The sequence below is a fragment of the Accipiter gentilis genome, chromosome 18, assembly GCF_929443795.1.
Source record: "Accipiter gentilis chromosome 18, bAccGen1.1, whole genome shotgun sequence".
Taxonomy (NCBI): domain Eukaryota; kingdom Metazoa; phylum Chordata; class Aves; order Accipitriformes; family Accipitridae; genus Astur; species Astur gentilis.
This window is the reverse complement of record NC_064897.1, coordinates 21,787,176-22,268,073: the sequence shown is the minus strand read 5'-3', so window position 1 is coordinate 22,268,073 and position 480,898 is coordinate 21,787,176. Positions and strand designations below refer to the sequence as shown.

At 44.2% G+C, this 480,898-nt stretch overlaps 4 protein-coding genes and 3 long non-coding RNA genes across 19 annotated transcripts; 4 read left to right on the top strand and 3 right to left on the bottom strand.

The window, feature by feature from the left end:
* Positions 1-24,573: 24,573 nt before the first annotated feature.
* Positions 24,574-35,974, bottom strand: SPIC (Spi-C transcription factor). 3 transcript variants are annotated; one of them, XM_049821821.1, is made up of 7 exons: positions 35,950-35,974; positions 34,655-34,748; positions 33,180-33,206; positions 32,460-32,553; positions 30,694-30,806; positions 29,639-29,747; positions 24,574-26,158 (listed from the first exon to the last, which is right to left on the bottom strand). In XM_049821821.1, the coding sequence occupies exons 3-7, from the start codon at positions 33,180-33,182 to the stop codon at positions 25,731-25,733; spliced, it is 747 nt and encodes a 248-aa protein (XP_049677778.1). In that variant the 5' UTR covers positions 33,183-33,206; positions 34,655-34,748; positions 35,950-35,974; the 3' UTR covers positions 24,574-25,730. The 3 variants fall into 3 exon arrangements, with proteins under 3 accessions (XP_049677778.1, XP_049677779.1, XP_049677777.1); XM_049821822.1 differs by lacking the exon at positions 35,950-35,974 and having other exon boundaries at positions 34,655-34,835; XM_049821820.1 differs by lacking the exons at positions 33,180-33,206; positions 34,655-34,748; positions 35,950-35,974 and having other exon boundaries at positions 32,460-32,610.
* Positions 35,975-58,271: 22,297 nt separating this feature from the next.
* Positions 58,272-76,524, top strand: LOC126048018 (protein mono-ADP-ribosyltransferase PARP12-like). Its single transcript, XM_049822396.1, has 12 exons — positions 58,272-58,961; positions 60,107-60,242; positions 61,338-61,632; positions 62,623-62,721; positions 63,963-64,086; positions 65,840-66,035; positions 66,665-66,785; positions 68,326-68,422; positions 69,408-69,486; positions 70,792-70,922; positions 71,661-71,812; positions 72,656-76,524. Exons 1-12 carry the CDS (start codon positions 58,561-58,563, stop codon positions 72,928-72,930), a joined length of 2,106 nt encoding a protein of 701 aa, XP_049678353.1. The 5' UTR covers positions 58,272-58,560; the 3' UTR covers positions 72,931-76,524.
* Positions 76,525-76,767: 243 nt separating this feature from the next.
* Positions 76,768-314,084, bottom strand: TBXAS1 (thromboxane A synthase 1). 7 transcript variants are annotated; one of them, XM_049822397.1, is made up of 14 exons: positions 314,006-314,059; positions 309,921-310,111; positions 256,992-257,085; positions 230,656-230,708; positions 208,050-208,146; positions 180,630-180,746; positions 173,206-173,294; positions 170,597-170,745; positions 168,178-168,308; positions 146,991-147,305; positions 87,287-87,375; positions 84,723-84,860; positions 81,150-81,312; positions 76,768-80,523 (listed from the first exon to the last, which is right to left on the bottom strand). In XM_049822397.1, the coding sequence occupies exons 2-14, from the start codon at positions 310,016-310,018 to the stop codon at positions 80,449-80,451; spliced, it is 1,608 nt and encodes a 535-aa protein (XP_049678354.1). In that variant the 5' UTR covers positions 310,019-310,111; positions 314,006-314,059; the 3' UTR covers positions 76,768-80,448. The 7 variants fall into 7 exon arrangements, 6 of the variants coding, with proteins under 6 accessions (XP_049678354.1, XP_049678355.1, XP_049678359.1 ...); XR_007508752.1 differs by lacking the exon at positions 76,768-80,523 and adding an exon at positions 83,849-84,042 and having other exon boundaries at positions 81,224-81,312; positions 314,006-314,079; XM_049822398.1 differs by lacking the exon at positions 314,006-314,059 and having other exon boundaries at positions 309,921-310,265.
* Positions 89,190-104,954, top strand: LOC126048023 (uncharacterized). Its single transcript, XR_007508755.1, has 2 exons — positions 89,190-89,324; positions 102,968-104,954. It is a non-coding gene; the product is annotated as an uncharacterized LOC126048023 (long non-coding RNA).
* LOC126048022 (uncharacterized) lies at positions 105,337-113,508 on the top strand. Its single transcript, XR_007508754.1, has 2 exons — positions 105,337-105,965; positions 106,072-113,508. It is a non-coding gene; the product is annotated as an uncharacterized LOC126048022 (long non-coding RNA).
* On the bottom strand, positions 116,707-119,939 carry LOC126048021 (uncharacterized). The gene is made up of 2 exons (XR_007508753.1): positions 117,822-119,939; positions 116,707-117,705 (listed from the first exon to the last, which is right to left on the bottom strand). It is a non-coding gene; the product is annotated as an uncharacterized LOC126048021 (long non-coding RNA).
* Positions 314,085-345,883: 31,799 nt separating the features above from the next.
* Positions 345,884-478,705, top strand: HIPK2 (homeodomain interacting protein kinase 2). Of its 5 annotated transcripts, none has more exons than XM_049822713.1 (15): positions 345,884-346,133; positions 389,702-390,800; positions 443,699-443,822; positions 445,949-446,068; positions 446,806-446,892; positions 447,965-448,149; positions 451,969-452,131; positions 454,836-454,962; positions 456,546-456,667; positions 461,251-461,393; positions 461,762-461,944; positions 464,568-464,849; positions 474,829-475,076; positions 476,089-476,249; positions 478,018-478,705. In XM_049822713.1, exons 1-15 carry the CDS (start codon positions 346,115-346,117, stop codon positions 478,483-478,485), a joined length of 3,531 nt encoding a protein of 1,176 aa, XP_049678670.1. In that variant the 5' UTR covers positions 345,884-346,114; the 3' UTR covers positions 478,486-478,705. The 5 variants fall into 5 exon arrangements, with proteins under 5 accessions (XP_049678670.1, XP_049678666.1, XP_049678667.1 ...); XM_049822709.1 differs by having other exon boundaries at positions 454,743-454,962; XM_049822710.1 differs by lacking the exon at positions 345,884-346,133 and adding an exon at positions 348,369-348,646 and having other exon boundaries at positions 454,743-454,962.
* The last annotated feature ends 2,193 nt before the right edge of the window (positions 478,706-480,898 follow it).

Genomic DNA, 480,898 nt, shown 5'->3' with positions numbered 1-480,898 from the left:
CATTTATGAACACATATTGGCTTTAACAGGAATACAGTGCTGGTTTCTACTACTATTTCCAAAGTCTTCATAACTCTATTTACTCAGCACTGACCTGGAAATTAGTGATGTCTTTTAAACGAGTGATGAGAAGATTTTCTTGGGGAAACCCCGTATGTAGAAGATTCTGATTGGAAGTTTTTGGAGAATATCAAGCATGAATTTTAAAAATAGGCTGTAACTCAAAAAATTACATGAAGAGGTCAGATTAAAGACAAAAAGACTGTTAGAATCAGTTAACAAGGACGTACTGTATTAATTAAGCTTCACAAACAGCCTGGTGAAAGTAGGCTAGAAAGAATATTTTATATATAAAGGAATGAAGAGACAAGTCATGGGATTTGAAGATCCATGTGAGGTATTGGGTCAAAGAACAGGACCCCAGAGATATGGCTTTCAGTCTTAGTCCTTGGCTCCTAGTCTAAGGTGTATGCGGCTTTCTGGGTCTGTGAATCCTGGAAGAGAAATCCCAAGGGGATATATTTCCCTTTTGCCCTGGACTGCACATATGAAGATCAAAAAAGACACTTGTTTTGACTTTTTGGGTGAGTTCCCTTGTGCTTAAGTTTTGGTGAGTGCAGTGCCAGCTTCTGCATCTGAACTTGTCTTTCCCAGCCGTGCAGTCAGCGGAGATCTAGTCATTGGGGTCAGTTCAGTTACTTAAGCATGATTACACACAACCATCTGAGAGTGCCCTCTGGTATCTGTCACAGGCTCCCGTTGCCCCTGAAGAGCATGTGGGTCATCAGTAAGCCTCGCGTCAAATCCATCTCTTCCATATCACTAAGTAACTGCAGACACCTCTGATGGCACTAGAAACATATGTTTAGGGAGCTGAACTAAGCCCTTATCAAACGGGTTTTAGAGGACAATGCAGAAGTGAATTTTAGGATAAGGTGTCTCATATATTGGATTTCAATGGTGATACCCCTTACAACGACAAGCCCACATGTCAGTGCTCCAGTGTAGCTATCCTGAGGGCCCTGCTCAATGCATCTTTCACAGAGATTAATGATTATGAGAGATTTTTAGGCTCAGAACTACAACATATTGGATGCCCAAACCTGAGCTCTCTCATGTGCTCCTCCCCTCTTCCACGGTCTCCTCCCAGCAGCTGCCTCATGTACCAAATCCCAGGAACTGTGCAGCTTCTCCCTGAACGGCCACAGCAGATCAGCCCAGTGTGGCTTTTCACCCTTGCAGTGGCTGGGCACCCACAGAATTGCATGTCAGCCAAAGTCTTTCACTTGTGTATACATGAGCCACCCAGCTCCATCTCTTCTCCACCACCACCTCCTAGGCATGCTGTTGGCAGTGCAGTGCACCTCAGTATACAGACTTTACAGTCTGGGTTCTGACTATTCCTTTCTCAGTGGCACGATGATGTTTTGGGCCAAATCTTTTCAGTTTAGCCTAAGTTTTACTGGATGGTTTATTAAAAAAAAAAAAAAAAAAAAGTTGGTATTGCAGGCACTCATCTATGGGAAAAATTCTTCTTCCAAAAATAAACCCTTCCTGCTCAAGTTAGAGCCTGAGGCTTAGGGTATTAGCAGTCTGGAACCATAACAATACAAACACATGAGAAGTCTAACTGGGTCTGAACAGCATTTGTACACTCTGCTGTCACTGCTTTCTTATTACCAGTTCAATAACGCTCGTGGGATTGCTTCCGCAGGACTTTTTCCCTGTATATTAACTGCATAAGCAGGAAGACTGTGTGCCATCTACTGGCACCTAAACAAGCAGGACCAATTTTTTTCATTCAAGTGCTAAATTTAAAAAGAAGTTCTGCGGCTTGACATATATCTGCAATAAATTACCATTTCTAGGGTTGAAAATGCTTTTTTTGTATAAACCTATCAGGCAGGCAGTGGCAGTCCACCCCTTGCCCTGCCCAGCAAGAACCAGCCACAGTCCCATACTGTCAGTGGCAACGCTTCTTCCTTCTGAGTCACACAGCGAATCGTTCCTACACACATTTTGGCCAAGTCAGCTGGATGGTACTCAACACTCCCTCTACTAGTGCCTTCTCACACGTATGGGTTAGCGGTTTAAATAGTTACTGTCATCTCAACTAGCTTCTTCTCACCCTCCTTTGGCAGTTACGGATGGCTTCAGCGCTGATCTCAGCCAGCGATGCTAACTGCACGCTGAAGTGGACCAGGAGCGCACTCAGGTTCTGTTGCATATTCCCAGGCTGTCTGGTATTTGAGACTACCTGAAAATGGCCTCTTCTCAAACCCTCCTGCTAGTTTCACCAGCAGCCACCTGGATAACACGTCCAGAGACTTCCAGTGTATTCCAGGAGAGACTATTAAGTCCCTCCTTCATATTCCTGCTCACTCCTATCTCCTGTCTCAAATCTCTCACCCTCTCTTGTTTCTTTTGTTAGTGTTCTGCAATTATTGTCTGTCATGTGCTTTTGCCAAGGATCAAGCTGCAGAGAACTATAAAAATAGAGGGAAAAAAACAAACTATCAGATTTCTGCAATGTCAAAAGGATCAGCCAGTAGGTTGTGTGTAGCACTATCACTTTTCCTTGGCATTAAATGTTATGAATAGGGATAAATGTCACATTAGTGAATGTCACATAATTTCCTGAATATGCTTGTGCCTGGTTTAAAAAAATACAGAATTTAAAGGTGGCTACCAAACCAAATATTCAAATTTTAGTCTAGTTTTCAGAAGGCCTAAGTTGTCAGAAGGAGCTGCAGTCTATGCAGTGCTATCAAATTTAGTCACAGTAATCTGAATATGGACTTAAGAACCCAAGTTCAGACTCCTAGTTTTTAAAATCCTGGTCTTATTTTACTAAAAATGTGCAGCTATGCCAATTGAGTTTATACTGCTTAATAATGAATACACAGACCAGAATTTCTAATCCCATCCTCTAGCACTGTCACCCTGAGCAAGCCAGTCTCTGCTGTACTTCTCATACCTAAAGAACTGAGGAAAATGGGTGAAAATCTCCATTTCCCTTTGCCAGTGATAATGAAAATAATTTAACTGGGAGAAGTCCACCTCTGGCTTCCTGGTCACTTAAAGCTGCTAAGCCCAGCAACTGGAGTAGACGTGGCATCCTCAGGAACTGAGCAAGTTATACAATGGATTAGAAAGTTAAAATCCTATGTTATCTTCTCCCTGTTGCCATGCAGGACTGTGACACACTACACAGGTCAACTTTTATCCTGATTTGGGAGTTGTATAAATCTCAGGATAAGACAGTCTTTGTCCTCATAGTCAAACATCTGTAAGAAGGCTAATGACACACACATAGTCTTAATTCAGAGGGAGTTAGTGTTTTCAGGACAATAAGAATTTAAGGAAGATTTTAAGCAAGAAGACGAAAGAATTTTAAACTAGAACCGAGAGGTAATTTCATTTCTACAAGAGACCTCAGAAAAAAAGGGAATTGTGAAAGAAAATGTTTGGATGTTGTGATAGGTAGGATGAAAGAGATGCAAGCAAAGAAAAATAAGGCTGGATTATGGCATTTTCAGGGCTTAGGAGAGTGAGAACATGAAATGCAATTAGGCATGATGAAGACAGAGGAAGCAGTGAAAAGATTCAAAGCGATGTAAAGTACAAAAGAGTGGAGTGATTTTATTGATAACTTCAGCCTCTCTTGGGTTATGAAGTGAGGTTAAAGCACAAAGGGATATTTAGTCTGAAGATGATATGAGTAACTGAATAACTGAAATAGCTCTAGTGTAAGCCACAATGATGCCAACCGACATGTTAGATTAGCCATGCTCATTCATAGTTTTGGTGTATGAACAAGCATATTTGCACAGAGCTATGCTTCCCCCCAAGTACTTATCCCACTGAACCTAGCCGTGTTCCTTGATGCAGGTGCTCGTGGGAATGTATGGAGAGGCCTCTGGGAATTCAAGGAAAATGCAAAAATCCATCATTCCCTGAAGAAACCCTGCTACCCTCCAGGTAAGGGTGTCATTTCCTAGCACTTCCAGAAAGAACACCAAGGGTGGCCAGCTCTTGCACAGGAAGGAAAGGTTTTGTCGGAACAAATTCAGCTGTCCCTGAAGTGCCCATTTCTCAGAAGTCTAAATAGTTTCATCCAGTTACATAAGCCAAAAAACATAAGAGTATATCAGCCATCATGTTTCCAGATGTAAAGGAACATCCAGCTGCCGGCAGTTTGACTTAAACAAGATTTTAACCCTCTTTCTGTAGGTTCTCGTGTTAGCAAACACTTCAGACTAAGCGGCCTCTGACAGGATGCAGAGAGTTCTTGTAATTCTTATAAAGCTGGTTTCTAACCCTGTTCGAGGCACCAAATTATCCTTGCTGCCCTTAGCATTTTGCATGGAAAAACTGAGTAACTTATTGAGGAAAGGTCCACTGTAAATAATACTAGCCCTTAATTTTGTTGCTATTTAGTAAATGGTGCTGCCAGGAGCCAGCAAGCTCACACCAAGTACTGTTCTACTTACTCAGCAAGTGAGAGCATACCAAAGAGCAAAGTGTATTTACTGGAGGTGACTGGGGGATCAAAATGTGCTCTCCCTCCTCCTTAATATCAATTTAATATCTAAATTTATAGGAAACCCTGTCTGAGATGCCCTTTGGACAGTTGCATTTATGTCCTGGATTACATTTATTGAGTTGCTTAGCAGGTCACACATCCCATTTGATAAAAGCTCATAATGCTACAAACTGAGCAATAATTTTCCAAAACCTCATAGTTTTCTAATATTTTCTATATAGCAAAGATTATGGGGTTGTGGCTTTAGATTTTCCTGGGTTTAATTCCCTATATGTTGTTCTGTTATTGACAGAATCTGTCACGGTTGCTTTTTACGCTTTCCTTCCTCTTTTTTTTGTTAAAGTAAAAAATCTCCATCTTGGAATCTGCTACCTGGTATGTGCAGCCCACCACTTTAATGCTGTTCATTTGTCTCATTTTGCCAGTCTACCCACACTTCTCTTTTACAACATTATATGCAGTGAAGCTTCTGGAAGAGGGCACTGGGGGACACATCTTTGAGTCAGTGGGGCCCTTCAGACTCGTTGTTCCTGCTACCAGCAGACGTCCACGTCTTCAAGTACGTCCTCCAGTGAGCACCGTGTAGCAGACATGGTCTGCCCATTCAAGTGATTGAAGCTGACAGTGTCAACCTCAGACGAACAGGTTTAAATCTATTAACTTCCCTTCTAGGGGATGTAGCTCCTTTCTTGAGATCTGTCACTGAGGCATATTTTGGCTCAACCTTCCTAGACACCTCCTCTTCACTGACATTGCTTTCCTCACTGGAGGTATCACGGAGGTTGTATTGCACTGGCAGTATCCCTTGGCACAGTGTCAGTCTGACTCATCTTCCATTTCATTACAGGGTCTGAAAACAGCTGCAGCTGTCAGAGGTTTGCAGTTACTTTGAAGCATTATGATAAAACTATACTCTACTAACTTATTCTGGTAAATACAGCCTCCATGGTATCAGACGAAAAGTACAAAAAATGAAGGCTCTTGCAATGCATTACGGTCGTGATTCCCCAGACCTGCTCAACTTTGAGCAATTGCACAGGAATCAGTAACTGCAAAACAAAAGCTAACACCCTGTTGCAGGGTGAAGAGAAAAACAACTAAGAAAATGTAAGAGTAGAACTGCAAACTATAGCATAGCATAACATAATATAATGCGTAGTGTAAGGTAGACATCTTTACAACTTAATCTTTTGCTATTACTTGAATTTATTTGTACTGTGCAATGGGAGTGTTTCATGAGTGTAGTATTTTTTCCTTTAATTTATCATTTCTTCTTAAGAGGACAATAACAGGCAAGACTTCTTACCTTCTGCATAATTCCTGGAAGCCTTAATATCTTTATTTTATGTAAGGTGAGTACAGTTCTTCATATGCATCTAATTTACTGATATGTATGTGCAAACTGCGCTCCAAGTGCTGACTCTCTACATTTATTAAAAAGAGCCCCATGCATAATATCAGCACCTAGCAAACGTATAAGCATATGAATAACTTGGCTTGCAAGAATAGGTCCACTAGCTTAAATACACTTTGCACGGAGGTGCACTGTAGGTCCTGCCACATAAGCCTACCCGTTTAGAAGATACCTACCCAGTATTTAAACTGGGTAGTGGTAGAAGATTTAGCTGCGGCAGCCAGGAATACAGCACAGGCTGCAAAACCCATGCAGGAGGTTGGGTAGATATTTGGAGGGCTTTTGCAGGCTGTACAGAGCTCCATGATACTGTGACTATACCGCAATCAGTCCTTGAAATAGTTTTCTTAAAACTGCAGCCATGACAGGGCAGACTTAATCTCTGAATATCCGGTGGTTCAGCTCTAACCTACTGTTTCTGAACTGTCCTGAGAACAGTCGTGAATCTATTTCCACCATCCCAGCCAGGAAGTGAAAAAATAGGGATAGGTGTACTGTCAAAGCTAGAAGACAGATTACACCTATTAAAGCTTGTGTTTTCCTAAGCGCACTCTTTAAAATTAACCGGATTTATTATATGCAATTATTTATGTGATTTCAAACTAAGATAATGATGCTGGATCAAACACATCATTATGTAAAAAGAACTCATCTTTTACAAAATTGTCAAAGGCATTACAGCTCCTTTGCTGGAGCATACAAAGAGTCCTATTTCATTTCAGTGATATTATACATTTTCCTGCCAAGGAGAATCCAATCATTCGAGCCATGCCCCGGGTAACCTTTCTGAAGTTTGATGATAACACAGAGACTGGCTTTCACTTTTTTTATCAACCATTTTCCTCAAAACCAAACAGGGTGTCAAGACACCCATTGCGGTGAGGGAGGTAACAACATTTAGTATTTTTTGTTTAGGATCATTTTGTCACTAAACAGAGAGAGGTCTGAGACAAATGAATACAGCCTTATGCTGATGGCCAGGACCAGCACAAGTGAGGAGAAACTGGCTGCGACCAAGAGGTAAGAATCTATTTAAAATCATCCTAGCAGTGTGAAAGGGGAGGTGGCACAAGACAGAAGAAGCAAGTTTGATTTTAACTATTCCTTGGATTGCAGTATTCTTCTTCTGTTTAATTCTTTAAAGATATAAGCATTTCAGTTTGTCTGCAAACGAAGTTAGAGGTTCAGAGCAATGCTGTTTTCTCCCAGTGTAATACGTGCAGGCAGCCAGTTGACATTTATGTTGTTTCAGAGTAATATATCACAAGGAAAACAAGCAGTTGCCGTTCCTGATGATGTCAAGGTGATGGCACGATGGGAGTCTTCGTACTATCCCTGGAATTGCAAGACAGGAGACACCTGCTGTCTGGGCAGCCATAGGCAAGGGCTACTTTGCATAGTAATACTGTGCATAGCATTTCCATACGCTCTTGGAACTGGAGAAATCAGAGGGGATATATCCGAAGTCAGATAAAATAGGAATGGGTTCAAAGTTTTGCAACACCCCTTGGCTTTCCTGCATTCTGTTTAAAAGGTTTTTAAAATTTTTATTTATCCCTGGATTCCCCGCTGCTGGCTACGGCCAGAGCTCTGGAGGAAGGGTGGCTGTTTCTATCCTCCCTGCTAGAAGCACGTACAACGTCAAAAACACAAGATCGACTATTTCATGAGAGGTTTCATGGTAACTCCACTCAAGAGGCTCTGACAAGATTTGAATAATCACTGCAGCTTTGGCACTTCTCTAAACTAAACACTTCTCTTACTGTCTAATTCAGATTACGTATCTGCACAGAGAAATGAGAAACCTTTTCCACGCAGCAGGGGTGGTTGGGTCCATGGATTCAGATAGCAGACTTCAATAGGGCCGACTCGGAGCTGGTGAGTAAGAGACAGGCAATGGTTGGCTCTGTCCCCTCACCGCTATCTGCCATGCAGAGTGGCTAAGCTAGCGTGAGAAAGAAGATTAGTAACAAATTACTCCCCTCTTCCCTGTAACTCCTGGAAGCAAGGATGATGCAAGAAGGATCGTCCTGCTCAGAGGTTTACCTCCAACTCAGACCACCAGCTCACTCCTGCCCTAGGCCAGCTTATCCGCCACCCGTTCCTCAGAGCTGTGCCCAAAAGTTACATCGAAAAAAGAGAAAGGGAGAAAAAGAGATGGAAACTCGTACATTACACAGGAGCTGGGAAATAGGAAGTGTTTTTGCTGATCTGTAGATGACAGCACAGCACAGCACTGTGCCAGAGGATAACATCAACAAGAGATCTAGAATTCATCAACTCTAATTCTCACAAGGGTACAATATTGAAAAAAAGAAGCCAAAGCTCTTATTAAAGAGGTGCTAGCAAACAATTATTGTAGCAACCCTGACACTTCTACACATGTTCAGAAGAATGCTTAAGTTTCTGTAAATGTCAAAAGTTGGAAAAAAAGACAAAGTGAAAGAATAGAAATGTTGTGATCCTTAAAACGACTAGAGAGAGAACCGGGTAACTCTAGCTCTGGCAGCCTGACTTCAGTTCCAGGTAAAGTATTAGCAAAACCTGAGAGGAGCATCTATTTTTAGATGGATAGAGCAGACAAACCTATTGGATTAAAGCCAAGAGGGATTTGTGAATCAGACAATGCCAAAGAAATCTGATAGCCTTTTTTAATATGGTATCTGAGTGGGTGGGTTTTTATAAAAAAGACCTGTGCCATATGGAAACAGTTTAAATAATGCCTGGATAAAAATTCAATAAAGTGACGAGCAAGCACTTTACATGCATACTGTGTCCTTACAGAAAGTCCTTGTACTTCTTTAAAGGGTATCCTTTTACCCAGGTGCTTCTTTACAATAAGGCAAAATAGGTTTTGCTCAACATAATTCAGAAAACAAACACAGGATAGACATAGTAAAAGCAGACCCTCCCACTTGACATTTCTTTTTCTTTCTTTCTTTCTTTCTTTCTTTCTTTCTTTCTTTCTTTCTTTCTCTCTTTCTTTCTCTCCCTGTTTCTCTCTCTTCCTTTCTTGCTCTCCATTTCTCTCTTTCACACCTTCTGTCTCTCTCCTTCCTCTTTCCTCTCTTTTTCTCTCCTTTTCTCTTTCTTTTTCTCCCTTCCCTTCTATGTACCCTATTTTTCCTCTCAAACATGCTCTTGTGTATAAACACACACCATCATGCTTACTGGTTTGTTTGAGATGCTGACTGCAGGCTGTTAAGATGAAGGAGCACCCTTAGAAGAACTCAAAAGAAAGAGAAACTCAATATTCAGTGTCTCAAGAGATGAAGTCAGTGTGTAATTTACTAACGAATTACACCTATGGGGTACAACGTTCACACCAAACTTTCTATTGCTATAAACCCATAGCATTACTGAAGTGACTCAAAACTACATCAGAACAGACTGCCTCCACTCCACTCTGTATGGGATGGGCTCGGTGGGGAGCATTTCTTGGTAAAATCGGGCATTATGTCTGTGCCCCTACATGCGCTTGGACAGAGCTATGGCAACTTTAGTTTTCTTTTCCTCGTGCATGGGTTTTGAATTCAAAATGAGAAACAGACATGGTTCTTCTTGTGTGGGATCAAAAGAAATTCTTCTTTCTTTCTTTCCATAAGCCAATAAAGCAATGGAATGGCATGGTAATGCCTCCTCTTTTTTCATGTTGGAAGATATTAAAACCACTTTGATTTTTCTTACAGTTCTAGGGGAGCACACATTAGAAGCTGCATGCCAGGAAAATTCAATTGAAAAGGAATGTTCTGGCCTCAGCTGCCACCATAGCTCACCCATGGGCTGGCTAATTTTCCCCTCCCCACTCTCCTCAAACAAAGCTTTATCTGTTTGCCTGTGGTGTAGCTTCATGCCTCATACAAAGCAACGCAGACGGCAGGCCACCGGGAGGTTGCTGTTCTCTTTGCCATGCTCTGCTTTGCTCTCTCCCTACTAGCAATGCAAGGTAACTGCACGTGCATGATCAAGACCCACTACATTTTAGTAAGACTTCCTCAACAACTGAGATTCTCGTTCATCTATGGTTTCTCTGACACAACCTGTTTACTCTAATAATTTTGCCCAGATAGTTTTGAGAGCTTTAAATATTTCTCTAGGATTTCTGGTTACCTCTAATGGCTAGACAGATGGGACCATGGGCAAAATTTCAGGAGAACGGCCATGCTGGTGTTATAGTGCATGTACTCATGTCTCTGTTAGCATACACAGCAGATCCAGAGAGAAAGGTTACGGAAATTTTAGAAAACTCCTTGAAGTGTCATCATTGCTTATGAATTTGTATACAGAAATCTAATACATAGAGACTGCCTGATTAGGCATAGTTCTGTCCCTAACCGCTGCCTATCAATTTCTTTGCTCTTTATTATTAAAAAAAAAAAAAAAAAAAAAAAAGGAAAGAAAAGAGATCAAAGGATAAGCTTCTAAAAATGGCTGTGTCTGGCACAGAGAATTTAATCCTTGCTAGCACTACAAACTTTATGCAGTTACTTCTGTAGGCAGTGTGCAGAGCTGCAGAAAACTACGAGAACGAGTCCTCTTGGAAGCATTTCCACCTGAATTGCTTCGAGCACCAGTTTTACTTCCCTGTGAACAATCCTGTGCAAAATCAGTTTTAATGACTTTCCATGGGAATGAGTATGTTGGCTAGAGTAACTGTTTGCAGGATAGTGCCCTCTGTCTTATATTTAATGCAGAACCACAGCGTGAGTAGCTGTCACAGCTGTAACATATGTAACGATACGTGAAGGAAAGTTCACACTCTCTGCTCTGGTGTGAACATACAATCGCCGCCTTTGCTTAGCAGATTTAGAGCAGGACTTGCGACGTAATCAAAATTGAGAGCGACAGTTCAGGCTAGAGGCTGTGGTGAACACTGAACAATTGTCCCTGGATGGAGATTTTATTGCAGAAACTGGGAGTGAAACCAAAACAATAGTAAGCTGGCAAAAAAATGTGCAGTTTTTGCCCCTTCTAGGAAATCTTGCAAGCACTCAGGTAAGAAAGAATTGTGAACCACACAGGTATGTTGTTGCATTTCCCCTCTCTACCAAGGCTTATTTAATAATTTCTGAGCAGCAGAATCCTTCATTCTCAGCACATTGTCACTTCCAGAGACCAATGATGGAAATTAAATTGTCAAATTCAAGTAGGATCAGGTTGCTTTCTTAGCTTCAGCCTAGCAGTGCCTTCCCAAATGACTGAGACTTTGTCCCCAGCTGATTCCCAACTGAGCCTAAACAGTCAGAGCCCTGCCAGACTTAACAAAGCCTTCTCTTACATGTATTGCACACCTAAGTAGAGCAGGGCCTTAGTGTATTTTGACGACAGAGGCAACATTACCAAAATATTCATTTCTCCAGCCTATTATCTGGCAATCAAGTTAGTCTCAAAGGTGACTCACAGGACCTGTGTTCATATAATTATGCCCTTACATCTAGCCCAAATAAAGATCCCTATCTATATGTGTATATGTTTATGTATATATACACATATATATATATCAATGAGTGTTTAGACATGAACAAGAGCATCACTTAGTTTCTAATGGTCTCCTCAGAATTTTGTTTCAGCTTCCTTTGGCTGGATTTCATTTCATTTCAATTAAGTCAGCTACACCAGTAATTTATTTCAGTCTTTTCACACGTTTTGACACTATTTCTCTTGTACCTAGAGGTTTCAGTGGTTATTGACAGCTCCTACCCTGCAATTATTACTTATTAATACTTCTGTGAAATATTTACAATAGGAAATGCTATAACGTAAAATTGTAAGAAATAGGGCTACAAGAAATCCCAAAAGATTGTTTCATGCAGCCTCTATGCTAAGGCAAGATCAGCTATCCTTGTATGATTCCTGTTTTTTTCTAACCTGACCACAAACACCTCCAGGGCTGAAGAATGTGTACTCTCCCTAGAGATGTATTGCATTGCTTCATTGCCTTCACACTCCCCAGTTTTTTCCTAACAACTAAACTGAATCTTCCGTGCTAACATATCTGGTACCACAGTGGTAGATGCTGACTTTTAAGTGGCAGGTGTAATGGTTTCAGGGAAAACTTACAGAGGAACTATGAAAGAAAGTAATGCAATTTTTACTTTATCTCAGCATTTGAGAAATGACTTTTATATACTTTTTATAACTGGAAACAAGACCTGAAAACCTTCATGAAGATTAGTTTTTGAAGTTTATGTTATCACTGATGACATTTAATGATGAGGTTGGAATAATCTCAATAAGTCGTGTCGCACAAGGGAATTAATTAAAAAGAAACTTACAAGTTTTTTATATAAGAACTATCATCTCTTTTATTCCTGCAGGATTTTCAGTAGTTATTGTTATTACAGATGAGACCTTGATACGCCTAATAACACCAAATGTTATTTTGGGCATTCATTCACATAATACTTTTGTAAGAAAGAGCTATGCCAGATTACCAGTGGGATGTGATTTGATATGAGTTACTTATCAAGAACTGACATCAGTGTTTCTATTTTTATTGCTGAAAAATTTCTATACAAAGCTATAAAACATTCATGTCTAGCAAGAGGAAACAGATGAGGTATACCTTACACGCAGATATGTGATGCAGCTACTGGAAAAGTGAAAAGCTGATATGTTAGCATTGCTAGTACACCGAACACTGAGTTGTCCTGGATAAAAGGTATGCTAAAACTTCGTCTAGGTCCATCCAATGTCAAACATGAAGCGATACCATTGAAGGCTGGTAGACAGTGAGACTAGGAGCTTTTGGGAGTACTGCAGAGAGAGAACTTTAGCCAGTGTTGGGAGATGGGACATGGGACTGGAAGAGTTCAAAGCATGGGAGATGACCAGAAAGGAGGGAAAAGGATGGAGAGAAAGCCATTAGGAATAATGTTAACAGTACAGCAAGCTGAGCCCACGTTAGCCTAAGGTTCCTTATAGAAATGCCATAGATATGAGCTCATGGACACAATTACAACACTGCAAAAATTGCTTTATACCAAAAGAGAAATCTTTCCTTCCCATAGATATTCTTGTCCCCAAACCTCTGAAATAAAACTTTAGCAAAATTAGGGAGCACTGTTTGCATCTTATCTGTCCTACACACTGGAAATACATTAAAACCAAGGTCACTGGACAACAGCTTGTAATGGAGCTCTCAACTCACTACAGGCAGGAGTTGTCAATTAGCTGGCATCTCAGCTCTTTTCCTAAAGAGGAAAGCAGAGCAAGTCTTCTATCCATGTGAGTAAAACAATCTTTTAAAGCTAAAGCTTAAATTGCATACGAAGAGCATGAAAGAAAAATTATTAGCTCTACTTTGATCTAATTTATGCTCCTTATTTATAACTTATTCTGATGATCAAATGATCATTAACCTTTAAAAAAATGAAGCTTTAACCAAAAGGATTTAAAGGGGTTTAGTGTTGAATTTTACAGACCTTGCCAAAGTGTAATCTGAAGTCTTACATTTTTGTTCCCATCTTCAGCGTGCCAGAGCTTGAATCATAAAGCTAGCACTCAGCGTCTTGGCTGTGGGTCAAGATCAGCCGAAGTCACATGCAGGGTAAAGTGGTGAAGGTGACATTGCTTCTACCTGGCTCAGGAAAAGAAAAGAATTCTGCAGCAACCTGTGAAGGACTTATGAGCTTAAGTTTGTGGGAAAGGCTCTCTGGTTCCAGTTTTCCACACCTAAATACTCCCTTTAATATCCAGAGTAAGAAAGTGCTCCACAAGACTGGATGTAAATTCATCACTGACCTGGGACATACAGTGCTATGCTCTTTGATCATATGATTGACAACTGGCAAGAGCCTGCATTGTTTCTCTGTTACCTAGTGAGTATATTTGCAAGGTATTAGGAGCATGACATGTGTCATTACAGGGCAAGAGAGAAAAAAGGGTGAAAACCAAACAGGAGTAAATACCCCCATCCAAAAGAGTGCCCCACAGTGATATCGAGCTAATGAGTGGATCAAATGCAAACACCAATTTTTAATACCCCTCACTCTCATGGAGTACGAGGGAGGTGGGTCCAAATACAGACTTCATAGTGCGCTCGTCCTTAAATGGAGCAGACCAAGCAACACCACCTTTTGGCATTTGAAATGCCAATTTTGTGACTCCTAGGCCAGACTAGTCATAACAAGAGAATTCATTAACTGGGAGTATTCAGATCATGATCAAAGCAGTATATGAAGACTTTGCGTGCCTCTTTATGAAATACTCTGATGAAATACTTGTAACTCCTCCAGGATTGGGAAAGAATTTCAACCCTTCTGCAATGCCGCAGCTACCAAATAGCACCAAAGAAGAGATGTCCATGAGACTCAGGCTATCCTCACCGTCAACGACTGCCAGCCTTTCTTGCACCTTTCCCAAGCTCCGGGCACGGGCCATTGCTGGAAACAAGAAACTGCAGTTTCTGCGATACCTGTCATGAGACTTGGTTGCAACACGAAAAGGCAGTCACAGCTGCTGATATAGCAAAAAACCCACTGGAAAACGCGTGTACGTGTGCACCCTAACCTGCAGAGACTGACCCCACCAGGCTGCCCTGAGAGCCCTGACGGTGCTGCTGGGGACCTCGGTGTCCTTTCTCACTCCCATTTCTGGCAGCTCAGCGTGGCAGGGACTTTACCTTCACAGGCGAATGTATGAAGCACAACAGGGTATTTAGCTCCCCAGGTATTTTTTCCCAAAACAAGCCCTGGAGTAATATTTTGGTGCCTGCAAAACAATTAACTGGAGCAGACGCTCACTTCTATTTTAACTTTTAGTGTCTGAACAAAAGTCATTAGGATTCATTTGGGGATTCAGGTCACCTTGTCCCCAGCACAGTGTGTGTCTCAGACCTTTAAACTTCACAGACACCTTCCCACCTCTGGCAAACCTGGGATGGGGTGAGACCTGTCCCTGCGGAGGTGGGCCGCTGGAGTCACTTTGGGTGACGCAGGGTCTAGGGGAACAAGACTTAAACTGGATTTCCCAATGAGACATTAAGTCACTGCAAAGAATTTGACTATTTACCTGTGTTTGAATCAGGAAATAAATGTGAAAACACGAATTGTATTCAGATATTTTCTCTACAAAATGACATGAGTGTGTATGTAAACTTTATGTATGTAGGTGGCTCCTTTATATGTATTCACTAAGAAGACCCCTTCTATCCTGCATTTGAGTAAAATTAATTCCAATCAATACAAAGTAGTGCTCTCTTCCACTTCTAGGCAAATATCTAATTACATACTGCTTTATTTCAAACTTCTCTACAAAGCATTTATTCAACTATTGTCAAGTATTAGCAACAGTACAGTTACAAAAATAAAGTCCAGTTGCTTAACTCTTTCTGGTTTATAATGCAAAGCCCTCAAAACAATTAAAAGACAATAACAGCCCTGAATACTACTAGAAGTTGTAAGGAATAACTGTAAGCAAATTGCTCTGTCTCTACAGCCACTCATACCTCTCACTACCTCGAAATTAAAAATTGATCCTGTCAAACAGGCATAAATCATACAAAAGTTTAAAAGTTGACTCATTTTCAAAGGGCAACATGTCAAGTATTTTCATGAGACAGAGTTCACCTATTCGCTGAACCACTTGCATCAACAATTGAACAGCAAATATCATATATCATAATAAAGGAGTAGAAGGAGTTCAAATAGCCCATGCCTTTTTCCCTTTCTGTTTCAATCTATACAGAAAATCTAAATATTTACTGTATCAGTGCCCATTTGTGTATATAAACTTTTAAGTGCATGTATATGTTCTGCATTATGCAACATAAATGATGCAAATATATGAAAACTTTAAATGCTAGACATTGAGTGATTGAGTAATGCACAGATATATGCCCCTAACTGTTTGGAAAGCTACATGCAATAAATTACATGTTTGGTTGTGTAATTGTATAACTTGCTTATTTCTTGAGCTTCTGACTAGCTGGTCTACATTTAGCCCACTCCATGGGTGTCCTCTGTACAACCCTGTGCCTAGAAGGACTCACATTAATTCTACAGAATACAAAATTAAGACTTACAGACCAAAATCCCTGTAGGATTGGAGCTTAATCTACCTTCTCAGGAAGTACCCTCTCAGCATTCCATGCCTCTGAGTGTCTTTGAAGAGCTGTTGTTAAACAATTAACTATGACACAGTAGTACAAAGGCTTATGTTCACGTCCGGTCCCAGTGCAGGTAGTTCACAGTCTTGGCAGACTGAGACTCTGAAATGAGGGCTCCTCTGCTTCCAGATGACTCTGGCCCAAGTCTCAGGCTGAGAAAATGGTCATTTCTCTGACCCAAACCCCTTATCTGTACCTGGTCCAGGCCTAAGAAACCTAAGAAAAGGAGATTTTTGCCACTCGAAAGTAAGAAATTCACCTTCCTCATGGTATATAGTGCTTCTCCCTTCCAATCTCAGAAGATCACTAAATATAAGAGCTTAAGGTAATTGTGAGCATTTTCAAAGGTGTTCATTTTTCAAGCAGGCTAGTTGTTAATTTTTCTTGCAATTAAAATGAATGGAGAGCTTTTCGTGGCAACACCTTTCACACCTAATGCTGGAGAGTCAGATTGCATGGGTATTTGACTTCCAGCCCAGCACAGGGTGGCAAAAATCTTAATCTCAACAAAAAGGAAGATTGATGTGGGTTCCCTGGAACACCTGCTGCTGAAGCCATTAATGTTGGGGCACCCTCCTGACTCCACTGAAGTCGGTGTGAACTGTCCTCTTGCCCTCTGCAGAAAGAGGATCAGGCCCTTACTGAACAAGATTAATAGGAGCAAGCCTGCCATTGATTATGTGTTGCTGTCCTCACCGTGTCAGAGGGCAAGCCAAGGGGTGAATTACAGCTACCCGGGGACTCTAAAACATGAGAAGAAATAAAACCGACAGACGCACACTGGAAATTAAAGCATGCTGCATCTGAGAGAAATCAATGCAGAAAGCAGAAAGACTTATGTTTCCAGTTACCTGCAGCCTGCAACAGTCCAAATCCTGCAGAGCTGTTTCATTAAAATGTTTCTTTGCTTAGTCCAGATAAGGAAGTGCTACCGCTTATACCACTGACAACCATACTTGTGTAATGATTATTCCAGAGTACGTGTGGATTTGGCAGAGGTCCACAAGGAAAAAGAACTCACATGAGGAGAGGGGAATATTGGTGTAACAACATTGTTTTAAATTTGCAGTTTAGCACATAATAAGAGAACTTCCCCCTGTAGACAAGAGCTACGTAAGAGGAGGCTTTGATTGTGCCGAGGTCAGAGAGAGAATTAAATGCTTCCCATAAGCCAAACAAAACTTCGAAGGACCAGTTAGATACCATTTTCAAGTAATTCCATTTGAGATTGTGGTTCATTACACTTCCCAGGATGTAGTAGTGTCGTTCATCCTTTAGGACTGAAAATTTTAACAACTTGCATCTTGGCTGCCTTTGAGTCTATGAGCAGCAAGGGCAAGCTGCTGGGCAAGGGAAAGGGAGAAGGATGCTGAGCGGAGCAAGGTGGACCAGGCAGAGACCTCGCTGACAAGGGCACAGTCCCACAGGACTCAACCAAGGTGAGCAGAACAGGTTTGGTGGCAGTAACCTGGTCAGACACAGTCCAGTGATTGCCAGACAAGTCCATAGTGATGAGTAAGGCCTGAGGTACTGTCACAAAGTCAATCCATGGGTCAGGGTGATGGTCTTGATCAACGAGATGCGTGGCCAGGCAAGACATGGATGCAACACAGCTCAGGCAGGGTCCAAGTCAGCTTAAATGCAGTTCTCAAGGAATGGGGGAGAGCCACTCCTGAGGCTTCTTTCAGCTTCTTCTCAAACAACTCTTTCTTCACAACATTTTCAAGGCCAGACAGCTGTTTATCAAACCTGGCCCTGAGCCCAGGCAACCAAACCCGCGGGAGAGGAGGGCATGCACTCAGGGCCCTGATGTTCTGTAGCCAACACAGCACTTGCTGTTTCTAGTGCGCTTTTCACAGGTCTCATGGTTTAACCCCAGCCAGCAACTAAGCCCCATGCAGCCGCTCACTCACTCCCCTCCACCCAGTGGGATGGGGGAGAGAATCAGAAGGAAAAAGGTAAAACTCGTGGGTTGAGATAAGAACAGTTTAACAGAACAGAAAGGAAGAAACTTATAATGATAATAATAACAATAACAAAATAACAATACTAAGGATTGGAATATGCAAACCAAGTGATGCACAACGCAATTGCTCACCACTCGCTGACTGATGCCCAGTTAGTTCCCAAGTAGCAATCTGCCCCACTGGCTAACTGCCCCCAGTTTGTATACTGGGCATGATGTCCCATGGTCTGGAATACCCCCTTGCCCAGTTTGGGTCAGCTGTCCTGGCTGTGTCCCCTCCCAACTCCTTGTGCCCCTCCAGCCTTCTTGCTGGCTGGGCAGGAGAAGCTGAAAACTCCTTGACTTAGTCTAAACACCACTTAGCAACAACTGAAAACATCAGTGTGTTATCAACATTCTTCTGGTACTGAACCCAAAACATAACACTATACCAGCTACTATTAAAAAAATTAACTCTATCCCAGCCAAAACCAGGACAACAGGACACAGCATAATCTCACAGTGACACCAACTGAAAACTGCAGTTTTCCTCAGGACTGCTTAGGGAGATGGTCAGACCTTCCCGAGGCCTTTTGAGATGTTTAAGCCTGATTCTCATCTGGTTTAAATACTGTGGACTGATAAACCAATGGAATGGACAATTAGACTCCCTGCATTCTGTCCCAGCATGCCGAAATGCCGTCTAAATCCTTTGCCTTAGTCTATGAAGACTGAGAGGCTCCGCAGACCTCAGAGGTCCAAAGTAATCCAGTTGCCTAAAACCAGCCAAGAGGAAACTGAGAGCAGTAGGAGCTGGGTGAAAACGTGGCTGCCCGTGTGATTGCACAGTCTTCCAGTGGCCGGAGACCATCTAGCTGCTGCACCTTTTTTCCTTCGTCTCTGCAAGTTGCTAACCACTTGTAGTGCATGGGTTTGCCTCCATTATGAAGCATGTTGCTGCTTGTACAGAAGATGGAGTTTTCCTCACTGTTCTGCATCTCTCCAAACGCGCTGCTTTTCCAACAACCTCAGCTCCCCCAGTCTTTGGTTCTTTTTTTGAGAAGACTGTTAGCCTCACCATTGCTGGGTGCAGACTGGCAACCTGAAATCAAGGTTAAAAACTAGAAGGCAAATCAAAGCATTCAAATATTATTATTTTCAAGCCAATCTCATTATTTTTAAGCCATCTCCTGTGCTTTCTGGATCTCAACAGGACTAAGGGACTTAGCCAAATCTGTAAAGAATTGTGTCTTCTAATTGTTATTGAATTCTGCTCTGATGAGGCAGAAAAGTCAACCTAGACACTCGGACTACTACACACTGCTAGTACTCCAAATAGATCTGCTGAGTTTTCATTTCCTCTGAAAGAAAGTATTATATGGCTTCACAAGTGCTCTGCTTGGAGATAGTACTGTAATGATTAGCTACATTCCACTTTAAACTGTCATTAATATTCCCCATATGTAATTAATGCCTCTAATTCTACACAGAGATATCATGACAAACAACCAGCTGTCTGTCTTTTTATTTCATTGTGGTTCTTGAACTCTTGGCTCAGGTTATGTGTTTCTGGAATGTCAAATAAGGAATTTACTTTTCCATCCATCAGTTTACACTCTGCATGCAGTTTGTTGGCATCTTGCTAATACAGCCTGGTTGCACTGTAATTCACCTTATAATCCATTGTATCAACACTGACTGTTCAATGTGCAACTTCCTAACAAGGTGGCTGGTGCCTCTTAGGCACTATATTGCCTTGGGAGAGTGGTATTTTAAAATCTATGCGCAGCACTGAGGCTCTCTGGCTTGAAGCTCCCGACTATCTGTAATTAGATATAATTTCCTTCACTAGAAAAAAAGCAAAAGAAATCCTTTGCTCAGGCATCCTTTGCCCATCTGCTTCAGGATGCCCTTCCACACCAGCGCATCCCACATTTCATATCTGAGGTGTGCTGTTGAATGATACGAAAAGCTCGTGTTGCCTCCAGCTGTGCCGTATGTGTCGGTGGAGCACTGCTTTCTTCTCTTTTGGGCACTTTCAATGTGTGGATTGGATTCCGCTAATTATTTTACTTATTTCTTCTGATGCCTCGGTAACAGCAGGGAACTGGACTGGACAAGGTGGGCCAGGCTGTTGGCTGCAGGCCATGCTCGGGGTGCTCCATTCTCCTCACCTGCCTTTGTGTCCACGGAGATCTGACCCTACCTCATGTGTCTTCTCCTCTACCTGCAGATACAATGGGGATAACGGTACTTTTACAGAGCCCTTTGAAATCTCCTGGTGAAGGTGATATGATAAAAGACATGATAAGACAGCCGTATCATAAGACAGGCGCTGTGTTGCTGGTGATACACTCTGGTGTTAGAGGTCTAGGCCTCTTTTGAATAAACCAACGGTGAATTCATTGGTACTGCTGCCAGTTTTTGGTCCAAAATACACCACATGAAATTCACAGCATGTCAGCAGGTAAGACAACTAGAAGTTGGATGAAATAAGGCACTAAAACAGTGGCAGATTTCAGCAGAGGTCCTTACACAGATAGGTGGTAACTGCCACTTGCAGGAGGCCAGTTAGTAACTCAGGCGGAGATCTGCTGGACCTAAAAACACAGAGAAAACGATGCTTTTTGGCAAACAACCTCTGCTGTCACTATCAACAAGGGATCTCTCTCCATAGTGCACTGACTGTGAGTTTTCCAGGTCTTCTGTAATACATGTGAGGCTTTAATTGTATTGTCTAATGGAATATTACAGGAAATGTTTCAGCCTGAAACGCAGCATCTTTGTAAACCAGACTGAAAGCAGAACTGAAAACCATTGTCCAAAAAAGATTTAAAATACAGACTTTGTTTTATGCTCTCAGACTCTCTCCAGTTCCTTAAGTGAATCTGTTCATGCAGACAGCGCCAGGCACATGCAATGTCGTTGCCCTCAGCTTGTGCACAGATGTAGGAATCTGCTCCTGCAGTTTAGAGACAATCTGGGAGTTTGCCTTGACCTTCTTCGTAAAAGATTTTTGGAAACGAGGAAACTAGGAAAATTGTCAGGGTCAATGAAACATAACTAGAAAATAGCCTGAACACCCAAGTTGAGCGCCAGCGTTACCCTGATACATCAGTGAGTGTTTGCAGTCATTCATCTATTAGGCAATTAGCTATGGTTGTTTAGATGTTGCCAAGAATGCAGGGGCAGCTCTCATTAACCAAAAAAGAAGATTACATAGTTTTGTTTACATCTGGCACTCAGGATACTTTTTAGGAAACAATCCATATGGGGCAGCTTCTTGCAAAAAAGCCCACCATGGTTTGTAGAATTTTCCATCCTTTTTATACTCACTAAGCAATGTACTAATGGTAAACCCACACATGCAGCTCTGTCATATGATAGGAGAAGGTCTCAGCTTGTAAAAAGTAGGAATTGGTAACCCAACGCTCTCCATGAGACAGCATCCATCTGCACTTGGAACAGTGGGGCAGCATGACCCATCTGCCACCAGAATGCCCGTCTGGTAAGTGTCTGACAAAGTGGAGGCAGGTACTTGATGTGTGATCTAAGTGCCTCCAAAGGGAAAAGTTTCCCTGGAGTCAAATTCAAAGCGAATTAAATCAAATCAAATAATTTCTCAGCTGGAAGCTAAGAATCTCTCCTGATTTTGGTCTGCTGAACAGGATATATACATATAAGTATGGCATAGGCCAGGCAAGACGGGATACATAAAACATGTTACCAAGATGCTCTGGTTCTGCCTCCATCACAGAGTCTGTAAGGCTGTCGATGTAATTCCTGCTTATAGGAATTCAGAAGTCTAAATCTGAAAGATCAGCTTTTTTTCTTCTTCATGCACCACCCTTGGCAATGTTGGAAGCCACTGCAGCCACACTTATTTTGGAGGAGACACTGAGCTGCAGCTGTAAAGCTGACTTGTCCAGGGTAATCGACACAGACTTCTGGATCTGCTGACATAATGTTATCTGCTTTAAATTGTGGGTTTCCTATCATCTCAGTCATGACATTTTCTTTATCTGCCACAGATGGAACTGGCCTGGCAATAACTTCAAAAGGAAAGGTGCTGCTTCTGCCACATCTGCAGCAGCACTGTGCACAAAGATGAAAATATTAAACAGGGGGACACACACACACACACACACACACAAGGAACGTGCAGAGAACAAATGGCCTGCAAGTGTCACAAATTCAGTGTGACAAGCTATCTGTTAGTGCCATCTTGTGGGCCCAGAGCCACCCCCATACCAAAGAGGCAAAGCTCTTTCCACCAAGGCGCAACCCCAGTTCGTGCCATCCTGGCTTGTAGCACAGGGACCTTCCATCAGAGGACAACTCTGAAGTCACAGCAGATAGACAAGGCATGATACCATGCTTGTCATTGCTCGAGCAAACAAGAATTGTGTACTGGGGAGAGGCACCAGCCCAGCATTCGCCTGGGACTCTCTGATCTTGTCTGCCACGTCTGAACAGAAACCAGGTGGCACAGTCGGCACAAGGGATGAGCAAGGAGACTCTCCACATGTCTAGCTATACCTGTGCAAGAGGATTTCTGCCATCCCTTTAGAGGCATACTTCACTCTGAAAGGCTCACGTCCTTACTAAGTGCCTGAAGCATCACGAGGGACGGTATTAGTTAAATGCAGGACTTCAGTATGGGGCACCTTGCTCAAACTGGGATATCCTTTAAAGTGGGGTACTGAGTGTGGGAGCTGGGAGGAGCCCGGCTTCTTTCCCCACTCCTAAGCCCTATCCCAGGGTCTTCCAAGGCAAGATGCAGCCTCTAAGTCAGATAGGCAGATGGGTGGGCAGGCAGATTGCTTTCTGCTGGGGGTGAGCAGAAAGGAGACAGGAGAGAGACAAAGTCGAAGCCAGCAATGGCAGCAATGGCCAGCTATCAGGAGTTACGTGTACGGGATAAAGCTTCTGTCTTGGAAGCTGCCTCTCATGTTTCCCCTGGATGCTTGGCACCATCACATCTTGTGTCCAAACCTGTGCACGTGGGAGGGAGGAGATGCCACACGGAGGCTGAGGGTGGGAGGACAGTGATGGGGGGTGAGGTGCACAGGGGACTGCACTGGGAATAAAAATGCCCTACTAGCACCCACCTCAGTTCCGTTTACATCTCCGCAGGTAGCCTCGAATTTCCTACATGGAGTTACATGACAGGATCCTGCGAATACTGAGACTAGCAGGAGTCGGATTTCTTACATTCAGCCTTGTGTCTTGTGGTATGGCTGTGACTGTACTATGACTTTATTGCGGTACTGTACATCTTAGAAATGGGTATCGTCTTGGGTTAAAGCTGCTGAGAAACAATGAATCCAGCACATCCCTTGGTGTGTTGTTTCAGTGGTTAAATATTTCACAGTTAAAACCAGCTACACCTGATTTCAGACCTCAGTAAGTCTAAGTCGGCGCTTCACTTATTTGGTAACCATGTGGTTTTGTTTATGATTTAACCTGTCTTTGCTAGGTTAAAGTGTTGCTAGCAGTCAAGAATCTTTTCTGTATGTAAGCCCAGTATCAGTGCATTGCACAGTTAAATATCCTTCTGTATAGCCACAGAACTACAGTAGGAGCTTCTAAAATCTCTCCAGGTACATTTGATTGAGGGGGTGGAAGCAGGGGGAGGGGGGCTACATTTTTTTCAAAGAAATCTCTTTCTAACACTGTCAGTCCCCGTGGTTACTCCTGTGGCTGGAATCTGTCTCTTCCTGTTATGATTCCCTCATTTCTTCCCTGACTGAGTTTCCTTTAGTTCTTACCCCGTATGCTCTTCTCTTTCAGCTCTGTACTGCTCTCCCAGCTGCAGCTGTAACATCTCACCTGGTTACCAGCTTTATAGGAAGCAAATGCTAATGTTTATACCTAAGTTAAAAAGGTAACACAGAATCTGAGTGAGTATTTATTTTCTTAACAAGTAGATGAGGCTGAGGAAAGTGAATCTAAACATATTGATTAAGGAAGCACTTTGCAGAAAGCAGACCCTTAATCCAGTGTATGTTACCAGCCTTGTAAATAGCATAAAGTCAGTGTGCAATGGGTGACAGATGCGGAGTAACTGAACTGTGCAGTTTCTTGGCAGTTTATGTACATTATGACATTTGAAGTGTTGTATTTACATATGTGCTCACATAGTGAAGACATCCCAACTGAAAGACGTTAGTCCTTTGTAAGAGTTAAAATCCCACTGTGTTCAGTGCTACAGCAGGATCCAGATTCAGTTCTAGAAGACCAGAGGCATTCTTGTGTCTATTTTGTAGTAATGTTTACATTTTACAGGACACTACACTCAAAATGAAATATTAACAACACAGTTATGACCTTCTTATTTTACTGACTTAAAATCTGGGTCTGTTTTTAGTGCTATTTAACATGCTTCAGATTTCTAAGAGTACATATCTTTCATCTTACCAAAGTGCTAACTCAAAACCTTGAATTTTGCTTGAGTGGAGTGTACTGCATTGTGTCTATTACATAAAATTATATCCCTGTACAAGTAAGCAGGAGTTAGACGAAGGGGCAACTATCAAAGTCAGTGAATTTCATCAAACATATCAGGCCACCATTTATACCTCTCCACAGAAATTAATTTTGTCTTTATTAATATCCAGGCCTGCACTCACTTGAAGCAAAATGCAGAACTTGGAATTGAATGCAGTTGAATGGAAGTATTTTGGCACAATAGACAACTCATATGATGATACAAGTTGATCAAGCATGAGAAAAAGTATATTTATAGGTATCATCCTGGAATAAGGAGCTAGTACTCTCTTTTTACCTAAATTTAGTCCTTCTTCCCCATGAAGAGAGTGTAAAATCACTGAGCCTTTCAGCTGCATTCCCTTGTAGGAAAAGAGCTGGAGAAGTGAAATTGTACTTATATGTATAAAGTTATAATTCCAAAAATAAATAACAAAGCTATGTTTGTTAGGTGAGTACAGAACTGCTGGACAAAAGTGCAGCTTCTCCTATTAGTGGCAGAAGGACTGTAAATAACTTTGTGAAAAGCATAATCCTTTACTAACCCTCTCATGGTATGGTCACTTTCCCAATGAATCCACTGCCAACAGTGAAATGTGCACCTGGCAATCCTAATACCATATGTCAGGATCTGTGCTAAGATATGTTAATTTAAGTGATTAAGGATTAACAGCTTGTCCAACAGGTGCACCTTCATGTAGACTCTATCATTCAGCCAGGCATTCACTCAGAAAATGTCTCTTATTAATAAAGAACATTGAGGAAAAAAGCAGACAGTAGCTTCATGCAGTTGGCAAATCTCTTCCCTTTCTAATTCACATGCACCCAAATGATAGGGAGTGCATGTGCTGTGGTACAACAGCATGTAAATTCTGATTGGAAATGCTGGGGATATGAATAAAACTTCCAGCAAGTGTTGTCAGGATGGGATCTTTGTTGTCCACTAACAGACAGAAGCCTTGATACTGATCTTGGATATACCAGCTTGAATCTGAAGTAATTCCTCTGATTAATGTCATGGAGAATAGAATGTGCCCTACAGCTGCCGGTTTTCTTCAATAGTCAATGACCATTTATCATTAACTTCAAAAGGATCAAAACTAGGCCAGTATCACTTTCAAAACCCTCCTCTTCATATGTTTGCATGATATCTTAAAAGAAAAGCTATGTACAGAGAAGAGTTCCTGTGCTGGAATCTAACAAAGACCTGTTTATGTGAAAGATATGTCTAGCTGTTAGCATGCTGTAATGCATAACCATTGTTATACATGTAATTATTGTAACTGATCCAGTCATCTGCACACTGATATTCTTGATTAGACTGAATGTACGGATGATAAACTGTTTCTTTTCCCAAGAAATAAGATGGAGCAAGTCTCTGTAAAACAACAGCACTGAACTGGTATGTCAGCTTCCTTCGAATTTTAATGATTTCACCTGTTCTTCCATAATTCCTCAGTGCTCTGGCCATTTTCTGATATGTCATGATCTTGCGGTTTCCCTTTCTTTCTCCCCACAGCTCTGCAAGTTTCTCCTTGTTTTTGGAGACAAACTGGAAGACACCATTGGGCTTATCCACCCACTGGATGCAGTTTGCCATAGCTGGATCATACAGAGACTCATGGAGGTACTCAAACAGTCGAAGTTTTTTTCTACCTATTGAGAAATACAGTACAAAATGTCAGAACAGAACTTATACTTGTTTTAAAAGATGAGCAGTTGTCTTTTTCTGGAAGGGATCTTACAAGCAAAAGCATAGGTGAACCTAATACCCTGTCACAAATTAAAAGATCAGTATAAACTATTCAGTGGAAGACCAGCAACAGCAAATGAGATGATCGTTCTGAAACATGTACAGATCTGTGGTGACAGAAAAGGATTTGGTCATTAGAGTTTCAAGAGCACGTTATTTGGGGATCATGACATATATCTGGTGACTTCACTGTAGTGGTAGGACTCAGAAGCCACTTTCAGCAGTCTTCAGACACATGCCGCGCAGACGCATGGTCGAGGAACCCACTGCAGGAAATTACATCCTCAGACAGCGAGGGAAAGAGGTTCTGGAGAGCCAGTCTGAATGTTTTTGAATAAATGCTTTCCCTGCTTAATCAAAACTCAAAGCTTTTGAGATGACTCAGTTTTGTCAGGTTTGTTTCAGGACTGTTTAGGGAATGCAAGGTAGTCTGACACAAGAAAGCGTGAGTGGGTGAGTGAGGAGAGCAAGCTAGTTTTGAACAATAAACCTCACCTAGTCAAAAAGGAGCTAGACCTTCAGGTAGTCTGCAGTTTTGTGAAAAAGTGCAGAAGTGTCACCTTGCATTCCCATGGAGGATGAAGCAAGCTCAGTACTGCAATATTTGTCAGTTAACTAAGTGCTTCTCCCCACAGGCTCAGCTCTCAAACTTGAGTTTACTAGTGAAGCTTATTTAGTTTCACTTAGGTCTTGTGGATCCCTCTCTCTGAATTACTTCTAGTTCCCTTCGCAAAGTCAAGGGTGACCAAGAAGCTGCCATAAGGAGGAAGAATTTAAGATTATGAGACAAAGAGGAACATTTTGCAGAAAGCAGAGTCTATGCAGAAGAACGGCTTCCACTTTAACCAAAGTGGAAACAAGCAGCTGCACCTAAAGTTCATAAAGTCTTGTCTTGTGTGGCTATTTAAAACTAGGAACAGGGGAAAAGTAACAGTTGCTAAGGAACACTGAGGTCAAGCCAAGACATCTGTTAGGGATGACAGTAATTCTGCATCTGGTGATAAGGAAAGAGGAGAGAAGTGACAGTCAGACTAGGAAGAAGAAGAGCCTGAAATCAGAGGTACTTTCCAAAAAATTAATAAAATTTCATTATCTAAATAAAAATCGGCCTGTGACTAGAAGTACCTATTCTACTAGAAATACATGTAGTATTACCAAGATGAGAAGCTTAAAAGCAAACTGGTGAAGGACACTGCCTGATCACAGTAAACACTTCTTAGTAGGTGACCTCCTTAAGTCCCCTCCAACCTGAATTATCTTATAAACCTATGAACCTCTGGTAGAAAAAATAAGATCGGGGAAAATCCACACACTATTACGGACTGAGTCTCTGCTGGAAAACAGTAGTGTAGCCATGTCTGCAGCAGCATCTGATTTCATTCTGTCTGTCCTCTTTTTTCAGCTGTCATTTCTGGCCAAATTTTTATTTCTAGACACTTTCTAGACACATCGAGCTGATGTCTTGGTTTGAGAGGGCTTATTTGCTCTTATGTGTTAATGCAGCTATGTTACTAGAGCCCAGCTGTTATCACCAGTGCCACACAATGTGGATGCACCAGTTTGAGCTGGGGTTAGTTCACAGATCTTTATACTGCACCTCATTGCATAAGCTAGTGCGTAAATTCATTTTCAGGCCCTAACCATCAGTCTAAGCTAGCAGGCTAGTGTCTGCAGGTTTCTTATGTGGTCACTGGAGAGTGGCAGTTTCCTCCAGAAGGTCTTTCAGAGTGTCTGTATTAGATTTCTGTGCTGAATTGTCCTGAAGCAGCCTAATTGCCTCTGGGTGTGTCTAATTCAGATGCATTTCTGAAGTACCTCTCTTGATTGTCTCCACTCACCAAGCTTTAGTTCAGATCATGGAATGTCTTGACGTGCATGAATTGGACTCCTTTCAGAAGAGACCTAACTCAAAGGTGCTTTCCAGAAGCATGTCTAAGTCACTGCAGCTTTCAGAACTTGCAGCCAGCCTAGAGATTGCCCTAAATAAACCCTTGAGAAACGCTTTAAACACAGACTTTGGGTCCTCAGTATTGATTGTTTCATCTACAGATCTATTCCTAAAGGGCCACGCTACTTGCTAATGTACAGAAAACCTCTCATGTCTCAATAAGAAGCCAGGAGGACTAAATTTATTTAGGTATAGTGGAAATAGTCCCACAAGTCACAGTTTCTGGCAGGAATATCACCATGGACACAAAGAACCCGTAAGAGGACACAACCCCCCGCCATAAGAATAGTCAGTCATTCTGAAAAATTATGCAGTATCTGAAAATTTATGTCTTCTGGAAAAGAACATTGATAATAATGTAAAAGAAATATGAAACAGGAAATGAAGTTTAAGAGAGCAGTAACAACTGAAGGTGAATCCAGATACTGACATGTAAAATTCCCCAGTGCAACACTGGGTAAGACTTAGAAAAGCAACATTCTGGATTGAAAGGTTTTTCTTTGCAATAGTGAATTTCAAGTATTAGAACTACAGAACTTAAAAGCAGAGGCTACTCTCTTCCCATCGCCCCAAGGAATTTGTAATAGTAGTAGTAGTAGTAGTAGTAGTAGTTGCTATTGAGCAACATAAACCACAGTGTTCAGCATCAATAGGAAGAGATGATACCAAAAACTGACAACATGTGGTTAAAGTTGAGAGCAGGGGATTTCAAAAAGCAGCAAAACCAGGAAGCTACTCAAAAAGACCCCACGGTCAAAAGTAGGTACAACAGCTCAGAGTGGAAGCTGTGGAAATCTTATCTAGCAGAGTCATAGAAAGGATCCTGAGTCCCAAACAAAAACCAAAGAATGAATGCAGTAACAAAAGAAGTACTGTAATGAACAAAGTCACCCGACCTATTCTTTGCAAAATAGATATCTACTCAAGCAAAGACAACCAAAAGGACCACAAAAATAGCTATAAAAATGCACACTGGAAGTGACAAAAGCTAAGAGGTAATCTGAAAAGTAAACAAAGGCATAAAATCAGGTGCAATAATATTGATGTATGTGAAAAACCTTCAAGAAAACCACTCCTTGTTGGACCACATGAAATAAAGTAAGCTATTAAAGTGGATAAAGACATTATTGACAGCTAGATTTACTTCTTTGTGTCAGACTTCATCCCAGATGATTTGGAGTGAAACACATCTCTGGTTTGTTTTTCCATGTACTAAACAAGAGGACAGAATAAGATGATAACACATGTATCTTACCTTATGAGATTTAGCAGATAGGAATTGAACACTAGCAGTTGTATTCTAGTTACCGTTAAATGTTAACTTATTTTTTCCCGTTAAAAGTAACAAAAATTAGGAAAAAGAGAAAGCATAATTTGCCAGGAGATTTTTTGAAGTAACATAATGTACATATCAAGATATGCTCTTTCTACACACCTTTCCCTGCTTTTGGCTGGCCAGCAGCAGCATGCATCACTTGGCTTTCTGGAGTATTCTGCAGCGTATGGTAGACAGTCTCATCCGCATAAAAATCCACTGCACTGTTCTTCAAGAATTAAGACAAAGAAGAGTTACTAATAGAGTACATTCTCTGAGGGAAAAGAAACTTGTAGTACTTAATTGCCTGAAGCCTTCAAAATGCAGCCTTTCATCACCTCAGCCATGGAAGACTTTTCTCAGCCACGGAGACATGCAGTGTGCTGTACCAGTAATAATAAGCAGCACTGATTTGTGTCCAGGGGGAAGGGCTGCCCACGAGGGGAGGTATGAGAGGGAAAACAGAGTAATTGCCTCACTCTGGACCTTCAGCCCTTCTGCTTGAGGCAGAGGAGCAACAGTAGACTCTGTTTCCAGAGTTAGTAAAAAAGCCAACAGCCACCTGGACAGTGGCCCCTACAGACTCTGTAGCTCCTGTGTCATGTTGTCGCTGATCTGCTCGTTGAAAACGGGCTTTTACGGAATCTGTTTACCTGAAATTATCTCCCACGCAATATTAATTTTCCATCACTCCTGGAAGCCACACTCCCAGTGTTTTTAAGAATGAATATGGACTCTGCAGGCTGAAGCTGAGCTCAGAGTTCAGACAATGCTAGTCTTCCCAGCACTCTTAGAGGAAAATGCTGTTGAAGAAATCAAAGGCGCGGTACTTTCTCACAGCAGCAGAAGCTGTGCGGAGGTTGGAAGTTGTTCTTCTCTGCTTGTTGCCAGGTAATAGCGAGAAGCCCTTTTCCCTATCGTACTAGTAGATTGGTTTGTTAGTTGTCATGTTACATGATGAACCACAGAAGAGCACCAGAGGCAAACAGCTGACTCCTAAAAAGAGACTATTAAACATGTTTTGCAAATATTTCCCAAGGCAGTTGAATCTGAATCATGCCTGGGCAGACCAAATTTCTGTTAGAGTCAGTATAATGATTTGTACTGGAAATCACAAATGGGCAGCCAATTTTCCATTTATGTCTGACTCTGTTATTAGTAATCAGTTCACTTACAATCACGTTTCGCCAGGTATACCCTTGGTCCTCTGTAGATGGTGCTGCAGAGTAGCTAGGACTTGCTCGGAGGTGGTGGTGATGGTTGAGCGCGGTCAGGCAATTTTTATAACCTGAGAATTAGGAGGATGGAGTGAAACCTGAGTGAGTAAAAGGGAGAGAAGAAGGGGAAAAAAACCAGCAGCAAACAGTCTAACATGCTGCTGGGTCTGTCAAAAAGCATTTATCTTATGGCTGCCTTCTCGATAATAAAGTCTCCAGAGCCAAGATGTTTCATATCAGCAGGTTATCCAACATAATCTGTACTGTTGCTGTTAATTGCACCCTTGGGCTGGTTTTGTTTGCCTTCATGATGACAAGCAATATTTGTTAAGACAAAATGTCAGATATTTCGTAGTGTCGTGAAGTAGTTTGGTTACTAGAAAAAGGAGGGCCAAACAGATCACCAAACATAATGAATAGAATAATTATAGACTACTATACTGCATGTATTAGAAAAAGGAATGTCACACAGTTCTGCAGGCCATTAGTACAATGCAAGTCAGAGTCTCCAACTGTGAATGAAGTGAAGGAGCATCAGAGCATCTGCAGTGCCTAAAAGAACGACACCGAAGGAACCCAAGACCTTAGGATGTTTAAAAGAAGCAAAGGCGAAGACCGGACTGAGGCACTTGGAATAAATTACGCACTGCACGTGGTCAGAAAAATATTTTGGAGGGTACATCTATTGCAAGTGGAAATGTGGCTGCAGCTGTGGGACATACTAACCACTGTGTTGCAAGTGTTTTATACCTTTCTCCATCGGCCCTAACAACAGATACAGGCAAGAACATTGCAAGTAATTAGTATAGTGGATCCTTCAGCATGTGTAAATTAACAATGCAGTGGAGCCAAAAATTTATTAACAAAAGCTGAAGATATGGCCCAAGAGGTCTTATTTACATTTCAGTATATAATAGATAATATGTAAATAAACTTCCTCGTATGAAATTCATTCCACACAAAAGACAATAGATATTTTGTTCTGAACTTAGGGGGTTTGTGATGTAGCCTCCTATTTTCCTTTCATTTCTGTTTATAATGTAAAAACAGCAAACACAGATCTTAAATTTTATATTCATTTAATTGCCAAAACCTTGCCTGAACTGGAACAATTTACAGCTTTCCTGTATTTTAAGTTTTGTAAAGTATAAAATGCTTGAAGCCAAGAAAAACACTTTTCTATTAATTATCCAGACTCAAACTATCATTTCTACATAAAAATATTTAAAATGTATATTTTAATGTAAAAAAAAGCAATTGTGGAAATTAATTTCACCTGTTGGATTTGTGGTCTTTTTTTCTTTTTTTTTTCCCCCCACTGGAATTCATTGTTATTATGAGCTTATTCGGAGCATAACAGAAGGGCATTTTTCAATTAAAACATTAAAACTGGAAAATGGCTGTTGCACTGTGGTCATATATCCTCTGATTATAGGAAATCTGGGCTCAGTGCACCTCAGCTAGTACTGAGGAGAAGGTAGAAGAGGGCACTGTCCAAGAGTTTCCCCATGCTGTGACACAGCAGATGCACACCACACTGGGCAGTACTAATGGAGGGGCAGAAAAACTCCAAATATTCTTCCCCCTTTTCATCCTCCCAACATACCCCTCTGCTGTCCATTAATCCACCTCTGGGAAATTAATCTCCCACCTATGTGCATCAAGATGTACTTTCCTGTAAAAATACAAAGTGGTAGATGAAATGGAATAATGGTCTTTTTTACCTGGTGAATACTGCATTTCTCTGTCAGAGTGCTGCTGCAGTACTTCTAGCGCATCTTCGAAAGCCTGGCCCAGTACGTCTTGGTCAGGAAAACTCTGCAAGAACATTTTTCTGTTGGGAGCCAGGAAAGACCAGGCTGGTTCTTTCAACATTGTCAGTCAGAAAATCCCAAATAAATACAGTGATTATAGAGAATATACATCCTCCTGGAATATGTATTTTGCAGGCACTGAGGCATTACCGTAATTGTTTACTATTATAAGAAAGTTCTCACTCCTCTGAGAAGTCTCTTTGAGGTCAGTGGGACAACTCACACGGGTAACATTACTCACTGGTGCAAATGTTTCAAGGTTCATTTCCTTAATTTGCAGCAGAAGTTTACATAAAGGGTGTTACTGTTATTGGAGTGTTTTATAGTATGTAATACAGAGGTACGCGTCACTTGTGTAACATGATTTATGAAGCTAAAGTTATCACTCAATAACACTGACATGACAAAAATTGTTACACACAAGTTACGGAGCGGTTATGCAGAGAAAATGCTATACTATCCCATTATAGAAAGCCCAATGTGGATTTTCAGAAAACTGTTTATTATCATTTTACTACACCTTGTTCTAAAAAGCAAAAAAATCCCCCAAATCTGAATGTGCCTAAGAGTTTTCTGTAGCATATCTGAAGCACTAGATAATGAAAGAGAATAAAGGCATTGTAAACTTACCATTATTTGGATATCAAAACTTGAATCCTGTTTAAAATAAACAATATTTTTAAAATGTATGTTTCAAAATAGGTAATAATTCTCTCAGTATAAATAAAACTAACTAAATGAAATAACTCTGTATTTCCAGTGATGAGATGAAACGTATGTAATAACACAGATAAAAGTAATTTAGGATTAGAAAGTGATATTTTAATGCAATTATATACTTGCAACATTTTATTTTGTTTTTTAAATTCATATTATTTTTCCTTACTAGTTTCCAGTTTCATTAATACTGTAACTTTTAGATTATTATCCACATCATTGTAAACACATTTTTTACAGACACTATGAAGTGAAAATGTGTTATTGCTGACATTCAGTCTCAGTTAGTACAACTACTAATTTCCAAAAGAAAATACTGACCTGAATTAAACGCAAGTGTTTAAGTCCCTTTGGTTTGCAGACACAGTTGAAACAAGCTTAGGGTTTTTTCATAATGCAGATAAATATACATAAACCCTCAGACTAATTGTGAGTTCCAGAAGCAAATTTGATTGTTTAGTAAACAGTATGAATAGACATATTTGCAGCCAGTTTAAGATGGATTATACTTTATATGCAACATTACTTAGAAACAATTCCTCAATACCTCTTTTTTATTTATATTTGTTACAGACTACAATAATCAGCTTTTATCGCCTTGCAGGTTTTTTCCTGTTCTCATTTACATTGTTATTTCAGAATTGTAAATTTAATAATAAATCTATCAGTATTTTTACATAGTAAGTGTTTGATTATAACCTCTTGAAAATACTGGGCATTTTGGCAGTGATTTCAGCAGTTGCAAGATTGGTGTCTGTGTGATGCTTTAAAATGCAAAGGAGAGACGAGATACATAAATGTAAATAAGTAAGAATTTTATCCAAGACTAACCATGAATGTTCTGACCTGGTAATTATGCCTCAGATAAGTATGTTAAAAAGTACTGTCAAAATCTGTAAAAGTTTTTTTTAAATTTTGGTGACCACGCATACATGGTGAAATTCTGGTGATTCGGTAAATTGACCTCACTGAAGTCAATGGGATTTTTCTCTTTAACTTCAGTGCAGCAAGCATTTCAATAAACGGATCTTATTCTAAAGCCCGAATTGACCACATTAATCCTTTAGCTGCAATGGTGGCCACAGATTCTTGGGGTACAGAGCTGTAGAAATGAAAGACATGAATCTCCTTTTTAAAGATCCTCATACTGTGTTCCCCTAATATTTAGTAATTCACTTTCCTTAAATTGCTTTTGTCTAACTCAAACTCCAAACTGATACTTGGTAACCTTGACGGAACATCTACTGTTGATGCCTTTCAAAGCCTAAAATGTGCAAGTATCAACAAGGTACTGTTGAATGGTCATACCATTTACACAAGCTGAATTCATGCCAAAAAAGAAAAAAATCACACCTTAAGTAAGTTTAAAAAAAAGTCTGGACACTTACCTAGAATTTCAGTTCCACACGCAAGACACGAATCTGTCTGGTTTCATAAATAAATGAAAGACTGAGTTCCCACAGCAATGGGCTGGCAAAGGGGCTGCATTAAATAGCTGATTTTAGGGAAGTGTTTTGGCTAGGGATTTTTTCGAGAGTAAAGGTATAGTAAACGGCTAGCATGGCCCTTCATTCTGCACAAAAGAAGGGTGATTTATACTGATACAAAATACAATGAAATGTTTTAACTATTGCTCAAAACATGCAGATTCTAAGCACTGGGAGAGATTCCTTTTGGCTATGGCACATCCTAACAAAACTGTCACCATTATGGTATGTCTAGGGCAAAACCCTACATCCCTCATCCATCCCATATAGACTGCAGTGGACTTTGAGGTTTTATCTGAACCTCCTGCTTAGCTCGGTGTAAGAAGCAGATCAAACTAGACCTCAGAATAAGAGTCTGAGGGTATTTCAGAACTCTGCTTCAAAGCTCATGTTTGCAGCCCAGGCCCAGCCCTGAAGCATTTACTGAAGTATTCAGTAAAGATTCAGACAAGTTGTAATTGCTAATTTGCCACACACTTTCTGAGCAGCTACAAGCCATGATGTTGCATCCTACGGAATGAGAACTCTATGTTTTTCAGTACAAAAACTCTTATTGCTGACATAATCTACCTCGTGCTGTAGCTCTTTGCAGCCAAGTCTTTCAGAGGCACATTTTACAACATTTCCTCAGCATTTGTCATGAAACTGCTGTAAAATAGTAATCGCCTCTTACAGTATTTATCTATACTCCCTCAACCAAGAACCATAGTCAAGAACTAGCCTGGTTATGAATGCTGGCTGAGTGGAAGAAATTTGAAGCCAAATTTAGCATCAACCATTTCTGCTGGTTTCAGTTGCAAGCTGCCTTTTCAAAATTTGCACCAAGAAGTTTCAGAATATCTTCTTTTAGTGTTTTTTTGAACTACAAGTTCCATTTTGTAGCACTTCTCTGGCGTGACTTGGGCTTATAAAGGAAAATTAACCTGCAACTGTGCTCTTGAAACATCACATTGTGACTCAGCACTGATTGCAGGCCAAAATACGGTTACACAGTTAACTTCCTTTCTACATGCAGTTACTTTGCAACACGAAAAAAGCATAGAAATCATGGTTCAGTTCTTTCCTGAAGTAGAAGTATGGAACGGATTTAAAATTACGAATGAGCTTCAAGATCCCTCCTGAGTGCCTTCCCAGTAAGTGATGACCTAATAGGCCCCTGATGATGCAATCTGACCTGCCTACTCTTCCATCTCTACCTGAAGCTGGGCAGTCCTGTTCTCCCCACTTATCCTGGTCATGAAACTGGAGGGGCGGCCACTGTGGAGCAGGTCAGGGCTGTCCTGAGCTGGTCACAGCCGATTCCAGCTGGCTCCGCAACGGACCCACCACGTGCCAAAGCGGAGCCCGTCAGACGCGTGTGCGGTGCCTCTGTGAAAACATACTGAGGAAAGGGCAGAAAATGCCAAAGGGGGGGAGACAAACCTTGGGAGGGGACACCAGAGGGGACAAGGAGGGAAGGAGGTGACAAGGAGAGAAACAGGGGCATGAGGGGAGGGTAAGGTCAGAGGAGTCCCCAAAGGGACTGTGGCCCGTAGAGGGACCACGCTGGAGCAGAGTAATGAAATGAGTAAGAAGGAAGCAGAAGCGGAAGAAAAGGGTGAGAAACAAGGAGAGGCAGAGAGAAACCACCACGTCCTGACCCCAAACCCCTGTGCCACTCATGGCCTCACTGAAGATACCGAGTGTAATCTGTGGAGATAACAAGAGGGGAGGAGATGTGTCTGGAGCGCAGCTGAGCCTGGGAAAGGGGAAGGAAAGATGTTTTAATGTTTGTCTTCTTTGCTTCCCAATACCCGAATCAGCAACTAAATGTATTAAGGCAATAAATTAAGTTATATTCCCAAAGTGTGTGAGCAGCTGCGTGGGTGTGTGACTGCTGGCCGGGACCAACACACCCCAGTAGTAAAAGAGGGTGAAGGTCAAGAGATTAAAGCTAATGGTTTTAACACCATTAAAATGATCAATCTTCCTAAATCAAATTGGTCGATCAGAATGTTCTCATTTCAAACAAGAGGCTACACCATAAGGCAGGTCAGCAAAAGGTTTGTTTTCCAAGGAAATGTGAAGGTGCCGTACGTAGCACAAATGCACAGCATGAAAACAAGAGTAAATGCTGTCTTACAAGATAGATTTAAGCTCTGTAACCCATCTGTACATCGCATCTTTGGTCTGTCACACGCTCAGGGCAAGGGCTCCGGCTACCTCCCTGGGAAGCCTGGAAGGGTTTGGAAGAGGCAGAGTAAGGTCCAGCGCAGGGCTGTCAGCTAACACTGACCGCTCACATCTCAACAAATCACAGTACAGGCAAGGCAGGCAGCACGTTGGCCTCTGCCGAGAAATGTTATTACAGAAGAAAGCCTGCTTTGATTTTTGCATTGGATGGGAAGATGGATTCCAGATAAAAAGTCTGAGAAAGACAACTTACTATTCATGTTTTAATGTCTCAAAAATTGATGTGCCTGATATCAAAATTTGAATATCAGTTAGAAACCACAACATCAAGTTCTTCTCCTGCTTCCATGTTTTAAAAATAAACTTTCAACAACAGAACGATTGTTTAAGTTTCAGAACTTTCTTTCATCCTTGCTTGGCACTGAAAGCTACTTCACAGTAATGGTACAGTACAAGCATTTTCACCCCTCTGAATAAAAAAACAGAACTAAATAATGTAATACAGCACTTGCTGGAAGGCATGAGAAAGCATAAAGACTCTTGCATGAGGCGTTGCTCACATGTAGAATAAAAAACAGTCTCTCCCTTCCTAAAAGAATGTAAAACTTGAAGTGGCAAGTTTTCTCACCAGGCATTTGTAGATTTCTCAGATTTTTTTTGAATGTCAGGCAATTTGTCACTCTCCAAATAGCACAGATAGACCACTCATGACAGAAGGCACTTCATATAAAAAACCCCAATTGGTTCTAGAAAGGATTCTGTCACAGGGAGTCATTTGCCCATGCATAACAGACTGCCTACCAGCTCAACGATCTCCAGAAATTAGAAATTGGTGAATGTTACAGCCACAGAGAGCTTCTGTGCTTACATACTTGTTCTGGCCCTTGGCAGATTCCTTTGCCACCCTTCTTCTGGCCACGCAGCTCTGTAATAATTTTTGTCATGAATCCTCATGGGCACATGAGGATTCACAATAATTACACGACCACAGATGCTGTCTTCCTGAAAGTGGAAGGGTTGAGAGATTACATGCCTGTGCTCACCTCCTGAGTCTAACCATGCTGACCAGTGAATTTTCAAATCTCTGCCTTCATGCCGCTTCTGGTCCGCTCCATTCAAGGTTCAAAGGAAACTGGGAAGTTTCTTGCAGCAGGGATGCAGCCTTTTCTCTACACAGCAAAAACAGGGATCAACACAAAGAGAGCTGTCTTCTTTTACATGTAGAGTGCAGTGACAATCCAGGCGTGAGCGTTTCTCAGTGAATCAGTCTGCAATCTGAACTTCAAATTAGTGGGCTCAGAAAATGCCTGAATTCACATTCCCAGCCCTAGAATACATTGAAAACTCTCTTTAAAAAACCCCAAAACACCAAACACACACAAAAAGGAAATATATGTTGCTTAGTACCAGCCTAAGTACTATTGTTTACCATGATTTTGGTCAGATAATTTAGTGTAGAATACATACAGAAAAAAAACCTGAAAGGGAACATAAAAACCAAAAACACAATTATGGCATCATAGCATATAAGCAAATCAGATGACGAAACTGTGTCAAACAATTCCATTTGTGTTGGGAGACTTTAGTCTCTGCATTTCAACAAACATGATCATTTATTCAAATATCGGAAGATGAGGATATACCATAAGTTCAAACTCTTCACTTGCCTCACAAATCATTCTACAAATGGCAAACTCTCTGCAATACAAAATATAGACTTTTATTGTAATTGGTGGAGTTACAGTATTGGTTCCTTAGCTGGTGGAAATTGGTACAGAGCCACCAAAGCGAAGGACCACTGATGATTTGTACAGACAGAGGTTCTGGCTCATAGTTGACACTAGTATTATTTTCAGTACAGTAAGGGGAAACTTGCTGTGCCAGCACTAATGTTGCACATTCTTCCCTGACTTCCTGATTTGTTTTAATTCTTTGGCTACCTTATAAAGCATTACAGTTGGTTAAACAGAAAGAGTGGCATTTTTGCATTTTAATCCTTGTAAGAGCTCTTTATAGTTACTTACAGGGCAACAGGTCTTCTTTTTTAAAGAGCTTTGTCCAACCATTATCTCCAAGTACATCTTATGTGTGAAGCTTTTTCTCTTCTTAAGGAAGAAAAAAGATACTGAAAATGTTTTACAAATTGAATTTTAAGCCTAAAATGAGAGATTATCTCAGACTCATTTCCTTACTTTTGAATATGAAACCTTTGCATATCACATTGGGATTCCCATCTCAGAATCATGTTTTTAATTTTAATATTGCTTTAAAATATTTTGCTCTTACAATGCTTTAATCACTTTAGAGTTAATAATTTTCTGGACTTTAAAGGTCCAAAGAAAAAAATGTCTTGCTATTTCTTAACAAGATACTCTCTACTTTTAGACTATTTCAGAATTACGTATGATTATCTTGATGTAAAGGATATAAATGGAACCACTGATATGTTTGAAACTTAATGTTTTTCTGCTTTAAGAACTTATGATCCAACCTTAAAAGAGATATTTACTTGGCTAATTTTACATCTGTAATACATTTCACTTAGAACCATCGAGTAATTACAGTCATAAAATTAGGTATTTGGATAAATCGTTGCAGAGGGTAGGTCTGAACATGGAATTACCTCTTCTGGGGCCTAAAAAGCGAACTGCAGCATGAAGGATGAAGTTACATGAGTGGGCAGAGCGGCTTTTCAATGGAAAACCCACATTTAAAGCCCCCATTTTACAACTAAACCCAATATATTGGTCCAGTTGTCCGTGTCAGCAGGGCTTCTCAGGAAGCTTCTTCTTTGGCTCCATATAACCAAAGGAAGTGACTTTCTGCTGGGAAGCCCCGTGAAGATAGAAAACCAGAAACCACAACAGAAGCACAAGGAACTAATAATAAAAAGTGCATTGGAAAAAAAAAAAAAAAAAAACAAAACCAAAAACCAACCAACCCTAACTAAAAGAAGATTTTAAAGTGAAATATGAAGTAATTACTTTGATTAATGTACAGGTATAATGAGTACTCCTTTAAGTACTAGGATAGCTAAACCACCCACAAGTCAATAATACTTCAGTGGAAATCTATCAGAGCAAGACAGGAATAATAACATGAGTGTATTTCATGAAAATAGCAATGGATAAAGGAAAGACCGTCATTAGGAGGTGAGCCTGATAAAGGGGAAAAATGGAAGTCTTTTACTTAAAGAGAAAGCATATAGAAAGAAGAAGACAGTATTATAATAACCCTTAACAGTGAAACTGAGGAAGCCAAATAAGAACTAATCATTTTCCAAGCAACCGAGCTATTTTGTGGAGGAAACACGCCTTCAGATTCGAGGGACATTTAGATCATTTGGGATTAATTCAATAACCCATTTCAATCCCATTCCCCCTAAATTATAAAGCTGAGATTTCACAAATGTTAAGACTAGGTGACAGAGCCTTTAGAACTCCAAATAATGGAAGGAAACAATTGTGTCTATTTTGGAAAAGCTGAAAAGACAGGTATATAATAAATGCTGTAGCATCTGCAACCATATTACAACTTAGAAACCCTGCCTTTCCACTGCATAGACTTATGGCCAGGTCGATAAAAAGCAGACTTTACAATTTAGGTACTGAAATACATATGTTTTAGGTGAATCCAGAATGCAATACATTACTCTCCTCTGAAGCACTTGGAGGCAGTTTTGTATCTCAAAATCACATCAGTAGCCGCAGCACCACACAGGAAGAAAAGCACTTTATTTAGCTAGTAAGAAGCAAGGCGTCTGAAATCCCAGCCCCTTCTTTTCTTTCGAAGGCCCGCTGGGGAATAGGGCAGTGGTGTGCGTGCCAGCTGAATGATGGCAGCACCGCCCGGGACAGTAGAGGTGCGGGTTCAGTTGCCTCCTTGGTTTCAGGAGTTTAACCTCACGTTCCCCACCATTCAGGAGAAGGCCTTGAACAGTAGCCCTGTTCGTTAAATCCAGGCTATGGCACTTCTTCATCTTGAAGCTGTGCCTCAGTGGGATATCGAAATTGTAATCTCCATTAACCATTGAAAAGGCCGTTTCCAAACCTCTTATTTCCATAGCAAGCATTCACGCCACTGAACGGCAACACTCAAAAGAGACAGTTCTTCCTCATATTTTAAAACAAAGGGTCTGAAATGACATTAGGTGAAAGGCCTGTTCATTAGCATTAGGAATGATCTAGAAACGGCTGGCAGCTTGGACAATGCAGGTGACCTCAGTCAGAAAAATGTGCAGTATCTGGATCCTGGGCAGCGTTAGGAAGAAGGAAGGCACTGATCTAGTCAGACTGGGTCATTTCCAGATTTGCGTAAAAGCAGCATTGCTTCTTCAACCTGGAAAAAATGTAGAGGGGGGGTGGCAGAAATCTCTTAAATCAGTATTAACTCAGAGAATATGAATGAAGATATATTATAGTTCTAATACAGTCCTTATGTTAGAAGGGACTGAAGGACACCATAGGAGGTAAGTACACAACCAGCAAAGGATACCTTACTTCACACAACAAATTGTTAATTTACAGAAGATATCGGTTATCTACAGGATGTTGCAGAAACTAAGAAATAACACTTTTTCAAAAAGAAATTGGGGGCAATCTACTCAAGGCTATTAAATATGGAGATATTATCGAATTCCTTAAGCTACAAATCTCTGGGGAATGCCAGGATGTCTGCACATGGTGACCCTTAAGGTGTTTTTGTTACATTCAGATCTCCAATCATCTAGAAAATTTGAATGGCAACTGGAGAGGTGTTGATGAAATTAAATGCTGCAGAACAGTGCTTTCTAGCTCAGTTTGTGTAAGAGTGCAAAACCATTTCCTGATGATAATACTTCTAGGTAGAGCCTAAATCTGAGGGGGGTGTTTATTTGAGAAAAGGAAATATTCTCAGAATACATACATGCCTTCTAAGAAAACCAATAAAAGCATGTAATAGCATGGTTGCTGGCTGCAGTGCAAGAATTTGGAATTGCTGGTGGGACTCGTTTTGTCGTTCAAAAACCAGAGTATGTAGGGAATGAAAAATGTGTTCCACTTTAGCTGTGAGATGGGGGGAGGCAGCATCTAAGAACAAGGCTTAAGAAGACAAGAATGGCTGAAATGACTCTGACCAAAAGTCCATCCAGCTCAGTATCTTGTCTCTGATTGTTGCTCATGCTGGATGCCTAAGGAAGCACATAAGAGCAGGAGAAGCATGGAGACCTAGTTTCCAGTGATCAAATGCACACAGACCTCCATTTTTGCTTCCATGAATTTCTTATTCTAACAGTCACATGAAAAAAGCAGAATAATCGCTGATAGCTATTATGGAGTCTCAGAATAGGTTGACTTTAAAGGACCCTCACCATTTGGATACAATGATGATAGTTATCACAAAACAGATGTAATTAGGAAAAAAAGGACAGAGATTTAAAGAAAAAAAAAGAAAAAAAGGTCTTAGAAACTCTGTAGCAGATGAAAAAAAAAACAACCAACAATTAAAAGACCTGTAGCAGACTCAGATAGAAGCAAACAGTATAAATGTAATGTAATCCTAACATTTTTAAGACAAGATACATACAAGGTTCAGGCAGAGAGAGACCATATAAGCATCTGTTGTAAACATCTGTAGTTGTTGAACAAGAAGAAAAATCAACATCTATTATTAAGCAGGTCCTAAATTATCTTTAAATCCTCTGTAAATTACCAGCAATGGAAAAATATGACTATAACAAAAAGCTGTGGAAGAAAATCATGGGGCCAGCCTAGGATTCCTAATTCTGTTGAGCTACAGAACAGAAATGAGTGCACTATTAATGAGAATACCAATATACATTATAAGAATACAACATGCTTTTTTCATTATGAGAATACAAGCTGACCTTTACCTTAAATGAAATTCAACACTCTACAGGATACTAGTATAAGGCCTATGAAGTGTATGTATTTCATTTATAATTTAAAAATAGGCAGAAATAGTATGAGAAACTATAAAAGAAATAAATTTCCACTTAAAATGGGAGGAAAATGTTTTAAAGACAAATATGAATGTTCTGCACCACCTTTCATGTAAGATGTGCAAGTTCATCAGAAGACCAAGAACTAGAAAAGCAAACTGTATGTTGGCATTAACGTCCTGAAAACTGACAAGAGAAATCAGTTTGGGCTTTCAACCAAAAGATTAAATGTTCCATAGGAATTTTCCTACAGCTATTTCTTCTGCAGGTACTTCTGTCTTAAATAATTACAAATAGGGTACCCTGACAGGCTGGCCCAAATTCTGCAATGTGCAACAGGAAGGCCAGCTGCCCTTCCCAGGCAGACACACTGCAAAATGAATATGCTCCTATTTTTCCTATTAAGGTAAAAAATGGGATCACATTTTGACATCATTCCCATGCAAGTTATTAGCATGCTATGTGACTGGTACCACAGAGTTAAGTAAATGTGTAAGCTTGGAACTACCAAAAGCATAGCAGTTTAAGCCTCTGACAAAATGTCCATTTTCAGGGACAGACATCTACATTAAGTTCCACCAGAGAGTTGGGCAGATATTTCCTACACAGGGCTAAGATGGAAAAAGTAGAGTAGTGAAGACTTGAAAACAGGTCAGCTGAAAGGAAGGAAGCTGTATGGTTGGGAGGAAGATAGTAATAGTTGTGAGAGGTAACCAGTTGATCTAGTTCATTTGGAGACACAAAAACATGTCTGACCTTACAGTCAAATGCTCTAAATGAAAGTAGTTAAAATACAAAAACTAAAGCCATTCTTGGTGTTAAAATTGTTATATTGCAAAAAAAAACCCCAGTACATTCTGTCTTTATTGAAGGAGTAGAATGAGGTCAAATTTCTGCCAGAATTCTAGATAAAAGAAATACATTTTAAGGAACTGCAGAGTGGTAAAGAAAATTATTTAAAAATAGAATTCCTCTCGCTACTACACTCTGAAGGTGACTAAAAAACAGCTGTCCCAAATAATGGGGTTTTATGCTTTGATGAGGCAAACAGTTATGTGGCCATAAAGTGCTATGACTAGCAAATAAATGCTTCCTATATTATCAGGGAAGTGCTGAAGAAGCACTTAAGCTTTGGGGATTTTTACACACTGGTGTTAAGGAAATCCTGTATCTTGATGGTAGGGTGCGAGGCATGTCGGTAAAATTGTTTGCTGGCTTGGAATCTTTTTTGAAAGAGAATTTTCTAAAGCTGAGTGGGTTTTTGTTTTAAATTTCAAATGACACTGTCTTTTTGCAATGGATTCTATTTGGCCACATTCTTTTCAATTTCTTTTTGAGGTAGAATAAATGGTAAAATCTAACAACTAACTTGTCTCTGAGGTTTTTTTTTCCTACATTCCATTGGGTAAATGGCTAGAAAAGTGAAATATAAGGGGAAAAGTTATCAGTTAAGATAAAAAATTAGGAATTTTTTTCACCACGTTGCCATTCCTACTTCCACTCATCAGCCACAGAAGCCCACAGCAGCAAATAAACACATTAAAATCTAATTCCTTTAAGAGAGACCTACAGCAGAAGATAGCTAGATGCCTGCATTTTGAATTATCATTGAATTCAGTTACACCACACCTTAGCCTTACATATGTCCTCTAAATGTGTTCCATGGAATTCTCCCAACCCACACCTACAACATGATCTCAGCAAGTCTAGCTCACTCAGGTTTTCTAGGATGTATCTGATAAAGGTAGATACAAAAGAAACATGAAAAAATCCATGAAATTAATTCAGAAGTGGGATCATGGGTTTATAAGCTAAGGCTTCTGGTTGCCTGTTTTATGAAATTGTTATTAAGCTGTTGGCCAACTAACTGCTTGATTCAGCATACACAAGAATCTAGAATAAAGATATGAGAGGTTTAATTTAAAGAGACTTCTTTAAAGATCACTTCAAAGATATTCCGAGCTAGGGACCCAGTTCTAGAAAACATTCACCTGTGGTCTCAAAATCATGCCTAATCAGAAGCACAGTTTAACTTTATGTGTTTAACATGCCCAGACAAGTTGAGCTCCTGATTACTGCGTGGTAAGAGGTAATGCCTTGTATTAGAGCTCCCCAAAAAGATGTCAAACACCTTACAGAGACAAATATGAATAGGATTCCGGAGAAGGCAGCTTGCAAGTTAATATCATTAACATGATGCCTCAAGGGAAAATGAGAAACATTCCACATCAGTCTTCAAATTGAATAGTGTTTTCACCTGTGTCTGGCATACTTTCCTCATTTTAAGCCAAGCTCTTAACATTACCTGTGCAAAATATATGTTGAAGGCTTGAACAACTTTTAGATTCAGGGAATATAGAGCCTACTCAGTTAAATTAAGCACAACAGAAACATTACATATTTCATATACACAGCCTAAGAGATCAAACTTTACTCCATCCCATCTCAGGGAGTTATAACAACATGGGGGATGACCTGTAATTCTTGCCTGCTTTCAAGGTTGATTCTAAATATATATTGAGAAAGGTCTGTAAATGCAAATCATGACAGAAATAACAAAGTAGCTGTTATGTTTTTATGCCACTGTGTGCCTCATGTTGAACATTTGTTCAACAGTGTTAGCTGAAATGCATGGCAAGCAGAACTGCTTTGTCCTTAAAAAATATCTTCTTTAGGACTGTTTAATTACGCTATTGATCAGACACAGTAAATCTCACAGGTGCGGTACGGTTTGTGCTAGGGACATGTTTTTTTCTGTTCCATAAAAACTCATCTGAATTTAGATAACATTGCAAGCTACTCCAATTCTTCACCCACGCTCAATAAATTTTTATACTTCAGCATTTGGAGCTGGAAGACACTGGGCAAGGGGATGTGCTGTGTTCCTTCCCAGCTTCTTCCCAGGCACAGGGCTGTGCATGTACTCTTCCACCAGCACATGCTGTGATCAAGCACTGCAGGGGCAAATCAGGACTTGCCCTGTAACTGAAGTGTTGTACCAGGATACAGTTGAGCAGTAGCAGTGAGAGAACTCTTTTCCCTGCTCTTTCAGATCAACTTTTTCTTCTACCACCACCTGGACAGCACTGAAGCTTCATGGGACAAGTAGCTGCTTGACTGGAATATAGGCACAAGAAGGGCTGAATTTGGGAAGAAGCAGTTCCAGAGACTGCTATGCAGGACTGTAGGTGAGGTATAAGAAGGAAACTGCAATTGGTAATTAGAAGAGCAGAAAGACGCTGGGAAGTAAGATTGAGAGCTGGAGGTCATTGGAGATGGAAGGTAGTTGCCCAGCCACTGGCTCTGAACTCCAGTGTGCTCAGTGGAGTGATGGGGAGAGGTGCCAGAAAGAGATTTGACCAGGATTTGAGAAGAGAGGATTGGAACCTATTTGGCAGGAAGATAAAAGGAAGGCTAAGATTCATAAGAGAATCTGGACTAATTTTGTGGGACCTGGATGAAGACAGTAGGATTGGGGATGAGAAGCTTGGGCCAACGCTTCTTGGACTGAGAGGGGCAAGAAGAATAGAAGTCAAAAGATAGTGGAGAGGGAAGACTGGCTTTTGAAAGATAAGGGAAGGAGGGGGCAAGCTTGAGGAATGGAGTGGGAAGGACCAACCTCCTTTTCCCACTCCCAAACTCCCAAGACTACAGTGGAGCCCAAGATTTCGCCTGGACTCTTAATGCTTCCCTGCTGCAGCAAGTATCTGTGAAATTCTTTGGTGAAGGAGGAAGATAGCAACCTGCTATTGCCATCTGCTGAGCAGTTAACTCAAATGGTGGAGATGCAGGTGGCAGACTGAAGGGATTTTTTTATGCCAGGCTTTTTCCAAATGTTTTTTTTTTTGTTAACCGAGGAATCTGAAAGTGGGGTATGAGGATCATCTTCCAGGAGAATGTGGAAGCACTCCAAAGACAGAAAATACCAAATCAAAACAGAATCATCTCCATTCCCTCCTCCTTGGGTGTATATTTTAGTATTTTCCTCCCAAGGACCCTACCTTTTTTAGTGCATGGAATAAATCTTGCTCCAATGGTGAACTGGGACTGTTTAGTAAACAAGACTGTCATTTGCAGAAACACTGCTGCATCTGTTGCAGAAGTTATAAATTGTCTAGTGAATAAGGAAGAGAGAGGATGCTCTCAAAATTAAAGCAGCTGAACGCTACCCTGGAGAAGTGGGTTCTGACCCTGTCTCTACCACAGAGTTCCCAAATGATGCTAGGCAAGTCCCTTTGAACAAACTTTTACAGGTGGTCACTTACTGTATGTTCCTCATTTTTGAGATGTCTGACTTGAGACCCCACTATCAGATTTGCAGAAATGCTGAGTGGTACCAGCTGCAAGTGTAGTCACTGAGCACTGGTCTGAGCCCACAAAGTGTCCACAAATGCTGAACTCCCTAAAACATGAGTTCTTGGGTATCTTACATAGAATACACAAAATTAGTGAGTATTCTCTAATTTAATTCTTGTGCCTTCATCTGTAAAGCAGGGATAATAAAATTGTCTTCAAATCACAATGCTCTTATGAATATAAATGTCTAATGCTTATATAGCATTCATATGCTGTAATGGGGGAAGCATAAAAAAGTTTATAAAGAGGTTAGCAATTCTCTCTTGAAAGCAACATCTGACTGCGTAGTACATAAGGCTTGGGGATGCAATCAGTATTGAAATCCCACTGGCTAATTAGTCATTAAAAGAGCACTATCCCATACATGCACTGAATGAAGGAAAGATCTTGTAGCAAAAACAGCTGGTGATCATGTCAAAATAGTACCATAACACACCTACACAGTGAGGGCAAATTATAGTTGTACCAGTCAACTTAATTTTGCCATGTTGTAACTAAGTTTTCATTACTTTATTTGTAATCTTAATATCCTTTTAAAGGAGTTTTCACTGCCTGCACAGACAGGAGTGCTGTGTTTTTACTAGTTTCTTACTTTAGAATATAGTCCCATATTCCTTTTTTTAAAAAAAATTATGAACTACCTAAGGGACTTCTTGATCCTTACCAAAACGTGCTTTAGCAGCAATAACAATTTTTTTTCCAAAATGTTTCGAAGACTTTTGACTTAGATAGAGGTATTCCTACAAAACAACATTAACAAAAATGTAGCTGGCTAGAAATTCTTTCCCGTCAATTCTCAGATTCTTAGTGTTCATCTCTATTTTAAAAATGACCAAAGTAACAAAATCTCAGCTCAATTACAGGCACAAAGCACGTACAACATACTTCAGAAAGTTGTGGGAAGGGGAATCTCTGAGAGTGTTTACAGGGCACAGGTGACAAAAATATTGCTAGTGCTCCATTTGGGAAAGTGTCTGGCCTGAGCTTGTAAATAAATTTCCAAGCAACATCAGCCTCAGCAGCACCATGTGAGGAATTAGGATTCCTAAATGGCCTCTGTCTTTATACAGACTCCAGCTAGTTATGAGATGCAGTTAGAGCTTGAGATGTGCCTGTGTCTAAGAAGCCAGAGCTTTGGCACCTCTGCTCTCCTCATTTCATGATTTGACTCATTTTCTAGCTGTCAGCGGTCTTCTGACACAAACATGACATGAAGATCTCGATATGTGTAATGCAAAAATAATCCATTTACATACTGATGAGGAAAGAGAGACATCAGGTCTTTTACTAATAGGCAAAATTAAAAGCAGAAAAAGAACATGACTATATTTTCCTCTGTGCATCATTTAAAAGTAAACAGATTGTCTCTTATTCAGTCCTATTTGCCTACAGTTAAATATTAAGCATCAGTGATCATAAATCGCACAAGTGGCCTTTTGGAGTTCTTTCTTTGCTACTTCAGAGTACAAAGACTGATGAAAAAACATTTGCTTGTGAAAATTACATAGTCCAGTAATAACTTGGGAACTGAAAGGTACCAAATGAAAGGAAAATAAGCTGAAAAAAATGTCATCAGCTTTGATTAAAATAGTCTCTGTTGCAAGTATGGAATTCCCATAAGAATGCTAGGAAACAATTGTAAATCCACTTTCAGAAGATTTTTATGACTCAGCATAATGTTTATTACAAAAAAGTTCCTCTTTTTTTAATAGAACTTGAAACTTGCTAACATATAGTAGCACCATTCTCGCAGAAAAAAAGCACTATTTCCACATCCTACATTTCAGCAGACATACTAGCTTTATTTTAAGACTCTTTTGAAGAAGTAAATGCAATCATTACACAAAATATACATGGAAAGTATTTTTATACAGAAATTATAAGGTACTACATAGGTAGATAGCCCTTGTGTGGCAAGACAGAGTAAAAGGCTAACAGCAGTTCAGTTGATAAACGCACTTGTTCTATGTCAATGTAGAACATTTGCCTTGCACAGCTCAACTACAGATAATTCAGACTAGCCAGCCTATCTTGCTAGTTGGAATGGACACCTGGGTGAAAAACCTTTCTTGTGGGTCATGTGACAAAAGAACCAAAGATGCAGCAGACTTCTCTGAAATGATGCTTTTTTCGGCATCAGCAGTATACTGTGTTACAAAGCATGTCGTCTTTGGTCATACTGGAAGTACTTTTCTGCAGAATGACCTTTATCTGATTAATATCTCTGAATACACTCCCATTTTGCTGCTCCATTTCCAAGTTAAACTATACACGCTTAAGTATTATGTGTAATTTAGCTCTCCCTTTACCAAGCATCTATTTCAGTTGGGATTCTAGACAGCTGTTTAAGATACTATGAATGTGTTAGTTATACACCTTAGTATACCACTGCAAGAAGCTTTTGAAAGCACAGATTGTTGCTTGCTTTTGATGAGATCCTTTGCTCCTTCTGTTTATCCCGTCACCATAAGTAGCTGCTACTGATCTCCGAATCATTTGTGATTGTGTGGTGTGTGACGTGTGACACACCACATGCACAATTGTGAATTTAGCTGATGAACACACAGAGAAGTAAATGAATGCACAGAAGAGAAAGTCATAAGAAAATTTTTCTAATTTTCACTGAAGCTAGGAAGCTTCAATAGAAAGTAGGGTCTAGCAACAGGAAAATAAAGTTAAAAGTTTCTGATTTCTTGCAAAGGTAGTTTTATGGATTTCTTATACTTGCTTGGGATGTTTTGCATATGCAGCTGACTGCTGTCTTCACAGGCTTTGGGCAGAATGCCTGAGAAACATACCAACCCATTTTGAAATCTACTGCCCTCTCCGATGGTGATGATGATCCTGTTTTTTCCTTGGTGTGTTCAGAGGCTACAGGTTTTAAAATTGTTGCAAAGTGCTGAAGAGTTTTCTGGGACTTAGGGTGTCTGTTGATCATGCTGTGGACTTTTCTGAATTGGATATTCAAAAAATTAGTTGCTCGTGATTGTGAGTGACTAGAGTTGATGATCTATTTGATCCCTTCTGTCTTGTGTTCCAAACTGGTTTGATGTTATAAAAATACCAATAATCCAGCCATAAGATAGCAAGGGTTTTTTGAACTACTATGTGCAGACATAGAATTTTCATTCATAAGTATTGCATGTTGCTATAAACATATCTCTTCATACAGCTGGTGGAGACTGAGCAGACGTAGGTCCTTATCAATGAAATACATATCTTGTCTAACACAGAATGAAAAACCATATGATGAGGCCAAATTCTGTATTGTTGCTGATTGCAAAGCAAAATGAAATGTGACATAGGTTTCAATAACTGTTCTGGTTCCTGGCAAATTACATTTTTTAATCATAAGAAACTCTGAAAAAGTACTCAGCTTTTAAAAGAACTTTTTGAACTGCTGGAAGTGCTAATTTAAATGCATGCATGTTAAGAAAATCTTTGTGATACAAAGATAAGTGGTTCGGTGGCAAGTCATACCTTAAAGAAAATTTAATTGCTATTCACTAGCTGTCAACAGGTCACTCCCATCAGAAAGTGGAAGGCTTGAAGGAGGAATTAACAGGCATATTCAGATTCAGTATATTAGGAGAGCAGATAATGTAGACAGTGGACAATGTGGTGACAAACCCAGGCAAAACTGTTTCGAGACAACAAAAGGCTTCTAGACTTTGGTCTTCTCTATTTGCACGTTTCAATAAACCTTTTCTATTTTGGTTGGTTCCTGTGCTTTTCCTCTCCACCTTGCACAAGTTTCACCTTGAATTCCTATTCTAAATGAAGAGAAACAGGAACATAGAAACTTAGCTGAAATCAATGGATTTGTTGGGTTTTTTCCCCTGTCATAAGCTTGACACCTTCGCTGTCCTTTAAAGGAGTGACACTGTGGGCTAAGGTATTTTCACAGGTATAAAGATGGTCAAGGCACTGTTGTATTAAAGGAGTCATTAACCTTGTCAAGAAGTCCTGGAAGAAAGATGTGCTTCTGAGGCTTAGTTCCAGCAAACAGACAAGTTTTAGGGGCATGCCTACATGTGAACTGACTGGGCTGTGCATTGCTCTTCTAGCAAGAGGTTAGCCTCTTGAAATACTGAATTAGGGAAACAGCCACCAGGAATGAGACCTGCAGCCTCAAAAATAATGGAAAGATTCCCTCCCACATTACTGCTTGTGAGTTTAGGATCAGACCTCAGGGAAGAGTGCATGACCCAGTCCTCACAAGAATAAAGTAGGGGAGACACAAGATCTGTAGAGGAAAGGAGAGTCTAGAATAGAGGTTCTCTGGAGGTTTCTGAAAGATGGAGGAAGCCAGTGTAGAAGGTGATGGGTCTGTGTGTGTTCAACACCTTTTTGAGTGTATGAAACCAAGAAGAACAAAAGCCTATGGCTCGCACAATAAACAGACATTTACACCTGCAACAAGTAACTAAACCAGAATAAAACTAGAGGTGTGCCAATGACAAACAACAGCATCACTAACTATAATTTTCAGCCCAAAATTATTTTTGTTTTCAGAAGCAAGACCACTTGAAATATATTTATGCAACAAAGCAAACTGTACACAATACAAATTCTTGCATGGACCATTAGGCTGGACTGTTCTTATAAAATAGGCAGATTGTCCTATACCCCGTCCAGACTATGCTATTAGTGTCTGAAAAGAAACCCAGTCCTGAGGCAACAGTAGAAAATGAGGCTTTATCCTGCTCTTTGCAGGCTGCAAGATCTCTGGGACAGCCAACAGCCCCACAGTCTGGTGCTACTCATGTACTGCACCAGAACTGAGTTTCCAGTTTCTTTCTTTCGAGTTGGGTGTGCATGTGTTCTTTTCTGTTGGCTGGTTGATTTTTAGGTTAGTGTGCCACTGGGAAACTCTTGGAATTGTAGCTGCAAGTTTGATATGTTGTCGGCTAGTCCAGATTTCAGAAATATAACTCATAAGTGAAGAAATTAGAAGTACATAGAAATAATATATAGAAAATACAAGCCATTATAAACACACCAGCTACAGACAAAATTACTAAAGGTTTAGCCAAGTGTTTAAAAATAACCATGCTACCAGACCATCACTGGGAAAATTATTAGCCCTCTGAACATGTGTTTAAATGTAGGCTGAGAGGTAATCAAAAACATTCGCAAGCAAACCTATCATGCTTCTAAACTTCCGAAACCTTTAGAGTCAGCAATGCAGCTGTGTCAACCAGAAGGTGTTGTTTCACCAGAGAACATTCTAGCTCACAACTGTGTCTAAAATCTCTCTTGTCCTGCCCATTTTCCTTACATCATCTTCCAGAATAGACAACACAAAGCTAGGAACTACACCATGCTAGCTAGGAGAAGGACTAAAACAGGTGGATGGCGTGGGAAGTGGGGGCACCAAGCACTATTACAATAACGGATGTTTTAAAGATGCGTACGAAAGTTCATGCGAAAAGTCATTAAATTACAACATTTTGAAAATTGATGCATACAAGATTATGAAATGATGTCACAACTCAAATTAATAAAATTATTCATCAACTATTCCTAAAAATAAAGATATTAATCTAATGACTGACACTCGAAAATTTCTAGAGTAAAGTTTTCATAGCACCAGATGTTAGCAAAGGTGGCTCGCTGAAACTGCAGTACCTGAAGTCCCAAAATTATTAAAAATCCATGTGCTCTGAGTACAGCAGCTGTTCAGAAACCATAGGAATGGCTTAAAGGGAGTTTATTACAGGGCCAATGTACAGAGCAGTCATAAACTGTAGGTAGAATAGCTCACACGCAATTATACTACAATGGCATTTAAGAAAACAGTTCCAGCCTTACCTTTAATTAGAGTATTTGAGAGGTGAAGAGGAGCCACTTGCCTTATATGCCCTTGAGGTCTAATGTAGCCCTTTCTTACATTGGAGGTACTTAATTTTACAAATGAAAACTGACTTTTCCATTAGCAGAAAATTCTTCTGAAGGAGAAAGTACAATTTTGCTTATATATAATTGATAGGTGGGGAAGTTCTATCAAATCAAAGAGGTACTTTTTTTCTTCCTGAGGAACATGCCACAAAACAAACTACAAAAAACTCGAGTGAGAAGGAATAAGCTATGATTTACTTCGGGTATGTGTCTGGGGACAGGAAGGTACTCTAAATTCAAAGGCAGCTCTGCAAATCTGCTGTCTGCATCAATCATTGCCTGTTTTCCTAGTTTTACTTTTGTTCTCATTGTCCTGGTTTCAGCTGGGGTAGAGTTAATTTTTTTTATAGTAGCTGGTATAGTGTTATGTTTTGGGTTCAGTACCAGAAGAATGTTGATAACACACTGATGTTTTCAGTTGTTGCTAAGTAGTGTTTAGACTAAGTCGAGGATGTTTCAGCTTCTCCTGCCCAGCCAGCAAGAAGGCTGGAGGGGCACAAGGAGTTGGGAGGGGACACAGCCAGGACAGCTGACCCAGACTGGCCAAAGGGGTATTCCAGACCATGGGACATCATGCCCAGTATATAAACTGGGGGCAGTTGGCCATGGGGACAGATCGCTGCTCGGGAACTAACTGGGCATTGGTCAGCGAGTGGTGAGCAATTGCGTTGTGCATCACTTGGTTTGTATATTCCAATCCTTTTATTAGTATTGTCATTTTATTATTGTTATTATTATCATTATAAGTTTCTTCCCTGCTGTTCTGTTAAACTGTTCTTATCTCAACCCACGAGTTTTACTTTTTTTTTTTCCCAATTCTCTTCCCCATCCCACTGGGGCGGGGGGAGGGAGCGGGTAGCGAGTGAGCGACTGCGTGGTGCTTAGTTACCGGCTGGGGTTAAACCATGACACTCATGAAAAAAGATAGAATTATAGCTCCGCTCCAGAGCCTCAAAAAACTCATTCTAGCTGCAAAGCAAGAACAGCAATATGAACTTCCTTGTGATACACACACCAACACTTTGGAATGAATTGCAATGGTGTAAAGCTACCTGCAAACACGCCTCCAGCCCTGACCTTACACTGCTCTCCTTTGTACTTCTCTCTCTGTAATGTTGACATCTGCATTTGCATAGTCGTTCATACAAATTTTATGATGAACAACATGTCATATTTCTGCCAAATAAGTGGGTTTTTTCAAACGCGTGAGGAAAGGAAGCGTGGAGCGTAGATGCAGTTGAGACAGCTACCTAGACAGCACAGTGATGCTGGGACAGGTCTTTAAGATGTAAAAAGTTGGGAACCCCTTAGATAGGATGAATTTAGGGCACTAGACAGAAAAAGTAAATGGAGGCCTACTGGGGAGAATGGGAGTTGTCTAGTACCATGCTGGCTTCAATGCTTTTTATCCTAAAGGGTTCCCTGAGTTTTCGTTCAGTCAAGATGTGTCCTAATGACATGGCAGTAAGTTATCCAACAATTTGAAAACACTGGACAAACCACCAAAATTCCACCCATGTTCTGAACAACTCAGGGATGAAATAGCTGAATTTGGGTTTGGACCAGATGACCTCCTGTGGCCCCTTCCAACCTCAACTGTTCTGTGATTCTGTCAATTACTATCTGTGGTGTGTGATCTCTCACTTAGAAGTGCCTAGCTACCAGAGGACTTTCAGTAGCAAATGTGGCACCTGGATCACAGTGGGGATCCAGAGAATTGCAGAGCAGAAAGCCAAATCTCTGAAACCTACAATTTGGAACAGAAGGTGTTGGAAATAGAAAATACTAAGGAAAAGCCAGCAAGGCCTTTTTAAATTTATACCTCAGAAACACATGGGAACTATTTGAGGGCATCAACAAATATGTAGGCAACAGTCAGAAGAGTTTGTACAGTTGACTTCTTAGATTTCCAAAAGCTTTTCCCAGCGGAGGGCGGTCCCCCAGTGCAGCCCTGCTCAGCCATGCACTAGCCAACATACTCATAAATCATCAGGAAAAGAGGGTAAGGCAGTAAGTTTTGCCAAAAACACTATATTATTCAGGAAACCAAACTATGAAGAATTGCTGAAAGACCCTGTAGTACACTGGATGATGAAACAGCAGCTGAAATTCAGTATAGATTTAGACAAGAAGGCAGAAACTATCCTATCTTCATATGGATAGTGATAGCTTCTGAAGTATTACTGGTCAGGAATGAGATCTAGGGAAAACAGGATAATGATATGAAAACACCAGCTCCAACGTATCCGTTCACTCATATGCTGGGAGCAGTGCCATTAGGTCAAAGCAAGAGCAACACATAGGCAGGACAGGAGGGACAGGAAAGGATAAAGGTCATTATGCAGCCGTTACCACCTGCAGATTGTTGTCTCCTGCACCTATTGTATTCCACATTCTTGCATATTAATCCTCTGGAAGTTTCTTCAGAATCCACTAACTCATGGAAAAGTTATAGACCAAACTGGAAGGCATAAATGCCATCAGCTTACCCAAAAAGTTTTTGAAGGTGATCCAACAGCAGTCAGACTGCTGAGGCTTTTGCGCTGTGTGACACAGAGGACGCCTGCACCATGACGGAGGAGGAAGAATCAGACCTCTCACACTCTGCTAGGTAACTATTTTGCTCATAGGTGCATGAGTTATGAGTTAGAAAACCTCTGAGTGAAAAAATTAATGAATTACTGAAGTGATGAGTTAGTGAATTCACATTTTAGACGAGTCTGTACAAAAGGGGATTGAGCCCTTGTTTGACATGCTTGTTTGTCTTCTTTCCTAATGAGTTCATAAAATAAAGTTCAATTTACAGAGTACACTGTCCTGTAAATTTGAGATATCTAAATGAACCGTGCCATTCCAACCTCAAAAGTAATCAACAAAATCAAACTGTAGGGATTATTAGGAAAGCAACAGAAGATAAAAAACACTGAAAAGCCATTGTGCACATTTGATGCACTCACATCTTGCAGACCATCTGCAAGTCTGCCCCTTAAGGAAAGACTGTCTTAAGGAACAAAAGAGGACAAAGACAGCCCAAGCTGTGGAATTCCTTCCATAGAACGAAAGACTAAAATAGATCAAAACTTTTCAGTTTGGAAAAGAGACACCAGAGAGGGATATGATCAGTGGATATAAAATCAGAAATTGAACCAAGAAAGTGAAAAGCACTTTTCCTGTGTTTCAGGAAAGCTAATCAGTGGACACTGGAAGGGAGGGATGAAGGACAGTAATGCTGCAGCCTCTCATGTTGCCTCCTAGCCATCTATTGACAGCCTGTTGGAGGCAGGCTACAGATCTATATGAACGTCTAAGTGACCTAGTATAGCTGTTCTGTTTAATGTACTTGTCTAGCTTCTCATTTTGTCACTCCCTTCCTGATCTCACAGGGCAAGCAGGAAATAAGACCAGACAAGGGGAAAGGCACAACAGAACCGGACTGGCAAAAGAAGGAAGCAGCCAGGATTCTTGTTCAGTGAGAATCACCGTCCACTTTAACAGTCCCCATGCCTATGGCTGCCAGTTTGACTTTTTGCGTCATTGTTTTACCATCATGAAAAGATGCCTTGTAAGAGACAGAATTGTTATCTTGAGCCGTTTGTCTCAAAAATTGTAGGTGTGAGGGACTGGGCTGTCATCTCAAGGAACTGTGAACTGTTTATCTTGAGCCCTTTGTCTCTGAGATGGTCTGTTTAAGCAGGACACTCTTCTTTCCATAAGGACGATTACCAGGCTATTCAGCCATCCAGGGGAGGAAACGGGGCTGGAGCTGATAAGATACTGGTTTGTAGTGTCAATCACACGAAGATCCCGTGAAGGTCCTGTGATACAGGAAACCTGCAGCACATGACATAATCGAAATATGCCCTATAAAAACCCATAGAGACAAGCCTTGGGGCTTTTACTGCCACTGAAGAATTGAAGATCGAGGACCAACCGGACGCTGCTGGATCCATGGTGGTGAGTATCCTAGCAATCCTATCCCAGCAATCCTATCCCAACTGCTTGTGTAATTTCTACCTTTTCTTCCATTCTATCCTATCGCCATTATCTTCTGCTTTTGATAATAAGATCTCTTCTGGGTATAAGGCATTTGACCTCATTTGTGCCTTAATTTCGCTCTTGGGATCATATCGAAACCTTCCCCGACATTGGATCGGGGCATGCCTCTGAGTGAATGTGATCCAGGACCAGGAGTGCTGAAATGACCCAGAGGAAGGCACTTACTTAAAAAACATGGGAAGCTGGTCCCCCTTCTAAGGAATCGATGAGCTCCCAGAGGGTGAGCACATTGCTTGGCCACAGTCTGGTGCCATGGCTCCGGTGCCAGAGGATGCAGCCACGCTGTGTAGCAGGTGGTACTGTGAGCATTGCAGCCAGGGCTGTCGCATGTCCAGAGATGCATGCTCATGACTGAGCTTTTAATTTAGATATTGAAAGGAAAGGAGTGTGAGAGTGGCCTTCATGATGTATCATCAGAAAACCAACACAGGTTTGAAACCTTAACTGAGGAGTTTTTCTGGCGCCTAACAACAGCTGAATTCACACACCAGCCTTCTTCCTGGAACTGAAGATGGTGAAGGAGACTTGGCTGCGGTCTCTTTTCTCCCCTGGACCACTCATTCCTATAGGAGTTGTGCGACCTTGCAGCCTCCACCCTTTTTTGGTCAAATTGGGTTAAAAATGGCCCATACAACCCCAGTATCATCAGGAGGAGGGAGACGGAAGTGCCCTCACACTGTACCACCGCCTGTGTCTCACTCCCTGCGGTCAGCTTAAAGAAAAACAAAACAAACCACACCCCAAAACCACTTGAAGAGATAAAGCAAAGCCTTTTGGGTGACTCTGGGTTTCCTGGGAGTATCTCAGCAGCTGAAGGGAGACTCTAGCCTGGGGGGCAGTGAGGCCACCTCAAGTGCCTGGGGCCGGGCCCAGGGCCTCCCTCAGGGCAGCTCCCCTCAGAGCCCTTCCCTCACGGCAGCTCCCCCCAGGGCAGCTCCCCCCAGGGCAGCTCCCCTCAGCCCTTCCCTCAGGGCAGCTCCCCTCAGCCCTTCCCCCAGGGCAGCTCCCCTCAGCCCTTCCCTCAGGGCAGCTCCCCTCAGCCTTTCCCTCAGAGCAGCTCCCCTCAGAGCCCTTCCCTCACGGCAGCTCCCCCCAGGGCAGCTCCCCCCAGGGCAGCTCCCCTCAGCCCTTCCCTCAGGGCAGCTCCCCTCAGCCCTTCCCTCAGGGCAGCTCCCCTCAGCCTTTCCCTCAGAGCAGCTCCCCTCAGGGCTCTCGCCTCAGGGCTCTCCCCTCAGGGCGGCTCCCGCCCGGGCCAGGAACAAGCGACGGCACCGGGACGGCGCGGGAGGGCAGCGCAGCCCACTCCGCTCCGCCCTTGGTCCCTCCCCGGGGCGGCCATCCCCGCGGCCCGGGTTTCGGTTTCCTTTCCTCGCCCCGGCGGATGGAGCGTCCCGGGGCGGGGCTGCCCGGAACCGACCCGTCGAGCGCGGCTCCGGCCGGGGAAGGCAACCTCACAGCGACCATGGCGTTCGCCACCGAAGTGCTGCGGGTGCTGTGCGCCAGCGGCGGCTGCCTGGAGCAGGGCGAGCTCCAGCGGCGGCTGCCGGGCCGGCCCAGCAAGGAGCAGCTGGCGCTGGCGCTGAGGGACGCGCAGCGGTTCACGCTGGTGCGGCGGCCCGGCGAGGCGGGGGCGGCGGCAGAGGCGGCGGCGGTGGTGGTGGTGGTGGCCACCAGCCCGGTGCGGCTGTGCCAGGAGCACGGCGCGGGCTGCGAGGGGCAGTGCGGGCGGCTGCACCTCTGCAAGTACCACCTGAAGGGGCTCTGCCGCAACCAGCAGGCGAGGTGAGGGGCGTAGGGGGGCGGCCCGCGGCACCTCCATGGCCGCCTCCCCGGCCTGGGCTTAGCCGGCGGGGACCCTCGCGGCGCTGCCCGGGCCGGGGGCGGGCAGGCGGGCCGTTTGCCCGGGGTGAGTATGCTGCTCCTCCTTGCCCCCCCCACCGCGGGCGCGGTTGATGTCCGCGGAGGCCCCTTTCCCCCTCCGGGCCTCGGCGGCTTCTCCTCCCCGCGGGGACGGGGGCCTCGCCCGGCTTTGGGGAGCCGCGAAGCCGCCCGCGCCCTGCAGCGGGGCGGGCCGCTCGCTGCTTGCGGCCTGCGGTGGCTGCTCGGTTGCCGTTGAGTAGCGCGTTTGCGGGAAAGGTAAGTGTTTGGGAGGGAAAAGTCTGTTACTTGAACGAGCCGTGGGGGCAGCGGCTGCGACCGCTTCCCCCTCACTCTCTGCGGGCTGAGAGCTCGGGCCTGGAGCCGGCTCGGCCCTGGGGTCGCTGTGCCCCCTTCAGTGCCAGGAGCCTTCAGTGCAGGCCCTGCTGCCGTTTCCGTGTCGGAATGCCCCCCCCCCCCTTTTTTTTTTCTTTTTTTTTCTTTTTTTTTTCTTTTTTTTTTTTCTTTTTTTTTCTTTTTTTCCCCCAAAGGAGAGAGGCACTGGCGGCTGTTTCACAGACTTTGGGTTGCAACACTTCCTCCCCAGCTCACCCCCCTGCTTCTGGGGCTTCCAGCAGGGCCCGTTCGAGGGGGAAAGATCAGCCCCCCCCCCCGCCCCCGCACACCCCGCCGCACACAGCGAATCTCAGCGCTTTGGGCTGCGTGAGGCTGGGGAACGTGTCTGTTGACTTGAGTGGGAGGGAGCGTCGCTCCGGCGTTTTGGCGTTTTCTTAGTCGTGGTTGCGAGCCGCAGGTCAAAAATGCCAATATTGTCAGACTACACTAATGCTGTAATGACTGTAAATCAGAAATAGCGTGGCAATTATCGTCAGAGTAATTATGTAATCTGCTTAGTAAATCACGTAATTACTTTATAAAGGAGCGCTACAGATTTTTCTGCAACTGGCTAATTTGGTGTGCTTTTTAAACTGTACAGTGTAATACCGATGGGTAGCAAAATAGTGCAAGTCTGTTTCACTCATTTTGCATTTGGGTTTCTTAACCTGTAGGAAGGAATGCAAGTTTGTTCACAACTTCCACTCAGACCACAATCTCTGTGTTCTAAAATGGTATGGACTTGAGAATTTAAACAGCGATGAACTTCGCCAGCTTCTGCTTCAAAATGAACCTTCCCTCTTACCCGAGGTGAGTAGTACTATGACAGTTTCTTAGCCTTGTTTTTCAGTGAGCATCACAAAGTGGAAGAGACTTGATGCTAGGTGGAGATGTTAGGTGTCAGTTTAGTTAGCATAATGCAAACCTAAAATTTTAAATCTGCATCCTCTGTTCTCCTTTGTAGTGGGTTGACTCTAGCTGGCAGCTAAGCACTCGCACAGCCCCTCTCACTCCCCTTTCCCCTGCTCCCAGCAGGACAGGTGAGAGAAAACAAGAACAAGTGTGACAAAACTTGTGGGTGAAGATAAAGACAGTTTAGCAAGTGGAGGAAACTGGGAAGGAAACAAGTGTTGCAAAGGAAGTTAGTCACCACGTCCCACAAGCAGACTGATTCCCAGCAAGTCTCTGAGCGAGGGCCACCTTATAAAAAGGACACCCCTCCCAACCTTGCCTTATTTTTATTATTTTAGAGCATGACATTATATAGTATGGAATATCCCTTTGGCCAGTTTGGGCTAGCTGTCCCAGCTGTGTTCTCTCTCACCTTCTTGCCCACCCCCAGCCTACCGGGGGCGGGGGGGGGTGTACAGTGGAAAAAAAAGAGAAAAAAAGAGAAAGCCTTTCCACTGCAAGCACTGCTCATTAGTAGCTGAAACAGTGGTGTGTTATTGACACTGTTTTGGTCACAAATCCAAACAGGGCATGGTATGGTCTGCTATGAAGAAAGATAACTCCATCCCAGCCAGATCCAGTACCTCGTACCATCAAGTTTAGGTCAAAAAAGTTCACTATTCCAAAACTAGAAAACCAAAGAGTTTGGGTAGTAACCCAATAAAATCCACTATCCTACATTTATGTGACTTAGAACAAAATCTCGCCTGCTTGAGAATGTCTGTAAGATGGTGGTTGTCTCTTGAAAGGTCTTTCTAGAAATTAGTAGGGAAAAGGAAGAACTATCAGGTAATCATTTGGAAAACAAGAAGAAAGAAGAAACTTGTATAAGTCTTCTAAATGCAAATGTAAACACGTAGCTGTAAAAATTTAAAACCCATTAATTCAAACAGTCTATATGAGCACATCATACTTTAATCTTTAAATTCTTTTTTTTTTTTTCCTCTGCCCAAGGTCTGCTTGCATTATAACAAAGGTGATGGACCTTATGGATCTTGTACCTATAAAAAGATCTGCACCAAATTGCATGTTTGCCAGTACTTTTTGCGGGGACAGTGCAGATTTGGCAGCAGCTGCAAGCGATCCCATGACTTCTTAAAGTCAGAATGTTATGAGAAACTGGAGAGACAGGGAATGAGCTCAAACATTATTGAGAAACTACCCTCCATTTATAGGAATATGTATGACATAAAAAATGGCAACAGGAACACGTATGACACAGAAGATGCCAAGTCTTCACCATGCAAAGGTAAATAACACCATCTTTTGAAAACATCAGAAGAAGAGTCACTATAGTGAATGTAACATTTTCACAGATGTCATTAAGAAAAAGAACACTGAATTTACATCTTGATGTGTCTTTTAGGAGGGACCTTGCACCTATCTCATTGACAGAGATTTGTGTCTTGACAAGTGAAGTAGATTTCAAGGCATTATGGGTTCCTGAGAAATAAAGTGCTCGGTGTTTACAAAAATCTTAAACTTGGGGTTAGAAAAGCATAACAGAAACTGGAAATGGGGAGATCTATAATTTTTTTTTTCTTGCTAAAAAAAAACGTAAACAAGGGTAGAGAATAGGGGTGGTGTTTACTTGTGTGATCATAAACTACTTTATTTTATCCATTTTTTTAATGTAGTGATTGTCTAGCACAAAAATTCACAGACAGCACTATGCTAGTTACTTCTCAGAGATGTAATATTTTGCTTGTTCTTTTCTTTTGAAGTTCCTTAGACTTGTAAGTTAAGTATAATTTAGCAGGAAAGAAAAGGATAACAGAATGGGAAATCCAAAAGTGTGTGTTCATCTCTGCTATTCTCCCTGCAGTTCCTTCTTCCCTTCTTTGTTTCCAGGTGTGCTTTAGTTTGCAGAAATAACAAATTTTTAGAATTTGGATTTTGTAGCTGCCAATGTGGACAGCTCTGTGGAATGCATGGTTAACTCAAGTCCATCTAGAAATGTAAAGGCATTGGATTCTATTCTTATTTTGCAGTGAGAGCTAAAAACTGTGTGAGGAATTTAGCAGTTACAGACAGGAAAGTCGAGTTTAGAGAGGATGGATAAAGGGATAGGACTTTTGAGTATACAAGATTATAAAAGACTTCAGTGTCTTTCTGGAGCTGAATGCAGTTATGTAGTTATAAACACAGTTTTTAGGCATCTTCCCTACCCATAGGTGCACTTTTAAGAGGGCTTGTTGAAACAAAGTGTATTAATACGGCTTATAATTCTCCCCTCTAGAGAGAAAACACAGCTCTAGCCGAGAGCCCTCAACTGCAAATGATGATGAATTGGAACAGATCTGTTTATATCATCTGTACAGAAGCTGTGGCTTTAAAGGTGGGTTGTGACTGTAGCCAGTCCAGTCTATTTTCCTTTTCTTATAAAGTGAGAGACATCTTCCACAGAAAGGGGAAACTTCAGAGCTTATGCTTACCTTTAGTTAAATCTCATTGTAATCTTGAGTGCTGGTAGGAAAGCGTTTGACCTACCTGGTATACCAAACAAAGGAGCTATTTTGTTTTACTCTGAAATGTATAATATTTGCCTGTTTTGGAGATTGGCTACTCCGCCTATGTTCACTTAAGGGATTGCTGAATGATAGGAGTCCCATTTCAAATAGCTACAAAAGATACTCTGAATTCTACATTCTTCTTTGTTTCTTTTAGCACTCTTCTGTTCTGTCCAAGCTGTCTCCCTTTCAAAATGTTTCAACTTGTCCAGGAAAAAAGCTGCTGTGCCAGCTTTCTTGTCCTTTTGTCATTCTTTTCTTTCTTGATATTCTCGGACCTGTAGTAGCTCCCTGATGTACTGCACGCTTTCTCATATGAACAGTGTAGTGCAGTCTCCTTGACTTTCCCTGTAGTGAAGTTGCCTGTTGTTCTACTATGAAAGCTAGCCTCAAGTTTATGCATATGCGTACTGGTGATGTGATCTTCACTCCTATTGTGGAGTGACTGCACACTGACTCTTTGAATGATTTCTGAGTGACGCTTGTGATACCTGGGCCACTGCTACCACTACTCTTGTTCCTGATAAGTCCTGAACCCTTAGAGACTTATTGAAGTCTCTAAATGAACTACCTCCTATCGTAAAACTAAGCATTGTTGTGGGTTTGGGGTTTGGGTTTGGTTTTTTTTTTTTTTTTTCCCCTCAGTGATACCATTTGGGGACTAAGTGGTTAAGCATAGATGTTAGAGACTATGGAGTGTTATTCCATATATGAAATAATAGTCTCGTACGAGCTTGTGATGTCGATTCATTGTAAATTTATGTCTCTCAAACCGAGAAGACAGAATGGTCTTTCACTATTGAGCTCCTGCTAGCAATTTTGATGCACAAAGAGAATCTAGTAGGTACAGAAACTGAACTTCTGCCTAAGCTCAAAAATTGTTTTGCTTGCTCACGCTGAAAAATTCTAAACTACTGCTTGTAATGATTCCATAGGTGAACGCTTTCCCTAGCTATGCATTTGGTACTTTCATCAGCTAGGTGTACAGCCCTGAAATGTTGGAGTTTTTCTCGTAGCCTGTAAAAAACAATGTATCTCTTACTACTTTTTTTTTTTTTAACTTTTATAGACAAGTGTATCAGAACTCATTTTCACTTGCCATATAGATGGCAGATCTCTGATGGTAATACCTGGAAGGACTTGAAGAATATGGAAGAAATAGAAAAAGCATATTGTGACCCCAGTAATGCCAGGTATAAACTCTTACAGAACTTAATAATGTTTGGAGTTTGCTATATTGGACCAGGCCCTTAGTGGCTATAAACTGCTACAATTCTATTGCAGTCATGGCATAAGTAGCTTCATTTGGTATTCTTCTACTGACCTCTATTTGCTGATCTACTGGTGCTGGAGATTGGATCCATTGTGACTTACTTATGCCTGGAGTCCGTATGGGACTCTGGGTTACCATACGGGGTTTGGCTGGGATAGTTAACTTTCTTCATAGCAGCCTGTATAGTGCTGTGTTCTGGATTTTTGACGAAAACAGTGCTGATAATGCACCAATGTTTTAGGTGTTGCTGAGCAGTGCTTGCCCGGAGTCGAGGATTTCTCTTTTTCTGACTCGGCCGTTCTCCTCTGCAGTGGGTAGGCTGTGGGGTGGGCAAGGGCTTGGGAGAGGATCAGCTGGGACAGCTGACCTGAACTGACCAAAGGGATCTCTCATACCATGTAACATCATGTTCAGGAATAAAACCCGGGGTAGAAGAAGAGGGTTGGGTTTTTGGTTACCAAGGTGGCTACTGTTTGGAGGCTGGCTGGGCGTTAGACTGCCTGGGGAGATGGCAAGTGATTAGCTTTGCTTTATTTGTTTGTTTGTTTGTTTACACCCACCCCCTTCCTCGTTTATTGAACTGCCTTTGTATTGACCCAGAACTTTTCCTGCGTTTGCCCTTCCTATTTTCTACCCTCTGTTGTGCGGGAGAGGGGGAGTGAGCAAGCAGCTGTGTGAGTGCTCAGTTGCTGGCCAGGGTCAATCCACCACAGTTATTTTATGTGACTGACCTATAGACTCTAGTATTCTTTGCTGTGAAAAAATGTATAAATACTTCCTACTGCTGCTACTATAGGAGGTCTTAATCCTTACTAAGAATGGCTGGAAAACTGCAAAGAATGGTGATTTTATCACAAGTACTTAGAATCATAGTATCATTTAGGTTGGAAAAGACCTTCCAGATCATCCAATCCAACCATCAACCATGCCCACTAAACCATGTCCTGAAGTACCCCGTCTACTTGCTTTTTGAATACCTAATAAAAATACTTGTGGGAATCTGTCTTTGGTTAGAGCTTGTCAATACACAGCTTGACCCCACAATTAGAAGTAACCTTATCTTTCACCTTTTGAGCTGGAGGATGGAAAGGTAGCATGAGATTTGCCCCTCCTGCCCCCTTATCCCCCAGTCCATATTGTGGAACTGGTAGAATACCTTGGTTACCTGGAGATATAGATATTCTCGGGTGCAGAGAACGTTAAGAAAATGGAAGTACCTTTAAGAGTTTGGAACTGGTTATGTAGCATGAAGAGGGTATTGGAAGGGGCTCATAGCAGTGTGCTGTGTCCCATGCTGGAGAATTTACCTAGCCCTCTTATGTTAGAGGCTCTTTGAAGCGGTGCCTAAGTTATGACAGTGTTCTGTTTAGAATATAGTTGGTTAGCAAGAAGAAGGCAGTGTACATTTTCCATTGTTTCTGTTCACCTTATGTAACTCACTAATTTACGAGTTGATAATGGTTACCCCCCATGGGACCAATGTGAGACGTAATACTGCAATGCAAAATATGTACAGCCACAAGACAGAGCTAGGATTGTTGTGGAAACTGCAGGTTTGTGTTCTGCTTTTGAGTGATGTCCACTTAATTTGCGAATTTGTGGTGGAATTCTGAACCCATATGTAAAGCTTCACAAACAGTTCTGATTTTTTTTTTTCTCCTTTTTTTTAATAGATTTAATAATGGTGTTACTGAAAGTGGCTCTGTCTTGTCATGTATCTGTTTTCTGAATATGCGCTGTGGGTTTGCAAAGGTTAGACGTCTTTCTACAGCCTCCTCTGTGACCAAACCCCCTCACTTCGTTCTTACAACAGAATGGATCTGGTACTGGAAAGACGAATATGGCCTGTGGCAGGAGTATGGAAAAAAAGTAAGTATGGAGAAATGGGGAGACTCTCAACTCTGTGTTAAAAGTGTCAGAACTACTGAAAAGTGCACAGTGTTTATAACCTCCCTCTCTTTTGTCACCCCCTCCCTCCCTCACTTACACTGTACGGAGGGACTTTAGAGGCCTAATGGGATCTTTTGCCTGTGAATTTGATTGGTACAGGTACAGGAGTGCTCTCTGGTGAGTCACAAATATTATTGACAGAGAATTCTTCAGTGAGTCTTGTCAGATAGGATCACATGAATACATTCTTTTCATTGCTCCTGACTAAACTTCCTTTTCTGAGGTTCCAGCAGTATGCTGTGCATCTTTGCTAAGGTCTGGTTGGTGAATGTGCAATCTCAGTAGTAGCGATTACAGCATGCACTTTGCAGTGTAAGTTTAGGCTTCATAACACCACTTGGTTTGTCTTGGGGGCAGTTTCAACTGCTTAATACATGGCTTTTGCCATGATAGCTGCTATCATGCCCAAAAGCTGATACATACTGCAACCACCATACCATACCATATGACAGTTGCTGGGTTTTAAACTTGCTTGTATATAACAGACCAGGAGAATCTTTTTTTTTTTTTTTTTTTTTTTTTTCCCCCCTCTGGTTTTGGCCTGACAGGATGGTGATCATCAAGCTGCCACTGTCTCCAGTGATGACCTGGAGAAAGCTTATATAGCCAAAAGTTCCCCAAAGCTGAACTTCAAAGCTGGAAGACATGAATATGAACTCAATTTTGGAGGTAGGTTCCATTTGCTTTGTTTTTTTGTTTTCTCCCTCCCTCCCTCCCTCCCAGGTCTTTTGTGATTTTAAACTACATTACTAGAGGAGATAGGAGAGAGAAATTTGAACTTTGAACTGCAGTGCTTACAGAGACAGAGCCTCTGTCAAAGTTCTCAGGAGAAGAGTTGTTCACATAAGCAAAGTGGCATTCCTGTTCCTCCAACCCTTTTATTTCTGAGAAGTTCTTGTGCTAGGTTTCAAAATGTCTGCCAGCAAGTCCAAATGTGACATTGCCATTGATGTTAGCACCAACACAGATGGTGAGAAACTTTTGGAAGACTTGGTAAGCCTGCTTCTGGTCAGATTTAATCACTGGCTTGCAGAAAAACAAATACTTGGGCAAGGTGTAGGGTCCAGACAATCCTCCTTAGCATTGGAAGATTTATGTAGCTATTTTCTTTTTATAGCTCTGCCTGTCTGGAAAGGCTGAAGAAATACCTTGACTTTGTCAAAGTATGCAGATGTATTTCCCAAGAGTTCAGGAAATTTAAGCCACTTGTCATGGCACTGTCCTCTCTGAGCTCTCTGAGCTGTTGCCTTTCCAGGTATCCTTTTCAAAAACCATGGGATACAGTGGTGGTGGGAATCAGCCTGCCTAGACTTTCATTTTGGTGTAGTAGCCTTTGATCTAACTCTCCACTACTATCTCATTCTGCATGGAAAAAAACCCAAACAGGCAGAAATGGCATGCAATATGTTGTTTGTGATTCAGTTGAAAGCAATGCTGTAATCTCTATAGGCTGGGGAAACTTGTCTGGCTTAGAAGGGAAAATTGCATAGTAAATCAATCTCTTTTCTAAGGTTTGGGCTTTTTTACTAACTTAGGCAAACATACACAATGTAGATGTCTTCTAAAACTTAGTTTCTAGGCTTGGTGGTGCCAAGGGGTTGGTTGGTTGGTTTGTTTTCTTCCTGTGTCTCTCTGAAGATGAGGCCTCATTCTCCTCACTGTTACTGACTCTTAGTTGCTAGTATGATGTGGCAGTAACTACAGAGGTTCCAAGATCCAGAAATAATGACTCTAAAATTCAGGTTGCTGTGACTTGTTTCTGTTGGTGGTCAATAAAAATTAATGGCCTGTGATAGCTGTTAGGTTGCATTTATGGGGTTTGAAATCTACAACTACATGTAGGAAAACAGTATCTTGCTTGCAAATTGAGAAGGAGGGGATGCAATCCATGGAGCAAAAGTAGATACTTTACAATGATGCTTTTCAGTTCAGTGTGGCTAATGGAACAATGATGGGAAAATAGCTACCGTTGTCTATCACTCCTTCTAAAGTTAAGAGCAAAACTGAAACTGAAATCCTTCTTGGTGGTTTGTACAGAGAGACAGTGGCTTTCACATCCTGCTCTGACCTCCCTTTGTGTCACAAGAAAAAAAGCTCAGTGCCCTTTTGTAAACATTTTTGACAAAACAACTTAGTGGCAAGTTTTGCTGCAGTGTGAAGGCTTTCTGAAAACATCTGATTGTTCAGGGTATTATTTTTATTTTCCCAGCCATGATTCAGAAAAACCTTCGCTACACAACAGAGAGAGAGATTTGCAGAAGACCTAAATTTATCTCTCAGACAGAGGTAGAAAAGACAAGAGCAAGGTAAACTGCAACTGCTCATTCTGTGGTGATGGATTTAGTGTATTTTGAATGCAGTGTCTTCCAAGGGTGTAAATAAGGTGAAGGAGTAGCTGTTAAGGCAATTGTAAAAGAAATTGAGAGGGGAAGGGACATACCTTTCCTACAACAATGTCTAGCCAGGGCAGTATTGCAGGCTGCCAACAGTTTTCAAGCAACTCGGGAGCCCTGGGGGTGAAGGAAGTTTGGGCTTGGCTACAGAAAGTTTGGAAGCATAGAAAATAATTCATTATGTAGCAACATTGTAGGGAGCTATCTTACTAGAGCAGCTGATGCAGACGGAAGCAGTAACATTTATGCATATTAGCCCTTTCTGACATCTAAGATCAGTAATTTTCAAAGCTAAGTACAAGTTTACAAACAATTCTTTTGAGAACAACCAGACAACCTGAAAGGAGAATAGTAGTTGTTACAAGTGGAGCAAAAGGTGGGAGTCTGCAAGGGGAGAAGTTTTATATAATTGCACGTAACAGCCAACTTTTTTTATGCATTCCCTTGTAGCACACAGTGCTTGCTTAACACAGAAAAGAGCAGCTAAACACACCAACTGAAACTGGGGTGGAAGTAGAGGGCTGTATCTATCCTGTTTCTGTCACATTGATATAATACTGGATACGTTTTTATTTATCTGCCCCAGTGAGGGAGAGCTTTTATGTATACATTCAACACTTTGCAACTAAGAGAACTGGCTTCATGTTTAGTTCAGTGTGTATCATCTAACTTGTTTTCTCATTTGGCATCTTGCTTCCTGCCATAAGTCTTGACATGATGATTTGGAACAAATATTGTCATGTACTGAACTGAAAAGACGATTTTGAAATACTTCTGAATATGTTCAATTGCCTATATTATCCCTAAACTTGGCAAAAATGTTTAGTATCATGTGTATATAAAATGTAGGGATTTGTTTTGTTTTGATTACCTATTTGTAATGTCTTGTAATGTACAGGGGCTTTAAACATACACAAGAGTTTAAGGGCATTCCAGCTCACTGGGACAAATCTGCCCTGCCTGAACTGGGATTCAAGGTTTGGAGCTTTTTTTTTTTTCTCTCCGTCAGTTTTGTCACATACAGGTTTGTTACAAGTTCAGTGTTTCTTGTGCGCTTGTAGATGACTGTTTCTTATGTAATGTAATGCAGAGGTGTTGGTAAATTTGAGCCTGATACCACACTGGGCAGACCTAGAGTTGAAACTAGTCCCAGATTTAAACTTTACAAATGGTGGCATTATAACCTTGGCAACATTGAATTTCACTGCTACTGCTTATCCCTTTGCTTGGCAAATTTGCCTGAAGCAACACTGTTACTGGTGCCCAAGATGCATAGCTCTGAAGTCCAACATGTGCTGAAGCATCAGAGAGAAATCATGCCTGTGAACTTCAGGGTAGCCATTCCCTGAGCTGTGTTTAAATACACTGTTGCATGTCTATAGAGAATTGCTGAAATGAGCAGAGTTCAGGCTGGGATCATTTATTAAAATGTACCATAACTCCAGTAGAGTGAAGTTGTTTACTTTTGTAACACACCCACTTGATATCTGCATGGTTTACCTTGCTGACTTCCTGCCTGCCTCTACCACCACCTCTGTCAACTCTAGTAATGATACCTATGGAAAAGATCTTCTTATATGATGCTTGAAAATTACTAACTTGCAAAATGCAAATCCTCAAGAAATTATCAATAAAAGATAGGGAAGACTAATGTTGACATTCTTGATGTTCTGAGGGAAAACATGCAAGTACAAAACTTTGCTTGCTTTCAGGACTGACTTTTGGTGGTGTGTCCTTACTCTTCCCTAAAATGGTTGATTGAATAAAGCCTTTTCAATTTATGTAAAAACAGGCAGGTTTTAATATGTAAATAACAGGCAGTGCAATTTGTGTTCACTGGCTGTAGGGATTATAAACTATAAAGATTTAAAAAGCATGAGTGTAGAGGTACTCTTTGATTTGCTGCAACATAAATTCTCTGTCCTTTTATTTATGTGCTCTTTTTTTCTATGTATTTTGGTACTGTTTGATATATACATGCAAATATATTTTGGTCCAAATATTAAAAGGGCAGGGTGGCTACACAAAAACATGAAGCTCCTTTAATGTCCTGTGAGAGAGCAGCCTGGGTGTCTTAAACCCCAGGAGTTAATGTTCCCTAGGTAAGAGCTCACTTTTAATGAGCAGGGTTCTCTAATCTGCATTTTTTTCAAGAGTATTTTTGCTGCCTGTACCTCTGTTTCACAGAAAAGACTCTAAAGGTCTTAGTAGTGCACTAGGTAGGGTGGCTTTGTTATGATTTAGTAAAAGATGACAGTAGCTTTTTAATCTTTTCCTTACAGCTGATTGAGCTTGACGGTTCTTCTGAAGAATACAAGAAAGTCAAAGTGGACTTTCAACGCACAATGCCCAAAACAGTTATTAAAAGGATTCGTAGAGTTCAGAACCCATCTCTCTGGGAACTGTATCAATGGTATGTGTGAAATACTGCGCTGGTATGTGTACATTAAGTTTGTTTTTTCTGCAGTTAGCTGTGTGCTAAAGACAGACATGAACATTCCTGAAATGCAGCTGCATTTAAGGATCTGCTTCCATCCCCCACTGAAATACCTAGCCAGGATCAACATGTAGATAAAGAGGTACCGACAAAACCAAAACTCAGTCAAGACATAGAGCTTAGAATAGTCAGATGAGTTCTGTGGGAAGAATCCTGGCTCCCAAGTAAGCGGTTCTGACTTCTGCCAGGCCTGTGTCCAGGACAGCTGCCTTCCACTGAAGCCTTGAAGCTGGTAATTAGTCACATTTGGTGCAAACACTGGTTTGTAGCTGGTCAAAACTGAAACAGCCTTCAAAATTAAATGCACAACTCGCTGAGGGAAAGCCTTAACATGAACTCCTGTTTAGAAAAAAACAATAAAATGCTGAGTCCTCCCCCTCTCCCAACAGGCATGAATGATACAAAGCATTTTCATTATTAAATATCTGGAGGCATTTGTGTGTAATGAAAGTATGCTTGTACACAGCTAGACAGCAGGATACCCTGTATGCCCCAAGTTTAGACCTTAATGTAAGGATTTTCAGAATGTATTCTTTAATACTTTAAATTTATTATTTAATAATTTATTGTTTTAATAATTTGAGTGCTAGTATGGCTGGAACCTGTCTGGGTACAGCCACCGTGGAACTGCAAAGATACTGCTTCTTACTGCAGGCAGAAGGAACAAATGCAGAAGAGCAACGGTGGAAAGGCTGTGGATGAGCGATTTTTATTTCATGGGACCAGTAAAAAGTACATTGATGCCATCTGTCAGCAAAACTTTGACTGGAGGATCTGTGGCATTCATGGGACAGTCTATGGCAAAGGTTGTTTTTCAGCTCTTTCATTAACACTAGACTTGCTAAAAAACTCTCAGTAGTTACTGCAGAGGCATAAAGTTAGAAAGAGGGCACTCGGCCAGTCTAGGACTTATTTTGGGGATTATGTGGACAACATACCTGACTTTGGCAATGATCATTTGGAGGTAATGCATACTGAAAGCCTTGTTCTTTATGTCCCACTCTGTCCTTGCAAGAAAAGACAAGCTTAGGAGAGGCTAGTTCTAGGGATGGTTTCTCCTAGGGTCCATGCTTACTTCTGTTCCACTTTCTCCAAGCTCCTACAGGAAAGCAACGTGACATTACTTGTTTTTTTTCCAGGAATGTAAATGCCATCCTGGTTACAGGCTTTTTGCCTTGTTAGCAAATTATATTCCTTTACATTGTCCTGCATACAGGAAAGGATCAATATACCAAGTGGAATAGCCAAGATACAGGCTGACTGATTACCCACCCATCCAATTGAATACATTGTAATTCTCAGAAATGTTGTAATGAGATGAAATGTTGTAATGTTGTCAGGAGAGCAAGTCGGGTGAGAATGGGGAAGGTGGTCTTCTAGGGTCAGGAGGGAATCTCTTTGTGGAGTATGATAACATTTAAAACATTACTTGTGGGGCTTTTTAATATGTGTGCTGTGAAAAATAAAAGTGTAGGTAATACATAGTGGTCATTTTCACTAAGAAGGACATACAGGACAAGTGAAAGCTTTGGAAAGGCTGTTCATGAACCACTTAATGGATTTGCTTATGAATTTGCTTTCACACTGTATCACTTCCTTCCCTGCAATTTTGGTGTCTTATCAATTCTATCTTGGTGTCTCTTCTGCAGGAAGCTATTTTGCACGGGATGCATCTTATTCTGACTGCTACTGCAGGGAAGACCCATACATCAAGACCATGTTTCTGGCACGGGTGCTGGTGGGGGAGTTCACTCTTGGTAATTCTTCTTATGTTCGGCCTCCCTTGAAGGACAACCAAAACTTCTATGACAGTTGTGTGAATAACTCTTCAAACCCTTCTATCTTTGTCATCTTTGAGAAGCAGCAGATTTATCCAGAGTATCTCATAGAATACACTGACCAGGCGTTAGCAAAAATGCTATAGCAGCAAAACCTGTCATAATTATGTTTAGCTGGTATGCACATTTTTTTAGTATTGGCTTAAGAGAGAAAAAGTGATTTTTAGAAGTTATGTAATTGGGTAGGTGAGTGCTCAGATGATACATTTATTTTCTACCCTTTCTGTGCCACAGAAAATGAGGGGTAAGAAGACACAAAGGATGTCTTAGAATTCTTAAAATCCTGTGTCTGTCTCCTGTTCCTTATCAGGTATCATGTTTCCCTGCATTACTGGAGACTTTTATAAATTTATGAGGGGAATTCACTGACGCATGTAACATGAGAATTGGCTATGACTGCCAAGTTTAAACAATATTTAGTTACAATTGTTTCAGGATAGATCTTTACACGTGCTTGTTGGTCAGAGGCTGTCTTCTTCTACCTGTTTGTCTTTTAACTCAAAATTTGATAAAACCTGCTTTTTTAATAATGTCTCCTGTAACAGTAGACATTCAAGTGTCTGCAAATGAGACTGTACAATCTCTGCAGTGTTGTTTTTTTGTCCCTACTTAATCTTCACCAACAAAGCCTCAAAAATTAAACTTGCTTGTTGAAAAGGAACATAGACTTATTTTCACTTGTTGTTTTCAATGAGAAAATTAAGTACCAAAGACATGAAGCATAGCAAGGGTTGCTTGGTGCTGTGCTACTTAGTTGACTTGCTCTATCAAATAAATGATGTATTTTAGGTCTGTGAGAACACAAGTTTTTCATGACTTTCACTGTGCCTACAAATAGGAGAGTGCTGGCAGGTGCTGGGAGGGAGGAAGAGGAGGCACTCACCCTGTCACTTAAGAATATCATACTTAGGAATGAAATACACTCCTTGCACTGCTTGATTAGCAATACCCTGTTTCTGTGGAGCAACTTTATGGTTCTCTTACAGCTGTTGGGAAGGACAGTGAGTGACTGTCTCTCATTAGGTGTACTGCCCCTTTGGTTGCAGGAGATACGGTGGTTACCTGTGTAATCAAGGTGTCTTTGGATTTTCTTGCAGGAAAAACATGCTTACCTGGGAGTGGTCTTCAGCCACAGAGCTGAAACCTTTAAAAATCTGACCATTAAGTTAAGTTGAATATTTAATTTTTCCCAGCAAAAGATGTTATTAGTGTTGAGCAGCCAGCATAGGTGTATGCAGATAATAAGAACAGGTGAACTGTCAAGTATTTCTTAAGATTAAAGTTGCTGATGCACAGACAGACACTTTATCACAGCTGTAATGCTCCTAAATGAGTACTTGTTAGCTATAGTGTACCACAAAAGTCTTAAGATATACTTTGCATAGGACCAAAAAAATCTCATCTCTACCTGTATTCTAGAAGCACTTTTTTAAAATTCATCTGCATAATGATTGACAGATGTACACTGGGTAATTCTTTATTACTTCAGCACTGTGAACCAGGAGCTTAGCCATGATTAGCTGGAGTAAGGCTGTGCAGAACTCCTTTTTATATGCACTGTAAAACTGGAACAAAATACCTAAAGGAAAATACTCCTATTCTTGTTTAAACCAGTAAAACAAAATGTGGAGAAGCAAGTTGACTCTATTCTTTCTTTTGAAAGATTTATAATAGAACATAAATGATAAATCGCTTGTCAGCAAATACTACATTCACTGAGGAGGATAACATTATGTATGAAAGCCATGCATACCTGTGCAGAATAAGATTTTTCTGCCAAAACAAAAACATGTTCGTCTACACATTCATGGTAAATGAGAATACTAGCAGTATGCCTTTCTTCCTCTGAACATAACCAGCATTTCAGCTAAGAACTGGAATAGCTAATGTCATGTTAATATTTCGCCAGAAAATTCAAACATCTCAGCTTTTTTAATGAAAAAAGCTGAGATATTTTTTAATAATATTTTTGATGGCTAGTAGTATTTTGAAAGCCTTTAACTTAATTCTTGGAGGTGATGTGTAAGTGTGTGTGCATGTAAGTAAAATAATTAGAATAAAATGGCTGGTTATGTTACTTTGTCATCTGTTATTTCTCCATTAACACACAAAGTCACCATGTTTCCCACTTTTGAAACTGCAGTGGTAACTTTTGTGTGTGTAGTAAACAAACAGGTATTCAAACCACTAAATGCTTTGTAATGGTGTTCTCTGGATCAATACTAAAAGCAAGCACCATGTTTCATGACATTTCTGAGTTCTTGGAAACTTTCTTAAAGATGCTTCTGTTAAGCAGTGGAGTCCCTCTACAGCTGTTTGGATTGCATTTGGAAATTAACAGATTAAAGAGTCATTTACATTAAACCTAAACCTCAGACAAAAATTGATATTGAACCTCTTGTCTGAGTGAGGAGGATATCTCTTGGCTACTTAAGACAAGAAACTGAGCAGGAACAGGGTCATAAGCTCTCGCTCACTCCTACACCATGTGAGGAGAAAGATAAGCTATGAAGGTTGTTTCTGGGTTTGATACCAGGTCCAGCCTGGCAAGACAGACAGCAAACCAGCAGAATCCAAACAACCTTCCTGTGTAGTAGTACAGTACAGAGCAGGGTAGTATATGAACCTCTGGCCCCCCACTTGCTGGGCTGGGTAGGGGTCTAGCAACCAGCCAAGGTCAACCCACCACACCATTTAATGAGTTTTGCCTGTAATCAGGTTTGTCGTGATAGTCTGCCTAGATTTTGTAAAAGATGTGGGTGTCAAAATCCTGTCTGTAAGTGGCAGCAGTACGTTACCCGGTGTGGATACCTGCAGCCTGGTGCAGCAGGGGCGGTGGGTGAGGGGAACTGAGGTGGATGGTGTATACCGGCTACGGGAGTGTGCTCGGTGCTGCTTGGCTTGGAGAAGGCTTGCACTTTGCTGCTTAGAAACTATTGCCCAGAGCTGCCTTGGGGCCAAAGGGCAAGTGGGAGTTGTAGAAATGCTGCTTTACTTACAGTACTTCCAGCACAAAAATCCAGGAGGGATGGCTGTTATAAATGGCCAGGGTTACTTGTGCTTACCTGTTTTAGCAGGAGATGGGCTTCACAAGCCTGAATAGCTCCCTTGCACTTCTTGTTTCAGGCCCGGTCACAAATTCATCTCTACTTGCAAAAAGCCTGGCAATTGAGGGAATCCTGCTCCTTCCTTGAAAGTAGCCTGTCTTGGTTTCAGCTGGGGTAGAGTTAATTTTCTTTCTAGCAGCTGGTATAGTGTTATGTTTGGGGTTCACTACCAGAAGAATGTTGATAACACACTGATGTTTTCAGTTGTTGCTAAGTAGTGTTTAGACTAAGTCAAGGAGTTTTCAGCTTCTCCTGCCCAGCCAGCAAGAAGGCTGGAGGGGCACAAGAAGTTGGGAGGGAACACAGCCAGGACAGCTGACCCAAACTGGGCAAGGGGGTATTCCATACCATGGGACATCATGCCCAGTATATAAACTGGGGGCAGTTGGTCGGGGGGGGCGGATCGCTGCTTGGGAACTATCTGGGCATCAGCCGGCAAGTGGTGAGCAATTGCATTATGCATCACTTGTTTTGTATATTCTAATCCTTTTATTAGTATTGTCATTTTATTGTTGTTATTATTATCATTATTAGTTTCTTCCTTTCTGTTCTATTAAACTGTTCTTATCTCAACCCATGAGTTTTACTTTTTTCCTTCCAATTCTCTCCCCCATGCCCCTGGGTTTGGGGGGGAAGTGGGAGCGCGGCTGCGTGGGGCTCAGTTGCTGGCTGGGGTTAAACCACGACATAGCCATAGCACCCAGCAGTGCAGGGAGCAAACATCTTAAAGACCGATCAGACTTTTCACAGTCGGAAGAAAGAGCGCGGGGCCAGTGTGAACCAAGCAATGAAATAAACAGTTCATAAGTCAGTTGTAAATTCTTTTAGCATGTTTACTACTGTAAATGCACAGAAGAGTCTGATATTTGGTGAAGCGGTGTCCAAGATGGAAACATCATTTAAAAAAGGGAAATGAGAAGGTGGTCATTTCAGAAAGTATCACACAGAGAGAGGAAATTAATGCCAGGTGAGAACAGATAGTTCAAATTTGCAATCAATGAAGCATAATAATTTCTAACACCCAGCTTTGTTTTTCTAGTAATACTATTTATAAAGTACAAAACTGTAAAGGTTTTCTATGTCAGCAGTCTCATTAAAAATACCATTTTATACTGACAGCTTTCTGTAATCATTGCAAAGTCCCAGAAGATGTTTTTAATAGAAGCTTTCCTTTACCAAGCAGCCTTTGCTTTGTATCAGCTGTCAGAGAATGACTAAGACCCTTTTGTAAAACAGACATGCCCGATTTTAAACAAACCCACAGCTCAGCAATGCAAGACAACACACTTACTGTTTCTGAGGAGAGAAATTATTTCAAATCACTTCCTTGTTCCTCTCTAGACTCAACTGCTGTTGACTGAAGCATGCTGTACCAGAAATGCTAATAGTCACCATAACTTAAGGATATGAAGTTATGTTTTGATGTTGCAACTATAAACATAATGATCTTTTTTTGGTAGTTTGTTGGGTTTTTTTATGAATCCTAAAGCCAGTTCTGCTCAGGATCAGTTTGGGACCATGTTATATGGGTGCACAAGCACACTGTGATTAACACGGCACTACCAGTTTCTGGTTTGGAGAGCTGCTGTCCGTCTTGTGTCTTGTTTTTTTTACAAATGTGTGCTTCCAGGGTGCTAGAGCAGCGCTGGTCCCTCAACACAGCTCGCTCGTTAAGTATGTTGCTAAGCCCACACAGCCAGGATGAGGGCCAGCATCATTAAGTAAGTATCCAGGTAAAATGTCTGTGCAGTGTCTGGTGACTGTATCAGCAGCTGTTGTTTAAAAGGAAGAAATGGCTTGCAGCTCTTCCTATATTACTGGAAAGTTGGCAGGCTTTTCCCCATCTTCTCTAGCTGTCTTGCTAGGCCTGCATGTAGAACAAGGGATGATGCACTTCCAGACACCTGACTTGGCCCACAGCTGCAAAAATAATTCCTCTATTCCACACCACTACAAACTGACAGGTGAAAACAGGTAATACTTCCTAATGAGAAAACTTTGCAGGACAGTTGAAAAACCCTTAGCACAGACTCAAGTGAGTTTACACGCACACATACTGTCTGTGTTCAACTTGGGAGCGGCTGGGAAAGACTCTTGGTGCAGTTTCCAAGCCTGTAAAATGCGATGCACAGTTGCAGCCACTGCAGTACTGTTTTTTTCCAGTGAAGTCAACACAGTATTCAAGATGATGATGCTCTGTTCAGGCACAGAAATATGAGTTCAACTACTCTACACATTAGTGGCACTTTCTTGGGTAAATATTGAGGATATAACCAGCATTCAGACAAGTTGTAGAACAGTCCATACAAAAGCATATGGAAGAAAGGCACAAGCTTGATTTAGGCGCAGAATATTTGGTCAAAAATGAAGCGCACAACAACCTGCTAATTCACGTAAGGAAGAAAAACAGTAAAAAAATTTTGAAGGGACAAACAAGCCTTTGACAGCTGACCTCAGACTGCAATGATCTTCCTGCTCATTCAGGTAGGTGAGCAAGTTTTTAGGCAAGGCCCATCCAACCTTTTGCCAGTTGTATGTATAAGCTGTACAGGAAATCAACTGCCAGGACACTTTTCAAGAGGGAAAACCGATAGATAATATGTAGGAACTAGGGTATATACAGTGTGTTGCTTTTCAAATAAATAGCAATCACTCCATCAGTAATTCATATAATCAGTGTGTCTGTAACAGGGCACTTCTGTTGAGCATGCCAGAGATGCTCCATGCAAAAAGGAACAATTCCAAGACTGCCAAGTCAGTACTTTACCAACACTACCCGTACAGTTCTGCTTTCAAAAAATTTAAAAAAATAATAAAAAAAAAATCGCATGAAAGAGAAAGAAAATCTTCCAGGAGCAAGATACAGTAATTTGATCAGTGTTGAGGCAGCATGTGGGAAAAAGGCAGCACGAGGTGCTTGCTGGAGAGAAACTATGGAACTAGCTAGGGACCAGTGAGCAGATGGCTCCTTCCAGCAATTCTTGCAGCGAAGCTGAGCAGTCAGTCTCTTCCTCCTGCTGCCATGACACGTCTCTGTGCATACCACCAAGGGAGATGTTGTACCTAAGGAAACCTCGAGCAGAGTATGTCAGCAGGCAGAAGGTCAACGCTTGCCAAGAACCAAAAGGTGCTTCCATATTTTTATGGTGCCATAAGAATTTTTGCTATTTATAAAAACAACTTAAAAAAAAAGGACTCCGAGACTGAGACCATCGCCTCTCATGGTTTTGTTGTACAGCCAACCAGTTTGTGGTGCCCACTGAAGGCAATGTTTGGGGTTTTTTTCTGGTCAATCAATCACTGTTGTGTGATGCTCCACTAGCTGCGTGGTGATCGAAGGGCTTTGTAGAGGAGTAGGAAAGCGTGGAGGGAATGGGAAGAGTGGCAGCGTACTGTTGCTTTGGCTGTGAAGATGCATGTGCGCAGTCATACAGCTTGAATGGCTCCATGGTGCTGCTGCAGCTGGCAATCGGACAAGTTCCTTCCTGAGCTGAGTGAGGCACGTGAGATGTGACCTGCTCTGGGGTCACATAAGGAATCAAGAGCTGCTGGGACTGATGATCTCCCTTGCCATTGACTTTAGTGCATGCAGCACTCTTCATTTTCTTGAGCCAATGAGCTAGACAAGGATGGCGCCAACTGCAATGCTTGGAAAGGAAAGGCCTCAAAGTGAAGCAGATGTTGTACCAACACCTTCTGATTACCCTTAAATTTCTTCCAGTCCTCCTGCTTTCTTTAAATTTGTATCTTCTTTTCCTCCACCTTCCCAACAGCAGTTCAGTAACCAGAAAAATGGGTGTCACCACATTTCTTTGGCCTTAGCTACTGGAACTTAACTGGTAAGCAGGGGAACGCTTCATTCCTCTTCAGTCATGTTGATGCAATGTGCGAAGTGCAAATTGTTAATCTAAGTGTATTTCAAATAACTGCAAAAGCATGAAGAAGGCGCAACTCCTTCCCTTTACAGACACAGGGAGAGATTAAGCATTGTGCAAGAGACTCAGCTTTGATTTTTAGCAGAGTTCATGATAAAATCCAATGCACTAGATGCCAGGTCTTCTGCTGCAACTGTGGTGCCTCTTGGGCTTTTTCTACAGTAGGGACTTATAAGTGCATGAGAAGGATGTGTGAGATAATGAATTGTAATTAAAATCTACTGTAAATCACACGTATGCTTAACACCTGCTCCATTTATTGAACTTGAACACGAAGAAAGCATTCTCAAAGATGAGTGAAAGGAAGTGTAATGTAGAAAAGCAAGTGAAAGTGGGATGCTTCTTTACCGATACTATTCACAGCAATTTGAAAACCACCAAAAAGACTGTGGAGCCCATGTTTCATTTAAAAAAGTGACTGGAGGCTCTCCCATAGGAGGGTACTGGCCATCGGTGGGACTTAGGCTCCTACCTGGCTTTGGGGTTTTGAAAAATAATTATACCCAGTGAGTAACTGAACAAGGGGTCCCATCCTAGGAGGCTTCAGGACGTACGTTTTCTTTTAGCGAGATTCTAGCATAATGTAGATTCCGTTTTTTGGTCCAAGTGTGGCTTTTGATTTCAGCTGCAAAGGAATCTGAAAGAAAAAAGAGCATCTTATGTACAGTTGTATCTATTTGTTTACGTGTGTATAACACCTCCACATACAGACAGACATATTTGCTGGGGGACCAATTCATACCAGGATTACTGTGGAAGCTGTAAAGTACTTGTTTTATAGTCAGCTGTGGTAGTATAATATTAAATAGAATTTACAGCCAGAGGCTGAGGCAGCGGTTGTCCAGGTATACTGTAGATCTGAACCAAAAGAAATTAACTGTCTAAACTCTAGAGGTGCTGAGTAAGCACCAGGTGCAACGTATATAACAATAAGCATATACTAAAGTGCTAAGATCCCCTAAGATGTACACCCATTCTCCCCCTGTGTAAATCAAGATATTTGGACTGCGGTGCTGCTACACTGCTCTCCACTAAGGCAGGGCTGTGTAACTCTGTTTTGTTGGGAAAATCATAAAGGCTAAATCACATTTTGATTAAAACATGCAGTCCAGGCCTCTTGTCCCTCCTTATCATGGAAGTGGCTCTAGCAGTTTTCTCAAACGAAGAGAAAGTCACAAAGGCAAATCAGTCGTCCTGTCTAGGACACACTGTCAACTCCCTGAAGTTGACCAGTGTGGCCTTTGAGCCTCTGCATGTACAAACCTCAGTCTCTGGGCAGGTCTTAAATTGAAACTTCTGCAAAATCCTCAACAGAGTCATTTTTATCTCCAGCAAACCCATTTTCATGCCAATGCAGCCACGAGGTCCTGCCCCAAAGGGCAGGTATGCAAAGGGATGTCGTTCCTTCTTGGCCTCCTCTGTAAACCTAGAAGGTGCAGAGATGGAAACCAGTTCAAGAAATTTTTTTTGCTCCTGATTCCATGTTTTTCATTTACATCTCAAAAGGTGGTTATTTCAGTTGGTCTTAATGGACAGGTCAAGGGGACTACTGACAGATTATGCCCTCATGGGACTGACAGCCTTAAGTAAACAGATAATTGACTTATGGCTATCAGCCTTTGTCAGCTGGTGATTCCAGGAGAGGACAGACAGACATTAGTATAACTTCCAATCTATCTTCAATGAATTGCCTTCATTTGATGACCATGCTCAGAATAACTTCAGGTGCAAACGTGCTAGCTGTGTAGACCGTTGCATCTACGAGGGAGCGATTACAGCTAAGAGGAAACCCAACAGGCTGCAATGGGAACTAACTAGAATTAGCAACAGCACTTCTGTCATGGTTTAACCCGGGAGGCAACTAAGTACCACATAGCCGTTTGCTCACTCCCCACCCTGCAGTGGGATGGGGGAGAGAATTGTGGAAAAAAAAGGTAAAATTTGTGGGTTGAGATAAAGACAGTTTAATAGGACAGAAAAGGAAGGGGGAAAAAGAAAAACAAACCAAACCCACCAAAACCCAAGTGATGCACAATGCAATTGCTCACCACCCGCTGACCGATGCCCAGCCAGTTCCTGAGCAGCGGTCCCCGGCCAATTTTCCCCTAGTTTATATACTGAGCATGACACCACACGGTATGGAATACCCCTTTGGCCAGTTTGGGTCAGCTGTCCTGGCTGCGTCTCCTCCCAGCTCCTTGTGCCCCCCTCTCCCCCTCCAGCCTCCTTGCTGGCAGGGCAGTTTGAGAAGCTGAAAAGTCCTTGATTTAGTGTGAACAATGCTTAGCAACAACTAAACCATCAGTGTGTTATCAACATTATTCTCATCCTAAATCCAAAACACAGCACTATACCAGCTACTAGGAAGAAAATTAGCTCTATCCCAGTCGAAACCAGGACAGCCTCCCTGCTGTGCACCACAGATGCAGATCAACGGGAATTTCTCTTTGAAGCTTGCAAGGGGAGATGAAATCTCATGGGATTGAACAGGCCATGGAAGACTGTTATTACAATTCAGTACAGCCCTTCTTTCTGCTGTTGGCCCAAAGAGACCAGGTTCCCAGTTGGGAAACATTGAAACTGCAGACAGTTCTGTTCTTAGAGCTGAAGTACCTCAGCCCAATTGGAAAGACTGATAATGTGGCACTCTGTATGCAGATCTGCATCAACTAGCTAGCTTTAAAATACTTGATCAACCCACTAGAAATGAGCTTTTTTTTCTTCTTCTTGTTTTTTTGGTTTTGGGTGGGGTTTTTTCCACAAGTAAGGAAACAAAATTCCTATTTGAACAGCGGTCCAAAGGAAAAAAAGTAAAATCTATTTGCCAACATCTGCAAAGATGGATGTATACCGGACAGAATATGTACAGCCAAGAGTACAGTGTCTGAGTCAGTACAAGTTGTTAAGGCCAATGCATAATCAACAAGGTGAGGCTCATCCTGGCCTGTGCTGAGTCACTGATCAGAGCGGTTCCTTAAAACAAGCAAACCTTTGCAGTGATGACATTGCCCTGGAAATCTCTACAGTTCTCCCAGTCAAAAGGTATTTGGAGCCGTTCTGGTAGTACAGGACTACTTCTCCAGTTCTGTGTGTGGATAAAGGTTCTGTCCTTCATGTATAGGGTCATCCCTGAAAATCTCTCATCTGTTTGGATACTGTTTGCAAGAACTTTAGACTGCTAAGGCCCAGAGAACTCATGCAGGGTAGAAAGAGATGAAAGGTAACACAAGCTATTTTGAGGTTTGGAAAAAAATTATATTGTGTATTTCCACATAATATAACCCCATCCCCATGCTTAGATATCCTAAATAAGATTGGGATACTACTGCAGAAAGTACTATAGAAGCCCATAATTTGAGACTGAAGGACCGTTAACTCAGGTACTGAGCACTGTTGCATATCCCATGCAAACAGGTTAATGCAATTCTTGCCTTGCTCAACCCCATATATCATTCTGGTAAATTTAAAGTCTCCCTCGTATTATTCCTGAGGCAGATTTCAAAATGAAATATTAGGGGAAAAAAGGCTGTAGCTGAATTAATTTATTTTTTGTTAAGCTCTTATTTTATAATTCTTACTAGCATTGCCAACTGATGCAAGCTGGGGAGAGTGTTAGTAATTATGCTTCATTCCTCAGGGAAATTTCAAAAGGGAATTCATCTCAGATTCATAACAAACAGCACCGTATGAATCGAGGGGACTGCAGCCCCCACTACCCGTTTTACCCTGTCTTGCGCTTTGATACTACTGTTAAAGTGGTGAATAAACAATTAAGACAGCATTTCCAGATAAGCATTGCTAAAAAAACCTCCAGACTTCCAGTTATTGCTAAGATTCCTCCCCAACAAAAGCTCTGGGCTTCTCTAACCCTGGCATTGCTCTTCATGGTCTAAGGTGCCTGATAGGGTGTATGCCAAGATTTGCTCCAGAAGGAGCATTGGGCAAACCCACCTACACCATACCTGTGTTGTCTTACTGGCAAAGACAGTTCTGGGCCACCTGCCTCGAACCCAGTTGTCTGTGGAGCATGCACTTTTTTTCTTAGTAAACTTTTCAGCATCGTGGTAGCTTAAAACGCAGCTGCCCACAAAACTAAATTGTGCTTCCACACAGCACCACATCAGCTGAAACTCTCCCTGTAAGCTCAACTCAGCATCTGTAAGATAGGGCAGGGTACAAAACCACAATTTGACAGTGCCTCCCCTGCCACCCCACCACCCCAGCTGAAGAGAATAAAAGCTCCATATGAAAGTATGTCTTGCCAAGCAGACCTAAGAACCCGGGATCCTAACTTAAGGACAGTGAGCAAATTCCCAGGGGGAGATGGGATAGGTTCCCCACTCACAGTGTAGCCGTACCATTACAAGAGCTCAGGTGAGAAGGCTGCTCTAAACCAGCCAGGAGCGGGACGAGTTTCCTGGGTACCTCCATGCCAGTGAATATACTAAGTCACTTCAGAATTTGTGCATCCAGAGGCGACACTATTCGCAGCATCTCATTTGGAAACAGATCTGAAAACTTACACCGCATTACAACCTTGACCAAACCTTGCACCCTCTGTGGTATGTGCCACTTATCACCACTTGTCTAATTGTGTAGAAATAACATATTTTTATGATCTAAATTAAGCTGCGCTCTTCTTGATGGAAATATTGCTTTGGGCGAATAGTGGGTGACTGTGGCTGTGAAGGAGCAGCAGGATCTGGTGTCTCCACTGGACAGGCTGGAGTCCTCTGCTCACCCTAATGCGTGAAACAGCATTTAAGGCAGGCCTTTCATCTAAACGGGCTCAAATAAGGACTTCAAGGTAAGAATGGAAAACGTTACTCTACATACCTCTCAGGAATGAACTTCTCGGGCTCTGGCCAGAACTCAGGGTTGTGGTGGAGATGTCCAACTGCAGTTTCAATGACAGCCCCAGCTGGAATATGCTGTCCCAGCACCACGCAGTCTTTAGCTGTTTCCCTAGTGAACCTGTAACAGTAAGTGTCATGTATCCCAGATGATTAACAAAGGTAAAACCACAGCAGGAGGGAACCATAAAAGTCAATCTCTTCAGCTGGACTGACCCTGCAATTTTGGGAGTAACACTTTCCCAGTAGATAAATACAGTAACCGTTGCTGATGCTAGTCTCTTCTCAGGTTACAATCATCTTCACCTAGAAGCACACATCTCCAACCCAGCTGGCTAACTTTGGCCCTTTTCACAGTAAAGCGTTTCTGGTTGTTTACAGTTTTCCAAAATGTTAACTGTTGAACTGCAATTTTGCTGCTAATGTTGGTTTTAGAATAATTTTTTATGAAAACTCAAGATAAAATGTGTCAGTCATCTCTAATAACAGGCAGAAAGAGTATGCTGGTTTGCTTTCAGGACACAATTATATCAAATACAGTTTTGAGTTTGTTTATCTGAGAAGCTCCCCCACGTTGGGACAGCACCTGAAACTTAGCAAGGCATAGTTTTAATATTAGGGCCAAATGTTCTGCTGCTGCTACAAAAATACAACCAATTCACAAGCCTTGGAAAACTGCATTTCGCATACAATCATCAAAGATAGGCATGACGTTAGCAAACAAAACTTTCCAGTTTCCTTCCACCCTGTGGTGACAGGTGACACAGTAGGACTGTCCTTAGGAAGCTCAATGTGACAAGAAGACTGAGAAAAGCTGCCTGCCAAAGCCAAGCTTGGGCCTGTAAACGTTGTAAAAAACGGTGTGTGGGCATGCACGACTGGCGGCAGATCCTGATCTAGATCTTTTGGTGCTTGGGTGGTTGCTACAGACCTCAAATCAGTGCAGACCCAGGCAAGTACCCTGCTCTCTCAGCCTAGGGGCTACTCCCTGGCACCAGCTGGGAGTCGAGGGGTGAGACAACGTGCAGGAGTTCCCTTTGCTGCTCCCCACGCTGCGCTGAAGAAGTTGAACAAAGATTTCAGTTTCAGGGCTGTCAGTCTGGTATCACTACAAGAACACATTCTGTCCTCACTGTCACCCATCTCTCTCTTTCTCATAGACAAATAAATAACAGAGGCTCCAAACCTGGAACAAAACACTGGCATGCTAAAAAACACATTGACAAGCCATCCTTCTCATCCTTACATGAACTTGGTGATAGCAGAAACACGAGATCCCGAGAAGAAAGTTCTCTGGGTAGTAAGTTCATTTTTTTAAAAAAAACAACTCAGTTTATAACAAGCTTGGCTGCTACTGAATTTTCCCTTAACTCAGCAACATCCTTGTCATAGGCAATTAGCATCTTTCCGAGGCACTGGGCTGTCCTATCCATTCCACATCCATCAGAGTAAAAGCCAGATCAATAAACACCACCAACGCCAACCGAAACTTCGGAACAACTTTGCTCCATTCCCATTCTACTTCCCATCTGACAAACATCGATCGTTTCCCTGTGTTTCAGCTGAAACTCAAAGATCTCTGATGCTTTAACTGGCAAAACAATTTCCACTTGTATACCATGTATAACACAGTAAAGCCCAGTCATCTCATCCAGGAGCAAATACCGTTGACATATACTCTCTGAACAATCCTGCAGATGTCCATGGAAAAATCTTGACTCCCAAGCTTTGTGAAAGTATAAAAGAGAATATGATTTGAAGCTTTTTTATTTTAAGGTGCTTGCAATCGTGGGGTAAATTTTTCAAAGGCTCTCGCAGCACGCTCAGCTTTGGCTCCTTTCCAGTCATCTGAATTTTCTCCCTGGCTTCACAAGAAGCAGTGCAACTGGCTGATCGCTTTGAAAAGTTCCATTCTTAACATTTGCATTTATGTTTGCGATTACTTGTAAATTTGACAATCAAACAGCTTTCTAATTTCTTTTCCCCTTGTTTTCAGTTCATCAATGTAACTTAGTAAAATTAGTCTTGTATGAATTGGGGTAAAACTTTCAAAATTTAATGGATATAGCCATTAGCTTAGCTATATTAGTATAACACAGTACTAAGTGCAGAACAGTAGGGGTCCAAGTTAAACACACGTGTAAAATACAGCTTTCTGAATGTGCAACCCTTCCACACATCAGCGCCTTAATGACCAACAGGCTAGGGTAGGTCTTTGCTCCGTATCCGTGAAACCCAAGGCACACAGAAGCAGCAGCATCTGGTTTTCTAAGGCCAGTCCTGCTGCAAAATGGCTCCATCCTCTAACCTTGGGGGATGTGAAGAATGGTGAGGAAGCAATCTCGGCCAATCCATTGCAAAAAACTGCATTAGAAATACCAGTGTTAGCCAGTTTTCCTTCAATAGGCCACATTATATCTTTCAAATGCACAAGCAGTATTGATGTTGGCACAGAAACCAAGGGCTTATTGGTCTTCCAGAGTGGATTTCCATTTTATAGAGCTAGGGATCCACCCTGTGGAATCAGAAGGGGGAAAAAAAAGATACCTGAATGCAGGCGGGTACATGCGCAATGTCTCTGCAATCACCATGTCCAGATAAGGGAGTTCTTGTACATTTTGGTAATCAGGGACCATCTGAAAAGGCAGGAAGAAAGGAACAATTACATTTTCTCACATTTAAGTGCCAAACGCATCTCAGATCAGCTTTTAAATCATCTATTTTTTACTGGGCATTTTTTCCTGTAGAAGAACTCGATGTCTCATCTAAAACAGTAAATGATAAAATTATACAAAAATGTGGGCAGTAATTAAATGTGTGTATAACATTCCTTTCATCATCAAAATGCTTTGGTGCACAGCCCAGCTGAAGATATAATAATAAATCAACTTGCTAGGAAGTATTAAAAACAAGGCATTACAGAGAGCATTAATAGCTACAACAGAGCTATTGTTTTATACATGCACTAAAATCTGCGCAGGACCCTTGTTTCTTCCCAAAGTCAAGAGCGTGGCAGACCAGGAGCACTTTGCTCACAAGGTACAGCAAGTCCTTCAGTTATTCTTGTTGCTGTTGGAGCAAACCCTTTGCCCTTTCCCAGTTACAGAAATAAAGCAAAGTGCTCGTGCTGTGATGCCTGCGGAGGGGTGGGAGATGGCACTGGAAGAAACCGGCATCCCGATGAGGAACGGCACGCAGCAGCAAATCGCTCTGTCGAGGAGAGGGGGCTGAGGTACAGCTCAAATCCCACCCGGCAGGATTGCAATAGTGCCTGGGGAGAGAAGCCTGTTTCCTCTCGTGGCCACCCCTCGTGTAATGCTGCTTAATTTTGCATGGTGGGCAACGTCTGAGCCCACATTTTCAGAAGTCTACAAAACCACCCGGCCCTTGACGATGAGCGGTGGGTGTTAAAACCCAAAAAGGGTTGTAGGTCAGAAGACTTTGCCCTCTGACGGGCAGCAAACAGACAGCGAGAGACACCAAACTGCAGACGACCACCATCAGCAGCGACACAACCCAGTGCACCGACAAACAGAATTTCTCCCAGTTATTTTCCTTGGAAAAAGGACATTCTCCTTGTCTTATTCAGTGCTCTCAGCAGAGGGCAGCCAAAGTACATCTAATAACCTCGTCAGGAAAGCAGAGTTTTGTTTTAAATTAGAGCATCTCCTAAAGACTGACACAGAGTAAATTGGAGAAAAAGCACAGACGTCAGACTAGACTAAACCTTTTATGAAGATTTGGGGCCCCTGCCGTTCACAAAGGGGACTGGATTCCATCCTTCCTTTATTTACTACAGCACTTTTCATGTATAATGCATATTTTATTGAATTTTCATGCAAAAACATATGGTACATACTGAAAATACTAAGCAGAGAACAACTCCAGATGGTATGCAGAAAAGGCGTACAATAGAATGAGGATACCTTGCTGGATTAGGGTATCCCACTTATTCAGCACTAAGCCACCATGCACCATTTCACATTAACTGATCTTTTCTAGGAAGGAAATAGATACATTCTATTATCCCCTTTTTTTGGCTCAGGAAAGGCAAGCAAAACCAGAGAAAGTAATTTGCACAGGCTGAGCAGAACCAGTGTGTCTGCTCCTCTCTTAGGGAAAAAGATGCAACTCAGCTTGAAAATAGATGAAGTATTTTGTCAGTATATGTCAAATATTATCAATACAGGAAGTATAGACTGCACTGACAGCCTTTCAATGTTGCTTTTATATTGCAGTAGTGCCTACTAACTCAAACCTTTGGCTTAGGTCGATGGTTATCAGACAAAGGACTAGGAGACTAAAAGCCACAAATGGCCGCAATGTCATGAGAATCATGGCTGAAGGCTCTGCAAGGAGCTGTGCTCTAATAATTTGAATATCTAGAATCAAAGACAGGAGGATGAGTTTTATCATCCTTGTTTTGCAGAAAGGGATCCGAGGGCTACCTGATTTTGCACAGGAAATCAGTAGCAGAGGCTGGAAACGAACTGCGATCAGACTCAAATTTCAGGCCTTCGTGGCAAAACTGCCCTTCTCCATAACCACATAGGTGCTCCACGCTTCGATGCAAACGCATGCTGTGGTGTGTATTCATTTTTTTTCCTGCTCATTTTACATCTCTCTTTCAGAACTTTCCTCTGTCCTTTTTATACAGCTCTCCCGCATGGCTTTGATTCCTGGGTCAGCATCTGAGTCCTGTCCCTGCAATCCCTCCCCATTCCATGGCCAGGCTGGCCGAGGGAAGAGTTCAGGCTGAGAGTAAATGAGTGGCGGAACCCAGAGCACGCTGTGATGTGTTCGATTCTCTGAGCCATGCTCTTTCCACTGGGCCTTCCTGTCTCTCTCATAATCCCTCTACTTACTTCTGGAGTCAATAATTAAGATAATTATATGGTAACCTGATATAATAAGTAGCCACTAAATCAAACCATACATCAACAAATAATATAACACGAAATTATGGGAGCTTTGATTTGCTCTTTCAAATAGCTTCTATACCTTCAGGGGTTTAGCAGTTCAGAAAACAAAGCAAAGGTGCGAAACCAGCTGATTTTCCTTAGAAGAAAATTCTTTTTGCTTACATAAAGAAAAAGGGGTCGGTCAAATGGCAGCACAGTGAACTCTGCTATCGTAAGCATGGCAGACACATCAGTCATTTCCTACATCTGATGCAACTTAATTATTGGCACTTCTACGGTTTTAGCATCAAAGTAGCTGGACTTAATTTAGTAGTTGTTTGCAAGGTCTGACCTACAGCTGCGTAAAGTACACACCAGCCAAGTATCTCTATTTAGGAAGGACAGTTTGTCGCTTTTTTTTCCCTTTCAAAGAAAATATTTTCCATTTGTTTTTCCACTCCCTCTCTTCAAAATATTCCTTTAGCCAAGCACATTTCAAAGGAACTTAAATATGCTTTTCTCCCTAAATATCTCTATTTATATCTTTCAACTGCTGGCAGGTTTGCTGGGCTGGGGGGTGGTGTTGTGCAAAGATGCCACTTTAACCCCCTGCAAAAAAAAATTATGTCTACATTGCCTCTTGCTCAAGATTGGGTGTTTTTTCATTAAGGAAGAGATTCCTTTCTGTAACAAGCAGAGATGTGGGGGGAGAAAGGAGGCACCACACTGCATGTAATAAAAAATCCTATTTTTTAATTTTGCAGCCACTGCTTTGCACAGCCCTGTAGTGTCTCTTCCTGTTGACATGGAAGTGAAATGGCCATGTAGCATCTTGTGGCATTTCTCTGCATGCATGTTTCCCTGGTTTGATTTCCGGAGGTGTGGTGGTACACCCTCACCCATCCCAGACCTCACCTAATCACTTCTGAGGTCCGGAAAGCATCTAGTTTAGCCACAAACCCTCCTTTATGACTGACAGCAAATCCCAGGCCTCTATTTCTTAGAAAAAGGTGGGAAATTAATTCTTCACCCCACAGACTGCTCTGAGGCAAAATACCAGCAGTGATTATAAAATTGCCTGTGTGCTACAAGGATGATGCTTGTTTTAATCCCCGTATAAATTCCAAGAGAGATAACTGCCTTCAGATCCACCTCTGCTTTTCAGTATTGGCTTTAGCATTTTCTAGGCAGGCAAACCTATTTTTTGCCACCACCCTCAGTTAACTTTTAATTCCTCAATGAACACCAAGGGAATCCAAGTGCTGACAGGAGAGGTCTGGCCAATCTTTCTGCTGCAGTTTGAGATGTTACTGTTCCCAGTTGCTCGCTCCTCTTTGCTGGCTGTGGTTAGCGTCACCACAGCCAAGTCAGCAGAAGGGAACATATGCCTGCACCTCAGTTGCTGCCATACAACGTCCAGCATGAACCCATCTTCAGCGACAGTTTAAGACGAGATACTAACTTTTCCCCAAAGTAGCTGATGAGTGAGGCACAGATCCTCCTCTACCACCTCTGTTTTGGGAATGGAAATCCAAGTACACATCAGTGAATAAGAGATTTCCACTTACCCTATTGGTCATGGTCTGGTGGTGCTCAGCAGCCAGAAATGAAAAAAATCAGAGAAAATTTTGTGTAGCTGACAGAGTGTGACGTGCACCTGAAATCAATTTGGAAGCAGCAAAGGCTGCAGAGACCACATTCCTCGTAACTAGCGCTGCTGAGTCATGGCCTGAGACTGAACCGGCTGCAGTTTCTGAGAAATTGCAATTCAAATCAAATGCTTCATGGGCAGGTGTGACTGTGACAAAGTCCATGTCAGAGAGATGACGTGCAGATCTGCTTCGAGTTATCTGTGTATGCGTAGCTACACAGCCCCCATTGCCTCTCCCCCAAATTGTAGGCTTTGGATAGTGATAGGATAGGAGGCAGCGAGGCAAAACCAAGCCAGCATCATCCCCAGTGACTCTCACCCAACCCCACCTTCAAATTGCCAGAAGAGCTATTCAGACCACAGCCATAGCTAGGATTTACAAACAGGTCAATAATGTTTCTTGATCAAATGGATCAAAAGCTGCTGACAGAACAAAGAATCTGCCTGGGGTTTTGAGCTCTCTTTGGTCACCTCTAGGAGCTGCTCGTCCCCTGAAAGGACTAGAGCCTGTGTGCCACACTCAGCCTGGGAGAGGAGGACAAAATACAAGAATACTATGTTAAGTCAGGGTTGCCCCACGACAACCTTGCTAACAACCACATCAAGAAAGGAAAGGTTAGAGACAGGACAGCACTCAAAATGCAGATCAATGAAAAAAAGGGGTGGGATGGTTCAACAGGCACCTATCTTTAACTTGCTTAAAGAAAGCTTGCTTCATGTTTTACCACTTCCACAACAACATGCTGGAATACCTGTAAAGCACCAAACTGAGACCTCCCTACAATGCCAGGCAGCAAAATAGGGACAAAGTTGATGAAGTAAAATTTCTTGGCTTTATCCTCAGAACTTGGACCAAATACTAAAAAAATGGTTAAGGCGGTCCTCGTGCGATACTTACTGCAAAATCTTTCTGCTGTCTGCGGTCCAGCCTGTGCCTGCCAAGTGAGATGTCTCTCTGAGGCACGGCACCAGGCAGAACCAGCCCTTGCCACTGGGGAAACAGGACCCTGACGCTCCAGAGTCCCACTCATCCCAGGAGGCAGGGCAGGGCAGAAGGTGGTGTTCTAAGATACACTGCTTTAAGATAGAGAAGAGCTTACCTAAAATCACCAAGTGTCTGTTGGCCATTTCCAGTGACAGAGGCCTACAGATGGGCATCGTCTAGCAAAATATTCATTCTTGACTATAGAATTGAGAATGAGGTTCGGGAACAAAAAATAGAACAACAAGCATGATTTCCAAATTAAGATGCAGCAGCAAGAGGCTTCCTGAGCTGCCCAGCACCTCTCCTCTTGAATCCTTACAGCACACCTTAGTAGCACTAAAGCCTCACCAGGAGCATTGTGCCTTCCCACATGCTCTCAGAAATCAAAATTAAAGCAAGTCCTCAGCTCCATCCCCTCACGCTTCTTTCCCCAGAAACAAGCAAAGGCTATCCACAACGTACTCTCAAGCTTTCCCTTTATTTCTTCATTCCACATGGGTTACCTGCCACCTTTCTCATCTGCTTGGGTTGTCATTCAAACAGAAACGCAGCACGCAGGCTCTCACCTTCACCCTTGGTGGATGCTCACTGGGTTTAGGAACATTACTTTGCTCATTGAGGCACTTCCCAAGCTGCAACAGCACTCGGAGCTTCAGACATCTCAAACAAACTCCTCCCGGCTCCTCCCAAAGACTATGCATGTCAAATAAATTCAGTATTACAGCTTTTTATTCAAGTCACCTGCCAGTCACCCTCACACCTCCTCTACCTCCACCCTTCACATTCCCCCGTCGACGGGTCCATCGCCACGCAAGTCCTGTGAGCACAGGCAGAGGCAGGTGCCGATTCGCAGGCAAAATTCAGAGGTGGTGGGAAAGGCCGGCGCACCAGTTACGCACTGATAACCACATTACATGCAGCCCTCGCAGCCAAATTCCCTCCGTTACTTTGGTGCAAATCCACGCAGCTCCCTGGGGTTGTATCAATGTAAGGGAGAGGAAAATGCGGTTCTAAGTATGTACCCAATAGCGCTGGGGGAAAGAGCCAGAAAGTATAAGGTTACGCCAGTGTTGACTCTCTTTAACGTTACTTTGCTTTTCAAATCAAAGACTTCAGGTCCTGACAGAAGACAAACCTGCACTACCTCCAGTAGCTTTTGTGGTGCTAAAACAAGGTCTTCGTAGCATCACTGTTCACAAGGAAACTTCTGTGAGATAAAAATACTTCCTGAAACTGAACAGTGTCCCAAAACCAAACAGATAAACACAAAACTGCAACCAAAACAGTCAGAAATTCTCTTCCACCTACATTACTGCTGACACATGGTGATCAGCAAGAACAGAATGAGTGCCATCAGGTAGAAGATCTGGGGAAAAAAAGGCAGGAAAAGAGAAGAAAATCACTAAGGAAGTCCTTTATAAGGCAAGCTACAAATGAAAAGAAAGGAGAAAAAAAATCTGTTTCACTCTCGGATTTTGTAAATTTGTCAACTCCACTTAGTCCCAGGTTCCCGTGCCAAGAGAATTGGGTGCCCTTAAACGAAAAAGCGAATAAACAACTGGGGGTGAGACTGGGCTCCTGGGGCGCTCCACTGTCACGAAGGAAGAGAAGGGGCAGGTCCCCACTGTGCTGATAGTGCCCGGCCAGACAGCTTTGAATACACAAGTACCCTCACTGTGCTATTTTTTGGGGGGGGGTGGGGGGGGGTGGTGGTGTTGGTGGGGAAGAGTAGCTCCTCTCCAGAAGTGGCTCCCTACCTGTATGCAATGCGTGCCTTGCTCCAGCTATTTGTGGATGTGATATAATCCCTGGCCGTGCATTATAACCGGCTAAGCCCATCAGAGGCACAGAGACTGCCCGTTTCTCACCTCCTTAAAAACCACTCAGCCCCCAGGAAATCTCCGCCAGTTCTCTCCTCAGTCCACCGAGGCTCGAAAGTCTCTCTTTCTACACTTGTCTGACACAATCAAAATTTCTACTTGGGTGGCAGAAATGCTGAATGGTGAAGGATCCCAGTGGGAGGGAGGCAAGGAGGAAATTAAACAGGAGAAAGGACTGCCAGAGGCCCAAAAGGCTGAGAAAGAGAATTATAAAACTGGGGTAGGTCTGTCCGAAGGGCATGTCACCAGTCCAAAGCACATTAAGCACTGAAGTTCGTGCAAGACTTAATCCTTCCTGCTATAGAAGTGTCCCTTGGTGGTTGCTGCAGATCTACAGGAATAAAGAGGAGGGATTTTTTTCCCCTCTCAGCAGACATTCATGGTATCACATAAGAGCCAGATGATTTAATATAATCATTCCCGCTCCAGCTGGTATTTTCTGTATGGAGGTGACAGTGCTTTAAATTAGGGCCTTGCATATAAAAGGCCCGTGTGTTTAGTTTAATCAAATGTTCTTTTCCTCACGTTACGTTTCTATTAAAAGGCATCAGCACGAATTTTCATGCTGCAAATAGAGGCTATCATATGGGCTACATAGTGAGGTCCTCTTCGGTTGTTCTTCATCTCTATGGCCTCGTACACTTGGCAGCCTTACGGACGGAGAGGTGACTCAGCCCCAGGTACGCAGTTTGGGGAAACATGCCCTAGAGACCACGGTCCAACCTATGAGGAGAGCAGAGCTTTACGCAAAATAAATTACTTTGGTAATTCGCCCTTCTGCAGATACTTAAATATGGGCTTGAGCCAGTGGCTGCTTAAGTCATTGGCTTCAGCAGTTGCTGGATGAGACCTTTTCTGAATTAGTAAACAGGCAAACATTCACAGCAAAGAAACGGCAAGATTCTCCCATCACTCAGCGTAATTATTATTTGCTCCGACAAGGGCAGGTCAGTTTTAATACCATACAACATTTACGTAGTACCTGATGCCTTCAAAACATTTTATGTACATTAGGTGCAGTACAACAATAATAAAACTTTGCCTTTCCATAGCTGTTTTTCCCCCGAGGCTCACGAAGCGTTTAGCAAACATTAATTAGTTGGTCATCTTCCAAATGCATGTGTGAGGTGCTCCTGGTAAATACTCCCTCCCTGTACACAAGGGGCCAGCAGAGGTGCCGAAGACCGAGGCCAACAATTTATAACCTTAAGAGTCCGGCACCCACCAACTCCAGCCTTCATAAGTAGCCTGATATTTTTTTCAGCCTCAAGTGTGACTCCTGTGAGTAAATAGGCAAATACTGCTCCAACTGCATAGACTTAAAATGACGAAAAAAGAAAGAAATCTGTTGCATGGCATTTAAATATGTCTTAAACAAAAAGGAGCTTTGTTTGTTTTTAGCTGCCAAGATCGTAACTCAGGGCTCAGCCTGTCCTTCAGAAACCGATGGTACTAAAAGTACAGAATGTAAAGAAGCTTTTCTGGTGTCAAAGCTCCAATTCCTTGCTGTAGACTTCTGCACCTCGTACCTAAGACAGGTAAAAATCTACAGGTAAAAGCCACAATGAGTCCTAGCTCCAAATTTTAGCATATGGCCTTTCTACAAGGCATGAGGGAAAAGTTTGTTCCTGTTGAAACTTCTCACCTTTTCGATGAAAATACGAAAAAAGGAGAAAGAAAGGGGAAAAATTTCTTTTCTGACCAAAGCTATTCAATGCCTTTTCCTCTTCTGCTCCCTCTGGAAAGTGCTGACTGCCTTGGGTACAACGAAGCAATTTACAACTGGTATGTGAAAAAACTTGATAGCACTTGAAACAGCTTTTGTGTTTTTTCCCTCCAATGCAGGAAGAGGATCTTTTAAAAAACCCCTCCATGTCGGTCCAACACCCACTACCCCAAACTCAGTGGGGAGCTGGCTGTGAGCAGGGGTGTCTGCTACCATGACACTATACTATAACAAACCTCTCTAGATATTCAGATAAAGCTGTCTGCGACGAATCCTGGCAGACTCGTATTCAAGGATTTCTTTCCTTTTCTTCCCTTACTCTCTCTCTTCTCCATCTGGGAACACAGAAATTTCCCTAAGCTTGTTCACGCTTAGATTTAGTGAAGCCATCATGGTGTCATGTTCTGGCGCTGTTTTGTGTCTTTGCTTTCCTCTGCCCTTTGTAGATCAGCATGGCACGGCTGTCCATCTGTTTATGATTTACTTCACACAATGACTTGGTCCCGATTACACTGATAGGCACAGTAGGTTATTTGAGGGCCAACTGGACCTCTGTAATGACACTCAAACTGTACTCAAATCGTGGGAATATTTCCAACCAAAAAAAGGCCAGTGGAAAAACTCCACCAGGACCTCCCCCAGGAGAGCCTTCCTGTCCTTAATCCCAGGAAGAAACATAAATTTATTTTTTTATCTGGAATTCTTCTGCAACTATCAGTGTCCAAGTGATCCACAAAAACTGAAGAGAAGAAGAGAAAACGAGACCTGGGCCTTTCTGATGTTTAAAGATGCATATTGGAGAAGAGATTATAAAGAACAGCATTCAATTTGGGAGACCGCGTCTTTCATGGTCTCCTTTAGCAAAGACCTGAATCACAGAGTCAGAGGAACTGTACAGATTTGTACCAGCCCGGGAAGCGCAGCCATTTGGGGGGCACTGCCACAGGTATGAAGCCCCTCCGCGCTTACTGAATCACTGGCCCTCTGGACCACACTGGAGTGAGGGGGAAAAAAAAAGCACAACTCAAAAAGCTGCAGGATGAAGTCACAGGGTCAGCAGTGAGAAAATACGGAATTCATTTGTAATCTGAACAAGGTCATTTCTAGCATGTTTTAGGATGATATAAGACTTTATGGGGAAGGCAAATGGAAAGTATTGCTCACGATTTCTTCTGCTTTATGAGTAAGCTGCTTTGGCCTTTATTTATTTATTACCTCACAGTCCCACAATGATCCTGGTGTGAAGACCAATTTGCCATTCTTTCTCTCTTGCTTCTCAAGAATAGTTTTTGCTTCTTGAACCTGACCCTTTCCTGTCTCAGTGCCTGGCCACCTCACTCATTTACCTCTCCGTATTTCCAAGGACACCCTTATTTTTACAATTCCCCACACCTCATCTCTGTGCTGTCATTTCACTTACAGCCACACTACTTTAATACCCAGTATTTTATCCTTTTGTCTTATTTTTCAAAGCTCTATCCTGCACCAAGTCACAAAAGCTCTGGGGTGCAGGGGAACCCGGCCAACACAGTGGTACCTACCTGGATTTAAGCCAGCTCTGACATGGAGGCCACTTGATCCAGATGCCACTGAGACACAAAGGTGGCACCCACAAAGTGACACATTTGCTGGATCATTCAGCACAAAAGAGCTCTTTTAAGAAATGCATAAACCGTAGCGTTCTGCAGGGGGTTCACTAGCAATTTTGTCCGTATAAAATACCTAATAAAATATGGTATCCTTTGCCCTTTTTAGCATGAGTTGTGGCACAAAGATCTATAGATATCTATAGACGGGTTAATTTGTGGGGAGGGATTTTCTGAGAGTACAAAGATGGAGCACAGCTGTAGGCTTCTCCTGTAAAGGGCCTGTCACACACAAGAGCTGCTGGGCATAGTCAGAATATTACCAACCCCAATCGCTCAAACATTATGAGCGAGGCCCCAGCAAACTTAGAAATTGGCTGGAAAACACATGAGATTTATGACAAATAACAATATTTTGAACTTCATTTGCCTTCTGGCTTCTGAACTAGGATTCATGTTTTCAGTCTTACCCTTTCAACTAGAAACGCTTTTTTTTTTACTGCTTGTTTTTTGTTTTAATAATGAAAGATGAGATTCTGGTTATACACCTGACTTCAGCGTCAAGTGATTTGAGAGAATACAAAACAAATACCAGAGCCTTGCAGTGCGATGGCAGGATGCTGGTAATATTCCATTTACAGAGCACCATGGGCCATCCCTGCCTGCCCTTTGGCCATCTGCTGCTATTGCTGGGCTAGAATCACACAGACCTTTTAAAAAAAGAAAAAAGTCTACAAGACCAGAAACTTCACGTGAATAAACATCACATAAGCATAAGCTGCCCCTCAGAGTGCCCATGGTTTTGTAGCACACATTTTGGGGGGGGGACGACAGGGGGGACGACTGTTACTGCAAGAGGGGCCTCGAGGATTAAGCATCCAATGTCCTCTTGAAAATGCCAAACTTGGTACCTTGGCAAAGCTTGACACAGAACAAAATTGAAACATGCAGACAAAGTAATTGGGGGGGAAACTGTGCTGAGTCTATATATAGCATTTTGTTTCTGCTGGGTGCTAAGGGGGGCGGGGGGAGGGAGGAAGTGAGGGGGAGAGAGGGAAAAGAAAGATAAATTTTGGTTGCTGCTGTCATACGCAGATTCACTTATCTATGGCTGAAGCCCAGACAGCTGTGTGACTCTAAATGAAGAAATTTAATTAAAAAGTGAAAAATGAAAATCAGCAAGAAAAAAACAGAGAAAAAACAGGACTTCATGCTTCCCACACCTACCCTGATGTATAAATAGAGACTATCTGACTGATGAAGTGTGCTTATTATTTCTTTGACTTCCGTGTGTGTCAAGAAACCTACAATTCTTTCTAGTGAACAAGCAGGATAATCACAAAGCCAATGGCATATTGCTCCTATTCCAACTTTGCTGCTGTAGTTTAAATGACATCATGCAACATCTTGGTAGTCCCAGTCATATAATACCTATGATGCACTAAAAAAATGGGGTTTGGATCAATTATGAAGGAAAAAAATTTGGAAAGCAGGTTACTTGGGATCATATTCTGCCTGAGTTACACCTCTTCTAAGAAACATATTGGGAAAAACTGCAAGTGGATGCGATTCCCTTTTGCACTTCGTGCATACTTAAGACCTGCCTTCCACCAGCGTAACTTAGAGCAACCTCACGGTTTTCCCTGCCTTAGCTCCCAAGGCATTTGCAATGCAGCTCAGAAGAGCCGGAGCATCTTGCACTTCTGTCCATACCCACTGCTTTTCCTAACACATTCGCTTCCCGTTTCACATTATGGCACAATAAGAGAGATTGGTATTAGTACTTTTGGCCTTTCTTCATGTGCGCACACATGTATGCAAGTGTATTTTCTGTTACGCATCCATCAGTCTGAAATGGTACAAAAATTACTAAAAAAAAATCACGATCTTTAAATCTCCGAAGATTCAAAGCGTCAGTGCTGCGCAGTCAGAAAATTCATCTTAAGTCCTATTTATCTAGGTCAGGATGTGGGAAGACTTTTTTTTTGCATTCTGCATATGCACGTCACCGCTTTTGCTCCTTGGTACTACACAGGCTGGGAGCTGAAGAGCCAGGGAAGATGACGGCTTGCTCCCTGCTTCCAGTGGACTTTGTAGAAAAATCCCTTTTGTGTTCCTTATAATGGAGTCTTGTCTCATCTCTACCACAAGAGATGCTTCGGCCAGTGTATTACAAATACCGTGCTGGCAGTGCGTGTACATATCTCTGCCTCAGTGCCACATCACCACTGGCTCTTCTTTAAAGCAGAAGAGAATAGCAGCCTGCAAAGCAAGGAACAAGTTAACAAAAGACTTCATTTATCTCCAGCTGATACCAACGTGACAGCAGAAAATGTGGGGTCAGATTCCAGGCACATTATTGCGAGGGCAGGAGGAGCACGGGGAGTAGCTGCTGTGTGGTGAAGCCACGGGGCTCGCAGTCAGGAGGTCAAGTCCTGACACAGCTTTCCAGGCAAATTTGGGAAAGTCTCTTCCTCTCCTCCAGCACTTTTAATAAGACCGGTAAACCTTAATCATGAGATTGTGTGGATACTGCCGGCGTGCTCAGAGGCAGGCAGCATATGATGCTCCTGTTCAAAGCCTGATCATTACATGGCACTAACAGTAACTCCCCTGTTGTTTTTTGTTTGGTTTTTTTTTTTTAATTTTTTAAGTCATGGGTAAGGTAAGTCTTGGCAGTTAATACTGATATTATAAGAAATAAAGGTAAATCTTGAATAGACAACAAAATTGTGGACAGACTACCAGAACAGAAATTTTACACATTCCTTCTGTGTAAATAAAGAAGTGAACTTAACCTGCCATTAAAGCTTTGCTTTACGATGTGCAATCGCTGGGGGAAAAAAGTTGTAATGGGTGTTATACACTCACCCACACGGCAGCAACAAACAGGCAAAGAAACTCACTGTTTGCCTACCTTTGCATGGAAAAAATAGCTGTAATTTGAAGTTTAGGGGATCTGCTTTCAAGGTTTATCGATCTATGACGACCTTGGGTCCCAAACAGAGATTGGGATCCATGGGGATGCTCCCTGCTCCCTGCACCTCTGCCCTCTCAAATTAGGAAGAGGGAACCGTGCAGGGAAACTGCTGCTGCTATGGGACCTCTGGAAGAGAAGCTGCACCAAATGTGCTCCACGAGCAGACACCAGGATGGGTTCCCGCAGCCAGTGTCAGGGTGCAGAAGCTGGGTTCATGCTGCTCTCATGTCCCGTGCTCCCCAAAATGCAGAGGGGAGGCTGCTGGGAGAAGGCAATGCCGCTCCACTGTGTGCAGCACTACCAGCACATCTCTGCTCCTGCCTGGATGGTACTTCCCTATTGGATTATTTTTTCCATCATGCATTTCTTATTTCATTAAGGGGAGTTATTAATCAGGTGACCCAGGAGTGGCAGAGCTTCCCGGGAACCCGGCGTTACCACAGTAAGGGATGGAGCCGGTGCTCTGCTTGGTGTCGGTGCGTTCCCTCTTTGCTCGAGCTGACGGATGGCTCGTGTTCAGAGAGTGCTGCGCCATGAGGCTCCAGACAGGATGCAGCATGCTCGGCTCAGTGGGAAATGAAAAGGATATAGGCTTTTTTGTCAGCTCGACTTGGTCTTAATAATGTTAGTAATCTGCAGGTCACTAAATTACAGAGTGCAGAAATTTGGCACAAAGGCCTTTCTCTAAGATTATCTAGGTTTGCTGAAGTAAGACAACAAAAGAGAATAAACCGAACTGAGCAAAACCAACAACCACTGCTAAGATGTTATCCTTCTCATTAAGCCTATAGAGGAGGCAACATTTCCTGTCCCTCTTGCTGACAGTTCAGTATTAGGGCACAAAGGCAGGTCACTGTCCTTGGCGATATGGTAAACAAAGATAAGAGCTGAAAGCAACGGAGTATTTTTTTAACCCTGATAATTCACTCAGAATAAATTCCATTGTAGAGGGATTTATTGTTTACTTAGCACTCCTCAAAAGAGCTCCTTGGGAATGCAATCTCATTCCCATGCGCCGGACATGAAACACGCGTTTCAGCTGAAAGCACTGGCCAGGCCTGCTCAGGGCATCTGTTGCTCGCCCCTGGATTCACGTGTATGAAACGTGAGTGACCCTGCTGGAAAAACGCAGCCCCAAACGTTTACCCAGAGCCGCTTGTTATCCTGGGTTGGGAACTTAAACAGATGTCTTCAATGGGCAGCCATGCTCATGAAAACGCTTTGCCAAAATGCCGAGAAAAAACCTCATTGCCTGCCTTTTCTGCTCGCAAAATGTCTGCAGCAAAGCAACACAGAGTGAAAAACATCTGTGTGTTTTCTGACATTCTTAGTAGAAGCAAGATCAGTCTTCCCCCTACCTGCCCCAAATAAAATTGCCCCGTTCCCTTCCCCTCACAGCACATCTCCCCAGGCGCAGACATACCACGCCACTGCTGGGGGAAGCATCGCTGCCAGCTTCAGAAACCGATTTCTTCCATGTAATGGCTCAGCAGCTTGAAGTAAGGCAAGAGTTTAAGCATTCGCTGATTCGGAGCTTAGGGCATCAGACGAGAATTTGGGAGCTGTGGGTGCTGCCACAGAAGCGGCCATTTAATCCCACTGGGGCTCCCCTTCCCCCTTGGGAAGCAGCACTAAAACCGGCCCAGCAGATTGCCTGGGACCTCTCTGAAAGGTGCGTTTGGCAGACTCCTTCTAGCAGTAGCAGACATCACTGCAAACCCAACTGGGTTAGATTTAGGCACGCTGCCCTCCAGAAGAGCAGAGAGTCAGGACTGGAGGAACAACAAGGGATTTCTCATGGTTTGTGCTCTACATTTGACCTTCCCTACTTTTTCATAGGGCCTCTGGATTTCAACAGCGACAGGAATCTCTTCTCAGGACACAAGGAGGTTTGTTGCAGTTCTTAAACATGTGCTTGCTGGGGACATCCTAGGATTGGCAGAGATGGATTACCTATGGCCTTGGGCTGCGCTGTAAAGTGGATTTGAGTTTAAAATGTTTCTGTTTCATTTTCTGAAAGAGGTATAAGCTTAGCTGTTGCTAAAGTTTCCAACAGCGTTCTTGGGGATAGTTTTTGTAACCCGATCTCATCTCCAAAGCCTACATTACTTGTCCATTCAGACTAGTCCCTCTATATTTCTCTGAGCAGTTAAGAACTCTCTTTGGCTCTCACAGCACTGCAACACCCATAGGATGTACTCGTCCCTATGTCACTGCTACTCCTGTTCAGTGGGTGCCAGTTGCTCTATTGATTGCAGCAGGCATGTACTTGCTCTTTTTCAGCTGTTCTCATAACCTCTTTTTTAGCAGCTCTCTTGCCAGATAATCTGGCAACTTAAAATACAGAAGCGAGTTCTGCTATCCGTTCCAAGGAGAGTTTTTCCAGGACCACTCAAAGATGCCAAAATCACAGAGGAATTGTTTACAAAGGTCGGAACACACTGTACCAGCATGCCATCCAGTTTCTGATACTCAGGTCAGTCAGGGTTTATCAATATAAGCGGTGGTTTGTGTTGCAGGTATCTTATTGCATTGAGACCAGGCGGCCCACAAACAGAAGCTGAGCGGTTATGGGGTCCTGAAGAAAACAGCAGCAAAATTAAACTATTCCTCTGTACTGTAGAGCACTCATGGAAAAGAAGAGGTATGCCTGCCTGCGGTCGTCACCCCCAAAACACACTGAGGGGCTTATCTGCTGTCTCCTAATCTTCATTTCATGCGCTTAATATCAAACTGAGGCCCTGCACGCACACACCTGTGCTCTGTGCTATTTGCATATTTGTACTGATACGCTATTTTGATATATGTTAGAGTGGTATGTACTGATTGGTAGAATGGTGCTGGGGCTAAACCTTGCTTTCACAGCTGGAGGTAAATTCAAGCATAGTCTACTTAAAAATGTTACATAGCATAATAAATCAGGAAAAACCATGTCAGTACAAATGCATTTTTACTGACTCCTTTCACTGGACCCATTTATCCCAATACAGTGAGGAGAAGAAACAGTATTACCAGAACACTTTTGCCAGGGGACTGTATGCTATAATACATCTCAATGCAGATATACAATAACTAAAGCTCTTAAATGAGCATTGGTGGAAGAACCACACGATACATATGACCTGTGTAAATGTGAGGCTGCTAAAAACAGCAAACGATGTCCCATCCAGATATGTATATGGAACACACTCTACACAAACTAACGTGCTAGGTAGGAGCCTTAGCAACTGCCAAGGGGTATTGCTCCACCAACGTCCACCGGTTCCCATGGATCAACACTGAAACACATGCCCATACCTTGTCTACAATTCCTCAAAAAGAACTTCTGTTTAAAAAGAAACAAAACTACAAACTTCAGTGCAGCATCTGAAAAAAACCACAGTAAATGGATTGATAGAATTTCTTCAACCTGCATAAGTCATTAGTCTATCTATGCATAGGAGAGAAAAAGAATCAGACCCCTTTTAAACAGTGGTCACAGAAAAGAGCCATAGAGCACATCCCCTGATGGTAGACTTGCCTAATTTGGCTAATAGCCTGGTTTAGAATTTGTATAATTATACCAGATGAGAAACCTTTGTAATTAAAACAAAATTAAAGTATAATGTAAAGGCATCATATCAAACTAAAGATGCTTGTACAGAAAAAAAAAAGAAGTTATGCTGATAGAAGCAGTTTTATACTTGTATACTTGCATGTATGCTAGGAAGTTGTATGGCATTAACTACATTGGTTTCTAAATTAATATAGCTATCAGCTATAGCTATACGATGTGTATAGATGTGTATAGCTATATACACATGTGCACACCCACCCACATCCTGTTCTCCCTTCAACACTATACACAGAAATTTACTGTTCTTTTCTGTAAGAGCAGCCATTTCAGTAATCTGTAATACAGAAAGGGCAATTTATACACTGCAATTTATATACATTATTTTTCAACAAAGATCTAATTCAAAAACAAGACCAAAAAAAGGATAGATTAATAAAGCACCCATCCACACGGTATTGACTAAAGTTTTCAATCACAGGCCACTTCAGAAATAAGCAACAGAGTCCTACATTAAGACGCACACTCACACAAACACACATGCATGCACACATGCACACACAAAGGAGAGACTAACAGTTATTTATAATTTTTACTTTGAGAGACAGGAAACCTCCCTTTGCATCTGCTTTTTTCTCACTAAGAAGAATAATTTTAATTACAGTCACTTGGCAGAAAGCCAGTTTTGATTTTTTTTTTTTTAATGACATCTGTCTAAGCATTTTTAAACTTCCTGCTCAATGTAACTTCCTTCATTTTATAGACCAACACCCAGTTACAGCAAAAAAGAAAAGGGAGTAGCAAATGATTTATTCATTTTTCATGTTAACTCTTATCAGGTATATCAAGTGGCTCATTGTTCTGAAAACTGATGGTACAGAAAGCAGATTTACAGGGGGAATTTAGGACTCAAGCAGCCTGGGAAAGAAAAAAAAAAAAAAAGAAAAGAAAAACTATGCATGGAAAAAAACAACACAGTTGTAACTTAACCCTAAACCAACTCAACAGTCCCTGTTCCGCAAACTGATTTTCCTAGGTTTGGCTAGGCTTTTTTTTCCTTTCAGAAAAAAAAGGAGGTTGAGAATAGGGCAAAAGTTGGGGCAACATACTTGAAACTGACGACATGAGATGCCAGAGCCAGTGGATGCCACCTACACTACCTTAACTCCGGGCAAGTTTCTGCGGCATAGGTGAAGTTCCTCTGGGCTTGGTCGGTGAAAGCAGAGGTAGTCTGGACTCAAATCCACATCCCAAGCCGGCACAGCCCCCTGCTCCAGCCAGGTAACAAGGACAGGAACAAGAACCCCAGAGCTCTTCTAACAAAACTGACCACAGAAAAAGCAAAAATTTAATTTTTGGATGCTGAGTGTTAAAGCTGCTCCTCTGCCTTTCATTCTGCCGTTAGTCGTGGCTTATAAGGCCGTATCGCGTGGCTTGCTGTTTTCATCCTGTATGAGGAGCGTGGTGAGCTGAGACACGAGAAAGAGGAGGCAAAAACACCACCAGAGAAGGAAAGCTCAATAATGCAAAAGAAGTGAAAACAGGAGGGCTGGATAAAAAGCGGCTGCCGTGGGATGGAGAGAAGGAAGCAAAGACAGAAGCAACGGTGGATGAAGTGACAGGGGAGCTTCCCCGCCAGAGGTCACAGCCTTTCAGGTACCTTTGAGGTACCTTTCCCTGAGGTTTAGCAGGTTGCCACAGGTCCGGGGCCAGGGGAAGGCTGGGGACCCGGCCACGCTGGGAGCGGCGAGCAGGAGAGCTGGCGAGCGGCGTGGAGGAGCACGTTTTACGCGTCCTTCTGGCCACTTGCTCCCTGCTCTGTTGGAGCTCAAGCCACAGGCGCATACCCACACCTGGCTAAAGAAAGTCCCAAAGGGATGCGATTTATAACACACATCAGACACGCAGCTGGCGTTAGCTATAAGAGTATCCGTCTCTTGGCTGGCCCCTCTGCTGGGACACAGGTAAGCCTAATGAATTGTTAATGCCTTGACACCAAAGCTGCATTTTCATTCTTTGCTCCAGACAACCTAGATTTCATTCTTTTGACTTACGTGTTTTCTTGAGCAGGGTAAATAATCTTTCAGGATACATGAACGACACAACACAAATGACCTGGCAAAACTAAGTCTCCCTCCTGCACTTTCTGCCTCCTTGCAGATCTAACCTACAGCCATCCTGAAAGCGCTGCAAAAGTTTCCATGTGATTTTTAATTTCCTGGTCCTGGCTGGAACCAGAACTGTGAGTGCTGGAAGCCTCCGGAGAAAAAATTGGTATTGTCAGATTCTGCCCTAATTTTCCAAGATTCAGGAGTTTCAAAGAATATCTCAGCTCTTTAAGTGTTTGGAGACTTCACTCTCACAAGTGGCTGACTGCCTTCTGACTTGAGTCAACACAGCTGGAAAATGGAGTAAAAAAACCTCTTGAAATCTCACTGAAAACCAGATGTTGCCATTGAGCAGAGCTACTGTGTTAATAAAACACTAGCACCCCTGCGCTCTGCGAAACAAAATGAATAGCTCTAATAGATTTCCCAAACTGTGCTTTATGCCAGAGAGAAAGTAGGAGAAAAATATTTTAAGACTTGAAGCAGACTGTGGAGAGGTATGGTTCTGGTGCTGGCACTGGGATTACTGCACAGTAAGAAAGATCTCTATTTTTAGGGAGGACAGGCTGTGTTTGTTATTTGGCAGGAAGCGATCAGGACCGGTGATTGCAACATTATTGCTGGACCCGTGGTCGGCTGGATATGAATGATGTGTTATAACACATGGTTTGGTATGGTGGTGCCAAATACACAAATGTTGCTGACACGTGCCCGGCGTTGTGTGCCACACAGTTTAAGCAGGGTCAGGAGTTTATGTGTACCCCCAGGGCACACATTGTTCCCCCAGTGGTACTCACATTGTAGCTGTAAAAGAAAACATCTCAGCGCTGTCAGCTGCAAAGCAAAGTTTTCGGGGCAGTTTTCCTTAAAAAATCGTGGCATTTCTTTGCATATTCCCATCAAAGATATTTTTCTATCAGCTAGATACGCCTCACAGGATGTAGATGCATTATGTGATATGATATATACACAGCTAAGCAGGAATGCAAGCAAGAACTGAAAAACAACAGTGGTTTGTTTAAACGCCCTGTTTCATCTCATCCAGCCAACATCCCATTATGAGCCACAGGGGGCCAGCTTTCTGAGGCCACCAAGATGTCAACAGTTGGAGAAAACGTTCGCTCAAATGCCCCTGGGGTTGCTCTGAAAGCAGTCACTGACATAACATCCACAGCCTTCTGCAACAGAAGCAGCAGCGCAGATTTGTTAGCAGGCTACTTGAAGTTGCCACAACCTAGAGAAATCCCGTGTCTCTGAAGAAAAAACCTGACCTCTCTCTCCTTCCCATCACGCACAACATCCCCGTCTTTTCTTCTCCCTCCGCATAGCTGATAAAGGGTCTTTGGAGCTGAGGAAGAGCGCGGATGAGATCCACGCACCACGTGGATGCAGCCCGTGTGCCTCGGCCACTGCGCAAGTAGGCTAACGTCGGTCTGGTCTGAACCAGATGCCAAGAGCAAAACGGGTTTCACTCCTCACGCTGCTTTGCTGTGATCGAGCCCCAAGACCCCTGGCAGTACCGACTGGTTAAACCACTACGTTCAGGTCGAATCACTCGTACGACTTAGGCTACTATGAACATCGGTGTCCTTCATATCTGTGGGCAGTTTATGTTTAGCAACAAGAGCAAAAGTAAAGCCAAATTAAAGGTACAAATATGACGAGGTGTTTCAAATGCGGAGCTGTACGTTATAAATAATGTGCTGAATGTATCCAGTGCTCTGATGCTTAACAAAACAAAAATATGTCACCTTTCACCTACTAATCTCCAGCCATTTTTTAAAAAACAGATGGGGAAGCTGACTCATGAAAAAGGTAAAATGTTTTGCTTAAGGTCACAGATCACAAATTCAGTGCTAGAAAAATCAGTTCCTTAAGCTAATTCCCTTGCTTTGTCACCACATAATATTGGCTACAGTACACTTCAGCAATAAATTAGACTTTAAAAAACTCAAGGGCATTAGCAAATTATAATTAAGCACACATTCTACAATGAGATGAATTGTTTTTATAATAAGAGGTAGCAAAAACTACTGCCTATAAATTGCACATTGTAGGAGAGTATTACTCCTTCTCAGAGACAACAACAAATACTTTTGCCAGATTTTGATGATACAGATGTGTGTGTATGCCTGTGCATGTTTAGAATACAGTAAAAGCAATAACAGCCTGGCTGCGCTCACTGCTGTGCACCTTGATGGGGAAGATAAGTGATGCTAGATCCAGAAAACACTTCAGGGCCTGGTTTAATTCAAAAATACACAGTATTTTTTACATTAACACTGCTAAACATGCGAATTGTGTTTCCTGGAGTGGATGATTCAAGCAGAAGCCCCAAAGAGGCACCAACTCTCTTTGATAACTACATAAACTGCATTGACACTTAGTTATTGTTTCTTTGCAGTTAGATGCTGATTGCAAAATCAGGATGACAAAATCAGTGATGACATACCATATTCAAACTTTGATGCTTAAAATGAGATGTCAGATTAGGACAACCCTCATATGTTTTGGTGTTAAAGGGCACTGAACACCTAAAGCTGTCATTGATGTTGGTGGAGATTGCCGGTGGTTAGTCCCTCTGAAGAACTTGGGCACCTATTTAGGTGCTTAAATATAGAGTTAGGAACCTAACCTTAGGCACTCGTGACTGAAATACCACTGCTAAATACTATTTGTGAAGGCTGATACTGAAATACTACTATGAACTTTCCATAATGTCATGAAAAAGTAGGAGATATAATAAAATTATAATAATATGTTCTCTTCCCTAATGCCCTTCAGCTGAGAATCTCAGACATCCATTAAGAGAAATATAAGCATGCTCCATTTACCACATAAACAGGCTGTGGTCTTAGAGCAAGTTAGAAGTTAAGAGAAGTCAGAAACAAGAAGTTCAAATAACGTTAGCGAGCATCTACTCCCCAAACAAGAAATCAGCTTTTCCCTCTCTGTTCAGAGCAGGACAAACGGCACGCCTCTCAGCATAGTTCCTATGGTCCTTCTGAGAAGCTCAACACCAAGCACTGGAACAGGCTGCCCAGGGAACTGGTGGAGCCACCGTTCCTGGAGTATTTAAAAGACCTGTAGATGTGGTGCTTAGCGACATGGTTTAGTGGTGGACTTGGCAGTGCTAGGTTTATGGTTGGACTCGATGATCTTAAAGGTCTTTTCCAACCTAAATGATTCTACGATTCTATGACCACGGATGCCATAGGTCAGGTCTGAGTGCACACCAAAGCTGAATCAAAAGGGAACAGTATCTTCATCTTAGAGTTTACTAAAAAGACCCCATACTGATAAAGGAAACAATTCTATTGCTCACTGTGCTCTTTACTGATTTCTTCTCCTTAAATCAGCCCGAGCTACCACCTTCCCCTGGTGGGAGGGCTGTTCAAACATATGCTTCTGCAGATGATCCAAGTGCCAGCTGGCACGGGGCAAGAGGGGCAGTCATGCACAAAAAGGCTGGCCCACATCTTCTTCCGACTCTGAAGATGCCGTTATCTCTGTCACCCACTCCAGCTCTTATGTCCTACAACTAAGCCGTAGCACGGTGGCTCTGATTTTTGACTTGCCACTCTGCTGTGCTGCCATCTCTCTTCCTCAGGATTAACCGTTTAGCTTCTAGCAAGGTGCAGCGATTAGGCCAAGCTTACCACAACTTCAGGAGCAGTACTGTTGATTAAGCAGTTACACTACACGCTGCTCTATCAATCTAATAAACAGAGCCCTTGTTGTTTGTTGATACACCAACAGTACCAAAGCGGCACGCGTCAGATAGAGAAGAGAGCTAAGGGATGTCTCAGCAATCATTAACTTTACAGCTACATGACTTCTTACATATTCCAGAAACCCAAGATGTAGGGCTTTACACCCCTTGAAATCTTACCCGCTTCCCCTTGGAGCCGTACAACGAGAGTTTGATTGCCAGGAGCCAACAGCCAAAGCCGCATGCGGGCTCCCGCTCAAGGTCATTGCTGGTACCTTCCTCCTGCCAGGAGGAAGGGTCAGGTACGATGGGCCTCCTGCCTGAGGTCCCCGGGACTGTCCCTAGGTCAACCGGGGGATAGCTGCAGCCCCGCCAGGCAGCCTTTCTTCATCGCAAACCACCTGGGCTCTCCTTGCAGGAACTTTGGCCTCAGCTAGTTCAGGGAGCGAGAAAGCAGACCTGTGAGTTTAATTCAGCCCGTTCACAGGCAGAGGATCTGAGCAGATACAAACCCGATGCCGGAGGCAGAAGCAACGCACCCTCTGCACCCGGGGCCACAAACACCTGCCGTTACAGTGGCATAGGCTGGAGAAAGCATTAAGCCTTCATTAACAGAGGGATGAATACCATCTCATCTAGGAGTCCGTTGGCACGATAAACACAAGAAGTTACTGCCTCACACCCCTGTTTTTGCCAGTAGTTATGTTACTGCTGAGCAGGTCCACTGCCTGTGATAGAAACGGAGGGATTGGACTCCACAAGCCCTGCAGGTGCCCTCAAGCACGGGGAGCGGGCTGCACACTGACCCCGGACGGCTCTTGGCGAGCGCAGGGCTGCTCTGCGTGGCATCTGGCTGCCCACGTGTAAGGCAGGGCAGTTTGGGGTGATGGGGATTGCGGGTGGAAAATGGTTAGCCCTTCCTTTTCTCCTCCCCTCTTTTCTGCTCCCCCAGCCTTCTCCATGACTGCTTATTAACAACACACACAGCCCCTGCTCAGTGACCGAAACTGCTGTAGCAGAAAGATTGAATGAGACAGGGAAAAACTGCTTTTGCAAATTCAAATACCCATCTTTTAATAATATAAACAGCTTGCCTTGCTGAAGCAGCAAAGCTGGGCGTAGATGGGTATGTCTACTTCCATTTCACAGAGGAATTAAAAGATCACTGGCACCAGCCTTTGAACAGATGACCGCCTCCTTGTCTGCGCTGCTGGGGCTGGTACTGTGGGCACCAAGCAGCCGGCACTGAAATCTGGGTGCTCAGACCCAGGCAACCACCGCTCGACCTGTAGGGCCACCTCACCTGAATCACCCCCTGAGCCCCCAGGTTACTAAATGCTGATAATCCTGCATGAACGCATCCTTTTTCTTACTCTCACCCTGGAGTGGCTCTTACCCTGGGGAAGGTGAGGTCCAGCCCCACCAAGAACTTTACAACCTTCAGGAAAATACTTGTAATCCCCAGTTTCGTCCTTGCGCTGGTAGCACCCAGCCCAGCACCACAACACGCCGGAGCGGGAAGGACGCGGGACCTGCACGGCAGCCCGCAGCAGGGATTTCCCTGGTCATTTCCAAGCTCGTAAAGACAAACATATGGCAACACAGGCCGAGTGTGAACACGGCACATTGCAAAACGTTACAAGGTCCTTTACAAGGCAATGGGCTTTTTTTTTCCCTCCTGTTTACCAGCGTATTAGAACAAAATATTCTCATCGTTTGCACTGTTTGGATATAAGTAACCTGTACCGCTTTTGTTTTGCACAATAATGCTCTCTCAAACCTCCATCGCTTTATTTGTACACGCATACAGACACACCATCTGCTACAAAATTTTCTGGTGAAATCTCCACTAGTTAAAAATATTAGAGCCACCTCTGCTCCCACATGGAACAAGGAAATGTCACATAGGGGTTGGCTCTCCCAGCTGATCTTTATTCCAGTTGTAAATAAAGTTATTAATACTCGCAACAGCATAAATAGCTACATATCTATTTTTAAACATCTGTAATTACCAGTCTTCTAACTATTAGTTTGCTTCTTTAGACCTTTCAAAATGGGCTTAACTATGAGACAGACAGTATTTATTTCTCATTTAATCCCAGCTATTTCACTTGGAAAAAGGTGGCTGCAAAAAGGGTGACTTATCTGCAACACTACGGTATCTGTCAGTATGACATTCTGATTTAATACGGAGGTTATAGGGCATGTATGTTTTATTATGCTCTGGCCATTTCATGACACTTGCAATTACAGAATTAATAGTGTTGATGTTAGGAATTAGAAATAAACAATAGTTCATTTAATGATTGATATTCACCGAAAACAAGATTATCTTTAATGTAATTGAATAATTAGTTATTGATGAAGGGCTCATGATTAATTACAATTTACCTGCCTTAGCAGGATTTTAAAGATCCAGTATTCATTATTTTCAATGACAATGAAGAAATAAATAAGGAGAAATTGCAACTGTTAAATGTCACGATTTCAACCCTATGATTATTAAAAGTAGTTAAAAGATCTGAAAAACCTTCCTAACACATTAATATCAAAACCTGCCTCAGCAGAGATGGTTGCCCTCTGCCTCTGGGCTACACGTCCCTCTCCGTTGTGAACCCTCTGGATTTGAGCCTGAGGCTTTGGGCCAGGGTGTCAACTGGCGCAAATCAGCACAGCTCCTTTGAAGCCAGTGACACAAATAGCAAAAAATTCAATTTAATGGGGTATTTGTATAGGTCACCAAGTTTATTTACACTCGGTAAGGAACCTGGATGCTGAAATTGTGGGATCAATTGAAAAATACCAGATAAATATTTAACAGCCGTCGTGTAATTGATCAACGATGGACGCATAAGGACTGGTTTATATGACATCACATCACAGTATCACAGCTACATTGACAATATCCAGGAAGGGCATAAGGAAGCGACCATGTTTATGCAAGTAAACATCTTATGAAGACAGATGTTGCTAAAACACTGACTATGTTTTAGCCCATTGCTTTCATTTCTGCTTGCAAAAGGGAGTATAAAGGGACTCCGATACTGGCCAAAGAAGCTGTTAAGAAATCTTTTTAGGCTTACAGATGCTACATGGACTTTTTTTCTTAAGGCATTCATTCCTTCATTTTGGCTTGATAATCAGTACCCCCAGTCTTAGTAGTCCTCGACCAGCCCAAAGACCTCAGTGTGTTTTCATGAGAGGGGAGGAGGAGTGACAGCTTCATCACCACACAGATTTCACCACTGACAGCAAAGCAGTTCTGAGGTGGATCAAATCATTTTAGCACAAAGCATCACTGGTTTTCTGGGTGTATTCAGGAATGCAATGGGTGATGGGATCCCTACTAAGAATATAAGAAAGGATCAGCTAGATGGAAAATAAAGGTGCAAACACTACAGGTTTCCAAAAGCACTTAACCCAGCCAACAGAAATAATCTTGATGCAGTTGATCCAAGACCTCTCCTAAAATTCTATTCTTCTGCATGTCTCTGCAGGACACTTTCTCCTTATGGAGCCTGCTCTATTCCCTACATCTGGATGGAAAGGTTTTCACTATGCTTCTTTCTTCCCCCCACCCCCTAAACCCTAATTCAGAGGTGTACCTTGCCCTTTCCCTCCCCTCTCCTCCCCAGAGCATAATTTAAAAAAAAAAAAAAAAAAAAGGAAAAAAAAAAAGGAAGAAAATGTAATTTACAAGGTGGAAGTAATATAACAAATGATGCCTTATGGGGAAACCCCACTGCTCTAATAAAGAACTAGTAGGATCCTGGGATCATTCCTTGTTGGGGAGGGTTAATGGAGGCCCTGCTCCTTTGCATCACAGTATTAAGCTTGACATTTTTAAAGGAGAAAACACTCCCCACTAAAACATAAAAGGCTTTGCCTACAGCACTGCCTATATGTACCACTTCTCTTACGATGCAAAGCTAAAGCATGGAAGCCATAAACCACTCTGCAGTCACCGCCAGCAGACAAAGGACTTTCTTTAGAGAAAGCCAGAGACTGCAGCAAGAGTTAAAACAAACAGTTAAGATTATACAGCTCACTTCATTTTCCCTTAGGAAACTGAAACATCCCTTTCATTCTACTCCTGCTCCCCCTAAATCAAGTTCAATCCACTCATATGAAAGGGCCACAACACAATACCCTTAAGGAAAACATAACCCAACTATGATGCACACTGTTCCTATCTGAAGACTTTGGAGGTCAAGGCTGTACTAAAAGAGCAACCAAACAACACATGAGCCTGGAGAAGTTAAGCAAGAAACCTTTGCAGAGCCTGTCTACGGGAATCCGAGGGAAACCTTGCATAAACCGATGGCTTTGGGGAAGTGACCCTGGGTTGTGCGATGGTAGATTCAACCATTGCCTAATGGGAGAGTCCCGAGAAATTCAATTTTCAGAAAAATTAGCACTTGGAAAAGGCCCCCTTTTAATGACTTCCTCTGACATGGTAAGCTGTGAAAATATAATTTCTTTTTATAGTTTAGAAAGATTTCACTCACTATTAAAAGGTTAATGTGAAAATGAAAACCATTAAAAAGATATCTGTGCTCACCAATGTACTAATAACAGCTTTGATCATTAAAGATGAGTTTTATTTAACAAATGCCCTGTTACCGCCAGGACTTAAGATCTTGATCTCTCTTTCTTTCTTCCTGTGATACATTATAATTGCAGCTAGTGATGTTTTAATAGAGGTTTCAAGTTGGCTATGAAGGCCTGGGACACGTTCCATGATCCACGATGTGATGGTAGCGCGTGGAGAAGGAGTTTTGTGGGCCCTCTCAAATGAGACTCCGAGCATCTGCTTCCACATGAAGGCACGTGGTGTGATGACCCGTGTGGTCCACCTGCGTTCTCAAGAAAGGAGTGCAAAAATCCAAGATTGCATTTTCCCTTTATGCCATTTCTTTAACTTTCTGAATTTTACTCAGAATGGGCAAGGGACTCATTTCAGCAGCTGACGCTCACACAAGCACCACCGAAGCTGCTGGAAGCGGCTCTGTGAGACGGTGCTGCCTGGTGGTAATAAGTTGGGCAGGTCAGCATATGGCTGTGTCATAGGCACACCATGCATTGTGCATGCATCCGAGCTGGACAGAGTTACCGCTTCCATTGCTCATCACCACCCACAACTACAAGCTACCAACTCCTCAGATACTGACAGCAGATCTTCTCAGGTAATTGCTCTCCACTCGTTCAGTCCAAAATCCCCGCTACTTTATGATGAAGTCTTACACTAAATTCAAATTTCTTCATGCTAAATAGGGTCATTTCGACTGAGGCAGGTGTGGGGAGCAACTACTCAGGCTTGCAGATTTGAAGGGAGTATAAGCTATGGTGCAGGCAAAAGGCTGGTTGACCAACTGTTGCTGTCCTGCATCCAGCTCAAGTGTATCTAGAGGACTATATGATTCTAGTCAGAAGCTTTGATGGTGACCTTAGGAAACACCCGAGCTCTAGTACCACAGAGGGGATGCTGGCAACCTGAGTATTTATTCAGGGTCCTAATCAGTTCAGTGGTGCTTCACTGGAGAGCAATGGTCTGCCCATCTGCAGCTCCTGTATTAGAAAAGGAGTCAACATCTCTAACAGCAATATACAACCTTAAATCCACATTGTTTTGTCAGTTTAAGTACGCACTGCAAGCTTTTAAGAATCTATGTCCTATTACATTTTTTGAACATTGTATGCTCCAATAAAACCCAGATCTAGGGTGGAAATTCTCAGCGGTACTTTAGCAATAATCACAGGAATAAGGATTGCAGCAACATTCCCTCAGGAAGTGTGCTTTGCTCTCTGGTTCCCATGCAGCAGGGATGTGTAAATTATTCAAATGTACCGTGCAGGAAAAGAGGGCTTGTATGAAAATAAGTACAATTGTTATTTAAGAAGAGAAGGAAATAATGAAGAAGGAGCTTTTTAAAACACATCCGTAATTTTTCCACAAAGCAACAAGTGGAATTTGTACACAGAACTACTTACTGTGAAAGTCTGGATTGTCTTTTTTTTTTTTAAAAAAAAAGTATTTTCAATCAGAAACACCAGAAACAGGAATACAAAGCAAGTTGGAGGGACTTACAAGCAAAATAGCAGCTTTAGAATATGACAGTAACTGACAACCTGTTCAATTATTTTACTAACAGAAAAACTCTTTAAATTTTAAAAGTTCATTTTACTTACAACCAAGGCTTTGCAACCTTGGGCTCACACACATGATATACATTTCTCTGCTTGTTCTGGCACGCAAGAGAAAAACAGGGAATTACAACTGACCTGGCACAAACCTTCAAACCAAGTTCGCGACAGCATTTACAAAGCTAATGCTGTGTGACATGGTTAGCAGGTCAAATGAAAGCAAACCAGCAAGTGGAAGTAAATGATGTAAGAGAATTATGTTTAATTTGGGGAGGTAGAACAAAACTTCAATTGCTGTGTTGTTGCCTTGAAAATAATGCCGGATGGATTCAGAACTCTAAATGGAAGAAAAAAACCTGCCAGCGGCAGCTGCAATTTACACTTGAGTAGCCACATGGGGAAACCAAGGGCAGGTCCTCAACCAGGGTAAATTGCCTTAGCTCTGAATGGGACCTGAATTCAGTGGGAGTCTATCTGTTCACAGACTTCAATGAGCTGTGAATTACACCCGAGAGTGCCAGGTTTCCACAATTTCAAAAAGCTCTCTTCCTCATTAAAATGTACTTAACTAGTGACAGCAGCCAATGTTAACCTAATGAACAAAGTTCATTACTGACAAAAAGTGCTAATGCGTTTTTATGTACCACTCATGACAAAATCATCTTTGAAGAAAGCAGGGTGAGATCCTCACTCCCAGCTGGCTGGGACAAATTCCTCATCCAAACACTATAGAAGATCTCCAACAACTGCCTTGCAAGCCTAAATGCAAGGACTACCTTGGGCTGGGGAAATTTGGGATGCATCAGTGCTGTGAAGGCTTTAGTAAGCTTTTTCCTGAAGATCCTGCTTTCACTTAGATTTCCCAGGGCTCTCAATATTAAAGGAGGTGTAGCCCTTGCCCCAGGGAAGCTGACACAAGGACAAGGTGCCAAAGGACATTCTCTGGCTTTTTTACCTTATAATTGTTTAAGACTTTTTGATCCCACCTTCTTTGTTCTGAAAACCACACCAAGCTTCTTAGAGTAAGTCTATACCGCAGTTAAGGCCACTAATATGGATACACCTGCTGAGCTAGCTTTGGGCCAGCTAAGAGTAATGGAAACCGCACCAGAAGCAGAAAGGTCAGTAAGAGCTGAAATTCACCTGAGAAAATAGGTTAATGCTCAGATAATTAACTTGTTCTGTGATCTAGGCCAAGGTTACTTAGCTAACCAAAAGCTAAGCAAACCCATTATCTTGGTTATGCAGCAGCCATGCTGTCCAACACAGAGCGTATACATAGCAGGCCCAATCCAGCATCCTTTTTTGTGTCTGGCGTTGGTAAAGGCATGTCCCTTTGAATGTTCCTCACTTGTTTTGTTTCTCCTGTAGGCTGTTGGCTTCTCATGGCAGAGGGAGATTTTCTGCCATGAAACCAAGAGTAACGTAAATTGCTGGCCCTCAACACACCCCATATGCAGCCATAACAGTATTTACAGGAGCAGCAGCAAGACCCTACCGGCTTGTTCAGCAATAAAGGGAGTCATTCAGCCACATTCAGAGAGAGACCAAAGAGGACATTTTGAAAGCCAACACCAGTATGCAGGTGCCCAGTTTCCACCAAGGGACAGTGAGAGTTAGGCTACAACATTGCAGGGGATTTTCCAAGGCACAAGTGGCAGTTAGCTTGCCCAGTTACAACTTCAGCCTTTGAGAAGTAGCTGGCAACACGTCTGGCCTGAATCTTCTCTGTCCAGCACCCTGCCAAATTAGTTGCACTTTTACAAACTGAGCATAAAACACACCTTGAGGCGCTTACCTTGGAGCTGCGTAAGAAGGAGTTACACAAAAGACAGACCACAGGGCATCAGACTCACCAACTCCTGAATGGAAGATGAGTCATAACAGAAGGCAGCAAGTGAACCCTAAAAAGAGATTCAGTCACCTTGGGACAACCCAAATCAAACGGTCCCTGAGAGGCTGCAGAATAAGGAAGGATTGCTACATCCAGCCACATCGTCGGGTCTCCAACACGCTTTCAGTATGGAGCACACCGCAAGCAAAAGTGAGGAACAATGGTATCGCACCGCACACGTCCCACCCAGAAGCGGGAGCCACCTTTGAGACACTGCAGGCTGTATTTTTGGCCCATGTACCAACAACTAAGAATGAGAGATAGGACTCTCTTAAATACAAATCAACAATCCCAAACCCTAGCTCCACCCTCCCAACACCAAACCCTTAAGCAATACTGGAAGTATTAAGAGTGTTAATTGCTCTACAGCTTCAAGAACTCAACCTCCTGAGAGCGCTGCATTAAAAGATAATTCTGGCTGCCATCTCACAGCACTGCGCCGAGCAGGAAAGCTCCATAACCTGCCATAAACGCAGACAGGAATACAGTATTGCTGTAAATACCATCATGTCTCAGAGCAAAATCATAGTGACAGGCACTCTGGTCTGCTGCAGTTTACAATTGCATGAAATAGGGGTGTGGGTACGGTACAGTAACAAATAACAGGTATAGATTTCAAAACAGAGAAACCCATTATTTGTAAGAAAGATGCAGGCGGAAGAACCGAAAGGCGAAGTGTATTGATAGAATCTGAAGTCTCTGGGTGTTGATCTTATTATGCTAAAAAATTACTTTATCCCCTTTTCCATAATGCCATGTTTACTTAGCAGGCTTTAAAAAAGGAGGAGAGGAAAAAGGGTAAAAGAACAAAACCTACAATGACTGAAGCTAAATTTATACGCACAACAGAGACAGATAAAGCATCCCAGGGGACCTTATCAGTTTTACACAATAACCAACAGGCTGTTTCCTGTATATAGCAGCTTAAGGTCGGCGGATGTTTATTAGAGGCAGAGGGGAAAGGAAATGCAGTATCTTTGACTGACACAGCATGGATATATGAGAAGTGCTATTTATGCTTTTGACTTGAATAAGAACCACAGTGACTCATAACTGTCTTATACTTAATATTCCCATTAGTGCTCCAGGAACGCTGAGCACGACTGTCCCAAAAATGTGGGGCTTGTTTACTGTTCCTGACAAGAAATATTAGAGGGTAGGAAGAATTTAGGCTTCTTCAATCCATTACCATCTCTCAGTTAAGAACTGCTGGGATAGATCAACCTCTTTCCACCCCCTTTGATTTTTTAAAAAGAGACATTAATTTTTAAACATTTGTATGGTGTCCAGTGGGAATCCAGTCTAGGTTTGAGGCCACACTAAATACAGCTCTGTGGTGTGCTAGAGAAATCGGCTGTCTGTGTGCTAATTCTTTTCATTCCTGGAAGCCCTGTAGAAACACGAGAAGAGAGGTAGGCATTTGGTCCACAGTTTTTCTATGAATCAAGCTAATATATTATTGAATTGGGAGTTTCAGAAACACAACAGGCATGGGGGGAGGGGTGCAGGGAGACCTTGTTTAACCACAGCTCTCCCTGCTATCTGGCTATGACAAGGAGCTTTAACTGGAGGTGGGACAGCAAGATGGAAAAATTAGGAACACACACAGTATTTAAGAGACCCTTCCCTAGAGAGGCAAACAGGCATTCGCTTGGCATCATTACGCTGCAGTGAGCTCCAAGAGGAGGTCTTCAGGGCTCCATTCTGCTGATTTAACTTCGCACTGAGCCTGGGGTACAGCCACGGGTGTAACATTTCAGTCTCAGAAGGGTAACAGAGCACATGATGCTTCATGTTTCATGAGGAAACAAAGCATACGGAGCATCTCAGGAAAACAAGGCAACTTGCTTCTTGGTTGGAAGAGACAAGAAGTCAGTGTCTGCTGGAAACTTTGGAACTAAAGGAACGATATTTCATGTTAGGGAACATGAACTGCCTTGTATGTAACCAAGTGCTTCCTTTGCTCTCCCCTCCAGTGTGAGACAGTAAAGCACGATCACGCTTCTCTTACTTGCTCTTTAAAACACCCATTGTTTTCCACAGTGCCGTACAGAAAAACAAACAGTGGTCACACCGCTCTCAGGGCTTTACCTGCCTTGGCAGAGGCGACGACTTCTTTTGTGATTCCACGCAGAACAGACTTAGTCCCCGAGGTCAATGGCACACAGGATTTTCTTATTCCTAAAAGCCTCGAGAGGGACACAATGATGAAGGCAGGGACAAGGGTGAAATGGAACAACCACTCTTTTTTCCCACCCCCAGGATTATACAGGCCTGCAAATAAGAAAGGGCATATGCCACTCTACTAGAGGCAGTGTGAAGCTGTACACATTGTACATAATCTGAAAAAAACTGCTAATGATTGTTGTTCTCTCCAGAGAACAAAAAAATCTCACTCCATCACCCTGGACAAAAGGACAAATATTCACCCTTTGCTCCAACTACCTTTTACCGAAGCTTATGTGTAAAACTGCATACGGTTTAACCCTATTCAAATACACATTGGTGCAAACCTATCCACTGGACGTGAAGCATGCTTTCTCACATGCATCTGAAGGTGTGTTGAAGGGAGGAAAGCTATAGCTGGATATTTTAAAAATATTTCAAGTAAAATCTCCAACAAATTGGATGGAAACTTACCTGCCTCACAAGCAGGGCCTCTGCTCTAGTTAGGAACACTGACTTCTTATCATGGTTCTTCATTATCAAGCTGCATGTTGTACAATGAGTCTTGAATGTTCTGAGGGTTTGATTTCTGCAGCAGATTTGCAAGGAGAACTGACCTCCCTTCTAGATGTCATGCAAGGGGCAGCCAAACATCTGAGATTCAAGGAGCTGGGCACACTGGTATCATACTGGTATTACTGTGTGCTAGATGCACACAGCCATCCTAAAAGCCTGAGTCTTATTCAAGTGCCTAAATGGGGAAAACTTTCAGAGGCATCAAGTGCAGTTAGGCACGTACCTTTCTTGCTCTGTCCCACAAGCTGGACTTCATCTGGGTAAAATGGCAGCAGGACAGAACTTCAGGCCAGCCTGGAAGCAGCAAGTGTGGTCCATAATCTCTACTCCAGAGATCCAGTACTCCGAGAGGCCCTGCCACCACTTACGCCCTGACAAGCCCCTCTAGATTCAAGCCTCACCTCTCTACCAGCATCCTGCAAGGATCGTTTCATGGACACCTCTCTTAACATTTAGGCAAGTATTTGTACCGTGGACAGTCACTGAACAAATGTTTCGAAAAAAATCTATCCTCAATTGCAGATACCAAGCACTGAGCTGAAGGCACCTCCACTGACTGTTTTGCAAAAGGTAGTGTAGGGATTGGCGCTCGGAAGATCTCGCGATGTACGGAAAGAGAAGGGTTAAGGGAGGCGGGATGACCGACAGACAGTATATAAGGGCGTGACGCAGTTGAATAAACGCCATTTGCAGCATCCTCATATTGGTGTCAGTGCTCTGTGGCCCAGGGTATGGTGGACCCTGTGCCGAGTCCCACGGGGTGATCAGACAAATGTCTACAGGTAGGCAGGTGGAGACCTTGAATTACGGAGCAGTCAGCTTCAGCTGCACTTCTCCAGCTTTTCAAACAAGGGAGAAGCCATGTGTGTCTCTAGCTACGTCCAAGAGCTCCGTCTTGAGGAATACGAGTCAACCAGTAGTAACAGCACTTCTTGCCCCTCACCAGCCTGCTTTGAATAAAAACAGGGACACACTGAAATGAAACGATTGAGGCTGGAGATCGGAATGAGTTCACTGTGAATCATATGGCTACAAAAAGGGTATGACATGCACAGACTTCTGTACGGCACAAGGGAGGGAAGACAGGTGTCTCATGAATTATGAGTAAAGTGGGACAATTTAGGGAAAGTTTTAACTTTAAAAAAAAAAAAAAAAGGAAGAGACCAAAAGCCATTAGATACATAACCTTGTAGTCTAATATGGCCATAAATTAACAGCTGCACTATATTATGTAAATTTATGTTAAATTATTCACTACCTGTCACCATATCCCCATAAAAAATCTACGTACTGACATTTACGAAAAATGACATCTTCTGATAATAGTTTTGCTACGTATTTCAGTGGCTGCAATTGCCTTTTAACCATCTTGACTGCTGCTGAGGCAAACACTACTGAAACAGAAATGCTTTAGGAGGTTTAATGAATTCATTACTATTCACGGATTCACCCTCTAGGAGGGTACTGTCCATGTAAGCCAGTGTCCTTAGGGCAGTACACTTCCTCTAGTTTCAGAACTTGCTGGAGAGGAGCCAGGAAGGATCACACAGGTCCCTCCATCACTCCAGCTATAAGCTGAAATCAGATACCCCATAAAGGCCCTGCTGCGCCCGTTTAGTGTCAAATGTGCTGGCCACTAAAGACAGCAGGGCCACGTTCAAGGGATGCACAGCCCAGCTTGTCCTCCTTCATCCGTGAGGAATCAAAGCGATCATCCAGTTGTGGAGACCTGAATCAGAGCTCTTCTCGAGATGAGATGCTTCCCGAATCACACGTGGGTTGAGATTTTCCAGCTGTGTGCTTCTGCTGACTGTGACTGATACGCAAGCGGGATACCCCAGCAATGTTGACTGTAGCAAGGCACAGCACGCAGGGACATGTTATCCACACTTATTCTAAATAGGACATACAATGAGTTTGGGAACTTGCGTGCGTCTCATCCTCCACAGCCTCTGAAGCAGCAAGGCACATGCAGCTTCACCACGTCTTATTTTGGCACCCATGTTAGAAACGCAGCTACATTAGTCTCCCTCTTTGGCTAGCCCACAGGGGACCATTCAGACCTTAGGACAGGACATATTTCCCTCTACATGTGTCCTTCCCCACCAGCTACGAAGGAAGCCCATGATGTGGGTTCACGTGAGCCTCAGACGGGTTTACTTGCCCCACGCTGCCACTCTGCAGAGATGGTGGAGCCTGAAAAGCAGGCTCTGGCTCTTGGCCTCCTCCTTAAGGGTCTAGGCAAGAAGCTCTGGCTCAGCCCTCCACTCAAGGAGGGAATCTGACTGGTTTTACTATCTGTTTGCTAGATGACCTCTAACATCCAGCACAAATGGATCTGCACCCACAGAGCAGCCATTTGCTAGAGGTGACTGTGCATGACATCGGGTGGCAACAGCAACTGGAGTTCACCGAAAGACGCGTGCTGATTAACTTTGGACCAAGCCAAGGATAAGAAGGAAAACTCTGAAGTTCACTGCAAAATGGGAAAGAAGGTCAGCTGCTTCTGCTTCTTCCTGATAAATTCTGAGTATAAGCTAAGAAAAGAAGCAGAGGGCAAAAGATAAAAGAAAATTCAGGCGCCCTCCTATTAAGCCAAAAACCATGCAATAAACTACTAATGTATTTCCAGGGCCACTGTCCCTAATTTGACCTTGCAGTTCTGCTCAAAAACATTAAGCCAACATTTCAGAGACAGCAAAAAGGGAGAGGGGATATATGTTAAAGAAAGAATGGAGAGAGGGGGAGGGAAGGCAGAAGAATAAACAAGCTTTTGCGACAGCAGGAAGCTCTCTCTTAATTCTGAGATAATGAAACGCTTCTAACCAGGCCCAACTGCTGAATATTACAAGAGCCATCATCTCGTGTGGATTGCATGCAGCTTTATTTTCTACTCCCCTGCATGGACTGAATATGATTCACAGCACAGTCACAGGAAACAGTCATTACTATTTATTTGGAGCGAGATGAGTGACTGCTCTAAACAGCATCAACTGCACCTGCGATAGTGCAGAGAATCTTTCTTTATTAAGCACACCCATGCCCTCTTTTTTCCCCTTCTTCTCTTTAATATTCTCTTTACAAAGAGCATTTTATTACAGTGCTGGCTGTGTAGTTCAAAAAGGGAAGAGGCAAATTTACAACGATCATTAGAAAAGATGCAGAAGCATGGCAGCAAACACTGGCTTCACTACTTTGTGTGCACAGAAACATCCCCACACCGTGCACATGCCACGCAAACAGTACGTACACAAACATGAAGAGACAATTCATAAAGTATAGCCAGTTATAGCACAATTATAATATAATAATATGTCTGGCTGTGGGCAAGCCTCCTCACCCCTGTTTCATATTTTCACTCTGGCTGGAACATGTCAGAGCACCCTGAACTCACTCTGGTCCAGACAGCCCCCAAAACCAGCTCGTTTCCCTCAACCCTTAGAGCAGCTCCTCCGTTTTCTTTACAAGACACTGCTCACAATTTTGCTGCAGCAATTTATCTCTGGCTACACAGAGAGATGAGCAGCCTGCTCCCCAGCTTGCTGCTGCTCTTTCTCCTGCCATACTTCAGCAGCCGATGCTGAAGCCTCCCTGGCCCCCCAAACACTGCACCTATGAGGTGACAGAGCCTCAACTAATTCCCACCCCACCGTTATTGCCCCCTTCAACAACCTCTGCCGATGAAGGTATGCTTTTAGACTGCTATTTTGAATTTAACATACAGCTATAGAAAATTCAGAGCGCTTAAAGCACAGACCTCTCTCTCGTCTATAGCCTTTATTGCCCAAGTGCATGCACCTGACGTGCTTACAAAAAAAGTCCTTGCTGGCAAAATCCTCCTAAAATGGCACAGCTCTGTTTTCTGTTGGTTTCAGGCCAGCAGTAAGGAGAAGCTAAGGCCATTTCATCCCTCTGCTGTAGGTATCAGTGTCTCAAGTACCTGCATCCCGTGATGCCATTAAAAGCTTCAGGAGATTAAAAGTGTGGGTTTTTTTGTTTGTCTAACAAAGTAAGGTACTTCACAGTATAATGGATTGCTCTTGAAAACTAATACTCCTAATAGCAGCAAACAGATGCACAGACCAGATTGTTTTTTCAATAGTGAACTTGGGCACTTATTTTTTGGAAATTACGTGTGGCCTCTGGAGCAAGTGTGATTTTGGATCACGACACTTAGGGGAACATCCTATTTCTGTATGGTCACTCTGACGCCACATGTGACTGACACAAAGAAAGCTCCCTCCCCAAACAGGGAGCCGTTCAGAGCCAAGCACCCTCATACACGAGGGGCCACGGCGAGACCAACAACGCAAAGGAGAGCAAGAAGGAAGCACAGAGCGCAGAAGAGGGGACAGATAACGGAGGGGAAAAGAGAGGAGCAATGACTTTGTGGTGACCTGTACTCCATTTACACTACAGCAGTGTGGTAATCACCTGTACATCTGACACCCAGATGCTAAAGCAATTGTCATAGATAAAAAGATGGTGGAAAAAAAGCAAATTAGTAGAGTTAATACATAAACCACTAAAACCTGCTTTTGACTGGACTACAAGATATCAACGTTCCTAGCCATTGCATTGCACGGGGTATGCTTTTACCCAACTGGTTTTAAACTATCTCTTAATACTGCTTCTCCTATCAGCACCTAGCAAAGGACCATTACAAGACAACTTACTTTCCAACGGAGCAGGGGCTGCACCCACCTTGGGTCTCAACCACTGCAGTCGCTGCCCTGCGAGGAGAGCAGCACAACACCCTTCTCCTCTACCGGGCTGAGAGCTCTGCTCCACCATCCACAGCAACAGACTTCGCCAACAAAGAAATAAGGACTCTCATTTCATTGTTGCAAGAGTATGTAGAAAAGTGGAAGCAGTGTCATATCAGGCAGGCGAGAAATACATCGTTCCCAGCATTAGGTCTTTGCCTGATTCCAAAGAGAACATCATAAATCCCAAGTCAGGAGGACCATCAAAGGCAGTCCCAGTTACGGTACAGTTTGTTTTGCAACACAGACACTAGCTCACTAGAAGCTGATCCCAAACCATTATCATTTCACTTTTGCCTTTGATAGCCATTAGTCAAGCAGTATCTGAGGACAGATCCTCCTCCCGGTTACAGCACAGTAACCCCCCCAAGCTGCTAAGGTTATTCTGTCTTTATACCCCCAGAACTGAGAGGCAGGTCTCATATTTTATTCTTCTGTGGCCAGAGATAGCTGAGGTACAACAGGAGAATAGCCTCACGGGAGCTGCGAGGGAGCAGCCCCTCGCAGACAGGAGCAGCACGAGGCCGTCCGTGCTCGCAGGGCCACGTGGAGGGAACCGGCTCTGACCTGGCCGGGGAAGGAGCTGCCCCACATCCTCGGTGATGGGGGCTTCCCAAGGGACAGGTCACCGTCACCCCAGCACGCTGAGGGCTCGAGCATCCCTCGCACTTGCCGTTGCTTGTCAGAGCCTTCCCTCCTCAGCACCGTCAGGGCGGTGCCTTCCCCGCTGAATTATTTTAAGCAAAAGCCAGGGCTTGAGACAGAAAGTGCTTCTCGACATGTGAACTCTCAGCCCGTTGAGCAGAGCGAGACCTGGGAAAGATTCATGGGTTCCTCCCTGCCCCCAGTGTTTAACTGATTAATTAACAATTTCTAGAAACCAATTCACAAAAGGAGAAAGGGCAGATTTTCAAAACTATCAGCTTGTAAATGGAGCAGAGCCGATTCTCTGGCAACTCTTCTAACAAGGTTTCTTTTTTCACAGTATTTGTTTTATGCTTCCTAAAGATCTGTCCCTAGTCTAAATCCCAGCAGGGGGGGATGCCAGTGGAGTTTAATTACATTCCACCTATGGGGAACATTCAAGGAACAGGGCTCTGAAAAAAACCCCACAACTTGGTCTAAAAAAAAAAAAGAGGAAAAAAGTAATCTGATTAAAGCAATGATATGAATGTGCCGCATCTCCTAACTATAGGTTTAAAACATTCTCTTCTTACAAGTCTCAAGGCAAAGAGCCAAATTTTCTGCTGAAGCAAACAGGGAATTTATACCATCAATTTACAACAGACATTCAGCATTCACGCCTATGGCTTAAGTAAATAGTTATGAGAACTGGCATTTTAAAGGGTTTTAGTGCTCTGATTTGTTTTTTTTTTCTTTTATATAAACTAGACATGCCACGTGCTGTGGTGAAAATCCTTGTGATTCAGGACAGGTTTTAGCTCGGACATGGATTATTGTTACATGTTCCAAGGGATTAAAATGGGCCCTGTGCTCTGCTGGTTGGGGAGGGGGGTTGTGTGTGTGCACGCATGGTACAAGCAGCCGCCTGTACCCCCGCAGACGCTGGAGGCACATCTCACCCCGGCCAGGAGGGTGGGCAGGAGTCAAAGACGTGCACAGTAAACGCAAAAGGGAGACTCACCGATCTGAGGCCGTGACACAGGAACCCGCTGCCCTCAGCACAAGTGTGAAGGAGATGGAAAGAAAACTGCAGGCAGCCTCCTCCAGGTATAATTCTTTAAATCTGGAAAACCCATCTAGCTGAAATATCTTTCTCTGCAGGAATCAAGCAAATGACTCCTGTGCGTTCAGCTGGGACACCTGAACGGTGGACTAGACAGCAGAGGAAAAATACTGCGTTCAAAGCTGAGAGGGAAAACTAGGCTTTTTTACCATTCCCCCTTCTGGTACTCCTACATCAGCCACCTCGGTGTTGTGCAACCGGCTGCGATGAGACCCAACCTCAGCTCAGGGAGCAGCTCCCACGAGGGGCTGCAAAAGGGACAGTGAATACCACTTCTCCACTGACTCTGCAGTCGGTAATATGTCCTGCTGTACACAACGGAGAGACTTTCCACCAAACAAGCACTGAAATATTTAATCATTTGAAACATTCAAGTGCGACAAAATTATCAATGAAACTAATTAAGAATCTTGAGATAATAAGCACTGATGACAAAATGTTCCACTCTAGTGCCTGCCATCAGGCAGTCAGGATTTATAATATCTGTCATTTTTAAAACTTATACCCTGAAGGATCTCAGTGCACTTTCAAAATGTGTGCTTCCACATCCAGATAGTCTCGCTCCCCAAGGTGACTCGAACTATTCGTGCGCACCCAGCAATGGTCCCCAGATTAGGGGTGAGGACTTCAGATCACGACGGCAGAAATGCAAGTACATAGGGCATCGCAAGCAGAGAAGCTGGAAAGCGCCAGCTTTGACGTCTGCAGGGCCAGGTCGTGAGGTCTCACCCAACCCAGCTTCATCACGGACACCCAGAAGGGCAGGCCACGGGAAGGTGAGCTGAGAGCGCACACAACGGACGCGGGGAGGGAGAAGGTCACAGATTCGACAAAAAGCCACGCTGCCAGCATTTTATGCGCTGGGATTTTTCAGCAATTTAGGACAGGAAGTGAACCAGTGTCAGGCGATCGATGCTGCAGATGGGTCTTTAAGCAGCCAACATGTAAATGGGGTTTGGCAAAGATACCGTGACTAACAGCCTTTTTTTTTTTTTTTTTTTTTTGTGAGAAATGCCATTTTTAGATACAGTCAGAGAACTGTTGCCTTCTGCTTGCTAAGAGCAGGTGTACAGATGTCGACAGCGAGTTCAGGCAAGTGCCAGGTACTCGAGAGTTGTCACTGGGTATGTAAGCTGCCTAACACCATCTCCAAGCTTTTGCTGGAGGCGGAGGGGTTTTTTTGCTGAGGTTTCCAACAAACTGCTTCTCTAGCAGCCCCTGTGTCTGGGTTCAACAGCTCCGCGTGGCCTGATTTTTATTTCGTCTTTGTTTCTAAGTTGAGCCCTCTACGCCAGGCCAGCTTCTACGCGAGGAAAATGGTAGGTCTCTCTGACTCACCAGCGTGGCTCCCGATGAGCTGCCCACGAGACAGGTACAGCTAATCTGAAATGACGCCTGGTAACTGCAACATGTAATTTCAGATCCAAGGCACCAATTTCCCAGTCAGTTTGTAGGTACACTGTGTTACCGTAACGGGTTCTCTGCACAATTATCACAACACTTAGCAAGTTATTCATTTCCAAGGGAGCTAAGAAACGTTGTAAATTATTTTCATTTTAAAGAAAGCAGGCATATCCCCTGCTGGAAGAAACAAATAGCAAAGTTTCTCCCCCATATTTTGTTTATTATTAATGTTTCACAAATAATATTATTCCATCATTAGTATTAAAATATTTTTACTTTTAAAAAAATGTAATAAGCAGGCAAGAATTTAAAACTGAGGTGTGTGTGCCTTTGTGGCAATGGCATGCATCAGGCACAGGCAGTTTGAATATTTTATACTTCATAATTTTTTTCTTCAATAATTAACTAGCTTTAACTAGTGACTGTCCAGTCCTACCAGTGCTGCGGGTTTAACTGCACATTACATCTCTGAGTGTTCACTTGGCTGCTCTGCTTCTCCCTACTCCAAATCCAGACAGAATACATGCATAAGCCCTGCTGGATTTTTAACTTAGAGATCTGTTTCCTACCTCGCTCTGAAGAACAATGTAAATCCGTTTCCTGCAGTTTTCCCTCCTGCAGCAGACCCAAACAGCTCCAGTTAACATCTCTACTGTTCACTGCATGGACCAGCATTCATCTCTTAGCACAGTGGAGAAACCTCCGAACTCCAGCTGTCATGTGGTCTCGTTTGATTCTCTGTTTGCCTCTTGCAGTCCAGAAATGAAGAGGTTAAAATCCCATACCTTGGTTTGATTACTGCATTGCTGACGGAAGTGCAGAGCCGGACCAGGAAACGAGGTGTCCTGCACCACTGAAGGGTTGTACCCTTTGGATAACGCATCGAGATTAAACCCCTTCTCCCCATCGCTGGCTTGGAAAAGAAAGTTCTCCCAAGAGCTTTTTCAAAAAAATCTACTCCCAAGAATGACCTCATCTACAATTACCAGCCCATAGCATAGTCCAGTGCTGAAGGATATATAAGTGTACATATATTTAGGTGCATAAAGATGCACATGAGGGCTTGGTAGCATTTGCCAATGCACTGCTTAGAATTTGCATATCTGCCTATGCACAGGAACTGTCTCGTGGCTACCACACTTCTCTGCAAAGTCTGAGCGTTAGTGGGATTAAGATTATTACTTCCCCAATCTGAAATGCTAAAAATACGAAAGACAGTACTGAGATTTCAATTCAGTTTCAAGCAACCATTCCAGCAATTAGTTTTGACTTGGTGGGAGTTAAGAGATCTGGTAACATGGTTTTCCTACAAAACAAAACCTTAACCCCCAACTTGTGACAACACTTCCCATCTAACTTCTCTTTGTGTATTTATAGCACTATAGAAACAGGAAAATTAATACATAGACAAAAAGATCTAACAACGCTTAGAAACACTTAACTCCAACAACAACACTTCAAACAAGAGCGCACTGAGCAAAACCGGGTCTGTGAGATAAGCTTGGTGAGATTTCACACTGGTGGAGATAGCTTTTAGAATACTCTATCCAATTCTAACATTCACATTTTCCAAAGGATGTTAAAAAAACATAGGTGAACCTCAGAAAACAGGCACACATACTGTCCAACTTCTAAAAAAAAAGAAGAAATAAAAGGAAATAATTTTAGGAACTTACAGTTTTAACACAAGAAAACACTAACAGGTGATATCACTGCAGTTTACAATTATAGTCGCACAATGAGGAGAGAATCCTTTTCCTATGCAAAGGGTCTTTTGCACAGCAGTCTAAGAACAATGGAAGTTCAGGGGAATCCGAGGGCAATAAATTGAAAATGGAAACAAACCTAATCTTTATTTAGGAGAAGGATAATTAACTATGGGAAGAGATGAAACAAAATTGTGGTAAATTCGCTGTTGTCAGAAAGGTTAGGGTAGAAGCAGGAGGACTCTTTGCATGACATTCCCAGCTATATTTATGCAGGATGTTGGGACTGGTAGTGAGATGAACCGTTACGGCAGGAACGGGGATGAAATCAGAGCTCAGTTCCAAATGCTGCCAAACATGGAAAAAGTTCACATCTGAATGCTATGACCTGGATCTAGCTATGTTTTTTCTTGTAAAATCGGAGCTAGGAAAGAAAGCAGGAAGTTCACTTTGCACCAAGTCTCTGTGTCCTTGCATTGTTCTCCGTTTAAGTGCACTGCTAAGGCTCCACTGATAATAAAAGATTGATTTAAAAGACCATTCTACAACCTAAGCAAACACTGAGCCTGGTTAATGTTACATATCATATCCTCTTGTCATTTACTGCTACTCTGTGTGTTTACTGTGTCTCTCACTCCCCCTCAGTACGAGCCCCAATTTACAGCAGAGCAGCTGGTCCTCTGGGGCTGAGTGTACAACGAAAACCCTGAGCCCAGCAACAGCAGCCTCTCGATTATAAAAGCACAGCATTGATCTCATTTAGGATCTGAACCAAATCAGCACCATTCCAGGGTTTTGGGTCAAGTCTTTGCAGATTTCCTAAATGACAGGCATCTCTGTGTCACTACTCTACAAGCTGAACTTAATCTCCGGTAAGATCCAAAATTTCATCAAATTATCTGCATTCCTATTTCAAGGTTCCTACTTCAGTCCAACACAGAATATAAAAGAAGGTAGTGTGGACAAAAAAAGAATTTAAATAATTGTGTCCACTCCATCTTTAACTTTTATAAGAAAATCTCTTATTTTGCATGGGCTACACTTCTTATATCAAAGTCAGTACACAGCATGACAAAACCATCCATGTTCTTCCCACTAATAAAGAAGGAAAACTTAATGGAGTGCGTCATGTTTTGTCTTTTCTTTTTCTTACCATTTTCTGAATTACTGGTTTTGCTTTGCACTCCTTGCCAGCAAGATGAGTATTGCTCCTTTCCTTTAAATAACTGGATTGTAAGAACAAGAGATGTGTCTTTGGAGCCTGATTCTCAGTTGCTCTAAGGTCCTACCGTAAACAGGCCTTACCATACTTGCAAGCACTTGTTTGTATGTTAACAAGATAGTATCACGCAGGAATGAGGTGATGATAATACTGCTGCAGATAAAGTGTGAGGATGATGTACGCACACCTTGATAGTCCATTCCCATTACAGGAGCGGTGAAAGAGGGCATAAATGTAAAGTGAGAATCAGGCTCTTGGTTTGCAGTTACCCTGGATACAGTTTGTAGAATTTATATGTTTAATTAATGCAAAAGGTGGAAGGTTCCACAATCCCATAAAGACAACACGTTAAAGACAGTTCTGCCCAACATTTCTAGAACAGTAAAACTTGCAACGATGGAGCAAGGGTAATTAAAAAGATTACTAAAGCATTTTGTTTTGCTTGTTCTTTTTGGGATCCTTCATTTTCAAAGTCAGGAAAGACATTTTACGCCATCTAATTAAAACAACTGGGAGGGTTCTTTTTAAACAGATATACTAATTTAAACAGAATTAATTCAGTGAAGTCCTATGCCCTTGGTTGTACACAAGATTAGATTGCGCAGTAACAAACTCCTAAACTTAAATTCTATGGTTTAATGAATTTCATAGACAATACCTCTTTTTTTCCCTCTGCAGAATGGAAAGGAGCATGCTTTGCAGGGACTACTCAAAACACTGGCGAAAACACAATTTGCATTTCTGTCCTTGCACAGGGTGATGCATGCGCATCCTTTAATTTGTGCACACCAGTAGACCTATTGACTTCAGTGATTTGGATCTCTGATGAAAATCACTGTATTTTCACTTAAACCCATGGGGGAAACACCAGATGCTTTTACAAAGGATTCCTTGTGGGATGTAAGTTAACCAGAACATGCAAACGTTGCTTGATGAGTTCTTTATTTCCCATGCCCAAGCTTTTAAATTCTCTGTGTCTCACCCTGAAAAAGCAGGACCATTAATATTACAAGCCTTGTAGGTACATTTAGTGGTTAGTACTTATGTATCATTTGAGTGTTATCATATGAAAAGTGCTAAAATAACCTAAAATATTTAGAAAGATATGGTATCTTGCTGCCACCGGCAGAAGTCCTCTGTGCTGAAGTGGCAGAGTACCAAATCTAAAAAAAAGAAAGTCATTTGCCTGACAGTTACTGTTTGGGTTAAAGATTGTTGAAACCTGCAGGTAAAGCAACCACTCGTCTCTCTGGATAAATAAAAGAAACAGATAAGCTCCATTACAGAATCAAGTAAGGAGGATTACAGCCCCTGTGCAAAGTTGCACAGGCGACTGTCGCGATGCAAAACGCCGATCAAGGTTATGCACAAGGCATCTGTGGGCAGAGTGGTTTCTCCTGGTAGTTCTCTGCACAGACCTCTGCGTTCAGGAAAGAAGCAAAGGGATCAGAAAAGGAAAACAAAGGAGGAGATGAGGAAGCACCAGGCACGGTCTCAGAAGTACGACAAACCCAGTTTGGCGATGGGCTGCCACCGTCCGCGCCGCTCCACAGAGCTGTGAGCGCAGGAGCCACGTCCTGCTGCTCAATTCCTGCTGGGCTGGGCAAAAAGAGAGTTTGCACATTCCTGGTAAATAAGCAGGGTCACTTCAAAGATGTTTGGATCCTAGCTCTAAGCCAAACAACCCAAAGGCCCCGAAATTTCAGCTGGCTGCTCTGCTCAACACAGGTAATAAACGTAAACAGCCAACAAATTCTGATACGGCACAAAAACTGACAAAGGTTGGAATCTTTCTCGGTTGACAATGTGGCCACATCCACAGAGGTATGCCTTTCAGTACTGGAGCTCACACACCCCTTTGGCAAGAGATCAAGCACTCCCAGTTTGCATTCAAATTGCGCATTCTGTCTCACATTGAGCTTGCTCAGGCAACAGGCAGTACTTTAGGTAACAACCTACTACTTCTTGCTCCTCGTATCTCCATAGGAAATTGCTGGTAGTCAAGACTTTCTTATTAAAGAAGGTATCAAACACATACAAATGTTTTAAAATAACAAGCTGTTGGGGGAAAAACCCACAACCTCTGACACTATCTGAAGACACGCATGCAACTGGTGTCAAGCTGTGACACTTAAAAGCACTTCTGTGGCACCCACCTATGACAGCCCGGCAGTGCACATTTGTGAATTTCTCACAGGCAGGGAGTAAAATGCTTTTAAACACCACCTTCTTCCCCCCACTTCTCCTCCCAGCGGGGCTCTCTGCTGGCTGGTTTCTACCAGGCAGATAGAGCGAGATCACTTTTAAATCACAATTCTTCCACTACTTGATTTTCACTCTCCAAAGCTCAGGGGCACGTATCCGAGCACTGGGGTGCCCGCACCACGAGAAGCCACAGAGCAAAGCCAGGGTCTGGTAGAAAGTCAGCCGTGGGGTCACCATGTACCAGAGACTTTGGTGGTGAAATCCAAGAAGTTCGAAGGTTTCTGGAGCGTCCATCGAAAGCAAAGCTGTTTGTGAAGACATAAACTTCAAAGGTGGAGGGCAACAGCACAAAGCTGGGAGAGTCTCATAACTTGACAAACCGCAAAGGGGTAGCTGGGCCCTCCTCCCCGGAAAAACGGTGGAAAGACTCACCTTTGGACGAAGGGGCATTCATACTGCTGGCAAATTATGAAGTGAAATTCAAGTAAACCCCTTACGACTGCTCCCCCCCCTCTCCTTACACTGAAACAACATCAGAGCTATCTGCCGGTGGTGCTTAAATGCTTGTGTTTTTCACATCACAGAGGCAGGAGTTTTGGACCCCCTGATTCCTATACTTACATACCTTTGGAAATTAGCATAAACATCTCAGCTGGCTACCGATGTGATTAAGATGTGCCTCCACTTGGCAATTTTTCCTTTGAAACAAAGCAAAGGCTTTCATTTGTTAAGTGAAAATTCCCCGGTGGAACCCCCTCTCTCTTTCCCTCCCATTTCTGACCCCATATTGGGCACTTTAATCTAATTTTGGTTTGAGGTTTTAGAAGCTGAAGGCTGCTTCTGAAGATCACTGGGGGAAAAGAAATCAGTGGGAGGAACACCACACTTTGAACTGAACGTCCCTGGCACAATGCATATTGGAAAAAGCACTACGAGCATTTCCCAATCAATGTAGCCGTATTTTTCACACTCGGTTAGAAGAAATGGAAACCTGTGGTAAATAATGCTGCTTTGCACAAGTCCAATTACCCTAAATGATAAATTGCCTAATTATTTCGGCTCTACAGTCTTTCCCAAGTTCTTTATCCTTTTCTTTGTAGTCACTGTCTGCAGAACAAGAGCGTTTGACTGTTACTAATTAGTGAGAGAGAAAGATGCAGGACATTTAGTAAATTCACTTCCCTTTAAATCCATCTTACAGTTATTTTTCCCCATCATGGAAAAAAAAAAGTAATCATTTATTTAAAAGCTGCTCTGCTGGAAGAGATTTTTTCTCCATGACTACTCTGATATTAAAACAGTCAGCTTTTGTTTTTTACATTCTCCAGAACGCCAAAAGATTCAAGGCACAGCAAGGTTAGATTAACACCTTGAAATTATCTGTAAGGTTCTCTACTTATCAGGCTATTAAATCTTCATTCCTGACTGCACAAAATCTTCTTCATATCGTATCCTGAGTACATATGAACTTGATGCATCTTGAAAACAAATTCCAAAAAGCAAGAGCTCTTAAAAGTGTTTTGTTCCAGCTCACAATATGACTTTCTGACATCTTGTTACTTCCTTGTTCCTTCATTTAGATCAACAACTGCAGCAAGGGGCTCTGGATAACTGCCCAATGTTCAGAACTTTTTCACTTCTCAATTTTCTCCTTTAAATTTGAAGTGTAACTAGGAGTATTGAGAAAGATATTAAAGTTTATTCAAAATTTCTATTCCACCTGAAGGTCAGAATCATTTTAATGCATTGCTTCTTTGGACCTGAGGGTGTGTTAAGCATTAAAAAAAAAAAAAAAAAAAAAAAAAAAGCATTATATCTTTTTTTCTCCCACTTATTAACAGAAACTTTTCTGAAATTCAATTTTTGTTTAAGATGCATGTAGAATTAAAATGTTTTACATATAAAATGACTATTTTGTTGAATTCTGAAAGCACAGCTTTCATACAGGTGGAAAGTACTGAGTCAACAGTGCTAAAGAATGAATTCTTCTGCTTGCGCAATGTGCCCTAATTCATTATGCCTCAGTGGCAGCCAGGAAGGATAATTCCTAGGACTGAGAAAGTAACTGAGTTTTCGGTCTCAGTACGTCTGAGACCTGACTAAGGAAACCACAGAATTTGGTACCAGTTATTAAATGAGTCTTCATTCAAGCACTTATTTATCCACTCAGTGTTGGCTAGAAACCAACAATCCAGTCCATACAAGCTACTGGCATTTCTAGTGTATAAAGGTTCTCGGTCTCCCCTGGTCGAGGCCCTGAATGCCTACCTCAGCAGCTGCTACAGTGGTGAAATTCCACTTCTGAGCAGCCCACTTCCATAGAAAGCATTTTGGGGCACTGACCAACACATTCAAAACATGACTAGTCACGCTGAAGTACAAGGGTTTTGGTTGCTTTAAAGGATTTGATTTTGGAAAAGACCCACAACCATCAAATCAGTTGGCAATACTAGTGAAAAATTGGTATCACCCAGTTCTCTGAGACAGTAAAATCTATTAACTGGTGTGAAATGGAACAGTCCTCAAATAGCAAGCATTTCCTGCTTTTCTTTGTGTTTTCCTGACTACTCCCTCTGCACCAGTCTTGCTATCTGGTTAAGTAAGGAAATGTTCACTGATATCACTGGAAGACCACTACATTTCTAGAGCAAGGGCACACCCAGAATTACCACTTTTTCCTTCTTTCCATATTAAAAGGGAAGCATAAGATGAAGCAGGACAAACAATACAAAAGCCATCTCAGCTGATTAAAAGTAACACACAAACACATTGTTAGAAATGGAAATTATTTAAATACATATGTGCTGTCAGGGTGGTAGAGAAGGAAAAAAAAAAGGGGGGGGGGGGGGAGGTCACAAGAAGTTCATTCTACCAAGAACTGCTTTACATAATCATGAAATGCAAACTAGATTCCATTCCTTCTGGCACAGGCTCATTCAGCCTTCACTTTGAATGCTTATTGACAAATAAATGGACTGGTTACTTCCTATTAATGCTACCTAATTTATGTACATACCTGGAGGAAAAATTCCATTTTGACCTCACATGCATACAAGCTAAGATCATTCTTAAGCTATGAATATGTTGAATACAAGTTTAATTTCTTCTTGGTTGCTGCTGGGGATTTGCTGTTTCTTAACAAATTAGGCATGTGTTCTCCTCAGCTCAGCTTTCGCACCTTATGCATATAGTATGTGCAATTCAGGAATCTGTGCTGAACTTTCAGATGAAAGACCTTCTTTTCTTCCACCATGATTCATTCTCTCCCTCCTCCTCTTTCTCATATGCAGGCATGTGCGCGCATACACAACTTGCTACGTGGTTTTGTTTTATGAGCTGTTCCCTAATACGTCTCCTCTTCCTCTGCCCATGAAAAGACCTTACCAAGAAAGTGATACTTGGTTTCACAAATCTCAAGAGTCACTATTGTCCTGACCGGGGAAAAGTGCTATTAAAGCAAGATTTTATCCCTGAGTCTTGAAGGCATCTCAGAAGTAGACAAGTCAGTGGAGATCCCTGTAGCAGACGAGGATGCCAGAGCTGGACCAACATCTTCATCCCCTAAAAATCTGCCTTTCAATCTGGGGACACAAAAGGATCTCATTCCAAATGGATGCTAACTAACATAGAGCTTGAAAATGCTTCTTTGTTTAGTTTAGTGTTTCATATTCCCGAGGAGACAAGGTCCTACCTGATCGATGTGACTAGCTGCTAACGCAGAGACACAGTGGGGTCCTGACACAGATGTCCAAGGCCACCCTCTCTCATTTGTAAGTTCTTTCAGGGCCAGATGGTTTGTTTTCTCTGATTTCTTGCATCTGAGGTCATGCTCGTGGCTGGCTGTCCTCCCTTTCATTGCTAGGTATTTACAATTTAGCAGCACATACCTTACGGAAAACCTTTTGGTGCCTAACTTCCACGAAAAACACCAATATGTATATTAGTGTAATACCTTTCTGGACTTGACCCCTACTTCACACAGAAAAAAACTCCTGAGTGCTACACAGACTGCCATCCAAAGATCAGGCACTTATACCCGCGAAGGGCATCCCCATTCCCGAGAAGTCCTGCCATGCACCCCTCTCCCTGCCATACGTAACCCCTCTGCCAAGACCGGTGTGAGTATGTCCCTCCCAAAGTCGTGGAGGGGCGTGGTGTTATTTACTGTGGTTTGAACTTACCTTCTTACTCACTTCTGCAAAGCTCAACTGCCCAGTGCAAAATTTGATCTAACAATTCGACCTGGAACTACGCTCCACCCTGCAAATAATGATACCTATCTGTAGCTAAAAAGGTAACACTGATACTGGTAGTTAGCACTGATTAAACATTGATATTGGTAGGAATCTGGTTTTCTCTGTCTCTGGGGGGAAGCACGTTGACTGCCACATAACGTCCAGAGTAGTACACAGGAGTAGGGATACAATTCCTGAAGAAAACTGTAATCAGCTTCTTATTCAGCAGTGATATTTTTCCTCACATTAAAAGCAAATATGCTCTTTCCTCCATAAAAGCCTCAGATGGAGGTAGGCAGAAGGAACAGAAAGATGGGGAGGATGCATTCTTTCCTTTACTTCCTCTTTAAACAAATCTGTCTAATCGCATTTAAAGTGCTGTATTATTAACATCGTCACCATTAAATGTTCCATGTCGCTAGAAAAATTTATTCTTTAACATGAACCTTGTAGCAGTGATAGTGGGTCAATTATTATGAGGATGGCAAAATACCAGGAAAATTCAGGAATGAAAATGAGTTTCTGTGTAGCATACATTACCTGAGACTCAGTTTTACCCAAGAATAGCAATAAGGCAGAGTCACTGAGCAACATGTGACATTGCAAGCAAAAGATAAATTAGTCTTCATGGGCAAGAGACTGATAAGCTTGAACTGGACAAATGGAAAAATAAAAGTCCCTTTTTTTTTTTTTTTTTTTTAAACTTTGGTGAAGAGGGGTAAATGAACCCTGCAATGTCAACAACAACAAGAAGTTCCTTGAAATATGGGCACATTAATTATCTCAACAACACCTCATTCCAGGCCACATAGAATCTCCAGTTCTCATCTGTCGAAAGGATTTTCCCAGGAAAGAAGGTTTTTTTCATATGCAGGTTGTCTTTTTGGTAGGGTTCTTGGAAAAGTCAAGGAAGGGGGACAATGCCAAGATACCACTGAGATTTAAAACATTGACTTTGTTCCCATAAGCTAACAGTAAACTTTTCAAAAAAGCAAAGCCAAAACATTCCTAACAGACACCCTGGACTTAGCAGCTGATAGACTCGACTCCTTCCATATTATAAATAACCTGAGTCTCCAGGAAGCACTTAACTTTTTAAGAGCTACCTGTGGAGAGCAAAGACCTATAGATACAGTGCAAGAACTACAAATACATGGTAAGCAAAAAGAATTGCCCTCACATGGCTCCTGGCTGATCGCACTCTTCCTCCTTGCCCACGCTTCTGCCAAAGGATGACTGCGGCTGCCTACAAACCACAACTTCTGTAAAGTGGGAACAAGCAACTCGGATCTTCCAGAAAGGCCTCCAGGACAACTTCTCTGGCTGGTGCTGTGAGGGTACCTGAGAGAGAAGGCAACCTGTGCAAAGAGATACCTGCGAAGGCTTGCACAGTGAGAAAGTTGAGGCTAAGCTTTCCTCCCTAGGTGCTTCCCCTCAGCACTTGAGTGTAGGAACAGGCTTGTGACAAAGTAGGCGAACACAAGGCGGGCTTAGGCTCAAGAGCTTTCTCAGGCTACCTCTCCTTATACAGCAGAGACACAAGTCAGTAAAGAGGCCAAAGCCCTGAGTCTCAGAGGTCCTTAACTGGTTGAAAGTTAGGAAGAGTTAGGAACCAAAATAACCTCTGCCCAAGAAAAGTGACTTTGGATCTCTTGAGTCCAAAGCCTGCATTCCAATCAGAAGATTCTAGGTACTAAGAGAAGGGGGGAAATGCAGGGAAGGGCTTATTGTCGTCTCCTAACTTAGCAGTCTTCAACCTGTATGTACAGAAGCACCACGAGACAAAGATAATTAACTGATTTCAGACACTGAGCAATTGTATGAAGAACTGCAGAAATATAACCTAACAGCACCCAGTCTCTACGTGTTTAAAAGCATCTTTTTATTTGTTAACAACAAACCTGATTGCTGACAGCTGACACTCATGAATGTTGTGAGGCTCTGCAACATCTTCTTAAACAAATAAAGACATCAAAGAGGGTCATTTCCTTCAACAGAATAAACAGCAACACCATACAATATTGCTCGTGCTTACTGGTTTTATATGTTTTGTGACTGTATGTGTATGCATGTGTAACAGCGACTCTCTTCTGTGGACTCTTTTCTGCAAACTATTTACAATTCAGTCTCCCTTGATAAATGCAAGCCTCCACCGTCAGCAATATTTGCTTAGTGAAGCTTAGTCTCTGTAGTTGCGAGCTTCTGAGAGCGTAGTGCCTTGAGATACTGCATGAAAGGCACCAAACTCATGCAAATTGTTGTGGTAATTCCCTGACAGTGCCATCTCTCTGACTTTCACCTCTCATTTTCACTAATGCTCAGAGAAAGCAGGCTCTGCTACCAAGAAGATTCTCTGCATAAACAGCTTAAAAATCTAAAGTACTCAATCAGGCACAGAGACACCATATAAATGGTCCTACCTCTCATTGCTCTCTGGGAATTTTATGGGAAGGGAAAATTTTGAAATGGCAAAACGTTTTTACGAGAAGACATCTCCATTAGACTGCAGAGATATTACTGAAGGAGCTCTTCAATGCAAAGAACAGAATCATAAGCCAGTGTAAAATAGTATGACTCCACTCAAGCCAACGACAACGTGCCAAGTTACCCCAGATGAGCAACTGCCACACCCAGTGTGTTTGATAGATTACAGCGCCGAAGTCATAAATCATACAGCAGGAGCTTATGTATCAGTCCAGTTCAACCCAGCCCATTCACAACTGATCACACACAGCAGTTAAAATGGAATTAAACTGTACTTTTTCATAAATGAAACTATGGATTGCAATGACTTTGGGCTGGCATCATTCAATATTATTGACACGAAGGAATACAGTCGAAACATGGTCTGGTCAACATTTTCAGTTAGACATATTGAAAATATTCCTGGGCCCTAGAGCAATAGAAAAGCAAATATGGGAACAGGAACATTTCTTTCCGTTAAAGAAAAACCTCCATTTAAATAGTGAGACAGTATGGCAGGACTTTGAAGTTTCTTTAAACTTTATGGGCTCTAGCCAGTGGTGAAAATGTTGTTAAGTGACACCAGCACTGAATAGTTACGCTAGTGCTTTGTGTGGACAGGAAATGGGATGGAGGAGAGTCATGCTGGGGCTTATCCTGCTCTTCATTCCTCTCCACACTGATGTTTCTAAGAATCGTATCAAGCAGTGATAAATAAGAGCTGTACATGGCATTTTAAAAATAGAATGGAAAACCCAGTTGGTCTGGCAGTCTCCGATGAATGTTTTACTGTAATAGCTACCCTTTCATCTATTTACTTTTATTTACTACTCCTGACTCCTGTGCTCTCCTTCACTTTTGTCAGGAGTCCTGAAAGTGTTCCTAGGCATTAGCAGCAAGGAGGGGTGAGCTGCTACTCTGTCCTTCACCAGACCTCTTCTGGCTAGCACAGAGCCCCTGCAGCCTTGCGTATCAGTGCACCAACACGTTTCAGGTTCTGTAACTAGCACTAGACCTTTACTGCAACTTTTTCTTGCGGTGCTTTAAGTAATGAGCGGTTTATGTAGATACAAGCCAAAACCCAAAACTTGTAAGTAGCAAGTCCTCCAATTTATTAATGCAAGACACGGTTGTCTTTTACTGAGAACGTGCAGTAAATTATTCCTGAAGCTGAGATTAGAATTCGGGTGCTCCTTGCTCCAGATTTCTCTACATTGGGCACCTTCAAGTATGCATTTCTTTATTACATGGAGACACAGAGCAGTTCATTCTTGTACCTCTTTTGCCCTCCTTAGCTACCCCAAAGCATACTTGCTTTCCCTCCCTCAAGAAAATGACCTCATTTCAGTGGTTTAACCTGATCTGTTTACTTTGCAACAGATCAGGAGAACCTACATAGCCACTTACCACATTTCACCTAAGGGCAACAAATAACTTCTTATGAGAAGTTAACTTGATCACCTATGTTTTTGCAATCTGTTTTGTGCCACTACTCTTCCTGTCTAAAATCGTGCAGTCCAGTAAAACAACAACAACAAAAACATAATTTATAATTGTGAATGACTCGGGCTTGAGAGGAGGGAGAAGGGAGGGAGAGAGGCATTTAAATGCTAAAATGGCAAGAGAGCTAAGAAAGAGAGACCTCATATTAAGGGAATCCCCAGTGTGGAAGATGCAGTAATTTTTCATGCCCTAAGCACTGTGGCTAAGGACAAAACACACAGAGCAGCTCAGAGTGCAGCGGGGCTCAGAAGCAAGCATCCATCTGCTCAGAATGAATGCATGCTGCAGGCTTGCTATGCTTTTGCTAAGCGCGCGCACACACACGCAAATAAATAAAAATCAACTTGCTTTTACAACAAAATAATCAGTCACAAGTGCAAAACCTGTTCATAAATACATGTCTTCTGAAGGGCTCTTTAACAACTCCACACAAGGGTCGTTTTTGCCTGAAATGAAGAGGGTGAAGAACATGGGTGTATTCCTTCTCACCTGGTTAATGTGGATAAAAACATCTCTTTCACAACTGTATAGCCTCTAATAGTTTAGGGATGGTTAGCCACAAACCCTATAAAAATAATCTGGTCTTGAAATAGCAACCTTTTCTTCCCCCCCCACCCTCCGTCCTCTTTTACTGCCATATACCAGGCTAGCTTCTTGACTGATGCATATCATCATACCTGTACTAATACCAAACATGTTGTGGCAGTTTACAACCTTCTGAAGATCTGACCCCTCTCTGCTGTCCTGGAAATAGATCTGTGGTCTCTGCAGAAAGTAATACTCTTTTATACACACACAGATGTAGGCGTCCTGCCCCCACTAGCTCATATTTAACTCTCTTTTCATCTTGTTTATTTTGTCTTCACGGTATCAAAGCAAGCTGCACACCCAGCAACAAGCTTGCAGCAAATACGTGCATCTTATTTTCGGTGGATGGCCCTTCACAGGGCATATACTACACCCTCAAGGGATTCATGAAGAGGGCCAGGTCAGAGTCTCTACAATTTTAATTTCAGTTCCTCTGTTAGAGGAAACTTGTCCTTCCCAGCGCAGTTGGAGCAGACAAAGGGCACAGGTAGAATGGGAAGATGAAATGTGCGGTGACAGTAGTCACCAGTCAGTACCCTGTCTCTCTGCTTCCCCAGAGATGTTGAAAAGCTGTGTACTCCCTTTCTATACACCCCAAAGATCCAGACAGGTGAGGAGGGCAATAACCTGTGTGTCCTGCCCGCTACAAAAACTGAGGCTAGAGGTTTCTCCTGCTTGCCAGTCTCTGAAATGGGCCAGGTGCCTCTTCCCGCTTTCAGGGAAAGAGACATTGTCAAGCCTCCACACCGAGCTATCAGCCAAGAGAAGACCTAAAAAGTCTTTTAGCGAACAGATGAGGAAGGTCCTGCAGGTAAAAAAAGAGGTGACAACCCATGACTCGCTCCAGGCACTGTTTTCTGAGGACACTTGCCTTGAAGTGCCATCTCTACAGTGTATTCATGCAGCGTGGTGGAGAGAGGCAGAGAGGTCTCCCAAGACAGCTCTGAGACAAACTTGGCCGGGCACAACACAGCAGTACAACGCGGTCAGTCAGACCTGCCTCTCCACTGGGCTCCCGACTCCCAGCACAGCACCGGGGCTAGACCACGTCCAGCACCTAACCTCGTATTTCTGCACCACACCACAGCCTGCACCAAGCTAGCACAGGGATCTCTAACACAGCAGTGCCTTGGCTTTCGTCTTCCCCTTCATGCTGTCCCATTCTGCTGAGGTACCCACTGTGCAAGCAAGTCAGATGAAGATCAGAGCAAATTCAGGGGTATCCTCGAGTACAACGCCCAGAGGCACCAAAATACTGCTGTACGCCCAGATGGACCAACCTTGCTCTCCTTACTGGCTATCACAAGGTCACTGTGCTTTGAGTTTTTGACTGGTGTGCCAAAAACCCTGGAACTGTGCCTGTCATTTATAGCACCTTTTCTCAGATGACTCTGACATGTCTTTATAAACTTTAGTAAATGAGTGTATAAATCACTCTGTCCACCACCAAGTACAGGCATCTCTGGGATGATACGCAGCAGCTGCTCTAAAATCAGACTGCAGCTCTACACCACAGATTAGGGCAATAAAACACGCTGCACGAGGCAACTGAAATGGTTGGAGGAAGGAAGGGGGACATGGTGGAGAGCATTTTGTAGTTATAATTACCTGAGTATAAATTTGGCTGAAGAGGGTACTGTGTTTAACACTTGCCTATCTGCAAATCAAAGCAGTCTTGCACCACCTGTCAAAACAACCTGACTGTACCATTCTCCACGTTTTGGCCCTTCTTTTCTGAAAACTGCAAAGCACCTTGATAAGAGCAAAGCTGATGTGCTGAGCACAAGCAATAACCTCATTAAATTTATTAGCACCTGACTTGATAACTGTGATCCTGTAGCTGCTATGTCCCCTCCCTTCCTCGACAACTGGACATAGTGTCTATATATTCCCAGTTTTAAAATAGCTTCTGCTCCTGTAATTTGCAAATCATTCACATAGATCGTATTTTCTAGGCTAAAAGTAGTTAATTAGAGTCACCAAGGGGACTGCACTGCCGCACCCTTTTCCTTATTCTGGGATGGGCTCCTTGAGTAGTGCATTGCCCCCCCCCCCCAGCCCAAATCATGAACTGTTTGTAATGGTAAATATTTTGAAGGATGGGGCTGCACAGATTAGATCTATGAATTTCCCAGTATCAAGAACAACAGATTGTTACCCTTCTCTCCCTCTCCTCCTTAGCCATACAGCCATATATACATCACCTAAAGCTAAGCCTGAAAACTAGTAAAGTATGGGGAAGTGATTTGAAAGGTACTTCCAATCAATATATGACATGGGACAATATGGTTTGGGATGAGGCCACCAGTTTGGGTCGAGGTATCACACAGACTGCATACAGTGGTGACCTGCAAAACCCATTCATTTAATCTGAGTGCCATTTCTCTACACCAAGTTTTAACTTCTCTGCCACAAGTGTCCCTAGCTCCACAGTCTCTCCCAGATACTGCAAAAGCTGAAATTATTAGGAAAATATTCCTGTTAGAGAACCAAGAGAACCAAGCATTACGCGTTTGAATTGGATTATTACTGAAATACTACTAATAGTGAGTGACAGCTCAGACAGCCCATATACAGCCATAGGGTCCATTTAGGTCTCCAGCCTGGGTCAGGAGCACACTCACATGCAAGTATCTTGCACCGATTAACACTGCAGTCTCCAAGTGCACAGCAAGCGCTCCTTTAACTGGAACTAAACCAGAAGATCAGTCCAACTGCTAAGGGGAATTTGGTACACAGGGCCAGACTGGAACTAACCCAAAATAAACTCCTGAGGCGTGTACAGTGTGCACCCAAGAGTCCTCACTACCGATTGTACTAGATGACGAATCTGTGCCTACGGGAGCATACTACTTGTTAACATAGACCTAGCCATATACACGGTCTCCCTATGTGAAATGTCTGTAAGCCATTGGCCAGTTAATGACTGCTTGCCACCAGCTTTCTATGCAGTTACATGGAAAAGTTTACTAATTCATATCCCCATCTACAGAGAGATATGAATGACATCGCATACCTATCGTATTGGATACCTCTCCCAGCAATTTCACTTTGGTTTCTTAGGCTGTCACTTTTCAGGAACCGGTGAGGAGATGAACCATATTTTCCTTGGGGCTGCATAGCAGGGGTTTCTATGTGCAACTCTGCCACCAGTATTAACCAGTAAACTGCACACACTCCAGGCCAAGTTGCACCTTCACATCTTTGCAGGCCTTAAGGAAGTCAGCTGAACTAACTGGACACAAGGGCATAATTAGGTCTGCCGTATTTGAATGAAACAATTACATACGCTCCAGCTGGAGTGTTGCAGAGCTAATAACCTAAGAATATAACCCAAGCCCTATAGGTTAGAACATAACACATCAAGGGTTTCATTGTATTGAGTTAATTCACACCAGAGGTATGAAGCATGCACTGAGAAAAGGCTTTGTGGATCAGATTGCGCAGTCCTAACCCTCCACTGCTGTCGTCCATCTGCACCCTCAGAGCAAAGGCAATCTTAGACAGAGAACCACCACACTCAGAACCCTTGTCATGCAAGACAAAAGAAGACATTTTCTTTGTACACAAATCCTGGCACAACCAAAAGGAGGGAAAGGGTAGCTTTTGAATGGGCACACTTCTGCATAGTCAAGAATTTTCTATTACCAGCAAAGCAGAAAATTATACAACTCTTTTCTTGTTCTGTAAGTACAACACAGAGCATGGAATGCATAAAAAGTATGAAACTCCCCAAACTGTATAGCTAAGGATTTCAGCATGCAAGTCCAGCAGCTAAAATCCTGCAATAGAACCATGCCTAGTATCATTTTATTCCTGTTAGCCTCGTGATCCATTATAAAAGCATTCATGAAAAGAAAAAGATCCTCAATCTGAATTCTCATAACTAACAACTCATGCGGAGAGCGTAGGGTGGAAGAATGGCTGCTGCATGGTCTGCTAGATACACAAAATATTGTCAACGGTTATCCAGGAAACATAAATGCCCTTGGTAAATACAGATAGTGAAGGAGAAGTAATTTGAGCAAAGAATAAGAGAATTAGATATTGTGATTTTTTTTGAAGCATACACATATATTCTGCTGCTGAAGAAAAAAATGAAGTATGAACATTTAAAGCAAAACTTTGCAGTTTATGGTTTGTAAGAATGCTGTTTATGTCCTTACAAAGGTCAGTAAATAAAATTGACCACAAAACCAATAAAAGTATCTGGACAAGAGGAAAAAAATAGAATGTGTAGTTTTAGAGTCCAGTGAGAGCTGGGTTATTTCAATAATGTAAAATGTTTTGTAAAGGTTAAGCTTTTACTGTGACACAAAGTTTCTGGGCCATCTCTTCAGTTGCTGTAAAGTGACATTATTTAACAGTTTCCAAAAACCCCTAAACAATATAGATTAATTTTGAATTTTTGGCTGAAAATATTAATAAAATGTTAATATATGCGTATGTAAGTGAGAAAAATAGGGTACATGCAGGTGCCGCAGTGGCATGACGACATTTACATTGCTTTGCTCCCTGCATGAAGCTCCACACCAGCACATTGTACTCACATGTTTTGCTGAGAACTCATCAACCTCCTGAAGTACCTTCTCCTGGCACTCTGGGTTGGTGGCGAGCAAGTACGTGGCAAAGGACAGTGTGCTAGTGGTGGTCTCGTACCCAGCGATCAGGAAGAGGAAAGCTTGGCCTGCTATCTCATCCTCTGTTAATGTCTTCTGAACCTTTTCAGATGGGGCCCTGCCAGCAAGAGGCACCTCGTTCTGGCTGGAAGCGGCAGATGGATTCATCACATCCAAATACCCGGCTGCCAGGGAGTCAGCTGAGTCGCGGGAGTCGAGCATCCACTGGAGAAAATCTCTGCGCCTCTGCAGAATACAGGATGAGAAAAAGCATGAAGAATGGGCAATGCCTTTACCCACGGGGGATGGAAGGAGAGAGCCGTTTCCTATTTATACTGCCCACTTGGCTCCCACAGAATGGCCACCAGCCTTTCACCGAACGAGGAGACTTCTACAGGTCAGCTAGAAATGCCATCACTAAGAGCCTGTCACTGCTTTCTTCCCAGTGGGATGAGACTGATCTGTCCCCAATACATAACAGGTACATATTTTCACAGAGGATTGCTAATGGCCAGCTCCATACAGAGCTGCTTTCATTCTCAGGGTGAGTTCCTGGCACTTGCTGGAAATAAGGGGATTGACATAGTCCCTGTGCGGTCCTATGTGCACCTGCCAAGTGGAGGTGGCACAACCCATGCTTGGAGGAGTTGGCCCATCTGCTCGGAGGTACCATCCGCGTTTGTTCACATGGTCCAAGGCATGAAAGTCACCATCTCGGTTTAGGGTTGCATCTACAATATTTTCTGTACCAGCTTAACAAGACAGGACTAGAAACTGATCTCAGTAAATTGGTGCATCTTTTTTTATGAGACAGTACAGTTATGAACACTTGTACCAACATAGCTTTTTTTAAAAAAATTTTTTTAAACATATTTGCAGAAATGCAGTACAACAGAAAGCATTCCTCTACCATAAAACCTGTTTGGGTGGCTTGTCTTTGCAAAATGCCCACTGAATGATTCCACTGTTATGAAAACTGCTTTCTTTCACACTAGTTTTTGACAGAAAAACTCTAATAAACAGACCTATGGACAAGAGTGAGTTGACTCCAAACCAGTCTGGACAGCAAGCTTGATTAGGCTTTGAAATATAACCCAAAAGGTTTGAATTGACTTTTGAGAGTGGGCATAATAGAATTGTGCTGAACCTAAGCCATAAGGCTATGTGATTGATTTTCAATTCCTCAAATACCAACAGAATACATGATAGCTCAAGGACTTAGAAGTGACTGCAGTGCCAGAACGTGAAAACTTGTGCAGTGGGATGGACAAAAGAAGGGACCAAGTCTTTCTTCAAAAGAAAAAAATGCTGTAAAGCTGCATTTATCTGTTAAAAAGAAATCATTTGAATGATTTCTTGGATCTGATGATTGAGAGATAAAGTAGAAAAAGAAACAGCCAGAGAAAAGGACAGGCAAACAAGATAAAGTAAGGAAGGACTAATTAATTATAAATGTCAAAGGACTTAATCAGATTATTTTTTTTTCACAAGACATGGGAGAAGAAGGCAGTGAGACAACAAAAAAGGAGAAATACTTAAGTGTCCTGTGCTTAGCTCTGCTGCCAAAAAACTGTTCTGACTGATCCACAGGCAGAGAGGAATGATTATTTTGAGGTTTGAGTAATAGAAGGGATTGGCACACTGCCTCTTTAACAACTCTTTCCCTCCACCCCACAGAACCTTCTCATTTTGCACGTGTACTTTATGCGCCCTGTACCCATGACCATAGTGCATCTTGCGCCCCGGTACACCCAAGAATCAATGCTCCAGATAGAGCCAGTGCTGGTCACTGCATGCTGATGGCCTCTACAAATTGGCCAGTCAGACCACATCACCTCTAAGGCACAGGATTCATGCTTTTGCCTCAGTAAGTGAAGGCATACAAAGCAACATTATACACATTGTGCTCAGCGGATCAGCTCCAGCTCTGAAAATATTTCCTAGTGCCTAGACTTAGGCACAACTTCCATATTCAAATTGGCCACGCTTCCTTGGTCTCTCATTTCTAATACAGCAAGCCAAAAGTTGCAACTACCCTGCTCCTCCAGCATGATAGAATGCCTCTGCTCTTTTACGTTCCTCTAGTCTGGAGGAAACAAGACTTCATGCATACTTCAGCTGTGCATAGCTAAAAAAATCTCATTTAACTTTTCCAGGAAGGGCTTTATTCACATTGTGGGAGTCCATGTATTGCACAACTCAGACTCCAACTCTTTGGCATAGCCTGTGCTATGGTACATATAGTTGGGTTAGGCCATTTTTTAAATAAAAAACAACCCCCAAACAGTCCAGTTCCAGTGTGCTCATTACTGTGTGGATAAACTAGTCCAGTATAGTAACGAACTGCATCCATAGAGATACTCCCTTTTATCCGTTAAGACCAGTCATCATCATCTAAACTACCTTCATAACATAAAAATATATAATTACATTCATATTCAGTAGGATTGTAACATGGTACAGTTCAAATGGTGTAACATTTGGTATGGTTCTGCCTTCATCCTTCTCTAGCTGTGAATTTTCTTGTAAACAAACCCATTGCTCTCTGAGAGTTTGCAGTTCCCAGTCACGAGCTGTTAGCTTAGTCTGGTCTTATATTTAGACAATACACTCTCTGGAGACCCTGTAAGATGTTTCTCCAGCCTTAGACAAAATCAGGTCCCAGCCTTACACAAAGCATCTGGTTATTGCTATGATAGTAAAGTAATAATCATAATGACTAGTGAATAAAATTTCATTCATGAGAATTTTTGCTGAAAGCAAACTTAATGAATGCTAGCACAAGTGACTATTCCCAAGAATGTGCTCTGAAATGCCTCTGTGGCCATTTTGAGGAGCTCTTTTTATTACTCACATAATATATTTGGTTAGGAATTTAAAAGCTTGTCTTGTTGCAGAATCTGTTTATAAGGTCACCCTATCGAGAAACAACGAGATGCCTTATTTGTGCCATGTAAGTTGTTTACAGGTGAGCAGGGGTTGCTAAGAGCAATGGCTTCATAAACAATCCTTACAAAAACACCATTCATTTGTAAAAACTACTTGAATAATAGTGGTGGTGGGGGAATGTATAAAATTAGAAAGACACAACCTTTTTTTCCAGATAATTCTACACAGTGGAAGGAGCTATATTTTAGCAAAGCTTCTCCTCCTTATGGTTCATTCTACTTCACTTTAGGCATCAGTATAGAATGCAACATAAAAAATCGTCATCAACCCAAGCGAGAGAAAAGATTTCCAGGGTTATAACAGTCATAATGAAACATATTTTTCTTCCGCACCATCAGGATGAAAAAATCACTCTGACTCAAAACCCTAACAATGGCAATAGAGGCAAACAAACACTAGCATAAAAACAAATATAATTGGATTGTTAAGTGCTGGAAATGAGGAAAAGGTATCTCATGAAAATTCACGGGGGTTTTCTCCACTTTGTTTGACAGCAGGAAAAAAAAAAAAAGGGCATTTTTTTCAGTTTGACAACAGACCAGGTAGTGACAGTGTCACTGCACAAAAACATTCGCTGGACATCACATACAGCTGCTGGCTTCCTTTTTCCATTGGGGACATTTGTTTGATTTTCCTCACAAAAAGCAGAAGCCCATAATAGCCTCTATCTTGTCCTCTGACACTTGCATAGTTATATTACAATGGCCTCAGAAACAAGTTCCCGCTTCAAAAGAATGGCGTGCCAATGCAACGGACTCTTGTTTTGCCCCCGTACAACACAGAGCCTATCATTAAGCCAATGAAAATTGAATGGAAAGCTACTATTTGAAAAAATCTAATTTGAATGCAATATGGGACAGGGTGCATGTCTAACTTGGTGGTGACACAGACATCCCCTTTGAAATATATAATAAGACAAGCCCCGCTTTCAGCTTCCCCAAGATAGACACCTTGCAATATATTTCCTGACACCGGTGTTCTGGGCCGTATCATTTCTCTCATTAGTCTCCTTAAACATCACCTGGCCATGCAGAGAAATCATTCTGCACAGAACCGTAACAAGCTATGTGCTACACACTGGAAGAATAGATGTGTGCTATACTGGGGAAGGCCAATCCAGCAGTATGTATCACCCCTCCTCAAATCACTGCTTTTAAGTTTTGCAACTGTCAGAAGAAGAAAGATATATCACTCACATTTGTGATGTATCATGACTTTTCTCACAGGAGGCAAGGGTCCTGGGGGGGTGGGGGATGTCTCCAGCTCTTTCCATCCTAAACAGGGAACTGTGTTTCCTATCTAAGACTGACATCCCAGCTGACCTTTTGGCAAATTCACCGCTGCTTTGGGGATCCAGGGGACCCTTGGGTTATGCTTTTGGCAGAGAGACTGAGCCATTCAACTGTGAAGTAAAAAACTACTTAAGGAAAACTACCAAATGTATATCAGTTGGAATTTCTCTTCTTAACGCTGTGATTTCTGTTGTGTTTTCTGCAAACTATACTCAAACTTTGCACCACTCTGATAGTTCAGCTCCCTATTTTGAGTCCAAAAGAGCCCAGAACTACAAAAAGCAACTGAAAGATGAATCAAGGAATCAAACTAGATGACATAATCGGTTGGTATTCTGTAAAGCACTTGCTGTGGTGCAGAAGTCATACAAATGTGGTGCTGCTAATATAATACCACTCACAATAAACCGCGCAGACCCTCCTTGCTCCGATGGCAGCTCAAAAATGCCGAAGCTAAGCTTCAGAATCCTTACCTAACAGGTAGAAAGCTCACATCTCATAATATTTCTGTTTCCTACAAACTTGTACAAACATTGCTATATTAGTTTATATCCAGGTCACTTTTGTAAGTTTGATTTAGCAACCATCATTTTAGGTGAGACAAACCTGTGTCACCCTGAAGTTACCAGTAAAGCACAATGGTAGCTACCTACATCCTTTTGAAAAAGAGGCATAAGCTGCAGTCCCACTAAAACTATCGCTTTGCCGAACCGCTTTGAAAGGATCCAATTCAACCTCTCCTTAACGCTTGCAGGTTTCATTTGGTTTCTCAGTGAAATCACAAAAAAGCCAGTCTCTCTGCCAACACATCCAGTCTCAAAACATTTCAAAGAGATCTTCCCTTTGCCTTGTGCTTGAACCCAGAAGCTGGAATTAACTGGGAGGCCAGAGCTGACAGCCCTCAAATTTGTGCATCTGAAGGTTGGGGACATGGTGCTCTCACAGGTGACGCTCAGCTCTGGAAGGACCTGAAGTCTGTGAACTGCAGGGTACGGCCGTCGTTCGTCGGCTTTCAGTCTGGCACAAAATACTCTTTTGTTTGCATTTGTTAACATCAGCTGGTGAAACCACTGTAATGTTCTTATTGTAAACGGGCTGAATGTCTGACAGCAGGCATGTCTTACAAAGCAATATAACTTGCATTAAAACCTGAGTAAATTTAAAGCAAACGAAAAATATTCAGAGTGCCCACTTGGAAAGTGGAGTAGCCTTTTGCCAGCCTGGCCTGATCTTAACGGTTGTAGTGAAACTCCAGACTGAGAAGATTTTGTATAACTTTGGACTTGTTCTGGTATTTTCATATAGTATCATCACTAAACTCCCATGCAAGTTTCTGGCAGTAGTTCACAGCAGTGAGGGAGCACTGTGAGTATTCAATGACACCGCATTTGATGGCAGAAGCCACAACAATGACTTTGCTTTCTACTTGAAAGAAAAAAGAAGTATTCCTACAATAATGTTGCAAAAATGCTACGTGAAATGCTGAGCAAGCCCCAAAGGGGCATGTACATCAGCAAATTGATGAAAGCACCTGAGCATGGAAAGTATTAAACATGGTAACAAAACATATCTTCTATATACCAACAATGTTCTTTTAAAAAATAAAAATAAAAATAAAAAAACAAGAGTAAGTGTAAATTCAAGTATGACATAGATTTTATTGGCTGAGTTTGCCGCTAAATCTGCAGAGTGGCCGATATGAATTATGGGTTAAAGCACTGACCTCCACAAAAGCTGGCATGCTTAAAGCTGCACTCCCTTTTTTTGTCTTTAAAACACAGTTAGAACTGGTGCAGCTTCTCCATCTGTAAAATCGGTACAACACGCATCAAATCTTAAAAAAACCCATGAGGAAAAGCTAATGATGATCTCAGAAAACCCTTTAAGACCTAGGATGAAAACAGATTTTCACGGACTCAAAGAGTTTAAGGCAAAAGCACCATCACATGGGGGAAAGAGGCCTGGAAGGAACTCAGCAAGTTATCTACTCCATCCCCTTGCCACGAGGCAGCATCAGCCAAACCAACACTGACAGCTGTTTGTCTAACCTGGTCTTAAAAACCCAGCCAAACTCCAGCTTCCCGCAGCCTCCCCAGGCAGTCCACCCCAGCACTGAACCATTTTCGTCACTGGAGAGGTTTCCTCTCCTCCAGGGAGTCACTGCGGATATTGCAAATCATCAGATTTCACCCAGCTACATCCGTAATGTCGGAGGCTCCACAACCTGTATCTGTATATGTGTCTCTGTCTCTCTCTCTCTCTGTTACTTCAGTAGGTCTTTAACAAAGCATGCTGATAACAGAAAAATCATACTGCTAAAAAATACAGAAGTATTTTCACGTGGTAGTGCCTCCATTCATAAGGTGAGGGAGAAGAGTGCTCAGGTACTGCTGGTTTCTTCCTCAAAAATTTTGCACTTTTCTGACCTTCCAAATGCAAAGTTAAAGTAAGAACATTAGTAATCTACAGAGGCATGGGCTAGCATAATTCAACCTGAAAAATAAAGCTGAGAAGAATTCTTAAAAATCAAGATTTTGGTAGGGACCAATCTCCCATCAGCTTCAACTGCTGCAAGTGGCACTAGAGGGCTCACATCTTAAAAGACAACAGGCTCCTTCTCGAGATGTTCCCACAGAGTCCAGGGATGAAAATAAATTTGAATTTCAGATCTAATTGTTAGCAAATGGAGAGAGACCAAAGAACTGTTTCTAGCTGAGACAAGCTTGACATCGCTCTTTATGGCTCTTGTAGAAGGAGGCTGTTTTCAATCTGAAGTGCGTGGACCTGTTGACTGTGAACCGCAAAGATCCTAGCTGGAGGTTTAACTTGGCTGAAGTGATATGTGGGGTGAAGAGGTACTACAATTACGGGAGAGAGAAAATAAGGCACACACCTATTTGATTGTTTCATTAATTATCTGGGCCCACAGAGAAACCTCCGGCTTGCCTAGAGAGCTGGAAACCCTTCCAGTAGCTCTTCCGTGTAAAACCAAGGGATTGCCCGCAGCCTGGTCCATTTACACCCCTAATGAACTGACCATTGGCTCTGACTCTGGGGAGTTTCCTTCCATACCAGGCTGAGCAGAATGAGCTGGGTGTCTAAGAGAAGCACCGAGTTTCTCCACGAAATTCAGTCTAATGGCAAACAAGTGTCATTCACTTTGTGGCAGCTGGTTGGCATCTCTGCCGCGTTGGGCTGGCAGCCTAAGCCCAGCGCGCAGCACAACAGTCTAATCACCACAGCTCCCTCCATCGCATACACGTGTGGGGAAGGCTCAGAAAACAACCCAAAATGCAACGGCTAGAGAGTCTCATCCAGCTTTCCTAACCCCTGCATCACGGTGAGCGAAAGACACTGGTAGCAACTGACAGTGGACTGCAACTTCCTTATCCTGTATTTGCAAAACATTTAGGATAACAACACTCCGCTAATGACTCCTGGCATTATCAGAATACAAACAATAAATATCGGATTTGTGTGTGCGGTAGCCGAGCTTCTCCTGCCCCACACATTTCATTGCTTGGAGGTGGAGGAGTGAGATTATCAGAACACACAGCGGGCAAGCACAACAAAAGAAGAAATAACGGGGCGCTGGGGAGGAAGAAGAGCTTGGGCCGGGCCCTGCCGCTGCGCGCCAGTGTGCGGAACAGGCACCCACTTCCAAATCAGCAGCGAGCTGACCACCCTCCCGCACGCTGCATGCACTGTTTCTCGAAATGATCAGCACGCATCCTCTCCCAAAGCTTATCTGGCCTCCCAGTAAAGCAGCCAACACTCCTCCCCTCCGCTGTTTGCAGGAGGAAGGGAGGATGCAGGAAGGGAGTATTTTAGGCTAAGTGTCTGACACCCAGAAGCTTGACCCTCTGCTGACTCAAATTGCTGACTAAAGGCGGCTGTTGCAGGCAGCCCTCTGTTCCTTTTCTATTTGCCACAGATTATAATTGTATTTGCTTAACTTTAATTCCTGATTAATAATCAGTTCTGGTTTTAGCAGTTGCCTGACATTCAAGAAAATGCACAAGAATCTCATTATTTCTTTTTTATCTTTTGTTCTTCCTGCCCCGTACACTCTCTTTAACAAGTTTGCAAAGCCCTACCACCCACTTCAAAGAACCATCAAGACATTTCGGGGCCATCCTGGGAATTTGCTGTTCATATCCTGCCCTGTCCTCCCTCATGTCTCCCCGTGGTTTGTTCAAGATCCTCCCTTTCTGCATCATGTTACATACAGACTGCATACGTTTTGAGGGAAGGAACACCTCATTATTTGGTTTTGTGATGGCCTTAAGTAATTCTGGGTAACTAAAAAAATACCTTTTTTTAAAAAACTAAATTAATTATGGCTGTGAGACTGATATAAATGACATGTACTGTTCCAAAAAAGTACAGTTAATGTTATTTATGTTCGTTATTAATGACATGGAAAAAACACTTGCCTTTTCTATTACTTCTCTGAGCAACTGCTCTCCACTGCTGGCAGGCAATTCTACTGCTGGCTTATCCATTCATGATCACACCTGCACCCTACATAAGGATTATCCTGGATCTTTGGCTATATTAAACTGGCTTTTACCTATAGTACATAAATCACTTCTACACCTGACTCTCCACTTGTGTGCATGAAGGGGTACAGGTTTCTAACGCAGTGGGTGAAAGCAGCATTGGGAAGGAAAGGATTATTTTGAGCTACCCAGTGACCAATAACAAATTGTGTTATCCTTTGCAGTTTCATGGATGCTTGGTTCAGTTATGGGTTTTATCCAATAGATGGCTCCTTGGTAGCAGGAAGGATTCTCCCCCTGCTCTCCTTTCTTTTACAGAGCTTCAGTACGACTTTCTAATATTTACACAGCTATTATCTTGCAAATATAGGCATTTTGTGCACACTGATAAACACACAGAAGAAGCATGTGTGCGTGAATTAAAGAACAAAAGAAAAATTAGATGGTATTTTATATATTTTGTGCCACTTTGTCCTCTGCCAGTACAGGGATGCATGAAAAATGACAGTCAGGCAGCCCTGTGGTCTGGAATGCTTCCTAAAGTCAAACTAAAAAAAATACAACTTCAGAAACACATGAATATTAACAGCATGCCAGAATACCAGCTGTCTTTCTCCCCCAAAATATGAGGACATCTCCCACATCTTACATATCCCTGACTGAGCAATACTTAAGCAACTTACAGGCATCATTACTCCTCTGTCAATGAAAGATTTTTCACAAGAAAAAAAAATAATCCTATGTGTAATTATTGATATAATGAACGAGGAGAGCGCTGTGTAATTGGCAGGGTGCAAGTTAACATCACTATGAGTAATGCTGCCATTTCTGAGATGGGGAAAGCGAATATGCTTTTGTTGTTTTCCAGAAAAACATAATCAGAATAATAATAGCAAAAGCTGAGACATTAATTACATTCAGACAAATCATGTTTATCCCATATAGGCGCTTGTGACTTCTCCGAATCAGAAGAGCAGTTTCCAGGCATTTCTGTCCTGAGATCTACCTTGCATCTCACTCAGGTCTTGTCAAGATCTTGTCAAACACCCGGCAGTAACCCCACTTTGGGGATTGTGACCCTTTGGTCAGACCGCGCGATCAAGTGAAAAGTAAAAACAGAACACCCACAATAAATAATAAGTCTCATAGAAGCCAGACCGTGTCTATTTAAATCCCTATGGCTTAACACTTCCATGGGGCATAACTATAAGCGCACTATACCTGCTGTTAGCATCTAATATAATAACATTACTAATAATAACCTTTATCCTTGAAATATTAGGCTGCTTTGAAAAGGCAGGGAAAGGTACCGGTTTACTATAAATATACATATAAATATATAGCATTGTAACATTAGCACAATTACAGCCATAAGTGTCAAGAAGAAAATGTTTTGTCCCTTTTTAAAGATGAGCACGATCACTGTTTATATTTCAGTGCTCCAAAAGGACTTGACTAACTCCATACCTCAAATCAGCTTTTTGCTAGCTAAAACTTGGAAAATATGAACCAAATTGCTTTTTGCTCGCTCCAAAATAAGCTCATCGGCGTGCTTGATCTTGGACTGTTACACTATTGCTTCCCTTTACTCCTGAGCAGACACCCCAAACAGTCCTCCAGCCTACTGGGTATTGTGCGGAGAAACAGCATGTGTAAAGGTAGCTCCGTGCTCCGGTGACCCCTCAACTGGTATACGGGCCCTTTGCATCCCCGGAGAACAGCTGTGACATTGCTTTTAAACAGCGCAAGGAGCAGATTTAACTCCTGGCCAGTCCCAGTACTGGTGAGACACAAAAGCTCCATCTTTCCTCCTCTCAGGACTCTTCTTTCAGGATGCTGCAGGCAGCAGAACTTACCCAGACCCAAAGCCAAGCCTGCAGACTTCCACCCTCCTCCCGTTTTCAAGGGGCCAAGTTACAAATGTGCTAAAAATCAGAGTTCACAACTGAAATACTGACAACAATTTTCACCACGGAGCAGTTTAAAACGGGCAGCAGTGATATTCATTAAGCTGTTAATAATGGATTGTGGCACAAAGCAATTTATCAAGTTTCCATTGTAATTAAAATCACTGAATATTTGGGCACTTGCAATGCACCTAGCTCTCCCTGCTTCTGAAGCTTTACATTTTAATGTGAATTATGGCTCCCTCTCCTCAGAGACCTACTAAAAAGCCCATTTTAATTGGTATGTTTTTAATTGAGATTACATTATTAAAAAGCGTACGTTTCTGTTGAAGACAGAAAGGAGGTGCTCAGCTCCCCTCCAGTCTCTGCCTCTCTTAGATATAGCTTGCTTATCCCAGCAGGAGGGAAAAATGAGAAGAAAGTGGAGAAAGCCGTGCGCAGTCACAGGCTATGAAGCCAGGGCAAAGCTGCCGTTGACTGAGGCAGCTGCAGGATTTCCTAGGTGGATTTTCAGGGAGGGAGAGGAATCGCCACAATAGTTCAGGCCGCTCTTTAGCAAAAGGCAGACGGAGGAACGCCACGCAGGGATTCCTGCCTCGCAGCCAGCTGACATTGAGGGCACATTTTAGAAAGCCTCTCCTCAAGGTTTCCAGTGACACGCAATCTGTCGTTTTCCATAATAAGTAACTCTAATGTTAAATTATCCTCAAAATCCAGATACGGTCATGAACGGATGGGGTCAAGCGAAGGCCTCCGGCTCTGCTGGCTCCAGCAGGCTGGGGGGGGGGGGGGGAGAGGCAGCCCCCAGGGCAGCCTGGGCACGGTGGCAGAAGGGAATTGCCAACAAAGTAAAGTTGGTCACCTTTGTGCATTGAGACAGTCAGATTGACTTGCAACCAGGTTCAAAAGAAAAGCAACTTCATGTACTTGGCATCCAAATGCTGGCCACATAAATGGTTCTGCTGTTGGCAAGATGGGCTGTCGGTGTCTTTTAATAGTAGGAGTATGGATCTGCTAAGGTAAGCAGACACAAGAGAAAAAGGGAGAAATACCAAAGGAGTGCAAAGTAGATACCAACAGTTGAGACAGATCAAGGGAAAAAGCTCCAGAGATCAAAACATGCCAACAGATGGACAAGACGGTTGAACCAGAATGAAATATCATGGAATGGCTTTTTCATAACTGCTTCAGAAAAGGTCATACTGTATTGCAAAAAGAAGGCAGTGCGTGGGGCTGAGAGAGGTCACTGTAGGCAAATAGAGACACAGAGAATAACAGAGACAAATTCAAAGATCACTCACTAATACCACAAGTGCCGCAACTCCCCTCCTAGTTCTGGGAGTGACTCAGGGAGGAAGGATAGTGAACCAGCAACAAATAAAAGGAAAAAAAAAGAAGGATGAAATATGAAAGACAAAACTGAAAAGGTTAAAACTGACAGAGAAAGGGAAAGCTCTGTTATTGCAATTAGGTCAGTAAATATGTGATTTTTTCCTAAATTAAGAATTTAGATGCTACGCTCTAGTTACATATGTCAGAAGAAAGTCTGCTTGTAGAGGGAAATTACCAAAACATGCTACTGCTCTGAACAGCAAGGTAAAATAAATGCATAAAACTCCCAGTCCCATTCAACAGATCCTTGCAGATTTAGATCAAGAGTAAGGAAAAAAAAACCAAACCTATGTAAAAGAAGATTAGATCTTATATCCCACCTTGGCATTAAAGGGCACCACCCTGTTAGGCAGAAAATTAATCTCCAGATGATTTCATCTTATGGCAAGACTCCCTTTATTTGCTGATTTGAAAACCCCACACCCTGGATGAAGACCAGATCACAGATTAAGCAGAAAAAAGGAAAGCCTTTCAGTGACCTAAAGGAGGATCTTCTGAGAAACTTGGGAGGGACAGACCTCAAGGATAACATACAGAAGAGATGATAAACTGTAAGAGAGAGAGAAGTTACAAAAGAAAGGGAACGTGCACAACTTCAGGGTGACGTTTTTTCCTGGTTGCAAAAGAAAGGGAACATGCACAACTTCAGGGTGACATTTTTTCCTTTCAGCCAAAGGGATGAATACCGAGACCATATTATGAAGGAAAGCAAATGACAGGAAGTGGGAAAAGGCACATTGGAGAAGATTTACTTTATGCTGAGGGAATCACAAAGGGAAACTGTACTTCCAAGCCTATAGGAAAATGACCCTGAAAGACAGATGTAACACTGCTTGGGCTGGATATTTTGCACAGATGAGAACATGCAGCAGAAAGGCCAGATTACTTACTGATTTGGCATGTATCAACAGATATATGACTACATCAGATTCTGCCCCAAGTGCTATGATAGAAAGGCAGCTGGAGATGCTTTACTGCCTTCACAGAAAACAGATACCTTCTTCTCAGCCCTGGACACAGCAAAGTCTCATCAGGTATGTGTAACTTCTGCGATCCAACACCCAGGAACACTTCCCCAAAGACACGCAGTGACCTAACAGGTTACAACAGCCTTGATCCAATTATTTGCTCTGATCGTAGTATCAGGAGAGATGCTAACTAACCAGGGGACAAACTTTATGTCTAAGGTCATGAAACAGCAGTATTGAGTACTAGGTATAAAAAGTATTAAAGCCTATGCCACATCCTCCTCAAACAGATGGCCTTTCAGAAAGATTTAATCAGACATTGAAATGCATGCTGCGAATACTCATTACTAGCACAGGATCAGGCTGGGACAAGTGGCCAGCAGTGACGTTATTGCCTACAGGGAATTACCACAGGCATAAACAGGATTTTCAGCGTTTGAACTTCTCCGGATAACAAGCACAGGGTCCCCTTGCCATCATAAGGGAGGGTAAAGCAAAATATTTATGATGGGGTAGGCCAGCTCTAGGTTGCAAAGGAGAAGCAAAAGACCCAGGCCCTTATAAGGAACAACCACCTTTTTTTATTTGGCTTCCTCATCCTCCGTTTTTCGCCTGTGTTGGTCAAGTCACCACGAAGGTCAGTGACACAGAGCAGTGTTTGCTGGATCCCACCTTCAAAGCACAAGGAGCTCTCGCTCTTCATATTTTTATGGACACATAAAACAGAGCTGTGACCGCTCCCTCCCTTTCAGTACGGAGAACAGGAAAAACACAGTATAACCTCAACAACCAGCACCTAGAAGGAGGTTTAAGTAGGGCTGGCCAAAAAAAAAAAAAAAAAAAAAAAAAAAGGAAAAAGAAAAGAAAGAGGACTTTTGATCTCCCCTTCAGCGATGGGGCGGGGCAGTTTCTTTGAAAAAGACAGGTTTGCTTATCAATTCTTTCTTCCTCCAGTTTTTCAGAGAAATTTTACCGCAAACGTTATTTGAAAGAGTCCTTAAGCTATCTTTTGGCCTGGATTTTTGATAAACAGTATTTTAAGTGACAGATTTTACCACATAAAAACAATTTTTAAAAGTCACTAAAACCCTTGACATTACCAACAACTGAGCATGTGGGTTTATTTATTTTTACTCTGGATGAAAAAGCCTTTTTTCAACACTAAAAATCCCACCCTTCTCCATTAAAAGATGTTTCTCATATGCTGTAGATCAGCAAAGCCAAACATCCATCTTCACTTCCCACACCGGCCGGTGAAAACAGGAGGAAAATGCATGCAAACCTTATTGACAGAAGCATTTAAGTCCTTCCTCCCCGTAACTCTGAAGGGATCCTGTTGGCCTAATGACTTCCTTTGGATTAATGCTGCTATAGGGAGCGTCTGAACCTTCCGTGTTCTGCCCAGAGAGGGGCAAAGTTACCATTTTTTTGAAGGCCCTCTGAAGCAGCTCCACCACACATCTCTTAGAAAGTGAGGTTAGCTTTTCCTGCATGGATACCCACGTTTTCCCAGTACTGTCATTCTCGGCAACTCCAGATACACAAAAATTTCACCAGCCTAATCAGTATGAACACGCTGGTGCTTTGATTTCTTTTCTGTCTTTTGGTACAAGTCTATGCTCTTGCAAACTGAAGCATGTGAGTGGTGCTCCAAGAAGTCAATGAGATGGCTGGCGTGCACGACAGCACTTTGAACCCAGATTGTAGCTGAGGTGGGACGTGTGAAATATGAGACAGGGACACGGCTCCTGTCACCCCCTGAAGAAGAAAGGAAGATACACAGGAGTGGCTGAAAAAGACTACACGAGAGTGGGGAGACATGGAGATATTGGAGAAAGAGTCCCAGATGCCAAGATTATACTGTTAGAGTTGCTGCAGGGTTTGCTGGAGTGGGGCAGATAACCTATACATGATACCGTCTGCCTGTTCCTTATCTAGGATCCATAAAGTACACTGACCCATAACCAAGGAGGCAGTAGGAATGGTGCGATAAGAGCAAAGGGTAAGCGACAGCAAGCAGACCTGCTATATGCTTGCTGGCAGCAGGTAACCAAGCAGACATTTGCTATCTGCTTGTGACCGCAGTGCTCGTAAAGCGCCGGGCTCACAGGTGTGCTGGGCTGCAGAACCGGGACAGATGCAGCAGTAATGCAAAACTCTTCCTGCTTCCCCATCAACCCGCCTCAGGGAGGTGAGGAAGTCACCGCTCTCGTTACTTATTCTGTCCTTGATCTCTTTGGAACAGAGAGACTGCAGAACTGCATTTCACGATGAAAGCACCTCAGCCAGACACTTCAGCCCAGGCCTAAAACCAAAAAGATCACATTTCGTAGGCCTGCAGTTCATCGTTGGAAAGATAACAACTGACTGATCAAGAAATTTCAACCGGTGACCAAAAGTAATAGGGATTTCAAGTTCATCTCCATTCCAGGTTTTGAGGCCTTGGTATGTTTAAATGCCTACTTAAGAAATCCTAAGGAAGCTATAAAATTAACTACATCTTTAAGAAAAATAAAAAATTAAAAAAAAAAAAAAAGGGGGGGGGGGGGGGGAAGAAGGATTTTTCTTCCAGTGTGGGAATGAACACAATTTTAAAAGCTAGCAGCAATGGCTTGATTTTTAAAAGAAGGCGAATAAGTAAAATGCCTTTTAACATAATGCCGCTTCTTTTTCCTCTTACAATCACCGTATGCTGCCCAAGCACAGTCACCAGATTTAATGTTCGAAAGGTTTTTAACATATTCTAGAGGAATGATACCCTTCTGCTTGAAACAGCAGGGATACAGGTTTGAGATTTGGGTTCAAACCCCATATTTAGCACAAATTCCCTCTATGTCTTTAAGACACACATTCACCTTTCCGGAAAGCCCACTTCACATTTCCTCCTGACAAAGGCAGTGGATAATGACATGATCAAACCGTGAGAACAGCCCAGTGGAACAGAACTGCAGCATCCCTCCTACAGACTTAGAAAAACAAAAGGGTCACACTGATCCTTTGTTTTACTGACTTTATTAGTCAATATAAATGGATTATTTAATATTGCTATATAGTGCATATCCTTAAATGGACACCACCTTCTTTCAAATATAAACAAGTTTTGCTTGGTTTTCTACAAAGGCAAGAAAACTGCACACTATTAGAAGGTGTCTAATCCTCCCATCTGCTGTTTCCTTAGAAAAATATTTACTTTTTAACATCTGTACTGCATTTCCACAGTTCAAACACACACATCGCTCCTGGAATGTACACAGTATTTAGCAAATTTTTAACTAAGTTTTCTTAGTAATTGTATAGTTTTCCCTTGACAAGGAGAGGATCAGCCTTTTTCAGGAGGATTACCTCTGCTCAACTCATTTCAAGCAGCTCTTGAATAAAATAGTTCATTAGTTCATGAAAAGGAAAAACTCCAGGGAGCTGCTGGGGAAGGAAGAGAAAAGAACAGAGTGCCACAGTAATTAGGTTTTCAGATTGTCCCTTATCCTCCAGAATGCAGGTACACACACACACGTCCCTCTTCCCCTTAGGTAAAGCATTTAGGGGAGCTCATTGCACGGTTTTCCCTGGGAATCAGTGTTCCAGAGATTAAAGTTGTAACCAGGCCATCACTTCCCAGAAAGATATTAAAAGATACCACTTCCTTATAGCACATTTCTATTGCTAGTCCACAGTTCAAGGGCAGTTATCTCCCCTTTACAAGCATTTAAATACCTTAGTTTCAGACTTCCTCAAAATTCAGTTTCCTGACCCTTTTAGGCTCCCATGGCTGATGCTGGAAAACCAAAGGATCTCCACTCACCAGGTATCACTCGTGCCTGCCCAGGTGTACAGGCAGCTCAGGGGCAGCAGAGCCGCTGACTGTACCTGCCTGGGAACAGGGAAAGGATTGGCCAGGAATGAGGATTGGAAGTGAGGAAAACTGGAGGGGGTTGCAGTTGTTCACTGGCAGTTGCTGACCAGAGGACAACCTTTTGATCTAGACCTAGCACAGTAGGTCTTCTGTCTGCTCTGCACTTACACCAAAAGCACTCAGGTAGTCTGAAGGTCTCCAACCAGATTCACTAAACTGCCAACCGGGATGCCAATGAATACGGTTCTGGTGATGCTTCTCTGTGCTTTGTCACCCTCTCATTTGAAATGGGCTTGAGACCACCAAGAAACAGCTGATCATCAGCAGGTCACTACCTGCCTGGCATGGATCAGTGACCTTGAATTATGCGTTCACAGCAGACAATGTGACTGGAAAAATCAGGAGATGCCAGAAGAATGTGCTGGAGCCTCTATGAACTCTCCAATTCTCCTTGTTAAGGGGCACCTATTTTGAAAACTGGATTTTCCCACAGATCTGTTGTGATTTTCCAAAAATAATGTTTTGCAATATCCTTAAATTGTTACCTTCCAATTGTTGTTATTACTATGGATTACAAATGAAATTCTGGCCTTTCATCTGCTGGGAGGGCTTAATTTCAACCCACAGTTTTAGAAAGGAGTCTCAATTTTGAGCACCATGAAAGACTCCTTCAACTAGATATCATAATTTAAAACAGACTGGTAGGTTAAGAACTGAGCTATAACATGGCAGAAAAACAACTCTTACATGAATAATGATTTGCATATCAGATTATTAAATGAAAATCTATCAAACTATCATTTACTGAAGTAAACAAACAGTCTATCTGCCCTGTTTCTGGAAACATTTTGCCTCAGGGAAAAATTTAAACCTGGGCAGATAATCAGGATAAGGTATTTGAACACTTAAATCCTGCTGGAGTCTTCAAAGTAGGTGTTAAGTGGTGCATTAAATTTGTGCTGTTTCTTCTGAGCAGGGTGAATTTGCTCTTCTGTAAATAGCGGGAAAAGCATTTTACAATAATTTGAATCCATGAATAAATGTAATATATTAAAATTTCTGAAGTACAACCATTAAATGTTTTTGTATATAAGCCAAATGAGTGGAATATCCAGGACTGAAATTATTTGACTGACCACAGAAAGATAATATATAATTAAAATGACATCTGCAGCACTAACCGATGGGATGAGAGAAAGTGACATCACAGATCTCATATAAGCTGCAAGCATGTTATTAGATCTAAACCTGGCTGTAAAATTACTATCTGCCCATGGGATTATCTTTGGGCGTTCAGAAGCATTGTTTCATTTACTGATAGAACAGGGATGATAACAGGCTGACTTTGCTTGTCACATTGTTTTTTGGTCTTTCTTTATCCATTGTTCACATTAGCTGCAGATTAGAGGAAGACAAGCTTCAGCTGAACCACTTTCGTGGAGCTTTTATTGTTTTACAGTTTGTTCCAAAGGCGCCTCTTTTTTTTTGCATTTTTTTATTTTGCCCCCCACCCCCCCGAAGAAAGGAATCCAAAAGAATTTTTAATGGTGATAAAATCAATGAGGAGTAAAAGAAAGATGCACACAATGTAACATTTAGGAATGCGGCAACCTAAGGAATACCCATTGGCCTAAGGCAGCAAAGGGAGACCGTTAGACTTTCCTTATAGCTCCCGTTATTAGCCGTACAAAGAACCAGTAGCTACCGGTTATATCCTGGCCTCATTAAAATTCAGCGCCAAAACTCTGACTGACTTCAGTGGGTACATTTCATCATTCAAGACCTAGGACACAAGACATAATTCTCCTTCAAATGCAGGGCTATCTGGGACACCTAATCTCTACAGATTACATTTCTGCATTAAATTGGACATAGCTGCATTTTGATCTGTTTCACATACCATTTTTATGTTCTTGGCAAATTATTAAGTTGCCTATACTTGTAACAAGACTCATGTGCCGCCAACCCAAAATAGTTAAGATTCTAAGAGCGCGTAACAAGACAGGCAGTGAAAAGCGGAAAAAAGGAAGCTCCAAACTTTCCAGTCACTTTTGAAAGCCACGCTAATGATCCTGAACTGCAAAGGGGACTTAACGCGCTCTCAGAAATCTGGTCTAAGTGTCTAACTCCCAGCGTTTGAAATAGTTCCCATATGCCAATATTGCAAACTAGGCGAAAGTCCAGGAGCAGGCAGGACCACAGCCAGTCAGGGACTTGTGCATGCACTGTGAAGGCAAACATGGACCTTGTACTTTCCTCCACACTGCCCCGATACTGGGCAGCTACTGCCATGAGTTATTTCTTACAGCACCTCCCAGCATCCCTTCCAATATAACCTTAAACCTCTGCTCCATCAGCCACTGAAATGTGCAAACAGGCTGCAGATGCAGAGACTGCTGCCTCCTGCTTTTGTGGCTACAATCTTGCTTTTCTTTGTATTTCTCCTAACCATACCCACCTGCTGTCCTTTATCTTAGTCTGCAGTTTGAGGGAGTGACTGTCTCTAGTCTAGTGAAGGATTTAGCCCACGATCAATGCCCTCAGTGCTACTGCCACAAAAGTACATTGCATTTTATTGATAGTGCTTAATACATTAACTACTTTTAATCCACATTAGATTGTTTCATTGTCCCTTTTATCCTTTTGTAATTGATACACAGAATAGACTTCTCATGCAGACCCCTTCAGCATAAATCTTTGATTCAAAACTCTCCATACATGCAGCCATACCAGTATGCCATTAAAAGTTCACACGGGATATGTGCACTAGAAATGAGATGTCTGCAAGCAGTTTAGATATACCATCCTTGTTCAAAAATATTCCTCCAGCACTCAGCCTGAGCCAGGAACCATGTTTATGAATCATGAATTGTTTGTAGCCGGTCAGTGGTGTGTACAATCTTTTGGATGTAAAGAAGGACAGAGACAAAAACCTAAAGCCTAGTGGGTGCAAAGACTCATAAAGGTGGGCTGGAGGAAAGACAAGAAGCATGTGGCGATAAAGCGCAACTAACACAGAAATGAGACTTCACTGCAGAAGAAGTCAAAGAAAAAGAGCAGAACACAGAACACAGCAAAGAGCAGCAATATCTTTGAAAATCAATTTGATTTTTAAATGTGTCCTGGATGTAACGTAGGGTAAGGTAAAATCCATTTTTTTCCTGAAAGCTGACAGCTGTGGGGCTAAGCTGTGAGAAGAAGTTGTGAGGATCTATTCTTACCTGTGCTGTTACCCCATCAGAATTGCTCTTCATCTCAAAGTGGTAAGAAACATCTCTTGTATTTCAATATTAACAGCTTCTTAATGTGTATGTTATAGCATGTTTCATGTCAACTGATATGCAAAAATTGTCTCAGTTACCTTTCTTATTGATATTCTTTGTTTCTCGCTACACATCCATAATTAAGTGGTTAACTTATTTTTAGGGATATTATGTGCAGTCTGCAGTAAAGAGTGGTCCAAAAGGACAAGCAGACCTGACGAATTTTTGTATCACAGAACTGAAGCACATGCCTATGTTCCAAATGCTTTGTATATCAAGAATAGAGAGACTTTCACAAAAATGCATGTGCCTTCAGATAATTCATAAACCAACAGTGATTAACACAGAACAAAAAAAACCCAGAACTGCCTTATCTCCAGATGAAAGAGAAATACACAGGTAACAAACAACTTGCTAATAACGCATACCCATTAGTTTGCATGCTTCAGGTAGAATTTACTACCTTTCTCTTTAGCCATCTCAATATCAAGTGCCTGCTCTTAACTGGACGTTCAGGTTCTTTCCATTTTCAAAAGCAGTAGGAACTGTCACAGGACTATATAAAACCTGCCTCAGCTCCTAGGTAATGACTGGGTTGAAACACTCAGTGGGGGCTCCCTTTTCTCAGGTCATTAAGGAAAAGTAACATGGACAAAACATCCAACTTTAAGATAAGAAAAAAATTCTACAGTGTGAATCCTTCCTTCTGGGTCTAGAAACTGGGTTGAAAAGTCATCCCAGATGTAACATTTTCTGCATCCTTCTTTGAACAGAAATACTAAGAGAAACAATCTTTCTTGTAATGTGTTAACAATTCTGCATCAACACCAAGCCTGGTTGATGGTACATAAAGCTAAAAATGAATAAAATCTTCACTAAATTGCTTTGAATGTTCAAACAGACTGAGTTTGCTTTTTCAACTGAGGCTTATGCCACTTCCAGTTTTTCCTCAAAACATTTGCTTATCCATATATTTATCACAGAAATAGCCTTACCTCAGCTGCATCTTGCTGTTGTCTCAAGACAATTGCATTTTTTATGGTTTGGATAAAAAATCCATTCAGTTCCTTTTGTTTCTTGTTCGGCAAAATCCGAAGCAATGGGATCATAATGAATGGAAAAGAAACTGTAAGAGATTTTAAAGAAGAAAACACTGAATCAGACTCTAAAGGCATATAATAACCCCCTCCTTTCATTAATATTATAAAATTCATCAAGTGGGATGTGTTATTTTTGTGAAACCTGTTTTTTCCTCTTTCTCTTTTCCTCTTTTTCTTCCACCCCCATAGACTGGTAAAGGATTTTCTTTTAGAAATTCCATGTTGGCTAGGACTCCCCTGCCAGACAGATGCCTTCCAAGCTTGCTTCCACAATGCTTCAGGATTTCAGTTCAGCTTCTTGATGCCACAGAGCCACCACAACAAATGGGAGAATTATTTTCCCTGCCTACTTAAACAATTGTCGTGGTTTTGGCTGGGATGGAGTTAATTTTCTTTCTAGTAGCTGGTATAGTGTTACATTTTGGATTCAGTACTAGAATGATGTTGATAACACACTGATGTTTTCAGTTGATGCTAAGTAGTGTTTATACTAAGCGAAGGATTTCTCAGCTTCTCATGCCTGGCCAGCAAGAAGGCTGGAGGGGCACAAGAAGCTGGGAGGGGACACAGCCAGGACAGCTGACCCAAACTGGGCAAGGGGGTATTCCATACCATGGGACATCATGCCCAGTATATAAACTGGGGTAGTTGGCGGGGGAGGGGGGGAAGATCGCTGCTCAGGAACTAACCGGGCATCGGTTGGCGAGTGGTGAGCAATTGCATTGTGCATCACTTGGTTTGTATATTCCAATACCTTTATTATTATTATTGTCATTTTATTATTATTATTATTATTATTTTCTTCTTTTCTGTTCTATTAAAGTATTCTTCTCTCAACCCATGAGTTTTACTTCCCCCCCCCCCCGATTCTCTCCCCCATCCCACTGGGTGGGGGGGAGTAAGCAAGTGGCTGCGTGGTGCTTAGTTGCTGGCTGGGGTTAAACCACAACAACAGTTACATACAGAAAGTGGGGGATCTTCAACTAGCCTAGCAGCTTATGGCACTGATCCATGAAATTGTGTAGTAGTCATTCTCATTTAGAGTTCTCCAATATTAGGATATTGGTTTGCTATTTTATTTTGCTTCTCTAAACAGGCCACAGACTCTGCAATTGGGATGTTATCACAAGGATGGTCTCCAGTCCATGGCCTTTATAGTCAGGAACTGGAAGCCTGAGTGAAGTCGTGCATCTTAATAAACCCCTCATTAACTTACGAGCAGCTTAAGACTAACAAACCAGCCGTCGGAAAACCCCTGTGCTGCCAACAGGGCAACACAGTGTGGAAATTCAGACCACGTAACATACCAGCAGGAAGAGACCAACAAAGGAATCCAATCCCAAACCCTACAGAAACTTTCTTTAACGAAGGACATTATCTTAGACATATAGGAGCACATTTCTGTCCCTTCAGAAATTAGTCACAAATCACACTTTGCAATCAGGTTAAACATTAACCCCAGGACATTTTGCATACACAACTCCAGAAGGAAGCAGTTCCTGTGCTGCTAGTACAGGTGCAATCTGTAATGCCAGCAGGATCAGATGGGCACAGGAAACTTTGCCACTGTGCCACCTGACACTACTGCGTGCAGGTCTAGATAGCAAGATGGCAAAGCCTCAGCAGCCTCAATTATGCTGTGGCTGCCTCAGCTACGATTCTTGCTGCCCTTGCATTAAGAAGGCCACCGTCACCATGAAGCCTAAGCTTTCATGCCCTGGAACTAAATCGCTTTATACCCCATTCTTGCATTCCCTATCTATTCACCTGAAAATAAATGCATTCTCTTAATGACAGCCTGTGCTGGCACTTATTATCTTTATCCTTTATAGCCATCAACCAGGCTGCTGCTGCTATTCAAATAAGAATTCAAAGGACTTATACTATCTGCTTATGCTCCCCCACCTCTTTTCTCTAGTGGATTATTAGCCCACTGCTGTTTATGGGTGGGATTTCAATCTCCACCAAGCAAACCAAGTGCACAAAAACTTTACTCTCAGACTCCAAAGGGCAGTTACTCTGTTTTAATGCAGAAGTGTATTAAAAGAGATACCGTCCCAGAAACCTTTCGCTCAGATCAGTCTGGAGCATTGCCTTCCCAGACTCTCAGTTTCTGGAGGACGTTGCATTAGTGGTGACAAGACCTGCAGAGCATATGGTGGAAATCTCAAGGGTATACTTGGCCTGTAGGTTGCATTCTGAACACCTCTGAAATAAAGTCTGCTATATATCTTCCTGCTCCAGCATGTTTTGCAATTTGAGAATGACTTAGAAAATTACCATAAAGAAGTAGGCAAAGGTAGACTATACTTACGGATGAGAATGAGAAGAGGCTTAAACAAAGACATTTGAAAGAATGTTCTGCAATTCTTAACAAAGGGGTCATCGGGATTCTTCTGAGAATCCACCTCAGTACCAAAAGCTACGCTACCAACGACATCCAAGGTAAAGCAGTTGTAACACCTGCATTGAGTTGAAGAATGATAAATCATTAGCTACAAAGTACACATCCATTAATATCTTGCTTCTACACACATCACGACATTAATTTTTGCTTCTGATTTTTTTTTTTTGCTTTTAGATTTGAGCTTTGCCAACAAGAGATGTTTCCATCATGCTGACAAATGCTGATGCTTAATAATGATCACCTTCTCTCTAGCTACAAAACGAACATATTTTCATATAGCTCAATAATTCCACTAAAAATTTATTAAAAATAAAAACTTTCATTTGTTATTACCTAGAAATCGAATGTAACAGGTCAAAGATTCAGAAGTATTTTCTTAGTATGTGTCCTAATAAAAGCAGTCATTCCTTTCTCATTTTAAACTCCAGAAACCACATCTACTACCAGTCCAGTCTAAACTCTCAGTGACAAGAGGTGCTTAAGTAAAATTTCCTGTTAAGGATTTCCTTCTTCTTCTTCTTGATAGTTCCTTTGTAATGTAAAATCGTGGTCAAAAACAAGACGAACTGACACCACGTGAAATCTGTATCTCTGCAGAGGAGCAGCAAATTCTTAGAGTACTACAAATGATCTGTGGACCATGGTCTAGAAACTTCAGAACTGACTGAATCTCTCCCCACATATCTGACCAGTTGTCTTGCCATCTTTATTTCTACCGGGCATTAGCAGCTTTATTTAGTTTTGAGATAAATGGACTGAGAATGTAAAGCATCCTTGAAATATGCTTCTTCTCATCTGTGGTCAAGTCTGCAATGACTGTCCCTCTATGTTCCCTTACAAAAGCCTAATATCAAATTATGTGGTGTTATAACCTAAGTGAGCATGTATTAAGAGAAGGACAGGACTCAGGCCCAGTATCTCCTGTATATATATTGTGAAGCAGCATTTCTAAACTGTGATCTTTGGGCACTGTCATTCTAATGACACCAGAAAGGATTTGGAAGATAACAACAATACTGCAAAGCTAAGTATCTTCTTTGGGTTTTCAACTCCTACACACACAAAAAAAGGCAGTATTAGAAGTTGAACTATTAAAACAGAGGGGCCCTGCAATAAAACAATAATTTCAGAAGCACTCGATCATCTACCTCTCCAAGGTACTGAAAAAGCTTAAAAACTAAATTTTGAGTTGTTAGCGAAACACAAAATGGCTAAAGACAGCGAATGTACAAGATGTCAGGAAGTTGCAAATAGGGTATTTACATCCAAAAAATAGCTCCCACGGCAGTTCTGGGAAACTGCAGTACAATGAGAATTATATTTATCGATGTCAAACCTGCTGAAATGGTAGTATGATAAAACAACTGGAAGATCATATTCTGAGATGGTCAACACCATTCATTTATACTTTCAAAAGGTCTTTTCCAAAGTGCCTCTTCAGAGGTGGAACCTATCATGGATCAATAGCTAAAAGACCAGGCAAAGAAAAAGGACAAATGGAAAAAAGGGAAAAGCCTGGAAGGACTCAAAAGGTCAATTTTCATCAGAGCACTAGGCTAAGTGTAATGTATCTCAAGGTTTCATAGCATCTCTTCAGATGATTAATAAAGAGATCTCTGTGCACAGACATACACTTCCGTGCATACATACACATGTACTTGAAAAGAGAAGGATTAATTGTGGCTAAATATCCATTTCTTTAGATGAAACAAGATTATTTGCATTGCTTCAGTTCGGGGGAAATCATGAAGAACTTCAGAGGGTGCTGGCCAACCCAGCAAATGAAGTGTATCCAAAATAGTGCCTATTAGAAAGAATGTGTTTGAACTGCTCATATGCTGCACAGGGTCCTAGAAGAAATGCATCTGCTTAGAGAAGGGGCTAGACAGTGTTGTGAACAGTTCAGCGAAGACCTCTGATGAAAGAGCAACAAAAAAGATAATAGGATATTAAATGCATAACAAATGGGAGAAAGCACAATATGGAAAATATTAAAGTGTCATTTTATAAATCAATGGCGCATTCTCATCTGGAGTACCGAACCCATCATTTCACAAAAGGCTAGCATGCCATTAGAGGGGGTTAGGAGGAATGTGGTAAGAATGATTAAGTGCTCAAAAAACCTCATATAAAAAAAGCAAGAGGGTGATGGACTAGAGGAATTTGATACTAGATCAATTCTTATATTTGTACATTATTGGCAGACTGTGGAGAGCAGACTGGACAGGGACTGATGCAGCTTTCCTTTCTGCTTCCAGCTGTTAAAACTTCATTAAACAACAGCTAGAAATACATTAGATGCTTTTCCAAAATTACTTTTCAAGTATGCAATGGCTGCCCCCAGGAAGAAAAGGCATCTATCAGACACATCCTCTATTAAGCTATGATCTCCACTTACAAAAGCGAGGGAGGAAAAAAATATCTTCTTTTATTCAGTAAGTGCATATTTAGTATAACTGCTGCTATTGACTTTTTTTTTTTAAATCTGCTACTAATTTCTGGCATGTTGAACATACCTCTGGATATCAAAAGCTTTGCCAGAGTCTGCATAGACTTTCAAGTTACACAGCAGGACATCACAGGCCTGGTTTATTAGCGGTGTCATCTAGAAAGGAACACATTGTATTGTGAAAAACATTAAAATGTTAAAAACAAATAATCAACTATTCTAAATTAGTTTTATCCAGTAGATGAGATAGAGCTCTCAGGATCCTCTGCAGGTGTGGTCAGGCACTTCTGCACAGGTGAGATGAAATGTCGGGACTGTCTGCTAAAAATAAACCTACACATTGCAGGGATGCCCTTCTCCAGCTCTGGGCCTAAATTATGGGAGGCCCTATCACTTACCTGACCTCTGGTTCTTGCCCATCTGTGGCTATATGCACAGAGAGCTATCAAGCAAAGACACCCCCCCTCTCTTTTTAATCATTCCCTCTTCCAACTGATGATTTATCATGATCCATATTACAGTACATTACATACAGGCTACATATACTCCAGAAATAATATTTTCCATAGTTCCATAGTCTCAAAGTCCTGTAAAGATATTAGCATCAGAGGCCCAGCATTTCCATCCTGCTGTCCCTTGGTTTGAGGGATTTAACGTGTACGTTAGAAAAGCACCATGTATACCACTACAAGTTGCTGAGGGCAAACTGCTATTGCTACCTGGGAAAAGGGTTTTCTGGAGTGGTGATGCCATCAAATGGACATTCACATGAATTTATTCAGCTAATGGTTCTTTCCAGTCACTGACATATGATGGTCAGGTAGACTTACCCATAGCCTGGCTATAGCTAACAGTGCAATAGTCTTCTCTTTAGCACTTCATGGAAACCATGACGTAGGCAGCCATCAAGACCTCATTAAGTCTCTCTCTCTTTAACTTTTTACATATGAAAGGCATCAGACACTTGCCTTGATTACACCTACTAGGGGGGCAGAGCAAGGGTGTAGCAGTAATCCAGCCGTGACCTTAAAGGCATTATCTGCTATGGCTCTTTCTCCATACAGACTGCCAAGAGATCCTTACAGCCTACAATTTAATACCACAGCCTTGCCTCAACAATTATGCCAAGCATCAGCAGACATACGCACAGAAACCTGCTTTTCCTTCCTGAACAACCTCCTTCAGCATACGGATGTCAACAAACATGAGAACAGACTTGTCCTACTCCTCTGACATTCTTGTTACCAAAAAAGACTTACTGCAGCCTCTCAGCACACTCTGAGAGCTATGCAGCCTGCCCAGCCAAGTCCATTTTGCTTGGCACTTCTACCTCTGTGAAACTGGCATAACACTTTGTGCACAGGCACACTGCCATCCTAACACATGGGCAAGACTATACGCAGTCAAAAGGCCAACGCAGGAGCATCCAACGTGTTTTCCAAAGGCAGAAGTCTGAGTCAAGAATGCGTCTAGCTGCTCTCGAGGTCCTGTTCCTATATGGGACGGAGCAGGTTGTCGCTGTTTCAGTTCAAAGCCGGATTGATTTGGGCTTTGCCACAGTCTCACAAGACAATTCTAAAGCCGGATTAGTATTCAGTAAAAGTAGCTGGTATGTGTTTGGGAGGTGCACACCGTGTTATGTGGCAGTTTTTTTCCCCTTTTGGCTTTCTAAAGAAGGTCCCCTGCAGTGAGCTGCTTCTCAAATGGTTCAACAAAATTAACACATTTCTGTTCAATAGACTGAACCAGGGTGAAATGCTTTATAATCTCTGGGTCCAGCCCCTTGAATGAACTGAACCAGTCAAGGAGAACAAAATGAAAATCCATATTTTAACAGGTATGATGTTTCCTAAACAGATGGCGATCATTTCAGATTTTCCTTTTATTGCCTTATTTTCCCTTTTATTCTTCATCACATCACCAGACCTGCAACCACCCAGCTGGTTGCTATTGCTTTCCAACAGCTGGCAGAGATGGCAGGGGCACGTACGCCTGGCCAGGGCATCTCACAACACCTCTGCACTTTGCACGTTCCACCAGCCTTTCAAAATACTGTTGCAATTCATTCCTAGCCATAAGATCTTTTTATTAGCAAATCTAACCAGGAAAATGGGGAGGGGGGCACATGGATTTGATTTATTGCTAGCATGATAGGACAGAGTCATATCAATGAGACAATTATTTGCATATGAAAGCTATGGGGGATATCTACTCAGGAATCCTGGGTTTGGGTTTGGGTTTTTATTCCCCTGAGGGACATAAATTAGTCCAAGACTGCTAACTACAAAGACCACAGACTGAAACACTCTCAAATCCCTTAACACTTTAAACTCTTTGTTCAATTGTCAAGAAAAACAAAGTAGTGTTGGGGGAGGTGAACTATACCAAACTTTGAAAACCGGCACAGAAACAGACATGTTGATCTGCATCGCCTTGGGTATCACTAACTTCCTATACATTATCATTTGCCAGTCAGAACATAAAAGCTGCGTAACCTGCCTGAGATTCAGTTCTTGGTGGGTAAACAAACCCCAGCTGCTCTGTGTTCAGATTGGCTGAGAGTAACAGGATGAAGAAAAATCTAAACAATATGGTCCCTGTAAATATTTGATCTGCCAGTTATCTAATAGCAAGAGTAGCCCAGAGTCCAAATTTCCTTCTTTCTGCCAAAGAAGAGCATTTGGGGTTAGGGTTTTCATGATGCCAGGGGCTTTGCTGTATAAACCGTGCCAATATGCTATTTGGCGCATAACAACAATTAGTTTCTGATTCTGCTACGCACAGTGCATGGGGATGTTTGCGCTGTTCAAAGGCATCAGAGTCACATTCCTCTAGTCAGATGCGGTCCTCAGTATTCACTATCATCACTCCCCTTACTATGAGCATCCAAACTATAAAGTAGAAGGCTGGGTCATACTCACTGCAGACAGACACATTGGAGACTTTACTGTTCGCATACAGTACGCAGAAGTCGCGTTGGGCCTCTTGTCTCACAAATGGGATGAAATATAAAGGAAGGAGAAGGAAAAAGGATACATCCCTAACATTAGAATTGCTTCTGTACCAGATTTCAAGTCCCTGACTAAAACCAGGAAAAGAGCAGAGCATCAGGAAGATGTTGTGAGAGGATTTGTTTTCATCACCTCACAGTGGGGCCCTGCTATCCATGGACACAACTTACCAAAGTGAGCAACTCAACCAGACACTGCCTTGTGGCTCAAGGATGTGCACATTTCACATATCAGCTTTTAAGTTAGTCATTTGCTTTGTCTTAGGTGAGCACACTTGCTTTGCTGAGTAACAATAATAATTTCCAGAGACCCTTCCAAAATGCCTCTGACCAATATGCACAAGCAGAGTAAGAGCAAATCAAGGAAACCTCAACGGTTGGACTGTCAGATCTTATGTTCTAGCGGGACCTGGACGATCTACATGCCTGAGAATGACACTAGAGGATTTTCCTGCACTGTTCTGCCATGTTATCGCAAGTTCTGCTTTGTGTCTCCCTTCGTTTGAATGAAAATGCCTCAACGCAAACTCCACTTCACAGGTTATTTAGGACAATGCTACATTATGCTGTGTTCTCTTCTTTAATTTTTGTGTTCTGTTTTGTTTTAATGGTTGGTTAATGGAGGAGACGATTCCCGGCATACTGATAGGAGATGACAAGACTACTGCAGCACCATCAGAATAAATAAAAATCAATAGGTTTTCTGCTGGTGTTGGCTGTAAAAGAGAGCAAAGCTATTTATCAAGTCTGACAAGGGGTCCAGAACTGCAGGATCATCACAGGCACCACAGCAAAAAGAAGAGGAACAAAATAAGAAATACTAAATAGGGAATCAAGATTGGTACAGCAAGATCACTAACATATCAGCTTGTTTCAATACATAATAGCTGTGGAGAGCATGACAGGAACACTGGGAAATGCATCTTTTACTTAAGGGCCTCGAGGTATTTTACTTCACCAATTCCTCATGAATTACATCTTGGAACAACTTTCATTGGTAGGTATTATTCCCATTTAACAGATGAAAGTTGTTTCATGCACAGAGAATTTAAGTAGCTTCTGCCAGATCACCCACAGGCAGTCAATGGCAGAGCTGGAAGTGAAATATTGTTATGGAAATACCCATAGCAATGTCACTACGAGGTCCATTCAGGGGTCTCACTGGAAAGAGCTTATTAACAGATCTGCTACCAGCTCCAGTGGCATCTCACGTGGGATGCCACCAAATCTTACTGCAGGATCAAGCTTAGAAGTCTATTGATTTATGCTATGCTCACCACTACAGTATTTGAATTTAATGTTATCCAGAGCCAAAACTTCCTTCAGTTGGAGTGGACTGCTTTACTAATCTTTACATACTCTTCAAAAAAAGAAAATTACAAAGGGAGAACACAATGTATAGAAATCCATAAAAGCAACAGTAAAATGGTGCATAGCTTTTGAAGAGAAATTGAGATGACAGAGAGAGAAAACTGGAGAAAATGCCACAAAATCTTGAAAAATGTTAGGAAAACAATTCTCTGCGTACATGCAGCAATCACTACACTGGCTACCCAAAAGCTCTATAATCTCTAGTTTCAGTTAATTGCTCATAACTCTGCAAACTTCAAAATTTCTGGGACCAGCTTTTCCTCATCTGGTGACTGGCTACTGGGGATTTTTGACAAACTAAGGGGAAATTCCTCAAGCTTAGTGAACTTCTTAGTGACATTACACTGCTTCCGTGGAGAGACAAGGACAAAGTGCGCCTCTGTCCTCAGCCACAGCAGCTAGATGCCTCTGTGGGGAATTGCAGGGTAAAACTTAGCAACAGGCATTAGCTCCGTCTTGCATTTTGTCCTCCAGCAGCCAGGCCAAAGAGTGGATGACCAGCTTCTTGTTCTTGCTAGTGCTGAATCTGTCTTTTAGCCCAGTAGCAGATTCTTGTGTTTCTGAAACGGAGATATCGGGAACCTACGCTCAACTCTCTGGCCCTCTCTGCATCTTTTATCTGACGTGATTGCTATGGGGAGCACAAGCAGTTGTTAACATTTATTGTTCTGTCACAGGCTAATAGGTCCCAGTTCTCTCAGAGCATCCAGACAGACAAGTCTATGCTCAGAGTGGTACTAGGAGCTGCAGCATTCGAGGGGAACCACTCTTCAAAGCCACTCGGGACGTCTGCAGTCTCTCCGGTATCACTGGGGAGTTTGCATAGGGGAACAAAGGCAAGGCAGACATCCAAAGTGAACAGAGAGGAAGACTTCGGTGGGGGGGTTTGTCAGAGCTCAGATCTCTGTGGCAAAGAAATCAATGGCTTAGGAGGAGAAGTGAGGAATGTGTCTAGCAGTATTTATAAATATGTATAAAACAACATATCCAGGTTCTTGTGCAATAAATTAATACCAAAACTAGCTTATCTGTAACTCCTTTGAGGTAGAGAGGAAGAGTTTATTATAAACAGGACGTCTTCTACATAACTTTGAATACTCTGTAGTATGGCAAATACTAGAACATGGCATTTTTATTTCCATGCTGCTGTAGAGGTTCTGAGAGAGCACTAAATATGGGAGAGTTAAAAAGTGAGATCATAATTAATGAGCATTGATTTCCTTTGAGAAGAGTTGGTATGGCTTCTAAATTAAGCAACAGCAAGAGAAGCACATGGGTGAGAACTTAAGTTGCATTAACTTCAAATCCCAGGACTGTTCATGTATTTGTGTAGAAAATGAAATGCAAGGCTGAGGAGTGCATCCATTCAAAAGAGGTTCTTAATCTCACATGGACTTACTGCAAGCACCTCTGTGTAGGGATGGACCATCTTCTGGTGAAGACATGGGACAGAGGCACAAAGTTGGGCATTTCAGAGGGACCTTCCCCACTCCTCATTTTCCCCCTTTCTGTGGACTGGGAGGAGAAAGTGACCATTTCCAGGTCACCCTGAGCCCACACACAATCGCACCCCTTCCACAGAGTTTGGAAGAGGCAGCGCAGGGAAAGCTGATTATCAGGCTAAAAATAAAGATCCCAATTTTTGCATAGGAGACAGCTACCAGGCACTAGCCAGCCCCCCATTTTACCTCCTACCGCTACTCCTGCATTGCAGCTCCACCACCAAGCAGTGCAAAGTGAGCACCGTGACTTCTCGTCCCACCCCGGTTTAATCAGTCAAACCCTGCAAACCCACGCATGCCTGGCCTCAAAGTGTGATGCCCAAGGACTCCGACTGCTCGCCCTCACCGCTCTCCTCAGTCAAGTCTGCCCGGTTGGTGCTGGAAGAGGTTGCTCTCTGCAAATTGAGGGGAGCGCGGCTTTATCTTTTGTTAGTCCGCCAGCAAAGAGCCCATGACCTGCAGTAAGGCAGATTAATTTCTGCTAGGAAAATGCAAACCTCTCCTCTCCCCACCACGCCATGAGCAACTAATCGCTTGCATATTTAAACATCCTCGCCTCGCTAAAATTTCGTGATGGAGCCGGTGACAGAGCAAATGTCGGGGCGCATAACCAATGGCATTGTCAGTCGTGATTAATCAGCATCTCTGCCAGGCTGGCGGCCAATTAGAATTTACCATAATAAGGAGGTGACAGCCGGTGTTGCTAAGCGACCGCTGTCTATAGAGCTGGGAGAGCCAGACACATTTAGATGTTACTGTGGATTTCGACAGCGGCATGTCAAAACAACACAAGCGTCTGCCCAGTGGAAAATTTTACAACCCAGGACTGGGCACCGAAGTGAGGCATGGTTCCCTTTCAGAATAAAATACATAAAGGAAGAGTTGGTTTTTTGTTGTGGTTTTTTTTTCCTCCCCTTGAAAGAAGACTTTAACCAGTCAATCATTTATCTGTGTTTAATTAAGAGATATCGTGTCACTGAAATAGGACTTTGTTACCGGGTAATGGGTTCCCATGGCTAAGTAAATGCTGAGACATTTATACAAAATTAGCAGCAGGTCAGCATGGAGACATTTATTTTCAGTCAGAGGTATTTATCTGGCAATGACATTCTGTTCCAGTGACTTATTTTATTATATGAAAGGATTAAAGAATAAAAGGGGGGGGGGGGGAAGGAGATGGTGAAATGAAAATAGACTGACAGCAGTTCCCATGTTAACATGAGAGCTGCTGACTCTGCAAATCACGAAAAGCTATGTTCCAACTGGGAGCAATAACGTTTCCTGTACTTTAGCTTACTCCTAACAGGGTGGGGGGAGGAAGGTGTAAGGGTCCTTTTTGAGTTTGCTACACTATTATGGACAAACTGGCTTATACAAAGAAAGACGGAGGATCATATCTTCAGATGAGCTATTCTTATTTTCACCAGTCTATGAGATGGACCACACCATAAGTACGCTCTACTGCATGTGCTCTTCAGGTCTAAATAAACTGGCACAAAGTAGCAGGTTTTACCTATCCTTAATATGGACCTATAAAAAGTAGATGCCTGCACAAATGAAAACAATTATGTCTTCTAAAGTATGAAAGCAGCACTGTCTACACCTTACCTCTTTCAGTTTAGTATTGCTGAAGGCTGGGGTCAGGAGGCTCCGGACATACTTCCATCTGTCATCACGAAGACAAAGGATGCTGTCAAGCATTGGCTTGGAAATCAAGTTCGGCTTCTAAATCAAAAGAAAACATGATTCAGTTTTAACACAAATGCAACTAGAGCTACTCGAGAATCTGGAACTTGGAAAGATTGGCCATGAATGGAGTTGCACTGTTGTCCCACGATGAGAAAGGTTCGAATCAGTCCCAAACACCAAGCTAAACATGGATGAGGCTGGAGAAAATTTCTCTTTTGCTGCATGCATTTCCTCTTGGGCTTGTAAAAGCCCCGGGCGAGTCCAGTAACTCCTTGCTCAGACTGTTCTGGTTCTGTCGTTCTTGGTGTTCTCCCGCGATTGTCAGTTCTCCTTTGCTGAACCCTGGCTTCTTTCCCCCCTTTCTAAGGTGACTAGCAAGAGGACCTGTCAACACTCCCTCTCCATGTGACATGAGTGCCAACGCACTGCACGCGGGTGTTGGTGGGGGACGCAATTTCTGGTGACAGCTGGTATGTCAGACTGTTACATGCATTTTAAAAGTCTTCAGAAAATATGCTGATTAGAAAGCAAGTCCCAGTCCTTAGTCTGTCTATAAGGAACACTCTCACTAAGAAGTTGTGGCCTGGGACTCCTACAGCTTCAGTAGTTGGTCAAACATAGTAGTTTAAAGCACTGCCCTATGAAGTTCTGTACCAAGATGACTGCTATGGATTTGCTAAATTTTAATCCTCCCCCACCAACTAAGAAATCCCTATCCAGAGAACAGTGATATTCACCAAGGAGTTAAAGGATAAAAAAGATGAAAGAGGAAGCGTGTCAGAAAACAACACAATTACGCCTGGAACAGGCGTCAGGAGATGTCCAACCCCATAGCAGAATCTACTACAACTTATATTATTGCCAGAGGATGTTTCCTAGTTGTTCTTAAAGGCCTCCAACATCGGAGATTCAATAACTTCCCACGCAAACTCTTCCAGTGCTGGAAGTACCATCGCCTTTGCTGGAGCTTATGGTCTTTAGTCTTTGTGCCATCACAGGCATAGAAAACAGGTTATTTTCTCCCTCCTTGCAGCAGCCCATGTGTACAGAAGGCTATTATAACCACTAATCATATTGCTGCCGTCTACCTCAGATAACACCAATTCACTCAATACATACTTATCAATAGTGGGAGTGTTTGTTCAGTCTTGTTGCTGTCTCTTTGCATAGTCTTGTTGTTTTACATCTTTCTCAAGGTATAGTCCCCTGTGACTTGACATGGTACTCGGACAAAGAAGGACTTTTTTTCATGCTTTCTGCAGGCTATATTCCTCTTTATTCACCCCAGAACACTACATACCACAGCATGACAATGTTGACTCCTGTACTGGCTTGTGGTTCCCTGCAACTCAGACTTTTTTTCTGAATAATTACTCCCTAGGAATTTATTCCCCAGCCTTTATCGTTAAAGTTGGTTACTCCTAAGAGTCATATACAGAACATGTCCTTGTTGAACTGTGAGCATTCTTTTTATGATTACTTCTCCAACTGATCAAGACCACTTTGAATTGCAGCCCTTTCTTTCATAGCACCTTTCATCCTTACCAGCTTAGTACCTTATGTATAAATTGTTACCACTCAGTGCCATCATATAACCCATTAACAAAAGTACACAATAGCACTTGCAAAGAAGCCACCTCTGGGATCCTCCCAGCTCATGCTTCCCTTCTGACAGTGGACTCTTCCCAAACACATTTTAAGTCATCTTCAAACAGTATTTCAGGTATTGTACAGCAATGTCCTCCAGACAAACCATCCTAAAATTGGTGGGTGGGGGTGGAAGGTGTACACTTCTGTAGATATCAGGGTGTACAGAGACACTTACTTGCGCATGTGAGATCTTGCACCCAGGCCCCTGCCCACCTGCCCAGGGTAGCAGTGGCAGTACAGTCCCCCATGTTATCAGTAGCAGCAGTAGCCACTTTACTGGAAAAGACCCAAACAAACCGCAGACACTTCGGCCTTCCCAGTGTCATCTGTTGATCCCTTTCACCCTCTAATGTTTTCTTACAGGCTTTCTTTCATTACTAATGTACATGCAAAATGAGTTCTTAACCACCTGTTACAGACCTGGATACTTTAATCTCATTTTGTGCCTCAAGACTTCTGATTCTTTTATCCCTACATGCTATTTTCTTATCCTTGTTCTTGGAAATCTGACCTACTTCCCACCGTAAAAAGCCTTCTTCTCTTCAGGGGCCATGAAGAGCTGACAATTTAGCTACACTGGTCTTCTACTGCACTTCCTTAACTTTCCTCTTTATTGGAAGAGTTTGCACTTAATATCTTTTCTTTAAGGAGCTGCCAGCTCTCCTTAACACCTTTTTCCTTTACACTTGCCAGAATCTTGCTACACTGCATAAGCTTGTAAAATGCAGAAGCCTATTCTATATTGCAAACAGGCTAATGGGATAGTTTTACATTCTCAGCAACACCACCCCGTGTAGTAAACTAATGTCACTGAGCTGACACTACAGACCAGTTTTGAGCAAAGATGAGCTGTTTTCAAGTAGAATAGTACATAGCAGGATATTAAGCTGAGGGAAGAGACTGACTCAGTGTCCTGGTTTCAGCTGGGATAGAGTTAATTTTCTTTCTAGTAGCTGGTATAGTGTTACATTTTGGATTCAGTATGAGAAGAAAGTTGATAACACACTGATGTTTTCAGTTGTTGCTAAGTAGTGTTTAGACTAAGTCAAGGAGTTTTCAGCTTCTCCTGCCCAGCCAGCAAGAAGGCTGGAGGGGCACAAAAATTTGGGAGGGGACACAGCCAGGACAGCTGACCCAAATTGGCCAAAGGGGTATTCCAGACCATGGGACATCATGCTGAGCATATAAAACTGAGGGGAGTTGGCCAGGGGGACAGATCGCTGCTCGGGAACTAACTGGGCATTGGTCAGCGAGTGGTGAGCAATTGCATTGTGCATCACTTGGTTTGTATATTCCAATACCTTTATTATTATTATTTTCATTTATTATTATTATTATTTTCTTCCTTTCTATTCTATTAAACTGTTCTTCTCTCAACCCATGAGTTTTACTTCCCCCCCCCCCAATTCTCTCCCCCATCCCACTGCGGGGGGCGGGGGGCGGAGCGAGCGAGTGGTGCTTAGTTGCTGGCTGGGGTTAAACCACAACACTCAGGTACTCTCATGAGATGACTACTGTAAGATAAAATACGGGCACATTTTTAATGTATACGTAGACTATCCTATTTCAGGCAATAACAAGGATAATTTGGGACAGGCTGTCGAAGCTGAAGTGGTTTGGACTGTTTTCTCTGAGTATCCTCTTTAAATAAATGATCTGTTTTCTAACTTGTCAGGAGGTACCTGTTCTGAGGATCAGAAGTGCAGCCAGAGAGACCATCACTCACTGGAGCGCTGCTTCATTTGTTACAGATATTCAAAGTTGCCGTAGAACCAGAAGAAAGAGGTTCCGGACAACTGGAAATGAGCATCACCCTTGGTGAAAGTACTGTATGCTAGCCTCTGCTCCACAGTTCTTATCTGCTGCTAGGGCTAGGGAAGCTCTTTACACTAAAACTTGACTCAGCTGGTCACCAAATAAGTATTCCTTATATCTTGGGTCTTCAGTTTCAAGCCCTGAGGCCCAGATTGCAGAGCTCCTGAGCACTCACTAATGCCACTGAAATCAACAACAGGGAATGTGCCTTGATCACACAAAATGCATTAGTGCAAGAAATCAGGTCACTGAATGGAGCCTCCAAATTAGCAAACACTCTCAGACCTGTGCTTCAACCACCAGCCTTCACTCCTGATTTAGAGAGTGGAGGTATCACATCACCTCCTCAGAACCGCTAATGATACATTAACATTTCTGAGGCACTCAGAAACTACAGTGAAAGAGCAGAATAACAATTCCCCCAAGGAAATGACCGATTTTGACTTCCAAGCAAGGTTTGAATAGTGTACAAAAGAAAAGGAAAAAAAAAAGGAAAAAAATTATAGGGCAACACTTAGAAAAGTATTTTGCATCCACTCCTAAATTGAAGGCTGCCCGACTTGTGCACTCTATAAGACACATCTCCTCTGGAAGACAAGGCTCCACGTAGATAATAACAGATGTGATATAAATCTGACTGTATTTGCCTTGAAAGCAAAACCCCTTCCTAAAACCAAACATTCTCCTCAAAAATGCTCCTAATTGCATAAAGACTGTATATAGCACATTCACAGAGAGGGGCCCAGTTACTGAACAGAAAGCCTGTTAACTATAATGCTGTAACTACGACACTAACCATAGCGTTGCCTTTTTAGCACTATGGCAGTGATGTTCCCTTAACATATTTTTGGTCTGTATAGTATTATATACATATAAACGCTGCAAGGAAGGAAAGAGAATGTTAGCCATAAATTATTTTACCCTGTCTCTTTAAACCGGGTACACAAAAACATGTTTGTGTTTATTGGAATAGCATCAGCGTGACTGACAGTGTATAGCGGATTTCATTTATCAGGTTTTCCTTATCATTTCTGCAAACACTTTCCTCCTAATTGCATAACCTATGTTACAGGTTCATATAGCAGGAATGAAAATGGATTTGGTATGAGAATGAGCCTGAAGTATCTTAGTGAAAGATGAAGTGTCACCTCTCTCCAAATGGACAAAATACTAGCTGTATCTGAGAATTCTTGAGCCTATAAAAATCACTAAAAAAATTACCATGGGAGGCAGCTGTAATATTTTCAGGGGTGGGGTTTTGGTTTTTAGGCGGGGAAGGAGGTTGCCTTTAAGTCAAATGCAATCAGACTCATATTCCATCTAGCATTATCTAAATACTCAACAACTGCTCTGCACTTCCTTCTCCTGTGTAATCAACCATTTCTGACCGCAGTACAGTAATGCTGCATGAAAACTACTGGCAGCATGGTAATCTGCTGCAGCATACCTGCAAGTGCTACTGAGTTCCCACAATCACAGACATGCCATCAGAAACAACAAAGAAAATTGGAGGGATTTGCTTCCAAACAAATCCCTTAAAACACCAGTGCTTTTAAAACAGAAAACAAAATAATGTTTGCAGATGAGCAGCATCTTTGCAAATGATGCAGAAATTCCCTCCCCATTAAGCTGTTCCTTAGGCTGACCCTTCAGACCCAGTTATTGGCTTGTTTGTCCCTGAGTCAATTTGGCTTGCTCTGTATTACTAAATAATTCAGGCAAGTGACTCTTCTCTGGGTCTGAGGCCAAGGGGTACAGAACACCTCCTGTCCCTGAGGTTAAATCACTTTCCTGAAAAGAACGGCCATCTCCAAACTGCTTATGGCCGTGGTGCATGTTCACCTCCTGATCTGTGCCCAAACCATGCCTGGGGGACAACTAATTGATACAGGACAAAACCATGCTAGGAAGCATGTCAATATGGACATCTGTAGGACCTACTCATGCACTAATGTCCTGTCCCTCTTTTATTCTGGAGTAGCCTTGTGTGATTCATAAATCATTTGCTCCTTTTCTGAGTTTGTCACTAGCAGGCTAGACTGAACCCCTGGCAAGCAGCAATGACTGCCTGGAGCAGGAGGAACGGTAGCAGCACCACAATGTTCTTTCAGAAACCTTCTCTTCTTCCTTTTGGTAGAAAAATGAGGGACGAAGGTTTGCAACCAGCAGAAGAAAGTTAATGCAGCCACGCACTCTTAAAATATCCTGAATAGGTGAATCTTCAAAGAACCTAAAGGGCACTTCTGAAGACCTTTAAAAACATACAAGCTCTGAAACCTGTAATATAAACCATTCACCTCCACAGAACCAGCTGCTAATCTACTCCACGTGCTTTGACAACACAGCAAGAAATGAAACTCTATAAAACAGGATCCCAGAAACTTTGTTATCTTAAACTTAGACTTAATCATAGCCTAGTGCTAACAAAACCAATCAAAAGAGATTTACTTCTGCTGGAGCCAACCCTCCACACTGAAAGCTTCATGAGATTCAAACAAGGAACTAAGCTCTAGAGCACCCAAAACCCCAAATCCTAGCAGTAACCCCCTCCAACACTAGTTCTGGCATTAGTCATACCTAGCAAACACCATTTGCCTTCATGTAAGTCCGCAGCTTTCTTCTAGCTCTGCAGGCTTTGCAGGATCTAGCTTTAACTGGAATCCCATGCCCACGCTCCCCTGAACTCTAGCCCTAGTCTCAACCCTACAGCCCATGCTAACGAGAGCCATTTGCTCCTCTCACCTCCAGCTTTTCCTCTGTACCTATGGATATTGCAGTATCCAGGGTTAAGTCTAGCTCTGGGTACCCTCCACCCTTTTCCCTCTTTGGGGAAATATTGGGGGTAGGTTCCCAATGAGAGGGGTCGTCCTTCTCCCAGCCCTCGTGCATGCCATGCCGTATCTGTGATAGCTCTAGGGGGAATGGGTCCAGGCTTTCTCTCCCTGGGTGAGCTCCAGAAGTGAGGAACAGGCACCAGCACTGGTACATCAGTGGGTTAATTTGTTCATCTTATTTTCAAAGAGGGTTGCTGTCCTTCTCTTGCTAAAAATGCACTTGTGATTAGGTATTGCCATCCTGCTTAAGAAATTGCATTTTTAAATTGAATTTAATGAAATGAAATTTAATGAAAAACCAGAGAGAAAGCCTGTAGCACGAAGACAAGACTCTATCCCCATACCTTGGACAGGAATTATTTGTAAAATCTTTTCATGAGATTACTTGTTCAACCCCACTTGATTGACAGGTCATCACCACCAGTTCAGCCAGCAGGTGGAACCAGTAAGCCCATGAACTGCTCATACGGTATTTCACCCAGCCAGGGGCAGTGGCATGACACTTACAGTGACACTTACATGACACTTACTTACATGACCTATTAAAAAAAATAACAGACCCCCCACCCCGCCCCCCCGAGATATCTCCAGGAATACATCTTACCAAGCCTGCAGTAAGTGGATCATGAAAGTGGAAAGGCAGAGGATACCTCCATATACTAGTTTTAAAAATTCCCTGTTGGTACACTGATACAGTACACTCCTTCAAACGTGCTTGGTGTTTTGTAAGAGGAAAAGTCATGCTCAGCTCTCCCAGCATTCATGACATTCAAAGACACATCGTGTAGTGGCTTCTGGTTGAACCAGGAGAGCACTGTTTTGCATGTTTTTAAAATGAAAACAGAGTTCGTTTATGTCACATACCCTGTAGTTCATTATCATTTCCATCTAGCAGGTTCTTGCTTACACAGATGTTATAGCCACATCTCTTCAAAATGTGTATCACTTTTCTCTTCACAAATCATCATCATATTGGAGCAAGACTCAACTCCTCACCCAAAGATCACAGCCTTCACGGAGGGCAAAGGACTTACATTGCCCACTGAGTGCCGTGCCCCGGTGCGGGAGACCACTGGGTCCCTCCCACCCCTCTGCTCTGCCTGTGATGGGCCTCCTGCCCATATAACACCAGAGGTGATTGCCACCCACAGGTGTTGTCTCTCCCAAAGTAGGCTTGCTTTTCATTTGCCTTTCCAAAACTCCATATCCAAATCCTCAGATGCCATATACCCCACACTGCTGCTCCCAGGTGACTGAAGTCAGTCCTTCCTTGCGCATGAAAACTATGTGCACAGAAATGTCTTCACAAACACCTTCCCAAAAACCTTCCCAGATCATCATTACCCTGCTGATAGTCCATTACACTTTTTTCCCCTCTATAAAAGTCCATTTAAAACAAGTCTGATTTTAATATCTGATTTAGGAGGTGTTCTTATGGCTGCAGAACGAAAAAGAAAATCACCAAACTAACTCTAAAAAGCTTATGTTGCTTTGCAATTTCATAAAAGTGTCTAGTAAAAGTTTTTAGCTTAATTTGAAACCAACATGCTTGCGGAGAAGGGGAGAAAATATCCATGCGTTATCTATTTCATTAAGCTTTTAAGTTCTCCTTGGTCATTAACACACTTCAGAAGAGTGTTACAAGGTAGAATTGGTTTCAGTGATTACAGCAATTGTCTTCTACTCTACTGTATAGATCAGACTATACAAAAAGGCATCTCCAAGCACATTCTTTTGTTGTCAAGTCAGGATCTTCAGCAACTGACTAATGGCTACTCTTCATCATTACTCATTGGAAAAATGGCACAGCCAACACCAGCTTACAAGTAAATACTGGCTCTTTTTCCTCTCTGTGGCAAGCAGCCTGGAAACATCTGTTCTTGTCTTCGCAAACATTCTCTTAAGTCATGGTTTTGTCAATAGAAACCAAAGCGAGTCATTGCAATGAGGTAAATATAACCATTCATAAATGCTAAAATAAACACATATGGCCTCCTGCAGTCTGACCCAGACTGATGCAAGTCACACATCATTCCATTTGTTGGTGTAAGCAAGATCAAAATAAAGTCCGCACCTTCATCAGTTTGCATATGGCGGCCAGTTTGCATATTTGGGGTCAAAACAATCAAACCAAAGAAAAAAGTATTTACTGTTAATTAATTAGGAGTTTTGGTATTATAAGCAAATTCAGGTTGCACTAGAGAACCTGTGCTCTATACGCAGTTTCTGCTGTGCTGAGAAGCAGTTTTTAAACAAAATGTTTAAATCTATTTTCCAGTTGACGTAACTGGACTTTTTAATGTTGGATAAATTAATAAGACTATTAAAAGCCTCTCTGTTTATGCACACTTTTCCTAGAGGAAAGGTTGAGGACCAGAAGGTTCCTTTTACAGATTGGAAGGAGAATTTGGAGAAAAACGGTCCCCCATAACTTTTGCTACAGATATATTCCCATGCTTTGAATCATTGGCATGCATAGGAATGGCAGGCAGTGTCCGTAAGAACTTGGGCTAGATCTTTCCATTACGCAAGAACATCATATTCCATAATTTGCTCATTCAGAGACATCCCTGCAGCACCCTTGGAGATTCTGGAGAATACCAAGATTGTAAGTACTATCCAGCTTCCCACTGTCTGTCCTCTAGGCTTCTAACCACTGTCATAATCCTGACCCAAATGCCTGACCCTAGATGCCTCAGAAGAGGATTAAACAAAGCTGAGCAAGTTGTCCAAGCTGCTGTGACAGCAATGCAGGAAGTCTCACACCTCCCCAGGGCCTCGCCACCTCCATTCTCATGGATATCATAACACAATGCGCTCCAAAAAAGAGGCCACTACAGCTGTGATCAGGGATTACTCCCCTTCTTTCAACTGAAAAGCGAAGGAAGTCATGGTGGTAACTCGCTTTCATACCATCACTGAGGGAACCAAACTCACACACGGGAAAAAAAGCTGTGATTCCTTCCTGTGCATAAGGATGGGAAGAAAAGTAAGGAAACAAGAATAATGAAGAAGGAAAGAACTATCACAGCAGGAGTACAGGCTAGGAGAAGGTGCAGGGAGGGATAGTCCTAAACCCTCCTGTCCTTTCCAGGGAATACTTAGAAGTGAACTGAGACTGGACTTAGATCATTCGTTTCTCTTGTGCAAAGGGCTTCAGTCCCAGTTCTTCTCCAAGGTCTGTTTATATAAAACTATCATTAGATAAAGACACATGAGTAATATTTAGTAGTAGTATCTGAAACCTTGGCCTCCCTGATCCAGATGACTGCCCTATCAGGCTGCAGATATTCACTATCTTCTCTATCATGAATGCCAAGTACTGCATGGAATGTGGAGTAGCTTCAACACATAAGGCTGCAAGTGCACCTTCCCCAAGAATCACCTACAGGTTGCTAGGTAAGGCACTTCCAGGAGAGATGAGATGAGCACCTTGGAACGATTTCCAGCAGAAAAATGCAAGAAAACCTTTCTCTTGCACTGTGGGTAGCCTCCCTTGTCATTGGGGACTGTACTGGAGAGGCAGAGTTCCACCACCTTCTCTTGTGACTCGAAGGAACATGTTTGCCGCTGCTACATTTTCTACACTTTCTTCAGAGCCTGAACCACCAGCCAGTTTCAAAAGGTACCTGTGAGGTCTTGAAACATCATATTCAAAGGTCTCCTAGGGTGGACACAAAGCAGGTCTCAAAACTTCTAAGCACCCTGGCACCAAAGTGCTTCTGACCATGCTTAGAAAAAGAATTGCAGTTGCCCGAGAAACCCTGGTGTTGAAATCATCAGCTCCAAGGGACTCAAGGCACTCCCAAGCACTAGGTATGGCTGAGCAAGAGTTTTTAATCTGTATTTTCAAATTAAGGGCTTTAAATGGGGGTTAAATGCTTCGGACTTTCTGAGTTTTAGCAGAGGCAAGCTAGCCAGGTGAAGGGGAGGCTTACCAATGGCTTAGTTTAAAAATATTACTTGTATGCAAAACTTTTCTTCAGAGCAGAGTATATATAAAAAATGCCACTTTTTCATGTATTTCATATTTTACTGAAAATTTTAGTTTGACCTCTTTCACTCAGATGTTGTAATATAGAAATAAAATTATAAACAGGCCAGTCTAGCTTAAAATCTCAAAGCACTGAGAAACACAAAAAGTAAACAAGTGAGTAAGTAGTAAACTATGACCAAAAGCTGAGAGTCTTTTCAAAGGGTTTCTATCAGTCTTCCAAGTTCCCATGTAGCACCTAAAAGTTGTTGCCTAATGTCCTAATTTCCTGTGTGACAACATCCTGATATACAAAATATACTTCAAACTGTCATATATCTAATTTGAAACAGAACACTTGGAATCAGTACTTCAGACCAATGATCTCCAATACATGCAAAAAAACTTCAAGGAAAAAGTATTTCACCTTTTTTCCCCCAATGCCAAAATGAAAATTTGAAAACGTCAACCAAAGCAAAGAAAAGCTTGCTTGTGAAGACTCCTCATGGTTTTAAAAAATACAAATGGGTTCAAGATGCTATTTAAATCAAACTACTGGAAGAAAATGCTATTAAAAATTAGAAACATGGATGCAACCTCCAGCTCAGGAAGTCAGCCATGGACAGTCAGATGTTAGGGGGCTATTCCATAGGAAATACCACTCTGCACTTGCCCTGTTCTTCCGCTCTTTCTCTAAGCATCTGCTGCTAGTCAGAGACAGAGCATTCCCTGGCCAAGTAAGTCTCTTTTTATGTCAGTTTTCTTCTGAAAAGTTGTTCAGAAAGAAAACTCCAGGTCAGCTGTAATGGCAGCATGACAAGCTGTCAACAAATCACATTTGCAATATCCGCTTAACTGAAGAATTTGAATTCCCTGCCTGCTACTTCACAATTGTTTCTAATTACATTAAGTGTATATTTACACATCAGGGAAAAAAACAAACATTGTGTATTAAGATCTCCACATCTATCTGTCAAAACACTAATGCATTTTCCTGATAGTAGTAGCTGCTTTCGTTCCTCATTTATTTGTCCCTCAAGAAGAGCTAGGCTATAAAACTTTGTAAGCAGTTGCATAGCACACTTTCAGGATTTTATCTTCCAAGATTTCATATTTGTGGTTATTTGTCTGGTTTCAATCAAGTAAAAAAAAAAAAAAATTAAAAAATCCTAATTTATCAAAGCATGTCAAAACATGCTTATATGAAATAGCATTTGTTCATTTGACTCTCACAAATTAATTTGAGCACATCGAGAATTAAGTGTTTGTCATAAAATAATTTCAACAATAATAAAGTCCTATTGCGTACAGATAATATTACAGGACTTATCATGAGTTCCCTGGAGCTTGCAATTTCAGTAAAACAGCCTCACTTCCCAAACAACCTGTAACTAGACTGTTCCTCACATCACTCTTATTTGATTTCTTCAAGGAGAGCAGCTAAAATGCTCCTCTGAGTATCAGCAAGTACCTCGTTCAAAATAAATTAACAGTAGCAGCTACTTTTGCATTCTCAAACATATTAGGCTTGTAATAGCAAGCAGTGCAGATTATGAAGCGTAAAGCACATCACCATATCTTGTCATCTTAGGAGTTCTAGGATAAGATAAAATTTAAAAACAACCAAAAACCCCGCAGATTGGAGCCCACGCCCCAGAGCTCGCCGATCCCTTTCTTGCAAAACAGGCCTCCTTCAGGTGACACAGCATTTTGGAGGGCCTGTTTCACCACCCCATTGCTTCAGTTTTACTACGCCGTCACCACGACCTGAAACTAGAGGGATGGGTCAGATCCTGAATCCTCCCTCCTTATATTGCCCCAAAATCCAGTGCTAGCATTTCAGGCGTAGACAAGCTGGAAGCTCAGCAAATGCACAGTAGGACAGAGCAGTATTTGGGAATTAGATTCTCTTTTAGCAAGTGCCCAGGGAAGGAGCATGTGCCAGCCATGAGAATGAAACACCCGCAACCTTTCACTGAGTATTAACCCCACCACCGCCAGGCGCACACGGAGAGCCAATAGGGAACTAGTAGAGGCTGCCATAGTCCTGCCTGCTGGGACTTCCCACGTGAAGGAGAAAAGAGGCCTCACTCTCTAGAAGACCATACATCAGTGACACTGCCAGGCTGCACCCATACTCGGCACACGCATCGCGCTTGATCGCACGCACCTATGTTTTTGCAAGTTATCAGTGTCTGCACTTCCAAGCCCAGATTTACTGGTGGGTGGGAGAGGAGGAAAGGAAGGGGTTGTAGTTTCCAACCATCAGTGCTGGCCAGTGCAGCACACGCTCCCACATCACAAGAACTCATTTTGCATCTGCACAGCTGCATCTCCCACATCTGAGGTCCATGCTGAACCCACCCCCAGCATCCAACAGCCTGAAAAATAAATGGGATCTTGAAGGTGCAAAAATAATCCTCTGCAACATGTCTAAAACGCTGCTGAAATTTTTACTTAGTATAAATCTTAACACTGGGACCAGCCTAAGTTCTTACAGACAAAACTGACTGTGCACTGCCAATATAATATGAGAACTACCGCAAGCGCCAAGGGAACAGCTGAAAAAAGTGAGGAAATGAGAGCTGCCCCACTAACTTGACCGCTGGGGAGGGAAAAACCAAGGCTGCACCATCCAGCAGCCGGGGCATCCAGAGAATGTCTAATGTGACGTGGTGAAACACCAATTAGGGAGGCGGCATTTCCTCTAAAAACTCAAATCAAACATTAAACAAAATAAAACCAGAGCTGGTTAGAGAAACTTAAAGCAAGCCGCATGGTTGAGAGAAACTGGAAATACTGCAAAATCAATTTGTTTTTCCAGGCTTTCTGGAAGAAAAAAATGGAGAAAAGTTCCAACAAAATACCTTGTTACATATGTTTTTGGAACAAAATAACTTTACTTTGCAAATTGAAACAACTTTGACTTTACATTAAAAGCTGTAACTGAAACAAAATATTCTAATCATCTTTTCATTTTTTATTTCAGCTTTTGACTCTTCAAAATCAGCCACATCATGAAACTTCTATCTTCCACACATTTCCTCACCAAATCTCAGAAAACATTAAGCACCGTGTAAGGTATATATTTTTTTCTAATTTTTGATGCTGGCAATATACCATGCTATCTATTCCTACTGCAGTCAATTATGATTATATTATGGGGAAATAAACAGAGCAAAATAAAGCATTAAAAAGGTTTGAAAATCCTAGTCGGAATGCAGTCTTTGTATCCTAAAGATAGGCAAAAATGGGTCCAATTCTTTCATTATGTTATCCTATACTATTTTTTCCCACAGAATCTCTATTTGGTTTTGCAAATGTAACATTTATAAAGAACATGTCCTGAAAGGTCTTAGTATTACATATAAAAAAAAAAAATCTTTCATGTGAAATGAATCAGTCACAAACCCAGGATTCTCAACCTTTAGACATAAAGCTCACATGACAACTTGTAGAAGTTAGTGATCTGTAGAGCCCTGTCATCAGAGAGCAATACTAGCAAGTGAGTTTCCTTGTTCTTTAATAATTTTTGTTGAGCCTGTGTTTACTGAGATTCTTCAGGGGCTTATAAACTTAAGCGGTTTGGTCAGATTTTCAAAGTGGTTTTTATATCCAGCCCTTACACTAGAGGGAACAAAGCCAAAGTCAAAGAAAAAGACTCTGGGTTTATTTTTCCCCACAACTGATAAATAACCTTATCTTTTCCCTAGGCTGCTTCTCCAAAATAGCGAGACCATTTTGACTGAAAAATTCTAAATGGAAAATATTCATTGAAGCAGTTCAAGTTTGATAATCTACTGAAAGGTAAACATCGTAATGGAAGACATTGGGCAACTTTAATTACAGATATCACCATTGCCTCTGCTACAATACTGCTTCTTTGGAACTGACGAAATACCAGTGTAGTCCTGATGACACTAAAACGTGAAAGGTCAACGACTGGTTAAACTGGAATGTTTCTGAGCCATTGTTAAATTATTCAGAATTATTTTAGGAAAGCTGCATAAAAAGTGCAAGAGTGCAGTTTTAGCTTCATCTAAATGCGCATACTGAAAATGGAAAAGGAAATGGGGAAACTGTCCTTTGCAATTGCCTTGAAAAGGGAAAAAAAAGAGTATCTTGTGTATCTTCAACTTACAATTAATCTAGCAGAGAACAACAGTGCAAGATAGTTCTTGTTTTTACTACTTATTTCCCCAAACCCTTTTCTGCAAGAGCAAGCGTGAAAGGAAAAGAAGAAGAATGGGACATTATTTGAGTAAAGAATGTAGTTATTTTAGTTTCTGTTGCTTAACACAAGTGAGAGGAGACTGGCAGGAGTAAATAATTAACAATGATCTACAATCCTTTTCTTTTGCTGCAGGATAGCTGTTTCCTAATCCCTGTATATATCTGCTGCTGTTTATGGGTCTGTGGGGCTAAATGGACCCTCTTCTAGCCATCACCGAGCCTTCAGAAACAGGTGAATCGACACGAAAGTGAGCAGCAGCCAGGTGTGCTCAAAGTAGGGAGCACTCGTTACGCTGGAGAGTTGGGAGCAAGTCACACAGTGTGAAGACTTGACTTTTACACCCCTCCTCCTCTTTCCTGTTTTAAGTGTGGTGAATTTAACGCTGACAAAAAGTCAGCAGCACTGGCAAGTTCGCTGCAACCTTCCTTGGTTGCGGTCAGGAGCACTGCGTGCACAGCACAGCGCTCCCCCAGCACCTGCGTAACGCGCTGCAGCGTGTCCCCTTCCTATGGCTCCAATCGGCCAACTATTTGCTGTCAACTATTTACAACAAATGGTGCCAAGATATGTGGTTGCTATATAAACAAAGAAGAATTCTCTCTAGAGACTAAAATAAGACCTGCCGACTCATTTTTCACTTATGATCCCTAAGATTTACAGCTGTAACACACTGTCAGCGGGAAGGAGCGCATCATCTCTAAACATCCTTTCCCATGGAGGTTTTACTCTTGCAGAATGAACATTACATTGCGTATGATTGCAAGCAAAAAACCAGGATGGCAAAAATTTTTGCTTAGAGCAAACCTACTGGAGTTAATTGCTAGGTAATTTTGTAAAGATCACAAGAGAACTTTCCAGGCTCTGGTCAGAGAACCACTACAAAAACAGCTGCATCAATTTAAGATGCTACTACCCCATCAGCTGTTCACCACCCCCATCTATTGGAGATTACCACCATTGAAATGGAGCTGGTGGAGAGCCCTTGTGAGCACTCATCACCTGCTTCAGTGCCAAGTCAGCCTGCATAGTTTTGAAAAAGTCTGCATTGATACATAAACTAAGATGGATTAGCTTCTGAGCTGAACCAGATGAGGTATGTTCACATGATCCATTTTGTAGGCCTTGCTGTGGGAATGGTAAGTCAAGCTAGGACATCTTAACAAAAGGTTTTTAGCATTGTGCTAGATAAGAATATTATCATTATCTCAAAAAAAGGGGGGCGGGGGGACTTTCATATGTTTGGATACAATCCAGGTAAATGGATTAAACTATCTGAATGAATGAGTAAAGAGAGAACTATTCCCACTACTTTTGAGATGACAATACTACTTTTAGAATACTTAAAATGAAGAGCAGAGGCTTTCAGGGATTAGTATAATAATGCCCATGTGTATCACGTTAACTCTCACTGGAGACGAATTAACTTCACCTGCACACACACAAGTCCCCAAATATAACTTCTATCACATTCAAAACAAAAAGCTCATCCATGGAAAAAGTCACCTGCTTGCATAATAGTTAATAGAAAGGATTCAAAAGTGGTGGGTGGAAACCGATTTGTAGCCAATGGAGCCACTGGGAGAAACGATGCCCAGATGCAACCTCTGGCACTGGAAGTCACCACAGCACTGGTTGCTGGAGGCAGGGCAGATAAGCCAGAAGGAAGGTTACTGCCACTGTCTGTCTTGCTGTTATGCTTGTCTTTTGACTTCTGCTGCTGACCACTTTGAAAGAGGACACTCAGCAAGGCTACACAGATCTTAGGCACGATACGCGACAACCGTTCAAACTATTGCCATGTCACATCTGCTCCAATGCTCAGTGCTGAACTTCTAGGCTTCTGGGTAGGTACATGGAAATCACTTCTCTGTGCTGTGAAACATCACTTGTATAGACCTGACTGGGTTCTTCTATCATCAGATATTTCAAGAGGACTTTTTGTTCATGAGCAGGTGAGTTATCTCCGAATGTGGATGAAGACATGACAACAAAGCAAAGTACTGGATCTGAACTCTGATTGCTCAAGTATGTAAAAAGGCCAACTTGAATATTGGGATCTGAGACTATCAATTCTGGAACAAGTGACAAACTAATTACTCTTCTCCTAACAAAAGCAGACTGGGAAAGGCAGGAATTGAAGGACACAATGCTCTACTATATATCAAGAACAGGGAAAAGGGACAAAACTGTAAACAAAACAACCAATCTGCTACTGATAACAGTTTTAGAAGTCAGAAATGAGGGACTGTTGAAAACCCGTGCTATTAGACTGAATAAGCTTCAGAAATAATATCCCCACAGCATATGCCCAAAGAAGTAGGAAAAGTTGAACTTCCCTTTAAAAAACAACAAATCGACAGAAATCAAAAGGTCAGGACCAGCAGCGACCAGCATGAACTGCATCTCCACTCCTCATGTATCACACTTACTCATAACACAGTCAGCTAAGGACAGGATTAGATAAGGAAGCATTACTGTATTTAAACAGGAAAAAATATTTATCAGCCTTAAGATTTCACGTATTTTATCCAGCAATAAAATGTGTTCTTTAAATAAGGAACAGAGCCCTGGGAATAGATAGTCCTTTCCTGTCTATAAGCGTTGTTTGTCTTTAGCTTTGCAGTATAAAAAGAGTAGTGCTGCAAAACCAGTAAATAAATAGCCAATGTAAGTTTGATGAAAGATTGGCTCAGAAGACTGCTTTTGGCCTGAATAGAAAGATATGCTTTCATCCTGTTTTGACTACACTCATACGTTTACCTAACATAATTGGATGTAGTTAATATTGCAGGAGCCTTCAAGCAGCGCACATTTCCCTCATTAGTGGGTTTAAAGCCTTAATGATATCTCCTGTGCTGCAGAAAAGCCTAACGTAGGCTTTAAAAGTGATTGGCAAGTTTCAACAGGAGAAAAACTGGGGGAAGGGAAGGCAAAACCTAATAAAACTCTGATCTTGATTTCATCAGTCGTTTAGAAAAGGAAATTTTGCAGAACAATAGAAAAAAAAGAAAAAAAAGGTGAGGATAAACAAGCCAAAAAAGATAATTTCAAAAGTTGGTCTTAAAGTAACTCAAAGAAACATCTGAAATAAACAGGGAGCAAGTAGAAAGACAGAATGTCCCTTTACATACCTGCAACACACTAAGACACATACCTACTTAGTCCTACACAAACTCCTACTGACATAAACAAGTGCATACGCACAGAGTATTGTCAAATCAGCATCTTCCTACACCTGCAGCAAAAGTACCTTTTTGTAGTTTCATTATGCAGCATTTCCCCCCCTCCCTTAAAGTCTCAATAGAGTTGGCAGGGAAGACTTGCATCTAAGAAACAGAATGCCACAATATACCATTAACTAAGTACATGCAAAGGGTTTGGGTTTTTGTTGTTTGTTTGTTTTGTTTTTGTTATTGACTAATTTTGACCATTTTCCAGGAACAGAAATTTCACAGGCTGGTTTAGTTTCAAAAGAAGAGTAATTATGTACAGCTGTATTCAGTATTTCTTAACTGCCTTGAACAATCAGTGAAAGGGAGATTTGCACACATTATCAGCCACTATCATTAGTGCTGTAAAGTACGTAATCCATCTGGTGTTCTGCTGTCTACCTAGGAGCAGGTATTGAACCAATGATGGCTGCAGTATAATAGCATAAAGAAAGAGCATTAAAAATGAACAAAACAACACAGCAACCCTAGTCATTTCTCGATACCAGATTGTCCTTGTGTTTGTGTTCCCCCATGGTTTTGCAAACCATTTTTATACATATAGGCGTGGAGAGTGGAGAATTAAAAATGTAAATTTCATCAACATGCGGTTTTGCAGTCTTCACAGGGGAAGAGGTAGCAGGATACCATGGTGATGGCAGCACTGCAGCCCATTAATAAACCAGAGAAAGACTCAGGGATAGATTCAAATACTCAGACCCATGCTGAAAAATAACTCACTTCATAATAAATCCTGTAAAAGATAAGATGACTGCACATCTCAACATCAGCCGTGGTCTCAACCTACTGATTCATCATGTCTTGATGGGGGGCGAGGGAAGAGGAAACTTGTTTTTAAGCTTTCTACCCTCCTTATAGTCAATTGCATTGCTTTTATGTTGGCAAAGTTTATGGTCCATAGCATCTGAAAAGAAACAACCCATGTCTGCAAAAGAGAAAAGGTGGAAAGTTTTTATTCCTGTATTCCATCTGTGTGTAACCCATCTGTTTCCACCATCGCCACTAGCCCTTCATACAGGAGGGATCAGCTGGTTTTATTTGCTATCCTACCTGGAAATGTGACAAATATTAGTGTTTGCTTACTCAGAAATTCATAAATCTTAAGCAAACTCACATGACCTACCTGGACAACAATATATTAGCCAGTTCAAATAGCAGCCTCGCAAGAAGCATGGCTTTCTCCAAGCCCAACTACGGTCTGACCACTACTGCTGGGTATATGCTGACCTCTTGCAGGAGAGCTCTCTCCAGCCACAACAACACAGCAAACTTTCCTCAAACAGCAAACCATCTATGTAACCACCCAAAGAAAATAAAATGTCTGTTAGAGGTTCCCTTCCAGACCATGCTTAAATTAATTGGACTTAACTACAGTCAGTGTTTTTAGATTGCTTGCTTGTAAGCCATCCTGTGGCACTCCAAACCGTCACTATCGATAACTTCCTAACCCTTCAGAAACTCACCTTTATCAAATACTTAAATGTGTGGGAAGAGACCACGTGAGAGACAGAAAAAGAAAGGCTCCTATTTAAGGGAACCACCCCATTGTGGACAGACTATTAATAAACATGCTTAGGTAAATACACACTCACGGCCCACTGAATTAAATGAGACATAAGAATGTGCATAGAAGTAAGTAAATGCTAACATCTTTTTAGCAACAGTAGTCAGCAGAGGCACATGCCAGGTGTTCAAGGTAGGTACAAATGAGCTTTCCCACCTTGCAGGACAGAGATTTCACTTGGCTTCCTGTTCTGAATTAGAATTACAAATAAAAATGACAAATTTAAGAGAAGATAATCCTCAAAATACATTCAACTGAATCTGTTCATATTAACTTTAATAATTCAGGTTTTTTTAAATCCTTCAAAATACTTTAAAGTAATTTTTTAATACTTCAAAATATTTTTAAATACTTCAAAGTTACTCAAAAGGGCAAAAAAAGAGCTTTTCAATAAAACTTTTTCCTCTACATTTCTGAAGCTGCTTTTAAGAACAAATAAACAAACCAACCTCCCACCGCAACTATTCGAATTAACAGATAAACCAAATCCCAACCCTTTGCCATCAGTTCTAAAGCACTAACATTCACTAACGATAATGTTCAGCTGGAAATTCCCAACATACTCTTACATTTGTTAAGGTGACAAAGCACTTCCTAAATGATTTGCCCTTGTGAACACAGGAATTCTGTAGCAAAGCCAAAAACTGAGCTCAGAGCTTCTAAATCCCAACCTACAGCCCTAATCACAAAACCAGACTTCATCTCACTGGGATTCAGAGGATCAGGTGGTTCCCAGAACATGGTCTACTAATATGTCAAGTCTTTCTTTAGGCCAACGGAAGCCAAAGTCTGATTAATTTTACAGTCAATAGCAGTGATCATTTGACAACATTAGTTTTGTGCTATTAGCTGCAGCATATGGGGAATAAGGGGCAATTTGTTGTGCATGCATAAAAAGACATAGACAGTCTGAAAGAAATGACCCTCTCAATATTTATTATTTTAATTTTAAAGTGTCTGTTGCAAGCATATGCACTGCTACTTTAAAACATTTAAACAGAACTGGACTTAATTGCTAGGAAAAATTAACCAGCAAGCTCTGAAAGCAAAAAGAGCAAAGAAAAAAGAAATCCAGAATTAAAAGCTATTTTACCAGGTAAAGAAGAAGGCAAAATAGTCACATACACATTGACCAAGCTAGAAAGATATCCTGGTGTGTCTAGAAGACAGCCATGGAGGCACACTGGGGAAAGAAAGCAGATACATCATTCTGGTTGTTGAGCCTAGGAGCTCCTGCTCCGGCACAGCCCAGCGAGAACCATCAGGTCAAAACAAGGATAAAAGCTGTTGCTCGGCTCCCTGGCAGAGACTGGCACTGGAAAATATCTCAGGCATTTGGGCTCACATGGTTGTACAACAGCACCCACAAATATGCAGTCACACAAATTAATATTAAACAGTTAAATGCTATACAGCCAAACACATTCCCTACTAGCATAATTCCCTTTCTATAATGATGCTGTACCAGCCAAGATTTCAAATAAAGTATGATCTAGCAAATGTAGAAAACTGCTAGGCAAAAAAGTAATTCTTAATAAATTCACTGCTTGGACACCTTTTCACTTATCCTTGTAAGGCACAGAATGATATTTGGAAGCAGTGAATATTCTCAGCTCAATGAGACTGAGCCTTATTGTACATGTGGCAGGATCAATGCTTACTTGAATTTGTCCTACAAAAGGAGGGAGGAGAGAACATCGCAGCTCTGTATGACAAAGAACTGGATGTTCAAGGCATGGCCTGCCACCAGGTGTGATGGCTTTGCTGCATCAGGAACTGAAATGTCACCACAGCATGTAAAGAGAAGCACATTTTGTGAAGTTTCCACAATCAGATATGGCACAATCGATGTCTGGAAGGCTCTAGTGAGGACTAGAGATTCAGCATCTCTTCAAATCACAGAGAGACCCCGAATCAAATATGTGTGCATCTGTATGCATCCATAAAAATGTACAAATATGCATGCATGCACACATGCGGGTCTAACAACTAATTCTGAGACGTATCCAGAAGCGTTATGCTGGTCAACTTCCATGTCCTGTGTGAACCCAGCAAAAAACAAGATGAAGGAATGGGAAAATGAAGAAACATACCTAAAAAGACTGAGGCAGTGAACAAACTTAAAAGCACATTCCTTCCCTCTGCTGCCACAAAAATGTGCTTGTTTTTAAAACTAAATATCACAATCAAATTATTAGCACATACTGGAACATCACTTGTGTACTAAACCATCCCACTGAACAGTCATTTTAAAGGGTGGAAAAATTAAGATCTTGATATATATTTCACAATTTTTTCTCATTTGTTTGAATAATTTTCCAAATATTGACTTACCTGCTGTCATACTGTGTGTCACTAGTGCTTTAAACCACATGCCCATGCAAAGGTGAGCCTCCAACAAAGCACATTCATCATCAGTTTACAAACTCAGTTCATCCCACTTTGCAACAACAATTTGGAAACAAACTAAGAACTTCACATGAAAGGATGATGATGACAGCATTGACACAACCAGAAATAATCCTAGGATGTTTGATTTGAAGAAAAGAAACATTTCTAAACCAAACAACCAAGGGTACAGGGTCAAGACAGCATGTATACACATCTTTTGGCAATAGTACACAACTCTTCATTCTTTAACAATTTTTATATGACGTCTCCAGATGAATATGCTAGTGGGTTGATTTTTCAAAACAAAACCCGTATTTGTGAGAGAGGGACTGAAGAAACAGCCCAGCCCATAAGCTGGATGAGACTATGGGTTTGGATACACAACTGAGTTACCACTGTTTACCGAATGACGGCATGTCAGCAGGGCTGCTGCGTACAGGCAATGCCTGTACTCTAAAAACCAAGGCAGGATGCATCAAGTAAGAACTTGCACAAGACACGCAAGCGACCCTTTGCTTGCAAAAGGCCAACAACGCATGCACACTCACACACGGAGAGTCAGTTCCTGAGGCACCACTCGGCTGTTTGAAGCCAGCTGTGCATCCCAGCCCTGCTCTGGAGATGCATAATCGCTATCAGTTTGTGTGTGGTCATCGGAAGTTAATAGAAGTATGCTGATTTATGCTGCCTGAGGGCCTGACCCAAAATTCACAGAATTACAGGATGGTTGAGGTTGGAAGGGACCTCTGGAGGGCATCTTGTATCAAATTTGGATAGACCTTTTGAGAGAGCAATATACACAGACACTTTTCTTGCCAGTACTGCGACCCCTCATAAAGGACCAGAAAGAACAGCCCATACGGGGGTATGACAGCCATCCTGGACCACAGCTGAACAAGATGCAGAAAATAGGCTTCTTCCTATTTGGTGGCTGTATTTTATTTGTTTAATGCCACAGGTAAGCCTGAAACTCTACAGATTTAGCAAAATAAAGAGGAGGCCAACAGCTTAGTGTAACAGGCAAATTCTACATGTGAAAAGAATAATCATGTCCCACACAGATGAACTAGAAGAGGGGGAAGGGGAAGGACAGACAAGCAAAAAGAAAAAAAGCTCGGACATCTCGCTTTTCCTTCAAGAGGGATACAAGGAATTTGTATTGCCATGTTATATCAAATTCCTCACTACTTTTTTGTTCTTACTTTTACTACTTCATTATTATTTGTCTTTAATCCATTGTTACTTTTTCCACTGTAACAACAAAGTTCCTGATGAGAAAACAGTGATGTCTTCTTACAGCTATTGGAATTGGTGTAGACTTTTATATTTAATTTTTATATTTAAAAACATCACCCTCTTCCAGCTGGTTGGCATGCAGATTTAAGGATTTGGTCTGGATCAACTACGAGTTTCCATTTGTGATAGCCACATGAATCCTGGCAGAGCACTGACTCCAGCAGCCTGGCAAACCTTGACTAGCCAGTACTTAACTTTGCCTCAGGGCTCACTGATCCACATTTTTAGCAAATAGTTTGGCCTACAACTTCTGCGTAATTTAAATTACATACCAGGTAATCTCTCTCTTCACATCGCTCCATCTTAACATTCTGCTCCTACATTTTTAAAGGCACACTGTAATGATTCTCAAGTACTAATTCAAAAAGAGATTTTCAATGCTGAAATTAAAAACAATCTGAAAACAGATTATGTATCGTTATCAAGCCTGGCAGAATGCAACAAACATTGTAAACCTATCTCGCTCACAACACAGCAATGCAGCTAAAAATGGTCTTAGCGTTCTTAAAAGAAAACTTCTATTCAAGAGACAACTTACCATAGTTGTGAGAAAAAGGTATCATTTACTGCAGCACAGCCCTGCCTAGAATGCTGGCTGAGGTTTCCATGGTTAACCTAAATTAAAATCAATTCCATATTTTTTGGCAGAAGGTCTATAAGCTAATTTTCATCTTTTCTTCAACTATAATTAAAAACATAGGGAAAAGGCTTCATATACTTCAAGTTTGAAGGTACATTATGGTAGACATTTTTGTTTTTAAATGGCTACCATGCTCACTTTAATCAAGTCAAAATTAAGTGGGAAAGTAGAATGTCATTATTGCCTGTGATTATACAGTTAACAATAAATATACCCCATGCCTACAGGGGAATAACACCCTGCATGCTAGACTTGGTTGCTTGTTCTAAAAGGAAGTGAACCTTAATGCAGATTTGATTTGCAGTTAACATACACTTCTGTCACAAGAATTACAGATGAGTAACTCAGAAACAACAGAAGATGCCAAGGGAACCTAGAAGGCTTTTTACAGCAATATTCAAAAGATATTCATAGTAAAGATGTGAAATGTGTAATATCAAAGGGAAACATAATTGCAAAAAATGAACAGGAGTTTGGCTTCTGATCACATGCAAAATCTACTTTGTCCAGGTAACGAGTGAGAGGATAGGTTCAATGTGTGAGAAGTTTACCAGAGGTCCAGGTCTCTCTGGATGTGGAGACAGGACACAAGATGCTTCCAAAAAAGTCCTCTCAGCAAATTAAAACCACCCCGATTCCATAAAGGTCTTCTGATGACTTTGCAGCAAGAAGCCAGCAAGTGCACAATCCCAGATTAAGGTCTTTCTTCTTATGAGTACTCAGAGGCATGACAACACATTATAGACAGCTTTTCATTAAAGCCCGGAGTTCACTGAATCATTATCTTAGCCTCTTCTGTCTATCAGGTACATCCACTGTTTGCAACCCTTCACAAGTTCAACGTCCCATTGTCTCTTACTCTAATGTATAAGTATTTTAAGATTAATTGAAAGATCAGCAAAATAAACATGGAATATAAACTTTTTCTACACTTAGCTTTTAGAATTAGTCCTGCACATCCTGCAACTTAGTGACGCTTTGTTAACATGTGATTGCTACGCTGCTACAGAGTATGGTGAATAATCTCTCTCTGTGGAATTCTGGGTTAGATTTCACATTTCACCTCTGGTGGACGAAGTACAAACCTTGATTTTGGAAATGCACTGGCAGGGGGGAAGCACGGTGGATTTTTCCCAAGGCCTGTTCAAACCCACCAGTCTCACTCCCTTTCCCATCCTTCTCACCCTTAAACACTGACACTCTTAAGTTAAAAAAGGCTTTGGGTTGAAGTAAGAAGTGTATGCCATGTCTGAACTGAAAGATATTAGCCTAGCTTTGTGAACAGCACTAACTCCAAAGCTAACTCTATAACCACTCATCAGTAGACTATTTGGGGAAGGAACGGGTAAAATAAGGTAGGGGGATCTATTTTGCATTTTAAATTCTCAACTAGCAAATATAAACCCTCACTTAAAGTAGAGGAGCTTGCTTTGAGTAATTTTAAAAGGCATAAACAGAAGCAACCCTATTAAAAGTCTTAAAACAACATTTATTCAGGCAATATGAGAAGAAAGAATTCTCTTAATTGGAAAGTGCTTTTCTCACTCTCACCTTTCAGCTATTATTCACATACAACCAAAATCACATCTGAATAAATTCCACTGGCCTTCATTACATACCATCCAGCAATATTTATTTTCATATAGAAGCCTTAGTGCACAGGATAACTGAAAACTTCATTGAGAGAGCTGACTGTGAATTAAAGAGAAGAGACAGCTTCTAGTGTGAAGATTCAAGAGGGGGAAAAGATCTCCAAGTTAGATGTGTAAGGACCCAGAAACAGAAGGCTGCTTATCTTCAGGAAGTGAAAAGCAATGGGTGGAAGAGGGGGGACAAAGGGGAAAGTGAGAAATAACAACGCTCAAAGATTGCAGCTGTGTGAGAAGACCATGGAACAAGCAGATAAAAGCATAAAAGATGAAGCAAGTTCATTTGAATTAGACTCATGGGCATTAAGCAAGCCAAAATAGCAACAGTGTACAGGGGACTGTTCATTTTGTCAGAGAGAGGGGTAAGAGTTGAATTTTCTCATCTGCCACAGGCTTTCTGGTTAGTGGTGGGGATGTCACTCAGTCTGTGCCTCAGTTCCTCATCCATAAAGCAGGATGCTGTGCAGAAAAACCTCAAGTGGTTCAGGGGACAGTCAAGTGATAAGGACAAGATATGAATCTACACAGAGCTATACCTAACAGATCTCTGATGAAGGAAAAAAGGGAGAGAGAAAGACTGGGTATAGTGACCTGGCCTACCTGAATGTTAGAGAAGAACACAAATGTTACAGAGCATGACAGATGGATGTACAACCACAAGAAAGAGAGATAAATCTATGACCATAATAGCCTGGAGAGAAAGAAAAATTTTGCCGAATAAGAAGGGTGACAATGCACAGACACATATATTCAAATGACGAGGCTGACTAAAATTAAGAGCTGAACAAATATCTGAATGTACCCTCAAAGGAATGCTCTCTAATTTCAGAAAGGTGTTATTTGGGCACCAGCTACTGCCATGAATAGGAGGTACAGTCTACTCCTATCAAATATACAGGAAAAAAGCACGGGAAAGTTATAGACAGGAAGCAACAGGGTTCCTGCTTGGGTGTGAAAGAAGGGAAGGGGTGGGAAATTCCTTCAAATACAGAGCAAATGGGGAAAAGACCCTTGCCACACACAACAACTTCAGCCTAAGATGCTCACACACTGGAATTCTTCCATTCAGATATGAGTTATAGGCAGAATAGAGGGCAACTGGTACAAGTGGTTATTAAATAAGATACAGGCAGTCACAAGATGAACCTCATGTACCAAAAGAAGCAAGTAAAGGAGACAAGCAGTCTGCAAACAGACTGTCTGGTTGCGGAGAGGATCAGAGGGGCAGAGGAAACAGACAGCTGATCAGAGATGAAGTTTTCCCCGAGGGCACAAACAACACTCCTGAATACCTGTGAGTTTATTTGAGCAGATTTGAACATACAAAGGGGCCAGGAGGAAGCAGGGAATGGACGGCACTGAGGCAGCGTGTGGTCAGAGTGACAGTATTCCCTTGTAAAATGCTGAGGAACTACTGGAAATCTTTACTGTCCCTGTGTCCATTACCCACTCATTATTTCTTTTAACCAGTACTTGACAAACAGCTTTTTAACCGATAAGAGCGTAACCAACAGCATATGTATAACTCCTTGCTAACTCCAACTTCATTCTTCGCTATTTATTATTTTCAGAGTGGTAAGTATGACAAAGCAACATGCGTTAGCTGCAGGAGGCATGTCCCTGTCCCGAGCAGCCTGTTCCTGCCCTAGAAAGTCTAAAAGCATAAAAAAGACCATGGGTGGGAGAAAGCAAATAATACTGTCCCCTTGTTACAGATTGAGAACCAAGGAAGAGAGCTAGTAAGTGATTTTCCCAGGAGTTCACAGGAGGTCAGTGGCAAAACTGGATACTGAAACCCTCTGTCTTCAGCATCCATCTGGTGCCTCAGTTACAAGGGCAGTGCATCTCTTTTAAGGACAACCTCCTTCATTCTCAGAGTGTCCTGGAAACAGGAGACTTCGACTGAATGTATATATTGAGTTTATATAGCTTCAAGTCTTATTGAACCACATTGTATCTTTCCCCCTCTCTATTTCCATCTCCCTTGCAGTCACTTTTGGTCTGAGCTCAAATTAGCAGTACTACCAACTCCATCCACAAAGTCAACCTTTTTATCTACTTACAGTTCTGTTGGTGAAGTTACTGAAATCTGTCACTAAGATTTGCTTGATCATCTCTGGTGTGGAGACCACCACAAACATTTGGCGACCAATGTAATACCTACAAAGAAAGAGATATTTTAGCAGAGAATGACCAGCAGAGAACTGCCTCCTTCCCTAAAATACCTCTTTTAGCTTGAAAATACTTGCTGTGTATTCTGTATCACAGAAAATACATTCCCTGGGGTAAAGTAGTATTTTTTTCTCATCCCTCGCAACTATTAAATTAAGATGCATGGTCCTGGAATTTCAAGGAAACAGCTTAAAACCTTTTACTGATTAATCAATACTCGGTCAACATTTTAACATGAAGGTTTACACACTCTATGCTCACTATGAATTCTGTACAAGGTGGTATAGTATCACTAAACCAAACTACAGAGGGGCAAAACATTAGAAACCAACAACCCAAACAATCATGAAAGACCTACAAAATTGATTATCCTGCAGTTAGCCACATGAAATGTCATTCCATGGCAAAGCCCTGTCTACAACGAGCCTTTGCAGAAGATCCCCCCAGCATGGCTGCAGTAAAGGCACGCTTCTACTAGCACTGGAACTGAATGCGTCTCAGACCCCAGGGTCTGCATGTCCACAAACATAACCGTTTAAGAGATACCATCTGAACCTTACATAACAGAAATAGAAAAAAAAAAGGGGGGGGGGGGGGGGAGTTCAATAAGTATAAAGGAATTAATAAAACTTTAGAAGAAGACTGGGTGAGAAGGGTCTCACTCTCTGCTGGTACACCCTCTATCTCCCTGCTCCCAGTTTAATCCGATCTTGTGGAGCCAGGGTCTGTCCTTGGGGGCCTTCACACCATTGTGGATGCTGCAGAGATACTGGGACCCACCCCAATCCCACAACTCCTTAGGGATGCAGAGCTCCCTTTGCCAGCAGCATTCCCCCCCAAGGCCCACAGGCACTCCATGCTTGACTGCTCTGCAGGGGGAGGAAGAAATACCACCAGCAAGCAAAGGTTGCCTGCAGTCCCCTACCTTTGCCGATTGCTGGACCAGAAAGACTATGCAGGCGGCGCTGCCTTTGCTCTGCCAGGAGAGAGGAAGAGGAGGCTGGAGGCAGGCACAGGAGGGCCAGGCAGCTCAAAGCAGAACACAAGAGCAATACCACAGATACTGCAATACTGTGGTAATATCGATGCCTAATCATTGTGGTATGATATAGCTTAGTATCAATACATTGCTTATCACCTGTCTACACTGCAGCAACAGAACAGACAAGCAAACCCTGGGCTGAATTAAATTTAGCAACTGGAGGTTCCCATGGCAATGAAGCTGCAGCAGCACTGATTTCACCGAGGGCAAACAAGTCAGACAAGTATCTTGATTCCAAAGCAGGGTTTCACAGTCCACCTTGACTCCCATACCACCAAAACTCATAACAAACAAATGGCAGAGAAGAACAAGAAAATAATTTTCTACAGGAAGGAAGAGATCATCTTTTTTTTCTCTGGTGGGTTTCCAGAGGGAACTGTTATTTCCCAGATCCAACCCACGGGCTCCACTTGAACCTTAGATACAGGTGGTAGGCTCTATTAAAATAAACCTTTTTCACCTCTCCCAGTTTGCTAAACCACAGCAAAGTAGCTGTCTGTTAATGGTCAACCTTTTCTTCAGAATCCTAACAGGCACGTAAGAAAGAGCTGAGGCCTCATTTTAAAGAGCTTTGATCACAGTCTTTGGCAAAAGACGGTAATGCCCTACGTGCCCCTTCCCCGTGTACTTTGTACAATTTCTCTGGCATCAGAGAGGCAAAGCAAGCTCCCAAGGCAAAGACCTGTGCTGCTCCAAACCTACCCAGGATGATCAGCCATGAATACCGACCTCTCACACTCACACCTTGCTTTTCTCTTCCCCTCTCCCAAGTTCATTGAGCTCCTTGTCTCATTTAATGGTTAGTGACTGATGCTCCTCCGACACACAGCTTTTTGCAGGGACCAAATACCTAACACCAGATTCCAAATCTCAATCAGAAGCTGATTATGTCTACCCTGATAGCTTAACTCTGACCGCTAAAAGGCATCACATGATACATCATGCAAAGCACATATGTGCGTGAGACACACACTTCCAGGCTATTTCAAACTTGGGAAGTTGCAGAGCTCCAGCTCCAGTCCACTGGAATAACAGGACAGTACTCACAGTCAGAGTCCTTACATCACAGTGCACTTTGTGCTTGAAAGCATTCAGGACTAAAATTTGGGACAGGAGCATCTCCTACTCAAGCTGCTTTTATGAGAAAGTGACTCACAAGCCAAGCTTATGCAAACAAATCTATTCATCATCCTCCAACTCAGACCAGTCACCCGAACTCCCAGTTCTACTTCCACAGCTAAGCTCTTTCTTTTTTATTTACTCTTCTCTAACTTTCTATCTATAGGCACCTCTTTTTCCTTTCCTTATCCAGTTATAAATAAGAGAAGGAGAAGAAGGGGGAAAAAAATCCCCTAAAGCTAATAAATTGAAAATACTGAAAAAATACCTTAAATTGCTTTTTTAAGCATAGTTCTGCCTGCTGTTAAGGAATGATTGCTGTAAAGCACATGCAGAATACCATCTTTTATTGTACCCCAAACAGCAAAAGCTCTCTTCCTGGCTTTTTTCCATTCTCTTACTTTCTGTATATAATCTTTCTAACCTTTTCTGGAACACAAAAAAAAGAAGGTGTATATGGACATGCTTTGGAAGTCAAAACCCACAGGCTAGGAGCATGACTTCCATGATCTTCTCCTGAAGTTAAGGAAGAAGAACAAGTAATGCTAAGCATGAAACAAGATCATCTGAGCTATTTAATTTAGCAAACACAGGTCCAGAACCTGCAAAGCCACCAGAAAGATGCTTAACTGAGTTTTAACGTATTTTAAATCCTTTGCAGGATCAAGGCCTCAGTCACAAACCAAAAGGATATCTCCCAACTAGGTTTTGTGGGTTTTTTTCACTTGTTCTGAAATGACGAGTAAAAGATAAAATCCTCCTGAACAATAATCTATTCTTCCCAAGTAAATAACATATTCACCCCTGCCACGTAACCTCATTTTGATTCTGTATTACTACATGAGGATATCACCAGTCTCACATAGACTCAGATTTAGTATTGAACAAAACCTGATATTCTTGTCAGAAATTTAATAAATAAGAGTTTGAGAAAAACAATAGCCTCCCGGCAAGTGCATTACAAATGGATTCATGAATAATTTAGGACAGCACTTTTTATTAACTTTCTCTAGGTTAATCTTTTCACGGGGCTTGTCCACACACAAAAGTCCTACATCTAACTACAGTGATAACAGTACCATTACACTGCTTGACCCAACCCTTTGTAATATTTTCATGTAGGGCATTCAGGGTGTAATGCAAATGCTTGGGACTATCTAGCTCACTCCTGCAGAGAAACAAGAATGCGTAAATGTAGTACAGTGTCCTCACAGCGACACAACTCTGTCCACGTGGGAATTTTTTGCAATACTGCTATTCCAGTAAAAATAAATTTCATGACCTACGCATGAGTGTAATTTTCCTGTGTAGATGAGGCCTCAAGTTAAGTTATGCTGTTAGGGCAATTTTTATTACATTTCAGTTTAAACTGCAGCCCTCCAAAATAGAAAAAAAAAATCCACATTTTTAGACCAGCAGGTGAGAAGGTGAGACAGGAAAGACCTGGTACCAGTACATCAACGGCATGAGGACCATTAGCTTCCTCCAGCAGTTGAAAGGGTGGATGATGAGCCATCACCCCAGTAGGCTGCTGGTGCAGAAGCGGTCAGCCCTGGGCTGCACTGTCCCCAGGAGAGCCAAGCAAAAAGTTTTTCAGAAGTGTTCAACAGAGGGCATGGACCTACTCCCAGAAGTTGTGGAAAAGGCAGGCTGCACTCCAGCTTGTTTACCAAAGGCTTTGGAGGTCAAGGGGTTGGTTATGTTACACTATATTGAGCAAAGGAAGTTAATCTGCATCCAGAGTGTTTTAATAACTGAAGAGGCTACAGACACCCAACACACTCAACTGCAGCAGTTTGGTTTGTAAAAGCAGACAAGCACCGCTCTTACGGCAACTAACGAAAAAGAGACTTCTGCCTTGTGTTCAGGTTTCACCCAAGATGCTGCGGTCCTCTTTGCAATGAGTCATTTACTAAACGGCTTTTATCCATAAGGAATAAGCAACAATCAGCAATGATTTCTGCTGTTTTGCCCATGCACCACCATTGCTTTCTGCAGAGATGTGGCCCAGGTGTCTCAACCCATGCCTAGGTGCCTGCCATGGCCGTGGTCACAGAAGTTACCCCACACTGGTAAGAGATGCCTGCCAAGTCCAGCTACGAGCTGAGGCAGGAGCAGTGAGACAAGGAACACTTTGAACTGTCCAATCCCTCCTGCAACACTCAAGCACACCACGTCCCTTTCCAATGTTTGCCAGGGCCCCCCCGGGAACGTCGATTTCTGTTCTCAAGCGATGTAGCAGATCAGTCAGCTACTTTTAATATAAAGGACCAATTTAGCATTATCCTTTCTGTGCCCCCAGGATCATTCCGGCCACACTACACGGTCATCTGCTGCCGATGGCATCCCTCAGGTCCTGAGCCACGGACGTGCTCTCTGAGCAAAGCTTACAGCAACGTTGCCTTGCCACGCAGGAGAAGATGCAAGTGTGTGCGCAGTACATCATGGCAAAGAGCCATATGTTTTTGTATAACACCCGTGTGGGAAACACCTGCAACCCTTTCACCTTGTTCGTAGTGCTGTTGTCAATTCACAGGAGACTTTGATCTCCCTATCTATTATCACTCCCATGTATTACAAACACATCACATTAATCACAAAACACATATATGCTGTTAGGCAATAAACAAGGTTTTGTTTTCTATGCTGCAGTCTGGTAAAGTACACAAAGATCATCTGGAAAGCTAAACGAAAATAGAAAATGTTATTATCTCTATCTTCCTCAGGGAAGAGCAAAGAACCAAAAAATAAAAAGGGGGGGGGGGGAACGGGATGGAACACGTATGCAAAGATACAGAGATACAGGGGAAAAGGCTAATTTTCTTAGGAGACACTTCCTTAAAAAAGAGTTCCTCGATCCCTCTGCCTCTTTTGCTCAGAGGCACCCATTCACTGCAGGCAGACAAACGCAAAAATTAGTAGTGCGCTGCTTGTTTAAAATAGGAATGAAGCTTGGCGTTACTTGCTTAATTATTTCAGAGGTCAGCAGATTGATTTGTCATGAGCATTGTCCCCTTCCAGCTCTTGCAGGCAATTCAGACTCTGTAGGACTAAGTGATACGTAATGAACAGCTGAAAAGCCCAAACACAATCTTCACAGAAAGGGTTACTTTGGGCTAGGAGGAAAGGAAAGGAGGGGACAAAAAATTGCCAGGTACTGAGAGTCCCATTATTAACTGTGTTATATTAGCAACTAGAGGCCTCCAAGGTCCCTGGGCCTTAATTTGGCAGGAGTTATACATAAATAGAAGACTTATTTTACGCCTGTGAAGTCTACAATTTAAAACAAACAGGAGCAACAAACAGCGGGGAAAACAAACAATGTCCTCCATTTTCCATCTGAGGGACTAGGGCACAGGCGGGTATGGAGGAGCCAGGAATTGCCAAGCAGTCACCTATTTTTTTTGACTCCCTGTGGGAACGGAGCTCCTCAGTTGCCACGTACACCTGGAAATCCCATGCCGGCTTTCTTCAAGCCGGGGGAAGTCTGTTGGAAAAGTCAGGAGCTAACTCCTGTGCCACTTCTCTTGTGTCCTGGGCTGTGACTCTAGCTGGCAGGGTACCTTCCTGGACTATTTTTATAAAGAACTGACGAACTGAGTATCTCTGGATTAGAGAACTGAGAAATGCACATTATGACTTAAGAAAAAAAAAAAAACAAAAGCAAAAACAAAACCCCCAAAACCCCACAATGGCCTAAAACCAGGTGAACTTATTGCACATGCAAATGAAGTCCTGGTAGCACTGAGCAGTCTCAGGCACAGAAAAAAGTTTCAAAGCACAGCTCTGCCAACACACACACACACGCCTCAGCCGGAGACTAATCCAACCCATTGTGTAAATTCATGAAAAAGACATGGCCACAGTGATTTCTATTTAAGAATAAATTGTTCCTCATTTCCTTTTTCGATGAACTACGCTTCTTTTCATGTCGTGAAAGCTTTAAAATAAGCACATAGAACTATTAATTTAATTCCTGACTGTATTAAAAATATCATGTAACAAGATGCCCAGACACTCGTGCACACTTTCTGCGCCGCTCTGTATTACTATGCATCCACCTCTTTGTCCACATACCCGGGATTAAAAATGCTATCTTCTACATACCAAGAACCTCTACACTATCTCAAACTTGCACCTTGCCAAAAGACCTCTGTTTTCTGACATGCTTAAGGAAGTATCAAAAAAGGAAGAAAATACTGGGATTATTTATATTCTCCCCACCACTAAAAGAACAGCTATTTTTAAAGGAGCTCCTCCCTTGTCAGGTGCAGTAAGAGACTCATGGTACAAAAGTAACACATTTAGGGTTGACAATAAGGAGAAGGAGGGCTGGTTGGGGCCACTACAAGGTACAGAGCTGGTAGAGCCTTTCAAGTACCTTACACCAGGGTGCAAATGAGATCTATTTCTGGGCATCTCTAACCCCAGCTGGGGTTTAGCAACTTGAGGGTGTCACACACATTTACTAATCCCTTCCCCCTTCCAAGTGAGCAGTGTGGAGATGCAGACTCTGCATGGCTGTGTTAATTCATTCATGAAATGAAGTAGATGACATTTACCCACATATAAGGAATGACAGGGATTAAATTAAGCTCACAAAGTGCCATGAAGAGAAAAAAAAACATCCCTGAATTATACAAGCATATTTGGCAATCTATGTCCATTTGGTTTTCTGAGGTAATCTGAATCCACATCCAAGTGTAAGTACAAAACCTCATGCCCACGTTCAGGGGTTGGGAAGAGAAGCAGCGAAGGGGATGGACAGCAACAGAATCGTTTTGATTCTTACTCCAGGTGGGCTGTGGGAGAAGCCAGGCGCCAGGGCAGCGTGGAGCCGTGGGGTCCCCGGCTGTGCTCCTCCGCAGCTGGGGAGCTGCCGCTTCCCAGGGCTGGTGGGGTTTATTTTTATCCTGGCAACTGAGCTAAGATGATTGCCACCACCGCCGCCGCCGCTCCGCGTGCTTGCATCATACTGCTAGCGCTGATTAGCTACATCAGTATTCCACTTCATTAATGCAAAATGAAAGCTGTAAATAGTGTACTGCTTTTATAGGATGCTACTGGAAATGAGAAGTACTGTGATATTAATAAGAAACCAGTTGCTCCTCCTGCCTGGGTGTGCGGTGCTATTGCTACTGGATGACGCTGAAAGCACTCATAGCTCTTCACCTCGGCAAGAAGTGCCAGAAGAAGGCTTCTAAATCTTTTCCCATGGTGTTTCCCACCAAGCTTGGACTGTATTAGTCTGTGTTTTGTTACCCGTGTTTAGACTGTGACATTTTCACCAAAGCTTGTTTTGTCTGCGCTCATTAAAGCACAGTATGCCTGACTGACCTCATGTGATGGTGCAGCAGACGTTTCCTGTGGGTTTCAGCATATTTCTGTGCCCGGCCTTTCTGTGGGTTTGCGAGTCGTGCCATGAGAATAGTGTCATCTCGGGCTCTTTGCACCTAATTCACTACCAAAGTATTCCTTTGCCATACCCTGGGAGAAAAACCATCAGGTTACTATTTCCAGAACACTGGATTACTATTTCTAGGGAAAGCTAAATCTGGGAGATAGCAAACATTCTGTGTGTTCAAACTTTACTTGCTACCACCTAAACACTGTTCATTTGTATGGACTTGTACAAGTCTATTATTTATATTCAACAGTGCTACCTATTTTTATCAGTGCAGTGAAAAAAAACCAAAAAAACCAGGCTACAAGATGGCTGAGGAGGATAAGCAGACAATGTTACTTGGGCTAAACAAGGGCAGCCTTTTCTCCATCTTTTTTTCCACGTAAGGGAGTGAGAGGGATCTGCTCAGCGCTTATCCTGATTTCTAGTCAGAAGCTCTAAGCAGCTTCTCTTGACATACAGGTAAGCAATTTCTGGGAAACAACAGGCAGTATTACCCTGGCAGGGCTACAGCCATTTTGTACAAGATAAATGGAGACAGAGCAGCGCACTTGAAGAAGATGAGGGATACAACTGTGATGCTACATTGAATAATATGGCTGAGAGAACACAGAAGAGGGGCGTGCGGCGCAGGGCAGCTTTCTAGCAAACTGAGGGGGACCCATCCAAATGGGTAACCACGAAGCCAGGGAAGATCCTCAGTGTCCCAGAAAGCTGGAGAGCACGTGTGTGTTGTGGTGCAGGCTCCAAGGAAAATTTGGGGACAGGGGACAAAAAGAGGAGAGCATATGTGCGACCATATGGAGAAAATGAAACAGGAAGGAGGTCAAAGGATTTAAATATAATTTACAATACTACGACATCACAAGATACAGCAAGCTATAAAACAGGTTGACTATAATAAAACCACAAGTGTAATAAAGTTGCTGGTTACACACCCATCACTAAACTTCATATAAGTAAACACACGTCAAGATGACTGAAACAAAACCTGTGTGATCTGACTTCTGCCTCTCATAAAGCATTTCTGACCATGATAAAATTAAAGTTTGTATTATTTTTCCTCCCAGAGACTTGACACCAGGGTACAAAAAAAAAACCATCCATAAGTCTGCATTTCTGCAACCTTCATCTCATATATATTTTACATATCATGGCCAGGATTCAAGTGTGACTAGAGTTTTTCACATCTCCAGTTTTGGTTAGCCATTTTAGCCCTGAAGGAAAGAAAAGGCTTTCAGAAAACACTGAGTATCTCTATCTGCTGAAAAGTCATGTCCTCATACATATCTTCAAAAGAGGCATTCAGAACAGAGGCATTCAAAATCAGTAGGCTGTTTCTGTTTGTTTTGATTCTGCACTTCATCTTTGATTTCTTCATAGGCAAGACAGCTCACGTGCCTCCTGTAAATATGATCAGCAGTGGTGGATGATACAGTATTTTATTTTTTCATGTGTTTGAAATAAACATATACATAATTTTCTTTCAGTCTACTCCTTCTTACTGGCATTCTGATCTTAAATCAATGAGAGCGCTACAGTATATGGCACACCATCCCTTTTTATTCCTTTGCTCTGTTTATGTTAATGCAGACGCATGCATTTCTGAAATAATACTGTCTTAATATTAGAAAATTCTAATTCCTCAATGATAGATAGGACTCAATATGCTGGGGTTTTGCATCATAAACATAACATGATGAAATGAGTAAGCCAGATTGAGTTTTGTGTAACTACACATGCATACACCATTTTGTTGAGTAAGAAAGACAACACTTCGACTTTGTCATGGCTACCAGCCTGAAGATATCTGGAGTTTAAGCAAATGAAAGCACAGTTTCATAAGTGGGAAGCAATGGGCAACCCATTCATCTGGTTTGCGTGTGAAAGACACAGATCCCAGCCAACACTGGACAGCGTTACTTAGGCAAGTAAAGGTTTGCCAGACTGGCCACGAGGGGGACAGTCATTGGGACTCGCTTTTCTTTCCTGATCTGCCTTAAAAACATATGTTGAAACAAAGAAAAAAAAGGATAGTAACCACCTACTGAGCTCCTGGGAATGTATTTTTTTAATGCTACAGCGTATAAAATGCACACAGGAAAGATTCATTTTTTTAAATCCTTGCATACCTATGGTAGTGTGTACTTTTTCTATACATTCTTAAGATCTACACACATACACACAAAATCATTTAATTTTGTTAATGCATTATTAAATGTACACTAAGCCCAATAAAAGTCATTTCCCAAAGCTTTATGCATTTATCATGAAACCACTAGCAGAATTCTTTACAATAAAAATGCTAGCCGTACACATGACCAAACTAAATTATCTTGGGAAATGGCTAATATCTGACCATGTGGAAACGTTAGAAAGCAGGGCTTTGTTATAGAACTAGAAGGAAAAAAATAGATGTATTTTCTTACAGAAAAATTGCAATGATAAAAATATTTTTAATAGTAAAAAACGCTGCAGCTCCAGGAAATCTTCCTGAATCAATTCAATCTGTGTCATGCTGGACTTTAAAAACCCATTAAAAATAACCATGATAAATTTCCTAACCTCTTTCAGTGCACCACACAGAAGACAAAGGAAACTGCAATTCAACAGATAGAAAAGAAAGAAAAGAATGGAAAAACCTGATAGCTTGTGCATCAGCGGTAACATCCTCGCTAACAACAACGGGCAAATCTGTGCCACAAAGGACGAGAGGAGCAGGAGTGATGTGCACAGCTGACAATGGCACTCCAAAGTAATGACTTCCAGGAAAATCTGCTGCTACAAATGGACAACACACTGCTAAGAAGTAGTTGAGTCACAAGTTTCATAACATGGCAAATTATTTCAGCCTAAAATCAGACGTACTGAAAAACAGGATGTATACAGCTCTGGTACAGCAACTATGAGGATAACATCCTACAAACAGCTAATATGCTCACCTGGTTTAAATTATTAAACCTCACTGAAATCCTTGTACGTTCAGGGATTTTTCGCAATATTTAATGTGCAGTTGTAATACAGAGATCATGTTTCAAACAGTAACATTAGTAAGAGCACTACCTAGTTGACCTATTTTCCATTTACCACCTTGTACATATTATCAGTTGTAACAAACACACTCCTTTTGCTGCTCCCCTTTTTTTTTTTTGAGGGGAAGGGGGCAATTGTATAACAAATGGCATGTATGTCACCATACCCTGAAACAACCCAAATCCGTGAGAGCGGAGGAGTACATTTAGTGCTCTCCTCTTCCACGGATGTATCGTTTCACCACGGAGCAGCAGATCCTGTTCGCCCACCTCCTTCTTCTGATGGCCAGCCAGGGCACAGCATATCCCACCGATGCTGGGACCCAATTCCCACGTGCACATTGCACACATTTGAGCTCTCTTCACAGCTGTCCCAAGCCCGCATATGGCTGCCCAGGTACATGAGCGAGATGTGGGCTCAAGAACATCTCCTCTTTGTCTCACTCATAGCTGCTTGGATGAAGACCTCAGGACTCCCATGGACCTGCCTCATTTCCCAGGCATCTGAGTAAATGTTATCGTCCAACACCGCTTTGCTATGTTACTCCCCAAGCCCTCTGGATCTCTGGAGTCTGCTGGAGTGGTTTCCTAGAGCCCTTCCCTCCAAATGTTCAAGCATACATGAAACACCAGCAGTCGTACTTAGGATTTCTGAGAAGGCAAATTCTGAACCAAAAATTGCATTTTTAATTGCTCAAAGTCTACCTAGGAAAAAGGGAAAACAAGTATATTTGAAAGCAGACCAATGTAAATACTTTGTATTCCTTCTAAATATACAGGTATTGGGGCAAGATCAAGCAACTTGATCCTCACGCAAGGACAGAGGTATAGCAGAGATACAACCCACTGAATCTATTCATAACCCCTATAAACAAAACAAAAAACTACAAGCACAACTGTAGGAGGAACCATCACTGAAGTAAATATATTGATCTATCAAAAATGATTGAAGACTGACAATAAAAGGGTTATAAATGCTTAGAAGAAAGAGAAAGCAAAAACACAAAACCAACCCACTGAAAAACTCCCACCTGTATTCACAGGGAAAAATGGACTGGAACAATAAAACACAATGGCAGTGCCTGTACGTCTTTGATAGCTGCCCCTCCCAAAAGCTGGAACAATCTTGCTATAAACCAAGCAAATGAAAATGTAAATGCATGAGCAATCATCTGGGGGATTCAGATGCTTCGTGTCCTGTAGGCAAAGAAGGAAGGGGAAAAAGGTAGAAAAGCAAGAGAATGCACCGCTTTTTAATATTTGTAATTATTGATCACGCTCTCTCCTCACCTGGAGCCTTTTTAATCCAGCAGAGACCTTACAGTTAAATATGCAACGGTGCCTGCATGGCAGCTTTAGTGCTGCCAGCAACACCCGCTTGTCCTCTGACCTCAGTGCAATCTGCTGCTTGGATTCCTCCGGCAGGGACAACCTGAGGATTTTGGGGGTGCCAGCTGGAGCGAATCATGTAAGTGGCTGCCTGCAGAAATTCGTGTTCAAAATGGCAAGCTCAAAAGAGGCATGGGATGGGGAAATAGGCTGAACACAGCGCCCAGAGCAGTCCCGTGGGTATGTACAAACACAGTGGTGCATCAAAGGGGTATCAGGGCCTACTTGTAAGGCTTATAAACTGTGTATTTGTTTAAATATTTTGCTAAGGAAATGAACATGAGGAAAATTATGGTAGTTTCACAAACTTGATTCTGTTCTTCACTATTGATGAAAATCCAGTTGCATTAGTTATCGGGCAAAAGCAAATAAAATGCCACTGACGCGGGAGAAAATTTGGGTCTGTAGTAAGAATAAGTTTAGGTACTTCAAGTATTAATCTTCCCGTTTTGCAATACACTTCTCTGCCTCAAAAATCAGAATTTAAATTATTTTAATAGAAAATAATGTAATATTTAATGGCTAATGCCTTTCCATGTGTCATTATGTTACCATCTGACCTATTTTAACATTTGCCTCTGTGCTGCACTTGTAGACCTACTTTCTCTTCCTCCTACCCCATGCACAGCATATTTCCTACTGGGCCAAATGGACAGCTAGTGGACATATAAAATTGTTAGGCTGCTTTGATAACATTTTACTTTGGCCCTTCACACAGAGTATTTCATAAGATGTTCCATGCGATAAAAGGTCCCAGAGAACCAAGATCCTCTCATAATGTCACTTTGAAAGACTCTGCAGCAATTCCCAGTGTCCTTGCCAAGACTCTTTTTCAATAAAATAGATTCCAACATTGACAGAAAAGCTTGGATTATTGCTGAGTGATAAAATGTCTACTACTAGCCCTTACAGAGTCAGAACATTGCTCCCAACTCACTCCTTTTTCTGTAAACTACTTTAAGATGTCTAGCTACATCTTAAAATTTGCTGTACAAAACCTAATTTTATTCAATAGGCACCATCATCCAAAAATCAAAGTTATATAACATGAGAGAGACCTAAAAACATTGGGTCAAGATCCTCAAATAGTCATGGCTCTATGACTTTAATGGAGCTACACTGAAGTAAACAACAGCTTGAAGCTCCAGACCACTATTTTCAGGCTTGTTTACATGGGGAGAGAGGAGATTCTGGGACAAGACGTGATTTGAATCTTAATAAAGTTAGACTAGAAAAAAATCCTATGGGAGCACACCCCTACAGATACAATAATTGCTGGGGGAGATGGTCGGGTTTTTTCCCTGTTGTAGTTTGTGTCATTCCAGAACTGCTTTGTCTGTGCATGGGAGGTTTTTTGACATTACTATAGCTGTTTAATTATACCAGTACAATTTTATCAGTATGACTAAAATAAACCCTCCTTCAAGACAAGCCTTCAGGTTTAGCCACCAAATTTAATGGAAGGAAAGAAAGATTCACAATCCCCAGGGTAATGGTGGCTCAGCTCATTCCATGCTCCCCAAGCTAGAAAAAAAATAAAAAGAGAGCAACAGCTGAAAACAACTTCTCCCTCTGCAGTAGGGTATACTTTTGCCTATTGCCTGATGAAATCATACCCAGTTCACTACCAGCAGAAGGTCTGACATAAAGCAGACTCTCCAGGGAAAGAAGAGAGGTAGTCGAACAGAGAAAAAGGGTAATTTGAAGATGGTGCCAAACCAACAAAGAAAAAGGAGATATTTTGTTCCCCTTACTACTAATAAAACATAGTAGACTAAAATTGATCCCCAGACTAATAAGGTAGAGGAAAAACTAAAACCTATATATGACAAAACAATAAAAAAGTAATGAAGAGATTTATGGAAGTATATAAAAACCTTGGAATGACGTAAAAATTGTCAGGGCATGTTACTGTTTTCAGCTCAACATGGATAAGAAAAACACAGAGGAATAAAAATTAGAGCATGGAGGAAAGATAGTATAGGGCTGGAGAGGATGGAGAGAAGAGAAAGAAAACAAAGCCAGAGCAAATATCTAGGGGTGGAGAGTGGGGAAATCACAGCAGGAAGGATGAACACAAAGCCCACAAGACAAGGTTGTCAGTGTAAAAAGAAAAAACAGAACAAACCCCAGAGCCAAAAAAGTGGTGGCACCATCGAAGGACAACAGGCAGCAATTGACGGGAAGCACCTCCATAGATACCTGGCAAAGCGTGGTCAGACTCAAAGAGCAAAATATGACTATTTCTAAGAAACTAAGAGACATCCCCAATCCATTCCTGCGCAACGCTTTGGTGTCCTAAGGGGCAGAGGCCCCACGAGGTCTTGTCTAAGGACCCCCCAAGCATGGGGAGAGAGGGTCTAACCAGCATCTGCATCCTGGAGCTCCTAGCAGATGGACATGGGGAAGGGATAGAGCCATGGATGCTCCAGCCTGTGCCGGGGCTCACAGAGAATGGGGACGTGCAACAGGCTGCTGATTTGCAGTTTCTTCTCTGCATCCTTCTTTTCCAGGGCCCAGTGGGGGATATGTGGGGAAGGGAAATCCCTTTTCTTCATGCCTCTCATGGCACACAAGAAAGCAGCTGCTTTTGGGTTTCTTTGGGCTGCCACAAGGAAGGGTACACTGGCACTAGACTCACCTGGCGAGGCAATAACCTGACTCTCCTGTGAAGTGTTGGGCAACCAAGGAGGGCAGGAGTTGCTCCCACGTTGCAGCATTAGTTTAAAGTTGATCTGCTTCAAAGGCTGCCAAGAAAGGGAAGGGGACACGCACACACACACTGGGAGGGATGATGCATTTTCCTCCCTCTGTGGAGAGTGGGGGGGAAATTATTCAGGAACTTCATTTAAAAATTACCATGCATGGCACTGGGAACACCAGTTCATAATCAAGTACATAGCAGGTGAAGTCAGAGACCATTAATAGCTCCTGAACATTACATATTGTATGTATCCACTTCAGGCTTGCATGAATACTTCTGGGTGCTTTAGGAAATTCTAATGAAAGCATTTAATATGCACAGCAAAATCTACAATACTGCTGTTTTCCCACACTTTCTAGTGGGATTGGTATACTGAAATAATGCCTCAGATTCTTCAGTCTTTCAAAAGCCCTCAGCCTGCTTCTTCCCAAATGAAAGGTAGACTTTACAGCCTGTTAAGAAGATTAACAAATGCAAGCTCTGGTGGATGGTGAAGAGAGTAGATCAAAGTGAAACTAAGTCTAGGAAACTAGTTTTTATAACTGTAGGGTTCACTCAGAATATTTCCTCCCCCTGCCTTGAATTAGGATGACACAGTCTGGTATGCAGGTGCTGATCACAATGGTGGTACATGATAAGAAGAGGCAACCTCTTTAGCAGTCCTATCCCAAGTCCTTTAAAACAATGATTCTAAGCATTAATTAGCTAAGCAGGCAGTACAGATGAAAGATCACCCATGCTCTATATTAGGTGTAAAACACTCATCAGGCACGATGTTTTCAAAAGAAACTTCAGTTTTCAAATAATCTTAACCTGAAGCTCACAAGGACTATACTTTAACAGCTTAGTGCTGCACAACCAACTTGCAAGGAAACAGGGAATGAAGAAACACCTCCCTGGGAGCAAACAGAGGTGAAACCTCCTCCCGGCCAAAGCTGCTACTTGCACATGCAGAAGCAGACCAAGATTTAATCAGGTTCCTCAAAGGCTAAGATATGGTACAAGGGCCTGCTCTCTGCTTCCCTCGTCAATCTTAGGGGCTGACACAGTTCTGGCCAATCTCCCAGGGCCTTTCTGAGCTGTACCAACCAGGGGATTTCCCTCTATGTGAACACTAATTCGCTGAAGCTACAAACACAGCAGTTTGCACATGCCATGAGTACAGAAACGAGCATCAGGAACATTGTGCAGGTGACGGGCGCTGTCCTTTGCTGCCTTGCCAAGAGCATATAAAATGTTGTCTGTCTCATTTGGTTGGATTTCAAACTCTCTTTCCAGAGGTGTAAAAGATTACATCAGGTCTTTGACTTACATTGGCTTGAACAGCTGCAGTAGAGTCATGGAGCAGTCATGGATGGAGGAAAGAAACTTGGAAAAAGCACAGCAGTGAGCACATGCATGCAGCTCAGCCACCCCAGGGCAACGCCTGGAGTCTCAGAGAAGAGACAAAGAGCTTTGCATGCAGAAGAGTTTACCACTTGCATCAGACGTTTCCATCCAAATGGCTTTGCCTGCGCTGAGGGCTGGGACTGTGACATTTTGGTGTCTCTGTCTGTGAATACCTAGAATACAAGTGTCCCTGGACCTGACCAGGACAGCAAGAGGCTACAGTAACAAATCAACAGCTATCACAGAGTAGACAAGCTCAAGTTGCATGGTTCTCATGGGACGTCACAGTCCACACATAAGATTTGTCCATGGCTAAGAAGAGCTCATTAATGAATACCTTCAACATTACTTGTACACTAAGCATCAATTTGCAATGTTCCAGAGACCTAAGTACATTTGAAACATGCCAGAATTAAACTAGTCAACTAATTTACCATAAATTCTGCCTATAAACTGCATCCCACAGGTCTCCATATGCAGAACTTAAAATACTCCAGAATGATCAGGCAGCCCACAAAAACAATTACAACTGTAACAATAACACTAGACTCCAATTCTCAAAACAGTGTGGTATGCCACCTTTTGGGTAAATCTTTAGGCATCAGTCCCATAAAAGGCTATGTTTTTAAGACCAATTAGCTCTAGAGAGAAGAAGAGAAACTGGTGATGATATACCCGTAACTCACAGGACTTGTTCCAACAGCTTGATTTAACCGTTGGAACTAACTATAACCAATACCTAATTATGGTTAAGCGTGGGGAGTCAGATGGAGACATAGCATTGTACCGTGACACTACATTTCTGCCAGGAATATTGTTGGGTTTCAGTTCTTTTTTAAAAGACAATTTTTAAAAAATAGGTTACTATCAACAAATTCTGAAAATGTTAACTAAAAAAAAACCCAACAAACAAAAAACAAAGAAGGGGTCTGAAAGTTTAATTTAAGAATGTTAAGATTCTCCTATTGTTCAGTCAATTTTTGAGATGATCTTTTCCATTTCAGAGAGAATGGCTAGCACATTACACAATAAAATTGTCTACATGCAAAGTGCTGTCAAAAGAGAGGGTGGGGAGGGGGAAGAAATATTTTTCTCCCCCTTAACTTCTTTCAGCTACAATAAACCTAGGTGTTTATGTGTACCAACAGCAGTAAAAATATTTTTCAGGTGCAAATACAATTGTTTCTTTTATGGCCCTGGTTCAGCAACGTAGATAAACTTCTGCCTCACTTGAAGCACGTTGAGAAATACCATTGACTTTAATGGGGTTACTCACGTGCTCAAAGTTAGGCACATGTTTAAGGGGTCTGCTGTACTGTATCCACAGTTTGCGGTATTTAAAGGAAAAAGAGATAAGTCATTCACAATAGCAATTCTGGGGCTGATCAACAATCCTACAGAGTCAAAGGACCTTATCACAACACATAAATGAGGAAACACAGTGAGAAAAAAATAAACTGGCCAAAAAAGTACACCATTCTTTAAGAAAACAAAGATCCAGGCAAGTGAGACTACCAAAAATCTTTATCAGATTAAATGTGAAACAGAGATTACGAAGAGCTACAGATCAGAAATAGGAAGCCTGTTTTTCTTCCGTTCCCCCTATCCTTGCCCAGGTATGATTTTCTCTGGCTGAAATATGAAAAGTAGATTTTTTAAAATATCAAAATAAAGGAAGGTCCACAGGAGAGGTAGTAAGTCCATTAGACCCCCAATACAAAAGCATAAGATTGTTTCATAAAACTAAATTATTTCTTTACCTGAACCTTCAGAGACAAAGATGAGAATACCTGTCCTGGGATTACTCTTTCCACATAAAGCAAAATAAGACTAGAAACAGAAAGGTTAAAAAAAAGTTTGTGAAATTAAAATGGCAATAAAGACACTATTTCTTCAGGTACATTAACTGCATGATGAAGACATCAGCTGTTCCCTGTAGGAGGAGATCCTGCCCCTGTCCACCTCAGGTTTGCCCCGAGGTGTTTGAGAAGGGCAGAAGAAAAGATAAGGCTTTGAGAAAAGTTCCAGATGCCCAAATCCTAGAAACACATGTCCCTCTTCTGTCCACAAAAGGGGAAAGCCCCAAACCTCTGCAGTGACTAACCAGTGTGCCTCAGCCCTGATGCAAAGGCCAGGGGTAGCAGCAAAAAACCCCTGTTTCTTGTCCACAACTGTTTGATTATAGACTCATCCACAGAAATGCTAACTAGTGCCATCTGCAGTGACTTTTTTTGGGAGAGGAGAAGTCAAGCGTTAAGACAGAACCAACTCTGGCTGCATAGACTTCTGAAAAGCTGTCAGCTGCCAGCATAGCTTACAATCACAACTCACCCCTGGACACATTTCAAGTTAGGGATGGGTGCCGTGATATATCCTAATCCTTAAACTACCCAATCATTTAAGTGACCAGGCTTGATCTTGGTTCCAATAGTGACTTATTACAAAATAGTTTAAGGAATGTTAGGACATCTTTAAGGAAAAAACCAAAACACCACCCACACATCAGACATTGAGTAATTCTGTAGACACCTTAAGAAAAATCGCCTGTCCTACTTTAAGTTGCTTTCTGTGTATTACTTAAAAATGTGCTGAAGTAACCCACTGAAAAACAAGATACTCTTTATATGGAAATGGAGCTCCATTCAAATCTGTGTTTTCATAAGATGCTTCAGGAGTACCTGCACCTTGACATGCTTTCTGTGGTACTGTGCTGATCCCGGTGTGCTTATGCTGGAGCCCAGCAGAGGCTCAGCATAGGTAGATGCAGTCTGCTGCTGGTGGTTTTATTAGGGATTGAGAATTGTTTACGACTGGATCTTGTTAGAAATGTTCTCGTTAATTCCTCCCCCCATTAGAAAATGCAGATTTTGAGCTTGTCGCCTCCCTTTGCCAGTTCATAGCCTGACAACCCTGAGCTCAAACACCCCAATTGTGTTTTGCTTTCTAGAGGTGGTTTAATCCAAACTCCATCCTGTTGCTAGTCCTAGACCCATCTCTTCACCTCTGCCTTACTTTGTCCTTGTCCTCTTTAGCACTTCTACTACATAGTTGTTCAGACATCTCACAGCAGGTTGAGGCTGAGAGTTCAAGTGAAGGAAGAGTAAGAATAGGGTTTGACCTGCTGCAAGCTGTTTCAGATGCAAAAGGACATGAAGAAAGAGTGTCACCCTACAAATTGCACCAAATGTTAATCTTCTGTTCTTACTCTTTGTTTATACACAGCGACATCTATGTTGTGAACTCTTACACTCTTCCCCACATCCAAATGCATTGCTACAGTTGAAGGCAGAATAGGTTCATTCATCCCAGAGGCACTCATCTGCCCATGTAGGGCTGTATCATGTTTTCTGTTCCTTCACTAGTAGCGTATCGTTGGGCCAAGAATATATTTATTACTTTAGCACTATTCTCCAACTCCAAATCAGGTATACATGCTTACAGTGCTGTAAAGTCATAATGATGCAATCGCAGTAGAGTGGTCAAATGCGTATGAAGTGTGTATATAAAGTAAAACTAACTCACTGACTCTACAGATCTGCTCGTGTTGTAGCAGTTGCTTTTCTGATTCCATAAAGTATACTCTCCCACTTCATTTCTCCTCTTCAACCCAGAAGCTCTTTGTTTCTCTGTCTGCTCTTACCACCTATTTCTGATCAGTAGCCACAACCTACAACTGAAATGGAACAATGGTAGGGGTGAAGATAAAGTATCAAAACATCAAAGTTAATCCCCTCCAAAAGTGACATAAGTCACTAATTTCCACAGAAACCAGGACTACTTTCCTGCAAAACTCTTAGGACAAAAAGGAGAATATTCAAGACGAATCTTACCATATATCAGTACATTGCTTGCCAAATAGGATATTCTTCCTTTTTATTTTTGTTATGGAGAACCAGCACACATATTTTAGAGGAGATACTTTTATAGAAAGTACTCCAAACTACAGCTGAACCAAAGACTACCACTCTGTTGCAAGATCTCTTCAAAAGTCACGTTAGTGGCTTGGATTCCCCCGTTGAACAGAAATGTTCCAAATCTTCTTTTGCACCAAACCAAAGCTGTTTGTTTCTGCCTTGGCCTCCATCTTGGGCCACCTCTGTATGAAAACAGATGGTTTTCAGAGCACACACTCACAACTGAAGACTATTTGCATTGTCTCTCTCTATAAAAGAGTAATACCATCACCTCTCCTTTGGATCTGCACACCAGAGCGAAGAAAAAAAAAAAATAATGCTTTTGTGACCTACAAAAGCCTTACTTGAAATAATTCTCTACGACTTGAGGCCTTTTGGAATGGAAGGGATATATTGTTTTGACTTGATTAAAGCTGAAAAGTTGATTTGACATCCTGTTGTCAAGGAAACCAATTCACACACAAAAGAAAACAGTTGTGATGGTATCATTCAGACTATTCAAGTGACCTTAGAAAGAAAAAAAGGCTTCAGTTCCAAAGATTTGTATTCAACTCACTTCACCACTGTAGAAATAAGGATCATTGCTCTTTATGCTTATTGGAAAGCAGTATTCAATCTGGAAAAAGCAAAATGCCATATCTCCTTCCAAGTGCCAGATCCAATAGTTTGCTGGGACCATACACATAAACACACCTACCATTTATTGCCTGTTTCAAAGAACCACAGAAAGAAACACACAGAAGATGTATAGGGATGGAGAAGGAATTTCTTTAGTTGACAGGACCATGATAAATACCCCCCAACACATACCACACCTATTGAACAGCAGCTCACAAACCAGGTTTTAAAACATCCTTCTTCAACTACAAATAAAGCTTACCTCGAGCACAGTAATGTTTGAGCCCAGCTTTGTTTTCCTGGGAGATATCAAAAAGCAGCTTTTTTTTCTCTGCCCGCCTCCTCGATCCCTCACATGTTTTTGATGCATACAATAAATAGGACGTAGTTATGCTCAATCTGCTCACTCCTCCTACCTACAGCATCCCAAAGAGGCAGAATTGTCCTGGCTGACCACTACCACCATCATCCAGCTGTGCAGCCCATGCAAGTCTCACAGAGGTTTCATTCCCTGACAGCTGTGGGTCGATTGGAAAAAATGAAACTTTCTATCTATCCGCTCACACGCTGTAATTATACATTTCTTTCTCCAATGACATAGCCTTTGCCTGGCCGAGTGAGCAGACAGACGACTAAATAGCAACTTGTCTTGAATTCAGCTTCGAAAAAAATAGGCATGATATTAATAAGGAGGGAAATACACTGAGGAATGAATGCCAGTGTTCTTACATTATTGTCATTTAAGGGCATCACACCAAAGGTCACTGAGATAATAAGCCTCAGTCATTTTCCATTTGTTACACAACATAGAAATTGCCACAGTGTTAATGAATATCTTTCTCCATTCCTGGCCAGCTAAGACACTGTATTATTTCCTCTTAGACAAGTACCTAACCCTTGGAATTCATTATTTCCATCACTTCTTGCAGCACTTTGTCCTTAGGGCTGAGCATAAATGCCACAAGGCGGCTGTGGCTGGAGCATCAAATGCTTCATATGGCTGAGCCTGACTTCTTTCTGATAGAGCTTTTTCGCTGGAAGAGCATACAAAGCATATTTATACCATTTATGATCAAATATGCACACACACATTCATATACCCTCTCTTACAAGTGTCTAAAACCCTTTGCAGAACATAGGGAAAAATTGTGACATTGTCTGTACTTTGTGGATATTGCTTGACACTTACATATTGAAATAATAGTTATGCTAGAAACACCAACTGACCACAACAATAGAAGCTACTATGAAATAACTGCATTTCCACTTAAAATGATGACAACTGGGAAGTAGTTTTTTGGAACAGAAATAACATTCACAGAAATGTGGAAGGGCTTGTATGAAGGGATATTACTGCTTAAACCCTCTTTGCTCCCAATAAACTGCTAAGATAGCACAGCTGAGCTATAGAGAGAGGAATGCCTCATTTCTAATCTGTACTTCATTGTATTTTAAGTTTAGGAATTTTGCATAAATATAGTTAGCAACAGCTGAACCAAATTCATACTATTTTATAAACTAAGTGAGGGTTTTTTAAGATGATAAATTATTATTTCTGCTGTTCACTGTAAGTATAAAGAATATGCAGATGAAAAGAGAATATTGAAGGCTGGTAGCTTTGTACAGTTCTGAAAAAGACTAAACTTTATGTACATAATTAAAATTAGAAAGAGAAGAATGAAGTGCAACACCAAATGCTGAACTAAAATAAGCCAAGGTTACTTTCTGCACATAATCAAACAACCTCCACCTCTGTCTCCCAGACTGAAACACCACACTCTGCATTTTGATTAATATCTTATCTTGGTATTTTCTCCTCTCCCACCCAACAAACCCAAAGAGCAAAAGGCAGAAAAGAAGAAAGCTGATGGCACTGCTAAGCTTACCCACAAACAGGTCCATACTCCGTTATGAGTTTTGTGTGATTTTCCCAAAAACCCTGGATAAAAGAAAAATAACAAAGTATTTTAGAATCGTACTTAACAGAAACTGTATGATACAGTGTTGTTAATACTCATACCAAAGCTTTGAACCTCAATGAGGAGAACCACAGTATTAACTCATAACCTCACCTTTCTCTCATTGTCCATCTGTGACAGTAGAGTCTAAAAATTATGACTAAAAAACAACCCCAACCCCCAAGAAGACCTGGAATGACTTGAAACATGTTTTCATCAGGGTTTTACACTCCAAAATATGTTACCATTTAGTATTTTTTTTTAATACTAATTTCATGAATGGGGTCCTGACATAATTTTTTTCTGATCTGCGTGTGGATGGAAAAACCAATAGAGAAATTAATAACACAATAAGTATATGTCTTAATACACACAGGAGAAACACAGGGAACATGGAAAGGTTGTCTTGTTTTGGTTTTAGCTACATTGTTAAAAAAACCCCAAACCTGCAAAGTTGGAGTTTAGCACAAGGCAGTCACCTGGGTCACTCTGCAGAACAGTAAACAGATTTATTTTAACACACTTTTAGAATTTTTACTGTGTTTCGTTTTCATAATTGATGAAAATTGGTATCCATTTATCTAAATAAACCTGCCACTATACTAAATTGTTAGTGTCCTAAATGAATTCAAATTGATTAATCTGAAAGAAGGTGTGCAAAATGTATCCCCAAAAGTGAATATAAAAACCCCTGTTTTAACAAAACTGCGATATTTGAGAATCATACTGCATTGTGTTTGTAACTTGTCTATGAAAAAATAACACATTTGACTGCATTAATCTGCATTTATATTAATTCAAGAAAGACTATTGTCATCTATCTTCATTCTTCAGAGAAAATTCACTAACAAAGTATAATACTTATGCCTCTTACTGAATCTTCCTTATTCTTTATGACATACTGCAGAATATTAGCTAGAACAATATGAACTATCGTAAATACATTAACCACAGACATAAATAAACAAGACCATGTAATGTGTGTATGCTTTGGGAGCATTTTACCACACTAAGCAAAAGAAAATCTGGTAATCAGAAGTAGTTATCCTACTTATCACCCTCGGGTGCTAATTTATCACCCAAATTAGCAAAGCACTTGCCACCACCTACAGTCCTCCTCTTACAGAGCCCTTCAACTGGTTTTTATTCTTAATACAGTTGTGCTTTTTTTTTTTTTTTAAATCCTGGACTTGCTATATGTTTATTCTATAGGACAACATGCCTCCAGGTTAAGGCAAGAACTTTAGGTTTTCCTTAAGCTACAAAAAGCTGAAGCATCGGATGGCGTGTAAGAAAACACAGTAAAGATAAAATTATGAAAATGGTGGTTTAGATTATTGCCTGAAAAAAATATCTTCTCACCTGAAAAATACTACTAAGGTAAGCAGAAAAGCCTCATCCATTAGCACACAGAAACTAAGGTGGACAAAGCCTTTTGTGATACCACAAACACATACAGCTAACTCAGAGGCTTTTATCTGCAGACACAGAGGGAGGGGAAAAGGTACATACGCATTCACACTGACCAGCATTTTGTTATAGCGATACTTCAGCAGAAGCAGGATTTCAGCCTGCAATTGCTACGATTTCAGCATTACAAAGGATGCTACTGCCTTCCCCTGCTGATACAAGGGGAAATCCTGGGGCCAAATTCCCCCCAGCTCTATTCTCCAGGCAGCCATCTAAGGCTGCGTAAAGCAGGCTCAGCTCATCGGTGCACTCTGACCGCTTTGCCTGGGAGAGTGACTCCAACCTGCGTAAACACAGCTGACATTTACAGCCACGCTGAGGCACCAGCGCGATACAGGGTTCTGCTCGAGGTTACTGGGCAGAGTCGAACACAGGGTGCAAAGCGCTGCTGTATCACACCGCTATCGGCTGCACGGGGCAGAGGGACTTCCAGTGTCAGACGATGCCGAATCAGGTCTGCCCTCCAGCCCGCTTTCCTCTTAGCCTGGGCCGTCGGGGAGGACATCCCAAACCACAGCCTGAACCTTGCCTACGCTTTGCTTTGGATTGCGAGCACGCGCGTAGGTATTGCACTTGCTGTATCCACCAGCTGCATTCCAGCGAGCCAGCAGGATATTAACATTTACAAGAAGCCTAGGCTTTAAATGATTCAGTGAAAAAGCCTTCCAGAAAGGCGGCTTCTTGGAAGCGCTGCTCCTGGCTCACTACAGTAGAGGGGTCAGGCAGAACACGTTTCAAATCAGGCCTGTTAACCAATAACTCGTTTTCCACCTCCAGCTCTCCTAAATGATTGCCCTGGCTTAAAATTAACCACGCTTAGTTTTTCTTCCCCAAAGTGAAAAGTACACATCTGCAGGACGGGGGGAGAGGAGGAGTTGAAAAGTATCCGGGAGAGATTGCGAGACGGCATCCTCGTAAAAAAAAAAAAAGCGCTAATTCTCTACAATCCAGGATACTTTCTCCCGTCCTGCACCACTGCACGCACATACGCACCACTGCCTGCCTCCACCACCCACCCCCGGGCCCCAGTGCTATCCTGGCCCCCTTCACAGGCACGCTGAGCACCCGGGAGCAGGTCTCATCGGCTGCCTGGGAAAGACGAGCAAACAGCAGACGCAGAGTGCGGTGAGGCCACGGTGGCTGGAGTGTGGGCGAGGCAGAGGGAACGCGGGTGTGCATCCCTTAGAAGCCAAGGCAGGCCTTTCAGCTGGAGGAAGCTGGCGTCGTATGAAGGTACTTGTGTTTCTTCTCACTAGCCATGCAGAAGGCCTATTAACCTGCGGTGGTCTCAGTACGCAGTGAGGGGATATGCCACGTCCACAGAGCTCTGCCCTTTTTGCAGCATCATCCCTGAACACAGCTTCCAGTAGACAGGTACCTTGAACACATCCTCCTCCTCCTATGAGTCATGTTTGAAGCACAGCAAGCTTCGTAAGTGCTTTTGGTAACTTATTTACACTAGCTGAGGTCGATCTGCTCCAAGGCTCATTATTGCAGGTTTGTCCAGGTTTATAATTGCAATTGTACTTAGTACCTACAGGATAGCTAAGCACCTGCCCACCAGCAGCAACTGTTTTATGAGAAAACAGAGGTAGAGACCTCTCTTTGACTCAAGATCACCCAGTGGGTAAACACAAGGAGAGGAAGCAAACTCAGAAATGGTGCCTGCTGACATGTACCCAGGGGCTTAAACAGCCATAAAAGAGGAGCTATAATGAAGCAATGGGGGGGGTGGTGGAGGGGGGGGAGGGGGGAGGGTAGGGAAGGGGATAATCAGGGAAAAATTGAAACATATGTATTCTGATTTTTTAGGAAAACAGAAGAAAACTGAAAAGCAAAACAACGCACAGTCTTACGAGATGACACCATGTGCATCAGGAGGAACGGTAGCACGTTAAACAGTCACTCGTAACAATGAAGTGTAAAAGCATAGTCAGTAATACTGTTCCAAATCAGAAAAATCACTTAGCTTTTTCTTTGTTTGGAAGCCACAGAATATGGATTGTCATCAACAACTCAGAAAAGGGTTAGGGCAGGGGGACTTGCTGTGTGTGGCCCCTACAGTGAGGTACCAGCCTGATGACAGCCTATTATCAAACATGATAATGCAGGAGTATGAGAAGCTTCTTTCCCTGAAGAAAGCATATTTTACAGCATCTGGTATACCATGGAAACAGCAGCTCAAGTGGGCTGACTGCTGCACACCCAGAAGGCTTCTTTGTTTACATGGCTGGCGGTTGCCTCCCTACAGGGAATTTGCATTCTCCCCTTCCTCTGAGCATGTATCATCAGCTGCATCTGTGGGCAGAACCACTCGCAAGGCCAAATCCCGCTTTCGGGGATCCGGGTGCAACCCCTATGGAAGGGAATAAGATCTGGGTCTGCATCAGCCAGAGCAAAGTCTGGTCATTGCCAACCATCTATCTTGAGATATTGAACGTTGAGGCTTCAGCTTGAGCAGCGCACACATGAAAGGGCTTTAGAAAGGGCTCTGTTGGCTCAAGTATCCCCTTTCCTTTTTTCAGTAGATTCTGCCACTCCAAGACAGATTCTTCAGCAATTTCCCCCTTGTTGCATATTCACCTTGCTAGTTCCTCACAGCAAGAAAAAATCTGCAGCAATGTCATCTTCCTTCCTTGCTGAAAACGGGTGTAGGCACTAAGCCAAAGTTTTCAGAAAAAGGCAGCAGTACCATGCATTTTGATTTTTGGGGTGTCTAACATGAGGCATATCCAACCTATTCTTACTAGTTGCTTGATACCTGCAGATCTCATGGCTGCAAACGGGGACTTAAGTGACTTTAAGCTTAAGCTGAAGCTTAAAGCAACCCAGACTGTATGGAGGATGCTTTGTAACATTTCATCCTGCTGCAGCTGAAAAAAAAATCACGTGGTTTATGAACTTAGCTGTAGTCCCTAAGAGTCACTAGATAAAACGGTTTGAAGAGGGCCACGAAGCTGGGATACAGCAGATGCATGCTTTTGACTGTAACTCAAAATCTGGACTCCAAAAAAGCGACCTCGAGAATGGTAGTCCTTGAATTTTGTAGGGTACTGAATGCCACAAAAGCTACTAAGCTGTGTGTGGAGACGGATATGGTGTGCCCATCAAAATCAACTGCAAGTGGGAATCATTACCCATGCAAGAATAGCCAAGGGAAAAAGGCTTCTTTTGTTGCCCCTTTCTGAAAAGCATCACATGTTACTTGATGTCAGTCACTTACCAAGACAGCCTGGATTCAAACCTGTGATTCAGAGGCCAAAGACATCACATCCCATCACTAGTCCCATATATGCTACACGCTCACCACCCTGTAGTCAGACATGATGTTCTGCTTCACTGTGATATTAATAACCACAGCATCATTGTTTGAGTGCACACCTCATATCAAGAGACAAAAATCTATACAGTTATTTATGGTACATAATGACAATGAATGACATTTATGGATCAGAGTTTTAGTATTCAATGGGCTTCACATGTCTTTTTTTATTTAGACCACCTGGAAAAAAAACAACTGCTAATAACCTAGTACCCAAGCTGATTTTTTTTTTTTTTTTTTTTTTTTTTAATACAAGCTAACATTTAATTAAAGCAACCTTGTATCAGACTGCAGTCCACTTTGAAGGAATGACCCTAGACTGTACATCATCTCCAGTAATAATCCTAGTGAAAACACTAGGATGCCAGCAGACAAGAGGAGGAAAACAGCATGAACTTCTAACCAGCCTGATTCTGAGCCCTGTACATAGTTTGTTTCCTTTGATCGTTACCCTTAATGGCTGTCCTCTGTGTGTAATTTGGTTTAATTTATGTGTATGCCATTTCAGATTTTAAAAAACACATATAGCCCTTCCAAATTTATTAAAAGCAGCCTTCCTACCCTTAATAGTTATTAAGAGAGGTTAGTGTTATGTAATTAAGTTAATCCTCATCTGTAAAGGCTAATTAACTGAACACTAATTGAATCTGCATATGAAAATTTGGACAATGTGTTCTCATTACACAATTTAAAAAAAAATTACCTGAACTAAATACCAAACAAATTGTAAATTTTTTCCTTCTACCTTTTCAGGTCTTTAATAAAAACTAAGTGGGCAGGTTTATTTCTACGTGCTGCATTAGCCCTTGCTGTCTGGAACAAGGAGCTGTCGTATCACTGTTCGGAGAAACTGCTCAAGTCCTTCCCTTAAAGATGGTTGTTTCCTCTCTTGCATGAGCTCTCCCTTTCTCTCTGCCCTTACCCCATGCCTTTCATTGTGCTCTTCTCCTTCTGCTGTCCATCACCTGCCCTGGTCAGAGAGGGCCGAGGCTCTTGGGATCGAGTCCTATCACCCAAAGGATCAGATGGTATCGAGATCTCACCTCAATGGATCATATCACCCAAAAGGATCAGATGGCACAATATGATTCAGTCATGTCGATTCACCACGCCGAAGCCTGCACACAGACAGCTCGAAGCCACCTGGGCAGTTTTGGCAGGGCACTACCCTTTCACCCCCAAAGATCACTTGCCAGTGAAGTTCTCTAAGGAGAACACAGCCTCATCTCACTCTCCTCTGCCTGGGTGTGCCTGCATTACAAAAGCAAGACATGTTTTGGACCTTTTTCAGCCTTTTCTTGAGACATTTACAGTTTAAAACAGTCAGGTTTCCAAGAGGGAATTAAGAAAAGCGCATCATCCTTTCTGGTATTTGCTGTCTCTCCCCATTAACCAGGTTAATGGCTGATTCTAATAGGCTGGTAACTGAAGAGTCGGCGGGAGGGAGGGGAAGCCAAGCAAGTAAATACACAATTGTGAGCCTGACCTCAATAGCATGCAAGATTTCCCAGCGCATGGAACACACACAGTCCTCAGATTTTCTCACAAACCCCACCATATGTTTTTAACATTTGAGTCGTAAGCACCAGCACTGCTTAAGTGGCATGGCTGGACAGAGCAGCTGCAGCCAGTTAACAACCCCGCAGGGACCACTTCTGGCCCACCGGTAACAACCTGGCACCCTGCTTCAGAGCAAATACCTAAAGGAAAGAGAGTCAGAGGAATGGGAAATGGGATACACTGTGTGTTATCTTTCTTTGGGAAGGTAACACATTTTCTAGGTGATGGAACAGTGGAAGATGTACACAAGCTTCAGTAATGCATTTGGTCTGGTGGCAGGCAAACAGTCATCTCACCCAAAGGGATGAAGGTAACGATAAAAATTGAGAGACAGTAAACACGCAAGCTGTAGGGAAATGAGTATGGACTGAGTTGAAGGAAAAAGTACAGGCATGAAAGGAGGAAACCTATTGATTTCTCAAGGGTCAGGCTTGGGACAAACCTTGTTCAATGTTTTGAGGGCTGACTTGGGCACAAAAAGCAGACAGACTTCGGTGAAGTATATTCATGGTTCTGGGTTGAAGGACAAATTCTTTCCTCAGCAGGCAGAGTAATTGAGATTGTCATATCAGAAGAACTGGATGACCTAAAGAAGCTGAACAACTGCAACAGAGGATAGTCTTTAGTTGAAAGCAAAGCTTCACACCCTTAGAGGGACTACGTTGACTCCAAGAATTTCTGCAGTAGCAGATTATTGTTTGAAATTAACAGAGAGGGGAAAAACCTGGATGGATACATCAACCACAGGATAATGATGATCAACAATTATGATGGAAGCTAAAAATGTAGAATATCTGGGATATGCTTTCTCTGGAAAGATGCATGGAAATCTGATGAGCCACGTTCAAAAGGAATGAATTAAAAATGGAACGAGTGGAGAAAAGGGTTACAAGGATCCTCAGGGAACAGAAGGCCTGTCTTACAAGTCGTAATTAGGAGAGTTCATTTTAGTAAACCAAAGGTTCATTTTAGCAGACCAAAGGGAGGAGACATGCTTGCTGTCTATAAATGTACTGGGAGTAATCATCAGGGAGGGAATAATATTTATTTAATATAAAGGAATACATTACTAAAAGATCAAATGCGTATAAACTGGCCATAGATAAGTGTTGCTAGAAATTAGATGAAAGTTATTGACTATCAAAGTAGTAAGATTTTGGAACAGCCTCCCAGTCAGAATAGTGGGGGCAAGAACCTCAAGGAGGGTTTTGAGGCACAGGAGATAAGACGTGGATACTTAGAAAAAAATGGAGTGTAGGATGAATATCCCAGCCCATCTATGCCAGCCCCTCAAGGTGATACACGGCCACTTCCAGAATAAGAGAGATTCTTCTCATGGAAAAGATTTACTGCACTTTGATACGTGCACGCCGCATTCACACTTCTAGTTGATTCACCTTAACTTTCCAAAGCATTCCCACATAGTTATGGCCTCATACGTTAATTCGGCATACTGCAATAAGATTCTCACTTTCTTTTTGTCTTTCTCTTTTCAATCTCATTTCACTTTACAAACTTCATTTCCACAACATCTCTGGGATGGTAAGTGCCCATCTGTCACAGGTGGGGAGTTGGAAGTACACGAGATTAAGCAATTTGCCAAATGCCACACAAGAAGTCAATGGTAGCACCAGAGACAAGTTGCAGGTTTCTCAGTCATCCTTCTTGGTATCTTACAAAACCATTCCTTCTCTACCACAGATACACAGACAGTATATGAAACAGGAATATCAACAAATTCAATCTATTTCTGAGCTTTCAGACATACCACATGCCTGAGGCTTTGGAGAAAGGCAAGAGAAAAACAACCCTACATACACGGTTAACTTTAAAATGCTTTAAATAGAGGGAGGATTTCCTCCTCACCCAACTGTTAGCTTAAGTTTCAATTACTTTTATCGTAATACGCATAGCTACAAAGGTAATTAGTCATAAAATTATCTGCACCCTCAAATTATTTCAGCTGCTGTATTTGACTCCCTGATTCTTGCAATGATGAATTCTCCAGACTGATTACCCTGGCTAAAATAATATTTCTTTTTATCTATTTGGAAGTTGCCTGCCATTAGCTTAAACCCTGTTTATATCTGCTGTAGACCTATAATTGCAACTGTACTATTTTTATTAGGACTATTGTCTAGATAACACTTAAACCTGCTAGGCCCTTATTTTACTTAATACTAAATGTCACAGAAGACACCTCTTCAGGCTTCTAGGAACCTTTATCAAAAACAGAAAACATGTCATTATGAAGACATATACAAAGAGAAATACAATTTGTGCAATGTGTGTTCATGAAAGGCTCCATATGAGGTCTTGCAGACTCACTGCAATTTCTGATCCTGTGCTAAACATATATTTATAACAAGCCAAGAAACTAGAAAAAAAGAGAAAGGAATGATGGATTTTTTTTTTAATTTTTTTACTAGAGTATGTAATTTCCACTAAATCTCTTCTAAGTTGTCGTCTTTCCAAACTGAGTGTAATTCTCTCCTACACAATCTCTTCTTGTATGTAATTCCACTGGATCGCTAACCATCTTTGTTGTCTTTCTTAGTATTAGTACATCCTCGAATTACAACAGGAAAACAGAGAATTACAGTGCTCTCTATAGGAGGGAATTCATTGTACAATAGAAGACCGTTGCAACGTGTATTTTCACTGTGTGCTCAATGTCTCTCAGATGGATTAGCATAAGCATTCAGCACATCTTACTAATGGTGAATGAATTTTATTAGTTTCCTTTGCTGGCCTCCCTTAAGGGAAGCAAAGCACTAATTGCGTAATTTAAAGAAATGGAAACAACTTCTTGTAGGACAGACAGACATGCTAGCTAAATCTAAGGAAAACAAACATTTTGGGAATACTCTGACAACACAGCACTGTTTTAGGAGGCAAAAAATTGGCATTTGGAGAAATGAATGTTGACTTCTTTCCCAAGAAGGGAGACGGGGACTCTTTCTCCAAGGAGTTTCTCCATTTCTGAAGAGTCTCCCCCTCCTTCTCAGATCCATCAACAGCAGATTCCTTCAGATTATAAAAATGTCATTTTTAAGGATAAAAGATATGAACCAATCCTATTGTGCAATAGCCTCTTTTAGGTGCCATAGAGTGCAAACAGACTTTGAAATAAGTACTGGAGAAATTACATGTCCACATGCAAACCTTGCATCTTCACCTACAGAATTAGGATTACACAGTTTAAGCTTTCTCTTCTGATGCAAACTCTGGGCTAACTCATTTTGCTTTAACTCACTTGTGCCTAAGTGGATACTATTTAGACAGGCTGGTTTCAAGAATACCCCAGCTTTAGGAAGCAACATTACTTAGTGGGTGATAGTATCTTGGCCTCCTCAGGAGTCATTTCCCTTGTATAGTGCTAGGGGTCTCTAGCATTGCTTATGAACTGATTATGAAATCAATGCCACTTAATTATCAGTGACCACCAGTTTTGAAACATACATCTGAAAAAACTAAAGGTTATCACAAACTCCATCTGTGTTCAGTTCCCAAATTTTGATCTTTTATTGCGATGACACTAAGACACAAAACAGTGCCCAAATCAAAGCACTAGGCTGCACGCAGAGTACTCCATCAAGGGAAGAGACCTGGAAAGAGCATTACACGTGACTGACATTAATCACGCCACTTAATGCATTACTGAAAGATACTAGGACTATTTCTGTATTTTAACATAGCGGGACAAGCCCAGCTTCCTCTTGTCTAATTCCCACCTTGTATGGATGCAGGCTCTCAAGCATGAAAGGAGAAAAATGTCCTTACAGATTGTACTGGCCTCTGATGCAGAACAGAGCATGCTGCTATCTGTACCATGGACAGGCCAGGCACAGGCATGACAGGTCCCTTTTTACTACCATCTATCACATGGCACCTCTGTAAAAGCCACAAGGTTAAGGGCAGACAAGCCAGCTTGACACACACAAGCCTTGAGGTGAGCCCATACATTCAGCAGGGCACGAGGAGGCACGTGGCTGCTGAGCTACAAGCATCTTCACCCTAGCCATGTGAACAAACACTCGGTGTGATTCATCCTGCTCCCAGACCAACAGTCCAACAGGTAGGATGGTCCTACCCTAAACCTAGATGGACAGAAACCTGTTGTAATATCTCATGCAGAACAGTATTTTTATCCCTTCGAGAACAAGACAAGCTGCAGACCCAACAGCCTTATCACACCAGGCAGTTGACTCTTCAGCTATCTTAAAATAATTATTCCAACAAAATCTCCTTGTTTTCATAAGGTAAGTTACTCTTTATGTTCTGTCCTGAAGCCAAACACTGTTTAAGACCCAAGCCACCCATGCAGTAGCTGGTAGGATCCAAGCATGGAAAACAGACACACTAGAAAGCCGTATCAGGCCTCCCAGGAACAAGGGATTAGGAAGAGACAGACAGAAACACGCAGTGCCAACCCCTGTGTGGGCTGGAAAGAGGGCTGGGAGAGCAGTAGGAGCTGAGATAGCACAAGGAAACTAAACAGGAGGCTGCAGTGGAATAAGAATTTGCGACAGCTCTAGGGATCAGCAAGGCCACTGGCCAGCTCATAGGGTGAGCACAGGGGGTGCCGAGCAGAAGCACAGTCACAGCTTCAACTGTGACGTTACAATAGACAGAGGAGCTTGGTTTTGGAGGTGGGGATTGAACTGGTTTGTGTCAGCCATTCCTTTCTGTTTCTAGATCATCACTCAGGGCTGGATTCTGCAGCAGCATCAGAAAAAGAAGCTTGTCAATCCATCTGAGCTTTTTTTTTTTTTTTTTAAATGATGCCACACACCTGCAAACACCAGATATTTTCCAGAGGAATCAATGTATTTAGCTGCCTTTTCATCACTGCATTCATCTGCACCCAGAAAAGGAGAGAGGGGTTTGGCACCCTCATTCAGTACAACAGCTATACAGAACTAGATGCTTTGGCACAAGGCACGAAGTCGAGATCAACCACCGCTCCTCCCTGTCCCTGTGAATCAACCACATTCCTAGGGGATTGGGCCACTGGCAGAAAGTAACCACTGCCTGGGACAGAAAACAACTCTTCCATCACACCCTCCCCATAAAGTAACAAGCTGGAGGGACTGTAGAGGAAAACAATGGCATGGGGACAACAGCACAGTCAAGCTCCTTATGAAGACATCATCTCAAAAGGAAAACCATCAGTGCTTGCACTGTACTGCATTTCTTATGTATACGGTACCAAAGTGCCACCACCTACAGAGTCGAGGGTTTGCACATTCCTGGCTCCAAGACGGTCACATATTGTAAACAGTAGTTCCAAAGCAGGGGCTGCCTCCTGGGTGTCCTCAAAGAAAAGGGGACCCCTGTCTGGTAAATGGTAAGAAATCAAACTATGGGTCATTTGAAGGACAAATTCTGTCCAGAAGAAAGAATCAAAATAATATGAATCACTGTTAAGAAGCGGTGCTAAAAGTTTAACCTGTCTGACATCAGTGTTTGTCCCACAGGAAAGGGGACAGAGGAGTGACCATTGGAGAACGTGGCATCCACTCACGCCCTGGGAAGTAAAGGGGCATCCCTCCGTACCACTGGGGATAGTACGGGGCACCCTATGAAAGCCACGGATAATCTCCTGGTGCAAGATCTGACAGCAGCCTACTCTCTGCTGGCTGATCTCTAAACCCAGCCCTTGTGCAGCAGCTACACCAGGAACTGGTGGCATGACCAGAAGGTAAAAGGACTCCTGATCCACTGCCAGGTCCCTGAGGGCTTTCATAGAGACAGGACAGTTTAGAGGCTGCTTAAACTTCAGGGATTGAACTAGTTTTTTTCTGACCACTCTAAAAACTTGGCCTCTCCATCATACATTTGGGTCAACACCTCTTTTTAATTCAAGATCAAAATTACAGGGTTGATCTGGAAGTAAAAATAAAAGCAAGACCCAGATGAAGAATGTATATATCTATTCCTCTGACTCTCCTGCTAAAATTTCAAGCTAAAAATGTTAGACACACACCCCCCTACTTATATGTAAGAATATACATATATTTATTCATAACAACCTCAGGTTATTTATATGACAATGCGGGTTGCACAAGAGAATCAGGTCCTCCAAAATACAAGCAAATATCTCAGCTCCTGTGGAACAGGTCATTGCTAGAAGATGATAGATGAAATTCAATTAGAGGAACAGCTTTGAAGAACGTCTTTAGAGCAGAGTTCCCCTCTCCCGCAAATCCTTAACACAGTAGCTGGACATTTAGTTTTGTTACATGCCAAAATCTTTGTGCCTTGTAAAGAAAGATGCAAGAGAAGGAATGTTAATGGCCTCTTTTTACAGTAGCCAGTTGTCAGAGGAGGTGGGAGAAAACAAACCACATAGAAAACAATTGCCAATTTGTGGTCTTGACCATTTAAAAATGGATCCCAAAATAGTCTGCTAAATTGTTTCACCCGGAGCAAAATTACCCATGAATACATATGCATGCACACAAAAACAGCATCTCTTGACGCAGTGCTGATGGTGACTGCAGTCAAGGAAGAAGCATTATTGCATTCCATATTGTGAAAAGATTACAATGCAGTGATTATTCTGAAAGGTTTTCACAAAGCACAATTATTAGGCTAACATTATCCCATTATTGTTTGTTGCTATGGAGATAATATAATCAATATATTTTCTGGATTGATTTTTTTTAATACTACCAGCACATTGCACAATATAGCAAGATTTAACTCAATGCATTAACTGATTTTAGTTTATGATTGGCAAAGTCTTGAGGCAATAGATTGCAATCCATCTCACGCCTATTATTCTATCAAGACACTTAATGTCAAAATCTCTGCTGCAAAAGCAAGTTTTCCTTGTTGAAAGTAAGAAAAATGATAACAAATTTCTCTGAAGAGAGGCAATCTTTTAAGCATGAATTTAACACTTATTCCTATTTTTTTCTATGCCAAACAAAAATTACCAGACTACAGAATTAGTAGAAAAGCAAGTTGTGTTTGAACTCTCAACTTAAGATGCTTATTTATTCCAGTGGGGATGTTTTGAGGCATTATCCTCCTCCCTGTAATGCAAACTTTTCCTGCAGCAACAGGAAGCTCCAAGAAGGTGGCAGCAATAGCGGTGCTGCGCCAGGGCCCATTAGATGCGAAGGCAGTTTGCAGCCTCGCCACAACCTGTTTCTGCACAAGCTTGGAGTCACTCGCTACCTGCTTCCATGCCCAGCAAAGACAGCAGGCACTCGGCCATTGGTCTCAACGGGTGGTGAAGCAAAACTGTTATAGCCACAGCCCTTAGTTTCTTTGCGCATAAAAGTGCAAGAATGCTTCCTTTCTTCCAGGTCTGCCTCTGCAGACGATAAGCTTTTAGCAAATCAAGAGACTGCTCCTCTGTTAGGACAGTGGTAAGTCTGCACAAACCCGAGTCTCAGATCTTTGTAAGACAGTGATAAAATATATTGAGAGGCTTCAATTCTGACACTGTTGTTTCAGCCCGTTACCTCTCCTAGGAAGAGACGGGCTCATCATTGTGCAAGGTCTCCAAGCCTTTTAAACATATATTTGCCATAATTGTCCATAGAAGGATTTTTAACAGGTTTTCCCCTCCCATATGGCCATACAGTGGTAAACTGCCTTCGCCTCAGTCCCAGAGGTGACCATATTTTGCCAGCATGGTTTACGCTCAGGCCAAAATTTACAAGCACAGCATGCTAGACTTTGCATAACTAAATAAAAGGAGTTATAGCAACATTTGAAAGTAATAATGCCTGTTAACTCCAGTGAGAATCACACAGTTAGGCTTTTAGGTGCCACTGTGTGGCTTTAGCTGCCTTGGGTTAGACACCAGTATATAAGCATTTTGGCTACAAAGGGTACAACTGCTTGCACGAGAAATTATTAATCAAAGTAATCACAGTAATTCCACCTTCTCCCTTCCCTATAGGCACCAGATTGGGTGGTCTTGTCTTTCTATGTGAAGTGGGCTGGGGCCCAGTAATGTAACTTTTGGACTGGCTGGAGGGGATCCATCAGGAATGATCATTCACATATTAAATATGTTGCCTATGCAACACATCTGGCCCTTCTGGCCCAGGGGATAAGTAATAGAGTTAGGAATGCACATTCACTACCCACCCCCTCCAAGATTGCTGCGCTGCCACTAACCCAAGCAGAGCTAGGGCTGGTTTATAAGCCACCTCTGCCCTCCTTGCTCCACATGGCATGGATCGTTCTCTTCCGCCATATTTCTCAATAATGCCACTTTTTATCAAAATGGCTCTGAATTGCTATGTTGCCATGTGCCATGGTGTATAAGATAAGTACATACATAGGGCTGCTTGCCTTCTCACCTTGTTTACTTTTATATTATTTTATAAAGGATTTTTTCTGCTGGACGGGGCTTAGACAAGTAGGCATGATACTCATTCAAACAGGCTACTGTCACCTGTGCAGCCTTAAAAGACACCATCTGCTAGTTCATCAGCACAGTTTCAAATATGAAGAAAATATTCAAATATGAAGAAAAACTTCATTTGTTTCAAACCACTGACTGCATACTGTCCATCACAGTACCTTACCATGCAACAGCCCAGAAATTCTGCAAAAATAAAAACTCATTTAGCTGCGGTCAGTCAGGGGATATCAGTTTTGGTAACAGGAATGACACAATTACATTCCTAAGCAATTGGTCTCAATAACAGACAGAGAGCACCTCTGGTAAATTGGCTGCAGGCCCGATTTTACCACTCTTATTCATACCGAGTACAGCCTACCAGCGAGATCTCCTTTATTTCAGTGCTAGAGGACTAAGACACTACTTAGCAAAAGTAAAGTAATCAGTGTCCTGCTGCAAAGGTTGAGGCTAATCACACTTTGCTTTGTTACATTCTGTAATTGCTGTGTATCTTCTTCTAGCCAAAGATTATGATTTTCTTTTTTTTTTTAAATTAATCAAGTCATTAAAAAAAAAATTATTATTACTCCACAACACAGAGATTGAACTTTGCTGCTGGAGATTGAGCTCACACATAGCAGAGAGTTATGCAGCAGCGAGAGGCATGGGACAGAAGCATCCATCAAGGGGGAATCCTGTCCCTGCACAGCAGGACTTCTCCCGGAGCTCAGCTTTGCCAGCCTGGCTATCCCTGGCCAGTACATTTACCCAGGCTGCTACAGGAAGATACTGGGGTCCTACAGCCTCACCTCCTGATTTTTCTCACATATACAACACAGCCTTAGTGGGAGCTGAGAAAGGACAGCCCGTACACAGGTCCCACCACAGTGCAAAAGGCTCTCACAAACCTCCTTTTCTACTCCCACTGCAGCTAGATATAATTTAACCTGAAGCACTTTGCCCGTAATTATGTGAAAAGGTGGATTCGAGACAGGAGGTTGGAGGGGAAGCCGGCACCACGCGTTGCAGAGCTCCCTTTGCCGGCTCCGCAGCAGAGCTGTGCTCTGGGAGACGGGAGCTGTTCAAATGTTTTGACAGAACATGCCGATTCCTCGGGAATGTTTTTATTCTAGTCGATGTGCCAATTCTGCACAGATTTCCAGTGGAAAGCAGGCAGACAGTCTGGGTCTGCCGAAATAAAACTACTTCACCCAGAAAGAAGAAAAAGTTGTGTTTTCAGACTATTTTTACTCAATTTGTGATTGTATTTGTTTTAGTCAGTTTGTTGGATTGTTTTCAATTTTACCTGGAGACTCCATTTTCTAGCAGGCTCTAAGGACAGGTCAAAAAGCACCAAAACACTGCAGAAAAATAAACTCAAGTAAGAGACCTCAGAGGACTTTTGCGATATAAGTTTGTAAGTAAACAGCGCCCAGAGATAAACAGGGAACCCCCAAAAAACTTTACACTAAATTAATGACGTCCTAACTAGAGCTGCTTAGTCTGGTTCTGCAAGAACCCAAACACCTCCATTTTTGCATTTGCGGTTGTCTTTCAAAAGCTTTCTTTTCTCCTTTTGCCTTAGGGAGTTATTTATAGGGCTATTATAATTTGAGGTCTGGTCTTCTCATGGCAGGTCCTCCATCCAGGAAATGAAATAGCATTAGAAAATGAAATCTTGCATTTATGAGGTCTTCGAGATGGCTCCCTGGGGCACTGGGGGAAAAAAAAAAGGGTAGCGAAAAATATAAACACAAATATAACTACAAGATACTTGCATGGTCCCTAATTCTATCTGTCATGAACTATATGAGACTCTTTATTAAAATAGAGAACCCCGGTATAAGGTCACCAACTGTAGCTTTTTTTCCCAAAGCTCTCCCATTTCCCCCTTGTGTGTGATCAAGCACCTTTTCCACCCCACCTTGGCTGCAAGGTGCTCCTGTCCAAGACTGTTCTCAGATGTGGAACACAAAGAAGGATAACTCAGATGCCACCCTTGCTCTGGCTGCCTTGCCACACACTTTTCACACAGTATATGTTGCAGCATATGAACTGATCAAGGTAGATTTGTTCATCCCTTTGCAAGCTGTAACCTTTGCAAAAATCACGTATCAATCATGCATTTCTTGTCCATACCTCTTTGTACTTCTTTCCTAGGCTACCATCTAGAGCCACAAGGTGCCTTATCCTATCCAGGGCTTGCTCTTTCCCCTCAGTATATAGACATAACAGCAGATAGAGGCAAATCAGTGAAGATTTTACCTGAATATTCAGATTCTACCTGAATATTTAAAATTGCACCACTGCAACTGTCCAAAGAACATTTCACTTTTGCCTCTCCCTTAATAGAAGTAATCTAAAATTCATGTTGTCCTGGCTTTGGCTGGGATAGAGTTAATTTTCTTTCTAGTAGCTGGTATAGCGTTATGTTTTGGGTTCAGTACCAGAAGAATGTTGATAACACACTGACGTTTTCAGTTGTTGCTAAGTAGTGTTTAGACTAAGTCAAGGAGTTTTCAGCTTCTCCTGCCCAGCCAGCAAGAAGGCTGGAGGGGCACAAGGAGTTGGGAGGGGACACAGCCAGGACAGCTGACCCAGACTGGCCAAAGGGGTATTCCAGACCATGGGACATCATGCTCAGCATGTAAAGCTGGGGAAAGAAGGAAGGAAGGGGGGGACATTTGGGGTGATGGTGTTTGTCTTCCCAAATAACTGTTATGCATGATGGAGCCCTGCTTTCCTGGAGATGGCTGAACACCTGCCTGCCCATGGAAGTGGTGAATGAATTCCTTGTTTTGCCTTGCTTGCATGCGCAGCTTTTGCTTTACCTATTAAACTGTCTTTATCTCAGCCCACGAGTTTTCTCACTTTTACCCTTCTGATTCTCTCCCCATCCCACTGTGAGGACAGTGAGTGAGAAGCTGCATGGTGCTTAGCTCCTGGCTGGGGTTAAACCACAACAATGTAATATTTAAAAATTACAAAATGGAAGCAGGAAAAAAAAAAAGGTTAATAACAAAGAAACAAAATGAAAAGTTTACAAGGACAACCCAAGACTGTATCATCTGTTTCACTGCATTGCTTGGTGAAAACAGAAAGAAAAAACAGCAATTTGCAATACATGTTTTTAAAGCACACAGGTTTGTTTAGACTTCCTGTTGAATAGCTTTTTTTTTCTTTTTTCTTTCCTTAAAAAAAAACCAAAAAAAATCCCCACCCAAACACACAACCAAAAAAACCCAAAACAAACCACAACTAAAATACACACCACACACCCCCCCCCAAAGAAAACAACCGCAAAAACACCCCAGTCAGTTCTCAGATAAACCTGATTAGAATCCAGCTCTGGTTGATTCTGGTTTCACATTATTGTCTACACTCAGACACATGCTGAGGCCTCTGAGGACATGGACAATTAGATTAACTTTTGATCTTTATACCTCTCTGACAAGATTGGTCCTTTCTTACACTTCCATGTCTTTCTAGGCAACTTGCATTTCTGGATCAAATTACATAAATATTTAACCAAAAAAAGAGCGCTCCAGAAAATAATGTTTCACTTAGTTCTGACAAATTAAGAGAAACCCGAGCACACAATGGCTGCTTTGCATCTGCCCCACGTCTGCAGCTACTGAAGTCCTCACAGCCCTGCCCCAGTGCCCATCCAGCAAACCCAGCCTGCCCTTTCCAGTACTGCATCCCTTTGACTATGGGCCATGACTAAGACCCAATTTCACACTCAGTCCCTCTTAGGGAAAGTTATATTCCATCTCTACGTCCTGCCTGGGGAGGGGAGGAATAAGGCAGCAGAGGGTCACGAGTCTTACATCCAGATAAAGCTACCAGGAGATGATGCCACCTAAGGTGCACTGTAGGCAGTCAGAAGACAGTGCACAATGAATACCAGGATTCTAATGGCACATATTTGAACAGGCAGTTCTCCAAAGCCTTCTATTACTCATTTTAATATAAAGCCTTGCAGAAACTGAGCCTGAATAGCTGCAGTGGTTAAGACCCACAGCAGCTGTACCTTCCTACTCTCGGAAAGGGTGGGGGAAGTATCTTGCTTGCCACCCTTTCAGGATGACTTGGTGTACAGAAGGCCAGCTTCTTATTTGAAGAGACGTGTCATGCTGTAAACATTTCTAGCTGAGCTTGGGTTAGCAGCACTTGTAAGAAAACCCTAATGAAAATAAATTGTTATGTATTTACCCATATGCTGAGGAGCATATGGCTAATGCATTTAGACACTGCTAATGAAGTTAAGACTCAGCTAAATTTGTTGGCTCATGGATAACAACTGTTCTCAACAGCCAATCTGAGCCTGCTATAATTTTAGCATTACAACTGATACCTGGCCATTATTAGACGTACTGATCCTGCTGACAAGGAAGAACTGGTTTTCTGAATATGGATTTCTTCACATCACAATAAGAAGGTGAGCAGGATATGATGGCACTAAACTCCAGATTTACAGGTAGTGTGAGCAAGTTACAACTCCATTTAAAACAACAGAGACTGCTCTTATTTGTTGCAGCCCTGAGTCTATTGCTTCCCCTTTTTAATTTCAAGGACTGAAAGATTTTTAGTCCAGTCCCATTCTCTCCAGGCCAGTACCACAATGATGTGACTACATCCAAAACTGAATGGAAGACAATCACACCTAAGCAATATTCCCGCTTTTTTAAGTCCATGTGTAGAAGCCCATTACGTTTACTACAACTGCTACAGGAGTCCTCCTATTCAGTCACACATCACTATTGCACTGCTCCTCAAGGTGAAGGTGCCTACTTCTTGTGCATGATCACAGGGATCCTGCAGTCCCAGGTAAATTCCAGTTTAAGTGATTACACTGCGTCTATCTGTATGCTACTATTATTGCAACTATACATTATCTTCATTCTCTTAACCCAGCTACTTTGTAGCATGGCTGGTTTGTGTTCACTGTTGCTACATATCATGCCAGAGCTGGCTTTAATTTAGCAGGACATGCTGTTTAAAGGCTACACAGCAAATTCCAGAAGGTTATATGATGAACACGCAAACATACTCTCCAAAAGATGCAACACATGGCAAACTTCCCCTACACCACTCTCATGAGCCAGGTGTCGTTTTAACGATGCAGACCTCTGCTCTGATGGATCTTGGTTAGTCAATTCTCAGTTGCCAATGGTTTTGGTCAAGGACAGAATGGCACAGCAGAGAAGTGTCCTCCGGCACTGTTATCTTGGGGACCCACCTTACTCGGACACCTTCATTTATAGACCAGCAGCTCAGGCCTGGCATTAATTTACATCCCTACTCACTCTGCAACTATTCCCAAATCATTTAATCTCCCTCCAGCCTTCAAGTGGCCCAGTCCATTAAAGACAGTAGTGATACCAGCCTCCCCAAATCTACCAGAGAAAGTCCCCAGAGAAGTTGTTCAAAGTGTTTCACCATAACCTGATGAAAAAGCAGACCTATCTATTCCAGAACACCATCTACATCATTTTGCGGGTGAGTAAAAAGAGGCCCAAAGGGAAGCAAAAGAAGGAGATTCGTTTACCCAGAAAATAAGAAAGCTTTGCCCCGGTCAGACTTGCCCAAAATCACACTGGTAGTTTGGGGAAAGCCAGGAGCATGATCAGACAGTCCCTCTTCTCACTCGCCATGCTGCCATGGAGCACATCATTCCCATTCCACTTAACAGGTAACACCCTTCACATAGAGCTAGCAATTGCCTCAGCCATTGCCTCTTCTCCTCATGCAGCGTTTAATAAAGTATGCCAAAAGGAACCACCAAAACATGGTTTAAAGAATACTAAAACTATGATGCTGTTCATCAGTGAGGTCTGCATCTCCTTCTAGGGGCCACTGCTGACGTCAACGGGAAACACTCACCCAGCCCTGCACAGCAAATAGATGTGGGAGCTGGTCTAGGCAGAAGCCATACAGTCAACACGCCACTCCTCGGAATAAGGTACCTGTTTCTTCCCTCAAATGAAAAACAGTATAGTCCAAAAGAGCAAAAGCATCTGTCATGACCACTACACCTTCACTGCTTGGGTCACCATTATTTACCAGCAAAGCAGCAATGATTCACCCCCCTTCTGTCACGTAAAATTTGCCAGTTGCTTTGTATATCTTACTACTGTCTCCAGCTTCCATAAACATTATTTAAAGTTGACATCACATTCAGGGATGCCTTGCAAACACAGCTATCAGAAACATCGAGTGCAAAAAAGCCAATAACACCGTGCCTCTATAGAAGGGGTTGAGGCATACGCACCGCTCCCCCAGAGGCAGGCTCACCCTGCTGAGATCCCAACAAGCTCAGGGAGAAGCTGGGGTGAGCCATGGCACAGCTCTGCCCAACGCTATTCTGAAAAACCAAAGGTCCAGCTCTCACTGAAGGGTGCAAATAGCATCTACTCAAGTGGGAGACAGCTAATTGCAATGTCTTGATTTCCTGCATTAGGTTCCCACAAACAGATACTGCACTGACTTTGTCAGGGTATCTGCCAACGCTAACGTCTGATCAAAGGAGGTAGCAGAGTATCAGCTGAAGCTAGGAAAATACACGTATTTGAAGGGGAGAGAGACTGGCTTTATAGACGTATGAATATACACATAAAAACACGTCTAACCCCAGGTTTTCTGTCATGTTGCAGACTGTGACATGGCTAGGTTTAGATCTACGCCACATGTATTCATGTCACATGAAACGCATCATACGCAAGCCTCCCAATAAAGGGGGGTTCCTAGGATGTAAGAGAAGACCTGAGACACCTCGTGAGGTCTGTTCAGGCAGTCAGCAGCCCACGGCAGATGCGCACAGAAGACTGGGGGATGTAAAGCCAGATTGGCTGGTGTTGCCACATCCACCCTCTCTGGTTCCACGCAGATAGCTATCAAGTGGCAAAACACACAATCCCTATCCCATTCCCCTCTGGTTTATCTGCGCAAAGCAACACAAAACCATATGCAGGCTTTCACTGTCAGTGTAAGCCATATTATTCTTGTAATTAAATCCAGGTCCACAGCCTATTTGAGAGCTCCTCTTCTTCCCTCCCCACCCCCCCACCCCTTTGCTCCCCTCACCATTTGCCTCTCCCCAACCTTGTTTGGGTTTACATGCTGTGTCATTAAATTCCAGAACAGTAAACGCTGCAGCCTCTCTCTCCAAGTACTGACATGCTGCTTTCTCGGCTGAAAATTAGACATGGGGTTAATTTCATTCCTGCAAGGACTCTGCCTTTTATTTTTCTTTGCGTCCAACTGAAAGGATGTTTTTGGCAGATGCTTAGTGGAAAAAGATCATGTTTGCTCTCTGCTTCCTCCCTACACTCCCCCCTTCTCCACTCTCACCCATCAGCCATAAAACAACACAGTTCAGCCAGATCCCAAACTGAAAGCAAGACAAAAGCACCCACACAGCCCCCACTCCCATTCAGCAGAAATGGGCCGCTCCAGGGTAGCCCAGGATCTACAAGTAGGCCAGACAGAAATAAACAGAGTAAACAAAGAGTATCCTGTCCAAGCAGAGAAGGACTAAAGAGCGTGATGTCTTTCATTAAAATGCAAGGCAGGGATACAAGCACACAGCCCGTCAAAAGCATCACTGGAGCTTGCTAGGAGTAATAGGAGAAAAGCAACACATGATCGTGCCATTATAAGGACCCAAAGAACATCACTCGACTGTACACGGGGCACAACTGCATATCCCGCCTACAGAGCACCAAACCAAGGCAGCCAACCACACATTGACCACCACCCCAAAACACCAGAGACGCCAGCCCCAAGGCTGCAGCAGCACAGTGCTGCTCTCCAGAAGGCTGAGTAGGGAGCAGTGCACACAGGTAGAGTACCAGGCGACCAGAGCCATGCAAATGTCAGAGCCGATGACATTTAAAAACCAGCATAGCTGCCTTTTCTAAAAAGGGATGGGAAAGGGGGAGAAAAGCACGGCACAGCCATAGCAACAGGTCAAGTGTTTGCCGCGGTTCTATGGGAGGAAAGGTAATGCGGCGCGTGTGCCTTCTCAGTTTTCAGACCATTTGTCACGTAATAAAATCATTAGCCTGGGAATTAATAGGAGAGTTTTGTTTAGTTTTTCGGCAACCTGCTGCTCCGAAGCCCATGCAGATCCATGTGTGAAAGTCCATGCTGTGTATACCCTTGTGTCTCCCATTACAGGGCTATCACAAACAAACCTCATGTTTTTCCTCAGACTAGTAGGAAAAATGCAGTATGTGGGGAGGTGGGGCAACAGTCAGGAGTTTCTAGCAGAACAGCGGTCTGTCTGCTGCAAGTCTGCTCCATTATTGGGAAAATTGAACATGCTGCTGTTTTTTAAACAGCCTAATCATATTTAGTATTACATCAGACTTACCCACCACAAATTGTTCTCATGCAATAGAAGAATTTTTAATCTAATATCTTTGACTCAGATAATTTCCCAGCTGCAGAAATGCAATAATTTCCTATCTTCTCATTTTTGAGATAAGCCGATTAACTTGGATATGTTTTAGTTTCAGGGTGCGATTATCTCCCTTTATTGTACTTGAGAGAGAAGGGGTGACTTACAGTAAAATAACTTTGTTTTCCCCAAGTCAGCTCTTAAAGTCCGCTTCTTTGTGATGGAGATAAGTCTTTCCTGTTGCATTTCCCTTAACCCCTTAACTTTCAGCACTTCCTCTTCCTCTCTCAAAGACACTATATTAACAGCAACTCATATTTTACTCAAAGAAAATACACTGTTCAAGAAATCACTGAAATAACTCTTTCAAAAAAAATCTCACGGAGAAGACATTTTCTTCTTTAAAATACATTTGAAAGTTATTAAAAACCCTACAGCCCAGAACTATTGGTCAAATCCTGCTTGCATTGTTCATTTGTTTTCAGGCACACTTACAGAAGAAGAATAGCAGAAAAAGGACGATAAGGCCTGATGCTCTATTCACATATACAGTGGAGCAAAACAGGAACTTCTACTCGCTTCAGCAGAACCAATTTACAACCAAGTAAGGGAGAGGACAAGCAAATCCTTGAATTTATGCCATTACAAATTGAAAAATACTGCTTACTCCCACAATTCTGTTGAGAGCTTTTGATATTTAATGTTTTTTCCTAAATCCCCAGGATCTAGATTTACTTGATTATGTCAAAGGGACTCCCTTGCCTCCTTTATTTTTTCCTTAAGTTTCTAGCAGTCATATTCCAGGAGGTAAGCCTGAAACCATGAGGTGAGGACACTTTTTGGACTGGAAGGCTCTGTATGTTGAAGTGTTTTGACTTCCCTTTCTCTTCTCGGTCTCACGGCTGCACAGGGCTTTTCAAGCTGTGTTGATTTGCAGACCAAATTCAACACTGGAAACGTATGAATTACATACATGCAGATTCCCATATTCATTCCTCTTAGTCACCATTCATGAACTCCTCTGAAATAAACGTTCATGGATTGAAAAACGCTAGTCTGATGATTTAGTGGGAGGGTGGCTCACGCATTTTCCCTGCACATCGGCAATACCAAGAAGGAGCTGACCTATTTAAAAGGGAGACTCCCTAAAAAACCAATTCAGTGAAAAGACATGGTTGCATAAACATGCAGGCGCAAGAACTTCTTAACATTATAGATGTAGCAACAGAACAAACAACGTTTTGCTACTTCCTATTAAAAAAATAACCCCAGCCCCTAAACCTGTGCTCGTGTGCAGCTGTGCCCCTCGCAGCTAAGCCCCTAAAACTACCCCCGACCCCAGGAAGGTGATGGGCAATCTCTGGTTCTCCCCTGCTGGGGAACAGAAAGTGGAAGCTGTCCTCTAGTGACTGCAGTGAGAGCACTTGCGTCCCTGAAAACACTTTCATAGAGAACAGCCTACAGTATAAAAGCAGCCCTCCTATTACTGGTGCGTTGCTATGGGCACTATTTCTAAGAAAGCAGCCTCAGGAGCAGATCTAGAAAACATGGCTAAATATATGAGGGAAGAAAGAAAAATTACTAACAGCCTGGACTTATCCCTGCCTGTTCCTACCAGCAGCAATAGGACTATAGAGAAGATGGACAGTGAAATGTTGTAATGCTGGACATACAGCCTGGTGGGGCTTGTGGTTTTGCATTACTCAGCTCTGTTTCAAAACCCTGTTTGGAATTATTATTTCTTGGTACTCCAAGATACAATTTCGAAGCTACCTTTAATTTATTCTTTTCCTAAAACTTAGTAAAATCAAGTTTATCTTTTCTTCATTAGCCTGCTTTAAGTGAATTTAATGAATGCAATTCTGGTAATGAAATTTGCCTAACAGATCATAGGTAACAGCTCGCAAAACTTTCCATTTGTACACTGGTGCAGAGCAAGCCTATCTACAACATATCAAAGTAACTTAGTCTCTAGGCACCTTTTCCTACAGCAAGTGTTAGCAGGTGGCTAATGATAACTGGATTTTGTCGCCAAAGAGCTACAGAATGAGTAGCTTCATGCCATCCAGCTGAATTGAAACCAGAAGAATGAGGGTGAACTGGTCTGTATTCTACACCACCAGCATCCCCTGTATGTTAAAGTCACCCTGTCAACTCCAGTTCAAATTAATCAAGAGCGAATCAAGTCTACCTTTTATGCTATTTTCTAAATGAAATCAGATGTACATGTAAAACTGGTATTTAAATGGGTTTTACCTAATAATGAGTCAGATATTGACAGAACAATCACCACGAAGACTAAGGTAAGAGGCACTATATTCTCATTAATAATTCAAAATCTCAGCATGGATATTGATAACCATGCACTTAAAAGAGGAAATTGGGCAGCAGCTGGAGTTAGCCCAGATTTCCTGAAAAAGTTGCTGGACTGCAACAGAGACACTAGTGAGATTTTACTGTAAGATTCAACCAGAGAAATTGCAGCTCCTGATTATTAAGAGATCTTGGACCCTCAGAAGCATTACTGAAATTGAGCAAGAAGCAAAAATACAGCATTAGCAGACTAACGAAAGGGCATGGATGAGAAAAATAAGGGAACAAAATCTGGAGGCAAGATCCCAATACTGCCCCTTCCTCCCTCCTCCCAGTCCGAATATTACAGGGACAGAGCAGAAGCATTCAGTGGTACCTAATTCCAGTTACTGCTTAGAAGCAAGTAACATTACAAGCTTTAAAATAAATTTGTACAATCAGCAAAAGCACAAACAAACAGAAAGGTCATAGGAGCCAAAACCACTCAGAACAAACCAGTTGGGGCTAGTTAATATAATCTGCTCTATTCACATAACTAAGTTTGTTTCACTGAGGGCATGAACTTTCTTGGAAAAGCTCAAGTAATTAACTGCAGGAGCTTACACATTTTCTTTCCCTCAAGTTTATTTTACCCTGAAATTAGAGCTGCTTGCACACAACTGCTTCTACCAATTCACTCAAAAAGCTGAGTTTTGCTTGCTCTTTCCAGAGGCAGATGCTTGAAGAGACGGTACCATTGAAGTGTAGGATTCCCTTCAATTCCTCTTACCTTCTGTCCACTCTTCCCATCACTTTGGATAGATACAAAGAAACCCGTATCTTACCTCACTGAAAAAGAGCAGATTTCCAATGAAAGGAAGAGGTGGAGGATGCCGGATCCCTACTTTGCTTAGTTTGGAGAATGCAGACGTGGAGTACCTGGAACAAATAAGGTAGTAAGTTAATTTTGGATCTTGTCATGATACAATTTACCATAGTAATTACTTCTGATGACTTCCCTGGATTAAGAGAGGGAGAAGGTGCTTTCTGCATTGGCCAAACAGTACTGCCAATGTGGTGACATTGCTTAGCAGCTCCTCCGGTCACAGAAATAAACACAATACTCTGGTGCTTCAGAGAGGGCAAAAGAATGAAGGGACTCAAACATAGGCCTGCAAATTGAGCAGTGAAAGAGAGCGCTCCTCTTCCCACAGAGGGTGTTGTAAGTCAGAAGTGACTCTTCAAAGCTATGTGAGGTTACAAATGAGATCAAAACAGGCATTTGGGGTTTGATTACTGTGGCACAGCTGGGAAAGGAACAAGACAGATCTTCAGACTATTATTTTCTTCTTCTTCCATCACCGCTACCTATACAGATCACAGAACAAGAATTCAAACTAGTCTCAGTTGTGCATGAGCCAAGACACTGTCAGTAAGTTCAAGTGAAGCCTAGTATTTGGGCCAGATATGCTGATTAAGTGATTTTGCAACTGCCAGTCAGCAAATTAAACAAATATAAAAAATAGAGGGAAACAAAACCCAGACAGAAAAGCTTAATGCATCCCTTGTTTCAGATGAAACTGTGGCAAGTTGACAGGGACAATACTGGGAAAAAAAAAAGAAAAAGGAAAAACCCAACCCCAAAGTTGCCTTTTTTTCCTCCTCCCCCCCCCCTTTCTTAATACAAACAATGGATTTAAGTCAGTGAACTTCAATTAGTGAAATCTGAAAGAGCAGGAGCTAACAGCAGCAGCTTTGATTAACCAAAGACACAGTAATACTGAACACTATCATGCTGAACACTATCACTAGAAGGACCAGGGCAAAAGATCTTTAAGATTAATAAACTCTGTGTCTATATTAATACCTTAGCTCAGAGCAACAGTATAGTTTCAAAGCTCTCCCTCTGTGTGATGGTTCTGTGTCCGGTGCAGTTTTGGCACATGCAACCACACTTTTTTGAGAGGAAACTGTACTTGAAGCTCTTCTCCAATCCTTCATCTCTTACCAGGGCAGGTCTGAACTAATAAGCAGTCCTTCAGCTTTGAACCCCAAGTGCAGTGAGACTGTTTAGTCCTGGGGAGCAAATTAAATCTAGCCCAAAATAAAAACTGTGAACTGCATATAGGGTAGGGGTCACAATATCAATTGCTTTAGTCTATTGAGTCTGCAAGTCATCTGAATGACAGAGAGACAGCAGAAGCAATGGTCTCGGATCCCAGCGGGCTGACTCCCTCAATGCCAGTGTACAGCCTTGGACTTCTCCTTCAGGTCCAATAATTGGCGCATGTCTCATTTGAAACACCCTCCATGATGCAGGCAGGAATATTCTGATTTAACCTAATGGGCAAACAGCACACAATTCTTTGGGGTCAGGGATGAGGGGGGAGAGAAAAGAAGAGCTGGTGTCAGAAACGGTCCCTTCCTCCAGCAGGAGGAAAAGGAAAGGAAAGAATGGTGTTGTGAAATGAAATATATAAAATTAAGATAATTAAATCTCCCATGACCAGCAAAGCAGAATGGGACTTAAGTATCGAGTTAGTAGCTTTTTGTACTTCTGTTTCCTGAGATGACTTCCTGCAGCACAGTACCTGTTCTCTTAATGGGTTTTCTTTTGTGAAGATATTTTACAAAAATCATAATCAGAAGATAGAGATTTGGTAATTTTTAAATAGCAACAATGTTTTTATGGGGCAGTACAAACCTTCACAAACACAAACCCTCTCAACAGAAACAATGTGTCTTCAGTCTATGCAAGGGCACTATTGCAGTATGACAGGGTATTGTGAAGTAAAGGCACAGAAGTCAATGTTTATTATACCTTTTATACATATTATTGACTTTTTGGCTACTTAATAGCTTAAAAAAAAGTTTTTCCTTATTGAAACATCTAATACTCTTGGGGAAAAAATGTTTTAACTTCAAAATGACAAAACAGCCTACACGATACATTTTCTTCCCCAAAGAGAGGATTTTTTGCTGTTGCTTGAAATCTTCCTGAAGTGTCTTTGTGTCATAGCAAAGTCTTCATCTTCAGTGTGTAAACAGTGGAAAAGATGAAAATCTCTCTCAATGGAAACTCCTCACTTCTGTGGCATTTTATCCTGGATGTTTTCACTGTAAAATACATGGCAGCTCACAAAACACCAGGCTGGTCTACAGTTAACTGCTAATTTTACTGCAGACTAGACACTGTAGACTCCTGGTCTTCACATACTGCAAAGTGAAAAGTACTGCAACAGGGCCTTACATTACACAAAGTAAACACTGTGATCACTAAATATTTAAAAAGGAACAAAACTAATTGGTACAGTGCACCCAGTTTCACAAGGCAAGAAACACACAGATTCTGAAGTCTATTTATGCTTAGATGAGCAGTTCATCTTTGTCAGCTTCTGAACATTACTGGCAGCTCCACACAGCTGAGGATTTGCTTTCCTTTTTCCCCTCCTAACACGGTTTTCTCTGCTGCTTTTTATTCAGTTACATTTGAAGTAGGTTTTCAAAAGGTAAGGAAACATGGTTTACAATGAGATGGGAAACAGAAGCACCATAGTCAAGCTACACACTGAAACAAAACAACGAAAGGGTAGGGCCAGAAGGAAAAAAAAAAAAAGAAAGCTTATCAATAAAAACATCTAGCTCTACCCTATGATTTCACAACATTTCTGGTATTGTTGAAGTATCCATAGTTTTGCAGAAAAGAAAACATTATGCAAGTGCTTAAAGACTGACGGCACTGCATGCACAGTGAAGGAAGATCTAACGCTGCACAGGTAACCTTGACTTTGACCATTTCTAATGTAACAGCTTACTTTCTGCAACCTTAAATATTAAGGGCCTTCCCCCCGCCCCGCAATATTTCAGCTCATTCCCACCATTTTGGGTGGGGGAGAGAAAGGAAGGAGTGGCTTGCAGGCTTCTTAAAAAAAGAAGAGGAAAAAAAAAATGTCCCGTGTAACACACAACGAACACCAGCAATACATGAACCTGACAGCTTCATGGCACAAACCTTTGCCTTTTCAGCCAGAAGCGACCAATAACTCCATCAGGCTAATTTATGTGATTCGGCTACTCAGCACACCCATGACACACACTTGGCCAGTAACTCAGAGCTGCACGAGAAGCGCACTGGGAAAATGGTGGCTCAGTTTTGTTGCCGGGAAGGGGACGTGGTCTAGAAGCTGGAAGAGCGCAAACAGACAGGGTTGCCTTGTAGGCAGTCACAAGACATTTGTCTGGAGAAGCTGTACATCTAAAGGAAACAGTTCCAAGCCTGCCTTATCACCAGTGGGAAGTCTTATTTCTCACTCTGCCACTTAACACGCTTCTGTGTTAATTTATCACAAAAATTATTCTGATTATCAGGCAACCTCCTGCTGTTGCTGTGGGTGCACACTAAGGGTAGAAGACCAACCAATGGACTAGAAGGGCTAAGTCAAATGCAAAATCTAGAAATAGAAGAGATACTGAGAGGTGACCAAGACAACCAAAGATATGGAACAACTTTCGTACAAGGAATAAGCAAACAGGCTATCATCTTAATCCTGGAAAAAGAAGCAACTGATGCAGGATATGACAAACATATTTAAGATCCTGCATGGCTTAGAAAATTCAATATAAGTATTATTACCTACTATTAAAAAAAAAATAAATTAAAATCCACAAAGGAATATTCAGGTGGCAGGATTAAAAATGAAGCACTTTTCCAAGTAATCATATACTAACTATGGAACTCCTTGCCATGGGATGTTGTCTATTCCAGAATCTTAAAAAGCTTCAAAAAGTGATTAAATAAATTAACAAAAAGAGAAAAAAAAAAAAAAAAATCAGCGGGCACTTTTAATTCATGAATTTAACAGATGTAAGAGACACACATGGAAAAGATTAAAGGGAAGGAGGGAAAATTAATCAAATTTCTTTTCCTAAGCAGGGAACTAGTCTGTAAGCTTCCAATGGCAGAATAAAAGATTAGACTGCTGTTATAAAACCTAAAAGATAAAACCTCAGACACTTCAGTTTTCTTAAGAGAGGAAGGAGTCTTTGTGCAAAGGGAGGGGCACAAAAAAGGATAAAATGCTGATGGCAGCAATATTTACTGGACCGTCTAGCACATTCTCACTCAAAGGAGAAACATATCCTAATATTTACACATGTAGGGCTTCCTGCACAACTATTAATTTAAAAGCCTGGCATTATATTTTGAACAAGTGACAAGACATCAAAAGGAACCAGAGGAACAGCAGTAATGAAGTAGATCAATAAACAATTCAATAACTCTTTGAAGACGTTCAGATGGCCTCTCAGAGCTAGATGCTCTCTGTATATATTAAACACGACTGTTAAAAGAAAGTTAACATGCCAAATACATTCCTGTAGGCCAGCATGGCAGATTTAAGCTCTCTGAAACATGAGCATCTCTCCACAAAGCACCATGGAAAAAGTAAGGAGAAAGAGTTAAAATCAACAGATAATTAACCTAAGTTGTGATGGGTATATAATCAACAGAACTAGCCATCTGCCCAGCCAGGTCAGTACTGATCAGCACTGCAAGAAAAAGTATTATACAGTCTACCATTAAGTCCAATCAATTTGTGTAGCAGATAACATTACAGAGTTTCCAATTCTGCATCATAGAGTTCAACATACCATTGAAATTACCCCAAATTTCTCTCAATAGAGAAAGTGCGTCATTCCTTCTACATTTAAGTAGTGCACAACCTAATAATATCTGAAAGCTATAAACTAGGACACTCAGATAAAAAAGTGATGTTATTTAATCTCATTGTTGGCAGCTGGGTGGTGTGTTATTTTGGAAGACTGAGTGGGAAAACAAAGTATTTTGCTGAGATAATGGAAATCATTCCTGCCAAACAAGAGATAATCATCACGCATTTTCACCTATTTGCCTCTATTTACATATACCCAAACCAGATCCCAGTTAACATTGGGATGCGTTTTGCTCACAAAGCAGTGATAATATACAAAATAATGGTAACCTCCCCAACATTACAATGATGGCTTATATAAAAATATACAAGCATTCCTGGGAGCACAGTCTCACCAAGACATTGATGATATCCCCAGGCTGGCTACAGAGTTAGACTTTCTGCTCTTAGCCCTCTCTGGGAAATTTTGCATCATGAATATTGCAGCAGGGGCACTGGAGAGCTGCCATCACACAAGTCTTTCGTCACAGCTCAGGATATTCAAGATAGAAAAATCATTATCTGGTCCCATTCCGACAGAGGAACACGCAGAACCCAGGTCTTGCAAGTGGGCGAGTACTGCAGCCAAAGCAGATACCCCCCCAGATGGACAGAGCCACCACTGGTTATTACCTCCAGAAAGTGTACTCACTAAAAGAAAAACAAAACGCAAAATTAAATCAGCTGTCCATCCCCAAAAGACAGGTAGGTCCTGAAGCACTCTCTCACGAAGCAGAAGAGAAAAATGGGGAAAGTAAGTCCCTCATAACCTGTTCTAACCTTGGTCGACAAAGGTTACCAAATTGCCCTTTACCGTTACCTAGCAGTACCCCTAGTGGAAGGGGAGGTTTTTGCTGAAAGAAACTACATTTGGTTGTGTAAAATACCAGGCTCAGAATAAGCAACCATTACTATTCCTCACAAAAAAAAAGATACAGAAAATCCACAAGTATAATTTCAGTACATTCTAGAGGAAAGCTTCAAAAGAGACTTTAGCCAGTTTGGGATAAGGCTATTTGAGCACTGCAATTTCATTTTCAAGCTCAACAAATCTATACTTTTTAACTATGAATTTGTAGGGCTGTAATACCAGTTTCAGAGATAATGAGAACTTCCATTTAACACTTGCTCTCCTTAATCACTTGCATGCACTCCCAGTGTTTTAATTTTTACATAATTGCACAAGAAAAAGAGAGACATTACACACATTTGCTCCATCTGCCCCCACAAGGGCAGATGCTTTCCAGCTGCAAAACCTAAATGACCATAGAATTATTATTTCATTGAAACATTTGCTAATGCACCAGGAATAACGTGCAGGAAAGGACCAAATTATATGCCCAAGATTAAATTTATACCTCATCTATCTGCTAACAATCATTTTTTAATCCATACTGTTCTGGTCTGCTGAACAATTTTTTTATTGTCTCTTATCTTAAGAGGACTGATAGGCTCAAGGGACTGGTTGTAATAAGGCTGCAGGTTGTCAGAGTGTGTTTAAAGTTTTGGGGGTTGCCTTGATTTAAAAAAAGAAAAAAAAAAATTAGCAGTGAATCAAGGCCAACTAAATGAAAAAGCCCATAGAGAAAATCAACACACTTCACCATACTCCAGAGTAGCCCTGGGAGAGACAGATGGTCCGTACAGCAGGCCAATGACAATATTTCATCACCTCTCTCAGAATGTAGCCCCTTCACACTGGGCGGTGACTTTTCCAAATAAAGAGCAAACGAAGAAGAGTCATAAATCCACAGCTTCAGCCCTTCATCTTTGGCTCAACACCTTTAAACAAAATGATGAAGGTCAACAGCAGCAGAGGCTGTTGCCTCCTTATAGCAACTTCTATCTTTGGGAAAGGAGGTGGGACCTACCCCATGTGAGCACAAAGGGTGGTCTCCTTGCCAGGAGGAGAGTCCAGAGCAGATTTGGGGTCTGGTGCATACGTGAGGCCATACATGATGTCCACAGGAAGCCTGGGTCAGAGCTGATAGCTAAGCTCAGCTCTCATGTCTCAACGCCGCTGCCTTAACCCCAGGCCGAGCCTTCCTTTCACTCGCTAGGACCACTGGTACAACACCTTTCTTAAAGACCAAGTTCCTTTTCTCCCTTTTTAGTCACACAGATATTGTGAGGCACACAGAAGAAAACAGTACCACCTCAAGGCCATAAGTGTTCTTGCTCCAGCCAGGAAGACTGAAGTTTGCATGAGCAGGTATATAGCTAGACACAGCTCTCAGAAACCATAGTAAAATTTCATAAAGTGTTTTTTCTCCCTTCCCAGGTAACTACATATCTTAATTTTGTAATTGGATATCTTAATTGCATAATTAAAAGGACACAAAGTTTCAGCTTAGTTAGTCTAATTGTTACACAAGTTCATACCCTAGTGGTGCAACTCCATTTGCAGAAAACATGGCACCTGTTTCTGTATGCATCTCAACCATTTCTACATACCAGAAGTAATGGTATGGATGAGGGATGCAGTTTCATGCTTAAATCAAGGGAGGAAAGTCTGCTTGGGAGCCTGACCGTTGTGGCTTTTCATTACCATAAAGGAGGTACTCGCTAGGCCACTGGCCCATTATTTCATAGGGTCAAAAAGGGGTTGCAATGCTAGGGTGGCCGAATTCCTGAAATGTTATATAGCATATACATCAAGTAGTGATGTGCTGTGCAGGCAAAGCCAAGTTGTATTCCCACTAGAACGTACATACTTCAGCTGCCTGTCATTTTTTAATCCATGCAGTTCTGGTCTATCAGACAAGTTGCTTGATGTCTGTTGCTGTCAGAGAACTGGTTTTAGAGTTCAGGTCTTGTACGACATTCCTCAACAGCAACAGTACGTACAGAGCCACTCAGTGCTATTAAAAACCAGCTGGCACAAGGGCTGCATGGAGTCACACCCCTGCCAGGGAAAGCCCTGGGAAAGGCAAAATTGCTTCAAGAGGCTCAATGCCTCCCCGTGCTTTTGGGCCCGAGATGTCATCCTCCACTGAAGGCAAGGTAGGGAACACAGTCCTTCCTCCCTTTTTGAGACCAGCCTGTCAGCGTACGTATGGCAGGAACCAATGTATAGACAAAACCAGTTATGGAACAAACCTCCAGGCATCTTCCCCACTTGTAGTCTCAAATGAGCAGCTCTGACAGACTGTAGGGACAATTTACCTCCCTTTAGACAGTTCTGGATAAATGCAGACCTCATGATTACACAGCACATGAAATAATTATTTTAAGTTAACTTCAAGGGGCCACCATCCATCCAGTGCACTGAACATGGCAGAGGTCCTGCTGACCAGAAACAGATGTGATCAGAGCACCAGAGATCATTTCATAGCATACAGAGAGCCTGAATTAATGGTCCACAGCCCAACTTTGTTCTGGCATTTCCTAACTTGTGTGTGCTTGACTTTACAACCTCAATAATGTGCCTTTAATGCATTTTTCTGTGCAAGTTCTCAGGTTTTTTTTAAAAGCTCATTAAAAATCCATCACATTGCATCATTTTCTATCCCCAGGGGTCATCAGAAGACCCTAGGACTATGGCAGAGACCTTTGCCAAGTGAGCTAATGGCGGAGCTGACAGAAGAAGCAGGTTGTCTTTCATGCAAGGGAGCTGTGAGGCACAGCCTGTCAGAGGGTCTCTCTAATACATCCTCAGAGAGAAAAAACAGCAAAATTGAAAAGTTCCTAAACCAAAATGCTAGGCTCCTTGCTGGGTGCTGACACCTCATCAGTGAGCCCTCACCTGTTCCTCTGGCAGCACTGCCACATCCCCATTCTTCCTCATCGATGGACCTGCTGCCGCCCCAATCTCTGCTTCTCACTCAAGCAGACCTGCACTGCTCCCCTCACCCAGCCTCTGCCTCACCTCCTGTCACGAGCTCCCCAACTGATCCCTTCCCAACTCAAACACTGGTTTGTATCAGACATTCACCCTCCTCCATGCAGTGATTTATCCCAGTTTTCTCCTCCCCTAAACCCCATTCTTACCAGACTGTTTGCACAAGCCCCCCCCCTTTCTTATCACTTTGACACCCACAGTACACAACCTTTCCCTCCTCCCCAGCAGCGCTGCACTTGGGTGGTGGGTGAGTCAAGGAGAAAAAGTCTGGTAGAGAGGTGAGACAGGCTCCCTGCTTGCAGTTCTTGTACTCAAGCCTCATTGCTGCTATCGCATGGGGGATGCATTACAGAAATGCTTCTCTCAGTCCCTGTAATTGGAGCAAGCTGAACTGCTCTCAAGGACTTGCTGCCTGGTCAACCCTCAGCACAGATAAACGGTGGGAATATGCTTAGCAAAGACAGAATCAGAAATATTAGCTTAGAATTATGTATAAACACAAGAGATTCCAGTGAATGTGTGCTAACTGCAATTTTTCGAAGACTTACAATTTGCCCAAATTTGCATAAGAAAGGCAAAAAGTACATCCACTGACAAAAACCACCTCCTCTCACCAAATATTGACTCCCTGCATCAAAGCTAATATAAAAATCAAACACCACCTCTAAAGAGCAATAAAAAAAAACCAGAGAGATCCCCAAAATAAAACAAACCAACATTTTTCTTTAGCCTTTGTCTCAGAAATTATGGAGCTCATTTTAACTGAAATTTTTCAAGAATTCCACCTACAGAAGACACCAGTCCTGGAAAACTTCAAGCCCAGCTGCTTAGAGTTCAATAAAGCAATAGGCAAGCAAAAATAGAGCTGTGTAATGGGAGCATCACACAACCTTAATTTGTGGTGCTCTAAGACCTACCTATAATTAAGTATGCCAGATTAAAAATAAAGGAAGTGCTGGCTCTCAGTCCAAGAGCTCACATAAAAACTCAGCTCACAGCTAGTTATTTTACGCAAGTTCTAATCCATTATGGTAGGGGGGTGACAATGACAACATTGTCTGACCCTTAATTACAGGAAAGATGCTATAATACTGTACATACCAGACAGCCTATGATAAACTTGAAATTAATACTGGAGACTCTGCCTGCTCCCCATGACTTGAAAACTGGGAGTACTCCGCTGCCACAAGGAGAAAGGATGCCTCTATTTTTCTTTTCCTGCTCAGATTTTCATTCCTCTAGTTCTCTCATTTTCTATCATTCCCAATAACAAATAAAAACCACCACAAATTATTATATTACACTTCACACGTACACATTTCATTTCCACACCATTCAGGTACAAAAGAGGCATAAACACCCCTGGAGGAATGATCCCATGCTCTGGTGGGTGGCTGAACCAGCCACATGAAGCAGTATATATGACCCACGAGAAGCGAGAATGCTTCAGGAACAAATGACAATTTGCTACATCACAAAATAACACCAGTGCTGCCTGCAGAGCCCCAGAATTAAACAGGAGAAGGTACCATACATGCATCTAAATAGCGCGAGTCCAGAGTTCTGTGATTTGCTGCATGATTTAATACCACTAGAATTAAAGTGAAGGGTGTTCGGAGCTCCCTTCGTGGAAAGCAGCAAAGCACTGTGGTCACCAAGGAACAACATCATTAATTTCTGAAGGGAAGAAGAGACAATTCCTCCAACCTCAAGGCTCATGCACACACAAACAGTGAGTGGAAGTACAGAAGCGGGGTTCAAAGGCTTGTGGAAACACAGAAGTTACACTCAGCCTCCTTTTTCCTTTGCGTGTTATGACTTCTTGAGTACCTATGGACTGACAAGAGTTGAGCCTACAGGAAAGAGGAGTAACTCAATCCTTTTCATAATGTGAATTCATCTTGTAAGAGGCAAAGTAGACAGAGTAAGGAATATGCATAACTTTTATTCCCTACCCCAGCACTAGCAGAATACCCTTTAGCAACTATAGGCATGAGACAGGAAGAGCAGTGAAATTATTTTAATCCCCTTTCAGTGTGCTTGAGCAGTCAATCACCATCATAAGCCCAAGTAAGCTATCGTGGGCCACTAACAAAGGCTGATACCTACTATGAAACAGAAGGTAGTTGAATAGATGCCAAACAAAGCCAAAGGAAAAGCAGAATTTCAAACAGACTGGATGAAAGGATCACAGGAAGCAAACTTCAAGGAGATTCTCTGAACTCGAAAAACTGCCTAAAAAAAGTGGGCTCAAGTGTTGCTCCCAAGTGCCACCCAGATTAAAAGCAAAACAAAAGCAATCGGGGTTTCCTGGAGCTCTGAATCACCCATTCAAGCCGTACGGAGGCTGAGCAACTGCCTACATGCAGGAATAGCAACACTGGGTACTCACAAAGTGTCAAGCTCACAGCAGAATGGACTGAGAGGTATTTTCCTTCTTTAATCACTGAAAAATGCAGTAACACCATGCGTTACTTGTAAAACAGCAGTTTGGACTGTTCAGACAGAAATATACTTTTTAAGCTGACATGTTCCTCTCTGGGCTGCTGGTTATAAAAAAAGTGCTTGCTGCACATTATCTCATCTTCTGACTCCACTTTGAAGTCCATTCTGGCCATTCCTCCATGACACAGACAAATTCCAATCCTTAGGAATAATTCTCTTAACTTCATAAAGAAACCCTTGTTCAAGTCAGATAATTTTCATGTAGAGGCTGACATGGAAATGGTTTTCCTGGAACAGAGTTGATTTGCATTACTCGGTGTCATAGCACATGACAGCTTACTCGGCAGCCTGCTTGTCTGGATCTTCCATAATCCACACAACCGCAGTCCTCCTCTCCATGAAGCAGTTGTGCACATGACAGGAAGAGCTAATTTTAATGAAGCGTCTTTGCTCTCGTATAGGTCATGTTCTCTCTCAAACTGTTTATCTGGCAGGCTCCTGGATGCAGTTTGTAATCACTGCTCTCTGCTAACAAAGGGAAGTCCATTACTGTCGCCTGTTCCTTCCACTCTTGGGTTTTTAACATCTGACATACTGTTGCACAAGTAATGTACCATACAAATCCGTTAAAGACCCCCTTCGCAGCATCTCTCAAAGGACCTGCTATTGCACCCCTGTCCCAGCTCACCCTCTCTCCTTCAGTTAAACAGTCTCAAACGCTCCTGGCACATGAAAGCAAAACACTTCAACACCTCAACTGCAAATTCACTGAGACAGCGACCATCTTTCCATTACATCGCACAGCCTTCATGCGCGCAGTGGAGCCCTGATCTTTGACAGGGGTTCGTAGCTCCTGCTGCAACAAAAACGATAAATAAATCATCATCACAGGGTCCCCTAAAGTGGAGGGAAGACTGCGCACTGTCATTAGATTACTTTTTAACTACAAAATTCCACAGGGAGGTAACGATAGCAAGTCATTACCATGAACGATTCACCTTCAAAGAGAGGCAAGAGGAGAGCTGAAGCCCAGAGAAGCCAGTTTTCTTCACCCTCTCTGCAAGCACCTGGGTGCAGATCAGTGATATTTGCCAGAGGCAGAACAAAGAAACTAGATGCTGATACATAGATGCTTTAAAAGAGATTAAGAATTTGATAAAAATGAAAGGACTGGCAACAGAATTGGGATTGAGAGCAGAGAGAATAAGAGCAAGGCATGACACAAACTACAGAAACCCTGGCAGGAAGAAAGAGGGTTGTTGAGAGAAAGGAAAGGGCCACTCAGCCAGTCAAAGTCTCAGAGAAGTCACGTACTGGAGAGGGGATGCAGGATCTCAACACTACCTTGAGCCACATATAAGGAAGAGACTCTGATGCAATGAAATAGGTTCATTAATTATTACAGTTGGATTTGTTTAATTCTTGTGCTGACTAAAATAATGATAAATTTTTTTAAGGCTCATTACAGATCTGCATCATTATTTCCAGCTTTAGTTTGTCTCCAAGGAGCTTCAAGACATGAAGCTGGATGCCTGAAGACAAATACTTTTACTTATCACTGGGGAGTTTGAGTTTAGTGCCTGTCCTAAGACAAGCTAGACTGGGTGATCCAACCACGGCCAAAAAAGCAACGGATAGAAATCTTTTAATTGGAGGCATATGAAAAAGACACTTGGGAAAGCATTAGCACAATCCATTCAAACCAATTGAAGTGTAGTAGTGCACAGATCTAATATACCATGTGCCAAACATTGCAACCTGGAAAAAGGTGACCTTCACTGGCCACTACCAGAGCTCTGAAGATAAGCTTTAATTTTAATGTCTCCCCCAAGTGGTAACTGAAACAGTGGTTGCAATGTAAAGACCCAGGTAAGGCAATGCATTCCCATACCAGCACACCACACTGCACAGTGGCTGCTTTATTTAGTCACTACAGTAAGAATAGCTAACTCAAGTTAAGGTACTTTTGAATCCTTTAGGAAACCATACTTCCGTATTTATGTATACATCCATATATGTACATTCATGTGCATGCATACACAGACACTAAATCTGTTCATTTCCCCCCAGAACAAAGTTAATACCTAACAATTTTGTATGTTTTGGATATTGTTCATTTTCCACAAGGAGATCTGTACATCATTCATGCTTCACACTGAGCATCCATCTTTAACATGCATCTGCAGCAGAGGTGCATTAAGATGACGCTCTGCTATAGAGCATTCACACTAGCCCCCTTCAGAAAGGGCTGTTTTCCTCCTCCATGGGAAGCTCCCCTACTGAACAACAGTCCAGGAAAGCCTAACATACAAAGTTGAAAATTTTCTATGCTAAAGTCCCACCAGTTACAGTTAGTTTTGTTCTCTTCTACTGTTTGGGCTGCCCGCTGGAGAACCTAGCTCTTCTCAACTCCTTTTACTTCAAATCCATGCAAAGGGCCAGAACCCACCCATGACTACCACATTAGCCTAGGGAGCTGCAACTTGGTGTAAAGGCTCTTTGCTGTGGCAGTTTCCCTGTCCTCAAGATAAAATAGAAAAAAGTAATCAACTTCAAGGTTTCTTGGAAGAGGAAAATGGAAGTTATGCGAGGAAGGAATCGGGCGGCTGCCCATTTGAAGCAGTTTAGAAGATTGGTTTCACTTTTGCATCCACAGGTATCTGTATTTAGACAAACAATACTTTCAAAAACCATTTCTGAAATTTATGCAATAGAAAAGCTACAATGTGTGACTGAGAAAAAAAAGTGAGGTAGCATCCTCCTGAAGGTGAGCCTTTTCAAAATTAAGTAGCACCACATAACATATGCCTAACAAAATGGCTAAGATGTTCTGTACTAACAATACTGACTTTTAACAAATCCTGGAACACTAGCACAACTTAGAGCATTTGAAGGACTGCCAGCATAATCCCAAAATGTAAAGGGACAAGAGGAAAGCAGAGATGATAAGTCAATTAGCCTGACATCATCCCTAAATAAAATAATGGAACTATCAATATGGGATACCATCAAGAACGACTTTGAGGAGAGGCTAAAAAAGTAATTAATGCCTTTCAGTATTGTTAAACAAGTCTTTCATTTTGGGCTGGGGTGGGTATTTTTGGCAGGGGTATAGTTATGGTTGATAAATACAACTCTTCCAATAGCATCTACCTGGGCTAGTCCAATGTGCTAGAATCACTAGACCACATAACATCTTGCCTAAAAGATCTCACACTACACAGAGAACTAACGTGACACCAAACTAGACAGGCTAAAAGTTGGCTGTATCCTTGGTCAGAAAATGTGGCCAAAACCCATAAGGTATTAATCAGCAGCACCATTACTAGGAGGATTTACAGAGATAGTTTCTAATTCACTAACAAATAGAATCGTGAGTTACAGCCACTTAAATCTGTCCCCAGATTTTCTATGCTAAAGAACGCATCCACAAGTCTCTCTCTAGCATGCTGCTGCCATAGAGCTGTTGGAGCGGCTGGGGAACTTAATAGTTGAAAATCTGTCCTGGCAGCTGTTTGATAGTTGTTGGACATCACGTGCCACCAGCAATGGTCCCACTCACCCGAAACTCATCCTAGCCATGGCATTTATATAGGTACAATCCAGCCAGCAGGTCATCTATTGGAGTAGGGCTGCAGGAGGCAGCTGAGAATCTGAGAGCTCACTGCTGCTGAAAAGAGTTGTTCCCTTCCCCCTACCACCCACCTCCACATATTCCCTTTTGCTGCTTCCCCTGTGTTCATCTGATCCCTGCCCAAGCTGATGCAGCCACTAAACCAACAAACTAGCCCAGCAGAAATGAACTTATTTTGCTGGTGATTTTATATCTAGAAGGAGAGGAAAGGGTGACTGCATAGTTAGCCAGATAGGTCTGCCAAGGGGCCAAATGAGTGCTGGAGTCAGCACCAGCAAGTGGGTGATGGGACAGGGAATATCCCTTTTGGCAGCTGCAAGCTATTAGGTCAGCTCAGTCACTATGTGAAATGTTTCCCTTAGACACAGTGGCTCGAAAGCTCTTTTCTGGCAAAGTTAACCACTGACACAAAGATGGATAGGATAGCACAGAGCAAAAAGGAGAGGCTGCAGCTACAGAACAGGGAAGTGAAGTCATCTGGCACCCTGATGATACATCTAGGAAGCAGAAACACAGATCATACCTCCGGGATGGAAGGCTCCGCTTGGAAAGGTCACAGACATGTCCTCGGTCACTGCTTCAATTAGAGCTGGAAGCATTGCTGGTGGGGCTAGAAGCACCAACATAATCCCCAGGGGTATAAAAAGGGAATACCGGGCAGAAGCGAGGAAACAATGTGTAGATCACAGGTAAGACAACCAGGCAACTGTTATACACACAATCGTGTTCAGGAAAGGCGTGGGAGTACTGGGTGGAGCTCAAAGAAGGCTTGTAGAAAGAGATCCAAGGATGGGGAAGAAAAAATAAAACAAACTTTTAAGTGGGAGGCTTAAGGAGCTCAGTTAGTGCAACATATTGAGCAGAAAGTTGAGAGGTGCCTTGACTGCTGCCTACAAATACTTGTGCAGGAACAAACTCTGACAGCGAGCAGCTTTCCATCCTCCCTGACAAAGCCAAAACACTCATGGAGCTGGGTATAGACATTACAGAAATGTAACCCTGAATTCAGATGCCATTTCTTGGGATAGAAGGCACATAAAGATTAAAACAGTTTACCAGGGAAGCTAGTGGATTCACTGTAGCTTTCTGCTTTTAGAAGAAGACTCGCCTTTCTTTTTTTCAAAGAAAAAAAAGAGACAACCAAACAAAAATCCACACCACACAGCACTTCCCTGTAAAAATCTAAAGGAAAACACACACAGCCTGAATACACAGGAAGTCAAACTAGATGGAAGCATAGCTCCTTCTGGTCTATAAATAAAAGAAGTGATTAACCATTGCTCTAATTGTTGTTTCTGTTGATGGAAAAGGCACTATTTTCCTCTTCTTCCATCAGGCAGGGATTTGAGCTACCAATACAAATCAGCGACAAAGTCACGGAATTGGCCCCTTCCACACCAATACAGTCACACAGCTAAAGACAGCAACAAAAAGGCTTTGGCTAGAAATTGCCCACAGCTTATCTGCAAAGACAAATACTTTGCTTCTTTAAATAGGAGCCTAAGCAAAGATACCAAGCCAGCTAACAATTAGCTAAGCAGTCCCAGACATGTTTAGGCTTTTCTGTATTGAAAGGTTTATTAGAATCTAGCATTTGGCTTTTATTTTACTACCTTATCCATGTATCCTTAACGTAACCATGCAGTTACATTAAACATGTTTTAGAGCATGGAGCCTTCTATCTAAAGACAACACAAAGACCTCCGTGAGGAAAGACAAGTCTCCCTTTCTCATACCAAATAAGACCTATTTCGGAAACCAATCATCCCACAAGTCTTCCACTTTTAAAAAAATTAATAAATAATAATAAAAAATCATTATATAAAAAAAAACCCAAACAAAACCAGGCAACTATTGGGAACAGTGATTCTTTGAAGGAAAGGGGGAAAACAACAGAAGAAACTCTTCTACATGTGCACGAGGGAATGTCTATTATTAAAGGGCACGATCACAGACAAAGATGCAAGATCACAATATTGTCACCATTTTGAACTTTACCACTACCCTACAACATTGTTAGAGGATTTTGTGCAACCCTCTGGATGTACAGAGGAATGAGTACGTGTGGATGTACGAATAGCTGTAAAGAATGGTTTCCAACTTGCAATAACTGCCAGTAACCTAAAGCATCTTTTAGGGAAAGAATAAAAAAATTGAAAAAAACCTACCATTTCAAAGTCAGTAGACCCAAACACATTCTCCAGTAAGTAGAGCACTTTCCAAAAGACATATTGATATAGCAACCCTCTAACCAAGTCTCCTCTTCAACATAAACTGAAAAACAATTCATTATTCTAACCTGATACTAGACCTCATAAAGTATAATCTCAACTTCAAAACGTGAGCATCCAGAGGAGACTGCATATCCTTCAGCAGCCACACCTGTACTGGTTTACCACTCTGTGAGATGGAGGCAGGCAGGATTAATTATTCCATTAGCAACATATCATGCACCTGAGACTTACTACTATGGCCAGGCCACCTGTGGGCTTAAACCTCCCAAAAATTAAAGTTGTGTTATTACTTTTCTCTCCCTACAGATCAGAGCTAGAAGAACAGTTGCTTTTTTGATTCCAAAACAAGTCTATCTGAACGGAGCTGTATTTTATGGCAGAGCGTAACTCTTTTCTGCATGTGCACAATTTGCCTCCTGTTGCTTGACCACTGGTATAGGCTTTCATGTGCACCCTATCACAGATTTTCTCCCTACAGAGCAAAGCAGTAAAAGACTGACCTGTGATGTTAGAAACCAGCATTGCAGAAGTAAAAAGGAAAAGGAAGAGTTTGAAGGCAGTACATGGTGATGGGACAAAATTCAGGGCCTGGGTTATCTAAAGTGCTTGTGACTGAGCTTAGACAAAGAGTTTTTTACAGTTATAGCCGCTGGCATGTTGGCAAAAGGCTAGCTGAGTCTCTTACTTGCCTGCACCTGGTTGGTGAAACATTGCAACGAATAGACAGGAGATGACTCAGAGGCCCTTATGAAACATCCTCAGACCAGTCATCTGAGGCTATGGTGGTTCCTATTGTTCCATTAGCAAGTTGCGGCTGGTGATAAAATAAATAGGCTGTGTGTCTCTAAAATGGTGCAAGCATGTGGTAGTTTTTGTTTGTTTTTAAAGGTAATTTAGTGCTTATGGAAGATAGTATGTCAGCTCAGGCAGCCGAGGCACCCCAAGTACACAGTAATTACAGCACCCATGTTAGCTGCTCTGGCTTACCCACCTTACCAGTGAACTGGCTGCGGTCTTTTCTCTGCTCAAGCAGCAAAACAGCAGTTCTGCACACAACTGGTACACCACAACTCTCAGCTTACAAAGATCTTAAACAAAACAAAATTTCCTGGATTTAATTAAAAAACAACAAGAAGTAACCCAGAGGCTGCATATTCTGCATCGCATTATCCTCACTTATTAGAAACGTATTTCAGTGTTTCTCTCATTATGAAGGAGAAAGATTATATAGTTTGCATCGTTGCCTGCAGCCACATTTTTCAAACTTGGGTGTCAAAAGACAAAGCTCCTAAATCTACATTTAGCTACTCAAATAAAGGGGCTCTATCTTAAATAGACATTGCACAGAAATTGTCCAGAAATTGAAGGCAAGTTGCAGGCACCCAACTTTTTCTAAAGAGAAAAAGAAACCATCACACTATGTACATGTAAGTGACCAAATACAGGCACCTGAAGATAGCAGAGGACAGAAGTTTTGACCACGTTGGCCAGAAGAGTTAAGATGACAGAAACGCCGAGCTGAAACTGTTTGCTGCTGTACTAGTAAAGCAAGGAAGAAATAACAATGTATAGGAGTGGAAAATAGAACAGAGGAAGGATGAGATGAACAATGAGGGATTTGTTAAGTGTGCATCTTAGAAAGGGGGCCGGGGCTTCGAGGGAGCACAGGGAACGGGGTGCCCTATCTCACCGACACACAGACCCGTAGGTCAGCCCCAAGAAACGCCGAGTCGGCAAGAAGTAGACTGCTGCACGTCTGCCGTGTGTCTTGCGAGGCAACAACTGAAGTGCTGGGTTTGCCCTACCTGTTCTGTGTATAACATTTCTTTAGCCCTCAAAAGCTGTAATTTGAAGAGTAGAGACACAGTTTTCACACAGCTGAGACACACAACTGTCTGTACAACTTTACCAAGTGCGTGACTACAAGAACCCCTAATTATCTGCACTGTCATGTATAATTAGTCAGTCTGAACATGCAGTAATCATAAAGATGTGAATGTTAGGCACACTTCATACATTCAATAGCATCCTCTGTTTGTACACAGGCAACCCTCAGTAAGTATAACTAAGATCATACCCTGAAAGGGGCAAGCAAACTAAACAAAAGATTTAGTGTATGTGTCATTTATCCCAGGACCTTACATGAAAACAGAAAATTCCTTTCTAAAATATATAATCAAGTGTTTTCTGTGTTTTTAATTTTAAATAATTGGACACAGTGCTTCCATGGCCTGCACTAATGACAGAAATTGAAGCTCATTATTCAAGCCTGCTGTGATCAATATAGAGAAAACATGAGGACAGTCATGAGCAGGCAGTCCTAGCACACAATTTTTAAGGTCAGTAAAAGTTATTGTGCGATTACCTTGAGAAATGGACATTATCAGAGAAATATAAATGTGGAAATGGAGGAAGGATGCAGTCAAGAAATATCACTGTGCACATCTCAGCACACCTAAACAGTCTTTCATGTAGTCGAGCCTCACATTTGCAAAATCTGGAACTACTCAAACATGAAACTCAGCATATAAAACAGGGTTAACCTAACCCAAGCATGAAAAGGCTGGCTAAATCTACAACAGCCAGATCTCATCCATCTCTTTCTCTTATTCTGGGTATCAGAAAGATTGAAGTGTTAATAGCTGTCTTATTGACTCATTACTTTACAGGCTTTAAAATCTGCATAAAAATAGATTTCAAAAAAATCTCTTATTCAAATCAAGCACATTTGACTGCAACTACATCAAACAGAGTCCCAGTTTTATCAGAGATACGCTGCTTCATGTCAGTTAGTTGACACAACCATGCGTCTGCCTCTGTGCTAAATACATGTGCATGCAGGGAGGAGGGGAGAGAAAGGAGGAGAGCACAAGCCCGTATGCAAACATGCTGTTATCTGTTTTTTTCCAGTTGGAAAAAATTGTTAGCATAGCTCAATCAAATCTATTGAAAAGAGCTAGGAACTCACTCACCCACCCTATTTCAACAAGCTCATTATCCTGGGCCTTATCCCAAATGTGCTGAAGACCATGGGAGTTCCCCAGCTGACCTCAGTGGGGTTTGGATCAGACCCACTCTGCACGTAATCTCATTTGGTATGGTTGTGTTAATTGGCTGTACTGCTAGAATAAAAAGTATTGCAGGGCATTAGAAAGGCTAACAAAATCTGACTTATGGAAAGTGGTGGCAAGGCTTGAGCCTGATAAAGGCAATATAAGGATTTTTGCCCTTGCTGTACGGGTGCTAGGGTGATTGAGGGTGAAGCATGTAAATAATTTGGGCAACGTGAAGATTACTTCTCAATTACCAAAGTGATTTCACCCACTTCTTGTATTTACTGTGACAACACTGGTCCTGTTCCTAACACCCCCTCCTTTGTAAATGCTTTAGCCAGATGTAGAAATGGGAAATGCTGACACTCCAGCTTCACTGCCATGCTCATCCACATCCCAAAGTGATGTGAAGAAGCCCTTTTAGCTCTGGCTGCCTCTGATGGACGAACATCCCTATGCAAGACTTTCAGAGCAGTAATGTCCGCAGCACTGTAGATCTGCATTAAAAAATGTATTGTTCAAGCTGTCATACTGTATCTTATCAATTCATTTGCTACATTTGCTGTTTCTAAGGGATTCATGGAGTGGTGATCTCCAAACTTTTTTGATTACGCACCCCTAACAATAGAACATTTTTGAGCACACATTCCCAATGTATGTATATGTACTTATTTATGAATTATATACATGTACTACCGTAGTAATAAATTATGTACATTATAAAGCATACACAAAAATAGAAATTAAGAAAGGATGAGATAAAGATGTAGCAAACCTTTTTTTCTTTTTTAAATATCATTACAAAAATATTTTCTTCCTGCACTCTAATGGATTATCTTGCACATCCCTTGGGGTGCACACACCCCACTTTGGTGCCACTCAGATATGTTCCCTTCCGCACTGCCAACGACATTTCAAAGTCTTAACCATATACACACAGACTCCAGCCTGTTCTTCAGGCACAGAGCTGGCCCGTGAGTGCTGGGCAGCACAACTGATGTTTGCTTTCTGCATCTGCTGGCCGTCTGTATCACACAACTGCTCAGCACTGCTGGCTTCTGCTCAGTACTTAGCTTTTATAAGATTGTCCCTGAATTTCCAATTACAATCAGTGAATTAAAAAACCCCTCCCCTTTAACACAGTATTTCTATTCTACAAACAGAATTAAAAAATTAAGTCTTCTTGTCTTTGTTTTTACGGACTGAAAAATCACACAACATTTTCCTACATCTTTCACTTACTCTCTTTTTGTGTCTTCCCTCCTTTCCATCCTACCTAAGACATCAGTCTTCCCATCTTTACTTTTTCCTGTTTTCATAGATATGAGAAAGCCACCCACCCCTCTGCAAAAGTTTTCCAGAAATCCAGACACTAAACTGAATTATTTTGCCCCTTTACTTCTTTCCTAACAACATCTCTTACTGGTCTCCTAAATAAATTTCCTCAAATTAATGAGTTCTGAGGCACGAAGACAAGGACATGTGTTACTGAGCTTATTCGCATAGAGGACCCAAAATCACCTAATAAGATAGAGCTTTAAAGCTTTATCAGTTTATGAAAAGGCTTAGGGGATAACACAGGTGCCTGCAATCACTGGAGGTTGGGTCCAGCATCTCAGGAGCCCTCTCTCCAGACTTACCCTGGCACACTTTTTCTCATCCCTACCTCTGGCTTGCTTCCTGCTGGGCTGCGCTATAAGCAGTGGAAAGTAGAAAACATGCCTTCGTTTATTTTTTGACAGGCCTTCCCATTCCTGTATTTCACAGGCTATAAAAAAGCCATGTCAATTTAGAGCACCACACCTATTATCGTTTCCAGTTGAAGGTAGGGCCTCTACACTTGTCTTCACGCTGACTGCTTTCCCTGTAAGCCATCCCCTTATTAACATCAATTGCAAATCAAACTGTAGAGGTGAAATTAATCACTGTGCAAAGAGTCAGCAGGCATCCTACTTCAGCCCATCAAAACAGGGCTTACATTAAACTCTAAGTAGCGCTTAAGTCTTATATTAAGCCTTTATAGAGGGTGTACTGCGCTTCTTTTGAGTTACATTTCATGCAAACCATAACGCTAGGAAAATGCACTTCAGCACTTAGGCACTGTGCAAATAGATATTACAAGGGGAAAAAAAAAACCTTCAACAGATAGGCTAAGGGGCACTATATTAGGAAACACTTGAATGTTTTTTTTCAATGCCATTTTATTCTAAGAAATTGATCGCTTTTCTGAGAAAATTATAAAAGTGATGTGATCTGCTAACCTGTAATAAACACATCATGTTCTCAATACCAGACCTTATTAAGTGGAAAATACCCTTAAAGCTTCTCAAACTACACGAGATTCCAAATGTGTGTCTTTGTTACTGACATATCAACAGGAAAACAATCTTAGGAAAGACCCAGAAAACCCCAATAAAACCAGAAGTCGGTGTTCAAGTATGATCTTTCTTAATAGGATTTTAAAGCAACACAGTTCTACTGACTTCTATGGAAAAAAAATACCCTAATTTGTGTTTAAGGGAAAACAAAACCATAACTGCTTCTTGAGAAACTCTACAAACCTCATATTATCTAACTCGCTGTCCTAACCAGTCTCTCCTCTTCTGCTGAGGGTTTAAACCAGAACTGTGGCTGGCCTGAGCCTGGGATAGGAGGGGAGGCACCATGAGGCTCTTAAAACTGTCACATCCAAAAGACTGAACCTACGCTGTTTTCCTGTTCTCCTTCACACAGCCATGGCAAAACTATAACTGTAGTACAAAATCTGTGCAGTTACAGGATGATGAGGACACATCAACCATACACCCTGCATTAGCAAAGCCGTGATCCACTGCAGCGTAGCAAAGCCACCATGCCCAGGACCAAGTGGAGCTCTACCAGAGGAGTTGGAGCACTCAAGGTTCTGCCAGCAGAGCTGTATCCATCAAGGACCACACTTCTTCATACTCCCTGCACATCACCATCTTGTAGTACAGAATCACACATTAAGCCCAGCCTATTTCTCTGAGAGCAAGGAAAGAGCATTGCTGTGGAAAGGTGGGACACATCCTATCCTGGCCAGATGGTGCTTCTCTTCTGGCAGAGGGGAAGAAAAATCCACAGATCCTTTAATCACTTCACCTCAAATTAAAGTACTCCTCTATCAAAGTTTGAACTCACACTAGAGGGGTGGCATATCACTGCAGAGCTTCAGATTCATGCCTGGCTTCCAGCTGGTGAGGGCAACGTCTGCTCTCTGTCGGGTCTTGGGCATTTCACTACCACGATCCCTCACCGCTCCTTCCAGAAATGGGCTCTGCTGCCCAACAGCACCAGTCAAGCTCTCGTTGTAGGAGACGTGCCCATGATGGTGCTTCAGAGGACACACAAGCAGGCTCTTTCATCTGGGCTGCTAACACTCTGCACCGGTTACTGATTACAGAATTACTTCCCCTCAGTTAATTAATCATGTTGTCTGCAAGCAAGAGAATCTCACTGATCTTAAAATAAGGGTTACCTGCATGTAAACTATGAGAACAGAGCAGAATACAGGAGGAGGATGTTGAGCATTTAATTTCAGGAGATCTTGTCCTTCACATAAAACTTCCACTGATTAAGTTCATGGCAGACAATATAATGCAGACATCTTTATACCAGTTCAAAATTAATTTATACTACTTTGGCCTTCTTTAAAGGGACTGACAAAAATTTGCAAGCATATTTCTCAAAATTACCAACAAAAACTTGCAACTATTTTATTAATTCAGTATAAAGAATGTCAAACTTCCAGATAAACCTGTGCAGGTGTGTGTGCATACCTGCAGGAACAGAAAGCTTCCATAAACTATTTTCCCTGTTTATATGATCCCCTACTTCTGGGCGAAAGAAAGAGCAAAACACAACAAGTATTGCTGTCCTGTTTGACTGCCAATGCACAAGCGTGACCATGTGTACAAAAAGTCAGAAAACGCGTCCCACTGCCACCTCTCTCAAGCACGCGTGGTGGCAGGAGGACAGCCTCTTCCCAGAAGGCACAGGACAGCGGTAAGAGCTGATGGCTGTGTTCACCCTTTACATGTACATCCAGAGGGGATGAGTGATCTATAGGCAAGAATGTATGCGTATGTGGGAGTGAGTTGTGGGTGGTGGCTGGGGTAAGCGCTTGCCTTCATCAATCAGCAGAAAGTACACAAAAGAGGCCGCAACTCAAAAAATCCCCTCACCCTACCTCCCGCGCTCCTCATAGTTTCTCCCATAAGCATGCGATCGGTATTTTCTCCTGCTCCGTATTCCTTATCTTTGTGCCGAGTGCTGCACAAGCCCATCAGATGAATAAGACCTTTATAAAATGCACAGGTGCTGTTGTGCATTACTGTTTGTGTAATAAATATGGCAGTATGCCAGGAAAGCCAAATGATTATATATGCCTTTAACGGGTTTAGGAAGGATGGAAGGGAGTGGAAGAAGGGGAAGGAGGGAGGAATAGAAGTTTAACACTACAGCATTGTTTTCATGGATATTTTTGTTTAAAAAAAAACCAAACCACACTGATGTGTACGTCCAACAGAGCAAATGAAAACAAGGCAAGTTTCTGGATTTTTTCAGCATGTGATGTGCTAGGTGAGAGTTGACACTATGCATACAACGAAAGAAATACACAAAAGGATTAATCGCACAGGCAATTGCAAACCAGAGCTCCCACAGCTGGATGAGAGTAAAGACTAAATTGAGTTGTAGCAAAAATATGTTAAATCAATATTAACCACAGACAGCAGGAGCAAATTTTTATTTGGAAACCGTTTAAACAATCCTCCCCCCTTTCTCCTTCCACCCCATCCCCCCCCATACATATGCTGTTTCTGAAAGGTCCCTCAGTACTGTGAGGTACGGCTGGAAGCGTACCACCAGATCCTACAAAGAGACAGGTGAAGCAGGATTCGTGCTGAACTGGCAGTCACACCACGGTACTGAGGGACTGACACTGCTGTGCCAGAGCTGTGAGAGCCAGCGAGTACATGGGCACGGCGCAAAGGCCACCCTTTGTGGCTCTGGGCACTCACATGGGTGAGGAAACACAAAGTGTACCAGCAAACCTCAAGCCACAGCCTCCTCTTTTTCCCATCCAGACCACCTCCTCTGAGTGCCTGCTGCAGTCTGCAAGGGCAAATAACTGTGTTAATCATTCAGCATGGGGGCCTTCATGGTAAATCATGCTACATGGAGCACCAGCAGATAGACAGGAGATGAAACGCGAGAAGCAGCTCTGTTTTCTCTAACAGTACAGGATAATAGCAGCCACCTAACACTGCAGATTGTCTTTTCAAAAACAGCGCAGGATGGGCATGAAGTTGAGATGAACACTGCATACTCTTCCCTGCGGTCCAAGACATTTACGAAGTAGACCCCACATGCATCAAACTTGCTAGGAACTCGGCTCAGTCCATATGATGCAAGGCAGGAAAAGCGTAGACAAGCCAAGTCAGCTTTCAGACAGTGACAAGGCATTCATTGCTACCACAACTTTCCCCTCGTTCTGTAATCATGGTCTGCAGAACAATTGAAATAAGGTTACTGGAATTTATTATAGATGCTTCGCTTTGTTATCAATATGCAGGAAACACTGCAGCTACAATGGGGAGGAGAGATAGTTTCATGGTACTCCTTCTTCACACAAGCACAATGGAATGCATAAGAACTAGCACACTGCCAAGAAAGCCTGAAATTTTAGGTCCACTCTTAGCTCTGACATGGACTTGTGCACCAGTGGCAAGTCATCTCTCTGTGTTCAAGCTCTCCCATCTTTAGATGGGAAAAACAACGCTCTGGCAAGAATTCCAGGTTTGTTCATTGAACAGGTGAAATCTTAAAGCAAAAGGTGCTGCAAAGACCAGTATAAGTACAACCCTGTGCTAAAGTTGCATTAAAGTAACTGCTCTTCTATACAGGACAGTCACTTCTCTCTTCTTTCTCAGTGACCACACTTTCAAATTTAAACACTGCTCAGTAGTCGATTTAGGTTTTAGGATCAATAACTTGGAACTGTGTATGAAATTGGTGAAGCCTCTTCTGTGCTTCCTCCATGGATATTCCTCTTAAGCTCTTGACATTTGTCATAAGCATCCATTTATCAAGCGTTATTTAAACGTAGTCTTCTGGTTGGACAAGACAGACTGGAAGCCAGAATCAAATCCAGGCAAAGCCTATGCAAAATTTAACCTAGATAGAATAGCGTACTTGAATTTGGACCTCTTACAAGGTGGTTTGTTTCTGACAGTGGGGTTTTCCGGGAAACAGAGAAAGGGTAGGCAGGGAAGGAAGTTAATAAAGGTATTTATAAATATACAGGGTTGCCAGCTTCAATAGCTAAATTCAGGGCAATACTGCAACCAGCGAGTCCAGATGACGCACATCTCAGCTAATGGAAAGAGCCTTCCACATAGCATTAGGGCCCCAGCTTTTGAAAGCGAAGGCTTGCGGGGGTTGGATTAGCTTGGCTGGCAAAATAAAAGTACAGTGGGAATCTGATTTACTTTTTGGGAAACAGAATCAACTTTAACACACCTCTCCTCATTTGTCAGTGCTTACTAGCAAGCAGTATGCCCCATCCACCCCATGAGTTCCCTTCCAAGTTGTGCTCCTAGGAAGGCTTCACTGAGGAATGCGGAGGGTACAGATGGATTGCTTCCATGTTTATTCTTTTATTAGGAATTTGTTTCAGTGAGCACCTCTATCATAACACAGTCTGATTTATGCTTACCTTGCAGCAGGGAAGACAAATGCACTAAACTTTCCACAGAACAAGATGACCTCATGCTTTTAAAAGAAATAATTTTTTTAAGGATTTTTGTAAGGAACAAGACTTAGCCCTTAACAGCAAGCTGCAACCCAGAACCCATGTCAGTCCAAGTGACTCAACACATTAAAATCTACTGACAAATTCTTATTTCAAAGCTCTTCATTTCAAGAACCACCTCTATGTTTTACATATCTCTTAGGGACAAGCCAGTCACTTCCTTTGGGGCACTGGCAATCTTCATTCCAGCAGGACCAAGGTGGCGATTACACTTCATTAAGAGGTGGGATAGAAAGAGAATGCAAAGACTTTTCATCTACCTTTATGTGAGCACCAAGCAGAGGCTTCTGCACTTTTTTTGCAGCAATTTAATTTCAAAGGGGAAAGAGATGAGGGAGAAGAACCTGTACAGGGCTGGTGGATCCAAGTTTCATGTGGGGACCCACAGCTACGTTGGAGAGAGGAGCCTTGTAGCTAGTAGGCTCGCAATTAAAGACTGCAATGGAAAATCTAGATCAGCTCCACTGACTGAGGGAATGAATGCTTCCCTACGCCCCTCAGCACTATGTGCAGAGATAAAGGTTTGCCCCTTGATGCTTAGCAGAAGTCTGACTTTCGAGTCAAAACAGTACTGTGTCATCTGGCTGTCTGGGCTACATTGTACATGTGGCGTCTGCTTGATCTTCTCAGACTGAAGAAATGCTGGAGATAAAGTACGTGCAAATAAAAATAGTTTAAAGAAGAATGCTGGTGATAACGCCCAGTAGTACCTTGTTGCTTCATGCTTCCAAACGTTCTTAAAGAGCTGCTCATGCCTCATGGGGAAATAGGCAGCATTTTCTGCTTACAAAAATAACTGACACTTCAAATTTCCTCCTTCTAATGCTGTTAAGGGAGATATTGGCATATAAACAGGATGCACATGTCCAAGAGGCTTTTTGATCGGTAACAGACCCTGATCCAAAGGACACCAAGAGCCCTTGTGCTCCCTTTGTAGCCCAGGGACTGAAGCAAAGGGTCAAAATGGGAAAAACAACCATCACGATTATCTGTAGCCAAGATGACTGTAAGGTCTGAGGGCTCATATTTCAGATGGGAAAATGAGAAGTACATGACCCACAAAACCCTCGAGCGGTCCAATTTCTATTTTAAAGAGTGAAGGAGAATGCAGGCTGTGTAGAAGCACCTGGAAACTGAAAAGACGTGCAGCCGGACCCACCTTTCAAGAAAAACAAGAGCTGTGTTGCATCATGTGCAAAATAATGCCTTGCCTGTATAGCCTCCAACACCGTGAAGCAATAGAAAGGGGAATAAACAAACCATCCAGCTACCCCAGTGGAGAAAAATATTGAATTATTCTTTTTAAAGTCTCCAAACACCAAAAGAGCTCAGGTAGGTCAACAGCAATAAAAAATAAATACATGAGAGAGAGAGAGAGAATCATATGAACCCCTCTGATGACGTGCTTTTCTAAAAATAACCATGGGCACTTATTTTGCCCCCGAACCCAACGAGCTGAATAAGATTGCGTTACAGCTGCACAGTCACATTGCAAGATAATACGGGATGGGAGCCAGATTCTCACCTCACGTAAATCAGCACAGCGCCGCTGGAGTCACTGCAGTTATTTTGAACAGCCCCAGCAGAGAATCTAGCCACACATTTTTGTGAGATATACACAGCTCACAAGCAGCGTGACCAGCTTTATTAAAGTTCATATTTTTCCAATCGCAACTGTCTCACATGCTTCATTATTCAAATTTTATATAAAAAAAACATTACGATCTCAAGGTGCCCTGAGGACCAAACACATTTTACAGCAAAGCAGTTCGAAGTAAGGCAATGGGTATTTAAAGTTGGGTTTTGTTTGTTTTTTTCCTGCTTGTCCTATTTAATGGGTCAGGAGAGCTAGCAGCATAAGAAGAGGGTTACAAAGAGGCCCACTGAAACCATCCTCTCTCTTTCTTCCTAGCTAGATCAGAGGGAATCTGGTTTGTTTATTTTTTCCTGTTGTAACATAGGTCAAAGTATTAAAAAGACTGAGAATCGCTGACCTCTTGCTTACAATCTTTGGGCTCACACATATGACAAGACTGGGCAGAAGAGGTTAAGTTCAAAGCAGCTTGGACCTCTAGGGACACTTTGAAGTACTTTAGCATAATCTAAATTCATAAGGACGCCTTTAATGTCTAAGTAAACTAACAAACGCTTTTGGAACAGTCTAGCCATCCCCTAAGGAAAAAGAGCTGTGCAGTAATAATCACTGAATTACCCAAATAGTCTAAAAAAAAAAAAAAAGTCCGATAAAAAAAATCCTATTAGACCTGGGTCCCTTCCTCTGGTAAAGGTAATTGCATTCTTTTCTTTCTAAAAACAGTAGCCACCATCTTCCTCCCAAAGAGACTTAGTCTTCAAAGAGAAGTGCCATTCCTGATAATTGGCGACAGACCACCCAAGGAAGTTAACCATTTAGGGCTGGATTGTGTTCCTGCCACCGGATGGGGATGATGCCACACCGCCCTGGTCCAGCAGTCAGAGAACTATGAAGAATTAAAACTCCTCAAGCAGAGCGCATGACCAACATGCTGCATCCCAGCTTTGGACAAAAATATACTTGAAAAGGAGTTGGATAAGCACCTACTTTGAAAGATGAGCTCCACTGCTGTGTGCTTCGTACATGCACATTTCTAGAAGCAACTGTGGGAACTCCATTGTATCTCCAGAAGAGAAACAACAGAATATTTCTATGGCCAAATGACCCACGACACGCTACAGTTGGGAATGATGCTCCCCCCTTCAAAACAAACTTCTCTTATGTTGTCAGTAGTTAGTCATAGTTGCTAGAAATAAATAGGGCAACTTCCCACTAACTTGGAATTGCATTTCTTGAAAAAAGAGATTACTTTGGGTAAGGAAGTGAAATTAGAGTATCTTATGCTACCACAGGAACATTATTCTACATCTTTAATTCTGTTTCATTTCAGAAGGGATCTACTGACCTGCCAACATGTGGTCAGGAATGAAAATTTCCTCTCTTATTATGTACAAGTAGAAAGCATAGAGAGGCTTGTTTTTTCCATTTTCTACAGCAGCGTTAATTCATTTAGGATGAGGCAAAGAAGTCATACATCACGGGCTGTTTCTGGGAGATCAGCATGACATTTTCTCGCTGCCTCTCTCTTGCTTAATCCAGTATTTACCCAAATTGGATGGATGTCAGTACAGCAGGCAAAGCCTTCATCCAGGACACTGGCCAAAAGCTATTAGCTGATAACGAATACAGCAGTACCATCAGTCCTCTGCTTTAGACCATAGGATCTGCAGAGCAGGAAGGTCTCTCTGCTTCATGCCTTGCACGATCAGACACAGGGGTCTGAGAGTATCCTGATGACTTCCAGGAGGGGTTGAAGACCAGCTCTGGGAGCTAGTCCTGCCAGCAGGGGCTCTCAACCAGCCACCCGACACACAGGACCTTGAAAAGGAGGAAAATATCACAAACAGACTGCCTGTAACTAGATCATTGCAAAGTGGAAACTAGGGGATAAGAGCAATACACTGATCCCTTATGTGGTGGAGCCCAGTAGTGATGCAGGAAGAGCACATTACAGAGCAGAGCCTTGAGGTGCGAGTGAAACAGAGACATGGCAGTTTTGCCACTTTTCTCCCCCTGGTAACATCAAGGCTTCCACTCCTTCAGCTAAAGGTAAAAGCAAAAGGCGTTGGTAATAATGGCCTGGATCAGGTTCCCATTTAAAGTGGCCTCTAGAGAAGTACGCGTGTTTAACATCAATGACCAAAGCAGCTGTGGAACTAATTGCGACACTTTGCCCAACATTTCATCAAGTACAGTAAAGACCCTGTATCCATATGCCGTTAATAAAAGGCAAAAAGAGTCAACAATTAGTACTCAAGGAAGTTAATAGCTGGGGGGGTGGGTATTATTTTTGCTGGAGAGAGGCTCCTGGTAAATTGAAGGGGTGGCTTGTAACTAATTAAATGATCTGAAGGAGAGGGATCTCCGATTTAGCCAGAGACAGTGGTTAAATCAGTAGAAGGAGTTCTAAGTGTGCCGGGCTTGCGTGCTTGTACAGTAGCAGTCCCCACTGCGCTGAGCTGTTCAAAGCAGGGAGCACAAACTCTGCCAGATGTCCCGTCTGTCCCATGGCCTAGCGTGGAGCAGCAATGTCATGTATCCACAATAGTTGTGCAACTCACACACAGTATCAGTGCTGGAATTATGCCCAGACTCAGCCCTGGTCATTCATAAATATGGACAGGACCCAAGTCCTTGATTATAAACACTCTTACATGCAGTTATGCAAGTGACTGAATAATCCAGGCTTTCTTCCCAGATACGGCATAATATTGAGCTATGTAAGAACACAGCTCCGCTCTGGCACAGTCTGACATCTCTGTACATCAGCCTTTCTCTCCAGCACAGCTTGTAAACTGGGGAAGAACCAAACTTACAGAAAAGCTTACAGAAATGTGACCTCTCATGGCAGTACCCTCTCACTCCTGAGCATCCCCCCCTCTCTCCTGCCCAGCTCCCGTCGTGTGTTTTGCACTTTGCCTTAATGCCAGGATCCCAAGAAAAGAGAAACTGTACCAACAGCCTGCTGGGGTGACACACGCTCCACGGCTGGCAGTGTTATGCCAGCAAGACTGTGGCATTTTGAACTCCAGAGAGAGTTTGAGCAGGGACATGCCCATAGCCAGGTACAGCTGTACAGAGGGCAAAAATGCAGCCCAGAGAAAGAGGATCACTGTGGGAAAGTGAACTGTAATCCCACAGTCTCCATTGCAACCCATCTAATCCATTTCGATATCACATACGTGCTTCATGGAGTTGCTATAAGAACCAGCCAGCTAAAAGTTAGAGAAGGGAGGGTTTAAATTTAACAGTGTTTCCATCTTTAGTAAAACAGAAAATACTACCAGCATTCCCCACAGTTACCTAACATCCTCTACTGAAACAGCAGTAACTTGCTTATGCACCTCAGTATTGACTGACTGACTTCATTCTCCCAAATTTCCCTTGACTACACCATCTTTGAAATCCACGTCCTTGACTTGTACTGAGCCACGATACCATGTGTTATAGACAGGTACCTCTCTCCATGAAAGCTCCCATGGACTCCAGTGAGAGGTCTCCTGGGCAGACCAGCCTCACCCTGAACTGCATCAGGACCCAGCTCCAATTTCCTGCGTTGCAGCAATTCAAGGTGCTGGCTGATTTAACAACTCAAGAGCCACATGTGAAAATGCTCTGGCCATATTTTCCCTGCTGTACATGTGTGTATGTTTTCAATTTGCATACGAGTAACAAAGCAAGTAAACATGAACTGCTCATCGCTTTGCAAGGTGACTGTCTGGTCCTCTTCAAATTTGGCCATTTCAGAATTTTCTTTGAGAAGTACTCTATTATCTACATGCACCATATCAGAAGAACAGACAATAGCTTTTTGCAGGTTTAGTTATTTGATCCCTGCAGCAACACGCTCCTGACATAGTTTTATAGCACTCTGTGGAGTTTTCTAGCAATACTTCTTCCATCTCTTCAACAGACAGTGGAATTGGAGCATGCCTCTTGTATGGGTGTAAGCATGCTTCCAGTCTTTACAGCTAACTCACAGCTGCATAATATTAAACACAAAAGTAAATTATCATTCCCTATTGCATTATATGAAAGGGCAGAATACAGCTAGCTATTTAAGCCTCTGCATAATACTTTTAACCTAGAACAGAGAGAAAGTGCATGCTTTGAAAGCTATTTTTCTTTGAACTGTTCAACAAGGCCTTCTGTTCTAGGTGAGTATTTCATACAGATAATGCTAAGCAGGAGAAATAATTCCTTCCACACTCATTCATTATACAATTCTGATAAAAATCCGCAATAGAAATCAACCTGATAAAAGCTCAGACAGGTACTTCACAAATGCTCAGCTGATTCCTCAGATATCCACAATTTAAAAAAAAAGTATACTTGTTGCCTTGCTATGAATTTGAACCATGTCCGGCAGTTTTGCTTTGGTGTTGTACTATGTTTAGCAATTTGGTTTTGTGCTTGATGGGTAACCACAGCACGAAACAAACATAAACACAAGAAGAAAAAGACCAGAGCATTTCAATTACTTAATTTTACCACAAAACACATGCATTCTCATGCAAAAAGAAAAAGCCCCCACTTTAAAGTAATTTATTTTTCTGCAGCTAAGGGACATTTTGTGGCAGGAGGGAAGACATTCCCAAAACTGCTTCTTCCAGACCTTTGTGTATACTGCAAAAATCTGCCAGTGCCTACAGCGACCGTTCTCCTGCTCACCTTTTATGCACTCACTGTGCAAATGTTACATACAAAGTTGGAGGGACAGTGTTTTTTTTAAAAAAAAACAGAAAAATCATATAAAGAAGATGCTTCAATTCTTTACTTCAGTGTGGGTGAAAGCTTGAAGAATTGCCTGTCTTCCTCAAAAGAACAACCATCTCCCTACTAAACACAAAACAGACTTTAAGGATCTGAATCTTATTGCTTACTGTACACATGAAAGAGACTATGGCCTATACTGGACTCCAATGTATTCAAGATTATTAGGCCAGCAACCACCTTTTCATCTTTAGTTCAGCATTCAGTACTGTGGGGCCAGGTTTCCGTACCCCACACCAGTCACCGTGGAAGTATATGTGTGCGGGGAGAGAAATCATCACAGGATTACTTTTGCTTGACTTTGTAGGGAGTTGTGGTGCCTCTGGATGTACTTTGTATTTCTAATGCCAGTCCATATGTCTAATCATCTCTAAACTTCCCCAGTGCATACTTTTGAATCATGTTCAGAGGGACACACACAGTGGCACTCCAGGATGCCTTCCTATTTATTTTTAAATGCATCTACTCTTATGCCTGTGGGGAAAGGAGACCAGTCAGCATGCCTGCAGAGACAGCGCTGCGGGCTCCCCGCTCCTGCCAAGCTCTGCAGCAGCCTGGCTCTTTAGCCTGGCTCCAGCTGAGCTCTCACCATTCACCCTCTTTGAGCACTGCCTGCTGCTGCTTAGTTCACAAAGGTCCTCAAATGAAGAGTTAAAAGCTGTGCAGGAAAAGTTGAAGCAAGCCTGCAAAAACATTTTGATAAGCTTGTGTGCAAGTGGAAAAGCAACAGTACACAATAGCTAGGAGCCCACATGCTCTGCCCTGGGCTAGACATAAATTCTCCATCCCACTCCTCTGCTCTAAGTGATTCCAGGTCACATCCATACATCACAAAACTTTACTATTGTGCTCATGGTGTTTAAACTTGGGGCAGGAAACAGCTGGGCTCCAGTGTATGATCTCATATGGATCTGGGTAGATATTTCCACGGGCCCATGGTACAGCTTTTAGCAGGCTTAATTTCTGCTCCATACCTGTCTTTTTCTGCCTGGGGAAGGAAATGCCATGTGGACTCTGGCACAGGCAGTGGAGAGTTGATGGCAGAATAAATCCAGAGGGAACCATTGTGTTGCAGAGATGTCAAAAACCAAAGAGCTATCCAAAAGTGAGAGAAATACAAAGATGGACAAAGAACAGTAAAACACACGTTCATCCCTGAACAGACCTGTACCACAGGCAGTTGTACACAGAGGCGGAGCCCAGGGCAGACCCAGGTCCCAAGCTGGAGGCATCACCCTGCCTGCTGAACACCAGTACCATGGGCTGCATCGAATGGAGATGTGCAGGGGAAAGCAGACACCAAGGACTCAGCACTGGGCACGGGAACAGCACATCCAGAAGTCCCTTCACGCAAAGCCTGTGAACCAGAGGGTTCTCTGCCAGCACACACTGCACAAGTCACAGCGACCTGAAGCCAGCCGTCTGTTAGAAGAGACTTTGATCCAGGGCTAGTCCTTAGGCAAAGCTGCCAGGACCAAAAATAGCAGTGATTCCTACCCCTCCACCCCCCCCCCCACCCCCCACCCCCCCGCCAACATCTTTCTAGAAGATTGTGGAGATTAGGTCTTGCTCCCTGCCTCATTCAGGAGGATTTTTTTCCACCTTCCCCCATCACCCCCAAGTCAGACAAGGTAGTATGTTGCAGACCCTGCAGGGTTGTCTTCTCACTAGTTACACCAACGGAGAGCAAAACAGGCCTCTGAGTAACAGATTGGGCAGGTGGGTGATACTCATTTTTATAATCTGACACCAGAATAATTGAAGTAAATGTCACGAAAAGTTACCCTAACGCCTACATGCATACTAACATGCGATATCCAGTAAGCAGCTGTGTTTTCACATAGTTAGATCAAAGAGGCTGCAGAACAAGAAGGTCATGGTTTGGTTACAGTGTCTAAACAACTAAATCAGTGGGTACCACTGGGCCTGTCACTTGATCTCATTACCCTGACCTCACCAGCTCTGGAATTTAGTGACCTTCCCAGATCAATATTTCAGAAATGACTGAAGTTTTAGAGTATGCAAAGATTCTCTCAGTGTTGGCTAAATAATTATAGCAAAAGTCCAGGAAAAGAGAAAGCTTGTCCCCCCCTTTCCCCTTAGCATGCATTTCTCAATTGCTCTGGAATACAGCACAAACCCAGGGGGAGCAGTGATTTTCCTTTGCAATTCGCATCAGAGTATTTTTTTCATTAGAACACTTTGGAGATCTTAAACTTTTTTTTTTTTTTAATCAGATTGCTATCACAGCCTTTCTTACATTTTTTCAGCTCATATTTTTTGGGACTGTGTAAAGACACATAGGAAGCTTTACTCCCCAACTTTTTTGTCACTTTTACCTCTGTAAACAGAAAGCCAGGCTCCTCAGCTGTCAACATTTAATCACATGCAATCGTATTTCCTTTTGCCAACTTTCATCGTAATATCGTGCATACAAGGAGGAGGAAGCAGGGCTCAGTTCATAGCCAACATAGTGATACTACTTCGTTTTTTATGCACCTGACACCTGCTTTTCTGGTTCCAGTTCACCAAAAAGCCTACACTGGCCACATGAATTAAATTAACTTGAGTTTCAATCTCCAAGCTTTGGGTTTGTTTTTTAATTTTGTTTTTCACAATAAAAATAGCCTACTTTTAAAAACTTGGCTAAGGCTTCTTCCTTAAAGTTTTATTAGTTCTGCTCCGCAAGAATAAACCTGGCAACAAACATCATGAATCCCTCATTATTTGGATTTTTCTGAAAGCATCAGTATTAAAGCTGCATGATTGCATAAGGAAGTGGAGTTTGGGCATGGATAAAGGGCTCCAACTAAAGCTTATTTCTAGGCTGGTGGTTGCTAGGTAGAACCAAAAGCAATCTCAAAGTCCTGAAACCTATGAGCAAGTAAAGACTTGTTTATGGCTTACATAGCAAAAGTGAGAGTCATGAGGGTTAGGGGTATTATCCCCCCCCCCTCCCCAATTGCACAATATTTTGGAGTTTGAATAATGAATTTAAGCATTCAAAATCCTACAGTTGTGCATTCTGCCCATGGCAATGGCATGCAAGCATAAGAGGCTTTCCTAGCCACCTGGAAAGATAACACCCACCCCCAGCAGCAACGCGCTGCAAACTGCCATCCCTCAAAGATGGCCAGATGGTTGTCTCAGCAAAGAGACAGGTCTTAAAGTAAGGACTTGCGCCAGTGGAAAGTCTCCTATTCTCCAAGAGACACGTTTTCTGCCAGAACTGCGAAAGATTCCCCCAACACTTCTGTTCCCAGCATTCACACACTGAACAGTAGGGATGACAATTATTTAGGAGGTTTGGCTGTTAGCGGAGCATTCTGTGGAAGAGCAGTGACATTTCTACTGCAAAGTAAGCTTCCCAAGCCTACCTACAATGCTGGGATATACAAGCCCCGAAATTGATTGAATGCTGGTAATCCTGCTGGGACTGCCACAAAGACTTGTCTCCTCCAAGTTAAAGTATATAAAGTGAATTTATTCTGCTCTGTATTTCAGAGCTCACACTTCAATTTAGAGCAACTCCATGGAGTTCAGCAGTGCTGCTCTTGCTTTACAGCAAGGTAATAAAGATCATAATCAAGCCTTCTATGCTGCTAAGATATTTCTTACTTGGTTTTGTTAGGAAAGGTATATTCCTCTCATCACAAAGGCATGCATAGTTAGATAGCACATTGTGTAAAGATTATTTCTCCTGATGTGGCTGGCTCTGACTTCAACTGGGGCATTTGAGCACCCTTACAGACTAAACATGAACAACAAAATGTTCTTCATAGATGAAAACTAATTTAAAAGCATCCATTTAACTTGCATTTGGCAGTTCGAAGAATGCTAGTTGCTTGCTTGCTTTAGATAGTGAGGTTAATGGCCCTTCAAAACAACTCCAAAATACGCTGTGGTGACATACCATAACTAGTGAGGGCTGGGAGTTCCTCTTTAATTCCTTTTTGGTAGTCAACAGTAAGGGAAATGGAGGTTTCAGGAATTTATCTCCTCTTCCTCCTCTTGTGCATGCACATGCAAGTGTCATGCTTCATGTACTAAAGCAAAGCCAGAGCTGTACCCACATTCACCTGTTGCACTGCTGAACTCCCTGTTCTGCCCAGGAATTCCTCACCTAAATCACAAATACCTTCTGGTTAAAAAAAAAAAAAAAAAAAAAAAAAAAAAAAAAAAAAAATCATATGTTTGCATATCTAGGTTTATGAACTCAGAAATAGTCTGTAAATAATCTGTAAAAGTCTGAGGTAAAGGAAATGAAGCTATAAACGAACAGCACATCTAAAGTAATGAAAAGATACACCGTTCATGTAAGTGTTCCTTGCAATATTGAAAGGAAAAAGAAGTGGGCAAACAACCATTTGTTAGAAACGTGTCTGTTAAGGGACACATTTCCAAGAATTAGTGCTCTACACAACCTTCTAAGGCCAAATTTAAAGTTTCAGTTTACACAGGGCTTCACCAGAATAAGACTTCAACCAATCTTCTAAATCATAACTTAGTTTATGCATTATTCTGAAACACAGTCAAGATTAAACATATAATAAATTCAGGAGCTGAAGAAGCAACCAGACCAAAAATGATGCATCAGCTGGGACTTTGGCTGAGTACAATCCCAATTTGTTCTTCACTTCTACAAAGAGATTAACTCATTGCTGAAGGGATGGCCCTAATTACTGGGCCTCTAATTTTATTTACTTTCAGACATAGCATGCATTAAAATATTTTTAAAAGAGAGAGAGATTTGCTCATAGGAAATGTAAACAACAGCCAGCTAATAATTGGAAGGAAATCATTGCTTCCCATTATCTCTGACATGCAAATCCTAGATTTAAAGTGAAACTGCACAAACACAGATTATGCAGGACATGGTTACCATCTAAGAAAAAGAAGCCAGTTTCTCTGAATGTTGCAGTTTCAGAGCTGAATGCATCCATCTTGGGACAAGTTGCTAGCCAATTTGGACCACATGTATTCCCATTCATTTTTGAGGACCGCGAAGGATGCATTTGATCTTCGCCCAACTGGTAGCCAATGTTTTGTCTCAATAGACATTGTCCATACAATGCACACATTTGATATAAAGTATATTACCCAATTTGAAAAAAAACCCACTGTTCTGTGAGATACTACCCTGCAGTTTCAACTGATTAAGGTTTCATAAGCAGTTCAGAGAGAGGAAGGCTAGTGTGAAACTAGTTTAAAGGGAATAAAGACTCTGAAAATAATTAATTACACCACATACTACCTAAATCCCCTAATAAAACCATGGCAGTCAGAATGTGTCAACTGGCTGAAGCAAAGTGGCCAGCGGATGCCCCAGGGAAGGGATCTGGCCCCAGGAACTGTGGTCTGATTGGCCAGTAGGCAAGTGCTTTGGGCATGCTGGGGAGTGGTGCAAGAGGACAGGCAGGCATGATCAGGCTTGGCAAGATTAGGTCAAGTGAAACATCACATAAACATGATTGCACTAATCACATCACTGACAATCTCCATCAATTTATCATCAGAGCATTCAGAGTTTCGCTGTCCTTGTGCATATCCTCATCTGAACAAATAGGCATGACCCACTGAGATCTGGTCCTGTGGCTCTAACAGTGCCTGTGTTACCTGCAGCCACCTAAGTGAAATGCTTTTCCTAGCTGAAAAGAATACAGCCTAGCACCTACCTCAGATCCTGCCTGGATCAGCAGCACAGGCACTAGGTCCCTCTGTCAGGGAGGAAAAAACCACCACTACCAGAGTGTTGACTTAGATGGGTTGAAGCTCATTGCCTTCTCTCTGCAGATTGAAGCATTGAGCTCAGCACTTAGGCTCTTTAAACAAACTCCTGCTCAAGCATGGCCTCCTAATTCTCTCAAGTCAGTAGTGACCCAAAGATCCTCTCGTTCAACAGTTTCAATAGTTTGCACCAAAAAAAAAAAAAAAAAAAAAAAAAAAAAAAAAATCAAGCAATGGTCTTAGCCCACCATTTAGCACCTGGTTACACTTTAGCTCAGTTCCAGGTAGAAACTGCTAGAGCCCAAGGGTCAAGACAGCATGGTGAAAGCCATGATTGATTAATTGGTCTTTTATAGATCTTTTAATACCCAGGCCCCAGAAATTCTGCAGTACTCGGGAGCTGCTGTCTAGATTCAGTGTGACAAGACTCAGTGATGTGCTTTTGTCAATAAGTACATATACTTCATGCTTACTTGCTTTACTTAAAGTACAAATCATAAATAGTTGTGTGTGACAAATTCCCCAGTATTGAACCTTCACAGCTGCCAAGCAGCATGCTGCAGAACAGAACAAGGAGGGCTATAATTTTCTTTTCTTCGTTTTGTTATTTGACCTTCAGTTTTTCAGTTGTCCTTGGATCAGTCTGGAACTAAGTATAGTCCCTTCAGCATTATTTATATGTTTAACCCAAAGCTATCCATATGTGTCAAGGGACAATCATAACACTGTTCTAAATTATTTTAACAGCTTATTTTAAATTGGAAAATGGGGGTTTTGAAAAACCATTGTCAATTAATTATGATTCCACAAACTCCTACCAACTCTCTTGTGTTTTGTAACAATTTGCTCACAGCCTACAAGACAAAGCCTCCAACTTGCTCAGAGAAAGCTCTTGAAACTGTCCAGCTTTGAAAATGCTGACTGATCTTTAATTTAACACATTGATAATGATTTTGGCCACCAGCTATTTACAAATGCAAGGCAATTTACAAATAAAAACCCCATAGATGGATCAGCTGCGTCCTTGGGGATCAACAGTTATTGGGGCTGAAACGTCCCTTAGCGCACTGTATCTCTACACACTATTTGGAACAGTAACCAAAACCCACCACATTCAACTGAAAGTCATTAGTGTCTGACTACATACAGTAATTCCTCCTGAACTGAGCAATATATTTTTCATTCAAAAGGTCTTTACCAAGCAAGGAAAAGACAAAACAGCCACTGTAATGATCTTCTGTGAAACCTTGAGAAAGGACATTTGCCGCCTCAGGTAGTGGTTCTGTGGTATGTATGCCAGCTACAGAGCTAACCAAAACAACAAAGAGCTGGGCGGGTGGACTGATAGATGGGCACACATACATGCACACAATTTCTATCATGTAAGAGCAATTTCCCCTCTATCATCACAAGTCTGCAAACAGCTTAAATTTTCTTTTATTTACATAGCCAGTGTGAGCAACTTCAGAGAAGGATTTATGGTACAGCTTGGGCTTCTGTGTGGGTTGCTCTTTTACTGTATCAATATTATGCTTAACAACATTTTTCAGTCAGAAAAAAGTCCATGTGAAAGTTGAAAGGCGAGAGAATTATTTCTAACTGTTCTCAGGTATGAAAGAAAAAACCCAACACTTTTATCCCTGGTCTAAGCAATGCAAGCCAAATTCAGCCTATGAATTTAAAGGGGTTGCACTGGTAAATCAACTTAGAGCAGTTATTTAAGAGTTCAGAATTTCTCAGATAATGAGTGAGACAAATTGTCCACAGAAATGTTGCTGAAATATTTTTAAATTTTACAGTTAGCTCTATAACTTGACACAAAATAGCATCACCCAGAAAAACAACCAGCCATTGCCACCAACTGGGACAAGATTTCTGACTGGTAACCACCCCCATTTAAAGCCAAATTTTCAAAAGAAGTAAGCACCTAAAATATTTTTCTTCTTTGGAAAAAAAAAAAAAAAAAGTCAGGTATGTTACAATACTTAACTTTCATTTCCTTAAAGATCTGAGTTCGAGCTCCACAGGTGCTACAAGCCTAAATGCTCAGACATAAGCAAATCACCTTGGGAAACACATTGACAAATGTAAGTTTTAAAAAATTGATTCATGTGCAGTTGGCAGTCAGTGAAATTTCCACTGAACTTTTGTTGCTGCTCCCTAACTTTACCAGAGCAATTGCATAAAAGTAAATGGAACTGAGTTCTCAAGCAAGTTTGAGACCTTAATGATATAGTAAATCCAGGTTTAGGGCAAGAAGCCTCTGATCAAAACCATCCCAGCCACACCACCCAAAGCATTGATCTGGTAGAAACAAGCTCTGCTAACTCAAATTTGTTAATATGGAAAAGCGAACTTTGAACCAGATCAGGTACAGCCTATCTTCTCCCAGTAGCATAGCAGAAATAGTGTAAATTACTTGTCTTGCACTCCAATTAATTAAATCAAAATTGTCTCATGTGCCCACCCCGATCCAGATCAAATCTGTCTTAGAGAATGATCCAGTGCTGGTGAGTGTGAACCCACAGCCCAAGTGCTGCAATGACAGATACTGGAGTAGTGTGTAGAGACTGCAGTTTTTCAAAAACACAGAACAACATATCAACAACAGAATGAAGATATACAAGGCGAAACCAAGGTGGTGTCATAAAATACATTCAGGGTCAATAGCTAATGTCCCTGTTATAAAAGTTCTATTGGTTTTACCCAAGGTTATTTCCTTAGCTGCCAGAAGTCATTTGGCTAGAGATGGGATAAGGGGGTTGCTTTGGCCACAGAGCACGATCTACCCAAGGATCAGATCAGTTATGTTCTGCTGCTTATTTAGAAGCTGTTTGTTCCGAGTCACTTGCTATGTATTTATATATAAATATAAATGTATATATATGTGTGTACATACATGTATACTTACAGGCTGTTCACATGAAAGATCTTGGGAGCTTTACGGATGAGAAACCACAGTATTTTCCTTCACTTCTAAACCACGCTTTATCAAGACGACCAGAAGGAGTATTGCCAAATTTTACTGCCCCCTCCTGCCCCCCTGCTAGCTCCAAATTCCTCCACGTCTCAGAGGCTACTGACTATTTATGGCAAAAAGACAGTCCATTAACCTAGCAATGCTCAAACTTTTATCACCTTCCCCTGCCCCTGCAAGGATAAATACTACTCCCTCAGGCCCCAGTTTAGAACGTCTGGCTTAGCCACTCTCCTCCTATACAGAAGCACATCTCAGGAGGGGGAGATGAGCAGAAAGATGCTGCTGAGATAAGAGACAGCACCTCTGACAAGAGCAGCTGCACCTCTGCCAAGGGCTGACCTGAACTATTCCCAAGCATGTGAGACCTCACTGTGCACTTCATCTACCAGCTCCTCATTCAGCACCCTCTGCTTTTTTCCGTGCCTGATCGCCTTCCATGGTGCTGCTGGGTCTCACACACCCCCACTGCACCTTCTGGCCATTCACCTGAGCCTCTGAACTGTTCACCATGGCCAAACAAAAGCAGGAAAGCAAGAGGTGCCATCAACCAAGGGCTTCCAACAGGCTGAAGAGGCACTTTTCATTGCCTTCCACCAGTCTCATTCCTGCAACAGGCTTTTGCCCAGCCACAAAGCCAAGGCAGCACCAGCAAGGAACTCCTCACTGACACATAACACAGGCAAGCACACACAGGGCAGCAAACTCCAAACAAGAGTTTTGGCTGTACCCTCATCCTCCCCATGTTTATGATGCACTCAAACTCATTCAGATTATTTCTGCCCCTCATTCTCCCACAGACAAGAGCCCAAACCCATTCAAAATGAAGACACAGCAGCTGTGACTGCAGAGCTCCTCCAGCATATCCTCTAGCATCGCTAAGCTATACGCTATTAAACAACCAAATGTCTCAACTCTATTAGTAATCTTATTATTACAGCATTGTAAAAGAAAAAATGTGGGGGGTTTTTTATGGCAGAGCTGCCACTGTCTGGAGGAAACCTGTGTTTTGCACACACAGAACGGCACACACGTATTTCATATGGTGCATTGCAAGCTGCACAGAATAGAAAGCAGCTGGAGGAAAATGGCTGTAGAGAAATGGTTCTCCTGGGCATCATCTGTTGATTTGTTTTGTTTATAGAAGGAATGAGATTTTTATCTCTGCTCAAAATATAAAATGCTTTCATGGCACTGAGCTCACTGCTCGACTATGCTCACACTCAGGAACGTAAATAAAAGTGGGGGGAAAGGAGGGAAAAAAGGCTTTACTGCACAGAATCCCCAGCAATGTCAAAAATTAAACAGAAAAATGTCAATGATACAGTCAAGGCTTGCAAGAGGAACTGAGTCACCAGCTATCATGGAACTGAGGCCCTCCTTACCATGCTTGTTAATACCTTGCTTCTACTAAAGCTGAGGAGGCAGGTTAGGGGACAAACTACTCTAATCCCAAGTCTCAAATCCCTTCCTAGCAGGATGAACATCCTTACACTGTAAATACACCAGTCCTTACAAGATGCATGGTCTGCAAAAGCACAGACTCATACAGTCCTTCCACCATCTTGTGCCCACAGCTGATATTCCAAGCTCCCTCTGCAACCTTGCTCTGGGGAGACTGTTCACTCCTCTGTGCCTGACACCCAAAACCTGATGGTCTCTTTCTTTCAACAACAGGGCTCTGTGTCCTAGGAGAACACCAGAGATCTGGTTTTCCACTCAAGTTGATAGCACTGCCATTTATATTAAGCAAAAGTCATATCTCAAGAAAGAAAATAAATTGTGAAACCACTAAATACTACTTAACTACTGCTAATAATTTTAACTTTTTAAAGTTTAAAAACATAACTACTGAGGATGGTGTCCAAACTGTGAGAAATTTACCGAAGTCTAAAACTTTCTGGTAGACAAACAAAGTTTAAAATACTATTCTTCTGAGATCTGAAAGGCTCAAGTTTTTTTGCCTAGGATAGGATAGATAGGAATTGATAGCTAGGAATAGTTATCACAGAACTGAGGATACTTTATCTTTGCACCACCTATTCTTAGCTCTTAAGAGGAGATGAGGGACAGCAAGCCAGATACATATCTAGAAGTGAAGGCTGCTGAACATCACTGCAGGACAGCCCCACTTCATTAGCTACAGAATGGGTCTGAAGTCTTCCTGGAACCACCGAGAGGCGTTTGCTCTTCTTAAAGCTGTGTTGTCTCTCACTTCACCAGAGCTCTTATCTGACTGGCCACTGAGGAAATCTTTGGACAACCCAGAGTCCCATGCTGGGTACAATGCTAGCATGCAACACTGAAGAACCTTTAGCTGCTCCTTCTCTCTCAGGGTGGCTATATATATCATGTCTTTCCCACATTCTAAACCACGTACCTCAACAACCTCTTCATCTTGTTATAGCTCTACTGAGAGGGTGTTTACATAAAAGCTCTTTGGAGCTTTTTGGATGAGAAACCACAACAGATTACATCAGATTTATTGCTACTGAATAAGTTAAAAGAATACTTAGGGTTACAGGTTCAAAATTCTGCCAATAGCTCTCATCCAAGAGCATTCATACATTAGGAGCTTGTGACCATACAGTTACCAATTACTCATCCTCTCTAAAGTCCACTGCCTTCTCATCCTTCCCATGCTGCTCAACTCCTAACAAGAATCACAAGGTTGCTACTAGCTGAAAGGAACTATGCTTTCCAAGGAAGTAGACTTCACTTTGTCAACACAAGCATACAGCCACTGCCCCATGCCCTACTCCCAACATACATCTCAGTTCAGCTCCTTTCCTCCAGCTTCAACTTTCCCAAACATATTTGACCTCAGTCCATTAACAACCCACTTCAAATTCATACGGAGTCATATCCTTCTGTCCCACTCATTCTTCTCAGTCCTTCCCCAGCCGTTGCTGGGCATCCGGCTTCTTTTCCTACCCAAGAAACAAACCGATATAATAGATTTTGCCTTTCCCCTTGTTTATTGCTTCCTTAATAAACTCCCCCAACAACCCCACAGGTACTGCAGAACTGTAGAAGAAGGGACTGGCCAGGGAAGAAACTACCAGAGGAATGGATGTGGAAAATCTACCACATGCTAGATGACCCCTGCATTAAAATTCTAGTATACCTATTGACCTGCACAGTCACTCCAGCCATCGAAAACACATGTAAAATAAACAAGCAAAACTTAAAAGATATTGTCACCAGCATCAGCAATAGCACATAAAGCAAGGAAATGAAGAGATAGACACTGAACATCATTTTCAAGCTCCTCCACTATTCCTGTGAAAGTGAAATAAATGCATTTGCAGACCCAAGCCAGAAAATACTTTGAGCTCTTTCTGCTGGCTGTTTCTCAGCAGTTAGCACACACTGAGCTCATGGAACAGTAAACTTTGTTTTCAATGGGGAAAAAAGCCAAAAACAAACCTAGGGAGATAACATAGAAAAATCCATCTAAAGGTTTCAGTATGTCAAGGGGAACTGATAAAAGACGATCTCTCAATAATATGTCAATATTTTGTTTTAAAATAGTTTTCAGACAGCTCCATTAAATACTGTATAAATCTTTCCTACAGAAGAGCAGGGCATGGCAATCAAAGGCCTTAATTACAGGTGAACCAGTAATGAGGACAAAACACGCCGAACACAGTTATTGAAGCCTGATGCAAAGACAAAAAGGAATGAGGAAAAATATAGGCAACTTTCTTTTAATGATGGGAGCAGTGTTGAAGGAGACAAGAGAAGGGAGAACACAGATTTACTTTTCAGCACTCTGAGGAAGTCTCACCTGTCAAAACTGCCCCTTGATTTAATTTTCCATTTAAGAAGGAGCACAGCCAGGCTGGCAGGACACTTGGTCTGCTATGTGAAAGATGTGGAGTGACTAGTCCACGCCCCTTGGAGCACATGAGGACTCAAAACTAGTCACCCCAGTGCGGGGCAGTCACAGGAACTGCCAGTAGGCTCCCCTGGGGTTCAGGGAAGAGCAGAGTTCATGGCACTGTTCAGAGGAATTACAGCAGTCCTGAGAGGCCCCTCTGAGCCTGGCAATTAAGTGCACAGACACAGCAAGAGACAGCCCCTGCGCAATGGGATGGAGTGCCCCACTGCTCACAGAGGCAGAGCCTTCTCTTTAAGGAGGCCGTTTACCGCCTAATTTCAATTCCATTTAGTGCACCAAGAGCAGTGCGTTAAGTTCCTCAGGTTCCTAATACAGTCAGTAAATGGGGGCAGGAGCTCCTAGGAGCTAATTCGGAGCACCCAAAATTAGTTTGTGAGGTGCCTGAATATCCCCAAGATAAACAAAGCAACCTGCCCCAAGGCAAACAGCAAATCAGAAGTTGCAGCCAAAGTGCTAGACCAGAAGAGCCAAGTGAAGCTCCAAAGAAGACTCCCAGGCAGAAGCTGCCTGATAGAGAAGCCAGAGTAATTCCCCCACTTTGCCAACCTCTCCTGCCTGTGCAACCCAGTCCAGACCGGACCCAGTCCGTTCCAAGCCCTGCAGGAAGGGAAAGCAGAAATGGGATTGCTCAAGGGCTGTGTCCAGCTCCTGTTGGCCTGGCAGCATTGGTAAGCATTAGCCAGCTTTGCAGCATGCTCCGCTGGACACTAGATCTGGAGGTGATGCCAGAAGACAGGTAAATATACTTGTTCCATGAAAGGAAGCTAACCTATCCCTGTAGGGCTACCTTAACATACTATTAACGCTATAATCTCCATGCACTAAAAACAAATTGTACTTGAGGGATTTAATGGGGAGAGGCAGGAAAAGGTTTAGGGAAAAACGAAGACCACGAGGAATGAATAGCTGAAGATTTACTCCTTTACACAGAGTTGTTAGGGTAAAATGCATGTTCACAACTGCAAAAAAATAAAAACAGGAAGCACTTGAGGGTCTTCAAATAAACATGGCTGGCGATGTAATCTCTAAATTAAAAAAAAAATAAACAACAAAACCCCCCACAAAAACTTGAACATAAGAGGCCTCTGAGTTTTGCAGTTAAATGCAAGCAAGCTAAACCAAAGCTGCACAGCACTAGAGGCTGAGCTACGTTTATAAGGATAACCAGGGTGTTATAACAGCTTCTGAGGACATCCCAGGGAATTTAACTCTGAAGCTGCAAAAGCAATGATGGAAAACTGTTCTACCTCTCCCCCCAAAATAAGAGAACTTTGTTTACCTAAAAGCAGCATAATGGGGGCACTGAGTGAACTTCATTCTGGGTGATCAAATCTACTTTGTTTTCAGAGAAATAAAGTATTTAGTCATTTGTGGTGTGGCACTTTTCCAAATTATAATTCAGTAGCTTACTCTGTTCCTTCTCAGGCTCACCTAGAGATGCTTCATTTAGCTCAAAGACGAGGCCATATACTGCACAGCTGTGGGATCAAATTTTGTTTGACACGTTAGTGGGAATTCCAGATTTGCTTGATGTAAAGCTGCGTGACAAAGGCAATTCAGAATCTGTTATTTTTTTTCTGTCATCAACAGCAGTTTGCTGATGTTTCCTGTTGAGTCAGATCCTTCTAGCATTCATAATGGGACATTTCAATGAAGGGGAGGGAAGCAGAATGACTTCCACTGACATAAATGGCCATTTTAAGAAAACAAAACAAAACAAAAAAACCAACAGCTTGGGTTAACAGAATATAAAAAACCCAAAACTTCCCTCCCTTCTGACCCTGTAAACCTGATACAGGGTTCACTGCAAACTGAGAAGCTACAAGGTTGTAATAGGGGAAGACTCATTAGGGACTGCAATCTTAGAGCCCAGCCACTGCTGTGGGAGGGATGTGCAAGACTGAGGAGAGCTCAGCAGCAGCACAGGAGCACCAGCCCCTGTGCACTCGCTGCCTGCAGAGTTGTGCTTGCTGCCAGCAAGGCAAGCAAGCATGCTTTAACATCCAAGGATTAGGATGCCTCTCTGAACCTCCCAACTCAATGAGCCTGACATGACAGCAGAGCTGTACGTCTTTACGGGTGTATGTTGATGCTCCACTGTTTCTAGCCATAGTGGTCCTTGCAGCCCTGTGCCTTTGATGGCAGTAGTGACAGCTGGAAAAGTTTGGCCCTACCCACCCACAGTTGGTGCTTTTTCCAGAAAGGATCCAAGTTTTGTATTGCCTGACACTGGATCTGTCCAGAAGCATTATCTTGATGAGTTAGGGAAAAAAACCTGCTCACTCTATCCCTGCACTCATACCGTAAGCCTAAAGCTCTAGTCATCAAACATCTTTTGTAAATACTGATTTTTTGAGGAGCAAAAAATGGTGCAATATCTAGCTATAGGTGGCATCTAGCTGGAGGAAAAAACAAACAACAAAACAAAACAAACCCCAAACCTGAGGTCTAGTTGATCTCAGTTTTGCTTAACTCAAGCCCAAATAGCAAGTTTCTGCAAAACCAGAATGAAGTTTTATTTGGAGACAGATTAGCTCTAAACTTTCTCTTTCCACACTCTTTCTGAAATGACAGATGTAAAGTAATGCCAAACAAGCAATAATATTGAAGCCACTTGTATCAAAATACTACTTGACCTGAGATTTAACTTCTGATGTGGCCTAGTACAGCTATGGTACCAACTGATGAACTCTAACACATGTTGTCCCCCTATGTCTAAGTATCTCCTGCATATAAATGTATGCAAATGTCTAGGCTTAAGGCCAGAGGAGAAAAAAAAAGTTTAGTTTTCATTCTTTTTGACCAGAGACTGCAAATTCTTTGGGTTAGGATTGACTTGTTATGCAATAGGTGGACAGTATTTAGATACAGTGAAACCCAAATCTCTCAATCTCTTTATACTTTTCTGTAACACAAGTGATCATTAATACTACTTCAGTGTAAAAATGGCATCTTTCTGAATGATTTAGCTTTTCAGAAACAGACAAGAACACCACTAGTACATGTTGTTGCTATGTTTGAAAGCATGCAATTAGATGTGTATCTTACAAACATAAACAAACACCTCCCATCCAGCCTCCATGCTTCTAAAAAAACCCAGGTTTGTTTAGACAAGGGGTTGATAATCCAGTTTGAACACAGGTATGTGAATGCTGTGACAGCTTCTTCATAATGCTAAGCTTATGGTACATTAAACTTTAAAGCAAGATAAACTCCTGCTTTCATTTTATCAAACATCTTCCCAGACAGCAAAAAGAAAGACACAAAGCAATGTTTGCAGCTACAGCCAAGCATGGGATACCCAACTCAGCATATGTTTGAAATGAAAATGAACAATATGTTGCATAGATACACTATGGTATTTTTCAATAGACAATATCACTGGGATTTGTAAATGTTAACCTCATTCCCCCCTTAAGTGTTTGTTTTTATTTCATGCCTGAAAAAACCCTGAGATTCACAGAGATTAAGTGAATAGAGACAGCAGTCCTTGCAACTGAGAATGAAAGTGGTCTTAAACTGCTCTGACAATCAGTTTGGCTAGTAGAAATCACAGGGGGTGGGAGGGACATGGACAGGATTTTAAGAGTGCTCAGCGTTGTGCCACTGGTATTACTGAACTTTATGTATTTAGCCATATTATACCTTTTTGTAGTCAGTAAAGCAGTAATTTCATTGTCTACCACGATAGCAATGAGGTACCAAGAGCCATCGAAGAATCCATCGTATGAGGTCTGCAAGGAGAGACTTTGACCTACTGACAGCAAGTAGTAAGGAAGGGGAGGGCAGTGGACAGCTATGCACTTCAGGAATGGGAAACAGCAAGAGGGCTTGAACAGCCTGTTAAATTAAGAGATTACCAAAAAAGTAACCTCAGGTTTGTTCTTCCCATTTCAAATCTGAAGACACAATGTACCCAAAAGCTTCTCTGTTCTTTCTACTCCCAACATTAAACCACCTACCTTAAAAAGCCTCTCTTTATAGCTGACTTAAGGTCACGTCAAAGACAAACACCGAGAGGCTGAATTTTCCACTGATTTAAAACTGACACAATACACTACAAGCATCACCTTCATATTACACTGATGACAACACATGAGAAATCAGGGATGTGCCATTAGAGAATTTGTCATAAAGAGTTACTGGTGATCTTCATTGTACCATAAATCAGTCTTAAAAAAAATACCAAATCATCCAAGTTTCCTCCTAAGACCTGTATCTTCTCTAGAAGTTTATTTTTATGCAGCTACAGCCTCTCCTCCCTTTCCCAATCAACTCTTGCTTCTCTGTTTCATATGACCTCACCTTACCCAAAAATGCGAAGAGATTGGTGTTATCACAACTTAGCAAGATACCACCTGCCAGCTGAACTGTGATAAATCACAGCTGGCCTTACACTACATATGCTAACAGTGACTGAGGCCGAGTCCACAGGCAGCAGCTCAGGGCTGTCATTTAAACCACCGAGTACCCCCATCCACAAAAATCATGCTAAGGAAATAGCTCAATAACACGACAGTTGCCATCACCATGTTGTTATTCTAGCATGTATTAGATCTATTAACTCTCTTCTCTACCTGCAACTGCCTTCTGTTTAGCCTGTAAGCCTTTTATAGCCAACAAGGTGGACAAACTGCCTGTTCTTTGTACTCACACAACAGTTGACACAATATGACCCCGATCAATCATAAGCTACACCATAACAAAATTTACAACTGCAAATATTCATTCTTCCCTTCCTCCATGACTGCCCTTCTGAAAAGACACAATGCTGGCAGAAAAAAACTAGAAAAAGAATTCAGGAGTTATTAAAAAATGAGATTAAGGCTTAGAACAAAAACGTCAAAGGAACTTGAAGAGTTATTACTTTATTATTACTCCTGCCATACATAACACTTGTATTTTCTGACTCCTAGAAGAGCCAAACAATTAGGTATGCAACATGATTGTAATAAAAACATTCTCTAGAATTAGGGACCTGCATTTCTATTAGCAACCTTTTACATACTCTATAATTCCTTGAACCCAAGGTTTCAGCCATGAATAAAGGAAGCTGTGAGCACGCATTGGGTTTTACTTATTTGTTTAAACAGACATGCAGTATAAAAAAACTTCATAAAAAGCAGAGTCTCAAATGAATAGGTTGACAGGTTTGAACAACAACCACTGCACTTGCAGATGTGATTCAAGCCATTAGCCTTACAAGTTCAGTCACTGCATTTTACTGAAATAAATGGATCTGAATAGCTTAGCCACAGGCAAACCTACCAATAGCCCACAGATGTTGCCTAGCACATTTCATTGCAAGTTTAAGAAACACCAGCTTCTCATCAGAAGAGTGACCTATAGGCACCTGTGTTTAATAAGCTGCTTAAAATCAACCTGTATCTGTAGATCAACAAGATTGGTTAATAATAACCATTGACACGTAAGACTATAAAACAATTTCCCATATAAAATTCCAGCTTCCTTTACTTGATGCCTTCACAGAACTCACCTTCAGCCAGGAAAGGAGAAACACTGAAAGGGGTATCTCTACTGTAAGGCCATTTCCCACCTCACTCCTAAATTGGACTTTTTGAAACTTAGATGGTAGGCACTCAATTCAGCAGCTGACTGTCCATAGCCAGGAGCCTGGTTTAACTTTGACTTCAGTCTGAAATTAGAGCTAGGTTTGTTTATGGCAAGACCAAATTCTGCACTAAACTGCCATGTCTTCACTTCAAGGGGAGGAACAGCCTTCCTTAAGTTGAACCAGAAAATGAGGCTCTGGAGAAGCATGCACCAGAATGTACCCTAAGCTTACACGGAGTAGTTCTGTGTCTTCAGAGACCTTAGCACATCTTGACGTGTACTACGTGGAAGCATCAGGCTTTCAGCTGACTCACAGGCAGCCAGATCTTACCAGCCGATCTGCTGCATTTCTGAACTGTCAATGTGGCTCTGCCGTCCCTCTCATCCCCTTAAGCTCACAGAAATGCACAGGTCAGCAGCTAAACAGCATGGTTTTATTGAAAGATCTAGTGCTGCCATTCTTTTTCCCAGAAAAATTCAAAGGAAGTAGGACTTGGACATCTGTGATGATTTGGGCAGCTCTTATTAAGAAAGCTGGCTCACCCACCTACTTGATATGGCAACGCACATCAAATATGGACTTGACTCTTTTTTTTAGTCTCTCAAGACCCTCCTTTGACACAGAATGAAGTTGAACAAAGCCCAACAGGGTCAAAGAATGAAGAAATACTTGCAAAAGAGATCTATCATTTACACTGCTACAGCAATTGTGCTAATCTCATGGTGCCATCACTACTCTCTTCCAGATTATCTTTGGTTTTTTGTCAGAGGTACTTTTTCTACCGTGAAACTTTTTCTTGAACACATATACAAATGAGAAAAAACATTGGTTGACTGGAAGGCAGGATTTGAAGAGCTATTCAAGTAAAAACAGTCAGAACAGCACTCCCAGTTCAGCTAATTTAATTTCTGAAATAAATTATCTGGACAGGGAGGGGTTTTTTTCATTTCAGCACAGCTCAATGCAATGCCTACTGTGCTAACCATTAGGGCTGCTGTTATTCTGATTTGTATCCACTACTCAGTGTGGAAGGAACAAGAGAGGAAATTCAAGCAGCAGTTAAAATGTCTGCATACTTAAGCCAAGAAACCTGGCAAGGGACAAGCGTGCAGCATAGTGCAGAGAAGAGGTGCAACAAGTACTCAGCTTCTTTGTGATCAGTGCCAATGTTCCTGCCACCTACAGAAATTAATAAGAAACCAACAATATTAAGCTCTTAATTTTGAAGACAATTTTTGTTAGCAGTTTGTTGGTAAAGCACTTACGAGAAAATATTGCAGGGACAGAATTCTCTAAAAAGCACCATAAGTTTTGTGAGTATTTATTTCAACCTCTGCATCCAAACCAACTCCCCCTCCATGTCCCTTCTAGCCAATTATGTTCCAGTTTCCCCTTATGAATAAGAGTCTATAGATTTTAGGGGAGCTTCAGCAGGCTTTGTGTCTGATATGCAGCACATATCACTGTTATCACTTACCAATACAGCAGGACCACGAAGACCACCAGCAAAGCCAGGGTGACCGTTGTATTACTCATTTCTATAGAGGCAAATGCCAGGAGATCTACTGCCTCCATTTTCCTCCACTACAGCTCCAGGCTTGAGTGGTGTGCGCATGGGAAAGTCTCTGCAAGAGCTGATAAAGCCTTCCACAGCTACACAAATGACATCTGCAACAAAACAGGAACCAAGAGAGCAAAAACACATCAAGTCAAATACAAACTGCAAACCTTTCCTGTTCTCATCAACTGCACGCTCTAAGAGAGAACTTGAAGGTTCCCTGAATGGTAGGATGTAGCAATTTCCCCCCTCCTGCTGTTGTTGACTGTCGTGCCAGTAAATATTTACATACCCACCGCTTGAGACATCAGTGCTGATGTCTAAAAATCTATTCAACAAGTATTAGGGAAACTGGAAACTGGGGGGGGGGGGGGGGGGCGGGAGGGAGAGCCTGACCATGGTACAGATCATGGAAGAATAATATAAAGACCCTTCGGGGTGCCCTGGCATACAACAGTGGTATTCTCTGAAGTAATAAACGTAGAGCATTACTGCAACATAAAACTTCATTAACACTTAATCTTCAGACTGGTTATACCTTAAAAGAATGGAACAAAGTAAACTTTAAATTATCACAACTAAAAGGAGAACTGGGGGGGGGGGGGGGGGGGGGGGGGGGAGGGCAACATATAAGAATGAAAAACTAATGAGCAGAAAAACCCAGCTGTAGTACCAGGGTCCGTAAGTCAGCATCTGTCACACTGGTTAGTCCACACAGACAGCACTGTTTGGCTGTATCATCTCAGGTTCATGAGTACTACAGCACATTTTCCTGGCTCAATGCAGTGCCCCCTTGGAGGTACCATTAACCAGCCTTTCCAGAGATACTTTGGCTACCCCTGCATTGTATTTCTAGTATCAGGGTTAACATCAATATGGCCATATCTACTATCTCTGCATTGTGGCACAGTCAAGCTCTCACAACCCCTTGAACAACCTGCACATGAACAGTCAAGCTTTGATAGCAGTTCAGGAAATGGTTTGTCCATAGTATATGAATTCCTCAGCTTTCTTCCATATTTTCCTATCAGCAAACCTCAATCCTGTTTCAAGCATCTGATCCAGTCCAATTAGAAAGGTCAACCAGAAAGCAAACCTTGAAGCACTTCTATGAGAGAAGACCACAAACCTGTTACACACAAAGTTACCAAATGCCACTATCAAAAAAAATCTTCAGGATTACAACATCAGCAGCAGCAGCAGCTTGCAAGTAAACACCCTTGCCCATGACAAAATTCCCTGAACTGTCTGGTATTGTTTGTTACTTATGGAACTAGAAATACCCATACGTGTACTGCAGCCCTCCCACCCATTCCAACCAACCTATTTGAAAGTTAAGGAAATCAAAGATACCCAAAAAATTAGATTTGTGAATTATATGGTAACCTTGAGAAACAGAAATTCTGCAACATCTGATTCCCATAACACACCAGATGAAGAGTGGTTTCTTCTCATACAACCCCAAGATAACAGCCTAGATTTAATGTGCAAGGCTTCTCCAATATCACTGTATTACATTTCCTGCTCTTATCAGAGAAGTTAATAATATAGGTATCAAAAAAGTAAAGTCTCTAACACAATGGAGTTTAATTTTAAGAAGATTTGGCTCTACTCTAACTGAATCACTGCTATTTTGGTTCTCCGTGCTTCACAACTGCATTAATTCCCTTCCAGCCTCAGATCCTTGCAGAATAAGTAAAAGGTGTTAACCAGCTCATCAGCTCCACAGAATAGCACAGTAGTTCACAGAAAACCTTGCTTATTGTATTAACAATGCTATTGCTATTCTGGGTCAATAACAGCTCTGCCAGTTTGCTGCTGCTGCCAAGTTCTCCAAGAACAACTGCAACAAGATTCAAGGAAAGTGACACAAGGAATTAATCAATGGGCACAAGCCAATCCCAACCAGACACTGATCCCGTGGGACTTTAAGAAAAAAAATAAAAATAAAAAAATCCATATGCCTTAAAGTCTCTTCAAAAAAACTAAACCAATCACCACGAGAAGGTAAGAAATAATATTCCGATTTCACTGTGCTTTAATTTACTTGGCCGTCGTGGTTTAAGCCCAGCCAGAAACAAAGCACCATCAGGCTGTTCATTCACTTCTCCCCCCCCACAGTGGCACGGGGAGGAGAAAATATAAAGAAACACTCATGGGTCGAGACAAGGACAGGGAAGGATCACCCACCACTTATGGTCATGGGCAAAAAACAGACGCAACTTGGGGAAAAAACAAAATCAATTTAATTTACTACAAATCAAATCAAAACAAGGATAGTGAGAAATAAAACCAAATCTTAAAACACCTTCCCCCTACCCCTCCCTCCTTCGCGGCGCAACTCCGCTCCTGGTTCTCTCTCCCTCCTCCCCTCAGCGGCGCAGGGGGACGGGGAATGGCGGTTGGGGTCAGTTCCTCACACATTGTCTCTGCCGCTCCTTCCTCCTCAGGGGGAGGACTCCTCACTCGTCCCCTGCTCCACCGTGGGCTCCCTCCCACAGAAGACAGCTCTCCACGAACTTCTCCAACATGGGTCCTTCCCACAAGCTGCAGTTCTTCATGAACTGCCCCAGCGCAGGCTTCCCCGTGGAGCGGCGGCCATCTTGTGGGGCATTCCACCCCCTGCTCCGGCATGGGCTCCTCTCTCCCCAGGCTGCAGGTGGGCATCTGCTCCCCCGCTCCCCTCCATGGGCTTTGGGGGACAGCCTGCCGCCTCACCACGGGCTGCAGGGGCATCAAAACCTCCTCCGGCACACCTCCTCCCCTCCTTCCTCACTGACCTCGGGATCTGCAGAGGGGTTCCTCTCATGTTCCACTTCCCAAACTCCGCTGCAGGTTCCCCTTCTGAAACCCGTTCTCCCAGAGGCGCTACCACCGTTGCTGATGGGCTCGGCCTGGGCCAGTGGTGAGTCCAGCTTGGAGCCATGGAAGCTTCTAGCAGCTTCTCACAGGAGACACCCCTGCGGCCCCTCCCCTGCTACCAAAACCCTGCCACACAAACCCAAAACACTGGCTTTTTAATTAAAGGACATTTTTCGGCATGTAGAGGACTGATGCCCTCCTATTAAAAGTCAATGGCAAAACTCTATCAGCAAACACAGAATCAAGTACAGACCTCACTTATTTTTTAAGAAGCACTAGAGCCTTTTCCCAGTCACACTGGGAGGTAGGTGGGATGAATAGTTCTTAAACACATGCATTATGAAAGAAAATAGGCTCTCACATCAGCATCCAGTTTGGAACAGAACACATAATCAAGCTCCCAACAACAACAACCATCCTTTTCTGTTGTTGATGTTGGGGTTTTCTTTTTGTTTTGTTTGTTTAAGCCTCGGCACCTCTTTCTTGCCAAAGTGTTTTAACTCAGCACCTCCAACCATTAAGGAGAGTGGCACACGGCATTGACTCTAAACCCAACCTGGAGCACTCCTCACTGCAGCCCCACGTGCTTGCAGTTGTCATCCCGGAGTTAAGGATCTCGGCTCCATGAAGAGTCACAAAAATCCACATGTTGCTTTGCAGGCCGTGGGGGGAAAGGCATCAGGGATGCAGACAACAATGAAAACAGGCTATTTATCAATCCTGTGGCTCTCTTTACAGGTCCTTTACATTAGAAGCACCATCCTAATTAACTAGTTAATAGCACAGATATTTTTAACCAACCTCCCAGTTCTTTTTGTGGAGCCACACTGGTCAGGCTGATTATGATAATAATATCAATGAACTACAGAGGCCGATACGAACTCCTCACTAACCACATGCTGGAGGAAGCCAGAGACAAGCAGAAGTGGAAGAGAGCCTTTTCCTGTCAGACTGCTATGAGTCAGCAGCACTGCCTGCATTTGCCTCTACGAGGCTTCACTCTAGATTGCATCTACCAAGGTTCACAGCTCCTTGACGGAGTGCCATTCGAGCTCTTCTCTTCTATAGCAAGTAAAATCCACAGATCACCACCTTGTTCAACACAAACTTCAACAACAACAAAATGTTCAACACAAACTTACGCTCAAGACTCCCATCTCATCCTTCATTCCCCAGCACTGCTGTCACTGTAGCCTTGGAGCTCCCCAGCAAACGGCAGACCTACAAGACAGAAGTAGTTCAATCCCAAACAGCCAGAGCTTCAGCCTGCACGGATGTTCACAGCAGTAAATATTAAAAAGGGAAGCGCATTACAACAAAGTCTGAGAAGTTGAATTGTTCCTCAACCAAAAAAGAAAAAAAAAAAAAAAAAAAAAAAAAAAAAACCAAAAAACACCACACCCAGACAATCCAGGTTTTCCAGGAAGCCTACACGCCTTAAAGCCCTGTCTGCTATGACTCCAAGAACATTTTCTGTAAATGCTCTTCCAAAACAATGCATTTCAACTTCAAAATGAATACAAGTGTGGCAATGAGCCTCAGCAATGCTTGACATACGCAAGTATCATTCTGACATGAAACAGAGAGCTTATTAAAAAGCAGGATTATAGACCTTCTCCGTAGACCTAGATCATGTTAAGGATTTTGACCTGTCTTCAAAGCATATCAAATGGAAAATGTAGTCTCACGTATTTCAGAGGCTGATGACTACACCAGCTAGACTAACCACACAGTCCTGCTAATGACCAAATTCAACTCCTCTCATGCTATCCTACTTCATATGTTCTAGGTCTATAATAACCTAATTAAGGCTGAGCCACAACAACTTTACAATAGATGAAGGAAGTCTAGAAAGGTGTTAAGTTGTAATTTTATAGCAGTTCATCTCCTTAGAAATTTGTAGCATAGTCTTCAGATGAACAAAATGCTGTTATATAGATAGCTTAGGCACAAAATACTGCAAATGAAATACCATGGAACAGCTTAAAAAAACCATGAGATTAATCAGAGACTAGTTTATGTATAAGCTTTAACAAAGCCCTTGTACAAAACCATGGAAGTATACATGATATTAATTTATCTTGAAGACAAAAACCTTTCCAAAGACAAAATGAATTCTCAACATCTTTAAGGTAGATCAAAGGCACATTTCACAGAGATATTTTTTTATATATATTTAAAACAACCTTAATAGCCAGAGTACTGGGAATATTAACATATTGGAACAGAAGGACTTACAGTGGCCTTCTACGACTTCATTATTACTATCCTTGTTCAAGGATTGCCCAAGCAGATTAATCAGATGATTTTGTACTCCTGTATGATAAACTATGCCAAGCTACTCAACAGACAGACCACTGAGGCATTGGAGTCCACTTACAGAGGTCCTGCTCTGCATTCAAAATGGATGGGAGCACCAAAAGGATACCATGGGCTCATGGAAGATTCTTGAACCACCTTGAATAAAATCACTCCAATGAACTGGATCTTGAAAGGCAAACATGGTAACCGTGAAACCACGCTGAGGAAGCTGCTTTCATGACGCTTCCTACTGAGAAACAAAGACACACATTTACACTTAAAATTGTTTCACCAAGTCAGAACCTGGTTGTATTAACTTAAATGCTTCTCAGAAAACAGGTACCCAGCTTAAAAATTCTAGGAAAGCTAAAATATTATGCAAACTTGTACTTCACTAAGAAATTTAATCTTAGCTGACTAAAAGTTATGGTACTTCAAACTCAGTCACAGGAGCTAAAAAACCCATTATGCTAACTAAATGTAGTGCTGCTGTACCAAGTCCCCTCTAAAGCAACAAGCTGTGAGATATCCTAGTTATTTCAAAGATCTCCACTTAGAAATAGCACAGATTTTGTGGTCAAAAGGAATGACAGTTTCTTCCTCTTGCTGTGAGAGCTCAGAATGAGTTTCTAAAATAAAGTTACCTTTGCTAATAGTGACATTAAGATCTTGCAGCCCCAGTGAAATTCCAGAGAAAGCAGAAATTAATGTAACATCTGCTGCCCATGGCCAGGCATTTCTAAGCAAATTGACTTTATTAAATAATCGGTAACTTGTTTATATTTCTATAGCTTGCTTTAGAAACATTGATTGATTCAAGCAATCCTATAATTTCATTGTCCTATAAACTTGACTGGAGATAAGTAAGGATTTATGTTCATGGATCAATAGCTCCCCATTGACAGAAAAAGCCAAAGAACCCTGCCTAGACTAGTCTTGTAGTTGCAGAGACCCATATAAATGTTTGCCTTTGTAACAATATCATGGTAAGAACCAGTAAGTTATAATTTCTTCTGTGAAGTTCAGTTTTTAACCATGAAAAATACCCAACCTTCTTTGTTTGATTGAAAAGCTACTCTAGATAGCAAACTCAAGGCTTGAATTCTCCAAACTGTGTTTCAATGCCAGACCACAGGTCAAAAGAACTGTGAAAAACTTAACAGAAGCACCTTGTTCTACAACTTAACTAAATTGTGCTTATCAACTTCTCCATCTCTTAGCTCATGGGATTGACACCAAAACACATAAAGCCCAGTTCTTTTACTGCACTTTGCAAATAGGAATATGTACAATGCTGGGTTTCCCCAATTAACGGAAATATTTTGAGGTGTCAATATGCTATCTCTAGCTACGACATTCCCACCTTACCTCTCCAGTTTGCAGTTCAATAACTTTATTGTGAAATCCTTTCAGGACAATACAAAGAGATTTCTTTAGAGGAAGATCGCACGCAGCTTCCTTAAAAGCGGGGCAGCCACCTCAGAGGCAATTAGCCACGGCAATCAGCATCGCACAGAGCAGCGCAATGGCTCCTGGACTGCCAGCTGGAGAAACCCTGACCATTGCATCCTTCTAGTTGCCCTAATGGGAGAAGGGGAGTTAAAGAACAAATAGAAAGGACAAAGGGGAGAATAGCAGCTAAGAAGAGGCAGATCTGACCACCCTGTCACGCCCTGCATTCTGCTTGTGAAAAGGACAAGCCCAAAGCTGGATGAATGTGCTGCTCAGTACCTCTTTCAAAAGCACCGGATTGCTGATATAGATCAGCAGCAGCCTGCACACATGCTCTGGAGATGGGCTGCCAGGGCCAGGAGGGGGGACGGGACAGGATGGGAGCTGAGGGCAGCCCCCACACAGACCAGCCCTCACCGTGGGGTGCAGACCCACCGGGCTGAACGTAGGAGGCAGGTAACAGGGTCCATCAGCACAGCGAGGGGTGAGTCAGGAGCAGGGACCACCCAGGGCATCAAGTCAGCAACTGAACCCCCAGACCCGAGCTTTAATGGGGCTCCTGGGCCCATGGGCAGAGTGTGCAGGTCGGGGGGGTCTCAGGTGAGGCCAGTCAGGACAATTAAGATCTACTGGTGCCCTCAGAGACCTGACAGGCTCAGTAGGAAGGCCTGGAACAGGTAAAAAGATAATGACAGACACATGGGGGGTAGGGTTTTTGAAAGACTAAATTCACTAATGCAAGGCATTTATCAATACCCTGTCAAAACTCAAAATGACAAAAGGGGGAAGGCACCAACAGTTTCAAAAACCTTGAACGTCAGATGAGGTAAAAAAGTATTCTTCACCTGAGGCCCACCACTTTTTTTTTCAAATAGCACATGGTTCCAGAAGAAGCCCCACAGCCCCACAGATGTGAATGGAGAAAGTCCCCATCAGTATGGCCTTCAGGCTGACAGGAATGGTAGAATCAGGTCCCACCTGGGAACTGTGGGCAGTATCAGCTCTGCCTTTATGCTTCATCTCTAATTGTCTAAAATCAGAGGGATTGGATGCAATTACCCCTCTGAGATGAATAAGATGGCAAAAAGAAAAAGCAAAAGAAGGTGCAATGTATTAGACAATACAAACATGCCAAAACCGGGACTGGCATTGCAACTCAGGCACTACCACCATCTAGTCTCAGCACAGAAGAGGCGGTAAACTGGCTCGCAGAAAAACAAAAGGTCAAAATCAAGCAAGTCAGACTAATAACATTGCCACAGTAATGGTTTTCATACCTCAAGAAGCCCAGAAGCTATTAGTCTGCATCCACATGTAGAAAGGCAGTATGACTGCAAAGAGACTCAACCTGGCAGTTCAAAATAATCACTGAGGACCAATCCCAGTTCTTCAGCAATTCTTTAGTGGCATCCACAGAGCCTCTCTTTTAGGCTTTAGAAACATCCCTTCATGGGACATGGGAAATTCTCCTGGAGAACACCAGGTGCAGGGTTTGATAATGCTGCTCTGACTCCTGTAGACAGGCAGGGGGAGGTTGGTGCCCTGTTGCCTCTCTTGCCTTTGAAAATGTTCCCCATGACAAACATTTCAAAATGACAATAACTGCAGTGTGAACAATCATGCCGGATGTTTTCAGATGCAAGAACAAAACGTATGAGGCACTGGAACACACAGAGCTGTGGCAGGAAGACATGTAACACCTTCACACTACGGGGCAAATGCAGGAACAATATAAAGTACATTGAAAAGCCTTATCTTCACTTAGGCCCCTGTCCAGGGGATATTCACTGCCTAAATTTATGCATCACATGATGAATAATTCTTGGTAGATTGTGCCCAATATTCCCAACGGCCTTCTTACCCGTATGAAAGGGAGAACAGATAACTAACATGCAAATTGCAGCCCCTGACATGCTGCAGAAAAGCACATGTAACATACACATGGCTTTACTCTAGTTCACCCTTTTGTGCTCTCCCATTCATCGCTTTTTTGCTGCAGTCCTTTCTGCTGACCACTTGTACGTTAATTCACCAAATCAGAAATCCCTTCAGCTCTCTCATTCTCAGCAGATATGTTGTAACACAGACATGTATAACTGGTGAGGGGGCAGAAAAAAGAAAAAGTGAAAAAACAAACTTACACAATCACAAAACCAGCATTTCCAAATCTCAAGTTCTTACTGCAAGTCTTGGCTTAGTTTGGGTTTTCACTAAAGCACTAGTTATTCATGTGTGCAGTTGTGACAAATACAGGTTTTACTGGGAGAAAAGACAGTCGAGTCGTCAAAGCAAGGAGAAAAAATGTTCCAAATCTGTGAAACTCAAAGGATCAGGGCAAAAATACTAATTAAGCTATTTTAATTGCTCAGTTAAAAAAAAAAAATGCATGTTTTTCCTGCAGTCTCATGAATCTGAGAGTACATTTGTGATTCTGAATGCTTGAGGTTAGCAATGTTGGCAAAAGGGTGTGAACCCAATAAGCTGACCTGTTAGCCACGGGAAGAGCGGTTAAGTGGAAGACAAAATAATGTGACATATGAGTTGAAACAGCAAGAAGAACTTAGTCTCCACAAGATTTCAACCCTGCTGACACTCATGTTAAACTTGCTTTCTCAGACTGAAGCATAGATGGGATCTGAGCCTAAGGTTCACAGTGAGTCCAGCCTCCTACCTCCTTCCTACCTTCTGCTGCCTTCTACCAAGTGGCAGATAAGGACAACCTTAGACTGTGGCTGGGCTATTGCAAAACCAAAATATGTATCCTTCTCAGTTTCACTGAAATAAAAAAAAAAATAAAAATCCATGGAACAAAACTTTCAGCCATCATACCTTAGCTTTTTACTGGCTGCTGATCAGAGCTAAGGTTCGTGGAAAACCATGGCTCTGTGACAATCTGAGAGGACCATTTTGAACTTGCCACAGAGCCTAACAAAGTCTTCAAACTCTAGAGTCTTGGGGGTTTTTTTAAACAATTCTTAGAAGTTTCTTTCTACTCTGAAGATGCTGCTGCTTTCTTTACCTTCAGCCAATTAAGCCCAACAAGCTCCAGTGAGCAATTGCAATGATACATCAGCTCTAGTATGAGCATGGCCACCAGCCATGGCAACTGTCCACTATCAACTCCAGCTCTTCTTCCTCACCATCCATTTTAAAGTACTCGTTTTAACTCAGAACACCGCTACCTGCAGACACTTACGCCTCACCCAACTGGTTACGCTCACACAGCAACCGAACTGGCATGATGGGATCTCTGGCCCAGCACAGTCCTACAGCCATCAACAAAAATTTAAGCTAGGTGCACTGGAAGAGATGCAGCTTAGAGAGCCAGACCTGTTGGACAGGTACCCCAACGTATAAGGTACTTTCTCCTTAAGAGCCCCTGCTCTGTCTGTGGCAGTTCAGGCTAACTAGAGAAGCCAGCAACTACCCAGATGCATGGCAAAGGAGCTGGGACTATTGCAGACAGCCCAGGGACAGGGGGATGTTGTCACAAACTGTAATTCATTTACCTTATATTCGTAAACAAAGTGATACATGAATGCAAGATGCCAGATGGAGCAAGCTGACTGGAAATGGAGAAGATGGGTTTCAGATGAGACCTATATTTACGCAAGGCTAGAAGCCGAGGGCAGCTTGGCTGAGACAGCTGAGACACCGCATAGGACAAAAGCCTCACCATACATTCAATAAAATACCGGTTTCTTCCAGCCACCTTTACCTTGGTTTCCCTCGGCCAAGTCTGTAAAGCGGTGAGGCATCAAATGAGGGAGGCGGGTGCCAAGAGGAGCCTTTGCAGATGCACACAGGTATTTTAATGGTGTAGCAAAGAATGGCATTTTTGTAAGTCTGGTGCAGATAGACGGACTCTGTCCCCGTGTGATGCTCTCAGCTCTCTGGATGGAGAGCACCAACTCCAGGGGTAAAATATTGTTTTTCTCTTAGTATATGTAATTCCAATTAACCTTATTGGAGCATTGTGGGTACACTGAGAAGATTACACTCCTTAATGTGCAGTTACAGCTGTATTGTAAATGCAACATTACATGCTTTCTATTATGGTTCAAGACTGCTATGCTCTTCAAGACTGTTATAAACCTCAGAAAACAGGGGTTTATAATGGAAACACTGAAACACTCGACTCTAAAAGCCCCGGCAGAGAGGAAATATAGCTATAAATTCAGCTTCTGTTTTCCAGCATATACATTGACAAGGTATGAATAATATGTATTTCTACACTTGGAACAGACAGATGTACACATTGCTCAGGGTAACCTTTGCTGTAAAAGTGGAGAATGGAAAGAGCTCAAAGTGGAAAGAGCAACCTTTTGTCTTCTCTTTTACAGAGTTACTGCAATTGCAATAATGACATAAAAACAGCAATTGAAATTTAGTAGCCTGTGCTCCAGGGTTGGATTCTGAATGCAATTTTTTTAAAAGTGTGGGTTATGTTTCTACAGCCAGCAAGAAAAAGACATGACCCCCCCTAGATCCCTTCAGCGTCCTTTTTTAAAAAAAAAGAATTGGCTATTTGGATACTGTTCAAATGACATTGCAAATCAACTTGCTATCCATTGCAAAAATTGATACTCTCTATATATTCTCTTCCATATATAATCTGGTCCCTAGCTTCTGAACTCTACCAAGGAGCAAAATTTGGACTAGCAATTACTGGATTTGCTAACATTAAAATACCCAATCTGTTTGGCAAGAGAAAGATGGGCAGGCAACTGTACTACCATTGGGCATGTGGCATTTGGGAATTTCTTCAGATATTAATAGCAACGGCAGAGGTGGGTCAATATAATCCCATTAGCCACATCACGCTGTTTGACTTCTGATATGTACAAGGAAAGGAGAACAAAACCAACACAATTGCCTTTTGGGAGGTACGCTAATGTTGGGTAAACAGGAAAATCCATGCCTGTTTTAGACATTGCAGCCTGACTGGCAGTTGGGGAAAGGTGGAGTAGGAATGTCTATGCATTTTGCTGGCACAGCCCTCACCCCGAGGAGGGAGCAGGGAGATGCACCCGCCACCGCTGCTGCCCACACGGGGCTCGGTGCAGCAGGAGGTCCCACCACCACCATACTCCTGCTCGGGCACCTGCCCTGCTCCAGGGTGTTGGTGGCATCCCCGGCCATGCTCCTGCTCTGGAGATGGAGCTGCCAGTTCCACAATGGCTCTCATCACCTGGGTTAAGCTGGCGTACGTGGTGTCAGCATACAGGGAAATATCCGAAACTCAGCAAGGCTGCATGCAGATATGGTCCCTGGTTTTTATATTAGTGCTGCTCACATTTGGGAAAATTTCTTGAACTTGAAGGGAATGCTTTCAGATTCAGATGCTCCCATAAATAATTTTATATTACATACATATTAGCAGTGTCACTAATACTGTAAACAGCGAGAACACCAGATACACCAGAGTCTATGAGGTGTATGAAAAACTTCACGTGAAAAGCAGCCCACGAGCCCTCCCATTACAGCTGCTGGGGTTTTTAAGGTAATGGATTAGTTGGCAGAAAGTTTAGCGCTTCTTATCAACACCTTGTAACATGAGCTACAGCACCCTCGTTTTAGATGTATATCCCCTCCTTTTGGGTAGCCATTCGAGGGTACTGTGTTTAACATTACTGCGTGCTTGATTCATGAAGGACACCCGCTCATTAGCTTTCTGCTTTCCGCCTTCCCATATGACAGCAACCCTGGTGCCCACAGTGCACAAACCCAACACGCCCAAAAGCCATACCTCCGTGTTGACCCAGAAGTGCCAAGTTTCCAAGCAGGAAGGGAATTGCCACGTTGTCCAGACCTGTTCCGCATTTGGCAGCATCTGCAGAGATTAAGAGCAAAGCTACTTTATTACCATTAAAAGGGCAACGCAATTCCCAGCAGAACTGACAACTGCCTTTCACATCTTCTCTTGGGCGAGACCTTTACTAGGACTGACTCCTGTCTTTGTTTCCACCTTTTTCTTTTAAATAGGGTCTTGCTTCAGTAGCCTTAGCTAAAAACTTCCACTCTGCTCTCAGAGTCTTCAGCGTGACTGCTGCTTGCTGTCCCACCCCAGAAGCAGTAGCTGAGAACCAGTGTCACTGGCCATAAATATTGCATACAGCAAATCCTCAGCCTTCAGCATAATTAGTAAACTATTTGTAGCTGTGTCACTGAACCGCGTCCCTATGCATTGGGGATCACCAGCTGATGTACGTTCAGCCCTGGAAGGCCTGCAGAGCATCCTCGTGCAAAGTATTCCCCAAAACTCTCTGGCAAATTTATGCTCAGCAAGGCTGGAATAGTTTCCCAGGCATCTACTTGTCAGAGGATCACAGCCAAAATGTTCAAGAGTGTTTTACCTGACCCATGAAGCACACAAAGCTGTTTCCCCTCCCTGTGCTATCCTGACTGCTGCTCTGTTTTATTAAGCAGCAGGATGAAACTGAAGCATTTCCAAGGATTTTCACTGTAGTGATCTGCACAGCCTGAGACTTTCGGTTGCCTCCAGTTCAACAAACAGCAGAAACACTGCAACAAGGAAACGTATGCAGGCAAAGGCTGTTGCAGCCACTTATGCAAAATTTGTATTTGGCTATTTCTTTCTACTAAGACCTAGAAAGCCAACTTAAAAGGAAAAACAAAAAAAAGAATTTAAAAAGCAAGCTTAAATTCAGCAAGAAGCTGGATGTTATAAGACACTTATTCACTCGAGAAAGATTTCCAGTCCCTGTAAGGAGTGGGATTCCCTCCCCCACCTTCTTCTAAGATTGAATGATTATTTATTCCCGCTAACCTTTACATAAAGGAGCCAACAGCCACACTTCTAAACCACAGCTGCGAGGGAGAACGACATCCCTACACGGCCAGTCCCACGTGCTAACGCTGCAGACGTTTCCGCAAGCCAACCCAAATCCAGATGACTTCCCCAACGATGTGCCACGGGAACGACGTGGCAAAAACCTCCCAGCCAAAAACACGGGGCGACGAGGACCAGGAGGGGTGACAGGATTGACAGCCCCCCTCCTCCGCCAACTCCACCGCAAATCCTAGGAGATCCTTACCTTTAAATCTCTCCCATGCCTCCTCCACCCGTCCCCGGTGCAGCTGCCCTGCAACACCCGGAGGGGAACGGTGGAGAGCGGAGTCATCGCTGCCTCCCACGGCACAGACAGGTGCTTGGAAAGCTGCCCTCGGCCCCGCAGCCAGGCAGAGGCCGCGGGACTACAACTCCCAGAAGGCACCGCGCCTCCCTGCCCTGCCTTCCCCCAGCTGCCCCTCGCCACGCACTCTGGGGGTTGTAGTTCCGCCGGGGCAGCGCACACACTCGCCCCCCCCCGCCGCTCCCGCTCTCGTGCCCTTGCTGGGAAGGAAGGCTTTGCTTGGCTGCAAAGGAGAAACAAACACTCTGAAACCCATTAAGTATTTTTTTAAAAAAACCCTATATATATATATATATTTGTATGTCTGTATTAAAAAAAAGCAAAACTCAGCAAATATTTTTGTCTGCAGTAAGAGGAAAACGGGAAGTTAGCGTACTTGCAATGCGCTGTCTGATTCTGGTGGGGGGTTGGTTTGCTGGGAAGAGAGGGGGAAAAGTGAAAAAGGGCTTATAAGCAAGTATTGCCAAATAACTTTGCAAAATCAGATGGGAAAAACTCAAATGTTCCCATACACTAATTAGTTAATGACTAGCCTCAAGCCTACAAACGTGCCCATACTTAACTGTATCCTCCACTGAAGTGAATGCAATTGAATCTCATACTCCAGTTGCTGCAGAAACTCGAGGCCTCTAGAAATTATAAGCATGGCTTAGTAATGGTGAGATTTTAGAAGTAATTAAGGGCTTATCCACATTGGGAGTTGCTGCAGAGTAGCTTCACTTGCGTAACTCCCCTCCCCTGTGCTGGACATGTATTTCACGTTAATACTGCTTTATTCTGAATTAGTTTGCACCATTTGGGCTTTCAGTTCACAAGTTACCTTTGCCTGAATTGTGGGACTTGTGCAAGGTGAGCTAAACTCCATGTTCTGTTTTTACCTTGGGTTTGAGGCTTTATGTAGGCATCTCTTCCCAAAAGCTAGGCATTTCTTTTGAAAGCCAGAGGTGAAGTTTCTCACACAATCGCTCCTGTCCTGAATTTGGGAGATCAATAGAAACACTAAATGCCACAAGATCCACCAAAAAAAACTTTGGGAGCATGGCCCTGCTTGCCTAGCTGGGAATATTTGTTTTTCTAACACCGAGAGGAAGGCTGTGCAGAGGAGAGAAAGCTCTGCTTTCAGAGTAAAATCTCCTCTTAGTAATTAGTCCGTGTGGGTAGCAAGTTTTAACGATACTTCATAGAGAACATAAAATTCATAATCTGTCCAGAGTACAATCAAAGCTTTAAAGTTTTGCCCAAATTTTATTAATTGCATATGCATCAAAAATGTGAACAACGTTAATGTACAACGAGCCAGAGAAGTTCTTCCAAGACCAGTAGGTATTAAGCCCATGGATATACAAACAGCTCCCCTTTACCTGAGGTGAAGAGGAGGAGAAGGAAAGGTCCTAGATAATGCAAAATAATAATAAATGACTGATGCAGGAGGTTTTAGTGCACAGACAGGTGGTGCCCATGAAGACTTCTTAGCTTCTACACAGCACCACGCCACAGCTGTCTCCGTGCAGTCATATGGCAATGTTCCTAAATGAAGAAGACTTCCCAGAGCTTGGGACGTGATGCAGAGGCAGACACAGAGTTCTGCCAGAACTGCAGAGGACCCACGCTGCTCCGTGGCCGAGCCGGAGCCCTGCGCGGGACCGGCAGGCGGCTGCAGGACTCCTTCGCTCGAGTCAAACCGTTGAACTGCTGCTGGACTCCATCTGGCCCAGGGAAGGGTTTAGCTGCTTTGCAAGGTACTACAGCTCATCTTGTACTTCTAGAGCAAGCTGGCAGCGCATGAATAGCATACTTAAGCCATAACCCCGCTAAGCCTTCCAGGATAATTGAGATTCTACAGTATGCAACTTTTAAAAGTAAGTTTTCATAGACTTGCTAGAAAAATGGGAATTTTGACCTAGCACTTTTCCTTCCAAGATCTCTGAATAATGTTTTTTAATGCAGGTTTAGAAAAGGGGGGGGAAAAAAAAAGAGTATGTTCTTTTGACTTCAGTTCAAGTTCAATTGATAGAAGATCTATTAATCACCAGCATGCAATTTACATCGAGAATGCCTGTATTAAAGCAGAGACTTAGAAGAGCTGGAATGGATTGCTTCCCAAGATCTCACGGCATTAAGAGTGGAGCTATGTTTGTTTTCTTTTTTTTGTTCTGAACTCTGTAGCATTAGGTTGACTGAGGCAGTATCTCTTATTAAAAATGAGCCGTAAGAGAACTGCTTTTGTGAACAGACAGGATTATTACCTATTCCAACAGGTATTTTGTTAGTTCCTGACTCTGCAAAGACTTGCATAACTAAATACACCATGAATAAGTCCATTGAAATTGCTAAGATCTGTCTAATGTTTTCATCTTCCTATTTCCCAGAACAATAATGGTCTCAGTCATCTATTATTTGCAAGAATTCACAGATAAAATCAGAATAAAGAGGAAGCATGGATAATACAGCACCAGACCCTCCTATTGTTCCGTTGGAGTAGGGAAATCCACTGGAGACTAAACTTTCTGTAAACATCGGTCTGACACTGGCTGCCCTTCTTCCCTCCCCGAGGGGCCGGCTGATGTGGGGAACGTCGGCCCACCCCATTCACCTGACCACCTCTAACGCGGAGCTGAAAGAGATGCCATCTGTAAGGACCACAGGAGGATGAACACGATTCTTTTCCCATATGGAAAAGAGAAGCAAAATCCAGGTGCAGATGATTTCCCAATAGCAGAAGGCAGGACAAGAGGAAAAAACATTTAATGCCAATGGTGCCTGTGCTAAAAACTCCCACTGCCTTTCACAGGGGAGCTTTCTTAAACCAGCCTGCATCTCCTTGCAAAGAGAAGAGTGAGTCCAGTTTGCAATGCCATTCAGCTTCATACATGGCAAAAGCTTTCCGTGTTGCTTCCATACTTTGAAAAGTCCAGAGCTTTCCTCAGCACATTCTCTTAAACACCTAGTAGGCAAGGGAAAAATGGAGGTAAAGCCAAAACAACAACCTTGCAAAGTGCTGAGCAGCAAACCAGAGAGCCAAAGCGCTCCTGTTTCCCCTGAATACCTTCAACAGTTACGCCCTGGTTTCCCGGGCACTTGCTGAGACAGGAGCTGATGCTGCCGTCTCCCGCTGTCTCCAGCAGTATCCCGCTCCGCCACGCAGCCTCAGGGGATTTGCAGGGCATTTTCACTGGGGCTTGGCTGACCACAAGTGAGCAGCAAAATCAGGTTCCCCACCGGTGGATCAGACGGTGAATACGAAGGGTGCGCAATACTTCGTTTGCTCCTTTGTTACCTGGATGACCTGTTAGAAGCAAAAGTAGAGAGAAGCTCATGGGACAGCAGTTCCTCGCCCTGTGACCCAAAAGAAAGGGTTGTTCTCTCTCCTCTGCTTGGGGAAGGCTCTGCTCTTCCCACCCTTGGCCCTTGCGGCAGATGAAACCAAGCCATGGAGGAAATCCGGGCTGGGGAAACCGCAGGAGGAGCTGGATCCCGGCGGGCATTGTTCTTGCCAGCAGATGGAGCAGGGCTGGCATGGGAAGAGCAAGCTGCAGGAGCAGGAGGTCCTCCTGCCTCCAGCCATACCTGCTCCTCTCCCAGGAGAAGCTTCTCCTGCCCTGGAGGGGTCTCACCTTTCTTGCAGGAGGTCTTTCTGCTTTCCTCCGCTGGCTGGAGGATCCATCCCAAAGCTCGCTAGAGGTGAGGGTAAACCTTTCCCAGGGCTGCCTCCTCGTGCTGGTGCCTGCACAAAGCTGAACACGTCGAGGAGGGTTGATGAGTGTGAAATCCACATACCTGTGCTCACCTTCCATTTCTCCTAAACTGGTTCGCTGTCATTGTCTGTGGTGGGCAGCTAGGTTATTTTCCACTCTTCTTTCTGTTTCTGCTGAGTTTAAGCCAGGATCAACATGAAAGATGGGTATGTTCACGTCAGGTCAGCAAATTAAACCTACCGAGCTAAGAATGACCAGATTCCCGAGGTGAAAAATCAGAGGTGGAGGTGTAAACGGAGATGAAGTACTCTTTTCTTGCTTAGCCCTGGACACAGGAATGAAAGGAAAAATAACATGTAGCCTTCTCCCTCCCGCCCCTCTTGCCTTAGGGCCCCTCTCCAAGACTGATTCCCCTCCAACACCCGTTTCTTCATCCCTTTCACTTGCTTTTTTGGTGAGATTGTGAGACACAGGTCCTTCTGCAGCTCCCACCCATCCCCTAAGTGTCAAGCTTTGGAAGTCAGAGATAACCATTTTCCCTTGGTAAGCACACATCAGAGTGTTGGTCCCATCACGCGACCGCTGCGGATGCGGATAACAGAGCAGGTGAAAGTGAGGAGAGTACTGACCACTGCGTTTTTATCTGCCCATTTGAAGAGGGACGTGGCAGACCCCAGCACGCTGTGCTGTCTCGGTGGGTCAGTTCTGCACAGGTAACTCCTCCGCAGGTAGCCGGCCTCCTCATGGCAAAGCTGCTCGTGAAATAAGGGGGTCCAGGGCACGAGAAGGGACGGCAGGCTCTGATACCTCCTCGGTGGGCAGCACTCAGTGGGCATTATACTCAGCCAGCGGATAATACAGATGCAGAGCTGCTCATGTGGGCATGGTTCAATGCAAACGTAAAGACGGACAGGTCATCCTATGAGTAATGTGAAGTGCTGTGCAGGATACAAGAAACTGTACAGAATAAATACTGTCTTGTTTGCAGAGGGAGACGTTTGCAGGTAACTCCAATATTTATGCTGCATTCTTCCCTCTATTGCCTTCTGGTTTTCATTATTCTGCTTTTTGGAATCAGTTCATTCTTCTTCCTCAAAGGAGTGGGAATATTTTTATTATTATTATTTTTAAAAAGCAGCTCTTTTGTTTATGTCATATATATGATCTTCATCATTAATTAAGACATCACCTGGTGTTAGGCCCACTGGGGCGAACACAAGCTTTGTAAATGGAAAAGTACTTCAGTATCTCATTTGCTTAATAATATTCTACACATTTGAAGCCAAAAGGTAGTTGTGTAGCCCCAGTTTGTTCCAAAACTGCCATACTGGTGTCATTTATTTTAGCCTGTTGTATTAAAAATAGATGATTGAAAATCCTAAAGCTCATACCTGAGAAAGGACAGCAAGAAATCAGCATGATCTGTATTCTGTCTTACACTTTTTTAGGGGCAGAAAGAGATCCTGCTGCAGAAAATGCCTTCGACATAGATGTTTGAGTGATCTGCTACATAGACAGTGAGAAATAGCATTTTATAAGCTTTTTATGGGGTATTAAAAATCCAAAGTGGCCAAGTTTTCTAATGGAAAAAGCAAAATATTTCAGGGTTTGAACAGAGGCACCATCTGCATCAGAGCGACCCCAGACTAATTGACTGTGAGAGTGTGTGTGTGCGTGTGTGCGCACACGTGTGCGTGCACATGTGTGTGTGTTTCAGAGGGACATTCTTTGCTTCAGTTCCGTTATAATTCCTTTAAATATTTATTACTGGAATGTAAATTCTGCTGAAAACTGAGGTCTTTGCTTTGGAAAAACCAGACCATCACCTACCACGGGTGTTGTCGCTCAGTGGAATATCCAAGTCCTTTTTGGAGAAACAAAAGGATTTGGTTATATAAACAAGTCACTGCATTGAATTATAAAAAAGTGAGGGAAAAAAGAGGAACAAAAACCTGCTGACTGCTGGTTGAACTACTCCTTGGCTACGTGTGAACTGAAGTTCTGCAGATCTAGCAAGAAGCAGGAGCAATATTAAAATGAATTGGTTACAAATAGTGGAAATAGTCCAGCAAGCACATTTAGAATATGCAGCCCTAAGGATAGCTTTGTTTTCAGATTGGTTTGTCTTTATTTTGAATGTAAAACATTAATAAGCTTCTTAAGGAGATTGGGGATGGGAGAAAACATTGGCTGATCACCTCAAAGCCCAGGAAAATAAAAAAAGTTCTCAAGTTGCTGGATGAAATAACAAACTAGAATGGGTTTATACTTCTTACATTGCTATGAAAGCTTTACTTCTTGATCATTTCCAGACACCAGAAGGTTATTAAAAATCCACAAAGGGAAAAGAAATTCTACATTTATATGAGCTTTAAAACTTATTTTGGGACCTCAGCTTGTTACCAGTATAACGCAGAGTAAACCTGTAACATGAAAAGTATTGCTTATCAAAAAGAGAGACCAAGGACCAGTCTAGCACCACCAACACTTGCGAAGGGATTTATCACATAATCTTTGGGGTTACACTTTTTTCTGGAGGTTCAAAACTGGAATAGGCTGGTGGGGATAGTACCAGCGCTTAGGCTCCGGCATGTGTATCACTTTAAACCCCACTGTCATTTCAAGGATATAAATAGGCTTGGAAAAATCAGATTATTGGAAGGATTAAATTGGGATCAGTGTCAGTAATAATCTATTCCTTTGTGGTGACACCAATTGAAAGAGGGAAAGTTCGGGGGAGGGGAGTAATGCTGTACAACACTGCCGATGGGTTGTGTGGGAATGGGGAATATAAACGAGGGGAAGGAGAGTTAAACAGCACAGGCCCCACATGCCTGGTAGGCAGGGCAAGCATAAGGACACAGAAATCCTCCTTAGAAATAGCACTGGCCAAAGACCCTGTCTCACTAAAGGCTAGTTACAGTGACGGAGAGTCAAAATATGCTAGTCATTCTAGTTTATTAAACTAATAAAGTCTGTCTGTGTGCTGTGTTCCCGTACTTCCAGTCCCACCACCCAGCGTGCTCAAAGAGCCACAAAATCATAGAGGGATTTTCGCTTTATTTCTTTTTTTTTAAAATCACATTGCCTGAATCTTCTCCCTACAGCGTCACTCCCATTATCTCCTTACCGGGCTGGAAAAAAGGCAGCTTGTGCCTGGCTGTCATGTCTCCGGGGACTCTGGAGCATCCCAGGCTGAGGAATGTAGTGTGGTCCAAGCACCAGTCCCTCCATCTCCAGCTCAGCTCATAGCGCTGCAATTCCCCTGGCCAGCCCTCACTCAGCCAGTCCGCGACTGAAATCCATGCAGGTGTTGCCTACATAGCAGCTAAGCGAGAAGCAGCTGGTCCAGGCTCTTTATCATTGCCCAAAATGCATTTCTACGAGTAAGATCAAATTTATTCGCCTCTTTTTGCATCCAGAAAGATTCTGATAGCGGTGACTTTAATTTGGTGATAAATTGCCTGCTGAATTTTCTTTCGTCCAGAAACATGAGAGAGCAGTGTAGAGAAGGTACCTTGTGATGTTGAGCAAAGAAAGCTTATTTAGACTTGTTTTCCATCTAGCCTTTTGGAAGAAGTTAAAGGCTGAGTTTTCAGTTCAGGAACTCTGTAAGTGAGATCCTGATTCCCTGACAAGCCATTTTCTACTTACCGCCTTGGCCCAGTTTCACCCGCCACCACCTTCGCTGTTTAACGGGGCAATACGTCCTTCTAGGAAGGGACTAGGAACCATCCTCTGTATCTGAGTCCAAGGGAGATTTGTCTTTGGCAGCTGTTGGCTTTCAGGATGTGCCGTAAGGCCTATCCTTTTTTCCAGTTTTTCCTTAATAAGAATGAAGAGACAGCAATGTGTGCTCACAGCCCAGAAAGCCAACCGTATCCTGGGCTGCATCACCAGAAGCATGACCAGCAGGTCAAGGGAGGTGATTCTCCCCCTCTGCTCTGCTCTGGTGAGACCCCACCTGGAGTACTGCCTTCAGCTTTGGGACCCCCAACATAAGAAGGACATGGACTCGTTCGAGCGAGTCCGGAGGAGGGCCACCAAGATGATCAGAGGGCTGGAGCACCTCTCCTATGAAGACAGGCTGAGAGAGCTGGGGTTGTTCAGCCTGGAGAAGAGAAGGCTCCAGACAGACTTTATAGCAGCCTGCCAGTACCTAAAAGGGGCTCATGAGAAAGATGGGGACAAACTTTTTAGTAGAGCCTGTTGTGATAGGACAAGAGATAATGGTTTTAAGCTAAAGGAGGGTAAATTCAGACTAGATATATAGAAGAAAATTTTTACAATGAGGGTGGTGAAACACTGGAACAGGTTGCCCAGAGAAGTGATAGATGGCCCATCCCTGGAAAAATTCAAGGTCAGGTTGGACGGGGCTTTGAGCAACCTGATCTAGTTTGAAGATGTCCTTGCTCACTGCAGGGGGGGTGGACTAGATGACCTTTAAAGGTCCCTTCCAACCCAAATTATTCTATGATTCTATGGGGAAGAAGGGTATCTCACTGGATAGGGGTCTTTTATCCTTCTGCTGGCAAGCTGCGTGGACGGTGCTGGGAGACTGGTGGTAGTGCAGCTCAGGGCTTTGAGCACGTTTCAGTTAAATACTATAAGCAAGGTAGTGGTGAGAAGAAAGGAATGCAATGTTTCTTGGAATAAATAACACTTCTAATAACTACCTCACTTATACTGCCCAATGACTGGAGCAAAAATAACAGGGTAAGCAATTCCCAGCACTGTCCTCAGGTGCTTTCCCAAAAGTTTACTTTCACTCTGTACTAAATGAATTGTTCGGGTTTTTGTTGTGGAAGGAACAAAGGTTGATATTTGTATTTGTGCATTTATAGCTCTGTCTCTTCAGTGGCTTCCTTACAAAAGTTTGTGGTTCTTTTCGCATCTCCCATTTGATTTTTTTTCTTTCCTAAATACGCATTTAAATTTCTTCCTTTATTTCTCTAAAGAAAAGAGAGCCGCAAAATGCAAACCTCTGCATCTACAAAAAAAAAAACTCAGGCGGCTTTTTTTTTTTCCTTCTGTCTTTCAGTCCTGCTTCTGCCTTCCGTTTTTCCTTCTGCTCAGTTAATTAGTCATTTATAACTATTTCCCTTTTTATTTACGCGGGCATGTATTTTCCCTGGGAAGCTGCTGCCTGTAACCTGACTCCAGCCCTGTTTGCTCTCTGCAAACCTACTGGCGTCATGGAGCAGCGTAGGATCGCTGGCTCACTTGGCCCTGGGTGCTGGGCGCTGGGTGCTGGCTGCCCACTCGCTGCCTGCCTGGTGCACCACAGCATCTGGCAACGCTCGCTCCTCCCAACGGAGCCTGCCCTCCGATCGGCTGCGAGGCCAAAAACCCGCACGGGGGGAAAGCAGGACGGGCACGAGTGACTCAGGAGGGCGAGGAAGATGAGGGCATCCTGGCGTCGCAGGCTCCGTCCCTTCGCCTCCCTCTGCCGCCGCTCTTCTGCTGGGGAAACCAAGCTGGCAGCGATGGTACTACCTGCTTCAAAGGGCTCCTGCCAAGCACGTCACTGCTATTTGTGTAATGGGATGAAAGTCTCGAGTGAGCGGTGATACATAAAGGAAAAGTCTTAGCATAATTACTGATCTTCACAGCTTTTCATTCTGGAAAATTTGAGGGTAAGGACATAGCCATAAGGGTGAGCAGGAGATAAGTCTCGGTTTGTGGCACCTTCCTTCTTTACATTTTCAGTGTGTCCCGGGGTTGCTATCCCACAGGCAGGGCTTACCAAGGGTGCAATCCCTTTCTTCTGCATTTCGAAGTAATTTCCAGCTTTCTCCTTGGACAGCAATTAGAACCAACAGAGCTGATCAAAAAGCAGGAAAAAACATCTTCACAGATACTTCATTTCAATTTCCTTCCTACTTTTTTTTTTTTTTTTTTTAATTTCAGATGTTTTAAAAGTGTGTTTTGAACACTTCTTTCTTGAGGTTGTGAGCAAATTTCCCTCTACTCTCCAATAATCAGGTAATAATAGAAACAACATATGTCCTCTTCTGTATCCACATTAAAGAAGTTTATGCCTGTCCCACTTAAGAACTAGCTGCTACTGTGACCTGCATTTTTTTCATCTCAACTCCACTTTCTTGTGGGATCATTTTAATTTCTCTGTAGTGGTAGAAAGGGAGTCCCAGGCATGTGTTTTTCTCAGAATCAGGCTGAGAGTCAGTCTCTGGCCACAGCTATCAATCAAGTTGGTTAAGGGCTCTACTTTGAGCAGCAAACTGGCTCTTTAGTACCGGCAGCCAGAAGAAATTCTTCACATTGATGCCAGCTAGGCTCCAGCAGCTCTCTGCTCGCTTCTAGGCAGCTCCTGGTCCAAAAAGTTCAAAGCTTTCCATGCTTTCTGACAGGGACCCTTCTGTGACCGCGCACAGGCTGGGAAGCAGCACCTGGTTTGATTTCGGCTCTCCGACTTGCCGCAGTTTGATGGGTTTTGGAAAACATCCTATGGAAAACAATTCAGCAGCAGCCGGCACACAGGCTACAAGCAAAGCAGACCCAGGTTGCTGCGAGCTCTGCTCCCGGTGCTGCCGGTCACAGCGCCGGTGCCTTGGGTTGCCCACCAGCGTGAGGACCAGAAGCACAATATGCTCCGAGATGGAGCCACAGGCACCGGGTACCCCCCGGGGGGGGGCTCACAAGCCAGGGTTGTTTCGTAGTGGAGCGCGAAACTCACCTTTTCTCAGATGCCTCACAAATATGCAAAGGAGTGGGAGGGAGAAGACAAAGAAAAGTAGTCAAGTCAAATGGGCCAAGCGTTAGGATGGGAAGAGCAGAGTCCACGTTCACTAACATTTACGCTTATCTCAATATTGTACCTGGTGCCTAGGTACTGTAGCAATTGGAACCTCATAAATACCAATGACAGATAGTAATTAGCACCCCATAAATACCATCAACAGATAATCTTGCTGCTAGGAAGCAAGAACAAGCTTTTCATACCCAACTGGCCAAGCGAGCTTGAAGGTGAAAACAACAAGAAGATGGAAAAAACACCATTTGAAAACAAAGGTCTTCCTCTGGAGTTAAACTTTTTAATGGAAATAAAGCCTAAACCAGCAGCCTTATACTAGCCTTAGGCTCCAAAGTGCCCCAAGTCAATTTATATCTGGCTGATAAAAGGGTGGTTGATTGATTCATTACAGCCAAAGGCTCAGCTCCTAGGAATGCATGGTGCTTAATTTTTCTCTGGGATCCCTTTGATCTCTGCTGGAGGTTGAGGAGCAGACTCCAAATTATGAAGTATTTTTGGAATGATATTGAGACCATTTCACAGAAAAGTCACCTTCAAGTCTCCAAGACTCTCTCTAGAGACGTGGGGATGGTGGAAAGTTTCTAGCATGACATTTTTATCTGAGAGAAAAGGAATACAGTAAATGTTAAAAGAATGATAATCCAATCACAATTGGACCAACATTAAGATCTGGGTGTAGGACCTCGAGTTTTCTACATACTAAACTGAAAGCACAAGTTTCTGCAAGGGTATCTGGAAGCAATAACAGATTTACAGAGCTCTGTAGAGCGGCTAGAGGAGGAAGACCTAAAAACCCAGCATTTGGCACATGGGAGAAACTCACCTTTCTATTCAGTGTGTTAAATTCCACAGCAGTACGTATTCCAGGTTAACAAAAGGTGTCCGAGGTACAGCATCTGCTCCCTACCATTCCCCCTGTACACAGAGCTCTCTCCATCTCTCCGTGTACCTTAGAGCCCAAAGGGTCTTTCGCCTTGTCCTGCCTGCCAGGTTTTTGACACGTTTGCTGCCCTGCTGTAGAGCTCCTGCAGCCAGACCAGTGGCTGAGGGTCTGCTGGAGTTCGGGGATCTTCTTGTCGCAGCCGGTGGTCAGCAGGGCTGGAACCTGCAGCTCGGTGTCTGACAAGTGCTCTGGCAAAGCAAGTCACGTAACGAGGAAACCTCCTTCAGCGTAACTCTAATAACCTCTGTAATAATATAGAAATGCGGAAAACTCCGCATTCACTGACTGTATTTACCTGAGCATTACAAAATATTAAATAGCATATTTAGCAAAACAAGAGCTTTCAGGTATTCCCTTTGGTATGCAATTGTCGAGGGCAGAGCTGCACATTGAGTTTGTATCTGTGTTGAAACCTCCACCGACTTAATTAGAGTAAAATGCATGTAGTCATTATAATCTGCTTTGCAGTGACACAAACATATATAAGCCTTGTTCACGTGACGGGAGCGTCCAGATTTCGCATCCAAGCCTTTGCCAAGAAAAGCCAGGTTTGAGGGGGGAAGAGGGAAGGAGGGGAGAAGGGAAGACCGTAAGAATTGCTCAGCTGACATTGCTAAAACGCATGGAAACAGCCGCTAAGTCTTTCGCTGCCTCCACCCTTCCCAGTTGTCTCATTATGGTAAATAACATTGCGCTTATTTGAAAACTCAGGTTTCATAAGGCTGGCTGCGCCGGGGGAGCCTGCAGCGCAAGCGGCGCTGAAGATCTCTGCTCCTAAATGCCAAACCCCGGCGCTCGTGCCCCTTCGCTTCCTAGGAGCATCGCTGTTTGCTTTCAGAGAGCGGCTTGAACTTCTGCCTTAAAGTAAAAGCATATCGTGGCAGATACTCTAATCACAATGTCTAAATATAATACAAGGGAAGACAATTTCAGAGAGCTCAGCTACACTTTTTTAAGCAACTGTCAGGAAACTGCGTCTGCGGCTTGCTGCTTTAGAGTAAGATTAAATGAATCAGTCTCACCATTTGAATGCGTGGGAAGTCAGAGACAGCAAAGTGACAACTAAGGATGGTTTATTTATAATTGGGCCCTCCTCCTATAGCTATTTGTACACAAGTCCTGTGCACTAAGTTCAAAAGTACCTGCCCTTTATGTAAAATTACTCACGAATGCTACGTGTAGGCCAGGTGGATGCCTACGCTGGTTTGGTTGATTACAAAGTTCATGTAATTATTATTGAACTCTCTAGTGATGTTTGGAAAAAAAATACAGCTTATTATGCAGCAGCTTCAAAAGGCTCTGACTGCCCGGTCCTTCAGCCAGGAGCCTTTCACCACGAGGAAGAGCCCGGGCTGGGCATCACTGCCAGGAGATGTCCTGGGGGACGGCGCGGCGACGGGGGCACCGCGGCTCTGCACCCAACGCAGGTCTGGGAGGGCTGGAGGGTGACGCCGAGGCAGCATCGGCGGACGCTTCACTAGCGGGGACCTTTGATACTTGAGCTGCAGCTCCCCACTCCTTGAGCTAAAACACCTCTGACTTTAACCTGGAGGTTTAGAGGCTTCCAAAACAAGACTTGCCAAAGACAGGCAAGAATGCTGTAGATGCAATCACAGGCCTGAGAGAAATTCAGTAGTGCATGGTTTATCTGATTAATGAGCCCAACTGGAGCAGCACCACGATGAGAAATGGCTTTGCCAAAGGAAAAGTGTGAGTTTCTCATCTCCACCACCTCAGGATACGGCCCCAAACTTTTGAAGCGTCCTCCTGAGTGAGGATAGGCAATGTCCACAAATCTGAGATAAAGTTGCCGAGAGGAGGACCCGGGAGCGGCCGAGTCCCTTGGAAGAAGAGCAGGATTGCTCTTCGCCCAGCCTCCAGGTGGGTGAGTCAATGGAGTTGAGCTGACCTCAGTCCCTGAGCTTTCCCTCCTCCCCACTTTGGCAGGCTTGGCCTTCAGTCTGTAGCACCAGCCTGCACCCCTAACTGGGAAATATTATTAAAATGGCATTAAATATTAAGTGTGACAACACAGCATCTCTCACAGTGAGGGAGCTCCTGACACAGCAATGCTTTTCCTAATAAACTGCCTTGACAAACAGTTTACTTATATTCTTATTTCAATTAGATGAACTACTCTGCAGTGGTAAGGATGAGTGTGGCTGGGTGTTATTTGGAGAAGCAGTAAATATTTATTCGACTCTCACAGCATGGAAGTGGGTGGGCGGCAGGGTCTCAAGACAAGACCTCGTCAGCACAATTTTTAAAGCCATAGTCACAGGCTGTGGCTAACCAGCAAGGCACAACGCTGTTGTGTGAACCCATCGCCAACAGCTTAGCTATTAATACTGGTACAGCGTTAATAGTGATGGACAGCATGGCCAGGTTTGGGTCTTACAGAGATCTGGGCTGGAAAAGGAGATGACCTCCATTAAATAGTCAAATAAGTGTAAACGTTACAAGGGTTTCCCATCTCTGGCCAAGAGGCTTCCGCCAAGCTCCAGGCTGTGTCGCGGCAGGCACTGCACGTGCCGAACACGCTCCTCGGCCCACAGCACCTACACGCACAAAGCCCCCGAGCAGATCAGCGGTCAAGTCATGGGCTCAGATCTCCAGGCTCCTGGCTGAGCAAGGGAGCGGTGCAAAGGCAGGAGAAGGACTGCCGGAAGGTACTGGGAAATTTAATCGAAGGAAAGAAATCTCCATCTCTGCTTTCTTGGAAACTTTGCCTGCAATTTCAAGTATTTTCTGTTGACAGCATGAAAGTCATGAAATTAAACACGCATGCTTGTCTTTGAAACACTGCTAGTCTTCTGGCCATTTGGGGAGGGGGGATAAAAATGTTTAACTTAGGAAAAGCAGTTGCTTTCCAGAAAATCCCATGAGGCTCTCCACAGCGCATGGGTTGGAAGCCACGAGGTTCCTGTCAGCACATCCGTACTTATCCCTGAAGTATGGAAGATCAGCTTCGGCAAAACGCCACAGAAAGTTTTATTACGTTAAAGTCACTGAGTTTGCCTTATAAAGCCTGACCAATATTTTACCTCAGTCTGTATGAGGGTTTTTTCCCTTATCATAACTTCCAGTATAATAAAATAATTAACATTACTCTCCTGATACCTTTCTTTGAAAAGGCTGTTTCAGAGGCTGAAGGGTAGAGGGAAGTCCCTTCCCTTGCTGCTGAAGGCAAGTCTGAGATCAAACATAGCTGTTCTGTGCTGGTGAGACTGTGCAATGGGTCTTTTTAAGATGGAGAGCAGAGAATGGGATAAATAAAGCTGAGCAGCCAGGTGGGGTACGTGAGTGGGCCAGGCAGGCATTGCCCAGTGGGAATTTGGCATGTAACTCAGCCGGTGAATAACTCCACAGAGTCTATAATGATCGGGACGTCACCTAATGCTTCACCAAAAAGACAACACGCTTTGCAGAACAGAGCATCCCTCACACAATCCTCTACAGCACTTTATACAGCGCTGTAATCACAGCCTGCCTCACATGTGACTTTTTTTCTTCATATGTTTCGCCCTTTTAATCTGAAATAGTTTCCTCCTTTCCCTTTGACTGGTGTTCAGGAATGGATTTAAAATGGGCATTAAATCTAAAATTTCAGATCCAGAAGCACAGGGTTTGGAGGGCAAGATGATTCCTCGTGTGTGCGTATGCATCCCTGCAGAAATGATTCAGAGCCTGGAGCCGCTGATTTAAAAGGCTGGGCCAAATTGTCCTTCCAAGTGGCTGTATTTAGAGATGCATATCTGTCCGTGTACCATCATAGCATCACTGGTACCAGTAGAGCTGTGCCGGCTGGTAGCAGCTGAGCGTCTGCCCACGGGGCCCTGCTGATGCCTCTGGCCACCAAAAAGATTGAGTTTCTGCTGGCGGAGACTGTCCCTCTCTTGGGAATGGCACTTTAGGTAAGACAGAGTATGCGAGCTGGAGTTGAGGGGACACACTGGTGGTTTCACCAAAGGAAGCTGAGGAATTACAAAGTGAACTCAGGGCAAAATTTAGAAGAGGAACATTTGAAAATTTTTTTCTTTAAAAATTGGGAAAATATTGGGGGGGCGGGGGAAATATGGAAATAACTTTGTTACACCAAGGTTGTTTTCAGCAGGATATAGGGACTATATTTAATCTTTGTTGTGTAGCATGGGTAGGTTTTTTTCCTTGCTCTGAGCGTGTCTCTTAATACAGCCTTACTGGTGGAATAATTAACAAAGCCTGCATCACAAATGTGGTGCTCTCAGGAGCTAGGTACTGATGTGCCCTTTCCCACTGCAGCGGAGGTAGGAGGGTTTCTAGCGAGCTCTGGGAAGCAGGAGTCTCCCAGGAATTTCTGAGCACAGAAAATGCACGACAAGGTGCTGTTGGCGATTTTCACCGGGAGGATCCTCCTCAGTGAATTTTTCCTCCTTCCAGCCAAGGACAAACCTCTGACACTAGCCCACATTATTGTTTGAAGACAGATTGAAATCTCGTGATTCTGACATCGTTTTATTTTTAATTTCCACACTGCAAATGTCAGGGGAAAAAATACCCTAAAAATTATACTTCAGAAAAGACTATAATTACTTCCAATTAAATCATGGCCCTAGTTGTTTGAAAGACTTGACCACAGCTAGAATTTCATTATCTGATAAGCACTTTTTTTTTTATATTTCAAAGTTTCTTTTTTAATAATAAGAAGAAAAGGATCCAAGACCCTGACAACAATACCTGAGCCAACTGCAAAAGCCTGATGATGGGAAATTGTGTTTAACCCCTCAAACGGAGAGGCCACGTCATTTTTAGGGCATTTATTTCAGCGATACTCCTGATGGGGAAGCAAGGTTCAGAAATGTGATCAGGTGCAGTGGTAGGCATGGATGAGGTGACCCAGATCTCTGCCTTCCCCGGGGCACTAATCAGACCGTGCGCTTTCATCGCACCTTTCTTCCATCCGTGGTACCTAAAGCATTTTACCAACATCTGTTCTGTTTCTCATTGCCACGCTCCTGCCTATATCGGGGTACATCTATTGAAGCCACTGAAGTTATATCAGCGTCACCTGGTTTCACAGTGGGAATTAGTCTCATCCTTCTGTATGTCTGCACTGTAAATCCAATTGTTACCCCCTGGAAAATGCATTTGATCACACGAGCTGCACTGAGGATGCCACTGATGTTTAGACTGAGTAAAAATACTTGTGTTCTTATAGAGTCCCACTCGCAGGTGCGTGGGATAATTTTGCTGTAGGTTATTGCGGTCTCATTTTGAACTTTAGCTATGACAGAGCCATCGGTCCCCAACCCCACTCAAGTATGCAGCTTATTTTCCATATGTGTTCAGAGATAAAGGCCTTTACTCAGAACATTAAAAAATGAGCAGTTACGGTCCCAGTCCAGTACGCTGACTGTTTTCTGTTGTGCTTAGGAGTCAGTCTGTACCGTTTGTCATGCTGAAGAGGGAGGCGCAGGCTGGAGGGAAGGGGCAGATGTTCTGCAAAACATCTGCCTGCGAAAAGGGTCGTGTGTGGAGGGACGGGTGGTACTGAAGGGAGCCGCGTCCAGCAACAGAGCAGTAGCAGGGTGTAAAGTCATTTACCACTGTAGCCCCTTTCCCTTAGCATCCCAGCCAGCAGTAAGCCCAAGCGTTTCAGTCGCTAGCAGCGACCCAAAATCCCAGTCGCAAGGGACAGGATTTTCTCCAGGTGATGCCGCAGAGGCAGCCTATGCCGAGTGTTTGCTAACGATTAGCAGAGATGTAAGGCTGGGAGTGGACATACCATAGCAGGCTGCCTGGGCACCCGCAGCTTGCACACAGAGCAGGCATTCCTACTACCCATGGAAGAATCCTCCCCCAAATATTCCACATCACAGCAGCTAGTCTCCAAGCTGATTGTATTAGGAGGAAAGAAATTAAAAATTGCAATTGACTCACCAGTAAAAATATGTGAGTGTACCCAGCAAATAAAGTAGATTCCCTCAGCACTTACCTAATAATTTTGCTTTTAATTAAACTGTCCATTCCCGCACTGATTTACATTTAAAAAGAAAACATCTGTGTGTATTTCACTGGGAAATCTTCCCCTGGTGTTTACAAAAATATTTTGCTTTGCTTAATGCGAAAGATTCGGGGCCTGATTCTTGTTAACAACATGCTGCCTTCCAGCTCCTCCGTGAAGGCAAACAGGTATTAGAGGTTGTCACTGAAGGGGACGTGCTCACCCTTGTGTGCTTACAGCCTTTCTTTTATGGTTTTATTTTTGTTGTTGTTGTTTGTTTCTTTAATGTACCTTGTAGTCTTTTATTAGCACGGTTTTCAGGCTCAGTGTTTCTGAAGAAGAAAATGCAGTGGATGGACAATGAGCTAAGAAAGCTGGGAGCCACAAACCCCCTCAACTTTCTTTGGGAGAAGGAGGAAGAAAGTGCTTTCGGCCCAGCCGGGGCCCAGCAGAGGCAGCAGAGAAGAGGAGGTGATGCCACTGTAGCGTTTCTGGCTCTGAGAGACCAAAGAGCACCTCACGTCCATTCGCACGATCCCCCTAAAATGGGAATGGTGCCCAACAACTGTGTTTTAAAACTCATCTGTCTTCCTTCTTGCACCTTGACCTCCAAACGCTGTATTAACTTTCAAAGAAAAAAGAAGAACCCCAAACTCTCATTGTTTCCAGCAAGAAACTAATTCCTGCTACTCCCACTGCAGTTGAGTATAGGCTCGGGTCGTTGCCACCAGTCCCCTGAGACACGCCAGTCAAACACCGTGCGCCTTTCAGGATAAGCAAGTGACATGCCCAAGACCGCCAAGATTTGGCTACGTGGGGCAGAAATGGAAACGAGCCCCCTGAGTGCCAGCCCAGCGCTGTAAAAAGGTCTCCCCTCTTTTCCCCGGCTTAGTCTCTGCCACCAGGAGCGACGGTGGATGTAGCTGAGGATGCTGCTGCCTCGGCGGTACCCAACGCTCCCTGACAAGGCTGAGCGTGCCGTCTACTTGCACCCAGACTACGGCTGGCTTTACGGTAGACCCAAATATGCAAACGGAGAAATGAAAAATCGTAAGGTGAGACATTAAAATGTGCTGCTCCAGTGCTGGTTCGTGATCGCCTCCCAAGTGAAGGGGCCAAAGGGAACAAATAATCTGTTGGGGTTGGAAAGTCTCTCTGGATTCAAAATTGGAGTGACACGTCCTGCAGTCTCAGGCACGCAGAGGCGGACCACGATCTCTCCTGCAGAGAGATGGGCTGCTGTGGCCTCGCTGCCAGCACCAGGCTCCCAACCGGTACATTCACTCCACAGGGGGGGCCCAGATGACCAAGGATGTAGCATCCTTGCATGGATGCTCGGTTTTGGGGAGAATGGAAAGAAGGTGATAGGCTGAGAGCTGGGCCACCTCCTGAGTGCGTTCCTGTCTGTGCACAGCAGTGGGAAAGCACAGCAAGGGGTCGCACCCCCCGGCTCCAAGCCACACACCCCAAGTCCCCTCTGTCGTGGAGGCCCCTGTGTGAGCCGAGGAGGAAGGCTGTGAGCAGCAGGACGAACCCCTGCTCCCTCTGCGTGCCCACGCACCACGAGCTTCCCCCGTGCACCAGGTTTTAGCAGCAGATCTTGGCCAAGGTCAGGACCTGCTGGGGCTGGCTTTTGTTTACCAAATGTGCTGTGACCTCATTTGGCAGGAATATTCAAAAATATGTAAGACCAGAATGGTCCTAGTTGGTGAAAATATCCCCATTAATTTTCCTATCTTTGGACGCATTATCGGCAGATGAGAATCTGTAACGTCCGTAGCGTTACCGAACCCGAAAGGCAATCAGGAATTGCCATCCCGGGCCAGCCAAGTAGTCCATCAAGTTGAGCACCTTGCCCCTAAAAGAGGCAGAATAACCTGTGCTTTGAAGCCAGGCGGCTTTAGCAATTTGCCTAGGTATGTCACGCACAGGTTTGGCTGCTCCCGCGTCCCCCTCTGTGCTCCACCCGCCAGCCACAGGGCCAAGAGGCAGCATCGCCATGCCCACGCCACGGGCAGCGAGTCCTGCCGGCCCCTCCGCCAGCCCCTTCCTCTTGTCTTCTGGTGGGGGAGCGAGTCTGGTTTACGTTTTAAGCTCCTGTGTCATGCTAGCTTTGAAGGATGTGGAGTTAAAGCAGACCCAAGGGATAGCTCAGGGTGAAACAGAGAGGGAGAAGAAACCATCGATGCAGGTTCACGCAGCAGAGGCTGGTACCCTCGTCCCCGTTTCACGGCAGAGGAGAGCAAGCGTGATGTGGCTAACCTGGAGCCACGCTGCAGCAAAATGCAATGACAAGACGCGAAGCCGGTTCCTTTAGCAGCCTGCTCCTCCCCTCTGGTTTTGTCCTGTGCTCTTCTCCGACACTTTTCCACCTCTCCTCCGTGGCTCCGAGATGGGACTCCACGGCTGCCGCTCTGATCGAGGGCAAGGAGGCAGGCTGGGATCGCAAGCATTAGTAGCCTCGGAAAGCAGGTAATGTCCTCCATCATAAAAGAAGAGAGCAGCGTGGAATTACAATGACCAGAAATGCGTTTCGGGAAAATGTGAGATTATCGACACGGTGCCTAGAGCCAAACCCTGAGGGTCACTGTGGCTAAATTAAAGAGGGGTGAGAAGCAAGTTCAAATACTTGCCCGCCAGCTCTGGGCTGGACTTGCCCAGCGGTCCGGCTGGAGGCAGCTCCATTTCTTTCCAAGATTTGGTGGTGCTTGGTCTTTGGATCACTCTCAAAATGAAGCAGGGATGAGACAGCAGCAGGTTTTGCTCCCTCTGCTGTACACAGTCCTCCGGTGCCGTCCCGGCCGACTTCGCACCCTCAACAACCTCCACCTGCCCTGCATGCCGCTCCCTGACACATTTAACACGTATGCTCAGCTTCTTGTTGTAAACGTATCCTCAGCTTCATGTTGTAAACAGAATGCTAATAGGCCGTGAGGCAGCCCTCCTGTTATTTCAAGCATTTTTCAGCGGGGAGAAAAAAATCATGCAAAACACTGAAGATACCTTGCGACCAAGGGGGCCCACAGGAGCCTGGGGATCGCGTCCTCCGCAGTGCGGACCTGGCCGTCCTGCTCCATCAGCTGGTCAACACGGGATGCTCCCTGATCTGCTGTTATCTGCCAGCGTAGGTGTCCTCTGAGCACCCTGAGACTAGGGGCCAGGCTGGCAGGAGAGCTTGGCTCTCAATGAAATCCCCAAATAAAAGTTACCTCTCGCCTCCTCCTCGAGACATCAACAGGAGCGGCCGGGTGTCAAACCCTGCTGCGACTGAATCCTGCGGTGGGAGAGGTCTGGGCTGGCACCAGCAGCAGCAAGAGGCAGCGTTTTTGGGGGAGCAGCCGTAACAGCAGGCTCAAAAAAGTACATCTTCGCCGCTCTGGTCCCAGACTGCTCGCCTGTAAGGAGCTCCAGGCGGGCAGATCCGGACGGGGGTTAGCGCAGGATCGCAGCCCGAGGTTCGTTTCCAGCTTTGCCAGAGGCTCTGCATGAGTCTCAGCTTCCTTGCCTGTGTAATGGGTACCTGGTGACCGACCTTCCTTCGTAAAGCCCCTGTCAGGCAAAGGGGGCTCCGGATAATGTGGCTTCACCTACGGCTTTCCTCTATGCACCGATAAAAATGATGCTGGTCGTGTTGGTGTTCCTATAGCAAGAGCTCATCCAGGGAACTGGATCTTTTAAAATAAAAAAAAAAAAGGGGGGGGGGGGGGGAAGTAGTGGCTGTCAATCTCAGTAAGTAAACACTTCTTTGATGTGGTTCCTTTTTTTTTTTTTTAAACAAAAACACAACCCGAATCCTAAAAGCAACAACGTATGTTTATTTTAAATGCATCCGCTAAATATTTACACTGCAAGCAAGCTAAATGAAAAAAAAGGATAAATTGGAACTTTTGTCAGTGAACCAGATTGTGAAATGCCTTGAGGGAATAGAAGATTTATTTGGGGAGAGGGGGAGAGGTAGGAATTTTCCATGCTATTGTAAAACATGAGCTCAAATTATATGATCCCCACAGCCAGTGAATTGCAAAGCTTCAATCAGCTGCCTTTTTTATTTTTTTTTCCCTTCCTCTCTTTTCTATAAAGAGGAGGGGGGGGGGGGGGGAAGACAGAAGTGTTTCACCAACTTCTGTTGACTGTTCCTTTTTTCTCCTGATTGAAATGTGTTGTTAAACAAGATCCCACATAATCTCAGCAGAGGGTTTCTCTCGCTCGCTCCCTCTCCTTCTGGGAAGCCGCGATCAGTGCCATCGGCGCTTGATTATTTGCAAACTCCCTTCGCTTCTTTTTTTTTTTTTTTTTTTTTTTTCCTCCCCCCCCCCCCCTTTTTTTTTTTTTTTTTTTTTTCCCCTCCTCTCCGTCTCGGTCTCCGTCTCCCTCTCTCTCCCTCCGTCTCTCTCTCCCTTTCTCTCCCCCCCCCCAGTGCAACTTTTGCAGGCGCCCCGGCACACGCAGCCATGCCGCGCTGAGAGCGGGGGCACCGCGCCAGCCCCCCTCCTTCCCTCCCTCCCTCCCTCCCTCCCTCCTTCCCTCCCTCCCTCTCTCCTTCCCTCCCTCCCTCCCTCCCTCCCCAGCGCCGCCGTCCCGAGCCGGGGGGGCCCCGCCGCCCGCCGCCCCTGCCCGGCCCCGCGCCTCGCCCCGGCCCCGGCCCCGGCCCCGGCCCCGGCCCGGCGCCGCCGCCGCCGCCGCCGCCCCCCCCCCCCCCCCCCCCCTCCCCAAACCCCGTTCGCCCTCCCGCCCGCCCCGGCCGCGTCGGAGGGCCGGCAAACGGGGCTGGATGTGCCCGGCTCCCCCCGCGTTGAGGCGGGCAGCGATGCAGAAGGCAGGCGGCAGCTTCGCCTCCGCCGAGAGACACCCGCTCAAGATGGCAGATGTGTGTTGAGTTTGGGGGGGCTGCGATCTCGCGTCGTTCGTGGCGGCGTTGCCATGAATAACAGGCGTCCTTGCACCGATGGCCCCCATGTACGAAGGTAAGACCCGGCCCGGCCCGCCCTGCCGGCACCCCTCGCCTCGCAGCGGAGGAGGGGGGGGGGGGGAGAGGGAGGGAAGGAGGGAACGGGGAGGCGGGGGGGGGGGGGGGGGAGGAAAGAACCGGGGGTCCCCGCCCGCGGTTCGCCGTCCCCCCCGGCGTTGTCGCGGGGAGGCTGGCGGCGGGGCACCCCCGCCCTGCCCGGCGCCCCGGCGGGGAGCGGAGCGGGGCGAGGCGTGGGTCGACCCCGGGCTCTGTGTGTGTGTGTGTGTGTGTGTGTGTGTGTGTGTGTGTGTGTGTGTCCCCTCACCCCGCCGCGTCCTCCGACTCCCCCAGCCCTCCCCGGCTCCGCGGTCCCGGGCGCTCGGGCCCCGGCGGGGGGCGGTGGGTGAAGTCGGTGCCGGTGCCGAGCAGAACAATGAGGTGGACGGAGCTTGCCCTGCGCCTCCGTCTGTGTGCCTGCCTGCCTGCCCCTCGCTGCAGTTTTCATTTCCAGGACCGGCCACCCCGCTCCTTTCGACCAAGAGTTACCCCCACACCCCCCCCCCACCTCCCCCGGCCGGGGAATCTCCTCCGGGGCGCCGAGACCCCGCGGGCAGCGGCGGCGGGGGACGGGGCTACCGGCAGCCGCCTGTCAGCTCCTCCGGCTTCTCCTTCAGCCCAGCCCGGGCTGCGGCGAGAAGCCCAAGTGCCCCAACTTAGTTGGTTTTTTTTTTTTTTTTCGGGTTGAAAAAAAAAAAATAAAGGAGGAGGGAGGGGGGGGGGGGAGTGGGGTGTTAGATCGGTGCGTATTTCAGGGTGGTTTTTGTGTTTTTTTTTTTAAAAAAACCCCGATTTAAATGTATCGGGGTTAATTTAAATCCCCTCGCGATGTATTTATTCTCCCCCGTCACCCCTCCCGGCTCGGCGCTGGCCGGCGAGCGTTACATAAACCGGAGGGACATCCACCGGGCGGCGGGCGCTTTATCCCGCCCGGGGACCGGTCGGTCCGTGGCGGCGGAGACCCGGGCGCCCGGTGGGGAGAGGAGGAGGAGGAGGAGGAGGAGGAGTGGGGGGGGGGAGAGGAAGGCGGGGACACGGTACTTTTCTCCCTATGGCGAGGCCGGTAAAACTTATCTGAGGAGAAAATCGAGCCCGGGTTGCAGCGCCCGAGAGGAGGGCGCTCGGCGGGCGGTGTAAAGTTACCGGCCCCGCCGGGTTATTTCTGGGCAGCCCCGGGCTCACCGGCGGTGCGGAGTTCGGACCCCGGCGAGAGGCAGGCAGGCAGGCAGGCAGACAAAGAGGAGCGTTTTCGGCAGCGGAGGGACGACGGCCATCCCTCCCCGCCCTCGCCGCTGCCGGCCACCCGGCTGCCGGAGCCCGGGGGCGGCGGCGGCGGCGCCGCCGGGGGGGGGGGGGGGGGGGCAGGGAGGGCGCGGAGGGGCCGCGGCGGGGCCCTGCGCGGCGGCGGCGGCGGCGGCGGGTCGGTGCCGGCGGCGGAGCCGCGGCGGGCCCGGGGTGCCGGTTGGGGCCGGCCCGCCAGCGGCGCCCTCTGCCGGCCGCGCCGCCGAGCGGCCTCGGTCCCCGGGCCCGGGCAGCCCCCCCCCCTCCCGCCACCCCCGCCCGCCTCCCCACCTCCACACACACACCCGCCCCCCCCCCCCCCCCCATCCACCCACCCCCTCCCCGCCCGGCGCCCGGGCCGCCCCCGGCGCCTCCACCGGCAGCGGGCGGCCGCGGGGGCCTGCGGCGGGCAGGGGGAGGCCGCCGCCTGGCCGCCGCCGCCCCCGTTCCCGGCCGCGGCGGGGGCTCGCAGCCCCGGCGCGTACCTGCCTCTTCACCCCCCCCCTCCCGCCGGGCCCGGGCCCGTCGCCCTCGGCGCGGCCCCGGGCCCCCCGGCGGTGCGGTGCGGCCTGGCCGGCATCGCACCGCCCGCCCGCTGAGGCTGGCCAGCCCCTCCCGAGCGGTGGCCGCTGGCAGGGTGGGTAAATGCGGCGATCGCTCTGAAGTTCGCTCCTCGCCGGGCCGCATCTCCCGGGAGGGCGGCGGTGCGGGGCGGTGCGGTGCCCTTCGGCGGGCGGCGGAGGCCGGGGGTGGAGTGAGGCGCGGGGCCTGCGGTCAGACCGGCCGCGGTCGTGTCCCCCCACCCCTTCCCGGCGCACCGCAGCGGGCGGCCGCCGAGCGCCGGCACGGCCGCCTCCCCGGAGCCGGGCCGGGGAGAGGAGGGGAAGGGAAGGGAGAGGAGAGGACAGGAGAAGAGAGGAGAGGAGGCCTCGGCCGCAGCCGGGGCGGGCAGGGCGCCGGCTTTCTCCCGGGGAGGAGGCGGCGGTGCCGCACCGAAGCGTGCGGTGGAAGTTTAGCGGTTCCTTAGAGCATCCTAACTTCAGCGGCGCCCGTGCTTCTGCCTGACTGGAAAGAGAGAGCAGATGGAAAAAATGCCCTGAAAAGCAACCCGTAAAAAAAAAAAAACACGTTCCCTGCAGCCGATACGGAAGGGTCCGCGGCCGGGCTCTGCAGCACGCCTCCAGCCTTAAAGTAGGTGGACGTCCCGAACGGCAGGAGCCAGTAGATAGCGTAAAGGCTGTCGGGGATTGTTTGATCTGTTTTGTGTTGCAGTACGTTTGCGGGTTAAATTGCTGCTGGATGGCTTCGAGGGAGGCGGAGGAGGGGTTAATGAATGTTTTTCGCCTCCTAGTTGCCATGAGAGGTCCTTAGAATTCCCTGCAATATCGCAGTGCATAGATAAAAACTTACTTATCGCAGGGGATGCGATTTCCTCCTTGGAAGGAGGCAAGGACCGCCATCCTCCCTTACGAGCCTCGCGTCATGTGCATAACCAGTCTGGTCTGTAGCCCTCCTCTGGAGCATCAGGTACGGTCAGGCCGCTGAGGAGAGCGCGGGAGCCGAGGGCTTGGAGCAGCGCTGCGGCCAGGCAGTCGCTTCTCTGCTCCTGCCCTTGACCCAGCGGTCTCGGGTGGCACACACGCACGCCCACCGTTCACCACCGCAAGGCAGGCGAGGGTAGGTGAAACAGTATCTCCTCCGTACCGGTTTCAGAACGTAGGCTCTTTGACAGAAAAGGTGCCCCGGGAGGAAATGTGACACCTTGGGAGGCCTTATGAAATGGTTCCAGTAGAAATTTAAGTGAGTGATAACATAGAGCACATGCATAAATTCACCCGCGATTCTCGGCGTGGAGGTGAGGGCGGTGTGTGCGTGTGCTGAGCAGCTGGCTTAAATACTGGTTCAGGGAAGCGGAACGGTGCCTCACCTGATATTGAGAGGCGAGGCATGATAAATAAGTGAATATCTGGTGCGAAATCCTCCCCCACACACCCTGTGCAAGGAGAATTTTCCCATTCGTTTCAAGGAATTCGGAGGTTTTGCTGTCGCCTTCTCCTCTGCTGGGTTTTTCTCATTCATTTTTTTCTGGGTGTTGCAGAACTGAGCGGTAAAATGAAGGACATAAAAACCTACCAACTAAAATAAAACAGAAGTAACACTGCCATGCAGTGTTTGGCCTGGATTTTAGTTTTGGTTGTGAGCCGTACGGGGAAATGTGTTGAGCTTCAAAGCGGGCCTCATCAGGTGTAATCCTGTATGGCCTCTGCTCCAGAGTTGGGGCAAACTAATGGCCGTTGTCCTGCTGAGCACCGGAGATGCGGCTTCCTCAGGGGCGGCTGTATCGGCTTCAGAGGAGGCGAACGGCTTGAGGCAGGCGAGAATCTGGTTCTTTGGACTCTCCTCCAGGTAATGTTGCCCTTGCTGTGCGAAATCATCATCGGTGCGCTTGTCGTGGGACCTTTCCTCCTCTGCGGAGAACAGCACCAGGCTCTATGGACCAGGGGGGACCCCATTTTAAGAGGGCTTACTGCTAGACATCACCAGCGCCTGGGCTGTGGGTAGATTTCTGCCCTGGGCAGGTGTCTCCAGCGATATCCTGGGTACCTTGTACCTGGCATCCTTCAGAATTGGGTAAAAAGAGGTGTTTATATGCCTTAACCTTTATTTTCTAAACAGCAATTACCTCTGTTTTGGTTTTGTTCCTCTTTGCTTTGCTTCTTACTTATTCCTGACAACTTTCTTGCAACTCGCGGTGTATTTTTAGCAGCCGCGTCGGTAGTTTTCTATGTGGGTGGCTTATGGAATTAATCTGGGTAATATTTGTAAATTGCACCTCGCCACCGGTGCTGCTGCTGGAGCTCGGCGCAGGCAGGGACCTGCCTGCACGCTGTCCTTGTCACACGAGGGGCTGCGAAGCCTGAAACTGTGACCCCGGACGCGTCGCGGATCAGATCCCGTTTAACGCCAGGAACAGGCCGGCCCTGCTGGGTTTTGAATGCATCCTCGAATCTCGTTGAAGCACACAAAACTTGCTCATCGGGGAGGCGGCACCAGTGAGGCAGAGTAAAGGTCTTTACCCCAAAGTTCGTGCAGGGAGGTGCTAACTCGGAGGCGCTTCCTGTTTATGAATTAATAACCAGAACTTAGAGCTAAGTCAATGCTGAGACCAAAAGCATAAGTTTTTATTAGCTCAGGATATGGCTATAGCCAGGATAACAGGAAGCCCCCTCCAGTTATAATTATTGTTCTTATCATGCTGCCATGTCTAGTGATTAAATGGGTTTGAGGTCTAATGGGTGAAAAATGCTGTTTTATTTTTGGAAGCGGAAAGAGTGCTGCTGGGACCAGGGACCAGGGCGAGTAGACAAACAACACGCTGGGACAAAGAGGCAGGCACAGTTACTTGCCACATCGTCGGCCCTTGGACTCCGTGCAGCGCGTTCCTCTCCGTGGCTGTAACAGGTGGGAAAGCCCTCTTGGCTTCGGCAGGACACCTCAGCTGGCCTGGAAAATGAAGTAATTTTCATTTTCCAGTGCCTCGGTTTCCCTGTTTACCCAGTGGTTGCTATTTACTGTCCACTTTCATGTGGTGCTTTGAAACCACTGAATGTGGTTTCATCCAGACTGAGTAAGCGCTGGCTGTGCACCCTGATCGGTGTAGGTCTTCCGCTGATGGGGGACAGCCCAGAGACCCCTCTGATGCCTGTGAGGGTTTTGAACTCCTGTCAACCCCTGGAAGTTAGACCATTTATTCAGAGGGAGGTAACATACTTGGGTGGCTAAATGAATAAGCCCCAGTTTTGGCCACATTGCAACAATGGCGTGTAAAAGTCTGTGGATATTTGGTCAGGAGGAAAGTTCTGGGAGGTCAAATCATGGAAGGGTTGGTGACCTGGGCGTGGAGTTAAATCTCTGTCCTGACTGGGGGCCTCTCCAAGTGGGTCCCGGGTGATGGTGTTAGACCAGTCCTGCCAGATGGCAAGGGCAAGGGCAAGTTCAGCCACCTTCTGCTCGGGCTGGGCTTAGAGACACCAGGATGAGGCAGATTAGACCACTTAGGTGCAGGTATTAAGGCAACTGGGAGAGCACATATCTTTGGGCAAGACTCCCGAGAAGGGGAGTTTGCAAAGGCATTCAGTGGTGGGCTGACAGCTGTTATGGTGTCCCCATCCCTGTGTCTGTAGAGGACAGGTAGGCTGAGACTGGGTGTTTTCGAAAGTTCCACCCGTTTCCTCTCTGATCCCAATTTAAGAAGATATTTTAAGGTCTTGCCTAAATTTAAGCTCACAGGCAGTGCTGCTGACTTCATTAGAATTGTTTGTCTTTAACTCTGGCCACACGCTGAAGTACCTTTCTGACTCATGGCCTCTATAGCTTAATCAGTCCATTTATAAAAATGAGGTTGTTTCCTCACCCTTACTAGGAAATCTCTGCCCCCTGAATGTGAAGTATTATTTATAGGGCTTTTTTTTTGCTTTTGGAAGGTTAACTGGTGGATAAAAAGAAGTGAGCATTGAATGCTATTTAGAGAAAAGATTGTTTCTTCAGCTATTTACATACCTTATTGGGGACCTGGGTGTTTAACAGGAGGCCTTCTCCTTTGAAACTATTCCTCCTAGAAGTGCAAAGTTCAGCTTTTGTTTTGAAAATAAACCCACATGATCATTTCACTCCAGACAGGGCATTTAGCAATTTGTCTTTTTGTCACGGCAGAAGAGTAGTGGCATGTTACTGCTTCCACCCATGTACAGCCCAGAGAGCGCACCCGAATCCTCCTTCATTTGGCCACATCAGCGACTGAGGTCCTTCCTCTGGAAAGCACAAGTGCATGTATTTTGGGACCACTCTTGAATTCAGCTAGCCTTCTGAGTTGGGTAATTTTGATGGTAGAAATCATTCTTCTAAGACTTCCCAACGCAGGTGAGCGGGGGAGCAGCCCCCGTCTCCATAGGTTGGCAAAGGCATCGCCATATCGCAAAACACCTTACAGAGTCTGGAGTTAGGGCTAAAAGAATTAAAAAGCTGTACCATTAGAATTCATTTATTTAATGGAAGTAGTAACAAGCTGTAATAGTGTGTGTTTGTACAGTGCTGTATAAGTTCAAGGTGCTGTATAAAGAGTGGCTGTCTGAGCAAGCCACTGACAGAATGATGCTGAGGAACAGTCTTTCTCTTATTCGCAGGGGGGCTGCAAAATAGCCAGTGGGAGGCGAGCGTCATCGAGGTGTGAGCCCCTTGAGTTGCTCCTGGGCTCGATTCTGATTTCGGGGATCATAGTTTAGATCAGCAACAGCACCACTGAAACCTGGGCAGCTCCATGGGGGGAAGCGCCGTCTCCGTGCGGCGAGCCTTAGCCCGTCTGTGTCGCGTTCTGGAGGGAGAGGGCGTTTTGTGCTGGGTGAAGGATGGCATGGTTTGCTCCCTTGGTTTTCTTCAGCATTTCCCACTGAATGGGACATTTGCTTGGAGAAGGTGAAGCTCAGTCTTCATTCACACCTCGTTCTCTGTCCTGCTCACCTTCCAGTGCCTGTGCTGACATCTGTCTCTAGAAGGATGAAGTGCGAGCAATCGCTTACAGCTCCTACCCTGAAAAGCGGAAAAGGTCACCCCGCAAGGCAGTGGTATTTGCCAGGGATACTTGGGAAACTCAGAAGGGCAGCTGTCTTCCCTGTTCATTATAACCTTTACTCCTTAAAGGCATTAGCAAGACCTGGAACAACACTGTTACACAGCAGTACCCTGCAGGCTAACGTCTCCTCTGGTTCTAAACGCTGACAGGTTTATTTTGGTCTGTGGGCTATGCTGAAATGCAGAAGAAACTTAGCTTTCACCAAAATCATTGAAATCGTGGGAAGTGGGCATAGGAAAGACTTCAAAAAGTTTTTCAAAGTAGGATGTGCTATGCCAAATGTGTGCTTGTCCAGCATGTTCCCTAACACGCTTGTCCAGTGTGTTCCCCGTGTATGGAGGGCCCACAGCCTGCCCAGGCTGTCATCGCTGCCTTTAGCTGTCTTTCTCATTGAAAAGATTTTGCCTCCTCTGTAACTCTGCTCTGCTCTGCTTGCTGTGATTCCTTGTCCTATCGACGGTGGGTGTGGAAAAACTTCCTTTCTCTTTGTCACGTCTCTCCTTGGCTTTGTGTTCCTTAGGCTAAATCCTCTCTCAAACACATTCCTCAGCTCTTTCTCCTGTGCCTTGTTTTCTGCAGCTCTGACCGTCCTCCTAGTTCTCTATGTTCCCTTCAGCTGGTCCACCTCTCTCTTGAATGGCACTGCTAGAGCACAGCGCTTTACCTGCGCTGGCTGAGTAGAGCAGAAGTATTCCTTCACGTCTCTTAAAGGCAGTGCTCCTGTTTGGTTTAACTTTTGCACCGTGACATCATTCATCTGTGCGTAGCTTGTGATGCGCTGTGGTTCCCGGATCCTGTCCGAGAGGTCTGATGCCTCGTGAGCCATCTTCTGTCCTTTATGTGTGGAGCTAGCCTTTCCTACCTAAATGTATGATTTTCATATTTGTCCCATTTGAATTTCATCCTGTACCCTTCAATTTGTCGGGATTGTTTTGAATTCTAATCTAATTCTCCTGACTTTGCAGTCCCTTCCTGCTTGGTGTCACCTGCCAATTTACGAAAAGCACAGTCTCTGTTTCTTCACCAGGATCAGCTTTGTTTTCTGCTCTGCAATCCCAAATAGAAAGCACAGAAGAGAAGGAATTGTTTCATAAAAAAAAAAGGAACAAAACCTTACCCCCAAAATAGAAAAGAAACAGAAAAAACTAAGAAACACTTTCACATCTCCTGTTCTTTTACTCTCCTTTGGTGCTTTTGAAGTGTTCCTAGGAACAGTTGTATTTGCTATAGTAGTGCCAGTGCCAAAGAAAAGCAGGACCTTACTAGGCATGACATTGCCACGGAGGGGTAGATGGTTCCCGCCCCAAAACATTTGCATTTTATGTAGATGAAGACACAGGAGAGTGCATAATACAAGCCGGCTGGGCTCTTTGGGCAGAGGAAATCACAATGTGTGGGTTTTCCTAAACATTTATGACGGGGGTTCGTTTGGGGAAGGGAAGGGTGGGCTGAAGGTTGAGAAGAAGTAAGGCAATAGGTCAGGAACACGAGAGAAGAGCATGAGAGAGGTGGGGAAGAAAGATGAGGGCGGGTGTCTGTAACAGGAGAGAGGGAGGTGATCCCTGGAAATACAGGGGCTGAGGCCATCGCAGCCAAAGCTGGCAGGAACAGAAAGTTGGGTGAATTGCTGAAGATCCCGCCTGGGACTGTTCTTGCAGCTGCCCTTACTGACTTCAGTCTCTCCCAGTTTTTTTCCCTGCAGTTGTCTCTAACATCTTTGGAAGGGAAGGTGGGCGAGGACAGGAGGTACCACCTCTATCCTGATGCTCGTAGGCAGGATGGAGAGTCTGCCTGGGGATTCCCCAGCCGGAGCTGAGACCAGAAGCAAAACTGATGCTATAGCATTCCCGTAAGACCTCTGATACTACTCGCCATGCTCAGGAAATTCTGATGGGGCAGAGATTAGCTGAAACACCAGCACTTTTCATTGATCTGAGATCCTTGTGGTTTCCTCCCTCACTGCCATTGCCCTTCCCACAATGAAGGCAGCTATGCAGGATGAATTTGATCTGCCATCCTCCTTCCTCCTCCCCGGCAGGCCCCGCGCACTGAATTCTCCCACAGCCTGTACACGATGTGTTTAAGGGCACGTGTGACTGTCCCACCCTCTGTCCCCGTGTCCACCCTATTCTCATCATCAGTCTGGGTGACTGAAACGGGTATGAGTGTGGAGACAGAGTCACCAGCGACTGAGCTCACGGGTGAGAACCACACGTGCATCATGCCGCACGTGGATGTGCGTGGCCCGGAGGCTGGGCGCGTTTCGAGGCTCAACATGCTGTTCTCTCTAGTAGCAGGTCAGGTATGTCAATGTGTTTGGCAGCAAGTCTGTAAGATTATGGTTCTTCTCTTGGGTGAAGAGAGCAAGAAAAGCTCTTTTTTTGCTCATAGTTTGGGGTCAGGGCGTTTATTTGCTACTGGATGTGATCCAGTGGGTTCAGTGCGTGTCTGTTTATTTTTGCTTGAAGACATGACTTTTTTTTCTCTAGTTACAGATCGTAAAGGCACACGGGATGGCGGGTAGCCAGCAAGCTCCCTAACTATTAGCTGCATTGGTGGGGTGTTACGCTAACACTTCTGGAGGGAGTGTTACAGCAGACGATAGAGTGGGTTGATGGAGACTTGGACTCTAGCAGTAAGGCTCGGAAAATATCCAGTCCCAGAAAACTTGCAGAACATTTCAGAGAAAGTTTGTTTTTTCAGGAAGCTCCTTTAGCTTTCCCAGAATATTTTTACTTGTAGACAAAATTTGTAAGCGTTCTTTATTTTTAAAACACGGTTTATATTCTGCTCTTGTCTGCAGCAGCGCCGGCACTGTCAATGTATTTATCTTTTCCCTGTTAACACTTGCTGTTCCTGGAACGTCTCCTGCTCAGCAGCTGTTTGTAGGTGGTTTTTTTTTCTCTCCCATCATCATGTACCTTTCCTTCCTGTTCAAGGCATCCATAAACCTCTCGTAGTGACATCATAGCTGTTTCCATAGCAACAGATTATGATACTAGAACAGAGGATAATATCAAACAGGAGGAGGAAGAGATAAATTATGGTGTTTGTGTGCGTGTGTCTGAGGGCTTGATTATATTCCTACATCTCTTCCGAGGATGTTGTCTGCCTGGTTTCTCCTCCGTTTATCTTACATGCCTTTTAAAGGTTAGGAAAAAGCAAAGGAAAAAAAAATGATCTGGAGGTCAGAACAATACAGACACATATTTTTGATGGTCTCTGTGTAAACCTAGTATGCTGAGATTTATTTTTTTTATCTCAGTGGTAGCTCTCCTGTGTCTCCTGAGAGTAATCTAGTCTGGAAAAAACTTGGAGGCACAGCAATCCCCTGATGCAGCTTCACTTTTATTTTAATGACAAATTATTCATAGGTACTAGCAGCTGGGATCTCATGTCAAGGATCTCTGTGCTGCAGATTTTCCAAAAGATGGACAAACGTGGCATGGCATTGCCCCAGAGAGCTTGCAACCTGGATTTCAGAAAGGATGCGACAGGTGCTCGAATCAGCCAGAGTTGGCATGGGGAGAAGGGGGAGAAGTACCCAAAAGAAGCATACCAGCAGAAATACGATTTCTATGCAATGCTCCAGCCTGCCCAGGGAATGGTTGTGGCGGAGGTGGTCTGAGCCTCACCCCAGTGCTGGCTTTTCACAGTGGTGTTTCTGGAAGAGCTATGCCGGTAGTGGGTCAGAAGCCTGGTTTGCGACCATCTGCGTGGTTCTTCCATGGCTTCAGGCTGTCGCTCCAACAGGAGCTGAGAGCAGCAGTATTGCAGAAGGACGAGTATCCTGTCCATGTTGCTCCATGCTTACGTTGGTAGGAAGGCTATCTGCTTAAAGCATGAGGCTGGAGGTGAAGAATGTCCAGCTAAAATGTATGGGGTTTTATTTTCTCCTAGGCAGCAGTTAGTGTTGACAAATTCCAAATAGTTTGGCAAGGATTTTCAGCAGGTCTCTGTTTTGCCTCTAAATACTGGTAATTTCTGGCCATCATTGCTACTTTCCTACTTAGATGATTGACTTCAGGAGCTGGAGAAAAAATTCCAAGAAAACCCTCATAACTCTGTGTGCCTGTGCAATCTTTAATCTTCCGCTTGTGTCAAAATTTCTGGGGAGTTAAATGGCCATTGCTGGTCTTTAGAATACTCAGAGCAGGGTCATCTCTAACGTGGCAGATCTCTGGTGATGCTCTTGAGCACCGCAACATTGGCAAACAGTTTTGATCCCATACTTAGGCACTCCGGTGCCCCAGGGAGGAGTGCAGGGGAGGGATATGAGCAGAGCAGTAATCCATAACGCGTCAGCTAGTTTAGCGATGCAGTAGGGTAGGGGAGTACGTAACGGGGCTCTTTCCATTACGGGAATTCAGTGACGTGCCGCAGGACGAGCCCTGGGTCAGCAGCGGAGCAGTGCTGGGATTATTAGGTGATGCCCAGCCTCCAGCTCCCGATACGTCAGTGCACGGGAGCTTTAAGGCATCTGGGTGGGCTGCTGGCAGGCTTGGTAGCCACGTCGAGCGAAGTTTTTGGTCCAGCTTAGTGCTGCCAGGATGGAGAGAAGTTGGCAGGTAGGAGGAATTGCACGAGTCACTCAAACTCTGCAATGCCGTCGGGGGTTAAAGTTTCTCAGAAGTTATGTGAGCACAGAACACCTTGACAGGAATTAATAGTTAGGTCACCTTCACGGAAGGTTATTGGGAGCCAGTAGAGACCACAGAGGACCGGTTGGGTGCGCTTCCCCTGCACGGCACCAGCGTGGCACGCTAGCCCCAGTTTCTGAGCAGGCTGATGGCGTTGTCCTGCGGGGAACACGCTTCTGCAGTCAGGCCTCGGGGCGATGGGGTCAGGGGAAGCTGGAACGAAGTCCTTTGCAGAGGGAAGAGAGATTACAGCCTTTTCTCTGAAGGCAGATTAAAACAAAAGGACAACCCTTGGCTACAGCCAGTTTGTGGACACCGTGGAGAAACCCGAGACCTCATAACTGCTTCGGGGCATGTGCCTACAAAGCAATTGGGGATCACATTTAGTCATGAGTACAATTATAAATCCCTTCATCTCTTCTAGCGCTATCACTGGCACCACCAGAAACCTGCCTTCCCACCAAACTCCCCCTCTGCATTCTCTCAACATCAGAATATGTATGTATTTAGCAAGTGGGGATAAGAAACACATTGCAAACCCCATTTTAAAATAGCTGCACCACCTGACAAGGACACGTGAAACCCAGACACGAGCAGAGCCCATTGACGGTGACAATACTTCTCTTGCAGTGTCATTTTCTCATCGCTTATCTGAGGCTGTGAGCACCTGGGTAATGAAAAGTGCACCTTCCAAATGCCTGCGCTGCCTGAAAGCACATGCGAGTCGGAAGGCACGGTAGATGCTGTTACCGAGCTGTGTGTGAGAATACAGGTGGAAGAGTGTATGTGTGTATATGTGGGGCTCTTTCCATGTTTGCAGGCATGTGTAGGAGCGCGCACGTGTGTTTCTGTGTGGCTTCATCCCCTTTGTCTACAGAAGGCAACGTGGGCCTGATTCTCCTTAAAGCTATTACGCCGTTCTCTCAGCAAATTGCATTTGTACCAGGGCTCTTTTCCACTGCAGGGAATGAAGAAGGGAGATTTATTATAAATATAAATTAGGCTTTCTGTGTGTGTGTGAGCTGTTGCAGCTTGTAGAGGAGGAAATATAAACAAGGTGAATGCAGGGTGTTTATGTGGAGCGATGCTGTGACAGCGTATGTGTTGGCAGGAGTGCTGTCTGCAGTCTCTGGGTAAGGGGTTGTGTTGCCGGTGTGAGTGTGAAAGGCTGTAAATCACAATGTGTTCAGGAGGGGACACTGCCACTCTGCCTGTAAAAGGCAGGGAGAGATTTTTTGAAGCAATGTGACTTTTCAGGCTGAACAAAAGGGTTAGTAGAAATCCAGGCTTGAGAAAAATACCATCCAAGACATTTTGACTGGGAGTGATCTCCAGTCCACATCCACCAGCTCATCTCCATCCTGACCCAGAACAGCTGCATGGCTGGTGTCTTTTACACGTCTCTCCCAGTGCCAGGTTTTGGTGGCCCTACTGGACCTGTTCTTGGGTATCTCTGCAGCTCTGCTGATGTGTCTCAGGTCTGTCCTCCTGTATCCTCAGTTATTTCAGTCTTAATCTGGTCCTGTGATGTAGCTGATATCTGTATGCAAATGCAGTATCCCCTGGGGAATCTGTATCCATTTAGATGTGTTTACCATATCACTCACAACATACCTAATGTAGGTGAGACCACCTCAGTAAAGTAGCTGTATCTTCTTCAGCATTCCTGCGGGTAGGCACCTGAGCTTTGGTTTTTTTCTTGCTCAGCTGCAAACTCGAGCTACAGACTGTGGAGTTCCCCTCTTTACGACTGGGCTTGGCTTAAAAGTTATTTCTTGTTCCTCCAAAATCATTGCTGTTTCCCAGAGGAGCACTTGAGTCATTATCAATCCCTGCATTTCCTCTCAGCCAGGAAGGGTTGAAGGGGTTTCAGGAAGAGGATGCTTTACAAGGAGACGTCTGCTTTCCCTTGCCATGCCCTGTCACAAACAGACACCGAGTCTCCTGCCAAAAAGCTGCTGCCTGTAGAAAATAAAGTGCGAGGGAAGAAGAAGATAGGATGTGAGTGTATGGCAGGGTAGGGCAGGATTTCAGGTGGGGATGCCTGATGCTTTTGATACCGGGTGCAATAAAACAGATGCTTGTGGCAGCACTGGGGGTGAGCTAGGAAATGTGTTTATGTCACTTGGCATCACTGGAGCAAGTTGCAGGTCATAGTTTTTCGTTTGGGTTTCACTGCAGTTGGTGTTCCTGTCGGTCTCGCCCTCTTGTTATTGCAGGGCTTGTGAAGGGGATGGGGCTTTTACTCTCCTTGTGTATTTTGTGTCCTCTCTCCTGTCCCCAGCAGCCTCTTCCCCTCTGCCACCCCCTCCCCAGCACAACCCTGTCACGTTCAGTCGTGCTTGGTTGAAGATGACCAGCCCACCTGAGGTGCTGGTGGATGAGGACGTAGCGTGCCACGTATGGAGAACGTGCTGACTTCCCATGGGAGCTGAATGCTGCCTGTCAGATGTCCCGACCCGTGGGCCGGTGAGCGCAGGGGGCTCTGCGGATGCCCTGGGGCTCGGGGTGAGCCTTGGGGGGCTGGTGGGGGGGGAGGAAGAGCGCAGGTGCGGGCGAACAGGTAAAACGCTTTGTGGTTACCGTGAAACGCTCGCTGCAAAGGCAGTTGTTGGGAGTTACTTGGCTAACCCAGGCAAGGGAAGCGGGAGCCTCTCCTGGTGGTCTCAGCCCTCCTGCCTTGCTTGCCGGGGACGTGGGGAGGGCTGCGGGGGGCAGGCGCTCCCCATCCCGTGCTCGGGGTGTCCAGGTGGGCTGCCTGCCAGCCAGCCTGCGGGGAGCTCATCCCCTTTTCGGTTGGAGGTAGCAACCTAGCAGCACACGAGAGCTGTGAAATCCAACCCTGTGTTGGGACGGGCGGCGCTTAAGCCCCGTGTAAGCCCTAATTTGAAGGCTTAAAGGGAGCTGAAGTGTGGCTTCACCGTGTGCCGCGGCTGAGCTTCACCCTTCCTGAGCTGTGATAGCCTGCCAGGAGGGGAACCGAGGGGCAGGACAGCCTCTGCCTTCCCAGCGGGGCCAGGAACCTCCGGCTGAACTTCTGAGTCCCAACAGAAGCGTTGGATTTGGTCAGGTTTTAAACTGTAAATGTGATTAATTCTGGCTGGCGGTTCTGACCTCTGTGGTTTTCACTGGATGCCCAAAGAAGTTGTTGCCGTAATGGGTCCGTTCTGCCTGCAGCCCAGCTGGTCTCCATACGTCTGGTTACATATGTTCATCCCTATAGTTCTGCCCATGATAACCGCTCTCCGTCTCCCCAGCCTGGTCGCTGCTTCCCTTCGCAGGCAGCAGGCTCAGCTTGCGGCTGGTGGCCGATACCAGCACCCCTGTGCCAGGCTCCTAAAGGCCACGTAGCCACTGTGGTGGGCCTCTGTCGGGGAAGCCCCCCGCTTCCCTCTCACGCCTGCGTCCCCTCCTCCCCACACTTGCTCTCTGCACAGGGACCCTTTTCATCTTGGGGGGATGCCGGGCTCCCCGAAATGCTGGAGTGGGTAAGCTGCCCAGCACACAGGTAGTCACAGCGGGCTGAGGCTCACCATTTCTTCCTTTTTTTCTTTGCGACTGTGATCCTTGTTTGTTTATTTGTCGCTTAGGGTAAGTTCAGCATTGGATGCTTTCATTCATTTCAGAGCCCCGTCACTGCTTAAAACACAGCTGTAGTTTTAGGAAAGCCACAGAGCGCGCGATGCTGCACCCGGGCTCGGGAGGGGGATTTTGGCGAGGGGGAGATCTGCGTTGGGATAGCTTCTGAAGGCGGCCCCCAGCATCATGCCTGCTGTATTGCTGGGAAGCACATGTGCAACTATGTGCCCATACAGACCCGTGTCTGCGGATGTCCCTGGGAGCATCCTGTGGCATCCTGCCCACCTTCCTCCCCCAGTCAGGTCCGTGGGACTTTGGCCAGTACACCGGAGAAAGGATCACTGGTGTTTGTCAACCTTTACAAGAAAACAGATGGTTTTTAAGCCAAAGCTAAGATTGTAGCACATGCTGGAGGCTGGAAGGTAACTAAATCCTAGGTCTCATTTGCACAAATACATTTGGTTCCAATCCTAAGGGCATTTTGCCTTCCCTTGCCTATACCTTCATTTCAGAAACATGTAAATTTAGTTTGGATTCATTTTTTTTAAAAAACACCACAAAATGTGGCTGGGATAGGGGGGTGCTTTTAAATTACATTTGGCACAGAGGAGATAAGGAGGATTCTGGATGCTCCACGGGGTAGGAATCTGTGGATGTTTGTCATTTGTGCGCTGTCAGTGGGGAACACTGAAGAGACTGGATACACCAGGAGAACAGTAAGGATATTTGCAGCCTCTTACTTGTAGGTCTGCTGCTCAGATCAGACCTCTCAGCTTTCTTCTGGCCCAACATATGAGACCCCACACACTGGGTCATGTTTCAGGCGTGAACCTTGCGTGTAGGGTCATCTGGTGGATAAATGTCCCGTCGTGTGAAGGGGGACGGGCTCTGTGGGAAGGTTGCCGCAGGAGTGGGAGGCGATGCTGGCCGGTTAGGCTCCTTCCAGGGCAGAAACCTGCAAGATGCCCCTGCCTCTCTGAAGAGGCTGTCCCTTTTGCGGCAGGGTCTGTGGAGCAAAGAAGAGGGACTTGGTTTCTGGTCTGAAGACCTGGGAGGTACGGACTTACCCGACAGCTCCTGAGGAGGCAGCCGTGGCAGCGATTCCCAGGTTTGCTGGCGGTCAGCAGCGATGGCACATTTAATGCCGCTGAAGGCCTTACCCGTAGCAAAGGTTTTGTTCACATGCGCTGGCTGCTTGCCAGGTCTCAAAATCGTTCCAAAGAGCGACAAACCAGCTAAGGCAGCCTGCGGGGCAGGGACGAGGCTGGGCTTACCCCGCTGTGGCTCCCTCCAGGAGGCTGGAGGACCATGCTGGCAAGGGTGCGTGGTGGGAGCTCTGCACTGACATGGATCATGCTGGGTGTGCTTGGTGCTCTGTTTCTGGAGCTGCCAATTTGGTGTCTTCTACTGCACCGGCTCTACAGGAGGAAGAAACCAAAGAAGAGTTGGAGGCTTGTCCACACAGAGGCTGGCTGCTGGAGGAACCCCCCCAAGCCCTCCTGTTACTGTCGGCAGAGGAGAGGGAGAGGTTTGTCTCCTCTCCTGCCTCTCAGCCAGAAGGAATGCGTGTGCTTGGGGGCTTCCTGCCACGCTCTCTTGCCATGCTGATGGGTTTCATGACACCACTTTTAGCACCTGAGGATAGGTGTGAAAAGGGAGGAGGAGGAGGAGGAGGAGGTGGTGGTGGTGGTGATGGTGGTGTGAGTTAATACAAGACCCAGTGGGAAGCAGCGGCAGGCAGTATTATTTCAGTGGTTTGAGCCAAAACTTACTCTCTCTCTCTCTCTCTCATTAAATTACAACTAATGCAAGTAGCATTGTGAAGGAGGAATTTGGGAACTGTTGTTCATCATCCAACCGCTTGTAACGAATGTGCTGCTCAGTGCCACAGCCCATAGCCTAGCTGAGAAGTAATACACTTGGTATTTGCAGGCATGACATGCATGCCATAAGAATTCCACTGTTAGCATTATTCCAGCATTAGCGAGGGGATATGAAAATAAATGATGAGCTATTGTTTTTCATGATTAAGTCCAGGCTTTTTGCTCGTCTGTCTTTTTCCCTTTGTTTGTGGAAGGAGGGGCCTCTCCATTCCTTTCGATTTCGGAGCAGGCACGTTGTGCCCTCACTCATCCCAGCTCCCCTGTCCCCCTTCCAGACCAGCACCCTTCCACTGCTCCCTCCACCTGTCTCCTCCTGGGTTTGGAGATCAGCCACAGCGGTCCTTTACATTTCTGTAAGATATCACCGCAGAATGATATGATGTCAGAGGGGACCTCAGCATTTTGTTTCAGGTCCACAAAGCTGTTTTGCCTTCACCATCCCTCAAGGGGACCAAGCCCTGTTCTTTGTGGTTGCACTGGCAGGCTCAGAGTTCGGTGGCGGGTCAGCAATTTGGTACTTCGAGGTCATCCACAAGCCTTAAGTGACTCTTATATTATTTAAAAAAAAAAAAGAAAAAAAAAAAAGAAGAGGGAAAGTTCTTGAAGCAGCTGTCAATCTGGATGTGCAGGAGCAGAGCCGAGCAGCCTCTGCCGGGGTCTGCCGACAGTGGCCAGCGCTTAAAAAGAAGTCCACAGGGCAAACAAGAGGGATCTGTGACCTGTGGTTGTGAGGGCCATCCCGGTCCACTCCAGTGGGCTTTCCTATGTTTCCTGCAGAGCTTTATAAATGTAAAGGAGTTAAATGTTACAGGGGAGTGAGGTAGTTAAGCATTATTTATCCTTGCTTTCTCTGGGAGGTGACCAAAGAAGAAAGCGTAGCAGTTTCAGAGATGACCCCTGTTTCTGGAATCCTCAGTTCATGGGGCCAGTTTAAGCTGGCACACAAACACCCACCTGTGCAAAATAAAAGGATTGTTTGGAAAACCGGGCTTAAATATACCCATGAAATCCCCAGACTGAGTCAGTACCAGTGCTATACAGGATTCCTGCGCTCTTAATCTTATTCTTAATCAACTAACCCAGGCAGTCTTTCATGTCATTGAGTTGCTGCTCACTCCAGTGGCCCCAGCCCGCGTTGGCTGTTCGGCAGAAGGCCTGGCTGAGCTGAAGGCAGATGGCAGGGTAGGAGCTTGTGCTGATCCTACTACTATTAACTCTACCACTCCTCTGCACAGCAAGCTGCTCCCTTTGAACATCAGCAGAACCGTTTTTAAAAGCCCTGCGGCCCAGCCTTGTGTGACAGAACAGCTCATTTTGTCAGGGAAAAAGATACCTCGGCAAACTTTGGAGCGTAAGCTGTCAGGGTAACCTCAAGACGCTGCAAGAAGCAGCCGTGGGCTTTGAGGACAGCGCAGCAGCCAGCTGCAGGTGTTGTGTTCCCACCTGAGAGGGGACGCGTGAAAGCCATTGCTTTTTCCCCCCGTTTTCTTTATTCATCCTCTCACAGGAGCAATGCACACACCAGAGTGTTGCGTGACGTTGCTTTGCACGTAATCACGGTTACAAAATCCAAAGCTGCTGGGTTGCTGTACTTGTCCGGCATGCCTCGGCACGCGGTGACCCCCACGGTACGTCGTGGTTATCCCGGTGTAGCCTTGACCTGTGGGTCTCCTAAAATATCTCCGGCCAGGTTACTCCCTGCATGCACACACACGTGCGATGCGCAGCCTTTAGCACCAAGAGCGTGTGCGGCTCTCGCCAATTCACTTCAGGGCAATTGCAGTGTCCCACGTCTCGGAAACGGGGAGGCCGTGTCCGTCTGCCCAGGCTCCTCCACACAGCCCTGGCGGTGATCGCCAAGGTCCTTTCCACTGGGAAGTGATACCTGCGCTCGGTTCTCAGATTTTGCAATATGCCTAAATGGGGGGATGGTGACACTGGGCATGAAGGCATCGACTCGTATTTACTTGTGATCTAAGAAAGTGATTTTGGTTCAGACCTCAAAGGGCAAGCTGTGATTTAAAATTGTGCTACCAGCAGAAGCATATGACCTCATGGTATGAAAAAGCGGGAGGAGATTAGCAAAGAAGTAAGCTTGTAAGGTACACAAATGTCCACAGGGGAAAAAAAAGAAATATTGTATTAGAAGAGTCAGTTTGTCTGCGTAAGAGAAGGCTAGGGAAATGACTAATTTGCTGGTTCTGTTATATGTGCAATTTGATTCAGTCGTTCCGTCTTTGATTCAGGCTCCCTCCTTCGCTTTCTGTACCCCCTACCTCGCCTTGGCTTTTTCCGCCTTTTAAGAGAGAGCGGGCGAGGGAGGGTGGAAGGGCTCAGTGAGGAAGGAGTTAAGGGAATGCTCAGTGGGGATTATAAAACAGCCAGGCACTTGGAAACAGTTAAGAAGAGAGAAACAGATCTGCCAGGAGGGAGTGTGGCACTGGAGCCGGTGGTTTATTTTCATGCCTCCCTACACAGCGATGCAGAAGGCTCTCCTGCGATGGGGACGGAGGTAACGGCGGGGGGAGCGGGGTCGGTGCCGGGGCGGGGGTGGCAAGGTTAAACTGGGGAACGGACTGCTCCGGCACCAAGTTGGCAAGCCTGCCTTCCCACCGATCCTCAGCGACGTGCTCCGCGCTGGATGCGGGTTGTTCCCGTGAAGGGCGGCGGGAGGTAGCGCCTGCCACGGCCCCAGGCCGCGGCCTTGCCCCGGGAGCGTGGCGTCCTCCTCGCGTGTTGGACGTAGGGGAGAGCGGTCTGTGAGAAAGGCGAAGGCGACGAACTCGCTGTCTGCTGGAGCTCGGCGCCGAGAGCCGAGTGTGGGCGGGTCTGCGGGTAACGCCGACGTGAGCGTGAGTTACGCGCGAGGTGCCCTGCGAGCGCGGCTGTGGGTGGACGTCTTGTGCGAGCCCACCTGGCCAGGGAGGAGCCTTCTGTCGTGCTCTGACGAGGCGGCCTTCAGTCACGAGGAGCTGTCGTTTTACTCGCCCTGCGATCGTGCCTCGGAAGCCCAGCTGAGACCTTCTGCACGCCGGGTCAGGCACCGGCCGCCTCGACGAGGGCAAGAGACCCTCGGTCCCGGGAGGGAAAGACTAATACTGGAGGGAACGTGGCCCGACAGAGCGGGTTACTGGCAGGGCCACGCAGAGAAGCCGGGTTGCTTCAGGCTTCCTCCGTGGTGTTCTCCACGTGCCCGTGCTTGGGGCAGTAGCTAACCGCTTCCCAGTTTGAGGGCTGCTGCTGCTGTGGTGGTGAGTGAAGAAGTGACCCGAGTGCAGGCCCTGCCATCCCCTCCTGGCTCTTCGGCTCTGCGCGTAAAAAATCGCAGTGTTTGCAGCCGCACGGCAGCAGGAGCGTATGGGGCAGTGCCCACGGGGGAGTACTGCGTGTGTGCAACGCGGAGACCCGTTTTTCTTGGGGGAAAAAAAAGCAGATACAACTGTCGGAGCCAAGGTGTGCGGAGAGATGGATTAGTCACTCTGCAAGTGTCAGGGGCTCGTCGAGGAAATAGCAGGAGTTTGCTGACTAATGCCGATGATGTTCAAGGAGTAAATGAGAAATACAGAGGGAAAACCCTCTGTTTCTGAATTTGGAAGGGGAAAAAAAAGAGAGGGGAAAAAAAAAAAAAGAAAGGAAGATGTATGGAGTTACTAATCAGCCCCCAAAGTCTCTGACCTATATCTCCCTCCTTTCCCTGGAGCCATTCTTGAAATGAAAAATTAATAGAGAACAACCAGGTTTTACCTCCAGGGTACCCTTTCAGGCTGCCACTACTGCAGGCTGAGACCAGCGGATAGGACTTTGGTGTCCCTCGGCACAATCCAGAAAGCGGAGTGGTCTCGGTCCAGGTCGTTGTGAGGACATCCAGAGAGACTGAAAGCGAGAAAGTAATCTCCTCTCTGGGAAGGACGGTCTCTGGCTTCAGGTGGTTGGGAAAAGGATGTTGAGCCGACACACTAGGTTAAAGTAGACCGGTAAAGATGGATAGTCCTTGAAGTTTCAGTAACTTTATCAGGGGAAATGGAGGTGAGAAGGAAAAAAAAAAAGTATATCAGGTCATTAGCCCTCTGAGGGCCAAGTTCATTGTGTCTACAGAATATTCCCCCCCCCCCCCCTTCCCATTTTTAGGTTTTTAATGAGGAAAGAGAATCCTTATTTAAGAAGCTAAAACCTAGGGTTGTGGGTCAGGAAGTTTCATTTCCCAGTTCTGCTGCTGCCTTGCTCTTTAAGCTTGAGCAAGTCACTTTACTTTCTTCTGGCTCCATCTTTGTCCCTGTAGGGTGTGGATTGTTATACTCTTGGCAAAACATTTTCAGACCTGTAGAAGAAAGGAAAGGCTACATTTTCCAAGGTGACCAGGGCCCAGGCATCGTGACAACAGCCGTGTGCAGTGCAGGAGGAGGAAAGCTGATGCTGAGGGGTTTCTGCCTGCACTGGAATAGAGTTTGCGCCCACACAGCACGCCCACGGCTTTGGGCACTGCTGGATTCACCCTCCCACGTGGTGTGGGAGGGATGGGACCACGCAGCCGTGGCGTGCCGTGAGAAGAGGCGCTGTCACCCACTGTGGCTGCAGGGCTAGGCTAGCTTTGAGGGGATCTGAGCATGTGTGAAAATCTGGTCCTTGACCATCTCCTCGTGTTGCATGACCTCAACTTAGAAGCCCAAGATCACCAGCCATATTTAATGTATAGGTCTAGATGCATCATGTTGTCTTTGTTGTGCTCCTTCAGAGCCTAGCTCCTTAGATGTTTGTAAGATACCTCACTTACTGCTATCTTTTGGGATAAATATCCCTGTAACCCTAAAGGGCCAGGAGAGCTGAGCCATCCCGGCTGTCTCTGTATGGACTTCTGCCTTTCCAATATTAGGATGCCTTATGCAGCTTGAGAAACTAGGTTATATAGCAGCTTTAATGGGGCTTTTTCCAGACACTGATTGACCTGATTCCTCAGACCAGCTGTTTTATTTATTAAGCAAAATAGGAGAAACAGAATGCATCTCCTACATAAATTTGATTCATTGTGGAGAATGTTCAAACTATTTTTTTGTTTTCTCATAAATTGATGTGGAGCTCTTAACTTCATATTGATTTTGGAGATATTAATTTATACACTAGGAATTAGGAAGATTTGCCTCTTCATCTAATCCTGTTTCTAGAGAGAGATTTACTTAATGTGCAGTGTAATTTGTCTAATGTGCAACTTTGTATGTAGAGTGTACCCAGATCCAGTAGAAACAGTGGGTATAATAAAAGAGAGCACTGTAGTGCAGTGCTGTAAATCCCTCTGTAATTAAAAATACTAAATTAGTCAATGTTAGCGCAGTCAGGGGACATTACTAGCTGAAAAGCAGGGATATACAGTGAGAGTTTTCAGTGCAGGATAGAGAAACTGGGTCTGTGTCCATCTCTCTGTGAGTGTGGTATGTGTCTAGGGGAGGGACAGTTTATAACATCATTTGCCAGAAATACAACTTGGGTGGCAAAGAGGAATCATCGGGAATTATCCCAGGGTTGTCCTTGCATGTTCACAAGATGATGGAGAAACGAATTCTCCCGCCAACTCCCACACTGTCTCACTCTGTGTCCCCTCCGAGTCCTGCGTGTGCTTGGTGGTCAGTTGTGAGGTTGGATTTTAAGCTTCTACAAAAGTGTCTCTAAAAATGCTTTATTGCTCTGGCGAAGGCTGGCACCAGCGATTAGTTGATTTATTCCCCCCCACCACCTTTTTTTGTCTGTCTGTCTTTCTTCCCTGGTTTTAACACAGATAAATCACTGCCTGAAATTTTGAGATGGGCCTTTTTTTCAGGATTTTGTGAATCTCCCTGTAAATAAACAGAGGAAGGATCAGTTTATACCAATGTAAAATTCACTACCTCTGAGTACTGTCCATCTGCCTGTCCTATATCCAGCTTATGACCAGTGCTGCCTACAGTGCCTGACACTTAACTTGCTTTCTCTTTTCAAGAAAACAGGAGGAATGGTGGGGCTTATGCTCTAAGCAAAAGTTGGTATTTGGAATTGCGTAACAAGACTTTGTTGTGCATTAACATTAAAAATAAATTAATCTCGTTTATCTGAACAGAATCAGGATATGAAATAAAGCTTTAGTTACAGTTTGCATTTAAGTTTGACTTGATTCTGTTAGTGTTAACATCTGGCCTGTGTGGCTTCTTCAACAACTGGATAATGCCAACCAAGAGAAAGAAAAGTGTATGTCATGGCAATGACCTGCTGTTGAGGCCATCCAAAGGCTTCCTCATTTTAAGACCCTTTTTTTGGTTGTTCACAACTTTACCGAACTTAAGCTCTCTGGGCAAAAATTTTCTATCCTAACTACCTGCCTCAGAATGTATATTTAGAAAGCAGCTCTTTTATACCTCTATTGAATTTTTTGATGCATGTTAAATATAGCGAATGTACAAAGAAATGAGAAAGCAGGCCCCCACCTTACCAACCCAATAAAATTTTCATGGTATATATGTCAGAGGCACCACTTCTGCTGTCTCCAAGAACATCAGCCCAAACTTGGCCAAGTTTTAAGCCTTAAAAGAAACGGTTGTCACCCATCCTCAGCAGACAAAACAAATCTCCGAAGGATTTGGACCTAAGAGTTTCAATTAGGCATTTAAAATTAGTGGAAGCTTTTCTTGTTAATCTCTCTGTGTCTCAGCTCCCTGCCCATGACATATGGATAATACAGTGTCTTACTTTATGAGAGCATTGTGAAAATACATTCCTTTATGTTTGTGAAACATTCAGTTACTCTAATGATTCGTCCTGTAGGAAAGCCCACGAGTAAATTACTAATTCTGTCTGCAGAGCAGAGTGTGGCAGGTATGTAGTAAACAAGGCTTGGAGCCACACCTCGAACAGTGCGGAGAAGATGAAATAGTGACTGGTTGCTGGCTAGGTGAGCACCGAGTATCCTGCCGTACTGGGTGAGGCCAAGGTCCCATAGAAAAATAGCCTGTGATTATGTGATTAACAGCTCTGCCACAGTACACAGGCAAGAAAGGGGGCTGAAGGAAGGTTGCACAGGCCACTGTAAAGCTGAGGTTTCCTAAGCCTTACGTTCTTGATTTGCAGCTTTAAATAGTCTTGCTTTCACCTTTTTCCGTTTTCTGCGTGGTTGTCTATCATGCAGAGTGGGCATGAGGAATAATTAACAGCCGTTGCTCCTGGAAGAAGAGACAGGGAAACGCCTGGTGCCATCGGTCATCAGAGAGGAAAGTTCGTGGTGAAGCCTTGCATCCAGACATTGCGTATAGGAGCATGTGTGACCCTTGAGATAGAGAGAAGTCAGGGATGGAGGAAAAAAGCAGACAAACCGAGATGTCTTTTTTTCCCTTATGACAACTGTTTGGTTTATGCTGTTTTTCTGTAATAATGCTGAATACCATTAAACAGCGATGCCACAAACCAACAGACTTGCAAGTTATTTTAAAGGAAGGACAGGATCATCCCATGCTTTTTGCTGTGGGCCTTGTGGGAAGGCGTTTCCTGGTTTTACCCTGGGTACTCACCTGCTTGCTCCCTCTCCCAGGTCCTGCCCTGCGGAAATCCTAAGTGGTAGACGCACAAGACTGTCATCTTTAAGCTTGGGAAAATGATCCAGCCCTGACTCACAGGCAGAATCACCCCCAAATCCCTCTGCTTTTGTTCACTTTCTTATATTTTGCTTTTCTATCCATATGTGTTTCCCCAGGTGGAATGAAGTAGCGCTGCCCGCAGCCCGTTACTAGTTCAGAGTTGTATGTGGGCAGTAGCAGGGGAGGAGGAGGCTCTGGTTGAAGCCTTGAAGTGGAAATCGTGACCATGCTGCCAATGAGCAAGCTACTGGATGGCTGGGATACACACTTCAGCAGAAGTTTGCCCATGTCACAGTAGTATCGGCTGTTTCTTCTGCACTAGCTTAGGATGGGAGTAAGTCTGTCAGTCACTGCGATGCTGCAGAGGGGGTGGGAGTGGAAAGCAAAGGTTGCCATGAGCCAGGAGCTATGAGATGCAAGAAAGTTGTATAGATGCACTGACGTTAAAGGGTTACAGTTCAGCAGGGGAACATACTCACTGAGCTGTACAAGTTGAGGAGACTGGCTCATTCTCTGCCTACATTATGAGTCAAACCAGGATGCACATTTTCTTCAAATCCCTAAACCCTAAAGCCCGTGCACAAGAGCCTCTTCTTGATGTGGTTTTCATAATTGATGTTTGGCTATTTCACAGTTGCTTTTCCCCATGGAGTTTCTCTTAAAAATGCCCTATATTTCTTTTTAATTTTGACTGTGCATGGCAAGTTTGTATTTCAGAAAAAATACTCGGGCGTCATTTTTTGTAAAGCTAGGATGCCATTAGGATACTTTGGGGAGGGAACTGCTTATTATTTGTGGTGTCCCCTGAGAAGCTGATAACTGAAGTCCTACCAATATTTCCCCTTCTTCTGCATGTGAATTTGCAGAAAGGTTTGTCGAGGCAGACGTCGATCTGCCAGCACTGGCTGGTTGTTACAGTTGTTCAAGCATTCGGCAATTGTGTTTTAGCAAGCAATGACAGTTTCTCTTTCTCTTTCTTTGTCTTTTTTGTTTCTTTTTCTTTTAATAGCAAATGCCTTTCACATTCCCTGCTGTTGACTCCTCCAAAAGCAGTCATGCCTTTTAACTGGCAGCTTTCAGTATGTAACTCTGAGCTGAGGTCTCTCAGCCCTGTTGAAACCCTGGAGAAGCAGCTGGGGTGGAGAAGGTGGTCCTGCTTCAGCCAAGGGCCCTGCGAGGGAGGAAAGAGGGGACTGCAGCCCCTTGGTCTTGCTTCATGCCCTGTGTGCCTGCACACGGGGGCAACCACTGGTGCGGGCGTCTTCGGTCACCTCCAGGTGGTACCTACGCTTAGTGTGGATCCCCAGCAGCGTCCCATCCCCCATAACGCTGGCGAGGGAAACACAGAGTTGCTCTGGAGCGGGGATTTTGGAGGAAAGGGGCCGTTACCACAGGAGGGGCTCGTCTCCTCTGAAAGACGACGTCGAGCCACGCGAGCGAGGGGCTCAGAGCGTCCGCTGGGAGTCCGCTGCGATGCATCGGTCTGTTGCCCCGACCTCCGGTGTTTCACACCCAAACTGCTGGGCGTTGACTTTGTCGCGGTGTGCTACTTTTTAAATAACGCTTACCAAGGGGTGGAAAGTGTCTAACCCACTGCGTGCCTGCGTCCTCCCTCCCGCTCCCCTCCGCACAGCTCCTGGGGGGGCCGCAGCTTGAAGGTGTCCTGGGCAGCAGAAGGGGAGGTGGTGGAGGTAACGTCCCCCTCCGAAGATCTGTTATGTGTTAGGACATGGGATGTGTTACTCTGTTTCTGACCTCTGAAAATGACCTCATTTTCATTTCTGACCTCATGAAACCTACTCTTTGCCCCTTTGCCTGCCAGCCAGCCCGGTTCTGAGTTAGACAGAGCACATAAGGCCGCATAGACGGGATCACCTTTCTTTCCAAAAAAGAGTACAAGGCAGCACCAGTGCTTGTTTTAATTTATTCCTGCTCCTGGGTGTAATTATAACCTCTGGGTTTCAGTGTAAAGGTGGAAGGGAATGTGATTGAATGGGGTTAAGTTTTTTTTTTTCAAATTGCATTAATACGTGACTTATATGAAAAACAACCACCCTCACACAGGAACGCAGGCAGTATTTGCAAACTGCCTGTGGATTTATGAAGCATTTGGAAACACACCGTACATTATTTCCTGAGACCTGTTTCTTTATGCAGCGATGGTGTTTGCTTATTCTGGGACAATGACGAGACATGAAGGTATTAAAAACAAAAAAAAGTATAGAAAATGTTTATTTCAAAAGCTAATAAAGGCCCTGTTTCTTAACAGAACAGAAACAAAATGACAAACCTTTCAGCACCTAGTTGGGACTTTGAGAGATCTGCCTACAGAAAACTCTATTTATCATGTATTTATATATACTTCTTTTTAAATTTTTTTTCCCTGTTTTCTGTGAAGGCTGTTTACACCAAAACAATATCTTTGTTTTCAGAGTTCATCTGCTCCCGCTGCTTCTTTTCCAGCTGAAGTCACAATACTCGGTCTGTGACATCACCGTTGGCTGCAGTGACAACGTGGTGTCACAAAGAGGAATTTTCACTCCAGGTGGAGAATGTGCAGCAGCAGCAGACAAACTCTGCCGAAAGCAGACTGTGTTTGAGTCTGCATATTAGTAGTCATGAAGAAAAAAGGGAAGAAAAAATCCCCAAGAAAATCCAGGAGAAGAAAACCCACAGAATGCCTATGTAGGTCTTATGAGAGTGTGCGGCTTCTGGGATGGGCATGGGTGCTGGAGACTCTACCTTCTCCAGGATTTCTTTCGAAATCAATTAACAGCAGACCAAATACTTAACCAGTAGAAAATTACTTACTTTTTAAAAAAGGAGAGTGGGAGAGAGGTGTTTAATTTAGACTCAAGTATGACTCGGATACCTGAACTGTATCCACAAGTTTTGTGGGGCTTTTTTGTGCTTTTTTTTCTACACAAACCCCCTTGCAGAAAACAAGGGCAGATGACTACTGCCCTGATCCTACTAATGCTTACACATGTGGTTAGCTTTCAGTGTGTGAGTTGTCCTGCTGAAGTCAGTTAAGACAATTCATGTGCTTAAACTCAGACACAGGCCCACATGCCTGTAGCGTGAGGGTCTAGCCGACTGCCCTAGGGGAACAGTTAAATAAAGAATTTATAAAATGTTTTCTAATGCAGACACTGTTGACCTGGAAAAGCTGAAGTCTGTGGCCTGAATCCTCCAGGAAAAGCAAAGAAACTGGCCTTACGCCTTTCCCCTTTGCTTTTGTCTGCCTGATTCATCTCTCGGGTCACAGGCTTGCAGTCACGGGTTGGAAGGTGAGGCATGTGTGCGAGTGTTTGAAGGACGGTGGCTTAAGAGGTGACACAGTGATATCATTAAAGAGCAGGGTGGGGAACAGAGTGGTAAAACGGTCAGTGTCCCCATTGACCTTGTCGCAGTGATACGAGTGAAAAATATATGTACACCCAAAGTCTAGTTATTAGTGACAGGTTCATTGTTGAAACGGTGTGTCCCGCTGTCCCATAAGCATGGACAGAATAGTTATCTCATCCACTCTGAGGGCTGCCTCAAAGGGTAAAGGCAACATGGAAACCCCTCAGATGCACTTTTAGCATTGTTTTGATGCTTCAGTCTCATGGCTGCGCCAAGGACTCCAAGAGGACCTTAAGCAGGAAAAGCATTGCTGTTTCTCCAACATAACTTCCCTGACGGTGTGAGAGGAGCAGCAGCTCCAGCTGGCTAAGTGCACTCGGAGGTGTGTTTTCCAAAAGACCCTGAGCAACTTCTGCAGCTACATCCCTTGGTGACCGATAAGCAGCCTTTGCTACAAGTGTTTTCTCGCACTTCCAGCATCACGGGCAACCCAGGCATCTGCTTGGTTAGGGTCCAGGTTCCCAGCGAGAAGAGGCTGAATGTTACTTCTGCTTTGCCCTGGCTCCCCGCTACAGCCATGCTGAAGCATTTCTGAAGTCTCACAAGTCAGGAGGGCATATATTTTTCAGGCAAACCCTGTAGCATAACTATACTGGCAGCCTCAGGAGAGTGGCCATTTACCTACATCTGTGTTTTGGGATGTCTTAGGATTTTTTGTTTGTTTGTTTGATTGGTTGGTTTTTTAGCAGGGCTGTACACGCTGTGTTGCTGTTGTGGCAATCCATATGATTCATGTCTTGCACAGTCTGACAAGTTTATTGTAGCTTGCGTGTGCTGAGCTGCACACTGCGGTTGCTGTGCTGCTCGTGGTTAGTACCAGGGCAGCCCGTGGTGCCGGTGCTGGGTTGTTGGCAAGTGCCAGGACCCAGAGGGTGCCGTGCGTGGGAGGGTCACTCAAGCAAGCTGCTTGTGTTGCTTTGGGAAGTGGAGAGAACATGAGAACTCTTGCATGGGCTTTATTTTTAAAAAAATCCTCCAGGAATAGCATGTTCCTTGGAGCAGGCAGAGCAGAAAGCAGGAGGGTCAATTTTGGGATCTATTGGTGCTGCCAAGATCCAGTTTCGTATTTATTTTCTGCCTCTGCAGAGCATGGAGTAAGTTATCATTTCATTTGAACAGCTTGGAGTCTCTACCACCGAGCCTTTAAAAGACTAGATGTCCGCTTACACCTGCTTCTATTTGGCATCTGTCTTCCCTAAGGCTTGAATGTTACTCTGGCTTGTTGGGTTCTTCATTCACTGATGCCCATCTGAACCTCTCAGCTCTTTTTTTTTTTTGTTTTTGTTTTGTTAATTGTTTTTTTGGCAAAGGAAAAAGGAGAGAAGGTGCAGAGGGCTGGGAGTGGGGGCACAACAAGGTGGATGCATCATGGTCTTGCTGAAACCCAGGGATGAGCTGGAGGGAAGGACCAAGACAAAACAGGAATGACGCCATTAGTTGGGAAATTTAGAGCAGTTTCCTGAAAACCTGTTTGGTGCCATTTTGCATGCAGTCCCTCCGTGCCATTCTGTGCTGCTTGGGGCAGCTGAGAGGAGTGCGGTTGGGAGCCTCAAGCCAGCAGGTTTTCTGGCAGAGCCGCCGAGGGACCTGCACTGTTGACCTGCCACGCGTGCCGTCCCCATAACCGCCCGCTGCTTTGGAGTCCTCCACGCTTGGCTCGATGGTAGCTTGTGGCATGAGATTCCAAGGGCGACGGTGAGCTGTGCGGAGACGGGTTTCCCTGAGCAGCTGTGCAATGCGACCCAGCCCTTGCAAGGCAGTGTTGCTCTTCCATGACAGCACAGGGAGAACAGGCGTTTGCCCTAGAGATCTACCCAGGGTTCATTTTGCTGTAGAGCTACATTGTCTCCTTTGTGAACGCTTCCATAACAGTTAATATTAGGGCTTTCTGTGGCCCTCAGTGGTTTTATCACTCAGCTACATCTTGTTTTCTGTTTTTGCCAGATTTCTGTAAAGGGGGACAGAGATCAAGGCGAGCTCTGTGTTGCAGGATGCTGATTTTGTAGGTGCTGGTATAAATACATCTGTTTTCATGCCTGTGACGAATGTTTGTAGGACTGAGGTGCCGCTTGGCACTTTTAGCCCATTCAGGTGTGTCAGCGACATGCCTGGTGGTGTGTGCTGATCGACAGCAGGTTTGGGAGGGCTGGGCAGCTGGTCAGGATGAGCATCATTTGTTCAGTGCCCAAATGCAAGGTTGTGGTGTGCTGTCCAAGTGCTGTGTGGAGCAAGGGAGCTTGCACTGCACCTGCTCCCACTGTGCCCAACTCCTCAGGACGGGTCTAGCAGTCCCCCACTGTCATGAATTCACTTGCTAAACTTTTGTAATCACCATAAAAAACCTGTTAGGTAAATACATTTTCTGTGCCTGAAAGCAATTGCCCCATTTCCTTTTGTTTTGAAGATAATAGACATAAAAATGAAATATGGACCTATGTTCTTCAAAGGTCATACTTATTTGGTCCTGAGGGAGATCGCATATTGAAACAGATTTTGTTAAGATTTGAAGATACTATAAAGAAATGGACTTAATTGGGACTTCGGTTCGCAGAAGTTGGAAAATTGGCTAGAAATAGCCTGCGATCTCAAAGATGGAGATGACCATTTCTGAGATAAGGAACTCCCTTTTTCTTAATCTGACTGGGATGGGGAAACTGAACGGAGAAGGGCTTTGTGTCAGGTGCAGAACCAGCAGTCAGCACTTGTTTTGCATTGTACTAGTTTCATTTAACGCTGCCTTCTGTCTGGCTTAAAATAATGGCTCGTAGTGGCAGTGGTCTCCAACCCTTTCTGCCTAATGCATGGTTGGTTGCTAGGAGGGCTGCCGTCATCCACGTTTTAGTCGTGGATGTGATGACCAATTTTGCATCACTTTGCAAGCTTTGGGGGGATGACTCAGCTGGTCCTCCGGTGACTCATTTCAGTTTCCCATGAGCCCAGAAAGGACTGAAGAGGGAAGCATGGCTATTTTCAGATATGAACAATGACCAAACCCAAGAAGTGTGTCCACAAAGGAGTACTGCAAACATCAAATTAATTGGGTATTTATACAGGGTGTAAACTTGCCCCTTCCCACTGAAATTCTTTCCCCAGTTACTGTACTTCTGCTGAATCTAGTTTCCAGTCTCTTCTTACTCTTCATCCATACGGATGTTGGAAAGCTCTCTCTGAGTTTTGAGTGCATAAAGCCTGATAAAAGTTCGCAGGACTTTTGGTACTAAATTCCCCTAGCTGGGGTTGGTTTTGGTTTTTTGGCAGTTCCCCCCCCTCTCATCATTACTGGGATTCTCACAGTCATTCTAACAACCCTAGGCCCATCGCAGGCCATTTTTCTCCCTAGTCATTCTTATGTTAGACAAAGCTAAGATGCCTGATGTTCTCCTAGACCTATTGAAAGCTCTTGTGATTTGACCACAAGTTATTACTAATTTGTTTTTTCTGGATCCTCTGGAAACAGCGGTGTATTTGCTCCTTGTGAGAAAATCATACAGAGCTTATTTTCCCAGAAACTCTTCTTTCCCTGTGACTCAGTTTGGCCAGACTTCCTTTTCATCATTAGTCAAAACTCATAGGTGTGACTGCGGACAGCTTGGCTGCAATATCACCGGCACGTTAATGATTCTGAACTCATTGTCCCACTGCATCTAGGCTGAATCGTCTAATTTCATTGCTGTAGGAAAAGGAAAGAGTCGAGTGTTCTGGGTTGAAAGGACATGGCTGCAAAACAGCTGTAATAGTGCCAAAAAGATGCTTATGGAAGAGATGGTGTAGGTGGCTGCATGCCGCTGGAAATGTATAGCAGCATGTCAGTTCACAAAGGTAGGATCATGCATGAGAAGGAGGCCTGACAGCCCCTTTATCTAGTCTGTCGTCTGTAGCCATCTATCCCTTCTAACGTGGGTTTTTCATTCTGTAGGTTTGCTTTCAGCAGTTGTGCTGTACCTGTGAGTGCCACACAGCAGTTACTGGTAGCAACGAGTGAGCGCAGTCATACAGGGCATGAGGGGTGCTCCGGAGCTCGTGTCTCCGCAGGGTGCTGCTCAGGGTCTCCAAAGCACTGAGCAATCTGGAGCAAAGTTACACCAAGGATTGTCTTTCACTGTACACCCCACCAAACCTATCCCCTGCTTGTTCTTTCTTGGGTGAAGAGGAGCGTGTATGCCCAGTCTGGCTGTGGGGCTCTCTGGACCTGGAGCCTGCTTTTGAAGCTCGGTCCCCCTTTCTGGCCCATCACAGTGGCAGCCTGCCTCGAGGCTGCGCTGCAGAGGGTATTTGGCATGTATCGTACTGGATTTCCAGGTTCAGCCTCGCTCCTCTTCTGTCACGCTCTAGTTTTGCCAGTGCAAGAAGCCCAGCAGCCATGGCATTAAGCACAGTAGAGCTGAGTAAATAAATATGTCAATAAATAATCATATCCTGCACAAAAGAGAAACCTAGGGGAGAGAGTGATGGTAGCCAGGGAGTTGTGCTGATACAGGTGAAGGTTTTTATTGTTTTCTTTCTCTTAATAACTTCCCTTGCTCTGATTTCTTTTCTTTTAGAGCTTTGAGGGGGAGTAGGCAGTTGCTGGTGTCCCTGAGCTGCTTCATCACACACAAGGGCCTTATATCCTTCCTCCTCAAGTAGATATCCTTTCCTGAGCTCCTGGTTGTTTACTCTTCAAGGCTCTGAAATCCTTCATGTAGTTTATCCCCATGCCTAAATCAGGTTTTCTTTCTGTGTTAGCAAGAGCTTCCTGCATCACCTTGGCTATCCTTCCTTGGCCAAACAGGCTGCTTCTCTGCACGCAGAACTGGCCACCGTCCTAATAGACCTTGCTTAAAAAGAAAGTTGCTGTGAAGACAGTGGGAGATCAGGCATGTACTGCCAGCCGCCAGCTGGAGCAGCAAACCAGCAGTGGGGCAGGGAGGCGTCCAGAGGGAATTCTGTGGGGTCACTTGGGGCAACATCACTCATTTCTTTTGGAGAAGAGATTCATTGCCTTCATGGGTTATCCTCTGGCTGTGCAAGTGCTTGCATGTCTATGTGTGCCTGAGCGTGACCGTGTGTTTCGTGTGACAGAGTTCAGTACAACCTCAAATACAGCAAACCAAATCGTTGGAGGTTCCGAGCCATCGGAACCCAGTGGCCAGGGTTCCCAAGGCTGTGCCTGTCAACATTCCATGTTCTCATGGAGACTGCTGCAGCTCCCTCTCACTGTGGTCTCCGATGAGCTACTCGACAGTCTCGAAGAAGAAGAGATGGAAGAGAGGCAGTTAAGTGGCACTTTTCTACAGGGTTACTCTTCTTGGGTGCAGCCTATAAATGAAAGAGATGACTGAATGGGGATTTTTGAGGAGGAATGAGTCCATGTCTGAACCCTCGGTCCTGTGTCTCTTTGGCAGTCTTTGGTTTGGGCTGGATGGCTCAGTCCTGCTGTGCCCGTTTTGGCCTGAGCTGTGCTTGTGGTCCTGGCCTGTTTCATGTCATTTTTGGTTTTATAGTCTTACTTTGGAATGCAAATCATATCCCATGGGTGACAGTGAAAAAGGTTTCTGACTGTTTGGCCATCACTTTGGAGATGTTTTCTTGGCCCTGAGTGATGAGGAAAGGGTGAAAAATGCATGCTCAAGACATGTGTTTCCTTGAGGAACTGATGGGCTTTTCCTTGTGCGAGTGTGTGTTTGTGTGCTTGTGTGAGGACAGGTTATTTACAAAATTGTTTTAACTACTTAAAAGTGCAGGTCAGGTGATTAACCTGCACCATCCCTTCTCTTGGTTTCCTAAAACACACCGTAGCCCTCGATGTATGAGGGTCCTGTAAATCCCGTCTTTGGATTTCATTCTTATTTGAAAGAGACTTGTAGCTCCAGAAGGGAGGAGATATAGTTAACCCTGGCTTTGGGATAGTTGGGAGGTCATCAAATCAGTCTATCTTGATTTTGTGCTTTGCCATAGGCCCATGCCCAGCTTCGCCACCTTTCTTCTCACAGCTTCGTCTTCCTTTGCGGCCCAAATCCTGTGTATTTCATAGAGACCTCACCAGAGGCTTGTTTCTTTGCAACAGGTCTGTATCCTGATGGAAATGAAAAGAAGGGAGGGACTTTGCAAACAGGCAAACTGACCTTTTCAGCCCAGCTAGTGCTTGATCTGAGTTTCAGATTTCGTAAACAAAGCAAGGGCTGAATGTCATGCAATGGCCTCTTTGCAAATGAAACACTCAGGAAAAAATCCTGTGGGAGTGAGAGGCTCGGCCTGAGACTTCAGCGAGCCTTACCCATGTCCTGCCTTCACAAGTAGGGTTGCTGCTAACGAGTGAGGTATGCGAGGTGCCAGCCATTCCCTGTGGTTTCACCACACTTGCGGGCCAGTTGGAGTCATTGACATTACAAAGCTAATATTTACAGGTGGGAAGTCATCCAGGTGGGGAGGCAGCTGTGGTGGAAAAAGCCAAAATATCCTTTCCACTAGGCAGTTGTGGGAAGCCACAAGTGTGCCAGTGCTGCGTGGGTGAGGGGGCCACAGCCAGGGCAGCAGGAGGAAACACTGGTTCATTTTGGTCTGTTTTCTAGAGGCCCTGGCACCCTTTCATGGGAACTAAGATGATGGAGGGCCTGGCAGGGTGGCCAGTGAAGGCTGTAGGACCTGGGGTCAGGAATTGAGGAAGTCCTCTGGTTCCCCTCTTAAGATGGGGATACTGTTGTCAACCCCTGTTTGGAAGATGGAAACTGAAGTGACCCGACTGAGTGACTTGACCCACGCTGCCTGGAAAGCAGAGCCATGCCGAGATCCTTCTTTTTTTTCAGTTCTGCTTTCAGGATGCAGCTCTCATCAGAAGGTAGCAATCAGAGGTGGAGCTTGTGGGAACTTAGAGGCTCTTGCATTACAGATCTGTTTGGAAGTTAAATGTATGGTCCCACACGCTCACTAAACTGGACTACAGGGCAAACTATGGACAGTTTCATATTTACTGCTGAGACTATCTTCTTTAGCATTCCAAAGGGAACTTTGGGTGCTGTAGGAATGCCATGGTTACTGTTCGTCCCACTTTGCCACTGTGGAGGACGTGTGATGGGAGGGAGGAAGGTAGCCAGAACATGTATACTGTTGCCAAACAGTCCTACCTGGCACATTGTTCTGAGTAACTGCTTTTAGGCTCATCTAGCTCTATTTTGGCTTCAGGATGGGGAAGCCACAAAACATTCCTTGGTAGCTTGCTTTCCCCATCTCCTCTGGCCGTTCCCAGCGCTTCAGGAGCTCATTCAGGCATGGCGTTATACGAGCCTCAGTGTGTCATGCCTCATTCTGAGTGGTGCTGCAGGTGTTACCGCGGTCTCCTGCTCTTTAAGCAGATGTGGTGCTGCTCGTGGGTCCCCCAGCAGCCTGCAGCACAGCCCCAGCTGGGCACCCTGCACGTGCCTCAGCTCTGCTGGGCCTCTCTCCAAGAAAACTGAAAGAGGGATTTCTTCAGCAAAGCATTTTGCTAGACATCCTTCAGTGTCCTCCACAGATAAAGCTTCAAAGCAGGGCTTCTGTCAATCCTGCCTGTCTGACTTCATCTTGTTCTGTTTTTCTCATCCCATCTCTGACTCCAGAGCAGACTTTCTTCTCCTCTGAGGCCCTCGGGAGTACTGAGTGTTTGGTTGTAAAACTTGTTCCTGACTTCATTGACGCCCACTTTCCCAAAATGTCTTTTCACTGAGATTGCGCGTAAGTTCTTTCGCACTCTCATGCAGGCCTTGAGGGCTTCCAGGTGCTGCTGCTGCCCCTGTCTTTATCGTTTGTCTCCTCATTTTGCTCTTGGGACTCCCGAAATTGTCACAGGAGCTGATGGCTTTGCTCCCTGGCTTGGGAGGACTGTTGCTCCGTGAGGTATGTCTGGAAGGGCTATCCATCTGCCTTCTCAAGCCGTGGAGACATGCCAGCGGCACCGCGGACTCTCAGGTTTCTTACATTATGTCTCGAGAGCGCTTTGACGTCTTGGTAGAATGTTTGCAGCGTCATTTAATGATTTCCATAGAGGTGACAGTCTTCCTGTCAGCTTTGACAGGTATGCTGAAGGGGGATTACTTACTGCCTCTGTTTTGTCAAGGCTGTAGCCTATCAAATGTATTTGCTTGCTGCCTTCATTTGTTTTCCACTCAGTGACGTTGAGATGTCCTGGAGAAAAGTTTTGCATTATTCCAACTCTGCTGGGTTTTCCCCTGGGAAGATATCTAGGGGACAGCTTCCAGTTCAGGGGAGCGTGGACTGGACTGCGGGACCTTCTCACACCAAGACCTAGAAATTGGTGTCAGGTCCAGTGGCTGCAGCATCTGCAAGGAAGTAATGAGGCAGCCTCTGGTGAGGTGTATTTTAACCTGTGTTCTCAGGTGTTGCATTGTTAATTAACTATAATGTGAAACATAAACTAGTCACATGATTTACTGAGGAAATCTGTAGTATCTCTTGTCATTACTACAGTTCATTAAAGTGGGAGATGGAGGTGACCCTGATAGAATCCTTCACTGAGGTGTAATCAAGGATTTAAATCCAAGTGTCCCTGAGATTTTGCTTCACGTGCCTAAAACCAGGAATATGTCAGAGGAGCCCACAGCCTGTTATTCAGCTTGTGGGCACCTGAACCCACATCAAAAGGATGAATAAGAATTGTGATGTTTCTAGATTACAGAAGATATCTAATAGTAGGGCTTTGTGGCTTGTAGTGAATATGGAAGAGTGGAGTTTTGTAGTGGTGAGATGTGAAATTGTGGTCACTGAGCACTAAAGGAAGGGCTTGGTATTGCAGGGACTTGACTCCTTTGTCTGTAGAGACAATGTAAAATAAAAGACAGCACAGATGGTTCAAAGGGAGATCTGTGGCTGGTGATGCCTTGTATTCACTAATTCCTAAGAGTTTGGTGTTTCAGATGTATAGCATGCTTTTTTAAGTGGTTGCCCACTCTCCAAATCCAGCTCACATGACATTGTCTAGTGAACCGCCAGATGTGATGAGCGTGGGCGAATGGGGCTGGAGCAGCCTAGATGTTTCCAGGCTCTGGTGCAGGGTCTGGCCTCGGGTGGTGCTGCCTCACTGGGCCTGTGCGGGACATGCCAGGGCTCTGGGTAGCCCATTTCCCACTGAGCTTCTCATGACAGCTCTCAGCTGGGGTGAGATGGGGTGATGGATAGCTCTGCCCGTCTCACAGTCTCCATGCATAGCCCTGGGAAAAGAGATGCTGCCCCTGCAGGGACTGTGCACCAAAGAGCACCTATCTCCCACCACCCCCAACACTGGAGATGTCCTGGAGGGGAAGGTGGGTATGTGCCGTCTCACCCGCCTTCAGCCGGCATCGGTACGTAGGCACTGAGCCCGGGCTTGCCGACTGCCCTGCTCCCCAGGCCATGCTGGCTAGCAGCCCCGGCCAGCCCTTACCACTTCTCCCAGTAGCTCCTGTGCCTGCGGGCAGGTGCGGTGGAGCTGGAGGCTCGGGAAAGGAGAGAGGACAGGCTAGGCTGGCTCAGAGGAAGGTCTCCCCAATATTTTCCTGTCTGTGTCCTCTTCTTCCTGGTCAGTTGAGAAGGCTTTCAGTACCCAGCGGGCAAGTTGCCCTGGATTTAAGGAGTTAAAAGGGAGAGTGATGAAGGGAATAAAGATGGTTTGGGGGCAGAGACAGCAGCATCCTGAGCCACATGCCAAAATAACTTGCTCAGGGCATGATAGGGAACAGCTGCCTACATCTCCCCATGCCCAGGAGTACTGAGGTCCTGGTTGCTAACTTTTATCCTATCTATAAAGTCAAGTCACGGTGTGGAGTATGAAATAGTAAGAAGGGTCGCGTTGCTGATGCTATAATGCAGGAGGGGGATGTGTAGAAGGCAGTTGGGGTGGGAGGCAATACAGGGTATGAAGGTGATTGTGATCGGAGCTCCCTGGCCATCACACTGCAGCCGGAGATACGCTTCTTGTGTGTCGGGGGGGTAGAAGGATGCTTGGCTTTGCTTGGTTGCTTTTGTTTATGGCTACTCTGCGCATTGGAAAATCTTGCTTTTTCGTCTGGCCGGGGAACGTGGATCAAATGTGGCAGCTCGGAGCCGTGTGAAGCCAGGTCTGGAGCACTGCAGGGGACAGCCTCTGTCACATCTTTAAGAACTGCTGCGTGCTACGTAAGCATTTAGGAAACTACTAATTAGGATGAGACAGTTTTACTAGCAGGACAGGAAAAGCAGAGCAGGAAGGCAGGGAGATTTTCACCTGGAATGAAGGCTCCCTTGACATCTTCTGCTCACCAGGAACAGGAAGGAGCTGAGGCTGCTGAGGTCTGAACTCCACTTTGAGGTTGTCTCCAAACATTCGGTAGCACAAGGGAAGGAATTTGTGTAGCCTCCAGGGACATAAATTTTAAGGAGGTTCCAAAAGCGTGGTGGTACTGGGGACAGTGCCTCAAAAGGGGCCACACAGAGGCCACTGTGAAGAAGAGTGCTGTGCTTGAGACACGGCTATTTTGAAGGTGCAATACATTAGCCTTACCTGGCAGATCCCCTTTTCATTGCCTTCTTAACCTGGGCGTGTATATGAGTTTGCAGGCTTGTGCCTCTCCGGGGAGAAGTGGAAGATATTTATTTCAGGAGCGTCTTGTGTGCATCATTTATATGCTGAACACATGCCATGTGCTTTCTACAGTATTTTTCAAGCAGGCACTGTCGTTCTGGCGGCAATCAGCAAGCAGCCTCTGGTTACAGAGCACTGGCAGCTCTGCAGGTACTGCAAAAGGTCTTACTGCCTACTTAATACAGGGTAGGAGCTTGGTCTCTCTGCACCACAAAGGCCACATTTATAAATCAGCAGTAAGTGCTAGGAGAAAAGCAGAAGAAAACATCAGTGACTTTCAAACTGTTCCTTCTGTAGTCCCCAAAGTGTATTTTTTGCCCTTTGGGGTGAGGTGGGTGGATAGGGAACTTTACCTCATTTGCTTTCTTGAAACCTGTTGGAAATACAAGTGAGGCGACTGCGTGATTTGTGTATGCATGCAGAAGAGGGCCATCTGAATTGTAAATAGCACCTGCTAAATTATTATTAAGTGAAAGCTGACGTGGGAGGAGTTCTCAGGAAAAAAAAAAAGTCAAGTCTTTTAATAAAAGTCATTCAGGCTCTTTTAACTGATTTTTAACATTGTCCCCTGGCTGCACGCTACATATTTCAGGTCATGTGGATGCTATGGGGAGTTACGCGAGTCGTATCAAGGACAGGGGAGGCCCCATTAAATCCAGTTACTACCAATTCTGTGAGAGCTTTAAATGGCTACGCTAAAACTCATTATTAAAGAAAGGATCTATCAATTTTATTTAATGCATGGTGCCCAACCTTGATTCTGCTCCCAGCCCAGAGACTCGCCGTGCACAGGGGTCATATAAAAATTAGACCTGCACTCTTCAGGGCTTGTATTTAGCTGTTGCAAAGTCCTGGCTGCAGCGTGACCGGCTAACTGGGGCTGTGGGAGGCTGCCCTGCACCCCTGCCGAGGCAGGGACCAAGCCTGAGCCCAGGCGGATTCAGCCCATGTTGCCGCTTGCCTTAGTCCCGACGAAGCTTTTGCTAGTGCAGATGGGGCTGCTGAGCTGGGCTTCAGGTGAGCGGGAATGCCCAGTGGCATTCTGCTCGTCTGGCACAGCTGCTCGTCCTGAGCATCCTCATCCCCTCCGCTCCTGGTGGAGGGCAAAAAGGCAAGGAGCCGGGGGCCAGCCTTGGGCCATCCTGCGCAAAATGTGGCGAGGTGTCTGCTAGGATCTCCCTGCCACGAAGAGAGGCACGAAGAGAGGCCCAGCCTCGCGCAGGTTTCTTGGCAGACCTGTGAGCGGGGCTATAAGAAGACTTTTCTCAAGTGAAACAGCCTGGGTTTCGTCCCTCTGTGGCTTATGGCCCCTCCGTCTCTCCAAGACCCAAGGAGTGAGGATGCTCCTTGGGAGCATCCCACTGGCTCTGGGGGATGCTCAGGGGGCATCGCTGTCACAGGGCTTGGCTGGCATGGATCACCCCGTTACTGCTGGCTTGTTTCTTCACAGACGTTGTGGCAAGCTATTGTCAGCCTACGTAATCAAAAGGCTGAAGTTGTAAATCATATTACAGGCTGTAATGAGGAATTTGATCCCTGTAACAAACCATCCAACTTTTATTCACTTTTATTACCATTTCTGCTATTGCCATGGAGTAAAGAACCTTTTTTAAAAAAAGAACATGCCACCAGCACAATTTGATAGTGTCCTCAGGAAATTTAGGGTTGTGTTTTTCTCACATTAGCTGCACGGGCAAATTTGCAATAAAAATGACTTGCTGTAGAAGCCTTCTTTTCCCATCACCAAGCTGTCAATCAGCCTGTAATTTCTTGGTATCGAACTATGCTGAAGAGCTGGCCGAGTTATTCTCCTTACAACGCGTGCCCCTAAAACCTCAAATGTGAGAAAATCATTTTGGATGGAAGGAAGAAGATTTCATACTTCTTTTTTTAGGGGAAAAAGAATATTTTTCCTGCGATGAGATATAACCTCTGAGGAGGGTGGAAGTGGCAGCAGAGGAGTCCAAAGTCCTCTCTTTAGCTGCAAGACAGCCCTGCTTCCTCCACCCCCTCCGTTTTTGGGGTACCAGGGTGGGTCAGTGTTTGTCCCCTTTCCTGTCCCCCTGCTGAGGCTGCCAGCAGTGTTGCAGGGACAGCAAGGGGCTGTTGTTGATGTGGAAACCAGTCCCTAACAACAACTCATTTCACCAAGGGGCACAGGCAGCTATCTGACGTTGACAACGTTGAGTGACTGCTGACCTTGTTTTTAGCATCAGCTGATATCAACTGGAGTCCTGCCAGTTTGCTCCAGTTGAAAGTCTGTCTCTTAATGGGGGCGATTATCCCGATTTTTACAGCGGCGCTGAGGAAGTTGCAGCTGCTGCGCTTCACATCCCTGACTTTAATTTGGGGTGCCTGGGTCTTCTGGTGTTATCTTTAGAAGACCATGTGAGAAGAACCTCTCTCCTTGGTCTGTATCGGTTTTTTCCCCTTTTTATTTTGTATGAAGAGATATTGCTCAAGCACACCATGGAATGAAAGCCATAAAGCTATAAATTACACCTCTGCTAGGTCCACAATATGTTACCAATTACATCTGCTTTATTATTCGCGTCCAGGGGGAAAACATACATCAAACCAACCCCACTCTCCAGGCAGGTCGGTACTGTACTAGAAGGAACACTGTGACTCTTCTTAATCAGTGGAAAAACAAACACAGTTTCGGCTCACTCACATATGATATTTGTGTCTGGGATGACAAGTTGAGTAATACTGCTGCGGTTCTCTGAGCTCACCGAGTGCCACATGCTACAGCATTCATGGCATCATTATTGCCCTGTGGAAAGGAGAGAGGAGAGAAAGCACTTGGAGGGGCAGGGAGCTGGGAGGGTGGTCTGAGGACCCAGTTGCAGGGACCTTGGAAATTGCCACCAAGGGGGTTGGTGTGGGGGAGTTGATATGAATGGCAGCAAACAGCATGAGAAATCACATTAAAGCCAGGAGTCACGTCTGCAAAGGAGGGCACACTGCGGTTTGCAGGGCTTCGTTGCTAGAGCAGGGTTAGTGGGGTTTTGTGTTGCGTGTTCCAGCAGAGGTGAGGGTTTCCCCACGTGTCCTGATAGGGGTTTTCTTCTGCGTCTGCCCTGTTTTCATAAATTTGTCACTGTGGCAGAGATGAAGGTGGGGGTGTCGAAGCAAAGTGGAGTGATTGCTTTGCCGGTTACTTGCGTGTAGCTATGTACAGTGGGTTTTGGCTCACCACAGCGCCCTTCTGAGCAGTGCCTGGGCTTTGGGCTCTTGGGAATTAACTGGAAAATGGGTTTTAGGTGCATTTAGGCGTGTTTGCTTGACCATGCTACTGAGCATTGAAGTGTGGAGTAACATTCCTGTTTTTCTATATTGGTGTATATGTTTATGTGTGCATGTGTGTGAGTATGTATATGTACATATGAGCTCCAGAAAAATCTTCTGAAGAGCAACACGGACTAGTAGAGAATGGGTTTCTTTTAGGAAAGGGAGCCAAGTGTTAGATACTCTCAGGTGTGACATGAAGAAGTCATCCATGTGCACTGCAGAGTTTGTTGTGGTTTTGTCACTGAAGCATACATTCAGCTTTTAACTTTTTAAAGTTGAAAACAAGTCAAGGTTATGTTTGTGCTTAATAATTCAGCAACGGTGCCAGCTCAGCATATTGTCTTTTTCTTCTCCAGTCATTCTGGTTTATTAAAAAGAAACACTGACGACAGATAGAAGGGTGAAGGAGGCTGTGCCTTTCTGCTTTAACTCCTACCGGGTGCTGACTCCTTCCCCAGGAATCCCCATAGATTTGTGCTGTTCACAATACTTTTGCCCTAGCAGTACCACCCCTACCCTGGGCAGGGAAAGCTGGCAGTAAGTCAGGACTTAGATGTCCTGTGCCTTGTGGACCACGTCTTTTTTTAATCCATAGGAGCATTTTCTGTTTCAGTGGAATATTACTCAGAATCCTTCAGTAAGTCTGTCTCAGTGATACTTTTATTTTCACTTGGGTTATGAGGTTGTGGGTTTGTTTGTTTGTTTGGTGTTTTTTTTTTAATAAAAGTGTAGAAGATCATTAACTCTTCTAGAACCAGAGAAGCTTGCAGTAAAATAGGTTTTTGTCTTTTCTTAAAAAGTAAATTTATATTAGGACCTAGTTCTGCCACATGCTAATCTGTACGTTGCTTCATTAACAATGCCGTTCATTTCCAGGGGATCTGCTTTCCAGTCATGGTATTGTCACTGTGAATAAGAATAGATGAACACAATTTTATAAATCTGAGAGAACTGAGAGCACGCAGTGAAGCTCATGTTGTGTAACTCCCATCTCCAGTGTCCCTGAGCACAGACCAGCATTGTGCACGATTCCCACACACAGACTTGGCAAGCAACCTGAAACATCATCTGCTGCTTCTGTCCTGGCTCCTCAACTTTGTCTGTGCACCTCCATTTTGTCACGGTGTATCATCTCCTGGTCCCATCCTGGCTCCCTGCAGGCCAGAAGCTACACAGTGGTTTTATGGGAATAAACGGAGGGCTTAAGTCAGATCCACCAAACTCTTTAATATAGGATGAGCCTGAGGTTTTGAGATTTGGCTTTCATAGGCAGAATACTTTGGAGTATTTGACATGGGTTCTTCCTGAGAGCTAGATATATTCCTGGAGACAATGGGAATAGGAGTCTCTTTAGGCAGTGGAGGTAAAAATAACATTTACATTCCTGTTATTAAAAATGAGAAGGGGGAAAGCAAGAGAGCAGGAATCTTGGTGGTTGTTAGTGTAGTTCCATCAGGGGTAATGATTTATTTTAGAGCGTAATAGTTTATTTGTGTTGAATACATATTTCTAGAAGAACTTGATTTTTTGTGTGTGTGCTTGTGCTGTATCTGAAGTCTGTATCCCATTTTCCCTTCCTGCCACTGAACAAATGAAAAAAGCTGGGGAAGGCATCTTGACACTGTGGTTTCACTCTGATGTTGTATTGCAGGTATGGCCTCGCATGTGCAAGTTTTCTCTCCTCACACCCTTCAGTCAAGTGCCTTCTGTAGCGTGAAGAAACTGAAAGTGGAGCCGAGTTCGAACTGGGATATGACTGGGTACGGCACACACAGCAAAGTCTACAGCCAGAGCAAGAACGTGCAGTCCTCCCAAGCAGCCGCCGCAGCAGCCGTCAACGCCTCCCTACAGATCCCCAATCCGAGCATCCCTTACGAACAGACCATCATCTTCCCAGCAAGCACGGGGCACATCGTGGTGACATCCGCCAACAGCACTTCTGGTGTGGTTGCAGTGTCTGGGCAAACACTGGGCGGGCCACACAACCTGATGCGTCGCAGCACTGTGAGCCTTCTGGACACCTACCAAAAATGTGGACTTAAGCGCAAGAGTGAGGAGATCGAGAACACAAGCAGCGTGCAGATCATCGAAGAGCATCCACCAATGATTCAGAACAATGCCAGTGGGGCCACTGTAGCCACCGCCACCACCTCCACGGCCACCTCCAAAAACAGTGGCTCCAACAGCGAAGGGGATTACCAGCTGGTGCAACATGAGGTGCTCTGTTCCATGACCAACACGTACGAAGTGTTAGAGTTTCTTGGCCGTGGAACCTTCGGACAAGTAGTCAAATGCTGGAAACGTGGCACTAATGAGATTGTGGCCATCAAGATCCTAAAGAACCATCCTTCCTATGCCCGGCAAGGCCAGATTGAAGTGAGCATCCTGGCTCGTCTGAGCACAGAAAGTGCGGATGACTACAACTTTGTCCGTGCGTATGAGTGCTTCCAGCACAAGAATCACACGTGCTTGGTCTTTGAAATGTTGGAGCAGAACCTCTATGATTTCCTAAAACAAAACAAATTCAGTCCCTTGCCCCTTAAGTACATTCGACCAATTCTCCAGCAGGTAGCAACTGCCCTAATGAAGCTGAAAAGCCTGGGACTGATTCATGCTGATCTCAAACCAGAGAACATCATGTTGGTAGACCCATCCCGACAGCCATATAGGGTCAAGGTCATAGACTTTGGTTCAGCTAGCCATGTGTCTAAAGCTGTGTGTTCTACCTACCTTCAATCCAGATATTACAGGTAAGATACTGGGCTCACGTAAAGTTACTAAAAGAAGTATTTTACCTATGGAAATTTTCCTACATTCCTGTAAATGAATGAGGGTCATGCCTTAACCCTAAACTGGGATGGCTCTTAGAATGGCTTGTTGGTGATAGAAAAAAATGGTATCCTAATCTCCTGGAGTTTACTTGCATAAAAAAAACATTGTAAATTTGTAAATAACCATAAAATGTTGCAAAAATAGAGTTTGCCAGTTACAATTTAGGAAGCTTTTTTCATGTCTGTTAGTACTTTGTTCTCTCTGGGACTGTTTCCAGAAGACGGGAGGTATCTGGAGAGTCCACCTTTCCTTTCCAAGTCAATATAAGTAGGTTCTTTGTTTCAGAAAGACCTTAACCTAAACAATCATCCATATTTCAGATATGTCTTCCAGTCTTTACTCGTATGTGAAACCAGGGACTTTACAAGAATAAGGTTGGCCCACAGGAAAACTATATGGATGCAGAAGATGCTTTGTCAAGGAGTAGCTTTCACACAGGCTGTAGAGTTTACTAGAGTCAATGCAAGGATTCTGGCTGGGTCCTGTCAGCTCTGCTCCAGGCAAGCAGCCAGCCTGGTGAGGCTGGAAACACCTTTCTCCATGTGGGAAGCTATTGGCAGGGATGAATAAGTATTGTCAGTAATTCGGTGTTGGACTGAGGACCTGTCATGGACAGTTGATTCCCACTCACAGTGCTTTTAACTACAGGTATGTTATGTGCTAGGATGGAGTTCTGACCTCTACGTAGGCATGCCTGAAGTGAAATGTGTGAAATAGCTATATCCCTCTTCAGCCTGTTGAACAGTTTCAGCAAAGCAGCCTCTTTTCATAACCCCTGGAAGGTCATACTCTCCCTCTATCTTGACTCCAAGACACAAAGCCTCTCTGTAGATGTTCTCCTCAGACCCTCTCTTTGGTACCAGTCAGCTTGATTCAACATCCCAAGGATCAAGAAAAGCAATTCTACTGCTACCACAGGGGTGGGGGAAAATGGGGTGGGGGGGGGAAAGGGAATTTGTCTTTAGATGACAGCTGAATTTACAAATGTTCAGGCCATGTTTTTGTTGTTGTAATTCTGTGAAACAGGGGCAAAGAGGGAAAATGTGATCCTGCTTGATGACTGATTTAATGAAAATCAGTCCTGGCAGCATCCACAGCTCATCAGATGGGTTACAGAAAAGCAGGGTAGTTGCTCTGTTTGTAAATAGGGAAGAAATCTGTCTTATACATGGGGAGGACTGGGGACAAAAAAACGACATGAATTGGTAACAGACCCTTTTCCTACTTCATAAACATCACAGTGGCAAAACCCACCTGAGCTCTGAGCTTGGGAAGAGTTAATTTCCACAGGAACAGGAACTTTGACGGTGCAGCACTGCAGCAGCTGATTTTTATCTGCTTGTCCTTTGCTCTGAAGGAGGCCAGAAAAAAATCCCCAACCCTAGTTTATACCTCAGAAGAGGCTTATTAAATGAAATATTCTACCTGATGACAGTCCCATCCTCCAGGAGAGACATGTTTCTGTGGTAAATATGCAAAAGCTTTTAGGGTTGCAATTACCTGGCAGACTAGAAGAAAAAAAAAAAAAAAAAGATAATACAGGCATTTTGTTGTTGAGCTATCTGTGATTCTGCATTAGCAGCCTAGGTCCCTAGCTGAAAGACAGAAGGGGCAGCCAAAATGAAATATGTGACAGAAAGCAAAAATGAAAGAGAAAAATGGTTTATTCTCAGCGACAAACAAGGAATATTTTTGTGGCAGTCTCTGGGGAGGAAAAAGCTTGATAAAATTTGCTTTTTATATTTTAAATGTTATTCCTGCCCAGTCTAAAGTTGCAGCTTATTAGATAGTGTGTTCTGTTTGTCTAATTCCTCCCTTGTTTTCCATGCCTGAACTGATGGGAGGAGGGGAAAAGGGGCAGCAGCTCACCAGGAAGAAAAAAAAAAAGACAAAAAGAAAAAGAAAAATCTCATTGGATTGAATAACATCAGCAGGGGGCTGCTGATGAAGCTAAATTCAAGTCATGAGGAAAATTTATATTATTCTTCATTTTCTGATGGGGAAAAATACAGCACAGAGTAAACACCTATTCCACTCCAAAGAGATGGAACTTTCATGCTAGGGGAAACACAGGGCTTTATAAAGATTTCATGTGTCTTCCATTTAATTTACACTTGTTTTGCTTGCTAGAGTATAAAAGACAAGGGGATGACTTCAAGAAATGGCACATTTAAGCTGAATGTGAAGGAAAAGCTTCCTTGGAGTAAAACCTCTCAGACTCTAAGCAGGCGTGCCAAAGAAGTGACAGAAGCCCTGTGCCCCATGCATTTAAGAAAAGACGAGGCAGAGCACTGGGGAATATAATGTAGAGATCGGCTCTCAGCTGGAGGTTTTTTATCATGGGCTTTTGGGAACAAATTCCCAGGTCATCCCCATATTTTATTAACGACTTGCTTTTTCTTTTCCCTCTTTTTTTTTTTTTGTTTAACACTAGTCTCAAGAATGTGATAGCCAAATCCTTTCAAGTGAGGAAAGTTGTGTGGGATCCTGCTCGTTCTCAGAGCAGTATAAGGCCTTTCCTCTTCCTATAAATGATAGGCCTGTTTTCTTCTCCCAGAGGTGGAAGACAGAAGTGTCTTTAAACAAATTCCATGCTCTTTCTTGACCCGAAACCGTATAGCCCAGCATAAGCTAAGACAGTCCCACGGCTGCTCGCAGACTAAACGTGAGCCGTTTGCAGTTGCTGCCACGTAACGTGCCCTGAAGACGAACCGGCTCCCTCAGCCCAGTTTCTTGTGAGAGGAACGGCGGGCAGACTTGGTAATTGCGCTGCTGGCAGAGCTCGGGGGCCCTGGCTGGGCGTCCCACCGTCGGCAGCGTTTCTGTCTCGCCAGGGCCGTTTCTGTCAGGCTAAGCCGGCGCTCTCCAGAAGGATCGCAAGGGGATGAGCACCCGCCAGAGCCTGGCAGGGTTCGGGGGGGAAAAGGCGCACCCTAGGCCCTGCCGCTGGCTCTGTGCCGAAATCACAGGACGTCACAGCCGCTGTGAGAGGTTAAAGCTCCCGGTCCCCAGTCCTTTACTGAAGGGGAAAGACCCCAGAGCAGACTGGGAACCAGAGGTAGGGTCCTCTGGCCCACAAGGCCCACACCGCCACGCCGTCGTCTCCCCCGTCCCCGATGGCGGCGCGGCTCTGGCGCTGTCGCGCTAGCATCGCTCCCCCCGCTCCCCGCCGGCGCTAGTGGGCCGCGCAGGGGCTCTCCTGCCCCATCCCCATTTCGTCAGCCGCTTCTCGCGCGGCTGCTCCAGCCGTGTCAGAGATTTTGTCAGCAATGTGGTCAGAGTTGTCATCTAAAAGGGGGGGGGTGCTGTGAAGAGGATCAGCCTCCTTCCTCCCACCCGCCTTCACCCTGTGGTGCAAAACCCACTGTGGTGCAAAGCGTTTCTCACGTAGCATCCTTAGCCTGCGCGGGGAGGACCTGGCTGGTGGCCCTCCAAGCGTGCCCCCTCGCTTGGGACAGTGGTCCCAGCCTGCTCCCCGGTCACCGTAGTCTTTCGCCTTGTCATTTATCACTAGCTGAGTCGGCCTGGGCCTGGTGTACGTGGAGGTCCATGGTGACGCAGCCGTGGTCTGGAGCCGCCTGCGTGAGGAACCAAAGCTGCGGAGGGAGGGCTGCTCTGCCCAGCTCGCCGTGCAGGAGCAGGGTTTTGCAGCTGGCAGTTTTAGCCAGACACGCTTAGACTAGAAATGAAGCCCTGTTCACAGAGCAACCGATCAAAAAGCTGCGATAGCCACTGCATCACGGGGCATCTTCATGGGATTTTATTGTTTCCTTTTCTGCGGTTTGAAGGGGAGATCATTGAGCTAGTCTCTGTGATCTCCGTTTTGCAGGAGGTCAGAGGGAGGAATGACCAGAGAGATGCCTTCCGGGTTGATAATCCATGTATGAACAGCTTCCCGGGAAAACCCATATCCTGAGGAATGCAGGGCTCAGGCTGCAACAGCTGTCCCTTAGAGCCCACGTTGATGCACCCAGGTGGAAGAGGGGTTCCTACCCTCTGGGAGAAGGGGTGGTTGCGGTGGCAGGTAGAGCTGTGGTCCTCCCTTGCTGGGACCAGAGCAGTTCTCTAGCGTGGGGTGGCAGTGCTGGGACACTCGGAGCAGGAGACCTTCTCCTGGGGACACCCCAACTGTGCTGCCTTGCCCTCTTGGCTTTTCTTTGCTGCTCAGCTGAAACAGCTGCTGTGTTGCACCCCAGGGATGACAGCATTTCACTAATTAATGGCGTAATCACCTGATGAGATTTAAGTCTTTTAGAATTTGCAAAATATTGCAGATATAAAATAATGGCTGTCACCCCTGCACTATTAACAGATAAATGTAGTTTTGGTTCCTCGTTTTCAAAAGGCTTTGGTATGTGGCGTGTCTGGCTTGATTTGAGATGTCTGCTTTGTAGGTAAGTGTCCTTTGATGAAATGTTTGGATAACAGAGAATGAAACTGAGTATCAGTTTGAAGAGGTGTTTATCATTATCAGTCTAGTTTCAGGCTCTGCAAGAAAATATGCAGGCATAAAGGCCTACGCGCACGTTGTCAGCTGCCCATACGGAACATATAGCGAGGCTGTGTGCAGATGTGGCTTTTAACTGGCTTGCACGTGCCTAGCTGGGTTGAGTGCGGGTCCTGAGGGATGCAGGGGGCTAAACTGGATCCATCTTGCCACACGCGGACATCGTGCCATGACAAGTATCAGTCCTCCAGCCATGCTGACAGGGAGCCAAAGCAAGGTAGATTCCCGAGCAGCGTCACAACCTCTTCCCCATCGTGTGACTCAGAGCATGTGTCATTCTGGCCAAAACTGCCCTTTAAATGAGGCAGTAGTAATGACAGCAGGGATAGGCTGTGCTTACTAGTTTACTCAGTGAATTGGCATCTGTTACGTCCTTGTATAACTGTGTTAGTGCGCTTACCTTTCAAAATCTTGTGCCATTCCGGACTTGCACAAACATCTCTATCTCAGACTTGACTGCTTTTGCAGCTGTGGGAGCCTCATTGCTCTGCCAGTCTGTTTCAATCCTACCTGCAACATTCACTGCTTTACTGACTGCCTCTCCGAGGTAAAGAGCAGGATGGCTAGATGGTTTGAGGAGGAAAGTTTCTTCTGGGCACTGGAGTGAAACCATCAAGTTCATTGCTAAAGTCCAAGCTCTGTTTCACTTAGTGATGATGATCACACCTGGTAGGACTGCAGGTTTGTAAAACAGGCAATACATTGCAGAAGAGTTTGTGGAGGAAAGCAGACTTCAAGCCATGCTATTTTAAGCAGTTGTTCCTTTCTTTCCCAAGGACACTTGGAGTTTAGAGTTGTTTTTTTCAGAACTAAAATTCAGCAGTATTTTTTTTTGCAAAACCAACACCAGGATTAATTGAATCTCAGTTTCATTGTACCCAGACCACTGAGTCTTGGAAGGGAACAGACATTCAGCTGAAAGCTTTTGGCTTTGTCCCATCTCTGTGATAGTCAAGCCAGGTTGGTTTTTGGTTTTACAAAACTCAAGCAAAGTTCCTTTGTGTATAAATCACCTCAGAGCAAGGATAGTAAACGGCATTATGCCCGTGGTGCATCCAACAGAAGATGCACACTGTATATTCCAAAATAACTCCCTTTCTGGGGTCTAATTTAAAACAGAAAAGCCTATATTTCAGCCTAAACAATCTCCTCAGACTGGAGTCTCCCTAGGGTTTTCTCTGCTGAAACCTTCTTACCGTTTCCCTTGGTGTTTTTTATTTTGCTCTGAGCAGACATGCCAGCTCCTCTTTTATCTTGTCAAAGTTAGCGATCTGCCCCTTTCCCTGTGACACCGCAGCATGTCCCTGTCCGCCTCCAGCGCATGATGCTGGCCTTGCTCCGAGAGGACCTCTGTGTCCCTGTGTGGAATCGGAAAGGCCGTCACAGGAGGGCTCTGTTTATTTATTAACCAAGTGTATAAAACATGCCCAGTTATGTGCCTCTGGGCCCAAGAATATTTGTAACAAAAGGCTGTTTGCAAAGAACCTGACAGGGAGGCTTTCCCCAGCAAAGAGAAGTCATCGATGGCCTGAGGAGGGGGAGAAGTTTTGTGCTGCTTCCTTTTGGGTCATTCATGTCCGAGTGGTGGAAAATCAAATATCTCAACTGGGTGCTGAGCCAGTCCCTTCTGTCCCCTCTCCCCTCTCTGAAAACAGCTCCTATAAGGCAAAGACAGGGGACTGGCAGTAATTATTCCTTCTGCAGATCTCAGTTTTGTCTTGGTGGATGGAAAGAAGCTGTTTGTCCACAGACAGGGCTTAATCCATTAGGGGTGTTGTAGATCAGAGAAAAGTACGTGAAAGGCAGCCAGAGGCAGGTACCAGGGCCGGAGCACTGGTTTTCCATCAGCTTCTGCCACACCAGAGGTGAGGGGCTCTGGTCCTCACCAGTCAGCTCTGCCATAGTCCAACGTGGTAAAACACCACAGGGAACTGGTTGGCAAAGTCCCACTAAGCACAGACTAACAACGATAAAAAAATTAAATAAAAAGGTTTTTGGCTGCCACACTTATCATTAATTGTTGGAACAACCAGAGACCCTCAGAGCGCCCTGAAGTCTGGGCTTTGGGTCACCTGTTAATCATACCCTGTCGTTTCCACGTTGCTTTTCCCTTGTTCATCGCTGTTAGAGATACTTGCATGAAAAAGGGTGTTTTTTTCTTAGGAGTTCCTAATTTGCAGAGGTTTCTTTTCCCCGCGTAGAGTTACAATCTCCCTTTAGATGTGGAAAGGGGATAGGATTGCCAGTGCGACCAATGCAAATGGCAGGATGATGGCCTCAGGTGAGGGGATGAGCCCTGGGAGCAGTGAAACAGAGATCCCTCTTTTAGGAAAATGGCAGTTGCGCAAAAGAGCAAGCAAAACACAGGGAAAAGAAGGTAAATGCAAATTCACTTCTAAAAAAAGAGCATTTTCCCAAGGCTGCTGCAGCTTCTAAGCGTGTCAGTGCTCCCCACAGAGGGAAGGACAGCCGTCTGTCTGGATGTGGCCCAGGCAGTGCTGTGCAGGCAGGGAGCAGGAGCAGAGCTGCGGTGGTGGGGCTGCTGGCCAGGGGTTGACCACCAGCTCTGACACAGGTGTCCTGCCCACGCTGGGGCAGCTCACCTCACCCTTCCCCACTTCAGCTTTGGAGGGACGTGGTTTTGGAGAACGGTGCTCCTCTTCCCCTCCACCTCCTCTACTCCATAATTTTCCTGTTCAAGCACACCTTCCTTCCATGGGCATTCATACCATCCGGTGCCATGCGGTCCCACGCCCGGGGCTGACCTCCCCAAAAGCAACACTTTCTGGTTTGGAAACAAATACGCTTCAAATGTGTCCGAGCTGGAGTTCCCGGGGTGCTTTTGGGAGGGCTTGCAGAAAGGAGGTGGTGTGCAAATACACTCGTTACCAGTCCACGTACCACCACCTGAAGTCATCTGGGAACTCCTGACATAAACATCCAGGAACCTTTTTTCTTTTAAACCTAGCACTGAATCCTAAACTAATCCCTACGTTTTCTACGCTTGCTGCCAGAGTCGTTTCAGTAAGGCTGGGAGGATCAGTGAGAGGCTTGGAAGTCCCAGTCTCCCACTTGCAGGTTGGCCACAGGTGTTCTTAGGTTTAGGGGTTTTTTGGTGGTTTTTTTTTATTCTCCTGCTACTGTCTTTCTCACGTGATCGCCAAAACAAGCCTGTCACAGGATTTCCTGCTGTCTGTTTTTCTTCTCTCAAGCTTTATAAGCACAGTAAGTCCCTTTAAGGCTACAGCCTGGTGAAATGATGTGAAAAATCAAGGTCGGTCTTATATTTACTGTACCAGGGCAGGTCTGAAACAGCTACAAATGGCTAGCTTGTTTTACTTAAAGAGAGCTATTTACCTAAGAGAAATCAAAACCCTCCTATTGCAGCTATTGGCTGTAGTGCTTCAGACTCCATCTCTGTAGTACATAAAAGACATACTGTCTTTTGGTAAAGATACCTGTGCTCAGACCAGGGGCTGGGGAATAACCTAGCTCAGTATGGTGACAAGCAGTTGCTTCTGCACTGATACTTCTGAGTGATGGTACAACTAGTGGGGCTAGAACACGGGCTGGCTGCAACTGGAGTCCGCTGTTTGCATGTATATGAAAGACATAAAGTTTGGTCTCCGCTCCTAGTTGCTTACTTCTGTGGTTTTGTGTTTGCTCTCCTTTCTCTCCTCCCACTCAAGTTTCCTCACCAAGTGCAAAGGAAATGGAGCGGGGAAAGGGTGCTCTTTTTTTCAGCTCTGATGACAGAACAGCAGCAGCCACTCATAGGAACAGCGGTGTGGTGACCCACAGATGTTACTCTAGCAATAGGTGGCCAGTGAAGCACTGCAGTCACACACTGATTTTCCATGTCTTTCTCTGCATGTTTGGGTCAGGGCAGTAGCTAGCTAAGGGCGGTGGTGGCTGCTGAGAAGCAGAATGAGGTGAGGGGCTGTTGGCGTGAGATTGGTGCTCCAAGTGTTAAAATAAGAATTACAAGTAGTGAGATTCATCATCTGCACTTCTGAATATGAAAGAGCAGCATTAGCAACACAGTTTGCACAGGATTTCAGGGGTGCTTTGCTCAAGTACCACATATTTAAATCCTATCAGGTTTTTGCCTCCCTCTGTAAGTTTGCTCACTGCAGGCAAGAGATTTAAGTGTAACATGGAGGCAACTTACTGTGTACGTCTGTGAATTCATTAAGTTCACAAGTTTTAGGCCCCAGCACAGTGCGACTGAAAAAGCTGTATTACACTGAAGAGCATTTTCTGATTGGAAAGTGTTTCTGCTCTGCTGCTTATTGGCAATGAGGTTAGAAAAGTGGCTGATGTTAGTTTATAAATGAGTGAGTCATTACCAGAAGAGAGAAATTACCTAAAGATGCTACGATTAGTTTGGGGTTATACACTCCCCAGCTTCAGACCCCTGAATGCTGTGATTTCAGTCCCTGAAGTTACCATCTTAACTTCTCAAGCCACTTGCTGCACTGATGCTTCAAATTAGCCTAAGCTAATATAAAGGCACCTAATTCTCAGGTGGGGGCTCAATAGCTGCCTCCTTCTCCAGGTCATGCTGGGGAAAAGGAGCAACTCTCAAGCAGCTGAGAGTGGTTATCTTGCTTGAAAAACACTAATCTTGTGGCCTGACTTAAGCTGAGTTAGAGCCACAGCTGTTACCTGTTTAAGGAGGAAGGTCAAGCAAATGTCCTTTGCCTTTTAGGCCAGGTCATACAATGGTTATTCTGTGGTGCTTTACAAGGGGTGGGGGGGGGGCAGAAGAGAGGCATGCATATATATATATATATATATATATATACACACACACACTGTGAGAAATGTTCAGTGTTAAGAGGAATAAATAGAAGGGAAGTGGCTCTAGGAAGTGAGAGAGGAAGGGCAGAAGAGAATTCCTCTTACAGGCAATCGCTACCTGGAAGTTGCAGTTCCCTGTGTAAAGAAAGATGTGGGAGGAAAGAAGATGAGATTTCACCCTTCTTGGTATCTGGAGACTCCAAAACCAGAGATAGCTGATTTCCAAACAGGACAGCGTGCTTCTTCTGCGATGGGCTGGAAAAGTAATCTGTAAGTCCCTGAGTGGCAGCTTGACCTCCTTCTTCTACTTATTGAAGGACAGAAGTAATCACAGCCATTGTTTTACTTGCACAGACACGAGTTATTCTGTGATGACAGGTTTTGCCTTTTTTGCTGTGTCTGCATGGAATCGATGCTTGGGTGCATGTTCGGGTTCTGTCCCCTCTGTCCCTGCATCTGCTGGTGTGCATTAGCCAGGGAGCAGCAGACTTCTACCCGCTACCAAACCTACTGCTTGTCTCCAAAGGCTTCTGCTCAGGGGTGGAGGCAGGGTATATGTGTGGGATTTGGCCTGAATCTAGCTGAAGTGGCTCTGAATCAAAAACTACGGTTCAAAGAGTTGGGTTAACTCTTTGTCATTATTTTTCTTTTTGCTTACCACTGCCATTCCTAGCTGGTTTAAAGCAGGTGATCTCAAGTACAAGTGTAGTACCCCAGGCCTCATGAGACATGGAAAGTGCTGAAAATTTTGTAGCGTCATCACTGAACGTCTACCTTTGCAGGAGGCTTGGGACAGTTTTCAGATAACTCTGGTGACTTGCAGAGCTCCGGAGCCCAGGAAGCTCACCAGCTGAAGCCTTTAGAGGAGAAGGAGAATCGTCTGTTCCAGCAGCTGATCCTTATGCTCATGTAGAGGCAGACAAGGAAAAGTTAGCAATGTTTCAGTTAACTTGACAACAGGAGGAGCAGTACTGTAATGTTGTGTTTTAACTGCAGATTGTAGGATTACATCATTTGTGGTAATACTGCTGAGCAACGCCATGTTTTATCCCCGTACTCTCCAGGTCAGCTGTAGGTGTCTGTTGCTGTTTATCTTATGCTGTTCTCCTCGGATGCCATGGTTTCTGAAGCAGGGCTGTGTTTACAGCACCTAACGCACAAAGATTTTTGTGGCTGAGGCCCTTAAACAAAAGGGTAATAGAGAGTATCATGTGACCATGAGGGCTAATGTGCACGTTAATGTGACAGCTGGTGTACAGAAGGAAAGCTGATAGCCTTGTTCGGATCCACCATGGTAAGAATTCGTGTTTCAACTAGTTGCCTCCATGCAGAGCTGTGCCGTGCCCTCAAAAGAAAGTCCAGGGTGGTGGGGTGGAAGGAATATCTGATGGCTTAAAAAAAGTTTCAATTTGTTTTGTCTAAGAGTGTTTTACTTGCCAGTGGGAGACTGCAAACAGAGAATAATCATCCAAGAGGAAAATAGAGTATTTCTTTGATGCTCACAACAATATTAAGAGGGACAGATGAAATCTAAGAGGTAAACAGGTTCAGCTGAGGCTAGCTGAATTTGCTGGTTACTATGCTAGGAAGTTAGTGCTGAAATACTGCCAGTTAATTTCAGCAGGTAAAAAGAAGTAATGGTGAAGGCCTGTATCAAAAATAAAAGCTTACTTAAGCGATCTCATCCCATAGTTGTCAAAAATACAGCTCCTGCTGTCGTTAGCCACTGAAATTAGTGGACTGGATTCTGGACATTTGCATGAGCACAAGCAAAAGCAGAAGATAGCCATGTTGTTTTTTCTGGAAATGCTTTTCTGGAGGCTCATTTGATAACCTATCACCTCTTCGCAGGTGTGTGAGGGACCAGGGAAGAGAAAGGTAGCATGGACTGGATTTTACTTAGCAATGCCAATATGTGTACAGAGATGCGGTGGCTCCAAATGTATTCCTTTGTAAGTGAGGTCAAAATACAGCTTGATGTGTAAGATATATAATGAGTGAGAGAAAGAAAGGCATGTTAACTGGCTTGGAAGATAACATTCTGCCTTTTGAATGGATTTTTGTTATTGTCACCAGTGTTACTTTCAGCAAAAAAATTGTTGAAATTATTCTTTTTTTTTTCTCTGTTTTTCTAGCTCTTGTTCTCGGCTTTGTTATGGCCACAAAGAGATGATAAAAATGGATTGGCACAAAGTTGGGTTTCCTGTATCGTTCAGAGTTATGTTTTCAGTCCTTAGCACTTTGATAGGGTCTGTTCTTCATTTTGAAAATAGCACTAAAAGAGCAGAGAACATAAGAAAACACTATTCTCCTTTTTCTTTTTTTTAATGAAATTGTCAGTGCTAGTCTGAACTTTGCCTCTGATCTGTATGAAGTCTCTGAACTGTGCAGTTGGAAGAAAGCAGATTCAAAAGAGAGATAAGATGTCCATGTGCCTAGCTACTTCAGAAAGTAATAAAAGGCTCCCAAAGTCTTGCTTGTTTTTAATCTGTATATTTATGTCTACATAAATCCTTTGGGAATAAACTTTAAACATTTACATTGGATTTAGAGAATTACCTTCCAGCATCAGTACCTATGATCTAGCTAAAGAAACTAAGCATAAGCTTACACGAGTGGCCCTCTTGGCTTCTAGAGGCATGGGTAACATTAAAGTGTGTGTTGAATTGCTACGCTAAAATGAGGAATGGTGGTAATGGGTATGAAGCGTCGCAGAGTTTGCTGTTCTTGTGTGGTTATCGGAGGCATTGGGCATGCGTGGGAGATTGATCCTTTTTCTAAGAGATGAGCTATTTGCAGCATTTGGCAGCTGAGTGTCAAGACACCGTTGACAGCCCCCCCACTTTGGTGGGGAGTTTCTTGTTATGTGGACCTTGAACGAGCCCCAGGCTTCAGCCTCCTCATCAGAGGGAGGTGAAGAATTGCCAGCTGCTTCTCCCCAGCAGCTCGAGAAGTGCAGTAGTGCCTGTCCCACTTGTACGTTGTCAAGGCGTTTTCCTAGCACCTTGATGTCCTTCTCAAGCTCTGAAGGGCAGCCAAAGTAGGGTTGGAGAGAGACGAAGCAGGAGCAAACCCAGAACGTGAGAGGTTGGCTCAGATAAAAGATGAGGATGGCAAAGGCTGGAGTTGCTCCAGACAACTGATACAGCCACGTGGACCACTCCTCTCAGCCCACTTCTGTGGTGTGGTCTTATGTGGGATTTGAAGAGACTCATTACCAGTTCAAGGTCTGTGCTTTTGAGCGACCCTGGAGTTCTAGCTCCTAGACGCACTCACAGCTTTTACCTTAGCCTGGGGCTACAGGGTCTGATTACTGCCCACAAAATGGCATTTTAATTTGTATAAGAATCCTATGTGCAGAATATAACTATAGCCATTACTTTTGTAAGGGGGCTGTCACAGCAGCCCACTGACAGGGCAGAAAGAAGGAGATGCTGCTTGGTTTTCTGCAGAAAATGCCCCTGAGTTTCTCTATTGCACAGCTCAAAGTGCGTGGTGAGTGAGGAGGAGTGGTTGCAAACTTTGACTTAAGTTTTCAGAGCCATGGGTATGCTCGAGTAGCTTGCGAAATAGCCACTTCCATTATATTTCCTCCATGGTTTTTCCTTCTGAGAGACACAGGTTGTTGCATGTTTCCCTTCCACACCAGGAACAGTGCATTTCCTTGGTACTATGTTGCATTGCTTAGCTTTCAGGTTATGTTTGTCGCCGTGCCGCACTATAGTACTTGCTGCCGTCACAGTTTTCATCAGTGGCGTGGCCAGGCACATTTCTTCACGATGCTTTGAAACGTCTGCAGTGCTCTCCCTGTACGTACCCACGCGCACGCCTCTCTGGCGAGGCAGGATTTCTGCTTTGGCAGGTCGCTGGCTGTGGCAGCAGACCCTGCGGCAGCCGGAGGGGAGAGAGGAGCGAGGTGCTGCAGGGACTGTAGCATGGTAGAAGGGGCAGGAGGCTGCTGGGGCTACAGGCTGAGCTTGCGTTCCTTGAAGCTGGCACAAGATTTTCCAATGAGGCCTTGACTGACCAGGAGCTTAAGGGCTTTCTTATCTGCAGTGTGACACAGGCCGGTGGCAGCCCGTAATTAATAATGATACTAACCCTCCTTATGCAACCAGGGGATGTCTGACAGCGTTAGTAGGTAGTTGCTCAACAACAAGGCATGTTACAACTAACCAGCTGGGGCCAATTATGAAAGCCTCACTAATGCTAGCAAGCACTTGCCCGTTCACATGGTTGGACTGAAGTTGAAGAGACGAGCGACTGCTCCACAATGTGCGGGCAAGCTCGTGGTCGGGGGGTGTGCGGTGTTGAGCTGAAGCACAGCCACCACATCGAGTGGGGGGTGTCTGTGCCCTGGGATACGTTTGCTGGGCACCGGGGAGCCGTGGTGCCCCACGTCGGCACTGTCTGTAGCTCGTGCTCCCAGATGTGGGATGAGGAAGGACCCCCAGGGCTGTAGCACCGTCTCCCTCCCACCCCCTTGCTGCTGCGGCAGCAGCGATGTATGCCCAGTGCCTACTTTGCTGCTTGCTATGGTTAGAAAAGGCGGGGGGGGGGGGGGGGGGGGGAGGGGGGAAGTGGGAGCTCCTACTTATGGCTTCCTCATGAATTTTTAGTCACTACATGAAGATTTCAAGAGTGTGCGAATAATACATAAAATGAAGCAAAAGACTAAGTGGCACTGCACAAAAGGAGGGGAAAAAAAAAAACCCCACCCCAAACCCAAAACACTGAATCATTGTCCAAAAGGTGCAGCCATTAGAGAATAATAATAGTTTTTGTGTGCAGTGCAGCTGGGGCCACAGTTGCAGAAGGAAGGTCCTCGGTGACCTGTGCGATGGCTCTGTTTGTTTAATGTGCTAAAACAAAGAACCGAAAAGCAGACAGGGCCCTTGCAGATACTCGCAGGGCTTCTCTCTCGGTTCCTGTGTCTGTGCCCTCTCTCGCTGCGTGCGTGTCTTCATGCTCCAAATGCAACTAATCACAGCTACATGCTCTTGGATGCCTTCCGTTGTGCATCCCTTGTCTCTGTGCCTGGGCACTCCCTTGTTGTTCAATTGCTATTTTTGTAATTTAGAAACTATGACAAATAACGTAAAGTCAAATGGTTACTATTTTATTGTCTGTTTTTGTAATTATCTGTCCTTCAGAATGAGCTCGGGGTAATGACATTATTCCCACACCTCCACCCTGACCTCAGTCTTTTTCTATCCATTTAGCAAATACTGCAGCTTGCTCTGTTTTTAATGGGTGGGAATCAATGTGGCTTTTTAAAATTGGATTCTCTCTGCCTGCACAAAATCAATGGTGTTATTGAGCATGTGCAGGGCTGTGTGAACGGGAGCGAGCCAGCGGGGTTTGCCGCCTCAGCGAGGCAGGGGCAAAGCCTGTAACTCACATGGGGAGGATCACTCTTTATTTCTCTGTTATTCTGGTAAGGGCTGACAAGCAGCTTGGTACTGTTTAGAAAGTAGGGCCTTGGGGAGCTCTTTTCATCAAGTTAATAAGATTTTTTAAGGTGGTCAGTGCGAGGCTATAAAAATGGGCTAAAACCTGACTGGTTTGAGTGCCAGTAGGAGGTTTGAAGATGCCAGTAAAATGAGGTTTAATCTGAACCGTGCTTTAGTTTGATATGACCTTACCGTTGGGTTTGCCCCACCTTGCAGCGCGTTCCCACTGTGGCCTGGTCAGAGATGTTTGCTCTCAGAAGTAAGCTTCGGAGGGAGCTGTAGCAGCAGGGATGCGCTAAGCATTTGTGTGCAAACAAATGGGATGGGGGAATTCATGTATCTGTGTTTACTAAACTCATTCCCCCATGAAAGTTAATGTTGAGCTGTTGTAGGAAACTTGGCTGGCAGAATTGGTCATGGCCTTGGGAGATGGAGGGAAGGGCAGATTACAGATGGGTGGTGTTGGGTTTTTTGGTTTGGGGTTTTTTTTATTACTTATTGAGGGATGATCTTCAGTTTTAACATTAGCGGGATTTTATTGCGTGGTGTGGGAGGAATGGACTCTTCCAACATGTTCTCTTGGAGACATCAGTGTCATCTGTATGCCCCAGTTTGTGAGGCTGTGGTAAATGGTTTGCAGGACTGTATAAAAAGGTAACATGGAGGATATTTTCAATTAGAACGTAGCTGTGGAGGGTGTATCATGATCCATGAAAGGCCTTGTATCTGCTTGAAGAGCCTACCAGCTGCCACTGCAGGCTGTGGCAGCGGGACAAACAGCACACACAAAAAGGAAGTTCAAAATTCATTCCTGTCAGAGTCTTGGCCTCTCTGTGCAAAGTACCTCAAACAGCTTGTATATTTGTATTCCAGGAGTTAGAGCAATACTACCAACTCTGTTAGACAGGGCACCAGCAGTCTCCCAGCTGCAGCCCGTTTCAGACACCGCTGGTACGGGTCTGGTTCAAACCGATGACTTCAGTTGTACGTGAAAGACTCCAGAACTTTTTATCAACCTGCGGGGCCATTCAGTCATTTCACATAAAAGCGCACGCCAACGCTTGTTTCGAACACTGCTTTGTTAGGACCACAGCAAGCCTGGTGTTTGGAGTGAGAGCAGAAATTTCTGGCAGTGATACAGAACGGGTTTTCCAATGCTCCGGTGGGCTGAGGAGCTCGAGGTCCTGAGAGGGAAGGGGTGGCAAGAAGGGACCTTACCTCCAGTGTCTGCACCACCAGAAGATGTGTTTGTTCGGTGCCCTATGTTTTCGTGACTAAACGAGAGTTCATTTTAAAATGCTGTCAGCTCTGAGGATGGAGTACTGATGAGTGGAAAGGAAGACTTGTGTTTCTAATGGCTTCATATCTCCATAGCCAAGAGGAAAACTTGAGCTGGCGGTTGGTTCCTCACAGCGACTTCTGCTGGGCTGCCAGCCCTGGGGTTTGTTGTGTGACTTCCCAGTGAAATCCTCTGAGTCAGCTTTGTTGACCCACTTCAGATTTCTTGATTTTTTAAGTGCTGAAAATCCCCATTGCCCCTGGATTTCACTTGAAATGGGATGGGCGCATTTCTAACAAACAAGAAAATTAACCTTCTCCTGCTGTCCCTGGCTTGAGTGAGGATTTCTTTAAGGCCATCCTTTAATTATGTGATTGTGGCTGGCCTGGACAAATGAGACGGTTCCAGTATCCCACATCCAGTATGGCTCATCCATGCATACATTATGAAGTACGTAGGGTAGCTATAAATGATGCAGGAATCGTTTGTCTGCACAGGGCTTGGTACATGTATGTACATACTGGTGGACACCCTTTCTCATGGTGCAGACACAGTTTTATCCATGCAAGAAGCTTGTGATCATCAAATATCCTTTAAAAGAAGCTAAAAATGGGTCTACATTGGCTGCTTTTCTTTCCACAGAAAACAAAGGTCCTACTTAATTATTTTCAAATGTTGGCAGCAGTGGGGTTTTCTGCAACTTGCAAATCAGTGCAAGAAGCTTCCCTTGGCTGAAATGTGTTCAAAAAGGGTCCAGTCAAACACCAGTTCATTAACCACCTGATTTCCATGTGTAATGTAATTCTTTAATCAATACAGTGTTTTTTCATATGTGCTGGTGTGCTGATTAGAGCTCTGCAAAAAAATCAGTGTACAGTAGCATGTGCCAGGACATGCTTTTTCCTCTTGCTTTGTGAAGTCCCCAGAACAGGTAGGTCATGTTTTTTTGTGGAGAGGCCTCTGTTAACTCTGAAGGCAGGAAATGTCTCGTGCCGCTTTGATCCAGCCCTTCACTCCAGTGTCAGCACTGTGCTCTGCTGGGAGGGCTGGACCTTCGCAGTGTTCCGTGGGACCCGGGCAGAGACTTCCAAATATCCCAGCAGGAGTTCTGCTCCTTCCCGGGGCTCCTGCTGTCCCTGCTTCCTCTGCGTGCTGCCACGGGAATGGGTGAAAAACATTGGTCAAACTGCAGGGGGAAAAAAATAACAACAGATTCTTCTTTATTTTGGGCTGGGATTTTTTTTTTAGATTTTAGGGTTGATACTGTAAAGATTTGGGTTGGAGCCTTGATCGTTAGAAACTTAATTAAAATGGAAAGCTAATGTTCTTAAATAAACCCACAGCTGAGAATTTAAAAAAAAAAAAAGTATTGACTGAAAGAGCCATCAAATAATAACAGTGTTTGGACTTCCCTGACTTGTTTTGATGTGGATAAGTGATCTCATTTAGGGCTAATCAGAACATGATTTCCTTCTACAATTCCACTTCTCCAAATTTTTAGCAAAAAAACCCCAACCTTTTTTCCATTCTAATTTAAAACCTGCCACTATGAAATTTTGGTATTGGGCTTTATTGTTACATTTTTGATGGTTGAAAAATCAATCCTATTTTACTCTATATAGAGGGCAATTTTTGCCTTTTTTTTTTAAAAAAAACAAAGCAAACCAAACCCTACCCCCTTAATACCCTCCAGACTGTATGCTTAAACATTCAACATTCTTCCTTTTTTCTTATTTTTAATTTTATTTTTTTACAGTGGAGTATAAATAATAAGCTGCAGTCTGAAATAGAATTGTTGCTCTTCAACTTTCCAAAGCAGTAAGGGAAAATAGATCACACAGCGAGTTTTAAAAATCAGTCAGTGTGTGGGATATGCTACACTGAACCTCTTTTCAGAAAAGAACTGGATTGCAGCCTTTAGGAACTGTGTTTACTGTAAGAGAAACTGAATTTAGACCAAGTAAAGGATGTGGGAAGCACCAGCTCGGTACCGCTGTGATGACTGCAAAGCAAAAATTAAAAAAAAAAAAAAAAAAAAAAAACCAACAAAAAAAACCCAAAACAACAAAGCACAGCCCAAACAGGGATTTTCCACCATGTGGATAAATTACTGGAAATGTCTGAAATCCATTTGTTCTGGGAAGGTGCACCGCAGTCATTTTTCCTCTCTGGCAATCTAGCGAAGGGTTAAAAGTTTGAGCGAGAATTGATTCGGGGAGAAGGCTGCTGCCACAATGCTAAAGACTCATTTATTGGGAGAGCACTACACTGCTTACTGTAATTGCAAGAAAATTAAAAGAAAGCAAATTAGCTGGGAGCTTTTCAGAACTCTTCCTCCTTTTGCTGACGTTAATGAGATTTTCCCCATACCAAAGCGGCGTTAATAACTTCCGCTGAGTGGCTTCTGTAAGCCATTGCTTACAAAATGAAACAAACCTGGGGTGACAGCGAGGGGGGGAGGCAACCGAGCACGAGGGGTGGTGGGGAAGGGGATGAATCCGTGGAACAGGTTATATTACGGTCTCGTACATCCCCACGCGAGGCAGCTCCGTGGCGAGGCGTGTGCCGATAGCGGGTCTGCTGCCACCCGCGCCGCTTCTCCGGCAAAGCTCCGCTTTCCCTGGTTTGTAGCCTGCGATGGCTTTCGTTGGGATGATTTCGGCAAGCGGAAAGTTTATGTAGTAAAGGGAAAAATGTCACAAGCTGTTCTTAGGGCTGTATTTATAGCCAAGGCATTTCCAGGAAGGTGAATTTCCTGTACTGGGGTGGAGGTCGGGGCAGAAGGGAAGGGCTTGATCGGGATCAGCTTCCTTAACAGGAATTCCTATCTTAGGCAAGAATCTGCTGCTTTCCAAGAAACTGGGCTTTTCCACAGCTAGCAGAAGGGATGCTTCAGAGGCAGGGAAGGAGAAGAGTGGAATTATCCGTGCCTTTGGAGGCCCCTCTGTGGGGAAATGCTGAGTTGCAAGTGAGATGCATTGCAGGGAAAGGCTTTTTGCGGGGCAGGACCCCTTTTTGCTCCTCGGTCAGCCCCAGCAGAGAGGTGGTCGGCAGGGCTGTGCTGAGCGTGGTCCTTCGGAAGTGAGGCACGGTGGAGGCGAGATCCCAAAATGCTGCTGGGCTGAGGGGGGTGGAGAAAAGCGGTGAGGCCGTAGCTCTTCCTCGCTTCAGGTGCAGTACTTCCCTGTGAAGGAATGGAAAAATACCTTTGTTTTTCTGAAAGCTCATGGATGCAAATGTTTGTTTATGGTGGGCATCTCTATAGCTATGTACACACAAACCCGATGTATACATACACGAGTGCATGTTGAGTGGGAGTAATATTTTGTAATTTCTAAGGCACTCCTACATGAAGAGACGTGGGTGCCTAAGAAAACATAGCTGAAAGCAAAATCAACATGACCTAGTAAACAACAGCTATCTAGCACATGTGTGCCTACTGTAAAGTAGATCCTGCCTGCGCGGGCTGCGTGCGCTTCTCAGGACGGGGAGAAGTTAATGTCGCTTGAGCAGAGAGCTCTCAGTAAGACTTTTACTGAATTCAGATAATTATTGCACAAATTTTCCTTTTGCCTTTGATAACCCGCTGTCCGGGTATAACAAAGTGACACCCAACAGCTACAATGCCTGCTTTGTGGAAAATGGGACCTGCTTGGTGCAGAGAAAGTGGAGCCGGTTTTTGGCTGTTGCTGCTTGGCACAGGCACTTTCCTGGTGCTGTCCTGTGGGTGACAGTGCGATTTGCAAGTTATTAAAAGTTTAGGAGGATTCAGAACATCCTATTCCAACGGTTTCTAAATATTTCATGCGTGTCATCTAAAGCAGTTTCAGTGCTTCAAAACAGCAGGAGAAAAAAAATTATGCATTGTATATTTATAATACATGATTGTTGATCTCTGCTGACATTTATCGTTACTCTAGAGAAGAGACCGGATAACTCGCTTGTGGCGGGGAAGGTAAATGTCATAACGAGGACAGCCTGTTTCAGATGTGTATTAACCCTTTCAATTAATTTTCTTAATGCTTTAATGGGATTAATGAAGGGTCACGTGATAAATGAGGCCTGTGCTTTTGTCCTCCCATGTAAAGGGATGCACGATGAAACTTGCACGGGCACAGGGGTGCAAACCATAAAATGACTCTTGATGGATGACAGCAGGGAACCAGCTACCCGTGCAGCAGCCCAGGAGATGGTGGTTTTGTGTGCCCAAGCAAGCGGCGTGGTCCGGTGGAAGCCGATTTGGAGAGTAAATCGGTGGGTGCCAAAGACCCGACAGCCATGTTTGGGGCATTTTGGCGGATGGCTGTTTTGGAGTAGGTCTCGTTCAGTGGGTGAATGCCTGTTCGTGCACTCTGAGACCACTCTGCAATGGGAGTACAGAACAAGTGGGAGACACTGGGAGGTTTGTCTCAAAAGGGCCCAACTGAAACAGTGGTGTAGATGTACTCAGTATCCTTAGTTCCTTACATTTTCATCAAGTCTTATAATGCTTTTTTGTTGGTTGGTTTTTTTTTTTTCCTTTGGACATCTTACCTACCTGGGAGAATCTGGTTTTTTAACTTGAAAAAAGGGGGAGGCATCTCTAAACCTCAGTGTTATTGCAAGAAAGAGTTTGAAAACAAACTAAATTTAAGAGACTGAATACATTCTTTAAAAAAAAAAAAAATCTCATGAAATTTTAGAGGTTGGCAGGTGACTTTTTAGGTTATTCTTTCCTGGGAGAAAACCTGCAGGAACAGCCTGGGTGGGAGAAGAATACCTCTGTGACTCTCCATGATACTGAAGTCAGAGGAACTGCTTCTCTCTTGATTTAAATCCTTGCATCTCCAGTGTGACAGCTGTGGAGTTATTTGTGGTTCAGGTTCACTGCAGTGACAGCTCTTGGAAAATCTGCTTCCAAAATTTCCCCAAAGTCTGACAAGGAGCTGCTGAGGAAGTCTAGACTATGGGTTGGTTTTGTGGTTGGGGGTGGGTTTTTTTCCTCTTTTCTAATTTTTACAGGCCCAGCCTGCACTTTCCTCTCTGGGGCCAAATCTCTTTCTACACTTCTTGCTTTGAGCAGGCCCTGGGACATCCCCCGTGCAAAGGGGTATGGGGTGGTCGGTGTTCCGTGCGAGCCCCAGCCCTGGGGAGCGCAGAGCTGCCAAGGTGGATGTTGTCTCGCCATGAGGAGCTGCCCAGAGCCTTTCAGAGCCTCCAAATCCTCAGCATCCCATGGGGGAAGAAATTGGGAAGAACAAGGCAGGGAAGGTGATGGCCCTTGTGCCAGAAAGCCCGTGGTGGACGGCCAGGTACGAGACGAAACGCTGGAGCAGGAGGGAAGCGCGGGTCCATTCCTGTTCTGTTCTTTCCCTCAAACCTCCTTGTTTTCAAATGCCAAGTACCAAACTCTCCACCGCCTCCCTTCGTGCTCGCCCCTGCGCTTGCTGCTTCTCTCAGAAATGCGTTTGTAGTAAGAGGGAGTTGAAGAGATCAAAGCAATAAAACGCAGAACACGCCGGTACCCGGGAGGGTCGGCAAGTGCAAAACTAACCCGCGGTCAGCAAACTGGTTGGGAAGGAGGGATTTGGATGAATGCAGCGTTATTTTCATCTGCAGGCTGGCCATGCCAGGCAACACATGGCTTAAAACCGAGAAGAGAAAAACATATAATGGGGTGTAGCGGCTTTGAGGAGTGCCACTGCTGTGTGGAGAGCTGCAGCTACAGCTAGCCACTGGAAATCTAGGGAGGGAGAGGCTGGATTATGGTCACCTGGATGATGAAGAAATTACCAGTAAGCTCAAACACATAAAAATCCAGCTAGTCCCTGAAGTATGACAGGTTACTAGAATCGTCAGCGCTCTGCTGGAGATGAGTTTGCCCCAAATAAGATGAATCTGTATGTAAATGAAATGTTAGGTTTGACACTTGAAGAAAATGTCCTCCAGTTGGATGCTTGCCTTTTTTTTTTTTTTTTTTTCCCCTCCCTTCTTCTTTTCCCCCAATACTTTGAAAATGGGGATTTCCACATCTAAGATTTGGGTTTGTTTTGTACCTTCCTTAAACAATAAAATAAAATAGAAGTCTGAAAATCTTTCTGTAGGAATAAAAGATCAACACCTGCCTGTTGAGATGATTTCTAGAAAACTGTATGTTATGGCCAGGTTTTTTTAAGTATCTCCACATGCAATTTTTAAAGGGTGCTGGTAGTTCAGACTCAAAAGGCATCCCACCTCCTAACTGCTTGGCTAGTTCTCTGTCTTAAGAATCTAAAGGCATAATATGCAGTTTAAATATTTTATTTTATATATATAAAATGCTTTAAATTTTTAGAGAATTTTGATATTTTTTTTTTCAGATGAAACTCTTCATTTGAGGACTAACCTGAAAAAAATAATCATATGCCATTCATTTTTTTGTCTGTGTGCAGGCAATTAATTAATAACTTGTATTTTCCAAATGGTTTCTAGTATGTTGCAGTGATGTAAACTACAAAGCAATGCAAACGTTAATATCAAACTGTAAGAAAAGCACAGGTAGAGAACTGATGCTTGTCAAATGAAGAATGAAGTGAAGCTGAATTTTGAAAATTCCCAGAGCATCTTAGAGGTAATGCTGAAAAGTTAAACAACAGAAAAGAACATATTTACACCAGAGAGCAGGGTAGTTGCCTTTGACTTACATCTCCATTAGCCCTGCTGAAGGTAGTGTGACTGTGGGAAGTATAAGTCCACACGGGATTTGGATTAGGCGCCTTCTGGATGGCAAGCCTTTCCACGTCTGCAGTCTCTATTAATTTATTCCATTAATAGTGGAACAAAGGTGAGGTTTCATGGTGCTCTTGTCAGTACAGTTACTACCTGCCAGGGAGAACGTCTCCCACTCTTGTCTTTTTTTCTTTTTTCCCTTTAAATCATATTTCTGACTCAACGAGGGGGAAAACTTGAGAGCGCAGCCCATAGTGGCTGAAGCAGCAGCCCACACCGACGGGGCGTGAAACCCCGCTTGGTTTCACTGGTTTTCACTTGCTTTTCCTGTGGGCAGCGGGAACTGCCTCTCGCTTTCGGAATGAGCACCCACCCTTCGTGGCACCTTTGCTCGCTCCGCTCCGTCTATCCCGTCATCGTCAGCGGGGGGTCAGCAGCAAAGGCTGGGGCTGACACCGACCTGGACTGCCAAGTCCACAGGCACTTACCCGCTGCTTCATCCGCTCCCATCCCGCCCAGAGAAAATAGCGGGTGACGACGGATGCCTTCGGCTCCTCCGCCTGCGTCGCGGGAAGGTAGGCGTGCGGTGGTCGGCCGCTTGCTGGGCAGCGCTGCGGCGGGGGATGCGGTGGTCCGACTCCTGCGGAGATCACTGGTGGTCCTGGGGGAGAGCGGGGATGCCTGCCCAGGAGCAGGAGGGGCTCGTGAGTGGCTCAAAATTGGTTTCGGTACTCGCAAGAAACTCGGGGGGGAAAAAGGGGTGGGAGAGAAACTAATCCTGTAGACTACTTCTGCCCTTGAGTTTTGTCAGTCAAGAGAAAAGGGAAGTAATACAGATGTTGCAAGTTTATTCAGGAGTTGTCAGTCTGGAAAGGGCCCTGCCTAAATCGAAAATAACCTCACTTCACGGAAGAGGCTTCCTTGCTCGTTCTTTATGTATTTATATCTGACCTGGGCTGGCTTGATGGACAAAATGTTCTGTACTTATTTCCTCTTCTTTTTTCGGAAGAAGGCAGCTGTCAAGTGCAGGAGAAGCGAAGCTGTGGGAACTCGCTGCGTGTACCACGTCGGGGCTGGCTGGTCCACGCCAACTGGTGACAAACACCCTGTTTCTAGGGCAAGAGCTGGCACCTGACGGGCATCTTTTGTCCGTACCTTTGCGCTGCTGCAACAGGAAGGCTTTGCCGTCATGCAAAGAGAAAAAAGCTGTTCCTCTGCCTCTTTCTCTAAGCTTTTTGCTTGAGCTAAGCAGAGAGCATCGGCCTCCGACGTGGTGGAAACAAGGGCGGAGGTGAAGGATGGTGAGACCGGCAAGGCTGGCATGAAGTAACCCTACAGGACTGCAGGAGAATGTATGGAAATCTCCCCCTGCCTTCTATCAATTAAAGGGAAAAGGGGAATAGTATAGGCATTGCAATTAAAAAAGGTAATAGAGTCTGATTTACATTTCAGAATGTATTAGCTTGGTTTTAATTGGAAAATAATTTGAATTGCAAGTGAAATAATTAGATTAGAAAGCCACTCAGCAATTTACTGCTCATGTTCCCCAGAACCGGACTCCTGGTTCATAGAGTAATTGTGAACATTATGGGAGCTGCGTTTGATTTCCCCCTTTTTGCCCTCCCCTTCACTCCTAACGAATTGCTTTCTGGAAGTAGAGGCACATCTTCATTAACGGCCGCATTTTATGTCTGAGCTCTCAGCTGGTCGCAGGGGCTTTTTTGAGGTATGAAATTTGTGATGACTTGTGAGAAAAGAGCTGAGGGAGTTTTTCTGGGTTCCTCCAAGCCATTTATTCCAAATCTAGGCTGTAAAAGAAAAATAATTGTCAGGTCGGCCTCAGTATCCCTTCTTGAAATGGTTGGGGGCATTCTGGAATTGTTAAATGCAGGAAAACTGGTGCCAGAGATATGCAGTGCTTGCAATGAATATGTTATTTACCCAGGGACGTAGATGTATGGCTGGTGCTTTATTTACAAAAGACGTAGCACATCCCCAAGCACCTCGCAACCCAGGAGCCCTAGTTCTGCAGACTTGTATGCGTGAGCGAGCCTGGCCATCGCTTCCCTCCTCCTCGCTCCGGGGCAAGCGCTCGGGGATGGGGACAAAGGCAGCTGCAGCCGGGGCTAGTGTCCCTGACCAGCGCAGGACTTGCTTTTGTGGTTATGGGATGTCGCTAACGCTTTCGTGAGGGTTCGGTCTTTGTATCTGAAAGGAAAATCTTTTCCATCCCTGTCATGGAGAAGTACACAAGGGAATCGTATTTGGGGAACTTACCTATCGCTGCTTATTAATGTTATAAATCATTATTTACCGGCTCATAAAAACAATCTGTCATAAATTATAGATCTTGAAAAAAATCCTTACGGATGTGAGACAGAAAGCAATCCATTACTGCTGCTTTTTCTCGTTTCTTCTCTGATAGACCCCAGCAATTGCACCATCAGCCTATGGTTATTTCTAATTATTTATTTACACGTAAAGCCCTTGCCTCGTCTTCCAGGTCAGGAATGCTTCTTTCACTTGAGGGATAACTTAAAACCAATGTGATTGAGCATGAAGAGTAATTGGACGTCATCTTGAGAAGCAATCCCTCTCTATAATCCATCACTGTTGTCACGCTAGCCTGTTTCTGAGGCAGGGCAGCATTTGCTCGTCTCCGGTAGTCCGAGGCTGTTGTTTCTCCAAAGTAGAGGCCCCTTTTCCATACTGACTCTTTTCCAGCCTCTGTTTATTTCCTTAATGACTGAAGCGAAAGCAGATATTGTTAGATAAGTGGCTATAAATGATTCTGGCAGCTTTGTATAAAGGCATGTGATAAATTTTCAGGAAAGAATTTGTTGCCAGGATAGCTTCTGGAGCCAAAATGTTGGTGCCAAACTAAGCGGGAAGAGCGTGTGTGAGAGACCAGCCCGTGGGGTTGTGGCCTTTCTTCTGGTGGTGGGGTGGTGCGATGCTCTGGGCCCTGACCTCTTCACCAGAGACATTATCTGTCCCTCTTCCTTCCTGCCATTGCCTGACCCCGTTCAGTATGCGCAGTCCCATCTCATTCTTGGGGTTTTGTTTTTTCCTTCCTTCCCCTCCCCCCGCCCCCCCCTCTTTTGAGCAACCCTTAACCCTCAAATTTGGCCTCGGAGGCTGCGCCCCGCGCCTGTGATCCCTTTGTCGGGATCTGCAGCTCCTGCCTTCCCTGGCATCAGCACCATAACCCGAGCCTCTTCATGTCTTGTGTGAGGCAACAGTTTGAATTCCCAAGCTCACAAGCTGCAGATTCCTCCATCTCAAAGAGCTGTTCTTCCATCTGTAAGCTGGCTACTTGTTTGATTTTTAAATCGTGTTTTCCTGTTGAAAGTAGAGACCGAGGGGAAGGGCCCCTGTGGCAGGACCCTCACCTCTGGCAGCAATGTGCGTGCATGGTAGTTCTCATTAGTTCCTGTCTGCTCCAAGTGGATTTAACTTTCATTTTTAAATGGCAGCATTTGAAAGGCATATAGGGCTGAGCTAACCATGTAAGTAATTAGGCTAGGAATGCAAGCAGAAGGGGCCATCAGCACTCATTATTTAAGAGCCAGCTTCATTATTTTTACTGCTTGGATGCTTATCTTAACATCAGCAGCCGCTTTTATTTAAAGGGACTTTACCTTGCAGACTTGACGTTCCTTGCTAGGCTCTCCTGGAGGGCGCTCGGAGATCACACGCCTTCCTCGGAGAGGTGAAACTGAAATAGTCTGCTCCAAAAAGGATGCTTCTGGGACCTGAGGCTCCCAAAGTATTTATGCCCTGTGCAGGCTCCACAGGGATTTGGGCCCCCGTCCCTGGAACGGTGCTGCCACCACGATACAAGTGAGATGCTCTTTGACAGCGCACGGTATTTTTTTATTAGGTCAGAGAGTGAAAATTGTCCTGGGCATCTAAAATTAGAAGACAATGAGGTCTGTAGGGAAAAGCAGTGTCAAATCACACATTTGCAGTCCGTGCCCCGAAGTGCTTGCACTTGAACACCCACCTTTGGCTCCAAGCTTTCATTGAATCTGACTTACCATAAGGGAGCTGATGAAACTGCACAATCTAAGGTGAGCCCAAGTGCAGTGGTGACTCTTATTCTGACTTCTTTTATTAAATATGTATATTTCTGGGGCTGTATTTCAGTGGGAGATTTGTGAAGGGGGTGAATAGTGCAATTTTGTATACCAAGTGATCGTACCGGTGTGCTGCTGCGTCCTTTCTCTGAGCTCTTTGGTTCTCTCTCCTGCTTTTTATCATTCTTGTGTGTGCGGTGGATGCCCGGGCTCTTCTCCCGTAAATGACCCGTACACAAGGGTGGGTCACCTGGGAAGAGGGATACGTTGCCAGTCGTCAGTTCAGTAGGAAAGATTAGTCTGAGATGCTGAACCCCTTTGTGAGGGGCTTTGAGATGTGTAAGCGGGTGTGCTGCTCTAGAGCTCTTCTCATGCCACCCAAAACTGCCTGGAAGTTTGAAGACGTTTTGTAGGAGATGGTCCGGCTGTTCTCTCGGCAAACCCCTGGGTGCTGAGCAGTGTATTTCTCCAGGCACCTGGGAAATGGAGAGGAGATACCATCTTTTACCTTTGCAGTTTCCCGGCTGCTCTGGTCTTTCCTGCAAATTTGTGCCCAGCCCGGCAGAGTTAAATGCTGCCGCCGCAGCCCTTGCGTGCAGGGCTGCTTTGTTGCCATGTCAACTGTGCATGTCATTTGTTTACATTTGATTTGGCAGAACATTTCATGATAAGAACCAAGGCCTCCAGCGACTTTGAACTGGGGGGTGGCTGGGCAGGGGCACGGCAGGATGGGGAGTGAGGGAGAGGGTCTGCGCCCACTTTCTGCTGATTGCCCACCAAACGAGCATGTAAAGCCACCGGGGGCTTCATCTTCGTAGTTAGTTTCCAGGAAAGTAGGAGCAGGTGAAATAAATGTAGATTCTCATATTAATATCAATAACAGCATACGTTAATTCTCAGGTGGCTTCTCGTAGTTCGACCCACGGAGTGTGAAGGTTATTTCCACAGCCTGTTGCAGCCAAGGTTGCTGCAGCTAGGTAACTTCTGTGATCCTACCAAATTCCTGACAGCCAGATCTGGATTGTACGCACATGTTAGTCGGTGATGGGAAGAGATTAATCTTTTCAGGCAAAGACCCATAATTCGAGAGAAGTCTGTGGCAGACTTTTTCCTGAGGACTTTCCCCAAGTAAAAAGTGTACCAGGGCTTGGCCCAAAGCCAGGGAGAAAATATGTCTTAAAGCAAATCTACGAAGACTGAAGTAGTACGCTCTCTCCTCAGCCAGCACAAAAGCGATGCAAGAATAGTTGATGCACAACTACTTTTTCAAACTTACTTCAGTGACAATGGATTGGGTTTTTTTTCTTTTTCCCTAAATACGAGGAAGCTGGGAAGAGGTTGGTAAAGCATAAAAGATTTTTCTCCCAAGTCCTTCTGACTCTTTGCCAGAGACGTTTTCCCCCATACTTGTTACCTGATTGGGAGTGGCGAATTCTCCATTTCCCCTTCTGTGTTGTTCTCAGCCTTCTGGATGTGAGACGCTTCGCTTGTGGTGTTGGTGGGAAACACATTCGGGATTCAAGTGCTGGGAAACTGGGGAGGTGATGCAATTTCCCCCTTCCTCCTTAAAGAGATTAATTTACTGTATATTAATATGAAACGGAAAGCTCGTCTCCCTGGTAGCCCCGCAGGCGAGGACAAGGGACGGTGTAAAGTCCGTGATCCCTTACGAGATGTGTGTCTCTGCCAGCCCCTCCTTCAGGCGCCCGGTGAGTCACAGCGCCCGCACCGGGGTTTCTGGGGCTTCTGCTTTCACGTGAGACAAATACCCTTCATCTGTGACTAGTGTCCAAACCACCGAGCACCGCCTGAAAGACCACGCTGCCAGGAGCGTAGGAGAAATGAGCCGTGGGTCGGCAGGGTATTCCCCCACTTTGATCTCCGCCGCTCTACTCGTTGCTCTGGCTTGATTTTTACCTACTTGGGTGTGATAGCTTGGTCCTGAGCTCACCGAGGCAGCGGTTGTCTTCTCGGGGCGTGCTCACGTACGTGCCCTTTGGTGACAGCGGCTGCCTGAGCAGCGCAGCCGTCCCCTCCCCATTTTCACTCCCTGGTGTGTTGGAGCCGGTTCAGCCCCCCATGAGCATTTGTACCAGCTTGTCCTAAGGGAAGGCGCAGGGGTGGGACCTGGGGTTTGGGGCAGAAACTGGTTAAACCAGCAGTGCCACCAGGAGGAGACAGAGGTACCTGGAGACCAACAGCCAAGACAAGCTGGGGGTGTGCTTCCCTGTGCCCCCCACGGAGGTGGGATTCCAGGTCTGTGGAAGTTACGCGCTGTTGACGTTGGCCTAGAGCTGTGTAGGAGTTGCCCATATCGGTACCTGCTTCGTTACTCGTCTCCGTTAATCACGGTGTCTCCCTCCGATCGAGAACAGTTGGGCTCGTGCTCGGGAAGTGGACAGGGAAGGTGGGGAGCGTGGTAACATGACTGGTGGTGAAGCAGGGGGGAGATGCCTGTTCCCCTTTTTCCTTTCCCTCTTTCATGGCCTGGAGAGATCATATTTAGGTAAAGGGCTAAGCCAACCTCACGACTGTCTTGGTCTTTGGCCTCTCTAGGGCTGCACAACCATGCTATGAAAAGCGACTATTTTTGTGAGGTGGGTCCGGCTCCTGGCTGCTGACCAACCATTTTTTGAACTCCATTCGTGCAGGCCTTGAAACGAACCACTGAAAAATAAAGCCAGGCAGGTAGTACTGACATGTGTAGGATTTAATCTGGCTCCCAACCTGTGTAAGGTTTTTATAGGGCACTAATAATCACATGGTGTGCTCCAGTTCTTGCTTTTTAATTTTCTACTTAAGGGTGAGACTAGGTGCTTTCCTCAGAACATGAGATTCTTTAATTTTAGACACGAGGTCTGGCACCCTTTGTGGAAGCCAGCTGTCTTCGCATTTTCCTAGCAGTGCTTTCATTCTTCTGCATTGCAAGCCAGCTCTTTTTCTGTGTGGGATCCTTCTCACCTCAGCCCTTTCCCAGTTACATAAAGAAGGAAGAGCGCTAAAAGAGTGGCCGCGCTGAAATTTTAAAAAAAATAAAAATAAAAAATCGTCGAGGCCCTTTCTGAGTTGCTACATGCCAGATGTCTGCCTATGGTTCTTTCTAAGTAAAAGCACTGTCAGGTAGCAGGCGTGGATCTATAGTGTTATCTGTAATAAAGAGCAGTATATGGGATAATAGTACACCGTACAGTTAAGAGCGAAGTCATGCATCTTGGGCTTGAATCAAAGATCACCAAAGACAGGACGTTGCTTTGTAAAGATTTCAGTTGTTATATTGTTTTGTAGCCTTGTTCTCTTCATCGTTTTGAAGTTGGTATTTGCATAACGTCTAAAACCCAATGTGTGGAAGAAGCATGCGGAGATAACTTCTACAAATATGGCCCAGTAGCTTTGAGGAAAAAGAGAAATTGCCTGCATTCCTACTGGATGTCACCTTTTCCCTTGGTGAGTCCAGAAAGAAGCCTTATTCCTTCTCCCAGGCTTGCTGCTGAAGCAGTGTTAGCTGGAAGAGACACTGGGGAGGTGTGCAAGGTGCTCCTGGTCAGTCTTGGGCTTTAATTCCTGAACTCTGGGTCCTTGGAGATTCATGATTCCTATGCTAAGAGCAGGGACATGTTGTTTCTGTATTTATTGGGCAAGACAGTTGCCCTCATTCCTTTGTCAATTCTAGCACATGAGCTTTCCAGATCAGAGCCTCACCAAATAGTTCTTCAACAAAAATGACATTCCTTGGACTGCTTGTTCTCAAAAAGTGCTCCAAGTGACCTTAATGTGTTCTCAGCTATCCTTTACAGACAAGAAATATTTCTGAATGCAAGGTCATCAATTGCAGTGCTATGTATTACTAATAAACTTGGCACTTGTATCTAAAGATGGTCTTGTGGCTAAGATACAAGGTTGGGACAAAGGAAGTTATTTTCTTGTTTGCACTGGTTGAAATTACTTTTCTGCTATATCTCTCAGTCTTCCCAACTAAAAGTGGGATTAATAAACTGCACTTGCTTTACCTGGGTATGTTAAAGTTTGTGAAGACCTTCTGATACCATCCACACCCTAACAGCTGGCCTGCTGGCTTGCTTCTCACAGCTCCAGTCAAATGGAAGTTCATTCTGCTTGTAGGCAAGTATGGTAGTTATCAGCAGCTCTTGTGAACATCCTTGACGTAGACTCTGCTCCAAGGGGCCAGAAAGCATATGCGTAAGGTAAAATTTTCATTCTGTTGGGTATCTTTTCAAAACTCTCTGTAGAAATACTTCTGCCCCTCATCAGCATTATACCTGGGGACTTGTTGATTGCCAGCAGCAATTAATGCAATGCTGGTAGCAGTGCTTGGGAAGGAATGGAAGTGATTGACTTTCAAATTCAAGGCTGTTTGCAGGACTGTGCTTCAGGGAAAACCTGTAAAAAGGTTTCTGTCCAGAAACTAAGCGTATCTGATGTGGAATTACAGAGCAACAATGAACAGGAAAGTTGACAGTACTGCTTTTACTGAGCAGAGTTGGACTTTTAAGTCCACTTTAGAAGTAGGTTTTGCAAGACAGAGCCTTAGACACTTAGGAGGGCAATCCTGTCTGCATCCAAAAAGAACATTGCATCCTCTAATTAAGCAGAGTATTAACTACCTATCTCCTTGATGAAACTTGGTAAACTCTGCTCTGACAAACATGCACGCACAGCTTTCTCTGTGGAAATTTGGAAGTTAAGACATGCTTTCTCTATCATCTATATGATTTATTTTTCCTCTGGCTATTCTACTGGAGTTGCACTAATGCACTGAACTAAGTGTAGCTGTCTTTGCGTTGAGCCATATTTGCATAGAGCTCTATTTGCATGTTGGTTTGTGCTGGCGTACAATATTAATAAGGTATTAAAGGAGAGCAGGGGAAGGGGGAGGGGCAAGTTAAGATATCAGTCTTGTCTAAGCAGGGTTGTGAAAATAAATTCTCTTTTATCCAGAATTAATGACTAATACGTTAACTGGCCTCAGACTGGGATTTTGCTTGCCTGGGAACGGTGTCTGCAGCAAGAGGCTGTGCTTCCCGCTCTGTCTTCCATGCCTCTGGAGACATTAGCGGGTTTGTCCACCTTCGGCTGGAAGCTGCAAGGCTGCTCATGAAAGGAAATCTCTCTGGTTACAACCATGCATGTCTGGAAATAAGTGCGGCCCAGTGGAAAGCCACAGCATGGGAATAGAAGAGAGGGGAAGGGGGGAAACAAAGGAAAAAGGGGGAAAGAGCAAGTTCTGTACCAAGAGAAAGCTGGAGCCTTGAACTTGGACTTGAGCTGCTCTTACCTGAAAGAGCGCACCTGTAACAAATGGTTCAGTAGAAGGGTATGATGTCCCTCAGAGGCAGAGACTTGGGGTTACCTGCCATCATTCAGCACGGTGACTGTGCTTAACATCCAGATCCACACTTACCCCAGAGTCAGCCTGGTCTGGGCATCTGTTCCATCTCACCTGCAGGGCTCGGGGGCAGCACGTGCTGAGGTAATGGTGCTAGCACCTTTTTCTTTTTTGGTTTTTTGTTGTTTTTTTTTTGTTTGTTTGTTTGTTTGTTTGTTTGTTTTTTTACACTGCTGTCTGGGGGGCTAGCTGTTAGTCTGCATGGTGAGTGGGCAGGGAGCAACAGGAGAGACAGATCCCTTCCATGCAGGATTCCCAAGAGGGGTGCACCACTGTGACCAGGAGAGCTGGGGTGGGACCTTGGGACTCTCGCCATTTTGCACATAGTTAGCTCTTAGTGATGATAATCTGATTGCAAGACCCTTGGACCCCAAGTAGTAAAGGGTTCTGTGGGGAGACCTGATTAGCGTTGATCTCCAGGGAGGGGTTGCCTTCACTCTGCAGAGTAAGGAGTGCTCTGGAGCTTGCACACTTAACGCCTTGTTATCGACAGCCCGCAAATGTCTGAAGAAGGGGAGCTCTTCTAGAAGGACCTGTTTATAACTGAGGTTTTATCAGGTTGCTCTGTCCCAGATATATGGGGGAGTACAGGAGGGCCAGAACTCCTGTGTTGAGGAAGAGAGGTGCCTTAGCCCCAAGCAGGTTTGCGTTGCCTGTCCTTGGGTTTATGGGCCAGAAGTCTTTCAAACCTGGGCTTCCCACTAGTGTAACTGTCTCCTGTGCTAATTCTGAGTCAGCTTTCCTTGGGGTGCCATCCAGCTGAACTGGATCACCTTTTACCAAAGTCTTGGTGTTTCAACTGAGAATGGAAGAATAAGCAAGCTCCCGTCTCTGTGCACAGTTCACTCCGTAGACATTTTGGTGGTAACCTGGTAATACGACAAGTCACTTGGGGGAACAGTTTGATCTTGCTGTGGGGATGGTGCCACATTATGGGGGAAGCTCTGTTCTTAATCAGTGCAGAAGCCGTGAGGGGAAAAACAAGTCTGCAACATCACTTGGCAACACAATTATTATAATAGGGTTTGCTTCTTCCTACACTGCCCAACTGAATTATTTTCTCCATATGGTGGAGCTACTCTGTTTTTAACTGGTTCTTCCTGCCCCTTCACCAGATGGCTGTTTTTATGCAGGACCTCACAGCTCTTGCACGTTGTACCTTGCTGAGCTGAGAGCAGGGAAAGGAACTCAGGTGAAAACAGGCTCAGGACAGATGCTGCTAGCCCTGGTCGCGGGGGAACAAACATATCTGGAGCTGGACATTAGGCATCATCATTATGATGAATATTTAGATGGGGGTTGGAACTAGATGACCTTTAAGGTCCCTTCCAACCCAAACCATTCTATGATTCTGTGTTACCGAACAGGATAACTCAAAGCTAGCATCCTGTTTGGTTTTGGTGGTCATGAGATTTTGATGTGATCATGGAGTTGATGGAGCTGTAATGGGCTGCAAACTGTAAAGTCTTCCCCTTCTGGGTTGCCAGCTCACTTCAGGCCTCACCTGTAACAGCTCATTGTCATCATTGTCTAAGCACAGGTCTGCTAATACATTGCAATCCTGTCTGTCATCTTGCTATTTTTGTCTTCCTAGGACAGGGCGCCCACCTGTAAGCTTCTTGTTGCTCCCCAGCTGCCAGGGGATCCCGCACCACAGCGTGCCTCTGCTTCGAGTGCATCCTTGTGATGCTAAGGACACGGGGAGTAAAAAAAAAAAACACACCAAAACTGCAGAAAATAAAAGGGACATACAGAAATACCAGCAGTAGATACAGAGTGTTTTTTAAATAAATTCTGTAATTTACACTTCAGGAAAAAATAGCCCACCTGGGTTCTGGGTAGCCAGGCGCTCTGCATCTGTATTCAAGGGCCTTCCTCATTTGCTTTTAGTCTGCTTTTCTAAGGAAATGAGATGTGTGTGATCACACTGCTGCTGTGTTCCCCTTAACTTTTGAATCCAGTGGACGAATTCAAGCAAATTTGATGCAGGGGGAGAGGTCTCAGTGGTATTGAGTTCTACATGTTTCATGAAAATAGGCAGCTGGGCAGAGACCCTGTTAATGCATGCCCCGGGGGAAGGGCTGCAGTGTCAGCTTGCCAGTTAATATATATTGTTGGAGGAGTGTCTCTGTATAGGAGCTCAGTCCCGAGACCCCTGTCTGTAGGAAACAGTAGAAGCCTTTCTCTCGCCTTTTGTTTTTTAATATTTTTTTTAGTTCGGGGTTTTTTTTCCTTTGGTGAGATTTGAAAATAAAAATAACACTTTTCATCTTCAAAGGGCTTTACAAACATCAGCTAATTAATCCTTCCCTCGTCTAGTTTGCTGCTTCAAGGAAGAGTGGAAAAGCAGGGATTTTTCTAAAAGTGAGCAAGATGGATCCTCAGAGGGCCCATCTCAATCCTGGAGGGTCTGCGGCTGTTGCTCCACTCCAGAGCATGCGGCTCTGTACCATGTTGTTGTTTGCTCTTTGTTTCTGTAGCAAACAAATAAAAAATGGAATTCAAACAAACAACCAAGAGATGTCCCCCAACACATGTGCCCCAGCTTATGGGTAAACCATCAACCTGAAAAAACTGTAAATTGGCTTAATCAGGAGGGGAAAAAAAATTCCCACCATTCAGTTTTAGATCTTTAAAATTGATCACGATCAATCCTCACAGCTTTCAAATTTTCTCATAAATTACCTTGAAAACACAATAAGGGCACTTCCTGTTCTTCTCTTGATGTCTCTGAGGATCTTGTGGGCATTGTCAAAACCAGAAGCTTTAGACATCTCCTGGTCCAGTTCTCTTCGCCCTTGGTCCAGCAAACTGTACTTTGGGTACAGCGTCAGTCCTGCTGCTGATGTGACAACGTGGAGTCAGGGAAGAGCTCTGCGCTGACGCTGGCCCTCTCCCTTGGATGGAAGAGTATAACTATAAACCAGGTCTGACTCTGGAGCAGTCGGCACAATGGTGTGGACGGGAGGAGGGCACGGAGAGCAGCCCTCAGTGGGGTTAAGTGGCTTTTACTCTCTTGGCTTCAAATGAGCGCTGGCTGCTCTTCCCTAGCCGGACCCAGGTTTTGGTACCGATGGCAGTTCTGACTTCTGGTCAGGAGCCGCCCCTGCCTTGGTCGTGTGCAGGATGGGCATCAATGCAGAAAGCCGGCGCTCCTGGTGCGTTTTCCCTTTGCCCAGGTCTGGCAGAGGTGTCAGGATCACCTCTAGTCACAGGGATACGGTGTGGACCACCACAGCAGTGCAATAATGAGATACCCCATTGAGTAGAGGGGGGAAACTATAAAGAGGGCATGAGAGCTGAACTGGAGGTGCCTGTAGCTGGAACATCTCTGCCACGGTCAACACCGAAGATGGCCGGTCACGGTTACAGCCATCCCGTGCTCCTTTCCTGAGGGCTTGGCTGAGGGAAGCCTCACCTGAATGTGGTATGTGCTACAGGCATTGGGAGCAGGGAGTTTGGCCAAGAAAGGGTTTGGCTTTCGCAGCGCGGGGAGAGGTTTTCATGGCACCTTCAGGACGTGGGAACCAACGTCCATTGTGGTCCATTGTGGGTTTTTTCCAGCATCCTCGCCACTGTCTGTTGTGGATCCAACTCAAAAATAAAGCTTTACGGATGGGCTGGCGCTCTGATTTTTAAAAAAAATTTTTTTGCCCTTTCACAAACATTTGGAAATGCATTAGAGTATTTTGGTGTGGTTGAGCATGGTTACATTTAATACAGTGAGTTAGTCTCGGAAAGCAGCAGGTGCTGTGCTTTTGGTTTTCCTTGCCAGCGCGGAGGAGTTTTCTAGATCCTACCTGTGCTGAGTTTTCTATCGGGATCCTGAGGTGAGATCTCAGAGCTCAGCAGCCTCAAAGCTTTCAGCTTTCTAGGTTTTTTTCTCAAGAGAAATCCTGTATTTAATTTCCTCTTGCTAGCTTTTCCAGGGTGATTCTCTCTTCATTAGTGTTCAACGCGTGTGAACTTTTCTGAGGTCCAAACCAGGACATGCATACAACTTTGTATCATTGCGTGACTTTTGTCATGCAAGCTTTTTGCTCTTGTCAGCAATTTTTTTTTTCCTATTCCACTTTGCATCAACATGGAGTTCTATTGCAGATATGGTTACAATTAGAAAATAATGGTTTTAGTATTGTTAGAGCACGAATTAATTACAATGTCTGGTGGGATAGAAAAAAGCAAGAACAGAAAACAGTTCTCAGATCTGGGGCTTAAAGTATTTCTCACTGTTCTTGCTGCAGCAGTTTTCCTTATTTTATACATATTTACTATTATGCTACAACTGAAAAGCCTGGATCCAGAAATACCACAGAAGGAAGAAATGGTGATTACAGAGCACAGGTTCTCAAAGGAAGCTATTTTACGTTTCCCCAAAGTAAAAAAAAAAAAAAAAAAAAAAAAGGGGGGGGGGGATGGGATAAAAAGACCCTCGGGCTTCTCTGCATCAGAAACGTGATGCAGTACTTTGAGTAGAAACATACCGAGTTCCCTGCAAATTCATTGTCTTCAAATCATTGCTTTGCGCTTCCCCAGCATAACTTTAATTTGGCTGCCTGTGTCTGCATGCATAGATGCGCAAGAAATGAGTCCAGAGTGGCTCTCGAAGTCTTGGTTGGGTTTGCCAGACTGGTAGATAGGAAAAAGAAAAAAAAAAAAGTAATTCTTCTTTCAAACTGAGAAATTGAGATCAGGCATCAGGGAGATGCAGTAAACAAGGAGCCTGGCATTGCTGTTTTTAGACAGGCACTGTTCGGAGTAGGATTGCGCTTTAGGAGGTGCTAAGTATGTTCAGCAATATTGGCATTTTGTTTCAGTTGGATGAAGGTCCAAAAGCAAATCTGAGCCCTTCATGAATGGAAACGGTCTTCCCTCGCGCGCCCCTACCTTGCTTCTCTGACTTACGTGGCGAACATAAAGACCCGCATCCCTCCTCCCTCCATCCCACCTCGACCTCTGCTGAGACGTACAGCAGCTTCTCACGTCGGGTGAAGGAAAGGCACGAAAGCCCTCAAACCGCCTTTCCCCGGCCACGCCACCCTGCGGGGATCGCAGAAGTTGTGCCACTTAATCCTTCAGCTGCTGTGGCATGTTGCGGGGCGGTGACAACGAGCGTAAACAAAATACATAATTAATAAAGCAGCAGCGGTTTGCATTCAGTGCTTGGCGATGGGTGGGACGTGAGGAGGAGCGGCGGGGTAATTATAGATGTGAAAAATGAGTCGGGAACATGCGGTAACCTTTCTAGGTTAGCTGTCCCTGTGATCAATGGCCTACATTGTTTTCTCACTAACCTTTTGGTGAACCTTCCCTTAGAATAACAGGGGAAATACAGTTATTCCCTTCCCCGTCTTGTTTGTCAGTAAAGCGCTCGCGTACCGCCTTATTATTGTACCCTAAATATTGCTGTGTGTTGGTAGTAAATCCTATGGCGGGTAACGAGCTGCACCTCGTGAAGGGACCTTTCCGTCCTCCCCGTGCCCAGCTGGAGGCCGCCTGCCCATCGTGGTGTGGGCAACAGCACCGACTCTGTCGCTGTCTCGGTTAAACCAAAAAGACCACTTTCCACAACTAAAATAGGTGTCAGGGGAGCTGCAAGGGATAGAGGTGGGGAAGGGTGCGGTAAAGGAGGTAACGAAACCAAAGGTGTACGCTCCGGTTTTTGGTGGAGGGACGGGGAAGCCTCAAGATGTTGGGGTGATAAATTCATGGGCTTACAACTAGTGGCACAGGCCTGGATGAAAGTGTTTTTTTAGGGGCAGGTATCGGTCCACTTGCAGCCCCTGCTGCTTGAATGTACTGTGGTTTTACCTATCAAAGCCAAACTTATTCTGTTTTTAATAATTTCTAACGCAGCCCTCAAGTCAAGAGGTTTCTGAGAGCTGCAGTCAAGTTTACGAAGCCTGAACTTCTCCGTCAGGAGGAGGATGGTTTGGTTCAGGCATTTTGGGGCAAAGCATATGATATACACCAGATAAAATTGCAACATATTAAAAAGAATGTGAAGAATGCCAGGAAGTGTTCTTGAACCCTACAGTTGACTTAGCAGAGGGCTAAATGGTTACAGGCAGTCATGATAATTGAAGCTACGAATGTATACATAAGAGAGCCCCTTCTTTCAAGAAAGGGTGGATCTTTGCCTTCATGTCCTGGGAAGTACTTTCGATTGTTGCATTTATTTCTCTGGAGTAATTACCAAACTTCCCCTCAGACAAAAGCATTCCTGATATATGGGGATTTCTTTGCCCTTTACAAGGACAGTACTGGCTACTTGCAAAACAGTCAAATTAAGAAATGGCATACGTACTGCAGTGTGATCCAAGGACGAATTAAAATTAATCAGACGGGAATCAGTCCAAATTCCCCTCGTGCATGGTGAAGAGGGGGAAAAGTTTCCTTTCTATGATGTTTTTTTCTGCAAGTTTTGTCTCTCCAAAATTTCTCTCATGGCCACCTAAGATTTTAACATGCAGGAAATGTTTATATTTTTTCAGAACATCGGGATAGCTTTAAGAATTTGTTTTGGCAAGAAAAAAAAGAAACTGTAAAAGGAGACATTTGAAGAGTCCCAGAAACAAATATATGACTATGTGTTGACATGTTATGAAGGTGTTGGGAGCGACTCCTTACTTAAAATTGTGTTGAAATTTGCACTTACTATGGATTTAAATTCATCAGCTTCACACTTTAATGATTGAATTTAGTCTCCTGATTTGGTACAGAGATGCGTTGGAGAACAATTGAATTTTCCATGTGATGGTTTTAAATGAAGAATGAACTTGACTTTGCAGGAGACTTTATTTTAAAAGTCTTCCTTCTGAAGCGTTGCCTTTCTCCCTACAAGCATCATGGTTCCTTCGGGACTATTTGCACACCACACGTGCGTTCTTGCTCGTATTCTGTTTTTCTGTCCAGCTCCAGTAAGATGTGTGGCACTAAAGGTTAAAGTCAGAGTTGTTCCTCTGCTAACAGCTGCAAGGGCTGTCTTCCATGTCTGGACAATCAGGGAATTGCAGTCTTTGGCCCTAAAATGGGGTAGCTCCCATCCCCATGTGAGATACGGTGTGGGTGGGAGCAGAGGGCGTTCTCAGAAAGCATGGCTCCAGAGACGGTGTTTTGGGCTTGCCTTTTCCGTCCCTTTTGCTCTGTAGGCACTGGACCAGCATTCAGCCCAGGAAGGGTAAAACCTCGGAGGAGAGCTGGGAAAGGAGGGGATGTCAGGAGGAAAGAAACTGGTGTTCGGAGCAAGCAGGCGAGCCGAGCAGCTTGAGAGTGGAGCAGGGACTGGTGGGGATGGCGGGAGGAGTGGGAGGGAAGGGCAGGGACTAGGGGAGCTGGCACGGGAGATGGGGCATGGGGGGAGCGGGGGCCCACTCGCTGCAGACAAAGGCACGGGTCCCCACGAGCCCTTGGGGTGCTGCTCATCACCATCACCGTGCTCAGGGCCCGATTTTCCATGGGGAGTGGGGGGTAGGTGCCCAGTTACCTTTCAGTGCTCAGGTTTGTGCTTCAGAGCCTTGGGCGCTCGAGGTCCGCACTGACGCGGTGCGTGCTGGAGGGTGTTTGCGTGCTGGTTGGTTTGGGGCAGCCGTGTGTTACCGGCAGCCCGAGATTTTAGCGATCGTCCTTTGTCCATCCTGCAGATATGCTTAAGCCTTACTTCACTGTGCTCTAGATAACTGACAGTGGGATACCAGTAGCCTGGGCCACTGGGGCTTCCCAGTGGGTCTGCTCACACCCATGGACTCTATCCTGTCCCCATCAGCTGCAGAATCCAGGCTGTCAGTGGTCACCCTGGTGGGTAAGGGACTGCATTTTGTGCAGGCTTGGTTGCAGGTCCTGGCTTAGCAGATGCTAAGCAGCAAGTCCCAGAGTTGATATTTCCAGGGTGATGAGGGATCCCAAATCAGGTTGCAAGTCTTTTAGGGCAGGGGCTGTTCTCTTACTTTTTTTTACAGCATCTAGTTCAGTAGGGCCCTACTTAACCCTTCCAGATGTTAGCCCTAATATAAATACAATAAAAATAAGTGAAATTCAGAGTGGATTTGAGTTTCTGCAATTCTGTGGAAGAGGAATGTTTTTCCGCTGTGCCGTGCCCTGCTGCTTGTACAGGGGGCTGTTGTCAGCCGCTCTGCAGGCTGTGTTGATTCAGGTAGGGCTTGAGTTGAAGGTGGAAATTTTCAACTCTCTGCAGCAGGAATAGCCAACTGGGACAGCTCTGGGGAGCCCTAGTTGTGCCCAGCCACCTGTACCTCCACGTGCGGGTGGGCAGGCATTCCCAGGCTTTTCCTAAAACTTGTTTGTAGAGCAGGCAGCTCCTCACAGCATAGGCAGGATGCTGCGACTCACCAAGGGGGGCATTAAAGTGGGCCTTGGATTTCGTGAGCTGCTCCCAACACAACTACTGTCTTGTTGGGTGACATCTACAGGTCATGTCGCCTCAAAATCTGGTTTGCCTCAGTAATACCCATCTCTATTAAAAGACTCTTCGAGCCCATGTATTATTATTGCTATTCCCAAATATCATAAATAGAAGACATTGTGGTCTAATAGATAAGGCACGCTGTTCGCAAGGACCCCGCTTCTTTTCTTGGCTTTGCTATGCTCTCTCCCTATGATCTTGGGCGAACTGCTCCACCAATCTGTTCCCCTGTCACCACACATCGCCTTAGATCATCAATTCTCTGGAGCAGACACAGTCCCTTAGCACATCGTGTTTTAGTGTCTAGCATTATGAGGCTCCGGTCTCCGCCGGGACTTCTGCGTGCTACAGAAATACAAATAGTTGCTGCTAATAATAATATCAAATCTGTGTGGCTCTTCAGAGATAAGTAAAGGGCAATGCTCCTTTCTCTGAGGAGCAGGCAGGATAAGTACTTTATTTTTGTCTTTGTCTTCTTCTAATTAAAAAAAAAAGCGCCCAGTAGACATGATTAAAAGAAAAAAAACTAAAAGAAGGCTGCAGTAATTTGGTATTTTTAGCCTCAGACCTGCTACTTGCTCTGTGAAGCCAATCTTAGGATCATGGCCTGAGTCTGGTTCATATCCGTGTTTGCCAGGGATAGAAGTCGTTTGGAGCCTTATATTTGACAGTTGGCTCAGTACTCGGGCTAATCCCATAAAACCACCGTGCAGCTTGGTGCAACTTTCAGTATTTGCTGTGAACAAAAGTCTTGGGGAACATTATAGAGCAGGCACGAGCTCTGCTTGGCCGAGACGTGGCAGGGCTCTGGGCTGGAACGATAAGGGGTTGGTATGGAGCTGAGTGTGGCAGAATGGGAGGCTGTTGGAGAGGAGAAGTCAACTCTTGTCTGTCTCTATGTGCTTTGGGATTTTTTTAATTATTATTTCATTTCCAAAGAAACACAACAGCAACAACAAAAGGTCTTAAATATTCAACAGTGAAAACAATAGATTTGAAAAGGAAAACAAAAAGTTAGAGCCAGCTCTGGCATTGGTGGACATTTGGCTCTGAGGGAAGCGAGAACAGCTTGGATTTGCATAAATTGCATACTGCGGGTCAGAAAGCGGAGTCAGAATTATGCTTTCGTTGCGGTGGCATGAATGGGAGCACATAATTGGCATTCTTTCCCTCTTGATCAGATGCCTCCTTCAGGGGATCTCTGCACCCAATACATTGCAGCTCATCCATTCACTGCCTGGCATGGATAGGGCTTTTGTTTTCAAATTATGATTTTTCTATCCTCTGTTTTCTTCCATAACCTGGGAAAGCCCAAGCCCTGCTCCCCCCCTCCCCCCCCGTGCATTACCCTTTGTTTCAGAGAACAACCAGAGGTCACGCTGTGTTGAATGTAGCTGTTGTTGCATCACCCCCTGTGCATGTTTCTGCACTTCTGGGTCAGCGTGGAGCTGACGACCCCCGGGGGCGATGGTCGTGGTGAGCAGCGTTGTGCACCTCCTCTGAAGTTTATGGTGTCCTGCATTTCTGAGTCCGAAGAGATGAGCGTGATCGTGATCGGTCCAGCAGGGCTTCCGCCAGGGATGTACGAAGATGCACTTCTGGCTGGGACAAGCTTAGTATGTCTCTTGGCTGACCCAGGACCTGGCTTTCTTTTCGATCATTGGGCTTAATAGCTTTTCTTGCCTCTTAAGATTCCCAGCTCAAGTGCAATGAGGACTTGCTAGCGGATTCCGATTCAGCAAAGCACTTAAATGTATCCTTAACTTTAGCTGCGTCCAGTGCCCAGGGACCCAGGCACAGATTTGCTTCAGGTGATGCTTATGGGAAAGCCTTTCGCCGAACTGGAGCCGCAGCCTCCAGCGAGTGCGTATAGTGTTGCTAAAAACTGCTGTCCGTTCGGACGTCGGCAGCCATGTGGAAGCCTTCCTGGCTGGATGTCAGGTCCTGGTCCTCCTCCTCCCTGTCGGCACTGCTCGCCCAGGGCTTCCTCCCACCTTGGATGTGGGTTTGCAGTTACTCTCTCCACGGAGTCACCGGCCGGACCAAATGCCACGTGCCGCTTGGCCGCGTCCCGTCCCTTCTTGGGACCGTGCTCACCCTGCCGTCGATCTCCGATCCGCCCAGCGGTGAAGGCAAATAACAGCTAACAGCTATTGATGGCTGAGGCCTGCCTCTTCATTTATCCACAGACAAATGTTTTAACCTGTCGGCGCTAAGAAATCATATTGATTGGAGAGATTTTGTTTTATTCCTTGGGTCTGTTAATCGAAAGGGCGAATCCTCCTTTAATATCTTTCTGCCGCGGGCTCGGTTCTACTGTACCTTGTCCGAAAAAGCTTTTATTTTCAAGGCAGAGGGAAAATGATGTTTATAAAATATAAACTACGGGAATTTTCATTCCCCTCTGGCTTTAGGAGGAGGAGAGCAGCTGGTAGAGAGTGGATGAGAAAGGCTTTATCTGCTATATTTTGGTTACTGCGCTTTGAGTGATGGGTTTAATAATTGATAGAGCAATTTAGCAATGATCCATAATCCTGAAAGAAGCCTACGCTCCCCTCCCTCTCCCTCTCCCTCCCTCCCTCTGAGACTGACAGGCTGCTCTCAGTGTTTTTGTCTGCAAAATTTCATCCTTTGGTTTCTGTAAACAGCCTGACATAGAAGAGGGGGGAAAAAAGCAACTGTTTCTAAATCTTTTGTCTTGTTTCCGCAAACAGCTGTGCTGCCTTCTCCAGCTCAGGGCTTCAGTCATTTGCTTGCACACCCTTGCTGAAGAGAGCAGGAGGGTTTTCTTTCAGGCCCTAACCTAAATGGAATGTATATATGCAACGTACATAGGAGAACAGAGCGGCGCGGAGCCTCCCAGCAGGCACCCCTCCCTCCCCGTTTAAACCCAGGCTTTGTTCGTGGCTGAATCCGGCTTTCTTAACCCCAAGAAAGGTGCATAGTGATGACAAGTGATTGGGATATGTTGTTGCAGTTTACTTGAAACTTTTCCGGGATTATTAACCCATGGAAATTGATTTTCCCAAGAGCCTCGTGTGGATGGTGGCAGCAAGTGTCGGGATCCCATTGGGGTGCCTGGTATGTGACTGTCTGTGACACCCCATTTTTAAAGATGGATGCACACTATCCACACTTGCCCAGCTTGCCCCCATAGCAGGACTGTGTTTGCAGGCACGTGGCGTGCACCCCCTCCGTGGCGGTAGGGACTTTCCGTGCTCCTGGGCGCGATGTTCCACCTCCCTCTTCATCCACAGTAAGTGCAGGAAGAGAGCAGAAAAATGAGAAAGAAAAAGGAGGTAGGTAAGCAGGAGAGAAAAAGAGACAAGTTTATAGGTACTGAATATACGTTGAGGCCAAGGCAGGGTGAAGATAGGGAGGAGGTGCACCCTGGCAGAAGGCTGGGTATAGGCAAAGTCAAGTGAGATGTATTAAGTTACATTTTTCCACATGTATTACACAGACGCCAGATTGACAACAAGTTGTAATTAAGCATGACATAAAGTCAGCTATGCACAGCTGTATTATTCCTTAAAATTACAAGGGGTGAGGTCCTTTGGGGCGCAGCAAAGTTTATGGATGCTCAGCCACGGGAGGTCTGTAAGACAAGCTGGCTGAACGCTTGCCAGCAGTGGGACAGGCATGGGATGGCCCGATATCAGGGCAGGGAGGGAGCGGGTGACTTCCCGGGGTCCGGGCTAGCCCTGTCAGCCTCTGATACCATCCTCTGGAGTATTTTCACCCTTCCCAATCAGCACCCTGGTGGAATATGAGTGGTGTCAAGGGGCTGGTGGTTTAGTCTGCTTCTATGATTTATTTGCTATTAAATACCCTTAGTAATGACAGTCTCCCGAGGCTTGTTTGATAATTATACCAGTCAACTCCAGAAGTAATTCTTGTGTAACTTGCTCTCTGTTTTTAAAAGACAGAAAGAGCTGTGTGTGTACACCTGCTAAAAGCACCCTGGGACCTGCATCTGTATGACCTGAAACACTCCCAGCTATGTAGTATTTTGCCTGTATGTAAGAGGATCGTGGTGACCTTCCTAATGACAAACGTGTAGTTACTGTACCATATGGAGTTAGAGTAGTTCAGGTGGGGGGAGGCCTTGGGAGGTCATGTAGCCCAACTTGCTGGTCAAGGTAGGGTCAGCCATGAGATCAAGTTCAGGACTTTGTCTTGCCAGGTCTTGAAAGCCTCCAAGGACAGCAACTGCACACCCTCTCGCGGCAGCCTGTGCTGGTGGTTCGTTATCAGCACAGTGGAGGGGTTTTCCCTGTCCCTAGTGGGAACCTTCCCTGTTTCAGTTTGTCTGTCATCTGTACCTCCTGCTGCCCACCTGAGCAAAGGGCCTGGCACCATCTTCTCTACGTGGCAGAGGAGAAGGGGGCAGGCTGCTGTCAGGTCCCCCATGGCCGTCTCTCCCCACACTGAAGTTGCTCCCGTTGACCCACGCACTGGGGTTCCCAGGGTGAACGTGGTATCCAGATCGTTGACCCACGCACTGGGGTCCCCAGGGTGAACGTGGTATCCAGATGTCATCTCACAAATGTGGCTGCAGGTGGGTCATCATGTTCCTTGGTCTCCTGGCCCTGCTCTGGGGAGGCTGTTGGTCCAGCTGCTAGCAGGGTGCTCGTTTTAGCCCACTGCCCCTCAAGTCAAGGTGCTCACGGCCTCTCTCACCGAGCGGTTCCCCAGGTATTGTCACCAGGGCTGATCCGTCCCAGGGCCAGGCGGCAGCATTCGTCCTGGCTGCGTTTCAGAAGGTCCCTGTTGGGCCGTGCCTCCTGCCTGTCCAGGTCCCTCTGGGTGGCAGCCCTGCCCTCAAGCGCATCACCAGGTCTCTCCAGTTCAGCATCACCCATAAGCTGGATGAGAACGCAATCTGCCTCCTCCCCGGGTCAGTGATAAAGGTGTTAAACAAGACCGGTCCTGGGGTAAACCCCTGTGGTACCTCACCTGTTACCAGCCTCCAGTTTATATTTACGTCCTGTAACATAAACCATCCCCAAAGGCTGAGCGGATCCAGCTTCCAGTCCTCTGAGCTGATACAGATATTTTTTATGGATTGCAAACTAATCTTGAGGGATGGGTGAGGGCAATGTGAGTGATGCAGTGTTGGAGCTACCCTCTAGTGGTGGTTGTGCTGGTGGTCTGACAGCCCTGGAAATGGCTCTGGCTACACCTACAGTTCTTTCTAGAAACTGGGTGCAGCCATGTTTGACCTGTGAAAGAGGGAGTGTGTTAGTAGACCCTTTAGAGGCACCGTCCCTCCTTACAACTCAAACCAAAACATCTTTGTGGGTAAACAGCATACTCTGATAGATTGGGTGATGTTCCTCAACGGCCCTTTCCCTCCCGCATGAATATCCCTGTGTTGACTAAACTCTCCATGGTTTGAACTGTATGCTGGAAACCGAAAGTCATGGTATGCCTGCATATTCTGGGATGAGTCCTGAACCCAGGGCTGTCCCTTGCTACGATTCTGCTGCATTGGTGCTTCCCAACATGGTCCAGAGATCATGGCAGTTCTTGAGGCCCTAGTGAGAGGTCTGCAGACTTGTACCACTTCTGTATGGGCTTCGGCCGAGCATCCAAGCAAAATCCAGCACTAGGGGATGCAGGAGAAATGCAGAGGACCCACAGCAAGGCCAGCAATAAGGGTGAGCCTGGCTCTCCCTGGCTGGGAGCAGCACTGGAAGGGTCTGGAGCTGTTCTCCTGCCCACTGCACAGGACGGGGAGGGAGCAAGCGTGCCAGGGCTGTTGGTGCTTGTAGGTGTTAAGCGCTGGCCCTGATGGCTGGCTTTTTCACAAGCAGAAAGTCTGCAGCTGCCCAGCCGCGGAGCGGTGGAAGGCCTTGAGTCTGGGAGTCGTCCACATTAGATGTCTGCATCCCTTCCAGGTGTCTGTGCGAGTGGAAGGGCGAGGGAAATAGCAACTGTAACCTTTTACTTCCAGAATATGAGCCTGTCTCCTTTTACAGCCCTGCACTTAAAAAGTGATTTGGGGTCTGAGAGGTACAAACGGGGAAAAAAAGGTGCTGTATGCCCTCCATCTCCATTAACTAAGAGCTAAGGGTACTCTGCATGCTACAGTACATGGCAATAAAAAGTAGATACCTCCACAAAACACAAAAGGGTCAAGTGAGCAGGTATAAGAAAGAGTCCGCAAAGATGCCAAAGAAAGGGTTCGGCTGAGAGGAAGATGGAGCCCCATCACTTGAATAAAAACCCCTTTGTAAGACACGTGAAGGATGCGGCTTTTCCTCACAGGAGGTATCTTGGTGCATGGGAGAGCACAAGCACTGAGAGGGATCAAGCCCTGGGCGTGCAGCCGTTCAGGCCAAGGGGTTTGGCTCCTGCCTCTCTGCCTCTGCCCAGGGCTTTCTGGATGGAGATGTGAAAGCTGCTGCCTCCTGAAGTTCAGGCTTTGGCAGGTGAGACTAACGGGTAGAAGAAGACAGGAGCTGTGTATATCGACTCTGCAGACAGCATCACTGTACGTCTGTCTGCACTGCCTGCAGCTGCCCGCAACCTTCTTCTATAAGCGTCGCCCCGAAGGCGAGAAGCAGGCATGCTCTCTGCTCAAGGTGCCAGCAAGTATCAAGTTTTGAGTTATATTTTTGTCTGATATGTATACTTGACCATGAAGGACTTTGCTGAGAGAATCACACTTGGCTACGGGACCCTACCAGAGGTGGTAAATTATCCCCGAGGAGGGCAGTTTGCAGGGGAGTTTTAGAATTCAGGAAGAGCCCAGCTCTCCGAATCCAAGTCTGTGGAAATGAATTTTTTTGGCATTTGTTTTTAATGTCCTGTGATGTGTGGGTGAAAAAGCCGGCGAGCTAGACTGGTAATTAATTTTCCTGACAGAAACACCAGACAATGAAATTACCCTGCCACAAAGCAGGGTTGCTAAAGTAAATACTCTGCCAGCGGCAGGCCTGAAAGCAGGACGGGGTCATATGTGAGGTGCAAGCAAATGATGAGATGGCTCTTCTGCCTCTGGGGACCCGTGGGTGCTGCCAGCATGGGGACCCTCGCACCCTGGCTCCCCAGCACCAGCAGCTCTCTGGTAGACAAAGGGATGTTCAAGCTGGGCTCCAAGGTGATGGAGGACTTGCTGGATGCAGTGCTGAGCTGAGGAGCGGGTCACCCTTTGCCGGCCAGGGGAGTAATTTGGTCTGGGAAAGGGGTTGGAGGTGTGGGGATGGGCTGGCTGCTTCTCTCCTGGAGATACAGGCTCTTGGTGAGGCTCTTCAGTCTCTCCCAGGCTGGTAGTGAGTAGTTTCTAAGTCTTTGGTCTATGCTGGTGAGATTTGTGTGAGCTGTAGAGCAGGTTGTGCCTGCACATACAGAAGGGCAGTGCCTTTCGTTGGGAGACATCGAAGCCAGAGGAAGGACGGGAGGGTGAAGTTCTCTGTTTTCCCTCCGTGTCTCTCAAGCTGGAGGCTGGAGTTACTGTGCCGATGGTGTTGTGGATGCACAGCCAAAAAACTGGCAGAGAGCAGTAAATGGGGATGTTCCTGCATGTACCAAGGTGTTTAGCAGCGGGCTGCCTTTGTGTGGTTTCACACAAGATCCCCACCACAATGGAAAGGTTTGGTGAGTCTGTGCTAAAACAAGCAGTATTATCGGTACAGAAAACACTTCCCTGTGCAGTCATGGAGAGATCTGCTGAAGACTTCAGTGCTGTTCTGGGAGGACCTGCTGCCATGTGAATCATCTTTCCGATTTATAATTGCAATACTCTGATGTGTACACTTTAATAGGGCATTTTCCCCTGTTAATAGTGTTACCAGCTGCAGAATTGAGAAATCCCACATAAGCACTGGCTAAGACATGGAAATGTTTTCTTTCCCTTTGGAAAAGAGAATTACACCATTCTTATTGCTGAGCTAAATCTGAGTGCTTTTAGGAATAAAAAGGTCAGTTATGGAGTGGACTGTGTGCGCATTTTAGGACCAGAGTTATTTAATGTATTAATTATCTGTAAAAAGTGGTGGACCAGCAGCGAAGTGCTTAAGTGTGCAGATACCACATACCTGCTTAGGTTAGGGTGCAGAAAAGTGTGAGGAACATTTAAGGGACTTGATCTAGGTTACAGACAACATTATGCCAGATCAGTGCAGTACTGAAAGGCAGTAAACATTGGAAGAGGAAAAACGAACTATTTCTACATAATTCTATGTCCTAAATTAACTGCAGCTTCTCTGGAGAAAGGACTGTGTGTCTCAGAGGATCTCCCAGATAAAACATCTGCTGAAATGCCTTGTGTCACTCCAAAAGCAAACAAAATATTAGGCTCAGGGAAGACTGGGACGTGAAAGCATTCTGCAAATAGTGTAAAATAAGTCTGGGGAATATCCTCATGTTTAACTGTTTCTAGGTCTGTTCAGCCTGTCTCCAAGCAGTCATGTCAGGAAGAGGAGCTGTAGGGCCAGGCGGTGCAAGTGAATTGAAACATCCATGGGATGGAACACTGAGAAGCCAGAAGCTGCTGCAAACAAGGGAGAACAGGGCAGAGATTTAAAAATAGCTTGTGCTAAAAGAAAGGTGATTCGAGCACTTCCGTCTTCACCTCTAGGCCAATCCATGTGAACATGAAGTGAGAGGTGACAAATTTAAACCTGATGAAGGAAAATCAGGCTTTAAACCGATGAGTTAAGATCGTATTGAAAGCAGAAGGTTGCTTGTGGAACTCCATGCCACAACGTGTGATTGAAGTCAAGATCTCACCTTGTCTTAAAAAATTGACGTGTTTCTGTTAAGAAAGAGAGGAGTTCCATGTGTTAGAGGTCTGTATGCAGAAGGATCTATGCATCCATAACTGAGCATACGGAGCAATTTCCAGCTGATAGAGGGTTGGAAGGCATTTCATCAGTGGACGAGTTGTTTCATTACAGAACTTGTAGCATCCTCCACCAAAACGCGTGGCGTTGGCCTTTAGCAGAGTGCCGGCAGGCAGGCAGACTGCTGCTCCTCCTGGGGTAACTCCAGCTCTCCCTTTTGCATGGCCAACGGGAGGTATCTGCTAGCTGAAGGTCTGGCAGCCTGTGTGGTGTCTGATACCTGTTGTTCTTGGGGTGTCTTAATGACTGCTTGATTAAGTTAGCAAGATCTTTTTGTCTTAGGGCTACTCCCTCTCCACGGAAAAATCGCAGTCGTGACATGAAGGCAGGGCTGGGAGAAAGCCGCAGTGAATGCCGGCTGTGGTGCACGTAGGGCACCGTCTCTCTTCGATCTGGCCCCCTCTCGCAGGGCTTCTCATTGCTGTTCCAAAATTATCATCTGTTTGGGGCTGAATGGGCAAAGATTGCCACTAATGTTTAGGCTTGATTGAGTAATGCAAATACCAGCGTTCAAAAAAGCAAAATAAAATAAAACTATCTCACCACCTCTATAATGATAGACCTCCCCTCCCTATAACAATAAGTCTGGTTTAATATAATGAATGGTGCTCCATTTAGTTGCCTTTTATGTGTTTAAATGGTATGGACACTGGTTTTGTGCTTTTCTTCCGAACAGCAGAGGTGCAAAACTTCTTTTGTGTATGAAAAAGAAATACTCTCCTAATTGCTGCAGTCCAGAAGCTGGAGCTTTAAGGAAAACCCACTGGACAGCTGAAGACTCACGAGAAAAACAAAAAAAATGAAATTTTAGAGCCTCAAATTCTAGGTCATCCCTTCTTGCAGGGGTCTGGAAGGTGTTGGCAGCATAAGTGTGGGGAGAGAGGGGAGGAGGTGTGTGCTACATATGACAGCAGTGCGAGCGATTTTTATGAACAGGGAGGTTTCTACACAAAATCACGTTGGGAATATCCCACTGATAGTCCACCCCTCTGCTCCTTCCACTTGAGTTAGTGGGAGGGATTTGAAGTTCAGGCGATGCGTGGCTGAGCTCTCATTAGTGACCAGGGATGTTTCGTTCACAATGTGGAAGGCAGACAGGGAGAGGCAGATGGCTTTGAATGCAGGATTTACATAGTAATGAGATTCAGGTCACCATAGCTGTCTTTTTCTCTCTGCATTTTGTCTAGGTGTCGAGTAGTGTGCAGGGATGACGGAATGGGGAGGAAAGGAGGAAATTTAACCCCTTGTTCCTAAGGAGAGGTTGATGCTAGAATAAAAAGTTTGTCACGATGGGCTAAAGAGCAATGGGGTATGAGAACAACAAGCACGGATGAAGCTAGGAGGGCTGAAGGTAGCCACCTTTTAAGTTTCTGGCATGTTTTTTGTGGGAATGGCACAAAGCATCCGAAGCTTAACATCCCAGAATCTCCCATAATTTTTACGTTCTGCGTTGCTGGTTTGAGAACAGATAGTTTTGGGCTTTTATTGTTACCAGTCAACCCCAAATTGGGGATTTTGGGGTTTCCCTTTGCGGACTGAAAATGGGGCATGGATTCTTGCTACAGGGCCTTTGCTCGTTTCTTTGGAAAAAATTAGCCATTTTGCTTGGTTTCTTGGCTAAAGACTTGTCTTCACATGACTACGTAATGGCGTGATTAAAACATAAGATTTTCCACTGCAATTGGTAATCCGTAGTATGATCTCACTAGTGTCAGATCTTATCCTGATGACAGATGGGAAACTGGGAACCATGGGTCCTATTTCCAGCTCTGGATGGTGGCACTTGATTTACTCAATAGTCAACCCTGGGCATTCCCAAAATATGCATTAGGGCTTGAGAAATCCCAAGGCTATTTTTAAAATGATGAAAGTTTTGAAGCAATGTGTGTTCCTTTCTTTTAGCTGTCTTCTGCCTTTTTTTTTTTATTTATTTAATAGTTAGAGGAGTATGGGAAAGTAAGTTTTTCTTTCTGTTGTACATCACCTGGCTCCAGAAGCTGGGGCTTTAGAAGCATTGCAAGATCTGCAAGAAGAGCAGGAGAGAAGCCTTAGGTGATCCCTGTGTAGAATAGGAACTATGGCACTTAACTGCATGTGGAAGTTTGGGCTGAGGTAGGGAAAGTAAGGAAAGTGTTTGTGTGCGGAGGTGGGTTTCAGTATCGGTAAGATACTTTGATTCTTCCACGTAGAACTTGCTGTTGAAATGCAAAGCATTTGGGGTGCTAAGGGAAGGATTCATCTTGTCTCGCCTTGGCCACTGGAGTTGAGGAAGCTTGTCTAGCCTCAGTGCAAGAAGAAAGATTCAAACCATCCCAAGACAGTGGGACAAATCCCTCTTGGGAGGGTGTCTCTCCATTGACTGCACGGTCTGCACAGTACCTGGCAGATTTGACACCAGCTTCTACCTGGCTGAAAGGTGAAATGACCCTCACCGTAAGGTCCTGTGGAAGTCTGAGCTGAGAATGGTCTTGCTTATTTGGGCGTCTCTTCCGTGCTCCGGCCGGGGATCCTCCTGGAGAGCCGAAGCAAAGCTTTTACCTTGTCCTCTCCTTCCTCGGCAGGGCTAACCCTGAGATTCGCTGAGCAGAGGTGCCTCAGTGGGCATCTCCTGAAGCCGGCAGTAAATGCATAGCGAGAGTGCTGCTGCATTTTGGCTGTTTGGGCTGGAAGGGAAGAGGAAATCTAATGAGGTGCCTGGGACAGGCTGGGAAGTGAAGGCTTCGTGGCTACTTCCTCCTGAGGAAAAGGCTTATGTCTAATAGATCTAATTATGTTATTTCTCTGTTTTATGGTTACATCCATTTGTTTAAAAAGTCAGTAATCCTTTTATACCAGTCCTGTAATGATTATTTAATGTCTGGCTGTTTGTGAAGCCCGCTGAGCTATGTGAACGGAGGATGCTTCACTGCAGGGAGCCCGCATGGTTTCTCCACGGGACGGCGAGCTGGGCCTGAGAGCCTCGAGTGGGGGCCTTAATTGGGTGGTTTTGAACGCACAACGTTTGTTTTGTGCTTCATTTTCTCACCTGCCAAATGAAAATAATGGTTGTTCTCCCCGCTGCAAACTGCTGCGAAACATAGGGCTGTCTCTTGGCTAACTGCTGCCAGAGGACTCCTCTGCAAGGATAACTATTCACCGATTCATGCAAGGATAACTATTCACCGATTCATGCCTGGTTAGCAGACGCTTTGCCGGTGGCCGCTGGGTCCCTCAGCTCGGCAGGAGCAATGACACTTGTTGGCCGCCGGCAGCTTCGTGAGCATCGCCCCCCTACGCCAGTCGAGTGGATCTGCTCCCATTGCTGATGTTTTCTAACCTCTTCCTTTGCAGAGCCCCTGAAATCATCCTCGGTTTACCATTTTGTGAAGCAATCGATATGTGGTCGTTGGGATGTGTCATTGCAGAGCTGTTCTTGGGCTGGCCGTTGTACCCGGGAGCTTCAGAGTACGATCAGGTGGGTACGGATACTGCCCTGGGTGCTGGTAAGTGACGGGTGTTTCCCCCTTCTCTCATCAGAGTGAACAGATGCCAACTTTTTCTGTTTTGCTAACAGGGGATGTGTGTTTCTTACCCTCCCAAGTCAACTTTTTCCATTCTCCACCTGGGGTGTTTATTCTAGGTAACCAGCGTGCTGTTTGGTACGCTGGCTTTTAAGACCTGACTGCCTAAGTGAAATCTCAATCAAGAGTCAACACTGCCGTTGACTGGAGAGCTCTGTACTTGTCTCTCCTCACTGAGCAGAGCAGGCACCCTTTCTCTGCTGAAACAACGAGGACTGAATAAAGGTTTGTTTGTTAGAAGAAACCGCACGATCTCTACTGCGTTTCATAATCCCTTTTACAAGGGTGCATATTAAAAGCAATGACAAGAAGGAGAACATTCACAGTGGTGTAGGTTTCCAGTTAATATAAGCTGTCGTGCTTCTTTCCCTATAGGCTTTTATTTTCCTTTTGTAGTCCTAAAACTGATAGCGCAGCAGCTGCTAGAAGCAGGGCTACAGAACACTTTCCATTCCCATAGTCTTCTTCAGGGTGATCTTAGCTGTCTGCAAATGCGGCCTGAAAAGGGTCTTTTTTCTTCTAGGAGAAAAAAAAAAAAACCCAAACAAAACAAAAACCAAAAACAAAACAGAGCAGGGTAATAAATAAGTTTTTCGTATATGAAAATGTTTCTTCGACTCTTCTTTTGTAACAAGTATTTTTTTAGTTAGAGCTTTAAAGGTGAAATTTGGCAGGGAAAATAACCTGCAGAGAAGAGCAGGGCCATTAGTGGCTCCAAAGGAAATCAGACGTAGCTGAAAAACTTAAAAGCATTTGAAAATCACATACCAAGCATGAAGAGTAGATTTCTTTCTCCTCCCTGCTGCACCCCAAAAGCCATAAAACACACAGCTGAAAAAGAAATCACCATACCTGCCTGCCCAGCTTAACTGCCCAGCACAAAGCTTCCACCGGTGCAATATGGTGTGGGTTCCTGGCGAGCTGGGAAAGGGGTGGGGGCTGATCCTGGCCCCTCGCTGCAGCCTGAGTCGCCCTGCACTGGTGCTGGGCTGCGGGTAGGATCCTGGTGCTTTTCAGGTGCATGAGCTCCGATGGACCTAAGGAGCCGCAGAGTGGAGCAAGCCGTGCTCAGTGAACCGGGTCCCGAGTGCTTGGAAGTCTTTGAAACCGTGGCTGCTTTTTATGCCTTTATTTTTTTATATTTTTTTTTTTACCCTGCTCTGTCTCTTCTCTCAAAAACACTTTCCGGAGTAGATGACTATTTTTAGTAGTTCTGCAGAGTTTGCAGCAATTCTGCAGAGTTGAAATATTCAGGAGTCAGGAGATGCCAAAGTTAAGGTTTCGTGTGGCACCCCAGGCATGTGTGAGATGGGTCTCTAATTGTGTAATCACAGCCCCTTTCTCCTTTGAATAAATAAATTAAAGTCTGAGATCCTGGAAACACATGCATAGTATCTTTTAGCTGTGTGAGTGCCAGTGAGGTCATACTCATGGAAGTAACCCAAATAACAAATGAAGTCATGTAGGCAGTAGAGGTGAAGTACTTCACATACCATGAGGGTGTCAGTTCGTTTGAGTGTATATTTCATCTAAGTTCAAAGATAGTCACTTCGTAGTCCTCTGGTTTGAACTTCAGACTGCTCCTAGGAAAGGCTGTGCGCTCAGCTGGGGGAGAAAACAGCAGAAGTTAGAGTGCAAATATGAAATTGTTGAAATTAACTCCTGGAGAGGATAGCGTGACATAAAAAGGCGCAAAGAGGTGAAACACCCCATTGAAATCTCTGTGTGGGTCTTCCCCTTTGACCTCTAAAACCTAGGGACTGTCGTCCCTTTATCTGTACTGTAAGGGTGAGTTTCCAGTCATGTACGTGATAAATGGAGGGATGCCGTATGGGAATTCTCTTTCCTCTCATTCCTTGCACTGGGTTGTTTGGGGGTTTTTTTGGTGAAGTCTAACTACGTGCTACATTTTCTCTTTCTTTCTTTGTTCTATTGTTTTAAATGCCTCCTGCCCTCCTTCAAGGAAGACCTCCAGAGATCTTCACAGGATCAACAGTGACCTCTCATCCTTCTCTTACAGATTCGCTATATTTCACAGACACAGGGCTTACCAGCAGAGTATTTGTTAAGTGCAGGGACAAAGACTACGAGGTTTTTCAACAGGGATACAGACTCACCGTATCCTTTGTGGAGGCTGAAGGTAGGAAGACGTTCCCTTGTTTCTTTTACCGTGCAGTTCTTGGTTGGAAGTGAGCAGACATTCAGGTCACCTCAGAGCCTGTCTCTGCTTTTTGCAATGCAGCACAGACACGGGGTTGGGTATAGCCCGAGGTAAAACTGCCATCCCTGAAGTCTGTAGCCCTTAGCCCACCTGCTTAGCAGCACTTTGTGGGAAATTTAAATCTGGAATCGACCTGGAAATCTCCCTCTAAGTAGTCAATGAATTGATGTGTAGCTTAAATGAAATGCACCCTGGGCAGACTTTGCTCTAGTGTCTAACTCATGGGGGGGGGGTTGGGTGGTAGAAAAAGAAAGCGTTTGAATTCTAAAAATCAAACCTACTAGCAATGCAAGTGAGCCCTGAGTCTCTTTTACCAGCGTGTTTTGCTGCATTCAGTCCCCAAGGAGAGAGGCCGGTGGGCTTCTGGCTGTAAGGATGGGATGCTAAGCCTTATGCTGGGGTGGGTGTAAGAGACCTTTGGGACTCCCACCGTAGTTGCAAGGATCTTCTGAAGTGAAAAAGAACAGATAAATCACCTTGTGACACAAAAGCTGTAATATAACCGTAGCAGAGATAGTGTGAATGTTATCTGGTCAGTCAAGAGAGACACAGTGGTCTCTGATGAGGGCAGGATAAGGCACAAGCTGGAAGTGGTACATAACCCACAGCTGATTGTAGGGCAGTTCTGGTCAATGCCTGTCTCCTGTTTTGAGCAGACGCCAGATGATCATGAGGCAGAGACGGGGATTAAGTCGAAGGAAGCAAGAAAGTATATTTTCAACTGTTTGGATGATATGGCACAGGTAAGAGCATTGGTGAGTAACCAGCAAGACTGCCTCGCATGCTTTCAGACAATGCCAAGAAAGGGGAACTACATCATTTCTCTGTGTATTCTGTTCTTGTCCCAGCTCCTGAGAAATACCAGGATTATGCCTAACAAATGCACTCATCATGTGCTGCTTTGTAGGGGACACTGCACATAGGGGCATGTGGCCTCAACGTGCAGTAGTAAAGCAGCCTTGGAAAATGGCTAAATCACATCTCTGAGTGGCAAAATCCTGCATTTTCTCTTATGTCTCCAGTGCTCCTTTGTGTGACCGCTGTCAAGTCACTTCTCTGTGCTTTAATATTTCCATTTGTAAAATGGTGACATTGAAAATAGTCACCATGGCCACAGAAGAGCATGCTCTCTGTGAAACGTGGCTATCTGGGGGAATGGGGAGTACAAATTCACTGTGTCATTTCCATGTGGTTGTGAAAGTTAATTCCAGCATAACCACTCCTGCAACTGGAGTTTGTGCTAGTGCACAACACTAGCACAAAACTGGAGTTTGTGCTAGCAAAGTCTAGGCATTGTAGCATTCACAGGCAAACATGCAGAAACGGGGGACGGAGATCAGGGGAGACTGTGCAAATGGATGAAATAATATAACGGGGTTTTTCTCCTGGCACCTGATACACAAATGGGATGTTTCTCATAAACCTACCAACAATTTTTATTTATTTTATATATTTCTTGCTCACAGGACACATAGTTAAGCATTTGATAGCACAGTCCTTTATATGATAAATATACTGATTATCAGAGCTTGCCTGCTACCACATGGAAGCTGTTCATCTTCAGTGGAGGGTGACTAAGTGTTTCATTAGCCATTGACCCAAGCAAGCTGAACACTTAACAGTCTGTCTAGAGATGTGACATGCACAAGCCAGATGACTAGCCACCGCGGAGTCTGCCGTGTGACTTCAGCAACTACCCCTGTAGACAGGGAGGCTTGCAGGGCATGTGCTCCGACGAGGAGTAAACACGGTTTGCTGGAGACCTGACCATCTGCTCTTTCCCTGTAGCGCTCACCCTTGTCCCTTCTCCTTTAGGTGAACATGACAACGGATTTGGAAGGAAGCGACATGTTGGTGGAAAAGGCGGACCGGCGGGAGTTTATAGATCTGTTAAAGAAGATGTTGACGATAGATGCAGATAAGAGAATAACACCCATTGAAACTCTGAACCACCCTTTTGTCACCATGACGCACTTGCTCGATTTCCCTCACAGCACACAGTACGTGGCTTTTGTTTCCCTTGGGTTTTGAATTGAGGGGTGAAGAGGAGAGCTGGTTGTGGTGGAGACCAAATGTATTTGAGAGGCATTATTAAGATGCTTAAGGCCCAAGTTTTAATCTTTTTCTGGTTAAAAAAAAGAGGATTGCAAACTCTTAAGGTTGCAAGAATTGTGTTACAGGCGCTTGGCATTTAAAACACTGCAGTGTGTGCTACATTCATTATGTAAATATTCAATAATTACATATGTTTGCATTAAAATGCAGAAGAAATTATGCAATTAGTGCTCAAAGTATCAGTATATCTCAAAGAAATATAGTCCTGATTGTTACTGCAGTAATCAACCTTATCTGCAGTGGGGAGTCAACCCTTCCTCCCAGAACCTTCCCATCTTGCAGGAGTCAGTTTGGGGCTGTTTGCTTTTTAAGGGAAGAGCTTTTTCTGCAGCAGGCTGGCTTACAGGCACAGGCAACAGGACAAGGAGTTCAGTTTTCAGCTTTGTTGTTGCCCGCCTATGTAACCTTAAACACCACGCTCCGACCTCAGCTGACACGTTTGTGGAATGGAGATGGGCTCCGCTGCCCCATGGAGACGTGAAGTGTCGTGCCTTCAAGCCTGACTCCCCCATCTCCTAAGGCTGCGTCACGGAGCGCAGCAGCCTGAAATGCAGGAAACCTGTGCCCAGCACATTGCTCTTGTCCTCTGAGCAGTTCACGTAGGGCCAGGCTGCTCAGATGCGAGTGAAGGCAGACACATCGCGGGAGTTTTCCAAAGCCTTCAGGACTCCCAGCTTTGAACATCCTGCTCTACACCACTTTGCGGTTCAAGGTGCTTTTGCAGGCTGTCTCTTCATCTCATCAGGAGAACAGAGTTATGGGCACAGCATTGTACTTCACTGGGTGCCATGTGCATGGGTGTTAAAGGCTCAGGGTGAGGAGCTCAGGTGCGAAAATAAAGCGGACTGCTTAAAAAGCCGAAGAGTATATTTGTGTGGGTACTGTGGAGCAACAGGTTACTGTGTCACCTCTTCTGCCTCTATGTGTGCTCTTACCTGCAGTATTTGAAGTCCATTTAAGGTTGTTTTCCCTCTGTGAAGGAGCTGTAGCTGCCTTTTTGTTACATTTATCACAAGATAAGAGCAGCTACTTACCAGAAGGTAGTGGGTGCGTGATCTGTGTCGACCCAGACTTACCCTGCACAAACATCTTTGAGCATTGTTATCTAGAAGTAAATAGTAAGCGATAAATGTAATGAAAACAAGATAGGAGATTATTGTGCTAAACAGAGAAAAAGTAAGTTTCATATAAAAACATTCATAAATAAAAAAAGACAGTCTTTTCTAACTGTTAACATCACATACTGAAGTCTTTTAATTTGCAACAGTCCTTCTTACTGTGTAATAACTGATTGTGTAAGATAGGAGACATTTGTGGCATAATGCATTGCCATCAGAAATCTTTCCGCTAACGCAATAGACCATAATCGCATCTTCATTTTTGAAGTGCTCACTTGTGGCTGCTCAGGCAAAGCCCCAGAAAGGTTGAAAATATCATTGGGGCCAATAGCAGTGAGAATTTTACCTGGATAAAAAATTCAGCATCAGGTCTCTGAATACTAAATGCTGTGCCAGCTGGGTGCGTAACCCTGCGCAGCCCCTCCGTGTTGGAAGCGGTGATTGGGAAAGAGAGCAATAAGCTGTAACCAGCGTGGCAAGTTGATGGAAATTTTGTCTCTGATTGCCTGTGGTTTTGAGAATAGAAACTTCAAAGCCTCGAGAGATGCAGGGAGTTGTAATCTCTCTTGAAAGTAAATCAGGCAGCAGAGACAGTGAGAATATATGGAAGATGTAGCTTCTGGAAAGAATCTCTGCTGTGGCATGCTTCAGAGAGGCTGCAAGTTTGAGCAGCCCAAGAGGGGCTGTTCTGCTTACTTCCAAGCAAACAGCAAAGTGAGTTTAGCTCCCGCATTTTAAGTATTTAACTGACTGGCTCTTAAATTGTTGCTACTCCTTAGTCTTTCTGTCTGTTTTGCTCTGTCCCTGCCTTTTTTTTTTTTTTTTTCCCCCCTTTTTTTGAAGTGTCTCTTTAAAGAGAACACAGTATTACATTAGTAGAGATTATACCTTGTTATATAAAAGCATTTGGTAAAACACACAGTTTACCATGTACAGAATATATACTCTTTCCTGTGCTTTCTGCTTTTCGGAGAGAGAACTATATTCATACTTGACTGGAAAAATGCAATCTCCTAGTCTTCTATATTTATTTGATAAGTGTTTGATTTTTCTGAATGTTCTGCAACTTACAGGTATTTCATAGTTATTTAAATGAATGCACATAATACACAGCTATGCAGTGTCCTGAGCCTGTCTTGTCTGCAGGTGTTTATGGCACAGATCCAGTTATCAAGATATTACCTGTAAGAGAAGAAAGATGACCATGTGAGTAAGAGACAAGACAGGGATAAAAAGATCTAGGTCCTCTTCCTGACCAACCCTAGAGATTATATGAACGTGTTCCTTTTGAAGGGACATTTTGTTTCGCAAAAATTATGTGAGGATGTGTTTGCCTCCCCTACCTCCAACAGCTTAGATCATTACAAAAGAAATTACGTATACAGCTGATTTTTTACAGCTATAGCTGATTTTTCACTGCTTGGATTTTCTATTTTTCTGGGTTGGGATAATGGAAATAAAATAAATGCCTTTATTATTTTTTGGGTTGCGTTTCAGACTCCGAGGTCACATTTGTAAAAACAATTATGGAAGAATTGTGGAAAACCTGTATTGGTTTTTAGACCTTGGAAAAATGAGATTTTATTAAAAATACAGTTTTGCCCAAGATTGCTGTGTTGTTATCTCTTAAACCTCTGTACGCTTTGGTATCCCAATTATAAAAATGAAATACCAGCAGTTTCACGTACCAGACACCTAGAGTGCTCTAGCAATGCAGAGAGTATTTCATCTCCTTTACTGGGAATACAAAATATGATACTTTTCAAAATTTCCATTGCTATATCAATAACATTTAAAGGAAAGTCAGTGCAGAGGAAGAAGCTGTAATCTCCCCCCCAGAGATCCAATCCTTAGGCTGAGATAACCTCAGAACCTGATTCCCTCAGGACATTGATGAATCTGATTTGGCATAACCTTTTGCGGTATGAATTGTCCCATTGACTGCAAGAGGACAGACAGCTCATGTGCTTTAAGATAAGGATCTGCGGAAGTGTTTAGCCAGACAGGGCCAGTGTTTTAACCACTTGGCTGGACTCAGCTCTCGGTGAACTGCTTTTTAACAGGAATAACTTAAGATTTTTCAGGGGTCTCAGTGATAAGGAACAGTAAAATTCTTCCTTGCAAAAGACTTGTAAAGCTACCCTTAGGCTTACACTGAGGCAGAAAGCGTGAGCTGTCTTTTCATGTCAGGCTCAATCATCAGAAAAAAAACCAGTATCTATCTTTCTTTCTTGCCCTCAGTCTTGCCTCTTTCAGTCTTTTAAAATAGCCACTTTGTGTTCCTTGCCCTGTCAGGTAAAGAGCAACCCATTTGCTTGCTTTTTGTGACTTAGGTTGCAGTGCTCAGTCCCATGGTGGCACCCAGGAGTCCCAGAGCAGCGGCTCTCATCCTCACACCCATTTGGCCCTCATCTGACTCTCACTGGTTAAGAGAGACCTGCATAAAATACCAAAGGGCTTTAAAAGCATAAAAAGTGCCAAGCCTGCGGTGGAGACCTAATGCAGGGCCACTGTGATGAACTGCTACCTGTGTTGGTTGGTTGGTTGATTTTGTGTTTCTTCCTTGTCCCCCCTTTCCTTACGCAGTGTCAAGTCCTGCTTCCAGAACATGGAGATTTGCAAGCGGCGGGTGAATATGTATGACACAGTGAACCAGAGCAAGACACCGTTCATCACCCATGTAGCCCCAAGTACCTCGACCAACTTGACCATGACTTTTAACAACCAGCTGAACACAGTCCACAACCAGGTAAGGGCATCGATCAGAAGCAGCCAGTGCTCGAAACGTTTATGTCAGTAGGGTCTAGAATATGAAAAGCAAAGTAGCATCCCATTTAACATGCCTGCAAAAAGATGGTACTTTTTCACTCTTCTTCCTCCACTCTTCCTCGTTCTCTTTTCTTCAGGCAGGCGGTAATCCTGTGACATTTTGTGTGACGGTGAAATGTTGTCCTCGTTGTTTCTGTTGTTGTTGGAGGTGATAAATCCTGCTTACTTGGGAAGTTGCTATGGGGAAAAGCTCATTAGTCCCTTAATGCAGCAAGCAGGACTGCACTCCCTGGGTCAGGTAGAAGTATTTGTGATCTTACAGCACTTCTGCAAATTGACATTGAAGTAAAAAGAATTTAAACCCTTCTGTACCAGACACAGCACTGTAACCGATTAACAGGAAAGCAGAGCTTAGCAGTAATGTTTATTCTTATCTCTCATTGGTTTTACTCCAGGTGCCACAGTTGACATGGGGACCCTGTGCACGTACCCCCACTCCGAACACGTTGCACTCTACATTGGTGGGCTCTGGCTTTGTAATCATGCTTTGGACTCTTGTATTAGTTTTATAGGCCCCACTGTTGGGGGGTGCTGGGTTGACAAATTTTACGTGACTAGCAGGCAAAGTTGTTTACTGCAGTACTGTATTACAACAGTGAAAGGAAACTCTCCAGGGGGAGACTGAAGCTCAAGAAATAGCTACTGTCTTGTAAGTCTTTTGGGAACAGGCAGCTCAAAATTCACTCTAGAGATTGCAGGTGGTGTTGTGGAAATGGTGCTTGGAAAGCAAGGGAGCTAAAGGAGTCTGTGTAGACCTACAGGGTGTTCCTACGTCCTCAGAAAACCATACTTCGTGACTCAGTTCTTGATACGTGTGATTACAGAAGGTCTTTTGGAACAAGTCATTAAGCAGATGCAGAGAGGGATAGGTCATGGCTTGGTGTGATAGGGTATTAGTTATAAACACTGGTTCCCTTCCTTGGCTGTTCCTGAGGTGCTGACTAAAGAAACGCATGCTACATGCTCCTCTAGGCCCCAGCTGCAGGGCAGGGACACCGTTTGTACCACAGTCGCTAGTAGGAAATGCAGACTTGCTTTCGTTTCCTTGCAACTCAGTGGATGTTAAGATCAGTTGTTGGCTGGGGAGATCCGTGGTAATCTCCGAACTCTCATAAGGGGTGTGTGTTGTAAGCAGAACCGGTATCTCCAGTGTTCCTGGAAGAAGTGGTAGAAACATTTCCAGGAAGGGTGTTCTAATTTGAACAGGCTCTAAACCTTTCACCATTCTCTTCAACATATCGCTCATCTTGGCTCTCTGGTGCTCCCCGTCTCTGCAAAATATCTGGGGATTGCCTCCTTCCAGTTATGACTCCTGAGATTAGGAGCGTGGGAGCTGTTGTGGTTGCTGCTCGGTGCGTTGCACAAGGGAACAGATTGCACTTCTCTGCCTCTGCACAGAGAGGGGAGGAAGAAGAGGAGAAAGAAATGTTTTACCATTGCATCCCTCGTGACTGTGGTTGTGGCTGTGGCAGTGCAGCATGGGTACCCTTCCCGGGCCCAGTGGCAACCAGGGCAGCGCAAAATGCTTCACCGGCTGCCTCCTGCAGCTTTGATCAAAGCCTCATCCTGGGTTCGTACGTTCACCATGAGAAAGTGTTGTCTGTCCTATCTCCAGCAGTGATGCTCGTGCGTTTGGATGGAGGGCATAGGTGGGCTCAGGTCTGGTAGAGCCTAGCTGCCTAGACACGAATGCTAAGGACATATTTTTATAGACCAGTGGCAGAGCTGTTTAGGGGTTGTTTGTCTGCAGCTGTTACAGACTCAGTCCGAATAAAAAACAAGTCACCCTGAGATTTCTAGATGTTTCGCAGAACACTGGGCTGATTTTTGTGGCTGTGCAACGTCCCCTGCTGAAGTTTCTGCTCTCAGAGATTTTAAAGTCAAGCCAAGCGAAGTTTGGACTTTGAAAGTATTATTATTATTACCTCCTGTTATGCCTTTTGATTTCTTTGAATTCAAAACATAATTCAGGGGGCATGTGCCGCCTCAGTTACAAGATAGAGGAAAGGCTGGAATGAGTCTCCCTCTCAGGATGAGGCTTTACAGGGCATGGAGGTGCTGAGTTTCTTTTACCCAAGAAATGTGAGCTGCTTCTAGAGCTATGTGCATGATGAGAGAACAAAGTGATTTGGGGACAGTAGCATTTTCTGAACCCACCTTCATCATGCTGGAAATCAGAGCCAGTTGGGCGATAAATGGGGCTACAGTTCTCCTTTGGAGAACGTGCTATGTCTTCGAGCAGTACACAGCAGCGCTGCATGGCCGGAGGTCCCGTGGCCTGGTACAGCTGCGGTTACTCGGGCAGATCGTGCTCCTTTCCCCATCGCTGCCCTTGCCTCTGTGCTCCTCAGTGTCCTGTTCTACCCCTTGTTTGGTTTTGGTTTGCTGTTTTGGTTTTAGTTTGGTTTTTTTTTTTTACTTTATCTTACACTATTTTACTTTTTTATTTTATTTTTGGATTTTGCTTCTTCCAACGTACCCATCTCCCTCATTTTTTGTTTGTTTTTGTTTAATTCCCGTCATTCCTTTAGACCACCAACCTGGCTCCCACCTCCTCCAGTGCCACTATTTCCTTAGCCAACCCTGAGGTCTCCATACTAAATTACCAATCTGCACTCTACCAGCCCTCAGCAGCGTCCATGGCTGCGGTGGCCCAGCGGAGCATGCCCCTGCAGACAGGAACAGCGCAGATCTGTGCCCGGCCCGACCCCTTCCAGCAAGCTCTCATCGTCTGCCCACCAGGCTTCCAAGGTAAGTAACAGCCTTGCCAGGTCTTGGCCAGTCGCTGCTCCCTCCCCACTGCTTTTTCATCGAGCTCTTGTTGGAAACAAGCTTCCTTAGTGCAGATCATATGGTAGAAAAATTGCTGGCCTAGTAAATCAGAGCAATGAGGTTGTTACAGATGGAAATGTTTGCAACAGTGGAGGATCTTGCAGGCACCTTCAACGTCATGAGTTGGAGGTGGCTGGTCTAAAACAATGGGGCGTGCACTGAGAAGGCTGGGGGAGAATGTGATATTTTTTTTCCTTTGCCCTGAACAGAATTTGAGGCTCTTCTGCCTCACTTTGGTAAACTTGAAAATTTTCCCCCACAACAACATTCAATTAGTACATAAATAATGGGTTCATCGCTTCTCAGTGATTCAGTTGTTGAAAGGGGGACTCGGGAGGTTAATGCAGCAGGGAGTGTGGTCCTGGTGGAGATGAGGGTTTGTGACCATAACAGATGCTTATGACCATTTATCAGTACAATTCCTTCAGCTCTAGCCCTGCTCCAAACAGCTCTGCCTGTGTATACCGGTGGCAGGTGCCACTGTCAACTTGGGTGGTGATCAGATTTAGCCACTTGTCCTTCCCTTGACTTTACATGCTGGAGCAATTTGGAAAAAACTAGCCAGGCACCTGTAGGAAGTGGTCTAAATAGACCTTGGTTCAGCTGGTGCAACTTCTGCTCTTCATTTCTACAAGCCTGTCTGTGCAGAAGTCTCCAGAAGTCTCTTGTTAAATGTTCTGCAAGATTATCAAAGCTCTTTTGAACTAGGGGAGTTTAGCTAGACCTCTTCTACATAGTTAGAATCCATCTCAAGGGTTTGACCAGAAATGTATTGCTAGAATATCTAACCTAACATCTTCCACTTGCTGTCCTGAGAAAGCTCTAAAGCAGAGGAGGTAGCACAGGCTGTGCCACACGCTAAGGTGGCGGAGAGGGAAGCTTCCTCCAGCTCAGTTAGGCTAACGCATGGCTGAGTCAGCAGTGATTGGACTTTGGGGGGTGCTGGATTACACGGTCAGATCAGAGCCTTTTAAACGTGAGTTCGGAGAAGCTGTGCAAGAGAAAATCACCTGTCCTCGTCAAGGCTGAGTGCGGAGTTCTGGGTTCCTGTCCCACTGTCCCACATTGGTCTAAAGAGAGCATTCTCGCATAGCAATGAGTTTTGGCTGGCAAGGACCATTTTCTGTTGTCAAACCAGAGAATATAGGGGAAGAGAAGGCATTCCCTCCGTTCTCTATCTTTTTTTCCCTGTACATACTGTACTGAGATGTTTCCCATGCATTCAAGGTCCCATAAAAATATGAACTCAGCTAATCCCTTAACGTCTTTGAAAATGTCTTTTCTGCACCCTTATACATGTACCATGTTTCTGAACATTTGATGGACGTCTTTGGGCTGGGGTAGAATACGTGGGACTCTGAGAGCCTGATTTTTCGGAGGGACTGAACACTGCAATTGAAGTGGACATCAGCAGCTGCCTTTAGGCACCTCTGAATACCACACTTCTGTTCCTAGCAATGCTGTTGATGGCTAATGCTGTACCTTCTGTGCTGGTGGGACAGGGTTACAAGCCTCCCCTTCGAAGCATGCTGGGTATTCAGTTCGGATGGAGAATGCCGTTCCCATTGTCACTCAGGCTCCTGGGGCCCAGCCTCTTCAGATCCAGCCAGGACTCCTCGCACAGGTAAGCAGCTCTGAAGACACCGAACTTGGCAGGTATTTTTTATGTTGTTTAGCTTTTGGAGGCTGAGGGGAGTAGCTTTCTCTGAGGGCCTTCTGTGGTGTGGTTTGGAGACTTGGGCAGCCATATAAAGCTCTCCAGCTTTCTCTGAAATGTCCAAGCCTCCCCTAGTTCATTGTTCAGCTCACAGGCTATGTCAGAGTTGCAAAAGTCTCTGGAAAGACCTTTTTTCCTTCTGCTTCTTCACGGGAATCAGTGGGAAGCCTCAGGGGAAGCTGCATCAGGCCTCAGCTGAGGAGGAACAGGTGATAACCTTCCTCCATCCCGAACTCGCAGTCTCAGTGATAGTTTGAGGCCAGGAGTTGTGCTGGTGAATTGCATGCTGCCGATAAATATCTTTCATGCTTTATGTTTGCTCCCTTCTGTTTTATGAGCTGCCCCCGCTCTTAAGTTATGAGAGAGATGTAGGGGCCAGAGGCGAGGGCCGCACAGCCAAGGACCTCTCCTTGTCAGCAGCACTTGTTGGCACAGCTGTCTGAAATGTGGTCACAGAAAAGGCATGGTTCCTCCCAGGGAAAAAAACAAATGGGAATGGGTACCGCTGATCACATGCACAAGGGGAACCCCAGCTCCTCCAAAAGGAGGAGTAGTTCATTCTTCCTTGTGCTTGCTTCAGCGAATCTGCCCCTACTGGATTTCAGCTGGTGCCATGGTACCTCTGCCAATATCAGGCATGTTTCTGGCAGAAAAAAAAAAAAAAAAGCACCTCCTATATTTAGTATTAAGTTGTGCAGCCTGGAAAAGATGACCTAGAAGTCAAAAATTCATGCCTCTGACTCAGGATTGGTTGATCTGCCATGCCTTCATTAATGCCAGCTTGGTCATATGCAGTCAGGTACCAGCAGACTTTGGGGTTTACGCCTGTGCGTTGCATTGCTGGGGTAAGACTGTTGGGGTAAGACTGTTGGTGCAATTGCCTTTCATTGCCAGCTACCAGTTACGCTTATCTGGTGAAGGCAGAAACACAACTTGCAGCCTGCGTGATTTCCATTAGCTAATGTATCCTGCCTCTTCCCAATAGCAGAGTCTTTGTTAGAGGGCTGTCTGAAACATCGAACCTGTCTCTCCTGCAGCCTGTTGTAACAACCTTTCTTGTTTGGTAGGAAAGGAGAGCCTAAGAGGCATGGAAAACAAAAACAATAGCAAAGTCTGCAGCAGTCTGTGCAGGCATGGTTGCGGGCTCCTATTGCTTGTGCAAGAAGTCAGCCAAGGCAGTGGGTGAAGGAGGTGACGGAGCTTTGCACGCCTCTGCCGTTCTGCCAGGCCTCCTTATGTGTGCTGTTACGTGGGGCTTGAAGGGGGTGAGGGTCAGGTCTGAAGCATCCCAAAGGCAGCAGGATCCTGAAAGATCTCAGGACCTCCAGCTCCTTCTTTCTTCTCGAGGTGGCCTTGTTGGGGTCACCACGCAGTCTGTGGGAGGGAGGGACTGATCAGGAGGAGCTTTGCTACCAATTTCCTTGCTGCCCCTGCTACATTAACTCCTATTTCACGGGCTGCCCCCGCTCATGCTTTCTACCGACATTTTATTTGCTGTCACTTCCACAGGGGAATTTAAGCTGTTTGTGAGAAACACTCCTCACTTGCATAGATTTTTAATTTTTTATTTCATAAGAGAGGCAGTCTGCCTGTTGATATATCTGTCTGTCTCACGCGATGAGAAATGCTAGCTGCCACTCTGATGGCAAGGCACTCTGATTGATGCTGGTGGCATCTGGTGTCCACGGGTCTCGCTCGGTTCGGGCTGAGCAGCTGGTCTGATAAACAAATCTGTACCCAATTCCAGTTTCCTGAATGGAAAAACACAGCTTCTTTGTAATGCATTGTAGTCACATCTGATCTCTGAGCGGCTGCATGTGTCTCTCTCAGCAGAGAGCTATTCCTCTCAGGCACAGCTGCTTATCTAATGCTCTTCAGACCAGACCGTGCGATTGCTCCAACTACTAGAGGGACTGTCCATGGCAGAGCGCGTAGCACTTCTGTCTTTCCACCCACCTTATTTGTCCCGCTGATCAGGCACGATGCTGCTCCTTGTGCTCCCAGCACGCTGTAGTGCCATCGAGCTTTCTCCCCTGCCCAGCATGCGGCACAGGTCACTGTGCCTGCCTGCATAAGTACGGCTGTGGCTGGCAAAGCCTTACTGCGTCCCAGTGCAGCTGGCGTCCAGCTCTCCCTGTGCATTTTGCATGAGACCAGCAGTCCCAGAGGAAAGACAGGGGAAGGAGTTCCAGGAGGTGGAGGGACCCAGGGTACAGGCAGTGATGGATTTCGAGCATCATCTCTGGCAGCTTTGTGTCTGCAGCCTGTGGCGTGGAGCTAGAGAGAGCAAGCAGCCTGCAAGATGCAGAGCCAGTGGTGAAAGTAACTTACTTGTAACTTCTCTGAGTCTATTTTCACCCTCTCAAGCAAGTGTGATCCACATACTGCATGCACAGAGACCAGTGAAAGAGACTGATCCTGTCTTTACTAATAGTTCTCTGTAGCTTCAGATCTCAAAAGAGACAAAGCTGGACAGTTCTCTGGCAGGCTTCCATGACATGACCCAGAACTATCCCCTGTCCTTGAATAACACCCTGAATTCTTGATTTTGTCTTCCTTTAACTCCTTCCCAACAACACTTCTTCCCACAGAGGTCCTGCCACTGGCTTTCGGAACAAAACATGCTTATTCCGTTAGTCATTTTTGCTCTACATCCCAAGTGGGAGCTCTGTTGCACTGGGGGACCCACCACCTCCTGAGCGCAGGGGCTCTGCCGCGGCGGCACAATTTCACAGTAATGCAATAACTGAGAACAGGCTGCGGCTGCCGGCACCAGCCTCCCGTGTGTAAGCACAACGCACTGTGCTAGTGGATCAGCCTAGACAAGTCTTATCTGCAGATTAAATGATTCAGTGGTCCTTACCTAATAAGTGAGGAATTTGTGCCTGGACCCTGACACTGCATCTAAATTTATGCACTGCAGTCAGGAAAGGAGCTTAGATTTGTTCAGTTCTCTTCCTGAAAAGGGAGGAAACAGATTTCTCTGCAAGTAAATCCAGGTGGTCCCCTGGGACTGACTGCAACAGTAGTTTAGTCTCCTCTTTTAAATCAAAGCTGGGAAAAAAAGAAAAGGAATAAAAAAAAAAGAAGCTTTTCTTCCTCCCTGATCTTTCTGTGGCTTTGCCTCTTCCTCCTACCTGCTCTGAGCAGCACCGGTCTGTGGTTGTGGCTCCTTAGATGAAGAGTTCTCAGGAGCCCTGTGACTGTCCATCCTTTGCAGATGTTGCTGAGAGGCCTCACCGTAGCAGCCTTTTCATCGAACTCAGCAATGTGGAAAATTACGAGACAGTCAAACTTTGGAGCAGAACTAGGAGATGCGGGTTTTGGCGGGGGGGGGGCGGGGGGGGAGTGGTTTGGTTTTTTACTGGGGAATAGGAGGGAATCATGGGGACAGTTAACAGGATTCTTGTGAGGATGGAGATGGGGACAAATGTGTGCCTGGAAGAACCCTCCCCTCTAAAATTTGACCTCCTTAGAGCTGTGAGATAACACAACATGGGTCCAATATAGTAGTACCAGTCGGAACTAAGGAGGACCGTAGCTGGTACCCCTGCATTCCTCAGCCCAGGCAGTGAGAAGCTGCCGGAGCTGCCTTCAGGCAGCACATAGCAAAGAAAGTTTCCTAAGTCAAAAAACCATGCATCTGACTCGTGTGTGGAGTCACCAGAGCAGGATGACCTGAGTCATGCCTGTGGCAGCACAGCTGGAGGGATGGTTGCATAGCAGAGCGATGGCTCAACTCGCAGGGCAGAGATTCCCACCCCTGCGAAGGGGGGCACACACTCGGAAAAAGCCGGAGAGCACAGGGAGCAGGCAGGCACGCGATGGGTGGCCATGCGTGGCTCCGCTCTGCTTTGGCCAGGGGCATCCTGGTGAGCTGGAAGCAGGCGACCAGGCTCCCATGCAGCAAGACGTTCCTCCTGAGGAGCGCTCGCTGACTGATGTGCATTTGCTTCTGGTATCCCCCAAATTCACCTTTTTTTCCCTCCTCGCAAAAGCCTTGCAGCCCCCTGTTCTGTTTTCTGATCCTTGAAAAGTTCATTCTCCTTTTTAGTTCCTTTAAGTTCCTGAAGTCCTTTAGGTCCTGTTGGGGTGGGAAGAAAAATTGGCTGTAGAAGGGGGAAAATAACAATGGGACCATGGTGCCCAGCTGATCTGGAGAGTCAATATTAAAAGGTGCTAAAGACTTTGATGTTTGGGTTGAAATGCTGACCAGTTTCGATCCCTCCCATTCCCAGTTTAACCTAAAACACAGCTGCTGCTTTGGACGGCAGGGATTTTCTTTCCCCTCCTTTGCGCTCTCTATACTGGTGATTTTTACTGCTTTTACTGCCGTTTCCTAACAGTATTTGTCACCTATGACTGAAAAGTGGTAAGCGCGGGTAGTATGGCCATGATCATTATTAGGACCCCCAGCCGAGCCCGGACCGCCGCTCACGCTCGGCGTACGATGCCTCTGGTTAAGAAATTGTTTTCCCTCTGTCCGACAGCAAGCGTGGCCCAGTGGCACTCAGCAGATCCTGCTCCCTCCTGCCTGGCAGCAGCTGACCGGGGTGGCCACCCACACTTCTGTCCAGCACGCGACCGTCATCCCGGAGTCCATGGCAGGCACCCAACCGCTGGCAGACTGGAGGTAAACTGGAGGGTCCCCGAAGTGCCCACCGGTGCTGGAGGAGGCGTGAGAAGAACCGGGGCGGGAGGGACGCGGTCTTGCGAGGCTGTAGAGCCGGCGGGGGGAGAAGGGCTGAGGCTGCGGCCTATAAGCCCCTGTCTGAGAGCTACGGGCAGCCTCTCCGTTCCCCGTCCTTGCAGTGGAGTGCCGTGCCCACGCCGCCGCCTTCAGTGGGTTCCCTGGGGAAAATGCTCCTTCCCGGGGGGACGGGGAGCCCGACGGGCCCTGGAGGGAGGGTGCCTCGGCGAAGGCATCGGGAACCTGCGGAAGAGCCCGCTGAAGCTCTGCTGGCTGCCTTTTAACTGCGTGCCTGTCTCCCCGCTTTGCAGAAACACCCACGCTCACGGCAGCCATTACAATCCCATCATGCAGCAGCCGGCGCTGCTGGCGAGCCACGTCACCCTCCCCGCGGCCCAGCCCGTCAACGTGGGTGTCGCTCACGTCATGCGCCAGCCGCCCGCCGCCGCCGCCGCCTCCGCCAGGAAGAGCAAGCAGCACCAGTCGGCGCCCCGGTGAGCACGGGTCGTGGCGTCGGCGAGGCAGGGCTCCGTGCTGGGGTTGTGGGGAAGGCAGCCCTCCCTCCCGACGCGAAGCGCGCTGACTGGGGGGCGCGTTGACTGACTTCGGCGGGGCGAAGGGAGGTTTGTCCCGTGGTCCGTGAGGGATTGGATCACGTTTTTTGCGACCGGGCTCTTTGCTGCTTCGCCTTTCCCGTGCCCGGGTCAGGAGAGCAGGGGGTAAGAGGCGGTCAGGAGCATTTTATACCCGGTGAGCATCGTTTTGTTGGCGGCTGGAGGGGGTGCAGGATGGGAGACTCGGGCCCTGTTCGTACAGCTCGTGATGCTGCTGTGATTACCTGAGGCCTTGTTGTCACCGTAGTTAAAAAGGTAGCTATATTCTCAGGTCAGCGTGGTGCAATGCCCGGTTGCACACCTTTTCTTCCCACATCACCTCTGCACCCACTCCTGAGGTGCAGTGTCTGCATTTGCACAGGATGGTGCACCTCCAGGGGACCAGATCTTCAGGAACACGCGTCTGGTGTGTGCGCACAAGATCTGCCCTTTCAAAAGCAATGGGACGATGACCTATCTTCTGAGCTTTAGTGCCCTGCAGAGCGGAGAACTGGGGTGGCTTGAGGCCGCCTTCAAGTTCTCTAGCTCCTAACGTAGGTGGGTGGCCCCTATCTTCAACAGTACACACCAGCAACAGGTACCCGCACTGGCCTTTTTCTAATCATAGCAGCATAAAGCAGGAAGCATTTTACAAGGACATCTTATACAGGGGCAGTCCTTAGTCACCTAAATCTATCAACTCTCAGCAGGACCGTTTGGCTCTGCAAGGAAGAGACAGGGTTTTGGTTCATACGATGTTATGTGGCACAACTCAAATGGTAGGACGATTGCAGTGCCTGTCACAGCACGGTAATCCTGCCTAGAGGACAAGGCTGTTTAAGATGTATGTGCAGCTGTTCCTGGGAAAAGTCCTCTGGGCTGTGAAACTAGCACGTTTCTTTAAAAAACCCCAAAACATAACAGTGCAGGGGAGAGAACCAAAATGGGTCACCACTCGTACAGTGGCAAAAACAGCGGAGCTTGTGGTTTTCCTGGGCGACTGGACTGGGGCCAGAGGAGCTCCGAGTTCACAACCAATTTGACTCTAGTTAAGAGGCCACTATTTAAATCCTTCCCATTTATCTGCTCTCTAATGTTGCATTTACTTTGGGTGGGCTCCAGCTGTCTTAGTCCATTCGTAATGTAGAGGAGAGGCAGCTACGTCCCCAGCAAGCCAGCAAAAGAGAATGCCTGTTGCAACCAGTGTGCCTGTGCAGGGTTTTCCCTCTCCCTTCCCTCTCCAGGGGCAGGGTGGCAGTGTCCAGGAGGAATTGGACGCTTTCAGAGCAACGGTTTCTAGGGCTTCATTGATTGTGATGCTTTTGTAGCCAAATGAGGAACGTGCTCCTTTGGAGAGGAGGGTACTCCATGCTGCTCATTGGTATTCAAAAAGCACTGCAAATGCTACTGTGCAGCCATTTGTTATGCAAAAGACCCTGTGTAAGTTGGTATAGTGTGATACGTCCAGAGTGACTTCCTTTTGATGGATGCTACCTATTCCTTTTGTTAGCTTTCAATGTGCAGCCCAGGCCCCACTGTAGAACAAAACCAGAACTTTGGGGTTGGGTTTTTTTCATTTTTGAATCTGCAAATGTTCTGCAATAGGCAGAAGAAAAACAAGAAATAGAAGGAAGAAAGGAAACTTGGGAAATGGGTGAAATGGGCTTTTGTCAGTGTGCTTTAGTAAATATTCCCCTCTGCAGACCTGCACTGCACTATTTGGTGGACAGGTTCTGTGTTCAGATCCCAGATCCTAGTGGGCCCTTTCCAACTGTCAGGCAGGGAAACTGAAGTAGGAAGACTGGGGAAAAAACAGGACCTGAGTATGTTTTTCTACTGCATAATGAAAAGATGGTTCTTTTCTTTCTGATTTATATATGCTGTATCTGCTGCCTCACGTGGGAATGAAAGGAAATTGAGTATATGCCCCCCCACCTGTGTACTTTCATCCATGGGACTCCTCTATCCTAGAGGATGAAGCGTTAGGCATGAAATGTTCATTGAAAAGATTCTTAAACAGAAAAGTAAATTTTCAACTAAGAAAAGCAGTTTTCCTGATAAATGATTGTTGTTTTCCACAACAAATTCTAGTTTTACCTTTAGCTTTTTCTGGCCAAAAAATAACTGGTCATGATGCATCCGTGCAGGATACAGGAGAAAGGGATTATCGTTTGGGTTCTTCTTCCTTCTGCGACAGCCATACTGTGCCTGCCTGTGTTTTGTATGTCTGGGCTGCGTGACTAGCCTCTACCTCCCAGCCCAAACTCCTGGGAGGCAGCATTTCTCATTTGGTAATTTCTAGGGAAAACAAAATTGAATTTTTTACTGAAGGAAACTACTTTTCAGCCAATTATATGAATAAGTCATGTGAGGCACTCTGTCCTTTGAAGAGGTAACTGTGCGAATTTTGCAGTTTTCCTGTACTCCATAAATCAATGCCACTGAACCAGAGACCAGGAATCAAAAGCCATGGCGACGAGCAACTTAGGCAAACCGCGTTTTAACCAACCTTTCCCATTTCCAGAAACGCATCCACCTATGAAGTTTCATCCTCTCAATCCATCAGCTCGCCTCAGCGGTCGAAACGAGTGAAGGAAAACACGCCTCCCCGCTGTGCCATGGTGCACAACAGCCCTGCCTGCAGCACCTCCGTCACGTGCGGCTGGGGCGACGTGGCGACCAGCACCACGCGGGAGCGGCAGCGGCAGACGATAATCATTCCCGACACCCCTAGCCCCGCAGTGAGTGTCATCACGATCAGCAGCGACACAGATGAAGAGGAGGAGCAGAAGCATGCACCCACCAGGTGAGCAGCGGCTCTCTGCTCTCCTCTGTGTGTAGGAGAGAGGGACGGAGGCAGAGAAGTGCTGGAGCGTCCCAGGAATTGCTGTAGGGTCCCAGGAGCTACAGTTGGGTCGTAGCACCCGGGTTGTCTCTCATTTCAGAGGAAGGGTGATGGGGAGGCTTAAATACTAGCTGAGGACTCCACAGGGTTAGGTGATGTTCCCTACCATGCTGTACATTTGCTGTGTGACCTTGGAGAAGTGTAGTAGTCTTTCTGTGCCATACTCTGTCGTCTGTAAGAGGAAATAATAGTTTTCTCTATCATCTCACAGGACTGTTGAAAGGAGACTTTAGAGATCCTATGGTGATGAGCCCCCTTAAGTCAAGTAGCTGTTTAAAACAAAGACAAGAAGAAGGGCTTGGACGGAAGATAGCTTAAAATTCCCTTTTCTCTTTCTAAGTGATCCAGGCATCTGTAAAGAGCATTAAATGACACCTTCCATATGTGCTATTTTCCATAAAAAGGTCCTGAAAAACAGTTAGTGGTTGTGTCATAAACACTCAGTAATGGTAAATACATTGCAAGAGGTTTGCTCGGTTCCGATTGTGTTGCCGAAACATCCCTGATCTATTGTAAAAAGTGGCAGAAACTGATTGCTTTTTGACTGACTCTGCAGAGAGGCATAGAGGAGGCTATAAAGACCATGGTGACTGAGTTTGCTCTTCAGAGAATTAACTCACCCGTGGCCCAGGACCGCTGCCACTGCTGATCATCTACTGTGGATGAGAGAAGACTTAATTTTCCAGGACTGTCTTTTCAGCACCTTTCGTCACATGCAAGCACTCTAGGTTTCCCATCTGATGCCGGTCACAAGACATCACTCTGCTTTATAAGTTGTAGAGAAGTAGCCTTGCAAACAGCTGAATAATTATACCATCTTTATGTTGGTAAATGAGCTAGGAATTTTTTAACCTTATCCATCCAGAGAATTTATTTTTTTATAATATATTTAGAATGTGCTCCGTGGTAGATTTTCCTTTAATCACTGGAGATATCTATCTAAATCTCTGCATCTCTACGCTGTGGTGATAAGTAGAGCACTGCAAATGCGTGCAGAACAGATGAGATGCATTTGGCCTCAAGGAGCTAAAAATCTGTAAAGAGGAGCCCTATGATTCAGGCGTCCAGGGCTTAAATTTCAGCCTGCCTCCTGACAGCCACCACCGCTTCCCATTCCCCCTCTCCCTACCAGTGAACTCCACTGGGCAGCAAGAGCTCAGTGTCTCTCAAATTCAGGCTTGCCATCTATCCAATGGTTATCACGGGGAATTGATCACAGGACAGTGTAACATATTTCACTTTAAAAAAGAAAAAAAATTTAAAAAATTCTACAGTATTCCTTAGTTTGGTAGGGAGAAGAAAGCGTGTTTCCAGAAAGAGTTGAATGAAGGTCAGTGTGGAAGTCAGATGGACTGTAAATAAGGAACCCCCACTTCCAGGGCTCTTATGGGAAAGGAAGGGCAAGACAAAAGAGATGCTGAAAACCAAGGTTATGCGGTGGGGCAGCATGAAGAGGGCAGGTATCTCAAGCGTCACGGAAGCTATTTGCAAGCGTGTTTACCGATGGTGCTGATCCCAGGCTTTGGGAGATTATGTGCAAATGCTTATACTTACCGCCTGGGTATCATCTTGGGTCCCGAGGGGGGTGGAGGGAAGAGCTGGGATCCTGCGGCCACTTCAGCTAACGCTTGTTTCCTCTGCTTCAACTTTGCTGCCGTCTGACCAGTTTCTTCACTCGGCACCTCTCCAGGGAGACAGACAGAACAAAGTTCTGGAAAATGTCTGGAAATCGAGTTGGGAGTTTGGGGTATTTAAAAATTCGGGCAATGTCTGCCGTGGGGTTAGGAAAGTAGTCCCAGCAGCCAGACTTACATAAACAAACTGGCTTTGATATGACTAAAGCATATTCAGGACATGTTCCTGCCTGGGATCAGATCCCTGGCTACTTTTTGTATCCATATGGCATATCTATACAGAGTGCCAGGGTGCCAGCATTCCTGGAAGGCCAAAGCTTAAGAGCTAGATTTAATTTCTGAGCCATGTAGAGACATTTCACATGGACACGGGCTGTTCTCGGGCACTTTTTGAAATTCCAGAGTGAGTTAAATTGCCTGTGCAGATGTAACCAGAGCAAGTGGAGAATTAGAGGCAGAGACACAGATGGAAAACAGCATGTCCAGAATGAGAATTTTTGGTTAAAGTCTCCGGGAGAGTGAAATTAACTTGCTCAGTGCCTTTTGACCTGCCCACATCTAAGACCAAATTCTCAGCTGGAGTAAGAGTGTAGCTTCCAGTTAGGAAGCTGTATCAGCATTTAATGCCAATGAACTTTGCCTCTGCTAAAGTTGAGGTCTTTCACATTGAAAGTGCGTCACATTTAGGAAAGCACCTCCAAGTTTTCTTACTCGCCTTTTTTTTTTTTTTTTGGCTCCAAGAAAAATGGGAGTGACAGCGAAGTATGTGCTTTAATGTAATCAGTGCCCAAAGGTTCAGGATCTGAGTCGAAAATGAAACACTGCAAAGAATGCATTGTCTTGCCCATATTTATGCAAATATTACCCTATTGGGTAATAGCTGTGGTGTGGGGGTGAAAAATAAGGAATGACTTGGAACATGCTATTGGTCGCATCCTAACAATATTAGCTTTTTTCTAGATTAGAATACAGAAATCGTACGGCACTTCACAGTTCAAAGTTAATTGTCTGATCCCATCTTCTTGATCGCAGTGGTATCTTTGCATTAACTTCACTGACGTTGGATCAGCTCCTGAATTTGCTACAGCACTTCCTTCTCTTATTTCCTATGGAGTTAGAAATTTCTTTTTGACCCATGAGATGTTTATTTTGTTGATTGCTCAGCGAAGAAAGATTAGAGCTACCTGTGGTTGTGAGAAGTAGTAGATCTTTCAACGATGTAAGAGTTCGTAAGTCTCAGTTTAAGAAGGACTGGTAATGCTGATAAAATATGATACTGCTGATGCAGTAATGGAGCCCTACAGCTTGGATTTACTGTGACAGAAAAGCCTCTCTAATACCCGAGCAGCAGAGAGAACTTTTCTTATAACAGGGAATGCAAATTTTTTATTAGCAAAAGAAAAATCTGAAGAATTCGGTGTGATACGGGCAGAATTTTCCATTTCCTAATGAAAAGCACAGACGTTGAAGTAGGATGTTTATGAACTACCAGCTGACCAGGCAGGCAGGCCAGCACGTTGCTCATTCTTTGCTCAAATGTGTTTTGTGCTGTTGACGAGTGTAGCTTGGTGTAATCTTTTGAAAATCAATAGTCATCTGAAAATGTTGGGCTCCTGTTGGGTAAAGGTACTGGGGAGACGGTGCAAGGTGGGCTCTGGAGGACCTGCTCCATGGAACCTTGTCAGAGAGGGCCATCTACTGGGCCCCAGCCCGGTGCCTGGGGCAAAATCACAGAGGAGGGACTTCAGGTGCAGTTCTGCAGGGACGGTCCTCAGAAATGCTAAGAGATTTTCAGGGGGCAAATTCCTGATTTAAAAAGTCAGTTTGTCAAAACCAAGGCTTTTTGCAGGCTACACCGAAATTTGTCTAGTAGTATCCCCAACACAGTGAAATCCGGGGAAGCTTCAAAACTGCAAAAAATTTTGACTTTTATTTAAGGGAGAGAAAGTGTTAGGGGATTAACTAATTAAGGGGAAGACCTCTTTTTTTTCTGGTTTAATGGAGGGGGCTTTTTCTTTCAAAATATAAGCAAATAATGGGAAAAAAGGTCACATTGTCAAAATAAAAAGGGAACATTTTTAGTGAATGAAATTGTTTTTACTTGGTTTCTGATGCCCACAAAGTTTTGCATGTGACATTTTGTTGTGTAGAACAGCAGAAAAAAAATTTGCTTATAAAAAGCATTATATGAACAGGAAATGATTTTGTCACCCTGTTTCTTTATCACCAGTGAATTTCTAAACTCTCAGTTCAGCATCCTTTACAAAGAGACTTTACAGGCCAAAGAGACCTTTACTGCTGTGCTGTAAGATAATACCCTGACTGTTATTTATTCTGAAAAGAAGAATTTGGGTCTAACCATTACCTGTAAAGAACTGAAGACACTAAAACCAGAGAGTAGACTTGATATTTTTCTTATGAATTTATTCTCCTTGAGTTTCTCTACTTGCTCTTGCAAGAAAGTCAAGCAGACAGATAGACAGACCCACAGTGCAACTGCAGTCACGGTAATCAGAGCACATGTTCAGCGAGTAGAAATTAGTAGGGTTTAAGTACTCCCCAGTATGCAGCTTCACATGGTGCAGTGGTTTAAATGTAAATCTTGCCTTGATTAAATATTTCTGAAGCTTAAAAGTAGAGAAAAATAAAGCAACCACTTAAACGCAGAGCAGAGAGGCACAAACGCACCCTGGAATTGTGGCTGGGAAGGAGGGAGAGCACGTGTGGTCCTGCGGGAGGGATGCGCTGGGCTGTGCTGGTGGTGCAGCGCGGGGTGTTTCCACGTCCTGCCAAGGGACGCGTGGCAGAGCGTGGCAGGAGGAAGGGGTGGAAGGAAAGGCAGCGGAGGTGGCCGCTGTGACGTGCCTAGATGACTTCCCATCCAAGCAATGAGTGCAGCAGCCAAGGAAAACGTGACTTTCTTGAAACAATACAATGGTGGCCTTGAGGTGGGTGGGTTTGGGGGTTCTTCCACCCCGAAGAGGCAGGAGAGCCCCTCATTTCTCCACCGCCTGCTCTGTCTGCGCTGGTTTCATAAGTAGCACCTCTCCAGCTTGGTTTTCCATGGGATCCTCACAGTAATCGCTGTCTTCCTGGGCAAGAAAGACTGACCGCAGCTGTTGCGTGGGCATACTGAGGAACTGCCTCATTGGCCATCTTCACTGGCACAAAATTCTTGCCAGGGTCGGGTTTTTTCCCTTTCTCTTAAGATGGTAAACTATACAGCGAAGTCTCCGTGTGTGAGTCTCAGCTTTATAATGGAGCGTAAGCTAATGCAAGTTGCTATTCACCTTATTTACGTCATAGTGCAATGGTGGTAGAGCCTACTTCAGAGGACTTTAATTCCCCTTAGGCAGAGAAAACCAGGTGTTTTTGCCAACTGGCTGATGTGCGTGTGTGAGGGTCAAAGTACCATTTGTAATTCTCTTTTGACATCTAGCCTATTGTGGCTATGTTATGCTGTGCATAGTAATGCACTGACTCTGCATAGCAATACGTTGACTAACCACAGTCATTTGGTAAAAAGATCGCCGCCTTCCATCTCCAGAAGACACACTGACATGCAACTAATACTTAAAATAACAGAGATAGACAGTAGCTCTCTCAGCAAACCTTCAGCAGCAGGACCTTTACAACCTGCTAAGCGATTCAGTATATACAACTTAAGTAGCTGCAGCACATGCTGTGTAGCCTATTAAAACGGCCTCAGTGTAGTACTCGATAAATATTTCTTACCATCACAAATTCACAAAGAAGGTGAGAGCAGATTAACAGGTCGGGATGGAGGCTGAGCTGAAGAGAGAGGGGCATGTTCTCAACACGGAGCTATGCATGGCATAAGATTTCAATGTGAAGAGAGTGATTGCAATTGTAGTGTGACTTTTTGTTGGCTGACTCTCTATTTTCCTAGAATAGGTGGATTATTCTGAAGCAGCAAACTGAAAAGTTTGCATGTTATTAAGTTTTCAGAGATGTGGAACAGAATTTTAGTGACGTGATGTAGAACTAATGTGCCATGGTCCACGTGCACACCAGTTCAGAGGGCCAGTTGTGCAATGGCTGCCTTCTTCCTCCAAGCTAGAAGGCCTCTCAATGTCGGTGACCTTGAGAGCTGAAAGCTTCTGTTGCTATAGTGTCAGCCACACTGAAAGGTTTGTATCTCTTTGGGTGAACTGCACACTGAAGAATTGCCCCCACTAGACACCATTTCCTTTTTCTGGGGTGCTGGTGTAACTCAAGATCCTCGGGGAAAAAAGATTCTGTTCATGCAATGCTGTCACATACCGAGCTTTTGGGCTGGGCCTTCAGCAAATAGAAATCATCTCAAGTTGCATTGCTACAAAAGCTGTTGTCCCTGCCCTTGTCCACACCTAATTCAGCATCTTCTTCTCCTTAACTTCCTCTCACTTTTCGTTCTTGGCATCTGCCTTCGGCACCTTTCCATTAACAGTATCTCAGATGCCCACCTTAGTTTCTTGCCCAGTGCCTGTGCACAACTCTCTTCTCCTTCCTCTGTGAGACTTTCCCTTGAGGTCTTTCCTTGCTGTGGAGAATAAGGGCCCACGTCCGTCTCTCTGCTGTGTGCTCAGGAGGGTGGTGTCATGTTAGAGACCTGTCTCCAAGACCTGCTTCTACATGTTCGAAGGCATGATTGTGCTGTGTCTGCACATTGGACAGACATGAATTGTTTTGTGTCCAAGTTTGAGAACAAGCTCTTTGGGACCAGGTGGGAATGGGCTACCACTCATAAACTAATAGTAAACTCCCAAAGCAAAACATATTTTTCCAGCTGCTGTTCTGAAAGGGAGGATGCAGGTCCAGCCAGTAAGGGTTAAAAAGCCTTCCTAGCTTACTGCTTTTCAGTCTGTATAGATGGATTTGATGCTACTTCAATAATCCTCCCCCCCCTCCCTCCTCTGGAGAATTAAAATACACCTACCCACATAATACAGGCAGGCACACAAGCTGACCAGGAACACGTGTCGACTCTCGACACTACTAAATCACGTATGCTGCTGCTACTGTGCTTGCGGGGGGGGAAGCAATTACCAGGCTTGGAGCAAGCTTAATAGGAAGGGGGCAAGACTTTTAATAGTATTCTTCTGTGTAAGCACAAACATCCCCAAAAGCTGTGGCTGAGTTATAGGAATACAGTAAGCTTGCTGAGTAGGCAAGTGCTGTGTCAACAGGTAAAAGCTCTCAGTCCTGATAGTCTGTGAGCAGGGAAGGTGATACATCAGCCTGGACCTCACACAGATAGCTCCTGTATTACTTTGAGGTGGGGGGAGCAGCTGAGTCCTCGGAGGGAGCTGGAGGGAGGACAGTTGCTGGTAGCAAGAAGGCTTTGAGAAGGGGGAGTGCTAGCTCTTCTGGGCTGAATTTTCAAAAGCCCCCATTTCAGCTTAACATGTGTCTTTAAGCCTGTGAATCAAATGATTTTCAGTATGAGTTGGGCCTTTGATGCTTTTGAAATTCCCACCCTTTATCTCTGGGGCAGGCTGTGGCTGAGCTCTGGGCACATGTGAATAGTCCCAACTGACTTCTCTGCCTGCTCTAACATTAACTGCAGTCATTACCTTTCCTAAATACAAAAATCCAGTTGCTTTCGATGGGACTCCTCATGCGCTTGAAATGATGCAGCCTGCTGAATCGAGAGGCTAATCACTTGGGCCCTAATCCTGAAAGTATTTACCCATGTGCTTTAGCTCTGTTACTGAATAGTCCAGCTGACTTTGGTGGATGACGCATATTAGTAGTGCTGAGCACTTGCGTAAGGCCTGGCAGGACCGTAGCTCTGGTCCTTCTCAGTTTCCCATACATGAAATGAGTTTAGTAACCTGCTGTGGTCCCTTTCTCTGGAAAGGTTTGGGCTTGGGGTCACTTATTTGTTTAACCAAACAGATCTACTTGATTTTCTTACTGTAATCAAGGAGCTTATAACACTTTGAAGGAGAAGGTTCATCATGGTCCCTGCTTTGACAAGCCCTCAATCAAATTGGTGAAAAATATGCTCATTCTAAAACAACAAATAGCACAGATTACACAGAAAAATACCCTTCCAGTTCTACAGCTCAGCCTTCCCATGTCAAGTGTCAGCCGAGAGCACGTATTTCCAGTTCAGCAGCTCAGCCACTTATGTAAGGAAGGGACTGTAAAAGAATAGCTAGACCTTATCAGTTGTCAGAAAACTCTTTAGTGACTTGATTTTTCTTTATAAAATGTAATAACTGTCAGAGATAGAGAATATATATCTCTTCCTAACTGGCAGCCAAGGGTAGCTGCAAAGGGCAAGCAGTGTGGATACTCATAAATGTGTGATTACAGGCATTTCTACTGAAGGGGAGAGGAATATTGATGCAATATTCATCATTTTTATTGGCTTAATATTCTTCTTTCGTAGCACCATATCCAAACTGCTGTGTCTTTCTTCACATACAGTAGTTGTCCATCAAAGATATGCCGTTGCTCTTTCCATTTCTAATCCAGTGCTCTCCAGCTCCTTGTGGAAAGCCAGAATACCAGGGTTCACTGTCGTACGTCTTCCCTGTCGAAAATATCCCTGCCCCTGCAAGGATTGGTTTCAGCTTCCAGATTGCTGTGCAATGGCTTCCCCTCCTTCTCTGTCATCTGCCCTGTTTCGAGTGTTAATGCTTTTAGAATAGCAGGGGCCTCTCGAGATGTATTTTTCACCGTGCGTAGAACAACATGGTCTTGTGTGCTCTTTGGGGCACGCCAGGATCCTGTGATGATAGCCCAGGGAAAGTCTCTGTGAAGGTAACTTGTTTGTGAATGCAGCACCCCAAGGCGTTCTTTAATGGAGAAAATGGTAGCTTTTCAGTTATAAGTCATGGGAGTAAGGTGGTGAGTTGCAGTTTGTGAATGCTGACGGAGAGGCTTTGGGACAGACAAGTTGAAGGGAACCCACCAGTGCTCCTTTAGCACTGTGAAAAATAAATAAGGCAAACAACGTCCTTGGAAGGAAACTGTTCTCAGTATCTGCTCCACCTTTCCCTGGATAAGAAGCGATGCTGAGACTAGGAAACAAATGGCTCCATCACAGACTAAGACCAGATTAATCAGCTGTTCCCCGGACTGGACCGGCCAGAGTGAGAGAACTGAGAGGAGACTTCACGGGAAAGGGATCTCTGTCTTTTTAAAGTGCACACTCAAGTAGTTAAGAGATAGATTCCTTTTTCCCTGTGGAATTTCTGTTCCTGTTGGGGCTGTTTCCACTATTAAGCCTAATTACTTAGCATTTTATGTGCTAACCGTTTCTTTTCATCATTTTAAAAACTTCTGTTGCCATAACAACATAATGCAATCAGTGAAACATAGCAGCTATTTTCTGTAGTCAAGGTCTGTGCACTGTCAAGGATGTGAGCCATTTAAGCAAATCTTCACCATCCCCCTCCCTCCCTCCTCTTTCTTGCTCTCTCTTTTTTCTACCTAAAAAAGCTCATAACAGGAAGGAGAAACCATCAGGAATAATTAGACACAATAGAAGAGCAAATCCCAATCGTACTCGTGCACTCTAGTCTAATGAACTTCTCGCACTAATCTTGGAAGTGTTGATGTTCCTTTTTAATCACTTTTTTGATGTCATAGATAGATTAGCTGCAGCAGGACCTTGATAATCCACGCTATAGCGAGGAGACCCAGTGCCTATTCGGAGACAGAAAAGAAAACCCAAAGCATTACATACTTGGCTCATTTTTTTCATGGTTTGTTCCTCAGTTTCAAACGCTTATTGAGAATATATGCCCATTGTACCGTATTAGTAAATAGAATGGAGTATATTTTGTAGATTCATGGGATTTAAGCATGAAAAGTCGTAGCATCTATTATTAAATCATTGCTGGAAGGCTGGGAGAAACCGCCACGTTTTCGTGGGGGTGGTGAGACTTGCAACAAAGCATAGTATAACTGCTGGGCTTCTATTGCACACATATATAAAAAGCAGTCTGAAAATAAATCTGGCAGTCTGGTTCAGCACTATTCTAAGCAGTGTGAATGTAAGATCTATCCACAATGTCTTACTCACTCCTTGACCTCCGTGAAGGCTTTCCTGGAATAGCAACGAGTGAGTTTTGAAGCCTGGGATTTGGCTTAAGCAGCCTCTATCTGGCGGAGGACTGAAGGGTGTGCTTTGCCTTTACGGAGCTAGTCTGCCACAGGCAGAGTCTCCTGGTGGCTTCCAAGTCGATCGTCACCCGTTCACTCTTTCCACTTGTGTGCTTGTGTTTCAGCACCTTGTCCAAGCAAAGGAAGAACGTCATCAGCTGTGTCACTGTGCATGACTCCCCCTACTCCGATTCCTCCAGCAACAATAGCCCTTACGCCGTGCAGCATCGCGCAGGGCAGAATAATGGGAACACCTACGACACCAAAGGGGTTCCAGAGACTCACTGCAGTGGGAACCCCCGAACGATCATCGTGCCACCACTGAAAACCCAGGCCAGTGAGGTGTTGGTAGAGTGCGATAGCCTGGCACCAGGTAAATTGCACCTCTTCCGTCAAGAAAATTAGTAAGAAATAAATGATTTATCTTGGAAGAATCTCATTGTTCGGTTTCATTTTGTTTGTTTGTTTGTTTTGTTTTCCAAAGAAACCATGCTCCTACCCTTCTCTCGAGTGACACATCTGTTCTTGGGTGCCGTGTTGCATTATTTATGTGCCCTGGTACACTCAGGAGTCACGGGGGCAAGTGTCGGTCCCAGTTACTTCTGTACAAACCCAAGAGCAGAATGCAGCCTTTAGCTCAACATTTGACATGAAAGGCTCCCAAATGCAAGTGTGAACCTTTGCTGCCTTGCCTTTCTGTAGGTTTCCTTTAAAACGGGTAAGAGATTGAAAACACATGTGCATTTTCATCCAAACTTGTTGACGTTTCTGGGAAGAACATTTTCCCCAGGATCTTCATTACGGACTGATGAGGTTTGCTCATCCAGAGCCTCCGCAATGCTAGATAGTACCATGTGTTGAAAAGGGGCTTATGGTGGAAGTCTGGCCCGAAGCAATTGGCTTTGAGCTACTTGGCAGTCCTTTTCTTTTGACGCACTGCTGGTGAACACAAAGGCTCAGAGGGTGAGCTCCCCACTAGCTCCTTCTCCCTCCCTTCCTACTCACCGGGAGGTCAGCCAAGCCAGGGCTTTTTTGTGCTGTGCACACTATACTTTCCTTCCTCTCCTTGGGATTTGTACCTGCATCGTACAGTTCTGCTGGCAGAACAGTTTCTCACACTTCTGAAGGATCTATAAAGCCTTCTCTGGGCCCGGTTTGGGTCCGGATATCGGGTCTGCTTGTCTGCCTCTAGGATAACAGGCTGGCCATGTGTATGAAGCACTGCTGAGGTATTCTGTTAATTAAGAGAAACCGTTTTCTTATCCTGCTTCTGTTGTAAGTCTCCTCCCAAAAGGCACTCTGGAGGAGATTCAGTGAGGAAAAGGTAGGGTGAGCAATTAAAGAATGTGATGTAAGCTACAAATGTGTTTCCTTTCCTGGCACAGTCACCACCAGTCACCACTCATCCTCCTACAAGTCCAAGTCCTCCAGCACCGTGACCTCCACCAGCGGTCACTCTTCAGGGAGCTCGTCTGGAGCCGTTGCCTATAGGCAGCAGCGACCAGGAGCACATTTCCAGCAGCAGCAGCCTCTTAATCTAAGTCAGGTAAGTCAACCGAGACAGATTTTGGTGGTGCGTCGTCCAGCTGTTGCCTACTGCTCCTCCAGCGTGGGCTGTCCCAGTCTAATGATAGTTGGGCCCTGTGTCAAGTTTGCTCGACTTGTTTCAGCTTCGCTGCAGACCTTGATCTTCCAGCTCAGGCAGCAGAGGTAGTGGAGATCCCACTCCTGGTGGTACTCTTACCGTGTGTTTTGAAGTCAGATGATCTAACGTTTTCAGTGCGAATAATGGGAGAGAGAAGGTGCAGTGGCTCAGATGCAAAGGAGTGGAGCAGGACCGTGGGGGAAGGACTGAGTTCTCCTTAGCTGTAGGTAACCATGGGGAGAGTATCTTCCAAGCAAAGGGAGTGCATCAGCCCGGCTGCGGGACTGGGAGAGAAGTCCCCGTCAGATGTGACGAGGCGAAGCAGAGCCTCTGTGCATATACGTGACCTCTTGTAATGAGTTTGATCCATCCCGTGAGAAACCTGGGCTGAGATCTGGGCAAATCCCGTTATTTGGCAGGGTGCAGTTCTCAAGATGTTTCATAGTCTGTGATCAAAACACCCAGGTAGCCCCCCAGGAGCTTCAGTAAATAATGCCCTTTTCACGTACTGCACCTGGGGCCTCTCTCTTCCCCGAGGTGAGGTAATGAGAGTAGGGAATTTACAGCACAGTTACCAACATTTCAAGAAGAGAAAGTCTGGAGAGCTCAGAGGACAGTGCTGGTTTGCATCCAGAGCTGGATATAAGCAGAACTGTTTGGGTTTGGGGTTTTTTTTTTAATTAATTTGGGGGAGAAGAATGTCCCCTCCCCCTTAAAAGGTAGTAAAAATTTAAAAATTTAAACAAACTCGAAACAAAAGTGAGTGAAAATGGAGGAAGTGGGCGAGATGCTGTTTCCAGGAGTGGGGGAGGAGTGTGGCTGCCGCGTTTCAGACCACAATGACAGCGCAGGGAGTGCTTGCAAAGAGGATGAGAGGGCTTGGAAGAATAGAAGGAAGTAACGCGGAGCATTGCCCTTCTTGCCTTCTAATTCCTACTGTATTGGTTATTTAATACTCTGACTACAAATGACCAGGAAAACTCCGTGATGTTATTGTGCAGTGAAAAAAAACAACTTAGAAAATCCCTGAAAAAGTACATTGCTCCTGTCCTGCTGCAAGAAGTTGCCTGTGCTCAAGTAATTATAGCTGATTACATGAGGGTAGCAGGCACCTTCAGGATCTGATCGAGCCGAGGGTTTTATCTTTAAAAAATAAAGTAGTTATTTTTGCTAACCGAGGAAATGATAACCGCAAAGACGCAAACCGAGCAAAAATAAATTGCCTGTTCCAGGCGTAGTTAGGCAACTTCACTCCCCTAAGCTGTCAGCGCACCACATTTCATCGGCAGAGAGTTCACCAACAAAAGCCGCGTGTTGTGTGAGCGACTGGACTTGCGGAAGATGTTCTTAGGAGCCGGGCGTCCGAGGTTGGGTCTTCACGCTAGCTGTGCCAGCAGGTCGCGGCTCAAACTGGGGGACTCCGTTATCCTTTTGGGGGCCATTTGGGTGAACGTATGAAACTACAGGGTCTTCGTAGTCTTGGGAGGGACCCTTTGCCGTCATCCGTTTCCCAGGGAAGGCGGTGGTGATGCTGAGGGTGTCAGGAGGAGCACAAGGGACCTTCCTGAGGCCGTCCTGGTGCCACAGGGAGGCTCCCAGGCACCACTGACGAGGTAAAGAGCCGTCTCTTGTCTTGTAACCGCTTATCACTGTTGCTGTCTTTATCCAGGCCCAGCAGCACATCACGACCGATCGCGCAGGGAGTCACCGGAGACAGCAAGCCTACATCACTCCAACGATAGCTCAGGCCCCGTACTCTTTCCCGCACAATAGTCCCAGCCACGGTACGGTTCATCCTCACTTGGCTGCGGCTGCCGCTGCTCACCTGCCCACCCAACCCCACCTCTACACATACACCGCCCCCGCCGCCCTGGGCTCCACGGGCACCGTCGCGCACCTGGTGGCCTCCCAAGGGTCGGCGCGGCACGCCGTGCAGCACACCACCTACCCCGCCAGCATCGTCCACCAGGTCCCCGTCAGCATGGGCCCGCGGGTTCTGCCCTCGCCCACCATCCACCCGAGTCAGTACCAGGCTCAGTTTGCCCATCAGACCTATATCAGTGCTTCTCCAGCCTCCACAGTCTACACTGGATACCCACTGAGCCCCACCAAGGTCAACCAGTACCCTTACATCTAAAACACTGGAATAAGGAGCGAGAGACGCACCCGTCCCGGGGGAGCGAGGCGGCCGCTTTTGTACTGAAGAACGTGACAAACTAACAATGCAATGGGAGGCTCGCGTGAAACTTGAACGAAGGAGACTTTAAGGAAGAAACGAAAAAGAGGAAGGAAGGGGGAGAACCAATTCTACACTTTTTATTTAAAAAAAAAAAAAAAAAGAAAATGGAAAAAAAGAACAGGAAAAAAAAAAAATAAAACAAACCACAAAAAAACAACCATTCTGCACCAAACTAGAGAGAGAGAGAGAAGCAGAAGGACCCTCCAGCGGGTCCTGTCTTTTGAAGAACTTCACCAACAGACTTTTAAAGGTTATTTTCATCCGATAGTGAGCTACATTTAGAAATTTGTTGTCCAGAACACCTAAAATGAAATCCATTAGGTTTTTGATCCAGTAGGTATATGGATTAGGGATTTATCCAGCATTTCAAAGGGTTTATACCCCATCTTTTCAGTGGGTTTTGTATCCCAAAGCATACATAAGGTTTTGGGGTTCTTTTTTCTGCAAATTGAGAGTGGGTAAGGGAGGTTGAGGGAGGAGAAGAAAACGTTGTCCCAGTGCTCTAAATTCGGATCTAGCACTGCTACGCTTAAACACACCTGGGCAAAACAGGCCATGCAGCACTGGTCGAGAGCAGAAGCAATGGGGATATTTCTCCCTTTCCTTGAACACACTGGATAAATCCCTGAGAAATGCTATTCCTAAACGAGATCTTTAATAATGTATGTTGGATTTCAGTTGCGTTTCATTTTTTTTTTTTATTTGGAAATTTTCCTTTTCAATCCCTAGCCGTTTTAGTATAGGAGGAGACATTTTAGCTGCCCCCCCCTCCCCGCCCCCGGTAGAATGTAGCACTATACAGGTCATATGCCCTTTTTACTATTTTCTGTTGAACTTCAACGATACCAATAGACTATTCCTCAATGTGATTGCACAAAGAAAAGTGATATAACATAGGCATGTAACAAATGTGATTGTCCAGGTATGTACGTGCGTGTGTGTGCGCGTGTGTGTGTGCGTGCGTGTGTGTGTGCAGATGCTGCCTTCTCTCTGTGGTGTGTTCCTCGGCACAGCCATTACAACTGTCACAGTCTTAGTTTTACATCATTCCCTCGTAGTGCCTTACCGAACTACAGACGCAGTTTAAGGGTTTACTTCCACTGGTACTCCTAGAAACTGACTGAGGCTAGTTGGAATTTACTCTCAGCTCTTTTTCCTTTTTTTTTTTTTTTTTTTTTTTTTTTTTGGGGTTGTTATTGCCGATTTTCTTCTTCTGCTGGTGGTGGTGGGGTTTTTTCCCCACATCGTCAATCTTAGCTCACTCGGCGAGGTGTTGGGGAGGCTCGTCGGGGTTGGAAGTGCATATAGCTGGGTGTTTTGTCAAGCACTGGATGGGCTGGAAGTGACCGGGTCGGTTCTGAGACCCAGGGTGACTCCCAGAGGGTCTGGGGATTCGTTTCTGGACTGGTCTCTTTCTATCCTGTTGAAATAGCAGGTTTCCTCCCTGGAAACTGAGTTCTCGTTCTGCTGTTTGCCGACATTCTCGGTGGAGTGGGAGGATAGCGTCCGCCCGTGTTGCCAGGTTGTCCTGGTTGTGTGTCTGAAATGGGAACAAAACTTTAGCCCCTGAAAGAGGGGAACACTCGTCGTTACTAACACCTCTCACTACATCTGTCATTGGGAAGGGGTCGGGAAAGGGCTGGAGTCCCAAAACAAGCATGAGAAAATCCAGTTGAGAGAGTCAAACTCAGGTTTCTTAAGTGAAAAGAGGATTGTAATACATCGGGCCTTACCCACCCTAGCGTAGCTGTGCCAGCGCGCGCTTCCCCTCCTCCCTTCTTGCCTACGCCCCGAAAAATTGCCTGCAGCGGCAGAGTGACCCTAGAACCGGAGAGCACGGTGGTCCTGGGGGTCCTCCACGCCGAGGAACGCTACGCGGTCATCTGGTTTTCCGACAGCTTTCTAAAGAGAGCCTTTCCTACAGTTGGGTTGGGTTCAGAGGGGAGTTTAGCTGGTAACGGCAGTTGCACTGTGCATCAGTATTTGGAGTTGTCTCTAGAGTACCCGTGCCTGTGGGTGGCCTGGGGAGGAAGGAGAGAAGGGGGTTTGATAGAGCGTTTCCATGTTTCCGTGAAAGCTGAAGTCTACATGGCTGCTCGGTTCCACTCTACATTTCTCTGTAACTAGAGCATGAAGTATTCAGGTATTTCACAAGATGCTGGAAAATAGCAGGTTCGCCGGCAGGGTGGCGAGGGATGGGTTCCCTGGGTGGCAGTGAGGAAGGAGGCGCTCTCAGGTGGGAAAAGCTGACAAAGACAAGCACAAATACATTGTCTTGTGGTAAGTGCTTGGCTGGCCTGGAAGAAGAAGG

Bases quoted from the DNA above. Each gene is read 5' to 3' on its own strand.
- SPIC (XM_049821820.1), bottom strand. From the start codon at position 32,610: ATGTTGAAAGAACCAGCCTGGTCTTTCCTGGCTCCCAACAGAAAAATG. The intron at 29,748-30,693 runs GTAAGTGAACTG...TAATTCTTGAAG, and splicing joins ATACCTGGCGAAACGTGATT to AACAGTGCAGTGGATTTTTA. The intron at 26,159-29,638 runs GTGTGTAGAAAG...ATTTCTCAATAG, and splicing joins CCAGCCAAAAGCAGGGAAAG to GTAGAAAAAAACTTCGACTG.
- LOC126048018 (XM_049822396.1), top strand. From the start codon at position 58,561: ATGGAGCGTCCCGGGGCGGGGCTGCCCGGAACCGACCCGTCGAGCGCG. The intron at 64,087-65,839 runs GTATAAACTCTT...TTTTTTTAATAG, and splicing joins TGTGACCCCAGTAATGCCAG to ATTTAATAATGGTGTTACTG. The intron at 66,036-66,664 runs GTAAGTATGGAG...TTGGCCTGACAG, and splicing joins GGCAGGAGTATGGAAAAAAA to GATGGTGATCATCAAGCTGC.
- TBXAS1 (XM_049822397.1), bottom strand. From the start codon at position 310,018: ATGGAGGCAGTAGATCTCCTGGCATTTGCCTCTATAGAAATGAGTAAT. The intron at 170,746-173,205 runs GTATGTTCAACA...AACTCAATGCAG, and splicing joins AAAGCTTTTGATATCCAGAG to GTGTTACAACTGCTTTACCT. The intron at 81,313-84,722 runs GTATGTAGAGTA...TGCACCTTCTAG, and splicing joins GAGAAGTTCATTCCTGAGAG to GTTTACAGAGGAGGCCAAGA.
- HIPK2 (XM_049822709.1), top strand. The intron at 443,823-445,948 runs GTGGGTACGGAT...CTTCTCTTACAG, and splicing joins GAGCTTCAGAGTACGATCAG to ATTCGCTATATTTCACAGAC. The intron at 446,069-446,805 runs GTAGGAAGACGT...TGTTTTGAGCAG, and splicing joins ATCCTTTGTGGAGGCTGAAG to ACGCCAGATGATCATGAGGC.